This window comes from Phyllostomus discolor, chromosome 1 (assembly GCF_004126475.2).
Source record: "Phyllostomus discolor isolate MPI-MPIP mPhyDis1 chromosome 1, mPhyDis1.pri.v3, whole genome shotgun sequence".
NCBI lineage: Eukaryota > Metazoa > Chordata > Mammalia > Chiroptera > Phyllostomidae > Phyllostomus > Phyllostomus discolor.
The window spans coordinates 161,230,521-161,765,443 of NC_040903.2; the positions used below are offsets into that span (position 1 = coordinate 161,230,521).

Consider the following 534,923-nt stretch of genomic DNA (forward strand, 5'->3'; position numbering starts at 1 on the left):
ATGGGCACATAAGCAGCAACGATCAAGTAATTCAATTAAAATGTAATAAAGGGTGCTCCTTTCATGACCTGTCTACTTATGTTTTTGAACAGTAGGGTGACCACTCTTCACAAATGATCTGGGACTGTCTTTGTTTTAAAACGAAGTCCCACATTTGAGGAACCCCTGACTCTGGCGAGAACCAAGACGTGATGATTTTAACAAGAGAGTGAATCCTTTGTAGTCTGGCATGGGCTTTATGCTCCATTCTCCTCTCCAGGAAGACAGAGGCTGCACAGTCGTTTCCTAGACCCTGTCTGGGGACCCTCCCGAGGGGCGTGGTTCCTTGAGGAGTGGTTGGAGCAGCCTGCAGAGACTGTAATGCATCTGCTTCGGGGGTGTTGCTCCCAGGGCAAGTGGTTGGATTCCACTTCGCGGTGTCCTACAAGGCGGTCCCCACCACTCTTGCTAGTAGAGTGAATTGTGTGGTCAGGGCTAAAGTGCTCATTGTCCAGGCCTCTGCTGGCACTAGACTCACGCTTTTCTTGGAGCTTTCTCTCACAGCCTCCTTTGCCAGAGGTGCATCCCTGCCTTTTTGCTTACACACGCCCACACGCCTCCACATGTGATGGGAGGGAAACAAGTGGGCGGCGTGGGAGGAGGTGCTGGCATGTGATCAGAAGCTCTGGGTGAACTCTCCTCATCCTCTTCCCCAGGAAGTGGGGTGGGGGGAGGCCTGTTCTGTCCAGATCTGAATGTGTCTGGCTAAGTCCACTCTGGAACATTAGAGAATGTCTAAACATGTGCCAGAAGCAGAAGTCAAGAGGATTTGACTGCACCATGTGAGTACATACCCACTGACTTGGGACCCTGAACCCATTCGGGGCTAATCCGGCATCTTGGTGTTAAGTTAGCCCAGTTTTTCAACCTCTGCACTGCTGACATTTTGGGCCGAATAATTCTTTGTTGTGGGGAGAGAGGAGACACTGTCCTGTGCGTTGTATGATGCTTAGCAGCTTCTCTGGTCTCCACCTAAGAGATGCTAGTGGCATGCTCTCCAGCTGTGGTAATCAAAAATACTTCCAGACTTGCCAAAAGTTCCCCTGGGGAGAAACCGCCCGTGGCTGAGAACCTCTGAGCGCCAGCGGCCCCACCCTCCTGGACCTTCACGGTTTAGGCAGCGTGTTTTGACGCACGGTACGTGAAAGCTAGTTCCCCAGGATGGTCACAGTGTCTGCATGGAGAGAGCTCTCCGTGTCCAAGTAAATATGGAGAACTCATGTGCCACAGTCTAGCACACCAGAAAAATGCTGCTCGACTTACCATAACGCTTTCCCCTCATGGCGAGTCGAAGGCCTTAGGGTATTGGAGGCTCTAAAACTCCGCAGGGTCAGAAAGTTTGCTCAACACCGACCCAGACTTTGTTTTTCCAGGCCACTGATGGCACTGGATGGCACTGTTGTAAAAGCCAAGCACCCAAAACCAACTGACCGAATCCTAAAATCCCAAGAATGAGACCCATTGGCCCAGACTGGATTAACTGTTTCAGGATTCCAGACCAATCAATGGCTTCAACATCAGTTAGCTGTTTCTGCTGCAATTAAGAAATTACACCTGTGCGGTGGGGGTGGGGCGGGGGTGGCGCCATTCTGCAAAGAAGGGACTTACAAAGCAGGTGAAATAACAGATGCCTGGTTGTAGTTCTTTAACAGTGATTTGCTTTCAAAGTTCTATTTTTTTTTCTTTGTGCTTTTCCTAAAAGTTGGGCAACCTCATCATCTTGCTTCTTGCTCAGATTACATGAAAACTGGTGGCAGCATAGCCGTATTGCTATTAAAGTTACAAGAACATAGAACAATGTTCTTAAATTCCTAAGTTAAAAGACTTTGTTCAACATTTTCAGGGCCACTGGCAAGAGTGAGTTGGCTATGGACACAGGTCCAGAGCTCTTGCTATGATTTTATTCCAGGCAGTTATCCCTTTAGAGGTCTGCACCCACGAATAGCCAGGTGAGGAAGTCTTTGGAAGTTAAAGCAGCCCTGAGCAGATCGGGGGCACCAGGTTCAAGCTTACTCAATTTCTATTCTGAGCGAGAGTTGCCGTCACTTTAAATACTGTGCTCTGGTTACTAAGGAAACCAGATAAGTGGGTCGCCAACACAATCTTCAATCTTTCTATGAAGATTAAAGCACCTTGCTCCAGCGAGGGAGCAGATGGGAGAGTCATAGGTGTGAGCCACATTTCTCATCACTGCGGGGAGGTGTAGGCCAGGTGATGGATGAAGTGGCACAATTTCTGGTTCATGGGAAAAAGATAAAATTTGTAGCTACTGGCTATTTGTCACATCATAACTTTGCTAAATCAATCAAGACAGAGGTTTCAGACTGACTTCTAGTTTCATTTCTACCACCAGCTTTCTTTGTCAGTGTTCTGAAGTCAGTACAAAGTCTGGGAAGTCAGTTAGTTATGGGAGAGGCAATGGCTGTGTTTCAGTTGGCCGTTCCTTTTGGTTATTTTCATTAGATACCTCAAGCGTATAAAAATATAGCAATATACCACATTCTCACATCCTGCTCATACAACCTAAAAATAAAACATTATAAACACTGGAAGGGGCTCGTGCATTCCTGCCCCCTTCCCACTTAATCTCATAGAAATGTCGGGCAACTTGTCACCTCCCTCCACATAGAAATCGTTAGTTACTAAATTTACCATGTATTCCGAGCTATAAGCAACATAGGACCATTAAATACGGAGAAGCTCAAGGAATCCCCTATTCTGGGGTGAGGCTTTTCTGTTTGAGATTCAGGATAGTTTTTCCTGCAATCCCAAACTCTCAACAAATGTGGGGAAATAGGAGTGGTCGGGGGGTCAGCAAGTACGAGTGTAAATGCCGCACAGCACGCGGCTGCATTGCAGAGGCCAATTTCCTTACGTCATGCAGCCTTCTCTCATGTATTCATTCAACAAAGATCTACTGAGTGCCCATTTCATGCCTGGCATTGTGCTAAACACAGAGGCTAAAGCAGTAACAGTTCAAAGTCTCTGCCCACAGAGCTTAGTAGTGGGGAGAGATGGGGGGACAAGATAACTCAATAGAAAGTTAGAGCTTGATAAGTGCAAACGTGGGGAAGAGGGAGAGAAGAGGTTTGGGGATAAGTGCAAATGAGGAAGGAGCAGGATTGGGGGAGTCAGTTGATGGAGAGTGTTATAATTTTGGACAAGGTGGACCCCGACTCCCCTGAGACCTTACTGTGAAGGTGCACTTGAACGAAGACCCAAAGGAGGTGCAGGAGGGGGTAAATGAACCTCTCAGCAGGGGGAATAGATAGTGCAAAGGCCTGGAGGCAGCAGCATGCTTGGCACATTCCAGATCTAGCAAGGAGGCCAGTAGAGTGAGCAAGGGTGCCAGTAGAGTGAGCAAGGGTGGGGTGGGGGGAGGTGTGGTTGATTAGGCCAAAGGAGTAACTAAGGGTGTGAGTGCACAGGCTTGTGAGCCACTGCAGACAGGAAAGGGTTTTCCTCCGGGTGAGGTGGGAGCCACTGCAGGGTTCAGAACAGACATGATCTGTTCAGATGTTTAACAGAATCATTCATTAGGGCCATTGTGTGGAGAACAACCGCAGGACAAGAATGAAACAATGGGGGAGGGTGAGAAGACAGGGGGAGATGATTGCAACAATCCAGACGGGAGAGTGAGGAGAGGAAGGAGAGAAAAGTCACTGGATTCTGGATACATTTCGCTATGAAAGGGGCAGAATTTCCTGACAGGTAAGAAGGAAAGGGGTCGAGTGTGATCTCAAAGCTTTGGTTCATGTGGATCGGGACATCCTGTACAGGTGTGATGGTGCTGGTGGCACTGTAGCTGCTGAAGGGCTTCCGCACCTGCAGCCCTGCCTGGAGGAAGTGGTCTTCCTCACCCAGCCTGTGTCCCAGCTGCGGGCATCCCCCCTGCCGGCCTGGGGCCACTCCTTTACGCACCCAGCTCCCACCCTGACACAATGCAGACTCCTGGCACATGTCACCACAAAGTGGCATGTTCTTAATTCATTTATGATGAGCCCTCTCTCCACACAGCCAAAACATTTAGGTCACCTATGTGGGACTCTGTTGGTTGTCCAAAGCAGACAAGCTCTCTGTAACTGAGAAAAACCAGTGTGGATCAAAAGCCTGGGAACAGGCAAAACCCACAAAGCTGTCAGGATAGAAGGCAGCTCCTTTCTCTGTTGTTCTCATGGCTTCTCTACCATCTCAGCATACCTATTCCACTCTCTGAGGTTCCAGTTCAGATTTTTTAAGGGAACTAGGGCTATTGGCCTAATTACCATGGTGCATTCTGGGTTCCAGCCCACTTTGGGGGGGTGGGTGCTGGCAGTCTTTGGTTGTGATGGCCTTTGCAAAGTGCCCAGCCCTGGCCCAACTCATCACCCTTCTTGACCAAAGAACAGCCTCAGTTTCCCCATGGAGGATCCACATTTCAGGGTTCCGTAACAAACTCAACCAGTACATCCCTCGCTCACTGGTAGAGGAGAAGCTAAGAATGAGACAATCAGGGGACTTGCCTGATATGGTCGAGTCGTGGAAAACGGAGAAATGAGCCTGAGCCGCCCAAGCCTCTGTGCCATCAGAGCACAGGGCTTGTTTCTGATGGTGTCCCTCCCAGGCATCCACACGCCTTCTGCCACTGGGCGAAGCATGAAGCATTTTTAAAGTATGTAAATACATACCAGATGTATCCTTCTCAGAAATAAAAGGAAGCCCTGGGAGAAGAATCACACAGAATGAAGTGCAGTTGGACACCCTCTCAGTTTCAGAGGCAGGCAGACTTCCTGTGCAGGGCCTGGCCTAGCCAACATGTCAGGCCTCGCGGGCAGCCACAGTCAGTGTGTGAATGCAGGGTTGTGGCTGTGTTCCCACGAAACTTTATTTACCAAAACAGGCTGCAGCCCATTTCGTCCACAGGTGGTCTCTTTATCTAAACGAGTATTAAACAGTTTAAATGGAGTATCTTAAGTATTAGGGAAAGAGTTAAAGACATAGTTGTAACCTTTTTCTTGGCTATCACTGTTTGAATATTTGTAAGGTAGCCACAGAGATCTCTTTTCCGTTTCCAATTATAAGTGTTACAGAACTTGCCAGGAACTCACCATTTGCCTCAGCATGAGGGTTTTAGGAAAGCGAGGAAAAAAACAGGGATGATGGTTCTTAACACTTAACCCTCAACTGAGAAACCAGTAATTTTGAAACGTTGCTCATTCCTCCCTAATCAGAGCTTACAAAATTAACTGCTTACATTTTAATTTGGTATCCCATTCTCAAGCTGAAGGTGTGCAAAGCAAGAAAGCACTTTAACTCAGGTAAACACGGAGAAAACTGGGAAGTGATGGCAACAAAGAGGATCTGTGCACACCTCAGCAGGGACCACGTTTGCTGACGTCTCTTACTTGTCATCAGAGTCCCACTAGAGGAAGGCTGGGGTTGTTACATGTTTCCTCTGAGTAACTCAAGGTCATGGCCAAACCCAATGTTTCTGAGATGAAGCACTCATTTCTCCCACAGGAAAGCTTTCTACTCCAGACTCCAAACCATAGCTCACCAACTCAAAATCCGGTTGTTTGGTGCCTCCGACCGTCAAGCTGGGCTGGGAGCTCCAAATTTTATGCAGCTCAGTCCTTACATGCGCTAGCCCCCTGCTTCCACGCTATATATACCCTTAGACGAAGGTAGCCAGGGTACAGCCAGGCAGTTCGTCAACCCATTTCTGCAAGAGTCTACTTGCCATAGGGTTGCCAAACAATTACTTGGTGTCAGAAAGATGGGAGTGGAGTGGAGAGAAATACAGGGGTTGAGACCAGGTCCAGAACTGAAGCATTTCCCTTTTGAAAATCCCGCACTGCGGGAAATCCAGCAGAGCATGCTTTGGCCCTGCAGGCCACAAGGCTGCCCTTAATACGTATTCTGTCAGCAGGTGTCACCCTTTGTACATGTCAGAAGAATCCAAGAACATCAGAACCCAAGACAACCTAAAATATTGCTAATTTAGAAATTTCAAATTGAACTACTTAACATGCAGTCAAATCTTTGGACAGTGTATTTTTCCTAAAAGGGAACGGTACTTACGGATATGGTCCCTGAGCTCTCAGCTTAGGCTCAGAGCCTTCTATTAGCAAAGCCCACAGTCCAGGATTATTTCTCTTCCTCTCTCCCCATTTAAAAAACTATTACATGGTAACTGTTTTCAGGGGCCATGGACACCCTCTTCTGGTCAGTTAGAAGAAAACTGATCATTTTGAGGATTTACCAGAAGTGGTGCAAACATCGGTCAAAAAATAGAAAAGGAAATACTCTGATGTAACTGAGAGGGCATTTGCCTTTCTCTGCAATCACCAAAAATTCATTTCTTCTCATTATGAAAATTAATGACCTATTTTCTAACAGACCAGGCTATTCTTTGCAGATTCCCTACATTTGTGACCTAGTGACAAGGTCTGGGACTACTTTAGGGAAAGAGTGATTAGGTGAGGCTCAGGAAATGAGGCCACCAGGTCAGTCCCAGCGCACGCAGGAGGTGAAGGAAAGCACCGTTTGGTTTGCATACCCTGAGCATTTTGTGAAGCTGCAGAGCCCAGTTAAGACCATGGACTTGGCCATGGGACTGAGTTTGAACCCCAGTTCTGCCATGTACCAGCGTTGGGATCTCGGGTAAGTTACCTAACACCTCCATGACTGTTTCATCAAAAATGTGATTCACAGTATTCCCTCAAAGGGCTGCTGAGAGGATGAAAGGAGTTAATACTGGGAAAAGGCTTAGAACAATGCTTGTCACAAAGCAACTGGCACAAAAAGGAAGCAGTGGGCGCCTTCTCCCAACACTAGGATGGTCTCTGGCTCCATGGTGAGGCTCTGCCCCAGATCACACCACCCGTCCCAAGTGGAGATTTTTACTAATAACTCCTTCCTGCAGATTCTCCAGCCTTCCTTGGCAAACCCATGAGAACACCAAGCAACACTATGGGCTTGGCTTTTTTTCTTTCTCCTATATGTTGGACAAGTCATGAATTCCTTATAAACCTATTCTCAAGTGAGAGACAGCATTTCAATAATCATTTTATTAGTTACAGAAGAATCTTCACTAGTATTTACATAGTGCAAAAAAGCTGTTATTACCCCTAAAATGTGAAATAACAATTATCCTTCATACAGCAAAAGAACAAGATGATAATCCCTTTATGTTATAGTTCATACTAATTTTGCTAGTTTTTTTATTAGAGCATTACAATTAACACATTAAATTATAAATTTATGTGGTATATTTAGAAATTAAATTACAAAAGAATACAAATACTTTGAAGGTATGGTGTGCCAACCAAGTTTAAAATTTATGATTACTTAAGATTCAGGTATTAGAATCAACCAGTTTGGTTGATTCTGTGATGTGTATAAAGGTTGGAAGGGGTGAGGGAGAAGATGCCTGTAAATAACTTATTTCACAGAAAAAAATTTTTAAATCAAAAAATGATAAAGTTTTTAAACAGAAAAGTTAATATTCCAACCTGTTGGCACAACATACAGGAAATACTTAAATGACAGGTTTTTAAAGCAACAGCAGCTTTACAAACAGTAATACTTATTTATACACATATTAAAATAACAATGTGTTAAGATATAACAGTTTTATGTTAAACAGCTGAAAAATGAATGTAGAGTTCACTATTCATTTGCACATTACAATTACCACCCAACCCACCTCCCCCAGCTTATTAAGAAATCAGACAAGTACATTATTTGGATATTAATTTCTCAATATTTAAACTATGTAAATTCCTTTTGACTAATTCTTTTCCAAATACTGAAAGCATTATAAAATACCATCTCTGCAAAAAATGACCTCCACTCAAAGCCATTAAAAACTTCTCAATGTATAACAGATTTTTCCCACATTTAGTCAAAAGAAATATATTACATCATTTACAAATATATTGAAACCAAAACTTAAGCTAATATGAACCTTTTTGTCTTTTGAGAAGTGATCCTCACAGTAAACAAACCTACTGAAGCAGAAATCTAGCTCTGGGAGTGCAATTCATATTGTAATTCAGATACTTATGTACTGAATGAAAATCTAGTATTAATTATTGCCAGGAAGACCACCTCTACACACTAAGAAAAAAGTCACTATGGTTTTTATTTTTTGCAATGATGAACCCTACTCTTACCATTAGATCTCTCTCTAGGTCCAAAGAGGCACTGACCTCAGACCAAACCCCTAAAGACAAAAAAACACCCACTTCCTTAATCTTCACACTTTCTCCTGTATATAATATACACACATTCCAGAATTTCTCTAAAGGAAACAAATTATAAAGACATTATTAATATTTGCTTAGTGTATTTCAACACAGTAACATTTCCTTTAATAAATTTTTTGCTTTCCATCTGGAGGTGACCTGTTTCATATAAAAGCCTGTGGTCCCTTGGGTTTGCTGGCAGGGGTACTGCCTGTGCAAGAGCATTTATTGAACATGTAATTAAACACTTCTAAAGTCTATAGCAAAAAGGAAAGTTATGTGTGTTTCGAAGATTTCCTCAACTTCTCTTTTGATACAAATGTCAAAAATCTAAAATGACAATTCTCATTCAGAAGAGATATAAAATATAAGAAACCTTTGAAAAGCCACTGCCTTGATCAAGAGTTACTGAATCACTGACATCAAAGGAAATTTACACCATTAAAAAGTATGAAAAGCTTTTAAGTTTACTTTTAAGACTGTCAGTAGTTCAAAAACCCTATCATTTCTTTAAAACAACTAACATTTCCAAATGCATAGAGTCAGTAAGATCTGCCACTTACAAACCCATGATTGTTAAGTCTGAGGCTTCATTCTCTCACGCTGGGTTCCTGTCGTACTGGACGCTTTGCGCCCATGGCGTCTGCTCTGGAGAACAGGTCAGACAGGACAGCACAGTAACGTCCCCTTTCAGCACACTAATCAAGTTGGCAGACTGATGTTTTCTACACAGCAATGCTCAAACTTCCACAATTCACAAATACTAAATCATCTATCAAGGATCTGATCTCTCCAGTAATTAAATGCCAAGATTATAAAACATCAAAAATAGCACAGTAGTCCGAATGAGTTCAGTAAAGAATCCGCCCAATTCTTCCCTCCTGCCTCTGTGAGGCAAAGCCTGCCCTATAAAACCAGGGCAGGGAAAATACCCCTCCCACCTCGGTTCTGTGCCTGCTGATGGGAGCTTGTAAGCATAAGGCTGGAGTGTCTGTGCATGTGTTGGTCAGTTGGGGGTGGAGCTGGAGAGAAGACAGGAAAACAGGTAGTTTGTAATTCTCCCACAGTTAGGTACACTGGTAAAGGCCGCTCACTACCAGGTGGTGACTGACTAGTGAATAAAACATTGAGCTCAGTATTTCTCCCAAGCAGGTATACACATTCCTCGAGAAGGGCAGGGATAAGTAATAGTGATCAAGTATTAATACCTGTGTATAGCTGCATACTCTAAATAATCTGATAGTTTCGGCACAATTAGAACAACTTGCCCTTTTCTTCAAAACTTCCTCTTCCAGCCCTTGATTACTCGGATACCATTACACGTTACATGAAGTTCCTTTCCCTGACTTCCTATCAGTAACTATGATTAGTGCTACATGGCAAGTGCTTGAGGCGAGGGGCAAATATATATATATATATTTTTAAAAGTGAAATGGTTTTCCACTCAGGACAAATTTGGATACCCCATCAAATCCACATCTCAAAGTGAAAGTCCTGAATCAGAAGCATGCAAGAGAATACACCAGTATAAGACTTTGTTTCTGGATCAGTTACATGTAAGAGCTGCAGTCATACAATCAGTTATTTAATGTCAAAAACCTGCCTAACTTTATGCAAATATGAGTATATACAAAAGCATTCCTGAGGTAAGAAGCAAATGTGAGACAACACCTGGAAGGTCCCACCATGGGTGACCTTTCACTGTCCAAACACCTCCTGTCACGCCGCACTGGAAAGGCCGCTCTCATCGTGGACGCCCCTTTGCTCACCTAAGTATCAGAGGTTCCGTTTTAGCCCATCCCAATTTTGGTCGATCACAATGACCAGCAACTTCTGAAAGGTGCATTTGTGGGCCAAAAAAAGTTGCATCAATCCTTAACACAAAACACCTTGTGAACTTAAGTTTTGCTCAGACACTTTTTTAATTTTCTAGCTCTACCGCCAGTTCTTTGGAAGAAGCCCAGACGTCTTGGCCAGACCGGTTAGAGCAAAAGCAGTCTTGAAGCAAATACTGGTAACTGCTCCTATCCTTAGAACCTTGATCTTTAACTTTCAAAATGACTCTAAGTCAGTATTTTAAACTTGTTTTCTTTAAAACTTGGTCTTGTTCTTTTTTTTTTAAATCATTACTTCCCATAACAATATAAGCTGAAACAATTCTGAATTTTCCACACAGTTCTCAGAAAGACACTGAGATGCTAATTAAAAGCTAAGCTGTAGGTCATAACAAATCAAGTAAAAGACAGCTACAAAAATATTTCTGTCGGGAATTAAATACATATATTAAATATTGGACAGTGCAAAATGTTGAGATGAAGCATATAAGATAATGGCTGTAACCCTTACACAGCTGGAGACAGAAAGCTGGCATTTCCTGAGTTAAAGATTTGGGGGCGCATAATTTGAGTTGGAGTGCTGGCTGTCCAGAGGGCTGCAGCTGCTGGGCTTCTGCTGCTCCGGACTTACTTGGTGGTCAGTAGTCCAGGCCTCACTGTCCATCCCTGGCTCCAGCACGTCAGGCACCTCTGCTTCCTCTTCCCCACTCTCCTCTACGTTGTCTTCCTCAGAACCGTTAAGGGTTTTCCCAAGCTGAAGAGTTTCCATCGTTCTCTGGGTCTCAGAAACCCAAGACTCAATTCTACTATTGAGCTGTACTTCTACAGATATGGGTTCATGAGTATAATCTTCCTCCTCCTCCTCATCTTCATCCTCCTCTTCTTCAAGCATGCCAGGTACAAGAGTGCTGGTGGTGCTAGTGATGGAGGAATTCAGAATATCTCGGCAACTGCCATCCAGAGAGCCAGTTTCGGTGCTCTGCTGGGAGGCCCATTCCAGGTCATCTGGCTTCACGTCCTCTTTATCACTCACTGCCGATTTCCCAGGGTTCGGAGCTGAGGTAGTGCTGCCCGCAGCCACTGTCGGGGACTGCTTACCAACAGGGGCTGTGTCAAATGGAAGTTTACTGGACTTTTCAGATGAGCTCTGTTTACAGGGAACCTCTCTCTCATTTTCTGATGTTTCCAGTCCATCTGAAGTTTCCACCATGTTTCTCCAATTCGTTTCTGCAAATATCAAAAAGATTTCTAAAAAACCAGAACACTGTTTTATAATCACGCAACACGTAAAGGAGGGAGGAAATTTACCAGCCCATCAACTGACTGGAAAAACTATAAACTTAAAGTTGTTCAGTATTAGTTTAAATGTTATAAAGAGAAAACAATTCTTTATTTTTTAAAAGATTTTATTTATTTTTAGAGAAAGGGAAAGGAAGAAAGAAAGACAAAAAAACAATGATGTGCAAGAGATACATCGATCAGTTAGTTGTCTTTTGCATGCCCTAGACTGGGGACCTGGGCCACAACCCAGGCATGTGACCAGACTAGGAATACAACCAGCGACCTTTTGGTTCACAGGACAGTGCTCAATCCACTGAGCCACACCAGCCAGGGCGAGAAAACAATTCTCAAAAATGTACACTGAAGACAAAAAACAAGGAGGCAAAAATCAAGTATATTAATGTTTGAGAATGCAGAAGATCTTATATTAATAGGAGTTCACCGATGCTTATGTATCATATTCATGTATTCATGAAAATCAATGAATGCCTACCTTATTTTTTGGCCTTGAAGTATACTGGGTTCAAGGATCCACAAGTCATAGATGGCAGAGCCAAGATGTCCAGCTGAAATAGTTCTGATCTGACAGACTTGTACTGTGCTCCCTTAGCAAACTATCTAAGAACTATCTTTTGGCCTGAAACTAGACTAGTGTTTCCACTTACAAGCACAGAAGCCACCCATGCATTTCTAACATGTGTAAAAATTTGTTTCATATTAGATGGGGCTTGACCTACCAAGTGACTGAGAAACAAAAAAAAAAGTATTATTATATATAATACAGTGGTATAAGTCTAAATTATTTTTAATGACAGCAAGTCAGTTTAGAACTAAAAATGTATGTACTAGGAATCAGAAGACACAGGACAACTCTCCCACCCCTCTTTATTTTTTATCCCATTTTATATCTTTCCATTTTATTTATTATTGAAATATAATTGATATATAACATTATATTTGTTTTCAGGTGTACATTATGATTTGATATTTGTATGGACTGCAAAATGATCACCACAGTAAGTCCTGTTAACTTCTATCACAAGACATAATTACAAAATTGTCTTTCTTGTGATGAGGGCTTTTAAAAATCTACTCTTAGCAACTTGCAAACATGCAACGCAGTATTATTAGCTATACTCACCATGCTATAAATTACATCCCCACGACTCGTTTCTCACTGCAAGTCTGTGCTTCTGGACCCCCTTTATACACTTCACCCAACCCCCTTCTCTTGTGGGGTTATTTTTTGTTTTTATTTTTTTTTTTAGATTCAACATATAAGTGAGACCTTATAGTATTTATCTTTTTCTGTCTGGCTTATTTCACTTAGCACAATGTTCTCCAGGTCCATCCATGTTGTTGCAAAAAGCAAGGCTTCATTTCGGCCATTCTTTTATGGCCGGATATCCCATTGTATATATAACACATGGGAATATATACTACATCTTCTTTATCAATTCGCCCAAAGATGGACACTTAGGTTGTTTCTTTATCTTGACTATGTAAATAGTGAAGCAATGAACATGGGGGTGCATATATCATTTTACGTTAGTTTTTTGTTTTCTTTGGATGAGTACTCAGAAGTGGAATAGCTGGATCATATGACAGTTCTATTTTTAATATTTTGAGGAACCTCCATACTATTTTCTATACTGGATATACAAATTTACCTTGATTGCAATTTACAAAGGATTCCCTGTGCTCCACATCCTCGCCAACATTTGTTATTTTTTGTCTTTTTGATAATACCCATTCTGACAGGTATGAGGTGATAATCTCATTGTGGTTTTGATTTGCATTTCCCTGACAATTAATGATGGTACTTTTTAAAAAAGATTTTATTTATTTTTAGAGAGAGGATAGAGGGGAAGGGAGGGAGAAAGAGAGGGAGAGAAACATCTATGTGTGGTTGCCTCTCAAATGCTCCCTACTGGGGACCTGGCCTGCAACCCAGGCATGTGCCCTGACTGGGAATCGAACCTGTGACCCTTTGCTTCACAGTCCTATGCTCAATCCACTGAGCCACACATGGTGAACATCTAGGATGTACCTGTTAACCATCTGTATGTCCTTTCTTGAAAAATGCCTATTCAGATCCTCTACACATTTTTAAAATTTGTTTTTGCAATTGAATTGCTTATGAGATTTTTTTATTTTTTGAGTATTAACCTCTTACTGGAGATATGATTTGCAAATATTTCCTCCCATTTAGTAGGTTGCCTTTTCATTGTGTAGGTGGATGATTTCTTTTGCTGTATAGCTTTTTGTAGTCCCACTTATTTATTTTTGTTTTCCACTTATTTTTTTAATAAAAATCCCCTTCTGTTTGAATTATAACTGCTGTTACATTTTATAGGCATAGTGATCCAGCTATAGTAATAAAGCAAGCCCATTCATATGAGTTAATATATTCAACTTGACTGTCCCCTACAAACTATATAACAACATACTTTCTGTACTTGAAATCAGGGTGCGTGGTTTGGAACATCCTTTTTTGCAGCTACTTCAAAGTGTAAAACCGATCCTTTCCACTCTCTCTCCTACCTCATGAAAAAAAAAATCTCCTCCTATATGTTCACTTTCAGTTAATAACATTATATTTTTCACAGTCTCAAAGCAGAAGAAATCTTATAGTAATCCTTCATCCTACCTTTCTCGCTTACGATATGCCTTCATTCCACTGAACTCATAACTGTACATGTCACTTCTAGCTCAAAAATTACTAAACTTAAGTTACTTCTGCCTTAGCTTAAGTCTTCTTTACCTTGCTATACATCTACAGTATCTTTCTAATTGGTTTTGTGAATTGATCACATCACTGTCTCACCAGCTTTCTTTTACCCTAGTAATCCAAACTCCTTCACTGGCTGTAGCCAAGTCCTTCATGCGTGACCCTTACCTATCTTTGTGGCCCCATTCATTCTGGCCCCCAGCCATGCATTCCATGCTTAGGATCACACTGATCTCTCTCTATTCCCAGAAGTCATACTCTTTCTATTTACAATTCTCTGCTTTGTATAAGCTGCTCTTTCCATATGACACATTTTTCCTCCTTTACCTTTCAGAGTCCCACTCAACCTTGACAGCCACGCTTAAATGTCAGTTCCTTTGTGAAGCCTTTCCTAGGAGAGATAGTCACTACCTTGAACTCGGACAACAGTTTTCACACATACAGTTCAAGGCACTTGTTTTGTGTTTGCTGTCTGCCCCTTCGTCCCTTTTCATTCCCACTCCTGCTCATTGGTGTGTCCCCATGGTTGGCATATAGTAAGTGCTAGGATGGGTGGGGAAGACTAAAAATTTTCACACATGCATCATGCAAAAAAAAAAATTAAAAGACATAATATTTTTAAAAACTTCAGTTGCACATTTATATATCCTTCCAACATTTTTTTCCTCCTCCAAAAGTACTGCAAGAGTTCCCTTGTCATCTTGGAAAAGTCCCACCTCTTCCCTGACAATGAGTTAAGGAACAGGTCAGTAGACAGAGCAGGGCTGACCTCTCCCAAGACTTAGTTTTGGGCATTTACCTACTAGGTAAGTTAAGCAGAAAGCCACCTTTGGAGAGGAAAGGGAGATACAGCCTACGAAGCAGAGATAAGGAACCCTGCAATTAGCCATCAAGAGTCTTGTCCCAGTGATCAAAGAGCCACTGAGATTACATATCCACAGGGGAAAGCCAAGGCTCCCACCTTAAAGTGGTAGGTGAAGCTTGATCAACAGTTGAACATGCAAACATATAAACACAGTAGGGAGAAACATGGCAGGTGTAAGAGTGCTATCTTTCTCCATGGGATGGAAGCAATCTGACTGGAGGATAGAGATGGAGGCGCAAAGTAGTGCTGAACGCAGGCAGTGTAAAGCCAGAATAGAACATCTAGAAGTTCCTCTCTGAAGAAGAGACTAGGAAGCACGTTAAAGGCAGAATCGACAATCTCAATAAATCTGGAAATAGTACTGATTCAAAACTACCCTGCTTCTGAATGTTTTATTTTAGCAAAACTTATTCAGTAAAGCTCTTCTTTGTTTATTAACCCCTTCTATGCTTTTCTGTTCTTTTTATTGGTGCTTTGTCATATTACCTTTTTTAAGATAATGACAGACCCTCTCCAGTCATTAGTGGGTCTGTCAGAGGATAAGGTGTGTGTATTTCTCCCTTCAGTCAGCACGCACAAGCAAGCTGTCCATCTTAAATAACTGTATACAGCAGAGGAACAAGCGAGTGAGTTCAAGAGTCTACAGAGGAAGAAGTGGTGGCAGAGAATGAGCAGGAAACTCAGGATGAATGGACTAGACACTGAGACTGTCCTCCCCTCATAACTGCTTACTGAGAATTCATTCAACAGGCAGGAAATGAACATCACAGTGGCTAACAGTGCAGGTTCCAGAGTCAGGCTTACTACTGTGACAAGCTATTCATCTCCCTTTGTCTTTGCTTCCTCGTCTGTCCAGTGTGATACAATATTTACCTCATAAGGTTGTTCAGAGGATTAAATGTCTTAATAATTGTGAAGTGCTGACTGACAAGTGCCTAGCACATAGTAAGAATTCAGTACGTGAGCTATTATTATACAAGGTCTGTCTGGAAAAAGTCCAGCCATTGTTAATGTAACAAGAATGATTTGTGTGACATCAGTGTAACCTGGCAGCCAAGCACAGTAGACTGGAATGCACTTGTGTGAACAATGGCAACTTCATGTGTACTAGTCAGTGGGGGTGGTAGATGCCACTGAATGAGCACATGTACTGTGTGGCAGTCACATTCAAAATGACTGAGCAAGAACAATGAATCTGCATCAGATTTTGCATTAAGCTTGAACATTCCTCCAAGGAAACTATTCAGATGATTCAGAAGGCCACAGCTGTGGGCATCTGATGACTGGCAGCTTCATCATGACAGCGTGCCTGCTCACACATTGAGTCTTATGCAGAATTTTTTTTGGTAAAACATCAAACCCCCCAGGTAACCTAGCCTCACTACAGCACAGATTTGGTGTAATTGTGGTGTAATTGCAGTGTAATTGCAGCATCTGCCTTTTCCCAAAACTAAAATCACCTTTGAAAGGGAAGAGATTTCAGACTGTCAATGAGATTCAGGAAAATATGATGGGGAAGCTGGTAGCAACTGGGAGAAAACTGTGTGAGGTCCCAAGATGCCCACTTTGAAGGGGACTGAGGTGTGACTGTCCTATGTACAATGTTTCTTATATCTTCTTCAGTAAGTAACTCTATTTTTCATATTACATGGATGAATACCTTCTGGACAGACCTCGTATTATCAAGTGCCTATTATGTACCAAGTTCCCGTTCTCAAAGAACTCAGTTTATTTGGGATTTATGTTTGACACTTTGTTTCACATAAGTAAATTCAACTCAGGTGGAAGGAAAAGATAAGTGAAGAAAGCCAGGGGTACACAATGGACAACAAGACTGGACTATCATAGAGGCCTTTCTATTCTACAAAGATTAGCACCTCTTCCCCAGATTTTTTACTTTAAAATGTGGAAATCAGAAGAAAACATTTTAGAAATTTTGCACAAGGACGACAAGAAGACACTGTCTGCTATATACCGAACAGTTATTACCCATTTTCTTCCTGGCTAACAGAACTCCCAAACTTAGAATGGACTTGAGCCCAGCTCCAGGGGATGAATTAAAATAGTTCCTATACCATCATGGTTGTCCCATTCCCCTTTGCCAAATATTCTCTTGCCCAAGTCTCCCTTGCTGCAGTTAAAAGTAAGGACAGGATTAGCTCTAGCCAAATAAAACAAAAGGAAGTCTTTTGTAAATTTCTCCTTCACTGGTATTAGGAGCACACTGCCTGAACCTCCTGCTTTTGACTACTGTTGTGCTGCCCAGAACCACAGCAGCTATTTTGAGCATGAGATGATAAGCGTAAGAACCCATAGACTGAGAATGAAAGAACAGAAGGAAGGGAAGACCCAGAGATCTTGACAACATTGCAACATGATTAAATATTCTAATTTAAGCCACATTAATGGGTTTTGTTTGTTGCTGAATGCATTCAATACAGATAGAATAACTGTATGCTTTGTTCCAAACATTATTATGATTACTTTCACTCAATTTTGTTAGTGTCCTGATAAATCCGCTCATCTTTAAGGTTCTAAATCCTTTTTTGGATTCAACCATTAGCTCAGAGAGTTTTCACTTTGAATGGAATTTTATACATGACCTAGACAAAACTCTCCTCATTTTACTAAAAAGGAATCTGAGGCTCAGAAATTAGTCAATTATGCCTAGCCCCCCAGGGAGAGTGTGAAAAAGCCAAGGCTTCAATTATTAAACACTTAAAATCTGGTGTTTTTTGAAAATATCTTCTAAATCTCTGAGAATTTTCATAACTTTTCTAAGTGCCCAAATGAAAATCACTACCATTTACCCAAAACCATAGCTTTATGAATTTATCTTGCAGTCTGTCCTTGAGATACTGTCCTCTGGCATATCACTATATAAAGTGACCTCATTTAAAAAGTTGGCACTTTACATTCTTTATTTTCAACTAGCATCACTCCACCCAAAGAAACACAGCTGCCTCTAAGGCAGTCCCACCCACTGTTGGACCAATAGTTTCCTAGGGGCCCGCAATAACTCGCTATATTGCCTACAGCCTGAGGTGTCGTCGAAGCATCCCAAACACTTCCCTACAGTGACAGACAGGCCAGGAACAAGAGTGTGAGAGGAAAGGAGGAAAATGAGGACTTGGTTTTCTACATGTTAAATTTTAGGTGCGAATAAGCTATTTGGTAAATTCTCAGATAGATTAAATAGTGAAAAGAAGAAATGACAAAAAAAAAACAAGTTGAGGGAGGAGGCTGTATTATTTTTAAAAAGAAAAAAAAACCAAACTGGTTCAAGAAAGAGAATTTAAGAGTTCAAAGTATGATAGAAACGAAGTAGTATAGTTCAAAGGCAAGGGAACTGCTAAGACACAGAGGGCAGTTAATAATGCTACTTTAAATATATCACGTGTTTTTTAGTTTCTTTCTGACTACAGTAAGATTTAACACGAGTGTCATATGTCTAGGTTTTGTGAGCTCAGATTGAATAGTATTCAGGTCTTTTGTTTATTTAGTAAAAATAAAATTTTAGTAACAGAGTATAAAATATTACAATAAAATATCCCAGAATTCACTAAATTATAGGTCATAAGTATGGTATATTTTGCTTTTTAAGTCCTTTGGGATTTTTCTTTTCTTTCTTTTTGAAGATTATGGAAATATGACTAATTTTCAGAGTTTCACAGAAAGGCTAAGCCCTAAACAGTCTCCCAATTTAAAGGCTGGGTTTACTGCAATTCTGTAAACTAAAATTTTAAGCAAAATTTGAATAATCACTAAGATAAAGACAAAAGATAGCATGAAAGTCATTTTCAAATGATCTTAATGAAAAAAATTATTTCAAAATTTAACTTATTTAAAGCAGTATGTAACAACTTACCGTATTCCTTTTCATTTACTTCAGAGATGGGTTCAGAAATGACACTGCAGAAAGAAATGGCGCTTGCTGCCGAGGGGTTCCGGGAGTGCCCCATGTGGTGGGGCACCTTTTTCACATTCTTTAAGGCTTCCTCCGCCTGCTCTTGTTCCATTGCTGCAACCATATCTTTATATGCTTTCCTGGCTTCCTCAGTGAGTTCTACCAACTTACTGAACAGGCTCTGAAAAAGAAAGATTTTGACTAGTTCATTTTTTGTTACAATTTCTATTCCTATTATTAGCAATATGTATCTCCACTGTTTCAGAATTAGATACACTTCCAATCAGCACAGATTCCAAACAGTATGGCAACCACAGAACCTTATGAAATACTCTAGCCCTGGCTGGCGTAGCTCAGTGGACTGAGCTCGGGCTGGGAACCAAAGTGTCCCAGGTTCGATTCCCAGCCAGAGTACATTCCTGGGTTACAGGCCATAACCCCCAGCAACCGCACATTGATGTTTCTCCCTCCCTCCCTCTCTCTCTCCCTCCCCCCTGCCTTCCTCCCTAAAAATAAATAAAATCTTAAAAAAAAAATACTCTGCAACTTACATACAGTATTTATTTAATTCTCACAAGACTGATGAAATTTCCTGATTCAATACTGGTTACTAAATGTGATATTAAAAGTTCTTGCAGAGTTTATCAATAGTCGATCAGTGTTTTCACAAAATACTGTAGAAGCAACTTCATAAAAAAGTCTTAAAATATTGTATGTTAATAAGCTAAATAAATGATCAAGTATTATATAGTTGCACCCAGAAGAAAAAAATACTGTGGAGAAATAGCAGCTAAAAATTTTTTTAAAATACTGTAGGATTAATTTATGTAAAGGTTTCAACACTAAAAAATAAAGTATAATACTCAAGAATTTTCCGCTTATTCTTGGAGAGTCATTATCTCACTTCTTCAAACGCTTAACCAGAGCACTGGCACGTGTCAACAGAAAATGTACTGCCTGGGGGCAGGGCCGGGAGCGAAGAAGGGTGTGCCTTCCAAAGTCTTACCTCAGCACCGAAGTAGTTGAAGATTCCCACTACACTGACAGGAACCAGCTTGTTCACACAGCGTCCTAGAGCTTTCCTTCCCAGGGCAAACACAAAAGGGATTTCTTGTTCCCGTGCCATGGCTATAACATTATAGAGCGCCTCATCCAGGCCACCTGAAAAAGTCAGTGCACACGTAGGGGTTTTAATACTTTCCAAACAGTGCTATTTTGGCACTCAATAGTTAAAGTATAAAACACAGCAGCAAAGGATTCTATGAAGGCCTGTGGCACTTATGCCGTTCCATACCTGTTCCTATTTGAATTTGTACCACATATGGTCATATGTACATATTTTCTTTCTCCCCAGTTAAATTCCAAATTCCTAGTATTTTTGTCTCTCCATAGGATTTAGTGTAGAAGGAATCAAATTTCAATACAATAAACACTTGTTAAAAGAAGTTAATGAGAATTGTTAATAGTGGCTGATTCCTTTAGCCAATCTCTCAGTGGAAGTAGCGACCTATCACATGTATTAATATTGCATGTTACTGTTTTTACTGGTATTGCTTCCCTATGGAGAACATGCCTGGTACTGCTACTTGATGCATCTGCCTACCCACAGTGGCTGCTTCATGAAAAAGGACAAATAAGGGTACACAACATAGTACAAAGCACTTATTTGCCACCTCACACAAGAAGCTCTGTATTAACTGCTGGTTTCTGAAGGGCAAATCGCCATAACCAAGAAAAGAGAGCCCTCAAAGAAAGGTAACATAAAAATTTAAAAAGACTATATTTGCAGAGATAAAGAAATGCACTCTCGCTGGTCCCCACTCTCAGTAAAACAGAGGGCACATGCAGTGGCCCAACTGACCTCCTTCACCAGTGTTCGCAGGTGAGGGTTTCCTTACAATCCAATCTCAATTTTATTACTTAATTTCTCGTACTAAAATAGATTTTCTTCCTTCATGCTCAATATTATGTTTTATACCTACACTCTGCTAAATCATATGAATTCCACTTCAAAATTCACTGTGTGGATTTTGAATTCAATTATACTAAGTAAGTATTCAAAACACTTCAAGTAAAAATTCATACCTTTGGACTGGATTTTTTCACAGTTAGGAGAAATTATAACACACTTGATCTTGTTTAACTTCATATGTTTGGTAACCTCCCTCAGCCCCATAACCAGCCGTCTCCTTGCTTTTGCTCTTACTGGGTCTTTTTGATAGATGCGTTCCTGGAAACTGACAAGCTCTTGAAGAAGAAGAGTCACACATTCATCAATCTCTTTACAAAGAACCTGATTACAATACCTATAAAGGAAACCAAAAATAAGTCAGTTTGTCCTAACTGACTTTTCTGTAATTATAAAATTACTTTGGGAGAAAATAGATCTAGTAAGAGGTTTTCATAAAAAATTAAATCTTTAAGATCTCTTATGCCTTTAGTCAATCAGAAAAATAGAAGAGTTTTTCTGAATTACAACAAATTGGCTTTTACATAACAGATAGATCAACCTCAGGGAAATACTATTCAAACTTCCAATTATTAAATTCCAAAGGATATAAATCAAATGTTAGCCTGCTGAGCTAGATAAAAAGACAAGTAATGTTTTTGCTAAGGAGATATAAGGTTATTTCATTTCAATGAATATTAAAGATGCTTCTAGTAGGAAAGAAATGTAACTTTGTGGAAGCTTACTGAACACCCTAACGCCAACAATTCATCCTCCACTCTTGGATAAGCCACAATCTCCAGGCATTGTCCTCCTCAACCATAATTACAGAGTTAACTAAGATGGCCTCAAAGGTCCCTCTAACTCCAAAAATCTACAGCTATGGAGGATAAACTCAGTAATTAAATTCAAGCCAAAACATATGAGGCAAAGCAACCAAATGAAGCTCTTTGTGATATATTACAGCTACAATGCAAAAAAATAGAAAGGAAATAAGTGTGAGACCACTATAGTACTTAATTTCAGGAATAAGGAAGTCATTCAAGTTTGTTTATATATTTTTTAAAAACTTTTCTGTATTTATTTTTAGAGAGAGGGGGCAGGGAAGCAGAAAAAGAGGTAGAAAACATCAATGTGAGAGAGAAACATCAATTGGTTGCTTCATATGCGCTCTGAGCAGGGACCAAAACTGCAATCCAGTTGAGTGCCCTGTCCAAGAATCCAGTCAGCGACCTTTCGGTTTTCTGGACAATGCCCAACCGACTGAACCACCCTGCTCACAGCTACTTATTCTTAATATACTCTACTTTTCTAGTTCTAATCCCTAATCTCTACCATTAGCAAGTATTTAACAAGGAAAATTGGTATAATTTTTAATCTAGGAATAACCAGGTAACCAAATTTCTACTTCTAAATTACACTACAGAGTGGAAAAATCCAGGCCTTCCCTTTCTGTCTACGTGTGTGTCGGGGAGCTCTGCTGCTTTGGGATTATTTTTTTATGTTTATGTGAAAGATGTTTAAATAAGTACAAGTATGACACTACTTCAGAAGGGAAGATAAAATGAGACAGACTGAGGAAAGATTAACTAAAGTATGCAAAATTAAAGAACAGAAGATCAAAAAATGCAATTTTCTTCATTCTGTTTTTAAGTGGTTTATAGCATTTTATTCTGAGAGTTTCCTTTGCTTCACATCTATTACTTGACATTTATTAACTCCCCAAATCAAGACAAGAAGTATTTGCTTAAAAGAACAGTATAAAGAACTGAACAAAGCAATGTGCTTTGGATTCACACAGATTTTACTCTCACCGAGATTTGTTCATATGTCATTTTTAAGGGTAAAATTAATTCATCTGCACAAATGTTAAAATCCCAAAATCCTTCAGAGCAGTAACTGTTAGTTCAAGATTATTCACCGATGGGCAATTGAAAACTTAAGAAATATCTGCTCAAAAACAAATAGCTTTGTGTATAGGTTCACTTCATGTAACAGGGTCTTAGAAACTTGGTATGAATTGGTTATAGGATTTTTTTCTGAAGTGCCAATAATATAAACAAAACAGTGGAAGCACTTGGAGAGAGAAAAACCTCACAGTTTGGCATTTTATATATAAGATGTAAGAGGCCAAATTTCCAGGCTATAAACACTATCTGACATAAAAAGTCTATTTACAGTCCACTCATCACGCACACTGATGGCTGACAGAAGGCAAATGTTTTAAATATCATGAAACCAGTTATTAAAGAGAATCTTAAACAACTTAAAGGTCTTTTAGTGTTTTGTCTACTCAACCTACCAAGTAATAATGACAATACTACATTCAGAACTACAACCAAGGTATTTAAACTATTCAACCTCAATAACGAGACTAATACTTACTCTCTAAATCTTTTGCTGTGGATTTTGGTTATTGTTGAAGATGCCATCGGACTGCCTATCCCAGAACTAGCTGGAGAGCCTTGTGACACAGGTGTCATACAGTATGGAGAGTTCTGACTTGCTGGAGAGAGTGAAGTATCACTGGGCATGCTCAGTCCAGTATCTGCAGAGATGTAGGGTGAGAATAAAAACTTTAGAAATTTCCAATGCTGAAAACCTCTATTAGTATCAATATAATCAGTACAACTTAGAATGGCAGTTGTCTTTTGTATCACTCTGAAATTCTCCACAAGCTAACACTGTTCATACCGCAAGTAAACATCTCTTGTTTACTCTATATAACATACTCTACAAAAATGAATTCTTCCTATTATCTTCTCAAAATTTACTAAAAAAAATAATAAATAAAAGTCAAGCATGACCTACAGGTCTCCACAGAAGAGAGAAGGCCAAATTATCTAAAACATATATTCCTAGAGGATTTAAATGGAAAAACAAGGCATTAGCTTCTGTACCAGATGATCCTATTACCGATCTGCTTCACCTCTATTCCCCCCTATTTCTTAGAAATCACTGTTAAAACTGTATAAAAACTCCCATTGCTTCTGGCAACAATGGTTCTACCTCACTCATCCTCCCCACACCACTCCAGGCACCATCCCTGTTCCTCTTCCTTGGTCTTTGCTTCTGTGCTCAGGCAGCCGCATTTTTAGATGCCACCTCTTAACTCAACTGCCTCTCCTTCAGTTACTACTTCTTTCCCGAACACCTGAAGTCAGGATATGAGTTTGTAATTGTATATTCATTCCATTAATTAGCAGTTATACATATAGTTTTTTATCTCCATATGTGATAAGCTTCTTGTAGCAAGACCAGTCTACCATATTTTCTGACCTTCCCATTCCCACCCCAGTAACTGAAGTACACATAGCAAGTATTCAATAAACACCTTCTGAATGAACAGATGGGTAAATATGGCTAAATACAAAAGCAATGATGTTTAATTTGGAGTAAAGGGGAATCATAACCAAATATGTCTCAGCTGAACAATCCTCAGAAGTAAATTCATTTTTCTAAACCCACTGGAACACTGCTACTTAATCTACATATAAATCAGATTTGAATGGTTGGAAAATGTTGAGGAATAAATATGTAACAACAAAAAAAGGGACCTGCCAGGCCCTCTCTAAAATCTTTCTTCCACAGTAGTGTAACTTTAGAAGGAATCTATAGTTTTGCTAAGGTCCCAACTGGAATCATAAATGCTGGCAACTGTATGGGGCTGAATCTCAGTGACCAACTGGATTGTGCACTATGATAGGCTTTGCAATTCTCTACTCACTGTGGCTCACGCATTAACTCATGAAAGGCAAGAAAAACAATCAAGAAAACAATTCACTTAAAAATAGTCCTGTGAAGAAGGAGAGCTAGTGTTCCAGATATAAAAGACAAGATGAAAAGAACTGAAACAGTTGCAGAGGATGCATAGGTGAGATTATAGTTATGAAGTTTTACAACAAATTCAGGATTTAAATCTCAAAAATGCCAAAAACCTACCATATAACACTGTTCCCTGCTTTTTACATATAGCCCTACAGAAGCATCTTTAAGAGAAACCACTCTCAAAACTAAATATAAAGCAAATCCTCCAATTAGGAGAATAACTAGTAATGGCTTACCTATCAAGTAAAATACTCTACACCATTCCATGAAAAGAGGGAAAGGGTAATCTTACCTTCCTGGGAAACAATCTCCTGTGGCAAATCATCAATAAAATCTAAGTGCATTTCTATTGGTTCCTCAGCTCCCAAAAGATTGTGGTCCACAGTTAAACGGCCCTTCTTTTCCTCTCTCTCTTTCAAAATAACCTAAAAGTCATTACCAGTCTTTAATTACTGATCACTCTTTAAGTATTTACTGAATAATTAAAATGTTTACTATTACATAGGCACAGTGGTTCACTTAAAAATGGACATGAGGATTTTGGATGGCTAGGTGTTTAGCTGGCTACATAAAAACTGACTAGCAAAAAGTTAAATGTAATTTTAGTCACCATAGCTAAAGGAGGTACTATATTCAAAATAAAGAGAGGCAATTATGCTCTGTAATACTACAGCTATCTACCACATCTCCTTCAGTCTTTATACTGGTTCGCAAAACCTAGAGTTTACCTGAAAATAGATGAAATAAAAAGCATGGAAACTGGGTCATACAGTTCCCTTAGATTTACATTTGCCAGTCTTCAATTACTTGGACAGGATTACCTCCCTTTAATAACAACACTGAGTTAAACAAAGCAGTGTTGTTATTTATCACCTTAGATGAAGATGATGAGGGTAAGGTTTGCCTAAAATTACATAACAAGCACTGAAGTTAGTATTAGAAACCATAACTTCTCATTCCTAGTGTCTGATGTTTTGGGGTGCTAAATGTTTTAACTTTTTAAAAGATCCTCCTATAGAAAAAATTAATTCTTTAGAGTCCTGTTCAACATAGAAAGATATGCAAGATGCTGATGACACATCCCCAATCTCAAATTAACTACTTATGGCCTTTACGATGATGCCTATGAACATTTCACAATAATCTGTTGGCTAAAACATGACATTACTTTTGCAAAACAGACTGAAACCTTTATTTATCCTGTAAAATAAACATCCCAGATTTTGCTTTACCTTTTTAAGTGCAGTGGGCCGTTTTAGTTTTACAATTTCCTTCTCTTTTCCTTTTTTTGCTTTAGAGGAAGTAATGTCCAGAGAATTAAAGGATGTCAAACAGGGCTGACTTTTGGTTAAAGGCTGTCTGTTAGTAGAGTCTTTAGTGTGAAAAGAAGCTGCAGTGACCACTAAAAACAAACAAGAACATTAGTTTTACTACTACAGCCAACTCTCCATACATAGAAATTTTCTAATGCTAAACCTAAAACACGAGGACATCCTCTTATGGAAAAACAGACATCAAATTGTCAGAGCAGCACATGCCCATGTGGTGTCCCTCAGTACAGTTCTGACCCATTCTTTTAGTCCCATATGATAAAGACAAAGACAATGCAATTAATTAATTCAGCAATCCAAAGTAGGGATATTTAAATTGTTAGTTCTACTCTATTGCAGGAACCATCAAGCATCTCAATTCTTGCAACTGGTTTCCAATCAGAATCGCTACACCTCTGACATTTGAGAACCCTGCATGTCCCCTCATTTTACTGAATCTGCCTTATGTAAGAGTCACCCTTACATGTAGTCTCTCACTCCTCTCCTCATTTCAGTCTGTCAGAGAACAATGAGCCCCTCTCCCCCTACTACATTCTCCAGTGGCTACCCCCAAATCCTTTAGCAGTCCTAAACCTTTAATCTCAAACCTCTCACTCTAACACACAAGCTTTCCTGCTACTGCTCTGAGAAGATACTAGGTTGGCCAAAAAGTCTGTTATGTTTTATCCATATGATGACTCTAGTAGTGCTTAGTTGTCTTTAACTTCATTGGGAACAATTTTATGAGACTGTATTGTGACAGCTGTCATATCAGCATGCATTTAAAAAACTAACATCAAAATTGTTGAATTTTTGTGCAGCCATTTTAATACTGAAAATGGAAGATACACAATATTTTTTGCATATTACACTTTATTATTTCAAGAAAGGTAAACACAACTTAAACACACACAAAAAAGATTTATGCAGTTTATGGAGAAGGTGCTGTGACTGGTAAAATGCATCAAAAGTGGTTTGTGAAGTTTCTCAGTACCACTGACCTTTTGGCCAAATAATTCTTTGCTGTGGGGCTGTCTGATGCATTGGAAGATGTTTAACAGCACCCCTGGCCTCTACCCACTAGAAGTCAATAGCAGGAGAGAGTCAACATACTTGAAATATCCAAATCAATAGTTATCCATGAAAATAAAAAATGTTTCTTTTATTTTACAGAAAAAATGGGACTTTTAGGTCAACCCAATACTATCCAATATAAACTCATAAGCCACCTGAGAGGAGGCAGCAGACATCCTTACCCCTGTCCAAAGCTCACCAAGCATCTCTGAGTTTATAATCCCATTTTAGGATTAACTCCTCAAGGATGTTGCTCCATCCCTTTTCCCCTACATCTTCCAAGTTCCTTATTAATTCCCAACTCTTTTCCCTAACTCCCAACAAAACGAAAATCTCCTCTATCTGCCCTGACTAGTATGACTCAGTGGGTTGGGTGTCCTTCTACAAACTCAAAGGTTGCCAGTTCAATTCCTGGTGAGGGCATGTGCCTGGGTTGTTGGCCAGGTCCCTGGGTTAGGGGCATACAGGAGGCAATCAATCAATGTTTCTCTACCTCTCTTTCTCCTTCCCTTCCCCTTGATCTAAAAATAAATAAATAACATCTTTAAAAAATAAAGAATAAAATCTCTTTTATCTAAAAAACAAACAAACAAACAAACCCCCCCCCAAACCAAACAGGCAAATCAATAAAACCCTTCCACTGACTGGCTTCCCCTCAAGCTAAGGTACCATCACTCCCCTTTCCTTCCTTGTTAAAGTTCTCAGTAGTCTGCGTTCTCTTCACTGCTTCCCAAATTACTGCAGTCTGGCCTCTGTCCTACCCAATTTCTTGAAACTGCTATTGTCAAGATCACATATAACCTTGCCGTTGCTAAACCTCATTCTCTTGAGTCTTCATTCTATTCTTGTTTTTTTCACCACTTGGTACCCAAAACCACATCCTCTTCCCCAAAATTCTAAATCTGCCTTCTGTAACTTAACACTCTCCTATTTTCAATGTGTGGTTGCCTCTTGAGCACCCCCTACTGAAGACCTGGCCCAAAACCCAGGCATGTGTCCTGACTGGGAACCCAACCAGCAATCCTTTGGTTCACAGGCTGGTGATCAGTTCAATAAGCCACACCAGCCAGGGCTCACTCTCCCACTTTCTTACTCTTTCTCAAACCTATTTCTCTGACTCTTCTTCCTTTTGTCCTTTAAATCTGAGCATTCCACAAGGCTTTATCCCTGAAGATATTTTTTTCTAACTTTTATTTCCCCGAAAATCTTATGTATCAATATTTCCACAGCTACAACTGTCTCTATTTGAAATGCACTGACTTCTAATCTAAACTGCACATACATACATACATACATAACTAAAAGTTACATGGGAACCAGCAGGATCTCTTTAATTAGCACTTCAAATACAACGAAGCCAGAGTCTGTTGTTCCCAATAGAATTCTAGTTTCATGATCCTTCTTTTGTTAGGTATCATTCCAGTCTTTACCACTACCACAATTCTTCAAGCCAGAGAGTCTGGAGTCATCTTTGATATGCTTGTGCAATCCATCAGGGAAAAAAAAATCAAACCCAAAAAAACCTATCGATGACTTACAATCCTTTCACATCTCTAACATCATCTCATCCTGATTTGTGGCTTCCCAAGAAAGTTGTCTTCTTTGTAATTAACACTTCCCAATTTAAACACTGGTGACAGATTAGAGATTAACCTCATTTCTATTGGTCAAGAATCCTCCTCCCCTTTCAAAGACCAGTCTAAATGGTATCATATACGAACATTTATGTTTTTTATTATTTTTGAATATAGTGTCTTTCTTATTTATTTATTTATTTTTAGAGAGAAGGGAAGGAAAGGAGAAAGAGAAACAGAGAAACATCAATGTGGTTGCCTCTCATATTCCCCCAACTGGGGACCTGGCCCGCAACCCAGGCATGTGCCCTGACTGGGAATCAAACCAGCAACCCTTTGGTTCGCAGGTTGGCACTCAATCCACTAAGTCACACCAGCCAGGGCTGAAGTCATTTAATGTAACATCCTCCCAATACCTTCCTATTGACATAAGTCACTTTCTCTTCTAAAAGTTCATAAAACTTTGCTGGTTATCTTTTCTTAGGTGCTAGTTTTTATTAGTCATTTATGTATATCTTTCTCACTGACAAGAATATAAACATATTTTAATATCTGTAATCTCAGTTTCTGACCCCATGCTTGCATGTAGATCTTTACATCTGTATATATTAACATTTACTAAGTGAATCAAAGCTGTAACAGTAAGCCATTCGAAGAATCACAGGTCAACAATCTCATCTTCATAATAATCAGTTAACATTTACTGAGTGATTATAATCCACACACACTTCTAAGCACTTTACATATACCATCTCATTTATTCCTCAAAACAATCCTGAAGAGTTACTATCATTACTTTCATTTTAATGTGAGGAAATTGAAGTATAGGAAGGTTAAATAACTTGCCAAGGGAACAGATGGAAAAACAAAATTTAAACCCAGGCAGCTCAACTTCACGTCCTGCTTGCAGCCACTAGGCACACTACCTCCAGAGTACTGCTAATTCAGTTCCATCCCCTACAGCCCTTTCTCTTAGTGAGATATTAATACCACTCCCTAAAGCCTAGTAAGCATTTAATATTATTTTTACTAATAGTTACTAAAAGCTAAGTTTTAACCTGGATAGGTGATGAACTATAGATTTAAGCATTTTGCAAATAGGATTAAAGTCATACACTGCTACTTATCTTTTTATCTAGATCCTTTTTCAAGAAACAGAAACTTTAATCATGCCTCTCCACATCTGTGCTGTTTGGTTGGTGCCTTTACCTTCCCTTTATCTTATACCTCATATTCTAAAACAAAGACTATTGAAAAAATGAGGAAGCACATCAGAGCTGCTGAGCTCTAAATCTGACAAGGTTTGCTGAAATACAAGCTACTGTTTCAGGAGCAAGCTAGATCATATTCATTCATATTCTCTCTCTCTGTCTCTCCGCGCCCCCCCCCCCCCAATTTAAAACTTAGAGAACCAAATTACTTTTGTTATTTCAACCTTTAAAAAAGAAAAAAAAAAACTTGGCTGGTTGGTTCAAAATGTACATCAACTGACATTTGAACAGTGACCTGGAATATTGAAGGGAACAAACTATACTGATATCCGAGGAGAGAGAGTTCCAGGTAAATAAAATAGCACTCAGAAAGATACTGAGCAAGGAGCATGCTGAGCATGCTGGGTGTGTCTATGGAACAGTGAGAGAGCTAACTGGACTAGAAGAGTATACCAAGAAAGAATGGTGATGAGGGTAGAAAACTAATAGGATAAACTAAGACATGGACTTAGCAGGGCTCTGGCTTTACTCCAAGTGAGATGAAGAGTAGTGGGGTGATAAAATCCTCTGTGTCTATGTATGTCTGTGTATAATATATATGCAGTATACTCAACTGATGACATGTTTATTGATTTTAGAGAGAGGAGAAGGAGGGAGAGAAACATCAAAGCAAGAGAGAAACATCGATCAGCTGCCTCTTGTATACACCTCTACGAGGGACAGAATTTGCAACCTGGGCCTGTGCCCTGACTGGGAATTGAAGCAGCGACCTCTGGGTTTACAGGATGACATTCCAATTGACCCATACCGGCCAGTGAAAATCCAGTTTATATTTAAAAAGATCACTCCTTATAAAAGGGACTGGGATTAGGGGTAAGGTAAGGTTGGTGATAAGTAAGAGGCTACTATAGTGTGGTGCAATGGGGCTACTAGGGTAACAGGAGAGGAACTGGTGATAGGACTCTGGATTTTTTTATATACATATGATTTAGATTAACAATATCCAAAAATAAATTACCAAAGCCAAATAGCAAACTGCTCAGACTAACGGTATCACCTGTATATGACAGAGGTCTGGTGTTAGTAATCTGCCGTGCTTTCATAGCTTGTTGTTGTTTTTCCAGAGCTGCTAACATGTCCCCCAAGTCTAGCTGCACAGGTGTCTTACTCTTTTTTCCAGCTGCCTTTGATAAAGCTTCCTGCAAGGTAAATGAACAAAAATTTTTTTATTTTTTTCTGTATGAAAGTGTGGCAATTTCAGATGATTGCACTGTCACTACTCTCCACCACTGCAAGCCTACTGAATAAACTAATACATTTGTTCATAAATATGAATATATGTACCTGTAATTTTTTTTGCTCCATACTTATTTCTGAATATTCTTGAGCTGTGGCAAGGGCTGCTGCTAAAGCTTTCTTCTTCTGACTTTTTGCACGTTTAGGAACAGAGGTTGTAATGGGAATTGGAGTCTGAACTATATTGATTGGTGAGTTTTCTGGTAAGTCATCCAACTGTAATAATCAGAAAAAATCATTTGTCAGTGATTCCATGAAAATCTAATAACAAGAAAAGACGATCAAGAAGGTGGGATATACCACCGAATAACCAGACTAGACTCTTCAAAGAACAATGTTATAAAGAACAGAGTGAGATGGTGGGTCCACTGTAGACTGAAAAATAAAGACAAAACAGCTCAATGCAGTAAGTAAGTGATGCTCGTCTGCACCCAGGACTGAAAACAAAATAACTCCAAAGTGAACTTTTGCAACAATTGGGGAAGTTTCAGTATGGACTGTGTGTCGTATGATGTTATTTAATTAATGGTATTTTCTCATGCATAATGAAACATGACTTTCCTAGGAAAGTGTCTTTGTTCTGGCTATGTTGAAAAGAAATATTAAGTGTTGTATACTATGCTGCCCCACATCCTTATAATTACCTGTAACATTTTTTTCAACATAGCCATAATTCAAAAGATGTTCACATATTTTGCTTATATTTTTTGAAAAAAGAGTCACTCACTACTTTTGAAGAAAGTTTCTGCTGAATATTCTCTTCTTTAGCATTTCCATTCTCATTTAGTTCTCGAAATCCATCTTCATCCTGAAGGTTTCACATTTCAAATAAAAACAGTTCAAAGAAATAAACTCTTAAGACTTTTTAATGCTTCTTAAATGCTGAAGAGTAATGAAAAATGAGGAAGTAACTTTTTTAGTACTAATATTAAACTATTTACAGTCTTAAACATAGCTAATTTAGTTATTCAAGGATGGGTACATATCCACACAGATCCATCCTTTGGATTTCTTCATCTACTATTCAACTTTTATTATTAATAATTCTACATTGATATGGTAGCGTAATAGAAAAGAAGTTCAAAAAGGGTCTTATCACATTTCAGATAATTTGGAAAAAATTTAAACACATGGCCTAATATGAAGTTCAGCAATATATTACCTGTCCTGTATTACTATACATACCCATCACAGTTTAAAGTTAAAAAAATAAAGAAAAATTCAAATTTCCCATTCAAAGTAATTTCTTAACCAATATCCTCCTTTACATTGAAGATTATTTCTAGTATCTTTAACTAAATGTAAGTTTGGGACTAATCACATGGTTAAATGCAAATAATAAATCTGCCACATGTACTGTTTTTGATAAAATACTTATGATGCATTCTCCAGTCTTTTAGGTCAATTATCAAGCTTATCCAGTATAACATTCATCTCTAGCACCTGGGCTCAAGCATGTTTCCAGCTTAATCTTCATCTATTCACCTATTTTGCAGAAACTATGACCCAATAGAAATGATTTACTTAAATGAGTTACCTGGATGTTACCAAGATGTTGTTTAGCATCTTGACACAACTCATTCTTTCAAATCTATTCCAAATGTTTTTCCTACCCTGCCGTGAGTCCAAAGGGACTTGTGTCTCCTTTGAACTCCAACCACACTCAAGCAAACATTTGGCAGTATACATATCTACATCCTACTACAAAGCAACCTCCATAAGGGTAGTACGTTTATTCACTTCAATGTATTGTTCCAAGTACCTTACTTTGACACACATAAATAGGCCTTCAACTAGATGAATAAATAGAAATACTATAATTAGAATATAAACTTCCTGCCTGTTAGAAAACAAAATTACTTTTCTTCTTTCTCCAAGACTCTCCTAAGAAGCAGCACAAATGAACTAGATTGACTTATTCAAATCTGAAAAACCTGACAAAAAGACTGAATAACAAAAACTATGAAGAAAGTTTCATATTAGGTGAAATCCACATAAAACCAAGTCCTACCCTACATGTTATCTCAAAATGACAAATACCCATGCAAAATTTTATAGAAATTAATGAAGTCAATGTTAGACTAACCATACAGGGTAGGGCAAATACAGGTTTATAGCTGTTCGTATGAAAAACAAGACAATAATATATCATAATACAAGAATAAACCACTTTACTTACTAATAACTATAAACCTACTTTTTCCCAACCCTGTATATAACCAAGACAAAAAAAATCTAACTTTTAGTCCTGGCTGGTGTGGCTCAGTGGACTGAGTGCTGGCCTGAAAACTGAAGGGTCACCCGTTCAATTCCCAGCCAGGGCACATGCCTGGGTTGTGGGCCAGGTCCCCAGTTGGGGGCATATGAGAGGCAACCACACATTGATGTTTCCCTCCCTCTCTTTCTCCTTCCTGTCCCCTCTCTCTAAAAATAATAAATAAATAAATAAATAAAGTCAATACTTCTAAGTAGTTTATAATCTAACAGAGTTACATATTAAGACATAAAAGATATTATAATAGAAGATAATTCATTTTGTAAAGGGAACCTCTGCTATAACAGATTTCAAAAAGAGTGTGAAAAAATACCTCAAAATATAAAGACTCAGAATTTGGGTCATTTCTATGGGACTGACTGGGGTTTAACTGCTTGTCTTGTCTCTTCTGCAAATTCTGTCTTCTTTCTGAGGAAGTACTATGTCCTCGGCATCTGAATCCAACCTAAGTAAAAAACCATGGGAAAAAAAACCATGTCTTATTATATTTAAGTAAATATTTTATTGAAGTATATATAACATACAGAAAAGTATACAACTCAATGAATTTTCATAAAAGTGCATAATCTATTATAAAAGGTTGAAAGTTTTGAGAAATAAGGTCTTTATACGGAAAATATGAAAATGTGATAATGCATGTCACTCTCCCCACCCCAAATATGAAATGTTTACATTAGTTTTATTCAGAATGGCCAACACTGGGAAACAACTCAGATGTCCTTCATTGGGAAAAAGTGAAACTCACTGTGGTTCACTCACCCTATGAAAACACAGTCAGCCACAAAAAGGGATGAACTACTGATATATCCAACAACCTGGATAAATCTCTAGAGAACAGTGCAAGTGAAAGAAAGCCAATCCTAAAAGACTATATGAGTTCATTTATACAACATTCTTTTCTTAAAAATGATTTTATTTATTTTTAGAGAGAGGAAAAGTGAGGGAGAAAGAGACAGAGAGAAACATTGACATGTGAAGGAAACATCAATCACCCGGAGACCTGGACTGGGAATCAAACCAACCTTTTGATATGCAGGATGATGCTTAATCCACTAAGCCACACCAGTCAGGGCTATACAACATTCTTGAAATGGCAAAACTATAGCAAGTGGAAACATGTTAGTGGATTCTAATATCCACTAATAAGGAGAGGCTGGTAGGTTTGGGGAATGGAAGGGAGTGTAACTACAAAAGGGCAACATAAGCGATGAATCTGTTCTGTATCTTGACTAGATCAGTATCTGGGTTGTGGTACTATTAACCTTAGATTTTAAAAAAGTCTTGAAACATCAGTCTATAAAAACATAGCAGAAAATACAAGTGAATATTTGGTTTCTCAAAGATGTTTTAAGTCTAAAAATAATCAGAAATTTTAAAAGGGAGAATATTTTGACTTAAAAAGATTCTACACGTCAAAAATGAAACAAATACATGCTTAAAAAAATGTAATGGTCCTGGCTGGTGCGGTTCAGTGGATTGAGTGCGGGCCTGTGAATCAAAGGGTCACCAGTTCGATTCCCAGTCTAGGGCACATGCCTTAGTTCGGGCCAGGTCCCGGTCCCCGGTGGGGGGCACACAAGCGGTAACCACACACTGATGTTTCTCTCTCTCTCTTTCTACCTCCCTCCTTCTCTCTAAAAATAAATAAATAAAATCTTTAAATTTTTGTTAAATAGAAAATATAACAAAATAATATAAATTTTTTTTAAATATAAAAATATAACAAAACATCAGAAGTAGAAAAGAAAGCAAACACTTTATACAACATCTGTGTCTAGGTCTTATGGAATGGACAGTTACAAAATAAACAAAACTTAACATACTACATGTATTTCCATAGTTTTGTTGTTGTTGTTGTTGTTCTTTCACCATTTCTCACCACTTTTGAGGCAGAGAGAAAATATTTTTCTATATCAGTATTACTTCCTCTCCAGTGGGCTACTGATACCAAAAGTAACAGTACTGAGGCTGCAAAACTGGGTCTAAGCAGATACAATTTGAACATAAAATTCCAGTACTTACCCAAACATTTTATAGATTTTGTTTAATCTTTTTAAACAATTCTTGTTTTAGCTCTTTTGCTTTTGATCAAATAAAGCTACACTGCCTCACAAGCCTGCAAGTAACGATGACTTATTTCTGCAACAACCACAGGGAAGAGGGCATTATTCCACTTTTTCTCCTGACACCCTAATTAACATTAGGGCACATCTGTAGTACAACTTCACTTTAGGGAGGAAGAATAGGCAAGTATTTGGTCGATTAATCTGTTAATAACTTTCTCTTATTTCAGTTTATACACAGATCTATTCAAATAACCTTAATTCCTTGACTAGATTTAAGAAAACCAGCAACCTATCTACAAGTTGAAAAGGAAAAATACTGACCAATATACAACTTCCTGATTTCATAGGCAACCGATGCAGGAAGACAGTTACTGGAAGTTTGTGACAGTATATAATTTGCTCTGCCCTACTGCAGCCAGACCTCGCTACCCCAAGGTCGGGAAGCGGCTCAATCTGGCCATGGCATGGAGGCAGTCATCACTATGGCACTGCAACAAGCACAGTGTGGCTCATGTTTATAGTCGAGCAAAGTCACACAGGCAAGGCTGCAGTCCTGAGTTCAAAGAATTGATATTTAAGGCATTAAAATTCTTTATTTGGATAAGTCAGCAAAGTGAAGCAGGATTGAAGGGCATTCTATTTTATAATTACAAAGTATTCAAATATATTTCTTAAATTAAAAAAGTAGGAAATGGTACAAAATGCAGCCATATATACACCACTTACTTTCAACATTTTGTCATTTTGTTTCATTACTTAAATAATACTTTTACTGGCTAAGCCATTTTAAAGTTACAGATATATTTTACCTTTAAGTAATTCAATATGCATCTCTAAAAGTTAAGAATACTGACCTTTAAAACCATTATATCATTTATAGTAATTCTTATCACACTACTCAATTTGTCCAACCTAATTCAAATTACCTGTGAATTATTTCTTTGTTCAGTCTGCCTTCCACCTCTAGAAAATGTCTGATTTTTTTCCATCCAAGGTTTTTTCTGAGTTGCCTGGCAAGTTACATTGGGCCAATTTACACCACCTGTAACAAATGAGATTTAAAATATGATTTCCTTATATAAGATGCCCAAACCTACATAGCTCCTTAACTTTGTGTGCTGAAGTCTAGCCACTATAAACATAATAGTACACATGTTTCTATAAACTTTAAGTGTTACTCCAGTTCTTAGTAATGTAAGTGTTATACCTCTGAATTCCTCTAGAAGGCATTTTTTCAATTTTATCAGCAAGACTGTACTTTCAATTTAACTTGAATCTCTTTAGAAGATTTCTAATTTTTTGTGACATCAGCAAACTTCATGCTTAAAAGCAAAGCTTTGACATGGACAAAGAAGAAAGTATAGCAAAAACACTATGCAGAAAAATAAGTACCTGTACATACAGATGATTCCACATTCTAAAAATAGAAACAAAAATAACAATTATTTTCCCCTTCAAAATCAAAACCATATACTTTGCAAATATTTCATAATTTAGTCTACTATGAAGGATGCTTATTACAATCTTAGAAAAAAAATATGTCTCCATAAACGAGTATTTTTCATATTAATAAAACATATAAAATGTTTGTAACCATCGCACTACCACAGGAATTGTTAATGAAAATAGATACTTAAACTTCAGCAGAGGTCACAAGAATAATACTGACACAGAGGACTGATAAAGAAATCAAAGCAACGGTACATACATTCATGGGGCCAGACTCAGTTCGTGAAGCCCCCGTGGCGGGTTGGTTGTTGCTGTGTTTGGGACTGCAGTAGCCACTATCACTGTCAATGTCAGCTTCACTCGCTCCCTGTTCACTGGAGGATTCAGCGGTAGGGTGGGATGCTCTCCTCCTCCTGCCTTTGGACTTCCAAAGCACTGTGGCAGAGCTCTCTGAGAGAGACTTGTTAGCGATATCTGACGGGAAATCTACAAGGCAAGAAAAAATGTGGCAATTCTTTCGTGAGGGCCAAATTGATAAATTCTTGTCAAATTAACATTAAGGTTGTAAGAAAATAAAGATTCAACTTTGTAAATGGTGAACACTTTCTGAAAAGATCAGAAGATATTCCTGACAAGTTGGTTTATAATATGCATTTATTATGAAGAGAATAAAATATTAGTATAATTAAAATAAAACAAACCTCTATTACCCACTTAAGAAAGAGAACATCACCGGTCCTCTGAGGTCCACTGCGTGCCCTCTCCACCACTGCATCCTCTTCCTCCCTAAGAGGTTACTTCTATTCTGAATTCTATGCTTATTAATCCTTCACTTTTTAAAATAGATTTATCATGAATTTTTGTATTCCTAAAACATAAATCATGTAAAATTGCAATTTTAACTCTATAAAAATAAAATTATACTGCCTATATTTGGGTCATGCTTCCCATCCCACCATCCCCTCAACACTGGGTTTGCAATTCTAATGCACGTGGCTGTAATTCATTACTGCCACTGGAATCTAGAATGCCCATGTATGACTATACAATAATGTGCTTATCCTCTGTACCACTGATGGACACTTAGGCTGTTTCGGGGTTTTGCTATTATTAAGAACAATAATGCTATAAACATTCTCACACAGACAAATGAACGTATGTGTGTATGTGAAAGTTTCTCTAAGGTAAATACTTCTGGGCCTAGGAGATACAGTACATATATCCAACTTTTCCTGGTAATGCCAAATCATTTTCAAAGGTGGTTAAAATATTTTACACTTCAACAGCAGGATATAAATATTCCCCACTGATCTACATATTCACCAAATACTTGATACTGTCTTCTATGCTATAATTTTCACCAACTGTCTGGTATAAAAAGATAGCTCACTGTATGTAAGTTTTAATTTGGATTTTCCTGCTTAAAAGAGGTTGCGATCTCTACTGATGCTTTTAGCCACTATGTTTTCCCTTCTGTGAAATATCTTTTAATTTTACTTTAGGATTGCTCTGACTTCTGCCTATTTTTCTACTGAGTTGTCTTTTTCTTATTTTTGTATTTCACAAATTGTAATCAAGAGAGCTAAAAAAAAAAAAAGCCTAACAATCTCCTACCAGTACAACAAATTATAAATTTTCTTTCCCCCCACATTTCCACCCTTACATAATTTCTATACAGCCTCAATTATTATTTTGAGTTGTGCTGTTTAACATAAAGTATATGTTCCTCATAATTATAATGTAAGAAGGCTCCATATTATTCCACTCAGTGGATATCCTGAGCTTCTCTTGACTTGTCAGCTGTTACTGGACATTGGGAAGTGTTTAGTGTTTTTGTTGTTCCTTTTCTTTCTAAGGGGGAGATTCTGTTTGGATACATTCACTGGAGTGGAAAAATTGGGTCAAAAAAGTCCCTTTTCTTTCTAGGGGGAGATTCTATTTGGACACATTCACAGGAGTGGGATAATTAGGTCAAAGGAAAAATTCTGATAGTTCTGACAAATTATTTCAGCCCCTTGGCACTGTGTCCTAGGGGCCCTGAGGGCAAGGTGGGATCACTTTCTTATCCATTCATATGAATTCTTTACAGGTCCTCATACTAATTCTTTGTCAGTTATATATACAGTAAAAACCTTTTCCAAGTTTGTAGCTTGTTCTTTCACTCACTTTTGATAAACAGAAATTCTGAATATTACTCCCAGTTTCCTCCCTGTAACCATAAAGATACCTGCCTATATATTTTTTCTGCATGTGGCTTTCCCATTTAAATCCTTAATCCATCTGGAACAGATCTGCATGGGGTACAGGTTAAAAATCTGTAATGCTATTTCTGACATTTCTCATACTCAAGAATGTGTTTCCACATATATGTGAGTCTGGGGGCATTGTGTTTTAATTTTTATATATTATATTTTTGTATAAGCATTAAGAATTAAAATGGTTTATTAGGTCTTGACATCTAGAGAAAAAGTTCTTTTCCAGGGCTGTCTTGGGTCTTCTTAGACCAGTACTCTTTTATTTTATAATTAGTTTGTCAAGTTCCCCAAAAATTTCTATTGGGATTTTGATTGGAACTGCTCTGAATCTACAGACTAACTTAGGGAAAAAATTACATTTACAATATCAAATCATCCTGCATGAACCTAATACTTATATTTTTTAATGTTTTATAATAAAATTATAGTCTTCTGCATAAATGTTTTCTACATCTAATATAAGGTTCATTGCCAGAAACTATATTTTTGTTACTATTGTAAATGGCATCTTTTCTTAAATTTGTTTATTGGTAGCACACTTAAATGCAATTCACTTTTTAATATTATATCTGCCTCACTCAACTCTTATTAAGTAATAAAAGCTTGTGGTTAAGAGTAAAAATCTGTTACAAATTCCTTTGTAGTATTTCATTCTACCTTTGACCTATACCAATTAATCCTAAGAAAACAAAAACAAACTAAAGAATACAAACATAAATAGAATGCACAATCCTCAGAATTCCAAAATAAACTAAAAAATAACAATATAAATAAAAGATAAAACCTATTCAAATTATACCCTCATCTTTTCATTTTCTAATTCATATACTTCAGAAGGCTGACTTTGTGGTCACAATGATTAAACGAAATAAGTACACAAACTTTTCAAATGCAGTCCCAAGATTGAAAGCATGTACAAATAAGTCACTATGGTTAGGGACAACCAAAACATACAAAACTTCATGATAGAGTACACTGCGATTCTTTTCCATGGCACCCCAAGCATTTGCTAGTCCATTGATCTCACTGCTTTATGCCCTACAAACAACACAATGACTGTACTGTCAGCAAGACTGTTTTAACTGATTCCCAGATCCTTTCTTGGTCTTAATGCATCTAAGCAATCATAAAAGGATAACTGAATAGAAGTCCAAAAGAAAAGGTATATCCCAAAGGAAAGAAAGTATGCACCAACTTATTCATTTTAAGCCAGACTGCATTTGAGTGGAGGCTGCTGAGGTGTAAAAAGCAAATGTGCCTTTGAACAGATCTAATTCTTGGCCTTGGATCACTAACAAGGATTTTTTCTTACTAGTGTCAATGACAATGGGTGTGAGGTGATAGATATCTATCTACTCTATAGCAATCAGGTGGAATTTTATGATGTAAACGAGAAAATAGATAGAATATTTTAAGACTATTAATTCTTATCTATTACCAGGATAAAGCTTTTTTATTTGATGCTTAGACCATCCTCTAAAAATCTTTTTTACTTGTTTGAATTCATAGGTCTGGTTCAGATCTATGCTACAGTATGCACTGAAAACTTGTTAATTCTCTCTTAAAAAATATTATACAATGTTAAGAGTATTTTATAAAAGCTTTTAATCTAGTTATAAAAACATGTACAATTATTTGATTTCTACCGAAATGACTTTCATATGTCTACAATTTCTGAAAAATTCTATCTCTGATTTCTAATCTGCTCCACTACTTTATAAGGAAACCTCAAACCCTGCTCAATAAGCCAGGGTTTGTGTATAAGTCAGCAAGCAAGTTGAAAAAGCATTAACAACATGGACTGTTTTATCCTTCCTAGAGAATTTCAACAAAGTGGCAGGATAATGGAAAGATGGAAGTCTAGAATCACGGGAAGTGGTATAATCCACAATTATAAAGTCAATGCAAGACAACAGATAAAGATCAGTGATGTACATTGTATATAAGAACCCCTGCCTTACCGGTCTGCTGTGAAGCATCTACCAGAAGCACGATTTTTGACCGATGATCAGGACCTGCTGCATTTGTCTCTTTCTGAGTAGCTACATTTTTCACCAGCGGCCTTTTGCTTTTTATGTGCTGTTGTAAAAGCTGTTGCTGATTTAAGTTAAAAAAAATTAAGATTCTACTCAATATATTCAACATTATAAAATATACATCCACTATACAATATACCTAATGTGTGCTCCAACTTAGTGGCTCCCTCCTCATGGGAAAACACAGCTAGTGTGTTAGGATTTCATGAAATTATCTGCAGCCAATCATAATAGGCTAAATAAGGTATTGTACACACATTTTAAACATTATTTTTCATATAACCATTAACACTACTACAGATAAAATATAAATTCATTTTAATTGTTACTTGCATTTTTAATTTTCTCAATTAATAAATTATATAGTCATGTCATAAAGGGATTATAAATTATTATTTAAAAGGATAAATTAAAGGGTATTAACTTATACAAAGACTAAATTTTGGTTTCATGATAGGCATGAAGTATAAAAGAAATTCCTGATTTGGAGTTTACAAAGAAAATATTAAAAGCTGATCCTTTCCTTCATTTTTAAAAAATATGAGTATTTATCACTAATCATAATTTATAAAATAGAACTCTGAATTTAACATTCCAAGTGCTGGGAATGCATTCTAAGAATCATGTCTCTTCAACATCTGAAAGGTATGTTATTCCCAACATTTATTTCTTTTCATCTTTAGAGGTCCCTCAAAACTTCCCTTGACCCAGGGTGTTCCCATTAATGAAGGCTAAAAGCCTTTCAAAACAACCTCTGCTGCTTGTTTGTACTTTAATTTGTAAAGAGTATGCCAGAGGACAACAAAAACTTTTCAATGAACAATCTGGACTAGTGGAATCTAGCAAAGCACCAACTCCTTGATGACACAGAAGTAAGATACATCTAAGAAGTAACACTGCCTTTTATTAGCTCAAAAGTGCTAAGAAAGATGATATTTCCTATTTGCTTTGATAGTAAGGCCTCAATAGAAAAGCAACCTTTTGAATAACAAAATGGTATTCCTCCTAAAAATTCACAAGATAAAAACAATAAAAGTTGAAGAGATTTAAAGAATAACAAAAGTTCTTTTCCATAACTACCTCCTGCTAATTTCTGGAGACTGAAATCTCTTCAAATGCATTAGTCCTTCAATACTGGTGACACTATGCAATTTTTATCACTAAATTAAAATAACTTGGAAATATTTGTGCATTGTGTTTATGTAAAACTCTCTGAAGGAACTTGAAGACTATAAATCATATCACCAATTGAGAATGAGGAAACAAAATAATAAACAATTTTTTATAAATTTTATAAATATTATACCCTTAACTATTTTGTAATAGTGAGTGAAATATTTTATAGTAAATTCAATATAAAAAGCTAATCAATACAAGTGCAAATCACTTACACTATTATTAACAGCAGAAATATCAAACATAAAAGCCAATCAAAATCAGTCACTTACTTTTGGTACCACTGGTCCTCTGTTACTGTTTCTGCTTCGATGACTGGACAATGGGAAGACTTGTCCAAGCTGATTTGGACGCTCAGTGCATTCTGTGGTTATAGTATTTACAGTACTTGCAGCTTGAAAGGTGTTGGAATAAGGTATAGGAAAAGGATGATAGAAACCCATAACTTGGGCACATGGTGCTGGCATCAGCTGATAATATGTATACTCTGTAGAAACAGGTGGCTGAGCAGATATAATGGGGTAGGCGAGGTATGGTCCAGCTGGGTTCGGATTGGGCTGTTGCCATCGTATATCATTGTTATATAATGGAAACTGTCTGTAAAACCAAATCAAAAGAGAATAATTCTATTGACAATTCTGAGAGTAATGCTAAAGCAAAATCTCAACTCATTTTATTTATATCCTCACCTGAGGACACTCTTTCATTGCTTTTTAGAGAGACAGGAAAAGAGAGGGAAGGGGACAGAAACATCCACGTGAGATTGATTTATTGCCTCCTACATGCACCCAGACTGGGGATCATATGCACCCAAACCAGGGATTGAACCTGCAACCTAGACATGCACCCTGAATGGAAATTGAACCCACAACCCTTTGGTTACAGGACGATACTCCAACCAACAAAGCCACACTGGCAATGGCTCAACTCATTCATTTTAATAAAGAAAACACAGAAGAACAGTGACTTCATAGTAATTCTGAAAAACGAGATAAAATTATGATCTTATCAATTTCTGTGCTATAGAGCAGGGGTGTCAAACTCATTTTCATTGGGGGCCACATCAGTCTTGCAGTTACCTTCAAAGGGCCAAATGTAATTTTAGGAGTGTATAAATGTAACTACTCCTTAACTAGGGGCAAGGAGCTCAGTGCTGCCACTGGGTAGAAACAAGGTGCCAAGCCAGATAAAGCAAAGTAGAGGGCCAGAATTGGCCCTCAGGTCTCGAGTTTGCCACCTGTGCTACAGAGATTACTATATATGTAATAACAATTTAAATGATAGTATACAGGAATTCAACCTGATAGTTTTACTATATTCCAAACTTTTAAAAGTATATACCATTGTTATTTGTAACTATCCCTTCAACATCCTCAAGACATTGCTGACTAAAAGTTAAACACCTACCTGCTGGATCTGCCAAGAGTCCTAAGTTCCTATCCAATGCTAGTAACTGTGACGGCCTTCTGCAAAGAGCAGGGTAAGATGATCATTGTGTAAGGTGATCATTACAATGGGTGATTTGATTCCTCCACATCTCATTCTTTAGCTCAGTCCCAGGGTCTCCTACTCCTCCCCCATACTCCCCTAAACACTTGGCCAAGTCCAGCTCTTTTCCTGGCTTCCCTCCTTGGCAATGGAAGCAGGCTTCAGGTCCAAGGGAAAGAAGAGAAAAGGCAAGCCTGTCCCCTGCCACCTTATTCCTAGCATTACAGCTTCCTCTAGCACAGTTCCTATAAAGCACCAGCAAGATTCTTGTCTCAGCAGTCCTCCTCACAAAAGGTTGCTGCTGACGAATGAGGGGTTATAGGGAACTGGAGCGTAGAGCTTTTCCTCACTATTCCTATGACAAAGCAAAATGGAAAAATGTTCACTGCCATGATTCTAAAAATACTTTTAAATAATCAGCTAGCTTACTCATGAATTCCCAAAAGATTATCTGGTAAGGAAAGTAAAATTAAATTTACCATACTATACACACTTAGCCATTTTGTCCCATACAAAAATACTACTATTAGTTTACAAATCACTTTGGACACAGTCCATATAACTCAAAGAGGTGTTGAGGGGTTTTAACGGAGGCAGATCCCTTAGCTTCTACTACTTGCCCAATCCCCAAAAAACTGTTAAGAGTTTCAGATTACAGAGTGCACAACCACCAAAAAGGATGAAGTCCATGAGCCTGTACTGTAGCCTGAGTGATGATGAATATAATGCAAAAATGGCCCTTTCTGGAATATTATCCAGCAAGAAAAAGAAATGAGGTCTCACGTCACAAAAATATATACAAGAATTCTAAATGTATATTGCCGAGTGAAAGCCAATCTGAAAAGGCTACACACTATATGATTCCAACCATGTCACAACATGGGAGAGGCAGAACTACATACTGGGGTCAGTAAAAAGTTCAGTGGTCTCAAGGGTCTGGGAGAGGAGGAGGGATGACTAGCCAGAACAGAGGATTTTTAGGACAGTGCAACGATTTCATGTGATACTGTAACTCTAATGGTGGACACATGTCATTATATACGTTTGTCCAAACCCACAGGATGTACAAGGGGAAACCCCAAATAAAACCAAAATTATCTTCTGAAGGGTGGGCCCCTTGCAGTACAGGCTACCCCTGCTAGGTGAGTGTTCTAGGAACCCACCTGTATCAGTGTACCAGCTAACGTTGTTGTGAGAGGCTGCATTTGGCTTTAGTGAATGTTTTTGAAGACTCTTTGAACACATTTGTTCATTTCATAATGGGTGACTTACAAGTACACCTGCCCACACCACACTGTGTTCAGCAGTTTTTGACCAAAAATGGCATGACCCCCATGCCCCACCCTAGCTCTTAAAGGGAAATTTTGCCAATGTGGAAGAGGTAAAACAACACACAGCAGGAGGACTAAAGCACATCAAAATCAATGAGTTGAAAACCTATTTTGAGCAGTGGAAAAAACATCTTGATAGGTACACTGCATCAAATGGAGTACTTTAAGGGTGACTGAAACATGCGAGGATACACAATTTTTTATGAATAAAGTCCAAGGTCTTTTTGGGTCTCCCCTTGTACAATACCAAACATGAACCCTAATGTGGACTACCAACTTTAGTTATTAATGAATCAATTTTGGTTCATCAGTTGTAACAAATGTACCACTCAACCAAGATGTTAATAACAGATGAAACTATTTGGAGGGGGTGGGGAACATATGGGAACTTTCTGTTATTGTCTGCTCAATTTTCTGTAAACTGAAACTTCTCTAAAAAATAACATCTATTCATTTTTTTAAGTTTCAGATTATTATCTTGAATATTTAATTTCTGAAAAAGTTGTTTAGCGGTCTCATATCTCATATGTCCAGAATTTTTCAAAGAATGTGCCTCAGCACCAGGGTGTCACAATGGGTCAAAGACATGAAGAAACACTGATTGCCTTAGCACTCAGGGGTGGCTGGGCAGAGGCCTCAGCCGTTTCTTCCACGGTGCTAGGGAAGAAGTACAATTTTCTGTGTGTGATATAACTTGAAAGAGTCTAAGATTACTTTTATACAGCCATAAAATGAAGTATACCTATGAAGTGCTAGTCAGCCAGACAATCTAAGAAAGGTTAGAAAGGCTGTCATGACTATCTCAAGCTACGCCCTAGTGGTTACTAGGTCACACGCTACCTGAATTGCAATAATTTTGCTAAATCATCCTACAGACTATAGCACAGAAGCTAAATTTAGAACTAGAATCTGAGTTTAGAGTTATATGCTAACCAAGCATAAAAGCTTCAAAGTTAAGGACTGATCCCTTGGTATTTTCTTCTTATGCTAGACTATCTTAGCAAGTATGATTAGATGCCTGATCTCAAAAAGGGGTTTCTATTTACCTCTTTCTGAGTAATTCATTCCTCCATTTAAGTCAATTTATTTCAAACAAATTTCAGTTACTTATTATGAGATACTATTTTTTGCAGTGTGTAATGCACACTTTTTGCCCAAATCTTTGAGGAAAAAATAAGGACGTGCACTATACCTGGGTACAGTGATTACACACCACGGGCAGAACGACCCCATGCATAATGGGCACAAAACATGGGTGTGTGTCATGCACGGCAAATATGGTATATCCAAAGAACTCCATATCCTTTTAAAGAGTGACAAAATAAACTATGCTAATAAATTTTGAAATTCCACATCATTTGATTTTATTTACTCTTAAAAAAACAGAGAAATGGTTCATGTTTACAAGTTACAAAAGGAAAAAAATTAAGTAGTGTGTTTCATCAACTTCTATATTTCCTACCCTTTGCTCCCCCAACCAGAAAAGAAAATAATCAACAAATTACCTGTTGGACTGGTTTTCCTGTACAAATGGATAACAGGTAATCAAGTAGCTGGGAATTGGAGTTGGTTCTACACCAGAAACACTTCCATTATCATTTGGGAGTGCCATAGGGATCATAAATGTATCAGGATTCTTCTTCTGGGGAATAAATGGCTCCACCTCAGCTGACAGCTTGACATTCTTCAAAGAGAAAGTAAAACACATGATTAACAAAAGAGCAAAATACTTAAATAACATAAATTCATGATACAACAATATGAGTCAGTTTTTACAAACACTAGTCAGGTCTCCTCAGTACTCACAAAACATCCAAGGGAACGTAACAACAAATTAAAATAATTAAATGTGATTAGACAAAGTCATTAAATAAAACAGGGAAAAAAACTTATCAAAGGCTACTACATTTCTATGAAATTCACATGTTATGTAATCAAAGCTGTTAAAACAATCAAGAGTACAAGGAAATCAGTCATACCTCAAAGTCCCAAAATAAAGCTGATGGTACGAAATCTAGCCCTTCAGATATGAAACAGTGTGTTTTAAACTAATTTTGTTATGGGGGGAAAATCATTAAACAGCATTCTGAAGGATAATTATATTTGTTAGAATAGTCTAAAAAAGTCTCTTTCTGCCCATTTCAGAAAATTACATTAGTATGGTTAAATTAAAAGGAAGGAAAATGTCTAAGATGAATTTTTTAAAAAAGACGTAAGGGGAAGAAAACTTCTGGTTCACACTTAAACTAGGGGAAAAAATAAGTACTTTGGTTTCCTAGGAGATAAACTGAGCAAACTAAAATAATTCAGAATATGTACTCCATTTTAGTTTATTTTGTACTTCTTTTTAAAAATTGATTTTAAGAAACAGAGGGAAGGAGGGAGGGAAGGAGGAAAACGAATTTGTTGTTCCACTTATTTATGCATTTATTGGTTGATTCTAATATGTGCTGTGACCAAGGGTCCAAACTGCAACCTTGGCATATCAAGATAACGCTCTGCCACTTGAAGCTACCAGGCCAGGGCCCATTTTGTATCTTATAATTAATCTAGAGATTTAAAAGACATATTTAAAAAACTAAAGTATTTAAGGATGCACATATGGGTGACAAAACAATTCAGAAAAGTAAGTAAGATCCATAAATTGGGATAGGAATTAGTTAGGAAAGCAGGAGCTGTGATTGGGAGGAGGTTCCTGGAGAGCTTCTGGGGTACTTGGCAAAGTTTTATATACTAACTTAGGTGACAGTTACAAAGTATTTATCTTACAATAATTCACTTAGCTGTACATTGGGTTTAGGAGGTTTTCTTCTGCATCTGTTATATTTATAACAAATTTTAAAAATGTAATCATTAAAAAGAACTTTTCTCCAACAAACACACTAGGATGGCATTTATTAGATGCTCTCACCAAGACATAGTTCTCAGAATAAATTTCAGGCATGTTTCTCAGAAAAAAATCCAAGAAAATCTAAAAATAAGACTTGATATACTTGCTATATAGCCTTAATTAAAAAAAATTTTTTCTAAAAAGATTCCACTATAAATCCAGAAGTGCTTGTAAAAAGGGAGAGAAGGAGAAAATCATTTGAACTGTATCGCAGTATTAATTCACTATTCTTCCTTCCATCTAATTGAACTTTGAAGTCTACTTTTATCTGAAGTAGATGTAGTAATTGTACTTACAAATAGCTGTGAACTAAATTCAATTTCTTGCATGTCAACACAGGATGCAAAAACTTCAAATAGTAATAGAATAAGTCAGTAATTTTCACTATGATAGTCGCTAGAACACCGAACTTGTTTGTACGAGGCATAAAATAAGATAATAAATGTTTCCTTAATAAGGAAAAAAGCTAATGTTCAACAACAAGGCACAGATAATTGAAACTCACTTTATGTAGTTCATACATATACATAAGAAAACTTAAATCACACTTAAACTGTACTAAAAATGTAACTTTTTAGGATTCTTTAAAACAAAAAGTCCTTCTGAATATATGAGAACTCTGAACAGTTTTATAAATCTGGACAAGAAGAAACTGATTTGTTTTAAAGTAAGGAATATGGTTACATCAAGTTCTTTGTCTAATGTGAAAAAAGAAGCAACATTAATTATAAAGAAATAAAAAATTTTAAATAACACTTGATACCCCCCCAAAAATACTAAATCATAAATTACTTCCGAAACAACAAATTGAAATTCTTGCTCAAGTCAAAAGTTCCAAGTTTTTAATACCTAGTTTCATCTGTACTTTTATTTAATACTTTTAGGAACTTAGGGAAGCCACTGTTCTAAAAGTGTCATGCATAAATTATAACTAATGTCTACAAATACACAGTATACATGAGTGGGCAAAAACAATACAATACAATAATGAGTAAGTAAATACTAATACAATAATAAACTGCTCTGTGTACTCACAAACTATAATCCTACTTTTGCCCACCCCTTTATACCCTTAAATATTAAAGTTTGTATTGGTTTCTATTCTAAGTGCAATTCTAGATACCAGAGTTCAACAATAAAATTCACAAACACTAAAATGATCCTTTGTGTTCAGCAAAAAAGAGAAGCTGCTGTACAAGTCAACAGCTGTACAAACAGAAGATGTCACTAGCAGGAACAGACTGGCAAACTTTCCTCTAGAGTTACAACTCTATGGTTTTTAAAAGTTGTTTACTGTGACTTTAGGGCCTTCAGTTTCATACACCAAAATGTACATTTGCTGATCTTGGGCCTGAAAAGTACTGTTAAGACTCCAAGCTATTCTTAAAATTCCACATAATAAAGCCCATATAGATAATATGTTAAGTAAGCAACAGATTTTGGCAGTATTTGTATAAAATCAAAGAAAAATGTCTTATACAGTGGAAAACAAAAACATTATAAGAAAATTAGACTAGTTACTTCATACAATGTTCTTCAGTTTGAATTTCAGTGTCTGGTCTCTCTACTTTTGCCAAAATCTATTTTTTAGAAATCACAAATTTTACAGCACAGAGCTGTCTTCTTAAAGCAAAAAAAAAAAACAGATATGGTTTAATTTTAAACTACAAAGAACAAATTGCTGTACTACTTGCTTTAAAAAACTATGTAGTAAAATTATCTTTCTCAGAAATTGATTTTTCCAAATTAATGAAAAATCGTAATTTCCCAGAAACATGTATTTGAAAACAGTCCTACGCTAATTAAAATTTTGCATATATTAAAACCAATGTTAATAAAACCTCTTTGATGTGAATAATCTAGAAAATCCAAGAATTTATTCAAACATGAAACTATAAAAATCTTGTTTAAAAGAGGTTTTTAAAAATATGTCATTTATTTATTTTAGAGAGAGGGGAAGGGAGGGAGAAAGGAAGGGAGAGAAATACCGATGTGTGAGAGATACAGTGATAGGTTGCCTCTTGCATGCCCCTATCTGGGGACCAGGTCCACACTCAGGCATGTGCCCTGACTGGGAACAGAACCAGCAACCTTTTGGTTCCCAGGATGGCACTCAATCCACTCAGCCACACCAGCTGAGGCTAAAAGACTTTCTTGTTAAACAAATACATTTGGATCACTGACAGCCTATGTAATTCAATAAGTATGCATTGAGCACATATTCTGGAAAGAGCGCTGTATGACAGGTTTAGTGAAAACGTGCAAATACTCCTACTAAGCTCATATCAGCAGGAAATGCATACTAAACTGCTCTAAGAACCTCCAAAAGAGGGCAAATAATTTTCCTAGATTAAGCAACAGAAGAATGACACCCACTTAATATAAAAAACTGAAACTAGAACAAAGTAACACACTCTCCTACAGTGAAATTCCAATATGTACCACACACCTACAGAAAAAATATGACCATGGAAACCTTCCACATTCTATGTGAAAGTAGAAATATATCAAATATTAAAATATTTTTTCTCCCATGGCCAAAGGTAAAACAAATGTCTGCTGAATGAAAAAAAAATTTAATACTTAAAAAAATACCTGCTGGCTGTATTGTTTTCTTATTGGAATAGCTTATACTGAAAGTAAACCACTTGCCAAAATAAACTGCAATAGTTATATGTACGCTTTACAAGACTTCAAAGTATTTAACTTAAGGTCTGTCCAGCTGCTTTACTATCCAGACATTTACCCCTTTCTTAAAACAGACTGTATGTATCTAATTCTATTAAAATATGATGACACTTTTCTAAAAAAATCCTTAAATTTAATATTAGGTTTTAGATTATCTACTTTATTGTTTTTACATTTATTTCCTCTTTTGCTTTTGTGGGGTTTCCCCCTAACTCCTCCTTGCCTTCGATGCTTAATTTTTATTTTCCCTTTAAAATGTTTCACACTATACATTTGCCTCAGAGTATAGCTTCAGCCACATCCCATAGGTTTTCACATGTAGTATGTTATTACCTTTTTGAAAGCATATAGTTCTACTTTTTAAATTCCTCTTTGAATTAAGGGTTTAGGGGAAAATATCTTTTAAATTTTCCAAATAGTATTTTCACTAAATGAGAATTATTTATTGTTTTTTTAAAATTATAAAAGTGTTATTTTAAAAATCTGTTAAGACAGATCACTAGCTTATATCTATAAAGGCAAACTATAAGTATTATGTATTATATTATGTAGTAACTTATTTAGAATATGTTTAAGTTACAGTGCTATTTGAAGTTTATGCATTAAAGGAAAGAATTATAAGCCAGATAATTTTCTATTTATTGGTAAATTGTACTTTGTGTGAAGTCATATCTATTTGTTACACATTTGCTTTTATAACAATTAAAGACATTGGCAATCAATAATTTTGTAAATTTTTAAAAAAACCTATTCAATGTTGATATACTAAAAATTAAGCCAATGTTTACACTATTTAATAATACAAAAGAGGCCACAAACCTCAAGTGTTTCGTCACTTCTAAAGCCACTGTTTATATCTTTTTAATCTCAGAACACTGTCTTAGGTTTCCTAAAAATAGAAACACTAAAGCCTTTATAAACCAAATGAACTCCATGATTTATTCTTCACATCCCTTTATACCAGCATTTTTTTTTGAAGGACAAAAAACTGTATTACACCAAGTCATATCTGTTCTTAGAACATCTAATTCTGGCAGTTAAAATTCAGCTACTTGTTTTTATTTAAAACAGTTTTGCTAAAGGAGATTATTGCTGAAATTCTCCTCTAGTTATAAGATTCTTTCACATAGTCATTATTGCAATTAGGACTATTATCTAGAATGGTATTCTTAGTAACTTAGTTTTTATAATCTTGATCAACTTATTATAATCTTGACCAAATATACACAATTTATCCTTTTAATCACAAATTTGTATATATTGTTTAAAATAAGAGGTAATCCAAAAACAGCAACATGAATACCTTCAGGAAAAACACACTTAGATTTTTTTAAGAAGTTACACTGGGCAATATTCCAGGGGTTTCAATCAGATTAAGATGAAATGCAGAAAGTCTGTATTAAATACTTAAAAAAAAAACTAATTTATATTAATTGCTAACCACTTCAGTATCGTAATAAGTTATAATGCCATAGGCAGTCCCAGGAATTCTGAATATAAACCAACACTGGTTTAAAGTGAAAAAACAAACGTTTTTGTGAGGAATAATGGAAATTTCACACATTATCACATATTTTTCATGATTTTTACTTATCTAAATTCACCTCATTAGTAAAAAAATATAAAAGTATACCCCTAATAACCTGGGAAAACCATTACATTACTCCGGTATAGTGGAAACAATCGAGAACAAAGTTGAGAAATCTCAGTTCTAACCCTAATCTACCATTAAGTCAATGGTTCTTACCCTTTTTCAATGATGGATCCCTTTGAGAATATTATGAAAATACCAGAATCTTGTCCCAGAAAAATGCTAATATAAAATGAAGCACCAGCTTTCGAGGCCATCCAGAGACCCTTTGAAGTAACTTAACTGCCTACAGCATGAACTAGGTGAAGTAGCACCGCTCCTTTAGATCTCAGTATCCTGAGAGTGTGTGTGAACGGAAGAGAAGCTTCAGTTTCATAAACTCATTTGAAATTTTTCTGTTACCTGGCATTAGGCTGAGGAAGAGGCAGGAAGTACTGGGGGGGGGGGGGGGAATTCTTCAAAGGAAAACTACATTTTTTAAAAATTCTTAAATTTCTACAGGATTTTAAATAGGTGTGGACTTTGGAAAACATAGAATGAAAAAGGAAGAGGCTATCTAGTTCAGATAATCTACTCACAGCACTTGCTGTTAAGATAATCACACACAGGTTACCATCTAAATAGTTAATTACATTTCCTCTAAGGATGAAAGAAACCCTAAGTATACAGGTGGTAGCTTTACTGGTTATAGTTCTGGCATCATGGTAAAATGTTGAACCCTTTCATTAGTGACATGAATACAAGAAAATCATTCAAGAAAACTTCCTATTCACTTGTCAGGCTTTGAAATCTCAGGAATTTTAAATAGATGCCCTAAAATTCTGGTTTTCATTAAATTAGATATAGGCTTTATATAGGATACTCTGAGTAACAGGAAAAGTCTGTATGTATTTGCCAAGAGGCTCCAATCAATTTTGCTTTAGTAAGTACATGTATTGTTTCATAAACTTACTTGTGTTTTCAGAGTCATATTCGCATAAAGCTTTTTTACGATTAAAATTTTTGTAAAAACAAATATACACAAATAGGAAACTGTGCTTTGCCTGCAGAAGGAGCCCAATTTCAAAATCAAAACGAGCTCTGATTAGCAACATACAATCAATCATACAGAAGAATGTGGTAAACCCTGTATCATTTATTAAGGTGCTTATTTTCCATTTGTAAAATAATTAGGCAAATCACAAATCTCTCCCTTTCCTTCATCTGTTAGCCTAGTTCATCACTGGGCAAGGCCTTCCTCTGTAGAGGGGAATGTAGTGAAAAAACTTCGACCTCAATTTATGTCATTTCACAGAGGTTTCAAGAATGGAAAATACTTAAAACTTTTGGGGGGAAATAAAACATTATTTTAGATTACTTTTATGTTGTGATGACAACATAAAAGCCCTAATTTTCAGCATCTATTAACATGGATAATCAAGAATTCGGTGGTGCAACTAAAAACAGAACACTAATGGGACTACTTTGGGATCGGAAATGAATTTATGCTTTGAGCCCTATACCCTTAAGATTTAAACTTAATTTTTTAAAATCACTAATTCTTGCAAAGTGGTTAGGTAGGAAAGCAAGGAGAAATGGTAGTATTTCATATCTTAAAAAGGACACCTCCCCAAAACCATTGTAAAAACAATGCTTCGCTCAATGGAACGTATACCTAAAAAGTCTATAATCCCCTTTTCCTCGGTAGTTGTCACACGTTCGGACAGTCTCTCTGGGTGAGAAGCCCTCAAAAGCCTTTCCACCTTCAAAAACACATTCCAGAACTGAAGAGAATGGGGAGGGGCTGGGGGTAGATTCCCTAGAAGTTATAAACCCTCTTGGGAGAGCATGGACAACTCGGGAGTCCTCTGGACCCCTTCACCAATCCGGGGAGGAGGAGCAAAAGCGAGTTCCCAGCCTGGAGTGGGGGCTGCTAACCAGGGATGAAAAACGTCCCCAAGCCCGAGGCGGCATCTGGAACAATGCAGGAGATCGGAGCGCCTCCAGGCTTCCAGGCGAAGGTCTTCGCCCTCGAGAACCCGAAGGCTCCGGCAGTCTGGGCCCGCACTCGGAGTCAAGGGCCCGCCTGGGAGGAAGCGGCGACCCCCAGCCCCCGGCCCGTACCTGGTCTGCTGGGGCTCGGTCCATGGCGCCTGCAGCCGCAACGGGCCCTCTCAGTCAGTTTGGAGAGCGCCTCGGGCCGCTTTCTCCATGGCCCCCCGCTCGGGTCTACACCAGGCTGCGGACCTCCGCCCCTAGGTGGCTGGCACAGACTCAGAGTCCGGCTACGCCACTCGCCGAGGAAGAGGCTCCAGCTCCGAGAGATAGAGGAGGCGGTGGCACCCTTGGGGTGGGATCATCTGGGACGGAAGCCGAGAAGAGTCTAAATGTGCGGGAGGCGTAGCCGAAAATGGCGGCGCGAGGGAGGATAAGTAGCGGCCCCCCCCCCCCCACAGAGGGGCAGTGGGCGGGGCCACTACTGACAGCCTGCGCGGACGCTCGTGGAGCCCCGAGTGGCTCACCTAGAGACTGAGGCCAGGTACACAGTCCTAGGAGCAGGTGCCCTTGCCACTCAGAGCTTTGTATTGGACATAACTGCCCCTGTGGACTATTAAACTGGAGGGGTACCGGATCACTTGGGACCCAGGACACCCGGGCTCCAGCTTCAGGGACCTCAGAGACCACGTCATTATCCCAAACCACCTCTCAGTAAAGTTGTAAGAGTTTTTATCTGCCCGCTGGACATATGATCCTTATGTTACCCAGCTAAAAGTCAGCCGAGACTGTAAAGGAAAAGACGACAGAACAGCCACCCGAGAGACACTAGTCAGAAGGCTCCACAAATACTTACAAATTAGATCATTCATTGCCCAGGTCCAGACCCTAGGCTCACCTCCAGACGGATCCCGCCTATCTCACAATCCCTAATTTCACCCAGAGTCGGTATCCTACCTCCCGGTAGATAATTATGTAAGGTCTGGGATGTTATTTTTTTCCACTGTGCTTACTCATTGCTCCTTTTAGCTCCAGTTCCTTAGCCCCTTGAGGAAGGGGACTTCCCTGAACCTGCGCACTCGCTGCGCCTGGCAGATGCCCCGCGCTCATCTCCTCGGGCACACCCTCCACCGGGTGCCTCTGCCCGGAAGCGTTCACGCCCGCGGGTCAGCTCCGGGGTGAGGACGGTAAGTAAGAACCTGTATAAGCTAAATTACACTGAAGTGAAAGAAGACAGGAGAGGTGACTCCTGTTTGGGGGAGTGATGGACGTGGAAATTCAAGCTGGGAAAGAGGATTTTTAAGAAGTTTGCTTTGTCATGTTCAGGGGACATCGGTCAAGACTTGAATTGCCTTTTCGGCTAGTCTAGGTTGTTAGTTTTATTTGGATAGAACTCCAGAAAAAGGCTGGTCTGTAAAACCCCTAACTGTACTTGAGTTGATAATGTGCTTTGACCTCGTGACAGATGCCCTAGTTGGTCAACAAGACTTACATCAACTCTGGCAGTAGAAACTGTTTGTAAGGAGATCTGTCATTTTAAAATAAATTTTTAACTCCTCTGCCTCCTCAAATTATATATGTAGGTGTATACATATTTATGTGTTTAAATGGCACATGTGTGTATGAGTGTTACATACATGAGCATTCATGTAATGTTAGGTCCCTCGTGTCTATAAATGAATACTGAGTGAGTTTAGGTTTGCGGAGAAAAACTAAGCTTTTAACACGATTTAGTCATGTAAAGTAACTGATGATCATCCTCCTTCACAATTTTCAGATAGAAAGAACTCTGATTGGTTCTCAATAAGAGAAGGTTCTCTTATTGAGAACCTTCTATGTACAGGACATTTATTTAAATTTTAAGAGCAAGCCTTGACTGGGTGCCTCAGCTGGTCAGAGCGTCATCCAGATACATCGAGGTTGTAGGTTCAATTCCCCATCAGGGCACTTACAAGAATCAACCAGTTAATGCATGAGTAAGTGGAGCAACAAATCGATGTTTCTCTCTCTCTCTAAAAATCAGTAAGTAAAAATTTAAAGAATAAATAATAAATTTAAAGAACAGAATTATAAGAACAAAATGCTATAGTGCCCTTCTTTTTTAATGCAATCCCAGAAAAGATTGCAATAGCTATTAGGATAAAAATTAAAATCTATGAAGAAAAAGAAGACATTTAAAAAAATACTACATGGTACAGATGATATGATTAAATTTTCATTAATTATTTTCTTCAGCAATAAATATTTATTTTTGAAAAGATTTTACTTATTTACTTTAGAGGGAGAGAGAGAGGGAGAAACATTGATGTATAAGAGCTACATCAATCGGTTGCCTCTCACACATCTGAAAGTGGGGACCTGGCCTGCAACCCAGGCATGTGCCCTGACTGGGAATTGAACCAGCCATCTTTTGGTTCACAGGCCAGGACTCAATCCATTGAACCACACCAGCCAGGGAACAGCAATAAGTATTTAATATGCCAGGTTTTAAGCTAAGTACTGGAAGTATAGCAGTTAACAACACAGTGTTTTGTGGGCAAGTCATACATAAAACAAGAAATTATAGGTGAGCTGAGTGTCATGAAAAAGAAAGTTCAGTAGGTTCTGCCATGCTGTGGGAGAGATGGTCAGGGAAGTCGCATCTAAATAAATAGCATTCAAGCAAAGACCTGAGGGTGAGTAAGAATTATAATACATGAAGTAGGAAAGTATTTTCCAAGAAAAAGAAATGGTGTTTGTAAGGACTCTGAGGTAAGAGAGAGAATCCAGCTCATTCCTTGAAATGTGAGTTCAGGATGAGAGGGATGATCCAATAGAGCAAGGTCTCTGAGAAGGTTGAAGGGGATAGGATATAAAAACCAGGGGCAGAAACTGGCCTCCAGTGGGTGTAGGAGCATGCTGCCCACAATAACAGAAGAAAAGGAAGAAAGGATAACATGACTGCACATACATTTGTAAGTTGAGGGAAGGCCTGTCTTGTGACTTGTATTTTCTCAGTGAAGTAGGAGGCAAGGTTATCTGTTGACAATGGAAGGAGGCAGAGCTGTGACGATCATGCATTTGTCAATACTCAGCAAACATGTATTTAATATGTGTTCATGTCATTATATGTAAGTTGTACATCAAAAGAGAAAACTGTAAATAAATATTGAATTCTGACTTTCATAAATGCATGCACTTATGTAACTCAAATCTTAAGATGTAGAATGTTACCATTACCCCCTGTGTCTTTTAAAACTTCACTATTTATATCAAATGTTTATCTGATTCACTATTATATCCTCACTATCTATACCAATGCCTGGCACATAGCAAGTGCTCAATAAGTATTTATGGAATAAATGGGCATTTGATGTGACAATAAATCAGGATTCTTTCATCCAGGGGTGGGTTTTGTTAGGCATGTGCATGTTACTGAATAAGCAGGTTTGAGTAGGATGCGAGCACAAGATTTATTGTATATTTAATCCACTGTCTCTTCAAATTCTCTGAGGACACTTCTTTTTTTATCCTGAGTAAAATTTCATGCATGCCATGCCAACTTTATTCTAAGGTAAAGCTTTTCCTTTTCCCAAGCTCAGTCCTGCTTCAGGCAGAAGGCTGCAGAGGGGTACGAGGCACAGACCACTTTTTTAATATTTTCCCTTTTTCATCTCCACCTCCTCCACCTTAACTACTCACTGATTCAGCATTTAGATTCCTACAGGTCTGGGTTTTGGTGGGAAGGGTGGTGCAGATTCTCAGTTGTCTCAGATGCATGACATGCGTGAAGGCCGTTCTGGGCAAACCATCTATGGCTCTGGCCCTCAGCTCTTGGGCTCTGAGGGTTCAGTTCTCTGCTTGATCCCTTGGGTGCCCTACTGCCTTCTTAGCTAGACTCCCTTTTAAATAGCTTTGGGGCCCTGACTGGTGTGGCTCAGTGGGTTGAGTGCCTGCCTGCAAATCAGGACATCACTGGTTCAATTCCCAGTTGGGGTACGTGCCTGAGTTGTGGGCCAGGTCCCTGGTTGGGGGTTTGTGAAAGGCAGCCACACGTTAATGTTTCTTTCTCTTTCTCCTCCCCTTCCCCTTTCTCTACAAATAAATAAATAAAATCTTTTTTAAAGTAAAATACTTCAGGAAGAATTCTCTCCCACCACCCCTGGGAACATTTAGCCAGTTTCCACACTTGATTTATCACATATCTATCCATCCCTCTATCAGCCCACTAATCTATCTTATTTGTGGTGCATAACAAAGTAAATTGCCAACATCAGTATACCTTCCCCTGGGAAAAATTTATGTATCCACAGTTGGTAAAAATGCAACCTGTTTCCGGTGTCTCTTTCTCTCTCTAGTTTACCTTTGGTTTCTCAGGAAGTATCAGATCCCAGGTGCCTGCATTCCCCCAGGCCCTAGGTGACTTGTATCAAGTTCTCCAAGTGTTTCCCTGAAAGCTCCTCTCACTGTAGCTTGAGGTAAGGGGAAGCATCTCTTTTTCCCCATTGGAGGTGTAGGTAGGTATCAGGTGTCTCCAAAGCAATACTCTTCATGAGTCATCAGTCCCCTCACCCCAGTTCTGCCCACCCTGTATGGCCAAAGAGATGAGTGATGATTAATGCTGAGCCACAATTTCTCAGCATGTCTTAAATATATCCCTTATAGGCCATGGGCCTTTGGAAGTCACTTAAGCCTCTCTGAGCCTTAGTTTCTCCAACTCCACATTGCACAGAGTATTTGTGAGACTCAAGTTAAAGTACTGAATGTGAGAACACTGCATGCTCTAGAGCAGTGGTTCTCAGTCTGGCACACTTTAAAATCTAAGGCCCTTCCTTAAACCAGTTGAGTCAGAATCTCTAGAGTAAAAAATTGTTCAGCCAGCCAGAGTAGCCATAAAATTTTAAATCAGATCAAGTCGCTTCTCTTTTCAAACCTTCCAAAAAAACCTTCCCATCTTAGAGTTCCTTCCCTGAAACACAATGGCTCAGATACCATCTCCATCACTTGCAGACCCCCTGGGCACAAAGGTTGAATTGTCAGCCTCCTGGAGTCACAGAGGTAGGTCATGTATTCCAGTTCCTGGAATAACAACCTTCTACATGCACTAATCACTGAAGCCTATCAACTAAGACTGAAGCTAAAACCTTTAACTCTTGCATTCCCTTATCAATTCCAAATGAATGCTCTGAACATGTACCTTACTCAGCACAAAAACTTCAACTATGGCTCACCATATTCTGTGCTTTTCTTCCTTCTGACTTTGTTCATATGGTTCCTCATACTTTGCATATTCTTCCCATCTTGCAACTCATTTCCTGGATGAAAAGAATCCTCTTCAAGATTCCTCTAGCTTGTGCCACATCCTGCCTTAAATTGTTTGTGTACTGTGTATAATTATTTATGTAATTATTTCCTTTCTCAGTGTACACTCCTCGAGAACAGTGTTACTCAATAATGTTTGTTGAATGAATGAATGAGCTTGCCATTGTAGCTGACAGACATTTATCAGAAGAAGAAAGAGAGGTAATTAAATGGGAGAATTAAATAGCAAACTCTCAGGTCCAGTGAGAATACAGGTTGCACATGAGTGAAATAGAAATAGAAGATGATAACATCCAAAGATAATTTGTGGGTGGTAAGATCAACTCCATGAAAGATCAACAACTATAAACATCCTTGTGAATAATCTGGTTTAGGTAAGAGTGTTTTGAAGAGGAATGAGTTTATAGTATAAATGGACTCTGAGAGCCAGATAAAAAGCTAGACATTACATTTTTATGGCAGCGAGGACTTCAGGCCAAGCCAGCTAAAAACAGGAAATAACTTCCCAGCTTTATTATGATGTCCTTCAGATTATTTTCATGAACTATTCCAATTATTCATCTGTTTTGGAGGACACTATTTTATTATTGTAAAAACAATAAATCTTTGCTACTTCCATTCGGAAGTGCCATATAATCTGAAATTGAAAAATTTCCTTCAACTCAATGTTTTTTTTGTCCTGCTCTTAAGAAGTTTTGTTTATAAGTTATCTGGATTTTTCAAGTTAGTGACTCATGTCCTCAGTTCCCCAAACCTAGGTTCTTTGTGGAATGTCCTTTTTGAACCAGCAGGAGCTCACTTTATCAGCAGGGCCTGATTCTGGGAGCCAGGAGTTTATGAAGCTCAGCCTGTGTAACTCTTGTTACCAAATTTCCCTAATGCTTCCAATCAGCTTGACAGAGTGAGGTGTGCATCACCAGTCTCAGAAGGGAAGATAAGAAGTTTAAGTTAACTAAAGCTGATGGAAATATAGTCTCTGGAAAAAATTCCTGTTCCAAAGAACACCATCAAAAGAAGCATATGTTGCAGATGAGAGAATCTGGTTTTATCCCTTTTCTTGAGTTTTAAATGTTTTTTTTTCCATAAATAATATCATAGCAAGAAGAGCAAAGTAAAAAGAAAGAAAATCATCCACAAAATGAACTTTTTAACTTATGAAGGGATTTTCTCCTAGTCTCTGTTCATCTGTATGCATAGATATCTCTCTATATAGTTTATATTTAGGTAACATGGGGGCCCTCAGACCTATTATACAACCAAGTGTTAAGGGCCCACTCTCTAGAAATGAGGTAGAAAGAGATCACTGCCCTCCACTCTCCTGCTGCTGCCCCCAGCCTGTAGAAATTAGATCTGGGAGCTTGGGAGGAGCCTGATGCAGACTGGAGGGAGCTGAGAGATGAGGCCTCAGCACCACTGCGATGCCAAGGCATGCCTCAGTCAGCCTGATACATGCGTGACCCAGAAGGCCAGCGACCCATCATTGACCTTAGAACACCACAGGGTTTCTCCACAAGACCTGGCAAACCATTTCCCACCTCTTTAAACAATAGCTGGAATCTTCAGGCTGATGATTATACCAAATCCACACTCTCCTGCCAAACTATCTAGGCCCTGCGTTATCTCAGCTTGTGGGTGGGAGGCAGTATTAGATAAATATTGACAGAAGAAAAGATAATATATACTACATTTTAGGATTTATAAAATCTTAAAATTGTGTTGGAGATAGAGATGGCATTAATACTTCCCTGTTGTTATTTTCTCCCAGAAGACTCATCAACACCAAAGTCAACAAGAAAGTACACAAACAAGTGTTTTTATTGTCTTACCTGGTTATAAAACCCCAGCCTCTTACACAGTGCTTTCACAATCTGAACTGGCAGAACTCTTAAGGAAAACAACTGTAGCAATCCTGGCTTGCTGCTTTTGGCTGGTAACAGACCAACCCTTCACCTATCAGTGGCCCTTGGGGTCTCTAGACTCTCAGCTGTGCTGAGTCCTAACAGGTTACATTTCTGGGGCTTTAACCTGGTTCAAGTCCCTGGAAACTACACTCACCCTTCCGCAGTCAAGAATACTGTTCTATGAAGGTTGTTCACAATGGTCCTCCACGGAGTAGTACAATAATAATAACTCACATTGTGCCAGAAGTAGCACTGAGCCCTTTACAGAAAATATCTCATTTAATCTTCACAACAATCCTTGAGGAAGGAATTATTGACTTTTTTTTTCCCCAGAAGGGGAAACTGAGATTTAATTAGCATACCTAAGATCTGCCCAGTCAGAAAGTGGCTGAACTGGAATTTGAATACAGTAAACCAGGCAGCTCATCCTTAAGGACACCAATTGCTTGATGGTGAGAGAATGCACGCAGGAGACGCGTCACAGTTTGCCTTGGATCTCAGTCCTGTCCGGTGCTCTAGTTATATTGTTTGCCCTGCATTCCAGCCCAAAATGCCCTGGTGTAGAAAAAAAAACAAAACTCAAACCAAATGAAGCAGAAGGCTGAGAAAGGCTGAGACGAAAAGAGGAACTAAAGGTCTGGGGTAAAAGGTCTTTCTGGTAAGTTTAGGCGTCTATCACAGGGAAGTGGTTTTGGCCGTCCCACCCAGCCTCCTGGGAGGAAAGAAGAGCAGCAGCTGGTGCGGCAGAGTGGCTCCAGAGACTCAGATGTCCATCCCTTGTGTTAATACATTTTTCCAGGGTGCAAGAAAATACGTGGTGTTCTCTGCAGGCATTCCAAATGATAGAAAACCCCAGCGTGTTTGTGAAGAGGAAAGGGGGAGGGGAAAAGGAATATACAGAGAGGAAACAAAAGAAGAGAGGAGAAATAAGAACATCAATTAGGGTGAAGACAAAAATGGTCTCAGGAAGCCCCTTGGACACCATGGGCATGGCCTGAAGTTCTCCTGTTTCTCAACCTGCCCAGCTGGGGCCATCCACAGGACGAGGGAGCAGGTGGGGACAGTTGGAGGTGGAGGGGAGTTCTGATAGAATCCCACACACACCTACTATTCCCCGTCTCTATCCTATCTCATCAAGTTTCCCTGTCTTTCTTTCCTGCTCTTTCTTTCCCATTATGCCACCCCCTCTCCCTTTTCCATTTCTCCACCCTTTACTTTTTCCTTCGGTGCTTATTTTCTCACCTTGTAAATGCACGCAGCCCTATAACAGTTGCTAGTCCTGGCTCTGGAGTGTGACTCTTTACTCCCTTGTTAGGAATTGAGTGAGTTGTTGAATCCAAAGCATCCAGTGTCCCTGCTCTTACTGAGGTCAGGACCCGTGGGGAGCAGTTGGTAGCATCCCAGCACTTTCAAAGGTGTAACTCGGTTCTGAGTCTTTGCCTGTTCCACTCAGGACCCCTGGGAGCCTTGAACTGTATCACGTGGAACATTTTGTAATTCTGCTGCTGCAGGGGAAAGATGTTTGCATGCTTTGGGAATCTATGACTCAGTGTTATTACTCTCATTCCTTCTGGGATCATGGAGTTAGTGGTTCTGTACCTTCATGTTTTTTTTTAAGTCAACACAAGGTGAATTTTTTTTTCAATAAAAAACCTGGCCCAATACGAGGTCTCATTCTATAAAGATGTATCATTTCCAAGTTCCTTTCACAGTGAAAGGAACTTGGACAATTTACCAATTTTTTTTTCACTATGTGCCTTAGATATATCTCACTAAAAACTGGTATTGGACACAACAAAATAACATTTGCAGAAGGTAATACTGTAGTGACAGCACTGAGATTGATTGTTATACCCTCTGAGTATTTAAGTGGTTACATCCTAATTATGTAGAACATTGGTCCACTAACAAAATAGAGGACAGCAGCTGGGCATTTATGTCATTCAATGTTCAGAGATAAAGTCAGCCATCCTTTTCCATTATTTTCTGCAGTTAAGATTTTATATTGAAATCTGACAGCAGTATTTTTCAAGCTACTGTATGAAGAGGATGCTGAAGGCCATCACTCTATAGCACACTGCAATGGAAGGCCTCTTCTGTTCCCTAGTTCCGGTGCACTTCCAAAGTACACCCAGCAATCCAGCTTTATTTCTGTCCAGGAGGCTGGGTGTCAAGGATGGGATATAAGCACAAGTATGTATAAGGAGCAAGATTACAGTCAACAGACTCTGAAAGTTGAAAATGGCAGACATAGTGAAGCCCAATGTTCTTGAAATTGTATGTTAGTGTGATTAGTTTGGACTTAGTTTCCAAAGCATACATTCTTTTTACTGCCAGGGAAAGTGCGTCTGAGGGATATATACTGTATGCAGAGGGGAAGGATGCAATGTCATAGAAAGTTGGACAACTTCAGATGGTAAAATTCACTCTCTAGTGTTGTTAGTAAGGGTGCTAGACCATTCATTTCTCCATTCAACACATATTTAAATATGTCAGAAGTGATCCATGCTGTAAATAAAGTTTGGTAAAAGGATGAGGAATGTAGGAGGGCTATGTCAGATGCGTAGGTTAGGGAATGCCTCACTGAAAAAGGTGACATGTAAGCAGAGCCCTGAAAGAAATAAGAGAGTGAGCCAGGCAAATGTCTGGGGAAGGATGTTCCAGGTAGAAAGGACAACACACGCGATGGCCCTGAGATGAAAATGTGCTCAGCGAGCTTGAAGAAGAGTGAGAGGCCAAATTAGAATAGACTCACGAGGACTGCAGTGTGGTTGCAGAGGTATGCAGTCTTCCAGGCCATAATAAATATTTTTGGTAGGATTATAAGTGTGATGAGAAATTGTGGGAAGGATTTGAGCAAGAGGTGACAAGATCTGATTTTATCATCATTAGTACTATTTTATTTGTTTTAGAAAGAACACTCTGGCCTCTAGTTATGTAATAGACCAGGAGAGCAAGGGTAGAAGCAGGAAAGCGAGTTAGAAGGCTATTAGAAGAGCCAAAGTAAGAGGCTGAGGGCTCTCAGGTTTGGGATATATTTTGTAGACAGAGATAAGGTGATTTAGTGATGGGTTTGGATGTGGGTTGTGAGTGAAAGACAGGATTCAAGATCACCTTTGGGTTTTTTGCCCTGAGCAATGGGTGAATGGTGGAGGCATTTACCGAAATTGGGAAAGTCTAGGAGGAAAGTAGTAAATCCAGTGTTCAATTCTGCACATAGTAAATCTGAGTTGCCTAAGACACTGAAATGGAGGTACCACATAGGCAGTTGTGAAGCAAGCCTGGAGCACATCGAGAGGTGCTGTTCACCGTGATGTCGACTGAGACATGCTTCTTACCCTCACTATTAGTCAGCAGTCGGATTTGAATTTCACTAAAGGAACTCACTTCCTGTGAGGGCGTTGCACTCCTTCGTGCAGGGCCCTGCTCTCTTGCTGTTTCAGTGCTGCACATGGGGGTATTCAAGGAGACGGGAGGGGATCACCTGGCTTACGGAGTTCCCGATCAAATCCTCCAATCGTGCCTCTTGAGCAGTTGACATTTAATATTTCAAAAGGCCCCAACTAGTGAGACTGTATGTTCCTTTAAATATTGTCCATAATCTAGGCAGAACCTCTGGCCAACAGAAGCAGTTGAGCACAAGGAATGGATGAATGTTCCATGATATATGCAGATTATTTTCAGACCTACTGACAACTTTTGGAGGATGCAGGGAATCACAGATTAAAGGTGTGGAGCATAGATTTTGCATGCGAAAAGTTCCCCTTGAAAGAGCATACTATTTTAATGCTCTGGATGGAAGCCCAGAGCTCATGCCGTAGGGTCACATCACCTGCCATCAGGTGGTGTGGACTATTCGAGAACACTGAGGCCCAAGGCTTGCACCACATTCAGCAGGTGAAGGATATATGCCTCAGGACACATCAGAGTACACAACAGTATTAATAAACAGCCATGTACACAAATATGGAAGGTTTTTCTCAGGCACGGCATTTCAAAAATCAATAAAGACTTTTCCCACAATATAATCTCATAAGGCGTTTTGCCAGAATTGTCCAATGAGCAAGGGCTTCTTCAATATAATGATGTACACACAGCTGATCTTGCCAGGGATTTCTTTCTGGAGAGTGTATCACTTGTCTTTTTTAGAGAAGTTTCTAGGGACCTAGGTACAGAGCATCTATGCCATTAAAAAAGTCTGATTGTAAAAGATGTCAGCAGAATTCTCACGGTGTTTCCCAAGAGACCCAGAGCTTGTAAGGCTCATTCTGGCTATGATCCCTTTAACAGGGTCAACTCTGCCATCCCCTCCTTCAAGGGAGTTGCTCACCAATGAGACCCAGTTTTTATACTCATTCACTTGACAACTAGACAGGTATATTTTTGGTATTAGAAAAACATGTAAAGAGTTTGGTTATCTTGTCAATCAAGGTCTCTTCAAATCAGTTGCTCACACCACCCTGGGCTGTATCAGTTGTGCACCCAGAGTCCATTACCAATGGGCAGAGACTTGGCACAGGCCAGGGCAGAGTTTTGAGCCCTGCTTTGCCACCTGCTGCTCCAGTGGGCAAACTGGAGCCTGTGCAAGATTGGAATAATGACAGGACCTACCTCACAGGGCACTGTGAGAATTAAGAGCACCTAGAACATAATAACCACACAATAAATGTTAACTATTATTAACATTGTTATTTTTAAAGCCTATCAGCCGAGAGATTTTTTAAAACTATACAATTCATATAACAAAGTGTACAGTTGGGTGGCATTAAGTGAATTCACCATAGTGTAAAACAGTCCCCTCTATTTAATTCCGAACCATCTTCATTACCCCCAAAGGAGACCCCTACTCATTAAATAATTGCTCCCCATTCCCCTGAGCCGTCCCCCCTCCTCCAGGCCCTGGCAACCACTAAACTTTTCTGTCTCGAGGCATTTACCTAGTCTGGATATTTCATCCTACAATATGTGACCTATTGTGTCTGGTTTCTTTCACTTAGAGTGACTTACTATTGAAACTGAAACCGCAGATCCCCCAGGAATCACCGTCTTATCACACGTCTCTGATAGACTTGGGATTTTCCAGCGCCTGATGGACACTCCATTCTTTAGGATTTTGGATTCTGTCCTCTCTAAAGAAATGCTCGAATCAGCAGTAGCAGATAGATTCTCGGGAAAACTTATGGAAGTTCTAAATCATTTAAACAAATCAAGTATCTTATGCAAATAATGCCCTGTACGTCTGGAGACTTTGGCCACGGTGCAGTTCAATCCTGTCATTTTTATAGGAAGGGACTCTTAAGGCCTACTATTGTTTTCTTTGGCTACTCTAACACACATACAATCCTTGCTGCACTCATTACAAAAACAGTCCCTCTGAGGAGAGTGTATAACGTGCTAGGGCCTAATGAAAGACACAGTCCCCGACTCTAACCTGCTCATAGTCCCCTGGAGAAAAAGAACAAATGATCAGACATTGACATTCAATATAGTAAGTGCTGTGACTGAATTCAGCACTGGGTGCCATCGCAGCAGATTTGAAAGTACCTAGCTCTATGGAGGCATTGCTGGGGTAGTCCTTATACTCTATCTTTCTCTCACAAAAGGCTGAGTCATCGAGTTGCTGCTGGAAAAGCAAGTTTTACCCATTACGAGGCAATACTTTTTAGAATATGAACTGGTTTTGACTTTGCAGCCTGTGCTAATTTATTATCACAATGAAAGAGCACTGTTACCACAGGTGCTTCTTACATTACTGGTGTTCTGTTTGGTCAACGATGCCAGGTGGTATTAAGGTATAGATTGCAACCTTATTACTTGGAACCAGTTGTTTATTGGTTAGGAAATCCTTTCTGGTATTGAGGAGGGTGTATTCTCCTTAAATTATTTAACAGTTTGGCAGGGCTCTATTCTGAGAATAAGAATATTCTCTTATTTATGTTCTCTTTCACCCCTCTTCCACAGCACGACTCTGTCCCCATAATTTGCGACATTGCCACACTTGGCCTTGTCTGTGCTCAGTGTGGGTCCCTGGCTGGATATCAGCTGATGGTTATCACCAGCCCTCCAGCTTTATGACGACACCCACTTTCATTATATTTCAATAAAAATATCTATCTCTTGTCACTCCTTCTCCCCAGGGACACCCAAGCTTCCATGGCTCCTAGTCACCTCTGATTTTTATGTCCTGCTTTTGCTAAATGCTCAGTCCTTCCTTGTCCTGGGTCTCACCCTCTGTAGGTACTCTCCCTTTCCTGCCATGTCACCCTGCATTGAATACATCGGATCCCTCCACCCCTCAAAGTGCTATTGACCAAAACAATACCAAAAGGTTCAGAGACAATTCAAAGTGTTCAAATGCAGGATAGTAGAGCAAATAACTAAAATGAAATATTTAAGTTTGTTCCAAAGTCTCTTTGGCCATTTCTCTTTAGCTATTTTTCCCCACCTCTTTTTTTCCTCTGCCCTAATTTCCCTCAGAACTCAAATTTTCTCCCACTTTATTATTATGCAGAGCCCTCTAGGTCATTCTCATACATGCTGAAGTTTGAAAGCCTTGATTTAAGCAAACATTGAATATATATTTGTAACGCACACATATGGGCAGATCTAATTCATCATTTTTAAAAGTTGTGTTCTTAAGGGTTCCGTCCTGACATACATTTAGGTTGCTTCTAATTTGAATGTATAAACATACATTAATAAAAGATCTAGCTACTTTAGATGACATTTTTTTCTTAGAAGTCCCTTCAGTGTCATAATACTGCTTAACAAAAAACACCAGTTGGAAGAGAGCAGAGTGCTGGACTATTCACAGGGGTAGAGGGAGCATACTGTGCTAGTCTAGAAGCCCCATGAGGCCAGGGGTCATGTCTGATTTGTTTACTTCTCTATGCCCAGTGCCTTGAACAGTGCCTGACACAGAAGAGGTGCTTAGTGCATATTTAATGAATGAGTGGATTAATTAAGTGTGGCTGAGTTTGGCCACAGGTCAACCTCTGAGACTTGAACTTTTGGACCAGCCAGGACTGTAATTGTGACCCTACTTTGTGCCCAGGACTTGTCTGCTTTGGGGAGATGCCCCTAACAGTATGGCAGTGAGGGGTCAGATGTGCATTTCAGCACAAATCCTCCTTTGCTACTTTCTTCCAAAAGGCTCTACCTGGGGTCAACAGTCTGATTCTCTACCAACTGAATACTGGAAGAAATTAAGGAATCACTATTAATTTTCATTTAATTTCAATATGTATTATAATGACTGATATGTACATATGTAAACCATCAGGCTGGGAGAGTTGAAGAGTGAGGGTACAGTGGAAACAAAGTGGTCCCATCAGTGATAATTGCTTAAGGTATGCAGTAAGTACATGTGGACTCATAATGAATATATTAAACATATATTCACATATATTCATAAACATATATTCTTAAACATATATTCATAAACATATATTCTTTATATTTTATAAAGAATAGTATAATGATTGTATTATTCTCTCTTTTTAAAAGAAGTTCTTCAAGTCATTAGCAGGTGCTGTCCCCATGGCCACAGCATGGGTGTCTCGCCTGTCCACCAGATGCTGGGTCCCTGTCCCACACAGCAGAGAGCACTCAGGATCCCAGGCCTTCTCACAAGTCAATGCACATTAGTGCCCTCGGTCGTCTCTTTTCTCTTGTACCCTCAATCTCTACCTTTTTATCTGGGTATTTACTTTCAGTGTTTAAACATAGCTCAAATATCTCCCATGTTAAAAATCAAGCAAACACATCTCAATATGTCCCATACAGAACAGATTGCCCCCCCACACAGTGTGTCCCATCTCCTTAGCAGAAGGAGATGCTGGGGGTGTCCACACAGCTGCGTGTTAAGGGCTCTAAATGTGCAGGATGCAGCAGGCCACGGGAAAGGTTGGGAAAGCTCTGTTTGGGCTCTAGCCCAGAGAGGTTAGGGCTGGGGCAGTCAGGTCTGCCCATGAAACCAGAACATGGGGCAGGCATTCTGTGTCCATGCTGGCTACAACACCTGCATGTCAGGGATGGTCCTTAATGGCACCCTGGAGCCCCAAACATTCCCCCAGATACCTTGCCTCTGGTTTATGTCACTTTCAGTTGAGTTCTTTGTTCCTTGAGACTCAATACATCCTGACTGATATTGCCCTCTTTCCGTCTCCTGCGTTTCTTTCAGTCAATCACACCGTACTTTATTCAAATCTGTCCACTGTCTCTACCTGTCTGCTACTGCCCTACAGCAGGCCACTGGGATCCATTTACTGCGGTTCTGCTCAGAGTGCAGCAGCTAAGTACATCTTTCCTGCATCGCTGGTTTCTAATCCCAGCTTGCTCCCTACCAGCTCAGTGACTTCTCTGTGCCTCAGTGAAAAGACCTTTACTGCCAAGATTGTTGTGGGAGTTAAATACAATAAAATATGCGGAGCACAGTTCTTGGTTTTTGAAAGAAAATACCAATTACCTTTTTTTTTAACATCCAGGTAATTTCTTGTATTATTTGTTTTTCTTAGAAAACTTTCCCCAGATATCGCCAACTTGTTAAATCCTACTTGTTTTTCAATTTCAGTTGAGGTGCCCTCTCCATCAGGAAGGGTTTCTTTCTTTCTTTTTTTTCAGAGAGAGGGGAAGGGTGGGAGAGAAACATCGATGTGTGGTTGCCTCTCAAGCGTCCCCCACTGGGGACCTGGCCCACAACCCAGGCATGTGCCCCCACTGGGAATCAGACCAGTGACCCCTTTAGTTCACAGGCCGGCACTCATTTCACTGAGCCACACCAGCCAGGGCAGGAAGGGCTTCTTGATCAACTGACCCTTTTACTTTCCTTGCCAGGGAACACCTCCTTCACCCCGCTGCAGTATCTGTTACAATGCTTATCATACTTTATGGCTGTTATTATTGTTACTATTATTATTTTCTGAATCCTGCACTATTTAATGATGAACTCTTTGAAGGCAAGTATGGTGTCCTTAAGCACTGAACAAAGTTTATTGGCATGAAGTCTCAGGAGGAGATGAGTGCTAATTAAAACTAGGAGTCTGACATACTATATGATTCCACCTGTAGACGTTCTGGAAAAGCCAAAGCTATGGAGACAGGAAAATGATCAGTGGTTGCCAGTGGCTTGAGAGGAGGGTGGGATGGTGACTAGGAAGAGCAGAGCAGAGCAGATTTTTAGGACAGGCAGTGGAACTACCCAAGGCAGTGTGTGAATGGATGCATTGTCATTATACATTTGTCAAAATCCATAGAAGGTGCAATGCCAAGAATGACCTTAAGGCAAACTATGGACTTTGGATGATTATGCTGTGTTAATGTAGGTTCATCAGTTGTGACAAATGTACCACCCTGGTGCCTTGTTGGGGAGCCTATGCATCTTTTGGAGGAGGGGATACATGGGACCCCTATGTACTTTCTGCTCAGTTGTGCTGTGAACCCAAAACTGCTCTAAAAAATAAAACATATATATGTGTATATACATACATAATAAAGTATATAATAAAATGTGCTAGCTAGAATCTCCGAAGCTGGCTCTCTCACATACCTGTGATTGATGCTAGCTGAGGGCTGCAACTCTCTGTCTACTCTTCCATTGTTGCGCTCACACTAGATGGCCGTGTACTTGCTCCTGTGTGCAGTTCTCTGCTGGACTTTGTGCTCCTCTGATTCATAAAACATGTCTTATTTATCTCTGTTTGGGGTACCATCCACACAGTGGGTGCTCTATAAAATTCATTAAATAATGAAGAAATGAATGAATTCTGATCCTCACCAGTAGAATATTTTCCTTTACCAAATCCTCATAGGAAATGATCCATCCCCTGTTTGAGCACTCCTAGTGACTGGATTTTTGTAACTTTTTTGTAAGGATACATTTTTTAGGAAGTTTTTCTTTATCCTTAACCCAAATCTACTTTTGTGTAACTTTTACTTGGTGGATCTAGTTAGGACTTGTAGAACGCCACAGAACGAGTCGAAGATACCTTCCTTCAGACATTCAGCTCCTCAATGGTGACTGTCAAATCACATCTAAATCCTAAATTCAACACCTCAGTTCCTATCATTGTTCTTTATGTGTATGGTTGCCGTAGTTACCTCACTTTTGATTCATTCTTAGATAGCCATGTGGTTCACAGAGATAAGGGACAAAATGCCTGGAGAAATATTAATGGTGAGCCTGTGAACACAAAGGAATGAAGTGGGAGAGAAAACTCTTCTGAGACCATCAAAAGCAAGTAGGCTACAAAAGGAAGTGCAGCGTGGGACTGAGGGGTGAGGACAGGAGATGGGAGTTGGGGACTACGCCCTGTCATGGGCCTTCCTTACATAGGCTGATCTTGGTGAGGAGCAGTTGGAGAACATCTGGGAAGGTAATCCAAGGCACTGGCAGATTGGAAATGGAAAAGGAAAAACGGGAAAAGCAAAGAGCTCAGCTGAAACTCAATGGCTCACCTCTAACTTAAAATAACATTTCTCGAAGTAAAGTTTATTGATCTTCATAATAATCTCACATCCTGCTGGTGAATACGCAGTCTCTGAGCTCAGTCCCACATCTACTGAATGAGTGTGTTCTTCACAAACTCCAAGGCAATTCTCAGTTTCACAGAGAATCTTGTCTGAAGGGCTGGGGTAAGATGGGAACTGCTCATATTCATATTTAGAAGAATGTTTTTCAAACTGTTTCACAAAGCTAAAGAATCTCATGTTCTTCAGAAATTTCTTTGAAATATAAAAATTCCCAAATACAGTGTTTAGTGTGCATGCATTTCATCCCCGTAGGTCCTCATCCCAACCCATACGGGCCTGAGAAACAATGAAAAAGAGCTGCCTTTGTCAAAAGATCCTATCACAATAACTGTTACAGAAAGGCCTCCTAACCCACAACCCCCTACTTCCAGGAAAAAAGCAGTTGAAGAATTCAAACCCATTATACATTCTTTCCATTCCCGGTGCCCAGCTTCACTGAAATATTAAATCCTTTCCTCTTCTCTACTGATAGCTTTTAATATAGATTTCCAGTAAATTTTTAGTTAAGTAATGAATGGAAATGTCATATTTAGTTGTAGCAAACATAGACTTTTGTTTCCTTAGAATAACAGAGAAACTAAAACAGGATTTATCTAAAAATGTTTTTTGTTCCTTTAAGAAAATGTTTCAAGAACATGGAGTGTCATGAGGAAATATCAGTGCACTGTTTTTAAATAAAGTTGTAATAGGTGAAAATCTAACATTACTACACAAAAATAGAAGGGCCAATTTTTCACATGCCAAAAGATTCTTGCTTTAGTAAAATGATTTTGCAATAATATTTCTTTGAATAGAAGCTTTTGCCTTTTAGCCTGTCTCCCCCAACTATTAAAGCATTTATTGACAGAAAGATGATCAATGAGAAATGGGTTCTTTAGAGTTCATCATCACCAAGCCCTTATTATATGAAATCTTAAAGGTACTTATCTAAGAAGATCAAAAACTAAACAGTAAAATGGCAACAAACTCACAACTGTCAACAACTGAATGTAAAAAAAAACAAAAACTAAGCAAACAACTAGAACAGGAACAGAATCACAGAAATGGCGATCCCATGGAGGGTTATCAGTGGGAAGGGGGAGGGAGGGAGGGAGAATGGGGAAAAATGTACAGGGAATAAGAAGCATAAATGGTAGGCAGGGGGGCAATGTTAAGAATAGTATAGGAAAGGGAGAAGCCAAAGAACTTATATGTATGACCCATAGACATGAACTAAGGGGGTGGGGGATGCTGGAGGGAAGAGGGGTTGCGGGTGGAGGGGGATAAAGGGGAGAAAAAAAAGGAGACAACTGTAATAGCATAATCAATAAAATATATATTTTTTAAAAAGAAAGAAATGGATTCTTTAATGAGACAGTGCCAAGTGAAGAGCCGTCTGAAATGGGAAGAAAATATTAATGATAATTTCCCCATCAGTCATGAGCATCAGAAAGAGAAAATAATGAACTCAAAGTGGATTCACCTAGAACCTTTCGGAAGCACTGCTTAAAGAGAAACACAGGCCAGGTAGCTCACTCACTGACTCCTCGAATATTTATTGAGATCACCTCTAACACATCACCTGGGGATTAAGACATAGCCTGGACAGGCACAATCTCTCCCTTCAAGGCAGAGGTCGAAAACTGTCAGGGCCCGGCATTTAATTACAATTGTGATGAATGAATTTATCATTATGTGAATATCAAATTAAGGTCAACCTTAAAAGAGGGGACAAACTTAAAAACTGTTTTTCCCCCCTAAGCTTCAGCTTGGATTTACTTCTTCGCTCCCAAATTTTGGAAGTTGTTTGGGAATGAAATTTCTAAAAACATGTTCTGTGTGCCAGTACATGTGTGTAATTTCCCGTCAGGTCCTTCTTCGAGGGTGAGGAAATTCACATTAGCTGAGTGCCGACTGACTCTGTCAGATGAATTGGACCCATTTTGCCCAACAATCCGAGATGTGTGTCGCTGTGTTCCTCTTGCAAAGGAGAAAACTGAGGCTTGGAGAGATGAAATAATTTGTTTTGAGTCAGCAGACTCTGTCCTTGCCACTGCACTTAGCTAGAAATTAGAGGAAGGGAGAGGATGGCAGATAAAAGGCTAATTTTACTGACAAGGAGTCTATTGTTAGTGTCTTTGGTTGAGCCAATGTAATTAGAGCCAACAAAATGCTGCCTTTTTATCCAGAGTAAATGCAGGGTCTGTAGATGAAAGAACAACGGGAGGTTCTTGAGAAAGAAATAGCAGTTGAGATTTTATGTGCAATGCTGTTTGTACTAATAACATTAGATTGTACTGAAATGTATGACAGAGACTGTGCATTGCAGTTGACGCACTTTACTGAGATGGTTGTTTTACCTTTAGCAAAGTTTGTAATAGATAACAAAGTAAGATTATAGAGAACTCCTTTTGTGAAACAAAAAAATTGCACAATGTCAATTTACATGACTTAAAGCTTTTACTTGTAAGCAAGAAGTGAAGGAAAGAGCTAAAGTAATCGGATCCGAGACATCATAGAAAACCAGAGTTAAGTTTTGTCAACAAACAGTAATGTGGAAAATCAAGATTTGCTTCCTCCTCAAGAATTGTCAGTTGAGAAGAGAATGTAATGATAATCACAAGATTAGTAAACTCTAGTCTTAACTCTATTACATCTGCCCGGTGAGGTCCAGACTCAAAAGAATCTGAAGATTTTATTAAAGCTTCAAAGCACCTGGTGGAGAGTAAACATATAATTTATTCTAAATTCATATGTGCTGGGGCCTAAACATCTGAGATGGCTGGCAGGAAGGTGGAAGCCTAGAGCTAAGGGATGTGGCAGAGACTGAGATTCGCCTTGAGTTTTTATTCTCCACCAAACTCTCACCCTGTTTATTCAACTTGAGGCCCATTTATCAATATAAACAAGAACGTTGTAATGATTATATGAGTGCATGGAAATGTTAGCTGAGAATTGCACTGGGTGTTAGACCTCAGCCCCTGAATTTTGGCTAATGAAGAATTCAGAGCCAAGACTCAAATACAAACAGAAGCTTATTTAGAAAGTCACAGAGGTAGAAGTGAGCTGTGGAGGAAGTGAGCCAGTTGGGGTACGTGGGCCCAGGAACCAAATTACAGAGGCAAAAGGAGGGCCCCTGGAGCCTAGGAGAAAGAAAGGCAAAGAGAACACACCTGTGGGGAAAGAGAGGGGAAAGGTGTGGGCAGGGAAAGAAAGGGAGGAAAGGCGCGGTGTGCTCCAGAGGCAGAGAGCGCCACACTGAGTCCTTCATCTTAAGGGCTTTATCTGGAGGTCTCAGGGCAGGATCTCAATAGTATATTCATCAGCTTTCCAGGTGTGTCTCCTCAGGGCAGTGGTCTCTACTGATTAGTCAATGCCAAGGCAGGGGATCATTGGTCAGTGCAGCTGGGCCTGATGTCAGCAGTGGCCTCTGTTCAGTCTGATTTTGCTGCTTTTCTGACCTGAAACTGAAACACACCCGAGGCCCAGACGTCATCTCTATTTTGACCAAAATTCCTGTCTCTGAGATCAACAGCCCCAGGTTTTTTTCCCAAGATTATTTGTTGTGGGTGAGAACCTCATTGTCTTGAGGGCTTAATGCTTAAGGGAGTGGTCGTGCAAGGGCTTGTGTGGGAGTCATAAGAGGCTGCTCTCTACCCTTGTCCCTCCTCTTTGGGGGTCTATTGTGTGACTAGTGACGAGCCTGGGGAGGAGAGGTCAGGGGAGGGTCTGAACAGAATGACCAGCGATATGGAAGGTCGGGCGGTCTAAACTGCATGACCAGTGATATGCTAGGGGAGGAAAGGTCACTCTGGGGGTGAGGTGCCCCCCTACTATATTTGTTCTCTCAGTGTTGCCTGTTGCTAGGCAGGCACCTGGGTCTTTCTGCTCTGGCGACCTTCTGTACCTGGCCTGTCATCTGTACTCTGCTCCTGTCTGTCTGACTGCCTACTGTATCAGAAACATGTATTACAAATAATATTACAGGTAACATTCAATAATGCTATTCCATAATTGGGTTATCAACATTCTCTTCAATGATAATTTTAGTAGCGATCATCTTACAAAAGCATTCCTTTTCCATAATAAACATGTCTAATCTGGATGAACTCTTCATTGTTCCTTATTCCACCTCGAAGAAGTAATGATTGTTTGGTTACTCTTCCCCCCTTCCTCTACTAAACGTCTCAGTCACTTCCTAACCCAAAGCAAATCTGACCATTTAAAACACCCACCAACAAAATAATATCCTAAAAAGTCCAAACAGTTAAAAAAGGAAATTATGTTAAATTGTATATAGGATATAACCTACTTTCTTTTGTGCATAAAAGATAATTTAATATTTTTATTTATTTACTAGGTATTGTGTCAAATCTATTTAGCCTCTAATTCTTGTTAACTTATAGAAGAATTCTAGCAAATTGACAGAATGATAGAATCTTAGTTCAGTAAAAAATGCTTTAAATATACATGAGTTATATTTATGTATAAACTCAAATTTGACTTTGCATGTCTAATGTTCTCTTTTCTTTCCTTTTTAATATTGTCTTTTCATTGTTTTCAAATAAATTCAATTTTGTATGTCTGATACTCTCTTTTCCTTCTAATAACCTCTTCAATCCTCCTTCTACAAAATCAGGGATGGTGTACACATTGGGGGCAGATCATTCCCTGTTGTCAGCTCACAGAAATTAACAGCCATTATAACTTTTAAAGAAATGCCCATGGATAAGAATAGTTCTTCAAGATGAGATCAGTTAGAACTCCTTCTACTCAATATGGAATGATAAATTAATTTAAAATTATTTATTGACTTACAGCTTTAGAAAGAATTTTAAGCAGCTTACAAATATATGTAAAATACCCACAACAGAATTGTAACAAAGACATATGTGAAAAAATAAGATGTGGCCCCTCATGAAATTGGTGCCCATGCTTTAAAGTCCTACGTACTTGCTAGCAGTGGGCCCTCACTGTGGTTCTGATCTTTCTGGCAGTGATGAGACCTGGTCAGGAACAAGATTCACAGGGCGTGTGACAGAGAAACTGGTCTTGCATTCAAGTGAAGCGCAGGCATTCCGGCCTGCCTGGGAGGCTGTCACCTCACTTCAGACAGACGTGACAGGTTGACAGAGGAGATCAGTGTCAACACTGGGACAAATCAACGATCAGAGGCCTTACATTCTGTGCCAGGGCAGCTCAGCTAATGTGGCATGATGGAGAACATTTTAAAAACAGGCTTCACTAAGAACACAAAAGTGAACACAAAAATCAGCTCTCCGTCAACACTCATAGAAGTCCAACTTTGAGCAATACCGTCTGGATAGAGTTGTCTGCCAAAGGTAGAACGAGGTGGGCATCTGAATGAAATCACTTGCTGAATGAATTGTTAAGTTTAAGCTCGTTATATTTTGAGAGGTAGTAACCAAAATAGATGGCTTCTGCTTCGGAATGGTTATGTGCTGGTATGACCCCCCCCCCCCATGGGATTAGAGAAGACTTCATCTTCTGTCTTCCATCGTTCCACTGATGCTGAAGGAACAACGCCTTCCACTCTGAGAGGCGGGCCCAGGAAGGTGTGTGTGGTTTCCGGGTATGTCCATGTTAACCCTGCTCTCAGAAGAGACAACGTGTACAAACTGCAGGCCTGAAGAATGGAGAGGCATGAAGCTGAGGAGGAAAGTTACAATCACAGGCATTGTGTTGGGTTCGGTGCTCTGTGTGACTGTGTGGTGCTTGGTGTAACAGATTTTGTGGGGGTGCTATGAAAAAGCTTTTCATCCTCCGAAATAAATAAGAATGAGGATGCTCTGGAATGCTGCATAACTCTGAGGAATTTGTCTGCTCTGGGAAAAAAAAGATTGAAAATAGGATATTTGATAGGGTATGAATTATGAATGTTGAAGATTTTATTAACTTCCACTTGAAGGAATTTACAAAATCCTCAGTCTATAGTTTTCAACAACGCATTTGAGTAGGATGGTCACATGCCTTTAAAGTGGTGGCACATGGGAATAGAGTTAGAAATACCCGAATACCATAGGACAGCGATCTTCAACTGGTGTGCAGCAAGAATATTTAAAGTTTGCAATACCTGACTATTTAGTGAGGGCCCTGACCTCTTTTCCCTTAGATTGTCAAGTAAAAAAATGACCAAAGCCAACACAACAATAGTGTCTCGTGTGAATGAATCAAAATTATACCTTTTTGTTTTTCAGATAGGCAAAAAATATAACATTTTTTGGTGTGCCACAGAATTTTAGTAATTAGTTTAGGTGTGCCGTTAGACGAAAAAGGTTGAAAATTGTTGCCATGGGGTAAAGAACTCAAGGAACAAGAAAGAATTATTTTTAAATAAGGTAATTTATATGTAATCATTATATATAACAATAGGTAAAAAAGAGAGTGGTTAAATACATGACAGTTTCTATGTTGTTTGCTGATTTCAATATACAAATAAATATGTAGTGATGATCCCTGAATGCTCTAGATGGAAGGGTACCAGAACTTTACTTTTTTGTATTACTTCTTATTTTACTTAATTTTTCCTACATTTATATTTGAAGTAGCATGGATGTACATATTTATTAATGAACCTATATTACTTTTGTCTCCTACATGCAATGCTTTTAAAGAACTCAAACTGATAATCTGCAAGCATAAAAATATCATCCCTAGTGTGTGATGCGATGCTTTGGGGCGACTGGTTTCTCCCATGTGTTAACCTGAGTCTGGCTTTGTTGTGAATTACTCTTGGAGGCGTTTTCTATTCACAGGCTTTTATTGAATCACCGACATACAATCTAAAGTTTGAAACAATGTAGGTAAATAAAAGTCAGGGTTTTTTTCAATATTAAAAGAAATGCTTACAAAGTTTTAAAAAGATCATAAGTGTTTGATCTTTTTTTGTTAAAAAGACTTCTCAGATTAACTATATACTTTGATTTTAATTTGTTATATCTCTACAGTTTTACCAACATGTAGCAATATGACTTAGACCATATTTAGGAATTTACTTCCTTAAAAGTATTCCGAGGCAGCTATTTCTCAGCCTTCAGATGTAACTGAAAAAAATCGTTTCTCATTATGACCAATATTTATTTCCCACTCTTTTCCTAGCTCAAACTTCTGGAGAAGGGCCCATTTTCCTTTCTCTGAATATGTGTTAAGTATTTAAAAATAGCTTTCATCCTCCTTAGTCTTTTCTTGTCTAAGCTAAAAATTCTAAGTGATGCAACTTTTTAAAAATTCAAGTATAAGACTTTATATAAATCTCTGCTAAATTTTGCTTTATAACATTCATTAATTAGTTTACTGTAAGAGGACATCTAAATATTTTTTCTGGGATCCAGTGCATTAACACTGCTCCCAAGTTTATGTCTTCCTGACTTGGGGATACACTGAAAAAATATTTAAGAATTATAAAAGCAGAAATCACCTTTATTTTCCAACTTATGAGTAATTAAAAGAGGACAGTGAAGATAGAATTATTGAAACCATATTTAAAAATTTCTCATGTGGATCCATTAAAAAGTATGTAATTTGCCCTGCTGGTGTGGCTCAGTTGGTTGGAGCATTGCCCTGTGTGCTGAAAGGTTGCAGGTTCAATTCCCAGTCAGGACACATACCTGAGCTGCTGGTTGTCCCCAGGCAAGGTACATGTGATGGATTAGGGTGGTGAAACATTGTTTCATTCCCATAAGATAACCAGTGACAGATGTACTGTGCAAAAATATTTCCTGAATAATCAGATTAAGCTCACAAATTAGAGATGATTTCTTGTAACTTTATTAATACTACTTTGGTAATTCAGAGTAATGAAAAAAATTAATTTTCCAGTGACACAAATTTAATTTTAAATAGGCTATATTCATGGCTTCACACTTGATCTTAGCCAAAAGGCCAAGAAGCGGTATATGTATTTATGGCTTTAAAATAAGACTTTCATCTATCTTTAAGTTGTGAAGGCATGTTCTAGGGTTTTGCACCCCCCCATACTATTATACTTTTTGCAGAAATAGTTTGGGTTGAATCTTCTATTTTTTAAAAAGCATTTTAAAAATAAGGAGGCTAGGTTAAGTACTCTCTAAAGATTACTTCCAATTTGTTGATTTTTAAAAGAATCTTGTTTATTTTTAGAGAAAAAGGAAGGGAGGGAGAGAAACATTGATCACTTGTCTCTTGCATGCATCCCAAATGGGGATGAGGCCCACAACCCAGGCATGTGCCCTGACCAGGAACTGAACTGGCCACCCTTCGCTTTGCGGTGTGACGCCCAACCAACTGAGCCACACCGGTGAGGGCTAGTTTGTTGATCTTATTTAAATACAGTGGAGGAATATCCTCTTACCCATTGAATGACACCTTTAGAAGACAGGTGGGGTACTGTACCCATTAAAGATAATGCTTTTAAATGATGATTCCTTGATTTCAACATGAAAACACTTCTATTTAGACATGGATGATAATTCATCAGTTATCTATTGTTATTTACTTGAACCTTGGCAAAAGATCAGAAGATCTGCTAATACTCTTCAGTGGAATACACAGCCTTGCTGATCCTCAGAAAGAAAACAGATAAAAACAGTTTGATTTTTTTTGTTGTTATTGGATTTTGATTTTGAGCTGCAGGACACACCTCCTGTGCTGGAAAAAATATTGTTGACCTTGTAGAACACTTTGCCGTTCTCAGCCCGATGAATAGCAGGAAGAAGAGAGAGGAGACTGTAAGTGCATCGGCCCCTTTTTCTTTCGCAGACTCTTCACTGGTGCACCCTTGGCAACACCCTTCCAGTCTGGCTCTCGAGAGAAGCCATCCAGGCATTCCTCAGGCACACTGCCATTTTTCTTCTACTTCAAGCTACCACACAGGCCCCCTTTGTCTTCCCTGAACTAATGCTTCCTTCTTTGGACCCCCCCTCCCCCCCCCGACACAAAGCTGTCAAAGACTGGGTCAGGGTCTTCCCCAGTCCTGTCTCTCAAATAAACAGTCTGTTTGTATTAATAATCCTAACAGTGATTCTTGGGACCACTAGTTTTATGCTTACAACCTAGCATTTCATGTTTACTACTTTCGAAGGCGGATCAGCATTTTGGACCCCTGAAAACTGAAATGCAGAATGATCCAATGACTATTTAGCTAGTCGGGTCTGCCCAAACATGGAGCCCACCAGGGCCTTCCTCTTTCAATGCTCAGATCTGGCCTGGCTCCAGAGGGTCAGGCCTGAGTGTGGCTCTCCTCTGACTCAAGTAAATCCAGATTTGGAACAGGTTTGTTTCCCAAGAATCAAGAGGAGATGAGGACAGGGCCCTTCAGGCCCTCTCTACCCTGGCCTGGCACTGGGTCACAGAACATTGTTTCTCTGGGCATTTGCTCATTTGCAAAATAAAAGTTCACCTGGGTAATTTTTGAGACCCTTCCAATTTACCACCTGCTCATTTTCAGCAGACATGAAACCACCACTGGTCAGTCCCAGAACCAAATAATCTGCCTCGCATCACCCCATACCTTTCCCAGTGTGGACCAAATGTCCAGCAAGCTAGGGCATACAATGGCACTTGTCTTCGCATCAGGCTACTTATGGTGTCTGGATAAAGGATTTTATTTGTGTTTGTATTATTTGTATTTGTATGATCTTGCTATTCTCATTGCGGATAAAACACAGTTGAATTCACTGTAGATCATTTAAAGTTGTTTTTTAAAAGAAATGAGAGCAGCAGCTGGTACTTGGATTTAAGAGGAAAGGGATTAGCAGACAGTATTTACCTTCACACAGAAAATATTTTGAAGTAGAAGACAAGACGAGAAAAGCTAAATCAGGCTGTCCTGCATGGTTACAATCTCAAATTGATTTTTTCGTATATGATCAAAAGAAACGAAAACTCTGAACAACAACAACAAAAAGTAACTTTATTTGCTCCCCTTCCCTCTGCTGCGTCTTTTCTTCTCTTTTTGCCCTCAGAGGACTCAGAGTTTCCACATTTCCCTGGACTCCTTTTGTTACAGAAAAAAAGCAGGTCTCGTGGAGCAAGTTCTTTGAGCAGAAACAGAGGTGGTATTGACTCTCCCAGAGTAATGCATCACTAAAGACTGAACTATTATTCCTTGATAGTCAAGGAAACATTAGAAAGCAAATTGTTAGAGAAAAATTGCTTTCATTCTCACCTTCTTCTCTCACTGCTGTTAGCATACTAATTTAATTTATTCTAAACTTGTTTCCTTTGCATAAGTTTTTCACATGTGGCTGTAATGATATAGCATATGGAATCCACATATTGTTCGTTTGTTCTTGCAAAGCCTTGAATGGCTATGAACTAATCCTCTGTGGCAAGTGGTAGAGTTTTGTCAACCATCATTTTGGTTTTCTTTGCCACTGTTTATTTATTTATTTTTCCATTACCATTTAGTCTCGTTATACTCCCCTCCCCACCAATCACCACACTGTTGTCCATGTCATGAGCTCTTTTTCATTTCTGCTCAATCCCTCTGTCCCTAACTTCCCCTACCCTTAGCTGTCATCCTGCTCTCCATCTATGAGTCGGTCTCTGTTTTACTTGTTAGTTCAGTTTGTTCATTAGATTCCACATATGAATGTAATCATATGGTATTTGTCTTTCTCTGACTGGCTTATTTCACTTAGCTTAATGTTCTCCAGGTCCATCCCAAGCAGTTGCAAAGGGTAACATTTTCTTCTTTTTTTACGGCCAGGTAGTATTCCATTGTGTAAATATCCCATAGTTGTTCTATCCACTCATCTATTGATGGACACTTGCTGCTTCCATATCTTGGCAATTGTAAATAACACTGCATTGAACAGAGAGATGTTTATGTTCTTCTGAACTGGTGTTTTGGGTTCCTTCAGATATATTCCCAGAAGTGGGATCACTGGGTCAAAGGGCGGATCCATTTTTTAATTTTTTGAGGTATCTCCATATTATTGCTTTCCACAGTGGCTGTACCAGTCTGCTTTCCCAGCAACAGTGCAAAGGGTTCCCCTTTCTCCACATCCCCACCAGCACTTGTTTGTTGATAACCATCATTTCTCTCAATCAGGTCTCTTCTCATTCTCTGAGGCTTGGATGAAGCAATGAAATGACACGGATCAGTTCTCAGTGCCAAATCTTTGAGTACGCTGGGAAGAAACTGGGGTAGAGATTTTGAACATGAGTAAAAGTTCATGGGCTCCATCTTCTTGATGTTAAGAGGAGCCCATTATGGTCAATTTCCTTTTAAAAAAATCTAAACAGCTTTACTGAGATATGATTCATCTATTGAAACTGCGCAGCTCTATAGTTTTTAATATATTCATTTGCACAACCATCATCATAGTCAATTAAAGATCATTTACGGTCAGTTTCTATGAAGGATGAGAAAGCAAATATCTGCATTTCACATAGTATTTAAATTCGGTGTCCCTTTGTTATTAGTTTTACAATTACTTATTTTAAATGATTTCTCAAAACCAGACAGTGGGTCAGTGATGCCCCATAACTGTAATACTGCAACCCTGGGACAGGCACCAGGGTTACTGGTGGGGTCCTGTCTGCTTGCACTCACAGTTCTCTGTTGGTCAGTGTGTGCAAGGGCAGACAGCAAACACTCCTTGCCCTAGGGCCAGGCTCACTGCTGGATGCCTACTGTTGGTGCTGTGTTTTGCTCTACCTTAAGTTTGTCCTGGGTTGGGAAAGCTGAAGATTTCTTACAACTTGGATCTCTATCAGGCCCTAGACACCTACCTTCCCTGACCCCCTCCCAGACTCCTGAGTCGAGGTAACCCAAGGACCCCTAGGCTGCTGCTCACAGCATCGACCTCCAGGCTGGAGCTCTTGTTCTTGCTCCTGACCTCTTGCCGTGCTGGACCCCTCACCCTCTGGGCGCAAATGCCTGCTCCTGACACCGGCTTGGCTCATTCCCCTGCCTCAGGTGGGGCCAACTGATCTGCCTCATTCTGTTGTTGCCCTGCCCTGTTCTGAAATGATAAGTGATTCTCTGCCATTGAGCTGGGCTTTCTTCACCTACTGAATGTAAAGAAGCCCTATTTCAAAGGCCATATTTCCAAATTCAAAACTTATAAAATATATTACTAAGACTAGGGATAAACTAGATGGAAATATAAGCCTTAGTGTGTTTTCTTTTGTTACAAAGATATTAAAAGTGTTATTTATAAAATTGAAATATCCAGCAATGGAGGGTAGTTGAGTGAATTATGAGATATCTCTATGAAATATTACTCAGCTATTGATATTGATGTTTATTAAGAGGCTTTAATGATGAGCTTCAATGCTTATAATATAATGTTTGGTCAGAAAATCAGGATTTAAAGTTACATGTAAAGAATGATATCAATTAGGTAAAACAAACATACACATAAGGAAATGAGCAAAATGTTATTGGTTAATAAATACTGATTTTTTTCTATGCTTTTCTGTACTTTCTGAAATGAGTATGCATTCCTTTTATAATCAGAAAAAGGTACATTAAAAACAACTTCACTGAAATATATTTTACATATCATAAAATTTACTTATGTTGAGTCACATGACTGCTTTATGTTTAATTTTTGAAGAAACTGTTTGTTTTCAAAAGTGGTTACATTAACTTTTATAAACCCCACCACAGGATTTAAAGTCACTGCTTAGCATGTGGATGTGCGCCTGGATCTGGCTCTTCCATCCTCTGTTCGGCAGATCTAGCTGGTGACTGAGGAGATAATGTTATAAAAGCTGTAATCATACATACCCACATTGCCCTGTGATATCATTTTAAAAATTTCCGAAGATTCCTAAGCAGCCACCAATATTTCTTTAAGCCTCGATAAACAACAGACTTTCTACTTGGCTCTTCTGAGGTGTGGAAATTTCTACCACAAAGAATTTGAGTACTCAAGAACAAAGTACATCATTTGCTGAGTTGCCTGGCCCCTTTAGAAATGTTTTTATGGTTATTCAACAGGCAGGCTCACCCTGAAAGAATCTGGCTCACTGTCGATAGAATCTAATCATCAAGAATCTAACATGTTGACTATGCGCCCAGTACTCTGCTAGGTGCTGTAGATTATACAAGTGAAACTCTATGTTGTCTTTGCCTTCAAGAAAATCTCAGCTTAGCTGGAAAGATAAAACAAAACACATTAAACAGAACAATTGAGGACTTGATGGACAGTAGTGTGGGTTGGGATAATGACCTAGAAAAATTAAAGCAGACAGGAAAAGTAAGGCAGAGGCTCTGTGATTCCTTGTTGTTGAGCACTTACTGTGTGTCAGGCACTGTTCTTGTTAGTGGAGATAATAGCAATGAACAAAACTGACAAAATACTTAGATTCAGCGAGTTTATATTCTAGAACATCACAATAAACAAAAAGAATAAGTGAAACACATAGTATGTTAGATTGTGGCAGTGGAGAAATAAAGCAATAAAGTGAGATATGGAGTTGGGTGCATGCAAATTAAAGTAGGGTGGCCAAGGACCCTCTCTCTCTCTCCTTTTAAAGATTTTATTTACTTATTTTTAGAGAGAGGGGAAGGGAAGGAGAAAGAGAGGGAGACAAACATCAGTATGTGGTTGCCTCTTGCACGCCCCTCACTTGGGACCTGGCCTACAACCCAGGCATGTGCCCTGACTAGGAATCAAACCAGCGACCCTTTGGATTGCAGGCTGGCACTCAATCCACCGAGCCACACCAGCCAGGGTAGGGACCACGTTTCTTAAAGGGATATATATATATATATATATATATATATATATGGAAATGAAGGGATCAGTCATGTGGCTATCAAAGGGAAGTACTGTTCCAGGCACAGGAAACTGCAGGTGCAAAGGCCTGAGGAGGGATGTGCCTGGCAAGTTTGAGAAGCAGCAATGAGACCAGTGGTGCTGGAGTAAAGTGAGGAAGAGAGTGAATAGCAGGTGATCAGGTCAGAAAGGCAATGGGGAAGGACCTCGGCAGGGTCCTGGAGAACACTTAAGAAGATGTCTTCTACCATGAGTAAGATGGAAATCCAATGGAAGGTTTTGAGCAAAGGAGATAACTGGACATGCTTTAACAGAACCTCTCTTGGCAGTTGTGCTAGGAGTAGACTGAGGATAAACTGAAGAGGAAGGCAAGGAGACAAATGATGAGTCAGTTGAATGAAATACTCTCTCAGGAGATGATGGGTGTTTGAACTGGATGGTTGCAGTGGATGTGGTGAGTGGCGTTTTTCATGGTGGTATTTTGAAGCGAGGACTCGCCATGGACAAAAGACATGGGTGTTCAGAGATGATTGAAGAACCATATTTGATGAGTGTAGAGAATGCTAGGCAGGGAGAAGTTGAAGATGTGGCTGAGTAATTTACAGCAGGACTGAATTTGGTGGGGGGTGTAAAGGAATTTGGGGTCAGAAAAACAGGGACTTACTCCAGTACATTAGCTTGCTCGGACTGCTATAACCAAGTACCATAGATTGGGTGACTTAAACAACAGAAATTTATTTTCTCACAGTTCTGGAGCCTGGAAGGCCCATATCAAGGTGCTGGTCAATTGGCTTCATGGTGAGAAATCCCTTTCTGGGTTGTAGGCAGCCACCTTCTCACTGTATCCTCACCTGGTCTTTCCTCTGTGCTGCTGTGGAAAGAAAATGCTCAGATTTCTCATTCTCATAATGGTGCCAATACTATTGGATTAGAGCCCAACCCTTATGGACTTATTTCACCTTAATAACCTTAGAGATTGCCTATCTCCAAATGCAGCCACATTAAGGGTTAGGGCTTCAACATGCGGATTTGGAGCGGGGGGTGGGGGGGAGGGGTCGTCACAGTCCAGTCTAGAGCAACATGGTTCTCATGTGAAGAGTTTTAGGGAGTCGAATCTGACATTGGCTACTAGTACAAGTGGGAAGATAAGAGTCTAGGAGACTAGTTTAGAGGCTACCTTGCAAGTGTCAAGACAAAGGAAGTTGCAGGCCTTGCCTGGGGCACAGAGAAGTTACTAGCCAAGTGGAGGGAGCTTGAGTGGAACTCCCTAACCATGTTTTTGTTACAGAAAAGGAATTTTGCATTCTTATTCTTATTTAGTTATCATATTATTGAATATATACCAGAGCATATGTCACAGTGTACTAGGCACACATTTACACATCCATATATATACACACCCAGATACTCTACTATATGTACTTTCACTGAACCATACCCACTTGCATGTACCTGTATTTATCTATGAAACAGTAATTCAAGGGTGCAAATGAAGAAGAAAAAGCTTGAGCTCACAATATGAGTTTATGAGAGAAAATGACTGGGTAGGTAAAAGAGAGAGAGACAAGAGTCTGCAAGTTAAGGAAGAAGGAAGTCAAGATTCCCGCAGCCCAGAAGAAGACTCATGTCTATATACAATTAACTTTGCTTAAACCTATTCTGGGAGCCAAGTTACACACATTTTCAACTACTCCATGGATACACGTCGTACTAAAAACCATTGTTCTATAAACAGGCATATATAGCACAGAGAGTTGATGTGTCATCTTTGTTCAGGTTTACACAAAGAGGCCCCTTGGCCAAGGTGAATTCCTGGCTTTTACTTTGATGGGCAGTGTCTGCTGACCCCTCTTCTTGTAGAAAGGTCTGGGCTGAATGAGGGCAGATCTTTCTGGAAGGGAGACCCAAAAGAAACAAATACAAGGTAGAATTGACAATGCATTATTGAAGCTAACACTGCACATAGGCTGATTGGGGTGCACCAATGTGTAGGACCAGGGCAGTAAGTGGAAAGAGAAGACAAGCCTTGCATACGAGTGGAAATTAGGTAGCACAAAGGTTAGCTTATGGCCTCTGGAGTCAGACTGACCTGGGTTTAAATCTTAGCTTCCCCTCTTGACAGTTTGACTGTGAACATATTATTTAGTCTTTGTGTGCCTCCGGTTTGTTAACTAAAAGGAACCTGAATAAGAACAGTTGCTGGGAGGATTAAATGAGATAAAGGATTTAGCATAGCCTGGCACATAGTAGGCATTCAAATAATTAATGAGTGGAAGTTGTCTTTTTTAAAAGCCAAAAGAGAAACTATTTGCAGTGCTAAAAATAAGTGTTAAGCTTTCCGTGGAGCTCATTTTAAAAATTCTAACTAGCTTTTGGTCTTGAGAATGGTGGGAGTATCTTAGTCAAAAAAATTTCATCAAACATCCCACTGGTAAAAGGAGTTTTCTCACAATTCCATTCTTTGTGACTTTGAATATGGAATGCAGTAGAACTAGACAGGAATCCCTCTCCAAGTTTGCTGACCACCAGATGCATGATGACATTTTCCCAAGCTATTTGCTGGGGTTTTTTCTTCAAATAATGAGTCATTATTGTGAGATATTGTTTATTGTAAAACTCTTGTGTTCCTGCCATACATACCAAAACAAAAGGTCACTTTACAGGGACTTTATGCTACAGAGAAGACAAAAGAAAATAACACAATGCCATGAAATGTCATACTGTATGTACCATGGTGGACACTATCTTGCTGTGCTTTTTAAACATTGGCTTAACAGATACATTAGGAAGAAAACAAATAGAAGAACATGTTGTGGGACCCCATTTATGCAAAAATTATATACCTTTATATGCAGATAATTTCTGGAAGAACAGATAATAATTTTTTGATAGTGACTATATCTAAGGTCAGGATTCTTTTATGTTTCATTATATACCCTTATGTACTCCTGAGTTTAATTTTTAAACAATAAACATATAGAATTTGCAGACTAATTTTCTAAGCCATATAAAGATTTTACACTGCCAGATTAAAAATAGGTCTCAGTGTTTTAGATATAATTTAGGGAGAAGCAATGAAAATGGTCTTTTGACATTGTCTTTCAAGATAAAAGACAAACATAAAAGGCAGAGATAAATATGTGTGTGTGTGTGAGTGCACAAGTGCTTGCATGCCCACACACATGCATTATTATAATATTCTGGCAGTTACAGACAAATTCATGTGGAGAACAAGGAGTTCCCATTAAGGATTACCTCCAAGCACTCCAACGCTTACTCTGTATACCTGGGGTGTTGAACCCCAGCGTTTTCACAAAAATGAGGTGACTTCATAAGAGTTCAATCCAGAATAAACTCTTCTGACTCACAGGGACCACGGCCTGGTTCTCCTACCTAGCTGTCCACCTGGATATATCTTGGCTGCCTTGTCCAGTTCTGCTCAACACTTCACGGAGTCAGAATAACAATTCTAAGGGCTGCAGCTGTGTCATAAGGGGAATGGGCCCCCTGGCCCTGCATTAGTTAAGTACTTTGCTTTTTATCCTGCAACTTCGCCTCAACTCTTGGATATTATGATACGTCAGAAAGAGGATCATCTGCTTCGGGTGATCCTGAGTCATCTAGCCATGCTGATGATGTCAATGGCTGGATGGAAGGAGCAGGCCATGTCAATGTTTGGTGAAAAGTAACCTTTTTTTGACCAAGTTGACTGTGAATAACTGAAGCTGCAGATAAGGGGGCACTGCTGTATAGTGCTGCAGCTTCCTATGTGAAATTACATCCAATCTCTCCTCATTGTGAGTTTCCTAATGGAAGGTTAAAGCATGCCTGGATCTACTTCTACAGTTGATTTTCATTATTTGAAGGGTCCATCTGTATGAATTCGCCCACTTGCTAAAATTTATTTGTAACTTGAAAATCAGCACTCACAGCGCTTTTGCAGTCATTCATGGACACGTGTGTGTGCAGGGATGCGAAATTTGAGTCACCAGGGAGCACATTTCCAGCTGAAGTTAAAGCAAGTGGCACTTGGCCCTCTTGTTTCAGTTCTCATACTGTAAACAAGTGTCCTTTTTGAGGTCTATCTAGTGCCATGTTTTTCATATTTTTGTGGGGTTTTGGTGACTTTGTTGTTTAAAATGGCCCTCGGGTGCAGTACTGAAATACTATCTAGTGCTCCTAAGTGCAAGATGGCTGCAATGTACCTTGTTGAGAAATCCTGTATGTTAGATGAGATTTGCTCAGGCATGAGTTAGTGTTAGTGGACATGAGTCAGTGTTAATGAATCAATAATGTGTGTTCAAAAATGTGTGTTAAATAAGGTGACTTGAAACAAAACCGCACATAATATAAGGATATGTATTGATCAGTTGACGAATTGGCTCACAGGAACTTAGCCATGTATTTCCCCAAGTTGTTCTTTACAGATTAATTTAATGGATGGGAGTATTAGTTTCTTAGGACTGCTGCAACAAATCATCACAAACTCAGTGCCTTATGACAACAGAGATTTGTTCTCTCAGCCCCGAAGCCGGAAGTCTAAGATCAAGGCATTGGCAGGGCCACACTTTCTCTAAAGCCTTTAGGGGACTTTCTTCCTTGCCCTTCTCCATCTTCTAATGGCTCTTGGCATTTCTCAGAGTGTGGCAGCATAATTCCATCGTCTGCCTCTGTCTTCACACTGCCTTCATCTTTGTCTGTTTCTATGTCCAAAAGTCCCTCTTCTTTCACTAACAAAGACACCAGTTACTGGGTTTAGGACCATTTTAAGTTGAGGGTATTTTCTTGTTGAGATTTTTAACTCGTCATGCCTTGCTTAATGACAGAGATGTGTTCTGAGAAATGTGTTCTTAGGCAATTTCATCATTGTGCGAACATTAGAGAGTTCACCTAAACAAACCTCGATGGTATAGCCTACTATACACACAGGCTACGTGGCATAGACTGTTAATCCTAGGCTAGAAACCTGTGTAGCATGTTACTGTTCTGGACACTCATGGTATAACACAATGGTAAGAGTTTGTTTTTGTAAACATCAAAAAGGTACGGTAAAAATATGGCATAAAAGATAAAAAAATGGTACTTCTGTATAAGGCACTTACCATGAGGAGCTTGTGAGGCTGGAAGTTGCTCTGGATGAGTGAGTGAGTGGTGAGTGGACGTGAAGGCCTGGGACATTGCCTTACACTACTGCTGATGTTATAAACACTGCACACTCAGGCCACACCAAGTTAAATTTTTTCTTTCTTCAATAATTAACCTTAATTTCCTGTAACATTTTCCCTTTGTAAACTTAAAATTTTAAAACTTTTTAGCTTATGTAATAACACTGAGCTTAAAACAAATGTTATACAGCTGTATAAAACATTTTCTTTTAAAAAATATTTTTTATTGTTTATGCTATTACAATATTAGTTTTTCCCTCTTTGCCCCCTCTACCCAATACTCCTCCTCCCTCAGGCAATTCCCAAACCATTGTCCATTTTCATGGGTTGTGCATATGCATGTTCTTTGGCTACTCTATTCCCTATGCTGTACTTTACATCCCCATGACTATTTTGTAACTAAGTTGTACTTGATCCCTTCACCTTTTTCACCCATCTCTCTGAAACTGTTTCCCATCAGGCAACCATCAAAATGTTCTGTGTATCTATAATTCTGTTTCTCTTGTTTGATTTTGCTTTTTAGAATCAGTTATTGATAGACATGAATTTATTGCCATTTTATTGTTCATATTTTTGATCATATTAAAGGAAAGCCTTTAACATTTCATATAAGATTGGTTTGCTAATGATGAACTCCTTTAGCTTTTACTTGTGTGGGAACCTCTTTATCTGTCCTTCAAGTCTAAATGATAGATTTGCTGGGTAGAGCAATCTTGGTTGGGCGTCCTTGCTTTTCATCACCTAGAATATTTCTTGTCAATCCTTTCTAGCCTGCAAACTCTCTTTTGAGAAGTCAACTGACAGTTTTACGGGAGTATCCTTGTAGGTGACTAACTGCCTTTGCTCTTGCTGTTTTTAAGATTCTATCTTTAACCTTTGGCATTTTAATTATGCTGTGTCTTATTGTGGGCCTCTTTGGGTTCATCTTGTTTGGGACTCTCTGCATTTCCTGGACTTGTATGTCTATTTCTTCACCAAGTTAGGAAAGTTTTCTTTTTTTTTTTTTTTTCAAACAGGTTTCCAGTTTCTTGCTCTCTCTCTCCTTTTTCTGGCAACCCAATGATGTGAATGTTGGTATAATTGAAGTTGTACTAGAGCCTCCTTACTCTCTCTTTTTTGTATTCTTGTTTCTTCTTGCTGTTCTGATTGGTTGTTTTTTGCTTCTTTATATTCTAAATCACTGACTTGATCCTCAACTTCATTCCCACTCTATTGTTGATTCCCTGTAAATTGTCCTTATTTCAATTAGTGTATCCTTTGTTTCTGATTGGATTTTCTTTTTTTATGCTATTAAATTACTCACTAAGTTCCTTGAGCATCCTTATAACCAGTGTTTTGAACTCTGCATCTAGATTGTTTGTCTTCATTTTGTTTAGTTCTTTTTTTAAATGTTTTTTTAAAAAAGATTTTATTTATTTTTAGAGAGGGAAGGGAGGGAGATAGAGAGAAAAACATCCGTGTGTGGTTGCTGGGGGTTGTGGCCTGCAACCCAGGCATGTACCCTGGCTGAGAATCGAACCTGCGACACTTTGGTTCACAGCCTGCGCCCAATCCACTGAGCTACGCCAGCCAGGGCTCATTTTGTTTAGTTCTTTTTCTGAAGTTTTGTCCTGTTTTTTCATTTGGACCATATATCTTTGTCTCCTCATTTTGGCATCCTCCCTGTGTTTGTTTCTATGTGTTAGGTGGTAGAGCTGCTATGTCTCCCAGGATTGGTAGAGTGGCCTAATGTAGTAGGTGTTCTGTAGAGTCCAATGGCACAGTCTCCCCTAAGACTAAGATGGGACCTCAAGGGGTGTTTATCATGTGGGCTATGTATACCCTCCTGTTTTAGTTGAGCCTTGATAGCTTCTGAGACGTCCAAGGTCAGCCAGCAACTATGGTCTGTCTGGGGTCACATAGCGTAAGCTACAAAGTAATCTGCATATGGCTGCAACTTGTCATAACTCGCTGGAGCAAGTTAGCAAGAGGTATTGGGTTCGCTGAAGCTAGATGCTGCTTCTTTGAGAGAATTTAGGAAAATCTGAAGCATGGGCCAAGACAAGCCATTCATATGGAAAAGCCTCTGGAAACAGCTTTGGTGGGCCCGTACCTGGGTGGAGTAGGGCCTCAGGGAATCACCAGAGTGGGGCAGTGTGAACCAGGTTGATGAGAGTCTCAGGTATGGCACCTGCCTGCTGGCTCTGTGGCAGGAGGGCTCAGAAAAGGAACAATGGCATCTGTCATCACTTCTGTCTGACCCCTAGCTTCACCCTAATGCTGGACAGTTCAGTTCCTCCCCATATGTGTCTCATGCCTTTCAATCTGAGGCTTCCTGTGCTGGAGCTCAGAGGGAGCAAGTCTAAGTCTGTGCATGGGCCCTTTAAGAGGAACTGCCTGAGGCGGCAGCAGTTTCTCTCTTCTGCAGCTTCAATCTCCCTGCTGGTTTTTACAGGCATAAGCTATAGGAACTTCTCTTCCTGGCACTGGAGCTTTGGGCTGGTGGCCTGGTATGGGGTTGGGATTCTGCTCCTAATGTCCCTTCTGTTTTTTACCCACCACATGAGTGTGGGGCCAGTTTGCTTCATGTCTTCACCTCTACCAGTCTTGATGTGGTTTCTTCTTTAATTCCATAGTTGTAGGCCTTCCATTCAGCTTGATTTCTGATGTTTCTGATGATGGTTGTGGTATAGCTTAATTGAAATTTTGATGTGGTTGTGTGAGGATGCAAGCTGTGTTTACCTACACCACCATCTAGACCAAAAGTTTTCCATTTTCTTTTTTAATATCCTTATCCTATTAGCTTTTTGCTGTTTTTTATTTAAGTAAGAGTGGTGAAAGTGGACACCTGTCATATTCATGATCTTAAGGGAAATGCTTGTAGCTTTTGCCCATTGAGTATGATGTTGGCTGTGGGTTTATCATAGCCTTTATTATGTTGAGGTATATTCCCTCTATTCCCAGTTGCTGAGTTTTTATCATAAATGGGTGCTGAATTTATTATTTTTTTCTGCATCTATTGGTATGATCATGTGGTCTTTCTCCATTTTTTGTGGTGTATTACTTTCTTGATTTGTGAATATTATACCAACTTTGCATCCTCAATAAATCCCACTTGATCATGGTGTGTAATCTTTTTTATGTATTGCTGAATCACTAATATTTTGTTGAGGATTTTGCATCTATGTTTATCAGGGATATTGGCCTATAATTTTCTTTCTTGGTAGTCTATCTGGTTTTGGAATTAGGAGAATGCTAGCCTTTTAAAATAAGCTTGGGAATCTCTTCTCCACTTCAATTTTTTTGAACAGTTTTTTTTTTGAGGTGAGGTGTTAGTTCTCTTTTGAATGTTTGGCAATATTTACCTGTGAAGTCAATCTGGTCCAGGACTTTCGATTACTGGGCATTTTGATTAGTGCTTCAATTTCACTAAATATACTGTCTGTCCAGATTCTCTGATTTCTCCTGATTCAGTTCTGAAAGACTGTATGTTCTATGCATTTATCCATGTCATCCAGGCTGTCCAATTGTTTGCATATAGTTGTTCATAATATTTTCTTAGAACCCTTTGTGGTTTTTTTTTCATGTCAAGTGTTCTCTTTTATTTTCTATTTGGGTACTCTATTTCTTCCTTGATGAGTCTGCTTACAAGTTTGTTTGACAGCTTTTGTAGAGGTATAAAGTTAGGTAAAGCCATGGATATTATGCAACCTCATAGTTAATGGATGTCAGAGACAAAAAAATTTAAGCTAAATGCTTATATAGGGTGAGAAAGGGAAAATGGGTATTAAAATTTTATAGGAAGAGATAATTTGTAGGAGGCTCTTTATTATTAATGTCTGGAGTTAAGTTCTGCTGTTTCAAACTTTGCTGTTATTCTGCTTAACATTTGGAAAATATAAAAAAAGATAGATTGTAAAAAGCCTTCAATTTATGAGACATTAAGGACGGTAACTGTTTAAAGAAGTTTCTCATAGTCAAATCGAAGAACTAGAACACCCCCATCTCTCCAATGAAAATGCTCATTAGTATCTCCAAAGACTTGTTTCTTGCTAAATCCTAGGGCTCTTCTCTGCCAACTTATTTAACCTCTCAGCAGCATTCAGTTGATCATTCCATTTAAAAATACCTAGCTTCTGCTATACTGCTGTTTATTTTCAAGCTTGTAGTCTACTTGTCTCTTTTCGTGGTTCTGCCTTTGCTACAAACAGGCTTTCCCAGTTCCCATTTCTTTTAGCGATACCACTCTCTACCAATTGTTCAGTAAGAAACTTAGAAACCCTCCTTTTCTCCTTTACAACCCTCTATTCTAATTCATAAGCAAATCCCATTGGCCTGTCACAATACTGTGCACTTCTTTCCAAATCCTAGTCTGAAAGCCTCTATCATCTTTCAGCCAGACCTCTGCAAAGGGCTCCTGCTGGTCTCCCTGATCACACTATTGTTCCATATAATTATTTCACCACAGTATTCAGAACTGGTATCTTTTAAAATACCAGTAAGTCAGAATTTAAATTTCCAATAGCTTCCCATTGTATTTAGAATAATCATCTCAACTCATTACCTCAAACTATAAACTATCAGTTGTCTGGCCCCTGACCACTTCCCCAATCTTATTCAACATCACTCTATCTCACTTGATTTCATCCAATTTCAGGTAGACTTAAACTCTGCCTGGGCTGTGTTCCCTAGACTTGCATGGCCCATTCTTTTTGATCACTCATGTGTGAAATTAACTTTCACAGCCTCAGAGATGCCTCCCCCACCTTCACTCACTGTTAGATTTTTCTCTATGTGAAATTATTTTATTCATCTGCCTTTCCACAGAGAATTAAGCACTTTGAGCACAGGAATAATTTGTTCCTCATGGTATCCTTCAACCTTAGTGCACATTATGCACAATAAATGTTAAACAGGTATTTAATGAAGGGGTTACAGAAAGAGCATATTCCTTTTAGATTCCGGCACTTCTAGATTTCTTTCCTGCCTTTTGGTGGTGAAGACAATAATGGGAAAGGGGAGAGACCCATGTTTTAATTAAATATGACCCCTATCCTACCCAGTGAAGTACATCAGTTTGTAGTCTATATCTGTTCACAATACAACTCACTTTTAACAGGTCCAAGATAGGTACCCTTCCTCAGTTAAAAGCTACTAATCTACAGAGGATCAATCATTACACAATAAAAAACAAAATAGGTTTCTAGAAAGAAAACTGTATTATTCCTACTCATTACTCTAAAAATTGAGTTGGGACCATACAACTATTAAATACAACAAATACATTGCTCAAGATACTGGGCAGACATTGCTTACGTGGTTCCTTGCTGGGTTAATGCTACCAACATACCACCCACCACTGCTGGTTGAAGGTGGCTGAAGTAGAAGGCAACCTGCCTCACTCCTCTCCTGCCTCACAAGCATGGAGCACGGAGCTACATTCAGAATATTCAGAAACAAATTCTGAGATATTGCAAACCTTGAATTAGAATTCATTTTAAAGACTCTTAAGAGGGATTTGGGAGAGTACATTTCTTCCTTCATTTCGTGCTTAGAGACATTTTATACTCAAGGGATAATTCTGGAGACGTTTGTTTGCAATATGAATTGTTCCAGGACGAATCATCAAACAGGGATTAGGAGAGTCCAACTTCTCCATGAATGCTTCAAAGCAGAACATGAAGATAACTGTAAGTGAAAAATAACTAAATCCTGATTATCAACCCAAATGAACAAAATGTACTGATTTCTGAGAAGCATTTTAAAAACATTTTACTTAAGTATACACTATTGAATTGCTTGATCAAATATATTAAGTGTACTGTTTAAAACTACTGTGCTGGCCTTGTGCTAACTGAAACTAATATTTACACAGGAAATATTTAAGAGGTAGATTATATAAGTTTTATTACTGATAAAGAATGTGTACTTCCAGTAAAAAATCCTTCAGTACCTACGTCTTAAAGCACTTTGTGACCCAGCCCATCTGCATCAGCTGATTCTCAAGCACTACCTTGTGGGACTTCCTACACATCCAGTCACATTCCTAGTCACCTGCTTTTTACCACCTAGTGTTATTTCAAGTAACTTGTCATACTTCATACTAATAAGCTAGTATTTTAAGAAAATTGAGGAAACTCATAAATCAGCTATGTAGTAAGTTGAGACATAAAACTATTTTGTATTTTCTATTGCTCCATTTCTTGATTGACATACAAATAAAAACTTTTTAAACAAAAATGAGATATTCAACACAGCATTCATATGCTACTGTAACAGTAACTAAGCATGTCAGAAACTTTTTACTTTATGGGATGATTAATTCTTCAAGTTTATTTTAAAAAATCTGTAAACTTCATAAGATAAATAATGTCCAATAAAACAAACAACCTTTATCAATTGACTTAAAGATGCCCTATTTTAGAATATTAAAAATTCAATCTAATTAATTATGTAAATTTGAACACCATCTTCCATGTGAGACTCCATCATAACATAAAAGTTATTGGTACACCGGACATTCCTTTTATGGCATATACCTGAGTCAGAAATATGTGGTATTAAACAAAAACTGGAAAAGTTACTGTGGTGGACTTGGTAGTGAACTTTTGTCATATTTTAAATTTTTCAATTACAGTCTACTTTCAATTTGTACTCCCAAGTATACATGCACACACAGACAAAAACTCTGCCAACCATTATTGTGCAAATTCTGACCAAGCTTAAAATTTAAAGTCCTGGCCAATAGGAAACCAATTTAACCAGTAGATAAGTATTTAAAAAGTAATTTTTGTCTATCACAAGGTTTGGAGTTGGCATATACCTTTAATGCTATAAGAGTGGGTGACATAAGATTGATTTTTAATTATTCTAGTAGAGTTTTAAATACTCCAAACTGCATTACTATTCTAACTTTCCTTGAAATTACAAGAGTTAAAACTTTTCCAATCTTATCTAGTGATTCAAAGTGAAGTGTACAAAATTTTTGCAATTTCTGATCCATGCCATGAAGGGCACACATTACCTAGTAGATACATAGCAAAATTTAATAATCTTGAATTAAAAGGAGCCTCTGATATGCTTACACTAAAAAAAAAAAAATCTCTGACAAATCTACATTAAGGAAGTTCTTACAAATCATTCCTATTTATCATTTTATTAAGACAAATATAGGATGCTGCTGGGGTGAGAGAGTTGGGATGGGGACACCCAATGCAAGAATGAAACAGGTAAAACCTCTAAAAAAGGAAAAAAATTTTGATTTGGGTCACACAAAGATCTTGAGCTTCCAGTTCTGAGACCTAACATCACCTCTTGTTCTAAAGTAAACAGACAATATTCAACACTTTGAAACAAAATAGCTGAAGGACAAATTACTGTATTTTTGGACTATAAGATGCACCTCCCAAACTGGGGGGAAGGGGGGTCTGTCTTATAGCCCGAATGCAGCTTGCGTGGCTTGCTGTGGAGATGGGGGGCAGTGGAGCAGGGTCATGAGTTATTAAATATTTTACATTTTTTTGCTTCAAAATTTTTTTCCTATTTTCCTCCTCTAAAACTTAGGTGCATCTTATGGTCCAGTGGGTCTTAATAGTCCTAAACATACAGTATATTACATGGGAGATCAAAAGGCTAATAAAAAGGTAGACAAAATAAATCCAATCAAACCCAAAAGTACTTTACTATAGAATGATTACTAGCTACAATTTATGTAATATCTACATCAGATACAAAAAAAAGTCAATTCCTTATGTCAATTTTATCTCCAAAAATCTTGACAAAGCCAATTCCTTTATTTCTTGTTACATATCTCAGTTTAAAAGGTTTATCTTCTTCAAGATGTTATAATCCCATATAAAGAATAAAACTATCTTTACTAAGTTTTATATGCTCAAGTTTCACTTTACAAGACCTAAATCAAATGATCATTTTTTAGGTTTATTTAAAATAGTACTAAAATAACTATTATTTTAAAAAAGCAGCCTTGGTAAATAAATGGGTAGAGTATCTGAGACCCTTAAAAAAGTAAGGGAATCCATTAGGCAGGCAAATACCTTTTGATACTTGGACTAGACTGACTAAATTCTATCCCAACATAATTTGCTTCACATGCTGACACCCTCAACCTCATCTATCTTCCCAAACAAAAGTGTACTCACCTGTGTTTACTGAAGAATCAGAAAAACTACTGGTAAGAAATCTTTTTAAAAATGTTTACCATCATGGAGCCCTGGCTGGTGTGGCTCAGTGGACTGAGTACCCGCCTACAGACCAAAGGGTTGTGGGCCAGGTCCTCAGTAGGTGGTGTCCGAGGGGCAACCACACATTGATGTTTCTCCCCCTCTCTCCTTTTCCCTCTCTCTAAAAATAAATAAAATCTTCAAAAACCAAAACACCCCAAAACAAAAAAACAACAAAAACCAAAAAACCATTTTTTTTTGCCATCATGGATGTTTTGAATATCAAAACAGCTGTTTTTCCATCTGCAACAAACCGATGCTTTTTATTATAACACTAATATCCTGCCCAAGGTGTAGCCTATTTAAAATAGGCTTCGCTAAAACCATAACCCCCAATGTAAAATCAAATTTGCAGTCCTCTTTAACAACAGTATTAACCTTTGGTTAGAAGGGACTCATGTAATGAAAGTAGTCTATTACATACAGTCATCTCATCTTTAAAAAAAGTTATGCTACATTAAGATGTGGAGAAAAAAATTTAATCAACAATTTAAAAATTAATGTAAGAGCTAGAATGAGTAATGGAAATCCAGGTTTTGTAGCAGATAGTATCTGTGTGGCAGCCAAAGTTTGCTGTGGAGTAAGTTTATCCAGGTTTAGGGATAAAAAGAAAAAGGAGATAAACACATTATAAACTGATGCAAAACTACTTGTTATTCCAGTTTTCACAAAAGAGGTAAAGGCTTAACCAGCAATTTAAGTGCTAAGAATTTGCCAAGTTTTTACTTGTCCTCAACTTAGTTATATTTTATAAGCAATCTCTGATTGCAACTCTAAGATTTGATGCACAAGCACACAGAAATGTTTAAATGGAAAAATAATTGTTAAGTTAGTCAGACTCTAAAGCTGTATCAAAAACCTGTGTTCTAGAACAAATGTGGCAAATGACTTTAAAAAAAGATCAAACCTGTTTCTAAGGAATATTAAACAAAGCCTATGTAATACATACAATTACATTAAAGATTATGATATAACTGGATGTTATACATTTATAGCCCAGCTCCCTAAGGAAGAACAAGTACATGCTTTCCCTCTAGAAAGAGGGAAAACTCACTGCTGAACACTGCAAAAACATCACAGGGGAACTGGGCATTGTAAGAGTCAGAAAATCCTGTCATTTAAATCTCTTGAACTGTAATTCCATCAACTCAGAGTTGAGCAGGGTTAAGGAGGGCTTTTTCCCCAGAGTTACCACATATACATCTCAATACAGGCAAAGAAATGGTCATTTTTATTTGGGTAACAAAGGGTCTCCAAATTATACTAAAAAAGAAATCTTAATTATTATCACTCCTGTAAAAAAATTTAGCACTTTTCACAAATTATTTATGTAAAGAGAAGAAAATACACATAATTTTGTATCTTAAACTTTTTTATTCCCTACCAAAGACATTTTGTCTTTTGTTTTCTACAATTTCCAACTTGTACCTGTTATTTAATACTGCTTTAATCTGAAGACATTAACTGATTGCTTTCCTAAATCTAAGGATTATATAGTTTTAGTATAAATATATATCACATATTTTCGTAAAATTTTGACAAAACCGAATAAGCATGCCTTGTTTTAAGTCCATGCTCCTTCCACTGTTTATAAAATTTGATTTAATGATCGAAAATTCTTGGTTGCCATTCTTCAGTTACAACAAACAGTCTTCCTTCTGAACTGCCACTCACTTCTTTTTACATAATAACAAGCAATAGAAAAACCAAAGAAATTATCTTAATCTTAGTTCTTCCTTTTGACACTATAAATAATGTGAACTTTTTTTTTAAATGAAACAAATACATCCAAAACTCAATACATTCAAATGAGCTGTGTCTCCTTTAAGGTAGTCACCTTGGAAGGCCACACACAGTTCATTTTCTTAACTATGCTACCACTGCTCAAAGTGTCTTTAAAAACTCTTTTGGGATTGCCTCCAAAGCCAGCTGTACACTTTGTGGATTACCTCAAAGATGGATTTATTTTTTTGCAAACTATTAAAAGTCATTTGGTGCCAAATAATGGTAACTATAAGACAATCAAGCTTGGGAGTACTTTCTTTTAAAACAATGTGTAACCATAAAGTTAATAGTTTGTGTGACTTAAATTAGCTATGAATGCAATTCTAAAAGAGCAAAACCCAAGATTTTGAGCAGTGGTAAATTGCTGGAATTAGGAAATAATTTTCCGGCATAATCACTATGCAGTGTAACATTCATTTAGCTGTCTATGTTCTGGCATATTTGTTTAAAGTGAACATTCTGAGAGTTAGAATTTATTATTTTAAAAAGGACTATCATTCCTAAAACAAATTTATTCCCTTAAAGCATCAAGGTTAAAAGTAATATGGAAGTGTTTTGTTAGAAACTAGTTTTACTTACTTTATCAATAAAGACTTATTTTAAAAACTTGAAAGCAAATAACTAACTTATTTGCTCCCAGGCTTTTAAAAATTGTTAACTGAAGATAAAATTTGAAAGTTCTAACGTACTAAAAAACAAAACAAAAACCCCAAGTGTAATAAAAACACATCAAGAACCAAACTACAATTTCTGAGCTGCACTGTTTATTTTGCTGCTTGAAACCTAAGTGACAGTATGCCACTATAATTATGGGGTTTCATCTAAACCTTTACTACACTGCAGGTACAGAAATATACGGACACATTTGTGGAGAATTGACATTTTGCAAAATGCAGCAAACGTTTTAATTTATACATGAGAAAGGAAGTGTTCAAAAGGGTATGCATTTCAAGTTATTGCAGGTTATTTGTGAGAGAATTTCTGTAGGTAAAACATGTTTAAATTTAACCAACAGTAGCGTGTCAGTGTATTTAAAATCATGACAAAAATCTTCTCTCTGGTCATGTTGCCCATGACAAATTACTATGATGTTGTATGTTTAGGGCAAGATGTCAATACAGCATAAATCCCATGGCATTTTGGTTTTCTTCTGGAGATTAAAGCTGTTTTTCTTGGGATAAATGCAGCAGCAAAACACAAACCAGTTGATCAAAAAAAGCACTTCTGCCATTAACTCCAATAATTTTCAGGACACATCAACCGACAGTAGTTTTGCCATTCCCAGTTCTTTTAAGAATTACATCTCTGCACTGTTGCCTTAAGTATGTCTGTAAAAGCTTGTTCTCTGTTAAGCCAGTTTACTGACTACAGCCTGGTTGAGAGAATTTAGTTGGTTGGTCCATTTATCTAGTGCAGTATATCGGGCACCACCCCTCTTCTGATGATCTAGTTCAAGGAGTTGGTTGACTTGATCAATTCGGCCATGAATAGTGCTGGAAATAAATAAAAGAAGACATGTCTACAAACTGTTTTCACTAAGCGTATCTGCTAGACTAATATTGCATCAACACCCATGATATCAATAAACGCAAAAGAAAAAAACTGCTGCCTACATTAAATGACGGAGTTCAGGATTAATTATAACATTAATTACCTTATTCAAACTATAGAAAGAAAGCAGATTTCAGCTGTCATCAATTTCACTGAAAGAACCAAAAGGCATAGACTCACCCAATCAATCAAGAGAAAATATAATTTGTGAAGCTTTAAACAACATACTGCTTTTAAAAAGGATAAGTTCAAAACTACTGTATACCATTCCTTATACAGGAAAAAATACTACTCGTTAAATAATTCTCTAGCTGTATATACGTCATAATACTGAATGAGAAATTCTTCTGAAAAACTCTTTAGAACTTTTTCAGAGACCATTCACTTATAAAAAACCATTATATTACATATGTAGCTCTTTTAACAGAAAGTTATAGACAAAGGGTGTTTTTATAAAAAAATTAAGAATTCACCTTCTATCTTTGCCATCATTAGTCAAACTTTATGGTCCTAAACATTTTGTGATAAAAAATAGCTAAATACTTACTTATCCAATATGCACTGCACCAGCAAGCTCTCCACGTCAGCTACATCTATGTTTAACTCCTAAGACAAAAGACTCATTATAATTCTCCTAATTAACTTTTTTAAAAGTCAAAATTTATACAATTATTCTGATTTTAAGTAACAAATTTCATTATCACTTCAATATATTCCTAAGAACACAGGTATAATAAAATTTAACTTTGCAACATTTAAAGTACACTCTTAAAACAATTTCATTATGATTGGGGTTAAACCTTCATTACTTATATTCTTTAGCCTCCCTCTCTTCTATAATATTCTCTGAGGCTTAGGAAATCTTTAAAATTTCACAATCTTTATTTCTCTCTTCTGTTAACTCAATTTAAACCAAGAAAACACAGAAAAATGCACATTAAAAGCAAAGTTTTTAAGTTACTATGTTTAAGAAATGTAATGTTACCAAAACTTATCAAGTTGGAATTATTCTTCTAAATGGAAGACAGGTATACTGCTTTTATAACTACAAATTATAAATATTAAAATCTATGAATATAAGTACCTTAGAAATAAAAGGAATATGTATTCTTGTGTAAGGCTTAATTAATTTTATGAGCACTTGTGTTCTGATATTTCTCAAAAGCTCTGAAAAAAAAAAGACAAAAATTAAGATAATACATTTGCATTTAATGGTTTGTATATCTTTATGTATCATATGTTTTTAAATCATATTAACTGTATCATTTATCTTTCCAAACTGTATCCTTCTGTCTGGCAAGGACATAAGGTATTTGGATCTAAGGATATTTGGGTCCAATAGATGCACAGTATAATTAGAGGCTTCTCCCATAATTTTTTGTTACCACCTCCCTAGTTTTGCTCATGTGTTACTACCTAAAATATCTCCCTGCACTCTCAACAATACTGCACTGCTCACCATTTCCTCTATAGCTAACGTCTTTCAAGAAGCCCTGATTTTGCACCAGCCAAGTTCTTTATGCTCTCTCATAAAACTTAAGAGTATTATATTTTATACAGAGATTTTATAATTTTCCCCAGTTTCTTCATGTTCAAGTGCCTTTTCCAAAAAGACTAGATTGAAGTTCATGCATAAGGCTTCTACATTTCTCTATATCCAGAAAGTAGAGTATCATCCTAGGTTCACAGAAGAACTTTAAAAATGTCTGTTGAATGAAAGAGAAAAAGAAGGAGGGGAACAAAAAACATTACTTCCAAAGTAGTCTTCAGATTTTCCTGATGCATCAGGAATTTTCAAGTATTTAAATAAGTAGTTCCAAATGGTCATTTAAAAACCCTCAAATAGCTCCATAACAGGTGGGAACACTGGAGGTATAAAAGAGGTCCCAGAACAAAGGAATGTTTTTTTTGTTTCTGTGAGTCCAACAGAACTTACTAAAAATCTCATATACTTAGAGTTACAATGTTAGTCTACCCTTCAAAGTAAAAGCATCTCACTATTTTCTATAGCAGGCTGTTTTCACAGCTATTGTTACTTGTCAAAAATAAATCTTAAGAATTAACTTTGAACTTATTAAGCACCAGTAAAAATCATGCAATAATATCTAAGACGAAAAAGGTGAAAGGGACAGCCAAGGATGTACATTCTTATATGAAATGGTCATCATATAAGTACCTGATTATGTTAGTAACATGAAACTGGGTAATTTTAGGGAGTATTCTATCCAATGACAATATTTACAAACACTTCTACACTTTGCAATAAACAGAAGAGATACAGCTTAGCTCTGTTCAGCTCCATTAAGCAGGACTGTTTAGACAGTGACAAAGAAAGTCACAGAACTGAGGTAGTCAAAAGAATGTACCTTCAATGTGTTCCCTTATGAAAGGATCATCCATGATGTTGCTGTGATTTGTTTTCAGAATCTTTTCAAATTCAGTGATGTCATTATTCTGATAGGCACTAATAGAAAAAGAAAAGCATATATTGTCAAACATGAAACAGCCATGTACTTAAAGTCTGTTTTTCAATTTTTATATGTAAAAACCTAAATCATATAGTTTTGTTCATAGGAATCAGAGTTAAACACACACACACATCCTTCTGCAAATAAAATGAATGTTTGAATGCTTTTGATTTTTTAAAAGATAGAGTAGATAATCTTTTGGGATTATATGTTTATATATAGTTAATTTAAATCTTCTGAAAATCTTGGTATTGTCAGAAATGACAATAGTTCAGCGACTGTTTAATGCTTAGTGCTTTCAAATTATATTATGCATTTAATACCTAAGAAACCAAGTTTCATGCATACTACTGTATGGAGCAGTTTGGCCTCATCTTTCAAATATGACAGTATATCCTTCTGAAGCTTATTCAGAAATGCAGCTTCCTAATTTTTTTCTTCTAGAAAGCTACCAGCAACTGCCAAAACTTTCCAAAGGGATCGCTGGATTCCCAATTCTGTAGCTGAACATTTTACTCAGCTATACAGCAGAAAATGGTACCAGTGGTGGATCATTAGTGCCAAATGGAACACACACACAAAGTAGACAGTGATGGACCCTGCTGCAGAAGGCCAAAGGCTGATTTATATTCGTGATTCTCTGAGGTATCTACTATCTAGTCCTGAAATAATTCTGTGAGGCACTATGGGAATTGCTAAAGGTGCTGAGAAGGAAGGAGCCAACCTTCTGGATATGGCACCACTGTCTGCTTTATATGTAAGACATATCATCAGCCATTCTGCACGCCCTCTGCTGTGCTTCCATCTGTTGGGTCGCAATGTAACTTCATGTTAGGGGCAGGTGATTCAAGTGCTTCAACAGGAATTATTTTCCTCTAGTCTGCTGGCAACTGACTAGGAAGATAAAATTAGGAAGCATTACTTTCTCACCTACTTCAAGTATACTATTATAATATACTACAGGAGGATATATTCAAGAAGCGAAAACACTTACACACACGTTATATTTTAACCAAAAGATACTCTTCCACTATTTAAGTGGCTTAAAAAAAAATCTTGTGCAAAATGTGGGACACTATAGGCCACTTGTTTGGTTCAAAATTTACCTTTAAAATAAGTTCCCAACTTCCAAAATAGAAGCTTTACTGAAGTAAATTGTAAGATATAGTAAAAGTACAAATATAGCTATTGTTTTGTAAAGGTCTCATAAATCAGTTTTTTAATCCATTTTAATAGATTTAACCAATTTAATTTAGATAAAATATTAAGGTAGGGCAAAACTTTCCCTCAATATTTAAGAGTTTTAAAAGTTTAAACTATTGTATTAGCAATTGGACTTTAAAAACAATTTGAAAAAAGTATTATGAGGTTAATTAATTTCCAACAAAATCACCTCTTAGTTAATATGGCCAAATGTAGATGGAATAAACTATTTGAAACACAGATGGAGAACTTTCCTTTTATAATGAAAATCAACTTAGTGTTTATTAAAATAGACTAAAGAAATAACACAATTAAAGAAATTAATTTTTTTAATGTTGCAATTTAAAAATTTAGGGTTTTATCCTTTAACTGTTCTTAGTTCCCTTAAAATATGCCCTGGCTGGTGTGGCTCAGTGGATTGAGTGCCAGTCTGTGAACCAAAAGGGTTGCCGGTTTGATTCCCAGTTAGGGCACATACCTGGGTTGCAGCCCAGGTCCCCAGTAGGGGGTGCGTGAGAGGCAACCACACATTTTTCTCCCTCCCTTCCCCTCTCTAAAATACAAAACTAAAATCTTAAAAAACCCCATTATTTCTACAGCTAAAATTAAGGTTTCCCTAAAAAAGAAAACCTAGTAACTTATAAAAAGCATTGACAAGTAAAAACAAAAAAAAAATGAGAACATTTATGTAAGAATTTAAACAATATCATGAAATAGCTTTTTCCAAGTATATAAAGTTTATTTGCAAGTGACTGAATTTATAGTCTAACAGTAATTTTTTTGAATGAAAAAGACCATTGAAGAGAATGTCTGATCATCTAAATTACCTATGTGTATCTGCAAAACCACCCTGCCTTATGTCCCTGACTTCATTCTCCATGCCTTAGTAAACTAAGCCATGCAATCTAAAATGAAGAACTTGAAACCTAGTAAATTTCTCATACTTTTCTACCAAAGAAGCCCATTAAAGCTTGGGATCCATTTATTCCTGGCATAGAGGGAAATTATTCTTGCTCACTAATTTCTTTGGCAAAACCAGGCCTTTTTTCTAAGCTTTTGCTAGGTTTTTAATTTCTATACTTTTAATATTAATTATGGCTGTTTTTTCAGTTGGTAAACATCATTAGTCATATACATTTCCATAGAAGCTATTAATAAATCTTTAGGTATCTTACCAGTATGACTCCCCTCTTCCTCACCTTAGAAAATTATGTGAGGTAAACTTTTAAAAAATGATTTATTTATCTTGTCAACTGAGAAAATATCCAAGTAATTGTCTTATTAAAAATTCTTGACTTATGTAGACCAATTCAAAACTTCATTTGGTATTAAGGCAGGTAAAACAGTAACATTGTGAAATTGTTTTAAAACATCTACCATCAGTTTCTACTGAAAAACAGCATACATACAGGTGAGAAAAGCAGCAAATACTTTATAAAATCTCATGCCTAACAAAAACAGCATAATAAATGACTTCGGAACATAAAAATTTCACAAGCTTTGGCATATTTCAAGTCAAAATACAAAAGTAATTGTTCAGAATTAACTGAATTCTGAAAAGTTCTCTCCTCTCTCCCTCCTTTATTCACTGTTTTAAAAAAAATTTAGCTTAATTGAAATATAAAATCTTACCTTACTAAATTCGTCATTGCAAGAATTTCTGGATCATTTTTGTATGGTTTGGCCTAAATACAGTAAAAAAGAATTAACTATGTATACGTACAAAGTTTATTTCCAGAAAGACAGTTGATAACAATTTAACACACATACCTCCTGTGAGTCAAATGGATTTATTCCTGATTTCATTAGCATATTTGCTAAGACCAAATATTTTAAGCAAGTAGTTCGCCTTGGACTTCCTGATTCATCATAATTCTTGAAGGCTTCAAAAAAATCAGTGTGTGCCTTTTCAAATTCACCTTCTCTCAAGTGCATTTTACCACCACATTCTGTAAAGAATGAAACAGGAGAAGAGAGGACATTTACAGTTGTCATAACAGCACTGACCACTTTATAGAAATCAAATGAAAACAGTTTCAATGGTTTCCAGTCTTTTAATTCTCTAACAAGAACAGCACTAGCCCCAAGGTACAAACTTGAACTCTAAAAAGTAAGCTTTCATTAAATATCGGTCAAGTCAGCATTTGCAAGACTATCTTCTCAAATGAAGTAGAAAGTAATTTTATACACATCATTACATCATTATAATTCTAGAATTGAACTTACGATGATAAATTTTCTATTAATATCTCCACTGATACAAATTTTACAGGACAAAAGTTGATCCTAATTTCTTTCTAAGACTGTTATCATTTTATTGATTTCACTACTTTCCCTATTACGTTCATTAAAACAGAAACAACTTTCAGAGTCATTCAGTTATTTGCAATTACACCTTGGTATCTTTCACGACACTGCCCACTCTTTCCCAACCACTTGCCTCTGATGACGCCCATGATCAGTGGATGTGGGATGGCAGACTTGATGTGAAGTGACTGTTCATAGAGTGCTTTAAGTTTTTTGTTATTTTTCTGTGCTGTGTACATTTGAATTTCCAAAGCATATATTTCTAATAACTGTGTACCCTTTTTCAGGTCATCTTCTCCATCATCAGTCTAGGAAAACAAAAATAAACTTTAGTCAGAGTCAGCCTAGTAATTTTTATTTGAGTGAGCCTAAAAACCTTACATTTATAAGTATTTGTAAAAGTTTACAAATTTTCTGTGAAAATGCACTAAAAATTTTAATTGGGACCTAGAGTCCTAAAAATACTGCCTTAAATGGCCAAAAAGGAATCCATACATTTTTGTACTTTCTAGTCATTTAGTAAGACAAAAGTGGCCACCCTGGCTGGTGTGGCTCAGTGGCTTGAGTGCTGGCCTGCAAATCAAAGGTTGCTGGTTCAATTCCCAGTCAGGTCATGTGCATGCCTGGGTTGTGGGCCAGGTCCCCAGTTGGGGGTGTGCAAGGGCAACCGATTGATGTATCTCTTGAACACTGATGTTTCTCTCCCTCTTTTTCTCCCTCCCTTCCCCTCTCTCTAAAAATAAATAAATAGAATCTTAAAAAAAGTCGTGAGAGGTATATTATACATAAAATGTTAAGGTATATTATTATATATAAAATGTTATGTTGATTTTTAGCTAGCAGGTTATTTATGGTCTTCCTGAAATCTTCATGACTTTAGATCCACTGATTCAATGAAAAACACTCTCTGAGTGCCTTCTTTGTGCAGGGTATTGGGTCTGCCTTGGGGAATAAGTTAAATGAGCCAATGTACCTGGCCTAAAAACATTCACAATTTAGTAGATTAATTTGCCAAGAGATAAATTACATTATAAACGATAACAATTCTGGTTTAAGCATGAATCAAGTACCTAGAAGAATGGAAGAGAAAGGGACTAACTCTCCTAGGAGATGTCAAAGGAGTAATAAGGGTGGTGACATTTGAGTTCAACTTTGAAAGAAGACCAACAACCACAAAATGCAGACCATGAAAGATAGCGGGTATTCAACAGATAATCATAAATATCAAACACCAATTTACACAAAGCCAAAATTTATTGTGTTGGCCAGAAAGTTTGTTTTTTTCTCATAAGATGGCTCTAATAGTGTTCAGTTGTCTTTAGCTTCATTTGAAAGTTTTGTTAGATTGTACTGTAACAACTGTCACATCCAGTGTGCATTAACAAAAAAAACCTTACCAAATTTGATAAATTTTTGCATAGCCATTTTAATATTGAAGAAAATATGCAACTTTTTGGCATATTATGCTTTATTATTTCAAGAAAGGTAAACATGCAAAATTCAAAAAAAGATGTATGCAGTATACAGAGAAGGTGCTGTGCGACCATCTAACGTGTCAAAAGTGGTGTGTGAGGTTTCGTGCTGGAGATTTCTTGCTGGGTAACGCTGCACAGTAGGGTAGACCAGTTGAAGTTGACAGCGATCAAATCAAGACATTAATGGAGAGCAATCAACATTATACAATATGGGAGATAGCCAACATACACAAAATTTCCAAATCAATAGTTATTGGTGAAAATGAAAAATATGTCTTTATGGAAAAAACTAAATGGACTTTTTGGCCAACCCAATATTATTTATTTTGGTTTATTATTTAAGTTGGAAGCAACTTAAAACTTCTGTTATTCATTAGTAAATCACAACAGAGTAAAAAATATGACCTGCAAGACAATGTGTACATTCAGATTATCATGCATTTCTCCAACTACATTATTTACAATCCAGACAGCATTTTCTTTATGCACTAAAATAAACCAAGCAAAACTTTCACATTCCTTATGAATACACCGAAAGACCCTTTTCCATTCAGCTATGGCTACTCTATCATTTTCATTTCATGTGAAACTGAACTCACAGTTGTTTATGCATCAGACTAAGAATGTATAGACTCTCCAAGAATGTATAGACTCATGCTCTCCAAGAATGTATAGACAAAAAACAACTCATAAATGACTGGTCCACTTCGTAAAGCAAAACTACTATGAAATACAAATATTTTTCTTGTTTTAAAAACTAAAAAAGCAAAAGAAGTAAATAAAAATACCTGTAGGTGATTTAGAACTCTTTCCTGATCAACTTTTCTTCCATTCACAAAAATAATATATATAATTAAAATAATATTATATGGCTTTGGAAGAGCTTAAGTTTTTAAAACAGTATTTCTACACAAAACTTAAACTAATACCAAATAACTTATTGATCAAGACAAAAGAAGGAAATAGAAAATTACACCCCATAACTAAACGTTAGAGGCACACTGTCCAGACCATATAGCTAGTCAAATTTAAATTAATTAATGAAATATAAAACAACACCTCTTGTCATACTAACCACATTTCAAATGCCTAATGACATGCAGCTATTGCTACCACGTCAGAGAGCACAGATACAGAGTATTTCTAGTATCACATGAACTTTTCTACTGGAAGTACTTTTATAGGGGATTCATACATTATAAACCAGAATATAAAGTATCTTTATTACATATGTCTATAATATCCTTTCTGATTTTCACAGGGTGCATAATTAAATATGAAAGGCTTACTCTTGGTAAGTAGTAATGACTGGCTTATTCATTTATTAAAACCTGTGCTTTATCCCACAAACATAAGGGCTGAAATTAGGTTTGGAATAGGAAGAAATGTAAGACTCAGGAAAAAATGAGCGTTTTGGTCACTTATTCTCCAAATTTTATTTTTGGGATGATGCTTAAACAAAAACACCTCTAAGCAATGTTTCAAACACAAATTTTTCTTATGCTCTTTTCAATATGAAGAAATGTTAATAAAAAAATGAAGAGAATGCTACCTGGCAGGACTGATGTAACTGGCGTAAAATTTTTTGAAGCTTTCCATATTCCTCCCGTTCTAAATATAGTTTTCCAAGCTGTAAACAAAGAAACATTAAAATCAAAAGATTTCAACAGGCCAAGGGATGCATCTTTAGGAAAGTTTACTAAGGACACCCGCCCACTCTTCAAAAGAAAACCAACATAAGCAATTATAATCGTTACCTTTGTGTTTGTCTTAAACCACAGTCTATCATTCTTAGCATCTTTTAAAGCTTCCAGTGTTGTTTCATAGAATTCCTGCAGTAAATCCATCTGACATAAAAAATCAGAATTCTATAATTGTAAACAGCAAATTTGTACCTGTTAATAAAGTTAATTTGAGCAAACTAAAAGTGCATCTTTGAACTTTAATACACATAAGATACACTATCATCTGCATCTTACCAAAAGTCTGCAACAGTCCACAAAATACATAAGACAGACCAAATTTACTAAAGACAAGTGTCAAGATCTGTTTTTATGCGAGTTTTAAAAATAAAACCCAGAAAATATCTAATATTTTCTCTAATAGTACAGGTTTACCTCTTTCAATCTAATAAATCACTTTATATTTTAACCAAAATACATGACTCATACACAGAACTAGTTGTACCGTTATTAATAGTGTTATCTTATTCACTTAACTTTTATTTGGTATGCATTATGTGGCAAACACTATCTCTACTTAACAGGACCAAAAAGTAACAGGGTTACAAGAACAGGAAAGTCTGATACTTTCAGAAAAGTTGCCTATTTTTTCATGACCACTGATGGCTTACTGAGTAAATCAATTGCCACCCACTGCGTATCCATTCTTACTTTCAAAAGATAAATAGATTATGTATAATAGCCTGAATCAACACACAACCTTGAAGTTTTATAATGACATACCCCTCTGATATACACACCTGGCATGACATTTACAAATAGTTTACCAAAAGTGTTTTGATGATGCTTGTCTGTAGAACTAAGAAAACATTTTCCCACTTAAGACAGACCCCTTGATATATAACACTTTTAGAATTAGTACCATTAAGTACAAATGTTCTAACAAAACATTTGAGTTTATCTTCCTCTACTTCCATTACATATATTTTAGATATAGAGTAAAAACAGTAAACTACCTTAAGAAATTAAAGTGATATCTAGTAGAAAAGACAGAATAAAAGAAGCTGATTCTGTGATGAACATTTTTATTATGAATATAAAAAGTATCAAGTAGTAAAAAAAAGTAAGAAATACTAAATGATATAAAGAATACTTCTTATGCTCAAATACCACAGTGCAAGAAAGCTGAAATTTAGGACTATGTTGCTTAAAGGAATATGAACAAACAGTCCAGTTAAAAATATCTTAGCAATAAAATAAAATCATCACTGCTTTTCTTAATAACCAAAATCTAGAATAATGAAGGCACATCACCCCAATGGTCACTGTAGTTTCTTTATCATCAGCCCTTCCTGTCATCATCCATCATTCACCCATTCTTTATAGAAGTGATTTTTGAACAAATACCTAATGAGCAACACCAGGCACTAACTATATTAGCACAGGTTCTCCCCTTAAGGATCTTTAACTCATCAAATCTACACAAATCACCTATGATTCACTGTTAAGTATTTAAATAGCTCAGGATGGCTAGCTGAAGTGGTGACAGAAATCAGAAGGAGCCATGATAGTACCTGGTAACGGGAATATAATACAAGCTGGTAAAAACTGTGTGCAGATTACACCAGTATTTGAAGACATCATTTAAATAGATTAAGCTAGAATTAATATTTTTAATATATATTTTTAATCATTGTTCAAGTACAGTTTTCTCCCTTTTACTCCCAATCCAGCCCACCCACCCAACCCTCAATATCTTTTAATTTTCCATAATTAATACTATAATTAAGAAAACAGTATACATTATTTTAAAAGCATAATAACTAGAGTAAATGCTTAAACAGAACTTCTAGCCTTAAAAATAAACCCCACAAAGCCCTCAATATAAATAATAAACACACTGATAAGTACCAAAGGAAAACCAGAATCTAACCTGTTTAGAAGTGGAGATATAATCAAGAATAGAATTAATGGATTTTTCAGAATAATTTCTTGTGACTGCACTTCGAATATAGGTCAATAGTTGTTTATATCTGTTCATCATTTCTGGAAAGTTTGTCTGTGAGGGAAGAAAAATGCATATTAGTTTCACATATTTATGTACTAAAGTATGTATACATGATTAAAATTATAGTACATATTACAGCATAATTGAAAAATAATAGTTTTATGTAAAGAAATATGACAGAAACACTATAAACACTTTAACTTAAATTTGAAATTACTCAGAAACATGAGCCAAACTTATGAAGGTAGACTATGCAAAACTACAACTTTTAGATTTTCAATATTTCAGATGTCGTTCCTCACTGTACAACATATTTATTTAAGTCATAAAAACTACTGATATATTCACAAACAAAAAATATAAATAAATCCAACTTTTTAAATGCCTTGGGTACTAGCTCTACAGATCAGCTGTATCCTCTTCTGAACATATGCCCCCTTATTAGGAAGCTTTCTAGCAACAGTTACATGTTTCTTTCTCCCTGTTACTGGCTGACTGTTAAAATGCAAAGGAAAAGAATCTCTTCAAGTCCAGGTATTCGTCCCACTATCAAGAAAAGCCCTCCACTTAAGACTCTACTAAAAAGGAGATGTAAGTAGTGTTGCCATTCCTTGCCACACTATTTGCAAGGTTATTCCAGGAAATATAAAAGATCTAAGGAAATAAAGGACTACAAGTACAATTCCCAGCACAAATACTTTAGTGGAGGGTCTATCACTCCTCCAAGTATATCATGTAAGCCAACTTAAGAGTACAGCTTTGTAATTCGCATTCACTATCCCCATGATCTCCAACTGCAGTTACTTCCCCTTTTTACTGGGTTCTCTACTTTTAATCAAGGAGATGGAACACTGACAGATATAATATTTTTCTTCTTGACTAATTAAAAAGAGCATTTATTAGGGAGGAGAATAAACTGAGACTATTGTTTTCTTGCTTATGACTGTGTCCTGCTCTGGGATACAGCATGAAAGACAAAGAAAACATAAGGGACTCCCTAAAAATCTTCAAAGCAAGAATTAAATTATAAAAATGAAAACAGTAGTAGGGGTGGGTGGAAAAAATGGGTAGAAATGGAAAACGCTTTAGCATTATATATCCAACTGCTTTTGTTTCTGAGTATGCCAGTAGTTTATGGGGGTAAAGAATAGGTACCATCCTATGACTAAGTTGCTAAAACCCAAGTTACAAAATGTATCTTGTGGGAAAAGAAAAATAAGAAATATGACTGTCCCAATTTTGAGATTACATCTTGATAGTGAAAGAGGAATTTAACAGAAAGGTTGTTTTGAATTCATTTTTTAGTTTGAAAACAGAATACAAAATATTTTAATTTTTAGACTGATTACATGCTTATTTTTTAAGTATATTTTATTCATTATGCTATTACAGTTGTCCCCTTTTTATCTCCCCTTTATCCTCCTCTCTCCACTCCCTCCAGCATTTCTCCACCTTAGTTCATGTCCATGGTTGTACATGTAAGTTCTTTGGCTTCTCCATTTCCTACACTATTCTTAACCTCCCCTTGTCTGTTTTGTACCTAACATTTATGCTTCTTATTCCCTGTACCTTTTCCCCTATCCTCCCTCTTCCCCATCCTCACTGATAACCCTCCATGTGATCTCCATTTCTGTGACTCTGTTCCTATCCTAGTTGTTTGCTTTGTTTATTTTATTTAGGTTCAGTTGTTGATAGTTGTGAGTTTGCTGTCACTTTACTGTTCATACGTTTGATCTTCTTTTTCTTAGATAAATCCCTTTAACATTTCACATAATAAGGGCTTGGTAATGATGATGAACTCCTTTAACTTGATCTTATCTGGGAAGCACTTTATCTGCCCTTCCATTCTAAATGATAGCTTTGCTGGATAGAGTAATCTAGGTTGTAGGTCCTTGCTTTTCATGACTTTTGAAGACTTCTTTCCAGGCCCTTCTTGCCTGCAAGATTTCTTTTGAGAAATCAGTTGATAGTCTTATGGGAACTCCTTTGTAGGTAACTGTATCTTTTTCTCAGTGCTTTGAAGATTCTGTCCTTATCTTTAATGTTGGGTAATGTAATTATGATGTGTCTTGGTGTGTTTCTCCTTGGATCTAACTTCTTTGGGACTCTCTGAGCTTCCTAGACTTGCATGTCTAGTGCCTTCACCTAAGTTTTCAATTTCTTGCTTTTCCTCTTATCCTTCTGGCACCCCTATGATTTGGATACTGGAACATTTAAAGTTGTCCCAGAGGTTTCTAAGCCTCTCCTCATGTTTTTGAATTCTTGTTTCCTCATTCTGTTCTGGCTGAATGTTTATTTCTTCCTTCTGCTCCAACCTGTTGATTTGAGCCCTGGTTCCCTCCCTTTACAACAGTATTCCCTGTATATTTTCCTTTATTTCATTTTGCACAGCCTTCACTTCTTCCTCTATTTTGCATCCATATTAAATCATTTCTTGATGACCAGTGTTTTGAACTCTGCATCTGATAGCTTGGCTATCTTCTCGTTGCTTAGTTTTTTTTTTCTGGAGTTTTGATTTGTTCTTCATTTTATTTTTTTAGAGAGGGGGAAGGGCGGGGGGAGAAAGAGAGGGAGAAAAACATCAATGTGTGGTTACCCCTTATATCCCCCACTGGGGACCTGGCCCGCAACCCCAACATGTGCCCTGACTGGGAATCAAAGTGGCGACCCTTTGGCTTGCAGGCTGGCACTAAATCCACTGAGCCATACTAGCTGGGGTTGACCTATTCTTTCATTTGGGCCACATTTCTTTGTGTCAGTGCACCTGTTACATTGTAAGGCGTGGAGCCTCAGGTACTCGCCAGGGTAGTGTACCCCACTTTGTGCATTGTGGCGCTGTACATGGTGTTGGGGTCAGAGAGGGAACAATGCTGCTTGCCCGGCTCTTGCCCTGCTTTTGGTCCCTTCTCTCGCTTCCCACAAATGGACTGTGCCCTTTTAGGTGCTTATTCCCACGTCAGTATGGGATCTCCTGGTCCAACAGCTGCTGCCTTGTCTTGCATCTTCTTTGCCCCAGCCTCCTGCCTCCGTCCTTCCTACCAGTCTGGATGAATGTTTCTTCTTTAAGTCCTTGGTTGTTGCACTTCTTTACAGTTCAATTTTCTGGCAGTTCAGATTGTTTTTGTTTTGAAATTGGCTGTTAACCTTCTTTTGGTTTTGCAAGAAAGTGAAGTGTATCTATGCTATGCCTCCATCTTGCTGAATTCATTTTCTTAGGCTATAATAACTCTGAATGAAGTTCAATGTTCAAAAATTGTTACTATAATTAAATATTGAGGAAAGATTAGGTAAATTGATTTTTTTCTGCAGTGGTGAACACACAGAGCAGTGGATAACAAACCATTCCAATTTTATACTGCCCCGAACCTACAGGGCGACATGGACCCTGCTCTGAACCAAATAGAAAATGAGGGGGCAGGAGTGGAAGCTGAAACTACTCTTGTAAACAATAACATGTGCACAGACACTGCTAGAACAAATTAAATGTAGAGAAGGAATGTAGGCAAAATAATAAAATAAAAATAATTCTTTCCCTTACTTGCTTCATATCTTGGCTCAAGGTAAAATAGTAAAACAAAGCCCTGTGGGTAGCAGATGATTACACGAGTTAAAAAACAAAACTCTTAGTATGTTAAGATAGCAGATTTCTGCAATTACAGCAATGCAATTTCTCTAGAGTTTCTGAGTATCATTTCAAATCACAGAATCTTGAGTTAAACCTGGCCCTCTAATCTCATTATAATTATTTAATCAAAATCTCTATCTTTTAAGACATCCAATGTTTCTTCAATAATAGTCTAAGTTATTAATTTAAATATAGTAAATATTTTCACAAACAATAAATGGAAAGAAAGCACAGGGGCTTTGTGCAACATAGAGATTCTCTGAGAATATCAGAGCAGCAGAACTAAAAAGGGTAAATGCAATACAGATATTCTTCCTTAACTATATTTAAATGCAATATACAATATACTTAATAACATTTAACATGTTTTGAATAGTCCTGATATTTTGGGGGGAAGAAATGAGCTAAAATATTTTGTGGGCAACTTTTGTAGATATCACAGAGGGCCCTTCCTACTGCAGGTGGTGAGGATGCCATAGTGAGGGTACACAAAGAAGAGCAGGATGCAAGATTAGTGAAGTTAACTGGATAAAGGCACTAATCAATTCAGGGAGTTCAATTTCTGACAGATGGAATAGAGAAGCTAACAGGGAGAGAGAGGAGGCATATGATAAAAATAGAGATGGGAAGAAAAAGAAAGCAATAACTGATTATTAGCTATCCTTCCTTCCACTTGTCCTAGAGGCAAGTGCTTACCTGTGCTTGCTAATCTAAGCTCCACTTTTATCTTTTCCTCAAAAGTTCCCCTACCTTTAGTGATCTTAAGATGCATGTCTGTACCTAGCCCTCTTGTCTACTAACTGCTTCTTTCTGCCTCCACTTTTACTCTGCATTCTTGAAGACTGGCGATCTAGGAGAGTACAATGTCATGACAAAGCTGGCTTATCTATGAATTCATTCAATAAAATATTTGAGCATCTACTGAATGCCAGCTACTATGATAGGTGTTAGGAATATAACAATAAATAAAACAAGGTCCTGCTCTCATAGGACTTTCAACCTATGGGTTGGGTTGAGGGTGGCAGAAAGGCAATAAATAAGTAAACAGATCAAATGGCGATACATGCGAAGAAGGAAAACAGCAGGGTAAGATTGACAGTAAGTAATGATGGGAAGGATGCTATTTTACATAGGGTAGTCAGGGGAAGGACATCCCCATAAATGGTGACATTTGAATAAAGACTTAACCAAATGAGGAAAATAGCAATATGATTATCTGTAAGGAGCATTTGGGGCAGAGAAAATAGCAAGTACAAGCATTTACATAGGAATGTGCTCAGGTAGCATGAGTAACAGCAGAGGCCAGTTAGGGACAGAAAAGAAAATGAAATATATTTTGAAAAGCCATAAAGCTGCCTATATTTACCAATTAATTATTTGTGGGGTGAGAGATACAGAGAGGAGTCAAAAATGATGCTAAGATTCTGGTCCTAATCAGTGGAAAAGGAACTCTTTGTAGTAGGAAGTACAATGTTAAAACTTCAAATAAACACTAATAATTTGTGGGAAAGTTACTTTATTAATAATATAGCCAAATACTATCCATGTACCTAAGAATAAGTTTTCTTAAATACCTCTGTTGAAAAAACCCCCCCAAAACTTTGTATATTATGCTCCTTAGTATTATTGCAGTCACAAATGAAAGTAGTCTGAATATGAAAACATATAAATAGTCATTTTAGAGAAGTAGATATAATAGAATTTTGTTGTATGAGGTTTTTACCTATAGAACTTATTTTTAAAATTACTAGTTTAATTCCCCTTAAAACAAATCTTACCAACTTGAAGTTAATCTTAATCATTTGTTTCAGTGCTTTAAATCCCCATTCTCCCTTTTCACCTTCAAGTTCCAAAACCTAAAAACAGAGAAGAAATGCTTAGTTTAACTTAATACTGTTATTTTTCTAATGACATTCAATATCTCAGCTTTAAATTTATTTTACATATGTATGAAAAATAGTTCCCCAAGAATTTCATTTCTCAATGTCATTTTTAAAAGCTTAAAAAAAGAAACAAGTCTTAAATGCTTACTTAAGTATAAGTGAGCTTACTTTGAAGGTTGTTCATCAAAAGACAATATAAGATCCACTTCTTGATTATTATACAGTTCCAGAAGTACTTTTTCCCTCTGAATAATCCATTAGTGAGAATAATCCAAATTTGTATCAATAGTCAAGAAATCACAGTATTTAACAGTGAAACCACATCTTTGTAATCTGTCCCTCAAAGAAGAACAAGACTGCAGGGGTAATACCTATTAACTATCATCTTGGTTCCCCTACCAGATTCATACTAGCTTTTCAGGATAATAGCCATGGGTCTATAGATAGCTTGATTGGGAAAAAACAACAGCAGGATAGCCCTTTAGAAATACATGCTTGTACTGCATAATGCAAACTTATTTTGTAGGATCATCACTGAGTATCCAGTACACATTTCTAAGAAAAAAAATCACTTGGAACATATTTGATCTAAGACATCATTAAAAATATAAACTTTAAGACACAAAATCAACCAGAAAAAATATGAACCTTCTGGAAACTGCTTAATGCTGCTTTTGGGTCATCTTCCTTTAATGCTTTGGAATTATAGTATTGATTTTCCAAATCCACATTTGGCTCGGAGTTACTATCTTCAGAGTATTCCTGTGTGTTGGGAAAAAAAACAGATGTTAAAATGAAAAAAGAAACCCACACATTGCACAGTACAAACTAAATATTGTTAAGATAGAAAAAACCATACATTTATACAAAACAAAACAACCCTGAATACATAGGTAAAATGTGCCATATTTAACCCTTATTTAAAAAACTAGGGGAAAGTCAAAACCACGTGGAAAGTATAATAAAATAATTTCTTTCTTTCATATCAAAACTACAGTATGATTTCCACAGAACTACCACAAAACAAAGTGCAAAGAAATAATACTGGTTGGTGATTCCCAATTCTGTAAAATGACCTTCTGTTAGTCACGAAAACTGATAAAAATCTATGTACTAATTATTCATCTTTAGTTCCATAATCAAATTTTCTTTACTATCTAAAACTAAATTTTATCACTTTAACACATACTAACTACCTAGGATAAAGTGTATATGATGTCTATTGCTAAATATGTTAATATTTGCCTTGTGTACATTCCATATTACTAAAATAGCTGTTCAGTTGTGCAAACATATTTTAACTACTTTTATAACAAACCAAAATATGTACAAAACAAATTTATATAATTTTATGACTTTCATCACACAAATTTAGTTCCTAGTACTTAAATAATAAAGTAGAAAGGAAAATTGGAATGAAACAACTATTTTGTAGAGCAGTATAAGCCTAAGTTTAAAACAGTTCCCAGCCCTGGCTGGTGTGGCTCAGTGGACTGAGTGCTGGCCTGTGAAACGAAAGGTCGCCAGTTTGATTGCCAGTCAGGGCACATGACCAGGTTGGGGGCCAGGTCCTGGGTTGGGGGTGTGCAAGAGGCAACTGATCAACACACTGATGTCTCTCTCCCTCTCTATCCCCCTCCCTTCCTCTCTCTCTAAAATAAATAAAATCTTAAAAAATAATAAAACAGTTCTCAGATATTCAATTTAATGATGAGATCATAAAATACACATAGATTAGTATAATAAAAATTACTATTTCAGGAAGACACAGGATTATTTCCTTCAGGTACAAGTCATTACAAAGGGCAAGTTTATAACAAATTAAGAATAGTACCTGCATGTAAACACAAAAAGACAAGAACGGTGTTCAGAGTTATTCCTAAATCCAAATGCAGTTAATAGATTTTTTAAAAAGAGATATTTATGGAAAATTCTGTAATGTTTCAAAAGGCACAAGAAAAAAAACGGTATATACTGAGTGTAGTGTTAAAAAGCTGAAAAATACATCAACTTAAGGTGAATTTTTCCTATGACCAGTAGATGGAGGGGCATCCTTGATGTCAGTTACAAAACCAGTTTTATCTGACCACAGTGACTTTGTAATGTGCGCCCTCTGGAGGATAATTATTTCTTTCTGTGAGGACCCAAAGCTCTGGCAGTCAACCTCACAGATTTAAGAACAATTTAGTTATGTTTAACATATGAAAATCCTTTGGAATACTTAAGAGATGAAATCAGATTTCGGGTAGCAAATAATTTCATAATCAGTCATTCACTTCTTAACCCTGTAATCTAGGTCTGACTACAGTGAAACTGATCAAACTAAAAAGCAATAAATAGTGAAAAGTAAACTTGTACATCAAGTGATTGCTTCTGAGCTAGGTTTTGAAAAATAAATGGGAGTTTGCTTGCTAGACAAAATAGCAGAGGGAGAAAACAGCAGACACAAAACAGGGTAATAGGAGGTAACTAAAGAAATAAAAACAGTCATATTGTTGGAACATACAAAGTCTAAAGACTTCTGCCTTCATTATAATCTATCTACTCCCTACCATTCTTGCCTACCACACCACTTTCATCTCCCCAGAGATTATAATAACCTTCCTGTTCTCCTGTTAACCTTTAAATTTCAATCGAGCCATGTTAAGCAGCCAGAATAATCTTCATAAAATGTAAGTGATCATATTCCTCTTCTAAAAAATGGTTTTCCATTACTCTTAAAATCAGGTTTAAAAATCGTCATCAATGTGACTCTTGACTATACATCCAACCGTATCTCCTATCAAACTTTCTTCATTCACTTTGCTGCAACTACTCTGGCCTTACGTCATAAGTGACCAACTCTTTCCCACCTTTACAAGCCATTCCCTTCTCTTTCTACCCCTCTTCATCTGGTTAACTACTGCATATCATTACAGCTTCAGTGTCACCTCCTCAAGGAAGACGTGGGGTAAAGAATCAGCTATAAAACCTACTCTACATCTTTGGAAATCATTTCTTCTGTAGTTAACTGTTTCAATAACATGCAGCAATAAGTAGCTCAGCCAGAAGATAGATGGCTTTTCTACAATCCAAATCTTTAGAGTCCACCTCTAAAAATTTTTTTATTTACATCTATTTCAAAGTCTAAGAACCTGAACTCTTACTCAAAACCCATGTATTTTTGGTGTTTTTATCCCATAACAGATTACAAAAAAACAACTAGGCCAGGGTATGAGAAGAGGGAAATAGAAGTTGAGAGATACACATGATGGTAGTAGGCTGTGGAGCTGCAAACAAAAAAGAAACTGAAAATAACATTTTAGGAATTAAAAAGGTTAACGTCAATTACCTAGTGGTTAGTGAGATGACTGTAACATTACTGAAGACCAGAACCTTTCCATTTCCTACCGTGTCTGCCAGAGTGCCTTTCTGCCATTCAATCACTGAATGCCTGCCTCTTCAGTACAAGGTTAGCTACCTAAACTTCTGGGACCTGACTGGCTCCAGACTAATGATACTTCTAAACTTTAGATGTTATAACTCCCCAAATCACAATGATCAAGTGAAGACTTGCTCCAATATTTTGTGGATATATTCTTTTGTTTTTTTATATTATATAAAGAAGTGGAATATGTAATTTTTTTGGTATAACTGCAATTCAACTCTTAGATGCTATTGCTTCAATGTATAAATAAATGAGAATTGACACAACTGATAAGTTACTGACTGGCTTCTTATAATTGAGCAAATTCTTGTTTTGATCTGCAACAACCATGTTCATACGGTTTGAACCAGCCTCCATGACATCATCAACCTTGTCATTGGTGGCTCAGTGAATCACACCCTCAATACAAACTGTGTAGCCCAGCAAATTATTTTCAGTTATTATACTATCATGATTTTTAAACTAATGACATTTTGGAAACTCTTTAATTCTGTTCAGATTTCTATTATTTATACTCAATGATAATGATCTTTAGTATACACTAACAATTAAGTACTGCTTAAAATGCAAATTATTTCCCTTAAAGCTACTCATGGACTGAGACAGATATGCAAATGAAACAGCAATATAACACAATAAAAACAATAATAGAGACACATATTAGGTACAGTGGCAACTCAAAAAAAAAGTAACCAACTACTCTTGAGTAAGTAAGATAGAGGAAGGAAAAGTTTTACCTGAACCAGCTCTAAAAATGTGAATAGGAGCCCTAGTCAGTGTGGCTCTGTGGGTGGAACATTACTGAAAGGTCGAGGGTTTGATTCTGGTCAGGGTTGCAAGTTAGGTCTCAGTTTGGGGCACGTGCAACTGATGTTTCTCTCTCACATGGATGTCTGTCTGTCTCTCTCTCCCCCTCTTCCTCCCTTCCCCTCTCTCTAAAAATCAATACGCATATCCTTGGGTGAGGATTAAAAAAAAAAGGTATGAATAGGAGTTGCTAAGAAGGAGGGAGGGCATTTGAAACATAGCAATCAATGTGTGCAAATGCATGGAAGCTTTAAATAGTATTGCATATTTGGAAGAACCATGAATTGGGCTGAAACACAAGCTGAGTGTAATGAGATGATGTGAGATAAACTAGTAAGGACAGAGCAACAGGCGTATAGAAGTCTAGCAAGGAGTTTAGATCAAATGGAGAGTGATTAAAAGGTTTTACAGAGAAATAATCATATTTGTGTTTTAGGAAGAGAACTCTGGTAGCAATGAAGCAGCCCACTGGATACTCTTACAATAGTCTGGCCAAGAGATAATGGAGGCCTGATTTCAAGTGGTAGAATATGGAGAAAAGGAAGGGGATAGAATTAACATAGAAGATGTAAAGTGATGTTGAGAGCATAAAATAGGAAGCACCTAGCACATGGGAACAAGATAAAGGAAAATACATCTATCTCTAATGACTACAGTGCCATTAGTCAGAATAGGGAATGTAAGTATTAAATAAATATTGCTAAAAAGAATTCCCATATGTGAGATGAATAGGAAACACACCTAATTTGTAAATGTTAACACTTTTTTTCAGCCCTGGTTGGTGTGGCTTAGTGGATTGAGCTAGACCTGCAAACCAAAGGGTTGCTGGCTGGATCCTAATCAGGGCACATGTCTGGGTTGCAGACCAGGTCCCCAGTTGGGGGTGTGTAAGAGGCAGCCGCCAATTGATGTTTCTTTTGCACACTGATGTTTCTCTTTTTTCTTCCTCCCTTCCCCTCTCTAAAGATAAATAAATAAAATCTAAAAAAACCCCCAAACTTTTAAAAGTAATTCTTATTAGATAGACAAAGAGAGAGAGACATTGATGTGAGAGAGAAGCGTTGATTGGTTGCTTCCTGTACACACACCGACAGGGATTGAACCCACAACCTTTTGGTGTACAGGATGATGCTCCAACCAGCTAAGCCACCTGGCCAGGGCTAATTCGTAAAAGGTCAACTAAGGTGTTTTTTAAACGAGAAACTGAAACTTTAATAAATATATTAAGAGTAATTTAAAATACAATGAAGAATTTAAGCAATTATTTGAAAAAGAAACAAGCACTTGAACATTGTTAAAGGTATTTAAAAAACCTACTAATAATTCCAACCTACTTATATAATAACTCATGTCTGGAGGGCTCCCCAAAGCAATCTGTGAACCGTCCACACCACCCAAATCTATTTTTCCTTTCTCAAAAATGTCACACAATTTAAAGTCTCTGTTTTGGCATAAACCGTTCTCTCTCCTACAAATTCTAACTGCCTTCTCTCCTAAGAAACTTCCCACATTTCTCCCATGATGCTCCTCTGTCCTAACATTCCTCAGCAACATATTCATCAAGGCTTACTTTGTGATTCTTTCTCCAACTCTTCTTGGCAAAATAAATCTTAGCCAAGCTTTTACATGACATGCATCTCTCTAATACAGACCTTGTGTTTATGTTCTCTCCTGTCAGCTGCCCTGCCATGAACTTCTCAAAAGCAGGGAACTTTTTCTTCCTCACCTGGTATCCCCAGAGCCTGGTATACTACAAAGTGCCCGTAAGTGCTTGCTTAATTGAAATGAAAACAGCTGAATGTTCCAAAATAACAATGACACACAGTAGCCAGAAGGCAATTCTGACTCTGTCAGAAGGTATCTAGTTACTACTGAACAGAGTAGTTGGATCTAGAGTTCATCTACTTATTCCTGTGTCTGCTGGCAATAGAAGTCTAAAGTAATGTGCTCCAGGGAAACTTCTGGTCAAGAAAGAGGTATAAACATGCTTTTGCTTCCTTGTGCAACCACAGAAAGAATTACAATTAGGCCTCAAAACAACACCCAGAACCATCAGAAAATCGAGCTGTATGGTAGTCCAACTACCAAGGATTTAAAGAAGCCACATTCATCCACACGGGCAGAAGGGGTGGACACAGGCAGAGAAGCACAGGGGTGCTGTATGGCGCGGAAAGGCAGCAGCCTACGGGATGGTCCCACATTCGTGTGTGGTGGATAAAAATCGGGAGGGATACCTTGGGAGCAAGTGATCCCAGCCCCAGGCCAGAACACACAGCCCAGGGTCCCAGTGCCAAGAAGATAAAGTCCCATAACTTCTGATTGTAAAAACCAGTAGAGGTTAGGGCAACGGAAGAACTGTCAAATTTTCAGAAGACTACGCTTTAAGGGCCTGCATGCACTTAAAATGTAGACAGATCCACCCCCACTGGGATTCAGCACGCAGGCAACAGCTGGAAGGGCACCAGTCACACAGGGCAAGTGCCAGGCAAACCTCCAGAAGCCAGACAGAAGCACTCTCCCCTCTCTGAGCCCCCCACCACCCCTACAGAGCCACAAAGCAGGTTGCCCTGCCCTTGTGGCTCTACCCCACACAATGTACAGGTGCCTTTTCTACAACAGGCCATGCTACTAAGACAGGGAGTCAAAGCAGCTCTACCTGATAGACAGAAACAAATACACAGGGAGGCTACCAAATTGAGGAGACAAATATGGCCCAAATGAAAGAACAAAACTCCAGAAAAAGAACTAAATGAAACATAGACAACCTATCAGATGCAGAGTTCAAAACATTGGTGATCAGGATACTCAAAGGACTCACTGAGTATGGCAACAAAATAAAAAAGACCCAGAAAGAAATGAAGTTATACTAATAAAGAAAAATCTACAAGGAACCAACAGTGGAGGGGATGAAGCCGGGGTTCAGATTAATGATTTGGAACATAAGGAAGAAATAAGCATTCAACTAGAATAGCAAGAAGAAAAAAAGAATTAAACAACAACAACAAGAACAACAACACGAGGACAATGTAAGTTGCCCTGGGACGTCTCCAAACATGTCAGCTGATTTCTCAAAAGAAACCTTGCAGGCAAGAAGGGACTGGCAAAAAATATTCAAAGTCATGAAAAGCAAGGACTTGTGACCAAGATTACTCTATCCAGCAAAGCTAGCATTTAGAACAGAAGGGCAGATAAAGTGCTTCTCAGATAAGGTAAAGCTAAAGGAATTCATCATCACCAAGCCATTATTAAAGGGACTTATTTAATAAAAAGGAGATCAAAACTATGAACACTAAAAAGCCAACAAATTTACAACGATCTACAACTGAATCTAAAAAAAACACCAAAACCCAAAAACCAAAGCTAACAACCAGAACAGGAACAGAATCACAGGTATGGGGATCACTTGGAGGGTTATCAGTTGGCTGGGGAAAGGGGGAGAACGTGTAGGGATTAAGAAGCATAATTGGTAGGTATAGCCCTGGCTGGTGTGGCTCACTGGATTGAGTGCTGGCCTGCGAACCAAAGGGTCCTTCATTTGATTCCCAGTCAGAGTTGTTTCTGGGTTGTGGACCCAGTCCCCACTGGGGAATGTGTGAGAGCTGACCACACATTGTTGTTTCTTTCCCTCTTCTTCCCTTCCTTCCCCTCTCTCTAAAAATAAGTAAAATCTTAAAAAAAATTTTAAAGCATAATTGGTAGGTACAAAATAGATGGGGGGGGGGTGTTAAAAATAGTATAGGAAATGGAGAAACCAAGGAACTTATATGCACGACCCATGGACATGAACTAAGGGTGGGCAAATTGCTGGAGGGAATGGGTGTACTGGGTGGAGAGGGGCAGAGGGTGAAAACTGGGACAACTTTTCAATAATCAAATATTGAAATATTTTTCACTTGAGTGAAAAATTTCACTCAAGTTAATGGGTCTTAATTTGTTATCAGTGATATAAATTAGAACATTCTTTCATCTTAAACTTTCAGTCTTCAAATTAAACATTCCAAAGACAGACATCATAAAAGTCATTAGACCTGGCCTCTAGTTTTGACTCTCCCACTAATCTGTTGTGTAAACATAGGTAAGTTACTTCATGATTTAGTTCCTCTCCTGTCAAATGTGGGGGTGGAGCCCTATAGGAAGTTCCTAATTCCTGCTGAGTTCTGTATGTTCATTTTGAGATATAATTTACAATTGTAAATTTACTTTGTTGGGTACTCACAGTTTACAGATCTATGTTAGAAGTGAAAAGCCTTAAATTTATCTTATTCTTAGCATATAAAAGCTGTCTCCCCCACTACTTATCTTTTTAGTTATCCTTGTTTGAATCTCTCTAATTCGTTATACAGGGTACACTTATGAAGTGTTGCAAAAATGCACCCAAAGTTCTATGTCCAATACTTTCCTTTGAAGTAGTAACTTTAAGAGGTAGTAAAATTATACCAATTATACTGACATGATGATTAAATAACACTTCTGAAACTCTCAAGAAAACAAACTTAATTAGATGTTTTTAACCTAAAACAGAATCATTCAGTTCGATGGCCCAACTTATCAAAAATGACTCCGAATATAATCTTTCACATGTACAAAAAGGACAAGACCTGGCTACAGCTGAAGTTTAAACAGGAAGGAAGGAGGAGAGGAGGGGAGGGGAGGAGAGAAGTGAAGCCACACCACGCCATGCCATGGGCCCTGGTCAGTTATCTCAGTTGGATAGAGTGTCATTCTGATACACCAAAGTTGTGGGTTTGATCACTGGTGAGGGCGCATATAAAGAAGCAACCAATGAATGCATAAATGAGTGGAATAACAAACTGATGTTTCTTTTTCTCTCCCTCTCTAAAATTATAAGAAAGAAAGGGGGGGAAAGGCTGCATATTGTTTGTAACAGCACACTAGGCAAATTCTTATCAAAAGGAAACTAATAAGTTAAAGTATGGCACATCCATTCAATCAATGTAGCTGAAAAAAATGAGCAAGCTCTTTAGATATTTACATGGAATAATTTCTAAGATAAATTAAAAAGTGACATGTAAAACAATGCAAATGATATACTACATCCTGGTTTAAAAAAAGGGAGGGGGGTAAATTAAATCTTTGGAGGGGGGAAAAAAGCCCTGGCTGGTGTGGCTCAGTGGATTGAGCACTAGCCTGAGAACCAAAAGGTCACTGGTTCAATTCCTAGTCAGGGCACATGCCTGGGTTGCAGGTCAGGTCCCTGGTTGGGGTGCATGCGAGAGGCAACCGACTGATGTTTCTCTCGCACATCGATCTTTCTCTCCCTCCCTGTCTTCCTTCCCCTCTCTCTAAAAATAAATAAATACGTTCTTAGAAAGAAAAAGGGAGAGGGATAAAAATGTATGGGGAGGAATGGGATTGGGCAAATGAGGAACAAAAATGGAAAGTTTATTTTATATTTTATATTCTTGAGCCATGTGCATGAAATATCTATTTTAAAAGGCCAGATTCCTCAGATTTAGAAGACAATTTCTAAGAGAAACTCTAAAAAATTTTGAGCAATGACAAAAATCACTGCTTGGCCTCCCAAGATTGAAGTAAAATTTTTGTTCATTTGTACCCTGTAACCTACTCTCTCTCCTCCAGCAATAAAGGTAATATAGACTCACTGTGAAAGGTTTGCAAGAAACAAATTTTAATTTCCTGACACTTTTCAGATTTTCCAGACATTTTTCTCTATTTTTCCACAACAAAATAGCACTCAACAAATAAAATTTATTCCCACCCAATAACACTGTAATATAAATTACATATTTATAGTGGAGATGTACTCACTGTGTATGCAGCATTAGGGACAAACCTTTCCTCTATCAGGTGAGGGTTTTCAATTACAGCACTCTTCCTACAGAAGAGGCAAGCAACCCCATCTCCCTCTCTACAGTGAAAGTGGTTCACAGAAGGACACAGATACTTAAGTTGTCCCTTCCTGAGATTTCCCTGTTGGAGCTAGCAGAGAAGACCCTCTCTCCTTTGGGGTTATGATACTAGGAAGATGCTGCATTACATCTTAGATAATGTAAAGGCAGTTAAGAGAACATATTGAAGAAAGCAGCCCAGGAAGAGAGACAGACATAGTAAAAAATGCAGCACCATCATCTTAGCCAATGAATCCAGCCATACTTATACTTCCTGGTGATATGAGCCAAATACACAGTCTTTTAGTTTAAACTAGTTTGACATGCATTCCTATCCCTTATTCAAGAGCCCTGACCAATACAATTTACAAAACGTTTTTCTTTCCTTTTTTAAAAAATGATTTGGTTTATTTCTTTTTAGAGAGGGGGGAAGGGAGGGAGAAGGAGAGGGACAGAAACATCAATGTGTGGTTGCTTCTCATGTGCCCCCTACCGGGGACTCAGCCCACAATCCAGGCATGTGTCCTGTCTGGGAATTGAACCTGCAACCCTTCAGTTTGCAGGCTGGTGCTCAATCCGCTGAGCCACCCAGGGCTCATAAGTTTTTCATATAATTGAATATTCTTCAGAAGCATGGTTTGAAATGCTGATATAGCTACTCCATCACATGAATATACCATAATTTATCTATCATTACCTTATTTGTATTAATATTATTAGTATTTTCCTATTATTGATAATTTGGGCCTTTTTCTAATAATTTACAATTAAACACAGTTTCTTTTAGAAGCCTCAACTGTACAAATTTCATTTTTATGAAGACTATATGCAGAATACCAAATGTGTGTACAGCATAGAAAACAATGCCTCTCAGACTTACAAAAAGTATACTGTTTGAAAATCTAGTCTTAGGGATCCCCAACATTTATTTTTTCAAGCAGTCAGTTACTGGGACAACAATCTCAGAAAAATAGCCTACAACCTCCTTGTTCCTCTTATACGCACAATGAATGACCAAGTGAGACTCTTTATACTAAACACACAAATCCCTAAAAAGCTATTCTCCTGCTCTTGCCCTACATTAATCTAACAGCTCTTTTTCAGATGAGATTATATATTCTGTACACATTGATTCAAAATCTTTTTAAAAGAGAGTAGTGTTCATTTTAATTTGCCAAACCATGTTCTAAGGTTCTTTATAATATGAGAAACTAAAGTGCAAGCCATCATTTGTCTGCAGATCTTATTAAAATGGTGACAAATAAGAGATTCTGTAAGGTAGGTATCCTATAGTTAAGACTTGTCTCTACCCTCCCAAAAAGTAGATAAACAAAGAAGTAAATTTTTAGGGCATTAAAACTGCTATATATTAAAAGAAGAAACAATGCTAGTAAACATTCATTCACTAATCATAACTATGAGCTTGACTAGGGCAGATGAGGCTCACAGCTGGAAATATATTTAACCAAGTGGAATTATTCTACCTTTTTAACAAAATTTTTTCCTTGTAATACATTTAAATGCAAATGTACAATGCTGTACATATCACAGGACCTACTAAAGAATAACTTTTGGTATGAAGTCAATCTGTTTTAAACCCTTTTTAAATGATTAGAAATACTAAGCAATTTCATGCTAGAATGTCTGGACTGTGGAATTATCATATAATGAACTTACCAAAAGCATTATCAACTTAATGAATGGCACTATAGTTGTTATTTAGTATTAGTATACCAGGAAATAATCTATAAATCTGTAAAATTAGCACTGGATTAAAAGACATTTACCTGTGCCATCTCCTATCTCTGCATTCCCTGCCACATAAATTCCTCTGCTTAGAAAATGCCTGCTTCTGCCTAAAATAAAAATCTTAAGATATTAGAAGAGGTCAAGAGTACTAATTTCATCTTCACGGATGTTGCTCAGTTGGTTGAGCACTGTCCCACAAATCGAAAGGTTGCCAGTTCAGTTCCTGGGCAGGGGAAATAGGTTTGGATTTGGTATGAGAAGTAACCAGTTGATGTTTCTCACCTTATCTCCCTCCATTTCCCTCTCTCTAAAAATAAACAAGGTAAAAAACCCAAACTGGATTTATTTTATGTTTGTTTCTTTTTAAACCAAGTTTGTTTGCTTTGAGATCTTGGGAACAAATTGTTATTTACTTTCTTGGATTAAAACTATAGTTTTAAGCCCTGGCTGGTGTAGCTCAGTGGATTGAGCGCAGGCTGCGAACCAAAGTGTCGCAGGTTCGATTCCCAGCCAGGGTACATGCCTGGGTTGCAGGCCATAACCCCCAGCAACCGCACATTGATGTTCCTCTCTCGCTCTCTATCTCCCTCCCTTCCTCCTCTATAAAATAAAAAAAACAAACAAAAAAACCCCCACAAAAAAACTATAGTTTTAGAAACATATTTTCACTTTTTCCAATGGTAGTCTACCTACTCATTTCTACTACATTGGGCAAAACCAGAAAGTACCCCATAGTGTTAACATTTATCAAGAGACAACCTACAAAAGGCTGAATATATATATGTAGCCAGAAATTCTCATGCTTTTAGTTTTAACATTTTGACTAAAACGAGGTGATGGGAAAATTTCCAACAAACATTTTTAAATAAAAAATAAGTTTCCCTAGAACAGCGAGTCAATTCTGTAGATGCTAAATCTTAAACTAACAAACAAAACGACCCAGGCAAATAATTATTAAAAACAAACAAACAAACCTAAAACTTTTCTTTTAGTAACATGTAAGCATGAAATAGCAACCAAACCCTTAATCTTTTTTTTTAAAACATAGTGGTTTAAGGAAATTAACTAAGGCAGTAAAAAATAAAATATTAAATAAATATTGTGCCACACAAAAGAGTTTAACTAATAGTAAACAGAGCATAAAAGCTTTTACCACTTGACATCTATCTGGGAATCCAGAATGGTATCCATGCAAGAGAGATATGGGGAGAGGGACATTTAACAGAATGCTGAGGGAAAAAATTTCATTTAATTATGTAGTAGTGTAAGATCTTTTTTTGGTTAAGAAATTTTCAAACAAGACGAACCACCTATATATTCAACTTTATATTGTACATGTGGTATAACAGGCCCTAAAAGGTGGCAGAAAGTCAAATTAAACAACTGAATATTCAATTAAAATTCCTGCACAAATTAATATAATGATGACCTTCAAGTTAATCATAGTGCTAATGAGTCATGTATGTATTGAAAGCTACTGCTTAGGAAAAACAGGAGCAGAAAGATTTAAAAACACAAACTAAAAATACAAACATTTAAAAGAAACACTTCCATTGTTACAAAAATATCTGTAATACAAACATGTAATAAATAAAAATGCTTAAGATGTCACAAGTAACTTATTCTTAATAAAGTGAAGGCACTGCCTACAACTGATTTAGTTTGCACAAACAAAAAACATAAGGCAGAAATCATAATTATTAGCAAAATTTTACATCTGACTTTAAGGATGCTCAAAACCTCTATCATGACTTTCACATAATAGCAATCATCTTCCTTACCCTTTTGCAAATATGCCTTCTTTTAAAATGGAAAGCTTCATTGGAAATGACTTTACAAAGTAGTTTTACACTAATTCAAAAACGATTATTAATATCTTGAGAGTCTCTGGCACTTAAAATATCAGAGAAGCCACATCTCCCCAAGCATTCATAACTTTATGATAATGCAGCATCACTACAGTGTACATGAACCATGCAGAAAAATGCAACTCCATTTTTTAAAAAGCAAAGTTGACGTTGATTCTTGGTCTAGATACTTTTTTAGTTCCCACACAGATCATATTTTTGAGCAGCAACCTGAAATGTCAGTGAATTGTTTAAAAACCTGTAAAATCTGCTCATAAATTAAAACGTAAATGTTTTGAAATTATCATTCAGCTGCATAAATTCGTTTATTTTTTCACCATTGATATTTTCAACTTTAAATAGTGGGTAATTTCTAAGCCAAGAAAAAAAACCCCACTGGGTCAACACCCTTGTTACCTGTCTCTGCTCACCAAAACAAACAAAAAGCAGAACCTCCTTCCCAGCTTTTCTCTTTACACACAAGTAGTTCACCTACTTTTCCCATCTATCTTTGCTCTGAATTCTCCACAACACCTACACCTTAAACCAAAACGAACCCTGGGCAAGATTAATTAAGCTATGTTTCCAGGAGACCCGTTTCATGGTCCGGCCTGGGAGCAGAAAGGCTTCCCGCCCCCTCTTCGCCCCCAGTTTTCAGACCCTTCTCCCAGCATTTCGCACCAGCTCAGTACAAGTATGAATAAGGGGCCCCCCCGCAATGCTGGGGCCGAAAGGGCAGAGCCGGGGCCTAGACCACTACACAGCCCCAGAGGCGGCTCGCGCGATAGGGAGGTGGTAGCGGCACCGAGAACCGGACGCCGGAGGCCAGGGTAGTCTAAATAAATGGAGGAGGCGCTCCGACTTGGAGCGTAAGGCTCGGGACCCCCTTTGCTGCCTCGTTTACCCTCCCCTCCCCCATGCTGGAGAAGCAGGGCCCCAGCCGGTGCGGGAATGGGGAGGAGGTAAACCCGTCCTGTCACTGCACCGGGAGAAGTTGGAAGGAGCACATGTTCTACGGAGAGAGGCCGCGGCCGCCCCTGCCCTGGCCCCTAAAGCCAGACACCACTTCCAGCCCTCCAGGTTCGTCCCCTGCGCCTCACCAGGTCGTAGTCCTCTTCATCATCGCACATGAAATCATCTTCCATGTCAGACATCTTGGCCGGGAAAGGGGGAGGGGGAGGAGAAATTGGAGACAACCTCCTCCCACAATCCTCCGCGGCTGAGGCGTCACTCCCAGCTTCTCCTTCCCTTCCCGTCTCTCTTAGAGGAGCTAAATGTTTCCACCCGGAACAAATACGCTCGGCATGGGGAGGATTCACTACGACTCCAAAAGGGAGTGCACTGCTCTTTCTTCCTGCGAGACGGTTGGTGCCTTAGCAACTAAACCTAGCAACCGGGGAATTGTCAAGTGCTGGGGAACTCAGCTGAAGGGCCTTGGAAACCTTGTGCTCACATCAAGCAGTTTCCAGCCTCCTAGGCAAGGGAACAGTCTCCTCCCTTGCCTGGGACTCTGGAACCATCTCATTCTGGTGAAAATTAGAGGCAGCCTAGAACCAGAAGCCTTTTACGGAGTAAAGGCTGACATGCCCGTATTGTATGACAGGTAGTGTTATTTCTACCATCATTATCTACATGCTTTTAGCCTACTCATTGCGGTGAGTGATCCTGTGGCGTTTGGAGACCTTTACAACAGTGCAGTTTTACACGTAATGTTTGTCATATTTGTAGTCGGCAAAACGATTCTTTGGATTTCCCAAATTAGTTGAGCATCAACCAGTTGAGGCGCCCAAAGTCTTAATTCAGTTGTTCAACAAATTTTAAACTGACATGTACTGCTCTTAGGACCATATTAAGGTGGTAGTTAACAGCCTGTTTTTAAAAATGTATGGTTGCACAAAATCATCAGCATAATTCGAAATAAGAAAATGAAATAAAGGGGAAAAACTACTTAGCATTTTTATATAATGCTAAGTGTGGACTCAGTTCTGCCCACTTGAGTCCACAAATTTTATATAGTTATAGCACAGATATAATTTCAGATTCTTTTTGTACCTAGTTATGTAACAGCATAGGATGTGTACAATATATTCTTGACAATGATGATTTTAATAGTTGTTTAATAATCCCTCCTTTGAATGAACCAATATACCTTAATTTACATTAGCATGCCATTTTGATACATTTAGAATGTTGCAAAAATAACACTATTTTAAACAATTCTGCAGTGAATATCTTTGTCACTTTGTCTCTGGAAAAAGTCAAAGGAGCATTACAGGCTGGATTTTTTTAGTAATGAATTGATTATTTGATTTAGTAATCACATTTTAGTAATTTGTTGATTTACTAATCACATTTTTGGTCATAGTTCTTTTTTTAAGATTTTATTTATGTATTTATTTTTTTTAGAGAGGGAAGGGAGGGAGGAAGAGAGAGAAACATCCATGTGCAGTTGCTGAGGGTCATGGCCTGCAACCCAGGCATGTACCCTAACTGGGAATCAAACCTGCGACGCTTTGGTTCGCAGCCTGGGCTCAATCCACTGAGCTATGCCAGCCAGGGCTGGTCATAGTTCTTAAAAGTTATATAACAATATTGCATACTTATAAACAAATTTTCCCTAATAGTTTTTTCTCCCATTATTTTATTATGAGAAATTTCAAACATACAGTCAAATTGAGAGAATAGTCCACTCAACATGTGTATATCCACAATCAGCTTTATTTGTGTCTGTATGTATTTCTTCAAAGTAAGATGCATATATGAAATCACTCTTAAATGCAGCTATGTGTATTTCCTAAAAATAAAGACATTTGCTTATGTAATTATATCATTGTTACACTAAGAAAATTAATCATTCCTCAATATCATCTAATAGCCAATGCATGTTCAAAATTTCCTTATTAAACATATAATTTTAGAATTGGAAGAGCCTTAAGTGATACCATGTTAGAATCCAAGGTTTCCCAGTCATAGCAGCTCATTAAATTATAGCTTCCCAAACTCCACACCAGAGATTTAAATCAGTAGATCTGGGGCAGAGCTCAGGAATCAGTACTTGAAACCTTACAACAAAACAAAATCTCCCTATGCTGGGATGATTATCCATCTCAGTTTGCTCAGGACAGCCTTGGTTTAGTACTGTTTTCCCAGAATAATAATTATCAGCATCTATCATTCTCAGAAGTTTAGACAATAGGTCACATGGTTACTCTACCAGAAATTAATAATTCTTCAAGAGAAAGTTGAATCCTAAGATGGTCAAAGATTTATCTGCTCAGAGTAACCAGAGCTATATAGTTTTGCTTCTTAATTAATGAAACAATTTTGAAATCATCAACCATGTATGTACTGATCACATGTATAAAATCATTTTATTGAATGTATTTATATAATTTACTGCTTTTTAATGTAATTATTTACTCCTACAATGAAGAAAGAATTGTTCAAGTAAATTATTGACTAGGAACATTAGGAAAAATGTAGCTAAATTTTGAGCATAATATCCTGGTCATCTCCAAATTTCATAAACCCAGTCTGGAAATTTGCTAAGAGCAGTTAAAGTGGTCTGCATTGTGCTTAGCATATTCCTTGAGTACACAAGTGTAATGAATGTTTGTTGAATAAACAAGCATGTGAATTAACCTTTCTGCTCTGGGAATGCCCTTATATGTATCACTACACATCAAAATCTTTTTTGTCCTTGAAAGTTCATTTGAATGTCACCTCATTCACACAGCATATTCTGAATACTTTGTGCAGTTATGAAATCCTTTTTCTTGATATCAGTTTTACTGAGTGGTAAATAATAAACAAATTTTTATTTTAATTAACTGATGTGACAATTAATTGGTGCCCTTGTTGAAATGGATGCAATGTTTTTAAAAAAACAGAAAAAAGCTTTGTTGAGGTACATTAAACTGCACATAACATGTATAATTTGATGAATTTTCATGTGGGGGAGCTTTGCCTGCAGAGCCCCCAGTCTACCGTGGATGAGAATAAGTCTACCAAGGCATGATCTGCTTGGGGAGGAAAGGTGGCTGAACTCTCAAAGGAGAAGGGCCAGGAGCTTTTTCCTCAGTGGGCTTTTATTGGGTTCAATTTGCACAGGAATACAGGTAAAGCTCATCAATCATTGTCAGGCAGTAAGGATCAAACAATAAATAACACACAAAGAACTATAAGGGCTTATTCTGAGTCAGGGCCAGTTAGCTAAAGGGCCATGAAACTTCCGGGAAACAAAACTCATTTCAAGCTTGGATCCTTATCAGAAAACTGAGGACATTCTTAGCAAAGCAGGTTTCACAGGATTTTATATATTCTTTCTTAGGCCTGATTGCCCCGGGGAACCTGTCCTTTCCAGCACAGGGCCGCACCCACCTCCAGCATTGTTTCAGGCTTAAGTCAGGCAGGGGAAGTAAGGCAGCCCAGAGATTAGGAGACTTTTCGCAGACTGAATGAGCATTTAGGCTATGTCAAAGCCGAGGGCTGAGGGTCCATCATCCCCTTTTTCTATAGCCGCCCAAGTCCTTCCCTGAGGGCCCCTTTTTGACCATGCCTGTCTTAGGTCATCCTTCCCTTCTGAAACGAGGCAGGGTGGTTCCCAACATTTTGACTTACGTGTAAGTCTGTGAAACCATCACCATGATGAAGATAATAAACATATTTATCACTACAGAATTTTCTTATCACCTTTTGGTAATTTGTCTCCTCCTCCCTTCAATTTTGCCAGGAAATCACTGGTCTGTTTGTTTTGTCACAGTAGATTAGTTTACTTTTCTGGAGTTTGATGTAAATAAGCATTTAGTATGTACTCTCTTTTGCCTGGCTTCTTTCACTCAGTAAAATTATTTTGAGATTCATCCATATTGATGCCTGTATCAGTTGGTTGTTTCTTTTTATTGCTGAATATTCCATTGTATGGATATACTACAGTTTATCCTGTTGATGGGTATTTGACTCTTTTTAGTTTTTGACGAATACAAATAAAGCTGCTAAGAACATTTGTCTACAGGTTTTTGTACAGATATGTGTTTTATTTCTCTTGTGTAATGTGGTGGATGGACTCCAAGGTGGTCTCATTACTCATGCTTTTGAATAATACTTTCCCTCAGGGGTGACCAACCTTTTGGCATCTCTGGGCCACACTGGAATAAGAAGAGTTGTCTTGGGCCACACATTAAATACATTGCAACACATGATCACAAAAAAGAAATCTCATAATGTATTAAGTAAATGTACGATTTTGTGTTGCGCCACATTCATAGCCATCCTGAGTCGCTGTGGCTGGGGGGCTGTGGGTTGGACACCACTGCTCCCTTTTCAGTGTGGGTGAAATCTGACTTGCCTTTAAAAAAAAAAACTTTGTTGGGGTATAATTGACAAATAAATGTCAATTGTTTTTAATTACAAGATACAGCAAAGGTGATGTACATGATGACATTACACAAGATTGTAAACCCATCTTGCTAGGACAGACTCTGCCTCCTTTTCTGGCTTTAAAACAGCAAATGGCCCTGTTGTGAAGGACCATGTGGCAAAGAGCTGAGGGTGGCATTGAGCCAACAGCTAGCAAGAAACTGTGGCCTTCATGCTGACAACCTAATAAGAACCGAATTCTGCTCACAGCTGTGTGATCTTGGAAATGAATCCTTCCCCAGCTGAAACTCAGATAATACTTTGTGAGACTATAGAGCAGGGGTGTCAAACTCATTTTCATCGGGGGCCTCATCGGCCTTGCGGTTGCCTGTAAAGAGCCTAATGTAATTTTAGAACTGTATAAATGTAACTACTCCATAATAGTTAAGCGAGAGCTTGGTGCTGCTGCTGGGTAGGAACAAGGTGGAAGACTGAATTCGGCCCGCGGGCCTTGTGTTTGCCACCTCTGCCCTAGAGAGAGGAGCCAGCTAAGCTGTGCCCTGACTCTGAACCATAGAAACAGATAATCAATGTGTATCGTTTTATACTAAGTTTGTGGTAATATTGTTATACAGCAGTAGAAATGAATGACAGGTAAATACCTAGTAGTAGAATGGTTGGATCATATGGTATGTATATGTTTACCTTTTTAAGAAACTGTCAAATTGTTTTCTTAACTGTTTTTGCAATTTTGTGTATCTATCAGCAGTATATAAGAGTTCTAATTGTATCCCATCCTTGTCAACATGTGTGGTCAGGTGTTTTAAAGTTAACCCTCTAGCAAGAGTGTAGTGGTATATCATTGTGGGTTTAATTTTCATTTCTGTAATGATTAATGTTGAACATCTTTTCATGTGCTTATTTGTCATCCATGCATCTTTGTTGGCGAAGTAGCTCTTCAGTTTTTTCTGTCTATTTTTAAATTGGGTTATTTGTCTTATTACCATCAAGTTGTAAGAGTTCTTTGTGATTTTGTGTGTGTGGTATTTAAGGAATATTTGCCCCATCCAAAAGATTTTCTCTTATGTTTTCTTCTAGAAGTTTTATTTAGTTTTAACTTTTACATTTAGGTCTATGCCTATTTCAAGTTTAATTTTTATGTGCAGTGTGAGGTGAAGGTAGAGGTTTGCTTTTGTCCGCATATGGAAATTAAATTGTTCCGGTGTTGTTAAAAAGATGATCCTTTTCCTATTGAATTGTCTTGGCGCCTTTGTCAAAAATAATTGGCCATTTAATTCTCAACATAAATCAATTCTTTAGAAGTATATTTTTGATAATTTTAGGTAACCTGTATTATGATTATTCTAAAATTGACAAAGGAAGAATACTTTCCTACTTCATGAGGATTGTTGGGAAGATTCAGAGAGGTAATGATAAATGGAAAGTGCTTATATAGCGAGAGGCCCGGCATACAAAAGATATAGCATAAAAAAGTCATGTGAGTTTTGTTTTTTGGTTTCCAGTTGGGGGTCTTCAGTAGTTGGAGAACAAGTTATTTTAAAAGTAATGTTTTATAAAAATAATAATGTATAAATTTTGGAGACAAAGTTACTAATTATTTCAATAATTTTTCTTGAAGCATACTTCACTGAGGTCCCATCAAAACTCACACACATTCAGAAGTAGGCTGGGCTAGGAGTCTAGAGACCTTGGTTTTAATTCCAGCTCCACTATATTCTTACTCTTTCACTTTGGCTCAATTATTCCAAAAAGGGAGTTTTACTTTTTATTCTATATGATGCTTTCTAGTCTTCATCAGTTTTATTGCAACTGCAATAGAAATGTATCCAAGATTCAAACTAATGTTTTGGCATCAGGTTTCATTTAGCAAAGTTAATATTTAGTCATCAAATACACATTCAATAGGAGATATTATTTTATGGAACAGAGTTTTCAATAGTCATTGAATTCACTTAAAAATACTGTACAGAATGAGGTTGTTTAGGGACTATTAACAATATGCAAAGCTTCAAAATTTAGTTATTTTCCAGTGACTGTAAAAGGATATATTAGAAACATATCTGATTTAAAAATGATCTTTCCTTTTCCATATTTACTAGTATTCCTAGAAAATTTACATTTTTTCTCACCAGGTTCTGTCTCCATTCAAACAGATTTATAGAAGTGACAAAATGCCTCCCCTTACTCAAGAGTGAACCACAATAAGCATCATACTAGGATTTATCGGTGTTCAAAAAAGATATAATCTCACTTCATCTGATGGTGATAAGGAGGGAGCGAAATAATAGAAAGTAGTCCTGGACCAGAATAACTTAATTTCAGTGATGTTCCATTTACAGTAACAATGCAAGCAGGTGCCAAGGGGTGCACAGCTTTAGCTATGCTTTGATACTGTCAGTTCACACTTTAGCCTTCACCTCCAACTTCCCCTTCCCCATGTACACATGATAGAAATTCTGGATTGGCAACTTACCCAATCTGTCTGGTTATGCCACTACCTCTAGTGAGTTGGTCATGTTGGCCCACACTTCCTCAACTTGGAAACCTTGGGATAAGTGTGTTAGTAACTGGCTTTGCCCAGGTTAAATCCCAGCATTCTGGGGTACAAAGTACACTAGAGAGTTAACAGACTTGAAGTTTAATTCAAGTTTTGCTACCAATTAGCAGTCTATCTTTAGGCAAGTCACTCCACCTTTTGGTCGTTCATTCAGTTCATCTTACCTATTGATTAAAAAACCAATCTGTCCAGTTCTGTTCTGGGTGCTGGGGATACATAGTTCCTATGCTTAAGTTGCTAACTTTGTAATGGTATTGATGATGGAGGTGGTGGCAGACAAAAAATGCATAGAGAAAATAAATATGCAGAACTCGTGAGAACTATGAAGACAAGAACACGAAAATATGGTAGAGTGATGGAGTGGGGATGGTATGTTTCTTGGTATAGGGCATCTGAAATTTCTCTAGGTAACTGAAAAATGAAGAGGTTGAACTGGATGCCAAGGGCTCTTGAAGTTTGAAAGACATGCATTTTCTTCTTCTCACTGTTAACTGTATTCTAGGAAGGTCCACCAATGCACCCATTTGGGAATAAATGCAAATATGTCAAGTCAGCTGCTGCATCAATTTTATATTGCCTGATTTTTAAAATAACCCACACGAGAGGCAATGACTAAACATTTTAGTGTTATTTGGGATAGTAGTTGCTGGGTCATTAATGAAAAAATTCCTAACTAAAAAAAAAAAAGGAAAAAAAAGCTCAACCTCAGGCCCCACGTTATAACTCTCTACTCAGATCTATCCCCAGGGCACAGAAAAAAAATCTTCCAAAATCAGCTTTGCAGGCGCTTGACACAGGGGCTCCAGTGAGTCCCCGGTTCCCTCTAAGCTCCGAGCTGCGAGTCGGCTGCACCTGACAGCTTCTGGGCGAGCTCGGAGCTCCGGGGCTCAGGGAGGAGGAGCCAGAGGAGGGGCAGAGGAGCCGTGGCCAGCTCAGCTAAGCTGCAGGATTTCCGCAGGGTGGGGGCCCGTGGCTCCCGGAAGAAAGGGCTCCTACGGGCTCCTGCTGCAGTTGTCTTGGGATTCTGGATTCCACCGTTGAATCTACAGAAGAAAGATCATCTCGAAATATGGCTACGGAGAGCCCTCCCACGTGTCGAGTCCAGGTGGCAGAACATCCCAGGTGGGGGAGAGGAGATGCCGCGGTTTGGGACCACCGGGGTTGGCTAGGTGCAAATGGTGTCTGGGGCTTTTGGTTCTTCACTGGGGCGCTGCTTTTGCCCCTAGGAGCGAACAGAATCCTTGGGATTTTATAAGGCCTCGTGGCTGGGCTTGCAAGAAAGACCAGTTACACCACACTTTCCACCTTGATTCCCACCCGGAATGTGTGTTTTGCTTCATCCATTCAGATCCCTCTTTTTCCTTTCTTGCTGAAGGTGGTACACTCTTCTGCAGGGCTTTAGCAGAAGTGCCCGTGTTAACTTTGAACACAATCTATCTTTGTCTTGCTGTCAGCCAATAGTGCTTTTTGAGGCCCCCTTTCTAAGATAGTAATTGAACACACACACACACACACACACACACACACACACACACACACGAAGAAGGAGGAGAAGGAGAAGAAGGAGAAGAAGAGCGCCTCACCCCAAACAACCGGTCCCCCACCCCAAATCCCTTGGTGTCTGCATACTTCTAAACAAATCATGGAATCTATGAATTGGCACCTGCTGCCAGTACCTAACTACAGAAAAACGAAGAGTTTAGTGAGACCTAGTGGATGAGCTTTTCATTTTAGTGCATCTTGCAGATAACTTTGTGGAAATACTTCATTCTGATACAGAACCGAAATCTCATAGAATGAAGTCTAACCTGCTGCAGTTTTAGCCCTACAGATTTTCTAAGGTTGGCTTCGCTACCCCTATGCTGTTTCTAATTTTTACTCACCCCCTGCCCTGTGAGCTTTTCTCTCTACTATTAAGTCCTCAAGCTCTCCCTATTTCCAGGTATATGATTGTCATGTGACAGTTGACAATGTAACTTAATAAAACTTAAAAGTGGTTTTTCACCTTTAAGCCAGCAAACAATGGGTCTTTAGTTACCAGAGAGAAACAGTTTTTGATTACGGAGACTAGCACTGCTTTAGACTACTTGTGAATGTCTTTAGATGTCAGGATATTCTGAGGTCCTTGCACAGTACCATTGCCTTTAAACATTTGAATGAATTAGGACACTGTTAAAGACATGCTTCCAATAAGATTCATGAAAAACTTGTTACATGAAAATAATCTGGTACCATGTAGTTTAGTCTTTTACATAAAACATATCTATGTATAAATTTGTCTTTCCATTTTATATGATTTTAATAATCCTCAGTATTTCTATAGTTATGCTGTTGGGAAGGGGGAATAGTGGTAAGGTACTAGAAATGAAGAATTGTTTACAAAATGTTCTTAGAGTTTTTTTGCCTTTTTTGACTTTTACAGTGTTCATTCATGCAACAAATGTTTATTCTGTGCTAACCAAATAAGAGATCATAATAGCAGTGAGATAAGTTTGAGCTCTGCCATTTTCTTGTGCATGCAGTATGATTGTTAGCTTCAAGCAATGTTTCAGCCATGTATTTGTTTTAGGAGGGGTGACTTAAGTTAAATCTAGCTAGTATATCTATAAATCCACCTAGCTGGTCATGTGTTACAGTTGCTGGAAGGGAAAAAAGGTCACGAGAGTGCCAAGATTAGACTGTCTTCTCGTGGAATGCCTTTCTTAAGGATGCTTCTTCAACTTCACAGTGACATGATCCTCTGAATAAAGGCATTAGTCAGCCAAATCACACATTTTAGTAAACTTAATTTCTGTTCTTTTCATACAAAAATCAAATAGCAATAGGAGCTCTGATATTTTTTCCTGTATCCCGATTATGCGTCACCCCCATGTTGCGAGACTGCTTTGACTTCTGCTCGCTCTCTCAGCGGTGCTGTCTCTTCTTTTTTCCTTCTCTTTGGGATTAAGTTTTAAATTGGTGGATTATTATTTTGTAACAGTTTTATTGATACATAATTCATATACCAAACACTTCACCTATTTAAAGTTTACGATGAAATGTTTTCTGGTGTAATTCACAGGATTGTGCAACTATCCCCATAATCAAAGTTAGAACCTTTTCATCACTCCCAAAAGAATCCCACATCCTCCAGTCCTAAGCAATCACTAATGTACTGGTACTTGCTATCTCTATATGTTTAGTTATTCTGAAAGTTTCAAATAAATGGAATTATATAATATATAGTTTTTGTGACTGCCTTTCTTTCACTTATTATATTTTTCAGGTTCATCCATGAAACATCAGTATGTCATTCCTTTTTATGGTTGAATAATATTCCATTGTATGGAATGGAATTGCATAGCACATAGCACATTGTATTGTATAGCACATTTTGTTTATCCATTCATCAGTTGGTGGGTTGTTTCCCACCTTTTGTCTTTATGATAATGGTGCTGTTCGATTGCATTCTCAGTAGGAAAGATCTGGATTGTTTAAAAGTATACTCAGTAAGGCCTGGAAACCCCCCGTTCCTTTCTTCACTATAGTCTCAGATTCCTATCCTGTGCTGCCAATTCTTCCCTTCTTAGGAGTTATCAGTTTGGTTTGTGTCCTTGTAACATACATCATTTTATCTTGATAGTACCCTTATAATATCATTGTAACCATTTTTAAATAAAAGTGTTATTATTATGTTCATATAAGTAGAGTCATATTTGTTTTTCTGTTACTTTTTTTTTGCTTAACAGTATTTCTTGGAGATTATGCCATATCACTCTATACAGATTTATTTCACTGTGTTTTTTTAAAGTTTCACTTTTAAAAAAAGATTTTATTTATTTATCTTTAAAGGGGAAGGGAAGGAGAGAGGGATAGAAACATTAATGTATGGTTGCCTCTCATGTGCCCCCTGCTGGGAACTGGCCCGCAACCCAGGCATGTGCCTTGACTGGGAATTGAACCACAACCTTTTGGTTCACAGGCCTGAGCTCTATCCACTGAGCTATACCAGCCAGGGCCTAAGATGAATTGTGATGAAAGGAGCAAAGTAGGGGTTAAATTTCCTTCTCCCCCAAGGCCAATTATCCATACTTTGAAATGCTATTTTTTAACATATGTTAAATTCTCAAACAATTTTTATAATGATAACTAATAATTATTGCATGCTTATAAAATCCTCATAACAATCCTTTGCAGGAACTTCTATTGTTATCCTTAATTTGTAGTTGAGGAAAGTGAAGGATTGAAGAACTCATTAAAATTATGATTTTAAGTGAGGAAAAATTTTTCCTCTACCCTCTTAGATTTAGTAGCTGTCACCTGTGAATTAAATTGACAAAAGATAGATTATCAGGAGACAAGGCTTATTTCATATGCACATGGGGGCTTCACAGAAAAGAAATGAAAACCCAAAGAGGTGGTGAGGGTTGGGAGATAATATACTATTTTAACAAAGGAAAATACATTGTAAGAAGTGAGTAGACGAAGGGAAGGGGCTTGGGCTTCTAGGGATGACAAGTTGTAGGAACCTGAATATATGGGGGAAACTAATGAAAATGACAGGGGTTATTTTAATAAGGTTTCTTTATGCAGACTCCAGTCAGTGAAGTGTCCAGTGATAAGAGTATTTCTTGGTATGATAGACAGGATGAGACAACTTCAAATGGGAAATTTATGCCTTGACTGGTATGGCTCAGTTGGTTGGGCAGGGTGAGGGTTTGCTCATTCAGTTCCGGGTCAGGGCACATGCCTGTGCTGCAGGTTCCATCCTGGTCGGTGTGGTAGGAAGAAACCACTGATTGATGTTTCTTTCTCACATTGTTTCTCTCCTCTTTCTCCCTCCCTTTGCCCTGTCTCTAAACATAAATAAACAAAATCTTTTTTTAAAAAAGGGAAATTTATATCATGCTTTTAGGTAGCTGGAGAGTAGACAGCTCCTCCTGTGTTTGCTATTTCTTAATGGCCTTCAGCTCAAAATAATTTTCATGTCAAGTGACATATTTTGGAGTGGCATGCCCTGATTCCTTTCACCATCAAAATACATATTAACAACCAACTATTCTTAAATTAGTGTTAAAAATTCATATTTTGTATAGTGCCATTACTGGGTATCCTGATGTTGAAGAGAAACCAGAAGCACAGACAGTATAGGAGACTTATCTAAGGTCCTATTGGCATATCAAAGATACATGTCTTATTTCCTAAAATTTTAATGCATTCTTCTTTGCACTTAGCCATTTGGCCACCTGAGGGTTCTTGGAAAACAGTCTGTATATTGAAATCTATTTCACTCACTATAGTCATAGTTTTGTTGTTCAAGTTCTGTTACTAAAACTCCTGTTAAAAAAGATCTCAAGTCAAAAGAGCATTCAGGCCACCAGATTCAACAATTTGTGCAGTGATAATGTGGCCATTTCTGCCTTTAACAGTGTGATCTTTGTAGGAGTTTTTATTTTCAGATCGAAAATGCTCATTGCACTCTTTTTGGAGGCATGCATTAAGTGACTACATTTTAAGAGATGGAGTCTTGCTGGTGACGAGTCCAGTGGGGTAAAAATGCAGCCTCTCCCCCAGTTACAGCCATCATGCTTCATTCTTAGAAGGTTAGGTGTGAGGTTTAGAAAAACACGTACACCTCAGTTCTTTCTATTCTTAGAGTAAGTACCTTCCTTGATTGCTTTGATAACCTCTGTGCATTTGGGTTTCAAAGGCAGGAATGTTGTATGGTAAGATTCTTGGTGATGGGGTAGTTATAGAAAGGCATGAACAGGCTGCCTTCCTGAGGTAGTCTGAGAAAATAATACAAAATTTAGTAACTCAAAATCATTTTATTAAAACACATTTTAGGAGTCTTATTCTAACACTGCTGTTAGTACTTCATCTTGTTTGTGCTTGCAGTGCTTATAAAAAAGCAAATTAATAAGGATTCAAGTTCAGCAGAACTTGACTTTTGTCAGTATGTGATTTTCACAAGCAGAAATAACAGTCCCTTTTGAGGATAGTGGAATTACGAAAGCTGGAAAATTCCTGCAATGCTCCATCCCCCTTTTCTCCACGCCTAATTGGTCACTAATCCCTATTGATTAGACTTTCTTATATCAATTTAATTTTCACCCTTCTCTATCTCCACTACTAATGTATTGGAAATATTTCTTACTACAACGGCCTCCTATTGGATTTCTTTGTTTCTGCCTTGCCTTCCTATGACCCATGTTCTGTACATGGGTGAGCTTTGTCAAGTGTGAAATCGATACACTTCATCCTTAAACATCTCTTCACACCCACTGTCTATGTGTTAAAAGCTAGGTTACCCAACTTGTCATCTGAGGCCTTTTAAGATCTGTTTACCACCCTCCTCTCCTACTTTTCTCTTTTGATGTATTTAAAGGTCTAATTATAATTTTCTGAATGCAGCATGCTAGGTCTTTTAATTCTATTTACCTAGACTGCTGCACAACACCCCACTTGTTTGACATCCTTTACAATTAATTTTAACTGTTGCCTCTTTGAAAAGCCTTCTCTATCTAATTCTCCCAATTTTGGGTTTATCTTCATCTACATTCTCCCATAGTAGGGGCTAAATAGCTTTTTTCTGCTCCCACAGGGCTGTATTTATCTGGCTTATCACTTTATTATCATGCCGTATTGTACTTTTTAGCTTACTTTTATATTCTTAGAGGCCAACATCTATTATTAATCTCCTTTTAAGTATAATACTTGGTAAAGCATCATAAGTGCTTTTTAAAAAGTTTTTATTTTGAAATAATTTGACTTACAGAAAAGTCAAATATAGTTAAAAAAATACTACTGTGTTCTCTTCTCCCAGATTCTCCAACTGTTAACATAGTTCTATATTTGCTTTATTGTTCTCTCTCTCTCTTTTTCTGTTATATTTTACTAAACAGCCTGAGATTATGTTGTAGATATGATGCCTCTTTAGAGCGTGTTTCCCAGAAATGAGACATTTTCTAACATAACCAGAATAGAATGATCAAAATCAGGAAATTAACATTGATACATTATCTAATTGAGTGACGTCAAGTGCTACTGATTATTCCACTAATCCACTAATGTCCTTTATAGCAAAAAAATAACAATTTTGGGGGGTCATTTCAACAAAGGGCACATGTTGCATTTCATTTTTTTAAAAATCTTTTATTTTGAGGGGTAGGGATTTCCTCAGTCTTTCTTTGTATTTCATGACCAATTATTTTATAGAATATCCCTCAATTTGGGTTGCAGTAAAAAATTGTGAAGAACTTTGAAATGGACCAAAAAAATGGCTGGGCATCTCTAAGGAGAACCAGAAGTTGCTTGGCATACCTATCTTTCAAGTTACCTGATTTCTCTGTGGCTCTGAGCTTTTTGTTCTAGTCAAGCTACTTCATAGTGCTGTGGGTCATAGGAAACTGACCGCAATGCAAATGATTCTTGTCCATAGAAATTGCACATTCTGTCTGGCAGAATGCAGTTAGGTAACTGTTGCTATAAACTAGTTTCAGTAGTTTTTGTGTTTATTTGTAAATTAGTTTCAACATTCTTTATTTGACAGTATATTAGCAGTACTTTGGATTCTCCTTCTAACTGGTTATAGCATTTTACTGGTTTTGTCGTTAGTTAATGAGATAAAAATTTTTAACACATGTTTATTTTATACCTATATAAGAGTCACGATTATACTTTTAAAAATTTCTCCTCTAACAGAGTTTATTTAATATTTCTTCATGATTATACTCACTGTATTTATTTTTAGTAAGAATACTACAAAAATGTGATTTTGTTTCCTAAGTACATTGTCTCAGGAGGTACATGGTGTCTGTTTGCCGTGGTGCTAGTGCTGTTTACTTGGATCACTTGGTTAAGAGACAGCTGCCTAGTTTTTCCACTGTAAAGTTACTATTTTCTCTTCTCTAATTAGTATCTTTTGGTGAAATACTTTAAGAATATGTTAGTATTCTGTCTCATATCAAACTTTTATTTACTGGTTTTAGCTTCCATTGATGATCCTTGCCTGAATCAGTCATTACTGTGACAGTCACCAAATGATGATTTTTCTAGTTTTTTTAAATGTTTTTTATATTTATTATTTGGCACTCTAATATAAGGAAGTGTTTTTTTCTTTTCTTCTATTTATTTATGATTGTGTGGACACAGTGGCTTCTATTTTATCTTATGGGTTATAACATGTTACTTTTATTACTATGCTGGTGGTCACCTTGTTTCAGATTTGGGCAGTGGGACTCTCTCTGTGGGCTCCTGTGTTACGGTCCTTGTTTCAGCGCTTCCTTACTTTCTGGCACAACAGGATGGGCCAGGTCTGTGTCTGCAGAAGAAGGTCTAAACCTATAGAACATTTAATAGGAGTTTATTTAAATTTTTAAAACTTTTGTGTGCTTAGCTATACTCTTGTGTTGCTTAGGGGGGATTATAATATTTTTGTTCCTGGGGTTTTTAAGGAGGGATGTCAGTGAAACATTTTGCTTTTTTATTTTTTAGGGGTAATTAATGATGGTAGATATATACAATATTTTTCAGTGTGTATGTCTTATGGACTTTTCCATTATGTGGATATTCTGACATATTTTACTCTTGTTTTCAGATTGCTAAAGCTAAAGGAGATGTTTAACTCTAAGTTCGGATCCGTTCCCAAGTTTTATGTTCGAGCACCGGGAAGGGTCAACATAATAGGTATTTCAAAACTTCCTTCTCTAAGTTTTTCTTGCTTTGGTAAGATCCAAATTTTTGTTAATACATTATTTCCTTAATTTTTTCCAGAACTGAAAAAAAAATAGGATGTTTTACATATATCTACTATAGTAAGATACACTTTTGCATAAGGAACCACAGTATATTTTCATATTTCCCAATGTATGTTATTAATGTTAATTTTGCCCATTCATTAAAAATTTATAAATAATTGAAACTAGTTATTAATATTATTTCATAAGAGGTGAAAATATTGTTCTATGCTGCAGGTTAAATTTTTAGGCTGTGGTGAGTAATTTTGATGATTTTTACATTTACTCACTGGATTAGAAGAATACTGGGAAACCCTATAATCCCTCACTTTTAATAATAGTGTAGTGACATGAAGAATGATTTTTCGTGTGTGTTATTTATTATTTTTTAAATTTTTATAATAGTTCATTTGAGCCAAACATGTGCTGGGGAACAAGATCACAAATGCTCTGGAGGGGAAGTTTTGCAGCCCTTGTGTGCATTTGAGATTAAGGAGGGATGACAAGGAAGATTACATGAAGGTGGGAGAAAATAATTCAGGAACTGGAATACAGGACAGTTAAACTAATGCTTTAGAAGGAGGGTTTTGAAAGAAGGCATTTCAAAGGTGTGTTAACCTAGATTCACAGAAACAATGGACAGAGCTTGCTTAAGGCAAAGGTAAGCCTTTTACTAAAGAAGTTATATGCCTGGGATATGACTACCAACCATAATCTGCCCAGTTAGGAATTTATGATCACATCACCCTATGAGGTTACTTTCCATAGAAGCCCTCTTACTTTCTATAGAATCCCTTTTTCTGTCTAAAACAGGAAACTTGTGTACAGTTCATCCAGTTACAATGATATTTAAGCACTGTGGCATGACATGTGATTATATGTGTTCCACCGATATTTATTGAACACCTAACATGTGCCGGCACGGGGATGGCATAATGTATACAATTTAAACAGCCCCAGTCTTTATGTGAGAATGGTTTGTTTTTATCAAGAGAAAATGGGATGTAGAACTGAGAAAAATCTAGGACTCAAAGGAGGATTAAAAAGAAAACTTTTTACTATGGAAAATGTCAGCATACAAAAAAGTAGTTGGAATAATATTACTCCCATGTACCCAAGAGCTTCAGTTATTACCAACTCAGGCAATCTTATGTTATTTTGAAGCAAATAATGGAGGATTTAAAAAATATGAAAGGCTTGAATGTGGTTAAATAAGGAGGTGGGGGGAATGGAGTAAGTCCGTTGAGGAGAGAGATGGAAGACATCCAAGAAGGGAGGAACTGATGGAGCAGAATTCCCTAGAGGGCAAGAGGGCTGGCATCTAGAGCATATGCTGAGGGCCACGTTGACTCTTTTTAGTGGAAGGCAAGGAAGAAAAGGATGCAAGTCGATGTAGGTAAATTTTTAATTTTTGTATAGAAAGTTGAGGGAGTTTTCATGGGGGAGAGAAGGAAGGGTTGAACATTTAAGGAGGAAGCAGAAAAGTTGGAATAGCCTTGTAAAGAAGGATGGGAGAGGAGATGACTGGGAAAACAAAAGGTTTGCTGGGTAATGTCGAGGACTGGGTTAGAGCTGGAGACAAAGAGTTACAGCAATAGCAGTCTGCAAAGTTTTCGTTTTTTCCTTCTCAGCTAGTCAAAGTTGCCTGTTTTTGATCTGTATTTGGGGTTTTGTTCTGGATGGAGATTACGGGAGAATGACAGTGGCATCAAGAAGATGATGATAAGGACCCAGGAATCTGTGCTGGGTAGAAAAAGAGAGAAAGGTAGTGGGGAGCTTAAAGGGTAAAAAGGGCAAAGAACTGAGTCTGAAAAACAGGGAAGTGGGATAATCTGAGTAATAGAAATAGCAGGGTGGGAAGTTTTAGTGAAGGATATGATATTTGAAACTAAAATGTCATAGGTAGAACAGTTCCCGGTGATGAGAAGGTCTATAGTCATTACTAGATTTGTCAGTACCATGGATGTAAGTAGATGGCTGAAGCAGAGAGGAGGAGCGCAGGTTTTCTATGGGTCTAGGGATTAGGAAGCTGGGGACTTGGACTTGGTAGTTCTGGATGTTGTCCAGGTAAACTATTATTGCGGGATTAGAATGGAGACAGGCTGGATTTAGGTGCTAAGGTCTTCACAGAATAACTGAGTATCTGAAAGAATCATAGATGAGAGTGATGAGGAAGAGAGAATGTGGCTGAGCCTCCTAAGAACAGGAGGACAGAAAAAAGGCCCGGAAACAGCAGAGTAGAACAACAACTCCTTGCTATTGCGAGAGGACCAAAAAGAAGCAATATTCTCAGAACAGAGAATATTAGAGCCTTACTTAGTTTTGTGGGGAAGGGACCCAAACCAAAGGTTTTCCTGATAAGTAATTCTTATTCTAGTATACTTATTGAGTATTTTCTGATTTCAAAGAAGAGTTATATGAGCTCTGGCTGGTGTGGCTCAGTGGACTGAGTGCCTGCCTATGGACCAAAGAGTTGCCAGTTTGATTCCTGGTCAGGGCACATGCCTGGGTTGTGGGCCAGACCCCCAGTTGGGGGTGAGTGAGAGGCAACTAATACATGTATCTCTCATGAACTGGTGTTTCTCTTCCTCTCTTTCTCCCTCCCCTGACTCTAAAAACAAACAAACAAACAAACAAACAAAAAAACATGAAAGAGGTATATTATGTTCCAGTGTAGTTAATTTAGTTAGTGCTTGGGATGAAATGAATTTCAGTGTTTGTTAAAAGCATTATTATATTTTGTTTAAGTTTTATTAAAATATTCAGAATGTAATAGTCTTATCATCCTTACTTGCCAGCAGTTCCTGCTCCCTCCCTGCCCTTCACCCAGTCTTTGCCATCATTTTTGACAAGGGAGGAAGTGTCAGAAGGCTGACATCCACACTGTAGCCTCCCCAACAGAATCTGGTGCCTCCCTAGAGTTACGTTTGTTTAAATACATGTTTCTTTGGGTGGGGTTGGGAGAAAATGCAGACAAGTGTAACTGAACAACAATAAAATAATTAAAAAATAGTACATAAAAATAAATATGTGTTTTCTACTTGTGAACCATTGTTCTGTATTATTGTCTTCTTGAAGGAAGTTGGGGAGAATGGTAACTTGGAAAACTGCTTCTCCATCTGTCATTGTCAATCTAGGAAAAAATTATTATTATTATTTTTTTATTATTAAAAAATTTTTCTGTCATACTAGTTTGGTGGTGATGAACTCCTTTAGCATTGTCTGTCTGGAGAGCTCTTTGTATGTCCTCCAATTCTAAATGATAGCTTTGCTGGGTAGAGTGATCTTGGTTGTAGGTCCTTACTTTTCATCACTTTAAATATTTCTTGCCATTCCTTCTGGCCTGTGAAGTTTCTGTTGACAAATTAGCTGACAGTCTATGGGAGCTCCCTTGTAAGTAACTAACTGCTGTTCTCTTGGCTGCTTTTAAGATTCTTTCTTTGTCTTTAACCATTTGCATTTTAATTATGCTGTGTCTTGCTGTGGGCCTCTTGGGGTTCCTCTTGTTTGGGACTCTCTTGTGCTTCCTGGACTTGTATATTTATTTTCTTCTCCAGATTAAGGAAGTTTTCTTTAATTACTTTTTTAAAATAGGTTTTCAATTTCTTGCTCTCTCTCTGTCCTCCTTCTGGCACCCCCATGATGTGAATGTTGGTATGTTTGAAGATGTCCCAGAGGCTTATTGTGCTATTCTCACTTTTTTGGATTTTTTTTATTTTTGCTATTTTGATTGAATGTTTTCTTTTTTTTTGGCTTCCTTATATTCCAAATCACTGTTTTAATTCTCTGCTTTATCTATTGTACTGTTGATTCCCTCTAAATATTCTTCATTTCAGTTAGTATATCCTTCATTTCTGACTGGTTCTTTTTTATGGTTTCCATGTTCTTTTTTATGCTGTTGAGGTTCTCATTGAGTTCACTAAGCATCCTTATAACTAGTATTTTGAACTCTGTATCTAGTAGTTTGCTTGCCTCTATTTTGTTTAGATGTTTTTCCTGACATCTTGTTCTGTTCTTTCATCTGGGACATTTTTCCTTGTCTCCTCATTTTGGCAGCCTCCCTGTGTTTGTTTCTATGTATTAAGTAGAGTTGTTACACTCCTGGGCTTGGTAGCATGGCCTAATGTAGTAGGTATCTTGTAGGGTCCAGTGTCACAACCTCCCTGTTCATATGAGTTAGGCACTCCAGGTGCTCCCCTGCCCCTGTGTGGGCTGTGTAACCCTCCTGTTGTAGTTGATCCTTGATTGCTGTTGGCACATCATTGGGAGGGATTTATCACCAGGCTGATTTGCTACAAGAACTGGCTATGACCACTGTGGAGGATCAGCTGTACAGGGGCCCACCCCATGGAACAGGAATTACTCCATTGGGGCTCTGGTGCCTGCTGAGTCTTCCCCGTGAGTGAGTTGCTTGTGCAGGTGATTGGGTGGTGCTTTGACATGGTCTGAAGTGGTCCACAGAGTCCACTGGCTCTGGGGCCTCCTAGGAGGTGCAGGCCAAGGTCAGCCACCACATATGTTCTGCCCGAGGCAAGCTGGCATGAGCTACAAAGTGATCTGCAGATGGCTGCTACTTGTGCTGGCCTTAGAGGTGCCAAGAGAAGCCAAGCTGAGAAGCAAGGCCAGCTGCTGCTACTGCAAGGCCTGGGGCCACTTAGCAAGTGGTATGAGGCACAATGAAGCCAGAAGCTCCTTATTTGAGAGATTTTAGGGAAGTCTGAAGCATGAACCTAGACAGGCCATTCCTATGGAAAAACCGGTAGAAGCAACTTTTGTGGACCCACAGGTTGATGGGGCGGGGTCTCAGGGAATCGCCAGGGCTGGGTGAATGGTGATAGCAAGGTTGATGGAGACTTCAATATGGTGCCATCCTGCCAGCTCTGTGGGAGAAGGAGTTTAGAAAGGAACAATGGTCTCTGCCTGCACTTCTGTATGTGAGAGAGCTGCCCCTCCAACTCTGGCCCTGATGCCAGACACTTCAGTTCCTTCCAGTATGTCCCTGTTGTCTTTCAAGCTGCTTCCCCAGCACTGGAACTCAGAGCAAATGAGTCCAGGTCCATTCATGTGTGCGTCCTTTGTGAGAAACTGCCTGGGACTCCCAAAGCCCTCTCTCTCCCTCAGCCACAATCCCCTTTGGTTTTTTACAGCCAGAAGTGATGGGGACTTGTCTTCCTAGCACTGGAAACCTGGGCTCGGAGGCCTGATTTGGGGCTGGGACCCCTTATTCCTCAGGAGAGATGTTTGCAGCTGAGTTATCTCCCAATTTTTATCTGCTATACCTTAGTATAAAAACAGCCTGCTCTGTATTTCTTCCTCTCCTCCTGGTCTCAATGTGGCTTCTTATTTATATCCTTAATTGGAGTACTTCTATTCAGCTAGATTTCAAGTGGTTCTGTAGTTTAGCTGTAATTTTGATATAGTTGTGGAAGAATGCAAGTACTGCATTTACCTATGCGGCCATCTTGATTGGAAGCCTATTTTATTATTTTGAAGAACACATCAATGTAGAAACAAAAGGATTGGTACCTGTAATAATATGTAAAATATTTGTTCAAAAGTATAATTATCCAGTTGAATTGCCTTCCATGCACTTTATATTTTTCAGTTGATGAATGTCTGTCATAGGAACAGATATAAAAACATGGCATGTGGAAATATAATTGAGCTTGCTTAGCCCATCTTTCTTGAATTGCGATTTTGTATTTAAATCTTATGAATAACAACCTTGCATTTAAATAGTAATTTGAAGACATTATGGAATAGTAGAAAAAAAATTCTTCCTTGTATTTCAAGGAGGAATTATAATGAAAAGGGTAGTTTGCTTCCTATTTTTGCTGACTATGTATAAAGTAGTACAAATTAAATATACTTTTTCTAACTTCTTTTTTAAATCCTAGCTATGTTTAGCATACTTATCACAACTTATTAGTGCCAGTATAATTTGTTAGGCATGTGGTTAGAACGCAAGAAAAGTGAAGCAAAGTCCTTACCTTAGTGAGCTCATTGTCTAGTGAGGAGTAGAGTGGACTCATGTTAATATAAGGAAGAGTGCACTAAAGGCTTCAATCATTCATATTTTAAAAGTTAATACAAAAGAACGACGGAGAAAAGAGATACTGCTTTTTTTTGATGCTTCATATAACTAGTCACATAACAAGTACTTGAAGATGTTCATTATGAGTTAGAAAGTATATAAAAAATCTTGTGAAGAAGTTTAAAATTAATAGAAACTAATAACTATGTTTTAATCTTAGCCAACTAAGATTTTATGCTAGCAGAAGTTCCTAGCTCAGATGTCTGGGAGAAAAAAAAAAACGAATCACTTACTGCCCGTGGTATTTTTGTTTTCTGTTAAAACCTAGCTTCATGTTTTTTCCTGTGTATCAACTTGTGTTTCTCTTGTGTCATCTGTTTCCAATGGTAAGAAATGCTTTCTCTTTTTTCTAGGTGAACATATAGATTACTGTGGATATTCTGTTCTTCCTATGGCTGTAGAACAAGATATATTAATAGCTGTGGAACCTGTAAAAACAAACACTCTCCAGCTGTCCAATACAAACCCCTTATACCCGTGAGTATTTAGGATTGCTATTATGTGAGTGTTTGTATTTGTACCCAAATGAACTCTTTAGGAGATATCAAATTTATAATAAGTTATTAAATTAATTGAAAATTTGTATCTGAGTTGCAAAAGAACCTAAGGCTACTACTTAATACTTGTTTATTTTGTTCATTTGCTCATTCACTTAAGGAATATTTACTGAAGATTTGTCATGTTTCTGACATTATTTTGAGTAGATTACAAGCTCTGTGACTTCAGGTACGGTTGCCTCTCCTCTTTAGTGCTTTATCCTCGGTGTTAGACAGAATCTGAGACATAATAGATGTCAGTTTGTAGTACCTATACTTTGTTAAATTAAGGATATACTTTTTTGTTGTTTCTAATTCTTAGTTTGCTAAGATTAAAACATAGTTAATGGGTATCAGTTTTTTAAAATGTCTACTCAATATTGAAGATCAGTTTATTAAAAATATTATGAATTATACTGATGAATTTTCTAATATTGAGCTCTTTTTATTTGTGAGATAAGACCTACTGCTAATAATATATTATGATGGATGCAACTTGCTAATTACAAAAAAGATTTTAGCATATAATTGGCATATTATATTTTTGGCATATTGTTCATGGGACGGTTTGCCTGCAGTAATGTTTATTCTGCAATTATTTTATGTGTGTCTTTGATAAGGCATCATACTAGGTTGTGCAAGATATAGAAATTCCTTACTTTTGTATAGGACTTACTGTATCAGATCCTTTTATTTTCTATTTATTTTGCATAATTAAGAATATATCTTATGTGCATTTTGGACCCTTTACAGAAAACCTTACATTCATTATGTCAAACACAATTTTGCCATTGTTTGCAAACATTTACAATTGGGTGCATAATGTTAATAATTTGTCATATTGATTTATTCAAATTCACTTAACAATTCCCATGATAATAAATATGTGGTTTTAGTTTTCTTTTTTCTCGAAAGCAGAGCTTGAGACAGACTTGAATGAAGGAGGAGCATTTGGGAAAGGCTCCCAGGAGCGGTAGTGAAAGAGCATGGGGAATGAGTGAGGGGAGCAGAGGGGCATTATCAAGTCAGGTACTTTCTGCTGCACATAAGCTGCTTTATTCCACAGGACCTTAGGAAGTATGCTGCATGCCTCCCAGAATGCTTCACATGTTGTATAACACTCACTACTTGCAGATGCAATAATTTGTTTATGTATTCACTATTGATGGGCATTTTGATCATTTCTAGTTTTTGGCTATTACAGATAATGCTGCTAAGAATATTTGTGTACAAATCTATGTGTGGAGATGTTTTTTATTTTTCTTGGGTAAATGCCTAGGAGTGGACTACCTGGTTTGCCTTTTCAAAGAATTTACCTAACTATTTTCCAAAGTGGTTGTAACATGCATTCCTATCATCAGTGGATGAGAGTTCCAGCTGATTCACATCTTTGCTAACATGTCTTTTTAAATTTTATCTACTATCAGAAGTGTGTAGCAGTAGTGCATTGTGGTTTTTAATTTCTTTAATGATGTTGAACATCTTTCCATATATTTATTTTTCATCTGTATATCTTCTTTGCCTAAAGGTCTGTCCAAATAATTTGCCCATTTTTAAATAGGTTTTGCATCTTCTATTACTGACCTGCAAGAGTTTCTTATATATTATAGATACAAGTTCTTTATTAGATGTACGTTTTGCAAAGTATTTCATCTAATCTGTGGCTCGAATTTTCATTTTCTTTACTGTGTTGTTTGAAGAAGCATAGTTTTTAATTTTGATGAAGTTATAATTACTGATTTTTTCTTTCAAAGTTTGTAATTTTTGACTGTAAATGTTTAAGTAACCTTTACCAAACCCAATTTGCTAAACTTTTTTCCCAGTGTTTTCTTCTAGAAATTTTGTAATTTTAGTTCTTACATTTAGGTAAATGATTCATTCTGAGTTAATTTTTGTATGCGGTATAAGATAAGGGGTGAGGTTGATGTGTTTGCATGTGGCCATCCGATTATTTCCCACCATTTATTGGAAAGATTATTTTTTCCCATTGCATTATCGTGGCACCTTTGTTGAAAGCAATTGATAATATTTGCATGGACCTATTTCTGGACTCTATTCTGTTCCATTGATGTATTTATCTATCTTTATGTCAATATTGTACTATCTGAAATTGCAGCTTTATAAGAAGCTTTGAACTCAGTAGTGTAAATCCTCTAATATATTTTGTCTCTTAAGAATTTGTTTTGGCTACTCTAGATCTTTTGCACTTTCTCATTAATTTTAGAATCAGCTATTCAATTTCTATGAAAAAGCATGCTGGGATTTTTATTGGAGGTGCATTGAATATATAGATCAATTTGAGAAGAATTGACATCTTAACAGTATTTAGTCTTCCAATTCATGGACACAGTATATCTCTCCACTTATTTAGGTCTTCAGATTCTCTCAGAAATATTTTGTTGTTTTGAAGGGACATGTTTTGAAAATCTTTTGTTAATTTTTCTCTATTTATTTTGTGATAATATTGTTCTTGTATTCATCTAGCCTAGTGCCTGACACAAACAGGGCGGACACTGGGCACATGTGTGTTGGAAGAACAGGTGAATGAATGAATAAAATGTGTAAGTGGAATGTGAGTCATGTCTGCTCATTTTGAGGACTTTTTCTTAGCATTCGTCAACATGGGTGCAAGAATGGAGAAAGCAGATGGGTGACATAGTGTGGGAACAAAGTTTGGTGGAAAAATGAGTGCCTGTTTTTGAACCAGAGGAAAAGGCTAGGCAGAGAGGTAAGACATGGATGGAAGATGATACTCTAAGCAAATACCATTCAAAAGAAAGCAGGCATAGCCATACTTAGGACAAAATAGACTTCAAGCCAAAAAGGGCAACGAGACAAAGATGGACATTATGTAAAGATAAATGGGACATCAAGAAGACATAACATTTATTTATATATGCACCCAACTCAGAAGCACCAAAATATATAAACTACTAACAGACTTAAAGGGAGAAACTGATAGCACCACAAAAATAGTAGGAGACTTGACACCCCACTTACACCATTGGATAGATCCTCCAAAGTCAACAAGCAAATATTGGCCTTAAATGACATAGTAGACCACATACACTTAATAGACATATATAGAACATTCCACGCAAAAGCAACAGAAGACACATTCTTTTTAAGGGCCCATGGGACATTTTCAAGGATAGACCATATGTTGGTTCACAAAACAATGTGAATAAATGTAAGAAGATTGAAATTACACCAAGCATCTTTTCCAGAAACCGAACTCCAAGTCATGAAAGATTGTGATCTAAATGATGGAGAATTCAAAAATAGATGTTAAGAAGAAACTTAGTGAGAGGCAAGGAAATACAGAAAGGCAATTCAAGGAGCTAAGGAATAAAGCTGTCATTTTCTTTTTGTGATACCTTGTTAACGTGATGATTCTTGGTGCTAGAGGGGTGGTTCCTCTCCCGGTGCATTTGAAGTATGTAACGCTTTTCTTATTTAGGCACAGCTTTGATTTTAACAGTTCAACAGGTTGGTAATCAGAGGCCCTTTCCCCGCCAGGAGGTGGTGCTGTAGCACAAGTTTTTGGTTTCTGTTAGTCAAGCTGATTATATTTGAGAACCAGCATTTACCACCTCCCACAGCCTCTGCCAGAGGGGTCGCAGGTGCCCTCTGCGCTGCTACTTGTGCCTTGCTGCACCCAGTGTCAATATAGTCACCGGTGTTTCTGTGGTCGTGGGTGTTGCTGCCAGGGTCCCGGGGACGGCGTATGCCTCCCATTGCTTCTGGGGTTGTCTGGGTCTCAGGCCACATCTTGGTGAGGGCGGATAACAGGGATTGGGGATGATGGGTCTAGAGCCCGGCCGCCGCTGCTGCCTGATTCGTTGTGGCCACTTATGTGACTGGGAGGTCAGAGACTCGAGCCCTCCAGGGATGCAGCACCACTGCAGCCAGGGCAAGGAGCCTGAGTTCCGGGTGCTGGTACAACTGCTGTCCTTTTTTTTCTTCCCCACTCCCACCCAACCGCAGGCCACGAAGGGGGCCTGAGTTGCGGCCTGGTCTCCATTTCTGCAGCTGCACTCTCTAGGGCTGTGGGCTGTGGGCTTAGCTACCGCCTCGGAAGCCGGGGTCAGTCAGGAGCCCCATTCCTGCTGTCCCGTGAGTTGCCCTGCCTGTGTGCATTCCACTTCCCACCTCTCGGTGCATGGGTGTGTGGATCTCTCTCAGGCACCCTAGTGTCTTGAGTAGTGGAATATTTTTCGCGTTAATGGATGTCCCACCAGTTGTAGACTGAAGGGGAGAGACGAAGGGAGCATCTCACTCTACCATGATGCTGACATCACTCTCCCAATGTCTTTTAACTTCTGTGGGTGACAATAAAGTGCTTGTGATCTGGACAGACTGTGTCCTTGGAGTCACTAAACCTCCCAACCTCCAGGAAGGCCCCTTCTCAGTTCATTATGCTGACTGCAGAAATGATGCCCTCTTGGGCTCCTATCCCACCCATATCCCATCATACGACAGGGTGTGTGATCGTGACTTGTGTTCATGTTGTCTCTGATAGATTACAGATACTTGAAAGATAAGCCCTTTCCTTTTTCCTCTCTGTTCCTCTGAGTACCTTGCACACTTGAGTGGTCATTAAACATTTTCCTTAAGGGGTGATGTATTCACATTACCTAGTGAAGAAAATGCACGCAGGGTCCCTACTGCAGTGACTGGCACATAGTAGGTACTTAGTAAATTATGTGAAGAGCACTCAGTCAATATGAGGAATGTTGCTTATTTCCTCACTTTAAATTGATCTCTACCCCCCTTCCATTTCACCTATTTTGTCTTTTGGCTGATTTACAAGCCTGTCTATTTTTAATTTTTGAAATAATTTTTGACTTACAAAGAAGTAAAAAATGGTACAAAGAACTTCTTACACATTAACTGATGCGTCCTCATGCATCATACTGAGGAGGCGTGTGGTGTGCATTTGCTGGTGTTGATTGTGACGACCTGGTTGGGTGTGCTCCTGCCGGAGCTCTCCACCATGAAGTCCCAGTGTCTTCTCCTTGCAGGAAGTGTCTGGTGCGGAAATATCTAGAGTGGATGCAAATATCTTTTATCTCATCAATTTTTACTCAGTAACTTCAGCATCCATTGATGATTCTTTCCTGAAACAGTTATCGTGGAGTTGGCCAAATAGTGATTTTTTTTATTCTCTTCATTTTTCTACACTTATTAGTTGGCATTTTACTCGAAGGAAGAGTTTTTCCCTTCTCCTTCATTTAGCTATTTATTCATTTGATCATTTATGTTGATATAGATCCATGGCATCTTTTTTTATTAAGTGAGTTATGATACATTAGAATCATTATTTGTTTTATTTACTTACCCCCCCCCCCCCCAAACTGTGGACATGGTAAAATTGGACGGCTGGTAGGTCCAATTTTTTCTTTGCACGAGGCAAGAAGGCTTTGAGCAAGTGTTCTGGTCAGAGGTGTGCTGCACACACAGCAGGGCCGCAGGACGAGGCTTACACTAGCTTAACCAGGACCATCCTGAAATAAACAGTGGTGTAGATTAAGCTAAAACATGTCAGTTCCTCTGTTTCAGGAAGTAAGGGTCAGTTGGAAGTAGCATAGTTATTAAGGTCACCATAACTTCTCTTAACTTGTAGCAGCTGGAGATGTTTGTTATTTTGGGCTAGACTGTGAAGTGCATGTGTTGAAAGTAAATGGTGAGATTTCAGTATTGCTGCCTTGGCACAAGGTGGCGGCAGTCAGCCATCGATTCTGCAGCACAAGGCCTCCAGACTCAAATTTACTTGCCTTTTGTTTTTGCAGGGACTTCAGTACTAGTGCTAATGACATTCAGATCGACAAAACTAAGCCTGTGTGGCACAACTACTTTCTATGTGGATTTAAAGGAATTCAGGTAAATTGCTTTATAAGGCATCTACTAGCATTTGTGTATGATGTCTCATATCAAGATTTATTTTATCTACTCTATCATTTTTGTCTCCTCTCAATACTAACTGCTGCTTCTGTTCTATTTTGCTAGTTTATATACTTCAAGGGATGGGTAGATGTGAGCTTTTCCGGGTGGTTGTTCACAAGGGGCAGTAGTGGCTGTTCATAAAGCAGGTGTATCTGACATCTTTCTAGTTTTCAAATTTTTGTTCAAATTTTCTTTTGAAGGATACATTCTGTTAATGTTATTCACATTTCATTCTAGGGATATAGAGGCGTGTACTGTCATAGGACTTATAGTAGAACAGCCCAGGGCTCAAATCTTGGTTCTACCCAGCTGTATTGATTTAACCTCTTAAGTCTCAGACTCATTATCTATAAAATAATGTCATGTCTATCCCGATGAAGAGTTGTTGCAAGGATTAACCCATGTGTGAGGCACACTAGACATTCAGTAAATGGTAACTGATATTGTTAATACTAATAATACTACTTCAGATAGGGTTAAAAAAGATGCAGTGAAATTTATTAGAATAAGTATTTTCCTAGAAACTTTGAATACTTATCTTGAACACCTCTAATGTCATTTACAAGAACAAGAAAATAAAATATTTTCACTCTCCTAGTTTAGAAATCAATTTGATTTGTGGATTAAAACCCATGTTTTAAAGAACTTGTGCTCCTTACTGTGTGGCAGTCCTATCCGAAACTTTGTCTTGAGTAGCCTAGGACTCAGTGGCCTAGCTGTAAGGGAAATGCATTGCATTTATTTGATGTGTAGTCTTGTACTGTAATTATGGTGATTCTGGTGTTGGAGTGAGTCCCTCCCTCCTTCCCTTCCTTCTTTCTCTCATTTGTTTGTTGTTCTTTCTTTCTTCATTCCTCCAGACACATGGTAAGAACTTATGGGAAAAGTTATTGGCAGGTTTCAAATCCTCAAATGATTTGGATTGTCATATGCATTAATGAGAATTACAGTATTTGGAAGCATTTACCTGGCAAATGCAATTGGATCTTCCTTAGAGCAACATGCCTTTTGGAGCATATGGGTAAAGTGACCTAAGTAACACACGTTGCCTTGTGTTGCTTTTGAGAATTTCAGGACTTAACGCCATCCTTTTTGGTTTGATAACTTATATGCAAAAGCAGGTTTGTACAATGAATTTTTGGCAGAAAAGTAATGTGAAGTTAGCCTGTTCAGAAAACCTCAAATTCAAATACTAGAAAGTTCCAGAGGATAATCTGTTTATAATAAATTGAACATGTTATCCTTTTGGGATGGAGCTATTACAGAATTTGGCAAAACCCATTTGCATTTTTGAATCCGTTGTACGTTTTGATTTAAACATTGCATGATAAGTTTAAGTATGGTTCACATCCACAACACCGTGTGAACCAGTTTATTGTTAAATGCATAGCATTCGACAGGATTTTTTTCCTTTTTCCTTTTTTTTTTAAATAAGCTGTCTTGATGTTCTGTATGAAAGGGCAATGGCATCAGTAGTGTTTCAATGTATAACTTGTTCGTATTTCTGGGAAGAAAATTTTTAGATGATTTGAAATCAAGAAGAGAAGTACATCCAATGAATCTCTTCTTTTGTGGTACATGAATTTTGCCAGTTTAGGGAAAAAGGACAAAAAGAAAATTAAGGGACAAACCTAGTCTTTTATTTGTAGAGTTTTGTTGTTACTTTGATTATTTTAACTAGTTTACTGGAATTTCTCCCTAGAATAATATGTATGATGAAATGGGTAATTATGTAATATAATAGTATTTTGTACTTTGGTTTTAAGTTGTTTGAGTAATTTGCAAACACAATGGTACTTGATGAGGAAGTGGCTTTGAATTTATTTTTAATCTTAAAGCACAAAGGTTGTATGATGTGATCATCCTAAGTGTCATCCTACATATTTATTTAAGTATCCTAGAGCTCTCTATCTTTAGATCAGAGTCTGATTGTTTCTTTGGGCTTTCCTCTTTAGGGAAATAGAGTTTCCCTTCTTTGTTTAGAGTCTGCATTCTTATTTGTGGCTGAATTCTAATTTGGCTGTCTTGAAAGCTACCATATGGCTAAATTGTATGTATATACTCTTGTAAAAAATCTGGATTTCCTCATATAGCTGACTTACATTAAATCACAGTGACAGTATGCTGGCCCAGGTTTCTGATTGCAGAGCGGAAGTTCTCAACCAGAAATCGGAGACCTGGGTTCTATCCCTACTTCCCTACATACGATCTTGGGAAAGTCTCTTAATTTTTTGGTGCCTAGGTTTTTCCATAGGTATAACAGAACTGAGAGAGGTTGGGCTCTTTTTCTTTAGAGGACTCTCTGAAGAAAGACACTACAGAAGAATAAGCGGCTGCTTGGTGTTAGACTTCTATAATCAGAGTGTTAGGATGTGCTACATAGTGATTTAACCCGTCTTGCTAATAATTGTGTATTTCTTTTCTTGCTGCTTGAGAACTTTAATTATAACTGTTTAATATTTTTCCATATTTGTCGAAATCAATTCATGTTAAAAAAAGATAATTCAAGGCAATTTTAGGAAATGAACCAGTAGCTTTTTGTTGAACAAAATAAAAAGTAATCTTCGTGTTACTATATTCTTAACATAAAATGCCATAGACTCAACTGAATTGAATCGCACAAGTAGTTCTATAAAGAGCATAATGAGTCCACTGATAGACTGTTGCTCCCTGGGGGATAAGAGAACGCTTTGTTGCTCCTTGAATCCAAAACCAAAGTTACTAGTGCTGTCTTTTCTTCTATTCTTAGGAACACTTTGGTCTTAGTAAGCTGCCTGGAATGAATTGCTTGGTAGATGGGACCATCCCACCAAGTTCTGGCCTCTCCAGCTCCAGTGCTTTGGTCTGTTGTGCTGGCCTGGTGACAATCACAATTCTGGGCATGAACCTATCCAAGGTAACCAACTTGAATGCGTTAGCCTCACAGAAACCTCTTTCTGTGAAGACATTAGTACTCGAATCTCAAAATTAGAATGTCTTCCTCTGATTAAAAAACTTCATCTGAAAGGACTACACATGTACGTATTGTAACTTAACAAGTCCTGCTTGTGATAAACCACTCTAAGGTAGCTGATACCTTCCAGTGAGCAGATCTGTGAATAACTATGCTAAAATGCTCTTAAGTTAAGAGCATTTTAATAAGCATGGAGTTTGAATGCAGGGATATCTTTTAGCTCACCTCATTAACAAGTTTAGAAAAAGAAATTCTAGGCCTCATGGTTGGACCTGCTTATTTTCACCTGAAACCTTACATTCAATATTTGACAAGCAGTGGGTAAAAACCAGGCAATAAAGGAATCGAACTGCATATCTGTTTATGCTAGCAGGTTAGTCACTGAAATAAACTTCTTTTTTAAAAAAATATTGCATTACAAAGAGGAAGTGCTTATTTAAAGGAAACATAAATCCTACAGGAGGTCAGAAAGCCATAACAAGTTTACATAAATCTCTGACTTTGCAGTTCAGAGGCAGGTGTGCTCAGGTTTAATTAATGCTTTGATTTCTGGTTCATATAAAATGTTGTCATAGGTTCTTTTTATACCATGTGCATATACTACCAAGTTTATAAATAGTTTGGGAACACAGTCTGGGCATCAGGCAGATCAAAAGAAAAGACATCTACATGCTTAGTCTTTCTTAAGCCTGTTTAAACTTCCAGTTTTAAAATTTTATGTGTAAGAGGAGAGAGAAATGAAGGAGAAAGCAAAGCCTCAGGTAGAAATTTCCTTAGCTGTCATATGTAACTAATTATACATTAATTGACCCTTTGTAAGCAATGGCTTATTTGGAGAGAAGGATGATTTACTTGTTCTGATTTGTTTGAGAGGAGAGAAAGAAAGCAAGGGAATGAAAGTTCATTATGAAATTTGTTCATCATTTAAAAATTATCTTTATTTTTTAAATTTTATTATTCTTACTTTTAGAGAGAGGGGGAGGGAGTGAGAGAAGGGAGAAACATCGATATGAGACAGAAGCATAGACTGACTGCCTTTTGCAAGCACCCTGACCAGGGACTGAACCTGCAACCGTAGGCATTTGCCTTGACCTGGAATTAACTGGCAACCTTTCGGTTTGCGGGATGATGCCAAACTAACTGAGCCATACTGGCCAGGGCCATTTAATCATTATTTATCTAATGGCTACTTTGAGCCAGGTAATGTTCAAGGCATTGGAGATATCCTAGGTACAGTTTTAACCCTCACGGTGCTTAAAATTAAAAAAAGGGGAATAGAAACAAGTAAATAAGCAACTATAAAAGATTGTGATAAATGCATAAATAGTGTGCTGTGGCAGCAGATTTAATCCAGATTTAGAGAGTGTAGGACAGCTAAACTGAGATTTAGGGATTTATAGATTTAGTCAAGAAATACTGATGGCAGGATAACACTGATAATATTTACTAGGCATGTATTGGGTGGAAGGAACATCATGTGGAAATGTCTAGAGTAAGAGTGATCCTGGTTTATTGGGAGAATTAAAATAGGCATAATTTGGCTGGAGCACAGTCATTTGGACGACAGAGTGGAAGACTAGATGCCTGTAAACCATGTTGAGCAGTTCAGACTTTATCCTGATTGCAGTGTGAAACCGTTGCAGACTTAGGGAGAGGGTGACATGATCATATCTTAGAAACATCACCCTGGCTTTATTATGAAATCTAGATTTGAAGGTAAAAGTGTTAGTAGTAGGGAGATGATTATGGTTTAGGGAAGTAACAGTGAAAATGGAGAGAATTAAATGGTAAATTTAAGGTCCATCTCAGACAGACTCAGTAGGCCTTGATTATTGACTAGGTGTGAGGATGGGGGATGGCAAAGAGTCAAGGATTATACCCTGGTCTCTGGCTTGGTGTGAGTCACTGGAATAAATAATAGAGGTGGAGGAGGGGAGGCAGGGACTGACTGAAAGAAGGTGAAGAAAATAGTCAAACAACATATATGAAGGACCTGTTTTATATATATGAAGATTCACCAATCTTCAAAGGGCCAGAAAAATGAAAAACAAAACAAAACAAAACACTATACATATACTATAGTAGGTATATATATGTACTATATATATACTATACATATGTATATTTTTCATTTTTTCTGGTCCTTTGAAGGTGTGACTATCTAAGGAAAAAAAGATAAAAGAAAACTTGAACCTTTGGAAGTAATTCTAGATTCCTTTGCTTTCAAAGTAAAAAATGCAAATGTTCTGTCATAAATATAGACACATAGATCAATGGAATGGAACAGAGAGCCCAGAAATAAACCCACAAGTATATGATCAATTAATTTATGATAAAGAAGCCAAGAATATACAATGAGGAAAGGACAGTCTCTTCAATAAATGGTGTTGGAAGAGCTAGACAGCAACATGCAAAAGAATGAAGCTGGCACACTATCCTATATGATACACAAAAAATGAACCCAAAATGAATGAAAGACTTGAATGTAAGACCTGAAATCACAGAACTTCTAGAAGAAAGCTTAGGTGGTAATTTTCTTGACATGGTCTTGGTGATGATTTTTTTTGGATTTGATGTCAAAAGCAACAGCAACAAAAACAAAAATAAACAAGTGGGACTACGTCAAACTAAAAAGTTTCTGTGCCACAAAAACATGAAAAGGCAGTCTCCTGAATCAGAGAAAATCATATATCTGATATGGGATTAATATCCAAAATACATAAAGATCTCATACAACTCAATATTAAAAAACCAAACAATCCAATTGAAAATGAGCAGAGGATCTGAATAAGTATTTTTCCAAGGAAGACATACAAATGGTCAACAGGCACATATAAAGATGCTCAACATCCCTAATCCTCTGAGAAATGCAGTGAAAACCACATTGAGATGTCACCTTACACTTGTTAAAATGTCTGTTATCAAAAAGATAAGAAATAACAAGTGTTATTTCTCAAGAATGTGAAGAAAAGAGAACTCTTGGGCACTGTAGGTGGGAATGTAAATTGGTGCAGCTACTATGGAAAACAGTATGGAAGTTCCTCAAAGATTAAAAATAGAACTACCATAATCCAGCAACTCTACTTCTGGGTACTATCTGAAGATAATGAAGACACTAATTTAAGAAGATATATGCACTCCTATGTTCATTGAAACACTATTTACAATAAACAAGATATGGAAATTACCCAAGTGTTCCTCATGCATGAATGGATAGAGAGGGTGTGGTATGCATGTATTGGAATGTTATTCAGCCTTAAAAAAGAATGAAATCTTGCCATTGGCAACAATATGGATTGATTTGAGGGAGTTACGCTAATTGAAATAAGCAAGATAGAGAAAAACAAATACTGTATGATCTCACTTACATGTGAAATCTTAAAACCAACCAACTAACCAACCAACTAAGCTAAAAAATACAGAGGACAGATTGGTGGTTGCCAGAGGTGGGGCGGGGGTGGGTGGGTGAAATGGGTAAAGGAGGTCAGTGGAGATGTGATGTACAGCATGGCATGCAAAGTAAGTAACACTGTATTTCATATCCGAAAGTTGCTAAGAGAGTAAATGTGGAAGTCCTCACAGGAGCTATGTATGGTTTTGGATGTCAACTAGATTCATTGTTGTGGTTATCTCACAATATATGCAAATATCAAATAATTGTGTTGTGTGCCTGAAAATAATATACTGCTGTATGTCAATTAAATCTCAGTATCAAATCAGAACTGACTCCAATTCCTGCAAAGAACAATATGTATATTTTAGCTTTCTGTGTTAGTCTCAATTGTATTGATAATGCTTTATTTTCTAGGACTAAGCATACTTATTTGGATAGTTTCTTTCCTGAAGTGAGATAGAATCTTGACTGAAAGGAAGCCCCTAAATTGCTTGGCCTTTAGTTAACTGCCAACTGTATACTTGACTCATAAAAACTGTAGAATATAAGAATTCAAGGAGAGAACTTTAGAGGTGAGCTAGTTTAAAAAAATTTTTTTTCACTGATGTCAGTGTCCTGTTAGGAAATAAATGGCACACAAGATATAACTGAAGAAAAGTTAATAGATAGTTTATAGGTTTGTGGGCAGGGTCAAGGGACCCAACTAAGAAGGGTTGGCTCCCTGGTGAAGCCAGAAGCCATCATACTTCTGGAGCTGGAGCTGGAACTGGAGCTGTAGAGTAATGTTCCCAGATATGCAGGGAGGCAGAGAAAGGAGAGATGGGTGGTAATGGCAGTAAGTGGGGAGCTGTCCGCAGAGACCAGTCTCCTGGAGTACAGAGCTGTGTGAGAACGGAGGGGCAGGAAGGCAAACAGAATAACCAGCAAAACTTATAAAAAAATAAGTCCCACAGGAGATTGGTGACTAATGCTCTCTCAATTGATAACTAATTCTCTTCCATTTATATCTACATTCAGTGTGCCCTATACAGTTGCAGACAACAATTACTGCACAAAAAGGTAGTCCTACTTAGTATATCTCATGTGGAAATTGTTAATTCATTAATAAACTAAATGTTGTATACTTGAAACCAGTCTAACAAGATGTCTAAGACACCCAGAAAGTCTGGAAGACAGAAGGTATGAATCAGAATGGAACTAATGGAAGAATGTGGGGTAATAAAAGACCTATGAAATAGAAAAGACTAGAGGATTCAAGATGACAGAATGAAGACATATGTACTCTTTCCATCGCTCATTCTTTGTTTCTTACATAATCATCCCCAAACAATAGGGAAACAAGAAAAGAAGGCTTAAGTTCCATCTTTGATAAATCAAGGAGACATAAATAACCCCAAACCACAAGATAAAAAGATGGAAGATGGAAAGCAGGTAGAAGGATGTTGCATGACTTAGCAAACTGGAGAAAGGTCAAAGCCAAGTGCTTGTGAAGGGAGGGCAGATGGAAAGCAAGCTGGCTCACAGCTCTCTGAAAAAAGGCTTAGGAATTTGAGGCACTTAGTACCAGAAAAAGCAGGGTGACATGGCAGGTGGAAATTTATTTGAAAATCCTTCTGAGGATCAGTTAGACCCTTAGAGCCCACTGTTACCTGGCTAAGTAAGGAGACCATTTTCTCCCACCTTGTTTTTCTCTGGAGAAACAACCGGAGATTGTTCAGACTTGGGGACTTTAAGCTGTTAAGAAAGCCAGGAGAACAGAATTGAAAATTGGGGGATTAAAGGATGTTCTGCATCTCAACAGTGAAATCCCCAGCTCTCTTCCTCCGGTCAGCTCTAGCACACTGGCAGCCTCACCACTCCACATCCTACCAGGAATATTGGAAGACCCTTGTCAGAGGAAACTGAACCATCCTAGAGACAGGATGCTGACATTTGGTGACCCCCTCCCACAAAAATTCTCCTGCTACTCTCTGATCCTGTTAGAAGCCCACTTACAAAGTTTCTAATCAGCTTTTTAGTGACTCACTATTAAATATGATAGAACATTAAATGATATATTAGACCCTGGAAGAAAACCTCTAACTGGAAGCAAACAAAGAGAAAAAAGGAATGCAGAGGAAACAGACAATGGTGAAAGCAGAATGCTTCAGAGAAGCCCCATTGTCCTCCGAGATAAAAGAAAAAGGAAAGGATAGAATGTTATTTTTTTATAAAAGGGAACAAACAATAAGACAAAGCTTTGGGGTGTTGAAAACATGATAACTAAAACAAAAGTTCTGTAAAGAGATTGGAAGAACTCTTTGATAAAGTAAGAAACAAAAAGAGCTGGACAATAAGAGAAAGATAGGAAAATTTATAAATCAGTTTCGGAAATTTGATATCTAGCTAGTAAAGTGACATAGAGAAAACTCACTAGAATATTGTTAAAAATAATATTTCTCTGAAGTAAAAATGAGTTCTCAGGTGGAAAGGTGCTCATTAGATGTTCAACAGAATAAATGAAAAAAAATCCCCATAGTATATCTCAATAAAAAAATTTTTTAAAGCAAAAAAAACCCCCAAAACAAACCAGAGTATACCATCTGGAAATTTTGAAACTTTCTTTTTTAATAAAATAAATGTTGTATGTATGTATATATGTATGTATTTATTATTCAAGTACAGTTGTTTCAAGTACAGTTGTTTCCATTTCCCCTCACTGCTCTCCCCCACCCGACCCACCCCCACCTCCCACCCTCAATCCTTCTTCCCTTTGGCTTTGTCCATAGGTCCTGTATACATGCTCCTTGATGACCCTTTTCCTTCTTTTCCCTGTTATCACTCTCCCCGCTCCCCTCTGGTTACTGTCGGTCTGTTCTTTATTTCAATGTTTCTGGTTATATTTTGCTTGCTTGTTTGTTTTGTTGATTAGGTTCCACTTATAGGTGAGATCATACAGTATTTGTCTATCACCACCTGGCTTACTTCACTTAGTGTAATGCTCTCCAAATCCATCCATGCTGTCACAAGGGGTAGGAGTTCCTTCTTTTTTTCTGCTATGTAGTGTCCCATTGTGTAAATGTACCACAGTTTTGTGGTCCACTCATTTACTGATGGGCACTTAGGTTGCTTCCAGCACTTGTCTGTTGTAAATTGTGCTGCTATGAACATTGGGATGCATAGGTTCTTTTGGATTGGTGTTTCAGGGTTCTTGGAGTATAATCCCAGCAATGGATTTGTGGGGCACAAGACAGTTCCATTTTTAGTTTTTTAAGGAAATTCTCTACTGTTTTCCACAGTGTGCTGCATTCCCACCAACAATGCACTAGAGTTCCCTTTTCTCCACAACCTCACCCACACTTATTGTTTGTTGATTTGTTTATGATGGCCATTCTGACAGGTCTGAAGTGGTATTTCATTGTGCCTTTACACACAGTGTTAGAAAACTCTCACTACAGATTAGAACCACAACAGAGGGAAAAAGTGAAATTTATAAAACTTATCAGGAAAAAACCCTGATAAATATGACATGTGACCATGTGAAAAAATGGATTGAGAGTGATATTACAGAGTTGTTTTAGGGTATGGGAAGGCTTAGCTGGAAATACAAATAAAACTAAGCAAATGAGGAAATTAGGAAGTTATTAAATATAGGAAAAAGAAAAAAGTTATTCCAGAAACTGAAATAAATTACTTTTCATTATTTGGCTCATAAGCAAACAATAATCCTAATAATTAATACATTGAATGCAATATGGTTCTAACCAAAATTTTTGGCATATGCTTATTGAGAAAGATTGAGAGGAATGGAAAGTGAGTGTAAGAGAGCTAAAGTCCTCATTTACTGTTACAGGAAGGCAGTAGATAAGCTTTAAAGCGGAATAACTGGGGGACAGCATTTTACTGAGATTTAATCACTTAAAGCAAGAGCTCAGTGTTGGAAGTGACTCCGGGCAAACAGCACTGGGGAGGGGCCTGAGCCGGGGAGAGCTAGGGACTGCTTCTGTTATTATAATCCTTTCAGCTCAGTTCATCTTTTAGATTATGTGCATATATCCCTTCTGTGAAAGTAAAAGTTAACTGAAAATACAGAAAAGGATAGAGGGAAGGGGTTAATGGAATGGAAGGTAAGAGGGCCAGTGGATGACCCAGATTACTGCAGTTGGGGGAGCTGGAAGATGAAGAGGCAAGAAGGGGTTGAATGAGCCAAAGTTAGAGATTGAGAACAGATGAGCTGCTGGACAGAGACCAGATCAGAAAGGCCTAGGGAGGGACTTGTTGATGGGTTTTGGGTGAAAGAATTCAAGGAAATGCAGGCATCTTCCACTTAATGGCAGCAGTCCATTCCAAAAATCAGAGGCTCTGCACAAGTGGGGGCCCATTGCTTATTACTTTAAATAGGAATCATGATAATGCATTATTCAACTCAACTAAATAATCTTCTACAATGTTACAAAAACAGTAAAAATTCCTTTCTCTATATAACAGGAATACAATGAAAAATACTTAAAACAGACTTCTTGAGCATAAAACAATTAATGTGGTTGTTAACAAGCAGTTACTTCACATAGGAATACTCTGTATGTCTTCTCTGTCAAATCCTGGTATCAGTATTTTGTACACTATATTGTTAACAATGTTGTATTGAGGTTTTGGGATATTAAGTATTTTTTTCTTACATAAACCCCTTTCGAATAAGGATTGTACATACATATATATATGAAGTCTATGGTGTTTGAGTATCAAAATGCAGGAGGTGCTCTACCAGGAAAATATTAGTTGATGAGACATTCTGTAAGGTACACCTGTATTTTGTCAGCTAGGATTCAGGTTGCTCTAGACTTGTGTCCAGTTTCTGTCTGTTCTTAGAGTTGTCTTTGGAGGCCAAGGAAAAAGGACCAAGTTATTCTTCAGGATCTTAAATTAGAGATAGCTAGCTGGCTTGGGAGACAGGTTGCAAATCTAAAAGCAAGCCTTGGATAGTAGGGTGTGTTAGCTTGGCTTCTACCCACAAAAATCTTTCCTCTGCTGGGGTGGGGTAGGGTGTGGTGTAGATTTTGAATTCTTGAGATGGTGGCCTGAGCAAGTGATGCTCAGAAGATGCCCTTTGGAAGACTGGGGGGTTAGTAGAAGAATACACAGCTGAGTTGCATCCCTCATATTGAAGTGTCAGGGGAGAAATCCCTTATCACCTTGGGTGATGAAGGTTGAAATGACCAGCAGGGAGCAGTGGGATCGTATGGTATTCTATATGAGGATATTTTTGGCATTTTGTCAAAAACGCAATTCTTATGACTGAATAACCCAGTATGAGGGTTGGACATAAAACTTTCCCCTGAAGGTTGCAGTACACCGAAGAAGGTGAGGAAGTTCAGAGTTAGGTATAAAGAATCCTGTTCATTATTCGGAAGCCTGGCATAACAGAAATTACACTGGATTTGTGATGGAGTGTGTCCCAGAGGAGATAGGGCTTTTCAGCCACAGTATAAACTTCCTTTCCTAAGTCTTGGAAGCAGTGATTCACTGACATTTGTTGCACACCTAACATGTGCCAGGCATTGTAGGAGACACCAAGGACACAGCTGTGAATGAAACGGGAGAAGCCCCTGCTTTCGTGGAACTGGAATATATGCTGGGGGTTGTGGTGATGGTGGGAGATAACGAACAGCTATCCAATACATTTATGGTGTAATGTCATCGAGGGCTGTGACGAGAAAAAGGCCATAGTAAGGGGAAGCCACTCTTTTAGATAGGGAGTTAGGAGAAATCCTCTCTAAGGAGGAGGCATTTGAAGAGACCTGGGGGAGTGAGCAGAGAAGGGAGGCAGAAGGAACCCCGAGTGCAGAAGCCCTAAGGGAGTGTGTCTGTGGCCATCCAGGAATAGCAAGAGGCCTGTGTGGGTCGGGTGTGGTGAGTGGGGGGAGGGCGAGTGGTGGGAGGCGGCTTAGTGATCAGAGGCCACGTTGTGTAGGGTCTTACTTGGAGATCATTCCAACTGTACTGGAGAGCTTTTGGAGGGCTGTGAGCTGAGGATGCCAAGACGTGATTTATATCGATTCGAGTTCTTTCTGCTGGGAGTACCACACTGTACCCTATCCTGGCATGGGAGGGAACAATTGAGAAAAAAGAAAGAAAGAATAGGAGAAGAAAAGGAATGGTCAATGCCACTATGGAACTTAGAATACGCATAGTGAAATACTAACAGGAGACTTATTAATTGGGCATCTATCTCATAGAAGGTGCGAAGTATTTTATGTGTAACAGGGGAATAGTGTTTTAAGAATTTGGCTTTTTGTTGAAGTTGAATAGGGAATAGTTTAAGAAAGTGGTGAGTTCTAAAAAAATTTGAAGGAAGGGAAGGCTGTGTCTCGAAACTAAGCATTGGGAGAGGCCCAAGGGCATTTCAGGCAGAGTGAACTCGTAAGTGTCTTATAACAGTTCTCTCAGCCAGACTTATAAATATGTGTCAGCTGAGGCCTAGGAATTCTTATGCAGCCTCATGAAATTCCTGTTAAAACCTTATTTGACTACAGGGATATTTTCTAGTTGCTTAAGTCCCTGAACAGATTTAGTTAACTTGATTTCAGGGGCAAATTAGTTATGTGGACATGAGTTGGTACCCTTTTCAGAGGAGTGTTTTTGCAGTTTGAAATCCATACCGTGCAAGGGACCTTTGAGGTTCAGAAGCAGAGTAAGTGGAATGTTAAAAGTTTTGTGCCAAATATGTCCAAGTTTTCATTTTCCTGAGTTTATAAGGGCTTTTCCCTTGAGAAAGTTTAAGGCTGTATTTTTCTTTGCATAGAGCTACGTTTAAGTTAAATATTTCTTGGCTTTCAGAATGAGACCTTGTGCTTCAAAAGTAAAGGCATGTTCTATATTATAAAATGAAAATAATCTCATAATTATACAAAGGTTTAAACTATGATTTGAATGTTTTAATAGCAGTTTGCTACATGATATAAGAAAAATCAGAAAACAATTTGCACTGTCACTAATTATTACGTTTAGAAGTCCATACAAGGACACTGTTTCAGTTTGCTTAGAATAACAAAAGCCTTATCCATATAATGGTTAGGGAAAATGGTAGTTTAAAACATTCCAGCCAGATGTTGACTGCTAATGAACTGCAGCAGCATGGCCTCTCGGAAGATGGTAAATCCAGAACACAGTCTTTGAAAAGACTCTCTTAATTAAGTGTTGAACATGGACTGAAGCCATGTGCTCCCTGGTACAAAAACCAGGAGTGCTTAGGGTTACCACTGGGTGGCCTTGTTTAAAATGTTTGCAAATTTAAGTTAATATTGTTATTACCTCAATATAAAGTCGTTCACATAGTTTTACCCATAAAAAGAATGAAGTTTCTTTTAGTTACGTGGGATGGTGTTTGTATCTCTGGTTACAATTTTTTTTTTCTTTTTTGGATGTAGGATTGGAGACTGAATCATTTATTTAATGATTTTGAGTAATTTGGGTTCACTGGATGATGTGACTAAGCTATTGGATTGCAGATTAGAAGCCTTACTTTGCAGAGATTGTTTAGGTCACCTCTGTTTTATTTTTTCCATTTCCCTTACTAGGCTAAATACATGTTTGCCTTTAGCATAAACGAAGGCAAACAAGACTAATTAAGGAGCAGCGGATTGGAGGAATACAGGTCACTCTTTCCAAGTGGTTTCAAATGAAACCACCATTGCTGCAAATTCATGAGTGATTGTGTTTTGAACTTTTCTTCTGATCCTTAGATCCTTATCATTATTAGGTTGCCATGTTTCCAGGCCTCCAAACTTTGGTTCGCACAGCAGTAAGTTAAATATCACCCAACATAATGTGACAATGCAGGCGATATTAAGTACACTGCATATGTTCATAGCTCTTCTTGCTACAGTTGTTGTGTGCAGTGAAAATAACCAAAAGATGAAAATACAAGGATAAATAATCCCCTTACCAAATTCAGAGTGGTTTATCATCTATTTTCATGTATTTATGTTGCATAGAGGTGATGGTAACCATCTTGAGGAAAAGTTACCTAATATTTGATAGAATAATCAGGACAATGAAAGGCTCTAGACTGTGTCCCTATCTGTGACAATGTACTCTGTATTTGTCAAATGTACTCTGTAACTTGCACATCTCAGTTTCTGTTTTTAAAGTAAGAGTAAGAATATAGCTAGCTGCTTCTTTAAATTCACAGGGGCATGTCAGTTACATTTGTTGAATATTTTTAATTCCCTGACCTTCCTGATGGGAGATTTTGGAAACATTTAGGGGAACAATTTAGCAAGAAAATAGGTAAGGTTGGAAAATAAATTAGTGGTCAGGGAAGTTTTTGTAGTGGTATGAAATTTTTTACGTGAGAAGAACAGCTGCCCTGCACAGAGAAGAGAGTGACTCACAAGGAAGAGGCCACCTAGTGGGGACTGAGGCCCGCGCTGCAGTCCTGGGTGCACAATGGTTTGGAGCTTACAATGAACAAGTGTGACTTTGAAGTTGTGTTAGAATTTAGGTAAGAGTAAAAGATGCTGCTTTTAAAAAAAATTACTATAGTGCCTAGATGTTATATATACATCATCTCTAATCTTGTGGTAGTTTTATAAAGCAAGTTTTTATTTCAGTTTTGCAAGGGAAAATATTGAGGCTCAGAGAATTAATATAATGTGGCTAAATTAGACCAATGACTTGTGAATGGAGTTGTCTGAGGTCAAGCTCAGGAGACTTGATTAAAATAGGTGCTTTTCCCATTCAGCCATGCTGTTCCCTAGGATGGAATGTGATCAGCATTATGAACATAGGGGGCACGCTGGAGGTGTATCCAGCCCTAACATTCTGTGATCTTTCTGATGTCTTAAAACAGATGGAAGTGAATTATGATTTTTCATGTATATGCTTAATAATATGAATTGAATGTTTTTCTATAGGTTGACTGTAGTCTATACTCATTGTCAAGATAACAATTATTATTTTTTTAATTCCTGCTATATCCAAAACAAAGGTTCAGATGTTTAGCATATAGAAAACCCCATGTATAGTTCTTAGGTTTCATGAATTTACAATTTAGTTGGGGAAATTGGGTGATCACAAAAATAGAAATGTCACACAAAGTAGCATATACAAATTTTTCCAAAGTATACAAAAACTGAGAACATTTCTCAACTTCTTTTATCAGGCCAGTATAACCTTGTTACCTAACCAAAAGTGATACCTTGATACCAAATCTGACCCAAGGACAGTATAAGAAAAGAAAACTGCAGGTCAATCTTTTTTATGAACCTAGGTGGAAAAAATTCTAAACAATATTTATAGCTATTTAATCCAGTACTATAATAGGATTAAAGGTTGGTGTGTCAATTGAAATCAATACAATTAACAGAATAAAGCAGGTGATATCTTGGTAGGTAAAGGAAAGCATTTGATAAAATTTAACATTTCTTCATGATAAACTCTCAGCAAATTAGAAGTAGAATTCAGTGTACTAGCCTGCTTTGGGATTAGGGAAAGGAGATGACTGGGTGGGGACATGAAGCGACTTTCTAGAGAGCTGGCAGTACTTATTTCTTGACCTTGATGGTGGTTACATGGGTGCTCTCTTTGTGACAAATTATTGATCTTTATTTTATGCTTAGTACACTTTTACTGGGTGTCTTATGCTTTAATAAAAGAAAAGAAAGGCCAATAGACATATGGAGAGATGCACCATGTCACTAATTATCAGAGAAATGCAAATTAAAACCACAATGAGATATCACTACACACCTGTTAGAATGGCTGTCATCAATAAATCCACAAAAAGGCCCTGGCAGGCCATTTTCTCATGTAAAATAGCACTTTCTGAAAATGCACACCAAAAAAGGAGCATAAATGTAGTGCAGCAATTCACATGACACTGAATGGGACTTAAAAAAGACATGCAGAGGATTGTGGCAAGACTTTCCAGTGCACGTGCAGCTGTCCCTGTGCCAGTAGGACTGCATTACTGGCTCACACCTACCGAAGTCGCCATGAGCTCCCTGCAGAACACAGGAGTCCACCTGGGAGGAAGAGGAGAATGGAAAACTGCCTGCACAACCGAAGTTGTCCAGTAAGACCATTGAGTCACTGAGCAACCAACCAGCCTCAAGACCAGACACTCAAGAATTAGAAACTTCAGAAGTGAAGCTAGTTGCTTCTTTTGAAGACTGTTGTGGCTGTAATGCCAGAAAGCAGACTCTTTTGGCAGCTCAAAGGTATCCTCAGAAGTTGCTTTATTGAAGCCCAGAAAGGCTTTGGTTACACTACTTGTTGTGTGGTTTTCTCCTCTTCCCTTGTGCCCACAGCTGACTCCTCTGCCCAGTCTGTGGTGTCAAGTGTCAATCATCAGGGCTCTGCCTTGGGTGCTGTGTGCCACTGCCCTTATCAATAGGAACCCTGATCATTGGCCTTGATTCAGAGGTCTGCTCTCTTAAGGAGAGGCTCTGTCTTTCAAAAATTGTAAATCCTGTTGCTGTTCAGCCAATTAGTACAGGTGTTCAAGTGAACTTGGGTAAAAGTCCGTTTAATCCTTTATAAGACATAGGGAACACGTTTCAAAAGAACAGCATTTCTTCAATCAATGTACAGACAGATCGTCTTATGCCATGGGGCGCTATACTTTCTGCACAGTGGTGAGCCCTGATTCCTCTGTATCGTCTTGTTCTCAAACTGATTTGACATTTGGTTCTCAAGTTGCCCTTCTCATTAGTGTTCTTATTCAAATATTTTTGCCTAGTTCAAAGGTAACTTCATCTATAGCTGTTCAGACTGATACACTTTTAGATGCTTATTTACAGTCATGTCGGATCTCCAGAGAAACTCAAACCAGTGGAATACAAAGTCCAACAGATGACCCAGGATAGATGGACCAAGCTGTAATGTGTGGAGACATTTTTGAGAGTGTCTATTCATCATACAGTGTTTCTACAGACAATGTTATAAGCAGCAGCTTAGTAGGAGAGACTGTAACTCAGGGTTTGTTACCTCTGAACCACCCTAACACTATAAATCAAGATACTGAGAAATCTGCACCAATTTTAAACTTCAGTGCACAGAACAGTATACTGCTTCACAGAACATGGCAGATAATCAGACCCAAACTATAGATTTATTAAATGATTTAAAAATACCTTGTCAAATAATCTGCCTGGTCAGACACTGGATGATTGTAGTCTTCTGTCTGACATGAATACTGGACTGGACATCCATCCCAACCCAGGATCTTGCAATTGATTTTGATATCAAAGAGCTCTTTTTGGCCTCAAACATCCAGACTCACACTGAAGAGAGTGAGCTTTGCGTCGTGACCACGGAGCCAGTTTTAGAATCACTGGACACACTGGAGACCCAGACTGATTTCTTCTTACATGCACGCATCTCTGCCCAGCCTTACAGTTGTAGGAGAACTTCTAATTTCTTAGGCCTTGAAATGTTTTACATGCAGACACAGACTTAAACTTCTTTTTAGACAGCAGCCCTCATCTGCCCCTGGTAAATGTTCTGAAACACTCTAGCTTTTTCGTGAGTACTGATTCATCTGATACTGAGCCCCCAAATGAAAAAATCTCTGCTGCTAAAAACATCTGCTCTAGAAAGCAAGGTTCAGTTGAATAGTACAGAGAGACACATCTTGCATTCTGGCTTTGAAACCCTAGGGAGCTTGTTCTTTGCCAGCAATGAAACTCAAACAGCAATGGATGACTTTCTTGCTGATTTGGCCCGGAACATGATGAAATCTTGGTTCAGCTCTGTAGAAACCCAAATGTGTGTAGAACCACACATAGTCTCCAACTTCTAAAAGTGGAGTCCAGGAGTGGGATGGCATTTACAATTTCCCTCTGGATTTAGAAAATGAAGAGTGGAGACAATAGTATTAACTCTATTGAATGTAGTTGATAAGCAGTTGCTTTGATTCCTTAATATTCTTTGCCTTTTGTACTTGTATAAATGTGAGTGTAAGATGTTGATCTAAAAAAAAATCCATGTGCAGGTTTCTGTGTGACATAATTTTCAACTCCTTTGGGTAAATTCCAAGGAGTGTGATGGCTGGAACATGTGATGAGAGTATGTTTAATTTTGAAAGAACTGCCAAACTCTCTTCCAAAGTGGCTGTACCATTTTGCATTCCCACCAGGAATGAATGAGAATTCCTGTTGCTCTGCATCCTCACTATCATTCAGAGTTCTGGGTTATGGCCTTTTAAATAGCGGTGTCTCATTTTTAATAGCTGGCATTTTTACTAGCTGGTATCTTGTTGTTTTAATTTGCATTTCCCCAATAACATGCATCTTTTCATATGCTTATTTACCATCTGTATTATCTTTTTTGAGATGTGTCTGTCAAGATCTTGGGCCAATTTTTAAATCAGTATCTTTGTTTTCCTATTGTTGAGTTTTATGTGTTCTTTGCATATTTTGGATAACTGTCCTTTATCAGATATGTCTTTGGCAAATATTTCTTTCAACCTGTGGCTTCTCTTTATTCTCTTGACATTGTCTTTTGCAGAGTAGAATTTTTTTTTAAAGTTTTGTTTCCTTTTTTAAAAAAAGATTTTATTTATTTACTTCTTAGAAGAGAAGGGAGTGAGGGAGAGAGAAAGAAAGAGAGAGAGAGAGAGAGATCAAAGTGCTAGAGATACATCAATTGGTTGCTGTTCACATTCCCCCATATGGGGAACCTGGCCCGAAATCCAGACATGTGCTCTGACTGGGAATTGAACCTGTGACCTTTTGGTTCACAGGCTGGCACTCAATCCACTGAGCCACACCAGCCAGGGCAGAAATGTTTCATTTTAATGACGTCAAGTTTTGGTGTTTTATCTTAAAAGTCATTGCTAGATCCAGGGATGTCCAACCCACAGCCTGAAGGCTGTGTGCAGCCCAGGATGGCTATGAATGCGGCCCATCACAAAATTGTAAATTTACCTAAAATCTTTTTCTTGCTCATCAGTTTTCATTAGTGTTTGTGTATTTAATGTGTGGCCTAAGACAACTCTTCGTCCAGTGTGGCCCAAAGATGCCCAAAGGTTGGACACTGCTGTTAGGCCACCTAGGTTTTCTCTTGTGTCATCTTCTGGGGCTTTTATAGTTTCATGTTTTACATTTAGGCCTGTGGTCCATTTGAGTTAATTTTGTAAAGATGTAAGGCCTGTATTTAGACCTTTTTTTTTTGGTGTATGAATGTCCAATTGTTTCAGCACCACTTATTAAAAAAAATCATCTTTGCTCCATCGTATTGCTTTTGCTCGTTTGTCAAAGATCAGTTGACTATTTAAGTGGATCTGTTTCTAGGCTTGCTGTTCTGTTCCATTTATCAAATTGTTCTTGTGCCAATACCACATGTCTTTGATTACTGTAGCTTTATAATAAGTCTTAAATTTGGGTAGTGTGAGTCCTCCAACTTCTTCTTCTTTAATATTGTGTTGGCTATTCTAGGTCTTTTGTCTCTCCATATAAACTTTAAAATCTGTCAACAATCACAAATAACTTGCTGGGATTTCATCTGGGATTGCATTGAACCTGTAGATCAAGTTGGGGAGAGGTAACATCTTGGCAATATTGAGTCTTCCTATTGATGAACATGGACCATATTTCCATTTATTTAGTTCTTTGATTTTGCTTATTAGAGTTTTATAATTTTCTTGTATACATATTTTATTAGATTTATACTTAAGGATTTCATTTTTGGGGGTGCTAATGTAAAAGACATTGTATTTTTTATGGTTATTCTATTACAGTTGTTTTAATTTTCCCCCCTTTGCCTTCCACCACCCAGCCCACCCCCGCTCCCACAGTCAATTCCCACACCATTGTGATATTGTATTTTAAATTTCAAATTGTACTTCTTCATTGCTTGCATATAGAAAAGTGATTGTGATGGACTTTTGTATATTAATCTTTTATCCTATAGCCTTATTATAATTACTTGTTAGTTCCAGGATTCTTTTTTGTTGATTCTTTGATTCAATAAAACAGACAGTTTTATTTCTTCCTGCCCAATCTGTATATCTGTTGTTTCTTTTTCTTGTCTTATTGTAGTAATGAGGATTTCCAGTATTCATCTTATTGTACTAACAAGGATTTCCAGCATGATAAAAAAGCAGTAGTGAGGGAGGACATCCTTGCCTTCTTCCTGGTCACTTTAACTTTGCAAATTCATTGTCAAATTGTCATCTAAGAAAATGTCACGTAGGAAGATTTTACCAACAAATGTGGAACAACATTGCCTGAGAATCCATTTCCCCATGGCCTTAATAACATTCCTTCAATCTTTTAAATCTTTTCCAGCCTGTTAGATGCTGTCAGGGGCATATCTTTGATTATTAGATAGTTTAAACATCTTTTCATATCTTTTATCAGTCACTTGCTTTTTTCGGACTTTGTCGTATATCTATCTATTCAGGTCACTTTCTCCTGGATTATTCATTAATCATTTAATTGCTCCATAAGAACTTGAGATATTAGGCATTAATATATAATATATTACAAATATTTTGCCCCTTTAAATCAATTTTCTGTTTGGTTTCCTTTAAACTAATACATCTGAAGCAAAAGCCACTTTAGTCATATTTAAGCAAACACATAGGATGGGATAATTGTATGTACTTTAAATTTTATCTTCCTTGAGTTGAAAATATTCTATACCCTTTCAGTTAATTTTGAAGTAAAGTACTTGGACATAAAATTCCTGACAGATGCAGGAATTTTTTTAAAGGATTTCTCAGGAATAAGTCACCTGCTTCATGAAGTAGACCCCAGGGCTCTGTAGTCCATCACATGTTTGATTTTATATCTTCACTCAGAGGAACTAAAGTTAGGACTGATTTATATTATAAGCAGGAACATTTTACTAATAGTATTTGCACAGGAAGGTATGTGATTTTAGATAATAATGATGTAACTTAGCATCTATTTAGCACTAGGAGAACATTTTAAAAAATTTATGATGACCCATCTACCACACCACTTACCTCTGTAAAGTAAGGTCTGACTGCCAGTTTCTTAGACCAGAGTCTTGCCTTTCAGAGCCTTCTTGGAGCCCAGCTACAGGAGTGTTTACTTGACTCTCACGTCAAAGAGATATAGTTTCACTTTTATACCATGTTAATGTTGCCTCTGCTCCCCCTTGGGTCTTCAACAACAGCAACAACACAACAAAACTGGAGGGCGCCGTTGTGGGTGGACAGGCTCAGGTGCATCCCGCCCTTCAAGGGCTTGGGGGAGGCAGTGGTAATTGACAGTAGAGATGCTTTTTTAATCTCGAAGGATGTATAAATCTATTAAGAATAAAAGAAATGCAGCCAGTCTGACAAATAGTAAATAACTTGAAAAACTTTTCTCCTGAAGAAAGAAATCATTGTATAACTTTCTTGTGAGCACCTTTACAATGCCTGGTATAAAGGAGGTGATTAATTAGTTTTGATTAAATTAGTGAATGCTCATCACCATTATCATCTTCTGCAAAACAACCATCTTTGTCTGTTATTAATATTACATTCAGATGAATTAAAGAAAAACATAAAATGAATACTTTGTTTCAAAGTGAGCAGTATCTTTTCCTAGGAGATAGAATTTATTTTCACTCTGAGGAGCACAGGACAGAGAACCAGTCCCAGGTCTGCATTCTGGTTCTACTGTTCTGTGGCTTATAACTGGAGGGAAGGCTCTGTCTCTAGGTCTGTTTACTCACTAGGAAAACAGTGAATTTAGACTACTAAATCTTTGAGGCCCTCTCTTGCACTAACATTCTCTGATCTAAGATGTAAAGCTATTCTTAAGACTATCATTTTATGAAGAGTTACCTAATAATTAAAGTCATGCTTATATGATATCTAAATCTTCTAATGGAATTTTCAAAATTCTAGATCTTAGTGACGACAGAATCACTAGTGGGAAAAAGAAAACACCAGAAAGCTGTATCCTACCTGACCTTAGCAACATTGGAGCACTGGGGGCTTGGGTACTTGTTATAACGTGATGGTGTAACACGGCTCCTCCTAGTATTGCTGATTGACAGTTCCATCCTCAAGGGAAATACCTGCTGCCCTTCTTTTTCCTGCCTTTCTTGCAATTACTTTGCTTAATAAGCTTGGAAATCAGAAGTTTATTGGATAAAATAAGCTTTATGATTTCAATGCCCACTAGATGGAGATACTGGGGTAACCAAGCTCTTGAGTGAGCACACATACTTTTACTGCTGGCCAGAAGGCTCCTAGTTTTAATTAAAAAAAATGAATAAATAAAAAAGGAAAAAGAAAAACAGAAAACAAAAAAAAAGTGAGGGTGAGAACTGAAAGTGAAATCCAGCTTCCTGTGGCTCCAAGGAAAGATTCAGAAGCACCATAAATTGTTGTGAAGACTTTCAAAGCTACACTGCCTATTTCCTGTCATTAAAACTTAAGTGTATTGACCTAATTTGTAAATACCCACACCTTGAAGTGATTGTGTTTACTATCTTTGAAAAATCTAATAAAATCTCATTTTTTTGTTGTCATCAATTTTCCTATTTGTCAAATTTAATTATTAGGATTAGTTTCTATGGACAATATTTTTATTTTCTCTTTTGAGTATTCTTTCCTATCTTAATTTCTAGTATCTCTTGCTCTTAAAAGCACATTGAGCAATTTATAAGTATTAATATTTCAGAGTTATGATACATTTTAATAAGAATATTGTGACTTTTTTCCAACTCAGTATTCCAAGGTCTTTGATGATTATAAAAAGCAAAAGGCTGGAGTGAAATCCTAGGTGAAAATGCTAGAAGTGAGACTAAAAAATAAGATATTTATGGAACTTTTCAGTGAAGCCAGTAGGCAATAAGTAATATAGACATGTAAAAATAATTTAATAATATTTCATCCAGGTATCCCCAAAATGAATGACCAAGGAAAAGAGTATTTTACAAATTAAATTTCCCTAGGCTACTGAATGTATCAGATGCTTTAGAAGTATGATTAGAGATTATTTAGAATTTGGATAAATGGATATTTCTTTCTTTCCCCCTTTCTGTCCTTCCTTTTCTCTCCCTCTCTCTCCTCCCTCCCTCCTATCTCTCACTGCTTCCTTCCTTCTTTCTTCCCTTCCTCCCTCCCTTCCTTCCTTCTTCCAGAGAGGGGGAAAAGAGGGAGAGAGATGTCGATGTGAGAGAGAAACATCAATTGATTATTCACTCTCGCACACACCCCGACTGGGGACTGAATCAGCAACCTAGGTATATGCCCTGACCCGGAAATGAACACATGACCTTTTGGTCTACGGGATAATGCTCCAGCCTACTGAGCCACACCAGCAAGGGCTGGATAAAATTTTTAAATTTTAATAGCTGCAGCATGGATAAAGGATCAGAACACAGGAAGTAGCTTGGCTTGATTATAAAGACTGGAGGATGGAATTAAAAGAAGATGATTTCAACTCAATATCCCATCTCACAGTATGGTGGGAAGAGTATGGCCTCTGGAGTCAGCCAGGGCTTGGGCTTCTAGCTTATACCCTGGGGAGCTAGTGTGTGACCTTGGCACATTACTGATGTCCTTGAACCTGATGGCTGGTAAAGTTGTTGTGAATATGAAATGTATATAAAGTACAGGGCCCAAGTCATAATAAGTGGTAATGATCATTATTGTCATCACCACCACATTATAATGATAATGATGATAATAACAGTAATAACACTTCATAATTTCATTCCAGTTAATGAAAGGCAGATTTTGCCTGTAGGTGAGGCATTCTGTATCACTGGAAAATGACTAGGCTAGTTTCACTGAAAGTCTTTTTACTGTCTTTCTAACTCTGAGAATCAGGCATACCAAATGGATTAGAACAGTAGAAGAAAACTTACTTTTCATTCCTTTAGTCAATAATGTTTATTGAACCAGGCACTGCTCTAGAACTGGGGCTAGAGCAATAAGGAAGATGAAGAGCTTATAGTCTAAAAGAGAGACACAGATACAAGAAACAAGTAAATGGCAAGATACTTTCACATAGGGTAAATCCTGTAAGGAGAATGGAATAAAGCAATGGTGGATAATGACTTGGAGAAAGGCTACTTTAGGTTAAGTGGTTAGCGAAAAGAATTAAAGTGAGAGAAGTGAAGAAGAGAAAAAATTACCAATTAAAATGATTACTGTTTGTTGAAAAAACTGAGTATTACTGTGGGTAGCAATAACATGATGATACAGGGAATAACATTGAAGTTGAAGTATATTATACATTTAACTAGTAGCTATTTTCAACCTCTCTTCTCTGTGTAAAGTCGACTTTGTGGGTGTGTGAAATTTTCGTCCTGAGGGAGTTGGTAATACTCTCTGGAGGCTGTCTTGCTGATTCTGCCACTAAGGAGCTATTCGTTGGTGCAGAGAGCCGTGGTGGAGAGGGGCCCCCCCCCCAGGGCTTCGGCAGGTGGGCTTCTCTGCAGCTTCTGTCGGGTGTCCAAGGTTAGGTGAAAGTAGAGTCAGCAGGCACCCCTCCTGGGCAGGCTTCTGTATTTCTGGATTGGGATGTTCTAGTGGATTTCAGACTTCGCTTTATCTTGTCTCCTTTCCTACTTTTTGTGGGAGTTCCAGCTGGAGCAGAACATGGGGCACCAGGAGTACATTTGCCTCTGTCTAGGGAATCACAGATGGCCATTACTAAACTGTAGCCTTAACATTCAGGGAAAAAAATTAAAGAGGAAAAACTGTATGTATCGAGTTTTCCAGTCAAATTATTGCTTAGCGGTTTAAAGACCCTCCCTTGCTGTAAAACACTGGATTGCAAACGTATTGGAATGGACCTAAGGAAGTCCCAGACCTTCAATGCTGGTTAGAGTTCAGTGTTGTAAATAGTGCCAGTTACCTCAAGTTAGCTGATTTTTATTATTAAATCCTATTCTGTTGTTTAGTGTCATATAATTTATGCTTTTTACCCTTATTTACAACTCCATTGCATTTCTCTAGTTACCATTTCACTGTTGCATGCCAATAGATCCCACAATAAATAACTAAAGTGAATAATGTGAGAGCCAAAATTCCTATTGTTTTTCTTTTTAATTTCTTCAAAAATAAATCTTTTAAAGAATAAAACTTTTCAGAGAAGAAAAGATCTGTTTTCTGGGTATCTGACTGGCAAAGTTAACATGTGCTAAGGTTTTCTTTCCCATATGCAGACTATTCAAGTATGTTGGCAATTTGACATGTTAAAGTAATTTACCCCGTAATTAAATTATTTCCCATGGAATATCATAACTTCTTTGGAGCAATGGTGGAAGCAGGCGGGGGAATCCCATTTCATTTTGTTTCTTACAATCAGTAGGGAAAGTTCTTTAAATGTATCTCCTGGAAACTCAGGTCGTGCTGTCAGCACCCGGTTGCTCTGCTTTGTGTCAGCACTGACGTGGTCGTACTAAGGACAGCATGGAGTAGGTTGGCTTTTCTGTGTATCACTTTCAAATGATAGGTTTTAATGAGTGCCACCCAGGTTACTCTTTGACCAATATGTTGCTTTAATTATTTTAAACATGAAATAAAATATAATCATTTCAAAGACCTTGGGTAACGTCCCACATAAGAAGGCATTCTGGGCTATTAACCAGTTGTTAATTTTGACTCTGTTTATTTAAATCAACTGGAAGCAGGCACCGTGGAACTTTATGTGTGGTCATCAAAGCCCATAATCTCCTATAATTTCAGTAAGTTACAGGGAACTTAAAATTGGTCATGACACCTATGGTTACTAGAGCATCAGAGACTATCTGATTAATGTTTCTTCTTCTGATAAAATTGTGTTATTATTTTGTGAAATATATACAAAAATACAAGCAATCAGTAGAATTTAAAATAAAAAGATGTAAAATGCAAATTCTATGTGCTGTAAAGAACTCTACATTGTAAAGAAAGTGTTCTTTTTTATTTTTATAATTTAAGTTGTATTCGTGTTTGTTTTCATGCCAAAATATTTTAATTACAGACATTTTAATTACAAACATTTTAATTCCTCAAATAAGGTTGCTATACTTAAGAAAATTTGGTGGTAAAACAAATAAGTTATCAAAAAATGCATGTTTTCTTTAGGAATAATTCAAAGAAACATGTTTTAATAATGCAAGATGCCTTTATATTTAGAAGTTTTCATTTATGTGCTTCAATTTTTGGTGGGCTAACATTGTAAAAAGTCTGATACATTATTACTTGTTGGAAACAATGTTAAATATCACACACATAATTAGATGGATCATTAATGTAGTACTTAAAATTTTTTCTCAACTTCTTAATATGAGGAAATTTCAAATGTATAGAAAAAGTACAAGAATAGTGAACGAGCATGCACATATCTCTAACCTAGATCCTTGTAAACATTCACCACAAAATGCTCTTATCTTTTTTTCTGTTTTCCCTGAGCCATTTGAGAGCTAATTGTAGATGTTATTGACATAATAGTGTTACCTAATATGAGGTCCATGTTAAAATTTCCCAATTTCCCCCATAACAATGTCCTTTACAACTTTTTCCGTTTTTTTCTTTTTCCTTTTTCTGATCCAGTCATTGCCTTTAATTTTCATGTTTCTTTAGTTTCCTTTATTCTAAAGTAGTTCCCCAGTTTTTTTGTCTTTCCCAATAGTAACATTTTGAAGAGTCTAGGCCAATTTTGGGGGGGTCGAATTTCCTCAGTATTAACATCCTGTATTAACAGGATGGTTGCCTTGTTAATAGATCAAGATGAACTTTTTTGCCCCCAGAAATACTACATAGTTGATGTCCTTCTCAGTAAATCATATCAAATAATTTCTGTTTATTCCATTAAATTTAAAAATTTTTGACTTTTTAAGTTGAGATGTACTTGATATATAATGTATTAGCTTAAAATGTACAGCATAATGATTAAATATTTGTATATGTTGTGAAAAGTTAAAAAATATTCTAATACATAGAGACAGATGATCTGATGCCTACCTAAAAGAATGCTTTGGTTTAGGTATGTGATAGAAATTCCCCTTTTCTTGAAAGGGAATTTATTTATTTTTACTTTTTTTATTGTTGTTCAAATACAGGTGTCTCCATTAAAAGATAGTTTAAAAGGTCCTTTGAAAGTACAAGTAGATACTGTAACATATTTAGTTAATCTTCTGTTTTGTGTTTTAATTAATACAACACTCAATGCGTATTTGTTGAATGAGTGAACATACTGATGACTTAAAAATAACCAATTCTCAGCTTTGTCAAGGAATTAAAATCCTTCATTGTTGCACTGCTATTTAAGTCTTTTCATGTTCTTCACTGTTTTGTTTAGGAAACAAAATGTTCTAAGCTTAGAATAAACTGTTTGCAATGTCTAACATAAAAATAACCCAAGTAAATGTAATTTTAAACTGTCACTGTGTATATAGGGTCACATTATTTCACTTGCAGTCACTCAGGGTTGTATATATCACATTTCAGTGTAATGACATGGTCAGGCTCCAGAGAAAATACCAGTCAACACAAATTTGGTTTGACTAACAAATATTTATATGTCTTTGTATCTCTAATTATTGTAATCTTTTCAGGGGTTTACACTACACAGGCTTAATTTTTAAAAGCTTTATGTTAGATTTTAAAAGGTTGATCAGTAGTAGATCTAACTGTAAAAATGATGCTGGCAGCCGTCTAGGTACATGTTGGATTTAAGCCAGAGCTTCTGCGGAGAACAGGTGGACACAAGAGCGGCGTGACAGGGGCAGGCGGCTGCCTGTCATGTGTGTGCTTGCTCGTGTATTGACCTTTTTTCTTCCCAGGTGGGTGGTGTTGACAGAAGTCAGGGTGGCCATTTGATCTCTTAAGTTTCTCTAGTCATCGGGTTGGTACATCATAGGGAAGGAAAGCTAAACAGCCCTGTCCTTCGCTTGTGCAGTGGGAGCCTCATCTACAGAAGGCAGATGGGCAGCTGCGCTGCGGCCCTGGAGCCATTCACATGTGTTTGCCCCTCGGTGCCGTGTCCTCGGTGGGCTTTTGTGGAACAGCTTTCTGGAGCTGTGGGTTAAACTGCAGTTGTAAAATTCTTTAATGGGCCCCCCCGCCCCCTGTGATTAAAGCTCCTTGGCCTGTGAGGCCACAATATAACCTCTAACTTTGCTACAGTGCTTCCCATTTTGTATTGCAAAGGTGTTTCCCGCTAGATTATGGCAAGGTCTTCAGTCACAGGGACGATCCCTTTTTCACTCTTTGGGCCCCATTGTGCAGTCTGGCGCCTAACTGAATTAAGAAAAAAAATGTAATCTCATTTGCAACATGGCAGTTTGCTGGTGACAAGGTAGATAATTATTGGGGCTTTTATAACTTACAAAATCCAGGAGATTTATTTATTTATCCCCATTTATTGAAGGTTTGTTATGTTCCAGGAAGGGCTGATCCACCAATATCTCTGTTTCATCCCCTCTGGCTGATGTCCATTTTGAGTGGCTTGGAGTCTGTTCCAACACTGGCTGTTAAAAATATGACTATACCCCTAGTTACAGGTACTCGTGCCAGGTCCTGGGTCCTGCTAGTTGCTAATAGACTTTGTCTTTCATCTCTGTGACTCCCATGAATCCAAGCACATGAGTTAGTAGGTTTGTCGTAGTATTGGCACTAGCAAGGGCTGTTTCTTTGGGGCCCCAGCTTGAACTTTCCAAATTATATCCCCAGCCTCTGACATTCTCAGGAGAAGGAGTTATCACACTAGGAGCAAAAGAGGTAACAAAGCTATGATGCCTAATTGGCTACCAAAAATGGAGGTGGTTCTCAAGGCACAAATTTTCTCTTGATGACTGTGGAAATGCCTCCTTTGTATCTAATTTTATTCTTCATACTTGTGTTCAGTCTCATGCTCTTGGCTTTATTTTCCTGCTTCTTAGTTTTCTCTCTATTGGAGAAAGGAGATAGGCATTATACAGCTGTTATAAAGTAGTAAAGTGAGAGTTTTTGCCTGTTGATCAGAACTTTAAGATCAATTAAATATTTTCTAATTGAAGTGTTACAGTTAAAATTTATAAGTATTAATTGAAAGTAATGGCAGTGAGAATACAAACAGTTTTCAAGTGTGAGTCTTAGTTTTGAGGGCTAGTTTGTGAGCTGCTGGTTCCTAGAGCCATGAGTGGAAGTGGGAAGCACAGTACACTGTCTTAAATGGTAGAAAAAGTATTTTAAGTAACTCCAGGTTTTTCCTGATTTCATCAGGAATGGTTAAAGACTCCATGAAAGTTATTTTTCTTATTATGGAAGCAATGTAATCTCATTACAGAATACTTGGGAATTTAAAAGTATGTCAAGAAATTAAATTAAATAAAAAATAACTCATAGTCTCAACAACCAAAGATTAGATTCATTGCCACTTTGATTATTGTGATGAAAATAAAATCTTTGTACCTCTTACAGATATTCCCGTTCAAGGAAACTACATTAAGCACAAGCATCGATCCAATTGGCAAACTTTGATAGAATATCTACTTTGTGCCAGGTACTTTTCCAGGCAGTTGAAATAGGTTAGTGACTAAACATGTGCTTGCTCTCATGGAACTTACATTTGATGAGGGGAGGCAGAAAGAAACTTAAGAGATAACAGAAGGTGGTAAAGCCTTAAAGAAAAACAAAGCAGGGTGTGCGATAGGGAGTGGCAGGAGGTAGCAGTGTGTTTTAGCCAGGTGAGGGAAAAGTCTGCCTGATGAGGTGATTTTGAGCAGAGACTTCAGACTGGGGGAATAGTAGGTGGAAAAATCCAGAGGTGGTGTGGGGGATCAATTCCTGGCTGGCCAACAGTTGTAGCCACCATTTATTGTGCACTCACTATATAGTAGGCCTTTAAAATCCATGCAACTCAGTGAAGTGGGTAATTACTGTAACTCCCATTTTGCAGAGGAGAAAACATATGCTTTAACCACTGTGTTACACTGTTGAGTGCTATGATAGAGCAGAGAGTTAGAGTATGTAATTCAGTTATAAGGGGCCATGAAAATTTCCCGGAGAAATTACTGCTTGAATTTAGTTTGAGTGAAAGAGCAATTAGCCACAGTTGTGAAGGTGAGGAGAATATAGAATTTTGATGTCATCTCTTCTCTGGCTGTGTTCCCATAACCTATTACAGGTCCTTGCCCACAGTCAGCACTCAGTAAATAGTTGTTGAATGAATGCAGGTGGAACAGCATTTGCAAAGACACAGAGGCCTAGAAAGCAGGAGATATTCAGGAAACTGAAATTAGTTTACTTTGATAGGAGCATGAAATTGGTTTACTTTGACAGGAGTGTGTGAAAAAAGCAGCAGGAGCTTCTGGAAGAAGAAATAAGCAGAGGTCAAGCAATCCATTTTTATGAAAGGGCAGTGGGTTACTTGTTTTGGCAGCACATATATCCTAAAAATTGATAAGCTACAAAGGAGATCATCTTGGAGCCTGGGAAAGGATAAGATGAAATTGTGTGAATGGTTTTACATATTTTTTAACTCAATGAAACAGAATGTTTAAAGTTGTTTGGATATTTGAATATTCTTTGAGATTGTGTGAGGGTATTTTTGAATGGAAATATGAGTTATTAAGACTCTTGTTTGCAAGGGACAACACTCACTCAAGGGATATGTTCTGGAATACACAGGTGGATATATCAGCCTTGGCTGTGTAATAAACCCTTTCAAAATTTAGTGTCTTAAAACAACCACCATTTGGATGAGATTTAGCTTTTGCTTGTCTTGGCTAGATTCATTCACACATCTGCTCTCAGCTGCTGGTCAGCTAGGCAATGCTGCTTCTGGGTTGGCTACTTACAGCCGGGATGATGGGAAGACTGGGCCACATGTCTCTCATCAGACAGCAGGCCAGCTCAGGCTTGTTCAAACAGAGGTCTCAGGCTTCCAAGAACAGCAAGAGGGCAAGCTCCAACATACAAGTGCTTTTCAAGTCTCTTTTTGTGTCACATTTGCCACATATCCCATTGGCCAAAAGGAATTACATCCCAGACTCAAGAAGTGGAGAAATGGATCTCTTTTCATAGGAGGAGCTCAAAAGCAAATTGCCAGGGAGTGGAAACAGGGAGGGGGATGGGGATTTGTGGCCATTTGCAGTCTAAGAATGTGGATGTAGCTGGGTTTAGGGCATGAACAGAAACTTGAACGGTGTTAGGTCTTCCCCTGTCACTTGCCTTGCTTTCTTGTTGCTTATCTGTATCTTTTTTTACCTTCAGACCAGCTTCTGCTTCTTCTCTGGTCTCCATGGTAAAGAAACATGGCAGCTGACAGCTTTGAACATCATATAGAACAGACCCAGGTACTCCCCAACTGACTGTCCATTAGGAAGATGTCCTTGGAGAAGGGAATTGAGAAGGGAATCTGGTTACTTTATTAGTAAGGTACTCACCCCTGGATATGTGAACGGTGCTGGGGTGGGTGGGGTGGCTGTTTTGGAAGATAGGGGATCTGGCGTTTAAGAGCTATATTGCTATCATCTTGTGATAGTTGGGTAGGGGGAGTGAGAAAGAGGGGCAGGATGCAATGCAATTGGAAAATGGTAGAGGTGGGGAAGGGTGGCTAGAGATACATCTCATAAAGCTTCATTACACTGAGTTTTATAAATAAGTAGCTTCAGGGAACTTAAAAGTAGTGACTGGGACCTTGGAGAAATAAGGGTATAAACTATTTTTACTTTCCACATTTCTGACACCAAATGTGTGGTCTTGTTTTTTTCTTTCACTCTCCGGACACCAACTGGGTGTCCTTCCCTTTACTCTCCTCCTTCTCTCTCTCCTCCCCTCCAATTCAAAACACTACTTGGATTTAGTGTCAGAACCCACAAGTTAAGAACTCAGTCCTGTAAGACTACCCTACTTCAAATGCCAGTTGCAAGTCTCAGATTGTCATTTGTACTTCTGACCAGCCAGCTGTAAATTTGGGGGTTCCCACAACCCCCTCCTCAGGTTCAATAATTTGCTAGAATGACTCACAGAACTCAGGAAATCTCCTTACTTACAATTACCAGTTTATTATTGACAATAAAACCACAGTATTCCAGAATGCTTTGAAGAGCTAAAACTTCAGCTGTAGAAATAAGCAATATATCTTCCCAAAATAACTGGAAGGAAAGACTCGGGAAGTGAAGAGGGAAAGTAGGCAGAATGGCCTTCTGGGGCACAGGTGGTCAGTACAGAGGTTGATGTTGCAGGCTGCTGTTTGGTCCAATGGCAGAGAGCTCGTTATCCACCTTGCAAAGCAATCCGGGCTCATCCTCACTGGTATGTCTTAGAGATGATCATTGCTTTTTTCCCCTTCTCTCTTATTACCTCCCTTTGGACAGTGTTAGTGTCTATTGTTCCATGTGTTGGAACTGTGTAAAGTGGATATGTTTTGTAACAAATTACCTTACCCGCTGGGTACGTCTCCTGGTCTAGGTTAGTTCCTGTTTCATTAAAAATTATCTACCCTTTCTTTGAAACCTTCTGCCAATAATTTGCTAAACCATTGTGTGACATTTCTATCTTTACATGCAGGAGACTGTTTATGTAACATCTTTTCCAATGTTGTTTCTATTTTCACCTTAATCTTTTGTTGAACACAATATTTATAACATTTACAATTTGGGGGGTGTCAGAAATGACCATATGTAGGTACTCAACAAGGAATTAAAATCTAGAGAAAGAGATGGCAATCAGACATTTTCTTCCAAAGGACAAGTGTTCTCGGTCAGTTTCTTTTCCTTTTGTATTCGACCGTCACTGACCGCTGGACATGAGGAGTATTCCACCTGACACCTGTCATATCTCATTTTTCTTTTACTTGTATCAAGCCCATATTTACTTCTTTTGAAAAAAATTCTACCAGGAATGTTTCTTCAATAAGGTAGTAGATTAGAAATAGAAAACCAAAGCAAAGAAGAGAAGAATGAAAACAAACCAACTGAAAATTATTTAATGTATTCTTTTGTTTAATTTTACTTACTGAGATTCTTAGAAGCCAAAGTTAAAAAGGAAACATAGTAAGTTATATAGGTCTTATGATCAGAATAGAGAAATCATTCTAGTTCTTCTGGTGGATTCTTTGCAGCACACAAAACATGATGATAATGACCTCTCCAGTAGCCTGGAAACAGATGCAAAAGTGACGTTCATATGATTTTCTTACAATGACCTTCAAGAAATGATATAACATATGAGCACAATTCAGGAAAATCAATTTATTTCTCTTGTAACAACTCTTTTAATACTTTCTACCATTTCCTGACCCTAAAGATTCTTCTCACTTCATGTGAATTGAATATTATAAACATAGAAAGAACCTTTTCCCCCCATGCAAATGTGTATAGCAAATTATGGATTTGGTTGATTTAGATGATGATTTCTGATCATGATTTTAGATTATGTTTCATGAGAGTTATTATTTTCTCTTTGTTCTGGGTTCATTTCTGTACAATTGGAGTCATATTGGGAAAATTAGCAGGCATTAATTTTAACAATTATGATTATGCTGGGGGAAAGTAGTAGTTAATTATCTAATGCCCCTCTCTTCTTTTCCTTATCCGTGAGAGTCCAGATTTGTTAACAGTCAGATTTCCTGTAGTTAGGACATGGAAAATGGGACAGGACTGTGCTGCTCAAAACTCTGTATGAAGAACCCTCCCTTGGGGTTGGGAGTCATCCTTTGACCATGGCAAGGGACTTGACGTTCTAGGACACTCTTGCCAAACCACAGGGATTGCGGGCCTGCTGCCCATCCTCATTATTTATCATCATTATTTAATGATTTCAAAGGTCAGAGCCAAAATAAATGGTCTGGCAGTCACGGGAGCCACACCAGCCTTTACCACAGGAGTTGGAGGCCACTTAGGTATTTAGTAGCAGTGACTTGGGTCCTATTCATGTCTGATTCCATTAATCTGGCCAGGCTTCTGCCTTCTGTTGTCTTACCACAATTTTTTTTTTTTTTTTGCATTCTCTCCCTTCCCCGCCATCCCAACATTAGTTACCTTGCTATGTGTTTGCTGCCTATCCTTCCTTCCTTCCTTTCCTTTTCTTTCTTTCTCTTTCTTTATTTTGCCTCACATCTACAATTTATTTTTATTTTTTTTAAAGATTTTATTCATTCATTTTTAGAGAGGGAAGGGAGGGAGACAGAGAGAGAGAGAGACATCACTGTGCGGTTGCTGGGGGTCATGGCCTGCAACCCAGACATGTGCCCTGACTGGGAATCGAACCTGCGACACTTTGGTTTGCAGCCTGCACTCAATCCACTGAGCTACGCCAGCCAGGGCTGTTTTTATTTTTTATATTATATTTTATTGATTATGCTATTACAGTTGTTTTGGTTTTACCCCCTTTACCCACCATTCTCCATTCCCTCAGACAATCCTCACACCATTATTTTTGTCCATGGCTCGTCTGTATAAGTTCTTTGGCTACTCCATTTCCTATACTGTATTTTATATCCCCATGGCTGTTCTGTAACTACCTGTTTATACTTCTCAATCCCCTCGCCTCTTCACCTATTCCCCACATACCCCCTCCATCTGGCAACCATTAAAATGCTCTCCATATCCATGCTTCTGTCTCTGTTCTTCTTGTTTGCTTGTTTTTTAGATTCGTGTTGATATGTATTTTTTGCCATTTTATTGCTCATACTTTTGATCTTCTTTTTCTTAATAAGTCTCTTTAACATTTCATATAATAATGGTTTTGGTGACGAACTCCTTTAGCTTTACCTAGTACTTTATCCTCCCTTCATTTCCAAATAATAGCTTTGCTGGGTAGAACAATCTTGGTCATAGGCCCTTGCTTTTCATGACTTTGAATATTTCTTGCCAATCCCTTGTAGCCTGCAAGGTTTCTTTTGAGAAATCAGTTGACAGTTTTATGGGAACTCCCCTGTAGGTAACTAACTGCTTTTCTCTTGCTGCTTTTAAGATTCTCTCTTCATCTTTAACCTTTGGCATTTTAATTATGATGTGACTTGGAGTGGGTCTCTTTGCATCCATCTTGTTTGGGACTCTCTGTGCTTCCTGGACTTGCATGTGTATTTCCTTCACCAGTTTAGGGAAGTTTTCTTTCACGATTCTTTCAAATAGATTTCCAATTTCTTGCACTTTCTTTTCTCCTTCTGGCACCTCTGTGTTGTGAATGTTGGACATCTTGAAGTTGACCCAGAGGCTGCTTATACTGTCCCCATTTTGGGGGATTCTTTTTAGTTCTTGTTGGTCGGCATGGTTGTTTTTTGCTTTCTTATGTTCCAAATAATTGATTTGATTCTCTGCTTCATCTACTCTGTTGTTTCCCTGTAAATTATTCTTTATTTTAATTATTGAACCCTTCATTTGATTGGATCTTTTTTATACTCTTGAGGTCCTCACTAAGTTCCTTGAGCATCCTTATAAAGTGTTTTTCATTATGCATCTGATAGATTGCTTCTCTCCAGTTCATTTAGCTCTTTTTCTGGAGTTTTGGGGTCTGAGTAGGTGAATCCATATGTGGGCTCTTTAAGGAGAACTGTTTGGGGCTGTAGCAGTTTCTTCCACACACTCAATCCCCACTGGTTTTTGCAGCCAGAAGTTGTGGGAACTTACATTCCTGGCACTGGAACCCTGGGCTGGGGGTCTGGTGTGGGGCTATGACTCCTCACTCTTGAGATATGCCTTCCAAATTTTTATCCATCACACATGGATGTAGGACCAGACCATTCTGGTTTGTGCCTCTCTTACCAGTCTGGATGGATGAGGTTTCTTTGATTCCGTAGTTGTCAGACTTCCATTCAACTCAGCTTCTGATGGTTCTGAGTGATGGTTGTTCTATATTTTAGTTGTAATTTTGATGTGGTTGTGCGAAAATGTGAGCCATGTCTGCCTACAACCGCCATCTCTTCCTCTCTTTCTCCTTTCCTTTCCTTTCCTTTCCTTTCCTTTCCTTTCCTTTCCTTTCCTTTCCTTTCCTTTCCTTTCCTTTCCTTTCCCTTCTTTCCTTTCTCCTTCTTTCCTTCCTTCCTTCCTTCCTTCCTTCCTTCCTTCCTTCCTTCCTTCCTTCCTTCTTTCCTTTTTGGAATTTTAAGCAATGAAAGGGATTAAATTAAGTTCTAGGAAGATAAATGGATGCAGAGAAGACTTTTGGGGGCTCATGAATTTTGGGATCCTGTTCCACCCCCAAAACTCTGTTCCTTTTGGGTATAAAGAATAGCATTATGGTAAAAAAACATAGAGCCAAAACTATGAGTTCAAATCATGCCTCTGCTACTTACTAGCTGAAGAATTTGCTTGACCTCTCTGTGCTTCAGTTTCTTTATCATAAAATGCATTTAGTAATTAAAAAAACTCCCTCATGGATTTGAAATTTGACAGTACATGCAAAGTGCTTAGAACAGTATTTGTTCAATGTGTTAGCAACTATTACTATTATTAGGCTGCAGAAATCATACAAAATGTCAGTCTTATATTGAGGTCACTCTAAGTTGGAGGTGTTTGGGATTTTATTTGGCAATGGATAATGGGAAAGCCCCCAGACGTCAAACCATCCAGGAAGGTGTTTTGTTTTTTTTTTAAATCTGAGGACAAAATAAAGTTGTGATGACTCAGAAATGTGTGCATCCTAAGACTGGGGTCAACTCTATGTTTATTCTAACAGAAAGGATGTTTACTTCAGGAATGCAGATATCTTGGGTTGCTTACCAGGGGCAGTATCTAGGCCCAACCTCTGGTTCTGGAGGCAGGGGGACAAGGTAGGCTGGACTTTGAAGCCATACCTTTCTGGTTTTGACTCTTAGGTTATTTAATTGACCTTTCTGTCCCTCAATTTCCTTCACTATGAAGTAGCAATTATAATTCTGACATTTCAGCCTTATTTGGAGACTAAATAAGATAGCACATATAAAATACCCTGAAGTGTCTGACTTGGAAGACATTTGGCATTTGTTAGCTTCCTTTCCTTCTGATTCTTCCCTGTCTGCTTAGCTTATTAAGAAAACTCCAGGTACAAAGATGGCAGCATTGTTGGAAGGAGCGTAGTCCCCTTCCTCTATGCATGGGAGAGAAACTCGCAGATCTGCAGAGGAACAGAGTGAGGGGCCTACGATATCGCAACATTTATGAAAACAGGACATCAAAAATTGTAGGGGACATTGAAAGACCAGACAGTAGGGAGACTGCTTCAGGATAATAGGAGCCCATGAATCAGCTCAGGGACCAGGGAGGTTGCAGCCCCCAGGCCTGGTGCTCCTGGGTCTGCCTCAGGGCACCTGGGAGAGTGGAGTCACCACTCCCTCCCCGGACAACAAGGATTGAGCAGCACTGGGGGAGGCCTTGTTGCTTGAAGGCACAGAGAGGGGAGTGAGACTGAGGGACAGTTGCACAGGGGCTTTGAGTACCCACACATAGCTCTGGGAAGGGTGAGTGCCCCAGCCTGCTCAACCAGGGGTGGTTGAGTGCCCATGCTCCCAACCTGGTGAGAGCGTGGTTCTGTGAAAGACCCAAACCCCACAGGCCTGAGCAAGGAAAGGCACGGGTGTTCGTGGGTTTCTGCAGCCTGCGCTGGTGAACTTTGGGGAGCATGCACCCCTTCTGGATTCCCAACTCTCACATTGTGAACCCGGAAAGGACGTGGCACTTTGTGGGTTCCTGGAGCCTGCAGCAGGGAAATTGGGGGAAGGGTGCAAGCCCTCCAGATCTCCAGAGCTTACATTGTGAATCCGGAAAAGACATGGGTGCTCTGTGGGCCCTGGAGCCCAGGAGACTGCGGCAATGAGCTCCGGAGAGCGTGCTCTGGAGCGCCCGTACCCACACCCAGGGTCCTTCTAGAAGGCATCAGATCTGCTCTGGGGAGAGCGTGCGGCTAGCCCTGGGGACAGTACTCGAGAGACTGACTGAGTACTGACTGGGAAGAGTGAAAAGCATTCCAATCGCCCCTCAGCCTGCTGAAGCCAGCAAGACCAGAAAAACTGGTTTGGCCAGTTAGAAACCAACAAGAGGGTTTTTTTCTTTTCTTTTCTTTCTTTTCTTTTTGGCTGTTGTTGTTTGATTGATTTTATTTTGTTTTTTAAGTAACTTTTCATTTTTTAATTCTTATTATTTTTATATCTCTCAATTCCTTATGTTTCTCTTGCGTTCATCCTAGTGCTATTCCTTCCACTCCAAATTTATCTCTCCTGCATTACATCTTCTGCTTTTTTCCTTTTTTTTTTTTTTTGAGCCTGCAAGTTACTGGAAATTTGTATTATCTTTTTCTCACTTTTCTGACATTTTTATTTTAATAGTATTTTGATATTCTTTTTCTTTCTGTATAATCTTCTTTGCTTGGCTGGTTATACTATCATTTGATAGGTTCCCCCTGTTATCTCAGTCACAGTGTGTTGATAATTTACTGTCCTTCATTTGTGTTCCATTAGTATACCACTCAAGGTTCTATACTCCTTATTCTTGTTATCTAGATCATAGATTCTGCCACATGATTGTTGCTTTAATATTACTGTAAATAAGACCTAGTTCATACAATTGTAAATACTACACAACACACCTCCCAGATCTCAGCCCACTTTGAAATTTCCTGAACTCTATTATTGTGGGGGTTGTCTCTATTCTTTTACACACTACTCCTATTTACTAATCTTTATTCCCATCCTACCTCAGAATCTGACCTCCCACAGCCTCACAGCTTTCTAGATCCAACTAACAATCCTTTCCTCCCCAACAAGAGTCTTATCTTCTTTCCATCCTTTCTAAAACGTGGGTAGTGGGGTAGAAGATCACAATTAACACTATACGTAGCCAAAGGATCTCCCATCTCTTCTCTACTGCTACTATTGTAGATACCATAGAATACTGTCTTGCTGTCTTAAACCATTTTGCCTTACTCCTCCAACTGATCATAAAAAAGAGTAGGGGGAAGCTGTGAACACCACAATACACGAAGGAGACTGCACCATGGAATCTCACAGGTATTCTACCACAGAAGTTCACACCATAAACACAGGGAACCAGAACAGATCAATTTAAGAAACAGAGGCTAACAAAAAGAGTCTCACAAACAATGAAAAGACAAAGAAACAATCCCCAAATGAAGGGAAAGGAGGAGGCCTCAGAAAGAATGCTAAATGAAATAGAGGCAACTCAACTATCAGATATTGACTTCAAAACAATGATTAACAGGAAGCTCAATGAACTCACAATGAGCTACCAGAAGCTACAGGGAAACTACAATGAACTCACTGCAAACTATAGCAACATGAAAAAGGAAATAGAAACTATCAACAAAGGCCAAGAGGAATGAAGAATACCATTTCTGAACTGAAGAACACAGTAGAAGGAATGAAAAGCAGGATTGATGAAGCAGAAGATTGGACTAGTGAGCCAGAGGACAAAGTAGAAAAAAAACACTCAGAAAGAGCAAGAAAAGGAAAAGAGGCTCAGAAAGAATGAAGAGGGATTAAGAGAAATGCAAGACAATATGAAATGTAATAATATCCGTATAATAGGGATACCAGAAGGAGAAGAAGAAGAGCAAGGGATAGAAAACCTATTTGAAAAAGTAATGATGGAAAACTTCCCTAATTTGATGAGAGAAAAAGTTACACAAATGCAGGACACACAGAGAGTCCCAATCAAGAGGAACCCAAAGAAGCCCACCTCAAGACACATCATAATTAAAATGGCAAAATTTCAAGACAAAGAGAGAATATAAAGGCAGCAAGGGAGGAATGGGAAGTAACATACAAGGGAGCCCCAATAAGGCTAGCAGCTGACTTCTCAATGGAAACACTCCAAGCCAGAAGAGAATGGCAAGAAATATTCCAAGTAATGAGAACCAGAGGTCTGCAACCAAGGCTACTTTACCCAGCAAGGCTCTCAATCAAGATAGAAGGCCAAATAAGAAGCTTCCCAGACAAGAGAAGTCTAAAAGAATACACCTCCACCAAACCAGCTCTGCAAGAGATTCTAAAGGGACTGCTTTAAGGAAAGGAAGGAAAACAGGAGAGAGAGAGAGAGAGAGAGAGAGAGAGAGAGAGAGAGAGAGAGAAACACATACATAAAAGACATTGAATAAGTACCTATCAATAATAACCTTAAACGTGAATGGATTAAATGCTCCAATCAAAAGACATAGAATAGCTATGGATAAGAAAACATGACCCACCTCAGGATAAAAGACCTGCACAGGCTGAAAGGGAAGGGCTGGAAACAAATTTTCCAAGCAAATGGACAGGAAAAAAAAGCCGGGGTAGCAATACTCATATCAGACAAAACAGACTTCCAAAAAAGGTCCATAAAGAGAGACCCAGAAGGTCACTTCATAATACTGAAGGGAAGAATTCACCAAGAAGACATAAACATTGTAAATATATATGCACCCAACATAGGAGCACCCAAATACATAAATAAAATCTTAGAGGACTTCAAGAAAGATATTGACAGCAACACAATTATAGTGGGGGATTTTAATACCCCACTGTCGAAAATGGACAGATCTTCCAAACAAAATATCAACAAAGATATCGTGGCATTGAACAGTACCCTAGATGAAATGGACTTAACTGATATATACAGGGCCCTCCATCCCAAAGAAGCTAACTACACATTCTTTTCAAATGTACCCGGAACATTTTCAAAGATAGACCACATGATAGGACACAAAACAAGCCTCAACAATTTCAAGAAAATTGAAATCATACCAAGCATTTTCTCAGATCACAAGGGACTGAAGCTAGAAACCAAACCCAAGGGAAAAAACCGAAAACACTCAAAATCATGGAGATTAAATAGCATGCTATTAAACAATGAATGGGTCAAGAATGAAATTAGGGAAGAAATCAAACAGTTTCTGGAAAAAAATGACAATGAACTCACAACAACCCAAAACTTATGGGACACAGCAAAGGCAGTCCTGAGAGGGAAGTTCATAGCGATACCGGCATACCTAAAAAAGATAGAAATATTTCAAACAATGTAACCCTACACCTACAAGAACTTGAGGAACAACAACAAAAACAGCCCAGAGCAAGTCGAAGGAAGGAAATAACCAAGATCAGAGCAGAATTAAATGACATAGAGACTAAAAGCACAATTCTAAGGATCAATGAATCCAAAAGCTGGTTCTTTGAAAAGATAAACAAAATTGACAAGCCTTTAAGCAGACTCATCAAGAAAAAGAGAGAGAAGACCCAAATAAACATAATCAGAAATGAAAGAGGAGAGATTACAACTGATACTACAGCAATACAAAGGATTGTAAGAAATTACTGTGAAGAACTGTATGCCAAGAAATTTGAAAACCTAGGTGAAATGGACAAATTTCTAGACAAATATAGTCTTCCAAAACTCAATGAAAAAGAAGCAGAAAGCCTGAACAGACCAATAACAGCAAAAGAAATTGAAGCAGTAATCAAAAAACTCCCAACACATAAAAGCCCTGGACTACATGGTTTCACAGGAGAATTCTACAAAGCATTTAAGGAAGAGCTAACCCCTGCCCTTCACAGACTATTCCAAAAAATCCAAAAAGATGGAAGACTCCCAAACTCTTTTTATGAGGCCAACATCATCCTAATTCCAAAACCAGATAAAAACACAACAAAGAAACTAAACTTCAGGCCAATATCGCTGATGAACATTGATGCTAAAATCCTCAACAAAATACAGGCAAACCGCATCTAACAATACATTAAAAAGATCATACACCATGACCAAGTGGGATTCATTCCAGGGATGCAAGGGTGGTACAATATTCACAAATCAGTAAATGTAATACATCACATAAATAAAAGCAAAGACAAAAATCACATGATCATATCAATAGATGCAGAAAAAGCATTTGATAAGGTACAGCACCCATTTATGATAAAAACACTCTGCAAAGTGGGAATAGAGGGAGCATTCCTCAACATAATAAAGGCCATATATGAGAGACCTACAGCCAACCTCATACCCAATGGGCAAAAATTAAAATCTTTTCCGCTAAGATCAGGAACAAAAAAAGGCTGTCCACTTTCACCACTTCTATTCAATATAGTACTGGAAGTTTTAGCCACAGCGATCAGACAAGAAAAAGAAATAAAAGGCGTCCAAATTGGAAAGGAGGAAACAAAACTGTCACTTTGCAGATGACATGATAGAGTACATAGAAAATCCTATAGACTCAGGCAAAAAGCTGATTGACCTAATAAGTGAATTTGGCAAAACAGAGGGATACAAAGTCAATATCCAGAAATCAAAGGCATTTCTGTACACCACCAATGAAACAGCAGAAGCAGAAATCAAGAAAAATATCCCATTTGAAATAGCAAAAAGAAAAATAAAATACCTAGGAATAAACCTAACCAAAGAGGTAAAATACCTGTATTCAGAAAACTACATAACACTGAGGAAAGAAATCAAGGAAGACACAAACAAATGGAAACATTTACCATGTTCATGGGTTGGAAGAATTAATGTAATCAAAATGTCCACACTACCCAAAGCAATTTACACATTCAATGCAATACTTATTAAAGTACCAATGGCTTATTTCACAGACATAGAACAAACACTTCAAAAATTTATATGGAGCCAGAATGGCCATCATAAACAAAGCAACAAACAACAAGTGTTGGAGAGGTTTGGAGAAAAGGGATCCCTAGTGCACTGCTGGTGGGACTGCAGACTGGTACAACCACTATGGAAAGCAGTATGGAACTTCCTCAGAAAACTAAAAATGGACCTGCCTTTTGACCCTGCAATTCCACTGTTGGGACTCTATCCTAAGAATACTAAAACACCAATTCAAAAGAACCTATGGATCCCAATGTTCATAGCAGCACAATTTACAATAGCTAGATGCTGGAAGCAACCAAGATGCCCATCAGTAAATGAATGGATCAAAAAACTATGGTACATTTACACAATGGAATTCTATGCAGCAGAAAGAAAGAAGGAGCTCCTACCCTTTGCAACAGCATGGATGCAGCTGGAAAGCATTATGCTAAGCGAAATAAGCCAGGTGGTGAAAGCCAAATACCATATGATCTCACCTTTAACAGGAACCTAAATAACAAAACAAACAAACAAGCAAAATATAACCAAAGACACTGAAATAGAGGACAGGCTGACAGTGACCACAGGGGAGAGTAGAGGGAATTTAAGGGGACAGTGTGAAGGGTTCACAGGAACAAACTTAAAGGACACATGGTCATAAACTAAGGGGAGGGTGGTAATGGGAGGGAAGTGGGGAGGGGTGGGAGGTGGGACTGGATTGGGAGTAAAAAGGAGAAAACTGTATTTGAACAATGATTAAAATTAAAAAAAAAGAAATAAAAAAAAGAAAGTTGGTAAAACAGTAAATCTTAAAAGTTCTCACAAGAAAAAAATGTGTAACTACGAGTGGTAATTATTTTGCAATATATATAAATATGGAATCATTACATTGTATGCCTGTAATTAATATAATGTTATATGTCAATTATATCTCAATTTTAAAAAACATGATGCCAAAATAATAATAATAAAGGAAGATATATTTTAAAAATTTTATATGGAGCCATAAATGACCCTGAATAGCTGCTGCAATTTTGAGAAAGAAGAGTAAAGTAGGAGGGATCACAATACCTAACACTAAACTATACTACAAGGCCACTGTAATCAAAACAGCCTGCTACTGGCATAAAAACAGGCACATGGACCAATGGAACAGAACAGAGAGCCCAGAAATAAACCCAAGTCTCTATGGTCAATTAATATTTGACAAAGGAGGCAGCAACATAAAATGGAATAAAAATAGCCTCTTCAACAAATGGTGTTGGGAGAACTGGACAGCTATGTGCAAAAAAATGAAACTCGAGCACCAACTTACACCTTATACAAAAATAAATTCAAGGTGGATAAAGGACTTAAATATAAACCGTGACACCGTTAAAGTCCTAGAGCAGAATGTAGGTAGGAAAATCTCAGATATTTCACGCAGAAACTTTTTTACTGACGTGTCCCCTAGAGCAAGGGTCATAAAGGAAAGAATAAACAAATGGGACCTCATCAAAATTAAAAGTTTCTGCACAGCTAAAGAAAACAGTATCAAAATAAAAAGAGAACCAACTGTATGGGAAAACATATTTGCCAATGATACCTCAGACAAGGGTTTAATCTCCAAAATATATAAAGAACTTACACGACTCCACTCTAAGAAGACAAGCAACTCAAATAAAAAACGGGCAAAGGACTTGAACAGACACTTCTCCAAGGAGGACATACAGAGGATCCAAAGGCACATGAAACGATGTTCAATATCGCTAGCTATCAATGAGATGTAAATTAAAACCACAATGAGATACCACTTCACACCAGTCAGAATGGCCATCATAAACAAAGCAAGAAACAACAAGTGTTGGAGAGGTTGTGGAGAAATGGGGACCCTAGTGCACTGTTAGTGGGACTGCAGACTGGTATAACCACCATGGAAAACAGTATGGAACTTCCTCAGAAAACTAAAAGTGGATCTGCCTTTTGATCCAGCAATTCCACTGCTGAGACTATATCCTAAGAACACTAAAACACCAATCCAAAAGAACCTATGCACCCCAAAGTTCATAACAGCACAACTGACAATAGCCAAGTGCTGGAAGCAACCTAAGTGCCCATCAGTAAATGAATGGATCAAAAAACTATGGTACATTTACACAATGGAATTCTATGCAGCAGAAAGAAAGAAGGAGCTCCTACCCTTTGCAACAGCATGGATGCAGCTGGAAAGCATTATGCTAAGCGAAATAAGCCAGGTGGTGAAAGCCAAATACCATATGATCTCACCTTTAACAGGAACCTAAATAACAAAACAAACAAACAAGCAAAATATAACCAAAGACACTGAAATAGAGGACAGGCTGACAGTGACCAGAGGGGACCGAAGAGGGAATTTCAGGGGAGAATGGGAAGGGTTTACAGGGACAAATTTAAAGGACACATGGACAAAAACTAGGGGGAGGGTGGTAATGGGAGGGAAGTGGGGAGGGATGGGTGGACAGGCTGGAATGGGAGTAAAAGGGAGAAAACTGTCCTTGAACAATGATTGAAAAAAATAAAGATAAAGAAAGAAAACTCCCGCACAGGAAATCCTTTAGAAGAGTGCTTTCAAATTTAATGTGCATACACATTGTTGGGGCTGCTGGTTAAGCTGCAGATTCTGATTTAGCAGGTCTGAGTCTACACTTCAGGTGACACCGGTGCTGCCTCAGAGGCCCTCACTTAGGATGATGCAGAGGTGCATTGTATTCTCCCCTTCCTTTACAGCTCATCATTACCTGTGAGATTTGTGTTAGTATTTTAATATAGTCTTACCACATACATCTGTATGTCCAGGATCGTCGTGTGGCTAAATATCAAAGGTTGTATGTTATTAGGTACCTAAGAAGTTTCCTCCTCCTCATCCAAAGTGGGCAGTAGTCAAGCAGAAACCAATCATAGATATTTTTTCAGAATTCCTATTCCTGAATCCCAAACTGTTTCCCATAAAATACTGTGTTCCTGCCTTGTAGAAGGCCTCCTCTCAGAATCTGGGTCTCCCCATGACTCAGACTGTAGGTCAGCTAGGTTAGGGCAGTGGTCTTTTCTCCTCTTTAGAGTTTGGAGGGAGCTGACCCCGAAGACTGTGCTTCTGATCTCATTCAGCATCTCAAATATTTTTAGACCCGTGTGTGCCAATTACTAGCCCTCTCCAGGTTCATTACATTATGTTCTCTCCAATGTATACAGGTGGAGGAGACCACTGTTGTTCTTTGCTTTTTTCATAATGCACACTTGTGAGTGCTTAATGTGTACTCTTTGATGATTCTAGATTTTAGGAGAGTTTTTTTAGATTTATTTTTGAGAATCCTCTTCACTGTAGTTTCTCTGTAGTTCATGATTTTTTTAATATTTGAAATTATTTTTTCTTTCCTACATTACTTACCGGAACTTTTTGGCCAGAGCTGTCAGGGTCAGTTGCATCTGCTGTGCTCATTTTGGGAACTGGCTGTCATTGTCCTCAGGCAATTTTTCTTGGAGTAACAAGAGCAAAATTACTAATCTCTGAGTTACAGCTGTTTGTGTTAGAGATGCGAAGAAGAAATAATGGCCTCCTTCTTCCTTTTTTAATTAAAGAAAGTATACTTTTTTCTTTTTTAACTTTAGAATACCACAAAATGTCTATGAGTTAGAGCTTGGTCATCATGTTACCAAACAAAGCAAGTCTAAATCCAGTCTCTTTTAGGCTTAACCTGGTGTTATGCTATTTCATGAAGAGTTTCTCTACCTAATAGGTTTGTCAGTTTGGGGAAGAATTTGAAAATAGCCTCAGGTAAGAACCCAGGCATGTAAAAAGTTAGGGTGGAGAAGGATTGTAGGGAGAGAAAATATTTGAGTTAACGAAAATTCAGGGGAGCCATTAGCATTTTCACCTTATCTAGCTGTATCAGTCAGGCTCACGATAGAAAACAAATGACACACTCAATAATAAAGGACAATTTATTGCATAGGGACTATTTATAAGAGTGTAGGCATAGAGAAAAACTAGACTAGATATATCTCAGTTGTTATTGTTCTTGGGCCTTAAAGTGACCTTGGCAGGGAGGGAACCTGGCCTCACTGCCCCACCCAACCTGGTTCCCCACTCCCTGCCAGGGTTCTCGCTTGGAGGAATCCAGTGGGAAGCAGAGTGCAAGGAGCCTCTTGATAGAGCTTATGCTGGGCTGCCTCCTGAGGCAGCAGGATGGAGGTGGGTGGACAGCAGATCTAGAGGGGCAAATTGTATACCAGTTTTACATTTTCTTTTGAAAGACTGGTTCACCTGAAGACAGTATCAGTGCTGTGAACTCCTTGAGGGAAGACACTGGCCTGTCCACTTGTCTGTAGGACATTATTTAAACGGTTGTTGAATAAATGAATGGGACTGTTCATTTCCTTTCTCTTGACTTGCATTTCGGGTGGCCAACAATAGCTGGGTGATGCTGTCTGGGTTAGGGTATGTGTTCTGAATAGCAATAGATGAACATTTCCTAGCTAGGCGATTAGTCTACTTTTAATAATATCATTAGTAAATTTGCTAAACAAAGATGGAGTTTACTGTACTAATGTCTTGAGTCATTTTGTATTACTATTGTTTTTTGTAAATATCCATGTTTAGCTAGGATATGCATTCATGAATCTTTAGCTCTCCTTAGTGACTATTAAGTCTAACCCTGTAATTTCTGCTCTTACTAGAAACCCACTGGCCAGCAGATGGGTAAGCTGTTTGATTTGGGAGCCTACTTGACTTTTGTTTTTTTCCCAGCCTGCTTCAGGAGAAGAACCAACACAGAGGACTAAATTAGCCTCATTATCTTCAGGAACTTAATTTCTTTAATTAATTAATTGGGTCCTAGAACTTGATTTGATCTGTCCTTGAAGTTAACTTCCGATAGGTTTCTTTACACATTTTGTTAATTAATTAAGTAATTAATTATTGTTTTTTACCCATTACCATTTAGTTCCCTTATACCCCCCCTCTCCCCGGCAATCACCACACTGTTGTCCATACCCATGAGTCCTTTTTCTTTTTGGCTTAATCCCTCTTTAAAAGAAGGTGTATGAATAATGCCAGGTTTCTCCTAACTGTCCAGGGGGCAAAAGTCAAAATAAGAAATGAGTTTATTGGCTACAAACTTTGAAAAAGTTTCTCATGCAGTGAAATTATCTTTGCTAATGGTTCTGAGACATTACTATTTTGCAGGAAGGAATAGAACTAAATGTCACAACTGAGTTAGTTTGGTGGTTCCTGAAGCAGAAGAAAATGCATTGATGGGGAAAGGACCAAGTCTCTTCTTGGTTAGAGCTTTGTTGTTCTTGCTTGAGGGTTCTCAGGTTGCACACATATGTGGTGGGAGACAGGAAAAGTAGGTGGGTCTCAGAATCCCTCTGGCATCAGGGGAAAAAGATAATATCTTTTGCTAAATAGAATTGGGCCCTGGAACTTGATTGGATCTGTCCTTGAAGTTAACTTCTGATAGGCTTCTGTCCATATTTTGTTAATGTGTTTTTGACAGCTCCTTCTTATTTTCATGAACTCTTTTGATATTTTTTATAATTTAAGTTTGTGTGGAGTATTGGTTTAGTGTCTATGAAAATCACTCTGCTTTAATATAATGCTTGGAGGACATTTTATGGTTCTATTTCCAGTGTCCCCAGTGACAGAAAAGACATGGCAGGCTCACATGTCTCCCTCACATTACCCAGAATGGCAGGCATTCTCTGCTCCCGTTTATTTCTCCTGCTGTTAAGATTCCTCCATCAACGGTTCTCTGAGTTCAGGTATGCCATCTTTGGCTAAGGCTATGGGCCTATCTCTGATTTTTGCTTATTATCAGAAGCATGCAAGTGTTTCCTTCAATAGGATTTGACATTAAACAACAACAACTGCAGCAACAACGAACTTTTGTTTGTAGTTTCTTCTAATCTCATAACCATCTAGGATTTTACTTTTCTGCTTTTAGTATGGGTGTAAAGGGCTAGGGCCACTTCGGAAGCCAGCATGTAGGCCTACAATGGAAGTTTACATTACAAGGATGTTTTGTTTGCTGGCAGGGAACACCTGCCCCCTTTCCCCTTTAGCCTTCGATGCTTTAAATGGAACATACACTCTCCTGATTGCCTCAGGGTCCATTACTTTGTATTGTTAAATTGGTTTCCCAAGGGGCATCAGAATCTTTTAAGTTCTCTTTCCTTGAACACTTTAAAAAAATGGTCCTGCTTGTTAGGGTGATCATTTCATAAGTTACATAAATGTCTAATCACTATATTGTACACCTGAACCTTATATGATATTGTATATCAAGTGTAATTGAAGAATTAAATACTTAAGAAAGAAAAAAACATAATTTGACCCACTTAAAAATAAGATAAAAGTAAAAATAAAAATGGTCCTGTATTTCAGAATAATTATACCTATCTTTATTTGGTTGGGGACTTAGGTATTCACTTGTATAAATCAAATAATTCCTAGTTTATGATGTAAAAATAATAAAATTAACAATTGTATAGTGCTTTAGAGTTCCGGAAATATTTAATCCATTGGATCATCACAATAATCCTGTGGGTAGGGAGGGGGTTATTTTTCTCCATATTGTGGATAAGAGGTAATGTAGCATGGTGATTAACACTATGGTCTCTCGAGTTAGATAGCTGGAATTTGAGCTTTAGTAATTACTAGCCTAGTTTTAGCTTATGAGCTCACTCAGTTTTCTCATCTGTATGTAAGGTGGTAACTATTTTATAGGGTCATTATGAGAAGTATATAATTCATGCCACACAATTAGAGTAGTACCTGGTTCATAGTTAGTGCTCAGAAAACCTTACCTGATAAAACTATTACTATTATTATTATTTTTAAAAGATTTTTATTTATTTATTTTTAGGGAGGGAAGGGAGGGAAAGAGAGAGAGAGAGAGAGAGAGAGAGAGAGAGAGAGGGAGAGAGAGAGGGAGAGAAACATCAATGTGTGGTTGCTGGGGGTTATGGCCTGCAACCCAGGAATGCATCCTGGCTGGGAATCGAACCTGGGACACTTTGGTTCCCAGCCTGCACTCAATCCACTGAGCTACGCCAGCCAGGGCTAAACTATTACTATTATTAATAATATATGAAGAAATGGAAACTTGAAAAAATTAAGCAATATATCTAAGGTAACACAGTTAATTGGTAGGAGAGTTGGGACTTTAACCAAGATATGGAATCTTCTGGCACTGGTTTCTTTCCTCTGTGTTTACTACTGAATTCTTCATGCATTCTGGGGGCGAGGGACTGGAAAACTGAGTCATCCATTCTTTCTTGTTTCAAATTCCTTATTGTCATTTTTTTTTGTTTCCTCACACTTAGAATTCTTGGATATTATCTGTTCAGTCATGGGCTCTATCTGTTAGAATTCACTGTGAGAGGTAAGCAGTGAGGTGTGGGGATGTCCACAGCCCCAGCAGGTGGTAGACTCTCCTTGACACAGAGATACGGATGACTTCTGGGGTCCCTTTGATTTCTGTCTACATAGATAGTCTGGAAAAATTAACATCCTGTTTCTATTAAAGCATACAGTTGTTGCTACACATCAAGAGATTTAAAAAATAATAAGCTCTATTCTGATCCATTGATCTATGTGTCTGTTCTTATGCCAGTACCAGACTGTTTTGATTACAGTGGCCTTGTACTATAGTTTGATACCAAGTATTGTGATCCCTCCTACTTTGTTTTTATTTCTCAAAATTGCTGTGGCTATTCAGGGTCATTTATAGTTCCATAAAAAAGTTTTGAAATGTTTGCTCTATATCTGTGAAATGTGTCTTTGGTATTTTAATAGGGATTGCATTGAATCTATAAATTGCTTTGGGTAGTATGGACATTTTGATGATGTTAATTCTTCCAATCCATGAACACAGTATGTGCTTCCATTTATTTGTGTCTTCCTTAATTTCTTTCTTCAGCATTGTATAGTTTTCTGAGTGTAAGTGTTTTACCTCCTTAGTTAGGTTTATTCCTAGGTACTTTATTTTTCCTGTTGCTATAGCAAATGGGATTTTTCACCATGATTTCTGTTTTTGATGTTTCATTGTTGGTGTACAAAAATGCCTTCAATTTCTGAATGTTGACTTTGTATCCCACTATTTTGCCAAATTCACTTATTAGGTTGAGTAGTTTCTTGGTAGAGTCATAGGGTTTTCTATGTGCACTATTATGCCATCTGTAAACAGTGACAATTACTTCCTCCTTTCCAATTTGGATGTCTTTTATTTCATTTTCTTCTCTGATCACTGTGGCTAGGACTTCTAATACTATGTTAAATAGAAGTGGTAAAATAGAGAGTCCAGGAATAAACACAAGTCTCTATGATCAACTAACATTCAACAAAGGGAGGGCAGAAGCCTAAAATGGAGTAAAAATAGCCTCTTCAACAAATGATGTTGGGAGATCTGGATGACTACATGCAAAAAAAAAATGAAAATTGACCACCAACTTACACCATACAAAAAAAAATAAACTCAAGGTGGGTAAAAGACTTAAATATAAGTCGCAACACCATAAAAGTCCTAGAGGAGAACATAGGGAGGAAAATCTCATATATTCCATGCAGCAGTATTTTCACCGATATGTCCACTGGAACAAGGGACATAAAGGAAAGAATAAACAAGTGCAACTTCATCAAAATAAAAATCTTCTGCATGGCTAAAGAAAACATCAGCAAAATGAAAAGGGAACTGACTATATGGGAGAATATATTTGCCAATGATACCTCAGACAAGGGTTTCATCTCCAAAATATATAAAGAACTCACATGACTCCACTCCAGGAAGACAGCCAACCCAATTAAAAAATGGGCAAAGGACCTGAACAGACACTTCTCCAAGGAGGACATACAGAGGGCCCATAGACATATGAAAGGATGCTCAGCATCACTAATCATCAGAGAGATGCAAATTAAAACCACAGTGAGATACCACTTCACACCTGTCAGAATGGCCATCATACCCAAATCAACAAACAACAAGTGTAGACAAAGTTGTGGAGAAAAGGGAACCCTAGTACACTGTTCGTGGGAATGCAGACTGGTGCAGGCACTGTGGAAAACAGTAGGGAATTTCCTTAAAAAACTAAAAATGGAACTGCCTTTTGACCCAGCAGTTCCACTGCTGAGATTATACCCTAAGAATTCTGAAACACCAATTCAAAAGAGCCTATGCACCCCAATGTTCATAGCAGAACAATTTACAATAGCCAAGTGCTATAAGCAACCTAAGTGCCCATCAGTAAATGAGTGCGTGAAAAAACTGTGGTACATGTACATGATGGAATACTACACAGCAGGAAGAAAGAAGTAGCTACGACCCTTTACAACAGCATGGATGGATCTGGAGAGCATTATGCTGAGTGAAATAAGCCAGGCAGTGAAAGACAAATACCATATGATCTCACCTATAACCTAATCAACAAAACAAACAAGCAAGCAAAATAGAACCAGAGACACTGAAATAAAGAACAGACTAACAGTAACCAGGGGGAGGTGGGAGGGGATAATAGGGGGAAAAGGGGAAAAGGTCATTAAGGAACATGTTTAAAAGACACATTGACAAAGCCAAATGGGGGTAGTATTGAGTGTGGTTGGTGGAGGTGGGTAGAGTGGGAGGGAGTAGTGGTGGGAAAATGGAGACAACTGTATTTGAACAATAATTTTAAAAAAACCTGACAATAAAATAAAACAATAAGCTTATACATTTCTTGACACTTCAATTTTTTTTCCTCCTAAGAGGGAGAATACTTAAATTTTGGTGATCTCACTCGTCATTGCACACCCATTGGAGGTAGTGGGAAGAAAAGTTGTTATCTCCATTTGTCAGGGGTGAGACTTGGGAGAGAAGTCCAATGTGAAAAGAACACAGGCTTTGGAGTCATGCAGATGAGGTTCAGTTGCTGGCTCCTCCATTTTCTGTTATGTGTTCCAAGACCCATTTTCCTCATCTGTCGAGTGAGGGTAAGCAGAGTGTTGTTTGGAGGCCTAGGGAGATAATGCTCACAAAGCAAATAAACTGCATGTAAATGTGGCTGTTCTTGTGGTTTTGTGTCTGGTGTGATTTTTCACATTAGCCCAGGGTCACAGTTAGGTGGGAACCCAGGTCTTGTCATTCCTCACTTAGTGAGGCATGAACTTCTTCACCAGGGTTTATTGTTCGTTTACATTTTAAAATCCAAGTGCCTGTTTTGGACAGGTCACTGGTTCTGTGTTGTCAGCTGCCCAACATGCAATGCCCATTATGTCAAAATTCCAAATTTACCTTGTGCCACAAGGCAAAGTTAATGTTAGTGAATCCACATGACCGACAAGGAATATAACACAGATTGTGTCAGGTGGTTTTAGGGGCAGCTTTTCTCAGAGAGTGAAAGCAGCAGGTGTTCATTGAACACTTACTGTGTGCTCAGCACTGTGTGAAGTAGGGGATACAAAAGAAACACTTACTTTATTTGTGTCTAGTAGGACTGACAGTGTTTTGGGGAAATGTGATGTCGTTGAAACCTGACATGATTAAAGACCAATAATAAACGCTATGTGATTCAGTCATGTTAGTTACGTGGGCTCTGATCTGGGCACTGTGTGGACTCTCATAGACTGGTGGATCAAGAGACAAGTAAACCAACACTTAAAGCCTGGTTTGATAAATGAGAATAAAGTTACTACAGGGAGTGCAGAGGAGAGGTTATGTGGTGTGTGTGGATTTGGGTGGTGGTGTGGGCTGCAGGGGAGGTGATGCTTAAATTGATCCTGATAATAATGGGAGATCCTAGACAGAGGAGTACTGAGTGACGAGGACAGAAAACCACACTTTTAAAGGCACTGAAAGGTGAGAGAACCTGGGGGTGATGAAGAATAGCATTTGTTCTGTATTCCTGCTGGTCTGAGCTTAGGGTTTACTGGGCTAGGGGTGGCAGAGCAGGGTGGAGAAGTGAGCAAGGGATAAGTTATTAAAGATGTTGTGTGCCGTGCTGAGGAGTCTGAGCATCAAGGCATTGGCAAGGGATGACCATATCAGTGTTTCAGAATGAAGAGGATCTTCCAGTAAAACAGGTGAGAAATAGGGCCTGGATCAAGTCTTAGGAGAAAGAAAAAAATGAATGAATGAATGAATAGTAGAGTGAGTAAACAGATGTACTCACTATGTTGTAGGAGTTCAGGGTAAGGGGATGTTATAGTGGGAATTTGAGGGACATTCTGTGATGACACCCTTTGAGTGGCCAGCCCAATGACTTGCCTATAGTAGACAGCCAATAAGCTGGGTATTGAATGGCAATAGGATTTATGTGAGAGAAAGACTTAATGTGTGAAATAGTAAAGGAGACAAATCTAACTGGAAAAGAGTGGTACACATATACACACTGGCTGTACAATTTTTGGAAGACTTTGGAATGCTAGGTTAAGGAGTTTGAACTTAATTGATAGGAAGCCATTGAAGATTCTTAAACAAATATTTTGACATTTTCAATTTGGATTAGAAATGTGTTCGTATTCTGGTCCTCTTTATCTTGGTAGTGAAGATGTGTTTGGTAAGATGACACTAGTTCTGATTCTTACATTTAATGGAAATGTGACAGAGACAGCATTACTTTGGACCGGGAAATAAAGTCAGATGAACCCACTTGGACTGTGGGGAGACTGTGGAATGTCCACTGTCAGATTATAAGGGGAGCTGAGGCAGAAATGAATGATTGCCCACATGAGATTTTTGGTGATAACAGTCTAGAGAGGGATGGAGAGAATAGAAAGGTGAGAGAAACTGCTTGCCCTGTGGAGTCAGTTAGGGGTAGTGAATATGTGGTGTGCATGGTCATTATCTCCTTCCATCCCACAGCAGGCATTAATTGACCCTACTGAGCTCAATGGTAGTCTTGGAGTTGTTAACACACAGCTCCAGGCAACCGCTCTCAGTTGTTCACAGCTGGCTAACCTATCTGTCGTGTCTGGAATAAGAAGTGAATAAAAAATAGATTATGATTGTACTCACAGTGTGAACCAATTTTACTTTTTCAGGTGGAACTTGCAGAAATCTGTGCCAGGAGTGAGCGTTATATTGGCACCGAAGGAGGAGGGATGGACCAGTCCATATCATTTCTTGCAGAAGAAGGAACCGTAGGTGGCATTGAGCTCTTTGGGAGTATCAGCTAGGGGAAATTCACCCGGAGAGGAAGGCTATGAGATCCCCAGGGTGCTTGGTTTGGGGCAGCTTATTCTATTAAACTCTGTTGTGGGGTTGTATTTCTCAACTTCTTTGTAATTCACAACTACCACCACTTCACCTCTTCTGTTTCATGTTGATCTCCATTCCCTTAAGCTTCCAGAATGGTACCTCAAGTCTGTTTTCCTCTTGTGCATAGGTTTTTTTTTTTTTCTAATTCATTGTTAGGATGAGATTTCTCAACTCCCTATTTATTGAGACCTCTTTTCCTTCTCTTGTCCCAAATCACTTCATCTCATGGCATTTTCATGTTGGTTTTAAACCCAAATGTTACTTTTCTTACCACATATATTCACAACCCCTCTTTTTGTAATTTACTCTTCGGTATCATTTTTCTGTGTCAACATTTTTGGGGCTTTAGTGGTGAGGAAAAGAATGTTGATAGTAACCCAGGAATGAATTCCTTAGCTGGATACCACTTCCCCTTGGCTATCACCTCCCTTAGGCAGAGCAGAGGTTTGGGTTGTTGGTCTTAAACTGCCCATCTCCAAAGTGGAAGCAGACATGTCTTTAAAATCTTTTCTTAGTTTTTCATCGGATTCCTACAGGCTTGGCTATTTTCCCAGAATACCTGGATTTTTTCTTATTAATAGTATTTGTTGTTGATTCTCCTAAGCCAAAGGCATGAGGCATGAGTAAATTTGGTTTAATGCTAAGCAAATACTCTGGGTGTTTTGGATGAGACCTGACAAGCAGGCATAATGTTAACATCGGGCAAGAGTCCTGATGTTGATGTAAGTTAGATACTGAATCTGAACAAAGTCCCAATTTGTTGGGCTTACAAAGCACTTCACTATCTGGCCCCTGCTTTACCCCTCCTACCTACCCTCTCGCCACTCGTCACCCCTCAAACTCGAAGCAGCAGCTGACTTTCAATTCCCAAAGCTCTATTAACACCTCATGGTGTTTTTCCACCTCTGCACTTGCCTATGCTCTTCCCTCTTCTTGACATCCTGATCTGGCAAAGAAACTGTTTGCTTGCCCTGCTTTTGCTTATCTTTTAAGGCTTAGTTTAAATTTCCCTTTTTTTCGAAGGAGCCTACATTAGGCTGTATCTGATCAGGTGCTTCAAGTATGTGTCTGTATAGCACTTGCACCTTGCTACCATGTAACACAGACTGGAATGTACTTGTCCACTTGACTGCCTTTCCCACCAGGTTGTAAGCTCTGTGAGGACAGGGACAGTCTGTCCTGTTCACTGTTGTATCTCTAATGCCTAGTGTGGTAGCAGAAAGTCAGTAAATAATATTTGAGGGAATGAATGCATTTTTAGGAAAAAGTTTACCAAGGTATGTAAGTGCATAAATGGTTAACAATTTTCTGAATTTGAATACATCATATCTTACGTGTCATATTTCCTCCAATAGGCCAAGTTAATTGAATTTAGTCCTCTGAGGGCAACCGATGTGAAACTCCCAAGTGGAGCAGTGTTTGTGATTGCCAACAGTTGTGTGGAAATGAATAAGGCGGCAACTTCCCACTTCAACACCAGGGTGATGGAGTGTCGGCTGGCTGCAAAGGTAGGGACTTAGCAAACTAGTGAAACTTAAGTAAGCTTTCTCTCATTCTTTTTCTCTTTGCTCCCTATTACTTTGTCTCTTTACCTAAAATTTAGGGAAACATTCTGACTGCAGCAATGTTCTGACTGAAGGTCTTTGGGTGAGCAATCCAGTGCCAAACTCAGGAGATAAATAAGCCTATAAGAGTGCAACCTTTAGCTATTGGGAAGCTGTATGAACTTCAAAGTTGTGTCTTGTAGGGTGGCACTGGGTCAAAGGGGACAGCTTATGTATGTGAGACACGGGCTGTGGTTTAGGTCTATGGGTGGAAAGATAGTTGGAGGTGATTGATGGGAAGTGACCAAACTGGTCTTGTTTCCTCAATAAAAGTGACAGCAGCCTCACCCCATGGTTCTCTTACATGCACCATTTTGTACTGGGCCATCACTGGTTACTTTAAAAATATGGGCCTGGCGTAGCCCTCCCTGTGCCCAGAAGACTTCTACGTGTCTACTAGGGAAACCCAAGCAAGAGAAAGTCTTGCCAATTCTTTGTTCCATGGTTTAGAAGACCCTTGCCAGTTAAGGCTTAAATCTCCTTAGGAAGTATGAAGAACAGCATACAAAAGGTTACAGAACATAAGAATTGAGAGAGTAAAGAGTTAAAGTTATGGGGATAAAAATTCCCTTTGTAAATTACATAAATGTCTAACCACTATGTTGTATACCTGAAATTAACAGAAAAATATTGAATGTCAACTATAATTGAAAAGTAAAAAAAAAAAAGAGAGAGACAGAAAAGAAAAAAAGAAATAGAAGATGGTTATTATATGATCAGGTGGTATGTAACCAGGTGCTCCAAAACATGACACAGAAATTAAATGTTACGGAAGGTCCAGAAAAAGCCTGTGACATGATTAGAAAGTTGGAGAGAATTGAGGCTGGCAGCTGGGGAGTGGAATCTGGGGAGCTCCACTGTGCTTCCTCCCAACCATTCTTCAAAAACCAGTTAGAAAGATGGTTTAGAAATTTAAATCTGCTTGGGTACTTCTCCTGCATAACACCTTTCAAAAGCTCCATTTCATTGCAGTGAAGTAAAAGTCCTCTTCAGCCCCTGGAGAGCCCTGCCAGATCCAAGGCCTGTGCACCTCATCTGCTTCCTCTCCCAGCGTCCCCCTCTCTCCCTTGCTCCATTGCACTCTGGCCCTGATGTTCACTCTCGCCTCAGTGACTTTGCACATGCCCAGAACACTCTTCCTCCAGCCCTCTTTGAAGTCTCAGCCTGCATCTCTCTCAGCAAAGCCTTCCCTGACTTCCTTATCCCCAGACTAAGGTAGGGCCCCTTTTGTATTTCGCATCTCAGTAATGGTACTATAACAATTGTTTAATGTCTGCCTTTTCTTTCTGATTTGATTTTACCTGAGAGCCAAGACTGTGTCCATTTTATATTCCTAATCCCTGGCATTGTGCTTAGACTGAAGTAGGCACCAGGCAAACATTTGTTGAATAAATGAATGACTACTCCCTGTGTACCTGCCCAGTTTCACAGTTTTTTACAAGTGCATGTTGTGTGCCCAGCCCTGGGCTAGCCACCCTGGAGATGTGCAGGGTGTAGTTCTCCCCTTTAACTGACTTGTTCCTTCGCCCCTTCCACTCACCCCGTGAGGTTTGTGAGGTTGAGGAGAGTAGAGATATGAAGAACCAGAAAAAATGAGTTTTTTTTTTCCTGGAAAATTTTGGAGTTAAACCTTTTTTTAAAAATAATTTTCTTTTAAAATTTAAAGTTTTTAAAATTTGGAATTTGCTCATAAAATTTCTAAAAATTATGTAAAAGATGTGTTTTAATATTAAACTTGCACAGTATTTAATTAATATATATACGAGAAGAAGTAGTACAGTAAACTTTTCAATACCAAGGCTTCAGTGACCTTTTCTTTTCCTTTAGGAGAAGCTTCCTCTTTCAGGAGATGGAAGAAATTAGTGTCTTATTTGTTTGAGGGCTTATTCATGTTGGCTAGTTATTTTGTGGTCGATGACTAAGTGTTGCCTTCCTGAGGAGACCTCAGACATACACAACATTGTTTTCAAAGTTTTATCACGAAATTAGGTATCCTGTAAGAGATCCATACATGAGCTAGAACAAGGATGAAAATGTAAAATGGCTTCATGTTGTGACTACTCTCTTGTAAGGATTCAAGAAGAAAGTGAGAAGTAAAATGTTGATGCTGAATCTCTTTGTAGGGAAAGTTGTCAGGACAAGGGGGATGTCTTTTGAGAGTTAACTATAAAAAGTACATCTCTTTTGAAAGCAGTAGCTGAAAACCTTAATTCACTGCAGAACCTCCTGTTCTTGAGGATGGCTTCTGAGTTTAACTGTACACTCCGTATGTGTTTTAGAGGAGCTTTGGTCAGCAAAATTGGCATCTGAATTTGGCTTTTTGCCTCATGCTCCTCACAATTGTAGATAAAACACATTGTTTTAAATACTCTGAGTTTTTCTCTTTTTAAAGATATGTAAGGGAAAAAAGTGAAAAACTTTATTAAGGTAGAGAATGTTCTCTAAACCATGTTGCAGCAAATCACTGAATCCAAGATTATGTATAAAGAGGAAATAAAGATAAAACTGCTAACATGATCTACACACACAGATCTTCATGTTGAGATTATGGTTTTGCCTAGGAATATTGGCTAGAATTCTGCTAAGCATATATAATACCTTACACCATAGTTCCATTTTCCCATTTTCAGTAATTTGTGAACGAATATGATTTTTGTTTGGAAATGGTCTCATTAAATCAGGAACTAAACTCCCATATTAAAAAGGTAAAGAAGCTTGTCTAAATCTGCACAAACTTTGTTTTCAGACAATAAAACGAAGTGTCAATGGAGAAATGCCTTCTCGGGATAGTGTTGAAAATGAGACTGACTAGATAAAGTTGCATATGCCAAAACTGTAATGAATAACATTTTTCTTCTTCTTTTTCCTCTCTAAACCTCTATTTTGACAATAAGTACCTTTTATTCTAAGTACAGGGAAGTACACTAAATCAGTAAAGGTGGTTTTACTTTGTTTTGCCTTAATGTTAATAGTTTCTTCTATTCTTTAAAAGAATCTTATTTAAGTTGTTAGTATACGATATTATACTAGTTATATTAGTTTCAGGTGTAAAATATAGTGATTTGACATTTTTATACCTTACAGTGGGATCACCCCACTAATTCTAGTAATCATCCGTCACCAAGCAGACAGCATAGCATTATTGACCGTATTCCCCTTCACTTGTTTTACTCATATCCCCACCCCCTCCCTTCTGGTAACCATCCCTTTGGTCTGTCTTCTATTCTATTCTTTTTTGTTATTCTTCACCTGAGGATATGCTTATTGATGTTTTGAGAGAGAGAGAGAGGAAGGGAGGGAGAGAGAGAGGGAGAGAAACATCAATGTATCCATGTGAGAGAAAAACATTGATTGGTCGTTTCTTGCATGCACCCTAACTGACCAGGGACTGAACCCACAGCCTAGGTATGTGCCCTGACTGGGAATCAAACCCTCAACCTTTTGGTGTATGGGACAACACTCTAACCTACTGAGCTACACTGGTCAGGGCTCTATCTTTTATTCTTAAATTTTCTTTCTCTCCCTCTCTCTTCTTCCCCCTCCTTTTTTTCCAGCAGGTTCCAAAAACTAATTAATGGAACATCATTAAAAGTCAGTCTTGTAGAGCCATTTGGACTAAATAAAAGCAAAGTCAACAGAGATTTATAATCATCACTTGCGTAAATGATACTTTAAAAAATTAATTTAATTTTATTTTTTATTTAATCTTTATTGTATTTTTTCCACTACCATTTAGTCCCCTTACACCCCCCTTCCTCCAGCAATCACCACACTGCTGTCCCTGTCCATGAGTCCTTTTCCCCTTTTGTTTAATCCCTCCACCCCCTAAGCCCCCTCCCATTAGCTGTCATCCTGCTCTCCATCTATGAGCCTGTCCCCATTTTCCTTGTTAGTTCAGTTTGTTCATTAGATTCCACATATGAGTGAATTCATATGGTTGTATAAATGATACTTCTAAGTGAAGCACATTTTTATGTTCTTAAATTTACAAAGTGGCCAGACATCTTTGATGAGCACAAAATTTTTCATATTTTACATGTATTCAGTGGCTTAAACTTTTCCAGAAATGTTTTATGTCTATAAAAGAGAATATCCTTTAATTATATTGAGGGATAACGTGTTATGCCAATAATAAATATGGGAAATCAAAAAGGGAAGAGAAATTTTAGTACTGCTATTTGCATACCCTGAGCTCCTTGTGGCAATATGTGAAGCACTGCAGAGTTTCATGTGGTCCTTTGACACTTCAAGGAAAATTTATGCTGTGATTTCTTACAGAGCCCGTTTGGTCAAGGGCCATGACACATCCAGTTTTTTTTAGCTCCTGCTACTTAGTGGTCAATATGGAACTTATTCTCTGTCCAGCGATAGACTGTGAGGAAAAGTGGGCATAACATTCTCAGGGCTTTGGCAGTTTCCTTGAATGTGAGTGAGGAAAACCCAAATAACCCCAGAATGTAGCCAGTTTCACTGAGACTGTTGATTCAGTTGAGCACACTCTGCCAGAACTCTAGTGTGGAGTATTCCTAGCCTGGTAAGTCCAAGCTGCAGGGCAGAGGACGCACAGACTGGGGAATAGGGATGGTGTGTGTGGTGGACCAGGTGGTGGCAGGGCCTTCAGTGCTGTGCTGAGGATCACCCAGGCTTGGTCCTGCAAGCGGGAGGAGCCACTAGTGTTGTTAGCAAGGTTTTTTGGAAATATTAATCTGGCAGCAGGAAGACAAGTGGGTCTTAAAGTGTCAGTGAGGATGGGATAAAAAGGGAGGGATATGAGGGATGCTATGACTGGACATACTAAAGGGTCAGGTTTGAGGCTTCCTGTGATTGGGTTTCTGTCTTCCTTTGGGCATAGACACTATTGTTTGGAGGAAGTTTTCCTTGACTACCCTCCCTACTTCCTTTGTGTTAAATGTCCTTTTACATGCTCTTACCACATCCTGTATTTTTCTATTGTAGCAGTTTATCACATTTAGATTTACTTCTTCACTGTGTAATTATTAAACATCTGCCTTCTTGGGTACTGAGCCCCATGAGGTCCGGAGCCCTGAGTGCCTTATTCACTGCTGTCCGCTGAGGGCTTGAGAAGTAGTAGATGCTCAGTAACACTCATTGCATGCAGATGAAGGCAAAGTGTTGAGTCCGTAGGGCTGCAGTTTCCCACTGAAATGACGGAGGGAAAGCACTGCCCCTGCCGGGTTTGGAGAAGATAGCAAGGAAGGCGACTGGAAAGTGGGAGGCGATGAAATTTCCTCATGGAATTTTTTTATAAGTGATTAGATATTTGAGCTTGGATTGTATCCCTGGGCTAGGGCTATAGCCTTCCGATGTATTTGTTTTGAGATAATAGTTGAAACCAAGAGCTTAGTTCAGATTGCTGAGAGAAAGAGTGTGGCAAGAGGAGATCAACAGGCCAGAGGTTGAAACTGGGAGAGGGCTTCAGTTGAATAATGAGGGGAGAAAAGTGAGTCATGGATGAATTTTATATAAGGACCAGGGGAATGAGAGGGAAACCAGGAAAATTCATTGCTACAGAAGCCAATGAAACCGGGAACATGAAGATAGATAATGAAGAGTTTCAGAGCCACTGATTCCTTAAGGAACAACAGGACTGGGAAAAACCCAGTGGCTTTGGAAGTGGTTTTGGAGATAAGGAAGGGCCTCCAGGAAGCCATACTCGACAGTTTGAGTGGCTACTGAGGGCCGGGAAGCAGTGCCCCTGGGCCGCTGGGCCTAGTTGTTGGACAGTGAAAGAGAGGGAGAACTGAAGAGTAGTAGCTTTAGGAATAAAATGTCTTGAGACAGGAAACATCTGTATATGTTTGAAGACCCAGGGGAAAGTGTCAGGTGGGATAGAACTAGCTAGAGAGGCAGTGCACGTGGAGAGGGAAGGAAACCGGACCCTTGCAGAGTGCCTCTCTCTGGGCTGGGAAAGGTGCTAGATGTCTTTATTATCTTATATAGTCTTCACAGTAGCTTATGAAGTAGCCATTAAGTGTCCCACTTTACCTGGGAATTTCCTGCCAAGGTAGGTTGTGATTTGTTTTAAGTAAGCACAGGAGTCCACATCTCTCTTTGCCCCTCCTCCTTCCGTTGTGTCTCTTAGGAGTTAGGCACCCAGAGCATGCTGCTTGGGGATGCATGGTCAGCCCATGCTGAAGGTGCAGTGAGGAGATCCATTGTGCCCAGCTGTGTAGATTTCTTCTGTGGCCTGCAAACCAATGTAGAGAACATGGATGTAGTTGGAAAGAGGTGAGGGGGAGATGAGCAAAACAAAGAAGTATGGGCAATAAAAACAGCTATGTATGATCCCATTTATTTCAAACTACATGTTTGTAGGTGTGCATAAAGTGTGCATGGAGAAATGTATGATAGGATGGCTATCAAAATGGCAGTTGGCAGTTATCTCATTGGGCTATTACAGATTATTTATTTTACTTTAATTTTTTTAATACTTTGAACTGGATGTTTTTTGGAGTTTTAGAAAAATGGTGTGTGAGTTTTATAATCGGAAACAACAACACAGCTGCTTTTACTGTGTGGGAAAAAACTTGGATGAGTTGTTTTTGAGGTAACACAGAAAGGGATTAGAAATTTTACCCTTTGCTGACCTGGTGAGGAGCCTAACTTGGTACTTTTCCCATTGGTTTGTTAATAGCACCACATGTCATGAGAAAGTCAAAGAGGTGGGTCTGACAGACAGGCCCCTGTCTTAGCAGTCTCCTTTCTACCCTACTCTCTTACTGGAAGTCCCGGTGACGCTCAGACTAACTGCAGGAGAGTGCCTGGTTTGTACCTGGGACAACCTGGAAGTGCTAGTGAGCTAATTCCCTTTGGAAGCAGCCTTCAATCAATGACAGATGAGAATCAGTGGGTAAATGGCCCAGCTTTCTTGCCCATGGGTAGATGACATCTGAGGTGTACTTATACTGGTCCTAGAGGATCCGTCAGGCCCCGCCTCACCCGACCACATCAGTGCACCTCATTGGCTTCTCTTCCAGTCTCACTCTCCTCCCTCTACCAGTGTATCTGGGTTTCAAGTTCTTGTCTTAGGTTCTTCTTCCAAGTGGAACCAACTTAAGACGGGCTATTTATCTGCCTCTTTCCATGACTGTGGACAAAGCACTTGTTTCCTGCTTTCTTGTCCACAGAGCACAGAACAGGCTCAGGGACCTCCTGGAAGTAGTATCTCATAGGAACACTAATGTTTTCTGTGGTGAAAAGAAAATGTGTTGACAAAGAACTGCTTTCTTTGATTTTTCCCACCTTGCTGTTAAAGTGAGGAACTTGTGATGAAATGACCCATATCCCTGATTCACAGCCCTGCTTCACCAATGTGAAGTGGGCCAGCCACCAGGGCTGTAAGTGGCAAATTCCTGCACGAAGTTCTGTCTTTGAGCAACAGATCTTACCCACCCCCTTCCCTCATATGCAAGTCATCCTTCTGTTTCCTGAGCCAAATTTCAAAGGGCTTAAGTGGCTTTTCTAGTTTACTCCCACAATGTAGTGTACATGCTCAGTGGCTTAAGGCTGTGCAGCTGTCGTTGAGGGCATGTGGTAGATGTCATTCTTACTGAAATACACACCAAATTGGCTATGTGGATCCTCCCGCTGAAGGCTAGGCAAATCCAACAGCAAGCTGGGATATTGCTGGAGTGGACATGAACCTCTGTATGTCAGGGCCTCTGTCTGTGCTAGAAAGGCACACAGGGAGGCTGCCTTTGACAACCTTGTTAGGCACCAGGTATCCCTTCCAGACTTTCTCCCCACACATCTGTGCGCCAGTTTCCTGGGATGTAGCACCTGAGGCGACTGTGGGAATTTAGAGATCATTGCTGACTGAAAGGTTCTTAGGACCGGCTCATTCTCATTACTTGGGAGCCATTCTTTGGTGTTTTCTTCTTTTTCTCCTTCTCCTTGTCCTTCTTCTTTGAAGGGATACATCTATCAAAGTGTTTTTTAAATCACTGGAATGTTTACTTCTAACACCAACCTTAGTTTATCCTTTGAAAACCATTTCTACGACTGAGTGGTGATTTAAACTAATAGGAGTAGCAGGAAGTAGATGTCAGCCAGACGTCACCGAGAATGTGGCCTTGTGGAAGTGAGTTACAGGACCTGGGTTCAACTTCCAACTTTGTTTCTTTGGGCAAGTCACTTACTCTCATCTCTTAAATAGGGTAGTAGCACCTATCTCACAGAGCTGCCAAAGATGAAAAGAAATAAAAAAGCACATTTTGAATAATTTTGTAGCACCATACAAGCTTCATTGCTTATCTCAGTTGGGTTTGGGCTTATATTTCGAGAAAGCATCGTTCTTGGAGATCATCAACTCCACCTCTTTTTCTGTATAAAATAAATACATTATATGTTTTTCTCTTGAATTATATATGCCTTTATAAGTTTTCTGAAATTTTATTTTTGGAATATAGACCATGAATGAATAAATTAAGTGAATGAATAGGTCAGTCTGTAGAGGTATCAAATCTAACACCACTAATAAACACTAACAAAATGTGCTAAGCAAACAAGGTCAGAAGAACAGTTTTTGTTTGTGTTTTTGTTTTAAAAACGACACCAGGTTCTGTGAAATCATTGAACAGGAAAATATAAACCTATTGTCTCTTTTCCAAGTTCTGCCTGAAATCATTAACTCCTTTCAAATGTATGAGCCAGAGGTTTATAAAGAAGATTAATGAATATAAGAACTGATGTTATTAACATTTGTCAGAAGTGAGTAGCCCTAAGCAGAATACAATGGTCTTTTGGTAAACCCTGCTTCCTATTGGAAAGAAAGAAAATCAAATCATCAGCATAATAGGCGAGTAAATCAGATGCACATTGCCTTGAAGACTGACTTCCCCTTCTTCAGCTTGCTTCTTTTTGCTGCTTGTGCTGTCTGCACCTGCTGTCTCCACACCCAGGGACTGACTTTTACAGACCTCCGGAAGAGAGAGATCTTTGCTGTTTTGATTGTTTCCAACCTGCTCTGAAGGGCTCAGTTAGTGGTTTGTGGGGAGTGAGGGAAACAGATTCTGGATGGGGGTTCCAGTGAGTGGACCTGGTCACAAAGGTTTGGTCTGTACTCAACTGCCTTCAGAGGATGGAGGGGGTGCCTCAGAATGCAACTGGAAGCCAGACTTTTCTTGAGGGTGGAGAAACATACAGCTCTACCAGTACCAGCAACCTAATGCAATGGATGTTCATAAGGTCACCAATGAGGTTTTTATTTAAAATCTGGGACTTTATTCCAAACACCCAGATACTTAAATTCATTTGCCATTTCAAAGAGGCATGTAGTAAACAGGAAGTGCTCTAATGAAATTGGGCATACAGTGTCCACCTCAGGACCCAGGTCATGAGAGATTTGAGTAGGTTTTGTGTTTTTTTTTTTATAGGCTTTACAGAGAGTGATATATTAAGGGATAAAAGAACAAAATTATTCAAAGAAATAGCCCTGAGGAAAAGTGGTGACAGGCAAAAAATTGGTGGAATATTGGTTTTTATTTTTATTTTTTTAAGAAAAATACTTAACTAGCCTGTGACTGTCATACAAGCATGCTTAATTCCAAACATCTGAACCCAGTGTGCAATGGTGGGAAATGTGGATAGGTTGAGTGGAAAAAAAACAGAATAAAACAAAAACAGCTTGAAGTTGAATCTGACTAATTAAAGTACCACTCATCAATTTCTGCAGTGAACACTGACCATTCTCTTGGTTTCAACTTGCAGCTCCTGGCTAAGTACAAAGGCTTGCAATGGGGTCAAGTGTTGCGGCTGGAGGAGGTGCAGGCCGACCTTGGGGTCAGTCTGGAAGAAATGCTGCTGATCACAGAGGATGCTCTTCACCCGGAGCCATACAGCCCCGAGGAAGTTTGCAAGTGTCTGGGAATTAGCCTGCAGGAATTTCGGACCCAAATCCTGAGTCCAAACACTCAAGATGGTGAGTCTGCTGGAGGAAGTGAGGGCGTGGGTTGCTCTCCCACTCCCAGCTGGACAATCTACAACTTCCACAAGGATCTTTCTGAATCTGAAGCATGCTTGAGGGGGTTTGGAGAATGGGTGTGTTTTAGCAAAGTTAACTATCTAAATTCTTGGCTTCATTAAATTCATTTTTTCATTCACCAACATTTCTTGGTCTGCTAATATGCCAGGCATTCTGGTGAGGCAAAGGTGAATATTACAAGGCTCCTGACCTCAAGAAGTTTATAATTCAATAATCTTCCCCTTTTCATCTTTTTTTACCCCTATCCGTTTTTCTGATTATTGTATAAAAATGTCTAGATTTGAGCAGTGCTCACAACTGCTGTGGGACAACACTCTGGATGGAACACCAGGAAGTCTTCACTGCTCAGGTTGAAATGTGTGGCCCACTTCTGTGTGGAAGCCTCTTCGATTTACCTGCTGCTTTCGAGTAATTTTTTTTATACTAATAACATCAGATACCTGAGATGAAGGCCAGATAGAAGTTGGATACAGAATGAAGCCTGGAGGTATTTTTTCTTCTTAGAAGTAAAGGTTGTTTATTTGTCAGTGCTGGGTGTAGAGACATCTAGCTAAGATCTAATAGTTTCTTGAGGGAGCGTTGGGAGGGTGGTATCTTAGCACAAAGATCGGCTTCAGAGCCTCATTTCCATCCCACCCCATTCAGTTCAGTTCTGCAATTGGTTACTGAGTGCCAACAATGGATTGGTCTGCCAGGTAATGTCTTAAAGACTGCAATGACTGACTGGCAGCTTTAGGCTAAGATAAAGGAATCGTCCAAGGGCAGAGAGGTGGTTTTGGTTTCCAACACTGTTAGATCCAATTTAATTTGATGAACATTTATTGAGTCTGTAGAACTAAGATGAGAAGACTGGCCTACAGGCTTAATTAGACTTGCCACCTGTTTTTGTGAAATAAACTTTTGCTGGGGCACAGCCATAATTAGTCATGGCTGCTTTTGCACTGTAACAGCACAGCTGAGTGGTGTTACAGACAGAGACTGAATAGCCCACAAAACCTAAAATATTTACTCTCTCACCCTTTGCAGAAAAAGTCTGCTGACCTCCACGCCAGAAAGGCAATATGCCAAAGCCATTCTGCTTGGATGAGGGTCTTAGGCTTCTTCACTTACTAGATTTGTGACTGTTATCTTAGTTTTATATGTAATAGGCTTAACAGGAATACCCCCCTTAAAGGAGTACTCTGTGTAATGTGCTAAGAGCAAAGTGCGATAATAGAGGTGCTCATAAATGGGAGCTACTTTTGTCATTTCTCCTTCCCTCTCCTCCTGTACCTCCTCTAGGACTGAGGCTGAGCATTGGCAACACAGAGGTAAACACAACAGGGTTCTATCCTCAAAGAGTTTACAAAGAAGTTATAGAAACTGATAAACAAAAAGCTGTGCAAAACATTTTAGATTGCCATTTATTGCATAAGTTATCTTTAGCCTATTGTATGTGCTTGCTTCCTCTGTCAAATATTTTCAAGTATATTTTATTGATTATGCTATTACAGTTGTCCCACTTTTTCCTCCTTTGTCCCCCTCCACCTGGCACCTCCCATCTCCCATCAATCCCAACCTCCCCGCTCAGTTCATGTCTATGAGTCGTGCATATAAGTTCTTTGGCTTCTCCATTTCCTGTACTATTTATTCTTAACATTCCCCTGTCTATTTTGTACCTACCAATTATGCTTCTTAATCCCTACACCTTTTCCTCCATTCCCTCCCTTTCTCTTCTCAGTTGATAACCCTCCAAATGATTTCTGTATCTATGATCTGTTCCTGTTCTGGTTGTTTGCTTAGTTTGTTCCTGTTTTTTGTTTGTTTGTTTGTTTGTTTTTGTTTTTTAGATTCAGTTGTTGAAAGTTGTGAGTTTGTTGTCATTTTAATGTTCATAGTTTTGCTTTACTTCTTTTTCTTAAATGAGTCCCTTTAACATTTCATGTAATAATGGTTTGGTGATGATGAATTTCTCTAGCTTTATCTTGTCTGGGAAACACTTTATTTGCCCTTCCATTCTAAATGATAGCTTTGCTGGATAGAGTAATCTAGGTTGTAGGTCCTTGCTTTTTATCACTTTGAATATTTCTTGCCAATCCTTTCTTGCCTGCAAAGTTTCTCTTGAGAAATCAGCTGATGTGAGAATTCATTTGTAGGTAACTCTACCTTCTCTTGTTGCTGTTAGGATTCTCTCTTTATTTTTAACCTTTGGCATTTTAATTTTGATGTGTTTCGGTGTGGTCCTCTTTGGGTCTAACTTGTTTAGGATTCTCTGTGCTTCCTGGACTTGTATGTATATTTCCTATGCCAAGGTAGGGAAGTTTTCTTTCATTATTTTTTCAAATAAGTTTTCAATTTCTTGTTCTTCCTCTGTTCCTTCTGGAATCTCTATGATTTGGATGTTGTCAGTTTTGGAGATGTCTCAGAGTCATCCTACACTCTCCTCATTTTTTCAGATTCTTGTTTCTTTATTCTGTTCTTGTTGAATGTTTATTTCTTCCTTATGTTCCAAATCATTGATTTGAATCCTGGCTTCCTTCCCTTTACTGTTGTTTGCCTATGAATTTTTTTTATTTCACTTAGTGTAACCTTCATTTCTTCCCTTATGTTTTTGCCATACTCAATGAGTACCTCTATCTTGATTGGAAGTCTCCTCTGTCAAATACTAATTGATTATAAAAACATGGGTTTATTTCTGGCCTCTGCATTCTGTTCCATTGATCTATGTGTCTGTTTTTATTATAGTGCCATGCTGTTTTGATTACTATGACCTATGACCTTAATAGTATAGTTTGATATTAGGTAGCATGATACATTCAACTTTGTTCTTTCTCAGGATCACTGTTGCTCTTTGGGACCTTTCGTGGTTCCATATAAATTTTTGAAATATTTGTTCTAGTTCTGTGAAATACATCATTGGTGTCTTGATAGGAATTGCATTGAATCTATAGATTACTTTGGAAATCATCAACAATAGAAAAAGACAACCCACTGAATGGGAGAACATATTTATCCATACATCTGATACAGGGTTAATATCCAAAATTTATGAAGAACCTATAAAATTCAACACCCCCCAAACTCCCAAACAACCTAATTAAAAGATCAGCAAAATACCTGAATAGACACTTCTCCAGTAGACATATGAAAACATGCTCAATGTCACTCATCATCAGAAAGATGCAAATTAAAATCACAATGAGATATCACCGCACACCGGTCAGAATGGCTATCATCAGTAAATTGACAGATGATGGACAGGATATGGAGAAAGGGGACCCCTTTTGTACTATTGGTGGGAATGCAGATTGGTGCTGCCACTGTGGAAAGCAGTATGGAGATGCTTCAGAAAATTAAAAATGGACTGCCTTAGGACCCAGTGATTCTACATCTGGAAATTTATCCAAAGAAACAACACTAATTCAAAAGAATATAAGCACCCTTCTGTTCACTGCAGTGTCATTTACAATTGCCAAGATTTGGAAGCAGCCCAAGTACCCATCAGTAGATGAGTGGATAAAACAACTATGGGACACTTACACAATGGAAACAATGGAATATTAATTGGCTGTAAAAAAGAAATTTTTACCCTTTGCGACGACAGCATGGATAGACCTAGAAAATGTTATGCTAAGTGAAATAAGCCAGTCAGAGAAATACAAATACCATATGAGTTCACTGATATGTAGAATCTAGTGAACAAACTGGACAAACAAGCAAAATAGAGACAGACTCATGGATGGAGAGCAGGCTGACAGTTCTGGCAGCAGGGGTTAGAGGGTGGAGAGATCGAGCAAAAAGGCAAAAGGACTCTTGGGCATGGACAACAGCATGGTGATTATAAGGGGAGGAGGGCATAATGAGGATAAATGGTAATGGAAAAAGGCACAATAAAAACCACTTAAATAAAAAAGAAAAGAAAAAGCTGATCCAGCATGGAGTAAAGATTGCTGTGATGGCCATGTATACATGGGTCTCAGGAGACCAGAAAAGACAGAAGTTAGAGCTGGCTTTACTAAGGAGATAGCAATTAGATAAAGGTTAGAGAATAAATAGGAATTTCTAACATAGACAAGCATTTAGAAAGACAAAATAGCAAGTGCAGAGGCAGGGAGGAATGAGGGAGGATTATACATCCAGAGAACTACAATTAGTTGAGTGTTTTTTAAAAATTATACACATAGTGGTCAGTGATTTATTAGGCTGAGTTTGTAGAAAGGCCCAGATTACCAATAGTCTTTTAAATACTTTGTGTATTACATAGTTAATGAAATGTTAGTTGAATGAAGAAGTTGGGTAGGGCATTGGATAAGGAGTGTTTCCAGGAAATAGACTTTATATTTTGACTTAAGAGACTGACCAGTTTCTTTAATTTAGCCAATGTATATACTAACTTAATTGGGCTGGTATTACGCTGGATGCTGGGATACAAAGACAAGTAGAACACGATGTCTACCTTTTAGTGACCAAGTGTCTAATGGGAGAGAGTGCTACACAACAATCACAGTAAATAACACCCCTGCAATAAGGGTATTTATCAAGAGTCTTGGGAGTATGGAGGAGAGAATGACTAAATGCCTGGAAAATGTGGCTTGAATTTGAGTTGGATCTTAAAGTTATGGACTTCCCAAGCTGTGAGGGGTGAGAGGTCATTTTAGTCAGATAGTCTAGCCAGAGGAAAGACATAGAGACATGAGGAGTATTTGAAAATGTGCTAAGAGGTATTGTGTGCAGAATGAGTTGGATGGATGCCAAAAATACTATTTAAAGGGATGTCAGTTAAGGGACTATTATTCTACTCTCCATCGCATAAGAGCCTGAAATTGGGGATTGCTGGTGGATATTACAACAGGTAGATTCCCAAGACTAGAGAGGAGAGTTCAGCTGTAATTAAAAATTGCCTGTGTCCAGGAAGGGAGGGAGGGAAAGAGGAAAGAAAGGAAAGAAGAAAAGGAACAGAAAGTAAGGAAGGTTAAGGTATGGATGCTGAGAAAGTTAGGGAATTATAATATGGGAACTGATTTGGGGACAAGATGATGAGTGAATGTATATGTTTGTCTGGTGATATGGCAAGGCATCTAAATAAAGATGTAGAAGATATAAAAATCCAAACTATATAATTAGATTTATGAAGTTTTGGTGAAGAAGCAAAGAACCCTAATAGAAACAGGATATTCACTGTCAAATGATCTTAAAGCAGTCTTATCATGATGTCACTTCTTAGTTCAAACACCTTTACAGACTTACCATTACCTCATTGCCTAACTCCTTAAATGGATGTTAATTTTTTTCTCATTTGTTCTGAACTATCCTGCACAGCTCCCTTTTGAGCCTGTGCCTGCCCATGTGGACTGTGTTGTCTTGGCTGCGCCGTTCCACATACTAATTGCATCTTGATCTTGACTCTGGGCCTTTAATCCTAAATATCACTGTCCTTTTCCGACTGGACCTTTCCCTTTTTCCTGAAATATAGTTTCCACCTATCTTAAAAGTTCAATATGGTTTTTTATCTCTTCCTTATTCTTCTCATTCCATAGCCTCTTCTTTTTCTGTTCATGTTTCTTTTTCTCTGCATCTGCCTGTCTTTCTTCCCCCTCTTTTTTTAAGCATGTTTTGAATAAGTTAATTTCCCAGGAAACCTTGGGAAACACAAAGGATAATTTGCTAATCATAGGCCATGCATTGCTCATATATTTAAGTTTTTACCCCTGAAGAATAAGGATTACATTGTTTTTGTAGAAAATGATGCATGCTTAATCTTTCCTCTTTCCTTAGAACAACTTCCCTACTGGCCCACTTGCATCACTTTCTATAATTTACTTTTTTTTTTTTTTTGTATTCAGTAAATCTAAGCTGAATGAATGAATCCATTTTGTAGTTCTCAAAAGGTTCCCCCTTTTGCTTTTGGAATGGATAAATTAAAAAAATATTAATGTCACTTGATTTATTCCCTGAATCTAGCCATCTAACCTCAGCCAAATTTCCAGCTGAATTCTCTTGGCACTCAGTTTTAACTTTAGGGATCAGTGTTCTTTTATATCTTTGCCTTGTTCCTTCTCAGTTATGCTTTGATTGGTCTAAGACCTTAAGCAAATGTTTCTCTTAACCCTTTGGAAGATGCAAGGCTTATTGAATGTGACACTGTACTTAGACTGGATGAATGGAGGCAAAAATGACATATGCCGCCAGCAGAGGACTCTGGAGGGGGCTGTCACCCCCTTATCCCAGGTTCCTACACTTTAGCATGCTTAGTTTTGATTTAAACTAATATTCTGATCATGGAAATCCATTCCTTTCTCAAAGGGATATAGAATTTGATGTTTTCTTAATGCCCAAATTGCTTTCCTTCTTTAACTGGATATGAGTGTGAGTTGGGAGATGTTGACCTTGAGGTGACAGTGTAGGGAGCCATGTTTCTAATCAAACTGTGGCTTGCAGCCTCTGCTAAACCATCCTGACTTCCAAAGGCCCATGTGCAATTATTATTTTCTCTTTCCAAATTTTTAATAATTAGAAGTGCTTAGAGGCCATTGAAATTAAACACACATACACACACAAAGCAAAATCCTCAAATCCTTTAGATGTTATTTAGAATGGCCACAGTCTACAACTAGGAACAGGCTAGGAATAATTTAACCATTTTATGTCAGGCCTTGGCCACAGGTAGGAATTACCTAAGGGTGTGGTACAATGTCTGAGTTTCTAAAGGCTCATGGGCCAAGCTGATTTGGGAGGGGTGTGACCCAAGAGGAAAAGATGAAGCTGTGGTCAGAGCCCGCAGAGATGGGCACATACATGTAGGACAGCAGATCAGTTAAGAACACACGCTGGAGGATAAACAGAGGAGCCCGCGAGGAGTTAGATGGAGGCTGAAGCAGAAAATGGGTCAGGTAGTTTGGGTGCCAGTTTAAAAGGGGAAATTTACCAGGAGCATTCGTTTTGGGAGGCCCAGCTTGTGCTCTGTGTTGGGGTGGCCCTGCTACTTAGAAGCACTGGGCTGAGCTGGAGAAAAATCTCATTGTTTGGATTGCCAGCTTTGCCTGTGCTGGCCACTGGCTGAGTAATTTAGTTGGGTTCTGTGATCTCCAGGTTCACAAGTGCTAATCATGGCTTTGAGCAAGCACTGACATAGACTGCTCTTTAGGAGGAGGGTATCTAGAGCAACCCGCACCCCCCCCCACCCCGTGCACCCTGCAAAGAACCACGAAAAGTGTGTGATTTACTTTAAGGTTTACATATTACTCTTCACCCATAGCACTTGATTTTAATCTCACAACAACTCTGGGGCACATGGTTATATCCTCCGTTCACAGTGAGGAAACTGAGGTCTGAGAGTGACATGTAGTTACAAGACTGCAGAGGCAGTAAGTGCTAGAGCCAGCTCCCAAACCCCAGTCTTCTGAAGCAATCCAATACTCTTTCTGCCATAACTTTTTTTCTCGGTGTATTAATAAGCTGGCCTTCATAATTCTGCACTGAGAAAGAGAGATAATATCGAATTTTGACTTTGCTTGGCTCTGTTTCATGTGATGAAGATGCTTTACTTTGTGCTTAAAGAGTTTCCTTTAGTCTATTTCCCATTCTGGTGCTTTGGCCCTAGAAGGTGTAAAACCGTGTGGTATTCAGTAACTTGCTTAATTTAAGGAGCAAACTCAACTTGTCGAGAATGTGCTTGAGTTGTACAAGAACTGTGAGAAGTGCTATAGAATTTTTCTCATTTGGTAAAAGTGTTCTCATAGATGATCATAGTTAAGTTTAAGGAAAATAGTTTATTTTTTTAATCTAATGGAAAAGTATAGAGATATAAAAAGAGTCAGTTGATCAGTAATGTCAATTTCTAATGAACTGTTCTCAGATATTAAGAAAATTGCTTTAAAAATAGGTTGCGAAATATCAAACACTAAATTCTATGACCTCAACACATTCAATTGTTTTTCATATAAGAATTTGGAAAGAAAAGTTTTTCACAAAGAGCCTAGAAGAAACTCCAAAGGAAATTATTGAACTTCCTGGAGTTTACAGATATTGGTGTAGCAGAATTCCCGAAAATCTGTGTGATGGACTTCTAATGAGGCCAAATAAAAGTGAGTCGTTTAGTTTTGTCTGCTGCTTCTCAGCTGTTGATTGCTCAGCTGTCCGGCCACAGAAGGCAGAATCATGCCAGGAGTTCCTTTCTAGGAAAAAGTGGGCTAAACTGTTATTCCAGATCACTTGGGGATGATGTTTCCTTTCTGAACTTTCTTCCTCCTCCTTCAGATGTGTGCATTATAAACCCCTGTTTTGTGGTTCACCTTCCCTCTTCAGTGATTAAGGTACTAAAAATGAATGTGCACATACTTTTATTAAGTATGATTTTAGAAACATAGCATCTTAAAACTCAACTTCTGTAAGAAAACCCAGGACCAGCGTGATGGTTGCTGTGGACTGGGTGGTGCCTGAGCCACTGATGGGTGGCTGGAGCACAAACCTCCCTCTTATCCTACACAGCTAATAATGATAGCTTGTTTCTGTCTCCTGAGACCATTCCAAAAGCAGAATCCTGGAGTTTTTATCCACTTGTGTGAGAGTTTTAAAAGAGCTGCAATGAAACAAATTCTGAAGGTACATTTTGATGGGGAATTGACCCCTGCGTAGTCTTAAATACACCTGGCCATCTTGGACTGAGTCAGGCCCGGAACGAACCTTTGAGCTTGACCATCTCTTCATACTCTGTACCTCCAAACCCTTGAGCTCCCCAAGTGTCTTGAGTTAATGTGATTTGAGGAGGCCCAGCAGAAGAGGAGTATGGTGGGTAGTCAGGCCAATGAGGCTAAACTTTGACCTCTGGCAGACATTCTGATCCTCTTTCTGAGAGAAGAGAATTTTCCTTTCTCTAGGAAGGTCATCCTTTTTAACCTTCAGCTCCAGGGAAACTGTAGCTGCTGCAGGGAAGGAGGGAGACCTCTACCTTCCTGTCAACAGCAGCCTTGTAGACTCCAGTGACCTGCGACTATGAAAACAAGCTGGGAATAACGTATCCAGCCTCATGGAAAGTTCACTCACAGTACTTAATAACGGCATGCCCAGAACTAAATCCTGAGAGTTGTTGCAGCAGCTAAATGTGTTCCATGAGGCACCATCTTCCCATAGCACTTGTATCCTTGAAAAGGGGTTCTTGTTTTGTACATTTCTGCACAAAGTGGTATTTCTGCAGTACCTAGCAAATGTTTGCAAAGTAAACAAGTGATTTAAATTAATGTTCTTCTTTTCATATGGAAAAGTAATAGGAGGCCAGTTCAAGAACTCAAAGCATACAAAGTCTAAAGAGTAGTTGTAGCTAGCCTTTAAAGAAAACCTGTTCAAGTACATTAATAATAATAACAAGCACTAACATTGAGTACTATGTGCCAAGCAGTGTTCTAGGTACTTTTAAAATATTTGCTATATTTATTTATTAATGTGGCTCTTATGTTTAGAGACCCCACAAAATAGTCCTCTTCAAGGCTGTAAACCGTGTCATAAAGACTTGAGGACACACATTCAAATATTGATGCATTCACCACTCCTTTCGACACCCAGGCACCCTCCTACTCTCCTCACATTATTAAGATATAACAGTCAAACACCTATATTAGACAGCTCCTAGGGAATAAAGAACTTTTTGCTAGTTTTTTTTGAAATTCTGCATGTTTATTTTGAAATTCTGTTGAAAGAAAGGCAAATGCATTTGGTCATTTTCATATAGATTAGTTTGTATTCATTAACATGATTGTTAATTACTAATGCTGAATAGTCTTTTTTCAATCTGTAAACAAAAAATACCAAGGTTTTACAGTCAACAGAACATTCTATCTTGCATCTCAATGTTTTTGATGATGGTCTTTTCCTTGAAACATTTAAAATCTATGTGAATGTAATGTAGCACAGGTTATGGAGATTTAATTTAGAGGAATAAAAACTGGCTTCACACAGCTTTGTTGCTAGGGGCATCCCATAAGGTAGGTTTCAATATTTTGCTATTTTACAGAGGAGGAAACTTGGCACGGAACAATTAAGCAACTTGCCCATAGCTAAAAGCAGAAGAGTTTGATTCAAACCCATGCACTCTGGCCCCAGAGCGAGAGCCTTGACCACTATGTGATCAGTCTTGACCACTATGTGATCAGGGCTGAATTGACAGTGTCTTATCAGAGAACAGGATTTATTATCTCAATTTGACCTTATGCAGTTGTTTAAAGACACTACACAAGGCTGTATCTTTGCAGCTGGTGCTGGAGCCTGCAGTCAATGAGAAAGGCAGTCAGGGAGAGACGGACTTATGAATGGGGGAGCGTGAGCACAAGCTGGAGTTCATGAGGCTGGACTGGAACCAGAGTCAGACTCTTACCACCTCCATCCAGGATTCCAACTTTGGGGACACTGGTGTCCTCAGGAGAAGCTAACCATTTACCTGGCCCAAGAGTCAGAGAAGCTGAAGGAAGGGCCAGTGGGACCTGGAGGTGCTGTGGACCTGCCTGCTGCTCCATGCTAATGAAGTGAGCCAGCCAATCAGTGGCAATGTACATACGTTGCAGTGGTACCTGATGTCCCTGCAGAGGCCTTTGAAGCATAAATATATGCCTCCCATATTTCTTATATATGTATTTTTTTAAAGATTTATTTATTTATTTATTTTTAGAGAGGGAAGGGAGGGAGAAAGAGAGAGAGAGACATCAATGTGTGGTTGCTGGGGGCCGTGGCCTGCAACCCAGGCATGTGCCCTGACTGGGAATCGAACCTGCAATGCTTTGGTTCACAGTCCGAGCTCAATCCACTGAGCTACGCCATCCAGCCCCTTATATATGTATTTTTAACTTGCTTATTTCCCCCGGGGCTGCTCAGCCCTGACCACCACCCTGGCCCCAGCCCTGCCAGCCTCTTTGGCTATGACCCTGTAGTTCCCAGCCACCTCCTCAGCCCCAACTGCCCCTTCAATTCTGGACTTGCTGGCTTTACCACCCATGGCTGCCTTGAGGGAAGGAAAGGAAAGGAAAAGGAAAAGGACAGTTTCCAAATTTTTAAACTTATATTTTTTCCTTAAGTGTAGGATACATGGCTTGACATTACTCAGTAATTCTCTTTGCTTTTGAACTTGTCATGGGTAGATATCCACCTTCCAAGATATGAAATTATCATAAGGTCAGCCATAAAACTTATTAGACATTCTGCTAGTAAAATGAAACTTGTGCAGACAGGAGGACAGCTGATATCTCATTTGTATCTTGCTGCCCCATTTGCTGGTTGGGATAGGAAAACACCTTCTATAGTCTTCATCTGCCTAGGAGGCCACAATCTTGCCATTCCTATTTTTTTTGTTATCATTATTGCTACTTTTGCTCTTGTTTGTACATTTTTAGGTTTCTGTGTAAGTAATTATCTTTGTATACAAAAGCCTCCTTCTAAATAGTTAAATCTGGTTTTTATTTTGTTATTATTTTTGGGTCAGAGTGGTTATTTCCTATATTGGTGTGTTCCAGCTAATTGTGCTTCAATAACAATTCCAAAGTTGCAGTGGCTTGGCCCAACAAAGTTTATATCTTGCCTACGCTGTATGTCCAACACAAGTCAACAAATGGGTCTGTTCGTCTGAGACACTCAGGGACCTGGGCTCAGGGGGCTGCCTTTTTTGTCCTCAGTCACTGTAGCCAGAGGAAGGGAATGTTGCCAATTATTCACTGGCTGTTAACATCAACCAGAGTGACACCATCACTCTTATTCTCATTCCATTGGCCCAGGCAAGTCCTGTGGACGTGAAGAACAGCAAAGGGGGTGGGGAAGTGTAATCTGTCTTAACACGTGTAAGAACTGGGACATTTGGAAACCGCTGTAATGACAACCACACTTCCCTGTGCTTTGTGGCTATGAGTCTCATCGCATCAAATCTTGGTGATGCTAGTGAGAACCAACTTAATTTCTTGCATAAAAATATGAAGTGGACATTTTTTCCAGACATCTGGGACAACGAATATTGTTCTTAAGCAAATACTAAGTCATTTTCACTGGAGAATTAGACATACTGTGACCTCTTTTTAAGTTACACATTTCCCTCATACTGGCGTTTTATCTGCACTTGGTCAAGCCTTCTTACCAGTCCTGGTGGCTTCTCATTTTCTCCCCTGGCTTGCACACACAGTGTCTCTTCAGGAGACTATCATTCCAGATTCGTGGGCATGGGCCAGGAAAACATTTCCTTCTGTTCGATCTTTGTTGTTCACTCTCTATGCCTTTGTCCATTTTTCAAAGTACCTAGCTTCAAGTGGAATCAAGTTTCCTAATAAGGTCTAAATTAGAAACTGTGTACACGTTATTACCAACATGAGTTTCTTTTCAGTTTGTCTCCACATGAGTTAGGAGAGATGAGGAACTAAGCATGGATTTTGAGACTTTTAGTAGGTTAATTCCAAATACCCATAGTAATGACAACAAAAATCACCATCCATTGTATCTGTATGACATGCACAGCTTTAACTCCATGAGGTCTCAGTTGACTGTTACTCATGCTGGAGGTTCCCAGAGGAAGACATAAGAGGGCATCACTCCACATTCAGAGAAGAAACATTGCGTGGTTTGAAAAAAAAGTTGGAGGAAGATGATTCCTTGTCTTGTCTTCAGGAGGGGATGGGGAGGGAGAGACCATGAGGATGAACACCCTCGGTCTGTTAGGACCTCCCATGTTGGGAAGTCATTTTTGGTTCAGGGCTGTGGACAGAATAGCAAAGAAGACCAGAGACCACCTGCATAGGAAAGCAACATAATTTACTCTTTTAATGAGAAACTATAAAGTGCTCTAGGAGCAAGGAATATAAAATTCCACTTGATTAGAGCAAGAAATAACAAGATATATGCTTCATAGAAATGAGTGTATTCTACTTGTATCAAGGAAAAGGGAAAGAGATATAAATCAAAAGAGAAAGTCATGTGGACAAAGAAAAAGGGAAATTGAATGTGATAATGGGGAGAATCTGATCTGCTTGTTTATGGAGAAGCACTTTAACGCAAACACAGAGAAGCCATGAATAAATTCATCACTGTGTGAATTCACTTTCCACCCCGGTCCCTGGAGAGCTGCTTGGGCAGTTATGGGCTTCTGGGAGACAGCAGCATCCTCACTGATCTTCTCAGACTATAACTAGTTCCGGTGTAAGTAGCTTGAGAATAGGGACATCTCATTAGATGTTTATGAAAATGAAACATTTTTATCTTCCTTAATAATATGCCACATTTTGGAAAGTCCAGGTGTAGTGTAGGGCTACTGTCTTCAGTTCTTGCCATGAGGAAATGAAGAGGAGGGCCGTGTTTAGCACGTGAGTCCGAGCTCCCGAGCTCCCTGTCCCCTCTTGTTCAGTGCCCAGGCCACCTTCCTGGTCTGCCCGGTGCAGACCTTCCCAAAGCAGACTGCGCAATGGCCTGTGTCATCCAGCTGGGCCTTTTGGCATAGCAGATGACAGAGCCTTCTTGCTTGCTTTGCCTATTGCTGCAATTTGACAAGCTAGTACTTTCTGAACACACTGGCAAATTAATGAGCAAGGTTAGTAAATAAAAGTACATTTTTATTTCTTCATTCAACAACACTGGATCAAAGGCAACAATTCAAATGCTGTGTTAGCGACTGGGCATGAGTGATCAGTGAGGGTGGCGTAATCCTTCCCCTGGTTTAGTCACCATTTTGTGGGAAGGAAACTTTAAAGGACTGCCAGCATATTCTGATAGAAATAGATGACTGACTTCTCAGATAACACTGATTTTCCTTTTGCCTCTTCTTCATCCTTTTCGTTCCCTTTCACCCCTGCCCCCCTACCCAATTCAATGAATAGGAGAAAGCAAAGATAGGGATGCATTCCCTCTTATGTTAAGATACCGGGCCAGGCCGGCTCTGGGGCAAGTGGGACCACTGTTTTCCGTGGCCCTTCGTCCATCTCTGCGTTGACCGAGACTCCTGCCCAACTGCCCAAGCTCCTTTCATATGACTTAAGGTCACCTTCTCTTTTCACTTTTTCCAAGATCAAAGTTCTAGAGAAGTTCTGGGAAGTTAACGGGAAAACGGTTTCTTCAAGAAACAGAGGGAAACATAAAAATGCGGTTCTTCCAGTAGGCAGCTTCCTATTCTTTCCGTGCTGAGGGGGTGGGAGTGAGAAGGTGACATTTATTGAGAACCTGCTATATTCAAGACATTCTGTTAGGTCTTCAGGGGGCTAGCATGATGAAGACGGCATAGTCTTTGCCTTCCTAAAGCAGTGTGATAATTATAATTAGGAGGGAACACATAATCAACTGGAATGTTCTTGGAGAGCTTCATGGAAGAGGTGGCATTTGGGCTGATGCTGGAAGAGATTCGGGATTGCAGAATGAGTCTGGGCAGGATACTAATACTGGGCCTGCCTTCTTGGACAGCCAGTGACAGAGTAGGGTATCTGCCAGCAGGGGGCACAAACACACTGTAAGAGGTGGGAAAGGGTTCAGCACATTCAGAGGACTCAGTGTGCCCTGGACCTTCATTTATTGGGCAATGAAAAGTATGCCAGTGTTTGCAATCAAATACTGGGAATTCAATCAAAATTGTGATTTGAGACCTTTATTATGGCAGCTGTATACAGGTTGGTTAGAGGAGAGGGAGAGAGAGACCAGTTAGAAGGTAGCACAATTGTTCAGACATGGTGTGATAAGAATTTGAACCAGAAAGGCAGTGTACAGAATGAAAAGTGAGGGAGTGATAGGCTCTGTTTTGACATTCCAATGGCCACGGAGTGAACAGGAGCTCAGTATATTGCTGGAGTGTAAATGCAGGTGAGGGTGACTACCGCAGAGTCAGACAAAGGTTCCACAGTCAGGGGAGTGGAGTCTATTAGGACGCAGATGGTGCTGGCTCTTGCTGGTCCTGGAAATCTGAGAAGGAGAAGGTCTAACCCTCTGGGGGACCACTGCTCTCCATGGACAAGATGGCATTAGGCTGTGGATTTGAAAATATTCACAAATGCCTCTTGGAATGTAGTTTTCCATGGACTAATGTGGTTTGTGGGGAAAGTGCACATATATATTTTTCATGAGTGGTTTTGCATTTAAAAGCAGTTAAATGTCCCTCTTAAATGTACAATGCTAATTTAATTTAGTCTTTGTAGCATGGGAATGAGATATTAGTGTGGCTAAAAACAGTAGTTTATTTTTCATGGGTTTGACCATTTCAGAAACTTCACATTTTTGAAAAATATTATTACTAGAAAAATAAATTTGAAACCATAGTCCAACTTCAATGAGCATTGTATAGTGTTTTTCCATTCTACTGTTTAAATCACCTGAAGATTCCATGTATCAGAGCAGGGGCTTATTCTGACTTTGCTGTGTAGGAAGACAGAGGGCTCGGGAGTGGACTCTGGAGTGATTTCCCCATCTACCTCTGGATTGCTGTTCTTAGAAACCATCTGCTGCTTTAGCCCAGTGGAACTTTCTGTTTGAGAGACATTGGCCAGTGGCGTGTAGTTACGGGGTTGGACAAAGACAGCTAAAACCACGACTGCTGTTAGCCCACTCACCTAAACAGTGGGAAAGTATTTTGGGGTATGAGAGTCTCAGGAGATTAATTATACACTTATATGATAAAGATTTCCAATTCTTTCAGACTGACATATTTATTTATTTACTTTGTCTTTGATTAATTATCCTGAGATGAAGTCTTTATCTAAGTTAAGTCTGACTCCCAAAATATTTACCAGTTTTAAGCTTGTTAGTGGAAACCACGCTGTGCACTCTTCCATCCACACACAACCTTTCTGTAGTTTGGTGATAGGAAGCTGCCTGAAGAAACCGTATTGAGAATGAGGGAGATGCAGGTCCAGTTCTATCTTGCACTCCTCAGACTGACTCTGAGGATGGACTGGGGAACCATCCTTTAAGGAGGGCATACACAGACTGACGTGTTCAGAGGAATCATCAGTGAAAGAGACTTGAAATTCTGTCATGCAAGAGAGGAGAAGACTTAAATGCTAAATGGCATCACGGTGTTTCATTGCTGTGGGGGGGGGCGGGTACTGTACGGTTAGCTACCTGGCATACAGGCCGGTCTCCCAAGGAAACCACTTGCTGTGTGCACATTGGTGAGGGGGAGGGTCTGGCCTCCTGAGGTGGAAGCTGAGGGGTGGGATTTGCCTCTTACAGGTCACTTGTCACCTGGGGTTGGGCAAGGCTCCTATGCTTGTCCTGGTATCCTGGCACATTCTGTGTCTGGGGCTTTGAGTCTAATAGGCACAGGGTTTGTTGACAGTATACTTCAGTGTCATTGCTAGATCTGCGGACAGACTTTGGCCATGCTCTTCACTGCCTGCTTCCCTTGGCTTCTGACCCCCTGCTGCCTGTTTTCTTGCACTCCAATAGAGAATAGGAATATGTAATCCTAATAGATTCTGAGATCCCTAATATCTTTATAATAAATTCCTTTTTGATTAAGTTAGATCGTGTAGATTTCTGTTGTTTACAAACAAGAATCCTGACTGACATAATTGCTGTAATGGTTTCTTGTTTCTAGCTGGAATTTTTAACCTGGATTCAAAGATTGCTTTATGGAATCTGTGTATTAGGTTGTACTATTTGTAGAATTTTGGACATTTGTGCATTCAAATGGGGGAGAGGGTCCATTTTTTTCAATCTTGGTTGAAGAAACTGAAGCTTTAAAAGTTTAAAAAATTTGCTTAAGATTAAACAACTAGTAAGTTGCAGTTTAGGATTTGGGATGTCTGTGTGAAATTTCTCTTTTATTTGACTTTCAAAAGTTAAATAAACCCTATAGGGTTTTTATAACCCTAAAAAGGCCAAGAACCACTTATCTACAACTTGAACACCTTCCTTCAGTGCCCTCGTGGTCTGGCCTCTGCCTACCACTTCAGTCTTCTCTCTCACTGTGTTTCCTTTTACTTCTGTTCTTCATCTTCATTTCTTGCTCCAGTCACATCCGGGTGACTGGGAGGCCTGTCTCCCATGACACTTCTCATTACTGTTCTTCCCCCACCAAACCCTGTCTTCCTAATGTGCCTTCAGCATTTCCAGCACTTGCATGTCTGTTGCATTTGATCACTATCCAGTGGTCTCATAGTTTGTCTTACCTGTTTAACTGAGTTGCACGTTCCTCAAAGCAGGGGTTTCTATTCATGTGTCTCCCCTGTCTCTTTGAGGATGGTCTGGGACACATGGCAGGTGCTCGGTACAAACTAATGGCTGACTGTCCCTAGATGACTATCTTACTTGTGCTTTTGGCATCACTCTTAGTAAAACACGAGGTAATAATCAGAAGGCTACCAGCTCTTGAGTGCAGAATTTAAAATCAAGTCAGTGACATGTCCTCCATCTACTGTCGATCTGCTGCTTCCAGCTTTTATGGGGAAAATGGTGCCAGCCACAGGCTCTTTCTCATTCTTTCCCACCAAAGACACAATGAAATAATCAACTGTTTGTGTCCTAGTTTAGATGCATTGACTAGAGAGGGGTTCTGATCATAAGCTAGTGAGGAGGCACTTTTTATTACAAAGATTGTCTATAAAAAATTTTTAACTGGTTATAATTATCTATTTTTTGTTCTTTCCCTTTTATTCGAAACACATTTTGTTTGTTTTAGAAATCTCTTTTCTCCTATATCTGTGGAGCAAAATACAGTATAAACAATTCTGTCATCTTTGATAATGTATATTAGGTACATTTTAGACACTGGAGTTTACTGTCTTCAAAACTTCTTTTAGCAAACTATTCCCAATTTTTTTTGGTGAAGGTGCTAGCAAGCATAACTTGCCAAAATAGTAAGTCTTCTTCATGTGCCCTATTGCATTTGTCTCAGAGCTGTTTATTTAGACAAGATTTGGCACAGTTTTGCTACAAAGTCAAGGAACTGAATCATTCATTCAGTAAATATTTATTGAGTCCCGCCTGTGTACAAAAGATACAACAGTGAAGAAATTAGACAAGGTTCTTGATCTCCCAAAGCTTACCTTCCAGTGGTGAGAGACAACGACTAACCTATGGCCAAATGAACCCAAGAGAAAACTGGACAGTGATATGTGTTGGGAGAATAAAATAGGATGAGAATGTGTAAGTGAGGGAGTTACTTGAGACTGGAGTTGAGGGAAGGTCTCCTTGAAGCTGTGACATCTCAGATTTGAATGACAAGCAGGGGCCAGCCGTATCAGGAGAGGGGTGGCGGGGGGAGCATTCCAGGACTGCAAACCAGCAGCTGTCACGGGCCCACCGAAGGAGCCCGAGGGCTGTATGGAGGCACAGCAAGGAAGTCAGAGGGGAGGAAAGTTCAGGGCTAGCAAATAGCATCATTATTACACAAGTGAATTTATTCAACAGCTTTTACAGTTTAAATGTATATGGCCATGATCATTTAGATCTCAGAATCTGTATCATGATTTCAGGGTTAGAATCAGTCATTACCTTAGATTCACATTGGAGACTCAATGCTCTCAAGTCTATGTGATATGTCCTGCTTTGAAGCCTCAGATGTCCCATGGATAGGATGGGGCATTGGTAGTATTTTAGGAAAATGGCACCTGGTGTTCTTACAGTGTATTCTTACATTGAATTTGCCTTGGAAGAAGTCACATATGAATGAAGATAGTAAAAAACAACTTCCTTCATTTTTTAATATAATAATTGCTCTCAAGGATTGTAAGTGTTTATATACAGATGGAGCATATGTTTTAAAGTTAATGGGCCGTGGAAGAAGGCTGTTAGGGACAGTTTCAGATTTTCCTGGGTTTTTGGTATCTGCATGACAGAGACCTGATGAGTTGCCAGCACATCACGAGCCAGACCCTGGATCCAGAAAACATTTGTTATGTGCAGCCAACACAGCACTACTTTCCTCCCAAAGGGTGGTCTCCAAATCTGTTGTAGCCCTTAGCAAGATTTTTATATCACAATTGAAAACAGATGCCCTTCCTGCCCTTCCCCTTGCTGTCTGAGCTACTACCGTTCAGGGGCGTGAGCCATGGTGATCTCTCACGCACCTTTAGAACGCCCAGCAAGGGTCCTCGTTAGACCTTCTGGCTCACAAGTCTTGCTGTGAAACCCCCTGCAATCGACAACAGCCACAGAAGGTGCCAGATTTGTGAGGTTCGGATAATCTGCTTGGTGCATTCTGAATGTTTCTTGTCGCATATCAAGACTCCTAAGGTTTAATGTAAAAAAAATCTGGACATTTTCTACTTTACAATATTTAATCCTAAGAGAAAATATTTAATCCTAAAGGGCTATGTAATCCTAAAGGAAAACCAAAGCAAAGCATTCTCTCCCTAATGGGCTATGTTGATTTTTATTACAGGACATGGCCCTAAAATGTTTTTAAAGTACAAGTATATGACCATGAAAAACCTAGAGAATCAAAACTCTTGATTAAAAGAGATTTACTAGACATGAGGGAATATAATGTGTAGACTTTGCTTGGATCATGGTGTAAATCAACTGACGTTTAAATGGCAACTGGGAAATTTAAATATGGGCTGAATACAAGACGATATTAAGGAATGATTTGTAGTTTTGTTAGATGTGATAATGATAGGAGGCTACATAAGAAAATATCCTTATTTTATAGACATGCACACTCATCTATATAGGGAAGAAATGTCATATCTATAATTTATTTTAAAACACTTCAGCAAAATATCAACTGAAGCAAACATGGCAAAATGTTAATTGTTCAGTTTAGGTCATAGTCTCTTGGGGTTTACTATAATGTTTTCCCTACCATCCTGTATATTTGAAAATTTTTATAATTCAAAGTTTTAAATAAAATCTTTGCAAGTCAGACGATGATACAGTGACTTGTCAGCTAAATAGCACCCTTTTAGGGCCATAGGGGATGTTGCTTTATTGTACCTTTTGTGCTGAGGTTGTATGTGGCATTGGGCCTGGAAACAAGACCATTTGTTCATTAATGGGACATTACAATAAAACTAAATCATTAATCTCCGCTTACCCCTCCCCCCACCCCCACCCCCACGCACCGCTGTGTAGCTTGGCCTGTCATTAGGGGAGGTGAAGTAGTTCAAAAGTGAAAGTGAAACACGTGGAATCCAAAGCTAGTGTTTTCTTCATTCTGGAATGTCGAGCTCTTTTTAATTACAGCTGACTCACAATATTATATTAGTTTCAGGTGTAGGACTTTGTGAGATTTAACATTTACTTATTTTACAAAGTGATCACCATGAAAAGTCCAGTATTTATCTGTCACCATACAGAGTTACTGTGATATTATTGACTGTATTCCCTATGGTGTACTTTATGCCCCCATGACTTATTTATGAGTGTATACCTCTTAATGCCCGTCATCTTTTTACGCATCCCTCCACCCCCCGCCCAACCCCTTGGCAACTATCAGTTTTTCTGTGTCTATGAGTTTGTTTGTTTAGGTTTTTAGATTCCACATATCAGTGAAATGATACAGTACTTGTCTTTCTATGACTTATTTCACTTAGCATTATACCCTCTAGGTCTATCCATTTTGTTGCAAATGGCAAGACTTCATTCTTTTTTTATGGCTGAGTAATGTTCCGGCGCACACCCACCAGTTTCTTCTGTATCCGTTCATCTGGTGATGAACACTGAGGCTGCTTCCACGTGATGGCCATTGTAAACACTGCTGCAGTGAACACAGCCAGTATTTTAAACCTCAATTAAAAGAACAATCTTCTTTTAAACTTTTAATATTACTTTGTATTGGTTTCAGGTGTACAGCATATTGGTTAGACAATCACATACCATATTTTTTCGGACCATAAGACACGCCTAAGTTTTAGAGGAGGAAAATAAGAAAAAAAATTTGAAGCAAAAAACGTGGTAAAATATTTAACATAAATAACATAATATTTCACCAATGTAAATGTAAACCGAACTCAACAGCAGCATTAAAAACCATTGTTCCTCCCAAATTTGGGGTGGTGGTGCATCTTATAGTCTGAAAATACAGTACTTTACAAAGCGATTCCCCATGTTATTTCCAGGAGCCAGCTGGCACCATACACGGTTATCACAAAGCTATTGACTATTTTCCCTCTGCTGTACTTCACATCCCTGGGGCTATTTTGTAACTACCAATCTGTACTTCTCAGTCCATCCACCTCTTTCACCCAGGCCCCCAGCCCCTCCCCTCTGGCAACCACTAGTCCACTCTCTCTGTGTCTGTGAGTCTGTTTTAATTTTATTTGAAAAGAAAACATCTTGTAATCACCAAAATTATTTTTCTTCCTTTTAAAAAGTATATCTTACAACCTGGGTTATATTAACATATACAAAAGTATTGGCGCTGTCTTGCCAATCAATGTCTCCTCTTTTTCTTTCTCCGTTCAGAGATTTTGAGGAATTATTGCTAAGTATACCTGTGCTTTTTCATGAGATAATGGTATAGGCCAGTATTGGGTATTGGTAAGACTTTTTTACCTTGGCATATTTTGATACCCAGATCTTAAATATTCCCATTTCCATTGAACTTATTGATAGAGATAAACCCACACTGCCGTGTGGGCTGATTCACATGACCTGTCTACTGAGGACAGAACATGTTGTTGTGTTTTTATTTTCAACTACATTTAACTTGTAAGTTTTCTTTCTTTTTTAAACAACTTTTTTTTAGATTTTTATTTATTTTTAGACAGAGGAGAAAGGAGGGAGAGAAATATCCATGTGTGGTTGCCTCTCATGTGTCCCCGCACTGGGGACCTGGCCTGAAACCCAGGTATGTGCCCTGACTGGGAATGGAACCAGTGACTTTGGTTTGCAGGCCGGTGCTCAGCCCACTGAGCCACACCAGCCAGGGCATAAGTTCTCTTTTTTTTGTTATTTTTTCCTCCATATGTGGTGTCAGCAGTTGCAGATTCAATACCAAAGGGTATCTTGCTGTCCCCTTTCCGTAGCATTAGTAAGATGTTGATTACTGACACTCATTTTTTAAAAAATGATGACTATATGGAACTGTCTTAATTTTAAACTGTGGTTAAAAATCAAGTCCTAATCATATCCTCATCAACAGTAGATACCCATTGGAGCCCTACTGTGGAAGGCACTGTGGGGCTAAAGGTTGTAGTGGTGGAATGCATGGTCCCAGAAGCCCAAGTTTCTGTCTTCAGCACTTGATGAACTTGGCAGAAATAGGAGAAACAATTACTGCGGGGAGTATATGATAAGCACCCAAATGAGTACCATGGCCTGCAACTGATTGTTACCATTTGGGTCCATCATTGCTTCATGGGACAAATAAAATTTAAACTGAACCTTCAGAAAGAGGTAAAATTTTGACAGGGCGAGAAAGGGCCAGAAACTATTTTTTCTGTGGACTAATGTGTGTACCCAGAAGCAAGGAGTGTTTGGGTAACTATGTGCAGGTGAGTTTGGTGGAAGGGAAGACTTCCTGTTGGGACTGAGCATGAGTGCAGGAATTTGAATTAAGGTACAGCTGGGGAAGCAGTAAAGGTTTGCGGCAGGGACACAAGTAAGGATGTGGGTTAGGAGCTCAATCTGACAGTGTTGACCTCAAGGGAGGTTGCAAGGAGAAGAAATTGACAGGAATATCAATTGGGAAATCACTGCAAAATAGTTTAAGTGGGAAAGCGAATAAAGGTGTAAATTTGGCCCTGGCTGGTGTGGCTCAGTGGACTGAATGTTGACCTGCAAACCAAAGGGTCAGCAGTTCAATTCCCAGTCAGGGCACATGCCTGGGCTGTGGTCAGGTCCCCAGTAGGGGGCGTGTGAGAGGCAAGCAACTGATGTTTCCCTCTCTTTCTCTGTCCCTTCCCCTCCCTCTAAAAATAAATAAATAAAATCTTATTTAAAAAGTGTAAATTTGGGTAATGGCAGTGGGAATAGAAGGGAAAGATGACTAGAAAACACACTAAACAATTAGATCTGGTGACAGAATTTATATCCTCTTTGAAAGAGAATTAGAAAATTCACACAAATTTGTGTTATTTCATTGATGCAAACTGTCAATTGTAAGTTTAATATATCTAATATGACTCAATTGAGAAACTTTGAAGGAAAACTTAATTCTTTATTAATTTATAGGAAAGTTAACCCCACACTTACAATTACTAAACTTTTACACAGATCCTAAGAATGGCTATTTACTTCCTCTAGCCTTTGCTGCCTTTTTATCCATCGCCAAGAGTTAGGAAGACAGTGCTGTGGAGGGGAAAAAATGTGGCCTGGGACTTTTAATAGAGTCTATTGGTTCATAAGTGGATGTAAAAGTGCCTCTGAGAAAGCAGGAATAGTCTAGGGGAGAGGAACCTGGAGTCAGAGGCTGGAGGAGAGAGTCGAGTAAAAAGGCTGCCTTGAAAGGCCGCCCCTCAGAGGGGGCGCAGAGCTTTCTCTAGGTGGCTCTTGCTGATCTGCTTCCTTTGTCCAGTCTAGATGGCGAGGGAACCCGCTGATGTACTTCATTCAGGTCAGCCCCCTGGGGCAGATATCGGGATGGGGTGGGCAGGGAGTAGAACTGGAGTTGCAAACAGAAGGTAACAGTCACAGTTAACACCCTCGTTACAAGACATAACACTGTGGGGGAAAGCTTGGAGGAAGTTCCTCATAGAATCATACAGTGTTAGAGCTGGACTTAAACAGAGACATATTTAGACCATAAAGAATTCTTTCGGTAAAAGAGAGACCCACTGAAAGTCTTAGGTATTAATAATGAAGACAGAATTGGAAGTCCTTATTAACTATTTTTCTTTGCACTGGACTGTCCAGTCACTATTTCTAATCTTGTTCCCCATCCCTGTTCTTCCTAAGTGCTCCTCTTCAAACTGTACCAGCGGGCAAAGCACGTGTTCAGTGAGGCATCGCGAGTGCTGCAGTTTAAGAAGATCTGTGAAGAAGCACCCGGCAACACAGTGGAGCTGCTGGGGGAGCTCATGAACCAGAGCCACGTGAGCTGCCGGGACCTGTATGAGTGCAGCTGCCCGGAGCTGGACCAGCTCGTAGACATCTGTCGGTGAGGCCGAGATAGCAGCATGGCGGGGCTGGGGGATGCTGCTGATGAAATTATTCAAATTAATGAAAAAAAGTGACATTTTCATAACCTTCTAAGTGGGAGAAGATCCTTGCCCACTCCCTACAGGAGGAGTTGTCTGTGATATAGAGCTGAACTTGTTCCTTCCTAAATGTCTGTGTGAGGCTCCAGGTGTGGAGTCAGTTCTTCACAACATCATGAGATTTTTCCATTTTTGGATGATTAGGCAGTCTGGGGAGTGTTTCTCAGACACGGACCCTGTTTTCACTTTCTCCTGACGTTGTAACCAACGCTGTCCACCACGCTGTGGCTCTGCCAGCATCTCCTGTTTGGTGTTGTAAGTTTAGTTGTTTTATTCACAAGAAAGGAGAAGATGGAAGGGGAGCCTCAAACTTGAAAGAGTGTAGTGGCGGTAGGGGAGGTGGCTGGAGGAATGAATTCAGAGAGCCAGCATTTCCTGCCTTCCCAGTTTGTTTGGCAATTTGGGGAAATAAAGCCTGAATAAAGCCTAGTTTATAAAAGGTTTGCTGGGACAGATGTAGAGAGGGGAACTTTCCCAAAGCCTGAGAATGATTCCCTTGTGACTGCTAGTGAGTGGGCATCTGAGAGCAGTGTGGTCCCTGTACCCAGGAGGGACCTCAGTGACTTGGGGAGAACTGGAAGGGAAATTGGGCAAACTCTCAAATGGCTAGATGTTATTTCCACTGTGAGAAGATTATACATACATGAATATGAGAAGAACTGTCTGTAATTAGTAATGAAAATATAATTTACCACTTGGCGCCTATGGCTTGCCTTACTCATTGCCACACTCCCAGCCTGAGCAGATTAAACCAAATAGCTCCAATCATCACAAATGGCATGTATAACCCAATTTGTCAAGAGACTTGAACACAGCATTGGTACAATGGCTCTGTTGTCGTCAGTGTTTGCTCACTAATTGCCAAAAAGCCTTCCAGAATTGTTTCATTGTAAGTGCTCTTTTTAGAAAATATCAAGGGCCTGGTAAATGGAGGGAAACAAATATTGTTCAGTTCCGGACATAAGAGGAAGTGAAATGATTTATGCAAAATCAGGAAGGAGTGTCTTTGCCTGGAAGGTAGCAAGGGAGTTTGAGTCCCACCTGAAAAGCAGTGGAAGGACATTCACTAGCTTCCTGCAATTCGCTAATGACCTTTTACTTCCTGGGGTGGTGCACCAGCTACAAGTTTCATAGGGAAAGAGGGAAATGACAATTAATAAGAAGTGAAGTGTTAGTGATAAGTGTTATAAAAAAATAGAAGAAGAAGGGATACAGAGTACCAGGATTGAGTGGGAAATCTTTATACGGAGTGGCTGAAGGAGGCCTCTCTGACGAGATGGTATTTGAACAGTGACCTGCAGGAAGTGAAGCAATAGCACAGCACAGAGATAGGTCCTGAAGTGGGTATGTGGCTGTCACATGTGAGGAACAGCAAGAAGGCCAGTGTGGCTGGAGGGCAGTACGAGCAGGAGAGGGTGGTAGGTGATGAAGTAAGAGGGTGGTAGGAGCCGCACCACAGGGGCCCGGTGGGCCACCGGCAGGTCTCCGGCTTCGAGTGGGAGGGATGGGAACGAAGTGCTCACTGGTCCTGCGCAGAAGGCCCCGAAGGAAGACTCAGGGCACTTGCCGCGTGGGTGCGGGAGAGCAGTCAAGATGACTGCTGGGTTTTTGGCCTGAGAAAATTTTCTTGTTTCTGTAAAAGCCACATTTTTGGAAGTCAGACTTCACATTTCTGGGTCAGAATTATCTTTGAGGTCCGTCAGATGTGAGAGCAGGAGATGGAGGAGGCACGAAGAGGTTAAATGTTCTGAACATGTTAACACAGTCAGTCAGCAGAAGAGGGGAGCTGAAGTGGGTTCGGGAGCATTGCCAAAGGTAATCTTGACGTTTCCCTCCCTGGTCCACTGTGGCACTTTAAAATTCCTTTAGTTTTCCTGAAGGCCTGCTTGGAAACTATTTGCATGAAAAGACAACTAATTGATAAAGTGAACAAATTCCTATGTCTACAATACTCAGGGCACTACTACAAGCTAAAATCTTAAAGTGATATGGCCAGGCTGCATGTCAGGAAAGGCATCTCTAGGTAGTTAGCCTATAGGAACTTACAGAAGCTATCTTTTGACTCAGGGGAGAGCGGAAGAAAAGGTAGAGACCAGCAGGACGTGCTGTTTTTCTGCGGAGGTTTCCACTGCTCTCCCAGAGAAAATCAGCAGAGGATCCAAAGAAAGGGCGGGGAGGGAAAAGGAAACTACACTCCTGCAGTGAGGCTGTTCATTTATTTTTTAATTAGATTAATGTTGGAGAAACCTCAATTATGTGAAACAAAGTATAGTAATGAAGGAAAAAGATGAAGCTTGCCCAGTTATAACTCTTTTTAATGAAGATGTACCTTTTAAGAAATGGCTAAATTTTAAAGTAAGACTTACTGAAGAACACAAAAGAGTTTTGAAACCAAGTCAATTGCATGTGAGACAGCTCATTTGTTATTGGTTTCCCTGGTTGTACTTAAGAAGAAATAGTTAAGGCTTTTAGTTCAGCTTTGACACTTGTTGAAATGAGAGAGGACTCAGTGATGCATGATTGCCCAAGCTGTTAGTAGACCAACAAAGGTTAGTTACCAAAGTAAATTTCCTGTCTTCCTCAGAACTCTTTCCACAGCTTTATCCCATGGCCGTGCTGCTCAGCCTCTCGTGCTCATTCTCCTGACCAGATCCGAATGGGGAGGAACACAGTGCATACCCACATTACCATGCTCGATCCCCATTGTTGTAGGAGGTAGTCTGCACATGCTGCTAAGGAACAGGAAGAGCCATTCCAGCTGTCCTTGGAGCTGACTTCTATTTGGGCTGCGTCTTCCATTTACTGTCCCCCCACCTGCCAAATATATACATACATATGGTCTGTCCAGAAGGTGTCCAGCCATGTAATATTAAAAATGGAGACATTTATTAAAGAAGATGCAAGATACAAGACACATTGTACGTAGGACAATGACAACTCAGAGTAGACACCTTGGGACCTCACACAGTTCTCCCAGTCTCCATCAGCTGCCCCATTGTACTTTACTGAATCTCTTCAACGGTCTGAAACCTCTTCCCTTTCAAAGGTGATTTTAGTTTTGGAAAAAGCCAGAAGTTGCAGAGTGCCAAATCTGGGCTGTAGAGGGACTGAGTCACCTGGGTCTTTCGATGTTTTGCCAAAAAACTCTGTATGAGATGATGTATGAGCGGGCACGTTGTCATGATGAAGCTGCCAATCACCAGTTGCCCATAGCTGTGGCCTTCTGAATCATCTGAATAGTTTCTGCTGAGGAATGTTCAAGCTTAACACAAAATTTGACACAGGCACATTGTTCTACTCAGTCATTTTGAATGTGATGGCCACATAGTACACATGCTCACTCAAAGGCGTCCACCGCCCCCACTGACCAGTACAGTGAAGTCGTCATTGTTCACACATGTACATTCCAGTCCACTCTCCTTGGCTGCCAGGTTACATTGATGTCGTGCAAACCGTTCTTGTTATATTAACAATGGCTTGACTTTTTCTGGACAGACCCATGTAGGACATGCTAGAACCACACCGACTGGTCTTCAATGCCCTTTAGTGGCTTAGGTTTCTAAAACAGACTTGTAGTCATATTTTCTTATACTTTTTCATTTGAATGGTATTGGAACTCTGTAGTTCCTTGAATCTAAGGCAGTCTGAAAGTGTTTCTAACCTGGCTGTAAAAATAATAGAAATTGTTCTGGAAGGTCTATTTTCTGAGATTCTAGTCAGAATATTTCAGGCTTCAGAGCAGAAACTAGAAGTCTGTCCAGGTAAAGAATATCTCATTGGCTATAGCTGGTGTGGCTCAGTGGATTGAGTGCTGGCCTGCGAACCAAAGGGTCACTGGTTCAAATCCCAGTCAGGGCACATGCCTGGGTTGCAGGCCAGGTCCTCTGTAGGGGGTGCACAAGAGGCAACCACACACTGATGTTTCTCTCCCTCTCTTTCTTCCTCCCTTCCCTTCTCTCTAAAAATAAATAAATAAAATCTAAAAACAATATCTTACTGACTGCTTATATTTATATATTATATTGCTATGTATATGCTGTTTCACAGATACAGTATTTTGCCGTGTATAACATGTACTGTTTTTGCCAAAGGTTTTTTCTTTTTTGTTTCTTGTTTTAAGTATATTTTATTGATTATGCTATTACAGTTGTCCCATTTTTTTCTCCCCTTTATCCTCCTCCACCCTGAACCCACCCTTCATCCAACATTCCTCCCTGAGTTCATGTCCATGGATCATATCTACAAGATTTTGGCTTCTCCTTTTCCTATGCTAGTCTATGCTTTTTATTCTGTACCTTTTCTCCAATTGTCCCCAAATCCCTGCCAATAACCCTCCATGTGATCTGTATTTCTGTGATTCTGTTCCTGTTCTAGTTGTTTGCTTAGTTTGTTTTTGTTTTTTAAATTCAGTAGTTGATAGTTGTGAGTTTATTTTCATTTTACTGTTCACATTTTTGATCTTTTTCTTAGATAGTTCCTTTAACATTTCATATAATAAGGGCTTGATGATGATGAACTCCTTTAACTTGACCTTATCTGGGAAACACTTTATCTGCCCTTCCATTCTAAATGATAGCTTTCTGGACAGAGTAATCTTGGATGTAGGTCCTTGCCTTTCATGACATGGAATACTTCTTTCTGGCCCCTTCTTGCCTGTAAATTTTCTTTTCAGAAATCAGCTGATAGTCTAATGGGAACTCCTTTGTAGGTAACTCTGTCCTTTTCTCTTACTGCTTTTAAGATTCTCTCCTTATCTTTAATCTTGGGTAATGTAATTATGATGTGCCTTGGTGTGTGCCTCTTTGGGTTCAATTTCTTTGGGATCCTATGAATTTCCTGGACTTGTATGTCTATTTCCTTCACCAGATTGGGGAAGTTTTCCTTCATTATTTTTGCAAATGAGTTTTCAATTTCTTGCACTTATTCTTCTCATTTTGGCACCCCTATAATTTGGATGTTGGAATGTTTAAAGTTGTCCAGAGGTTCCTAAGCCTCTCCTCATTTTTTTGAATTCTTATTTCTTCATTATATTCTGGTTGTTTATTTCTTCCTTCTGTTCCAAATTGTTGGTTTCAGTCCTGGTTTCATTCCCTTCACTGTTGGTTCCCTGTTTATTTTTCTTTATTTCACTTTGTACAGTCTTCACTTCTTCACTTATTTTGCTGCTGCACTCAACCATTTCTGTGAGCATACTGATGACCAGTGTTTTGGACTCTGCATCTAATAGGTTGGCTATATCCTCATTGCTTAGTTCTTTTTCTACAGTTTTGATCTGTTTTTTCATTTGGGTCATATTTTCTTATCTTGGCATACCTGTTATATTGTAAGGGGCAGAGCCTTAGGTATTCACCAGGTTGGGGCAACCCACTTTGCTGTGTTGTGGTGCTGTATGTGGGGGAGGGATCAGAGAGGGCACAATGCTACTTGCTTGGCTTTTGCCCTACTTTCAGTCACTTCCCCTGTTACCCACAAGCGAATTGGGCCCTTCTCGTGCTGATTCCTGTGTGGGTGGGTTTGTATGTCTTCTAGGATCCTGGAGGCCACTCCAATGGACTCTCCTGTGGGACTGGAATTTCTCCTGCTGACACAACCCCTACAGTTTTTTCAACCAGAAGTTTTAAGGTTTTATTTTCCCGCGCTGGAACCGTGGGTTGTGTGGTCTGTCCCACTCCCCAGTTGTTCCTCCCAGTTTTTCCGCACGAGAATGTGGGAGTGCCCTGTCTGCTAGTGGCAGCCTTGCTGTGTATCCTCTCTGCTTGGCTACCTGTCTCCTCCCCCTTAACGGTCTGGATGAATGTTTCTTTAACTTGTTGGTTGTCCAACTTACATACAGTTTGATTTTCTGGCAGTGCTGGTTGTTTTTTGTTTTTAAATTTGTTGCTGTCCTTCTTTTGGTTGTGCAAGGAGGCAAAGTCTATCTACCTACGCCACCATCTTGTCCAGAACTTCCTTTTTTGCCCAAATTTTTGAAGGTAGAATAAGGATACACATTATACATGGTAGTACTAATTCTGTATCTATTAATATTTTTAATTGTTTTATTTATGCTTATGTGGTAAAAGTGTAACTCTAGAAACCATAATGATATCTGTATGGAACATGATACCTGGGAACATGATAATTAGTTTTGTTTCTAAATATAAATAAACAATTGAATTAAAAAATTAAAACAAAAATTTTTTTTCCCTGAAAGTTTGAGCCAAATGTGGGTGTACATTATACATGGCAAAATACAGTAAGTGACTTGGTTTCAAAATTGTTTTATTTTATTCAGTAAATTCTACTTTAAAATTTACATTTTGTTCTTTTGAAAGATATTTTATAATTGGGCAAGTATCACCTTTTTCCTTTATTCTGATACTTCATTTCACATAATTGAGGTTTTCTTAAAAAGCCTGAGTATGTATTTTGATATTTTAAAACAAATATCACAATCCAGCAGCCATTTTTTAGAGCCTATCAAATGCCTGGAATTATGCCGGGTTGAGATTAGAGAAATAGATATAAGCTGTCCCTAGAGTTAAGATTTCCTGAAATAACTTAATAGCTATGTGTATAATATAAAAATATTTACTTTTATTGAAGTGAAATTGAATTGAAATACATGCAAGGCAAATTTCCTTGCTTTCCATCTTCGCAGTGTGCAGCAAGGTCGGGTCTTATTGGGTTTCCCTCTCCCATCCCGACATTGCCCTGTGCGTAGTACCTCACTCAGTCAGTGTTTTATGGTCAGGTCTGTTCGTTTAAAAGTGGGAAGCTTTATAGGCTCTATCAGGTGCTTGTAAAGTTATAAGAATATACTTTTCAGTGATGAAAAGGTCAAAGGGAACATTATGTAGAATCTCTACCTGTCATCTGCCCTAGCCTTTGTTTTGTAGATCATGCTTTTCAAGGCAGAGGCTGTTTTGACCAGCTCTTCCACACTATTCTCTATCAAGTCACCACAACCATCTAAGTGCCATTTAGAAGAGTTTAGGGTTTTGCCTTTCATAACTCTTGTGTTGCCTCTCTGATGATTGCCTCTCAGGACCTGTATTTTTAATTTCTTACTGTTCTCCCAGGGGAAAAATGCAAACGTGAAAAGTTTACTGAACACCCTTGGCTTACTTGCTTTCTTTTCTTAACTTAAAGTTTATATTGGTCTCCTAACTTTTGGATCTCTCTCAGAATTTCTGTGGCATCTGCCAAAGGGCATATTTAGCCCCAGTGGGGAACACTTCAAGCAGGACCAGTGAGTGTGGCTAGCTGGGCAGAATGCTGACCAGCTGCGGGGACAGACCCTGATTTGTGATCACAAGTGCCTTAGTCTCAGGGTGGAGGCTATTTATAACAGCACTTATCGTTCTCTGTTTGTGAAATTTGAGCCTTGATGGTTTTAGATCATGTGGTTGACGCAATTTAGTCCATTTTCATCTACAGCAGGCAGGGTGCTGACAGAGCAGCTCGGAAGACTCAGAAGTGAGTGCCTTCACGAAGAAGTCTTCTAACTTCTGCTCTCTGGAAACTGGTGGGATAGCAGGAAGACAGTCCCTCTTGGCACAGTTCCTTGGGGTTTGCAGCAAGTTAGAGCAAACAACACTCAGTTTGCTTTAGGTTCGGTTTTGAAACCACAGCTTTCAAAAACTGTTCAAATGAGAAAATGTAAGACAATATGCCTAGAAGTCCACTGAAGACCATAAAAGACCTGGTTGACTTGAGTCCAACAAAATGGTATAGTGGGAGTCTTAGAAAACCAAGGAAGAGAGGGCACAGTGGTCTTCTCCAGATGATGCTGCATCTTCCAGAGGTGCTTCACTGGCCCCTCCGCTCCTCTCAGCATTCTCCACATGGAGAGAGTTTGATGTGACTGACAAGTTGTTGTTGTTTTTTTTTAAATTCTTAATCACCAAATTGCAAACTGGCCCTTTGCCAGCCTATGAACTCAGAATAATCCGAGAATCCCAGGGGCGGAGAAACTTTTCAGGAGTCTGGGCTTACTTCAGCTATTGGGCCGTAAGCTGAGTGAGTGGTTGAGGGATGGGAGGAGATGAGTTATTTTTATTGATTTGCTTGCACTTTTGTTTTCTTCCTTGAGACATCTATTTTCATTTGAAAATAATATTTTAATGAAAAAAAACAGATGATGAAAAAATCAATTGGCAAAATCATTAAGGGGAAATGAATTACTGGTATGTAATAATTCTGATGTTCTAGATAGGGGTAATATTCTACTGATATTTTCCAGGAAGTAAATTAGCTCATTTAGATGGAAAAAAGGGTCAAAATTATGCTAAATTACTTATGGAGTTTTTAATTTGCTATGCATTTGGAGTAAATTTTATCAGGAAGAATTGGAAGTACATGTTAACTTTTATTATCAGATATATTGCATCCTGTAAAGATGAGTGATCCTTGAACTTTGTGTAGGACCTTTCACTGGTATAAATCTTAGGTTTGAAACTGTCTGACATCCATGACCTCTTGCTTTGTGCTGTTCCATACAGTAGTTTCCGTTGCAATCATGCATTTCATCTAAGGGTAAATTCTGAGTCCAGGTGTCAGACCAGCTCCAGACAAAGTAGGGAAGATTCCATAAAATCACCACTTGAAAGCTCTAGAGCAACTACTTACTATTTAGAGCCAAAACTGGGGGTAGTTGAAGAAACAATTAAATTTTAAATCACCTTTTGTAAAAGTATAAATTTTCTAATTTACTAATGTGCTCTACAACACTGGAGAAAACCCCATAAAACAAAACACTCACACATATTCTCTCATTAGGACATTGGTGGACTGTTTGTCCTACAAGCATCGGCGAAATCACTCTCATTTTTATCCACAGGGTCTAATTTTTCTTTTCTCATTGTTTTAGGACATTTGGGGCTCAAGGGTCACGACTCACTGGAGCAGGATGGGGAGGCTGCACAGTCTCACTGGTGCCTACTGACAAGCTGCCCAGCTTCCTAGCAAACGTGCACGAAGCTTATTACCAGAGGAGTGACCGAAGCCTAGCGCCAGGGAATCAGAGGTTGTTTGCTACCAAACCTGGAGGCGGGGCTTTGGTTTTCCTTGAGGCCTAAACAATGTAAAAAATCTTGGAGAAACTATCTGGGGCATTTAGGAACTGGCAGGACTTCTTATGCCGCAGTAAATTAATCCTTTCTGTTTTGTATTATGATGAACGGTTGCTATTATCAAGATGTGTTTCCAAAGAAATGGTTGAAAGCTCTCTATGTTTCATAATGATTATTTTTCCATCTTAAAATATGTTTTCTATCAATAAGAGCCAAAATTATGGTTGGACAGATCCCTTAAGGATGACTTATTGAGATTTATTCACTTCAAGATTTTTTAAAGATGAACTGTAAAAGAAAATCCTGACCTCATGGATTGGACTAGAATTAAACACACTGTTACAATTAAACTGATACAATGGAATTGTATACAATATTCTTTAAATAGTTTATTTCTGATTTCTCTTTAGTGTTCTTCCTCAAAGGTGGTCTTCTGTTGTTGATGCTGATGATGGTGATGCCAGAAAGTCTCTCTCAACTTGAACTTCATAACGCTATTAAAATAATACATTTTAGGGATTCACAGATTTTCCCAGACATCTTATACTTGAATGTGAGATTCTCCCAATTACCTGGATGAGAATTGCTTAATTTTTTTCAAAAGTGGATTTAGAAAGAGAATCCCAATCATTTAATTTTTTTAACCATGTGATATATGAACAATCATTTTCAATTCTTTGGGCCTTGAGTTCTATCACTTAACAGAGAAACTTTATCTCTCTTCACACTGAAATAGAGAATTATCTGGATGATAATTGAGATTGTTCGATTTGTTCATGGAATTCACTTTTCCCTACTCTATCCTACGTTTTTTCAAATGCCTCCCTAATCCAAGGGAGTGCTCACTGTTCTGGCCAACACCACCTTGCACCCCTTCATTGTGTCTAGCAAGGCTTATTCGCGTATGTGGACCAGTGTAGGGCCGGTGTGCAGGGGTGTGGGCGAGAGCAGGAAGAGGCTTAGAGCTGATTCTGGGATTGGTTAGGGGTGTTGGTGGCTATGTGTATGTGTTTACCAAAAGTGGGAAGAAATGTTTGGCCATGTGGTAATGGTAAATGAATGACTTTCTCTCATGGATAGAAGACAGGAGGGCCATCTCAATTCTATGGAGATTTAGACCAGAAAGCATCTTGGATAATTGAGACAATTATCAGATAACTGTAAAAGGATAATTGAGACAGCCATGGTCTTATGGAATGAATTATCCAGAATATTGTGACAGTCTTCTTTTATTCTGTGATTGTTTTTGCTCACTAATGTGCAGCTCAGAGGTTGGATGTCATCATCTGGTACCTCAGTTTCATAGAGGCTGATGCCGAGTTGGTTGTAATGGTTCTCAAAAGGCAACAGTCATTAGAGAGTACTGGGAAATCCGCTATTCCACTCCAAAGTGAACTTTGGTGTGTTTCCTTCTTAGCAGAAAGGTAAACACTTGAGGAAACTTAAATCAAATTTCTTGAAAGAATTTTGAGTTTTTAAAACGCAGTAATCCAAAATCTGAATTGATTTAAAATGATAACCCTTTATTATTTATACCTTCCATTTTCCACAAAAGATGGATCTATGGTTCCATCTGTGGTTGTTATGCAATTCTTTAAAGATACCTGGATTACAGTTAGTATCTCCAGCAGTAGTAGTTAAGAGATACCAACAAAAATGGGAGAAATAATTAATTAGTGTCTGTGGAAGTAAAGAATTGTCCTATTTGTTTACTATTAAGAACCCAGATGTTTTACTCCTTTCTTTCATACCTTTGTGGCTCATACAGCAGTTTGATTATATTATTTGATGCCTAATTTTGACATTACTCAATAGTCAATGAGGATTGCTCTAGATTTTTAAGTGGAAGCCTAGCACACTGAAAATAAAAGGCTCTCTCCTACTCCTGACATCAGATTGTCTAAGCTTCAGATTTATTGCATGAGGGGAGACCTCCCACGAACGAATTTATTTATAAAAAATTTTGTATTTGTTCTTACATGTTTAAACTTCAGTCATGTTCAAAGTACTGCCAATTTGATGCAATACCCCTATTGAAATGTTTCTTCCACTGCTCAAAACAGTTTTTGAGCTTGTCAATTTTGATGTCTTTTAGTACTTCTGCCATTTTTTGTTTCACCTCTTCCACATCAGCAAAATGTTTCCCTTTGAAGACATTTTTCATCCAGGAAAACAACAAAAGAAGTCACTCAGGGCAGGATAGGGTGAATGGGGAGGATGGGGCATAGGTGTCAGGCTGTTTTAGGTCAAAAACTGCTGAACACTCAGTGCAGTGTGGGCAGGTGCGCTTGTAAATCACCCATCATGAAATGGGCAAACATGTTGCAGGATTCTACAAAAAAAATTCATTGAAGCTGAATTCAGCCTCTCACAACAACACCAGCTGGTACACTGATACAGATGGGTTGCTAGAACACTCACCTAGCAGGGAAAGTCTGTACTACAAGAGGCCTGCCCTTCAGAAGGTAATTCTGTTTTGGGGTGCCCCCCTTATAAACTAATTTCTACATATTCTTGCCTGTTGGAAGAGAAGAAGGCCCTAAGCTTGAACAGGACTGCCCATAAGCTGAAGGGGAGAGAACACGGAACACTGGAAAGATGGAGCAGTCTCTCTCCTCTTCTTTCTTTCTCACTCTCGAGCCCTGTTCAGAACCTTATGATTTCTGACTTATATTTCTGTTCATCGAAGGCAGGGATCATTCATCTGACACAGTGGTTGGAATCCAATATATTTTTGTGGAATTGTCAATGGAAAATATAAATATGAGTTTGAACACCACTAATTTTCTGTTAATTTGGAAGTCTGACTGCATTTGCAGGTTTTGAGTTGTATAAACTGTCCTTGGTCAGAAGCAAGGGATGGGGACAGTGGCACGAGGTTGCCATGAATACGTGAAACAGATTATGTTACATGTGAATATGGATGATTAAATAATAAGAATCTATTCCATCCTGCCACTATAATTTGGATGTGAAACCCTATAATGTTTATTAAATATTGTCCAGTATATATAAGAGAATCTAGGGGGAAAATTCTCTTTAAAATTATTTTAAAAAAGCAGAAACAGGGACTTCTGGCCAAGATAGAGATGTAGATAGACACACTGTGCCTCCTTGCACAATTGAAAGAAGGACAACAACAAAAATTTAAAAACAAAAACCAACCAGAGCTTACAGAAAATTGAACTGTATGGAATCCTGACAACCAAAGAGTTAAAGAAACATTCATCCACACTGGTAGGACAGGCAGAATCGGGCAGTCAGGCGTAGAGGATGCCTGTGGCAAAGTGGTGGCTGGTGGACTGGGCGTTCCCACATTTGCGAGCAGATAAACCAGGAAGAACAAATGGGGATCAAGACAGACCGCGCAACCCAGGGTTCCAATGCGAGGAAATAAAGCCTCAAACCTCTGACTGAAATAATCTGTGGAGGTTGCGGTAGTGGGAGAAACTCCCAGCCTCACAGGAGAGTTCCTTGGAGAAACCCACAGGGTCCTAGAATGTACACAAGCCCACCCACTTGGGAATCAGCACCAGAAGGGCCCAATTTGCTTGTGGGTAGTCAGGGAAGTGACTGACAGCCTGTGAAAGTTGAGCAAGCAGCATTGTTCCCTCTCTGACCCCTCCCTTGCATACAGTGTCGCAATGCAGTGACATGGGTTGCCCTGCCTTGGTGAACACCTAAGGCTGTTACATAGTAAGGCACGCCTTACTACATAACAGGTGTGCCACGACCAAAAAAAAAAAAAAGGCCCAAATGAAAGAACAAATCAAAGCTCCAGAAAAAAGAAACACAACTAAGCAATGAAGAGATAGCCAAACTGTCAGATGCAGAGTTTAAAACACTGGTAATCAGGATGCTCACAGAAGTGGTTGAGTATGGTTGCAAAATAGAGGAAAAAGTAAAGGCTATGAAAAGTGAAATAAAGGACAATGTACAGGGAACCAATAGTAATGGGAAGGAAAATGGGAATCAAATCAACAGCTTGGAGCAGGAGGAAAAAATAAGAATTCAAAAAAAATGATGAGAGGCTTAGGAACCTCTGGGATGACTTTAAACATTCTAACATCCAAATCATAGGGGTGTCAGAAGGAGAAAAAGAAGAGCAAGAAATTGTAAACTTATTTGAAAACATAATGGAGAACTTCCCCAAACAGGCCAGGAAGTCCAAGAAGTTCAGAGAGTCCCAAAGAGGTTGGACACAAGGAAGCACACACCAAGGCACATCATAATTACATTACCCAAGATTAAAGAGAAGGAGAGAATCTTAAAAGCAGCAAGAGAAAGAGAGACAGTTGCCTACAAAGGAGTTCCCATCAGACTGTCAGCTGATTTCTCAAAAGAGACCTTACAAGCAAGAAGGGGCTGGAAAGAAGTATTCCAAGTCATGAAAGGCAAGGACATACATCCAAGATTATTCTATCCAGCAATGCTTTCATTTAGAATGGAAAGGCAGATAAAGTGTTTCCCAGATAAGGTCAAGTTAAAGGAGTTCATCATCATGAAGCCCTTATTATATGAAATGCTAAAGGGACTTATCTAAAAAAAAGAAGAAGATAAAAAATATGAACAGAAAAATGACAACAAACTCAAAAGTATCAACAAGTGAACCTAAAAAACAAAAACAAAAACAAAAAAGCAAATAACTAGAACAGGAACAGAAGCACAGAAATGGAGATCACATGGAGGGTTATCAGCAGAGAGGGGAAGTGGGGAGAATGGGGGAAAAGGTACAGGGGATAAGAAGCATAATTGGCAAGTACAGAATAGACAGAGGGAGGTTAAGAATAGTATAGGAAAGGGAAAAGCTGAAGAACTTATATGTATAACCCGTGGACGTGAACTAAGGAAGGGGAATGCTGGTGGGAAAGAGGGGGTAAAGGGGAGAAAAAAATAGGACACCTGTAATAGCAAAATCAATAAAATATACTTAAAAAATAAAAATAAACCTCAAACTTACCAGTTTATGTAGGAACTTTTGAAACTCAGCTTCAACTTCATAAGGCTTCTTGGTAGCCTTTGCTTGGAGTCTAATCATGGAATAAAGAAAATCATTAATCAAATTAGTTTTTATACTAACACCAACTAAGAGCCAACATTTACAAAGAATTTAATATGCTGGCCACTTGCCAGCACTTTACAAATATTAATTCAATTACACTTACAATGCTCTTTTTTTTTTTTTAAAGATTTTACTTATTTTTAGAGAGAGGGGAAGGGAAAGAGAAAGGGAGAGAAACATCAATGTGTGGTTGCCTCTCACATGCCCCCCACTGGGGACCTTGTCTACAACCCAGGCTTGTGCCCTGACTGGGAATTGAACCAGCAACTCTTTAGCTCACAAGCCCATGCTTAATCCACTCAGCTACATCAGCCAGGGCACACTTACAACAATCTTGTGAAGTAGATACTGCTATTATCCTGTGTTATAAATGAGGAAACAGGCTCCAGTAGGTTAAGTGACCTGCTCGCAGCCACACAGATAACAAGTAACACAGGATTTAAACCCAAGCAGTGTGACTCGAGCCCTCAGTTCCAACCAGGGTGGAACTGAGTACCAGCTCTAAGTATCCTCTTCAGAGAGGTGGCTCACACAGTGCTCTCTTAACTGATCCCATGCAGCTGGTTCCACTCCAGCACAGACTGAGAAGTGTCGGTGGGGAGAGAGGAGTCACGGGGATGGGGACAAGCGAGAGACAGATCAGGGGGACAAGGAGAGACAGAGATGGGAGAGGCTAAGGGGCGAAGATGCTGACTGGCCTAAGCTCACTGAGAGTGGGAATCCAGGGGCCTCTCATGACTTCTGCCCCCAAGTACTCATTCAAGAAATTTATGCAGGACATGAGTAGTTGAATTCAGGAGGCAACAGGAGCCTTCCGGAGGGATCTTTGAATGCGGAAAGCGGCAGAGGTAGCCCAGGCAAGGAAGAATAGGAAAGGGAGAAACATCAGCAAGGGAAACACAGATGAGAGAAAGAAAACGGAAAAAAGGGTACAACACCATTAATTTTACTGGCAATTTTCAAGTGAAACATTTAAAAAATATTTTTCCTCTCTAAAGTTTGTAGAAGGTGAAATTTTCTGAGAATCCAACTATACTCTGCTGAAGCATAAAGTCCGACGGCTGCTCCTGCAAGGCCTACCTCTCTCTTTGGCATTCAGTCTGGGGGCCCCTGCGGGCACAGCGGGCTCCCTCATGGGGGTCGCCAGCTTTAGCTCTCTGTGCCTGGTACATGTCCCCTCGCTCATTCTGTGCTTTATCTCTGCCAATTGTATCTTCTCAACCTGCGTTTTCCCCTCACTGCTTACCACCCTCTAGATCTGTCTTTCCCTGCATTTCTAAAATGCTGTCTTACAGTTTGGGTCTCTTCCTTGCGGCCTTATTCACACACACTCCAAACTCCCCGTGGTGACCTCTTTCAGTGACATTCTCCTCGAATCGCCTTGATTTGCAGGTCATCCTGAGACTCCTGTTCATCTCAGGTAAATTAGCATCAACCCATCTTCCAACTCACTCTTTTACTTTACAGCCCCCCCTTTAAAAAAATAACAGCTTTTTTGAGATATATCACATACCATAAATTTCACCCATTTACAGTGTACAACCCAGTGGTTGTCAGTACGGTTGACACTTGAACAACACTGGTTTGAACTGTGCAGACCTGCTTATACGCGGACTTTTTCCAATAAATACCTGTATTTATTTTTCGGGGACTGCATGCATTGGTTTAGGCCATTTTATATATGGGACTTGAGCACCTGTGGATTTGGGTATCTGCGGGGGTCCTGGAACTGATCCCCTGTGTATGCTGAGGGACAACCTGAGTTTTGGGGAGTCAAGTTCTATGTGGACTTTTGACTCTGTGGAGTCAGCATTGTTCAAGGGTCAACTGTATGTTCACTTTTGTGACCATCACTACTCTCTGATCCATCTTTCTGATTGCCTTTTCTCTCCACAACTACCTCATTTGCAAAGATTACAGATAGAAACTTCCATGCTTGTGCCTATAAACTTAGCAGGCACACGGAATCAATACCATATCCAAAGGAGTATGTTTTCCTTTGCTTTCTCCAACGTGTTGTTGCATAAAATGCATCTGAGTGCTTCATCGACGCTGCTCTCAAAAACATTCCTTGTGTGTGGAGAAATCCTATCCAACATGAGCTGGTTTTGGGAACTTGTAAAAGTCACCTGGAATCAGATCTTACAATTGAGGTGTTGCAAAGTGCAAAGCTGCCTGACAAGTTTTGGTGAAAAGTGAGTTGAAATTCCCTCATGTGGCTGGGAGGCTGGCTTTCTAAAGTCCCAGTGCTGGGAAGAGTGGCAGCCAACTGGCAAAGACCTGTGGTCTCCCCTGGGGCTGATGTGAAGGCCTGTGCTCATCTGATGCTCATTCTTGTACATGTGCACGTGTTGGAAGTAGTTTAGACTCAATACTTTAGAGTTTTCCTTTTCAGACTCTAATTTATGAAATAAGTTAAATGAGCCCAATTTTCCTTGCTTCGGTGGAGGACAATGTTTGTGTGGATAGGGGAAGCAGCAGGGGCAGAAGGGGAAAAAAAGAGCTAGACTGGGGCAGACCAGCTAAGTAGGTTGTTTTTCGAGCTTACATCGTCCCTTAGAGTGTGGCAGGATGTCATGGGCTTGTTTTTAAAAGCCTTAAGTTCCAGTCCTGGGTTTGGTGGAGTAAAAGGAGATGATGATAATGTTCAGCAAGTAATCAAATTAGCCGAGTAGGTGATTATGTGGATAAAGAAAGTTAAATTGTTACTGCAGATGAACTGTTGAGTAGAAAGCCTCCTTGTAGATATTTGAGCTGCTGTACTTTTACCCAATAAAATCACTGTGGTTTTCTGTAACACATTTGATCAACTGAAATGTTTTTCAGCACTACAGAATTGCATAAGAAACAAACCTATCAAGTTCCTTGTCAATTCTTTCCTGCCGCTGTCTTAGGAATTTTATTTCTTCATCAATTCTGAGCTTTTCCCTATAAAATCAAATGTTGGAGTTAAATTGTAAAATAAAGCAAACATTTTTAATTGTAAAGGAATAAATCAACAATTGCCGACTTTCCTGTGTCAGTAAGAGTCCTTTATAAACCAGTTGTTCTGAGTCCCCTCCCAATGCAGTACTTGGGGTGAGGGAAACCCACACATCCCCTCATAAACTCATGCCGAAGGCATCACTCAGGAGTGTGGGCTAGACTGGCTGCTTCCACAAGGGCCTCTGACACGGTGCCCAGCCCCACTCTTCCCACTGAGCACAGGCAATCTAAGGGCCCCCCTCTCTGTGTATGTGGGTGGGAGGGGAATGCAGACCCACAGGCAGCAGAAGCTCAGACTTCCCTCTGCCTGCTGGATAGGTCCTAGCTGGCTGCCTCTCAAACTACCTCTCTCTGGTGTGTTTCCTCAACAGCTCCAGGCACCCATCCTTTCTCCTGGTTAAGGCACTAGAACCTCGAGGCAGGGACTTTGTTATCATTGAAGAATTGGATCCTGCCAATTTGTTCTTATAAAAATTGATGGACACCCTCTCATTAAGGCCTTTCTAGCTTCCTGGCACATAAGAATACCATGACTGGCCATGAGTAGTCATTTTAATTAAGTATGAAAATCTGAAAATGTTTCCTTAAGAAAACATTTCAGAAAAGACCTCCCTGCCTGGCTTTCTTCAAACCAATCCCAGCTGCCACCCCAGCTCTAGGGCCCTTCTTCTATGGAAGACGATGTCTCTGCTCTTCTTCCAGAGCCCACCCCTCTGTGTAAACGGACAGCAAGCCGATCTCTGATCGCTGGGGCTCTCTCTCGGCCTCTCCATGTTGGGGTGCATCCCACTCCAATCACACCACAGTACAGCTGCCCCTTTCCTTCAATCCCTGACACTTCGCATAGCTCCACGGTGACCATGTGCATCCTTGACACTTTAATAAAAAGAATCTCTGAGGTATAAGATGCTCAGAGGCAACTCTCCTCATCAGAAAAATAAGGAGCACAGTGTATATGATTTCTAAGATCATTTCCAGTTCTAAAAGAGTCTATGATTTTGTATTTAGCAATAGTAAGACATCAACTTACATCTTGAAATCCTTCTGATTCCTTTCGAATTGTCTCTTTGCCTCCTTTATAATATCACAGTAAGTTGGAGCAGGTGGTGTGATAGGTTGTGGTTAAGGAAAGATTTCCAATTAGAAACATTTGGGAGAGATAAACAGTGTCCTTGATGGGGGGAATGAGGGGGTGGGGTCTGGCTGGGCTTCGTCATGAAGGGTCTCAAGTGTGATCATGAATGTGGAGTCTGCAGTTGCACTGAGAGGACAGAAGCGAGACAATTCCTGTCAGGCCACTTTAAATGTGTGTCCCATTATCTGGACCGCACCATCCACAGTATGTTAGGACAGCAGTCTCATAAATCCTGTAATTACCGTTTTTTAAATGGTTTTATTGTTGGTGTGTTTTAAAAGCAGTAATTTGTTACATGTAAATATTTAAAATGTAACAAATTTTTGTAGCCCAGTTTAGATATTTCTTTATTTCTTTTGTAAAATTAAACTTATGGAGGTGCCGTGGGTTAATGCAGCTATATTAGGTTTCAGATGTGTCCTTCTGCTACACCTCATCGGTACGTTGCGGTGTGTTCCCCACCCAAAGCCAGATCTCTTCCTTTCTGTATACACCGAGAGCTCTGAAGTCCCCTGACCTCAGCGAGACTCTGGAGAAGATGGCAGCACGAGTCTTGCGGCCTCAGGGAGCCTGAGCTCTGCCCACCTGGGGAGAAAGACGGCGAAAGACAGCGAGCAGAGCGTAAGGTGTAAGTGCGCTCGCTGTTTGCGCGGCTGTTCCTTGCCCGGCCTGTGGCTGCATCCCTAACCCTGATCTGAACCCACGTCTGTGTCTGGCAAAGCAGACACTGCTCCTCTGAAGCAGCAACTGGCAGATGACTCAAGGAGGCGGCCCTCCCCTGTGGCGAGACCCGAGGCTGTCGGTGAAGGAGGAGCTCTTCCCCATCTGCAGGCACCCGGACGCCGGACCCACTGTCCTCCTGCAGCCCTGCTGGCTGTTGTGAACCACACTTCAACTTACCTGCACTGTTCTCTGAATGCAGTTTGCTCACTTAAAAACATTCATGGTCTGTCTCAAGGCTGTCCCAGACACTCATTTTAATCTTACTTATCTGGTATAAGAGTGTTCGAGGAAGCCCAGAGGACTTTTCCTCACGTGTTCTACTTCCTCGACCTCAGAGCTTCCCTAAATGACGTTACTAGAATAAGTGCCCATATGAAGTGCAGTTTTTCTCTTGATGTGAATCAAATCCTAGTGGTAAAATTTCACAGTGAAACTTCCTTAGGCTGGATCCACATTACTTTCAAACTCTGGCTTTGAGACTTCTTCCTGCGTAAGAAATATGTTGGTATTCAGTGAGCACCAATGTTAAGGATACATTGGCCCTCACCTCTGGAAGGGAAGTAGTGGAAGCCTCACTCTGAATAATTAAAGCAGAGAAAAACTAAATCGTACAGAATCTACTCATTTTGACAAATGTTTCAGCAAGACCTAAAAATATCATTGTAAGAATCTTTTAGCAGCATTACTGTAATCAAAAGAAAAATTCTCCTATAATCCCTTTCCAACAAATGAAACTATTTTTGGGTTCCAATGTGTCTCTCCATCTGCCATATAAAACATATTTTACCCTATTGTTATGATGTGGTTGCTTTCTTCACCCAATATAGTATCATAATTTCTCCCAACACATCTCGGTTTTATACTGTTAGTGTTTGCAAAAGATTTCATTGGCTGTACATACCAGGGGGGCTCTATTGCCAGGATTTTCATTAACATGGTGCAGACATGGCTGGGTTTTTTACATGAAACCCTCTATCTCTCCTCCCTCTCCAATTGTGTGTTCCAATATGACTCTTCCCCCTGCATCCTAAGTCTAGCAAGGGAGGACTCTTTCTCTCCTAACTCAGGTTCCTCTGAATTCTGGACAAAGAGAGCCCAGGTCTTTCTTAGCTTCAGACTAGTATGATGGACATGGTGAAAAAAGAAGCAGTGGTCCTGTTTATTCCAGAAGCAAGAAGCCTGCAGTCTCAGTTATGCCTGATAACCATCTTAGCTTTTCTCCCTACGAGTCATGGACCGTGAAGAGGCCCAGCCACATCAGAAGGCTCATGTTTTCCTCAAACTAGTGATACCTATAGGTATTTGGTTACTTGTAATGCCTGCCTTACCCCTTTGCTGCATAAAGTGACTGAAAGTCTAAGATCTCTGAGTAAAAGTCACAAAAAGTTGACTACCACTCTTGTTGAATGCTTAGCATGACTAATGATACACTTTTTCTAAATTTGCATGCAGCTGTTTACTGCTAATATCTCATTTCTCCCGCAAGTGCCTGTTAGAGTTTCAAAGACTTTATCCTTCTACAAAGTTATACTGTGCTCTTGAGTATGGTTTTCATAATGAGGTATTTGTGAGCAGGATGAACTAATTGGATTTTCTTTGCATTGCACATTCATTATATATTTACCATTGGCATTGAGATGAAGAATTATGTTCCATTCTAAATGATTAATTTTGAACATATGTCATTATTGAAGTGAACTGGGTATACATTCTTTATAAAGTCATTCTCATTGTCCACAAAATTTGGTCACGGCTGTACGTTTGTTTTGTGTGATGAGGCTCTGAGCTGTGTGATGTTGGTGCTGACTAAGGCCTCTGTATTTTCTTGCATTACTTAATGGTGATGGTTTTCAGTAGAATTCTGTTAATGTTTGTTAACAAATCTCCTAATTTTTATTTTCTTTAGACACTAAAGCCATCAATTTATCCCAACTGTAGAAAAATAGAGCACTCAAAGCTATGATGAAATGTTGTATTCTGTTCCTTGGGGGTGACTGTGGCAACATGTTTTACAATTCTGCTGTTTGAATTGAACTCACACTCATTTTCTCATGCACTGCTCTGTGCAGGTTGCAGGCAAACCACTAAATAGATAAGGAGCTTTTTGGGTACAAAAAAAGTAGTCCTACTCTGGGACTTCACAACAGTTGTGGTTGAGATGTGACAAACCAAGACCTGGAGACATCCCAGTGGCCTCAATTCAGACTCTGGAGTCTTTGATCTTCATTTAGAATCCCAGAGTATTAGGGAAACAAGGAGTCTTACAGATCATAGGGTCCAATTCGATTATATCATTGATGAAGAAACTGAGGCTTCTGGAAGGGAAGTACTTCGTCTCTGAGAGCTGGGGTGTGGGACTCAGGAAAAGAGCATACCAGGGTGAATTTGCTCCTACCTGCTGAAAGTACCATTCTAGAATGAGGCTGCAGGGGGCTTTGCTGTCTACTTCGTATCTCTTAGAGATATTTCAAGGAGTATCCTCAGAGTTGCTCAAGAGAACACCAGGTTTAAAGCCAAAGTACCCATTCCACACAAAATGCTACTGCATAAGAAGTAAAAGGAACCTAATCTTCACTCAGTGGCCAGAATCTCCTTCTTTATACGCTGATTTTTCATTTAATTCTTAATCATAAAACCAAAATTCTTGAAATAACTTATTTGCATGTGGAACAAACTGATTTAGAGACATTATCTTCTGCTTAATGTTTACCTTTACTTACACTTCAAATAGTTTCACGTTAGCTTTGCAGGAGCATCAAATGTCCATGACACAGCCATGCATCCAAAACTTAAAAAGAGACCATCACTCAGCAAACGTAATAGGTCTTGTCCTATGAGAGATAGTTCCACTGTTGGAATCTTACCCAGACTCTAAAAGTCCTGGTGTTATCTGTAAATAGAGTTACTGTTTTTGCAAGTTTTGCTATTTAACACATCATTAGTGACAGTTTCATAACATAGTTTAGAAAATTGAAGGAACAGGTCTACCAGAAATATTTTTAAATTGCTTTTATTTTATTTATTTATTTTTAGAGAAAGAGGAAGGGAGAAAAAAAGACAGAGAGAGAAACATTGTTTGGTTGACTCTTGCATACCCCTCACTAGGGACCTGGTCCGCAACCCAGGCATGTGCCCTGACTGGGAATCGAATCAGCAACCTTTCCGTTCCCAGGCGGATGCTGGATCCACTGAGCCAACCATCCAGGGCAGGCTACTGAAACCATCAACACAGATCTAACTGGAAGTACTCTGCAAATGCGCCAGGACTTTTACTAGGCATTGAGACACACAGATGACTAAGACATGGTGTTTGGCTTCAAGGAATTTGTAGGAATGAGAAAAGAGGACAGACAATTTTTGAAGTAGGAGAAAGAAAAATTATTTTAAAAATGGGAATAAAGACTATAAAAGTCTGGCAGTCTGTTTTCCTTTAGTGCAGGACTGTCTAAAATTGGAGAAGGGCGCCCCTCGGGCCACCTTATGTAGGATTCAGTCCCTGAGGACTCCCCTCCTGTCTGGGCTGGGACAGCTGGGCCCCTTCCCGGTGCTGCCAGGGCTGGCGGGCGGGTGGCAGGCACTCAAGGAGTGTTTCCTGCCCGCGCCTCCTGAACACGCTTTCTCATTGACGTCGCTATGTAGCTGAGCCACAGATTTCACGCTGAGAAGCCTAGTCATCATCGTAACATTACTTTTTGCTATATTGTTTAAGAAGTCAGAGAAGCATGGCATATATCTTCAGGGAAATTTTTCATTAAAATGGTTGACAAAGAGTTCTGCTGCTGCAAATGGTTGGCTCCAGTTGTCTGGAAAGTTTAGTCATGGGCGACAGTTCACTCCCTGATAAAGGCCTGATAAACAAATCGTTGATTTATAGAGATTTCACCATTTTTGTAATTCATGTCCTTCGACACACGCAGCTCCAAGGGCTGCTTGGAGGGACTTCAGTCATTCGCATTATTTCCAAAACCCCCTCGTCCCCCCACAGAGCTGTTTGAATAAACACTTACTCTTTGGGTTTGCTTTGCAGATACAGGGTTGGGACAAGTCCCCTAGTCTCCTGCTTGTAACTCGATTGAACATCTTCTAAAGACAGGAATTCTTGACCCCTTGCCTCCCCGAGACTGACCACACTGGAATATTAGTCACAAAACCACGAGTGTATGTGAGTTGACTGCCTAAAGGAGCCAGTTTGGTTTTTCCTTAAACATACAGAACATCAGCTGTAAGCGAGGGCAGGACCTCCGCCTTCCGATGTCCTGGGGCACCTCACAGGCTCGCTCAGGGCATAAACTGGCAGTGATTTGTATGGAGCGAGGGCACAGTGACGGCGCGGGCTTGGTTTTTGTCTTTGCTGGCCCACCCTCTAGGAGGAGAAGTGGGTAGGGCGAGTGCAATTTATAATCTAGTCAATTTTATATTCATTTAGTCCTAAATTCTAGGCATTCGAAAGCTGTGGCTTTTCTACCTGATTTTTAAAAATCAACCCATAACAGTATAGCAAGAATATCTATTTTTCGTCATTTGAAGATCATTTAAACTACCTGAAAAATGAACTTTTCTTCTTTTATTTGATACAAATTGGGACTTACCATATTTATACGGAATAAAAAACAAACAAACAAACAACCCTAATGTATTACTAACTCTCCAGGACAAACATTCCCCCGGCTTCCCCTCTTCTTTTTCCACTGAGTCATGTTTATAACCTAAGTCCAAACTGTGGCTGAAGAACTGATACAACGCACCCCCTGGGAGCTGATGACCCAAGGCAACTGAAGTCTCCTATTTATTTCATTAGTTAGTTTAATAATAAGTTTGCTGAATTGTGGTTTGTGTCTTGTGCATTTTGTTAAAAGAAAAGAACAGAAAAACCTTAACTTAAATGGGGTCTATAAGAGTAAAAGACCGGATCTTACAAGCAATTTTGTGATTGTCTCTGGCCCAAGATGGCCGCAAAATGTTCACGGTACACATGTGGGTACTTACCCAGGTAAATCAAAACCCCTTCCTTCCTCAAATTATTTACAAGTATGTTGTTCATTCACCCACTCCCCCACCCTACCTTGTTTTTCTAACTTGGCCTGCACTCTAAATTGGCAGAGTTTGTCAAAGGAAGAAACTTAATAACTGACTTGGTAAAATTTAGAACAGCTTCAATTAAAAAGTCATTGGAAAATAAAAACAAAACTTCTCTTTCTGTTCTAAGAGCAAAATCTAAACACTTCCTGCGTCCTTTATCCTATTGTGCCTCCATGATGTTTTTCTGCTTACAAAGTGCTCTATTAAATAAGTCTTAAATATATTTTTAGAAATTTAGAATCTGGTCCTTTAAGGAATCTTTGAGAGCCCAGCAGGAGAGTTATTAGGTTAGTTTAGGTAATCGACATAAATTAGCACCAATGGGAACGAAGGGAGTCCACGTTGGAGAAACATGACTGTGAAAAGGCAATCAGAATTTCATGCAGCTCTAAGTCACTCAGACAGTCATTGGCCTGGAGCACGTCCAGACAGCGGCCAGCTTTCTGCTAGGACGGAAGCCGTGCTGTTTGAAGCGAAAGTCTGCGTGATGCTGAAAGTAGTTTATCTCGGAGAGAAAACAAAAATAAAACAAAACTAAGATAAAAGGGAGAAAACCCAACTCAAAAAAGAAAAATGTGAAGGAAAATTTAAGAGTTCCGATGTTTAAAAATTTCGATGGGAAATTAACGTTGGTAGTTTTGTTGGATGGATGAATTATAAATGGATGAATTAGATGATATGTAATCGTAGGCTACTAAACTTCTACAATTAGCAGGCTGTGAGTGGCGAGGCCAGAGGAAGCTCTGCCTCCACTGGCTCTCTGACCTCCCAAGGCTCAGGTTCTGTGAATAGAACGAAACCCTCTTCCTACTCAGTGGTGCTGCCCACAGGACGTTTTGTGATGATGGAAACATTTGGCGCTTGCACTGTGCAAGAGCCACATGTGGCTTGTGAGCACTTGAAATATCACTAGTATAACGGATAAACTGAGTTTTTGCTTACACTTAATTTTATTAACTTAAATATGTTTAAATAGCCACACATGGCTAGTGGCTACCCTATGGGACAGTGTAGCTTTGAATGGTGAAAAATGTAATAAATACCTAACTATATGTACATATTTACCTTCCTTTAAATTTTCCTCTAAACAGTATGTATTGCCATTTTGCATAACATGTAAAATTTGATCAAATGGATCACATACTAATTTTGCTTTTCTAAAGTATCTTGTCAGAAGCTATCCAGGTATAAGAATAGTAAGAAAAAGAAAACTGCCTTGTGTGGGCTAGTTTCCCCAAAACAGTATACAGTAAGAGCCAACAATCCGTCCCTCACAGTAAGTTCTGTGCAGATCCCCATTGAAGGCAATGTGACTTGCCATTTCCATAGTCCATTTTTGACCTTGATGGGTCTTTTTGTACCTGTGCCTTCTATAATTTCTAAAACTTGGGCAACTTTTCTCTTAACTTCTTCAGAGTGAGTCACCTCAGAGTAGATACATCTTTTCCTTTCCTAATAGTGCCCTTGAGGACACGGGAGCCAAGGCGCAGTGAGCGGCCCTCTTACGAGCCCTGGTGGCCATCGGGGTTGCCCTCCACAGGCGCTTCTTTCCCTCCCGCACGCGTCTGTGCTGCTGGTTCTCTGTTGGGCTCCGTTTCCCCAATTCCACTCCCTCCTGTCTGTTTCACCCTTCTGGTGAGGCTTCTCCAAGTCTTGATACTGAGTCACGCAGACAAATGTAATTACGTGGAATTGTAGCAAAGAAGCAGATTCTCCTTTTTCCAGTAGAGAAAAGCAGCCTGGTGACCCCCCTTCCCATTTTCCTCCAGACTAAGCCTCTGTTCTAGACGGCCTGTTCAGCACCCCAAGCACTTCATTCATGTTTCCATTGTTGCTCTGATTGCTTCCAGAGTAAGCAAAAAATTACACCCATTTCTCACTAGATTCCATCTGTGTCTAGGCAAAGGAAGTGTGCGCTTGACCTTTACTGGTGTCATCTTTCTTAAAGGCCTCTGAGCTGCCGCCGTTAGACTGTGAGGAGGGGGGAAGGATAGAAATTGTTCAGGCAAACTTGGGAGGAAAATGAGAGGCTGTGTTTTAGGTAGGGCTGAGAAGCCTGGGGACAAGGTTGTCCAATAGACATAAAGTTTCCTGAAGGTGGGGATTATAGTAATAACCTTAGCCCATATTACTTTATCCAGCACACAGTGGTTGTTTTTTTTTAAATGTTTGTTAAATGACATATAAACATAGCCTGGAGGCCAGGGCCAGGTAATGAAGGCTTTTTTCAGGTAAAGGTAATGGGGAAGAATCAGACACTTAGCAAGATTTGGAGTCTCTGAAAAATAACAACCACAGCAGGCAGCACGTTTAGGATTCAACATGAGCATTGGGGCAGGAGGGAAAGCCTGGGCAGGGCCCCCATAGGGATACATGGGAGTGAACAGGTGCAAAGGAGAAATTGCTGACAGACACAGCCCAATCTCTTGCATGAAACAGGTTTTCCCACATGCATCACTTTTCCCCTTAAAAGCATATTTTCAAGACCATCATATACCAGGAAGCATTTATGTGCTGCACAATTCTTATAAAGGCCACACTGGGTAATGCAAAATCTGTCAACCATAGAGTGGGCCTCCCTGTATAGAGGTCAATGAATTGTTTTCAGACTCTCCTCTCTCTTATTTAGAAACCATCCATTATGTAGGTCCTTTGTTTTGCTAGCCTTCTTTGTATCTGCCTGAACCCATGGGGTGGAGAAATAAGAACTGCATAGTCACAGTGTATTTACTTAGAACCACAGCGAGTGTTTCTAAACAAGATTTTGAGTTTTAAATGTCTTATAAACACCAAAATGACTCCTGGGTATCCTTGTTAGTCTAATTCAGTACACCACTGCTGCTGTTAGATCAGGTTAGAAGTCTTTTCTTTGAAAGAATGAACTTGAGAAGAGCGGGAAGCCATCTGGCCGATGCTGCCAAACTCTGCGGGCAGGTAGCTTCATTTCAGGGTAACAGATGAGGTCCATGATATGATGTCGAATTTAAAAAAATGTAACTTGCAATCATTTCCCCCACTACTTCCATTTCATGAACTATTGAAGGTTTGGAAGAAAAGTAGTGAGCAATCAGTGGGTTATTTTCTCTGTGATGGTGAGAGCTAAAACCAACGTTGTTTGTCCCTGTGCTAAATAATACCGGGAATGAACACATGGCCCAGGACGGGTTTTCTGGGAAGCGGACTGAAAATGGAGAGATGTGTGCAGCAGGTTTATGAGGGAGTACTTGGGATTGACACCCATGGTCTGCAGGGGGAGGAGGGAAACTTGGGCAGAGGGAGAACTGGAACCATGATAATGGTCCCCATGAAAGTCTAAATTGACCTACAGAGAGTTCCAAAGTGGGTGTCACTCTTCAGGGTTGTTCTGTGTTGGGGTAAGGCGGTCCCAGCCCTGGGGACCTTTACACACCACATCAGTCACTGGACATGGGCTGCCCTGGGGAGGGGACTTGACATGCTCATCAATTGCTGCAAAATTAACCCTAAACTTAGTGGCATAAAATGACAACCATGATTGATTATTAGTATCACCACAGTTGTGGGTGTTGAATGGGCTTTGCTAGGTGGTTCTTAGTTGGGGTCTCTCATGCAGTTGTGGTGAGATGGTGGCTAAGGCTAGTGACATCTCAGGGGCTTTCTTCCTCTCGCCGGGTGGCTGATGGTGACTGTGGCTCAGCCTCGGCAGTGGCTGCTACCTGGAGCATGGCTTCTCCATGTGGTCTGAGTTTCCTCCTCACTTGGCGGTCAGTTCTAAGAGCATTCCAAGAGCAAAACCAGAAGCTGTACAGTAGAAACCTCAAAAGTTACACTCACAGGGCTGAGGAAGATACAAACGTATGCTCGAATTCAAGCAGAGACTTGAGGTCACATTGTAACAACTGCACACCAGGAGGATGACATTGCTGTGGCTATTTTTGAAAAATACAGACTGCCATAGAATGTGACCTTGAATGAGGTCACTGTAATCACCTGAGGTAATCCTTGTAAGGTGTTGGCAACTGAGAGGTTTTTGCCATTATTATTCCCCCCACAGCTGAAAAATAAATCCTTTGTTCTAGAAGCAAATCTAGGCATTCAGAGCATCCACCTATCCATTGTTTCCTGTTCATTTCCTCCTTTGTTTTCTAGCTTCACTGAGATATAATTGACATATAGCATTGTGTAAGTTCAAGTGTACACCTGTGTTGATTTGATACCTCTATAACCTCAAATAATTACCATTTCTTTTTTTTATGGTGAGAACATTTACGATTTCCTCTCTTAGTAACTTTTAAGTATAAAATACAGCATGTTAACTATAATCACCATGCTGTACATTGGATCCCCCCAAATCTTCATCTTCTAACTGGAAGTTGGTACCCTTTCACCAACATCTCACCATCTTCCCTGTGCCTAGTCCCTGGCAACCACCGTGCTACTCTCTGTTTCTGTGAGGTCAGCTGTTTTAGATCCCACACATAAGTGATATCATAAAGTATTTGCCTCTCTCTTATTTCACTTAGTAAAATGCCCTCAAGTTCCATCCATATTTGTCACAAATGATAAGCTTTCCTTTTTTTCTTGAGGTTGAATAATATTCTATCATCTATATAAGCCATCTTCTTTACCCTTTCATCTGTTGAGCAATAATTAGGGTGTTCGCCTCTCTTCACTATTATGGATAAGGCTGCAATGAACACACAGATATTTCTTCAAGATTCTGTTCTCATTTCTTTTGGATATATACCCATATATGAGATTGCTGGGTCATATGGTAGCTCTATTTTTAATTTTTTGAGGAATCCCCATCTTGTTTTCCACAGTGGATGCACCAATTTACATTCCCACCAACAGTGCACAAAGGTTCCTTTTTCTCCACATCCTTGCAGACACTTGTTACTCCTTTTGATAACGGCCATTCTAACAGGTGTCAGGTGGTATCTCACTGTGGTTTTGATTTGCGTTTCCCTGATGACTAGTGATCCTGAGCACCTTTCCATGTACCTGTTAGCACCTGCATGCCTCCCTTGGATGTTGACCATTTGTAAGTTGCCTAGTCAAAAATCTGCCGATTTTTTAATTGAGCATTTTTTTGCTATTAAATTGCATGAGTTCCTTTTATATTTTTAATACAACCCTTTATCAGATATATGATTTGCAAATATTTTCTCCCATTCTGTAGATTGCCTTTTCATTTTGTGCTTTTAGTGTCATAACCAAAAAATTGTTGTCAAGACCAACATCAAGGAACTTTTCCCTATGTTTCCTTCCAGGAGTTTTACAGTTTCATGAATTATGTTTTAAGTCTTTTATCCATTTTGAGTTAATTTTTATGAGTGGTATAAGCTAGAAGTCCAATTTCATTCTTCTTCATGTGATTATCTACTTTTTAAAAATATCATTTACTAAAAAGACTATCCTCTCCTCATTGGGTTTTCCTGGCTCCCTTCTCAAATTAGTTAACCATGTATGTGAAGGTTTAACTCTGGGTTCTCAGTCTTCTTCCACTGGTCTATGTGGTCATTTTTATGTCAGTAAAACACAGTATCCAATACAATATACAGCCAGTATGGTGTATATTCTCATACTTTTTCATGTTAGTAATTAGCAGTCTTTCATTTCAGTTTGAAGAACCCTTTTAGCATTCCTTGGAAGACAGGACTAGTGATGACGAACTCTCTCCGCATTTGTCTGGAAAAGGCCTTATCCCTCCCATGGCTGCAGAAGAACTTTGCTGGGTATAGTGTTCTTGGTTGGCATTTTCTTCCTGTCAGCACTTTGACTACGTCACCACACTCTCTCCAGGTCTATAAAGGTTTCTGCTGAGAAATCTGCTGATCACCTTCTGGACGATCCTTTGTAAGTCACAGATTTTGTTTTTCCTGCTCCTTTTAAAGGATCTGTTTTTGATTTCTGGCAGTCTTATTATGATGTGTCTCGAAGAAAATTCCTTTAAGTTGTGTTTGTTTGGCTGTGTGAACTTCATGTACTTGGATATCTAGATCTCTCCCCAGCTTTGGGAACTGCTCATCCTTTATTTGTTTAATTAAGCATTCTGTTTCTAACTCCTCTTCTTCTGGGATTCCAGTCATTTTCAGATTGTTTCTTTTGATCCTATCCAATACATTAAGTGAGTTTCTTCAGTCTTTTTCATTACTTTTGTAGTGTTCTCTGACCGGATAATTATAAAATTCATGCTTGGTAATCTACAGGTTCTTTCTTTGCTCGATCCATTCTGATGATGATGCTCTCTATTGCATCTTCCATTTCATTCATTATATTCTGCAGCTCCAGGATTGATGTTGAGTTCATTTTTCATGATTTCTCTTTGTTAAACTTATTTTTTTAAATTTATTTTTTAGAGAGAGGGGGAGCAAGGAAGAGAGAGTAGGAAAGAAATATCAATGGGGATTATCGATCAGTTGCCTCTGGCATGCCCCCAACTGGGGACCTGGCCCACAACCCAGGCATGTGCCCTGACTGGGAACCAAACTGACAATGATTGTTTGGTTTGTGGGACAGTGACCAACCCACTGAGCCACACCAGTCAGGGCATGTTAAACTTATTTGTTCAAATATGGGTGTCCTGATTTTATTAAATTTTCTGTGTTTTCTTATAGTTCACTGAGTTTCTTTAAAACAGTTATTTTGAATTCCTCATCAGATAAATTGAGATCTCTGTGTCTTTGGGATTGGTTACTGACAGTTACTGTGATCTAATGGTGATGTCATGTTTCCTTGGCTTTTCATGTGCTGTGAAGTTTTGTGTTGCTGCCTTTGTATTTGAAGTAGAAGTCTGCCTCTTTGCTTACCTCCTTTGGGAGAGAAATACCTTCCGTTAGCCCTGTTAAGGATTCTGCATTTTTCTTCAATATGAATATGCCTGTCCCACGCTTCTTGCTCCCTCTTGTGGCAAAATTCTTAAGATTTTATGCCTTCTCTTACCCTGCAGCACACCAGGATGGGTTCTGATAGCCTCCCTTTTGTTTTCCCAAAGGTGGTACTAAGTCTTAAGTTTGTGGTCTCTCCCTGGCCCACAAATTTAGGCTGACACAGACTTTATTTGTGTGCTCACTAGCCATCTGCCAAAGCCCACATTTGCCATTGCTGTTGGGAGCATGCACAGGGAGCTGGCCATAGGGTGTGAAGTTGGGGGTGAGGCTTATAGAGGTCTAGAGGTGCTCATGGGCCAGGTAAGGGATCTGTGGGTGAGGTTTCCCTAAAAGCTCATAGGCAAGCTGCTTGATGGAGTTTACCACACTGTAGAATCTGCATCTATTTAATGCCCTCTGGGAGTCCTGCATGCCACTTTCCCAGCCTCCCCTTCCTCCCCAGTGAAGTCATTCAGCTCACCATTCAAGGCTCTGGATGGGGCAAGAGAAAAATGAACCTCTTTAGTAGCAACCACACCATCAGGGAAGCCAGGTTTCCACTCACAAGGTCGTACTTTCCCCCACATGAGAAATCACGGGCCATGATGATCTCTCTTGTCTCTAAGCTATGCCACCTTGGAGGAAGAGTGTGGTCGAACTGTTCCTTTTACCCTTTTTAATGCATCCACACTCAAATATATATTTTTGCTCCAGTGGTGTGCTATTATTCTTCCACTGGAAACCTGGACTTCCACAAAGGCTCTCTTGTCCATAGGTGCTTGTCTACGACAGTGTTTTCCAGGGCTCCCAGATTGGGGCCAAGAAGTGCTAGTGCCTGTTCATGGGCCCCTGCAAGGTCCACATCAGGGACCAGGGTCTGAATGCTTATTTCCTGATGCACAGGTGGATGAGACTCCTCTTGGGTCCGTCGGTGAATGGTACTAGATCCCACAGTTTCCACAAGGGCACTTTTGTCTACAATGTATGTCATGTTGTTGTTGAGAGGGGGACATGAATAAGGGACGTTTCATTCAGCTGTGATGCTGACACCACTGCTGTTCCCATGTGGAAAACATGGGGGACCATTTATACTTTTTTGTCCCTTTATATAACAATGTTGAGAAAGAGCAAAAAAATAACATACATACTTGTTCTTCTTCTAAAAGATAAGACTATTAACTGACTAAAATAGCTTGCTCATCAAAGCTTACTTTATGACCCTTGGCTCACTGGGCCCATCAGTTCGAAATTGTAATATCCTTAAACTCTGACCAGTCCTACCAATTCCCTGCCTCATGTGGTCTGCCTCAACATCATCCACTTCAGGCCCTAAAACCCTAGAAATATCATCCCTGAATTACCCATTTTTGAGGCACTAATAAAACTCTGTTTGTTGTTCTCTCTACAATAAATCCACTAAACTTAGCTTGATTTGGTCCACAGGTTATTCTGGTGGTCTTTTAGGACTGCTGACAGCTGAAAATGGTAAAAATGGTCTCTCTGCATTCTTTTTCTTCGTGTAGCCTCAGGAGAACTCAGAAGAGTTGACAAAATGAGAATGTTGTAATTTCAGGGAAAATCAAGCTATTTATCAATTTATCCATTGATGGTGTGGAAAGTCAAATTCTTCCAACAGAACCATAAATCTCAAGATTCAAAGGGAATTGCAATTTGTGTAGTTCAGCCCATGTGCTGAAGAGGCCTCTTCAGCGCAACCAAGGGTTTTCGGGTTCCTCTCGCTTCCTCAGCTCCCCTCTTCGTTCTCTTCCTTTCCACAGCCCCAGTCTGCCATGCCCCTGTTTTTCCTCTTCGTAGGCAAGCAGAGGAAACTTCAGTCCTCCACCATGTTTTGGTGAAGGGAGTCTATGTTGCCACAGAGTTTTAGGGCTGGGTGTTTTCAACAAAAAGTATTTGTAAAAGACCTCCCATTCCAGGAAACTAACATCTGGGTTCTATTATCTGAAAGGTCTCATTAACAGATAATATTGTGATGTTCACATGCCTATTTTTGAAGCTGAGGGAAAGTAAGGGTTTCATTATTTTGGGTACAATCTCACAAATAATGGAACAAACTTGCTAGAAGTGCAGGCTTTCCTATTCACTGCACCCGAGAATTTTAGAAGGATTGAGAGAAAAAAGTATTATATGTTCTCTTTACTGGAAAAAATGAATAAATGGGAAGTTCTGGATTCGAAGTCTTTTTGGAGACTTGTCTTTTAGCTAATTTATAATTTAAAAAATGTAATGACCAGATGTTTAGTAAACGTTAATTAACTTACAATGTCACTGATTTGAAATAAAAATACAATTGATAGTAACTTTAATAATAATTCACAAGGTATTATTTACATATTACAAAAAGTCTATGAATGCACATGTGACAAAGATTATTAGAGGTCTTTTTATAAATAAATGTGAGAAGGAGTTGCATGTGGCTTTGAAGAGTTGCCCGCTGGACTCTCACTGTGTGGAGACCGAGTGTTTACACAGAGCTGGTGACCTTTCACGAGTCTCGGGGCTTCTTCCTTTCTGTTCACTGTTGACTCTTTGCTTCTTCCACATCACAGACCATTCACAACAGAGAAACTTCTTTGTGTAGTTTTTATTTTGTTCTGGAATCAGCTGTGATATATCTCACATTATTTTCAATTGTAGAGTTTAATAACCTGTCCTTAGAAGTTCCCACATGTTAACAAGTCTGTGTATGGGTGTGTGATGGTGGAAGTATGTGTTTACAGTAATGCAACCCACTCGTTACACCATTGTGTTAAGTTCAGATTTCTTCCCTCAACTGCAACTGATTGTGAGCATTCTAAACTGAAGTTAGAAATACAGATACAGCTCACAGACTTTTCTTTTTAATAGAACCCATACAAACTACACCAACATTTTGTTCCTGAGTTTTCTTCTTTTAAAAAAATTTGTGTTTTACATTTAAAAAAGTTATTAGACTTTTAGACCAATACCTAAAGGACTTGAAATGGTTTATAAAAACACAGACAATGTGAGAAAGAAAAATTGGGAGTCACAGATAAATTTTGCCCAAGATTCTGCAAGTTTAAAGACACACTACACACTCTGCTCTCAGAAATCAAAGCTTTTTTCCCATTTTACTCATAACTCTAATACTAAGTGACCAAGTATTCAAATAAAAAATTCAAATATTCACCAAAATATTAAAATTTTCTAACAATGATTTAATGTACATTAACTAATAAAGAAGTATATTATTTTCTTTATAAATGTACATTAAAAACTCTCAGAATCATGAACACCTCTGTGATTTCCAATTAATTTGCTCCTCCCTCCCTCCGCATACATCTCCAGTCTTCTCCGTGTTCACATAGCAATACTAAAACATCGACAATATAGCAATGCTTCCTCTTGTGACTTTGGCAAATCACTCTGAATCAAAGAAATATTACCTGTGATGTTAAATTTACTTTTAAATGTATCTGTTCTACAAGACTCTAATCTAAAATTGCATATAGAAAAGGATTTTGAAATAGAACTGCATGGCCATGCCACCTTAAATGTCTAAAAGAAAAGCTGCTAAAGTGACTCAATGCTGGGCCAACTGTAGACTTCACTGTGTGACTGTTACTACCCTTACCCCAAACCATAATTAAAATCCTCCTTAAGAGGCAGGAATAGGCCTTTATCTTCCTCTGGAGTCACCCAATCCGCCTGGGTAAACAGTCAGCACCAGAGGCACCAGCTTCTGCTCTGAAACCAGGCTGCCAAGGAGGGACCACAAGTGTTGCCACTGTCCTCAGGTGAGTTACCTAAATTTCCTGTGCCTCAGTTTCCTTCTTTTTAAAGTTGATGACAAGGATAACATCTACCTCAGAAGTTCACAGAAGTAAATAAGTTATAAGTATAAAGCACTTAGAAGAGTGCTTGGTACACAGTAACTATTCATTAAGTTTTTAAAAACACCATTGTAATAATAATGACTGTACAGATTAACTTAGTACCAATGACCGTCAAATTTCTGTCTGTTTCCTCTACTTTTTTTTTAACTTTTAAAGGTAATGTCGATTCTTTTTGAAAAATAAAATGTGGTCTTATCTTTATATAACACCACACTATAGCCATACATCAGGCATTAATTTAACAACTATTGTATGCCAGACACTTTTTTCAGGTGTCCAGGACATAGAGCAAACTTGTGCAGCGAGCCACTTACCCTCTTTGTGCTTTGGATCCCTCATCTGTGAAGCGGCTGCTCTGCCCATGGTCACAGGACTCTTGCCATTCCCATGATAACACAACGGGAGAATTCAGTATGTGCTTGAAAAAATTGCCAAGTGCTGATGAATGTGAAGCATAATTATGATTTTGTTCACCATTAGATCTAGGAACATTTTTTCTTGCCAGCAGGTATTATATTTTACAAGCTCAGTAAGCATCATGGAAAGCCCCATTACTTTCCAATGGGCGATTTCTTTCAAAATTTTGTGGAGTGATACGTAATCCTAATGGGTTTCATGCTGTAGATCTCCTTTCCCCACCCCCACACACACTCACACTCTTCCCACATTCTCAGTATACTAGTGGTACAAACACTCACCTAGCCATTGGACAAATCCACACCCATTAGAAACGTAAAGGAAATCAAAGATTAACATTTTTATAATTACAATAAAAATTAGTTAAAAATAAAGTTAATCTATTATGAAAAGTTTTAGATATCTTTCAAATTTTACTTCTAGAGAATTAAAAAATTTTGTTTTAGACATAATTCAAGGTTGATGACAATCCTTGCATCATTATTTAAATTACAAGTGTTAAAACAGAGTGATTTAGCCCTATTGTTTGCTTTTCTTCTGTGTTCCCGAGCCATTCAAGTTAATTCCATGTGCCTGTGGTCAGTGAGGCCCCAGAGACTGTCCTGACTGAAATGTGGGGAAGCAGGCCCCGGGGAGAGTGCTGGGAATTGGCGGGAGCCGCGCCCTCCACACTGTCTTGATCACAGACCCCATGAGTGCAAGCTATGGAGCTCCTTCCCACACAGGTGTGATGTTAAAATTATAAATTATAGACACATCAATCTGTACTAATATAGTCTGCGCATTATAAACTTATGCAGTATACAAATAAAAAACAGTGAGATGAAATATTTTTTAAAATAAAATTTAACATTTGTTAATGGTGCACTAAACCTTTAGTCCTCAAATTGTAGAGATTTGTAAGGATGTCTAGACAGTTGGTTTACAAATGCCTTGCAAATTAAACTGGCATACTATCATTTGACAATATTGAGAAGTATGACATACACTTAGTGCTAGGTTCATTGTTTGTAAAATGATGTATATCCGTACTGCAGATAGTCTTTTTTGAATATTTTTATTTTTGTATTTGTGGCCTACATCTTGGCAGAACTGAATGGGTCACCACTGATTTTATCTCTTAGTGTGGCTGAAAATAAGCTCCTTCAAGGAGTAGGAGAAATATTGTTTGCCATTTTTAAAAAATTTATTCTTGCATCATAAATATGATCATCAATCCATAGTTATTTTCAGAAATCTTTTAAAGCTATTGCTCCGCTAGTGAGTTGGTAATTTAGTTAAAGCTAGATGATATAATCTAAAAATCTGCTTAATCCCCCAAAGAAAACAGCACTGTGGGACTTCTGGCCAAGATGGAGGCATAGGTAGATACACTTTGCCTCCTCGCACATCCAAAAGAAGGACAATAACAAATTTTAAAAGAAAAAACAACCAGAACTGCCAGAAAATTGAATTGTATGGAAGTCTGACAATCAAGGAGTTAAAGAAGAAACATTCATCCAGACTGGTAGTGGGGAGCAGAGACAGGCAGCTGGGCAGAGAGGACTCACAGCAAGGCGACGGCTAGGGGACCAGCAGGGTGGTGGCTGGAAGACTGGGTGGTCCCACATTTGTATATGGATAAACTGGGAGGAACAACTGGGGAGAGAGACAGACTGTGCAAACCAGGATTGCAGTTTAGGGAAATAAAGCCTCAAAACCTCTGACTGAAATCTGTGGGGGTTGAGGTGGCAGGAGAAACTCCCAGTCTCATAAGAGAGTTCCTTGGAGAGACCCACAGGGTCCTAAAATGTACACAAACCCATGCACCCAGTAATCAGAACCAGAAAGACCCAATTTGCTTGTGGGTAGCAGGGGAAGTGGCTGAAAGCCAGCTGAGAGCAGAGCAAGTGGCACTGTTCCCTATCAGACCCATCCCTCACATATAGTGCCACAACACAGCAACATGGGTTGCCCAGCCCTGGTGAATACCAAAGGCTCCATCCCTTACTATGTAACAGGTGCATTGAGACCAAAAAAAATGGCCCAAATGAAAGAACAGATCAAAGTTCCAGAAAAATACAGCTAAGCAATGAAGAGATAGCCAACCTAACAGATGGAGAGTTCGAAACACTGGTAATCAGGATGCTCACAGGAATGGTTGAGTATGGTCACAAAATATAGGAAAAAGTGAAGACTATGAAAAGTGAATTAAGGAAAATGTACAGGGAACCAACAGTGATGGGAAGGAAACCAGGAATCAAATAAATGGTTTGGAGCAGAAGGAATAAATAAACATTAAACCAGAGCAGAATGAAGAAACGAGAATTCAAAAAAATGAGGAGAGGCTTAGGAACCTTCAGGACAACTGTAAATATTCCAACTCTGAATCATCAGGGTACCAGAAGGAGAAGAGAAAGAGCAAAAAACGGAAAACTTATTTGAAAACATAATGAAGAAGAACTTCCCCAATCTGGCAAAGGAAATAGACTTCCAGGAAATCTAGGAAGCTCAGAGAGTCCCAAAGAAGTTGGACCCAGGTAAGCACACACTAAGGCACATCATAATTACATTACCCAAGATTAAAGATAAGGAGAGAATCTTAAAAGCAGCAAGAGAAAAGGAGACAATTACTTACAAAGGAGTTCCCATAAGACTATAAACGGATTTCTCAAAAGAAGTCTTGCAGGCAAGAAGGGGCTGAAAAGAAGTATTCCAAGTCATGAAATGCAAGACCCACATCCAAGATTACTCTATCTAGCAAAGCTATTATTTAGAATGGAAGGACAGATAAAGTGTTTTCCAGATAAGGTCAAATTAAAAGAGTTCATCATCAACAAGCCCTTATATGAAATGTTAAAGCGACTTATCTTAGAAAGAGAAGAAAATAAAAATACAAACAGTAAAATGATAATAAATTCACAACTATCAACAGCTTAACCTAAAAATGCAAAACCAAAACCAAAAATGAACTAAGCAAACAACTAGAACAGGAACAGATTCTCAGAAATGGAGATCACATGGAGGGTTATCAGCGGGGTGGGGGAGGGGGGAGAATGGGGGAAAAGGTACAGGGAATAAGAAGCATAAATGGTAGGTGCAAAATAGACAGGGGGAGGTTAAGAATGGTATAGGAAATGGAGAAGCCAAAGAACTTATATGTATAACCCATGGACATAAACTTATTGGGCAGGGGAATGATGGTGGGAGAGGGGTACAGGACGGAGGAAAATAAAGGGGAGAAAAAAATGGGACAACTGTAACAGCGTAATCAATAAAATATATTAAAAAAAAGAAATCAGCACCATGTTGTGGTTCTCATAAAACAACATGAAAGCAAAGATGCCATCATCATCCCTCAATGTAGTCGAGTGCAGACTGAAATATCGGCTGGGTAAGGGTGTTTGTTCACTAAATATTAGGAAAGTACAACTCCTCTTTTTGTTTTTTAAGATAGAAATACATGTAAATAAGAGTCCTGATGTTTTTTTTTTCTCTACCCAGGGCTGTGCATGCTCCACTTTGGAGAGGACAGCACTGGATCCCTCTGGGGTTCATCTGAGTCCCCAGTGAGGCCTGGGCCAGCATGGATTATGGGGGGAACCTAGGAGTGTAAACAGCACTCTGGGCCCCCCACACCTGCTGCAACCAAAGAGCTCCAATTTCATTTATTTTGTATTTACACATTAAGTTTTTTGATAAATTTTGATTGGAACAAAGGATTCCACAGCTGAAACATGTTTGAAACTCTTCTCTGGAGAAGCCTAGAAGCCCATTACTCATGGTTCTGACAAATTTTTGAAACTGAACACTGAACAGAAAGTTGCAAAGACAGTCCTTTACTGCAGAGCTAAATATACCAGTTTTTAAGGTTCCTAGGTTTTACGTTTGGTTTATTTTTCATACATGCAAGATCACAGCCTTAGATCTAAAAGAGTAAATAATTTAACCAAATATGCTACAAAAGTTTTTGAATGTAATTAAATGCTAAATAAAACCATTGGTTACAAATGCATTATTTTTTTCTTAATTGAGACATTTAGCAAAAAGTTTTGAACTAAAGCAAAGCTTAAAAAAAAAGGATATGGTTCTTGTGATATTTCAGTGAATTTAACCTTGGTTTGTTTAGAGGTTTGAGGAATTCCGGATAGCTGATGCATCTTAAGATAATATAAAATCAGTGGACTCTGACCTCCAAAATTGAAGAGCACACGGTTAAACTCTGGACCAATACTACTATAATGGGACTGTGAGGGGAAGAAGAAAATGAAGTCAGTTATTAATTTTGTGTATTTTTAAAGACCTGTAAAAATTGTAATGACATTATAACTATAAATAAAATTATCATCTAGTATATTAAAATAAATAAAAGTAAACTCTGCAAAGCATCTGCTTAATTAAAGAAACTAATGTATGAATCTATGAGTATGTGTAGAAAAGCTCTCTTAACCTTTGCTTTATCAGCAAGCTTGAAGACAGGTCAATAGAGATTATTCTGTCTGAAGAACAGAAATAAAAAAGAATGAAGAAAATACAGAGGTTTAGAAAAAAGTGCTGGTAAAATACATGAAGAAATAATGACTAAAACTTCCCAAATATTATGAAAAAGATATCCAAGAAGCTTACCTTCAAGTAGGATACATTCATACCTAGACATATCATAGTCAGAGTGTTGAAACAAAGACAAAAAGAAACATCTCAAATACAGCAAGAGAAAAACCACACATATGAAAACCTTACTAGGATTAGCAGCTGACTTCTCATTTGAACAAAGGAGGTCAGAGGCAGTTGGATAGCACAACCAAAGGGCTGATGGAAAAAAAAATGTTGACCACGAATTCCATGTAAGGGAAACAACAATCATAAGTATAATTGCTCCAAGAAACGATTATTGACTTCTTGTGGAAAACATGGTCAGTATGGCAACTACTCATATGTGAAATCTTCTCCCAACTTTTGTAATACTAAATGAGAGATTTATTATTGAATCCATTTTCTGTGGTGAAATAAGATTTTATTCTCATTTGCTTTTACTGAGGCATAAAATTCTCTTGTGTTTCCTTTACTTAGGGTCACTTTGAAACTCCATTCATTCATTGCTGTTACAGAATTTTTTAAAAAAGTGGTACTATGGTAATCAAAAACAATTCTTTGATGGTGAAAACTAAATGTCAATATCAGATGTGTTTTCCATGATGTAAATATATCTGATATTTCCTTCATCTTAATCTTTCATGATAATTTACCTCAGGTTCTATCTAGCTTTATCTTTAAATTATATGCAAAACCAGGTCAAACTCCATTTAGACCAAAAGGAAATTTTGTCTGTCTCAAAAGATCATTTTATGATCCCTTTCCAGGCTTTTGTCTTGTGTATTATAAGATAAAATCTATCTTACTGAAAGACTACAAATAGACAGTCCTATTATTTTTCCCTGCAGTTATCAGTTTTCAACTTAGAAAAAACCACACTTCACAGCTTCTTCTTCCTTTATGAAGATCTCTGATATTTTAAGCATAGTTTAAGCGGGCAAGAGTAGAACTAGGTATTAAAAGTAAATCCAGTGTTTTGTGGAGCCTTAGCTATTTTCTTAGATACTTTAGAGGAGAAGGTCCCATGTTGCCCAAAGAACTCTTGCTAGAAATATTCAAAATAGCCAAAGCAACTAACCAGAAGTCCCCCTGCTTCCATCAACCCCACAAAAGTAGGACCGAAAATTGTCAGAGAACTTTGATTCTATAAACAGGTCTTTTATGGTCAAAATACAACATGGTACTAATTTGGAAGAACCGAGAATCCTACAAACTTTGAAAGGATCACAAGGGGTGAACCAGAAAGTCCCAGGATGGTTTTGGCACCAAATTCTTTTTCTGTTAATTTTTTAATGACTAATTGCTGATAATGACTGCAAAACCAAACTCTGTGCCCTTATGGGTGCTGGAAACCCACAGGCACTCATCTGGCATTTGGACAACCCTGGGGCTTAAAACTTCTTTATGTTGATCTAAAATGTCCCCCTATAGCTTTCGCTTATTAGTAAACATAACAAATGTCTTGGTAAAAAACTTTTTGAGCCCCACAGGAAAAGTCTAATCCTGCTTTGCTACAGTAGCTTATACATATTTGAAAACAGTTGATAAGGTCTCCATGGTTTTTTCTTTTCCAGTCAAAATGTCTCTAAGTATTTTGACCATTGCTCAAACAATATGGTTTCAGAGTCCTTCATCATTCTGGTCGTATTCAGTTCAGAACACTTCTGATTGTCTATGCCCTTTTACAATGCAGTTCCCCAAAATGAACACACGGAGATTGTCAAATCAGCAGAGTAGAGCCCACATGTCTATTTAAATAGCTAAGAATATAGTAGATTTTAGAGTCAACAACATTCTAATGTTGACGCACACACATGTTACTGTTAAATATAATCTCCAAATCTTTTCAGATGCTCCTAACCAAGGCTTTATTATACTGCTTCTGTGCAGTTATAATTTTGGACTTCTATACTTTTCCTACAATAAGAGTCTATTTTCTAAGATCAGGCCTTTTACTCTAGACTGTCATGAACTTTTGGTCATCTGATGTATTAATAGTTCTTCCAAGCTTATGACTTCTACATTTCTAATAAAAATGGCAACCACATTTTTATCTAAACTATTGATAATGTAGTCTGCATGGAACAGGGCCAATCATGCAACACTGTGGTGTACTACCAAAGATGTATCTGCATTGCTTTCAATCTTTAATAGTGTCATCTGGAAAAGCTTGTCCAGTCAGTTACAAATCCATCTGTTCATATTTCTCCAACTTGTAAGTAAGGTATAAAATACCATTTTTAGTGCTTGCTGAAGATGAGATATACTATTTCTATTACATTTCTTTGTTTTCTAAATCTAGCAACGACCACCCTCACCCCCCAACCAAAAAAGGTGTGATATTGCCATGGATCCCAAATTGATGCCTAGAGGTCACCAATTCCAGTCCCCGGTACTTACAAATCATCCTGGGCAGCACTGTGAAAGTTGGAAGAGAGAGTAACTACCTGGATTATTAGAGACCAGGAAATGTGTCAGTACTCACTTTCAGAAAGTGGTTTTTATATAGACATAATGTAAAATTTAAAATAATGGCCAGGCTTGACTAGAAAATTCAGACAAAATTTTAGCAATAAAGACTTCAATAGATTTAAAATCTAATTGTCTCACAAGTTAAGAGATCAAACTCAGAATTTCAAGCTAATAACCTCATTGAATCTTGGCTAAAGCAACCCAAGGCACCTTCAGGAAAGTGGAGAAACATAGCGTTAAAGACTTAAGAATAACGTTTTCTACATGTAGTCAGTTACTCCAGGACCATGGCTTAAGAGGTGCGGACAGGTCAACCATGACTGCAAACTCCTTTGAAGATTTCCTGGCAACTTTGATGTTTATCGAGATCAGAGTCATGTTTGTATGCCACCCAAGGACAAGTAGTGCCAGAAGTGTGAGAAAAGACAAATGCTACGCATTTTTTCCTCATTAGAGATAAGAATTTTTTTAGAAAAAAAGAGACTTTTAATATTAAGATTAATTTCCCAATAAATCACTTTGATCATTAAATTTTTCTAAGATATACATCAAGTAGGAAATAGTCAACATTGCCTATATGAAGCTGTTCAATTAAGTATGTTATAAATTAAAGAAGTAAAAACTTAAAAAATAATTACTATACTCCAAACCTTTGTTGTTAGTTTTGGTAATCTTGATTCTTCCCTGGATATGGACATTGTATGTGCTGTTGGGCTCTTTAAAATTTTCATCATATTGAAGTCTATATCTGTAACAGAGTAGAACAGTGTTTAAAATTATGTGTTTTTTTTTTTGACAAAAAGACATGCCTCTTCCTTCTCTTAGCAATTCATTCTAAACATGGAGAGAAGGAAAGGTGGATGAGAGAAGCTTAGGATATTGTTATAGCTTGCCCTGTCAGAGGAAATGAATATTCCATCTCACTTTCTCATGACTTGCTCTAAGCTACTACTTATTAAGAGTACATGGAGAGGACACAGGCCTAGGAATTTTGCCTCTAAGTCCAGAGCTCTTTCCATGACCCTCTAGTAAAATGCAATAGAAGGTGTATCCCTCTGTATGTTTAGGTCCACCTTCTCCACATACCGACAACACACCCATAGCTGGTAATTTTTCCTGGCAACTAGCATGAACACACAGGAGGGTACTGAGGGAGTCTTGTCATGTCTTTTTTATTTTTTTATTTTAATTGTTGTTCAAGTACAGTTTTCTGCCTTTTACCCCCATACCCTCCAGCCCTCCCTATTGTCATGTCTTAAAGGAAAGAAAAACTATGATTTAATAAACTGTGTCAATCAGCCCAAAAGCTAGTTATTAAGATACCTTAACATGGAACAGACAAAACAGATGATCTAAGAGTTTTATGCTAGATTCTGGCACTGACTATTATCATTAGTTACCAGGTAGACTAATTAGATCTAGAGGTTGTGATGCTGATGAGAAACCTCTGAGGAGTTGAAGAAAGTCACTTGGATTGACTTTTGACATTAGACATTAAAATATATTAAATATTACCTCACATATTAGAGACAAGTGGGGATCTGTCTCTGGCAGAGATTAAAAATTGGTTAGCAAGGTATCTGGATTTTAAAATTTTGAGTGGGACCAAGATTAGATTTAGTTGGAGCTAGAATTGGCAAGAAAGGTAGTAAATAATATAATTTATTTTCTTTAAAACTTGCTCAAAAGCATATAACCCCACATGAAGAGGAGTCAACAGTTATCTACCAAAAATACATATTTTCCCTTTGATCCAGCAATTTCTCTCCTGAGAATACATCCTACACAACTTCCTACGTAAGTATGAAAAAACATATGTATGAGTTTATTGATTTGTGGCATAATTTGAAAATTTAGAGATTATAAACAACTCACATATTTAGCAGTTAAGTTGTGGTTGAATAAACTAAAACATTCCTGTTTGAAGGAATACCATGCAGTTGGAAAAAGCAATGAGGAAAATCCCCACACTGATGTAAAGAGATCTAAAGGTCTTCTCATTAAGTAATAAAAGTAAGGTGCAGAACAGTGTATAGAGTATATTATTTAATTCATTGTATACAGTATGGTACTTAAGTATAAAAAGAGAAAATAAGAATATTGCATTTGCCTTCATTTGTATAAAGAAACACTGAAAAGATGAAAATTGAAACTAATAAAAATTGAAACCTCCATTATCATTAGGAGGAATAATTAAAAACAAAACTTCCTCAATTTTGAGTCATTCTTAAATAGATATTTAGGGTAATATTACTTAATTTTTAGTTTCTATGAACAAACATAATATTAATAATAAAAGAACCTTTACTTCATGTCAACTGTACCCACAATAAAAATCTTACTTTCATATCACTTGATTTGGGAATTTGTCCTGGCATTTTTTGGAGGTTACTTTTTTTTCTACCACATTTGCTATGAATTACATCTGTGTCTTCAAGAACTAAATCATTGCTCAGACAAATTATAGACCTAAGACATGAATGATTAATTTTTAAGCATTTCTATGGTTTTTGTATGAAAGATAAGCCCAAGCATCTGAAGTAATGAAATGGTGTATTTATGAACTAAGGTTCTGTATCACCAAATACTACAAATATGTTGTAAAACAGGCTTTCAAGCTTGGGTTAAATAAAGGTGTTGTTGAAGAAAACAGTACCCATGTTAAGTCTTTCCTGTAGAATGGAAAACATTAATAAAATCAACCACTAAATGAGTTCTGAAACAAAATTTAGAACATACTGCTCTGATTAGAGCAAAAATAAATGAAGTAGATATTAAAAATACAATAGAAAAGATCAATGAAACTAAAGTTGGTTTATTAAAAAATAAATAAAATAGACAAACCTTAGCTAGATTCACCATAAAAAAAAGAGGGAGGACTCAAAATCAGAAATAAAAAAGGAGATGTTACAACTGATATGACAGAAATACAAAGGATCATAAGACTTCTATGAACAATTATATGTGAACAAATGAAATAACCTAGGAAAAAATGCATAAGTTGCTAGAAACTTACAATCTATGAAGATTAAACCACAAAGAAAAAGATAGCCTGAACAGACAAGTAAGAGGTAAGGAAGTTGAAGTGGTAATAAAAAATCTCCCAGCAAAGAAAAGCCCAGAACCAGATGGTGTTGTGGCTGAATTCTACCAAACAATTAATGCTGAATCAATTGTTTAATTAAATCCTTTAAAAACTTTTACAAAAAAAAAACAGAAGCAGAGTAACTTTTCCGAACTCATTTTATGAGGCCAGCATCACCTTGATACCAAATCCGGAAAAGACAACACAGGAAAACTGTAAGTCAATTTGCTCTCAAAGTAAATCAAAATAAAAACCCAGTAAAAAGATTATTCACCATGACCAAGTGTGATTTACCTCTGGGATACAAGGTTGATTTAACATATGAAAATCAATCAATGTGATACACTACATCAACAGATTCAAAAATAAAAGCCAGATGATTTTTCTCAACAGATGCAGAAAAAGCATTTGACAAAGTTCAACATTCATTCATAATAAAAACTCTTAGTAAAATAGGTATAGAAGGAAATGTCCTCAACAAAATAAAGGTTGTTTGTGAAAAACCCATAGCTAACATCATAGTCAATGAAGAAACACTGAAAGCTTTTCCTCTAAAATCAAGTACAATGCAAGGATATCCACTATTTTCACTTCTATCAACATAGTACTGGAAGTATTAGCAAGAGCAATCAGATAAGAAAAAGAAATAAAAGTCATCAAAATTAGAAAGAAAGAAGTGAAATTATTTCTTTCTACAAGTGACATAATTTTATATCAAGAAAATCCTGAAGACACCATTGAAAAAACTGTTAGAATGGAATGAATTTGGGAAAGTTGCAAGACAAAAAATCAGCATAAAAAATTGGTTGTGTTAGCCCTGACCGGTGTGGCTCAGTTGGCTGGGCATTGCCCCATAAAGTGAAAGGTTGCCAGTTTGATTCCTGGTCAGGGCATGTGCCTGGGTTGCTGGTTCTGTCCCTAGTCAGGACACAGAGGCAACTGATTAATGTTTTTTTCTCACATCGATATATCTCTCACCCTCTTTCTCCCTCCTTTCCCTTCTCTGTAAGAATAAATAAAATCTTTTTAAAAAATCAGTTGTCTTTTTTACATGACCAACAATATTTAAGGGAAAAATCAAGAAAATGATCACATGATAGCATCAGAAGAATAAAATACTTAGGAATAAATTTAACCACATAGGTGAAAGATCTGTAGGCTAAAAACTGTAAAACACTGAATAAAGAAATTGAAGATGACACAAATAAATAGAAAGATATTTCAGGTTTATGTATTGCAAAAATTTATTATTTTTAAAATGTCCATATTAAATGTCCCCCACACCCTCCACTGGGGACCTGGCCCGAAACCCAGGCATGTGCCCTGACTGGGAACTGAACCGGTAACCATTTGGTTTGCAGGCCCATGCTCAATCCACTGAGCCACACCAGCCAGGGTGGAAAACTATTTATAATACAATAATAATAGAAGAAATAAAAATCCCAGTACAAAACTGTGTAAAGGATATAAGAGGTACGTCATAAAACAATAAAATTAACACAGTCTTTTGAAAAATATTTCAATTTCACCAGTAACCAAAATGATTATAACACCACTGACACATTCTTTTTAAATTTAAAAATAAAACAAAAAGTATGATGATGCACAGTATTGTAGAGATTCATATGTTATCTCATGTGCTAATGGTGGGCCACAGTCTTCCCTACCAGTATACTCTCACCAAATCCAGGGGACACTTGGCTTGGAATAGAGAGCAGCAGTCTCTGTTTCTTGGTCTCTAACTTTCCAGCCTTGCCCTCACTGTGCTGGATGGGAGGAGTGCCCCAAGACTTTTTCCTAGGGAATTATCTTGATTGTTCAAAATTCCCTCTCACTGATTTTTATTAGGGTGGAAGTAGTCTAATGGCCTACGAAGTGGTCTACAATCTCTCTTTAGGAAAAACCTACTGATGTCACCAGTTTTTAAGACCTCAGAAGGAACAAAGACAGAGTCTCATTTTAACATTCTATTGTAATGGACTATTTTGAGTAGATTTCTGTCATAACCAAAAGGGTTTTGATTAAGACATTTGTATCAACTTATAAATTTTCTTAAGGGTAGTTTAGGAAATTCTGCTATATGTTAAAATTATCATTCATCTTACCCATATTTATTCAATTCACTAGTGTCTACTGAGTTTCAGTTACATGTTTGATGCCTGGGATACAAAGGTGGAGAAGACAGGGCTTCTCCAAGGCATATTCTCATATAATTGTGATGCAGTACAGTAGTGCCACAGCTGAGGAAAAAGAGAAGTGCCACAAGAACACAGGAGTCCTTGCAGTTGTAGATCAATTGGGAATTGCCAAGAATTGATTTTTTTGTTTGTTTCTCAATACTGAATTACTTAATCATATTTTCCAGATTGGCCTTGTGTTCATTCTATCACTCAAAGTATAAGGAAACTATGGTATAAAGAAACTTTTATTTATTTTAAATTTTTATTACATTTATTGGGGTGACTTTGGTTAATAAAATTATAGCACTTTCAAGTGTACAGTTCTATAATACATCCTGTCACCACTTACCCGCCCCACCTCTACCCTTTTTACCTGCCCCCACCCTCCTTTCCCTCTGGTAATCACCATACTGTTCTGTGTCTATGAGGTTTTTTTTTCACTTATTCCCTTTGCTTTTTTCACCCAGCCCCTCAACCCTCCTCCCCTGTGACAGCTTATGTTTTTATTTTATTAATTAATTAATTTTTGTCCTCACCTAAGGACATTTCTTCATTGTTTTTGGAGAGAGGGGAAAGGGAGGAGAGAGAGAGAGAGAGAGAGAGAGATATGAGAGAGAGAGAGAAGCATGGATGGCCTGCTTTCTAATACACACCCCGATGGTGATCAAACTCACAACTTGGCCTATGCCCTGATGGGGTACAGAATCTGCAACCTTTCAATCTACCAGGTGACACTCCAACCAACTGAGCCACACCGGCCAGGGCAGCTTGGTGACAGCTTTTAAATGTTCTTCTATGGCTAATAGTTTAGGTTTTAGATCCAAGATTTAAAAAAATAAGACAGTAATGCATATTAAGTGTTAATATTTTAAAAAACCATTTTATTGTGTTGCTGTGTTTTTATGTCCTCTACATTTTGATAAGATTTCTTTTATTGGGCCAATAGTTTATATATAGTATTCTGTAAATATTATTCTATTTTTTGAACTGTGGCTTCTGTTTTCCATTGAAAAATATCACAGCTATACTCATGGCAGATGTCTCACCAGTAGTGGGGGATACTGACACTTTGATTTTCCTCTAAAATTTTCTCTGAAAGTATTTAAGCCCTCCCTGCAGTGGCCTCTTAAGACAATTCCACTCAGAGTTTGGGAGGGTCCTCATCCAGGCCAGGTCTTCTCCTGTCCTATTCACTAGAAGAGTGGACTAACTCCAACTGGATCAATAGTTTAAAGGACACACACGTGAACTTAATCTGCATTAGTAAATAACAGTAGTGTATTAGTTAAGCATGTAGGCCTTGAGTCAGATGGACACATATTTAAATGCCAGCTCTGCGATTTGTAGACAAAAAGACCTTGGGCAAATTAATTTCTGTAAGCTTCAGTTCTTTAAATATAGTTTGGAGATGACAATAATTACCTTACATACTTATTAAATGGATAAAAATGAAGTCATACCCATAAATCATAGTGCAAGGCACATCATAAATGTTGTTAGCCAATATTATTATTGATATTATTTCTTAAGGAGTATAAATTCAAACTCACCATTACACATAGCTTTGTTGAGAAAATAATATTGAAAATATTGAGGACTGATTAAGTTTTATCTATTCCTTTAGAAAAATCTGAGACATACTCTTTTTTTATCATTTAAAAATTTTAATTACAGTTGACATACAATATTATATTGGTTTCAGGTGTACACCCCAGTGATTAGATACCATATAACTTACTAAGTGATCATTCCAATAACTCTCACACCCATCTGATACCACACGTAGTTGTTAGAGTTTTATTGACTATATTCCCTATGCTGTACCTTACATCCCCATGTCTATTCCGTAACCACCAATTTGCACTTCTGAATCCCTTTACCGTTTTCACCCATTTCCCCAACCCTCCTCCCATTTTGTGAGACGTATTCTTTAATTAAGGTAGAGTAGCAAAGAGCTATGTATTAGCACTGAATTTTCCTGGCCCCGTGTAGACCCATTTTTATCATACTGTGCTTTATATTTATGCCTTTGGTCGATATAGTGCAATGTTATAGACTCAACTCTGGCTGTCTTTACTATGTCCTCACACAGTCATTACATTTGACAGAGCTTCCCTAGGGAGAGTGTGATAATCAATTGGGCTGTTTAGAAATATTTGCCTTTTCATCCTTCTAAGGCATATAGTAGGATTGAAAACCTCTTCCTTCTTTACAGATAAGTATGGTCATGTAGCTTGCTCTGGGCAATAAAACAAGAAAATTTGAATTGAAATAATGTCTTTTTTAATGAAGATTTAAGAGCCAACAATGCTCAGTGCGTTGAGTTCTCTTCCCGCTGCTGTAGCGATTCCTGTGAATGAGACGGAATCTTCTTCAGCACAGATGTCTGAGTCAGTGCACTAATAGAGATCCTAGCCTATATACAGTGGATATAAACAGTGTGAGTGAAAAATAAATCTTTATCAGCATAAGCCACTAAGATTTTGCAGAAGTCGTTACTACAGGATAATGTAGCTTATCCTGAATGATACAAGGATTCACAGGACAAATACTGTCTAGTCTTGTATAAGGAATAGAGTACTTCAGGTGCACACATGGTTTGTTTTTACCTTATGAATGCTGCTCAGTTTTGTAAGTGGCATTGTCTTTCCTTTTCTTGGTGGATAGAAAGCTGAGAGCCAACCATACTTGTGAGTCAAATCTAGCAAAAGTAAAATACTTCTCTATAAGATTTTACATTGTAAAATCATTTCAGAGTTTTCTTTTTATATCTCATTTTTGTCTAGCCCTCTTTTCCTTATCTGCTTATTTGATATGCTGCTTTATGCTGTTGTGCTGAACACATTTATATAAAGTTACCAAAATCCTCACAGAAAAAAGACTGGCATATACATAATTAAACATATATAAATATTTCTGTTATTTAAGAGAAAGGATTAAGCATGTGATATGCAATATGAATTGACCTGCGTGCTTTACCTAACCTTTTATTTATCCCTTTCTTGAAATAGCCTAATGGCTAAGATACCACCGCCGTTAACCTGGTGTGTCCACCACAAAGCACTGCCCTTTGGAAAAGCACAATATTAGGGTTCAGGAATCTAAATTTCTAGTTTAATTTTGCCACAAACTACATATGTAATCTCTAGCAACATACTTTCCACTTGACTTTCAATTTCCTCATTTGAAAAAGTGAGATTTAAATTTTTTTCAAATTTATGTTCAAATTATATCCTTATTTTAAATTATATGAATTAAGGCATGAGGGAATAGATTAAATTAATCCTCTAACAAGTGGGAAAAACACCACAAGTATGATTCTTGTGTCTAACTCTTCTATTTTCCATTTACTCATTTATTCACACATTCCTTCAAGAAACATTTCTTGTAGTCTGTTTGAAAAACACTACAAATTTCAAAAGAAGTAAAAGATACAGATCCTAGCTTCAGCAGTCAATTATAATCAATAGGTTGATAAACTACATACAGATAACACTTGTGAATAATTCCACATCTATTATAATGCTAATGTGAGGTATAGAGGCAAATAGCTTGTATCAGAAATAAAATTGTCAGGATGAGACAGAGACTGTTCATGGGATGAGGCTGTCAGAGAAGGCTCATTTAAAAACTGATCAGGTTTGTGGGACTTCAGACATGGAAAAATAATTAGGCCAGTGGAGTGTACATAGGAGTGAGATTGGGTAACAAGGCATGTGGGCAGGACCTTGAAAAGACCACCCTGGTTGCAGCAAAAGGCTACCTTAGGAAATGTCCTAGGAATATGAAGAAGAAAGAGAGCAAAGGAAGTTATGATGGAGTGGTTATCCCAGTGCAAGAAGATTGTTACTGTGTGTTTGTCAAGAAATAATGGACTGAACTCAAATCTTTGAGGATGATTGAAATAATTGGTGGATAATTACAAGTTCATTTAAGCACTACAGTTGCTTAACAAATTACGTGAGTGATGTTGCTCTATCCTTTAAACCATAGATTTGATAATAAGCCCAATTATTTAAAATTATCATAAATTTCATAGATGAACAGGAATGGACCAACTCAACCACTACAAAAAATGACAGAGGAAACAGAAGCCAAGGAATGTATAGTTAGTTACCTGTTGCTGTAGAGGAATAAAGTGGTGTATTGTTAATCAAGAAATTCAAAACCTTGAAATGAAAGTGGTAAATCAAAGTGGTAAAGAATTCACATTTTGGTGAGGTGAGTGTTACATATGATTTATATGAAACACATATGTTTCTTTTAAAGAGTGGGTGGAGGGGTCAAATGCAGTGGGAGAAGACTTGTAAGAGCTCATTGTGTTTTCCCCCTGGTGTGAGTGGTATGTGGAGGGTGCTGTGGTTTGCAGCCATTGTGCTCTAATGGGAAAAGTGCTGGCAGAAGTCCCAGTGACGCAGGGTCAGTTCCCCACCCTTTCACCAAAGTCTTTCCATCAGAATGTTTACTGTAAGTTAGACTTCTGCACGGAACAAAGAAACTAGCATTTTATGCCATTATTTAGAAAAAAAAATTACAGGCTCTCAAACCTCTTCCATGGGTGGATTCTCAATATTTACCACTAACAATATGCCTTAAAATAAGTCCATATTCCAAGGTCAAATTTGCAGTATTTGGTTCTGCTTTTAATTAAGTGAGGCTCTTCTAAGTAAATGAGAAATTAATAAAGTGAATGATTAAAATCAAATTGGCTCTTATAAGGCTTGTGATCCCAAATTCTTTGATCTGGCTACCACTAAGCATCTACCCTGACTGAACCCAAACCTAATCAAATCAGTAATACCAACAGAAGGAATACCATCAGAAGTTTTATTTTCAAGACCACAAGACACTAATAAAATCTGTGGAAGGTTTGAATTAGTTAGTACCTTGGGAAGACCCATCATTCTAAATGACACTTCCTCAGGGAGGACTGAGTGCCACCAGAACATGATCTAAGAGCCAACTTTATTTTTAAAATACTTGGTACCACTATTACTATAGTGGAAAATGCATGGGGAAAAAAGAGAATGGTATATACAGCAGTGTTCTTCAAACACCAAGGGCATAAGAAACACCTGGGCATCTTCTGAAAATGCAGTTTTAACAACATCACAGGTGTTGATGATGCCACTGGCTCATGGAGCCACCTTTTGAGTAACATGGGAATAGATCACACAGAGCTGCTACAGTTCCTCTCTAATGATATGACTTTGAACATGTGCCGTCAACTGTGAAGTGGTACCATGAACACCAACCTCATAGGATCAGAGGAGGAGTAGGTGGACTTATGTTTGTGAAACACTGGACAAAACTGACCTTAGATAGGAGCCCTGAAGAGAAAGCAGAGAATGTAGTAGATAATGCTGGTAATTAAGTAAATGTAGTGTTACGAGTTTGTGGAAGTTCTCACTGCTTTAATTTTCCCATTCAGGTAGGAAGTGAAATCACTATCTGAGACAGGATAGAGGAAGTAGTACTAGAGATTTGAAGAGAAAAAAAGTGAAAATAGTTGTCTTTATCAGTGGGAGAAATAAAAGACTAGGGAATGTGGTGGATTATCTGACAGAATGAAGGCCCATTTGCTTATGTAGTTGCAAATTAAAAACGAAACAAGTTAGCATGGTTGTATGTTTTCTCTAAAGATATTTAGCTGCACCTTTTCAGATGTGGGGAAGGCATATAATTATCTTTAATTAGGTTTATTGCGTTGTCAAGTAGCTGATAAAGTGGAAATCTGGAAAAGAAGGTGAAGATGAATACAAAGGAACAATTGGGACTACTGACCACAGTACTAGTAAGGTAAGAAGAGGAGAGAGAACATTACTGGGGTGAGGGAAAATTGAAGGGTAATAAGATGTATATGTTGCAGAGATTTCACTTATTACTTTGTGTAAAATTTTAAAAAATTCCATGTGTATCTGCACTTGAAAGGAATACATAGCCTTGATTTGTTGAATACAGTCACACACACACACACACCAGACTTGTTTCCTGATATATATTCTTTACTAGTTCTTTTAAGTTATTATTATCTAAAAGAGGAATAAAATATTATGGATTTTAAATGAAAAATTATTGATTTGTCAGCTAATCCTTGTGAGTCTGAATATTTTTGCTATATATACATTTCTAGTAAGTGTTTTTGGTACATATATATTCATACATTATACCTTCTGTTGGATTGTTTATCAATAGGCAGACTATGTCTTTTAATGCTTTATCCTTTAATTTTAATTTGTTGGCTTTGTTGTGATAAATATTTACAGGGTATTATTTTTTTCCATTGCTTCTTTTTAAACACTTGTAGATTTTTGTTTTGGGTATTTTTGTAAGAAGAATAAAGATACTTTTAAAAAATCTACATGAGACTTTTGCTCTGAGGTGAATGCAGTAGATCTTATAAGCCAATCTTTCCACTTCAATAAGTAGAAAAATTGAGGTAAATTACAAAAAAAAGCTATTTTCAAGGACACTGGAAACAAGACAGTATCATTGGGACGAGAACAAGACAAGTTAAAATTTTGGAGAGGAAATAGTGCTTCCTATGTGAGCTGACAATCTCCAGTTTTTTCATCCCTAGAAAGCACTTGCTGACTTGGGGTGCTGCTGAGGAGCAGGCTTGGCATAGGCAGCAGTTCATCTGCTAGAGAAGAAATAAACTGTCAGAGCTTTAGGCAGTCATGTAGGCTGGTGTAAAATCTAAACAAACACTGTGTACATGGCAGCCAATTTTTACCATGAGATATTCGATGAGTTCTGTGGTGGTAAGAAAAGCTGGGGCAGGGATGGGGCAGAAACTTCTAAAAGGCTTCATGAAGTCTCTTATAGCTCTTAAATAGTGACTGGGAGACAAAGTCTCACCAATACCTGGTTGACCTTCACTTCAGGATAATATGTTAAATTTTGAACATATGTTAAAATTTGTTAAATATGTTAAATTTTTGTTAATATATTAAAATTTGTGTGTTATTAGAGGTTAAAGAGTTAGCCTCAAAACATTGAAAGGGCAGAGTTAACTCTCCTTTGGTATTTAATGGCTGAGGAATAGAGGTTTCCTAGATTTTTAATTAAAAGCCCACAAAGGCCATATCCCCAAACAGGGAAGAACCAGAGGTGGGGTAATCTCCCCAAAACTGTAATCCAACTGTAATCCAGCTCATTAATTGATTAAATCATATTATTCAGTCTTTTAACCTAAATGGGAAAAGGGGGAGACCATCTCTAGTGGGAAAAAAATCATCTGCAAGCTCTACAATGATTTTACACATAATGCTTAATGTACAATAAATGATTGCACGACAAGCAAAGGGAATGGTAAAAACAGATACATAGATGATCCATATATTGGAGTTAGGAAACAAAGGGCTTTAAAATAGTCTTATACATATTTTCAAGAAATTAAAAAATGAACAAAATGGAAAATTTCAGCAATAATTAAAATCTATAATAAAGAATAAAATATACAATTTGGAACTGATAAATACAAGTCTGAAATGAAACCTAATTGAGAGGATCCAAGGTGATGGTGGAGTAGGTGCAAATTACAGTCCCATCCTCCCAGGACCAAACTGGAATTATAACTAAAATATAGAGCAATCAACCTGAATAACCAACCAAACACTTGCTGAACAGAAATCTTATAGCCAAGGATTTACAGAGGGAGCCACATAGAGACTGGTAGGAAGGGCAGAAATGCCAAAAGGGCTGACCCTGTTCCCTTGGGAAGAAGCTGAGATTCTGGAGGGATATCTAAGCTGCAGAAGTTTTCCCTGAGAAATGGGGAGTCTCAACCCCATACTGGGTACCCCAGCCCAGAGCACTAGAGACAGGAAGAGGTGCCCATATAATATATGGCTGTGCACACTACTGTGGATTCTGTCCTCCAGAAAGAGACAGGAGTCAGCTAGAAACCCAGGTGCTGTTTTGAAGGGCCATTGCACAAAATTTCGTTCATAGCCACTCACCCTGGGCTCTGGCCAAAGGGAGGGTGGAGCAGACTAAAGTCGTGTGAGGACAGACTGGGATTTGTGGCTCTGGGGAGACAGCTGAAGGGACAGCTGCCAGGATCCCTGTGCTGAGTCATTCTTCCACACCATAGATACCATCTTTCTTGGGTGGTGCATTCCCCTCTTTATGACATCAGCCTGGGGTAAAAAATAGACCCACCCTCTGACTCCCTATTGCCCCATCCTCTGGAGTTCGATACACTGATACACCCTGCAGAGAAGTCAGCCTCCTGGGCCCTGGGTATAGAGACTGGGCAGACTCAATGTGTATCAGTGACTGAGTTGTGTGGATCTGGGGTGGGGGCCATTCCCCTCACCTTCCTGTGAGCCTGACGAGGGCTTCTTCCACACAGGAGATCCACTAACCCCACCCTCCAGATTCCTGGCAGACCATCCCTGCCAAACTTGGGCTCTCCAAGAGGTCTGGGCAGAATCCAAGACTGACTAAGTTATGTGGCTCTAGGACAGGGGCCATATTTCTTTTGCACACCCCACTGATGCAGAGCTCTCCCTTTATATGGCCAAAATATTGTTCTGTTTGGGCCTGATAAACTCTGCAGGTCTTACCCTGACCAAGCCCTAAGACTCCACCCCACTACAAAGTTCTGCACCATCAGGCCAGTGTCTATGAGAGTTGGTATACCCTGGGATTTTTGCTTAGTGGCCTCAGTACCAGCACTGTCATTGAGTCTGAATGTATATCAGTCTGGTAAACACTATGTGACCCTACCTGGTGACTCACTGAGAACCTACCTGATGCAACTCAAGTACTGCCAGAGGTTCCTTCAATGACTGAGCCTAATAGGCAGCTAGTAGGTGTAGGCAGATCTCAGGGTGCCTTGAGCCTTTTGCTGCCCTTCCCCCAGGCTTGGTGCTGGTGAAAGCTGGCTTTATTGAGCAGCTAGGTCCTTATTATGCATACCTAGACCCAGCAGAGGTAGCCACAAACTATGGATTGCTTGGCAGCTCCAAATGGAGGTAACCCTAGGTGACCCAGGGCCAGTCAGAGGCAATATCTGACATTGATCTGCACCAGAATCCCTCCTTAAAACTCCAGAACCAACATATCCAGTGGTGAGCTTCAACAGCATCAGAGCAGGATCCAGTTGGTTTCATAAGCAGCACATCCATAAAACAATCTCAGCAGGCACCAGACCCTGTAGAGGCAAACTCCACTTTGTGTGGTCAGCACCTGCACAGCAGCTCACATGCTGTGGTTGGGGGTTAATTCTCACAGTCAGCAAGCCTAAGGATCAACCTCACACATGGACAGAACATCGGCAGTCAAGACTCAATGATTATTTCCAAGATGGCTACAGAGTAAGTATAAGTTATACTCACCTGCTCCCAACCCCAAACCAGATTTACAGCTAAATTATAAAGCACTCAACCTAAACAACCAACTGAAGTGTAGCTGAACTGAAATATCATAACTAAAGATTTCAAAAAGAAGCCACATAGAGACTGATAAGAAAGACAGAGATGCAAAGAGAGCTAGTTCCCCAAATCAAGGGGTGGCAGCTAAGATGCCAGAGGGATTTAGTCTCCCTCCCCCGAGGAGTGTGGGATCTCAACACTCTGCAGGGATGCCCAACTCAGAGCAACGGAGATGGAAAGATAAGCCCACATAGCATCTAGTGATGAAAATCAGTGAGGATTCAGCCTGCCTGGGAAATCCAGTACCACCTTCCCAGGGATGAGCACTCCTGTTGTTACAGTATCAGCCTGGTTCCTGGCTGCTGGAGAGGCTACTCTGCCATGCTTGGGTCCTGTGAAGGGGTCTATTGGCTGCACCCAGTAGTGCTCTTTTGGGCACTTGTTTTTTTCTTGGGAGGCTCTAGGAGAAGGCTCAGTGACTAAACCGTGTGGCTTTGGAAAGGGAGCTGGTCTCTTCCACCTTGAGCATACAGCCAGAAGCCCCACTCACACCTGTTGAATCACTTGGTCAGTCCTGTCATACTGACTTCAGCCACACAGGGGGACCAGAGTGCCATATAGAGCTGGAACTTTTGGAGAGTGTCTCTTGGGGAAGTTTTAGTCTAGGTATCAGAAAGGCGGGAGATAGGATATGTGGCTACATCATGGTGGTGGGGAGGCTCCTATCTCCTCTGTGAGCTCAGCCCACACTGGCCCAGGAAAGGGAAAAAGTGTCTGTTCCTTTCCTATAGGCTTGCAGGCACCACCCCCAATAGGGACACAATTGATTTGCCCTGCCAAGCCCCAGGTACCCTGCCCCACTGAGCTCAGTTCTGGGGGAGCAAGAGCTGGGACATTCAGAGTGTGAGTCACTCAGAGGCTAATGTCTAGACTGAAATGAAATTCTAAGCCCCCTTCTGCAGACTGGGCCAGCATCATCCCCTATGGGAGACTCGTGACCCATTTCTCCTGAGCCCAGGGTGGCTGAGCTTTCTCCCGAAGCGTGGATGGCTGAATGCACCCAACCTGAACCTGTAGCAAGCTCCACTAGGGGGCACTAGAGTTGGAGACTCTGGCAGAGACTGAGGGTGTTGGCTTTGAAGCAGGGGCTAGTTTCCCCTCATTGAGTGCCTGACTGCATGATTCCCAAGTATGGGACCCATTATACCTATCTTGGCTAGCCTGGGCTCATCCCATAGTCTCTCTTTGGAAGGTTCTGGGGGAAGACTAAGAAATCTCAGGGAAAGGCAGAGTAGCTGATAAGTGGAGGCAGAACTCAAAAAGTCTTGATCCTTTTACAGATCTGCCCCCAGCTCTTAGCTGGAAGAAGCCAGCTATTTTATGCAGAGTGGCCCCTCACATGCACATCAGGTTCAGTAGATGCAGACACAAACAGGGAACAGTGTGATAGCTACAGACAGGTAGCACAAGGCTGGTTATGCACAATGTCTGACAGTGACCTGCACCTGAACTCCACCCAAGTGGACCCAGAGCCAACATAACCAGTGGTGGGCTTCAGACCACACTAGAGCTCAACCCAACTAGCCACACAAGCAGCATACTCAAAGGAGGATGCCTCAGGGAGCAGCCCCTGCATAGCATCTCATAGACAGTGATCAAGGTTTACCCTTATAGTCACCTAGCCTGAAGGGTTAACTCTACCCATTAAAGGGCAAACAACATTCAAGCCTCAAATGCAGTGGTTGTGGTGGTGGTGGGGGGCACATTACCCACAAGAAACATACCTGGAGCACAGGGCTTAGGTGGTCTAGGAGACTGTGCCACTGAGCCCAAGACACCTTCACCATAAAACCATCATAACAAGTTTGGGAGTCATAGCAGATCTACCTAATACACAGAAACAAAGAAAAATGCCTCAAACAAAAGAACAAGAAAAATCCCCAGAAAAAGAATGAAATGAAATGGATGAAATGGAAGCACAAAAACACCAGATGCAGCTTCTAGTCAAGATGGAGGTACAGGTAGATATGCTTTGCTTCCTCGCACAACCAAAATAACAATAAAAACCAATTTTAAGAGAAAAAACAACCAGAACTGCCAGAAAATTGAACTGTATGGAAGTCGAAACAACTAAGAAATTAAAGAAGAAATATTCATGGAGACTGGTAGGAGGGGCAGAGATGGGCAGTTGGGTGAAAAGCATGTGTGGCAAGGCGGCAGCTGGAAGACCAGGTGGTCCCACATGCACGTGTGGATAAACTGGGATGAACAACTGGGGAGCAAGACAGACTATGCAATCCAGGGTTCCAACATGGGAAAAGAAAGCTTCAAAGCATCTGACTGTAAAAACCTGTAAGGGTTGCAGCAGTGGGAGAAACTTCCAGTCTCACAGGAGAGTCCACTGAAGGAGCCCATAGAATGTACACAAGCCCACTCACCCAGGAATCAGCACTAGAAGGGCACAATTTGCTTGTGAGCATTGGGGTAAGTAACTGAAAACAGGGCTAGGGCCAGGAAAGCAGCACTGTTTCCTCTCTAACACCTCCCCCACATACAACAACACAACATAACAAAATGGGTTGCCCTGCCTGACAAATACCTAAGGCTCCACCCCTTACAATGTAACAGGTGTACCCAGACAAAGAAATATGGCCCAAATGAAACAACAGGTGAAAACTCCAGAAAAAAAATTAAGTGGCAAGAAACCAACTAGCCAACCTATCAGGTGCAGAGTTCAAAACACTGGTAATCAGGATGCTCACAGAAATGACTGAGTATGGACACAAAATAAAGGAAGAAGTAAAGGCTGTACAAAATGACATAAAGAAAAATATAGAGGGAACCAACAGTGAAAGGAAGGAAACCAGGACTCAAATCAATGATTTGGAACAAAAGGAAGAAATAAACATTCAACTGGAACAGAATAAAGAAACAAGAATTCAAGAAATGAAAAGAGGCTTTTAACCCTTTAGGACAACTTTAGACATTCCAACATCTGAATCATAGGGGTGCCAGAAGGAGAAGAGGAAGAGTAAAAAATGGAAACCTATTTGAAAAAATAATGAAAGAAAAATTCCCCAGTCTGGTGAAGGAAATAGACATAAAGTCCAGGAAGCTCAGAGGATCCCAAAGAAGTTGGACCCAACAGGAACATGCTAAGACACATCATAATTAAATTACTCAAGATTAAGGATAAAGAAAGAATCTTAAAAGCAGCAAGAGAAAAGGAGACAGTTCCCTACAAAGGAGTTCTCATAAAACTATCAGCTGATTTCTCAAAAGAAATCTTGCAGGCAAGAAGGGGCTGGAAAGAAGTATTAAAAGTTATGAAAAGCAAGGACCTATATCCAAGATTACTCTACCAGCAAAGCTATCATTTAGAATGGAACGGCAGATAAAGTGTTTCCCAGATAAGGTCAAGTTAAAGGAGTTCATCATCACCAAGCCTTTATTACATGAAATGTTAAAGGGACTTATCCAAGAAAAAGATGATAAAAATATGAACAGTAAAATAACAACAAACTCACAAGTATCGACAACTGAACCTGAAACACACACACACACACACCAAACTAAGCAAAAAACTAGAACAGAAGAAGAATCACAGAGATCACATGGAGGGATATCAGTGGGGAGGGGGAGGGGGGAAATGGGGGAAAATGTACAGGGAATAAGAAACATAATTGGTAGGTACAAAATAGACAGGAGGAGGTTAAGAGTAGTATAGGAAATGTAGAAGCCAAAGAACTAATATGTATGATCCAAGGTCATGAACTAAGTGAGAGGAATGCTGGAGGTAAGGGGGGTACAGGATCAAGGGGCAGAAAGAGGAGAAAAGATGGAACAACTGTAATAGAATAATCAATAAAAGATGCAGAGTTTAAGACAGTGGTTAAAGATGCTGAAGGATCTTAAAGGAAGAAGGAATGATTTCAGTGAGAACTTATACAAAAAGATAGTAAGCATTAAAAACAAAACAAAACATAAAACCATGAAGAAGAACCAGTCAGAAATGAAGAATACATTAGAAGTAAACAATATCAGAATAGACAAAGCAGAGGATCAAATCAGTAAATTAGAGGACAAGATACAGTAAGTACCCAAACAGAGCATGAGAAGAAAAAGAGAATTCAGAGAAATGAGGAGATTGTGAGGGATCTTTGGGACAACAGCAGTGCAACAACATCTGCATCATACGGGTACCAGGAGAAGAGAGTGAGCAAGGGATAGAGAATCTGCTTGAAGAAATAATGGCAGAAAACGTCCCTAACCTAATGAATTAAAAACCGACACAAGTCTAGGAAGTACAGAGATGAAACCAAAGAGACCCACACCAGGACACATCATAATTAAAATGGTAAAGGTTAAAGACAAAGAGAGCATCTTAAAAGTAGCACAAGAGAGACAGTTCCTGCAATGGAGTTACCATAGGGCCATCAGTTGATTTTGAACAGAAATACTTCAGGCCAGAAGGGATTGGCACAAAGTATTCAAAGTAATTAAAAAATATATGATCTCACCTTTAACAGGAGCCTAATCAACAAAACAAACAAGCAAAATATAACCAAAAGACACTGAAATTGAGAACAGGCTGGCAGTGACCAGAAGGGAGGGAATTTCAGGGGAAAAGGTGAAGAGTTTGCAGAAACAAGTATAAAGGACACTCGGACAATAACAAGGGGTGGTGGAAATGGGAGGGAGATGGAGAGGGCTGGAGGGGTTGGCTGAGATGGGGGTAAAAGGCAGAAAATTGCACTTGAACAACAATTAAGAAAAAATAACAACAAGGACACGCAACCAAGACTACTCTACCCAGCAAGGTTATCATTTAAAATTAAAGGCAAAATAAAGAGCTTCCCAGACAAAAAATTGTTAAAGAGTTCATTACTACCAAGCCAGTATTGCAAGAAATGTTAAAGACACTGCTTTAACAAGAAGAAATATAGAGAGAAAGGAACATAGGTCTAAGGAAAAAATGGCAATAAATAGAGGCCTATTTATAATAATCTTAAATGTAAATGGATTAAATACTCCAATGAAAAGACATAGGGTAGCTGAATGGATGAGAAAACACGATCCATACATATACTGTCTAAAAGAGACCCACCTCAGAACAAACAATCCAATTAAAAAAATCAACAAAGGACCTGAATAGACACTTTTCCAAAGAGGACATACAGATGGCCAATAGACATATGAAAAGATGCTCAATGTTACTAATCATCAGGGAAATGCAAGTTCAAACTATAATGAAATACCATCTCACACCTGTTAGAATGGCTATCTATTATCAATAAATCAACAAACAACAAGCATTGGCGAGGAAGTGGAGAAAGGAAACGCTCACGCACTGTTGGTGGGAATGAAGGTGCAGCCACTGTGGAAACCAGTATGGAGTTTCCTCAAAAAATTAAAAATCGACCTGCCTTATGATCCAGCAATTCCACTTGTGGGAATATATCTAAAGAAACCCGAAACACTAATTTGAAAGAATATATGCACTCCTACATTCATTGTAGGGTTACTTATAATTTTTGTCAAGCCTAAATATATATAAAATTCTATATATAAAAGTCTGGAGAAGTGTCACTCTGAAAATTATTCTTTTTTTAAAGATTTTATTGATTTATTTTTAGAGAGGGAAGGGAGGGAGAAAGAGAGAAAGAGAGAAACATCAATGTGCGGTTGCTGGGGGCTGTGGCCTGCAACCCATGCATGTGCTCTGAGTGGGAATTGAACCTGCGACACTTTGGTTTGCAGCCTGCGCTTAATCCACTGAGCTATGCCAGCCAGAGCTCTGAAAATTATTCTTTAAATTATATTTAAAAACCTGTATTTAAAATATTTGTTTTGTTCTATTAGTTTGGATTGGTTCTTTGGGGGCTTTAATTTTGTAGAGTTTCTTTGCCTATTTACTATCATTTTCTCTAACATTGAAAACTTTTTTTTGATACCCATTTTGCTCATTTCCCCATCTTTAAAAAATTTTGCTATCTTTTCATTAGTGTCCTATTCACTCTTGGTTCTTTCCAATTTTATCTTCATGTCTGTTCATGGCTTTTTCCCCACACTTTTTCAATCTTACTCTTCATTAAGCTCTTCCTTTTATGCTTGTGCTTTTCATTCAGAGAAAGGCATCATTAAGTTTTACAATGTGTGGCAAAATATTTAATTCTAATTTTCCTCTATTCTGTGGTACCATTTTTTCTGGTGAATGTCCTTCATCTGCCATTTGTTTTTCTTGTTTCTTTTGTCCTCCCCCTTTTTTTAGGGGGGTACTTCAACCTATTTTGTGGTATTGAATTTTGTTTATCTCCCAATTTCACCATTGAAAGTGGAATTTCAAAGGAATTTGTGCTGTTCTCCTTGTTGCTTTTGGAGACCTTCTATGAAGAGAAGGGGGAAATGCTGACTTGATGATGCCATCTTCAATCCAGAAGTTATCCAGCGTGTTCTCCTACTTTTTATCTTGAAAAATATGAAACTTAAGATACGTAAAACTTTCACAATGGAATACACCCCCCCATGACTTTTACGTAGATCCACCAGTTTTCAACATTTTGAAAATAAGTTGTAGACTCTGCCAGCAAAAAATGAAGCAAATAAAAAGCATTTACATATTTATGATTATTATTATTTATGCCTATGCATAATATGCATAGTTTATGATCTTCAGATACAGACTCTGTGCCAAGGGTTCCAGTGGAAGCAGGTTATTGGGAAGAGCAAGGAACATGGCTTGGAGAGGGAAGAAATGATACATGGAAGAAAAGGTAGCCAATGTAAGATGCAAAAATAAGCCAGCCACCAAGAATGGGTGACTGCTTCATAATCCTAGGAAGACTCTGGGAAAAAAGTGTAAAACAGATGCAACAGAATTATCCCAGCTAAAGACTGGGGTGGAGGGAAGTTGTGGCATTTATCAACTCTCTCTCCACAGTCATTGGTTCAGGAATTTCCCTTAGGGGGTATCAATTCTGGCCCTCTGTGTGTGGGCCAAGTGTGTCCTGGCAGGCCTTCAACCAAGACACAGTTGCTGGCTGACAAAAGGGAACGCCAATAGTTTTTTTAACAGCTAATTTAACACATTTGAACAAGAAGTTAGAAATAAAACTGCTTAGAACAATGTACTTACGAAATTATTAAAATAAGAGACAAGTAACAGACAAAGAGAATCTTTGTAGGAGCAATTATGATTGAGATTAGCTGTCATCATATAATTTTTCCCCTCTTATTATATTGACTAAAACCCAAAGCAAAGAGGTGAGTGGAGCAGTGACTCTCTCCCTAGTGCATCACATTGTTGTGTTGCCCTGCATCACACACCTGTTAGATTCATGAAGTTTAAAGATTAATGAAGTTAGATTAAATTAATGAGGTTTTCCTCTAAGTCTTAAAATACCAAATTTATTTCATTTTTAAGAATAAATATTAAAGCATGTGAAATATTATATTTTAGTATCTAGTAAAATGATCATGTCGTGTCATTTAATTTTAGATCTGTATTTTGCAAACAGCATATAGCAGATTTTTAATTTCTGTATGTGTATATTTAATTTTAACCATTTCTTAGGGTATGTCTTTTAATATGAAAATTTAACAATTTTTTTATTACTTTTTTAGAGAGAGAGGAAAAGAGAGACAAAATGAGGGAGAGAAACATTTACATAAGAGAGAAACATTGATCGGTTACCTTGTATATGCTCTGGAACTGGGTATCAAACCTGCTACCTAGGCAGGTGCCCTGACTGAGAATTGAACCCACAACCTTTCAGTTACAGGATGATGCTCCAACCATCTCAGTCACAATGACCAGGGCAAACTTTATCACATTCTTATTTACTATGATGACTAAACTGTTTGAAATTATTTTTTCCATCTTAACTTTAATTTTTCTTCCTCTTTCTTTTATTTTTATTTTTATTTTTTTTATTTTTAATATATTTTATTGATTATGCTATTACAGTTGTCCCATTTCCCCCCTTCTCTCCCCTCTACCCTGTACCCACCTCCCACCCACATTTCCCCCTTTAGTTCATGTCCATGTGTCATACTTATGAGTTCTTTAGTTTCTACATTTCCCGTACTATTCTTGCCCTCCCCCTATCTATTTTCAACCTACATTCTATGCTACTTATTCTCTATACCTTTTCCCCCTCTCTCCTCCTCCCACCCCCCTGCTGCTAACCCTCCATGTGCCCTCCATTTCTGTGATTCTGTTCCTGTTCTAATTGTTTACTTAGTTTCTTTTGGTTTTGCTTTAGGTGTGGTTGTTAATATTTGTGAGTTTGCTGTCCTTTTACTATACATGTCTTTTCTTTATCTTCTTTTCTTAGATAAGTCCCTTTAGCATTTCATAAAATAAGGGCTTGGTGATGATGAACTCCTTTAACTTGACCTTATCTGAGAAGCACTTTATCTGCCCTTCCATTCTAAATGAGAGCTTTGCTGGATAGAGCAATCTGGGATGTAGGTCCTTGTCTTTCATGACTTGGAATATTTCTTTCCAGCCCCTTCTTGCCTGTAAGGTCTCTTTGGAGAAATCAGCTGACAGTCTGATGGGAACTCCTTTGTAGGTGACTGTCCCCTTACCTCTTGCTGCTTCTAGGATTCTCTCCTTCGTTTTTACCTTGGCTAATGTAATTATGATGTGCCTTGATGTGTTTCTTCTTGGGTCCAACTTCTTTGGGGCTCTCTGAGCTTCTTGGATTTCTTGGAAGACTGTTCCCTTTGCCAGATTGGGGAAGTTCTCCTTTATTATTTGTTCAAATACGTGCTCAATCTGTTGCTTTCCCCTTCCGATTCTGGTACCCCTATAATTCGGATATTGGAACGTTTAAAGGTGTCTTGGATGCTCTTAATCTTTTCCCCAATTTTTGAATTCTTATTTCATCATGCTTTCCTGCTTGGTTGATTCTATCTTCCTTCTGGTCCACTGTATTGTTTTGAGACTCATATTCCTTCCTTTCACTATTGGCTCTCCTCTGCGTGTCTTCCTGCATCTAAATTTCGTCCAAAATCAACCAGTTCCGTGAGCTTTCTGATCACCAGTGTTTTGAACTGCGCATCTGATAGATTGGCTAATTCTTGGTCGCTCAAAAGGATGAGTCCTGGGGGACTGATCTGCTCTGTTGAAAACATATATTTTTTTTCCCCCTGTCTCTCCTTTTTTTTTTTCTGGTCTGGTTGCTCTTGTTACAGTGGGGGGCGGAGCCTTAGGTGCTCACCGGGGCTGGGCACCCCAGTTGCTAGATTGTGACGTTATATGTGGGGGCGGGGCGGGAGAAAACAATGGCGGTAGTTCCGTTCCCCTGGACTCAGACCCTTGTCTGGGCTTCTGGGCCGCGAGTTCTGCCCTGGTCCACAATCGCTACCCCTCTGGGTCTGCCAGCCGCAGCTTGCGTACTCAGGGATCACCGCTGCCTTCTTGCGTGCCGGATGGCTTTTGCGCCGATTTCGCGCCAAACCTTCCCCCGACCTCCGCGCGCCGCCGACCCAAGCCAGCCCCGCGCCCGCCCGGCTCGTCTCTCCTACCAGTCCGGATGACCGTGTCTACTTCAACTTCTTGGCTGCCCGACTTCCATTCAGATAAATCCCCTGCCGGATCTGGGTGTTATTCTGATAGTAAATTATTGTTGTAAATTATTGGTTTTCTAATCTTGGTTGTATGAGGAGATACGGTGCGTCCACCTATTCCTCCATCTTGCCAGAAGTCCAATTTTTCTTCCTCTTTCAATAAAACTTTCAGTCATTTTCTGTTTTACTTTCTTATTAGATTGCTTTCTTTTACTGTTTTCTTTATCTGCTCAGGAAGTTATAAATTCCTCCTCTATTCTAGAGGTTAATATAAAATATTTAGCTTATTTTTATCAACACCTAGAATATATTGATATATCTATTCTCCTACTGAATTAATAATCTCAGCAAACTTATTTTTCTTCCTCTGAAACATCTACCTCCCACCATCTGCAATGTTTCAATAATTTGGGATTTTGACTTATGATTATTTTCAATTTTTTAAGATTGAAATTTAAATACATATTTAACCATTTTTTTAGTTTCCATTGTTCCTCCCTCATTAGCACTAATATGTGTGTGTATCTGTGCATGTATTTATTTATTTATAATTTTCTTTTTCCCTCACTTGAGGACACTTTTTTCATTGTCTTTTAGAGAGAGAAGGGAGAGAAACACTGATGTGAGAGAGAAGCAGTGATTGGTTGCTTCCCAAATGCACTGGCACCGGGATCATACTCACCCTGATTGGGGATTTAACTGCCCCCCAGGTAGGTGCCATAGCAGGAATCAAACCCATAACTCTTCAGTTATAGAATGGTGCTCCAACCCACTGAGCCACACTGGCCAGTGCACATGCTTATTTATTTATGAGGCATAATTTAACTAATCTATTTTTAACCCTTTTTGGTGTGCAGTTCTATGAATTTTGACAAAAGCATATGGTTATGTAACCACTTCCACAATCAAGATACAGAGTAGCTCTATTACTCCAATAGCCCTCTCATTCCTGTTTGTAGTCAACGCTTCCCCTCCACTGCAGTTCCGGATGCCACTGAGGCACTGCAACCCATGGCTTTTGTCTTTTCCAGTATGTAGCTTTTTGGGCCTGCTTCTTTCACTTAGCATAATGATTAGAGATTCATGCATATGTTGCACATATCAGTAATTGGGTCCTATTTTTGTGGAGTAGATTTTCATATCGATTTTTTTGTATCCCATATTTTCCTCTTGGAAACTTATTTTGTTACTGTAATTCTTTCAAAAAGTTTCTAAAGCCAGTAGACGTTTGAAGTTCTTGTTTGTGTGAATATATTTTAATTTAACCTTGTGCCTAAATGCTATTTCAACTGGTATATATTTTGGTTTAAGATAATTTTGTCCACACCTTTGTAGATATTTTGGCACTTTCGTCTAGCACCTAGTGCTGTCTATTGGTATATGTGATGACAATCTCATTCTAGTCCCTTTATAAGCAATTCGTATAACTTTTATTTTTGGAAACTTTTAGATGTTTCTTTTAATTGTGTTAAGAGGTTTTACCATGTTTTAGTAATTTTTCTTGGCTCTTGGTGGGTTATTTCGATCTTAAGATTGAATTTTTATTAAGCTTGTGAAGTGTTCTTCACTCCCTCTCTTTTCCTTCACATTCTCTTCTGCGACTCCTTTTGCAATGAAGAGTGAACTATTTATAGTACTTAACATTTTTCTATATTCTTTGTGTTTTTGTTCTACTTTTGAATGCTGTGCTATTACAAATTGTTAATTTATTCTTTAGCCACATTTAGTCTATTGCACATAACTATTTTTATAAGTTATTTACTCAGCCATCATATTTTGGATTCTTAAGAACTATTTTTTTCTGCTCTATTATTTTGTGATTATGGGTTTTTTTCAGTGCAACATTATTTCAAACAAACTCCATGAGACAGCTCTCATTTTTTTGGTGGTAGTGGGTTATTACCATGGCATTTAGCACCACAGATCAGAGCCTGATGTATAGAAGGTACTCAGTGGTATTTATTACGTGAATGAGTACAAAAGTTCTAGTTAGACTTTGAAATAAATACCTTGAATTTCCTGGATTATGTTTTTCTCAAGGGTCCATTTTTTTGGTGCCTTTACCTACATCCTTCTCTTTCATGTTTTCTCCAAGTGTTTGTCATTCTTGGTTCGTGTACATGAATTCAAGACTCATTTTAGTATTATAGGTGATTGGCAGGATTTTTTTCCTGGAGCTGGGTAGGTGTTTTTTTCTCAGCAAGTTTCTCTCCAGAATTGGAGAGCTTGTGTATTTTCTGCCCATGAGCCAGCTATGTCAACTGGCATACTTCATTGTAAGGTGCTGATACTTGAATAAGTGAGGTAGATTAGGGACAACCCCCAGTCCCATTATGAAAATAAATCCCATATTGGAGGCAATAGTGATTCAGAACTCAGGTTCCAGATTAACTGTCGTAATTTATTACAAACTTTATTACTTTGGAAAAGTTTCTTATACTCTCCTATGCCTTCTTTCCTCACCTAGAAAATGAGGATAAAAGAATACCTATATTTTAATTACCTTATCAGCTCTTACTAAATAAATTTTATAGTGAAATGATATACATTATATATACATATAACATTTAGAGCATTTAAAATTTTACATACTGACACATTATTATTGTCATTATCCTTTTCATCTCGGACAGAACCATCTCCCCTTTTGTTTTCCCAGTCTCTGCTGTGGCGGTCTGAAGGAGCCTCGGGTTTTGTTCTACTTCTCTTTCTATTCTGACAAATCATTCCTAAAACTCATTTTATCATTTGCAAAATGAGGATAAAATACTATTAATTTAATTAGAACACATTATTTAATTTTATAAAATGCTTAGAAAATTGCCTGGCATGTAGTGCTGTGTTAAGTGTTTGATAAATGAACTAGAGCTACATGTCAGCAGATTAGTCTCTTTCTGTTTCTTATTATTGTTGCCTATGTCTTCTGTTTATTAGGCTCATTTAGACTTTAAACATTACTTTGCTCTTGTTTTATCTTAGGCTTACCTGCTCTTAGGAGGTTCGCACTCAACCTCAGCTACAATGCTGCCACTATAATTATCTAATCATGTTCCTCTTTTTTAAAACTCGCTTCAGAGACTTTTATATCACCCCATTTATTTTTTGCATCCAATCTCAAGCCATTTAGGTTTCTTCAAAGGAAAATAGACTATGCATTATTGAGCCCTACCAAGAGGTACTTAACAGCAGTAGCTCTCTTATCTTTATAACAACCTACTAGGTAGTAAGTATTATTAATATGTATGTTTTTACATACTGTGGACTCAAAGAAGTGAAGTGACTTGCCTATAACACACAATTGCTAAGAAGGACAGTAATTCAAGTCCAAATATGTCTGACTACAAATATACCTTCACCTGCGTCCTGAAAACTCTCCACAGGCCCCCTGTTCCATGTTGCCTCTCAACACCATATCCTCTCACACTCACATAGCTTTGTAAGTAGTTCTCAGCAATTTCTTACTTAATATTTATTTGCTGCTCCTTAGTGGTTCCACTTTCTTTGTCTTTTTTGCAGTACATAGGCTTTTCTATCTTCTTAATCCCATAACACTTTGTGTATTCCATTTAACTAGTGAACTCTGAAAAATACATTGCTAATGAGAAGAATGAATCCTTTTCCACTTTCAGTTTTTAAGATACTTATTTTGAAAAATAGATTTCCAAATATTAACTTGCTTTAAATGATTACCCATACAACCCCTCTCCATAAACTTTATCTAAAACCCCCCCTTGCCAAGTTAGACTACATGAATAGCTCTTTTAAAATTATTGAATAAAAGTTTACATTACTAGAGATTGCATCATTATGGGTTATTGGGAATTGTTTGTCTTCTATAATGTGAAGTTATTCTCAGAGGAATACTGATTAAAATAGAAACCAGATGTGTTTTTCAAGACTAGACTGAAAAAATGATCAACAAGTAGAAGATTAATATAAAAGTGACCTAAGATGGTTTCTAGAAACTTGAAGCACGGGTATGACACAAAAATGTGTGTGTGCATGTGTGTGTGTGTGAGGAACATTTAAAAAAGTGGAGGAGAAAAAGGCAGAGGAGAAGTGAGGAAGGATGAACAGAATAAGGTAAAAACAGCTTTAGAATTCAAAGCCAAACCAACCAAATTCCTATAGATATGTATTTGGCATCACCAAGGAAATAACATAATTTAATTTTACCTGTAAGCCAAGAAAGCAAAAAACAGGGACAAGGTAGTTTCTCAGCACTAATTAGATGAGAAACCTTGTTAAAATAAAAAAAAAAAACCTTTTAAATGTAAAATAGGACATGTTCTGGGTGTGGTAAAATAATCCAAAAATTTTATATTTTCATCCCTTCTCTTCCACCTAATTATAGGGATGAAAAGAGAAATAATGTGTTTAATGATGCTTTTGAGTTTGCTTCTTGATTTCATATTTGATTATATTAGAAATAAAGTATACTTCTGATGGCAATATATCAACATCCTGAGTGGAATAAAATAAAATGGAAAGCATGAAGAAGGCAATTCAGGGAAGGGAGGAGTCCATTATAAATAATTTAATTACTATTTAAAATTTAGTCTTTAATTATTCCTTTAGTTACTAAGGACTAGAATTACCCTCTTTACTTTTTATTCAACGCAAAAATTTAAAAAATGAATGTTACACTAATAAACAAGACTATCTTAAAATAATTTAAATATGGCAAAACTTCATTTATTTGAAGTCCTCTTGTTATCATTCAAATTGAGTTTGAATTGAAATCTATCTTTTGCTTTGCAGATATTTCCAAGACAGTGCAAATTAATAGAATAAATCAGTTTTCATAGGAGATTTAAAAATATTTAAGAGAGAAAGTGATTTTCAAACATCTTTCAGTACTCTCACATACACATTTGCAGATTAACTGATAAACTATTCCCATAGTTTTCTTCAAGCCAGGTGACAGTTTGATTTATTACACATATAGTACGTGGCATTAATAAACAGTATTGCTTTTAAAATGTCCTATAATTTTGGATTTTGACTAATCCAGCAACATTCTAAACTCATGATACTTGGGCCTAGAAAGCAAAACTATATACATGTGCAGCCAAATAATTCTATTAGACAGAAATCAATCTGGTTTTATTGTTTGCTTAGCCACTATCATATGACTGATATGATGTTTTGTTTTCTCCCCAGATAGCTAGTTTTTCTTGGCATTATATAAGCAAAATTTTTAGTTTTTGACATGTTCTTTTGTTGTGTAATCTATTATGGTATTAGGTGGTGATAGGATATACTCTACTATAACATTCCTCTATTAGCATATTTCCTTAAGGAAATGTAAAATTTGGAAGCAATATTCTTTTAGGTAAAATAACCAGAAAGCATACTAAGTATTGATTTGTTTTTAAAAATGCCCACATAGTTATTATTAAGAGATTTCTTTTTCAGTGTCATAAGACTTGACTGCACAGTGTAAATTAACCTATATTTTGACAACTTTGAAACCCATTGAAGGCTAAAATTGAATAATAAAATTGTTTTTGGCTTTTACAATAAGGTCCCATAACAAAGCCTTATTTTGATAATTTCATGTGTTATAATACTGGAGCCTAGGATATTCTGGTTGTCAGAGACATTCTTAATTAGAAACATAAGGGAGGATAACTCTTAACATTTTCATCAAAATACATATGTAATACTGCCATGAAGAAAGCTTTCTTTTTGCAGAAGAGTTCCTTAAAAAGAGATTGTGTTTCTATTTCCACATCTTTGTGGTTATTGATCTAAATGATCTGAAAGATGCTTACTGGTTCTCATTTCAAGGGAGTAAGAGGTCCAGATCCCTTTGATCTAGACTGAGGAGAGTTTTGGATTATAGCATTCCTCTCACCTAAACTTTCCAGCTGCCTGATTTCCCCCTTGTGCTGACCCTCTCCATCTTTTGTAGGTCTGCAAAAGACACCACTATTTATCCTGTTACAAATGTCAGACATCTGGAACCTAACCTTGACTCCTCCTTTTCTCTCCCATTAAATTTATCATTAGGTTTTGTCTTCAACATTATCTGCCCACTTCTGTCCACCTCTTCATCATGATCCTAGTGTAAGGTATCATCATCTCCAACCTGGATTACATCATAGCCTACTAAATGATCTTCAACTCTGCCATCCTATACCAGGGGTGTCCAGCCTGCAGCCCATGGGGCACATGTGGACCATGGGTGGCTATGAATGTGGCCTGACACAAAATTGTAAGTTTACTTAAAATCTTTTTTTGCTCATCAGTTTTCATTAGTGTTTGTGTATCTGACGAGTGGCCCAAGACAACTCTTCTTTTTCCAGTGCAGCTGAGAGATGCCAAAAGGTTGGACTCCCCTGCAACCATTCTCCACAAAGTTTTCAGAATGATCACATTAGTCACTGATTATAACCCTTTTATAGACTGACAAACCTTTAACCAGACTCATTAAGAAATAGAGAGGACCCAAATAAATAAAATCAGAAATGAAAGAGGAGAAATAACGACTGACACCCAAAAAATACAGAAGATTGTAAGAAAATATTGTGAACAGCTATATGCCCCCAAACAAGACAACCTGGATGAAATGGATAAGTTCCTAGAAACATACAATCTCCAAACCTAAATCAGGAAGAATCAGAGAATCTGAATAGAAAGATTATACCTAGTGAAACTGAAACAGTAATCAAAAAACTTCCAACAAACAAAAGCCCTGGACCAGATGGCTTCACAGGTGAATTTTATCAAACATTCTAAGAAGAACTAACACCTCTCCTTCTCAAACTATTTCATAAAATTCAAGAAGAGGGGAAGGCTCCCAAACTCATTTTATGAGATCAGCATCATCCTAATTCCAAAACCAGATAAAAACACTATAAAAACAGAAAATTATAGGCCTATATCCCTGATGAACATAGATGCTAAAATCCTCAACAAAATATTAGCAAACCGAATACAGCAATGTATCAAAAAGATCATATGCCGTGATCAAGTGGGATTTATTCCAGATATGCAAGGTTGGTACAACATTCACAAATTAATAAATGTAATTTCATATAAACACAATGAAGGTTAAAAACCATATGATTATATCAATTGAAGCAGGAAAAGCATTTGAGAAAATCCAGCACCCACTTATGATAAAAACTCTCAGTAAAGTGGGAATAGAGGGAACATACCTACACGTAATAAATGCTATTATGAGAGGCCCACTGCCAGCATCATACTCAACAGGCAGAAACTACAAGTGTTCCCCTTAAGATTGAGAGAAAGACAGGGATGTCCGCTTGCACCTCTCTTATTCAACTGTGGAAGTCCTACAGTTGTGGAAGTCCTTAGGACTGTGGAAGTCCTAGCCACAGCAATCAGACAAAGAGAAGAAATAAAGACATCCCATGTTCATAGATAAGAGGGATTAATTAACATCATTAAAATGTCCATACTACCCAAAGCAACCTATAGATTCAGTACAAATCCTATCAAGACTGCAATGACATATTTCGCAGAACTAGAACAAATATTTCAAAAATTTATGTGGAACTACAAAAGGCTCCGCATAGCAACAGTGATCCTGAGAAAGACCAAACTTCGAGGTATCCTGCTACCTAATATCAAACTGCCATAAGGTCATAGTAAACAAAACAGCATGGTACTGGCATTAAAACAGACACATACATCAAAGGAACACAATAGAGAGCCCAGAAGTAAACCCATACCTTTATAGTCAATTAATATTTGACAGAGGAAGCAAGCACATGCAAATGGCTAAAGGTAGTTTATTCATGAATGATGTTGGGAAAATTGGACAGATACATGCATGAAAATGAAACTAGACCACCTTCTTACACCACACACAGGAATAAATTCAAAATGGATCAAAGATTTAAATGTTAGACCTGACACCATAAAAATCTTAGAAGAAAACATAGGCAGCAAATTCTCGGATATTGCTCATAGCAACTTTTGGCCAAATATATCTCCACAGGCAAGGGAAACAAAAGAAAAAATAAACAAATGGAACTTCATCAAACTAAAAAGTTTTTGCACAGTAAAGGAAATCATCAACAAAATAAAAAGACAACCCACAGAATGGGAGAACATACTCACTGATACATATGATAAGGGGTTAGTATCCACAATTTATGAAGTACTGACAAATTCAACACCAAAAACCCCCCACCCAATTAAAAAATGGGCAAAGGACGTGAATAGACACTTCTCCAAAGAGGACATACAGATGGCCAATAGACATGAAATGATGCTCAATGTCACTAATCATAGGAGAAATGCAAATTAAAATCACAATGAGATACCATCTCACACCTGTCAGAATGGCTATCATCAATAAATCAACAAACAAGTGCAGGTGAGGGTGTGGAGAAAGGAGAACACTTTTGCACTGTTGGTGAGAATGCAGACTGGTGCAGCCACTGCGGAAAGCAGTATAGAGATACCTCAAAAAATTAAATATGTATCTGCCTTTGACCTAGAGATCCCACTTCTGGGAATATATCCTAAGGAACCGAAAACACTAATGCGAAAGAACATAAGTACCCCTCTCTTCATTGCAGCATTATTTACAATCACAAAGATATGGAAGCAGCCCAGGGGCCCATCAGTAGATGAGTGGATAAAACAACTACGGGAAATTTACACAATGGAATACTACTTGGCTGTAAAAAAGAACAAAATTTTACCATTTGTGATAGTATGGATGGACCTGGAGAATATTATGCTATGTGAAATAAGCCAGTCAGAGAAAGATAAGTGCCATATAATTTCATGATATGTGGGATCTAATGAACAGATTGAACTAACAAGGAAAATGGGGACAGACTCATACATGGAAAGCAGGATGACAGCTAGTGGTGGGAGAGGTGAGAGGGTGGAGGGATTGAGCAAAAATGAAAAAGGACTCTTGGGCTTGGACAACAGTGTGATGATTGCTGGGCTGTGGGTGGTATAATGGGACTAAATGGTAATGGAAAAAAATACAATAAAGATTAAGTAAAAAAGATTAAAAGGAAAAATAAAGCTAATGAATTAAAAATTAAACCAATTTTGTTATTGACATTCATGAAGCATTTACAAAAATTGTTATTGCAAGTTTTACCCCTCATTCTGTTGCTTTGTTATGTAGACAATGAATATGGAACCAATGAATGACAATTTAAAGCAAAGATTATAATAACCCTAATTACGCAGGCTCTGTGTTGTTTTTCATAATGTTCTCACAGGGGTGAAGCAAAACTCTCTTCATATCCATTATAACACTTTTCAACTGTTATAAAGCACCACTAGGCTGTCAAACCAGTCACTAACATATAGCACTTCATCAGTGCTTAATGAGGCCAATTCTTTGCTAAAATTAAGAATTAATTTAAGAGGAATCAAGGTGATAAAAAATAAATTGTACATAACTTCACTATGTAGTAATTTCCAAATTGAAAAAAAAAAAGGTCTTGATGAGATCTTGCTGCAGGTCTGAAGTTACAAGGTAATTCAGTGAATTAATAACACGATTTGAAGAACTTTAATTTTAGATTAGCATTTCAGGAAACTTTATAAATATAAAATTAAACAAAACACAAATTTTTATTGACTCAGAGACACAAAGAGTCAATTACATTTGTAAACTGAGATATTTATATAGTTGAGTCACATACACACCACAGTTTTGAGTATATGACTCAGACTTTGTATATTATATACAGTTAGTTTTAAAATGTTAGGGCATTATTCTAAGAGTAAGCACAAAGTTTATATAACTGGGGATTTATAGGGACCACAAACTTGCTCAATTACTTTTGGGATTTTACTCCAGAGTTTAAACTACTGTCTTTGACCAGGTCTGATCAGATTTGGAGTATACACGTCTGTCCTCCAAATTCCCATCACGCTTAGTAAACCCAAATTCTTATAACCATGACCTTCAAAGTTCTTTATGATTTGGTTCCTGCCTTTTTTTTTTTCCAGTTTCACTTATCTCTCACTACTCTCCTCATTGTTCATGTACTTCATTCACATTGGCCTTCTTTCAGTTTTAGCAACACACCAAGTCATCCCTGTTCCTGGAAGCTGAAAATTTACCTCTTCCAATAGCTCTTTCCTATTTAAAGTAGCTGCCTCTACCCATTTACCTCTCCATCTTCTATTTCCTTGAACACCTTTCTTTGTATCCTAATATCTCCAACCTACCCCAATTCCCAACTCACATCACAGATTTATCTGTTTATGTTTGTTCTCTCACTGGAATGCATGCTCTATAAGGGTAGAGATCACTTCCAGAATATTCGCCATTGCATTTCCAAAAGTCTAGGACAACATCTGGCACCAAGTAGCTATTTGATAAATATTTGTTTAGTGGATGAATCCAGGCCATAAGTACTATTGGTTGTATGGCATGATTCAATGCTTAGGTTAAATTTATGGAGTGGGACTGACAAGAGAGGCCAAGATAAATCTGTAGTGTGACAACAGCTGTGGGCATGTAGTGGAAATAAATCTTGGCCCACACTCTCAAATACGCAAGAAATTACATATAAATTTATGTTTATAACTTGACCTTGTTTCAACTTTGAGAATTTCATCCCCTGCCCCCAGTTGTGGAAAACTTAACCTCAATTATTCTTGGGTTTCCTTGTTCTGCTTCAAGATGGGCTTTGGTTTGGTTCAGGGTTTGTTTTAGGGCCAAAGCAAGGGCCTCCGGTTGTTGAGTCATTTGTCTACTTTGGTTACTTCTGAGGGTGTGCACTGACTCTGCTCACGCAGTTCCCCTAGGTCTGGGCTCCCTGCTGTTTCCAGATTTCTTTTAAAACATGGGAAATCTTTTTGAGGGGCTCTTATGGGTCCATCTGCTTAGAGACATGAGGCAGCCCTTACTCTCTGGAGCTTTTCTGCTTCTGTTACGTGCTGTGGTATAACCAGAAATGTAGAAGCTTTACTCCCTAAATGGACTTTTTCCCCTAAGCTCCCTGGTCTATGGACTCTACCTTCCATGAACTGCTTGTCAAAGGCACTTTTATGCTTCCCTTTTTTCAGAGAACTTAGCATAACCCTTTGAAATGGATTTAGGCTTTACTTAAGTCAGGAAGTAGATACGACTTTATTCTCCCCCATCTTTTCTTTCCAATGACAAAGCCTGGCTATCTGTTCAAAAATCTGAAGAACAAAAAGAATAGTATAAATGAGCACAATTTAATATTTCATAAACTTATTCTACTGATAAGAGTTGAATAAGCTATGTCAGAATAGAGGCAGAAAGTGCAATTGTGATCATGTCATTCTTTTACTTAACACACTGCAGTGGCTTCCTATTGCTGCTAGGATCCAAATCAAACTCCTTGACCTAGCCCACCACACACTGCCTGCCTCTCCAGCCTCCTCATGCACCACCACACTCCCTCTCATTCTTCCTACTGGAGCCACACTGGTGTTTCAGTGTTGGAAAAGACACGCTCTCTTTCAACATATGGTCTGTATAATACAGGTACCTCCCCATCTAGTTAACTCCCAGTCAGCCATCAGATTTCAGCTCTGCTGGCCTTATTGTAGGGAAACCTTCCCTACTGCCACCTATTATGATGCTCACACCTTTTCTTTATACTATTTTTCTGTGATGATCACTTTCTCTCATAAGATAAGAGATGCAAAGGATAACTACAATAAAATGACATTTTCATCTGTCAGATTAGCAAAATCCCCAAAGTCTGACAACACACTATTTTGAATAAACAGGCATTATTATATAATGCTAGTGGGGTTTTAAAACTAATATAACTTCCATGGAGCATAGGTTGGCAATATCTATTTAAATAATAAGTATATATACTATTTGACCCAGAGAAATTCAGGAAATGAATCCTACAGATATATTTTCACAGTACCAAAATTACACATTTATAGCTTTTGTCTTTGCAGCATGTATTTCACATAACAGAAAAAAGACTGGAAAAAGTGAAATGTTCATCAGTTGTAGGCTAGTAAAATACACCATGATATAGACTCATTCAATGGAGTACTATGCAGCTGTCAAAAGTAAAGAAATTTCCTAAATACTAAGACAGAAAGATTTTCCATTTTTACTAAGTAAAAAATGCAAAATGTAGAACATGGTGTGTGGTATGCTACTTTTTTGTATAAAAAGAGAAAAAGTAAAAAGAAATATATACACATATATGTATTTAATTTGCCTCTATATGCATAGGAAACTCTGGAAATATACTCATGAAACTAACAATGATTATCTATATTTTGGGGAAAGGGTGGGGAAATAGGAGAATGAGGAATAGGATAGGATGTAAGAATAAAAGTAATGAAAACACTTAATGATGTTCTTTTCTATTGGTTATATTATATATACTTATGAATGTGGCATAAATTTAAAATTCATTATTAAAATGCAAAATTAATTGAAGAAATCAATTTTCTATAGTTAACCTCTTCATGAAGTAGGGATATAACAAAGGTTGCTTAAGCAAAACTAGCTGGTTGATTATTACTTTAACAACTGCCCATATTTTCATTATATTCATCGAAATAGATTCTTGTATTCTTTTTACATATTCTACCTCCAAATCAAACTAGACAAGTATTAGGCACTGTTTCTTTTGGAAGAATCCCAGGTGCTAATCTTTATTTTCTAAGGTTATGTTTTTAAAAGGTCAATTTTTAAGAATAGATGCAAGAATCCCTTGTTTTAAAAATGTAAAGCTCAAGAGATAGAAGTGTTTCCAATAAAAAAATGAAGTTAACTCAATCTGGAAACAACAAAAAAGATATTTCTTCAAAGTTTTTTGTATTTAGCCTTTTACTATATGTACATTAAAACAGGGACAGTAAATTCTTGTCAACATTATTGCTACTAAGAATTTTGATAATGGGGGGAAGGGGGGAGGGTTGGGTGGGTGGGCTGGAATGGGAGTAGGGGGGAGAAAATTGTACTTGAACAATGATTAAAATAAAAAAAAAAGAATTTTGAAAAGCACAAGGGTTGCCCCATGTAGAGATATGTAAGTCACTCCTGGTTTCTGGAGAATCCTTCTCAAAGCGTAAGTCTAAGAAGGGCATAAAGGAGCTGTCATTACAGTGTGGTGCTAGTGAAGCAGCTTGTGGGTCTATCCTCAACTTATTATTCTCCACTAAGGAAACTGATGATCAAATGATTTAAACATACTTCCCTTGTTGAGATTAAAATGTTCATTAATATTACTGGGATCATATTTTCATATGACAGAGTACAATGGCATCTAATGAACTTGCAGTGCATAGATCACAATTTCACACTCAGGTCGTTTCCAAATGTATGATTCACCCCAGAAAGCAGATTTTCAGGAGGCACCAAGTACTCTTTACTCTTTAAACTATCTATTTCTTTTATTGAAGTCTTAAGTGTTTAGTTAGAAAATTTTGACATCTAATCTGTTGGTTTTTTAATTTAAAGTCTGTAGGGTCAGTGTGTGGAACAGGCAGTTTTAGTAGCTCCTGAATACATTTACATGTGAACTGACAATAATTTTCATTTCTTTAGAGGGAATATCCAAGTCCTGGGAATCCTGGTTCTGCTCATTATTGGTGCCTACAGAACTAATGAGGGTATGAGTCATAACACAGTGGCATCACACTTTCTTTCCTTCTCTTCTCCTTTAAAAAATACATGATATAATCTTTTTGCAGCCATCTAGCTTTCAACAGATGCAATTATAGCAGGGCCCAAACTCCTCTGCCTTGATAAACTTAACTTCAATATCTGGTGCTTTTGCAGTACCTGGGTACATTTAAACTATTCTGTGCTCTTGATTCTGTTCCCCAAAAGTACAGACACAAAGGGAAATCACATAAACTATAATCCAATTTCCTTGTCCTGTTTGGTCTACATGCACCACCTGGTGGTAATGTGGTGCATTTCAAATGCAGTGTGTGTGTGTGTGTGTGTGTGTGTGTGTGTGTGTGTGTGGTGGGTGAGTGTATGCTTTAGGGGTATTAACAAAGGAAAAATATACATTTGTAAATATTGATTTAGATTAACAGTGCAATTATTCTGCAACAAATATATAATAAAAGACTAGAAAACTAGTATATGTATGCTAGAGCCAGAAGTAAAAGAGAGAACAACTCATCTTGGAAAGTAATATAGCTTTCTTATTTACATTAGCTATAGCTCTTATAATTCCATCCATAAATGAACATTTATTTCTTGTGCTAATGTTCTTTTTTTGAGGCAAGAGTCAAATACTGGTAATCAATGTAAAATCATTTTCTTTACTTTTTAATTTTTAAGAATAATTTTTAAAACATGTATGCTTTTCTTTATATCTATCAATAGTTAAAATTACAAGCTACAGAATTGTAAAACTATAAGACACCATTTAATAATTTAGACTAATATACTAACTTTACAAATGTAGCTGCTGAGACTCAGGAATGTTAAGTGACTTGCTCAAGGTCATATTGGTGATTAGTGGCCCAGCTCAAATAAGAACCCAGGTCTCCTTATTTTCAGTCTAGAAACATAAGACATAGAAATGATATACATATACAATGGCAAAGTACTTCTGTATAAAGGGATATACTTGTGACTCAGCTATACTGTGCTTTAGGACAGTAAGATGTGTTAGTTCAGACTCGTAGTTTTATTCTAGCATTCAGAGCACAGAGGAGTAATAGAAATGCATGCATCATAAAGCTATAAAAAAGATCTTCTAACTTAAAAAGTCCCTTTTATATATGTTCAAAGTAGTATTTATCAACTTATATGCAGCTGCTATGCTGTAAAGATGGTCTAAAGAATTCCCTTTTCCCTTCTAACTGCTTCAGAATCAGAGAGCTGTTTCCACCAGGGAGATACCCACTTGTAAATTTCAGCATAAACCATGTTCATAGCTCCCTCTCATGACCATTGAATGAATACTATACAAGCCTCCTTTATTCTCCCTGTTGTATTCATCTAACAGCTCACTGGTTAAGTTTTAATTGCTTCCAATGAGGTCAGCAAAGGTATTTATCGAAAAGCCCTGAATAAAAGGCTCCACACACATACACAGGAGCACACACGCACTCACACACACAGAGAAAATCCTCCTGCCTGTTGATTTATGGAAACAATTATGATTCTGCTGGAGAACTTCTCAGCTGAGAAGTAGTTTGTAGCTACAGTAGAGAGGCTCAAGTTGCACCAGGCAGACAACAGACATGGAATTCTTGTGCATCCAGCTGTTATCAACAGAACAAGTAAGTTACTGTTATTTGCCTTAAAAAATAATGCTGAATGTTTTCTAGTAGTTTATCTTTTTCTCTGGTTTGCGTACTGAAGGGGAAAGTAAAGTTACCAGATAGTCGAGCCACGTAATTATCTATAGTAATTTCGGTGTAGAACTTGCATAAAGATAAGGCTGAAGTTTTCCAGAGCAATCCTGACATTTAACTCGTGAAATGTGGGCAGTTCAGGAGAAAAATGATTGATTAAACACAAATGTGAAAGCATATAATGCAGAAATCTAGGGAAAGCATTTTTACTTTGTTAGCAGCAATTTTAGAACTTAATTTAAACCAATAGCTTTAATTGCAGGATGTTTCTTATCAAATAACAACTGGAATGAATGGTACAATCATATTCTGATTTATCTCTACCAATGCATAACATTTATAAATCTAAATACAAAGTAGTAAAAATGTTGAAATCCTGTGAGCTGTTTGAAATGTACCTCCACAGTCTATACTACACTGTGTATTACAATACTCTTTACCCACTGAAAGTTAAACCTACAATTTTTCACCCTCCTTTCTCCTCCTGTACTTATTCTTAATCTCTCCTTGCAAACAGAAGTCAAATAGCAAACAGCGTCACAGCAACTGAGCTCACCACAGCCTGCTTTTACAAGGATATCCCAGCAGAGTAAAGGAGGGACCCTGGGTTGCTGTTATCAGGAACTGAAAGGATAAAGCTAACAATTTGGAAAGAGCAACTATTCTTCCTTAAATCAATCTACAATTCACAGATAGGAAGAGGTCAATGACCTAGGAGCAACAATCACTCAAGCTTTAATTTTCAGTATGTTATTCATGAACACTCGGAGCACTACACTATAATGCGCAAATGGATACTGACATGGATCCTGCCAACTTTGCTCTACAGCTCATGCTTTCACATTATCTGTCTAGTGGGCACTATATCTTTAGCTTGCAATGACATGACTTCAGAGCAAATGGCTACAAATGTGAACTGTTCCAGCCCTGAGCGACACACAAGAAGTTATGATTACATGGAAGGAGGGGATATAAGAGTGAGAAGACTCTTCTGTCGAACACAGTGGTATCTGAGAATTGATAAAAGAGGCAAAGTCAAAGGGACCCAAGAGATGAAGAACAATTACAGTAAGTAAAGTCTTTTATTTACAGCACTACTAAGGAACCATCACGAGCTCTGAAAAGATCAATTTCCAAGTGACATGCTTTCTGTTTCCTTTTTACTTTTGAAAACAATTAAATGTCATCTTCTAATTTCTCTACATTTGGATAGTTGAACTATGTTCCTAAAAACTGTTTTAAACGTACCTCCACAGTATACACTACTTTGTAAGTTCTCTTGGAATAGGGCAAATTTATTAATATTATAATTGGAACTGATAACCAAGCTAATTTGAAAATATATTCTCCATGTCCTAAGTTAAAATGCTCATAAGTTAAACAGAATATAAATGACATTATTCACACTGAAATATGATTTATTGTCTACTAGAAAGACTCATTAGGAATGCTAATGAGTATTCAGTAAATGGTCACCAAAAACTACTTACTAGTTTGAGGAACAGAGAATTTATTTTAAAAAAATAATTTGATTTTTTTTGAAAGACTGTTTCTGTGATGTAAAGGTAATCAGTGCTCAAACATGCACTCAGTGACTCGTGCAATTGTGTGCAGTTATAAAACGGAAGGGAGTCAGTGGCATCCTCATTTGTTCATGTCACAATGAACTTGCACTGGACTATTTAATTATTTACCAAGGCACAAGAGAAGAATAGGTTCCTCCTAACATTTTACTTATGTACATCTTCTATGTCACTGTTCTATGTCAGCTTGAGAAAAAGGTAAATGTGAAGGGAGAAATAAAAGTGAGTTGAAAAAGATGTTCATTTCATAACTTTCAACTAGTGAGCCTCACACTTTCCTCAGGAATCAGTTATTCTTTTCATGTGGTAATATCAGGGTTGGAGTTATCATTTAGCACTTATGATTAATAGCCAATTTCAATAGTATTAAAGTTAATGGGGTAAAATATATACCCCAACATATACATTTGAATTTAAAAATTCCTGAGTGAAAATAAATTTTGTTTGTATTACTAGTACTTGAACAATATTATTAGCACATGATCTTACAATACTGTGTTGAAGTCGATTGAAAGGGAATGCATGGGGATGATGTCCAGGACAGCGCCAGGCCTGCCTAGGACATGGTTAAAACTTCTGTTACTTGTTTTAATGAATGGCTTTCAGGCTTCTTAGCTAATACTTTAACTATAATTAATATAGAGGGGTAAGGACATTTAATAGATTGTTAACAGTTATGGTTTATAGTTACTATTATTAATAAAGATGTGTTATTCTTAGGATATTGTTCTGATTATGCTGAAGTTTAGCTAAGGAAATAACTATTTGGGAGAAAGTTTTGTGGTTGGTCACTTTTTTGTGAGCAACAGAATTTGGCTTACAATCACTTCATTTAAGTTATTCAGATTTATCATAGACAGAGTCCAGGTGGATATTATAACACATAATCTAATCCCTGCCTGTGAATGATGTTGGAACAGGTTTTTACTTTTTCTAATTCTCAATTTTTCATCTGTAAGGTGTGGGATATACACAGATGATTTCTCTTTTTTTTAAGATTTTATTTATTTATTTTTAGAGAGGGAAGGGAGGGAGAAAGAGAGAGAGAGAGAGAGAAACATCAATGTGCAGTTGCTGGGGGCCGTGGCCTGCAACCCAGGTATGTGGCTTGACTGGGAACTGAACCTGCGACACTTTGGTTCGCAGCCCACACTTAATCCACTGAGCTATGCCAGCCAGGGCTCAGATGATTTCTAATATATTTTCTAGTCCATAAAGCCTATTTTATTCTAAACCACAGCAATTATGTAACACAAATGTGGAAAATCTAAGTGTTCATCATTGTTACACATGTTGAATGAGATTCAAATGATATCTCAATGATAAGGATGAACTCTCAGAACTAATTTAAAATTGTAGTAATAAGGTTATCAAACCTAAACACTAAAGAATTCTTCTATATGCTGACTAATTTCTCTTGAATGCTTTTTTCAAATAATAAAAAAGTGAAAAATTAGATGTTAATTCAGTAAAAGTGAAAATGTATAATTATGTAGGATTAAAAATATCTATAATTAGAATGCATTTACATATGTCAGTTTTATTTGTGTTCAAATTTCTTAAAACAGAGGCATTTGTAAATATACACCAAATGCTGAAGTTATTTTGTAGTTTGAAATAAACTTATCATGAATCTTGACTAACTAAAAAGCCAATTTGGTAAGCCATTTCTCCTCTAATACTATGCTACAGTAAGAAAGAAAGAAAAAAATAAAGGAAGGAACTAACCTCAGGATATTAATGGGTCTCCAAGGACTGCTTACTTCACCAGTAATAAGCATAGCTCCGCATAAGAATGTAGTTTATAGGTGTTGTTAAGATAGTGGATTGGAGTGAGTAGCGCAGTGGAAAATATGGGTGTTATATTTCTGCTTTCAGAAGGTGTTGGGCTGGGATCGGTGGGTGGAAGGCCTGAAGGAAGAGAGGGGGAATGGTAGGGAGGTGGATATGATAGCTCATGTCTCACATCTTTAGGTAATTTTAAAAATTACTGCCCTGGCCAGGTAGGTCAGTTGGTTAGAGCATTGTCCTTATACACCAAGGTTGCTGGAGTGATCCCTGGTGGGGGCACATACAAGAATCAACCAATCAATGTGTAACTAACGGGACAGCAAAATCGATGTTTCTCTCTCTCTCTGTTCCTTCCTCTCTCTCTCAAAAAAAAAAATCAATCAATAAAAAAATTTAAATAATTATCTAAGCTACCCTGGCTTGTAACAATCTTAGTTCAGTCTTATCTTAATTATAGTGTTGTCTTGTGAAATATTTTAAATTTATATTAGAATTGAATAGCAGAAAAAGCGTGCCAAGGAACCCAACAGAAATAAGACTTGTATTAGTAGACATATGAGCAAGGCCCAACTATGTAAATGTAGGAACCTATGAGAGGCCAAGGGACCACATTTCTGACTCCTCAGGGGAGAAAAGCTGTTACTGGAAAACTGGTCCTGAGATCTCATGCTATTATTACCCAGGAGGCAAGAAAGCCTCTCCTCTCAAATTGTTCTCTTAGGCGGCTTCACAGTTAGCCTACCAATAGGTTTCTAAGTGATAAACCTAGAACCTAACCTGAACTAATAAAAGGGTAATAAAAGCCTACAATATCCCTCAAAAATGAAATACATATCATGTTCTTTGCAGAAAGAGAGTGTTAATAACATCATAAAGGGACTGGCAATGGATGGTCAATACTTCCACTGCTGTTGTCAGAAAGAGTTTTCTCCTCGGAGACAAGGCCAGAGGGTGAATTCAGATAATTGTTGGACCAGGCAAGCCCTCAGCAGACAGAAACAATCACTCCACACCTGACAGAAATAACACTGCTGTTTAAGCTGGGGATGAAGGTGCCGAGTGAGAGGTGGCAGCAGTGCACTGGGCAACCGACAACCGCCCGCCAGTCAGATGTGGAACGGAGAGCTCAGTCTCTGAGTGCTTTCCTTGCTTTTGGCTTCCAATTACTAAAAAGTTTTGCTGTTCCCAGCAATGGTCAATATCAGCCATCCCTTTTAAGGAAAAATTCTTAGTTGTCATAAACCACCAATTAAAAAAAAAGATTATGCCTTACTTGTTATAGTTAAGCATTGTTAAATTCCATAGCAAGAAAAGGGTTAGCCATTCTGAAAACTGGCCAATAATTTGGCAATATTCTCTTTTGGATTGTTAGACTGTGACGGGATATGGCCTAACAATTGGCAAAAGACAAATAAACACAGTGTTGTTGGATTTGACTTTGGCTACAAAATCCTCAGCGACTCAATTGTCAACAATTCTTTGGATAAACTCCTAATCAACAATAATCTCTGCTAGTAGTGACCAAATATACACATCACCTCTACATATGGTAAACTTGCTTATGATCTAAACAGTTCTCAGAAAGTTAACTAAAAGAACAATAATTCACATTGTCAAAATAAAAAAAAATAAGAAAACCAGGATAACCCCACCTTTAAAAAACATAATGAGGAACATATCTATGGAGTTGAACCAGTATCCTAGAATTATTGACAAAAAGGAATCCTGTAGAACTGATGACCTGCATTCCCTTAAGTAAATTATCAAGACTTTAAATTACGGAAGATGGGTAACGTTCTGTGGAGCAGTTCGAAAATATTAGCTATTTTTGAAGTCTAATATTGAAGATTATTTTTCATTCTCTAGGCTTCCTCTTTTCTTGGGCTAATGCAGGTGCCTCACACTTATAAAGTGCTAATAATTTATTGCCATAGGTACATTTCTTATTTATTTTGTAAATTCTCATCTGAACTATCACTTTCTTTTTTGATTTAATCTTTATTATATTTTTTCCATTACCATTTAGTCCCCTTATACCTCCCTCCCATCGGCAATCACCACACAGTCGTCCGTGTCCATGATTCCTTTTTCCTTTTTGCTCTATCCCTCCACCCACTAACCCCAGCCCCCAGGTGTCATCTTGCTCTCCATCTATGAGTCTGTCCCCATTTTCCTTGTTAGTTCAGTTTTGAACTATCACTTTCATTTCTATATCAACCCTGAGCATCTGAACATGTATTTTCCCTTGTTACTCAGCTGTATCACAACACTTCAGCCTGTAGCTTTAGAGCAATCAGAGACTCAAGTAAACTGGAGAGAGTGCAAGAAGCCAGGTTTTAGATATAAGGAAGGGTTTTCTTTTCTAGATTTTTCTATTTATCAGCCTCAGCTAAATATTGTAATCAGCTGGGGAATTTTTTAAAAAATGCTAATGCCAGGTCCCACCCACAATGATTCTTATTAAATTGATTTGGTGTGCAGCCTGGGCATCAGGAATTTTAAAAGCTCGCCACATAATCTTGACGTGTCACCAAAGCTGAGAAGCCACCAGACTACGGGGATCACATTAGATTACCGGGAAAAGCACAGCTCAGTTAAATCAGAACCTTAAAAGGTGGGACGGAACAAAGTATTAATGTTGGTTAAAGCTCTCTGGGGATTTTACTCGGCAGGGAAGGTTGAAATCCACTAATTAATGGGACCAGAGGTTCTAATTCAGCCTGAATCCCTTCAGGTGTCCCAAATATGTTTTGGAACCCTTAGAAGGCTCCAGGGTTAGCTTGCATCCTACAGGGTTTTGAAATGGATTTATCAGGAGTGAATCTCTGAATTATGCATTAAGGAAGTTAGTTCTTCCATTTGACCTCTCTGACAAATCTCCATGGTTTTAGCATTTGGTGAACTGGTCTGGAAATGCGTGTGGTGACAGCCCTAAAGCTGCTGTGTAAGAAGGCTTCTTTGCTGAATGAGTTTGTTGCAGAGATAAGAGGTCCCGTGCCACGTTCTCACAATGACAGGCAGGTCTGAATCTCTGCGGAAACTTTCAAGTGGTGCTGAAGCAGGCTTCAATGTCAGTTACTTGGTGCTTAAATGAGCCATTTATGACCATGAACCCAGATGCTGCCAAATTAAGGTCTCACCTCCTATCATCACCCTAGAGAGTTCAAAGGAAGTGATTGGAAAAGACAACCTCCAGTCTGGAAAACCCAGGGGGGAAGAAACTATAAGCCTGTAGGGTCTATCCAGGTTAGTGAAAAGCATATAAAGCTAGACATTTGTTCTCTCTGTAAGTGTGGGATTAAGGATCCTAGCTTCCTTCCTCTGTATCAGACAATTTTGGGTAACGCAATAACTTCTTTTATATCACTATGAAATATAAGACTTCTGTATTTTAATTGCACATATGGCACATAGAAGAAAAGGCGGGAATTGTGTATGTCCAAGTAATAAATAGAAAAAAAATCCTTAAATGTAATAGGTTTCCATGCAAATTCCTCCTTGTTCTAAACTATATCTGATCTTTCATGAAAAAACCTTTTATTAAGGTATGATTGACATAAAAAAGTTGTACTTATTCAATGTATACAACTTGATGAATTTGGAAATGAGTATATATATGCGAAATCATCAGAATAATTTATGTCATACACATATCCACCACTTCCAAAAGCTTCCTCCTGCCCTTTTAATTTATAATAATAATAATAATTTTGTGATAAGAACACTTAATATAATATTTAGCCTCTTAATAAATATTTAAGTATATAATACAATATTATAAACTATAGCCATTGCACTGTACAGTTGATTTCTTGGACTAGTTCATCTTGCATAACTGACACTTGATAACCTTTGACAGTACCTCCCTGTTTCCTACTCCCCCAGCCCCTAAGGACCACCATTCTACTCTCTGCTTCTATGAGCTTGACTATGTTAGAATCATCCTGTAAGTGATATTCTCTGGCATTTGTCCTTCTGTGTCTGGCTTATTTCACTTAGCATAATGTCCTCCTAGTTCAGATCCAATCTTTCCACATGCAGAATTGGCTGCCAAATGAAGATCCTTTGCCTTTTACATGGTTCTGAAAGCCACATTAAAGAGTCACAAAACATTTAACTTGACTAAAATTCATACCTGCATTTGAGATTCTATCTGACTTAGGTGAAGAAACCATACCACATTCATTAACCAGAAAAATATCATTCTAGTTAGGTAGTTTTGAATGGAATAGTATAGTAGTATATAAAGACAAAGGGACTAGGGCAAGGAAAGAGAGAATTATCCAATATCCACGTTCAGGTAAAACTTGCCTTTTAAATGAACAATACCATTGTTGGAGGGAAAATGGTTGGTGTACATTGGGGAGGACAGCTCTAGAGGGTCTGCACCTGCTCCAGTAGACTTCCCTGCAGAAGAATGTAATCACTTCTACTGGAGTGAACATGAGTACTTGAGAGAGCCATTAGTGAGTGTCCTGCTAAGAATAAATGGGAAGAAAATAGCTGTATGTGAACAGGAGAGAAAAAAGCAAGAGAGGTAAGGAAGAACCTTATATAAAAATTAAAGGTAAACTTTATATAACATTTTTCACAAATTTAATAAAAATTAATTTAGAGTAAATTTAAATACAAAGGATTCTAATAAACTGTATAATAAATAGCCCTTAAAAATAAGGGCAATGGAATACAATAGATTGATAAGATAGTGGAAGGATTTTGGAGAACAAAACAAACAAAAGCAAAATAGTATACAGAGGAGTTGAAATGATAATAAGAGTATTGCAGATGTTACTCAGGGGACTTGAATCTACAAGTTAAATTTGTGCCTAAAACTGTAATACTCTTGCTTATTTATCAGGACAATTCTGAAACTGAGTTTATTTTCATGATGTAAGACCAGAGATGGGCATGTTCAAATATCCTTACATACCATATTATCACATGCCATTAAAAGCTATTATAATACTTTTCACTTATCTGACTATTTGAACTTTAGGTGTACTTGTAGATAATGTTCAGGAAATGATTTGAGATGAAATTCAGAATCAACTCAGCTTGCAGATTTTTCTCAAGGCAGCAAATCCCACACTTTGTTTCATAGAACACTAGTGCCCCTCGAGATATAATGCAGCACAGTTTCTGTGGCCAACCAACTGGGAAATATTAAGTTATATAAAGCTGAATAAGTTCTTCATAGCAGGAATTCTCCAAACCTATACCAAACTAGTATCAATTGCAAAACTCTAGGATAAAACTATATATGGTTTTCCAAATTTACTTGACAAGAGAGCACACACAACCTTCATACCCTCCTCACTCTCACCCCTGACTGGGTAAAACATTTAAATTGTATTACACTGGAAACTGAGAGCTATGGGATCTACCTGTTGTATAGTGAGGAACTAAATCCAAGCTTTCACTCAGTTGTTTGTTCCAAATAAAAAGGTTATGGGATTGTCCTGAACCAATATTTTAAGAATGATGTTGAACTAAAGATTTGTACCAAAGTCAGGAGCCTGATTGTCATTTTGGAGTATTAGAGTAATATTTAGTGTATGGATATTGGGCTGAAATCCAGGGATTTGCCATAGGATTTAAGAGTTTAAAGCTCTTTCTGGGTTCTGAGCAACTTTATGGAGTCATTCTTCTAATCTGAAATGATGCCCAATACCTATTATTTGGGCAACCTAGAAACCAACTAAAAACTAGAAGTGTTTTAGGATTCCAACAGGATTGAAAAATACTTGTCTTATGTATGTAAAAACAACAAATGTTTGTTTTACTTTTCAAAAAAGTAGCTTGAGTAAGAGCTGAAGTTATTTCAACTGTGTCAGTAAAGAACAAGTTTCATTTGCTGGCCAAAAATCTATTTAGAAATTTGAAATTTACCATAACCTGGAGGTAGAATCACAAATTTAATAAATTAATTTTAATATTACTTGAATGGGTCACTTATTTGAGATTTTAAATGGAATTATCTTTCTAGCCACAGACAGCACATCTGCCTTGCCTTGTGGTTATTTGTGTCTGCATTTGGCAATGCCACTAGAATGTCAGTTCTGGAAAGATTAACTAAGATCATGTCTTGCTCTTCCTTCTATGTCCCAATGATGGAAGAAGTAGCGCTTAGCCCAGTGTAAGAGCTGAAAGAAGGAAGAAGGATTGGCACTCACTAGATATATTTCTCCCTTAAGCTTTTACACATCTAAAACTATAAGTGAGAAAAATGATTGCTAAATTATCATGAAAGTTTGATGTGGACAAGAATTAAAAGCCTGCCCTGACTGGTGTGGCTCATGGTTTGGGCATTCCTCTGCAGGCTACAAGGTTCTGGTTCAGTTCCTGGTCGGGTTGGGGACATGGAAGAGGTAGCTCCTATACATCAACACTTCTCTCCCTCTCTTTCTCCCTCCCTTCCCCTCCCTCTAAAAATAAGTCAAATCTTTAAAAAAGAATTAAAAGCCTTGCTGAAACAGAAGTATACTTCTCTTGTCTCTTATTCTCTATCATAAAAGATGTCTTGGCTTCTAAAACCTATTTGACTTAGTGTTTTCTAGGTTGTTTCAAGGCACTAGTGGATGACTTTTACTGTAGATGCCAGTGATCTAAGCAGATATAGTCACCACTGGTGATAGGAAGGTGATTGATTGGTGGGACGTGGTGAGGACAAATCCTGGAAATGCCATGGCCCTCCTCAACTCTCATTCTTATTCTCATTTGACTGTCAACTGATCCCTTTACATCAAAAACTGTATTCATACATGTATAAAGGACCCATGGACAAAGCCAAAGTTGGGTAGGATGGAGGGTGGGAGGTGGGGGCGAGTGGGGCAGGGGGGATTGGTGGGGGGAAATGGAGACAACTGTACTTGAACAACAATGAAAAAACTAAAGACTTAAAAAAACTATATTCAGAAAAAAACAATAATTCTCAGTTGATATTGGCTTGAAGAATATCTGCATTAAAAGAGACTGAAAAAGTCTTTTAGAGTTAAATGAGCTAAATGGTAAAAAGAAGCAATGGGCTGATAAATTTTGGGTAGGGATCTGCCTAGTTATTAGCAGCACTTAGAAGATTGATCCTGGACTTGGTGCATAATGTTGAAGGGAGAAGAGGACATGTGAGCGAGAGAGAGCTGGAGAGAAGTGGCAAGTTGTTGAATACACAATCAATTTGTTTTAGTGCTGGTAGCCTGACCTTCAGAGAGTCTCTTGGTGTCTAACCATGCCTCTAACTGGACTTCTGGCCACAGGCCTGGTTAGTCTGGTTAGTACAGAGGCAGTAATCATGGGGAGTTCACTTGCATTCAGTGAAGAGTTTCTCTCTGCTTGCTTGAATAATGAAGATATCATGTAAGACTCTGAAAGGCTGGTGACTTATTTTTTCAGTCTTTTATTAATTTAATAAATAGTCATAGATAGTGCCTTATGCCAGACTGATGCCTCAGGAGTAAGTAGTAACTCATAGTCCATGTTTTTAGGGAAGTAACCATTTAGGTGCGGGTGGAGGGTGAACTACTAGTCAGAAAGAATGTCTAGAGCGCATTGGGGGTTGCCATGAGGAGGGCAGCATGCAACTCTTTTCTGGAAAAAAATGACCTTAAGATTGATCAGGATGAAAGACAGAACAAATGTATTACCTTCAGCTTTCATATGTTTTGTAGATGGTTGTAATAGGAGACTACTGCAAGGCTGGGAAATGGAAAGTGACTTAATGTCTTTCTAGGTGTCAATGTTAAGTCCACTAAGGTCAAATCTTTTTTTTTTCCTGTTACAAATATGAGAAAAACAGTGGACCTTTCTTAACTTTCAGACTTCTTCTGATTGCCTTGTTTACTAAAAATGGCTATTTCCTTTAAAGGGTAACTTTTTTGATAGCATAGCTTAAATTGAAATGATACATTAAATTAGAATAATATTGCTTTTCTGGATAACTGCATATTTTTTATCATGCCTTTTAAATCTGATCATAATTGTAATCTGTTTAACTGTTCACAAACACTCATTGTAAAACCTACATTATCCTTATGGAGGAATTTTCCTCCCCCGTAATACTTTCCAAGAAGTAAGAGAAACAATGGCTTTGAGGCACATGTTTCACATTTAAAGACACAATTATGGAGGTTACCGGCCACATTCTTTAAGACAAGACAACTTTTCCCATGGTTAAAGTTGGACCACCTGTTTCAGCCATGGAACCAGGACACTCGGCAGTCATGGTGTGGTTTTGCCTCCTCTAAATCGTGACAGGCAACAAGCTGAGAAGTTTTCCCACTTCGATAAATCCAACAGATATTTCTCTGTGTCTGAGGAATTGTGCCCAGCTCTCCTTTTGCACAAATAATGCATTATGAAATAATGTTGGATGTTTAATAGACATATAAAAGTGCTATACACTTTGAAAGGATTCTAGCCAAATTTGGTCTTCAAATTTTCTAACTGGCTTGAAGTTGATTAGATATTGAGTAATAGTTCATTCCCAAAGAAGGCCAGTATAAATCCATGTATCATGGTGTTAAGTTGTACTTGAACCCAAAATTTATTTTAAAGTATTATTTAATAGTTTATTAGGTATTCACATTAATATTACTATTAAAATCACTGCAGTGTGTAGAACTAAATTCTGTTTTTGTCATAGAACTTCTAATTTAGTTTATGTAAAATTGCACAATGTACAACTGGGAACATTTATATCAAGTGACTGAACATAAGTAGATAACTAAATAGATGTTAATTCTTTAAAAATACATATGCCTATATTGACACTGGTGCAACTGGACACTTCATTACATTCTAACTGTTTCTCAAAATACGTCTTTGCTGGGAGCCTGCAGTCACCATTGCTCCACTTCACAGAAGGAAAGAAAAGACCCTCAGGAAATTGGCCAACCTGCTAAGTTTGCTAGTGTACAAGTTCTAGTTTTAAAATTATACAGAGGCCTGTTCTGCTTCTTATTTAGGCATTATACATTTTAATTAAGAAAGACTGGTGTTAAAAATTAGCTGGTGATTGAAATAATCATATCAAAAAAGTCTGTGTGAAATGATTGACTGTTTTCTGGAAATATCTGGGTGGTTAGTTAACTTATAAAACTAGACACTGAATAGTAGGCCTGATGAAATCACTGTGTGATTAACACGGTTATATGCTAAAGAGTAAGAAGTTCATGTTCAGAATGCTGCTTTAAACTTCCCAGTTTCCTTACAGCCAACACAAGTTACTAAGAGACTTTGAAGGGGAAGAAGTGAGGCATTTTTAAGTAATTCTTTCCCCCGCAACAAAAAGGCCATTAATATTAGAATAATAAGAACAATTACTCCAAGAGGTAAACAACTTGAGAGATTACTATAGGTCTGGCACTGTGAACACTTTACATATATTACGTAACTTATAATCTTCACAGAGCACTAAGGTTGCAGAGTTATCCTCGTTTTGAGATGCGGCAACTTTGGCTCATAGAATTAAGTACCTTGCTCTAGGTTCCATAGCTAGTAACTGTCAGAGTTGGGATGTGAATCCAAGAGGGTTTAACTCCAAAGCACAGTTTTAGTTATCACTACATGCCACTGGTATTATTAAAATATCACATGTTAATTTGCACCATGCAGTGGAATTATTTGCATGTGAAGAACTGTAAACAGCTGAAATTTTCTTCTCTGTAATAAGACCTAGTGAGTACTTGGCATTATCTTCTCAGCATTAAATAAAAACGTTACTCCAACTTCCCTTGTACACAACATCTCCATCTGTCTTCCTTTGAGTTGGCATAGAGACTTTCAGTTTATTTTGCTTACAAATTGCTAAAGATGCTGCAAAATTTAATTTGGTTGTATTTTAAACACATTTCTGATATTTATTAAAATATTTATACTTTTGTTCATTAGTAAGTGTCCTCAATTATTATAGAATATATACATATATACAATTAAATTTTAGAGAATAAGTAAGTTAATTTTAGGAGTATAGCCAAATAGTTTCCCTCTCCAAGGGCCACTAAATCCAACTAGAACAAACACAAAAACAAATAAGAGAAACAGAAGAGAGTTTGTTCTAACAGGCACTTCTGAAGGATAGGTTGAAAAAAACAGTATACTGGCACACTGGTTCTTTCTTTTGTCCATGATTATTATGTTCTCAATTTATTTCTAATCTTCTTAGGGCTTAGCCAAATTTTAAAAAGTGACAAAAGAAAGGGAATAAAAATGATGAGTTAGTGCAAAGACAGAATATCTGGGTAAATCATATATCTCTATTTCTCAGGTTTTTTTCACAGAACTAAACATATGCATTATTTGCAACCTGACTGGCCTTAGTTTCTTTCCATATCTTAAAAACATCTTAGAATGTTTGTATTATGAAAGTTGCAGTGGCTCTTTCCAGAAACTAGAATACTATTTATTGTAATACTGATTGAGCACATGTTTGCTATGTACTGTGGATATGTCGATAAATATGGTAAAGACCCACTATTTGGAAAATTTCAGCCTACTTGGAAGGCTAACACCAAAGACTCAATTTTAGTACAATGATAAGCTCAGAAGTTAGGGGACCATAGTGAAGGACTGATCACAGAACCAGTGAGAGACTGAGCAAGAATCTTCAAGGAAGTTATATTTGGACTATATGAGAGCTAGTGGGAGTGAGCCTGCCCAGCTAGAAGAGCTTAGGGAATGGGGCAGATAGTAAGAATTGAGGGCACTTTTTCCTGGAGTATTCTGGATAACCTGAGTGGTGTGTTGGTAAGTATGTATGAGAATTAGTATTTCAGGATTATCAAGTTCAAGGTAGAAGTTAGGGAGAGATGAGCCTGCAGTAAAGTCTCATTTCTGGGAAAGTTGTTTTCCACTTTAGGGAACATGCACTTTATCCCACAGGTAATAAGAAGCTATTGAAGAAGAATGCAGAAGCAATAACTAATCAAAAACAGTTATTTATATTATTTACAATTTTGTGAACTTGATGGTTTATATCTTCTAATAACCCAAACACTTAATTTATTAAAAGTTTAACCCCTTTTCTTACCAAAGTTTCTTATCAGAACTACCCAAAAGTAGTAAAATTAGCTCACATTAATTAATATCCATTACTTTACTCTAGTCATTCTTTGTATAGGGGTTTCTGAATGGTCTGAATTGTCAATTAAAGATGAGAAAAGGCAGAAAAAGTAGGCTTAAACAATTCATGTATGATTTATTAGTCTTAGTTTATCATACTAGTTGTACTTTTAGTATAAATATTAATATATATTATTTATCCCTTAGGACTAGACTGAACTGATAAGAAAGTGAGAGGTAGCATGGGGACATGGAAATAACACTGTATTTAGTATTAGGAAACCTTGGTTTTAATGCTTTTTTTTCTTTTTCTTTTTTTTTAAGATTTTATTTATTTATTTTTAGAGAGGGTAGGGAGGGAGATAGAGGGAGAGAGAGAGAGAGAGAGAGAGAGAGAGAAACATCAATGTGCGGTTGCTGGGGGCCATGGCCTGCAACCCAGGCATGTACCCTGACTGGGAATTGAACCTGCAACACTTTGGTCCGCAGCCCATGCTCAATCCATTGAGCTATGCCAGCCAGGGCTTAATGCTTTTTTTTTTTCAACATTTAATTGAATGACCTTGGGCAGGTACTTAACTATTCTGGGCCTCATTTAAAAAATAAAATAAAATAAAAGAGGTTAGAGCAGATTGCTTCAATAGATTTCAATTGTAAAATGTTACCAATAGTACTAAGTAGCTGAGAGAGTGGGGTGGGGGGGATGAATATGTGTATTAACTATCTATTGGTCATAACAAATTACCCTAAATTTAGCAGCTTAAAACAACATACACTATCTCAGAGTGTCAGTGGGTCAGGAATCTGGGAGCAGCTGAGCTGAGTGGTTTTAGCTCAGGATCTCTCATAAGGTTTCAGTCGAGCTGTTAGCCAGGGCTGCAGTCTTTTTTAAAAAAGATTTTATTTATTTATTTTTAGAGAGAGGGAAAGGGAAGGAGAAAAAGCAGGGGAAAACATTGATGTGTAAGAGAAACACAGATTGGCTAACTGGTGAGTTTCCACTTTGTGGGACAACACCCAGCCAGCGGAGCTACATCAGCCAGGGCCAGGGCTGCAGTCTTCACAAGACTTGACTGAGGCTGAAGGACCTGCTTCCAGCCTCTCTCACATGGCAGTGGGCAGGCCTCAGTTCCTAACAGGCTGGTGGCCAGAGACTTCCTCTTTACCATGCAGGGCTCTCCATAGGCTTCTTGGTGTCCTCTTGACATGATAAGTGGCCTCCCCCAGACTGAGCATGAGAGAGAGGAGGAGAGAGGGAGCAAGGTGAAAACTGCAGGATAATACACCATCACTTCTGCCTTATTTTACTGGTCACACACACCAACCCTAGTAAAATGTGGGAGGGAACTTCACAAGGGTGTGTGTGCTAAGTGGTGGGGGTCATTAGAGGCCTAACCAAATGCTGGCTACCTACTGCACATGGTTTCTGCATCTGAAGAATGCCTAGTCAAGTTGGGAATTAAAATATACACAAACATTAAGTTAAAGCAACAATAGAGGAGGGGCAGAGCAACAAGTTTGTGAAATTAGCCCTAGGAATAGAGAGCCTTCCTTACAGAAGCTGCAAATTTGTCTTAAGTTCTCCTTAGGAAGCATGTTGCTCTCTTCTGTTACTGTAAACTTAGAGAAGAAGACTTCTAGTGTGTGTTAATAACCCACTTTGTAGCATTGAGAAAGCAACTAGACTGTTTGCTTGAAAGCACGCTATTGGTTGTATGAGACAAAGCCAACTGCATTTGGGAGATAGAGGGCTGGAAGGATCCCTTGAGATCTAGTCCAGAGATCTCGACATGCAGTTTGCATTTGGCCCTCAAGAAACTTGGTAAGGAAAAATTGTACACAAAATATTCGGAAGTAGATTCAAAGCCCTCATCAGATTTTCCAAAGTACTTGTGTTTCCAAATATATATATGAAGCACTGATCTAGCCATCATGCTCATTTTACTTATGAAAGGACCGGAGACACAAGAAGTAAGATAACTTTTCAGAATGTCATGAATTAGAGTCAGTGTTTGTTGGGACTGGAATTGAAGTTTTCTGGTTTTTAGTTCAGAATTGTTTTAGTTATATCCACTGTATATGCAAAATACATCGTGGTTTGTAAAAGCAAAGCTTAGCTGATTTTTCTGTATTTATACACTCTATTACTGGGATCATTTTCCATTTTGCCCCCACCCAGGAGATAAAAGTAGGCATGTTTTGTTTTTACAAGTAAAAGAGTCATCAGAGAGGAAAAGATATTGCTACAAAGTGTTTATAATGCAAAAACCCAGTGTTTATATATTAGGAAAAAGAAACCAGCAAATAGATGATCATTGGTCATCTATAATATACACCAAAATACTGATCCACGTATTCATTCATTCATTCGACAAACATTTTTAAGCACTTCATACATGCCAGGAACTGTGCTAGTACTTGGGGATGCAACACAGTAGGGCTCAGGACAGAAACTATTTCTGCCCTCACAGTTTTTAGCACTCCTTCCCTATCTGCTATTTTGAGTCTCTTTTTCCTAACAAACCTGTGGAGTGGTGTGGGCAGCACATAACTGGTGGCTGCAAAGAAGAGTAGAGATACAGGTGTCAGGTAGAAGCCCAAAGAGGGTACCATTTGAAAAAGAAGAAAAACAAATGGTGGTGTATTTGAACTGCTTGGTATAAATAGCAAAAAATTGTAACTGAGTTTTTTCTGTTGAATGCTTAAGTAACTATGCTAGTGGGTTAAACAATTATAAAGGACAATGAATAAGGTAATTAATGAGTAACTACTGTATGCAAAGCATTAAACTAATAGCTGAGGTGGGGGCTGAAGGGTAAAGAAAGGGGAGGTGGTGACAACGAAGTTGGAGAAGAGTTGATATAATAAATGTAAAGAAGAACAACACTTTAAACTCCTGGTCCTAAAATCCACAAGAATATCAAAGTGTCATGTACAATAGATTCCCCCATCTAATCTTACATAAATTAATGAACTTTTCACTTACTGGAATAAAGATACTATTTTTAATTTTCTTATACCTTAAAATTATAGTATATTTCTAAATACCAATGTTCTGTTAATTTATCTTTTTTACTACTTAAAAAATAAAGATGCATATTCCACCTAGGATTAGACTGACAACAATTTCACTGGACAAGACTTTTGTTAGAAATGGGAACACTTTTAAAGTTAAGAGCTCCTAATCATGGAAAGCTTTAAATGTCACATGCAGTTAAAAGACAACTTGATCTAGTTAATCAGGATTAAAATTAAGAATGTAATTGGATTCCAAGGTGATACATATATTCATTCAAATTAGTGTTTCAGGTTTCTTATGTTCACTGCAGCATCATTTACAAAAGCCAGTATCTGGAAACAGTCCAAGTGCCCATCAGGAGATGTGTGGATAAAAAAGCTGTGGTACAATGTAATCCTACTTGGCCATAAAAAGGGAAATCTTACTATTTGAGATAGTGTGGATCGATATGGAGATTATTATGCTAAGTGAAATAAGCCAATCAGAAAAAGACAAATAGCACATAAACAAAATAAACTGAGGAACAAAACAGAAACAGAGGCATGGACACATAGAAGAGACTGACAGCTGTCAGAGGGAAGGGGAGTCGGGGGACTGGATAAAAGAAGGTAAAGGGATTAGCAAAAATATATATAAATATAATACACAGACACAGACAATAGTGTGGTGATAGCCAGAGGGATTGGGGGTAGGGGTAGGTGAAGGTGGGCAAAGGGGGAATAAATCTGGACACAAAGAGACTTTGTTTTGGGTGATGGGCACACGATGCAGTGTGCAGATGGTGTTTTGTTGAACTGGACACTTGAAACCTGTATGAATTTGTGAACCTATGTCACCCCAATAAATTCAATAAAAATGCACAAGGTAACACTGTATAAATAAAGTCTATGAAGATAAGTAAGATACTTTTGCCTTTAATGTACTTCTATAGGAAATAATTTGGCCAGTTCTGAAAGTTATGAATAAGTTTCATATGGATAAGGGAGAGATCAGGAAAATGAAAGCAAAAGAAGTGAAGGGGACAGAGTATAAAGTTTCCTGGAAAAAGTGCATGTGCGCAAAAGGAGATTCATTGGAGGATTTTGATAGACGTGGAGAGCTTTCCAAGTAGAGAACTAAGTGTGCGAAAAGGCATGGATGCAGTAGGGCAATTGTGAAGAACAGTGAGTCCTGCCCTGGCTGGCGGTGCAAGAAGGGTGGTTACACGGAGCTGGTGGACAGACAACATGCTTCACAATGTATTTTTAACTTCATATAATGAAAAGAGAAGATAGGAGAGCAAAAAGGGGGTGAAATAGGGGAGACAGAGGAAGGATGTGAGGAATAGTGAAATATACAAGCAGGGGAAGAAGTAGAGAGAGTGAATACTGAAGAGAGAGAAAAGAAATACACAGATACATCAAGAAAGCAGGAGAGAGGACAGGCAGAGATGCTCTGGCAGTTCTGAAGTCCACAGAGATTTTGACAGGTATAAGCAGTGTAACCACCAGAGTTAGAAAGTGTGTGGGATTCATCTTCTTGAATAAGTGAACTGTGATTTAACTAATATATGCTACCTTAATCACAAAATGAAAAATCATGCTGAAGGTCAGATATGCAGGCCTGTGGTTTCCTCCTCTGATAAAAGGCTTTCACAAATGCATTTCTGTAATAATTCATGGGGACAACCCACTGTGCCCATGGTATGAAACTGTAAATTATCTCACACTGTACTGTTATTTCTTCTGACAAATGTAAGAACTCAAGAATATTAACTGAGAAGTTCCTTTTGTACATAGTTGGCAAAGTGCTACCTAATTACTGTGAGCTTTGCTTAGAGGGTAAATACATTCCAAGTTTCTGTAAAGTTAAGAAGCCAAGATCAAAAGGTAGGTTATTAGATATCCAGAGGTGCACTAATAAACAAAAAAGCAACCTATTGAATGGGAGAATATATTCGCAAAGGATATATCTCTAAGGGGTTACTATCTAAAGTATATAAAGAACCCATACAACTCAACATCAAAAACACAATTTGTTTAAAAAATGGGCAGAGCACATGTATAGACATTTCTCCAAAGAGGACATACAGATGGCCAAATGACATGAAAAAATGCTCAATGTCACTAATCATCAGAGAAATGCAAATTAAAATTACAATGAGATACCATCTCACTCTTGTCAGAATGGCTATCATCAATAAATCAACAAGCAGCAAGTGTTGGCAAGACTGTGGATAAAAGGGAACACTGTGTATTGTTGGTGGGATTGTAACTTGGTGCACCTCCAAAACAATATGGAGATTCCTCAAAAAGTTAAAAATGGAACAACCATGTAACCCAGGAATTCCACTTCTGGGTATTTATCTGAAGAAATCCAAAACACTAACTGGAAAAGATATATGCACCCCTATAATTGCAGCATTAGATACAATAGCCAAGATATGGAAGCAGCCTATGTCATCCACAGATGAATGGATAAAGAAGTGATACATATATACAGTGGAATATTACTCAGCTATAAAAAGAATGAAGTCTTGCCATTTGGGACAGCATGGATGGGCCTAGATGGTATTATGCTAAGTGAAATTAGTTGGACAGAGAAAGATAAATACCATGATTTCACTTATATGTGGAATCTGAAAAAGAAAATAAATGATGAAGAAAATGGAAACAAATTTATAGGTACAAAGAACCCATTGATGGCACCAGATGGGAGGTGGTTGGGGGATGGGTGAAAAGGTGAAAGAAATTAAGAAGCACAAACTTCCAGTTACAAAATAGTCATGGGGATGTAAGGCACAGCATAGGAAATATAGTCAATATTACTGTATTAACTATGTATGTTGCCAGGTGGGTACTAGACTTACCGGTGTGAAAACTTCATAAGGCACATAAGTGTCTAATCATTGTTTTGTACACATAAAACTAATATAATATTATATGTCAACTGTAATTGAAAAATAAATTTTAAAAAAAGGTCAACATGAATATGTGGGAAGTAGCAAAGAAATCATATGCTAAAACATGAGTTCAATCTTTACATTAACAAATTTTGGTTTTGGGGATTCACATTCAAAATATTTTGAAATATAATTTTATCCACTATAGTAATTAGTACTTATAAATAATAGAGAAATTTCATGAGATAGTCTATGATTAAAATCCAATGAATAAAGCACAACTTCTCAAAAACTCATATCCTACTATATTTTTGAATTTGAACTCTGTGACATTTGTCTGCAGAAAGAGTTAATTACTTTAAATAATTTTCTAAATTGTAGTAAAAGCACCCAATCATGTCCAATTTTACATATATAAAATATGTGTAGTTGCAGCCTCTTTGTAGTATTAAAACAAGAAAAAAGGAAATGTGTTAAGTATGCAAACAAAAGAAATACCTACTGTTAAATAAATCCCCTGCTCCCCCACTCATAGTTCATAAGTAAAATACCAACCAGTAGGAAAAACTGTACAAGTTGAAACAAATTACATCTGTTTTCCTGGAGTGCATGCAAACAAAATATATGATATTATACCATAGAAGAGAATTATCTTCAGATACTCACGTTTCTAGATTTTGTTATGTTAACGTTACCATCAAAAATATTTTTCTCATCTTATAAACTGGAAGGTACATAAAAATGCTTATAGAATTCAAACAAAGGCAACAGTGAGTTGGTCCAACTGGCTCAGTTTCACAGCCTGCTGAGGAGAATGAGTGGCCTCATGGTCATCTTCAAGGTTAGATCAGCGTCTCAGAGTCACCTAATTGTCTTTGATGACCTAGTAAGGTTAGTTCTGCATGTATTGAAAATATATTTACAGTAAGCTTTGCATTTAATGCAATCTTTCTTGACTGCTATCTTTGTTTTGTACTTGGGGCAACAAATTCTTCATATTTACTACTCAATATATAAACTAGTACTAAGAAAAAGTGCTGTAATTTCTACCCCTGACTTAAATTCTGGCCAGTTCTTTAAAATACACTGGCCATTGGACATTACTGATGTATTTACACAGAAATGTTGTAGCCAAATTTATATATTTCTTTGAAATTAATATGTTAAAAACAGGATTTAATATATGGTACATTAGCATTTTGTATGTGATCTATATACAATTTAATGGAAAATACGTGTTTTTTAAAGATTTTATTTATTTCTAGAGGGAGGAAAAGGTAGGGAATAAGAGAGGGAGATAATGCCTTTTGATTGCCTCTTGGAGGCAGTCTGACTGGGAACCTGGCCCACAACCCAGGAACATGTTCTGACAGGGAATCAAACTGTTGCCCTTTCTGTTCACAAGCTGGTGTTCAATCCACTCGGCCACACCAGCCAGGGCAGAATATACACACATTTTTACTTGTAAGTAAGTAAATCTTGGAGGGAAATGCAAAGTTTATTTTAAAAATAAATGGCCATCATCAGTGGTATATTTGCTTGGAGTATATTTTGGTAGTGGTGATACATTTACATGAATTGATAGATTTTCAAACCATCACATTCATTTTTGAGGAAGCTATTTTAGATAAACTTGCAGTCTGCTCATGAAAAATTGTTGGTGCAAAAGAAAATTTTTATGCAGAATGGCTTTGTCCTCATTATTATTGTCTCAAAACCAATATATCTCACTTATCACCCACATCATGGAGGAAACATAACATCAAAGATTCAAAGAACTAGAGTAAACTGAATAAGCAGTGGTTTGCTTTTTGCTTTTTATGCAGATTAATATCTAAAGCAAAGGTAGAAGCCTCAAGGTCTTGTACTTTAGGGATCTAGTTTTTGTTTTTGCAACCGGAGAAGACTTCCCCACTCACAGGCTGCTCCAGCTACCCTATCGGTTTGAATGCTTTTAATTATATTAATGCTGAACAGCAGATAAAGAACTGTAACCAGTAACTAACAAACTATGTGATGTTCAAAGAGAATAAATATGAAGCAACTCATTATGCTCCTGCTCATAGCTATAGGGCTGGAGCGCCAGATGAATGCAGATTATCTCCAGCGCTCTCATACATTACTGAACCTTTTTCTTTTCAGCCTTCTCCCTGTCACCTCACTGTTGCTGTTCCCGCAACTCTTGTGCATCTCCCTACATCTCCCTTCTCCTCTTCCTTCCTACTTCCATTTCCTCCCTCTTCTTTCTTTCCTCTCTCCTTTCTTCATGTCCAACCATTTTAGCAAATTTTCTCCATTTCTTTGCTTTACCTAACCACAGTAGAGAACTGAAGTACATACCAAATGTCCATTAAGGTAATTGAGTAAATTTTTTGTACTTGGAATTTAAACAGTTAAACTATTTTACCACAAAAAAACATTACTTATAACTTTATTAGAATGAACAGGAAAAATGATTAAAAATAGATTATAACAGTGCTATATTCAAATAATTTTTATCTTTTTAGTGTTGCAAATATTCTTCGATGAGCATATACTAATTTTTTGATGAACATGAATATATATGTATATATTTATGTGTATACATATAATCATAATAAATTATGTTGCTTTTTATTCATATAGCTCTCATTTTCCTCTTTTAGTCACACTGTGATAGGACAAGAAAGACCTTCTCAACCTGCAGCAGTCTAAGAAGTCCAAGACATATAACTATAAACCTTTTCTTGAAACTGTCCAAGAATGGAACTACTTGCAATCCATTCCCATATTACATCACACCAACAGTTGGAACACCTTCTCATATTTAGGGAAATTACTCCTGCTTTAATTAAAGCTTTTTCATCATGTTTCTCTTTTTCTGCACATGAATAATAGATTGACATGATTAATAAAATACTTCCATATACCTAGAGAAATAATACATCTCTTTTTAGTCCACAGTCATCTCTTGATGATTGCATCTAATCTCATGGCCAACGACCACCAAATTTATGTCTCTAGGCTCAATTTCTCCCTTAAACCCAAGACTCATAAATTCATTTCTACCTGTATGGTCCTTAGGCATCTTAAGCTTAACATGCCCAAAACAGAAGTCAGAATTTTTCTCTCAATGCTCCTTGAAAATGGTAATGATATACCAGTCTTCCAGTTAATTGGACCTCAAACTGTGGAATCATCCTTAACTCATCTCTTTCTTTCATACTCTATATTCAGTTTGTTAAGAAATCATATCGTAACATCTCTACAATACACCCCCACCATCTCCACTGTTGCCACCTTAGTCCAAGTACTATCATCTGTCGCCTGGATCACTGCAATAGCCTTCCACCTGGTCTCTACTTCCACCCTTGCAATCCATAGTCTGTTTGTAATACAGAATTAGAGTGAATCTTTCAAAATATAAATCAGATCATGTCACTTCCTACTTAAGCCCCTCCAATGCCTTCCCAATTTACTCAGAATAAAATCTGAAAATTTTACAATGAACTACAAAGCCACAGAAGATCTGCACCCCTCACCACCAACTCTCAACACCAATAACTCCCTTCTCATGTTGCTCCATTCACACTGGCCTCCTTGCTGCTCCTAGGACAAGGTCAGGCAAACTCTTGCACCATTTGCACTCTCTGTTTCTCAGCCTAAAATATTTACTTTGCTGGATACCTGGGTGACTTACTTCCTCACTTATTTCTAGTCTTTACTGAAATCTCATCTTTTCACTGATATCTTCCCTATCCATTCTTCATACAACATATGAAGTATGGAAGTATGAAGTGTTGGGGACATGTGTATCCCCAACATACATACTTCCTATTGTCTCTCTTCCTTTCTTTTTCCCCTTAGCATTTATCACTCTTTAACATATTATATATTATTTTTATTTATCTTATATATAAACTATTTCCACAAATAGAAGGAGGAGGTGTTTTCTTCATTGTTATATGTCCAGTACCTGGAATGGTGCCTGGAGCATGTAGTAGATGCTCAATAAGTATTTGATGAGGGGATGAATGGATGAATTCCATAAATATTTATATTGACTACTTGTTGTCAGGTACTGGGCAAAATGCTAGGGGTAATAAAGAGAACAAAGAAAAGGTTAAACCTCTTTGTTTATGGGAGAAAAATAACTAAATAAGTATAAATGCAGATGATTACTAACAGGGAATTTGAATGCAAGGAGAGATTTATGAATACATGAGCTTAAAAATGGCTCCATATTGAGTTCAGTTTTAAATGTTGTGGTTAGGCATGCGCATGTGCCTGAATTCAGGAACGTTACATGCTTTAGAAGATCAATATGCCTTTAAGGCCTTATCTTTGCACATGAAATCACTGTAATCTCTAATATCAGAATCATTCTGTCTAAGAGTTCTTGAATAACCTACTCTTAATTATTCTGGAGACATTACAATGCTTTTAAAAAATGTTCCCCTATTTTTCCTTTTAGAAAGATCTCTAGAATAAAAAGATAGTAATAAAAAGAGGTTTTGAAATATTTCTATTTAGATTTTTTAAATTTATTTTTAGAGAGAGGGGAAAGGAGAAAGAAAAAAAGAGGGAGAGAAATATCAATGTGTGGTTGCTTCTCTTGTGCCCCCTACTGGGGACCTGGCCTGCAACCCAGACATGTGCCCTGACTGGGAATCCAACCTGTGACCCTTTGGTTCGCAGGCTGGCACTCAGTCCACTGAATCACACCAGTCCGGGCAAGGTTCTTAAGTATTAAAATAGCTCTAAGGGTTTAAGATCTAAAATTTTATAAAACATTCTAATTTGCATTCTCATGTAGATTGTCAAGAGTATAAGTCAAAGAAACTCTAATACTTTTTCTATAACTGCATATTCTTGGCAGGATGACATTGATATATAATAAATAATACTTGAATGGCTGGATAACCAAATGGATAAAAAACACATTCACTTCTAATAACAGTAATAATAATATGAGATAACATTTATAGGGCCTTTATTTAAATTTTTTAATTGTTATTCTAATACAGTTGTCCTAATTTTTCCCACTTTGCTGTCCTCTGCCCAGCCCACACCCTGCTCTCACAGTCAATTTCCACACTGTTGTCCATGTCCATGGGTCATTCATACTCGTTCTTTGATTGATCTTTTCCCCTTCTTTCCACCATTACCCCCCTCTCCCTCTCTGGTCACTGTCAGTCTTTTCCATGTTTCCATGCCTCTGGTTCTATTTTGCTCATTAGTTTATTTTGTTTATTAGATTCCTCTTATTGGTGAAATCATATGGTATTATTCTTTCACTGACTTGCTTATTTCACTTAGCATAATGTTCTACAACCCCACCCATGCTGTTGTAAAATATGGGAATTCATTCTTTCTGCTGTGTGGCATTCCATTGTGTAAATGTACTACAGTTCTGGTGGGGGGGTTGGTCCACTCATTTACTGATGGGCACTTAGACTGTTTCTAACACTTGGACATTGTAAATAGTGCTGCTATGAACATAGGGGCGCATACATTCTTTTGAATTGGTGACTCTAGATTTCTATGGTATAATCTCAGTAGTGGGATTGCTGGATTGAAAGGCAGTTCCATTTTTAGTTTTCTGAGTAAATTCCATACTGTTTTCTGCAATGGCTGCACCACTCTGCATTCCTACCAATAGTGCACTAAGGTTCACTTTTCTCTACAGCCTCGCTGGCACCTGTTTGTTGATTTGTTTATGATGGCCATTCTGACTGGTGTGATGTGGTATCTCATTGTAGTTTTAATTTGCATCTCTCTGATTGCTGGTAATGTTGAGCATCTTTTCATATGTCTACGGGCCCTCTTTGTATGTACTCCTTGGAGAAGTGTCTATTCAGATCCTTTGTCCATTTTTAAATTGAATTGTTTGTCTTTGTGGAATTAAGTTGGATGAGTTCTTTATATATTTTGGAGATTAAACCCCTGTCCGATGTATTGTTGGCAAATATGTTCTCCCGTGCATTTAGTTCCCTTTTCATTTTGATAATGGTTTCTTTAGCTGTGCAGAAACTTTTTAATTTGGTGTCATCCCATTTTTTAAATTTTTCCTTTATTTCCCTTGCTCCAGGAGATATGTCAGCAAAAATATTGCTGAATAGAATTTTGCCATTTTAATTATGATGTATCATGAAGTGGGCCTCTTTGTGTTCCTCGTGATTGGGACTGTCTGTGTTTCCTGAATTTGTGTGACTTTTTCTATCATCAAATTAGAGAAGTTTTCCATTATTACTTTTCAAACAGGTCTTCTTCTCCTTCTGGTATTCCTATTACATGGATATTATTATGTTTCATGTTGTCCTACATTTCCCTTAATCCCTCTTCATTCTTTCTGAGCCTCTTTTCCTTTTCTTGCTCTTTCTGGGTGTTTTTTTCTACCTTGTCCTCCAGCTCACTGATCCGATCTTCTGCTTCATTGAGCCTGCTTTCAATCCCTTCTACTGTGTTCTTCAGTTCAGAAATTATATTCTTCATTTCCCCTTGGCCCTTGTTGATATTTTCTATTTCCATTTTCATGTTGATATAGTTTGCAGTGAGTTCATCAGTAAATGAATGGATCAAAAAACTATGGTACATTTACACAATAGAGTTCTCTATACAGCAGAAAGAAAGAAGGAGCTCCTACCCTTTGTGACAGCATGGATGCAACTGGAAAACATTATGCTAAGCAAAATAAGCCAGGCAGTGAAAGACAAATACCATACGATCTCACCTTTAACAGGAACCTAATCAACAAAGCAAACAAACAAAATATAACCAAAGACACTGAAATTGAGAACAGGCTGACAGTGACCAGAGAGGAGAGGGGAGAAAATTTCAGGGGAAAAGGGAAAGGGTTTGCAGGAACAAGTATAAAAGACACATGGATAAAAACAAGGGTGGGGTGGAAATGGGAGGGAGGTGGAGAGGACTGGGTGGGTAGGCTGGGATGGGGGTAAAAGGCAGAAAACTGTACTTGAACAACAATTAAAATAAAAATAAAAATAAATATTTCTGAATGGGATATCGAAATTTTAGTGTCTATGTTTTCCTCTAGGACTTTTATGGTGTCACAACTTATATTTACATTTTTTATTCATTTTGAGTTTATTGTGGTGTATGGGATAAGTTGGTGGTCTAGTTGTTTCTTCTTCTTCTTCTTCTTCTTCTTCTTCTTCTTCTTCATGTATGAGTCCAGTTCTCCCAACACCTTTCTCTCAACACATTTATTGAAGAGGCTATTTTTACTCCATTTTATGTTCCTCCCCACTTTGTCAGATATTAATTGACCATAGAGACATGGGTTTATTTCTGGGCTCTCTATTCTGTCCCATTGATCTATGTGTCTATTCTTATGCCACTCTAGGCAGTTTTGATTACAGCAGTCTTGTAGTATGTATAGCTTTATAGCAGTATTGTGATCCCTCCTACTTTGTTCTTCTTTCTAAAGATTGCTGAGGTTATTTTGGGGTCTTTTTTGGTTCTATATAAATTTTTGAAATATGTGTTCTATATCTGTGAAATATGCCATTGGTATTTTAATATGGATTGTATTGAATCTATAGATTGCTGTGGGTAGTATGGACATTTTAATGATGTTAATTCTTCCCATCCATGAATACAGCATGTGCTTCCATTTATTTGTACCTTCCTCAGTTTCATTCTTCAGTGTTCTGTAGTTTTCCAAGTATATATCTTTTACTCCCTTGGTTAAATTTATTTCTAGGTACTTTATTTTTCTTGTTGACAAATGGTAAATGGTATTTTTCCCTAGTTTCTCTTTCTGACATTTCATTGTTGGTGTACAAAAATGCCTTCGATTTCTGAATATTGACTTTGTATCCCACTATTTTGCCATATTCATTTATTAGGTTGTGTAAGTTTTTTGTGGAGACTGTGGGGTCTTCTAATATTTATAGAACCTTCATAAAAAATTGTATTTATTGATTGAAATGAAAAAGAGAGAGACAGATGTACAGACAAACATGGATTTGTTGCTCCACTTGTTTAATAATTCATTGGTTGATTTTTGTATATGCCCTGACTGGGGATCAAACCCACAATATTGGCATATCAGGATGATGTTCTAACCAACTGAGCTACCTGGCCAGGGCTATAGAGCCTTTATAATTTTCTAAGAGTTCTGCTTCACAATGTCATGAGGTATTATTATTTTTATATTACAATTGAGAAAACAGACATGAAGTTGTTAACAGTTGTACCCAATGTCATAGAGGCAGTAGTTGGCAAGTACAGGGTGAAATTCAAGTTGTATAATGTTAGAGATTATACTAAACCAGTACTACAATGGTGCTGATGATAAGCAGCAAAATGAAGATCAAAGCAATTACGTCTCACTCAGAATCTATACTATATGAGTATGACTAATGTAGTGTTGAGGGGGAAAGTATGGCTTCTATTCCTAAGGAAACAATAAGAATTCAAACAATTGAAAAATCAGAGTCAGAGGTAGAGGGAGGAATGATAGTTGAACTCAGATGCAGTGGTTGGAATGCTCCGTTTTGCTCAAAGTAATTGGTGGCAAATCCAGGAGCAGAATCCATCCATTGCTCTGGCATTATTTGCTCCATCATAACCATGTAGAGAATAATACATTCTGAAAGAGTAATATGGGGAGAGCCTTTTTAGAAATAATTCCAAAGATATGCTTGGATAATATAAAACAGCTATAACTTTACAAAGTGTTATTGTTAACTTTTCACAAGTTTTATGTTTTATGACTTAACACATTTAAACCATGACCAATACATAATTTCTGTGTAATTTTACCATAATAAGATTATAGCCCTAGTTATGGTTAAATCAATAAAATATATAGCTTATGCATTATAAAGACCTTTTTGTTGCTGAGATAATATATGATAGACTATCATAGCAACATGAGGTCACAGATACAGATGAAGTATTTTTAGGTTTATGAATGTGTATCCGTATTTAGGGGGAGGAATAGTTGGTAAATACTTAAAAGATACTTCAAGAAACAAGCGACAGGATGGTGTTAAGAATTAGGGTAGACCTGGATCCTTTCTTCCCTTTCTTCTCTGAGTAGTTATTTGTTTTGTGGAGTACAAGCATGAGTAACTTTGAGGCTAGGAGGTACTTCCACCTCTGGATTATGGGAGCAAGTTTCACGTCCACTGTTTGGGTAGGGTGATCGCTGGCCACGAAAAGGTTCTGGGCCTTTTAGGAAAAGTCCATTCCTGTTCTCTTGCAGAAGCCAGAAGCACCACGTTTCATCTCCAGCATATGATTAGTGAATAGTAATAATGTCTGACACTGCTGAAACTTTTTTGTATAAGGAACAAAGCTCAACAATTCACACATGACACCTAATCTTTCAAATAATTGAGTTAGCAGACATTATTATTTTTCTTTTACAAATGAAGAAAAAAAGGTTCAGAAGGACTAGATAACTTTGAATAGACCTAATGAATGAATAAATGACCTGAGAGGCTTCCAATATTTATAGAGTTAATGAGTTTAAGATGTGAATTTTTAGGACTTCTGTTGTGCTTTAAAAGCCATTATGCATACTTTCTGCTGATACTCCCTATAACTGAGGTGGTTTTGTAGGACTTCAAAGAAAGCAAGGAATTTCCATAAGTAACATTTTATACAACAAAGAGAAAACAATGCCCTTAATATCATTTAAATAATTATTTAGTTAGTATAGTGAACACACTTGACACCTGAATTAGAAATCAACAGGCCAGAGTTTTGGTTTCTGATCTACCTGTGGTTTGTATTATGAATTTTGCAAATTGTTTATTTTTTCTCGGCCTGTCTTCTTTATAGGAAGATTAAACCAGGTGACTGCTAGGATCTCTTTCAGCTCTAAAATTGTAGAGTTCTCATAACAATTTAAAGCGGTTTTTAGCTATTTAAAATGCTGGATAGGGACTTGGCTAGAGATCTAAATGATCCTTCTAGTCTGCAGAGAACTGTTTATTCTTTCCAGCTCTATCTCAGACTGTATTATGAGTCCAAACTTTTTTTTTTGCTGCTCAAAGTAATTTCCATCTAAACAGTCTCATGTAGAGCTTCTAATACTTATTGCTACTTATTTGTGTAGAGAATATAGTTTTCACAGAATCAACATATCCATAATCTAAAATAAGGCCATAATTAGTGTTTCTATATCTATATCTATAAATCATCCTCTATAGGACAATGATTTTAATATATAAAGACAGTTATATTTCCATTTAAGCTTATCTTTTCTAGCAGAAACAATGCAAATTCCTTCAGCCATTTCCCTTAAATATGATTCCCTAACATTTCACCATCCAACAGACCTCTGTGAATGTTGTCTTAAATGAGGTACCCAGAACACAATGCTCCAAACTGACCAGGGTGAGGCCAAGTACAGCAGGGTGAGGCCAAGAACAGCATGATTACTGCATCCTCAGCAATTATTGCCTGCTATTAAGGCAGCCGTGCTTGCCTTCGATACATTTTGGAGGAGATGTTGTATACTGTTGGCTTATCTTAAGCCTGTCTATTCAAAGTTCCAGGTGTCTCTCTCCCTCCCTTTCTTCTTTCCTCCCTTTCTAAATTATATTTTATTGATTATGCTATTACAGTTGTCCTGATTTTTCCCCCTTTGCCCCTCTCCACCCAGCACCCCCCCATCCTCAGGCAATCCCCCCATTATCGTTCATGTCTATGGGTCACGTGTATATGTTCTTTGGCTACTCCATTTTCTATATTGTAATTTATATCCCCATGGCTCTTCCTTAACTTTCTATTTGTACTTCTTAATCCCTTCATCTCTTTACCCATTCTCCCCCTCCCCACTCCCATCTGGCAGCCATCTGGTAACTAACTTCTTTTCTCTTGCTGCTTTTAAGAGTCTCTCTTTATCTTTAAACTTTGGCTTTTAATTATGATGTGCCTTGGAGTGGGACTCTTTTTATCCATCATACTTGGGACTCTGTGCTTCCTGGACTTGCATGTCTATTTCTTTCACCAGTTTAGGGAAATTTTCTTTCACTATTTTTTAAAAATAGATTTCCAATTTCTTGCTCTTTTTCTTCTCCTTCTGGCACCCCTATAATGGAAATGTTGGATATTTTGAAGTTGTTCCAGAGGCTGCTTATACTATCCTCATTGTTTTGGATAGTATAACAATGAGGATATTATTTCATTGAAAATTAGTGTAACTATCTTCTTCTTGTTTTTCTGCATGGTTGTTTTTTGCTTCCTTATGTTCCAAATCATTGATTTGATTCTCTGCTTCCTCCACTCTGTTGTTATTTCCTTGTAAATTGTTTTTTTTTTTTTTAATTTCAATTAGTGTATCCTTTGTTTCTGACTGGATCATTTTTATGCTGCTGAGGTCCTCACTAAGTTCCTTGAGCATCCTTATAAACAAGTGTTTTGAACTGTGCATCTGATAGATTGTTTAGGTCCATTTCATTTAGCTGTTTTTTTGGAGTTTTGATCTGTTCTTTCATTTGCGCCACAATTATTTGTCTCCTTGTTTTGGCAGCCTCACTGTGTTTCTTTATATGTATTAGGTAGAGGTGCTTTGACTCTGTGTCTTAGTAGTGTGGCCTAATGTAGTAGGTGTCCTTTAGGGTCCAGTAACACATCCTCCCCTATCACCCAAGGTGGGCACTTGAGGTGCACTCTTCATATGGACTGAGTACACCTCCTGTTGTAGTTGAGCCTTGGTTGCTGTTGGCAGATCAATGGGAAGCATTTACCTGGGCCAGTCAGCTGCAAGGACTGCCTGCTGACCAGGTCTCTTTCAAATGAATGTTGCTAACCCAGGTGTCCTCTGTACTTGTGCAATTGCTGTTTTGAACCTGTATTTATAGCACCTTAACATTATTTTCTTAAATTTTATCTATTTAGCTTCATCTCAACATTCTTAGTCAACTGTAAAAAATGTTATATGTGAAAGAGGTCCTAGAGCTTACTTAGCTTGAGAGACATTATCAGCCTGGGAATTCCTAATATTATAGTTCTTGAGTTGGGAAATGGGCTTTTAGACATATGGAGGATATGTTTCTAAAAATACTCATAGATTTTTGAAGAGAGGACAGTGTCAGGCTCAATCACAGACTGGACTGTGACATTGCACATGCATACAAATGCAGTTGCATGGACCCATAAGAGGTGGATCAGCAATGTATGTGCTAAAGTACGTAAGTCAGTAGGACTGAGAAGCAAATGAGAAACATAATGTTGTAGGATAAATGTGCCTTCTTAGAGGGCAATTCACTACAAAGAAATACACTATAATGTAAATTAGAATGTCAGAAGGTAAATTTTGTGTATATGTGAAGACTCAGAGCTGACAAGAGACATTTACTGAATAACCAATGAAGTGTAGGTTCACTGCTCTCCTAGTCATTTTTCAGCAGTTTTCTGAAATTATAGGTTATCCCTTTCCTCCAAATCTTGGGACTTTCGTTGTGTTCCTGACTGTTCAGAGCTCCTTGGTTGGGCCTTTGTCTCTGACTATTGTACAGATTTGTTTCTTTCCCTTACTCTGATACTTCAGGATTTTTCTGAATGCCATTTTGGTTTTTTTTTAGGTACTCCTTTCAGCCAACCATACTAGAAACTAATTTTATAAATTAATGTTATAACGGTTAATAACTCAATGTCTAATCACTCTCAGAAGTATTTGCCCTTTGGTTGAGTGCCCTGGAGGATATCATGCTCAATATAGATCATTCAGTTCCCAATAATACAATCTCAGGGATGCAGCCAACAAGAACTTGAATAAAAGATGTATTTTGGAGAAGAAAAACTTTCTTCTTGATTCCCATAACTATGGGTTTTCAATTAATTTCAATTATTTCTTTTGATCTTTAAGTACAATTTAATAAAAATTATTAAACTGAACTTACGATGGTGCATTTTAAAATAAATCTCATCTTACTTGACTGTAAAATCTGCTATAGGCAATTTGATAGTTAGGCTTTCTGGAGCTGCCTAGTTATTCTTTTTCATATGGGGTGGAGCCAGTTTGGAAAATGCAAATAATCTAGCGATGTCAGCATATCTACAGAAAATTGACTCCTTTGACTGGGCTGAGAAAATATGCTGCCCTGATCACTGCCATCGGCATATGGGAGAAAAATATTGATCTTCTATAAAACTGTCTTTTAAAGACAGTTTAGTCCCATCCAAATTTTGAGTCAAATATAAATCTCATGACCTAGAAAAATATATCAAAACACAATTGTCTATAGAATTTACATGTATTTGTTTCCAAAATATTAACTAAGGATGTAGCTACTTATGTGAAATAAGCAGCACTGTTACTAAATTCTAACCAGTTTATATTTTGGTAAAAATTCCTATAAAAGTTTGATAACTATCATAAGAATTCTAACATTGAAAATAATAATTTCTTAATACAGTTGTGTATCATAGAACCTTATACTTTGTAAGAGAAAAAATTATAAAAAATAAAGTTTTATTAAGCACAAAATTAGTATTACAATATTTTTTTCTGTGAAGTATTAAAACAAGTAAATAGTAAATTTTAAAATGCAGTATTCAATTGAGAGATAAATTGCTCATGATGGAAATAGTTTAAGTTTATAAAATTTTCAAAGGTCAAACCGTTACAAAACTATAACCATAGCTCTGTGTCAGATTATAATATTAACAATCATATTAAATTCTGAAATTTTGTTTTTATGTTATAATTTTAAAAATCCTGTTATGATTCTGCCAATACTTCACCTTTTCTGTATTGACTGTCTAATAGATTCATATACATTGATATTTTAAGTAAATGAAACACAATAAGCCAACATAGTATTATTTTAAGTATATATTTAGTCATGAAAAATACCTCCTAACTTTGAAGGGTTTATTGATACTCCTGATTTTTAAAAAATCATTTTATTGAGGCATGATTGACATATAAAAATGTACATATTTAATGCATAAATGTTGATATTTTGAGATAAGCTTACATTGTGAAACTATCATCAAAATTTTTGCCATAAACATATGTACTTAAAATTATTTGCTAAGGTTTTTATATCAACCTATAGAAATTAATCCTTTGCCTGTAGAATAAACTAAGACATATTTTGTAGTCTCTTAGACAATGACTCATGTGTTTCACATGTGTTTTTTCAATTACAATGCAAGAGCCCGAGATCCAGGATTCTTTCAGAATTTGAGAGGCTGGGTTACTAATTAGAAAAAAAAAGAGTATTTGGGAAAACTTTCTGTCAGTATGGAATCCTACTTCATTACTTGATGTAATCAGAATTTTGAACATTATTTAACTTAATAACTTAGATATGTCAAAATTAAAATGAACCCTGATTCACATTTATTTCTATACCATTTGTGAAAAAGGATGTTTGCTAAACAGATTAAAAAGTATAAATAAGCTACTAGAGAAACTGAAATATTATTTTCTGGCACTTGGGAGAAGAATCTACACAGAATTGTCACAAAGTTCAAGTTGTAATTTTTTATTTAAGTGACTACATTAAAACAAAGCTCTCATGGATACCAGCTTTTACGAAGTATAATAAAGAGACTATAGTGTGGGTTCAAATCCAAGATTAGGCACAAACACTATTAGCCTTGGGAAAATTACTTCATCTCTCTGAATCTTAGCCTCTTCAGTAGAGCAAAAGAAATAATAATATCTAACTTACAAAATTATGAAGTTATTAGAATAATGAGTATATATGAAGCATAACACAGGGTTTAGTACATTTAAGCACCCCCAAAATGTTGGCTGTTATATCTTTACTTACTATGATATGGAGAAAAATATAAGAAAACTAAATTTTTTAAAATTCTATTTTATTGATTATGCTATAACAGTTGCCCATTTTCTTCCTTTAGCTCCCTCCACCCTGTACTGCCCATTCCCTCTGGCAATCCCCTGCTTAGTTCATGTCCATGGCTATGTAAGTTCTTTGCATTTAAGTTCTTTGGCTATTCCATTTTCTATGCTGTTCTTAACATCCCCTGTCTATCCTATAACTACCAATTTGGACTTCTTAATCCCTGCACCTTTCCCCCCATTCTCCCTCTTCTTCCTCCCAGCTTATAACTCTCCAAATGATATCCATATCCTGCTTGTTTGCTTAGTTTTTTTAGATTCAATTGTTGATAGTTGGGAATTTATTGTCATTTAATGTTCATCATTTTTATCTTCTTTTTTTAAAAAAGTAAGTCCCTTTAACATTTCATATAATAATGGCTTGGTGATAATGAACTCCTTCAGCTTTATCTGCCCTTCAATCCTAAATGATAGCTTTGCTGGCTAGAGTAATCTAGGTTGTAGGTCCTTGCTTTTCATCACTTTGCCAGTCCCTCTAGCCTGCGAAGTTTCTTCTGAGAAATCAGATGACTGTCTTATTGTAATTCCTTTGTGGGTAACTATTTGCTTTTCTCTTGCCATTTTAAGATTCTTTATTTACTTACAACATTTGGAATTTTAATTATGATGTGTGTTGATATGGTCCTTAGACAAGATGGCACACCTTTGTGTGTGCTTCCTGGATTTGTATGTCTTTTTCCTTTGCCAAATTAGGGAAGTTTTCTTTCATTATTTTTTTCAAGAAAGTTTTAAATTTCTTGCTCTTTCACTTCTCCTTCCAACACCCCTATGATTCAAATGTTTGTATGCTTGAAGTTGTCCCAGAGGCTCCTTAGCCTATCCTTGTTTTTTTCTTGGATTCTTTTTTCTTCTTGCTGTTCTGATTGAATGTTTTTTTTTCTTCCTTATGTTCCATATCGTTGATTTGATTCTTGGTTTCATCCACTCCACTGTTGTTTCCCTGTAAGTTATTTTTTATTTTACTTAGTGTAATCTTCATTCTGCCTGGGTCTTCTTTATGCTGTTGAAGTACCCAGTGAGTTCCTTGAGAACCCTAATAGCCAGTGTTTAAAACTCTGCATCTGATAGATTGCTTAACTCCATTTTGTTTAGTTCTTTTCTGCAGTTTTGTACTGTTCTTTCATTTGGGCCATATTTCTTTGTCTCCTTATTCTGACAGCCTCCCTGTGTTTGTTTCTTTGTATTAGGTAGAGCTTCTTTGACTTCCTGTATTAGTAGCATGGCCTATTGTACAAAAATGCATGAGTAAGTTGGATGGGGCAGCACTTTAGGTAATCACTAGGGCAAGGCAACCTGTGTGAACCAGGGTGATGGAGGCTCCAATATGGTGTCTCTATTCTGTGGCTCTATTCAGGAGGGCTCAGAAAGGGCAGAATTCTGCTGTCTGGCCTCTGGAGTTCTGTCCAGAAGGAAGTAGTGCCCTGGCACTTGCCCTGATGCCAGACACTTCAGTTTTTTCCCATATGCCACTGTTGCCCTTCCAGCTGCTGTCCCAGTGGTGGAGCCCAGAGGAAGGGAGTCTCCCAAGTCCATTGTGGGCCTTGTAAGAGTAGACTCCTGAGAGTCTTGTAGTTTCTTCTACCACCCCAATACCCACTGGTTTTTACAGCCAGAAGTTATGAGTACTTATTTTCCTACCACTGAAGCCTTGGGTTGGGTAGTTTTGTGTGGGGCTAGAATCCCTCACTCCAAGGTATCCCTCCTGATTTTTACCCACCACACATGGGTGGGGATCTACCCATTCCATGTCTCTACATCTCCGCTTCTCATACCCATCTGGATAAATGTCACTTCTTTAATTCATTGGTTATCAGATTTCCACACAGATCAGTTCTCTGATACTTCTAAGTGACAGTTATTTTTTGTATTTTAGTTGTAATTTTTGTTGTGGTTGTGTGAGGAGGTGAGCCATGTTTACCTATGCCTCCATCTTGATCATAAATGCCCTGAATCTCTTTGTATTTTAAATATTCCAAAGTTAGGATTTTATCACTTTAAAATGGTTTTCCTTCCAGAGGGCCCAAATTTAGAAAACGTTTTTTTAGTTCAAAATTATGAGGCTAAGATAATGACTTTTCTCCTTTCTCTTAAAATTGTGGAAATGTGATTTTTATAAATAATCATTGCAAATCATCCTAAAATATTATATCAAGGTCAATGAAATGTTATTGCATGTTTGGCCCCCATTTATATTTTTATATGACAATTGCATTTTTTCTATTCATATAGTTCTTTTATCTATACCCACTACTTTCATTATGACCCGCTTATTGATTATTCTGAAATCTGAAATTCCATTCCTCTTTATTTTCTTGAGCTCTTGGTTCACTTATTTAATGGCTACTAGAAAATTCTCCTGATAACCTCCAGGCATTTTGAGTTCAGTATGTTCCCAAATGAACTCATAATCTTCTTCCTCAAATCTGCTCTTGTCTTGTATTCTATGCATATAAGTTCTGCCATTATCCACTCAGTTGACTAAGCTGGAAGCCCTGCATTCCTCCAATTCCTTTAAACCCTCATTTTCAGTCACTGAGTATTACTGTTCTATTGTTTAGGTGTTTGAAGTTGGATCCTCAACTATCCTAGGAAATTGATATTGCTAGGGAAGCAGATGGTATAATAGTGTCAGACAGGCCTGGGTTTGAAATTCTGCTTTATCCCTAACTCATATATAAATTAGAACTAGAATTTTAATGTTCCCGAACTTCAATTTCTTCACAAACTTCAATTTATTTTACAAAATGGGTTGTACAAAGGTTACATTGTATAATGTATACATAACAGGTGACTATCAGTATGTGTCTTTCTAAAACCAAAACCTGATTATTGTATTCCTACTTATAATGCTTATAATTTGATATTTTCCAGTGCCTATGAGCCAAATTCTAACACCTCTCTTCAACATCAGTTGCTATTTCCCTGTCCCTTTTCTATGTTGAATAAGGAGAAAAAAACAAAGTATGAGGAGGGCACACTTTTACAAGAAAAAAGAGTGCATGCCATATTGAAGTTGAGTTATAACATGTTTTAATTAGAAATAAGGACTAAATAACTTATCTTGGAATCCCTGAGACATACCATGGATCATCCAGAAGATCACAGAGGGATGAACAGTTGTTAGGTCTTCTTTTCCACCCCCCATTTCCACTTTAATACCAGAAACACAGCATACACAGGTAGAGTAGGGGAAGAAACCCTATTCCTACTCATCTACATGTCCTCACTGTGCTGGGTGCTGAATACACAGGGTTAAGAACGTGGACATGGTAGCCCTAGTGTATAGAGATTATACTTGTCATGAATTTATCCATCATGAAAAGCAAGGTCAACCTGTATTTCTACATTGATTTAATTTTTAAATATCTATTTTTGGTGAACATGATATATTTAAAAAGTGCATAAAAGCCAGTATTTTTCAAAACAATTAGTGTGTCCTTTTAATTAATGCAAATGTAGTAAGGGCATGTTAAAGTACAATAGTAAGTGCTATACTATATAGGTGCTTAAATGCAGCACTCTGAGAAATATACTGTTTTATGGTTAGAGCCTTCATTAGTTAAAAGGAGAGTTTGAAGACAAGTCCTTTAAGAAATATGTTTAACAATTTAACTTTTTACCAAACATCTCATATTTCTAAACATACGTATTTTTAAATGGCAGTGTTTAGAACAAATAAATGCTTTTGGTCTTTTAAGTAGATACACATGCTATTTTCTTGTTCAGAGTAGGAGAAATAAGAAAATACGCTCTAAGGAAAACTGCTCAACTTTGGATATACTCAATAGAAGAAAACTTTCCACTTGTCTCAAGCATGCCACTTTTTTCACTGCTGGCTATTACTAACCCACAGCTTTCTTCTTTTTTTTTTTCTTTTGGTACCCATAAATATGCTCCTTCCAACTTTCATTGTGGAGCTCAAAATGCATTAGATACTGCTCCAGAATGGAGGATACCAGGAAAACTCTGGAAGAGCTTTCATTAACAGAAATAACAAGAACTGGCTCAACATGCTGTTACATGCTTTAATATGCTTCTGCTTTTTATAACTATTCTTAAGAGGCATTCTAAAATTTGAAGCAAGTCTAGACTCTGTATTAGAGAGTTCTATTTTTGTTAAGCACATTTTACTGAAATTATTTTTTCAGTTCTTATTCCAGATACAATATAGGGTTAATTTTTCCATTTCAGTTTTTACTCTATTTCACTCTGAGACCTGAATTATTACCCTAATTCTCACAATGCATTTGATGATCATAATAGCACCCTTTGTGAAAGAAGAAAGAAATGGAGAGTTATATTTAGAAGTTGGAAGAAATCATGGAAAGAAAAGGCAGCTGGACACAGTCTTATAAGACAGGTCATTTCTGCAATTAAAATTACTTGACAGGGTTAATTTAAGAAAAGTTAATGCAAAATGTAATACTATGTAGGTAATGTATTTGAAGTAACATTTCTCAAAAAATTATTTTCCATTCATTCAATAAATATAGCAATTCTACCATGGGCAAGGATTTGGGTAGAATATATTTGTATATTAAAAAAGATACTCAGATTATGTTTTTTGGCCTCTTCCTCCTCAAGTTAATGTTCTAAAAGGAAAGACAACATAACATAACTACACAAGCAATTATAAAACAAGGCAGAATTAAGGTAAGTGGTCTTTCTTAAAAGAGTGAGAGGCATATTTAGGGAATTTGTGAAAAGAGCAAAAAGAGGGAGGATCAGGTATTTAAGCTTGGTTTGACAGATGAACATAGGGTGGGAGGTCACTTTGCAGGCTGAATGAATAAAAGGTGTAGAGCTGTGAGAATCACTGGCAGTTTAACTCTGTTGATGCATGAGTGATATACTTGGAAATGGATAGACAACTGTTCCCATAATGCATTTAGCACTCTGTTAAGGATATTACACACATAATCTAATCTACTTTAATTTTAAAAATTGATAGGATTGCCCCCATATTACTGGAAAGAAAACTCAGAATTGAAAAAGTTAGTCGCCTTGCCTGAGAGCAAAGTGCTAAATTATGAAGACTCCATAAAACAAGTCAAGGACTTTGAGTTCCATTTCATGACAGTGGGGAACTATTAAAAGCTTATGAACAGTGCTGTTTCTTTAAGAAAGCAGGAAGCTGCTTATTGGATGGATTGGAGTGGATAAACGGTATGATAGAGAATTCAGTTAATACTATCACATTTCAAATGTGGTAACAATGGTGTTTGTAATAGAAATTGAAAAAATGGTCAAACTATTCTGTAGATGGAATTTGTAGAAAGTGACAATCTGATGCAGGAGATGAGAAATAAGAATTTTTAAAAAGGCATTTAAATTTAAAAGCTCATTTGGAAGTTGTGATGCAATTAACTCAGAGGAAAATCAAGAGACCTAAACTTGAAATTTGGTAAATTAAAACTACTGTGTCACTTCTTAAAAATCTACAGTGATAATGCTTATCAGAATAAATGTATTGTCAAATTCTTTAAACAACAAAAACTTTTCCATTTCCTACGAGAAGAGAAACCACAGAGTGCAGACTTGGAAAATGAATTTATAACATGGCTTTAGAATCTTCAGAAGGGTTCTTAGGGTACCAATGCTAATAGATTTCCAATGCATTATTAATTTAGTATTTAGGAAACAGAAGGCTTTGTTTGTTATACTACTTATTATATTATTTAAAATTAAGAGAGTTTGTGAACATATTATATTTAAGAAACATAGGAATTGTTGTAGTCCTCAATTAAATGGTATATTTTGGAAAGATTTTATAATAGTAAAAAAAAAACAATTAAAATAATCTAATTTTTGTGCCGATGCCATCATCAATATATTAAACCTATTATTGATGTTACTTTTCTTGGGTTAGGTAGTACTTTCTTGATTGATTTTTTTCCTATCACCATATTCACTTCATAGCAAGAGTGCTGTTGGGAGGTCAAATGAAATATAACTTGTAAAAATTATCTGAAAACTTAGGGCTTCAGCTTGATTAGATTGGTAAGTCAAGGTATTTATAATTACCAACATAAACAATTGAGTCCCTGGTCAAAGAGAACAAAAAAATAGTACACTTAAATAGTCATAATGGGCAAATAAGCCTGTTAGTTGGCTATGAGTCATATGTAAAGGTCATTTAAACTCATGAACATGCACTTCCAGTTTAGTTAACTTGTGTTTCTAATTAATTATCATTTAGAGGTTTCAGTTTTATTTGGATTATTTATCATCCAAGATTTCCCTGTTCCCTCTTTCCCAATTTAAGATTCAACACACTTCGTGCATTTTATGATAATACTCACTAGAAGAAACTCTTTAAGAATGCAGTGACTAGAAATTGCTTTTTACCATTGCCAAGCTTTTTCTTTATAAAAATCAGAGTGAACTTTATGTTCCCATATTTTCTGACTTTCATACAAAGTGAAAATGTAGTACATCAGAAAATGAAACTCAAAAATCAACTTTATGATAGTATTTTATAAAAACAATGGGATTAGTTACAGTTGTGGATACTTATAAAGTTCTTAAAATTTTGTAGAAATTTATTCTGTAGATTTTATTTGTAGACAAAAAATAAGCCTTGCAGATAAATTCAGAGGGATTTTTCCTGCACATGTATTTTTGTCTATTTTATTACTCAGCTGCCCAACAACTTCTACCTGTTAATCATAAGTAATCAGTTTTTAAATTAGGCTATTTGATAAAAATTGCTACTGATGGCAAAAATATTGATATGTAACCATATCAATAAGATAATTCCTTTGATTATACTATTTTCCATTTTTTAAAAAAGAAATACTCTACTCATATATAATTTATACTAGACCATATCCTCCCCTTTGGTAATATGAATATAATCATTACAGAATATCTTGCGAGTTTCTTGGGAAGTTTCAAAATGTTCCCCCTCTTGGTCCAGGAGAGAGGATGTGTATGTGTGCCTCTGTTCCTTCCACCAGCCACCTTACAGTTGGCATGTAGGGGTAAGCTCTCCTGGAGGACAGATGTACATATGCATGGTCACTTTCTGCCATGGAGGGTAGACTCCCAGCAAGTTCTGGGTTACGTCCCTCTGGAGTAACATCACAACCCCTTGAAGCCTGCAGCAAGCTCAAAAACATTCTTAGAATTAAACATCTAATAGTAACCCTATTCAGTGCATCTTTTGCAGCTCCTTATTCACATATTATACATCCTGTACTGCTCTTTTCTTCTTTTTTTTTTTTGAGTTAGAAGAGTGAAAGGTGATTTAAAAACAAATCTGCATTTCAGCAGCATGTTAAATGCATTACCTTTCCCATCTGATATCTTTATCTTAATTAACATATCTTACAGTCCTCTTATTTTATTTTATATCTCTTCTATTATTCTGAAAATTTTGCTCATGTAAATTCATAGAGTTTGGGACATAATATAACTAATATTTGCCTAGTGCTCTATATTATTATCTTATGCCTTACACATTTTCGAAGGCCAAGGCCGGGTTCACAGCACCACTGTGCTACAGGCCCCTAGGCAGTGGTGTTCTGGAGCCACACATCTTGGGTCCTGAGAGCCAGTAATAGTGTGCATCTTTTTCCAACTCCGCATCCATCTCTTAAACCACATTGGTAGCTTGGTAAGGGTGTAAAATGAAACATGTGAGAGTGTTCGTACCATGGAAATTGGCACATACTATAAATCAGAGTTTTTCCTTTTCCCCTGGAGAGTCAGTTGTTAAATATTTACCAGCACACACATTGTCTGTAGATGAAGTTTCTACAGCTGTCACCTTCCTCCCTTGGCACGGTGACACACCACTGCCTAGTTTGTCTCTACCAAGAACAGACTCCATGTTACTGTTGGTGCCGTGGCACCCTGTGCCTGGCAAGTCCGACCAGAACATCAAGTATCGTGGGAGAGGCAGGCCCTGGATGCTGAAGAAAGGAAGAAAAGTGATTTCCTTTCCCTGGTACTTACTAAAATTACTTCTGAACTTAAAAATAATAAAAATATATAGCCTGGAAAACTCAATACCCCTGGAAATGGATAAATTGCACACTTAATTATATCATATTTAATCACTGAGCCACACACAGATAAACATATGCTGAGACACTCATATGGTCATGCTTATGAAGGATAATGCTTATTTTTTTAGTAGAATGAAATATAATTTTTGTGTTTCGGGCATATATTGAGTGTCCACGTATAATCTCTGACTGAACGGCAAAGTCTGGAATGCATGTACTCAAATTAGCTCAAAGTCTAAATCTGTAGTACCAGATTCCTTTGTTTTCACTACTTATATTTTGACATTTCTTCACAGTTCAGGCGATCATCACCAAATATTTGAGGTGGGAGTATAAGCAAATTCCAAAAATGTTCTTGCAACAGCCAAGTCATAAAACAAATATTGTAACCCACACACATTGTATTCATTATACTCTAAATAAAGAAAACTCTTGATACCAGTCATGTATATTAATGATGAAACAGTTCTGAAACCCCTCTGGCACTTGTAAAACTTTCAGCTTCTTTGTCTTGGCAATATGGTTTTCTGCCCGGAGCAGAGAATAGTCAAGGTCAAGCTGTGTGGTCTTTGTGTGTGAAGCAGATATCAAAGAAGAGAATTGTTTGTGTGTTTGTTTTTTATAAATTTTTGTTTTATTTTTAGCTTTTCTTTTTAAAAGGGATTTTGCCCAAGCCAGTCTACCTTCATACTACTTCAGAGTCCAGCATTGATAGCTGGCACGCATGTAGACCACAAAGGAGGGATGCTGTTAACCTGTTGTGGCCAGCCTTCCCCTGCACACACTGCTCCTCACCCCACCTCTGCCATTTTTCTTAGTCAATTTTCTTCTAGTCCATTTCTCCCTGACTCAAATATTTCACATCCTCGGACACTTTCAATGCTATCCTATTTTCAGAAGCCCTCCAGGACTAAATTAGTGACACTGATCTTTTCTTATTCTTACTACTTTGTCTTAGAGTCTTCTTGTCATGTGGGCTAATTGTAGGTCTCTTAATTCCCCAAAGACTATTTATCTCTCATAGATAAAAAGCTATCAACTTATTTTTTGTGTTCTCTACATAATGGAGCTATGTACAGTATTAGACACAAGGCAGGTATGTAGTCAAAACTTTGATTCATTTATTTAGACTTGAAAACTATTAAATAGACATATTCCTTGGTCATGATTAAAGTTATTTAAAAAGTTGTGCTATATTTGATGTCATCTCTATTTTTCTTTTTTTTAATTTAAATTGAATTTATTGGGGTGACACTGGCTAATAAAATTATATAGGTTTCAAGTGTACAATTCTATATAACCCATTATCTGTTTATTGTATTGTGTGGTCACCACCCAATGTCAAGTCTCCATGAGATCATAGCTATTTTTCAATGTAAACTTTAGCTGATTTAAGAAACTGCATATTTCATGCTCTGGCACTTCTCCACATTAATGCTAAATGTCTTTTTCTTTGTGAAAGAACTATCTACTCCTACTTAACTTGGTTAATGAGACAGTTTGTACACAATGTATCCAGAGAGTGCAAATACAGAGTATGAACATTCTGAAGGCATTTAAAAAGGCAATCCTAATATTTCTGAGGAAAATTTTTGATACTTGATTAAAATGTAAGAGACATCACAAACAATTCAAGTTGAATTTCCATACACTAATCATTACATTGAATTAATTTAAAATCAAACAGTTGAGAGCTCACTATCTGTATATGGTTATTAGGGCACACTGATTTATATAATAGATACAGCTTTGAAACATTGGTTTTTTGCTTTTTTAAAAAAGATTTTTGTTTATTTCTAGAGAAACAGGAAGGGAGGGAGAAAGAGAGGGAGAGAAACATTGATGGGTTGCCTTGTATTCACCGTGTCAGGGATGCACTGTGTCAGGGACCAGACTTGCAATCCAGGCCTGTGCCCTAGCCAAGAATCAAACTGACAATCCTTTGCTTTGTGGGACAGTGCCCAACCAAGTGAGTCACATCAGTCAGGGCTGATTACTGCTTTTTTGTGCCTTACTCACATACAAATGCACAAAAAGGATCCCATTAAAAATATCTTGCTGAAAATTCTTTCTAAAAAAGCATTTTGCAGGATGAATAGTAAGCCCCTAATATACATGTTTACTAAATTTAGATGTTCTCAGATGAAGTTTCTTAATATGGGATTGTTCTATGATCATTTATTTTTTCACACTGGCTAGAAAGCCAGCCTTTTTCTAGAAATATCTCTAATCCAGTCTCACAATTCTCTTTTCCAGCATGGGTAAATATAGCTTACAGCTCTCTTATCATTCCATTTTAACTTTGTCTTTGTGTCTCCTGATTCCTTGAGAATGATCCACTCTCAATAGCACAGAACTGGAAAGCACAGGATAGGAAGGTAAGGGCAGGTCACCGTGGGGAGGAAAGCTAATTTGTCTTTGCTTACAGGTGCTATGACTACTCTCTGTCCTCCTTCTCCTGGTTAATTTATTTTGTTTTCAATTAAGTTAAAACACAACTTTGAAAGAGAGATAAATGAGATATCAGAATATGAGAATAGTTTAGATTAGAAAAGGTTTTGGAATTTATAAAGGGGATGACTGTATTCTGGCAGATTATTCATATGATAAACTTGATTTTATATCAAAATAAACAATAACCTTCTCTAGGTTCTTCCTAACTTAGGAATTTATACATTCAATATTGGCACATTGGAACTGTGCATTATTAGATTTTTCTAAGTATCAATAATATTTGAGTTCTTTTAACAGATTATGTCCTAAGTCACTCCAAACAGGATTGAGGCTCTGTATTAACCATTTATGCAAATATAACTATTTGAGAAAACAAGTAAACAGTTCTCCAATCCCCAACCCCCATCACCTTGCCTTGGACCAGTGCTATAGTCTGAGCCAGTGCTATCATTTCATCACTAGTGTTGGCTCTTGCCAATCCATCTCCCACACAGTTAACAGAAGCATCTTTCTAAACCTTTCAATTGCTCTCCATCCCCTACAGAATAAAAATTTAAACTAGCTACATAAGCTTCTTTACAATTTGGATACTGCTTATGTTCATGTTTCTTCTAGCAGCCTGACTTCTATGCTCCAAGCACAGCAAACTAACCTCAAACTGCCATGTGTTTTATGTGTCTATGCCTTCTTCATACAGTTCCTTTTGCTTCATTTTCCCTGTGTCACTACTATGTTGCTAAGAACTATTCTTCAGACTTCTAATCAAGATGGCAGCATAGGTAAAAATGGCTCACCTCCTCATACAACCACATCAAAATTACAACTATAGAATAATAATAATTAAGAATGGTCAGAAATTAAGCTGAATAGAAGATTTAAAGAAGAAACCATGTTGAAACTGATAGGAGGGTCAGTGATTGGAAACAAGCTGGTCCCACACCCATGCGAGGCAGATAAAAATAGGGGAAGATATCTCAGGACCAAGGGGTTCATCCCCACACCAGGCTCCCAAGCCCAGGGTTCCAGTGGCATGAAGATAAGTCAGCATAAATTCTGGCTATAAAAATCAGTAGGGATTGAGGCTGTGGGAGTCAGAAACTTCTGGAATCCCAGGAAGTTCCTCTTAAAGGGCCCATGCACAGACTTACTTGAACTCATTCCACCTGAGCTCCAGCATGGAGCAGTAGATTGAAAGGCATCAGAGAAATACAAGGAGGAACTAATTGTCTGGCACTGGGGCAATAGCTGGGGAAAAGCTTTCTCGCAGGCCCAAGTGCTGGCGGAAGCTATGGTCCCTTTTCTAAGCCCTCCCTCCACAAAGCCACAGAACCAGCAGCTAAGACTCCATCAACATAGCTCACTGTTTGCTCCACCTTGGTGATTTTCTGGGGCCCTGTTCCATCCAACTTTCAGGTCCACTCAAGCTGTTTCCAGTGGCTTTTCTATATGAATGGTTTGTCTTGGCCCAGGCTTCAGATTTTCCTAAATTCTCTCAAAGAAGAAGCATCTAGCTTTAGCAAGATGAAGCTAGTTTCCCCAATCCTAGCACTGGCAGCAGCCAGCCTTAGTTCACAACTTGGCCTCACCTGGACAACTATAAACCCAGCATAAGTAACACCCTTCTGCAGATTTCTTTGTAGCTTATGCTGTGTGACCCTAGACAGAACATAGTCAGTGGCTGACCTTGGTGTATCAATAGCAATCAAGGCTCAATTATAGCAGGAGAGTGTACACAGCCCACACAGGGAGTGTATCTTGAGTACCCAGGTTCAGTAATAGGGGAGGCTGTGCCACTGGACTCTGCAAGGCACCTACTACATTAGGCCATTCTACCAATCCTGGGATTTAGCAGCTCTACCTCATATGTAGAAACAAACACAGGGAAGCTGCCAAAAAGAGGAGACAAAGAAACATGGCCCATATGAAAGAGCAGAATAAAACTCCAGAAGAAGAACTAATCCAAGTAAAAACAAGCAATCTACTGGATGCAGAGTTCAAAACAATGGTTATAAGGATGCTCAAAGAAATTAGTGAAAACCTCAATAGCATTAAAAAAAAAATCCCATCAGATGGAACTGGATAGCATTATGCTAAGTGAAATAAGCCAGGTGATGAGGGACAAATACCATATGATCTCATCTTTAACTGGAACCTAGTCAACAAAAGAAAAAAACAAACAAACATGACCAGAGACATTGAAATTAAGAATACTCTAACAATAGCCAGAGTTTGGGGAGGGAGCAGTGGGGAGAAGGGTTTTCAGGAACTAATATAAAGAACACATGGAAAAAACCAAGGGGGAGGGTGGAAGCAAGGGAGGGAGGTGGATTTGGCTGGGGTGTGGGCAGAAAATGCAGGCAACTGTAATTGAACAATGAAAAAGTAACAAAAAAATCCCATCAGAAATGAAAGATACACTAGTTGAAGTAAGAACAATTTACAGGGAATCAACAGTAGAGTGGATGAAGCCAAGAGTAGATCAAATCAGTGAGTTGGAATATAAGGAAGCAAAAAATAACCAGTCAGAACAGCAAGAAGAAAAAAGAACACCCCAAATAAGGATAATGTAAGGAGCCTCTGTGAACCAACATTTGCATCATGGGATTGCTAGAAAGAGAAGAGAGCAAGAAATTGGAAACCTATTTGAAAAAAAATAATGATAGAAAACTTCTCTAACCTGGTAAAGGAAATAGACAAACAAGTCCAGGAAATACAGAGAATCCCAAACAAGATGAACCCAAAAAGGCCTACACTAAGACACATCATAATTAACATGACAAAGGTTAAAGACAAAGAGAGTCTTAAAAGCAGCAAGAGAAAAATAGTTAGTTGCCTACAAGGGAGCTTCCATAAGACTGTCAGCTGATTTCTCAAAAGAAACTTTGAAGGCTAGAAGGGATTAGTCAGAAGGGATTAGCCAGAAATATTCTGGCTAAAGTGATGAGAAGCAAGGACCTACAACCAAGATTACTCCACCAGAAAAACTATCATAGGTTCATAGAAGGACAAATGAAGTGCTTCCCAGACAAGAAAAAGCTAAAGAAGTTCATCACCACCAAACCAGTATTACATAAAATGTTAAAGGATCTTCTTTAAGGAGAAGAAGATCAAAAATATGAACAATGAAATGGCAATAAGTACATATCAATCAACAACTGATTCTAAAAAACAAACAAACATGCAGAACATAAACAGAATCATAGATACAGAGAACATTTTGATGGATGCCAGATGGGTGGAAGCATCAGGGGAATGGGTGAAAAAGGTGAAGCGATCAAGACGTACAAATAGGTAGTTACAGAATAGTAATGGAGATATAACGCACAACACAGAAAACAGAGTAGCCAAAACCATTATATGCATGACCCATGGACATGGATCACGGTGTGGTGATTGTCTGAGAGAGTATGGGGTAGGCTGAGTGAAGGAGAGCCAATGGGGGAAAACAGTAATAGCATAAAAAATATAATATAAGTTATAAGGAAAGAAGTATTCATGATCTTTGTAGAATAGATGTTGAGGATCTAGGCATGGCAATTTCTTTAAGTGGAAAATGATACCTATTTAATGAAGCTCTATGAGGAAAAAGCATGTAGACATCATTTTTTTAACCTTCAATTATTTGATGTGGTCCAGGAAATATGTATTTTTTAAGTTACTATTATTATTCTAGGACAAAGCTGATCCTTTTTACTGGGGAGGTGAGATGTTACTTTAAATTGGTTTTAAATAGGGTGTGAACTTGTTCTACCCCCAAGTACCCGTTGTATAGAGAACAGGCCTATTAGTATCATTGGCTAGTTACTGTGGTGAGTGTCACGAGTGGCAGGTCGGGCAGGGCATAACTTCCAAGGATGGGGAGGAAGTATCAGAATCTCTGTGGAGCATGTGTTGTTTTAAAAAGTCCCAGTAATTCTGAAACCCTTTTCCCTGAAGGACGATTTTGCCCAATAAGGCCTACCCCCAGCTCCACTTCCAGCCCATCATCCTGAGCATCACTGGTTAAAGGAAAAGAAGCAAATTCAAATTAAGGAATTAATTTGAATAAAATATATTTTGACTGAAAATATGTAATATTGAGGTTCTTCAGGGATCAATAGGATGCCCCAACTTAGTCAACATTTTCTAATAATGAGAATATATAATGAAAATTCCAAGTTTGTAAATTATGCCATAAGAATTTTGAAAACATGCAATTTTTGACTGTTTAGTTAGAGACACTGACCTCTTTTCCCTTAGACTGTCAAATTAAAAATGACAACAGCCTGTAAAACAACTGTCTGGTATGAATAAATAAAAATTATACCTATTTTTGGTCAGATTGGCAAAAAATATGTGCTTTTTGGTGTGCTGCAGAATTTTAGTAACTAACTTATGTGTGCCATGAGATGAAAAAGATTGAAAATCACTGAAATAAGCTAATGATGATAAAATGCTGGTAGAACACACATATGCAGCTAAGCAGACAACTGGCAAATGGTTTGATTGTAATATATTTTGTGATTACATCCAAATTCTTTTTATCAGATAAAGGGCTCTGAACAATAACTTCCTCACAAAAAAAGGTACCAAGAAAGCACTTTAGATATCTCCCTAAAGATATCATCTTAGTATGCAAATATAGCCAAAAGACCAATAAAGTGATGCACATTATCAGAAGGAAAGTAAGACATAGAACAGAACAGATTATAACAGTTCTGTGTAAACAACGTGGTCTAGCTACATCTGGAATACAGATGCTATCCTTTTGCTTAGCATCAATAAAGACTACACTTATACAATGGAAGCATCCTGGAATTAGAATGAATGAGTGGTGTAACACATATATGACATAGGATAAAAATGTGGGCTATCATCTAGAATAATAAATGTTTATTAAGGGGAACATTAAGATGGACTATATTCAATGTCTATAAAACCATAACAATATATATAATAAGACAGACTTTTTAGTCAATTCATAAAATATGAGAACTAGCATGTACTTCTTAAAGTCTAGCATATTATGTTAGAAGCAAGACAGATACATATTCTATTAGGCATATAATAGATAAATGTGCTCTATTATATAGAAACAAAACTCATGGAAATTATTGTTCATATAAGTGTTGCATGCTACAAGTATAAATAGGTTCAAGAGAGGTTTAGCCAAAATCAAAAATAAACAAACAAACAAACCTACAACTGGTTAGTAAACTAGAGATGTTTGATTTCTCTCAACTCTTTGAATGGGTGTCATGAAATATACTCTAAGATGAACTATTGTTTAAATTAACCATAATGTTTTGTGCTACTATCTAATTAGATAGACTCCAAAAACATAATGAAAACTAGGAGGAAATTCAACAAATACTTCTGATTAATTTCTTTTAAACTCAGTTCTTTCGATGTTTAGTATGTTAAATAGTCATTAATTTCTTAATCCTGGAATAATTACTAACTTTCACTTGTTGATTTTTTAAACTTATTTTTATTGTTGTTCAATTACAGTTGGTCCCCATTTCCCCCTCATTACTCTCCCCTGCCCTATCGACCCCCACCTTCAATCCTTGCTGCCTACCCATGTCTTTGTCCATGGGTCCTTTATACATGTTCCTGATGACCCTTCCCCTCCTTCCCCCTGCTATTCCCCTCCTCCTCCCCTCTGATTTTTAATATGACACACTATTAAACACACTAGTTAACATGGGGTTTATGCATCATTCTGTCTACTTCAGCATTTAATGAGGGTAGGCCAAGTCTAAACCCCTACGCTAAGCTAGGGATTTGTAGAAGTATAAATCAGTCTTCCTAAATAGCTTATAATTTACATGAAAAAAATAGGCTAAAATTATAAACAACAATAGAAGAATTGAGGTGGGTGCTAATTCGTGGTATAACAGTCTGGTCTTAAAGCAAAAGAGATGATGACAGATTAGAAAACTAGAAACTTACATTTAAGTTTGGCTTTGAAAGGAAAATGTCACTGAAGCAAATAAAAGCTACTAAAATACTGATTCCTAAACCTCACCTTAGACCTACCCGATCCAACTTTCTGAGGAGTTGGAACTGGTCATTTAAAAATGTTTAAAGAGTTCATCATGTGATTCCATGGAGCCAGTCCATGAGGTAATTCTTGGGAAACACTAAAATAGAAATTCTATGTATTTATAGGAACTGGTGAGCAGAAGCAGGAAAAGTGCCTAGCAATTTGTATGGGAGAGGAAGACAACAAGCAAATCAATTTATTTGGGGGCAAAGGCTTATGTAGGTTGTAGAGAAACAATGGGAGAAAATTGTAAAAGTAAGCTGGACTCAGATTTGGGGCTTTGAATTCCAAGCAAAATGTTTTGTTTGCTTGTTAAGAGAGTGCACCATTGAAAGTACTGGGATGTTTGGAGTAGAAGAGTAATCTTTATAACTTGTCCTTTATGAATACATAAAGGGTAAATATGAAGTCAGAGAGGCTGAGAGCAGGGGTGTAGTCAAGGCACTAATCACTGCTGAAGCACAAATAAGGAAGGCCTGGGCTAACATGGGGACAGAAACAGAAGTGCTAGATGCACATTTGGTAATACAGAAAGGGTATTTGGATCTTCCTCTAAATATTTTAAGTGTGTTCCTCGGTAAGCCCAGATGTTTTCATTACTTCCTCTATTTCTTTTCACTTTCATTTCCATGAAAAATGTAACCACTCTGCATTAGAACTCATTGTTTAGACTGAGAGCAAAGAATGTGTGCCTCAAAATGCTAAAGAGATCCAAGGGCCAAAATGGCTTTAAATCATGATTTAATTTTTCTTTCTTTTCCCTGAATCATTTTTAATGACATAAGTACATTGTTTTTGCTATATTGTTTTTAAAAAAAATTTTATTGATGTTCAAGTACACTTGTCTCCATTTCCCCCCAGCCCCCACCCCAGCCATCCCCATTTCCCTCATTTGATCATACCCCCCTTTGCTTTTGTTCGTGCTTTAATTTTTCAGTGCTGATTACCAGCATGATCTGAAACAAAAGTACTTATAATTATCTTATATTTAGAATTGCTTGAGTGGCAGAACATTTACATAAAAGTTAAGAAGGGAAACACATATTTTGTTCTTTTTGAAACAATTGTGAATGGGATGACAAACTGAACAAGCAAAACAGAAACAGACTCAGGTGGAGCGAAGATGACAGCTAATTGGGGGTAGGGGAGGGGTTAGAGGATGGAGGGATTGAGCAAAAAGGATAAAGGACTCATGGACATGGACAACAGTGTTTTGATTGCTGGGGGGAGGTGGGTATAAGGGGACTAAACAGTAATAGAAAGAAAAAACAATAAAGATTAAACTAACAATAAAATGGAAAAAAAGAGAGAAACAGGAAAGATTACATTAAATATCTACCAGACAACAAAACTTCTCAGTACATATTAATAATTAAAATTATTAATTGCTAATAAAGTAGATGTGTGTTTATCTTCTAAGCGGGTGCTTCTATAACTTAGATAAAACCTCAGAGGTCTTGACTCCCAGAGCTAGCTGTAAGCAATATGTTAATGAAAGTTTCCACATCTTTCTTTTATGACCATTTTCTGCTTTCAGTCTCATTCTTGGTGCCCTTGTGCTCATTCCCATCTAGCAAGCCCAATTTTGCTCTCAGAGAAGATATAGTCACCTATACCGTAGTATGAGTCTAGGTCTATCCATTAACTCTCCCAGGTACATTTGTATTTTGAACCTTATCTTAATCCTATGTAAAGAAAAATTTGGTTTCCTATTGGAGACATTTTAAACTTTAGGAAAATCCAGAAAATGAGAGAGATTTTTCTGGGTGGTGGGATTACAGTATCCACTTCTATTCTGATAATATTGGAGCCATTTTTAGAACATAGCAAAGGTTGTATTTAGTGTATATAAACACTCAACATGATCAGATATAGAATTCTTTTTGAATAAATGTTTAGAATTTACAGTGACTACAGAACAAACAAAAGAGTATCCTGTCTGGTTTAGGGAACATGATTTTTCAGTACAAAACTGGTCCCTTTGTGTTACAGGGAGGCCATAAATGATAAGGAAAAGGTTAGTAAATTGATTTAGGAATTTAATTCTGTGTAATACAGCTCAATAATGTTCCCATGACATTCTTCAGTAATACGCCACTGGAATTATCCTATTTATTGCACAACAGGAGTTTGCTTTTAATTCTGGCGTGGTTTTTACCCTGCTGACACAAGCTGTTGCAACTTAAATTCTTTCAAAAGAAAACACTACCATCACTGTACCACATGTGATGTGCTTTCTGAAGATTATCTAATGTTTCATTTATTTTCTTAATAAATCTCTGACTGGATGACATGATTCATTTTAGTTAACATGACAAGTCCTTTAAGTAGTTTCTGACACAATTAAAGAATAGATATAGGATCAGTAAGAGCTGTAATTGATTCACTCACCACTGAAGAAGATGGTGTGGAATGGACTGTCTGTTTCAGGACATTGCAGTTATGTTTGATACCAGCAATTATGCAATCGTTTGCAACTGTTCTGAGTTTCATCTGACTTTATGGGAATTACACTTCCTGAGTTTCTGTAATAATTGATCTGTGTTTCTTTCTTGCTGGCTTTACAGAGCATGCCGGTTTTAGGGTAATGTGATCTGAAGTCAGGATCAGTGTTATCAACCATATGTATCAATTGTGCTATCTTACAATGGTGAGTTCTGGGGCTCATAGGAAAAAGAGAGCCTGGAACCTGCCAAAGGAAACTACCTCTGTGTACAAAGTCTTCTGCGTCACCTACTCCAAGTTGAAGTCAATAAAGAAATGTGGGGAAATTGAACCCACTTCTTTTTCAACTCAAACACCAAACCATTGCCTCCAAGCGGCAAATTCAGCATGTGCACAGCATACTCACCTAGTGAGAAAAGACATTTGTCTCCCACGTTAAACAGTCACTTGGCTAACTTGATGGAACAAATTTAATTCAATCTAAGATAATTTGGTGTGTTTGTTTGTTTCATTATAACTTTTGAGGAAATAAATTTTCAAAACATACACAGATAACTATGCTAGTTTCAGGTCAACACTTTGAAACAAAATACTGGTAGCTGCACCGTCTCCGCTGAATATATTTTATATAATTTTGACATTTTGATAAAACTTGGTTCACAATAGAAGTTGCTTGCAAGAAAATAAATGACTCATAAACCATCTTAAAAATAAATTTAAGAATGAAACAAGTTTAAAATAGTATATGAGTCATTTATTTTCTTATAAGCAATTTATCTACATTGGTCAGTTTAAGATTTGTGTTACTCTGCTTTCGAACATACTTGCTTTAAAGGATCTTTTTTGGTTTGAGATAAACACATCATTCATTTCACTGAGTACTGGTTACACACAAAACAGCTACTTTCAGAGACACTCATAAAACTAAACATAATTCTACTTCTTTTTGAAGGGTGTGGAACATTTGAGTTAATCATTAAAATATTTTATATTTAATTCTAATAAATTATATATGATTTCTAACCTTATTTTATTTCATTCTAAAAATCTCAGCCCAACAAATCATTTGGCTTTTAATAGCACAATTTCTATTCCCTTTCTTAGAATCAGAACAGTAAAGATTACTTTGTTTTTATAGGCAAGGCCAAAATAGTGACTTATGTATTAAATTATTAGGTGTTACTACGAATTCAATAGACTAGTTACTTAAATACTCTGATTTTATTAACCAGCAGAATAAAAGTACTTGAAGACCTTATTTATAACACTAAGTGGCATCAGTGATTAAACTTATCATAATTACAGAGATCTTGGTCACAACTAAGCTATGCCTTTAGAAGTGGTTGAAATAGCAATAATATAATAGAGAAGTTAATGGCTATAATATATTGCCATTACTTTTCAATATTTTATGACTCCGGGAAGACATAATAATAAGCAAATAGAAAATGAGATACAATGATGAAGAAAAGAGAACTTGAGGAACTATCTATCCACATCCCACCAAAGAATTCTCACTGCCATAGTACAATGAAAGTGTTCAATGACTCTATTTAACAACAGAGGAAGGTATTAAATAGAAATGATAATTATGTTTCAATATGTGCCCTAATATTGTTCATGTTTGTAAAGTTGAAGTCCTGCATATATTCATAGTCAAACTGAGACCTGATTGGCTTCATGGTTTGAAGACCTCAGTACTGTGATCAGAGCATGGGAACCTATGAAACTCCAGGATATGACTGCATCTTTAAGAGGGAGGCAGGGGTAGGGGAGTGCACCTGCGGAGACTTCAGGTGACACCTACACACACTCCTCTTGTAACACGGGGAACACGAGGAATGCTGAGTAAATGTTTAATATTAAAAAATTGAAAACACTAACATTATCACCATATTTTTAGAAGTCTAATTATCTTCTGATTTTTTTTGGTGCCGTGCAAAATGACTTTTTCTTGCTAACAAACAATTCTGTTAATGCTATACATCAGGCACTACGAGAATTTTATTGTGGATTTGGATCAGAGCGATTCGCTCTTGCCAAACTTAGGAACAGCATGTGGAAAACTGCCATCAAGCTCAGAATCTTCATAAGACACACACAGTATGGGTTCCATCCCAACAAAAATAACATCCTGCTAGCTTTTTTTCAGGTCATTCTCAAAATCTGCTAAATTTGAAATGATCCTTGACTTCTCCAACTCCTTACCCTATTTCTTAGCCAAAACATCACTAGGCCTATTCATTGAGGAGATGGACATAACAAGAGAAATGAGCAAAGGGATAGAATAATTTGAATCATTGCTGTTAAGTATATGTTGAGCATTTGCATTCTATCATGATATTTGCTGAAAGAAGGTAGGTTTGATATCAAGGTGTTTCATACAGGGTTATGCTTCACTTCCTAGAAGAATAATAGAATATAGAAGGAGTGACAAGGGTAGGACCCAGAAAACTGAAAGAAATGCTTCCAGGAACTTAGCAGCTTGTGGGAAAAAGATTCCAGGATGTAAGGACACCAAGGGAACCATTTGAAGTGACCTGTGATGTACCTGCTGTGTTTGTCCTTGTGTCTGTAATGGTCACCAATCATGTGTAATACAAATAGCCTGTTTTTCCTGGCTATTTGTGAAAGTGAAAAGGTTTGATTAATTCTCTTTTATGCTTCAGCTTGTTAGAGAAGGTAAGCATCTTAAAGGGATAAGAAAACTAATTTAGTAAGGAAGCCAAGAAGAAAACATATCTAAAGAGACTAGTGAATCCAAACTATCATTAAGAAGATAGCCAATGAAGTAAACATCTGGAGAACTGACAACTCTGCTCTGTTCAGCTCACTGTTCCACTGTCGCCCTGTCCCCATAATCTAAGTTGCATGCCTATTCCAGCAGGAGGGTGGAATAAAAGAAGAAAAAGTGGGAACAAAGAGCTCCTGCTGGCTACCTCTTACAGAAGATTTCTGAGATATGCTATGGGACACTGCACATATCCCAACAGCTAGAACTCTCGGTCATGTGGCCACACTGAACTGAAGGGAGACTGGGAAATGTAATGTTTATTTTGTGCAGCCAGCTAATAATTCTATTGCTGTGGAAGAAGAGGAGAGTAGAAATTGGGGAACAATGAATAGTCTTTGCTCACAAATTTGGGGAGAAAAATGCCTTATATGATTTAATGAAAAAAAAATGAGTAACATAATGAATGACATTGTGTTGTCATAAGCTTGAAGATTTAAGGGTTGCAGATACCACCAAAGAGAAAATAGAAAGCCCTGTATGTCTCCTGAAAAAAAGGGCATGATCAAAAGGCACAATTTCAAATGTTACAAAAAAGCACAGAATTCAATGGTTAATAATAGATGGCAAAAAAATACATAGTATATTGGAGATAAAGACATCCATCAAATTTGCCAAAACAAATAAAAGAGATAGCTAATATGTTGGGTACCTTAATTTTCTAATATACTCATATATCATGTATTTATAATTTATTCCCTGTGAATTAACACACAAAATTTAATGTGGCTGAATTAAAACTTAAATAATTGTGAGTCAGGAATAGTAAATAATAGACAGAAATATAAAGATCTAAACTTCAGTGAAAAAAATGAGTGGCATGACAAAAAATAAAAAAACATACAAGATGTGATTTATTCACGTGAATGAAGTCCTGGGCATTTTGCCACCTTCATATAAGCCACCAGTATGCCACTGCTTCTGAAATACCATATTTTGCCATGTATAATATGTACTTTTTTTGCCCAAATTTTTTAGGGAAAAATAAGGATGCACATTATACACAGGTATAATGATTACATACCACCGGTATAATAATGGGCATAATAATCCCATGTGTAATATGCACAAAATGTGGGCACACATTATACATGGCAAAAATATGGTAGTTAATATATTAGGTTGAATTAAGAAATTTAAGTCAATCCTTCTCAAGAAATTATATGTGTACTAACAAGAAGTTTTCAAGGTGTTGGGGGATTAATTTAACTAAAGGCACAAAAGAATCTTTTTCAACTTCCATACAGTTTTAAAAAAATCAATTATATATTTTTCCAGCTTTATCAGATATAAAGCTTAGTGATTAGAGAGATGAGAAAATTTGCTCATGATCTACTTTACTCATCCTTAGTTTTTTACATTCCATTATTTAATCAAATCATGATTGTTTCCACTATTACATAAATATTTTCATTCATTGTCATATGCTGTTAAATGTATAACCTTAACAGGCACACTTTTTATTATATCAAAACTCCAAAATAATTTAGTGATTAAAAATATTTTTTAAATGATGGAGAAATTATGTTACTGTGGCTTATGTCTGTATTAAAGAAAATAATGAAAAATATTCTGTCTTAGACTACCTAGATCTATACTGGTTTGGTTCTTCCTGGGAAGCCAGTTTTAACTAAACTACATAGCTGGTGAAGAGTCTGGAATCCATGCTGAACGAGGCAGGGCTGGGGAAACTACAGAAACTTTGCTTGATGATGTGCAGGGCCAGTATCTTCATCTCTTTGAAGGGCTTTTATGTGGAAAAGGCATTGATTTATTTTATACACACACAAACATATACACATTTAGTAACACCTAGGATCAGAGCAACCTATGAATGTAGTGAGCCACTTCAAAATTGGTGATGTACAATAAATTAGTGTGGGTATGTAACAGATCAATCAATTGGACAAAACGAGATAACCAACATAAGACAAAAGACAGGCATTGCATCAGTAAAAAAAAAAAAAGAAATAGAATATTTAATAAATAATGTTGGAAAACTAGCTAGCTATTTTCAGGAATAAAATATCAGTTTAGAATTTCATCTCACACCATATCCCAAATTAACTGCAGGTGAATTTAAGAGATATACTTAACATTAAAACTATAGAAGCTGGAACAAAATGTATTTCCAGTGAAATAAGCAAAGTTTTTTAAGCATAAAATAATATAATAAATTAGCAAAAATGATCTATAGATATATTACACAAAATTGATCATTTTCAGAGTAGTGCAGGATTAGATGAACAGCAAGGATTAGGGACAGAACAAGAGACATCAAGTGTGTCAAAAGACACACAGAAGAAAGTTACACTTATTAAACAAAACTCTTGGATTTGGCACTTAGGAGGTCATTGATAACCCTGAAGAGAGAATGCCAATAAAGAAATTAGAAGTTAGAATACAAGAGTTAAATTGAGAACTGAGCTTTACTCTATCCATTAAAGAAGTGTGGTGCTAGCAAAAAGGAAGTGGGGAGCCTTTTGAAAAGGGTTCAGTGTGAAGAACAGAGGCAGTCTATCCAGCTGGCCCACAGGGAAAGAGCCTAGAGCCTATGAAAACTTCCAGGTCTTACAAGTGTATGTGAAAACCTTAAAATTTGATATTGGCAATAAAATTTGAAAAGAAAATTAAAACAGAGATGAGCAAATATTTAACATATAAAATGTATCTTTTTTCATAACATTTGAAGATAATTTGATAATATATTTTCACTTTAATAAGAATTCCTAAGAATGCTTAATATTTACAGAAAAATATATAGCTAATGGTGAATTTGATGAATTCCTTTAGGCCAAATAATTTCAAAAGAAAGTTTATATAAAACTTTGAAATAATTATAAAACATTGTATCTAATGAGAAATATGTGTGCATTTTAATGTTTGGCCTGTGTAGGGTGGTCTCAGGAAATAACAGTACCTAGGGTCTATGAAAGTCTTAAAACATCCCTGACAAAGAGTAAAAATTGGAAAGTGGACTTCTGTAGTTAAAAAGCAAGGGAGAGAAGGACAGAAGATGTCCGCGAGAGATGAGGAGGAGACAGAATCAACAGTCTGCTGTTCTTCGAGGGCAATTCTTCTGAACTTAAAAGAGCAAACACACATCCACAATAATAACTAGAGCAATTACATGCAGGATGTGCAAAAAATGTAACACTGATACAGGGTTTTAATAAGTTAAAAATACAGCACATATTTAGAAAAATTGTTTGTTATCCTTGCAAGTCAGTGTGCAAAAATCATAGCTTATTCTTTAATTAAAACCATACTAATGTTAAACTAGTAACCAAGCTGACCAAACATGAATGTTTTACATAGTTTACTATTTACTTACATAATTTAATTACAATATGCAACTTGATACTTTTAAATGTTGCTAAGAAATTCTCCAGACATTTTGGAGCACATGGAGCATTTCTGTATGCTGTGCCATGAAATTTTAATTTTTAAGCCCATGTATATACAGAGTTATAAAAAATAGCCAAAGATTTTCAATTCATAAATATAAGGGCACAATATATGAAGTACAGTTAAACTACAACTAAACAGACAAGAAAAATAGAATTAATTTAGAAAAGCTCTTTTCAAACTTTTTAGTCTTGAGACTCCTTTAGACTCTTTTTTTTTTTTTATGGTGATACATTTTCATTTCTTTTTTTTTTTCTTTTTTTATTTCAATCATTGTTCAAGTACAGTTTTCTCCCCGCTACTCCCGTTCCAGCCCCTCCACCCAACCCTCCCCCCTTCCCCCCATTACCCCCACCCTTAGTTTTTGTCCATGTGTCCTCCAAATTTGTTCCTGTAATCCCTACCCCTTCCCCCCTGAAATTCCCTCTTCTCTCCCCTCTGGCCACTGTCAGACTATCCCCTATTTCAGTGTCTTTGGTTATATTTTGCTAGTTTTTTGTTTTGTTTTGTTTTGTTGTTTAGATTCCTGTTAAAGGTGATATCATGTGGTATTTGTCTTTCACTGCCTGGCTTGTTTCACTTAGCATAATGCTTTCCAGCTCCATCCATGCTGTTGCAAAGGGTATGAGCTCCTTCTTTCTTTCTGCTGTATAGAATTCCATTGTGTAAATGTACCATAGTTTTTTGATCCATTCATTTACTGATGGGCATCTAGGTTGCTTCCAGCACCTAGCTATTGTAAATTGTGCTGCTATGAACATCGGGGTGCAAAGGTTCTTTTGTATTGGTGTTTTAGTGTTCTTAGGATAGAGTCCCAGCAAATGGAATTGCTGGGTCAAAAGGCAGATCCATTTTTAGTTTTCTGAGGAAGTTCCAAACTGCTTTCCATAATGGTTGTACCAGTCTGCAGTCCCACCAACAGTGCACTAGGGACCCCGTTTCTCCACAACCTCTCCAACACTTGTTGTTTGTTGCTTTGTTTATGATGGCCATTCTGACTGGTGTGAAGTGGTATCTCATTGTGGTTTTAATCTGCATCTCTCTGATGGCTAGCGATATTGAACATCGCTTCATGTGTCTTTGGATTTTCTGTATGTCCTCCTTGGAGAATTGTCTGTTCAAGTCCTTTGCCCATTTTTTAATTGGGTTACTTGTCTTCTTAGAGTGGAGACTCCTTTAGACTCTTAAAAGTTGTTAAAGATTTCAAAGAGCTTTTTCATATGGGCTATAGGTCAATGTGAACATCAACTGACAACATTGACATAGGAAGAAAGCTGGGCTTACATAGTTCCTGTGATGTTCTCTTTTTATCTACACTGCACATCCAATTAGTTTTCCTAAAACACAATTTATATCCTTACATTTTCTAATTTCAAACTTCTAATGACTCTTCATTGTCTGCAAGTAAAAGTTAAAATTCCTTAAATTGACAATAAAGGCCCTAAACAATCGAGTTGTAACTCCTTTTCTACCTTCTCTTACTACTTAGATATACTTCCTGCTCCAGACAGCTGTAGTTTCAATCTTCTGAACAAGAATTTGGAATCTTTGCCTAAGTGGCTGTGCACACACTTTTCTCTTGCAATTAGCATGGTGTTCTCACCCTGTGTTTCCATTTCACCTATTTCAACCTTACTCATCCTTCAAGGTCTCATTCAAGCTTTCCGTGTGCCTCAAACCCTCCCTTGATCTCCTAGGATACGCAACACCTCTTTCTTCTGAATTTCTATTGAAGTGATCTCCATCCTATTCTTTTTAGCAATTGGCATACTGCTGGGTATCATTCATTTTCTTTTTCTGTATGAAGAAAAAATTCTACCTGAATTTTGATATACCTTTTATTCATGTCCATATATTTTGATGACATCACAATTAAAGTAATCAGATCAGTTTTCTAAAATATGACTGGACCTTGGCTATTTTTCCATCCCAATGCACCTGAGACATACCACACATGCACAAGTGTAGGAGTAGTCTGTATGTAGAATATTTGTATTTCCTACACTTCCCAAAGCATGTTTTCATTATAACCTTACTCCTTATAACTGTCCATATTTCACAAAGAGAAGTCACCAACTTGGTAGGCAGATCTTATTCCATCACTGAAGACAAAATGACAGTAACTGATAACAAACCCTAGATGTACTACATATTTGGAAAAAGAATAAGTCAAAAAATGCCAGTATAAATAGTGTCTCACACACTCAATCATATTAAATTGCTAATTAAAATCTAGACTGTACTTTTAACTAATAGACTGCTTTTAGAACAGTTTCAGATTTACTGAAAATTGAGTTGATAGTGGTTCCCATTACACCCCAAACTCCCCTCACAGTTCGTTTATTATCAACATCTTGCATTAATATGGTAAATTTGTTAAAGCTAATGAGCCTGTTATAATACATATTGTTAGTTATGTCCACAATTTACACTAAAGTTTACACTTTGCCTTATGTAGTTCTATGAGTTTAGATAAGTGCATAAATAACATCATGTATCCACTATTACAGTATCACACAAAAGTTTCACTGCCTTAAAAATCCTGTTCTTCGCATTTCCATCCCTTCTCACCTTTCCCCAATCCCCTGGCAACCACTGATCTTTTTACTGTTGATATAGTTTAACCCTTCCCAGAATGTCACACAGTTGAAATCACACAGTCAGTATACAGACTTTCAGACTGATTTATTTCTTTTAGCAATATGCATTTAAGGTTCCTCCATGCTTTTTTTTTTTTTTGGCGGGATAGTTCTTTTCCTTTTATTGCTTAAAAATATTCCAAAGTATGACTTACCATGGTTTGTTTATCCATTCATATACTGAAGAACATTTGTTTGCTTTCGGTTTTGGCAATTATAAATAAAACTCTGCTGTAAACCTTCATGTTCAGGTTTTTGTGTGGACATGAGTTTTCAAATCAATTGGGTAAATACCCAAGGGCAGGACTGCTGGATTGCATGATAAGAGTATGTTTAGTGCTCCCTATGAAACCGCCAAACTGTCTTCCAAAGTGGCTGTACCATTTGCATTTCCACTAACAATGAATGAGAGTTCTGTAAGAACCCACAAACACCAATCCAAAAGAACCTATGCACCCAGTGTTCATAGCAGCACAATTTACAATAGCCAAGTGCTGGAAGAAACCTAAGTGCCCATCAGTAAATGAGTGGATCAAAAAAATATGGTACATTTACACTATGGAATACTGCACAGCTGAAAGAAAGAAAGAGCTCCTACCCTTTGCAATAGCATGGATGGAACTGGAGAGCATATGCTAAGTGAAATAAGCCAGGCAGTGAAAGACAAATACCATATGATCTCACCTTTAACTGGAACCTAATCAACAAAAGAAAAAAGCAAGCAAATATAACCAGAGATATTGAAATTAAGAACAATCTGACACTAATCAGAGGGGAGGTGGGAGGGGATAATGGGGGGAAGGGCTTTACAAAGGACATATGGACAAAACCAAGGGGGGATGTGTGGAAGCAAAGGATCGCGGTGGATCTGGCTAGGGTGGTGAGGAGTGATGGGGCGTTAATGCAGACAACTGTAATTGAACAACAATAAAATAATTTAAAAAATTAAATTCATTCAGTTGAAAACATAAATAAATGAGAGTTCTGGCTGCTCTGCATTCTTTTCTGCATATGGTGTTGTCAGTTTTTAAGATTTTAGTCATTCTAATAGTTGTACAGTAGTATCTTGTTCTTTTAATTTTCCATCCCATAACGACATATGATGTTGAGCAGATTTTCAGATGCTTATTTGCCATTGTATATCTTCTTTCATGGAGCATCTGCTCCGATCTTTTGCCCACTTTTGAACTGGGCTGCTTGTTTCTTATTGTTAAATTTTAGAAGTTTTTGTTTTGGATATACTGGCTGTACTTTCTTGTATATACTTTAATAGAATAATAAATGGAATCCATAGCCTTAAATGTAATATAAATATATAAAGGTTAAGATTTCCCACTCAACAATCCAAGCTTGAGAGAAAGTCACAAGTTATTTAATATTGAAAATGGTTTCTTTCCTTGTCGATACCAATTCTTACTTAGTGTGCCCAGAAAAGTATATTTAAAATGGTCAAGGACAGCCCCAGCTGGTATGGCTCAGTGGATTGAGAGCTGGCCTGTGAACCAAAGGGTCACTGGTTTGATTCCCAGTCAGGGCACATGCCTGGGTTATTGGCCAGGTCCCCAGTAGGGGTCATGCAAGAGGCAACCACACATTGATGTTTATTTTCCTTTTTCCCTCCCTTCCCCTCTGTCTAAAAATAAATAAAATCTTTAAAAAATAAAAAAAAAATGGTTAAGGACAAATTTCAATGTTCCCGTTGGCCTAATAACCATTAAACAATTGCCTCCACTTATTTTTAACTTAAAAATTATTTTTAGTTATCATGCTAGCACATATATGTTAATATGTACCCCTTCCAAACTTTTAAATATAAAGCTTAAAAGGTTCAAGGAAAAGAAATATTCAAGGAACTGGGGTAGGGGTGACTTCTGTGTGATGAGATATGAAAATTTTTTTCTGCTATCAATTCATGAAAAGACATGGAGGAACCTTAAATACATATGACTAAGTGAGAGAAGTCATTCTAAAAAGACTACATACTATATGTTTCCAACTATGTAACATTCTGGAAAAAGCAAAACTGTGGAAACAGTAAAAGATCAGTGGTTGCCAGGGGTTGGGTATGAGGAGAGAAGGATGAAAAGGCAGAGCACTGAAGATTTTTAGGGCAATAAAATTACTCTGTATGATACAATAATGACAGGTATATGTACAAATCAATAGAATGTGTACCACCAACAGTAAACCATAATGTAAATGATGGACTCTGAGTGATAGTGATGTGGCAGTGTAGGTGCATCAGTTGTAACAGATGTACCCTCTGGTGAGGGATGCCGACAATGGGGGAGCTGTGCATGTGTGGGGGCAGGGGTTGTGTGGGAGGTCTCTGTAACTTTCCCTCAATTTTGTTGCAAATCTAAAACTGAACTAAAATAAAAATTATTAATAAAATAAAAAATTTTAAATCAGGAACATTAAAACACTTTAGAATCATAAATCGTGTTGGTAATAAGAACAAAGAACTGGCATTAATTTTTGAAATAAATTAGGGAAACACCTTAAATTCTGGAAATAGATGCTGGATAGCTGTTTAAAAAAGTAACAGGGAGGTATACCAAGGTTCCTCATTCCTCATTGCAAGTATGAGTCAGGTTTAAAAAACAAATAAGCAAAATGGTTTAGGTAAACTCATATGACTTCAACAGAAATTAATCACAGAAAAAATTCAGGAAAGTCATTTTGGGCATTTTTCCTAGTTTGTACTGGTGACATACTAAGTAATGAATTGGTACTATGGTTGAAAATATTGTTAACAAAAGTATTGTTAACAAAGCTAAAGGCCAATGTACTTGACATGTTGTCTCATTTTTCATGTTCTGTTATGTGAGATGATCCTTTTCTTTTATCTATTTATGTTTTGAACTTTATCATTATGCTACCACGGTCATTAACGAATTGATGCACCCATGCAATATGCCTTTCATCTTTGGAAACAAATTTATTATGTTCCTTATACACATAATCTTCTCTTAAATATAAGTCCAGACCAACAAAAAGACAAAGTTTTATCTTTGTCTCCTATGAGGCAAGGATATACAATAGACCAAAAAAACAAGTACAATTCACTTACTTGGTTGATTAGCTAACTTAATATTGACATGCTATATATTTTTATATTATATTTTCTGAGCGAATGCCTGGCTTGTGGTTTGGAGGGCAGGGTACCATAAACTTAGTGAATTCTGCAGGTCTTTGCAGATGTGTAGGAACATCACTTCCACATTCTGTACTTGAACTTTAGTTTTTTCATTCTGGGGTTTTCTTGAATAAAAGAGGGGAAAACAGACTAGAAAGTCAGGGTTGAGGGGTTATTGACTCTGCCAACACTACTTAATGCTCTTCCAGGTATTCTACTTTTAAATCTGTTGATTTTCTAGTGAAAGATGTTTTTTAAATACATCAAACAATTAAGAACATTCCTGAATCAGGAACCTTATCATTTGCAAGTCTATTGTAATACCAGGTAAGGATAGAATCTTTAAAGATTGAACCTTTTCATATGCTTATTTGCCATCCGTGTATCTATTTTGATAAGCTATTGGTTCAAATAGCTCCCTTTTGAACTGGGTTGTTAGAAACCTAAAGTTCTTTGGTAGCCTGAATCCCAATATGTGGAGGGGTACAATTAACAATGTTCCTTACTTACTAAGTGGTGACACTTGACAGAGGGCAATAAAGATAAAATGAGCAATGGACAGGCAGGGGACAGAGACCACAGGGGTTTGGAAATGGGACAATAGGAACATACTGTCACTACTGGACCCGAAAGGGAAGATGTCTACATGTCATAATTAGCAATGCCTCTATCAAGTTATATTGTCGGACAGCTGGCCTATTAAAGACAAGTCAGCGAACATTACAGATTCCATTCCCTAGTTACAACTGAGTATGAAAGACATCCTAAGCCTATTCATCAGTACTTTTCTTTCTATCTAAGAAAAATATATAATATTGAATAAAGGGAGGAAAAGCAGGAGTAAATGGACTTGAAAATAAAGAAAACACTGACTTCATATCATTTTACAGTGGTAAGATCTTTAGAAACCAACTGTTTCATACATCTTTAAATAGATGTATTTACTCAATTTTGAAGGTATTGCAAATATGAGTATGTTAAATCAGTGAATTTCTTCAGTATGATTCATTATATTAGTTCACATTTAACCTAATCAGACTCTGTGGCATAGTAAATTATTTCCCATTGGTATTCCTTCAATGAACACAGAGAAGAGCCAGTCACTAGAGTGCTCCAAGAGGGCTGGTTTGTCTCTGAACCAACCTGGCACCGAACGGGCTCACAGTGAGGATTTGCTAAACGCTGCACAAATGCATCAGCACCACAGCCTTCATATGCTTGCAAACTATTGCTAGAATTTCCCTTAACCTCCTCTTCAGGGCTGTGTTTTCCAAAACAATTTTTTTTCTCTTTTACTTAAGGTATATTTACAGATGTGTTTGCTGCTTATATTAGATTTTTAACTTCTGGAATTCAGAAACCAGGGCTATTTTTCTTAATTTGTACCCTAAAATTATAGTACAGTACTATCTATGCATTCTGACAATGCTTCATGAACACTTAAAAAGAGTAATATCAATTTTTTTTGCATTTTCTTTGTAGACCCTTATTCTAGATGAGCAGCTGCAGAATGCTCATCTGGAGCCCCGACAAGGGCCAAGTGTGGGAGACTGATAAATGGCTTCTGTACACAGCACATGTGTGCGGCAGATGACAAATGTTAACTGGGCTGCATCAGTCCCAGTGAAGGGGGTAACAATTTTATCCTCCAAACAGGAAAACTGAATTGAAAAGAATAAGTAAGAGAATGAAGTAGAGGCATGGAGTAAAACATCAGATTTTCCTTTAATTAAATGAATGTCTTAGAATACAGCTTTGGGAGTCTCGATGTGTGCAGATAATTTTCACTTGGAATTTTCTTTTTTTTTTTTTTTTTTTTTTTTTATTTCAATCATTGTTCAAGTACAGTTTTCTGCCCCCTACTCCCGTTTCAGGTCCTCCACCCAACCCTCCCCCCTTCCCCCCATTACCCCCCACCCTTAGTTTTTTTCCATGTGTCCTCCTTTTCTTTGTATTGTGCAAAGCACAGGAAAGGGAATGTCCCTTGTTTGCATCTTCATGTTGAAAGTATCATTAACAGCAATTACATAAAAAGGTTCACTAAACTTTTAATTCCAAAATCAATTTTTAAAATTTCTTAAGATTTTACTGTATTTAGTATGAGCCACTAAAATATAGCACACAAGTAAAAGATATATAATAAAAATAATAGGTTAACAATCTTGTGGTAACTATAATACATGCTTTGTAAAACTAATTTCAACAAAGATGAAACAATCAATTGGAAAGGTATAGATTTATAAAATAACATCTGAGGAGGATTCATAATTTGGTTTTAAGTTATCTTCATGTATCAAAAAACTGACTATTAATTTTTTTGAAGGCTAGGCTCTGTTTACCATCATTTACAATTGCTTTAACTGGATTTTTATTCAATTTCAGTATATTCAAGAGATATTCTGTTAGCACTAATTTTTAAGACAAGGTTTAAGTAGAAAAGTTAAGATGTTAGCTTATTATATACTGTTATAGTATTACATAATGATTAAGAGACAGACCATCTGGGTTCAAGTATTACTTCTGCCACTTACCAGCTAGGAGAATTTGGGCAAATTACTAAATTTCTCTATGCCTAAGTTTCTTGATCTGTAAACTGGGTATAAGAAGAGCACACGTCTCCATAGTCTTGGTGATAAGTAGATGGGTTAACACATAAGCACTGGAACAATTCTTAGCATGTGGTATGAGTTCACTAAACTTTAGCTATTATTGTTATTGTTATTATTCTTATAAATTAGAAATGTGCAGAGCCAAAGGGGGTAGGATCAAGGGTGGGAGGCAGGGATAGGTGGGGTGGGGAGGAATAGAGACACTGTACTTGAACAACAATAAAAATAAATTAATTAATTTAAAAAAGAAATGTAACTCTAGAGGAGAAAAAGCTAAGCTCAAATATGTAACTATTTATTTCAATCCAGATATATATTTCCACAAAATAAAAAAATCAGTAGTTTGCATATACTTAATAAGAACTAGCAATCTGGCATTTGTATGCATGTGTTAAAGGGGGTTCGGGCTAATTAAATAATCATATTCATAATCTTAACAACTTATTAATAAGACAGAAATAAAGACAAATGGTCATTCTTGCATAACCTGCAAAGCTGAATGAATAACTGACATATTTTTCTGTGATTCCTTGCAGATATCATGGAAATCAGGACAGTGGAGGTTGGAATTGTGGCAATCAAAGGGGTGGAGAGTGAATATTTTCTTGCAATGAACAAGGAAGGGAAACTCTATGCAAAGGTATTAATAATTGTTAGCTTAGCCTTAATTTTTCAAACTCATGTTTATCAAGAACATCTTTCCTTTCTGAAGAGTAAAAATGGAATTAATTTCTCTCTAATCTTATAATTTAATGATTTCATTACAATATTTTATATTCAAGCATTAAGAAAAATGTTTTTTGAGTGAGTGGACAAATTGCTTAGCTCTCTGGACTTTGGTTTCTCCACCTGTAAATTGAGTAAAACTAATCTCTAAAAATTCTTCCAGTTCTAATATTCCATGTGCATTTTAGATACTTAAAATCTAAAATTTCTCTCTATCAGTAGTAAAGCCATTTATGTTAAAGTTTACCCAATTTGTACATTGCTGACATAAAAATTCTTGGGAAAAAATTCAAAAGTGTGTTTATCAACATTAATCTCAAAATCGCGGACTTTGAACTGCAAGCATTCCCATTGTTCCTACTTTATTACAATGTGAAATATGGAACAGTTCATCCCACAGGAAAAAAAAATTGACCTTCCTTTGTATTCCCTCAGTTAGGCACAATACCTGACACAAGCTAATTACATAAAAATACAGGTTTAACCAAAGAAATGAATGAGTAGTTGGATGGATGAACCAATAAATTAACTTTTCATTTTTCCATCACTACTGCAGACAGTGTAGAAAATGAAGAATGGTTGTGAAATACGTTTTTGAGCTGAGGGAGGCAGAAGCTGTGCTAATTATATCCAAGTCTCAGTGGTCAGGGATTGAGTGACTTGGGCATAGTAACATGAGAGCTGCTAATTAAGGGGAAATAGCTCCTAATATTAAAGAACAGTAGCAACTGACTGCCAAAAGCCACATGTTTGGAAATCTGTTGCATAACCAAATGTGTATCATTTTATCTTTTTAAAAAAACATTAAGATGTCTTTTATTTTTGCAAATATGCAAACCTATATCTAATTAACTTCATTACACCCACCTCATATATGTTTTAGTTCTACTAAATATTACTGCTTCCTCTTTGTTTAATTGAGTCCCTCTAAAAATCATTTGGATAATGTCATTTGTTTGTTGTTTTAACAGAAAGAATGCAATGAAGATTGCAACTTCAAAGAATTAATTCTGGAAAACCATTACAACACATATGCATCAGCTAAATGGACACACAGTGGAGGAGAAATGTTTGTTGCCTTAAATCAGAAGGGGGTTCCTGTAAGAGGGAGAAAAACAAAGAAAGAACAAAAAACAGCTCACTTTCTTCCTATGGCAATAACCTAATTGTATATGGTATATAAGAAACCAGTTCCAGCAGGGAGATTTCTTTAAGTGGACTGTTTTCTTTTTTCTTCTCTTCTTTCCTTTCCTTTTCTCTTTCTTTTTTTTTTTTAAATAACCAAGAAAGGCTGGAAAACTACTGAAAAACTGATCAAGCTGGACTTGCGCATTTATGTTTATTTTAAGAGACTGCATTAAAGAAAGATTTGAAAAATAAACACAAAAATCAGATTTAGTAACTAAAAGTTGTAAAAAATTGTAAAACTGGTTGTACAATCATGATGTTAGTAATAGTAATGTTTTTTCTTAAATTAATTTACCCTTAAGAGTATGTTAGATTTGATTATCTGATAATGATTATTTAAATATTCCTATCTGCTTATTAAATGGCTGCTATAATAATAATAATGCAGATGATGTTATATAAGATGTGTCAGACCCGAAGGCTGCTGGAATGACTTGTCAGATAATCAAGCCAATGCTAACTATGGAAGATGAGCAGTATTTGAAATGCTTTCTAGTAAAAAGTCATAATTCATTCAAACACTGATCAGAAAAGAAGAAATATTCTCTCAAAAATTCTATTATGAAATTAAATCAAATAGGTAGTTTTATAAAAGTATATGATTAGAACATTTTTGTGCTTATTAACAGAAACAAAATTTGTAATGCTGCTCAAATTGAAAGGGTATTGCTACAAGGGTATTTTCAAAAATCTTGTGTATAAATAGCAATAATGATGATAATACTGTACTTCATCTCACTTGCCACAAAATAACATTTTATAATCCCTAAAAGTTAAAATTCAAGTAATATAATCTATCTTTTGTATAATTCATATTCAGGAATATGGCTTTTAATAATGTTTTCCCCACAAATAATCATGCTTTTTCGGTGGTTATAGCATTAAACTCTATTTTAAGTTGTATATGAACTTTATTGTTTTGTTAAGTTTATGTTATTTATAAAAAACAACCTTAATAAGCTGTATCTGTTTCATATGCTTTTAATTCTAAAGCAATAACAAAACAGGCTGGCTCAACTGCAATTTCCCCTCCTCCTCGTGACCAGCACTAAGTCCAGTACACAACACATGGGCCAGCAAATCCTGGATGACAGACAAAAATGACAGCCTGCAGCAATTCTTACAATAGATGTCTCACAGGGAACAATGCAAAAATGTGAAATATGTTTTGCCACATACTCTTGTCAATTAGAATTGAATCATGTAAGTTAAAAGAACTTACAGAATTTAAAGTTAGACTACATTTGAGTTTATCAGTTGTACCATATTTTAAAAACATGCATATTTCAAGTTAGTATAATTTTTCTAATCTCTAGAAATCTTGACATTCAGAGTATGGCAGCATCAAAAGTTGCTTCCCTGTTAGATTGTGCAAGAGCACAATGCCCAAAACAGGGTCTTGAAGCCCTCAATATCAAAACAGCTATAGATAATGTACTTATCAGAAAAATAAATTTACACATAACTTCCATTGGCAGATTTTGGTAGCGCTTTATATATTCATTAATAGGAGGTCAACAATTGATACAAATTATACTATTGATATGCTCACCATGATGGTTTTAAATTTAAAATACTTGTCATTCAATATCCTTTGTTTTATATAAATATTACTTGGTAATGCATTCATAGAAGAGAGTTACATGAAATGGCTAAATGAATAGAAATGACAGATTCCATTGATTTTCTTGTAGCTCACCTACATGACCAGGCTGCAAGAAGCTAGAAAGAACCACTCTTTCTCAGACATACTCTGGGGAGGTGCCATGATATTTTCACTGTCATCTGACTCAAGGACTTTACTAGCATAGGTTCCCGGATCAGGCTTCTGTGAATGGAGCCTTGTGAATGTGTGAGGGCAGAAGAGGACCTGTGTATTTTATATTTATCTCCTTAGTACCTAGCAGAATGTCTGTCCATAATCAATTTATATATAGATTGAATTACTGTTCCAGTATCAAAGAAAATTCATAATTAGATGAATTTTACTTCATTTTTATTTTTACTTTTTTAAAATATATTTTATTGATTATGGTATTACAGTTTTCCCATTTTTTTTTCTCCCTTTTATTCCTCCCCCCCTCCATTTCTTCCCTTAGTTCATGTCCATGGGTTGTACATATCAGTTCTTTGGCTTCTCCATTTTCCTACACTATTCTTAACTTCCTCCTGTCTATGTTGTACCTACCATTTATGCTTCTTATTCCCTGTACCTTTTCCCCCATTATCCCCACTCCCCTTTCCTACTGATAACCCTCCACGTGATCTCCATTTCTGTGATTTTGTTCCTGTTCTAGTTGTTTGCTTATTTTGTTTTTGTCTTTTTTAGGTTTAGTTGCTGATAGTTGTGAGTTTATTGTTATTTTACTGTTCATATTTTTGATCACCCTCTTTTTTTTAGATAAGTCCCTTTAACATTTCATATAATAAGGGCTTGGTGATGACGAACTCCTTTAACTTGACCTTATCTGGGAAGCACTTTATCTGCCCTTCCATTCCAAATGATAGCTTTGCTGGATAGAGTAATCTTGGATATAGATCCTTGCTTGTCATGACTTGGAATACTTCTTTCCAGCCCCTTCTTGCCTGTAAGGTTTCTTTTGAGAAATCAGCTGATAGTCTTATGGGAACTCCTTTGTAGGTAACTGTTTCCCTTTTTCTTGCTGCTTTTAAGATTCTGTCCCTCTCTTTAATCTTGAGTAATGTAATTATGATGTGCCTTGGCATGTGCTTCCTTGGGTCCAACTTCTTTGGGACTCTCTGGGTTTCCTGGACTTCCTGAAAGTCTATTTCCTTTGCCAGAATGGGGAAGTTCTCCTTCATTCTTTTTTCCAATGGGTTTTCAATTTCTTGCTCTTCCTCTTCTCCTTCTGGCACCCCTATGATTTAGATGTTGGAACATATAAAGTTGTCCCAGAGGTTCCTAAGCCTCTCCTCATTTTTTTGAATTCTTATTTCTTTATTCTGTTCTGATCAAGTGTTTATTTCTTCCTCCTGCTCCAAATCATTGATTTGAGTCCACTTTTCTTTCCCTTCCTGTATGGTTCCCTGTACATTTTTCTTTATTTCACTTTGCATAGCCTTCACCTTTTCCTCTAATTTGCAGGACAACCCACATCACTGTGTTGTGGTGCTGTAGGTGGGGGAGGGGTCTGAGAGGGAACAGTGTTGCTTGCTCAATTCTCTGACTCTCTTCCAGCTTTCAGTCACTTCCCCTACTACCCACAAGCAAATTGGGCCCTTCTGGTGCTGATTCCCAGGCAGGTGTGTTTGAGTACATTTTAGGACCCCGTGGGTCTCTCTAATGAACTCTCCTATGAGGCTGGTAGTTTATAACACTGCTGCAACCCCCACAGATTTTTATAGTCAGAGGTTCTGAGGCTTTATTTTCCCACACCGAAACCCTGGGTTGCACAGTCTATCTCGCTCCCCAATTGTTCCTTCTGGTTTATCTGCATGCAAATATGGGACTGCCTGATCCACAAGTTGCCATCTTGCCCACCTGGTCCTCTAGCTGCTGCCTAGACATGTGTCTTCCCTGCTCCTCCTACTGGTCTGAATAAATGTTTCTTCTTTAACTCCTTGGTTGCTGGACTTCCATACAGTTTGATTTTCTGGCAGTTCTGGTTATTTTTTCTTTTTAAATTTGTTGTTGTCCTTTTGGTTGTTCAAGGAGGCAAAAGTTAGGGTGAAATATGATTATATGAAATTTAAGCAGAAATAGTATATATGCACACAAGATACAAGTTGTTAGGACCTAATAATATTCTTTGACTATGAAGTTATGATCCAGTTATACATCAATGCTGAATTAAATAAACCAGTATTTAGCACTAATTCCAATCTGGTAGTGTTTCTAGAAGCACTTTTAATTATTTGTCCCCCATTTTTTACATTTATCATGCAAATTTTAGAAAATCTGCACCAGTTACGTATGCTTAGAATCCTAGAATCTTAGAACTGCAAGGGGTCTAAGTACCTCTTGCTCATATGCAGACCAGGAAATGAAGATGGTGATACATCCAGAGTCATATAGCTGGGTAGGTAGAGATCTGTCACAAGAATCTGGGGCACTTACAATGTGCTTCCTACTCTTAGACCGTTGGGATTACTATCTAGTGATCTCATTTAAAGAAATCTATTGAGATATGATCTTTATATTTTGCATGCAAGCATGACATGTTTTGGCAATTCACTTCATACACAATCGATTAGTCTATACCGTGATGCTCTTACTCAAAAGAATGAAAAAGTTATGCAATTTATAATCCTAATTCCTATTCAACACTTACATGCACCTCTTTATTTGCAAATGGAGAGCATTGTGCACAATATCCATATAAACAGATTAACCTTTTCTTAAAATGGTCTTTCAAAGAGAATATTGTTAAATACATAGATTTCTAATAATTAGGAAGAAAAAAAATTAAGACTACAAATTGTTAGTCATAGAATTAATAAAGATTTTTTTAATCCTCACCTGAGGAAATGCTTATTAATTTTAGAGAGAGGGGAAAGGAGGGTGAGACAGGGAGAGAAACATCACTGTGAGAGAGAAACATCAATTGGCTACCTCTCCCATGCATCCTGACTGGGAACCAAACCTGCAAGATAGGTAGGTATGTGTCCTGACTGGGACTGGAACCCATAATGTTCAGTTTGTGGGACAATGCTCCAACCAACTGAGCCACACCAGCCAGGGCAAGAAGTTACATTCAATGTAATTAGTGAACTAAAATATTTTCACATAAAAAAGCTGAAATATAAATTGTCAGCCTTTGAGTTGGCTATAAATTAAACTTGACAGAAGAGCACACATGCTGCAGAAAAATTCTTACTTTCCTTCTCTGGAGTTGCAGTTTTGGTTCTCCAAGGTGATGAAGAAAACAGAGATGGACTATGGGAACAACTGTGGTAAAAGCAACTCCATAATGACAAATACCATAAATGGGTGCCTCTCACAATTTTCTACTGAAATGCCAATAATAGAGGTAGAGATGAGAATCTAAGGTAATCCACCAAAGACATAATTTAAAAATATATCCTCTCTCTTAAGACACATGTAAATTTTGCATTTTATTTCATAATACATTTGTGTTTGTTTTAATATGATATTGACAACAGTGAGTAAAAGTTATGCATCAGAAAGATGTACAAGGTTTATCACGTGGCTTCATTTATACCACTACCCTAGTGCCATATATTTGGGCATGAATAAGACACAAGAGATCTGTACCCTCTCATAGTCCAATTTACACACAGATGTCACATGGCTAAAGAAAACCAAAATGTTACTTAAAGTTCACTAAGAACAAGGGCAATATTAAAAATATGTAACTACGTAGCATGAGTGGTTAATGGTCAATCAGAATATGAGGTCTGTCCAGAAGGTATCCAGCCATGTACTATGAAAAATAGAGACATTTACTGAAGAAGATACAAGGTAAAAGAAACTTTGTACATAGGACAATGATACCTCAGTCCCCTTCAACGTAGTCACCTTGGGACTTCACACAGTTCTCCCAACAGCCATCAGCTGGCCCATTGATTTTCCTGAATCTCATTGATGGTCTGAAATCTTTTCCTTTTCAAAGGTAATTTTAGTTTGCAGAAAAGCCAGAAGTCTCAGGGTGCCAAATCTGGGCTGTGGGGGGTCTGAGTCACCTGGGTGATTTAATGTTCCGCTAAAAAGCTCTATTTGAGACATGATGCATGAGCAGGCTTGTTGTTGTGATGAAGCTGCCATTCACCGGTTGCCCATAGCTGTGGCCTTCTGAATCATCCAAATAGTTTCCACAGAGGAATGTTCAAGCTTAACACAAAATTTCATGCCAATTCATTGCTCTATTTGCTCAGTCATTTTGGATGCTATGGCCACCCAGTATGCATGCTCACTCAATGGCATCTACCACCCCCGCTGACTGATACAGTGAAGTTGTCATTGTTCACACAGTGTATTCCAGTCCAGTCTCCTTGGCAGCCAGGTTACGTGGATGTTGCACAAACAGTTCTTGTTATATTAACACTGGCTGGACTTTTTCTGGACAGACCTTGTATACCACTGATTTATCAGAATAGATGCAGATCATTGTGACTAACCTATGGGTACCAGATGATCATCAGCCTTACCCATTTCTATGATCACCCCAAAACAGAGTTTTCAGAGAATATTGAATTGGCCTCTGTGGTTAGTGTATCTTAACATGAAATACTTCATTAAAACTCAATGTCTAACTGTTTCAGTATTGTTGTCAGGCTACTTTATTTTACTTCTATATTTATTCAACTAAACAGCTGTTTTCAATGAAGGTGATGTTTCTTTAGGTTCACATATGGTCCCACTTATCCTCTTACTTTGAATGGTTTGTCAAGAAAATTTATTACTTTTGAGTTGAGGAGATTCGACAGGAAGCTAGAAATAATAAAGTCCTGGTTTCTTCCTAATAATACCTGTATTCACTCTCACCTGAGAAGATGGCTCTTATTTTTTTACTTTCTGATTATTGCATGACTTCAGTTTCTAAATCCTCATTATTAAATTTATAAGGAGTTATGCACATTTATATTCTAATAATTAAATGTGAGCTGAATAATAACATTTAGCTTGAAGATAGCAGACCTTTCTCTTGATCAATCCAGCCATGTCTTAGTTATCTATTGTTGTATAACGCATTATTGTATAAGTTAGTGGCTTAAACAGCAACTATTTATTACCCCATAGTTTATGTGCTCAGGAACCTGGGCATGTTTTCACTAGGTGTCACTAGTTACAATCTTTTACAAGGCTGCAAAAGGGTGTTGACCAGGCCTGCAGACATCTACTATAATCTCAATGCTCAACTCAGAGAGGAATCCCCCCTAGATCCTCACTGGCTGCTGGCTCAAAACATCACTTCCTCACCACATGGGCCGCTCAATAGCATAACTTGAAACATGGCAGTTTGTTTCCCATAAAGCAAGTGATCAGAGAATGAGAGAGTATGCCTAAAAGGGAAGCCACTGTATGTTTATAACCTAATCTTGAAAGGAATGTTCCATCACTTCTGCTACACTCAAGGGTAGGAAGGTACATACGGGCAGAACTACTAGAAAGCAGGGAATGGCAGGAAGCCATTTTAAGTCATAAAGTGGATAGTTGTAAGGCCACTGCCACACACAGGATTCTTTAGTGCCTCATAGGAGTAATTCATGGCTTTCCGTGGTGAGCCATTCAGCAGAGAAAGAACTAGGTATATTCTGTGTGACAACATTCTTGATCCTTCCCTGAGGGATACTGTATAGTTTGTTCTCTGAGAAAAAATTTGAACCACAGTTCTAGACTGCCTCCAGCTTAAGTTATGCCTCCTCAGAGTCCTAATGGAGCTGTAAAACTAACCATATTACTTTACCTCCACACGAAGGAAATGACCTTGCCTTTAGAGCCAATCTGAAGATAATCCTCCCCTCCACTGCCCTGCCTCAAGACAGAAAGATCATAGATGCCATCCGAAATTCCTCAAGCCACAGTGAGTTTGGATGGTGGAGGCAATCAATCACAAGTTGCCCAAGACTATCTGAGGATAAGAAAACCCCTAAAGACTTGAAAATAATTGATTTTAATGCTAGATGTATACTGGAATTACCTGGGATTTTAAGGAAAATGATTTCTAGACTCCTCCCTACCCAGGTCAGCTGCATCAGTGTATCCTGGATGGGGCCCAGGCAATGGTGTTTCTAAAACTTCCCAGGGAATTCTAATTAGCCTATGCATTGGAGAACCGTTGGCTACATGGGGCAGGGAGGGGGATGTCTCTTTAGGAACTATACCTGGTTCTTTATCCTTGATTCTTCCGTAAACACCATAAGACTTATGCTGCTTCCTACCTAATTCCATACTTAGTGATTTTTGGATCCCTAGTTTTCCTAGATGCCTCCATGTTTTTGCTTTTCATGATTGAGGCTAAAAGGAAATGCAAACATGAGGCAGACTGCATTGAAACAACCATGGAGTACAAGACGCCCAAGTCCCCCCTCCCCTACCTACCCCACAGTCAATTCTCAGACAGAACAGCCAGTTTGATTCTGTTAAATTATATTTCCGATAATGTAATTCTTGTGTTTAAAGCTGCAATTATTTTCCACATTACTCAAAAGAGAAGCCAAAGTTCTTTGAGTGGCTTATGGAGGTAATGAACAAAGTTAAGTGATTAAAAACTTAAATGCTAAATTAGGTATGGGAAGACAACTGGAAAATAGTAATAAAAATATAGAGTTATATACTTAGATTGCTTGGTAATATTGAAATCTCAGTCCATTTTAAAGAAATTCAAACTAGACATTATAGATACTATTTGATGGGCAATATAATTATTAGAATAATACTCAGAGGAAAGGCCATAACCTTTCAGAAATTGACAGATGGACATATGTAATGTTTGAAATAAAAATTTTAAGGCTTGTATATATCCATTTAATGATTCCCCACTTTAATAACATTTTTCTACTAGTCAACAAATTAATGAATCTTCTAGACTGGATGAGAGGAATTCTACTTTACTCTTCTTTATTAAACTGATCTTCTATGGCTGGTTATTTTGGCTGTTTCAAATTTTTAACTAACATAAATATAAATTTTTGTACATGCTTATTTATGCTTCTGATTATTTCTTTAAGATGACTATAAGAAATAGAAATATTGGACCAAAAATTCCTTTAAAAATGCAATTTGAAAAACTGATTTTCAGAAAACTTTTCTAAATATGTATTTTAACCAACAGTACATGGGAATGGATAAATATTCTTGCTGATATTTATGCTCAAAATTTGGTCAGCTTTTATTCTTGTCTCTGCTTCCCTTTGACTATCTAGTATCACCAAAACTCAGCTAGCTTCTTCTTTCTCAATATCTCAGATGCATGTTTCTTGGTTCTTCTTCAATCTCATCAGTGTCTAGACTCATGTTTAGAGGTTAGCCATTGTTCCCTAATCATTCTTCTGTCTCAAGTTCCTTCTCATTTCAGATGCTACCTAATTCCTTGGTCTTCCCTAAATGTGACTTTGGCTGTTTCAGTTGCCACTTAGAGAGCCCATGTTGGCTCCTTATATCCTACTGCATTTAAATTCCTTAAAATAGTGTCCCAAACTGTCAAACAATTGGCTCTCCCTTACCTGTCCAATTGTCTCACTGCTCAACAAAAACCATAAAGTTTCCTTAGTCCATTGTGTTTATCTCAGCACTAGGCCATTCATTTTACAGAGAAAGGATCTTATCTGTTTTGCTCCCATGCATATCTGAAAGTACCTTTAGCAGTGTCTGTCACAAAGTAAGCACTCAGTAAGTATTCAGTAAATAAATGGATAAAAAACTTCCAGGTCAGTAACAGAATAATGAGCATACCTCACTATAAAGCATTATGTCAATGTTTAGGCACAATACAAATGTAGCTGCAACTGTTTTGTTCAAACTAGTGACTCTCAGAAGTATTATAATTCTTGTTATTCACTTGTCATGACATTTCCATGTCACCCAACAGAGTATATTAATGCATTTTATAATACAATAAAACACATTGCTTTTTTATGCTATCCAGCCCCTCTGACCACTGCTACCAATTAATGACCAACATATCTGGGGCTGGGATTTGCAGGTCACCCTATGGGAGACCATGAAAAATTATCTTGAAAGCTAAATTAGTAATTAGAAAGTTACTTGGTGAGCACTGCATCAAAGTAAAGAGAAGTAAAATAGTTTTAAAAGATATATTACCTAAATTATTGTGAAACCAAGTTCACAAAGATCAAACCTGGAGAGTTCTGTAAAAACACTGCTGGTTGCTGTTTCTTTGGGCCACCTCTATCATATGCCACATGGTGTCTACCCCACTTGTGTTTATATAGTCTTTCTCCATACAGTGTAAAGTGCAACCAATAACAATATAATAACACAACTTTTGAATTATTACCACATTAGGAATTTATATCTCTGGTCATCCAGTGTCTTGGGAGTTTCCTCACTCTTTAGCCATGCAAATTTCTTGTTTTTTTTTCAATGATGCATAATGAAAAGCACAATGCTGAGATTTTACTGGCTTAATTTTCAGAGGGCTACCTTATTGCCAAGTTTTAAGGTTTACTTTTTAATTGTCTCTAAGCATCAGTAACAGTGAAGTGGTGGCAAAATGACAGAGGTGTAAATTAAAGTTTAACTAGCTCATCCATCTGGCTAATACTTTATTTCTGGAAAATGTCATTTGTTAAATATCAACTTGAACTTGTGTATGAGTAACGACTTTCTTTCTTTTTAAAATTTTTATCTCCCCATAGCACTGTGTGCAGTAATTTGCACACAGGTACTTAAAAGCTACATGTTAACTGATTATAAGGATTTTTAAATTCGCTTGTGGTTTAAACTATAGTTTATAAAAAATCATGAAGTCTGTTAATATTTTAACCTTAAAGTCCTGATAGAAAGGAAAAATTTGGTTTCAAAATTAGGGGAGAGACATAAAAATATTTTTAAAAAGATCTTCATCTGAGTTTAAAAGGTTATATGGTGTTGTTACCATAAGAAGAGAAATGAGCATTAAAACTAGTCTTGTCTTTCACAGCCTGGCTTATTTCAGTGGGAATGGCTGGGGTATCAGGGAGTAGTGGGGAGAAAATGGAGACGATTATATTTGATTAACAATAAAAAATGTAAAAAAAAAAAAAACCCTAGTCTTGTAAATAATCTAACAATACACTGGTTAAGGGAAGCTGGTTTGTAAATCCTGGGTCATTCCAGATACTTGCACTCAATAACTGCTTACATCCCAGTCCTAAAAAGGGAGATACGCCATTTCGTTTGGAAGGCAAATTTTAACTACCTGCTGTCTGTTTACTTCATTAAAAACAAAAAATGGAAAGTTCTCTTTGTTTAAAGTTCTGAAGAAAAGTTAATCCCACATGGAAGTAAGCATCTCAAATGTCAAGAAGAAAAAAATAGGTTTTAAATATGTTTTGGGTTAGAAGAAGCAATTCTGAGACATCAGTATACATGGAGCACGAGTTATTTTATTTCTGAAAAGACACATGTGCACACATGCATGTATATGAGAGTATACTCATGTTTACCCAGGGTCTGCACTTGACCTGCCTTGGCGTTCCTACAGCACACAGATCAAGGTGTCAACTCTCACAAAGGCAGAGATAGGGAGAGAACTAAAGAGGGTAAAAGCTTTAAAATAACAAATCTAAGCTACCAGTCCCTGTTGCTAATACCGCCTCAATAGTCAACCACCACTTTGGAAGATTATTCAGCACCTATGGATACAAGTTATAGGGAAACAAAATGTTAGACAAAAGGAATATAGAAAAAATCTATTCTAATTTTTTTTCAGGAGGAAAAATAAGGTTAAGAGGGGTTATATGACATGCTTATGGACATTCAAGTCTTTTATGTGCAAGTTAAATATATCAGACCCGAGGGAACATTAGAATCTGTTTAAAAAAAAACAAAACCCAAATCCAAACATACTTATGTCCTGAGTAAATAAATTATCTGAGTTTTATGTGTGGGGGATTCTTTACAGTGATGACTGAGTCCAGCTTGGAGATAGGCAACACAGAAAGTGCGAAACTGTTAAGTGGGATTTGGTAGTTCTCAGATGTCATGGGCCAGGCCCATTCACAGCAATTTCCTGTAAGAGAGTGGTTCTCAAACTGTCCAGTCTCAGGGCCTGAACTGTCTTAATAATAACTGAAGACACCAAAGAACTTTCGTTTACATGGTTTTTGTATCTATTAGTATTTCATATAGTAGGAATTAAAACTAATAAATTTTAAGCATTTATTAGTTCATTAAAAATAACAGTAATAAATTCATTTCATGTAAATATAAATAGCATATTTTTTTAAAAAGTATTATGTTCAAGAAAAAAGACTTGAGAGGCGTAACATTGCTTCTCACTTAAAGAATCTCTTACATCTGAGAGCAGGAAACAGGGGAGTTGCAGTACCTACTTCTGTTGGGATGTGATTTTTGAAGTATATCTATATATTGAAGTACATAAAGAAAATCAAGTATCACACAGATCAATAGTTGGAAAAAGGAATATTTTAATAGCCTTTCCATATAATTGTGAATATTTTTTATTCTACTCCAAAACTTGAGAAGTTGTAGTTTCTTAACAGTGTGTAGCAATGTGGAATTTGAAACCACATCACTGTGCTTTGTGCCTTCCGTTACATTAAAATCGGCTCAGCTGTCACACTTTCTAAAATCCATGTATAATTATTTTTAACATAATCATTGATCATTTGAAAAATACTGGTTCAGTGAGTTATGCAGATTTTCTAAATGTTGCACAGTTCTTTAAAACAACATTAAAAATTCATATCACCACTGACTTATCAGGGAAATCTTTAAGTATTGAAAAACTGTCAAGATCATAGTGGTGGATGTGAATTCTCCAAAATTTCTGTCTGACAGCTCAAATGTCATTATTGGCCATAGCAAACACACTTCATACACAAGGATTACTGCACTCTTCTTTAACTGTACGTCTATAGCACTCTTAGCTGTCCAAAATGTGTGCTCCCTCTTCCATTGTATAGAATTGTCACTATGTAGCAGCTTCCCAGCCAGTTTTTATTCGCTAACCCTCTCCATGTCTAGGCATATCCATGGCTTGTTCTCACTCATGGCTTGTTGGATTTTAAGTGATGTGGATAACTTCTGAGCCAAGACTTTTAAGAGTGTACACCTATTCCTCTTTTTTTCTCCTGATGCAAATTACTTTAATAACTATGGGGTTCTATCACATGCTGACCCCAGAAGATGGAATAGCCTGGATCTCTGAACCACTATGTAGACAGGCAATCACTGACCACTAACATAAAAACTCAGAGCCTAGGTGTCCATCAGTAGATGAGTGGATAAAACAACTATGGGACATTTAAACGGTGGAATACTACTTGACCATAAAAAAGAAAATTTTACCCTTTGCGGCACTAGGGATGGACCTAGAGAATATTATGCTAAGTGAAATAAGCCAGTCAGAGAAAAACAAACACCATATGATTCCATTCATTTATGGAATCTAATAAAAAATTGAACTAAGAAGCAAGATATATGTAGAACAGGATGACAGCTAAGGTGGAGGAAGTTAGGGGGCAGAGGGATTGAACAAAAAGGAAAAAGAAATCATGGACATGGACAACAGTGTGGTGATTGAGGGGTGGAGGAGGGCATATGGGGACTAAATGTTAATGGAAAAAATACAATACAAAATTAAAAAATAAGTAGGCTAGGGCATTAGAGAAATATAAAAGGCTCAAAGCTCAAATAAACACACAGGTTTGAATAGACTTCTACCTTAAACAGATTTCTTGGTAGCCACAATATAAGCAGAAGTTTGCAGAAAAATTTACTTTACAGAGAAAAACTTTATTAAGTAATCTTTGCCTGTGTAAAATGGTACACCTGCCCTTTTAGTTCCCCTACCAAAAACAATGTCGTGCAGCAAACCTGTGCTTCCCCAGTGGAGGCTGCATTTTTTTAATAGGACTAGAAATTCCACTGCTTTGCTATCTCTATACCTCTGGACCACCTTGGCCTCAGAGGGTAGGCTTTCTAATTCTCCAAACCATTGCTCACTATTGCTAGAGTACTCCATATACAAAATTGGGAAGCAAGTGAGTTTTCCCCAAGTCCTTTCCTTTTTTGGCACTTCTAAGATTTTTCCTCCTTCCTTCTCGCCCATTAAAATTTTATTTCAGAAAAGAATTAGAAACTCACTCATATTAGTCATGAGTGAAGGATTGAGGCTGATAGTTCTCATAAATTACAACTCTTATCCTACGATGAAAAATACAAGCTTTAATGTATTTACATGCTTATAAATTAAGTAACTGAGAGGCTATATAGGAAGTGGTTAAATGTTCAGACTCTAAGGCCAGAATTTACTGGCTTAGAATTCATATCCATCACTTACCAGTTATGTGAACTCAGACAAGTTACAAAATTGTATTATGCTTTAGGTGTTTTATTTTATAAATGATAATAAACTGCCACATAGGAATATTACTAATAAGGCTTTATTAACTTAATACACTTCAGCAAGTATATGCTTCAAATGGAAGATTTACCCATTAAAGATAACTCATTAAAATTTAATTATGAGCAGCATATGAAAAGAAATAGTCATTAAACCTCTGACTTGATGCCCAGGCTTAGATAACCTCACCAATAAATAGAAAAATCTAGTCATGGTTTAGAGTCAAACATAAAAGATTTTTAAAATATTTATGTGCAAATAAAATGACACATTTTATAAAGATTTTCCATTAATATAAAAATCAAGTGTATGAGAGGCAAAAATAATTTTTATGTTTTCTCTAATGAAAATTATCATTTTATTATACATACAGTATTAAATTTTCAAGCACGGTAGTACACTACCTGGAAAAATTCATTTAGATTGCATAAAATGGACATTGAAATAATAATAGCTTCTGAAGGACACATGGACAATGCCAAAGGGGCTAGGTTTGAGGGTGGGAGGTGGGGATGGGTGGGGCAGGTGGGAATAGTGGGGGAAAATGGAGACAACTGTAGTTGAACAACAATAAAAAATTATTCATAAAGAAGAACAGAAAAATTTGGGACAAATGTAATTGAGGTAAAAGCTTCTAAGTAATATTTCCTGGAAGAGAAAAACTTTTCCTACTGTCTCTACAAGCTATGGAGTAACTTGGCTATGTTCTTCTGGTATTCAAAAATATTGGGTAATATCTGAGTACTTGTAATTATTGAAAGTTGACTATAGTTAAATATTAAAATATAAAATAATATCATGCTATTTATGTAGAGAACATAAAAACAATATCATATGTTACAGAAAAAAGGACATTATTATATGTTATAGGGCAAAACAGAACTCCAGTCATTACCTCAGGGGAGGGTGGGACAGACTTAGGAATGGTAAATAAAAGACTTGAAAAGAAAGTATCGAAAAGTACAAATATTTGTTGCATGTGGGAAATATTCTCAATACTTTCCTGCATGTTTGAATAAAATATAATAATAAAAACCAACACAAAAGGACATAGTCATTTTAATCTTTTTCCTGGCTCTCATTAAAAAAACAAAACAAAACTGTAAAGTATAAATAGAAAATATGCATCAGCACCAAAAGATAAATATAAAAATTGGTATTATATCTGAAAACCATGAAATAGGGCCAAAATTTTAAAGGTCTTTGATACTAAATATACTTTACCATATGAAGGGAAAGCACACAGGAGGAGATCTGGAGAGATGCCCATCCCCCCTGGCAGAAACTTACTTGAAAAAGCAAAAGCTGTGTTGAAATGCTAGGAATCCACCGAGAAGCCCTTTACTCAAGGTCAGTTTTGCCTCTAGAGTCCAGAGCACCTGGTGGAATGGTCAGCCCCTGACAGGGCTAAAATGTAGTGTAGAAAACTGTGGTCTTTCCTAGGGACTCAATGTTTTGTTTTTAGCCTAACTCCCAGGGCCCTTTGAGCTTTTGCTCTTTACTAGAAAACTCTTCTTGGTTTATGCAACATTTAGCAAATGAGTAGCTCATAGTGATCTTTTACTTATTTATTTAATTGATCCTTATATATGTTGTTTTTATGCTGCAGCAGAAGACATTTAGTCTGTCATAGTATATCATATGAAAACGATCAGAAAACAGGGTAAGAAGCCTTTCTCTAGAGATTTTATTTCCTCAGTGTAAGGGATACCTTCCAAAGGTGGAATAAAACTTGTTGATTAAACATCTGCAAAGCTGGTACTTTCCCCTGCTCTTCAGTCTGGCCATGCAAGCTTCTATGTCTCACTTGAAATATTTGGCCAAGACCTTTACTTGGTCTGTCACAGAGCTTAGGGAAATCCAAGAATTCTAGCTAAAACTTACAAAAATTGATATTGATATCACAATTTGTTTTGGTGATATTTTCCAATTTTAAATACCAATTTAAAAATCTTGGAAACAGCTAAACAAAAAATCAAAAGTAAAAGCAAAATTCCAAAAATTAACTATAAAGGATGAAAAAATAGTCTGGCTTTAGACTTTTTCTTTATTAGACTAACTAGTAGAAGATAATGAAGCAATATCTCTAGTTTTATGGGGAAAGGTGATTTCAGGATTTGATATTTAAATTGAAAGATAAGAACACTATTTAAATAAAATATTTAATTTATATCAGCCTGACTTTGCCACAGATAAAAGTTACAAATTTTGAAAATATTTTAAAAGAATTGAAAATACCAGGGAAGGCCAAAAGCAGGCAGAAACTGGAAGGGAGTTGAGCCATGTGAGAGGGAGCCAAACTGTGCAATTTGTGTTCATGCAGCTGCAGCTTTTTGGCTGATGGCACTCTTACTCTTTGGCTGTGGCATATAGGTGGACAGAATTCAAACAGAAAGTAGAAATATTATTAATCTGAGGAGTCAAGTAGAAATATTATTGGTTTGAGACTGCCCGTGGACCAAAACAGTGAGGGAGTGTTAGAAATCATGGTGAGAAAAGGGCTGTAGAGAGGGAGGCTGCAAATCTGCGTACTACAAGTTCTGTTCAGACCTGTGGCTGTTGTCTGGATCACTCATGCTCAGGTAGAGGCAGAGTTTTAGGGTGGAAATGTGGAAGGGAGTAGTTGGATGACTAAAAGTACTAAGTGGAGATTCCAGTGTCTGACCACCAACCACAGAAGACATAGCATTTGGACTTTGAGTCCAGGTGAAGAAACTGCCTGCTTCAACAAAAATTAACATTGTTCAATGAAATGTAACAGAATCCAGAATCTCCTCAAAGTATCATTCAAAATTCCCTGAATACATAGGGAATCACTATACATGAAAAGAAACCAGAAATTGTGACTCATAGTGAAAAAAAATAGATGATAGAAATCCATCCCAAAGTTATCCAAATGTTGGAAGTACCACATGAGAGGTCTTTAAAGCAGCTGAAACTTATGTTCTAGCACTTAACTAAAACGTCATCTTTGAGTACTTAAAGGAAAGTATGGTCATAATGGAGGAAGAGAATATCAGGATAAAAATAGAAACTATAAAAAAGAACCAAAATGAAAATTCTTAACTGGAAAGTATAATGTATGAAAGAAAATGTTCATTTATTGGGTAAGAGTAGATTGTAGACCACAGGGAAAAGAAATGAATGAATTTAAAATGAAATAAATAGAAACTATGTAATCTATAGAACACAGAGTAAAAAAAGGTTGAAAAAAAAATAACAAAATCCTAGTAAGTTATGGACAATATTAAGCAATACAATACATATGAACTTGGAGTCCCAGAGAGAAACAGAAGAGAGTTTATTTGAAGAATTGCAAAAAATTTCCCAAATTTGGTGGAAAACATCAAACTAGAAGTTTAAGAGACCCCAAGGAGAATGAACACAAAGAAAAGTACATCAGCACATCATGGAGAAATTGCTAAATACAAAAAATAAAGAGAAAAATTTTATAGTAGCTTGAGGGAAAAAAGGCACATTACATCTTGTGAGAATCAGCAAACTATGGCCCACAGGACCAATCTAGCTAAGACTTATTTTCCATGTACCTTGCAAGCTAAGAATGTTTTTAAATTCTTAAAGAGTTGTAAAAAAATATTAGGTGACATAGCCAAATGTATCTAACAAAACCTAAAATATTAACTATTTTGCCCTTTATAGAAAAAGTTTCTGACCCTAAACACAATGAAAAACAATAAGAATAGTGTCTGACTTCTAACTAGAAATAATATAAACCAGAATACAATACAATAACATCTTGCTAAAAGGCAAAAGAAAAATGAGCCCAGAATTCTATATCCAGCAAAAATATCCTTAAAAAATAAGACAAAATGAACATTATTTTTAGATACATAAACTTGAGAAAATATTACTAGCAGAACTGAACTATGAAAACTGTCAAAAGGCCATTTTTCAGGCTGTAGGGAAATGGCACCAGACAGAAATTCAAATTTATAGCAAAGAATGGAAGAGCCAGGAATAGTAAATATGTGAATAAATATAGGAGACTATTTCAAGTCTTCTATTGCTTTTGTAAAAATACATACAATCACTTCCACTTCTAGCTATGATGGAGTAATAGAAACTGGATTTACGTTTCTTTCTTAAACAACTAAAAAGTTAGAGAAAAAATATGAAACAATAGCTTTTATGTGTTGGACAGCAGGCGACACAGAAAAGCAATCCCAAAGAGAAGAGCGACAAAGTGAGGGAGCCTTTCAATTGTCTCATTTTTGTCTCTAAAGAAGAATTTTCAGGTCTAGTGCAAGTGGTGAGAATCCAATCAGAACCCAGTGTTCTAATGGAGTTGAGAAAACAAAATGTAGCATTCAGGAAGGCCAAGGCAAGCTAAATTTCATAGGTCAGCATAAAATAGAGGGGATAGGTGAAAACAAAGAACATTCTGGAGATCTTCAGAGGGTTATCCTTGAATCTGTGCCTGAGGTTGGTAAAGAACTACAGGAAGGAGAGGGCGGAACAATGCCTGGGGTTTACACAAAGCTCAAGTTCCAGGCAGTCAGGTCAAAAACCTCCTGTACACAGAGCATGGGCTAGAATACTAAGAAGGGTATTGCCTCAGAAGGAGAGAAGGAAGGTAGGCCTAGGGGAAAAAAAAAGACTTCTTTGGTTCTATCTAATGAAGCTTAAAAACTAGCCTTAAACAGATCAAAATATTTCTAAGTAATTGGATTGCATCCCAGAAAAAAAACTCACAAATATTTAAAGAAATAAAATAAGTATTCACAAAAAACTATAGGATCACTGAAAAAGGAACTGATCATTTGAATAGTACTGTGTCTATTAGAAAAATTAAATTTTTAGTCAAAAACCTTCCTACAGAAAAAAAAATTTAGGCCCTCATGAATTCTACCAAATATGTAAGAAAGAATAAATACCAATTTTATACTAACTTTTTTTTAGAAAAGAAAAGTAGAGGAAGCAATGAACTTCTTATTCAGAAGTTACATGAGGTAGGATAGTATAGGAAAGAAAACAAAATTTTAACAAATAGGATCCAGTAGTACATGAAATGTTAATGTGATGGCCAAAAGGGAATACAAGGATGGGTTAACATCTGAACATCAATGGAATTAACTATATTAAAAGACTGAAAAAGAAAACCAGTATGTTCATGTAAATAGGTATTTAAAAAGCATTTGTAAAAATCCTACATCCATTATTTTAAAAAACTAAAACAAAAACAAAACCTTGTGGCAAGCTAAAAAGAGAATGAAGTTACCTGATAAAAGACATCTATAATCCACAGCCAAAATCTATTTAAGGATAAATAACCAAACACTTCCCTCTAAGATCAAGGTTCTTACTCTCACAAGTTTTAGTCAACATTTCTTAGAAATCTTAGCCATAGGCAAGTAAAATAAATAAAAGGCATATATATAGACTGGAAACAAAGAAGTAAAATGCTCTTTATTGTCAGATGACATAATTGTCCATGCAGAAAACCTTAAGAAATTTAAAAAAGCTAGTAGAATCAATAAGCAAATTTAGTAAGATTACAAATATAAGATCAATACAAAATATTTTTCTATAGTGCTTTCTATATACTAGCAGTGAACAGTCAGAACTTTTGAAAATAGTGGATATGTTCCCTATCTTGAAAGTTGTAATAGTTTTATGGTTCATACATATGACAACTTATCAAATTTTACATTTTAAATATATGTGGTTTATTGTACATCAGTTAGACCTTAAAAAAGCTGAAATAAACCATGCAGTTTTTTGAAGAAATATGACACTACATAATGTGAGGCTATTATTCATGTAGATCTTCTAATATCCATGACAACTGCACAAAGGACCAAGAGGAAGTGCATGTACTATGCCGCTATAAGTTCCTACATTTTTAGTGAAGTTGGACAATATTAATTTTAAGTAGTATTTTGATAATCTAAGGATGCATTTTGTAATCATTAAGGCAACCTCAAAACTTACAAACAGGTACAGGCAACTAAAGAATAGAGGACTAAAGTGGAATACTAAGAATATTTAATTAACCAAAAAAAGACAGAAAAGGGGAAGTGGAAGAACAGAAACCAGGTGAGAAAAAGCTGAAAAAAAAAAAAGGAATATGGTGAAAAAAGCTATAGTGATATTAAATGTAAATAATATAGTACTCTAATGAAAAGAAATTGCCTGACTAAATAAAAAGCATATTTATAAGAAATACACTTTAGATATGGAAACACCAATAGGTTGTAAGTAAAATAATGGGAAAATATAAACCATGCAAACCAGAAGTATGAGAAAGCTGAAGTGGCTATACTATATCAAACAAGACAGAACTCAAAACAAGGATAACCATAGGTGTGAAGGAACATTTCATAATGATTAAAGAGAAACATAATAATAATGAGTATGTGCCCAATAACTTAAAGCAAAAGTCAACAGAATTAAGAGGAGAAATACATAATTTCACAATTAGAGTTGGAGATTTTAATACCCCCTCTCTAGTAATCAATAGAACTACTAATTAAAATATTAGTAAGGAAATAGAACCAGAATTAGCAATCTTTTTCCTATTAAGGACTAGAGAGTCAATGTTTTAGGCTTTGTGGGTCACACATGGTCTTTGTGGCCTTCCTTCCTTCCTTCCTTTCTTCCTTCCTTCCTTCCTTCCTTCCCAACTCTTAAAAATGTAAAACTCATTCTCAGGACATATAAAAACTCTACAGGCCTGATTTGTTCCATGTAATATAGTTTGCTGAGCCTTGATACAGAAGATCTGAATAATACTCTCAAGCACCTTGATCTAATTAAGATTTATAAAACAACTGCAGAATGCACATTCTTCCCAAGTCCACATGAAATGTTCACTCACAGACACCATGCACTGCGGCATAAAGCAAGTCTCAGTACATTGTAAAAGATCATATAGAATATACAGTCAGACTGTAATATTTTTAAATTAGAAATCAGTACCTATAAGGTATCTAGAACATCCCCAAATATTTGGAAATTAAGCCATACTTTTCTAAATAACCCATGGGTCAAAATAGAATTTATACTGGAAATTAGAATACATTTCAAATAGAATGATAATGAAAATACAACATATTTAAATTTGTAAAATGTAGTTAAAATGGTGCTTAGAGAAATTCATAGGTTTAAATGCAGTATGAAAAATGAAGAGAGAGAATGATAAGATAAATAGGGTAAAATTTTAACAGTTGGTGGATGAGGAATATATGGGAGTTCCTTATGCTACTCTTATCACTTTCTATAAGTTAAAATTTTAACAAAATGAAGAGCTTTCTCCAAACCCTTGATTTTATGTTCATCTAAGATGTATTCACATGTGAGGGTGGGAAGTAAACACAGATATGCAAGAGGGGTTGAGATACAAAGTACCTCTCCATTCAAAATTCTGGAAAAACCCATGGCAACAGCAAACAAGAAATTTCACATGAATACTAAAAGAAATCAGGATATCTCTCGGGATAGGAGTGTGGAAAATGATGGCACAAATCCAAAGAGCAGTAATTAATTAATTTTAGAAAGAGAAATTAATGGAAGAAGCTTTCAGAAGAGTAGGTTGAGCAGGTTAGTCCATCCATCCTCTGGCCTATATCAAGGAGGAGGTTGAGAAGGTATCAGTGGTTTCACTTTCCCTGCACATTGAAATCATCAGGGTAGCTTTAAAAAGTCCTGAGCCAAAGGTTCTGATTTAGTGAGTCAGGAGGCCTAGGCACCAGAATTATGTTTTGTATCAGAAATATGGTATAAACAAGAGAGAAATAAATTTGCCATAAGTGTTTATTAATCTAGAGTAACTGAGAAGTTTGGTGCAGGAATTCGGCAAGTAGTTCAAGGAACAGGAGAGAATAAAAAAATACATCCAAGTGAATTGATATTTCAAGTAGCCTGTAAGTGGACTGTTAATAAATGGGCAATTGGAAAAAACAAAATACTGGAATACAACTACTTGCCTTATGACAAAATAAATTCCAAGTCGATCAAATGTTAAATAAAACATGGAAATAAAAAGCACTAGAAAAAGAAAGTAGATATTTTCATAATATTAGGTAAGTCTTGATAAACATCTGATCAAATTAAAACTTTAAAGGAAATGATTTAAATTTACTGAAAAAAATTTAAAGTTATCTACAGGCAAAAGACATTATTAACCAGTTTGCAATATTGCTGAAAAGTAAGAATATGTGTACTGTAACTGAAAATTTCCTAAAAATCAATATAATAATAAAATGGGTGACATGAGAATAGGACTTAAGCACACATAACTTTTATAATGAAAAAACTAAACTGTAAAGCAATATTCAAACTACTATAAAATCAATGTACAAATCAAATGTTATTTGAAAGTCCTCACCAAAGGATAAATCATTATAATGAAGATTCTGACAAATGACCCAGCACACTTGATTTTGGCTGTTTCATTCGTTAATTCATGATAAATTTACTTACAGTTTGTTATACGTTCTTGACTTCTTGCTATCCTGTCCTTTACAGAGATTAAAGGTGCTCTTTTGGTACCATGTAGAGTTGTTGCGGACAGTTCTTGCAGTTTCCAGTGGGTCCAAAATCCTTTTCGTGGTTTCAAGCCTGTTTAAAAAAAAAAGACACTTATCCAAAGAAAGTAGGATTTTGAAAATATCTTTTTAATTTGTCAAAGCATTTTTTATGAGTATTATGTATTTTATTCTCACAACAGTCTTGTGAGAATTGTCAGTCTCAAGTTTCTAATGAGGGAACATCTATACAGAAATGTTAATGTCTTTTTAACATTTATTGTTGTGTGGTTACAGTTGGCCTACCTTTTTCCCCATTGCTCACTCTTACCCCCCAACTCTCACAGTCAACCCCCCATTGTCCATGCCCATGACTTCTCTATTTGTGTTCTTTTGCTTGCCTTTCCCCTTCTTTCTCCCCCATTATCCTCCTTCCCCTTCCCCTCTGGTCACTGTCAATTTGTTCTTTATTTCCAAGTCTCTGGTTCTATATTGCTCATTTGTTTGTTTTGCTGATTAGGTTCCACTTACAGGTGAGATTATATGGTATTTGTCTTTCACTGCCTGGCTTATTTCACTTATCATAATGCTCTCCAGCTCCATCCATGCTGTTGCAAAGGGTCGGAGCTCCTTCTTTCTTTCTGCTGGGTAGAATTCCATTGTGTAAAGGTACCACAGTTTTTGATCCACTCATTTACTGGTGGGCATTTGGGTTGCTTCTAGCACTTGGCTATTGTAAATTGTGCTGCAATGAACATTGGGGTGCATAGGTTCTTTTAGATTGGTGTTTCAGGGATCTTAGGGTATAATCTCAGCAGTGAATTGCTGGGTAAAAAGGCAGTTCCATTTTTAGTTTTCTGAAGAAATTCCATACTATTTTCCACAGTGGTTGCCCTAGTCTGTATTCCCACCAACAGCGTACTAGGGTTCCCTTTTCTCCATACCCTCACCAGCACTCGCTGTTTGTTAATTTATTAACGATGGCCCTTCTGACTGGTATGAGGTGATATCTCATTGTGGTTTTAATTTGCATCTCTCTAATGGCTAGTGATGTTGAACATTTTTTCATGTGTCTATGAGCCCTCTGCATGTCCTCCTTGGAGAAGTTTCTGTTCAGGTCTCTTATCCATTTTTAAATTAAGGTTTTTTTTTGTCTTCCTGGTGTGGAGTCATGTGAGTTCTTTATATATTTTGGAGATCAAATAATGTCCAAGGTATCATTGGCAAATTATGTTTTCACAGAAGGTTGGTTACCTTTCCAATGTGTTGATGTATAGATAGATACCTTTCTGTCGGGAGCCGACCAACAACCGACCCTTGACACAGTTGGGATGGGTGAGATGCATCTGCACAGCAGAGGTGACTGTGGCTGGATCTCCTGTCTATCTCTTCCTGTATACCTATCCCTGCTAGCAATAGGTGGTGGGATTCTTGGATACCTGTGTGTTATAACAAAAAATCTGCACGATGCCCCTGATTCTGCTTGAAATGACTTGCTGACCACAGAATAGAGACCCCTAGCAACCCTAATGCTGCCTGCATCCCCCACCCGGGAAGTTAAGGACAAAATTAAACTATGGGCAGACCAACTGCCAGAACGTTGAAGGAAGCTGTTGCTAGGAATGGTTCTTAAGGAGTCACCACTTAAAAGCTTAAGATTTATTAGAGCCATTACCCCTTCCATACCTTGGACAGGAGTGTAAAGAAGCAAGGAGTTCTAGTTGGAAATGATAATCTCAATATATGGAAATGAATACAAAACATGGCCTCCCCAAGATGTATAAATCAAAAACCTAGGCAAAAAAAACCAGTTACCTAACCTACACAAATCTAACCTCAATGGAAAATAGTTAATTTCTATATAACCTATAAATCACCCCTTGCACCATTTTAACTTAGACCAATCCCTAGAATCTTAATAGACACCTAGTTACTAATTGGCACCTGAAAGTTTGTGCCCATATAGCTTCATTGGCTATCTGATTAATAACCCTCTTGGTCAAAATAACCTTTGTTTAATATGGTTGATCTGTGGGACCTCCTGTACTTTTTGGTTATTTCTTTGTTTAACATGATTGATCTGTAAAACCTTCTGTACTTTTTGAAATTATTTCTGTGGTAACCATTTCTGTTTTAATAATTACACTATGCATTGAAAGTTGTATAACCTTCCCTATAAAAATAAAGATTGACTTTTCTCAGTGAGTCTGTCAGGCCCAAAAAGCCTGGCTGTCCTCCAGCACCCCACCGGGTGTTTCCCTCTAGTCTCTTCGCCTGTGCCGTACATCCTTCAGGGACCCTGAGACCCTACCAGGCTGGACCCCAGCACCTTTCCTCTATATATATAATTACAGTATCCCCCAAATAATAAAATATATTTCATTTAAAAAGTTCCACTTTTGTTCCAAAAGCTGTATAAGGTTAAATAATGCACTTAACCACACTAAACATTTGCATCCTGAGCAATAATATTAAAAAATATGGATTTCTTTGTGTACTACATACCCTTGTTCTGAGGGTTACTGAGATATGTTAAAATACTTGGTAAATGGGAACTATGAGTTAATATTATCGCTATACACCAATATATTCATAAATATATTGAATAAACAAAAACAGTTTTAAAAACTAATCAAGATTTAAACCAAAAGATTTACAAGAAACACTTCTTAAAAACTGTCAGTAGCCCTGACCAGTATGGCTCAGTTGGTTGGTTGGATGTCATCATCCCACAAAAAGTCAGTGGTTCAATTCCTATCAGGGTGCATGCCTGGGTTGTGGGTTTTGGGTGCATTCGAGAGGTAACTGACTGATATTTCTGCCTCACATCAATGTTTCTCTCCCACTCTTTCCTCCTTCTTTCCCATCTCTATAAAAAATAAATAAATAAAATCTTTTAAAAAAGAAAGAAAATTGTCAATAGCTTCTGGTAGTCCATAATAGTATAAAAGTCTTAGGAAAAAATGTTGGAAAAGCCATTCCCAGAATTTGTAACTACCCTAGTTTTAAGCCCAAGTACCTAAATCTCCATCTAAATACTCTAGAATACAATTTTACTTACCTTTAGTCTTTCAGTCCTACCACTTATAATATAAGCACATCAATATTTAAAAACCAAGTTTCTTTTATTAATGATTATATGTTTTATGAGAAACTCAATTAGCTCTAGAATTTACCCAATAGTATTAGTTATAAATGTATTTCCAAAAAGCAGCTTAAAATGTTTATCTTCAAAATATAAAGTGTATATAGCATGACTTAATTCTGTAGCAATTCAGTTTTCTGTAATAATTTCACTGCCTATAAAATTATTGGACTTTTAAAGTTAATAACTGATTAATTTTGGTATTATGAAATTTTCAAAAGAAAATCATTATTATTTAAAAACATAGGCATCCATTTAGCATGTTTTATAAGGCAAAGAACTACTCTTTTAAGCCCTGGCTGGTGTAGCTCAGTGGATTGAGCTTGGGCTGTGAACCAAAGCATTGCAGGTTTGATTCCTAGTCAGGGCACATGCCTGGGTTGTGGGCCACGTGAGAGGCAACTGCACATTAATGTTTCTCTCTCTCTCTTTCTCCCTCCCTTGCCCTCTCTAAAAATAAATAAATAAATCTTAAAAAAAGAAATATTTTTAAAAAAAGAACTACCCTTTTTTTTTTGACTGGAGAAAGCAAAATCCAAAAGTTTTAGGTACTAAAATAATGATCAATACTTAAATGACTCCCATACCTGACAACCAAAGAAAAATGTTATTCCCTAGATCTTCTTTAAATGCATCACTAAAGAGATCACTGGATTCTGGAAATGCTTCCTGGAATGTTGTACAGATAGCTTGTGCCAAACAATCAGGATACACCTACCAAAAATAGTTATATTATAATGATTTCATATTTTATATAACATATTTCAACTACCAAAGAAAGTATTATTAAGTTTGCTATATATATATATATATATATATATATATATATATATGTCTCTTTTTTGTAATAGCTTGCTGTTGGCCTTTAGTATCTCTTTGTACATCTAATTGAGGAACATAAAAAGAAATAAAAATAAAGTTAGTCATTTTGACTATTTGATAGCATTTGAGGAAAATTTTAAAAATTTGGATAAAGGATGAAGTTAACAATTAGGATAAGGTTTGATGAATATATATGTATTTCATATAACCTTGCTATTGTTATCCTCTTTTATAAAGTGATATATACAGATCATTGTAATAAAAAGCATATATAAATAAAATACATATAACATTGTGTACATTTAATGTGCATGTTGTATTGATTTAACACATTTATATATTACAAAATGGTTATCACCATAGCCGTAGCTAATACCTCTGTTATGGCACATAATTACCAAAGAATAAAAAGCATATTTTTTAAATAATCGAAGCCTGTTTAGGTCACTTAACATATTATAATCACCATTGTATTATTTACATATTAAAACCATGATCAGACATCAAGAGATACATGTTTCCCATCCCAGCCCTGAAATTCCTCCCCTCTCCCCTCTGGTCACTGTCAGCCTGTTCTCTATTTCCGAGTCTTTGGTCATATTTTGTGAGATGGGAGTAAAAGACAGAAAACTGTATGTGAACAACAATTAAAATAAATTTTTTAAAAAAGAGAGAGATATGTTTCTACCAGTATTCTATTAGTAAAATCTGTAAATTACTACATTTCTCTCAGAGTGATTAAGCATAGAAAGAAACAATATTTTTATATTAAAGGTTTAAATTTTTTTTTTTTACTATTTTGGTACTCTGCATTCTGGTAAGCATTTACAATCATGCATTTAGCTCTTAATAATGTAAAAATTTAGAATAAAAAATGCCCCTTATAGGTCACTGTCCTAATTTCTGGAACCTGTAAGTGTTAATTTATATAGCAGAAGGGCTTTGCAGATATCATTAATTAAGGAGCTTGAGAGGGGGAGATTACCTTGAATTATCCAATGGGCCTTCAATGTAATTATAAGTGTCCTTCCAAGAAGGAGTCTGAGAAAAATTTTATTATACAATAGAAGAGGAGAAGGCAATGGGATGGCAGAAGTAGAGATTGGAGTGATAGGACCAGAAGCCAATAACATTGGCAGCCACCAGAAGCTAGAAAAGGCTTCTCTGTTGGGATCTCTTAAAAAACTAGTCCTGTTGATACCTTGATTTTAGCTCTATAAGACTGAATTTGGACTTCTGGTCTAACAGTAAGACAGTTTCTGTTGTTTTAAGCCACTAAATTTGTGACAATTTGTTATAGCAGCAATATGCAATTAATACAGTCACTGAAACCAGTACTGCTCATGTTTGCTGGTAAGTGATGGTATTCTTTGAAGAACTTGATCATTGTTTTGGGAGGGGAACAGGGAGGAGATGGGAGAATCCTTTAATATATTGGTATAGTTAGTTTTACTGAATGAACTTTGAATATTTTACTACCAGAAACAATCATATGTTGCATTTGGAGTTCATAAAACCATACTAATTATTAAAATTAAAATGTTGAACAAGGTGAAAAAGGGAACCCTCTTCAGTTTTCTGTGAGCCCCTTGTCTTCAGGAGATTAAGGGAAAAAGAGATCAAATGTCAAATTGTGTTGGGAAATTTCTAAAGGAATATTGGTGTATGACATTGGAAGGAAGGGAAGTAAAAGCCACACTAAATATATTTAGATTCAGTTAATTTGTACTAAGTAATGAGACCTGAAAATAATTGTCTGATTTGAAATATTAATAACTTTATCTTCTTTAGGTAAGATAAATTGGATGAGATAATAGTAACAAAACACCCCACTTATTTGAATGAGTTAAAAATAATGGAAATTGATCAATGAGAGATGAGGTTCCACTTCCACTTAAATAGCTCTGAAGGGGATAAACTTGTAGGGAGGTGGCCTGGTTCTCAAGAAAAGAAAGATGATCACCTCTAGACAATTTATATACCCCAAATCCTAACCATTTGCTAACTTTTTCCTGCAAATAAGAAAAAAATCAGTATTAGCAGAGAAAATTCTAGTCTATCTTTGAGAGCACCATTGTTCTTCAAAAGAATAATTTTTGAATCATGGATGTGATGATCCTCTTTATTTGACAGACAAAGAGCTATGAAACTGAGAGACTGAATGTCCTAACAAGAGCCCCCAGGTAATCAACAGCAGAATCTGACATGAAGCCAAAGTTCCTTCCACCTGTCACACAGTATGTATGTGCTTCTGAATAAGACAGGTAAAGATAGAATATAAATATTTGGCAATTTAGGTTTGTTTACAAAGGTCATTTAACTATTTTTATTTTAGGTTTCCTTTACCAATGGAAAAAACATTTACTGACTCCAAAATACTTCTGTATTTCTGATTTACAGATGATAACACAACAAAGTATGTGAATGTGGCTTTTGCTTTGAAATACTAGGTGTTTAAATTTAAAAATATCCAATAAGATTCCTACCATCTTCATTTAATATTACTCAAGAACAAAAAATTATTTTAATCAACCTACTCACTAGCTAATATACTAGGAAAGTAAAACAAACATTTGATTCACAAATTTGTCCATTGTTCTTCACTGTAGCAGGTACTTAGTCCTTAGGTATAACACAAACTTTCAAGTCCTCTTAGATAAAAAGATACATTGTACAGAAAAATAAACTGATAAATAATTTTGTATATAAATATAAAAAACCCAAGAATACACAGAATACGAATATGTCAACAGTTTTCAAATTATCTATATGCAAACAAAATATCTGTATTACACTAAGGAGATCTGTAAGACTTTTAATCAAGGGAATAAAACATTCTGGAATGAGGGGCATAAATGAAATAACTATTTTCTATTTCATTAGCTCTAAAAATAATTAGCATAACAGTTAATTTCTATGTTTACCTGAAAGAATGCATCCTTTCGACTTAGAGGTATGCTCACAAAAAGTCTCACGTAACTTTCTGAGATTCTATCAAACAAGAAATCTTGATTTTCTCTGTCAGGCTTAAAAAATAAAAGATGCATGGAATTAAAATCATTATATTACAATTTAAAGTTGGCATTTGTTTGTGTAATGACAGTAATTTTATCTATTCTTAAAGAGCAGATAGGCTCGCTATAGGGGAATGAGCATGAGTTTTGGCACCACGCAGACCGGAATTTGAAGGCAGGCTGTTATTTCATTAGCTGCCTTACCTTGGGTAAGTCTTAGTTTCCTTATCTGCTAGTTGCCGATAATATATACATATCATAAAGTGGTATCTTAAAATTAAATAAGAACAAGGATCATATTTTATATGAGGTACACGTATTTCAAGACTTCAGCAGTGTCTGGCACACAGATGCTTGATGGATTAATGAAGGTTCTTTCATAGTAGTTGGCATGCAGAAGGAACCAATGACTTAGCTACCTTTTATTGTTCTATAACCATTCCAATTCTTGCATTACCAGTAACTCAGCATGAAATTAAAGCAATTACTGGGATAAAACAGTCATAGCCAGAACTAGTAAAATTGTGATGTGATAGCTAAACTGAAAACAAAGAATGTTGCATAAAAAAAGAAATCTATAGATAATAATGGCAATATTATAGTAAAGTCCTAATGTAGCACCCTGGATTCTTGCTTTATTAAGCAATTAAGAGACAAATTAGAGTCCACATCTATAAATTAAGCAATAAAGATGAATTAAAGAGTCCATATTTATTTATGATGTCAATTGCAGAAGCACCCTAGCACTAATATGTTATGGTAATAAACACCAAAACTTTTTAAGGTTATTGGTAGTCTTCTATAAAATTAGAAAATCAAATGAGCTGGGATTTATAAATGCATAGGCTCTTAGCCTAAAATGGACGTAAGGTATCACCTACATTAAGTCCCTCTATTTCAGTGATTGCACTGGTGCTCAGAAAGATTAAGAGAACGATTTAAGGTTATACAGTTAGGTAATCAAGAGCCAGACTAGAAACTAGATCACCTGACTTCCAATGTGGCTCTCATACTTGTGTAATAAATTTATGGAATGAGATTATAAATATAATAATGATAATATTAATAACAATTCTTGGTCACTTATGTAACAGGCAGTGGTTCTAAGATACAGAGTTGTGGGAGAATTAAATAAGTTTTGGGAGAATATATATATATATATATATATATATATATATATATGAAGTTGTTAAAGAAATTCCTATTACTCATCACTTTAAGGAAGGATCTGAGAAAGCAGACCCTGCATGGTTTGAGTTGCTTAAGGTTTTTGGTCAGGGATCCTTTGGAACAGTTTTTCTTGTTAGAAAGACTGACTGTGATGCTGGGCAGCTGTATGTAATCACAGTGTTAAAAACAAAAAAGTTTCTTTAAAAGTTCAAGGCAGAATTCGGACAAAGAAGGAGAGGGATCTACTGGTGGAAGTAAATCATCCATTGAATGTCAAATTGCATTATGCTTTCAGACTGAAGGAAGCTGTGTTTAATACTGGATTTCCTCAAAGGAAGAGATGTCTTCACAAGATTATTCAAAAAGGTTCTGTCTACAGAGGGAGACGTGAAAATCTACCTTGCAGAACCAGCCCTTGCTTTGGATCATCTGCACTGATTAGAAACTGTGTGTAGAGATGTGAAGCCAAAAAACATTTTGCTTGATGAAATAGGACATATGAAGTTAACAGATTTTGGACACAGCAAAGAATCAGTAGATCAAGACAAGAAGGCCTACTCATTCTGTGATACAGTGGAGTGTACAGCTCCTGAAGTAGTAAATAGAAGAAGTCATTTCTAGAGCCCTGATTGGTGTCCATATGGTGTACTTATGTTTGAAACACTTACTGGTACACTGCCATTTCAAAGTAAAGACAGAAATGAGACTATGAATATGAAGTATATGAATTGAAAGAAGGTATAGGTGTTGGCTCCTTCAGTTTGCAAACAATGCATATATGCAGTTACCAAGTTGGATTTTTCAGTGAAGATCACTGATAAAAATAAGAAAGATTCCTCAGAAGAAATTGAAGTTTGGAAGTGCTACGGACAACACTCAAATATTATCAGTTTAAAGGATGTTTATGATGACAGTAGTTGTGTTTATCTTGTGGATTGGATGAAAGGAGGAGAGCTACTTGACTGTATTCTCAAACATGTTTTTCAGGGCAGGAAGCTAGTGATGTACTGTTTGTAATAACAAAGACAGATAACTATCTTCATTGTCAAGTAGTTGTTCATTGTGATCTTAAACCAGTAAAATTTTATACATGGATGAATCAGCCAATGTGGACTCCATTAGGATCTGTGATTTTGAGTTTGTAAAACAACTTTGAGGAGAAAATGGACTTCTCTTAATTCCACGCTTCACTGCAAACTTCGTAGAACCTGAGGTTCGTAATGCAACAGGGCTATGATGCTGTTTGTGATATTTGGAGTCTGGGAGTCCTTTGTTACACAATGTTGGCTGGCTGCAGTCCATTTTCTAGTGGCTCCAATGATACTTCTGAAGAGATACTGCTGCATATAAGCAATGGAAAGTTCTCTTTGAGTGGTAGAAATTGGAACAATATTTCAGATAGAATGAAGGATTTGCTTTCCCATATACTACACATGGACCCACATCAGCAGTACACTACAGAATAAGTATTAAAACCCTCATGGACAGCCCACAGAAACCAGTTGTCCAATGATCCACAAAATAGAAATGATACTTCATGTGTCATTATGGGAGCAGTGGTTGCCACATAATTGGCCTTGACTTACAAGACCCTCCAACCAGTCCTAGAGCCAGTTGCTGCCTCAAGCTTAGCTCAGTGACAGAGCATGAAAAAGTGGGCCTCGACTGGCTTGTAAGATTTCCAGTGTTCCTCAGCTAAATTGGTGAAGAGAAAATAAAATGTGTGGCTTTTGCCTAGTCTTATATCAGAGGCTGTGTTTTCTGTTACATTTCTCGAATTTGCTGTTTAAGCCTGCTTATTTAGGGGGTATGAGATTAAAAATAAACATACACAGGCCCACAATATTGTTAATATGTTGTTTTGCAGTTGTGTCCAAGATTTATTTAAGTGTATAGTTGGTATCCACAGGTCCTAACAATTTCTCTGCACACTAACTTCTAGAGTTGCCTTTAAACAAAGTCACTTTAGAAAGTAAGCAGTTGTTAGAGAATAGTTTAAAGATAAATTTAAAAAATCTAATTCCTTGTTAGTCTAAGAATAATCTTATAAAAGTAGTGGGATGTTAACATTTTTGCATCAAATCTGTATTTTGTCCAGAATAACAAAATACTATTATGGCCTGACAAAACAGTTTTTAGGAATCTGCTAGAGTGTTTCTTCAAAAACTTGTTATATATAATCCTAATATGTTTAGTGGGAAAGTAAGGTTTCCCTCTGTTATCATGGCAACACATATATGTGGGATCCAGATCTAGAAAAAGAAATTTTTTTTATAGATTTTATTTATTTATTTTTTGTAGAGAGGGAAGGGAGGGAGAGAGAGAAAGAGAAACATCAATGTGTGGTTGCTGGGGGTTATGGCCTGCAACCCAGGAGTGTACCCTGGCTAAGAATCGAACCTGGGACACTTTGGTTCCCAGCCCGTGCTCAATCCACTGAGCTACGCCAGCCAGGGCTAGAAAAAGAAATTTAAGATAACAAAAGTCTCCTGATTTCACAAATTTCCCTAAGTAATTACCTTTGTGGAATTAATATGTCACTTCCTATGCCTCATTCAGCTCCTACCAGTATCAGAAATACTCTTACCAGGAATTACATTAAAGCACTGACTAAATAGTTTGAATGTAAAATTGGTAACACCCTTTTCTTCATGGTATGAAATTTCTGTGAGGATTCATAAGCAGTTTTCTGTGGGTAATCTGGGCTGGGGAAAGGCAGAGAGTTGAGTCCACTTGCAGGCTTCCCTGATGGGGTGGCACGCCTTCTCAATGCTTACCTGGACTCTGACGGCTGGGATGCTCTGTTTTCCGTTCTTCTGGATCCAGAGGCTACACAGCAGCCATTTATATTCACCACTCTTTCTAAGCTCATGTATTTTCTAACATGAGCTTTATGTGCTGCTTATTTCAATTCTCTTATTGTTTCCCGGATACCCACATCTTTCTCTTTTTAATCCTAATCAGAGTCCTAACTTTTATGAATTAAGTGAGGACCCTCTCTCCATCTGACCTGTAGACTCTCTTTTCCAAATGGAAACCTTCAATGTCACTGACTTTTGTCACTTGCAGTGGGTTTTGGGCTTAGTGTTTATCAGCACATTATAGTATTCAATAAAGCTACAACTTTATCATTCACTGCAATGTTTGATTTCACTATTTTTTTCTGATTAAATGAAGACCCTGGTTCTTTGAAATCCATATTAAAGTCTTAATTCTCTGAAAGGACTCTAGATTTCAAACAGAGCTTCTAATATGTATGCAATACTAAAAATCCAAGCTCTGTGAAAGGATCCAAAAAACATTTTTTGCACCAGTGTTACCTCTACTGAAAAATAAATTAGCTGCAAATCAACATAAAAAAGAAGTTTGAAAAAATCATTATACCTTAAATTTATGGAGAAACCACCACCAAAAGCAATCATGCAAAAGAGCAATAGAGGCATCTGAGAGAAAATGAGTCCTCCACATTTTAAGAGTTTTTTCCTATGGGAAAAAAAAGACAAATAGAGGTCAAATTAAAATACATCATAGAACAAGTGGATGCAAATAGTCTTTGTAAATAGCACATGTTCAGTGGCTACAGACCAGTATAAATGTTCAGTATAAATTTAATGTGGTGCCACATGTGTAATATTACATTTTCTAGTAGCCACATAAAAAAAGTAAAAGGTGAAATTAATTTTAATGATCTGTATTTAACCAAATATATTTAAACTATCATTATACTATCATATAATTATAAAATTATTAATTAATAATTTACATCTTTTTTGATACTAGGCCTTTGAAATATACTGTATAATTCACACAGCACATCTCAGTTTGAACACTAAAGTTTCATTATAAATATGAGTTTAGCATTTAGACTTCATAAAATACATGATTGTCATTTCATTTTAATCATAATGAAAGTTTTTTGATAAATGAATCAAGTATTAGTTTTTGAATTTATATAAAATTAGTTAAAATAAAATTTTAAAAGACTCAGCTCCATCGTACTAGCCACATTTCATATGCTCAAGTCACACTTGGTCAGGACCTGTGGAAACCATGACAGTGTAGGCTAGATCAAGAATAGCAAAAATCCAAGATATACTACAATTTCCCCTTTACCCTGAAGACAGATATCAACAATCATCCCAATGAACCCCATTAAAACCCTAGACTAGGCCTTATCTAAACATAGTGTTCTCTTTAAGCAAATGATCAAAACTGGCACATAAGGTTAAATCTATTTACCCTGACTACTACAGACCATAAATCTTGGTTTAAACAGGCACATTCAATAGATCTTATTCAGCTAAAGGTTTTTAAATGCAAGATTCAGTAGAGTTCAAGATTTTAAAAATTGAAATACACAGGTATAAATTTTTGTTTCTCAAGTACAAGTCTACAAAAAAAAAACACAGCGTGCATACTTTTGTAGCAAGCAGATTATTTATCATACATTCTGTGGGGCACTTCTCTTTCACAAGCCACTTACATCAGTAACAGCATCAACTTAAATCTGGTACTTAATTACAAAGGACGCATATAAGGTATATAAGGACAAAAGTACAAAACTGAAATACAGGAGGAAAGCTGAATACTTTTTCTTAAATTATTTGTAAATTTCAAGCAAAGATGCTTGTTACCTAAAGTAACTGTATGAGGGCTTCTATTCTTAGTCTTGGTTATGTTTAGTATCACTAACTTCCTTTTTTCAGGAAACTCAAAATTCTTTAAAATATATCAGTAGTTAGTCAAAACAACCAAAAAATGGAAATTGGGGAAAAAACCCAAAACCCACCTTAAAAATGTAAATGTTCTCTCCGTCCCTCACCTCCTTCCACCTTTGTGATAATTATTGGATTCAAGTAAATGTAAATATACTTTAAAACCTATAGATTATCTATAGGTTATTTATAGGTTATTTATAGACTTGGAACTTTTTCTCTTAATATTGACTCTAAGTTGAACAAAATTACTTCTAATGTTTTCTTGAATCTCTGTGTATGTAAGCATGCTTGTGGCTCAGCTTTTTCTTTTTTTTCTTTTTTTTAAAGATTTTATTTATTTATTTTTAGAGAGGGAAGGGAGGTAGATAGAGAGAGAGAAACACCAATGTGTGGTTGCTGGGGGTTATGGCCTGCAATCCAGACATGTACCCTGGCCTGGAATCGAACCTGCGGCACTTTGATTTGCAGCCTGCACTCAATCCACTGAGCTACGCCAGCCAGGGCTAGCTTTTTCCTTATATCTGTAATATAGGCCACTTTTCACTTAATTCAACTTAACACAATCTTTACTAAGCATCATCTCCACCCAACATTGTGTTCTGCATGATACAAGGAATAACATACACTTTCATTAAAGAAATTTAATCTATGACTGTATGTGCAAGAATGTGTTTAGATGGGGTTAGGGAAATTCAGTCACTTCAGTGGATTTCCACACCTTCGAGCAAATAACAGCAGCCTTTAACCTTCTCTTTCTGAGTTTTAGATCCATAAATTCAATCCTTTTAAGTTATTCTAGGCACTTCTTTTTTTGTTTTCTCTTTTATATTAAAATTTATTGTGGTGACATTGGTTAATAAGATTATACAGGCTTCAAGGGTTGGTTTCCATATTGCTTTGTTTGCCCATCACCAATATTCAAATTACCTTCTGTCACCATGTGTTTGGTTCCCTTTACCCTTTACCACCCCCTCCACCCCTTTCCCTCTGGTAACTACCATACTGGTGTCTGTGTCTATGTGTTTCAGTTTTACATCCCACATATGAGTGAAATCATATGGTTCCTAGCCTTTTCTGACTTATTGCACTTAGCATAATATTCTCAAGTTCCATTAGTGTTATTGCAAATAGAACTATTTCATCTTTTCTCATGGCTAAGCAGTATTCCATAGTATATATATTCCACATTGTCTTTACCCAATCATTTATGGCAGGACACTTTGGTTGTCTCCATGTCTTGGGCACCGTGAATTATGCTGCAGTGAACATAGGGGTGCATATATCTTTGTGAATAAAAGTTTTTCAAGCAGATAACCAGAAGAGGGATTATTGGGTCATATGGTAACTCTAATTGTTTGAGGAACCACCATACTGTTTTCTATAGTGGCCGTACCAGTTTACATATCCAATAGCAGTGAATGAGAGTTCCTTTTTCTCCACAACCTCTCCAACACTTGTTATTACTTGTCCTGTTGTTAATAGCTATTCTAACAAGTGTGAGGTGGTATCTCATTGTAGTTTTGATTTGCAATTCTCTAATAGCTTGTGAAGTTGATCATCTTTTCATATATCTGTTTGCCATTTATATGTCTTCTTGGGAGAAGTATTTATTCAGGTCCTCTGCCTATTTCTTTAATTGGATTGTTTGTTTGGTGTTGAGTTGTATGAGTTCTTTATATATTTTGGTTTATAACCCCTGTTGGAGCTGTTTGCAAACATCAGCTCCCATTTGGTCAGTTGCCTTTTTGTTTCCTTAGCAGTTTCTTGTGCTGTGCAAAGCTTTTTAGTTTGATATAGTCCCATTCATTTATTTTTGCCTTTATTTTTCTTGCGTTTGGGGTCAAATTCATAAAATCTTCTCTAAGACCAACGTCCATCTTGCTTAAACACCTACTTTGTCAGATATTTACATAAAGGTTTGATTCATTAAATCATATCCTTGAAACTTATCACACAATAAATAAAAATGTACATACATCCAAGTTTTGGGCTTTTAAAATAAGAACAAAAATTCGTTTGGCATCCAATTTTCTGGGTAGTTGAGTAAGCGCATTTAATTTGAATCCAGAGAAGTTGCAACCCTAGAAAGAGGAGATTTCAAATAATAGTAATTACTTCACTCTTTGTAGTTTAGTAATTTCATATGACTACAGAAGACAGATAAATACTTAGCTGTTATTAGTCAATTATTTTATTTCTTTTTATGAAAATAAAGTATTTATCCTCCCTAAGAAAAATCTTTGTATTATCAAAGATTTCAGAAGCATCTCTGAAATTAAGATCCCTAGCATCTTCATGTGCCAAATCCAAAAGCAAAACAAAATTATATTTCAGAGCTAATTTTGGTACAACTCAAATAATCAAGAATTTTAGCTAGGTTACACACAAGAAAAGAGACTAAGCAGAAAAAGAAAGCTTCTATACCTGTTCCCAACTCTCTCTCTTTCCCAGAGTCACTACGTTTATTTACTTACTTCTATGTTATTATAAACATTCTTTTACTTCCACATAGTACTTTGATACATAATCACATAAAATAGAAATTTTAAATACCTCTATATTCTTCTTTGTCTCCATGCCATCTGAAAGCTGGAAAACATTTAAAATAAAATATTTAAAATTCTAAATTAAAGAATTGTTAGGAAGCAAGTATATACAATGGACTAAAGATAGTTTATTCAGTAAATGGTGTTGGGAAAATTGGACAGATACATGAAAAAAAAATGAAACTAGACCACCTTTTTATACCACACACAGGAATAAATATAATCATCAGAGAAATGCAAATAAAAAACACAACGAGATACCATCTCATACCTGTCAGAATGTTTATCATCAATAAATCACTTATGGGAATATATCCAATGGGAATATTCCCATATTCCAATATATGGGAATATATTCAGTCATATGTGTAATCTAACAAACAAACTGCACTAACAAGCAAAACAGAGACAGACTTCTAAATGGAGAATAGACGACAGCTCCTTCAGAGTACAGGGCAGGGGAGTTCAGGGGTGGAGGGACAGAGCAAAAAGGAAAAAGGACTCATGGACATGGACAACAGTGTGGTGATGATGGGGGCAGAGAACTATAAGGGGACTAAATGATAATGGGAAAAATGCATAATAAAGATTATATATTAAATAAATAAATAAATAAAGTAAAAATAAATTTTATATTTGGTAAATTTGCTCAGTGAACTTGTGTGTGTGCATGTGTGTATCTCCTACTGAAGCCTAGAGTGCTATTGTTTTTTTTTTATTTTCATAAAACAAAATTTATTAAAGAATTACCTTTTATTCTGTGACTTGCTTGCCCCTTTTTGAGGTTAAAATTCTGTTCATTTTTTTAAAATATACTTTGTTGATTATGCTATTACAATTGTCCCATTTTTTTACCCCTTTATTCCCTTCTGCTTTGTACCCCTCCTCCCACCATCATTCCCCCACCTTAGTTCATGTCCATGGGTCATACATATTATGTTCTTTGGCTTCTCCATTTCATATACTACTCTTAACCATCCCCTCTCTATTTTGTACCTACCATTTAAGCTTCTTATTCCCTGTACCTTTTCCCCCATTCTCCCTGTTCCCCCTCCCCGCTGATAACCCCCCATGTGATTTCCGTTCCTGTGAATCTGTTCCTGTTCTAGTTGTTTGCTTAGTTTGTTTTTGTTTTTCTAGGTTCAGTTGTTGATAGTTGTTTATTGTCATTTTACTGTCCATATTTTTTATCATCTTCTTTATTTTCAAGGTAAGTTCCTTTAACATTTCATATAATAAGGGCTTGGTGATGATGAACTCCTTTAACTTGACCTTATCTGAGAAGCACTTTATCTGCCCTTCCATTCTAAATGAAAGCTTTGCTGGATAGAGTAATCTTGGATATAGATCCTTGCTTGTCATGACTTGGAATACTTCTTTCCAGACCCTTTTTGCCTGCAAACATTCTTCTGAGAAATCAGCTGATAGTCTTATGGGAACTCCTTTGGAGGTAACTGTCTCCTTTTCTCTTGCTGTTTTTAAGATTCTCTCCTTCTCTTTAATCTTGGGTAATGTAATTATAATGCACCTTGGTGTGTGGTTCCTTGGGTCCAACTTTTTGGGGACTCTCTGAACTTCCTCGGCTTCCTAGAAGTCTATTTCCTTTCCCAGCTTGGGGAGGTTCTCCTTCATTATTTGTTCAAGTAAGTTTTCAATTTCTTGCTCTTCCTCTTTTCCTTCTAGAACCCCTATGATTCAGATATTGCAATGTTTAAAGTCATCCTGGAGGTTCCTAAGCCTCACTTCATTTTGCTGAATTCTTGTTTCTTCATTCTGTTGTGGTTTAATGTTTATTTCTTCTTTCTGGCCCACACCATTGATTTGAATCCTGCTTTCTTTCTCATCACTGTTGATTCCCTGTACATTTTCCTTTATTTCACTTTTCATAGCCTTCACTTCTTCCTCTATTTTGCAACCATATTCAACCATTTCTGTGAGCATCCTGATTACCAGTGTTTTGAACTGTGCATCTGATATGTTGGCTATCTCTTCATCTCTTAGTTGTATTTTTTTCTGGAGTTTTGATCTGTTCTTTCATTTGAGCCATACTTTTTGTCTCTTGTGCCTGTTAGATAGTAAGGGGCAGACCATTAGGTATTTGCTAGGGTGGGGCAACCCACTTCCCTGCATTTTGGTGCTGTATGTGGGGGAGAGGTCCAAGAGGGAACAATGCTGCTTGCTCAGCTCTCAGATGGCTTTCAGTCACTTCCTCCTCTACCCACAAGCAAATTGGGCCCTTCTGGTGCTGATTCCCAAGTGCATGGTTTTGTGTAGGTTCTAGGACCCTGTGGGTCTCTCCAATGCACTCTCCTGTGAGGCTGGGATTTTCTCCTGGCACCAGCATCCATGCTGCCGCAATGGTAATATTTTCCTTTTAATGGCCAAGTAGTATTCCATTATGTAAATGTACCATTTCTTTTTGATATACTCATCTGCTGAGGGGCACTGGGGTTGCTTCCAAGTCTTGACTACTGTAAATAATGCTGCAATGAACACAGGGGTACATATACTCTTTTGAATCAGTGTTTTGAATTTCTTCAGATATATTCCCAGAAGTGAAATTGCTGGGTCATAAAACAGTTCCATTTTTAATTTTTTTAGGAAACTCCATACTGTTTTCCACACTGGCTGGTCCAATCTGCATTCCTACCAACAGTGAATGAGGGTTCCCTTCTCTCCACATCCTTGTCAACACTTGTTGTTTGTTGATACACTGGTGATAGCCACTCTGACAGGAATGAGGTAATATCTCATTGTGGTTTTAGTTTGCATTTCTCTAATAATAAGGGATGTTGAGCATCTTTTCGTATGTATGTCCTCTTTGTTTAAGTGTCTATTCAGGCCCTTTGCCCACTTTTTAATTGGATTGTTTCTTTTGTTTTGGGGCTTTTGGTGGTTTTTTGGTGTTTAGTTTTATAAATTCTTCCTTTTTTTTTAAATCCTCATCCAAATATAGGACATTTTTTTCATTGCTATTAGAAAGAGGGAGAGAAACAATGAAATGAAGGAGAAGCATTGACTGATTGCCTTCCACATGCTTCTGGACTAGGAATCATAAGGCCCAGACCTGGAACAGAGATCAAGGATCGAACCCACAACCTACATATGTGCCATGACTTGGAATTGAACCTGCAATATTTTGGTTATGGGACAGTGCTCCAACCGAGCCACACTGGACAGGACTATACATTCTTTATAAATTCTGAATATTAACCTTTATCAGATGTGTCATTGGTGAATACATTCTCCCACTGAAATAGTTATCTTTTCATTTTGTTGATGGTTTCATTTGCTGTGCAAAATCTTTTTTTTAGTTTGATGTTGTCTCACTTATTTTTTTCTTTTGTTTCCCTTGCCTGAGGAGACATACCAAAAAGTATTTCTATGAGAAATATCAGAGATTTTACTACCTAGGTTGTCTTCTAGGATTTCATGATTTTGAGCTTAATGTTTAAGTTTTTAATTCATTTTGAATTTATTATTGTGTATGGTATAAGAAGGTGGGCTTGTTTCATTTTTTGCACATCTGTCTAATTTTCCCAGGACCATTTATTGAACAGATTATTTTTATCCCATTGTATGTTCTTACCTCCTCTGTTGAATATTAATTAATTGACCATTAAGGTGTGGGTTTATTTCTGGGCTTTCTATTCTGTTCCATTGATCTATACATCTAGTTTTATGTCAGTACCATGCTGTTTTGATTACTATGGCCTTATAGTGTAGTTTAATGGCAGGTAGCACAGTTCCCCCAAACTTGTACTTCTTTCTCAAGATTGCTGTGGCTATTTGGGGTCTTTTGTGGTGCTATATAAATGCTTGGAATATTTTTTCTAGTTCTTTGAAATAAGCCATTTGTATCTCGATAGGAATTACACTGAATCTATATTTGCTTTGGGTAGTATGGTCTTTTTAATGAGGTTAATTCCTCTTATCTATAATCATGGTGTATGCTTCCCTTTACTTATCTTCTTCAATTTCTTCCATCAGTGTCTTGTAATTTCCAAGTACATGTCCTTAATGTCCTTGTTTAAATTTATTCAAAGGCATTTCTTTGGATGCAATTATAAATGTGATCATTTTGTTAGTTTCCATTTCTGATCATTCATTCTTGGTGTATAAAGATGCAACTGATTTCTGGATATTTATTTTGTATCCTGCTACTTTCCTGAAATCATTTATCAGTTCTAGTAGTTTGTTGGTGGAATCTCTAGGGTTCTCTATGTACAGTATCATGTCACCTGCAAACAAGACAGTTTTACTTCTTCCTTTCTAATTTAGATGCCTTTTATTTCTTCTTGTTGTCTGACTGGGTAGAACTTTCAGTACTATGTTGAATAAGAGTGGTGAAAGTGGACATTCCTGTCTTGTTCTGGATCTTAAGGGAAATGCTTTTAGTTTTTTGCCCATTAAATATGATGTTGCTTTGGTTTTGCTGTGTGGCCTTTATTATGTTGAAGTATGTTCCCACTATTCCCACTTTGCTCAGAGTTTGTATCATAAATGGGTGCTGGATTTTATCAAATGCTTTTTCTGCATCTATTAATATGACAATGTGAATTTTTTTCTTTTATCCTCAGCTGAGGACATGCTTATTGATTTTTAGAGAGAGGGGAAGGGAGGGAGAGAAAGAGAGAAACATCAGTGTGAGAGAGAAACATTGGCTGGTTGCCTTGCACATACACCTAACTAGGGACCAAACCCACAACCTAGGCATGTACCCTAACCAGAAATTCAACTCATGACCTTTTGGCTTACTGGAAAATGCTTCAAGCATTCCCACCAATGGAGCCACACTGTCCAGGGCTGATAGTGTGATTTTTATCCTTCATTTTGTTTATGTGGTATATCACTTTTATTGATTTGTGGATATTGTACTAACCTTCCATGGAATAAATCCTACTTGATCATGGTGTATGATCTTTTTAATGTATTGGTGGGTCCAATTTACAAATATTTTCTTGAGAATTTTGGCATCTATGTTCATCAGGGACATTGGCCTATAATTGTCTTTCTTTGTAGCATCCTCATCTCATTTTGGAATTAGGATAATACTGGCCTTGTAAAGTAAGGTTGGGAGTCTTTTCTCCTCTTGAATTTTTTGGAATAATTTGTTAGCTATGCTATGAATGTTCCTTAAAATGAATTCTTAATTTTTTCTATAGGAAGAGAACTGATGTGGAACCTGCATTTAGAATAGGATTTAAATTATTAAATAACAAGAGGAATGAGTATATATACATTAAAATAAGTTTTTAAATAACTCCCAGTGCTGTGAAAATACCAACATTCTACTGGTAATATTATATGTGTAAAGAGAATTTGACCCCAATTATTTTGTAAACACAGAGTTAGACAGAAGACACAAGACTAAAAGGAAATTTAAAAAATATCTATAGAATAATCTATCCAATTATAGTAATTATATTTTCTGTGCAAATATAATTTTTCAAGAAAGATGGAAACAAATACCATACCATTATCATCTTTTTCTTATGGTACTTCCTTAGAAATGCCTTGTATTTTTCCAATGTTCCTTGAGAACCTTTAAAAAATAAAAATTCACAACATATATGTGTATTTTGTGTGTGTATACATACATATATCTTCTTTAAAAATGAAAATGATTTAAATATTTCAAATATAATATATATGAAACTACTCAATGGAATCAACTAGCTATTTTGATAAGCATAATGCTAGACTCACAAACTCTTGTTAACTGAGTAAATAACTGTTATATTTTCTCTTCCCTTTTGGTTTTTAGAAATGTCAAGTTCAAACTAGTATGTCGTCAGTACTAACTCCTATATCTAAAGTTTTACCTCATTCTCTTCTGATTTAACAAGCCCATGTTTTCCAAGTAGCTCAGTTACCTGTATTGTGCTTTTATGGTCACCTTAAATTCAAGAAAGTACAATTTGGAGCATGGCTTAGTGAAAGACTGGGGGGCACCATGAAGTCAGTTAACCTAGACTTTAGTCCAAGCTCTGATATTTACATATTGAGGATGATGAATATACCTAAAGTTATTTTTACAGTGTGCATATGTGCACTCTCTATATATATATTTCAAAAATATTTTATATTAAAAATAATCCAAAATTAAATAAGAACATTTAAAATACAACAGTAGTAAATTTAACAGTATATTTAAACACATTCTCAGAATTTGAGAAATCAAGGTACATAAAAGTATATTAAATATCTAACTAATATAGCTAATTAAATTTACTTAATACATAGAAAATACTTCCTAAGTATAACCAATATCAGCATTTTTAAGGCTTACATATGATGTTTGCCCATTAAGTCAAGAATAAGAACAATCACCATTAGTATCTTAAAACTTTTTTGAAAGTGTTAATTAGATGAGAAAAAATTATACGAATATTGAAAGGAAGTAAAAATTATCATTACTAGCAGATGTGCTTCTTACTCATTCAGTAAGGTATTCTGAATGCTGTACGGAATACTGAATACCTCCTTCCTTCAAGTTAACCTAGCTCATGTAGATCAGTTCTCACCCTTCCACTTTGGGATTTAGTTATTTAAGTTCTTGCACTCTAACCCTTGCTGGCTCGCTTGTCTCTGGTACCAGTATCAGTTGACGAAATCCTATTTCCCTGATATTCAGCGACCTTTTCTCCAGCTTAACAAAGAGCACAGCTATTTGAGGTTTTGTCCTAGGAACACTTTCTTTCAATCTACATGCTCACATTCAACTAAAGACCTATACTAGAACATTTTGAAATATGAGGTTTTAAAAATAAAAATTATTTTAATTTTGTTTTTAGATATTTTATACCTGAGGGTTGCATTTTTTATGAGATCATAGACACAGAGGCAGACAGATTGACAGACACATGTACACACACAACTGACCACTGCTTTATGCACTTGAAAATAATGTTTACCTAAAATTATGCTGTGTAACTCAAATATTTTAGCAGCATGTTTCTCCAAAAGAGTTGAACATTCCTCCAATCTTGACTCCATGATCAACTGGGCATCATATATTCGAGGGATATTTTCCTGTAGATGTGTATAAATTGAAGCATATGAACAATCTTCTTTTATTTTATTCAGAGTGTATTCCCATATATCACTATCTTCAAAAAGGACATCCCTTGGCCAATAATCCTGCAAAAAATGTGATGGAATATGATTTAAATCAATGAGCTAAAATTGAGATTTTATTACACGGCATTATTTTTTGTTAAACGTATTCATTAAAAATTTTGAAACAATCATAAACTTTAGAAGCTTTAAATGCTTTATAAAAAATTTTTCCTGAATCATTTGAAAATAAGTTGCTTACTTGACTGATGATCCACCATCCTTGAATACTTTAGTGTGTATTTCCTAAAAACAAACACATTCTTCTACGGAACCAAAATATAACCACCAGAATCAGGAAATGGGTACTGATTCATTGTTGTTATCCAATCCTTAAATTCTATTCCAGTTCCATCAACTGAACCAACAATGCCCTTTATAGCAAAAGGGTCTAGTTTAGTATCACACATTACATTTCAGCTTCATATAGCTTTAGTTCCATATATCTTTCGTTTTCTATGTACTTAAAAATCATGAGTTCACACTGCTACCTCTAATTCCTATTCTAAACATTCTAATTATCTCTCTTTCTGTATTATAATTATTTCCAACACTGAAAAAAACTTAGCCACCCCTATCTTTAATATATGCATTTATTTTATCAATATTTTCAGGTGATCACTAACCAATCTCTCCTATATACTGACAGCCTCTTTTTATTGGATATCCTTTTCATCCTGCTTAGGCTCTGACACCCCCTGCCAGGTTGACCATTCTACAAAGACACCATCTTTACTCCCTACTTGGGCTCTGACTTTCCACATCAGGCCATAGCTTACCTCCCCACCCCCCAAAACCACCCTTCACCCCTACCCCTGGCCACATGTGGGTACTATCATCATTCCCTTGGACTCTGACACCTGGGGTCACATGGACATGCTTCTCACTGTGGTTGAGTTCAGACACCTTTCTCTGTGCTATCATAGTACATCCTATCTCCCCTGTCAATCTGGTTGCCTGCCTTGTTTTGGCCTCCAAATGGCTTTAGGACTAAATTAGTCAGGAAGGGAAGGAGAGGAAGAAAAAAAGGAAAGAGAGGGAAATAAGAGGAATCCCCTTTTCTCTGTTTAAAAGTCTACTAAAACCACTAGTGCTAAAAGGATTAGTGCTAGGGCCAAGATAGTAGAGAAAATGATGACTAGTTAGACCTATCAAATCCCACTCAACTCTAAAATTTAATGATATATACACTCTGCTACAGTCCTTACTGATGACCCAAACCTGGGGTGCAGGTTGTCCCCCTTTGCCTGATGTCTGTCAGATACTAGAGCTGATACTGTCTGCTATGGTCTGAATGTCTGTGTCACCCCCCAAACTGTAAGTTGAAATCCTAACCATAAAGATGATGGTATGAGGCAGTGGAGTTTGGGGAGACAATTAGGTCATGAGGGTAGAGCCCTCATGATTGATATTGGTGCCCGTATAAAAGAGGCCCCAGAGGGCGTGCTCATTCCTTTACCCTGTGAGGACACAGCAAGAAGGTTGTGTGTGAACCAGGAAGCAGGTTTTATACTAGACACCAAATTTGCTGGTGCCCTGATCTTATACTGCCCAGCTTCCAGAACTGTGAGAAATAAATTTCTGTTGTTTATAAGCCAAAAAAAGTCTACTGAAGCCATTACAAATGTTTATTTATTAACTGTGCTCTCCAATGATAGCAAGTACTTATATAATACCTAGCTTTTAATGTTGGAAAACTTTCCCAGAGGGATCTCATTCCCTCTGCCTTTTGGAAGAAAGAATATTACTTAGATACATATGCACACTCTCCCAAATCCTACAAACATATACATATATCTTAAGAAACACAACCACTCAGGTACTAAGTGTCAAAAAATACAAAGATCTCAGAAAAAATAAGTTATGATCATAGGATACAGTCCACAGAGACAAACATTGTCTACTTAGAATAACAGCCACTTTTGAAAACAATCCTTACAGGTCATTTAAATGGATGGATGAATAGATGAACGAGTAAACAAATAAATAACATAGCATTTCCTGAATAAAGAGAATGAAAATGAAATACTTATTCTCTCTATCATAAAGTAGCTTTGATCTTCCATGAAAAATCACAGTAGGGATCTGAGCACCATCCAGGTCTGTACTACAAATCTAGCAGGTCTGTTAACAGAAATGGACACTGATGCCCTAAGAGAAGAGGAATTAAAGCACCAATAGGTAGAAATCATAAGAAAGCAGAAAAAGACAAAGAGTAAGAAATAAATAATAGGGATGATCAAATGTGATAAATAGATGAGGAAGGAATTCAAACCAACTCTTCAGTACCTAAACAACTGAAAAGCAACAAAAAACTGTGATAGTATAGAGTAGGGCAGAAGGAGGAGGGTGATGTAAATCCCACTAGCGCAGGGATATTTTTCTTTTTTGATCATTGTTTGTATCTTCAGTGTCCAGAACATATTATCTGCCAAACAGTAGGTAGTGAATACAAATCGTTAAATGAATGAATGAATGGATAGAATAAGCAGGAGAATTGACAATGACACAATATTAGTGGAACAAAAGGATGTTATAAAAATACAAAAATATTTTCATAAAAACAAAAATTGAAATAGAATGCTGATGAAGTGATGGGGTAGGAACAAAAAAAGAATGTAGGAATTGACCAAGAGAGAAATGAGAAGAGAAATGATTGAAAGTAAGAAGGTACATGGAACTATAACAAAGGATAGGAAGACAGGAAAGAGGAGTAGAAGGTATAAAATAATTACAATTAGAAAAGAAACACAGAAATGGTGGAAAATGGCCAAAATGAGAGGGCTTTAGATGATGTAATAAAGAGTAAAGCATGAAGTATAAGAAACTAATAGATAACAGGTAGGTTCCAGGTACCGTTCTCTAATGCTAATTGGTAGCAGAGCTGGCATTTGAACGTAGGCAATTTGGCAGTCTGACTCCAGAGCCTTTAATCTTAACCACTGCACAACTATGCAAATACATGCCTTTTCGTTTATATTTTAGAAAAAAAAAAACTTAAACAGATAGGCTTTTCAGGAAGGCATAAGCAGTTTAGAATATGTTTTATTTTCTCTTTTGTTTTATTTACTTGTTTGATTATAATATGCCTCATTTTAAAAAGAATGAAAGCTTTATGAAGGTAGGAACCTTTGTTTTTATTCACTGATATGTTCTAAATATCTATGTGCATGACACACAGTAGGTGCTCAAAATACTTCTTAAATGAATTTGAGGAACATTAGCTTTTTACTATTGTCTATAAGATAGAAGTTTTTCCAACAAAAAAATTAAATATCCAGTCATTTTATTCCTAGACATTTTCAAGTATCCTATAGTTTGGCAATGCATAGACATAGTCCAAACTTGAAAAAAAAAAACCCACTAAGGAATACAATTATTTGGTTGGGAAATCTAGATAATAAAAAAATTTTATAGATAAACCCATAAATGACAAAATGGCACAACTGGATATGCTGTTTTATCAAATATTATCTGATAAAAATGGAAGGCTATTAATGTATATGCTATCCTTTGCATACAAGCATGGTGCTTTAATTTTGATTTAAAAAATATGTTCACTGATTATCAAGAGCAAGGAATGGGGAGAGAGAGAAACATCAGTTGGTTCCATCTCATATGCGCCTCGATCAGGGATCAAATCCACAACCTAGGTCTGTGCCGTGTCCAGGAATCAAACCCCTGATCTTCTGGTGCATGGGACAACACTCCAACCAACTGAGCCACACTGGCCAGGGCTTAATTTTGATTTTATTCTATCTTTGGTAAAGGGCAGGTATAAACCTTTGATCTTGATTTGACTAGATTATGCAGAATTTGAACAGAGTGACTATGCATATTTTACTTCAAATAATTGGAAAATTTCATCTAAAATCATAGATTCTCAAACTATGTACAGCCCAAAAGTCTCTATAATTATTTGCTGAGTTTGGCTTAATTTTAACTATAATCCCTTTTCTTAGACATTAAAAAAGACCCAAAACATTGTGACTAGGCTATAGCATATTTCCATCATTATTTAAATTAAAATAGTTGCAAAAAACTTGTCCTAAAAGTAATTAAAATTTTCTGCCACAATGGTTGAAATAAACTTTTGTACACTAGGAACATTTTCATTTTCTATTTGCTCCTAAAAGGAATGCAATCCTTTTTCAAAATATTAAAAAAAATGTAAACAAATATAGGAAGAGAAAATAGATATTTACAAATAGATATTTTAGAAACTCAATTGTCAATAGCTTAGTCACAGCAAATTCTGTTTACATTTAAGTGTAAGTGCAAATTAAAGTCGAATCTACTCAAAATATGTACACACCTCATTAAAAAAGCCTCCTGTTCGCTCTGCCTTCCATACTAACATCTTTTTCCTAGCCCTTGCCACTCCTCAATGAAAAACAAACCTGACCTTCAGACTCACAAGTGCATGAAACAAAGAGAAAACCCATATAGCCCCAATAACTCCAGAAGTAAGTAGTTACACAGAATGGAAACTGGAGCTTTCAACATAAAAACACATTTTAAATATTTTACTCTGATTCAACATCAAAGAATACTGATGCAACACCTCTGCAAATTACCTATGAGTCTAAGCTGTGGTGAATGGATAAATGATGTAAGTAAGTATAACTGCCAAGTATTCTGTGAGCTGTAAATATGTAAGACAAAAATCCTATATTAGGAAAATTATATAGAAATGTCTATATAATTCTCCTGATAGGGCACAGTATTAGAATTCTTTAGAAGTGAAAAAGAGAACAGAATATTGACAAGAGGGAATGCTACAAGATAGAGCTTACTGAAAGGATGTAAATAGTTATAAACAAATACCACATTGAAATGTATTTCCCACATTCACTGAAGCATTATTTACAATACAACAGTGAAGATTTGGAAGCAACACAAGTGTCCATCAGTAGATGAGTGGATAAATAAGCTGTCCACATTTACACAATGGAATACTACTCAGCCATAAAAAAGAAGGAAACCTTATCTTTTGTGACAGCATGGTTGGACCTGGAGAGTATTATGCTAAGTGAAATAGGCCAATCAGAGGAATGTAAATACCATCTCACTGACATGTGGAAACTAATGAGTGATATAAATAAGCAAACAAAATAGAAATAGGCTCATAGATATAGAGAACAGACTGACAAGCTGTTAGAGGGGAGGGTTGTTGGGGTCTGGGTGAAAAAGGTAAAGGGATTAAACAAAACAAAACAGAACAAAAAACTCAGACAATAGTATGGTGATTATCAGAGTGAAAGGGGGGTGGGGGAAGTACAAGAGAGTAAAGGGCAATAAATGGTGATGAAGGAAACTTGTCTTTGGGTGGTGAACACATAATACAATATACAGATGATGTATTATGGAATTGTACACCTGAAACCTATAGAGTTTTTGTAACCAATGTCACCCCAATAAATTCAATAAAATTTTTTTAAAAACAAAAAGATAGTGGGGGCCCATAAGAATTTCTGTTCTTATAGTCTGTTCCTAAGATTTTTCCATCTCTGTATTTGATGTTTTAAAAGATGTATGGCACATAAAGTAGGATGTTCTACTTACCCAATTTTGAGACTTTAAGAATTCTTCAATGTTCCTGGGAGGTTCTTCCATTTTCTAATAAAGCAAAATCAGTATTGCTCATGAAGATAAATTCAGATTGTTTATAATGCTTACATATAATATATTTAAATAAAGATACTGAACTTAAGTTATAATTTTCAGAGCCATAATATACTGTAAAATATTCACTTTGTAAAGTCCCTGAACTTTGAAAAGTGATGCATGGGTCACCAGCCAGCAGTGATCATGAAATGCTGCGGATGGCTCGATGATACGCAAGAAAAAACATGCACAGAGACAGACTAGTTTCTGTGGAGAAGTAGGGACGAAATGGCCACCCCCTCTAGTGGGGAGCGGGAGGATTTACCGTCCAAACCTGCTTTTATTGGGCTCGTTTTGCATAATAATTCAGGTAAAGTACAGTACTCATTAGGGGGAAGTAAGGAACAATAGATAACAAGGAACTCTGCCGGTCTATTTTGAGTCAGGGTCAAAGAGCTGTAAGACTTTGAGGAACAAACTAACTTCCTCCTTTGACCCTTCTCATTCAACTGAGAGCATTCTAAACAAAGGAGGTTTCACAGTAATTTACATGTTCTTTCTTAGGCCTGATTGGCCGGGAATCCGCCCTTTTCAGCACAGAGCTGCACCACCCTGTCATTGTTTCAGGCTTAGGTGGAGCAAGGGAACTAAGGCAACCAAGAGATAAGGAGATTTTCTCCCAGACGATGAGAACTCAGGCTATGTCAAAGCCAAGGAGCGAGGGTCCATCACCCCCTTTTTCTGTAGCCCCCAAAGTCCTTTTTTGGGGGGCCTCCCACGTGATTGTGCCTGTCTTAGATTGTTCCCCCCTTGGGGAATCTTACCCATCTTTGGCTAACCAACCAAGCTTTGGGGTTCAGTTATGAATGAAGCAGCGTTCCTGCCAGGGAGATAAGCTTTTGTCTCCTGGCTGGCTTACGGTTCCAAGGGTGTTCCCTTAGCCTTAGCCTTAGCCTAGGTGGGGGTTACAGATTCTGATACCAGTCAGGGCGGTTCCCAACAGAAAAGTGACAGAGATCAATGTTTAAATTCTGTGCCTCCAAACCAAACTCTGTATAAGGCTTCCCTCTGATACACTGCTCTTAAAGAAAACCCCACATGAATCTTTCCAAATGTCCTCATTTGAAATTCCTACAAGAATTTAAGATATTTTAGGCTATCTTTGATGATCTCTCCAAAAATCCAGAGACAAAATATAACATGCTCCTCTTGCTGATGACGCATTTAAAAGTGACACTAGTGACATGATGAAAACATTTTAAATATTCGGATGTTTCAATGTAATAAATAATAATCCTATTTTTACTAGTAGATTCTTTAGAAGCTAAAAATGTATTCTTTCACTCAAAAAATTAATTTTAATCAAGACCAGATCTTGCTCTTCCTTGCATTAGAGACTGTGTACACATTCTTCCTGCTGCTTGCTTAGAAGTCTCCCTGTCTAAAGCCTCTCCCTCCAACCCATTCTTGGCCTATTAACTCTTATTTCAATATCAAATTAAAAGTCACTTTTTCTAGGAAGCCTCACTTGACCCCCAAAAACATCCTCTATGGTAATAGCAGATTTGTAATCCTTACAGGGATAGCAACTATGGTGTAATCACTGCTGAACTGTCAAAATTTCACACAAGGCCTGGCTCATGGTCATTGCATAATGAGTACTTTCAGTGTACATTAATTAAAAACTAAACGAGTAGATGAATGTCTGATACATAGGTGTTTAAAAATCCTTTAAAATAAGGAAAAAAAAATGTCCCTGAGAATGAAAAACCAGCGAGAAGACAAAAATAAGAGAAACTCAGGGTATCTTGTTATAATACTCTAATGGTCTATCTGAAAAAACTACATTACATTTTAATTTACTAAAATACATATTTCACATCAATAGATAAAATGATCAAGATTAGGAAATCACAAGGCCATGTTTTGTAAGAATAACTACACATTTGAGGTTGAAGATAATATTTCATTCTTTTAACATTGTTTAAAATACATGATGAATATAAGTAAATATATAACATGATACAACAATAAAAATAAAGGATATATGTGACAATCATAAAAAATAAAATGCATAGAGCTGCCAGAAAAAATTTATGGAAAACATGGGACTTTAGGCCTAGTCAGATTGAGAAGACTAGGGAATAAGAGCGAGGGTGCACACAGACAAAAACATGTACATGATATCTTCAGGGACACTGACTATAGCAGTTTGGCTAGAAAGAAGCTATTAATACATTTTGAAATGCACAGAATATAAAGAAGCCAAATTACAATAATTTAAATGTTAATTTTTTTCTTGCAATGTGACATGGTATCTTTCTAGCACCAATCACTTCTAGTACAAAGCACTAAAAATAATACTCACATTTCAATTAAAGGGATTTAGAAAATGAATTAAGGAAATGAAACTTGTGTAGGAAAGTTCCAGCTAATTTCAGTATAAAATTCCAAAGTTTATAGTTAAAAGGAATTGAGGCTTTTGTTAGAATGTAGAGGGATGCAAAACACTTATGTTTCCATGGTAACAAGAATAAAACCTGGAACAAATAAAAATGTTACCTTTCTATTGCATTAGTGAAAAGTGAAGGATGCCAGTAAGCAGAAACAATTATATAATTAGTGACAATGCAGAATCCCTTGTTCAAAAATTTTAGGAATTTAAGCCCTGGCTGATGTGGCTCAGTGGATTGAGTGTCAGCCTGTGAACCAAAGGATCCCTAGTTCAATTCCCAGTCAAACCACATGCCTAGGTTGTGGGCCAGGTCCCCAGTAGTGGGTGTGCGAGAGATAACCACACATTGATGTTTCTCTCCCTCTCTTTCTCCCTCCCTTCCACTCTCTCTAAAAATGAATAAATAAAATCTGTTTTAAAAGTTAAGAATTTAAGATGGTGACATCAGGGCATTAAACCAAATATAGCGCCCTCTAATCATGAGGCCCTGTGCAACTGCAGAAGTGGGAAGCCCATAATGCTGCCTTACCTGGAAGCCTGGATTACCTGAAGTCCAGAGAGAAATATGCCTTTTCTAAGTGAGCATAAAGCTGTGGCAGCCTCCTTACCCAGCAGTGAGGTGTGTGCATCCTTTGAGGGATGAGTTGCCCTACCTGATTCAGTGACTTTGCAGAGATGAAATCAGCGGGGCCTTAGGCATCAACGTGAGCTACGGGAAAAAAACTGGAGTCTGAAAGATACCCAAATGCAAAAAAAAAAAAAAAAGTAATAATTACCCCTACACCTCACTTCTGAATTTTGTCAAAAAAAAAAAAAAAAAAAAAAGCAGCAGTACAAGAGGTGCTGGGAAGTTTTTATAAAGGCCAATGCATTCTTACTGTAATTGGAGTATTGGGTTTCAAGGCCCTGACAGAGTTGACTCCAAAAGTGAACCAAACATATTTAAAATGTCAGTCCAAACCTGTTGCAAAGAAATCCTGACAAGATATAAGAGGTGACTATAAAGAAGGAGGTTGGAGGCTGGATTAATCACAAGTGAACTCAATCTAATGAAAGCCACCGCCACGGTTAAAGTGCAACTCAAGTCTGGGAAGATTTCAAAAGACCAGCCTCTCACCGTCAAGGTGAGAAAAAGGCTTGCACTCTCTCAGAACTAAATTAAACTTCAGCTTCCACATTCTTCCACATAATGTCTAGTACACAATAAAACAATTATAAGACATGCAAAGAAGAAGGACGATAGACCCCAAATCAAGAGAAAACACTTAATACAAACCAATTCATTGAGAATACAGTTATTGTAATTAGCAGACATGGACTTTAAATAAAAACTATAAATATGGTAAAGGTTTTACAATATACATTGGATTATAGTGCATGAAAAAATGGGCTATTTCAAGAGAAATAGAAATTCTAAAAAGAAACTAATGAGAATTTTAGAACCATGCAAACACTAATCATAAGAAAACTGGTGTGTCTATATTAATATCATACAAAGTAGATTTCAACATAAGGAGTATTATCAGACATAATTAAGGTTACTTCCCATTGGTAAAAAGTCAACTCATTAAGAAGACATACCAGTGCTAAATGTGTGTGCATCTAATAAAAGAACGTCAAAATAAATGTAGCAGAAATCAATACAGCTAAAGGGAAATATTGGCAAAACCACAATTACATTTGTAGATCTTAACACATCTCTGAATAACTGATAAATCAGGTACATACACAAATCAGTAAGGAGATAAAAAATTTGAACATTATCAACTTTGACATTTATAGAACATACCTCCCAACTGCAGAATACACAATCTTTTTTTTCTTAACCTACACCCTAGGACATACTTACTGATTTAAGAGAGAGGTAAATGGATGGAGAGACAGAGGGAGAGAAACATCCATGTGAGAGAGAAACACTGACTGGTTGCCTCTTGCATGTGCCCTGGCTGGGGACCAAACTCACAACCTAGGCATGTGCCCTGATGTGGGGAATAGAACCTGTGGCCTTTCAATTTAGTGGGACAACACTTCAACCAACAGAGCCACACCAGCCAGGGCAGAATACACAATTTTTTAAAGTAATGGAACATGAAACATGTACCACAATGAAGCTATGCCAAATTGTTTATGAGAACTATTGGCCTGAAATTTTCTTATTATGATGTTCTTGTTAAGATTTGGAATTGAGGTTATTCTTGCTTCAAAAAAAAAAAAAAGAAAATGAGTTGTGTGATGTCTCTGTTTTATCCATTCTCTGAGGGAATTTGGAAATCTGATGGAACAATGCCATTCTTTAAATGTTTGCTAGACCTTGCTGGTGATGCTACCTAAATCTGAAATTATCAGGAGTTTTAAATTGAGAATCCTGTTATAAACTTAATTGTGTTCCTCCCCCACCCAATTCCTATGTTGAAGTCCCCCAATGTGAGTATATTTTGACATGGGGCCTTTGGGGAAGGATATTAAGGTTAAATGAGGTCATAAGAGTGGCCATCCCCTCAAAGAACCTATGCATCCCAATGTTCATAGCAGCACAATTTACAATAGCCAGGTGGTGGAAGCAACCTAAGTGCCCACCAGTAAATGAATGGATCAAAAAATATGGTACATTTACACAATGGACTACTACCCAGCAGAAAGAAAGAAGGAGCTCCTACCCTTTGCAACAGCTTGGATGGAGCTGGAGAGCATTATGATAAGTGAAATAAGCCAGGCAGTGAAAGACAAATACCATATGTTCTCACCTATAAGTGGAACCTAATCAACAAAACAAACATGCAAGCAAACTATAACCAGAGACACTGAAATTAAGAACAAACTGACAATAACCAGAGGGGAGATGGGAGGGGATTATGGAAGGAAAAGGGGGAAGGGCTATCAGGAACATGTATAAAGGACACATGGACAAAGCCAAAAGAGGGTAGGATCGAGGGTGGGAAGTGGGGATCACTGGGGGCCGGTGGGGGGGGAGATTGGTCGGGGGGAAATGGAGGCAACTGTACTTGAACAACAATAAAAAAAAGAGTGGCCCTAATCCTATAGAGGTGTTGTCCTTATAAGATGAGGAGGAGACACCAGACAGATCTTTCTTTCCCTGAATGCACAAAAGCCATGTGAGAACACAGTGAGAAGGCAGGCTCTTAAAAGCCAGGAAGAGGGGCCTCACCAGGAACCAACCCTGATGGCACCTTGATCTTGGACTTCTGGCTCCACAGCTGTGGAAAATAAATTTCTGTTGTTTAAACTACCCAGTCCGTGGCAGTCTATCACGGCAGCAGAGCACACTACTACAGATACAATTTGTCAAAATTAATATGGGATCATTTAGATGACCTGTTTCCCCTTACATCACTTTTGCTAAATTGTGTTTTGCCAGGAAAATAAAAAATATCAAATACTTGACATAAATATTTGTTCTTAATATTCTTGTTGTTTTTACTATCTAGCTTTTCTCTTTGAGTCCTAATATTTGTACTTTGAGTTTTCTCTTTTTTCTTGGTCAGTCTATCCAACACTTATCAATTTTATTAATCTTTTCAAAGAAGGAATTTTGGCCTTGTTGCTTTTCTCCAGTGCACATTTGTTTTCAATTTCATTGACTCCTGCTCTTATCTTCATTAGTGCCTTTTATTCTGTAGATGTTTGAGAATCTTGCAATGTAAAATCTGATCCTATTATGAAGCTATTTCCTTGACTGTCCCTCTTCAGACACATTGAGCTCTCTATCACCATTTCTTTTCTTTTTCTTTTTTATTGAATTTATTGGTGAGACATTGATTAATAAAATTATATAGGATTCAGGTGTACAATTCTATAATACATCATCTGAATATTGTATTGGGTGTTCACCAACCCAAGTCAAGCCTCCTTCTATCTGTCAGCATTTTAATTCTTATTTTTCAATATGAATAGAAATCCAAAAATTACTAGATATTTAAGGAACAACTATAAATTTTTTAAAAAAATAAAAACAAAAAATATGTAAGTCCAAATAACTGAAAATGCAATCTGAGAGAATACAGATAATAGGGACAGAAGGAAATCTTTAAAATGTGCCTTTAAGATTCTTAGAGAGATATAAGGTAACACATCCCTGAAACCAAAAGAGCACATTATAAGGTAACAGAGAATTTTTAAAAAGTAAAGTACAAATATAACATTATAAATTAAATATTCAATAAAATGTTTGTGTGGCAGGGGTGAGAGGACACTGAAGAAATCTTCTGGAAACTAGAATTAAAAAGTTAAAGAAAAGAATCAGAAGACAAAAGGTAAGAATTTAGAGGATTATTCCAAGAAAATGATTTCAACCTAGAACTTTAAACATAGGCAGATGATCAGTTGAGATCTGTAAGGTATTTTTCAGATCTGCAAGGTAGTCAAAAAATCATTTCTCCTTGTATTAGTTTCATACGGTTGCTGTAATGAATTATTACAAATTTAGTTGCTTAAAACAACACAGGTTTATTATCTCATAGTTCTGGAAGTTGGGGGGTCTTAAATGGGTCTGCAGGGCTATGCTCCTTCTGGAGGTTGCAGGGAAAAGTCTGTTTCCTTGCCTTTTCTAGCTTGTAGGAGTTGCCTACATTCCTTTACTTCTTAGCCCCTTCCTCCAACCTCAAAGCCAGCAAAGTAGCATCTACTCCCCTCTCTGTCCTCTTGTCTGCCTCTTATAAGGATGCTTGTGATTATGCTTGGCCCACCCAGATAATTCAGGATAATTTACCCAATTCTAGATCCTTAATTTAATTGCATATGCAAGGTTCCTTTGTCCTAGAAGAAAAGACATTTATAGGATTTGGAGATTAGGATGTGGACATCTTTGGGGGTGGTCATTATGCTGTCTACCACTCCCATTTATCTTTTCTCAGGAAGGTACTGGAGGATATGTTTCATAAAAACAAAGGATTAAACAAAGAAAAAGGAAACAAGAGATCCAACACAGGAGAACGGTATTGGATTGTAAAAGCAACCAGTACTGAGTCAACTAGAGTTTGTAATGCCCTAGAAGGACTATCTGGCAGGATAAAAAAAAAATCATCTAGAAATTTAAATCATTAAAATAATCATCTTGGTGTGTTTGACTGTAATGCTTTATCACTTTGGTAGAATGTTTGAGGACAGATCACAAACAAGTACATATAAATATGGCATTTATTAAGACAAAGGCAAGTACAAGTTTGTATTAAAAGTTAATGTGATCAGGATTGACTGATATTATAAATGTTGATTTAAACAAAACTGTGATATTACCCTACTGAGAGATGAGGAGATAAAGAGTGTGGGGGTGAGAGGGGAGAAGAAGTGTGTGTGCATTTAGGGATGGTGTTATAAAAGAGCTTTATCACTGACTTCCATAGGACAAAGTCAGTGAATAATGTCTGAGATTGAAAAATCAAGAAATTGCGGTATAACTATATTTTGAAATATGGAATAAATAACAGAAGAAATGTTTAAAAGATTTGCAAGAATTTTCCGTTTGAGAGAATTGAGAATACAGAGGTTAGGGACCACAACATTTTGGTTAAAAGCCTAGAATGTGGCAAACTATTAATGCTCACCAATATGTGTTTGCTTCTTTACATTTCCCAGGCTTCCTTGCAGTTAAAGTGGATACCTTGGGATTAAATTCTGGCCAATGAAATATGGGAAAAGTGATATATGATAGTTTGCCATGTATAATGAACTCCCGTGTACAGTGTGCACCCACCAAACTTTCAGGAAAAAAGTCTTTTGTTTTAATTTTTAATTCAATTTTTTACTATTTATATTTAGAAACAAAACCAATTATTGTATTCCAGGGTATTATTTTGCATATGGATATCGTTGTTGCTTTCTAGAGTTGCACTTCTAATGCATAAGCATAAATAAAAGAATTAACAATATTTTTAAAAGATTTTATTTATTTTTAGAGAGGGGGAAGGGAGAAAGAAACATCAATGTGTGGTTGCCTCTCATGCGCCCCCTGCTGGGGACCTGGCCTGCAATCCAGGCATGTGCCCTGACTGGGAACTGAACCAGTGCACCTTTGGTTTCACAGGTCAGCACTCAATCCACTGAGCCACATCAGCCAGAGCTAAAACCATTTATACAGGTACAGAATTAGTACTACCCATGTATAATGCACATCCTTATTTTTCCCTCAAAAATTTGGGCAAAAAGTACACATTATATACAGCAAAACATGGCATGCCATTTTTAGGGCTGATGTCTAAAAACTTTTTGTGTGACTCAGCATTCTTTCTTTCTTGTCAGATAATCTGTAGATACCAAGTCCTAAGAGACAGCAGAACCACTAAAAATAAAAAGAAACCTACATTCTTGAGTCTACCATTTTGTTTGACTAAAAACATCCATAATGGATTTCTTGTAAGAAATAAAAGTTTATTGTATTAAACCACTGAAATTTTGGGGTTTTCTGTGACAGCATTCACTGTGTCTGTACAAAAACATACATGACCATAAATTCTTTGACAGTCTTTGAGATGCAGCACCTATGTCCCCTCTCCTAAAATCTGTACAGGCCTCGTGACTCATAACCTAAAGAATGCTGACTTCCAGTCAAGATGGAGGTGTAGGTAAACATGCTTTGCCTCCTCGTGCAACCACAGAAAGAAACACTACTAGACCTCAAAACAAATAAAGCCAGAACCATCAGAGATAGAGCTGTATGGAAGTCCCACAACCAAGGATTTAAAGAAGCCACATTCATCCAGAGACAGGCAGTGAGGGAGTGGGGTGCAGAGACGTGATGTGATGCAGAGAGGCTGCAGAACCTGCTGTCCCACATTCATGTGTGGTGGATAAAAATAGGGAGGGGAAGCCTTGGGAGGGAGCAATCCCAGTTCCCAGGACTGACCCCACAGCCCAGGGTTCCAGCGCCAGGAAGATAAATCCCCATAACTTCTGGCTATAAAAACCAGTGGGTGCTGGAGTGGTGAAAGAAACTGCTGGATTTTCAGGAGACTCTGCTTAAAGGGCCTGCTCAGACTTAAAATGTAGTTGGACCCATTCCCACTTGGATTCAGCACCAGAGCAATAGCTAGAGGGGTGCCATCATACAAGGTGAGTACAAGACAAACCTCCAGAAGGCAGGCAGCAGCACTGTCTGCTGCTCTGAGCCCTCCCTCCCATAGAACCACAAAGCAGTGAAGCAGTTGCCCCGCCCTGGCAATTACCTGAGGTTCTATCCCACACAATTTACAGGTGCCTTTTCTACAATAGGCCATGCTACTAAGACAGGGAATCAAAGCAGCTCTACCTAATACACATACACAAAAACACAAGGAGGCTGCCAAATTGAGGAGACAATGAAATATGGCCCAAGTGAAAGAACAAAATAAAATCCCAGAAAAAGAACTAAACAAAATAAAGATATGCAACCTATCAGATGCAAAGTTCAAAACAATGGTGATCAGGATGCTCAAATAACTCATTGGGGATGGCAACAAATAAAAAGACCCAGGAAGAAATGAAGGCTATGCTAAGTGAAATAAAGAAAAAGCTATAGGGAACCAACAGTGGTGGAGAGGATGAATCAAATCAATGATTTGGAAAATAAGGAAGAAATAAGTATTCAACTAGAATAGCAAGAAAAAAAAGAATTAAAAAAATGAGGATAATATAAGGTGCTCTGGGACATCTCCAAATATACCAACATTTGAATCATAGGGATGCCAGAAGATCAAGAAATTGAAAACTTATTTGAAAAAATAGTGAAAGAAAACTTCCCACTTGGTGAAGGAAATAGACATACAAGACCAAGAAGAACAGTCCCAAACAAGTTGGACCCAAAGAGGACCACAGCAAGACACATCATAATTAAAATGCCAAAGATTAAAGATAAAGAGAGAATCTCAAAAGCAGCAAGAGAAAAGCAGAGCGTTACCTACAGGGGAATTCCCATAAGACTGTCAGGTGATTTCTCAAAAGAAACTTTGCAGGCAAGAAGGGACTGGCAAGAAGTATTCATGTTACAGAAAACACCCCTGGCCCTGGGGTTCTTTATGCTGGCTGCCAATTAGTAACTGTGGCTCTCAAGGCCAGAGTTTGGTAAAAAGGAAAGAAACTATTTATTGAAAAGTTGTACAAGTTTAGAGTAATGGTGGAATGTCGCTGTTAAATCCCAAAATCCCTTTAAAATGCCCCCTCCCCCACACACATACTCCCAATCCTGCCTCCCCTAGCCACACCAGGCCAGTCAGGGCTACTATATCTCAGGAAATGAAAATAGAAGTCTGTAGCTCAGCTAGGCTCCTGTTCTTAATCCAAAACCGCATCCTCCTGGTGGGCCGGGGAATCCTTCTGCATTCTTTTGGACCATGTGGCCAAGACCCCACACTACTGCTACATAGTCAAGAGGCTTCTCCTTCCCCAGCTATATGGTCAAGATCCCCACATGGCTGCTACATCCAGCTTTTCTGCATCTTTAGAAGCTGTGTAGTCAAGAGAGCCCCTCTCCCTGCTCCCAAACCAAATGGTAAAAAGCCCCAGTATGGCTGCCACACCTGAATTTAAATCCTGGGCAGAACTTCCTCCATAATCCCATTGGACTCCTCCCACACTGGGTTACACCTGCCAGTAGTCTGGTTTCTTCTGACTTTCTGGGCTGCCGTGGTTAGTCCAACCAAGTGTGGCCCATGATGCTGAAGACACTCTCAGAGGCACAGTAAGTCCCTCAGGCTACATTGTATCTAGGGGTTAGAGTCATGCCCATCTCCCTGACTCCACAGCTTTTAACCTTGTTAAAATACTGGCCAAGTTCTTCAGATCTTCAAAGTAGCTCTCAATGGTCCTGCTCCACTTCCCTCATCCCCCAAGTGATAGCTATGGGGATTTTCTCTGTTTGGGGGGACTTCCAGCTCAGCACCCTGCTACATTCAAAGTGATGAAAAGCAAGGACCTATAACCTAGATTACTCTATCCAGCAAAGCTATCATTTAGAATGGAAGGACAGATAAAGTGCTTCTAAGACAAGGTAGAGCTAAAGGAGTTCAATGTCTTGGTGATGACCAAGACATTACTACATGAAATCTTAGAGACTTATTTTTTTTAAAAAGATAAAAACTATGGACATTAAAATGGCAACAAATTCACAACTATGAACAACTGAATCTAAAAAAACAAACTAAGCAAACGACCAGAACAGAAACAGAATCATAGATATGGAGATCATTTGGAGGGTTATCAGCTGGGAGGAGGAGGGGGGAGAAAGTGGGTAAAGGTACAGGGATTAAGAAGCATAATTGGTGGGCACAAAATAGACAGAGGGAGGTTAAGAATAGTGTAGGAAATGAAGCCAAAGGACTTATATGCATGCCCCATGGACATAAAATAAACGGGGATTGTTAGAGGGAACGGAGGTACTGGACAGAGGGGTGCAAAGGGGGAAAGTTGGAACAACTGTAATAGCATAATCAATAAAGTATATATTTTTATATACTTTATTTATTTTAAAATAAATATTAAAATAAATATTTTTAAAAGATTATGTATGTGGTTCACTCTGGGGCTTTCAGAGTTATAGTCTGGAGTGCTGGTATAATTATCTTTCATTCCAAGCAAAGGTTAATGCTTACAAATCAGTATGGCACTTTTAAAATGTTACTCACTAGTGAGTTTGTTCTGAGCTCAAAAACATCTTTCTGGCCCTGGCTGGTGTGGTTCAGGGGATTGAGTGCTGCCCTGTGAACCAAGTAATTAGGGCACATGCCTGGGTTGTGGGCCAGGTCCCTAGTAGAAGCACATAAGAGGCGACTGCACATTGATGTTTCTCTCCCTGTCTCCCTTCCTTCCCCTCTATCTTAAAATAAATAAATAAAATCTTTTTTAAAATCTTCAGGTATTTTAGATGAATGAAACCCATCAAACCTAAAAAAAAAAGTTGAGAGAAGGGACGTTATGTTACCTTTAGAGGCTAGGTCAGAAAAGGACATGTAGTTTCTGCCTTGTTCATTGCAAGATTTGACTTTGGAGCACTGGGCCTAAGCTAAGAAATCTCATTACACTGCTGCCATGCTGAGAGGAAGCCCAGATCCCATGGAGAGGCCACACCTAGGAGTTCTACTCTGCTAGCATTCATCATCTTCCCAGCCGAGTAATTAGAAAAAGCTGCCCTTCTGTGCCCTATTGAACACAAAATTCATGACCATAAAAATAGTTGGTTTTTTTTTAGTCCACAAAGTTTGGACTAATTTATTCCATGGCAATAGTTACTGCAATTAATAAATCATATCGTTTGCTTTATAATCTGTGCACTTGAACTAAAGTAGTTAAAAAAGAAAAGGATGTGAATTTTTTATTCTTAGCTTGGAGACTTTGTCATTGCTACTTCTTTCACCCAGAAATTTCACCCTTCCCCCTAAAGCTTTCAAACTCTTAAAAGAGAAATACAAAATAAATAAATTTTATAAACATGACCTAGTGTGTGTATGTGTATGTACATATATAAACAGTATATACACAAAAAATTTAAAACTCCATAAAGCAATACTTAACTTCACCAAGTGCCACTCACTGCTATTTCCACACTATACTATTTCATTTTTTTAAAGTGTTGGCAAAATATATTCCCTTGCTTACAAACGGGACCTCTGCTAAAGGTCCCACACAATCCCCTAGAAAAACACTACTCTTGACTGTAATCATTCTTGACGGCCTTACCCAAGTCCAACCAATAAGTCTTCATTGGCTAGTCCATTCTGATATATGTATTTTGTGCATTACCATGCTGAACTTGATGGTTATCCCCTCCATCCAGAAGTCAAGGTTCTGTCCTTTATCGCTGTTCCTGAATTCATAGAGCTCAATAAATACATTACTCAAGATCTGGCCCTTGTACGACAACTCTGCTGTCATCGTGCACTCCTTCGGTTTGCACTGTCTTTGGATTGGGGCAAAAAAAAAATGTTTAATAATCTATCCACATATTATGCTTAATTTTAAACTGGAAAAGTGCACAAAGTAGTCCAACTCTGGGTGCCCGTGTAGTTTTTAAGAACACCAAACCGTCAAAATACAAAGACCGTACTTATTATGACAGGGCCATACACAACCAAGAGTTATTTGCGGGATTGGTAAAAAGGAAAAGCGTTCTGTAGGGTCAGCACCTTCACTGTTCACTACAACTACGCCGTGAGCGTGTATTTCGAGTCCGAGTACCACTTCTGTGGTCCCGGCCAGTCTCAGAAGGGACCTCAGAGCCAAGCTGGCGGGGCGTGAGGCCCAGCCTCGCGGATCCAGGGCGCCGCGGGTCTGGGTTCCGTCTCTCAGCGGTAGGGCCACACCGCCCGCGGCTGCCGAGGGCGAGGCGGGACTTCCCGTTTCTCCCCGCCCCTTCGTCCTCCACGCTGGTTACCTTAGCGGAGGAGCTAGCGCTGCGCCGGGCCCTAGCAACAGCTTTAGCAACGGCCGGGCTCCTCCCCACCGCGTCTCCCGGAAGGCGCTCCAGCACGTTCACGCGCCAGCACTGCCGGGCGCGCGCCGCGGGCTCGGGCGGAGCGGAAGACGCGTGGATCTGTGTGAGGACCCGCGGGCTGTGCAGGTCTGAGTCCCACTCCGATCTCTCGTGCCGGTGTCCGCGCCTCTCTGGGGACTTGGTGGCTTGGCTGGAGCCGCGCGACTGCGAGGAGTGGATGCTCCGTGGCCCGGCCCTCACAGAGGTCGTTCCGGGTGTCCCTGCGCGGCGCTTGCATTTTTTTTTTTTTTTTTTTGGTCTTCGGGCCCTTTGGGAAAAGGCTTCCCGAGTTTTCCTCAAAAAAAATTTTTTCCCCTAACAATTATTTTTCGGTGATTAACGACTGAAAGAAAGCCTGTCCTGGCAAAGTTAGTCCCCTAGGAATCATACCTGTTCTTTGTGTTTTTAGTGTTTGGAGTGGTTTGCGAGGGATTGATTATCACTGAAGGAGCAGCTTAGCACAAACACAGTATGCCATGCATTGTAATATTTAAAATGTTAAGATGATGGTTACATAATAAGCAAAGGAGTCCGTTTCTTATGGCTTAAGTTATTTGGGGGGAAATGTAGGACAAACAAGGAAATATATTAACACTTTAAGGTGCCAAGTACGTGCATGGAGTTGGATGATAAAAGCGCTATTTAAAACCACATTTAAGGATTAGTTTTGTCTGAGCTCCAGTGTACCGTGTACAACCAAGGCAGAACAGTGCCTACCAAATGGTGGGTGGTTTGGGAGGGGGCATGGGTCCTGTATGAAAAAGGTGACACCTTGGATTTTTTTAAAAAATGGATGTGGGCTCTCTATAGGGTATGGGACCAGGTTCTTAAAAATACTCCAGGAAAGAAACATTTGAAGTGGGTTTCATCAAAACCTGCAGTCCAGGATGGGGGCGTCTCATACAGTGTTCTGTTAGGAGGTGAGTTAACTTACTTGTTTGTAGCTAGGAGCCTTTTCCATTAGTATTGTTTTGCAGAAAAAAAGGTCTTCCAGACTGCTTTCTATGCCGGTCTGCAGTGCGCCGGTGAAATCAGTTTGTCAGGTACTTTAGTAGCAAGATGCATACTGTATGCTGCTGCTTTTTTCGGAATGGTTTTGACTTAGTTAAGTATTTGTTAAACTTCCTCCTGCTGCATTAGACACAGAGATAGGTGAGATGAGTAAAAAAATCTGCTTTCGGAGTTGACTGTTCGCCAGGACAGGTAGCTTCACTCAAGGTGACTCCAAGTTAAGGTACATTTTTTCCATGTTAAATATGTGGAAGCAATGATCAATGCACAGAGGTAAAGAAATGTAAGAGATTGCTATAGACCATCTAAAGTCCTGCCTTTAGACTAAAGTAGAGGATTATGGGCAAGGTAGAATTGATGCAACCTGGTGAGTAATTAGTTTTGGGGTAGGGGAAGTGTAAGAGAAGGATTTGGTTTCAACCTAGGTTGCAGAATAATGAATGTATCAGTTCCTTAGGAGTAAAGCCTTTTCATGTTTTCTGAGTAACTCCCACGACTCCACTTGTATTTCTCTGCATGTAGTTGGTATTAACAAGTATGTTTTTAAGGTTTTGAGTCATCACATTTGCTACACATGATTTGTACACATTTGAAGCAGGCTGTTGGCTAGGTCAGAACAGATGCCCCGGTCATGTGGTTTCAGACACCCTGGGAGGTAGCTGCCTCTTATTCTGCATGGCCACATCAGCCATAAGTGAGAGTATGTAGGTGACACAGGGGAAGGCCATAACCATGCCCCTTTCACTGTCTCACAGGTATTTATGTTGTTCGATTTTGTAGAGGAACAATATCTATATAAGGTTTGACTAATATTCACTTAGTTATGTAGATAGAAGCCCAAGTATAGGGGATATTTCTGAGACATCTCAGGAACAGTGCATTTTGAGAGCCCTAGAAAAATGCATCAGTAATTTTCCATTGAATACCCAGTAACATGGAGTCAGGTTGAATTTGTCCAATCCAGTTTCTTTTTTAGGATGGGCCCCATGATCCAGGCAACGTAAGACTTACAGCCTAAAAGTGTTTCTCCCTAAGGACCTCAGGCAGCACCAGAACAAACCCAAATGTAGAGAATTTAGATGAGACTTAATTGGCTTCCTAAGTGCAGTGATGAGACCTCTGTTGCTATGACAGTTGACCTTGTTTTTGGCCAGTAGGAGATTTGCAGTTCCAATATCTGGGGACTAATAGGATCATCCCCAAACTTGTAAGGCTGCCTCTTGTCCTTAGAATGACTTTCTGATTTTAGTCAGGATTTCTTTACAGGGATCTGTAGATGGACTCAAGAGATCTGCAAATGACCTGAAATTGTGAGCCAACTATTGTGTCTGTATATGCATTTCTTACAGATACGGTCTAAGATACGATCTCATGTGATTTTAAAAGGATCTGATACTCAAGAAAAAGTGACAGCTTAATATCCAGCAGTGTCGTAGTCATTGAGGACATATTCACAAAGACAGAAGCCATTTCTAGGTAGGTGATTTGGGGTAGGGGTTAGAAGTAGGTGATGTGTAGTAGAAGTAGATGAAGTAGTAGACTTGTGAGGCAGGAAAAAATGATTGGACTGTCATTCTAAAATATCACTTTCTCTGAAAAAACCCAAAATGTAAATCTGTTTCTAATCAGTACACATCAGAAATATTTTTGTACGGTATTTTAATTTTCCCCTTGTGTAAATTTGGCAAGTATATTTAACTTTTTCTTTAATGGCCATCATTGCTTTTCTTTGCATTTCTTTTTTGGGTCTCAAGCTCCCTGGGATTTCCAATCTATAAAAAACTCCTGAAGTAATGAAATTAGTATCACTAACTTCTTGTTAGTATGTTATCTTGTATATTAAGTTCCGTTGGACTTCCTGTTCATTTCTAATGTGGGAGAGCACAGAAAGTTTCCTGTTGCCCTCAGTGTTTCTCCAGTCAGCTTTGTACCCCAAGTGCCTGGAGCCTCGTAGTCAAACACCCCATGCTGTAAGGCTTTGTGGTAGGAGAGTCCTTTTACCGCTTTGGAATGCATATCAAATCAAAAGGGCCCCAATGTCTTTTCCACCCAAAAGATACTGTGCTTCCAGAGTATTTGAAGAACAGTTTTGGCAGCCGTCCTCCTTCTCTGGCGGGAATATTTAAGTGGGAAAATTATTTTACATTTTATCTCTAGAACTAAGAATCCAAATGGTGTTTAAAAAAAAACACTAGAAATTCTTAGAGTGAGTGCACATTAATGTTACTCTATAAACTTTACAAGATCACACTTGATTTTTCAGGGCATATATTTACCTTTTGGGATATCTTATACATTATAATTGGTAGTAGATGCATCTCACATTTTAATGGATGCTTAGTTATATTTTATGTGTGTTTTAACTTAAGGTGGAGAGAAATACATCTTTTAGAATATAGACAACTAAATTTTACTGATTACATTGGAAGCCTGCATTTCCATTAGAGTTCTGGTTGAGATTAGTTGTCACGGAACATCAATTCAAAGAGCCCATACATTCCTGGCCTGACTGATGCAAACATTAAACTATTGCACTCCTAATATAAAACAAAATTGCTGTCTTTGGAACAAAAAGAGTTGCTGAAAAATAGGTTATTGGTACCTAAACTTTATATTTGAAATAATTTTTGTAAGAAAGCCCCTTTTTTTATTGGGGGGTGTTCCAAAGGGTAATTTATTTTGAGTGTATTGCATTTTAATTCTGTATTTTAAAGTGTGCTAATTTAGTGATTTAAAAAACTTGTTGGTCTTTGTTAATAAATACTAAAACAGCACACAATTGTGCATTAAATTGAGTAATTTTCCTTCTTTGTGGAGACAGTGAGTAAAATGTTTTGTTTTTATTTTGCCCCCCCCCAATTTTTTTTCAGTGTACCTATGATAATGTGTTTTAGCAGTAGATGTTAAACTTTGGTTTGAATGAAAAATGTCTCTCAATCAACCTATATTTCTGAAAGAAAGGGAAGAAAATAATTCAAAATTTGTGGAAATACAACAATCACAAACTACTTCCATAGCTGCAGAAGATCCTCTTCAAAACTTATGCTTAGCATCTCAAGAAGTTCTTCAAAAAGCTCAACAAAGTGGAAGATCAAAATGTCTTAAATGTGGTGGTTCAAGAATGTTCTACTGCTATACATGTTATGTCCCAGTTGAAAATGTACCTATGGAACAGATGCCACTTGTGAAGGTTGGTAAGAAACTTAATTCTTTGAGTGTAGAAAAATAGATTCTATTTTATTTTCTTAAAGATTTTATTTGTTTATTTTTAGAGAAGGGGAGGGAGGGAGAAAGAGAGGGAGAGAAACATCAGTGTGTGGTTGCCTCTTGCATGCCCCCTCTTGGGGACCTGGCCCGCAACCCAGGCATGTGCTCTAACTGGGAATTGAACGAGTGATCCTTTGATTTGCTGGCTGGCACTCAATCTACTGAGCCAAACCAGCCAGGGTAGGAAAATAGATTTTAAAAAGACATCTCATATTTGCCTATTGTACTGTAATTGATAAACTTGATAAATAACATCATTATGAAAATGGATTATATTGATAGAAATTTAATCCTACAGACTGGTAAACCCATTTCTTTTTCTTGTCTCTGGAAAAAGAGATGCACATTGCCAAAACACTTAGGTCTGAGATGAATGGTATGGTTTTTAGTGAAATCAATTGCTTTTTTAAAAATTAGTGATTATAATTCATTTACAACATAGAAAAATGTGATATAAACATGAACACTACAACAGACAGTTTTATGGACTCCCTAAAGGACTTTCAAAAACTATCCTAGGTGCTTGGACTGCTCTTTGAGAAAACATATCCCAGAGGAAGTAGGTAGGTTCATTTTTGTTTAGGCTTTTGTAGAGTGGGTTTACCTCCATCCTGTACACGAACGTGGAGCACTTGTCAGTGACCAGAACGCAACTAAACTAAGACTGAAAAGACTAAGACCTACTCATTGGGCTGTGTTATAAACTATAGCAATTTAAAGACAGATTTAAAAAACCTTTTTGATTTGATTGGTTAGCTTATAAATACTTTAAAATGTAACTCAAAAAATGCAAGATGATATTATTTTTGCATAGAGAAAGGACATAATCCATAATAAATAATTAAGCTTTAAAGGAAGTAGGCAAAATGATTTTGAAGAGGGTTATTTTTTTACACATAGACTGTACCTCCAAGATCTGGATCTTTTACTGGATTTTTCTGTTGATTATTATTTCATTTGAGCTGTTAAAGGACACGTCTGAGAATGAAGATGTTCACAACTAAGGACAAAACCTTTGGCATCAAAGAATGTATGAGGAGCAAAATTTTAACTTGAACTTTAGATCTGAGCTTCGACAAAGCTTTTATTTCCTTTTCTATATCATAAAACAAACAAATCTGAAGTTTATAGGAATTATAAAAAATGTTCTTGACACAGATACTGAAATGCAAGAATCTGAACTCAAGTGCTGTGTAACTTAAATGAAAATGACATTGGAGCTTTGCTTTAAGAGCAGATTCTATGTTAAATGAGATAAAAAAGCCATTCTATTATATGATTAACAATATCAAGGAAGAAATTTGGGTTTGCTTTGACTCCTATCATTCTTAATATCCTGTTGTAGAAAAGTATGACTTCAAACATAAGTACAGGGTCAGGTGGAAGCCACACCTGCCTGAGTGTGGTTGGTAAGGTAATAATATGGGTGTAATAACTTATAGTTTTAATTTGAACTTTTCAGCCGAAATGTCATATGATGTGTTTGAGTGTGATATTGTTAGGTTACAGAATTACATGTTTATGATTTTGTAATAAAAAGGGGCATTATTTGTGTCGGATCCTGTCTATTTATAGGGATATAGTGTGAACTCACTATTTAAGCTTTAAAGACCATTTTTATTAACTTAAAAATTAGAATGTTTGTATTTGTTTTGTTCACTTCTCTTTTTGTGTGTGTAAATTTTAGCTTCCACTGAAGATTGACATCATTAAACATCCAAATGAAACAGATGGCAAAAGTACTGCTATACATGCAAAACTGCTAGCACCTGAATATGTAACTATTTACACGTACCCTTGCATTCCGGAATATGAAGAAAAGGACCATGAAGTAGGCATCTTATTTTTTACAACTGTTCACATTGACTCTAAAAATGAATTTGAAAAACTCCAGTGCCTTTCTGAACTTACTTGAACACAATTTAATGTTTTTCTTAATGACCTAGAGTTATCCTATATAACACTAAGCAACATACACTTCATTGGTATCTGAAAAGATCAGAAGATCCTAGATTGTTAGGCTTTTTTGAGTGTTTCCATTTTTTATTATTTTTCTTCATTATTTCCTCAAGTTTTTACACTTCACCAACGTTCTGTCTGCTTTTACTTTTTCCCCCTCTTCATTTTCCTGCCTACACTACACTACAATAGATAGTCTAATTTGATGTGAACTGAGAAACCAGATTACAAACATCAGAATTTCTCCAAAAGAAAAAAAGACTAAAAGGATTTTCAGGAATTCTCCCTAAATTAAGAGCTTTAGTGTATAGTCTTTGTAATATTTCTTTGGTCTGCTCAGAGGTCTTCCTTGCTCATTTCTAGATTCTTAATTGGCTTTCACATAGTTGAAATTTCACATTGGTGAGATATTACTGGCCTTGTGGAAAAGTAATCTCAAAAAGTAGAATCTCAAAAAGAGGTAGCCACTGGGTACTTCTTAAAGAAGCTTATAAACCCTTTTAGGTCTCTTGGGGATCATTTGTTGGTGTGGGTAATCAGAAACAGAGTTAAAAAGTAGTAGGTTGATTTGTTCTAGGAAGAACTTGGTTTTACCTTTACTATAAGTGTGTTTTTTATTGCATTTATGTCAAAAGTTGTGTTTGTAAAAAACATCTGAGTTTTGGATTTAGGAATATATTTTCATTTGCCTCCCTGGTCAGCTAGGTATAATTTATGCTAATTAAATAGCACACAGTGCTAGGTTCTGTAAAGAGATGTGATATGCCTATAATCCAAGAAAATTAAGAAACCCTGGACTTTGCTAATTGGGTATGGGGGAAAATTGACATGTATTGCGAATGTTTAAGTTATACCACTTGTATAACTTTGAAGTTTATAAATGCAAGAGTTCTTATTTTATGTTTATAATGTTTATTTTTCATATTAAAATGAGGCTCATGAAAGAAAATTTTGGAAATAGGGAAAAATATGAGGGATAAAATACTCATAATTCTACCAACAGTTATTCATTCCACTGGTATTTGCTGGGGGCCTGCATTGTGACAGGCGCTGTTCAGGCAGTGGGGGCTGTCATGTAGAATCTCTCAGTAAAATGCTACACAACAGGAAGTACCATGATTTAAAGAATTATTCCTTGAATGTTAGATGTTTCAGTTTTAATTTTTCACTGTAATAAATACACTTTAACCAATATTATAGGTGTGGTGAGTATGTGGGTACTTAGGATTATTTTTTTAAGGTGAAATTATTTGACCAAAGCGTATAAACATTTCAAGACTTAAGTTGTCAGATTGCTTTCAGGAGGAGTTGAGCAACGGCTGGAAAGGCCCATTACACCACTGCCTTTGCAGCACTGCTGTGTGTCATTTGTTTGGTCTTTGCATGCTACATAGGTGAAAATGCTGTTTAATTATTGAGTACTTGTTAATGGTTCTTTTACAAAGTATCACATACTTTGCCTTTGATCTTATAAAATATTATAAGTTTAGTTTTTTGTTTCAAGATACAATTAACTTGACTTCTATCAGTAGGTAAATAACTAATTTTGAGGTAAAACTTTAGGTAGTATATTACGATTAGGAATTATTTAGGAAGGGCCCAGAACTCTACCATATATATTAAGGAAGCAAAGTAGTAAAGCCTAGTGCTTGTTTCTTAGATATTCAATATGTTTTTTCTGTTAAATTTTTTAAGTCAGAGTTTATTCACTCTGAAGATCATAATTGCACACTATTAACTTAAGTTTCCTTGTTTTAGGTTGCACTTGTTTTTCCTGGACCTAAGTCAGTCTCAGTAAAAGATATTTCTTTTCATTTGCAAAAACGAGTTCAAAATAATGTGAGAGGCAAAAATGATGACCCTGACAAGCCATCTGTTAAACGCAAGAAAACTGAAGAACAGGATTTGAATGACGGCGAGTGCAAAGAGCCAACACTGAAAAAAATTATATTTATAGATAGCACCTGGAACCAAACAAACAAAATACTCACTGATGAGAGACTTCAAGGTAAGGAAAAAAATATTTTTGTATTGCTCCTCCCACCAACGTTTATTTGATAAAACTTCAAACTTACAGACACCCTAGAAGAATTAACATTAACTACCTGTATATCTTCCCTTGTTTGCTTTATTTCTCTTTCTTCATTATATGTGTGTGTATATATTTAGATAGATACTGGTTGAACCTTTGAAAGGAAGATGCAGGCAGTACAACACTTCACCCTTAAATACCTAAGTGTACATCTTTCAAGAGTAATTGCATGATCGTAATACCACTATCATTTTAAGAAAATTAATGAAAGTTCTTTAATGTCTAAGATACAATCCAAATTCACATTTCCCTAATTGACCCCAAAATATCTCTTACATCTCTTTCTCCTCTGATGTGGTATGTAAACTCACATTTCATTTGCTTATGTCTCTTTTAATGTAGAACTGTTCCATTTTTGTTTTTCATGACTTAGATGTATGTGAAGCAGACAGGTCAGTGGTCTGAATGTTCATCATCATTAAATCCAGTTTAAATATTTTTTCAAGGATACTTATAGATAAGGATAAATCCAGCATTGTCCATGAGAATTGCAGTTTATATTTATTGCTTTGGTGTAATTATTAAAAGTGTTTCTTCTTACTCTCAGAAAAGCTGATTAGCTGATAAATTGTATGATTACCCTATTCACAGGAGGCATATAATGCAAGTTGTTCCATTATTGGTGATGACTTTCAGTACTTGGTTAAAGGTGATTGCCAGATCTTCCATTAGGAGGATTTACTTTTTCTTTGAAATGAGTAGTAATCAGCAGTGGGATGATGCTGTCTGAGGGGGTAATGCTTTGAGACTGTGGACTGTCTGACTGCTTCTCACCCAGTGGTTTTAGTATTCACTGATGACTCTTTTCTCAGTCAGTAATTGTATTGAGAATTGCAAAATGATGAAGTTTTAATTTTATTGATTCTTCTACATTTGTTAGCTGGCATTCTTATGTAATGAAGAGCTGTCCCCCCCCTTCTGTCCTCTTCTGCTCCTACCATATATGAGATCACTGTGGTCTGACATCTTTTTAGCTCAATATATTGTAATCTATCATTATTATATTCTTTTAGATGCCCGAATTGTCTCGAACTTTGCCAGGGGGATCCCTTCAAATCCTTTGTGTCATGGCCCTCGTTAGTCTTTCTGGTACAGCACTTTTTTCCTGCCCCAGCCCTAGAATCAATTATTCAAAGGAGCCATGGTTCTCGTTCATGGGGAATGACACTGGAAACCCAGGTCTGGTGGATGTATTACTGTTTGGATGCTGTTGCTTCAGTAGAGCTGAGAAAGATACCACAGTGGATAGTTCCAATTCAGCTTCAACATTACAGAGAGCTTTTTCTTTTGTTTTATGTTTATATTTGTTTTTCTCTTGGGGTAAAAAGCTTAGTTTCTAATAATAATGTTTTAAAAGACTTAACTTTACTGGCCCAAGTACTACACTAGTATGCTATGAAGAACAAGAGCTCATATTAATTTTCTTGCTCACTTGTACCTTACTCAGTCCTTCAGGCTTTCTCAGTTTTTCTAAAAGCTTTAGTTTTATTTCCAGCTTTTTGATGGCTTTGTTTGTGTATCATGTATACTTATGACGCAAGAGAGCTACCTAGTTGCCAAAACAGTTTCAACCTCGGCTATTGCTAAAAGCGTATATAATTTAGAAGAGAAATTTATGACACTCTTTGGAGTCTGGCTTGTGTTAATTAGTACCAAACTAAAGTGAGTGCAATAGCAAATTTAATTAGCTTAATTGATATACTTTGTACCTGTGAGAGCATTGTAAGTGTTAGTAAGATCACTTTGTCATTCTAACTGTGTGTGTGTGTGTGTGCATGCAGAATATAGGCAGGCAGAGAAGTAGAGACAGTGAAAGAAATTATGTATGTGTGATAGAGAGAGGGAGGGAGACAGTCAGACAGATAGATGCTACAGAGCATAAGACCTGGAAGAATCTTGTTGCTGATGCTCAGTAGAGAAATGGAACCCTAAACCCCTGCTCTTTGGAGCACTGCCTGCCACATTACCTTGAATGGTGTGAGCAGCAAATTATTCCCCAGTTTGAAGATGTTTCTGAGCCATTTTTCTTTATATGGTAATTGAAAGGATCCAGTGAAAGAACAAGTAAAAACACTTCAAAAAAACTATATAAGGAATTATTGAGTACAATTCAAAATCTGTTTTCAGAGTGTCCACATGTGCGCTTAAGGCTTAAAATCAGATTTCTACAAAGGGAATTTTGTTCTTTTCCAGATAACATAGAAAGTATCGCATATTTCAGTTTTGTGCTACATTAAATTTTTAAAAGGAATTCTCTCGGTTCCTTCAAAATCACAAAATAAACAGATTTCTAGAGTCAGTCTTCAGTATGTCTTACTTTCACCACAGGGAAAACTTGGTGCACATTTATAATCTCTGTGTATGCAAAGTGCCAGGTTCCCGATAAGCCAACTTATTTCCACAAGAAACAGCCATGTTTGCTATGAATCATTGCCTTTTGAAACATTTTATTGTTTGATGGGGCTAAGCTGAATAACTCTAAATCTCAGTTTAGACCCTCAAATGTATTTTTTAAAAATTATGTTACTGTTATCTTACTATGAATGCTGAGGTTAAGATTCCCCTTAACAATGTAAAAACATACCATTTTGCCAGACTTCACAGAAAGATAGTTCTGAATGTTTTACTACTGTCAAAATGAAACATCTAAAGGTCGAATGTCTAATTTAATCAGACAGTGTAAACCTACTAGTGAGGAGTGACCTAACGTTCTTAAAGATTCGCCATAGGAAGCGTTGGGGGATGTGTGGGAAGGATGATTTTCTTTTTGTTGGGGAGGGAGTCCAAACTATTGAAACAAACTGTATCATAATTGTTTTTAAAATTAGCCAGCCATGTCCCTTCATTTGACAGATTTGTTCACATTATAAGCATTTCCTAAGCTGTCCTGGGAGTGTCAAGTGAGAGCTCATCATCTGCTACCTCGTTCAGTCCTCACAAGAGTATCGTTTTCATTCTCGTTTTCCAACTAAAGAAATTCAGGCAATAGTTTGGGAGGGAAAAAGCTGTTTATAACTAGTTGCCTCCTCCAAACTTTTACTGCTAAATTTTTTTGTGTATTTTATCTTAAACTTATGGACTGCCAGAAATACTAGCAAGAGAATTTTTAAATGTATAATGTAAACTTAAAAAATATATTAATTTTCTATGTAATCCCATGTCTGTATTTCATTGTAGTTTAAAAGGTTCTACATACTTCCAAGAAAATCTTCAAAACAGGATAGACTAGTGGTGGTAGGCACTGAGTCCTGGTTTTCATATTTATATTTTCATATTCATATCTTATGGCATATTAGATGTATTATAGAAACTGTATTATTATAAGTTACTCTTTGTTACCTTTTCAAATTACATTGAGGATGTCAAAATCCTATGTCAAGATTTTTTCTTTTAATTTTATCCTTCAGTTACAGTTCACATTCATTATTATTTTGTGTTAGTTTCAAGTGTGCAACATAGCGGTTAGACAGTCATATACTTTACAAAGTGGTCCCCTTGCCTATGTTAAGATTTTAATTGTACTAATAACTCACAACACTTCAAAGTCTGCCTTACTTGTTGGCTATAATAACATTAACACAAATAGTTTAAAAAGAGTTTGATTTTGATTGTTTAACTTATACGTATCTTTGAATCAAAACTATTCAATTGAAATATTTTCCAAATATTTCAAAATACTCTAAAGGCTTTTGTGCTTTGTCCATTCATTCAGTAATGTTGTTGAACACCTGCTCTTGCACAGGCAGTGTCCCAGACTTGAGGGATGTAAAGGAGTGTAAGGCAATATCTGTGCCCCTGTGATCAGTCGCAGTGGCTGTTAGTCAGGGTAGCATTCAGCTGCAGGAAACAGCAACCTGGCTAGAATCTTAAAGCAAGAAGTGAGTTTACTTTGCACATGTGAAAGTCCAGAGGTGGGTAGTGCTGGGCTGGTACGGGGACTTCACAATGCTCTAGTTAAGAACTCTGACTCCTGTTTTCCTCCATCATTTTCGTCCTTATGCTTGTAAGAGGCATCCTGTATTTATTCAGGCCAGACAAAGGGCAAAAAGGGCAATATCCATATGCCCCTGAGTCTGGCTTGTTTATTTAAAAAAAAAAAAAAAAGCTTTCCTGGAAGTTCCACCTAGGAGATTCATTTTCCATTCTTTGGGCAGAATTGGTTCACATTACTGCCCTGGCTATAAAGAAAGCTGGGAAATTGTTTTTTTAGATAGACACACATTGAAACAGAATTTGTTGAGGAGAGAGAAAGTGAGTATTGAGAAGACAATGGTCATTGTCAAATAGTCTATTATGGATGCAGACAGATAAGCAGACAATAAATTCACTAGGTTTGGGTGCAGTGATAGCATTACCCCCCTTTTGTCCTGGAGTTCCTGGGAGGATCTCTGCCTCCCTTGGAATCTGGATGGACAGAGGGAAGCGGGGCAGGGGGTGGGGGGTGTCATTTGAGACAAGTAGTAGGGCATATGCACAAAGGATATACAAACATTTTACATTCAGGAGACTGAAATAGTTGAACATGGTGTTGAATGTGTACACATATGAGAGTGTCAGGAAAACAGACTAAAGAAATTCAGTTTATGAATGAATGCCTTTGAACGTTTTATCCATGGGCGCTGTGGCACCATTCAAGAATGTAACAGCTTCACATGGACATGATAGATTTGTGTTTTAAGTCTAATGGGAGAGCAGGGCTGGGACCTGACTCCCAGCCCCAGTTCTGCCATTAAAGAGGCAAAAGTGGATTTTTTTAATGTTACTTTTGAAACTAACTTATGATACATATGAGAGAATATATATACATGACATTGAGTCATAGCACATAATGATATGATGACTAGTTAAGAACCCAAACACCCACATTATATTAAAACGTGGAACTGTGTTTCCCTCCCCTGAGCTGTTCTCCTCCCCACAGCCAGAGTTAAACTATTCTCCTGGAATGATGTTTATCATTCTTTTGCCTTTTTAGATTAAATTTTTGTATAACACCTGTTTTCATAAACTTTATATTACTTAGTTTTGCTTTATTTTGACCTGTCTGTTGTTTTCTTGGGACTTTTCGTTCTAACCTCATCCTTTTATCTCCAAAGTTTATCCATGTTATATGATTGTAATAATTGTATCATATCCCATGGTTAAGAAATATTTATATTTTCATGTTTGTTTTTTTGGCAGGGGTTGTTACAAGTTGAGTTGAAAACAAGAAAAACTTGCTTTTGGCGCCATCAGAAAGGAAAGCCGGACACCTTCCTCTCCACAATTGAAGCCATTTACTACTTTCTGGTGGACTACCACACTGACGTATTAAAAGAGAAATACAAAGGACAGTATGACAAACCTTTTATTTTCTACTCTTTTATGTACCAGTTGATAAAGAATGCCAAATGCTCTGGAGACAAGGAAACAAGAAAAGTTACTCATTAGTTTTCAAGAAGCCACTTATGTCATTTTATTTTGCTAAAATCAATAAACTTATAATCATGCTTTGTTTATTCTTAAATATTTATGCGTAATGTCTGCAAGACCACTTTAAAAAATACCTCATTTATTTAATCTCACATTTGTTAAAGGAAGGTATTTCTAAGGGAATTTTCAGAAAGAGTGTTGATTAAAAAAACTAGCTTCAGACATATTTTGCTCAAATTTGGCATATCTCAATTTTACTATGATATTTTAATAATGTGTTACATATATATATATATAATTAGGTATATTTAGATCTTTGTTTAGAGACCTTCGTATCTTTCCACCTATACTCACTACCATGTTTGGAGGTAGATGAAATCAGAATCTCCGTGCTGACAATGAAGTGATAGGTAATTTGTGGAGGTTAATGGCAAAGAAGAGGCAGAACTAGAATTGTAAGCTCCAGTCCCTAGGGCTACTTCCTTCAGTCCACACTCCCTGTGATGGGTATTTGTTGTTTTGTACATCTGTCTGGCATCTTTTTTTAGGGAGAAATTGCCAGCAGTCGTGGGGTCCTGTCAGGAATGGACATATGGCTCAGTTTGGCAAGCTGGGTGCCCAGTGATTGATTCAGTGATGAGCACACAACCTAACATTCTTTTTGATAAGTAGTGTAGATGCCATGGGCAATAGGGTATATTTTTCAAGAAGCACTATGGTGCTTTGGTTAAAAGCATAGGCTCTCTGGAGCTAGACCAGCTGAATCTAAATATCAGCTTTTCCTTACCAGTGATATGTCAGTTCTTCATCTCTAAAGGTAGGGTAATACATAGCTACCTTATGGGATAGTTATGAGGATTAACTGAGGTGAATGTATCTAAAATGGCTTTCAGCAGCACTGGGCATACAGTAAGTGCTGTATATGAGGTCTGTCCAGCAGGTATCCAGCCATGTACTATGAAAAATAGAGACATTTATTGAAGAAAATACAAGTACAAGAAACATTGTACATAGAGCAATGACCCCTCAGTCCCCTTCAAAGTGGGCACCTTGGAACCTCACAAAGTTCTCTCAATCGCCATTAGCTGCCCATTGTATTTCTGGACTCTCATCAACAGTCTGAAATCTCTTCCCTTTCAAAGGTGTTTTTAGTTTTGGGAAAAGCCAGAAGTTGCAGGGCACCAAATCTGGGCTGTAGGGAGGCTGGGCCACCTTGGGTGTTTTGATGTTTCACTAAAAAACAGACATAAGTTAGCAGATGTGTTATGGTGATGAAGCTCCCAATCACCAGTTGCCCATAGCTGTGGCTTTCTGAATCATCCAAATAGCTTCCACAGAGGAATGTTTAAGCTTAACATGAAATCTGATGCAGATTCATTGCTCTACCCAAGTCATTTTGAATGCAATGGCCACACAGTACACATGCTCACTTAACAGATGTACCACCCCACTGATGAGTACAGTGAAGCATCATTGTTCATGCATGTGCATTCCGTCCACTCTCCTTGGCTGCCAGGTTACATCAATGTCATGCAAGCATTCTTGTTATATTAACTATTGCTGGATGTTTTCCTGGACTGTGCATATATACACATGCACACAATACACACCTTTTATTATTTTACTTGGGATTATGAAGTCAATAGAGGAGACCTTAGAGCTCCTGCTGGCATCTGTGCTGCAGGGTGGCAAGATCCTGCGCTAGGATGAGGCCGGCAGAGGAAAGGCAGAGTGGAGAGACTGAATCCTGAGAACATGAATCACCATAATTCAGCCGCTTGTGGATGGAGCCCCACTGTGCTGAATAGCTTTTGCCTGCCTCTCTGGGTCCATCTTCCACTCCTCTCTTCTCTGTTCTGTTAGGTAGGCTCCCTTGCCCTGTGGCTTTCGGCTGGTTTCAACAAATGAGAAGCACCGCAGGAAACTGGAGGTTGAAAAGAAAATGAAATTGTATTTATTTTCCCTGCCTGCCTTCCTGCCAGGTCATGGTAGGTGGGCTGTACCTCTCTGCTGAAGGCCATCCTATCAGTCATCCCCTTCCAAGCAGTTACTCCAGTTACCCTCTCTCATGTCAGGTCCCTCCCTTTGTTATGAGTCCCAATGTAGTTATTACCCCCTGTTGGTTTCCCCCAAACCTGCCTGTACCCTTGTAAATTGTCATTTTATCATATTCTTTTATTTAAATGTGCCCATTTAAAGTTGATGTCTGTTTCTTTCTATATATATATATATATATATATATATATAAATATTAAGATTTTATTTATTTTTAGAGAGGGAAGGGAGGGAGAAAGAGAAGAAAACATCAATGTGTGGTTGCTGGGGGCTGTGGCCTGCAACCCAGGCATGTGCCCTGACTGGGAATCAAACCTGCAATGCTTTGATTCACAGCCCGTGCTCAATCCACTGAGCTATGCCAGCTAGGGCCGCTGTCTGTTTCTTTCTGGGACTCTGACTGATACATTCACCCATGTGGGTGCTAGAAATAACAGTACATTTCCCAAAAGTGTATTCAGTGGGACACATGACACATTTCATGAAAAAACAACTTAATGGTGAAACTTGTTTGCTGCACCTTATATTCCTGTCTTAAAGATTCAAAGCATGAAAGTGCTGATAAGTCTCGAAATAAACGTTTTGAACTTTATTTAAGCCAGTATTTCTCAAATGAATAAGTAATGGCTACTAATACCCTGTAAAAATGGGGCATTTGGAACATTGTAATATGCAATCTCTGTAATGCAATCTATGCAATTTGGAACATTGCAATCGCAATCTATGTAATCAGCAATCTCTGATTTTATATAAAGTGGAAACAGGTTCAAAGAGATTAACTTGCCCACAAGTCCCAAAGCCAGTTAGTGATAGAACTTGGTCTAGAACCTGGGACTTCCGTTTGGTTCAGTGAGGTCACCATTTTAGTATGATATTTATGAAAAGGAATGTAGATTATATAGGGTTTGGACACTTAGTCCTATAGTCAGCCAAATAAACTAACTGGCTTGTTTATTTAGCAGTTATTTTACAGGAATGGAGTTAAAATGGATTTCTTCATCTTTAGAACTTAGCACTGGGAACAGAGGAAGGCCTGAATTGATGATTTAAGCAAGCCAAAGTTGGATTTCTCTGGGCTAAATTTGGACTTCCCTGAGCCAAAATCTATTGCCATTTAACAGGCCCTACAAACAACTAACATAACTGTTAAGGGTCCATGGCAGGGGGTGGGGGATGACAACAACCAATTCTATCACTCAGTTGCCCCTATTTGCATAAAAAAGATGACCCACATAGAGACAGACCAAAAGGATGGTTGCCAGAGGTGGGGGCAGTAGGGAGATGGGTGAAAAAGGTGAAGGGTGATATAGTAAAAAATACTGTGGTAAGTTTACATGGTGATAGATGATTACTAGAATTAGTGGGGTGATCACATCTTAAGTTACTAAAAATGTTTAATCACTATATTGTACACCTGAAACTGATATAACTGATATATTGTATAGCAACTATACTTAAAAAAAGATGACCCACATACTCCATAAGAGCCTAATTTACAACTAAAGCTAGATAAAAATCTCAAGCTCTTCCCCCCCAAAATGATTGTAATACCTATTAGAACAATGAATTGGCTATGCTTGTCTTATTTATCTTTGGTATAACAGACTGCAAAATGGCCCTAATTCTTTACTCCTCCCTGTACTCATGTTCCTTTTTTATGCTTCTGTGAAGTACCACTCACTCTGATTCTGGGCCACAAGCACTTCGAAACATCAAAAGTATTTCTACTTTTGAGCTTCTATTGCCATAAGCACCCACATGCCTGGGTTAGCCTGCAAGAGGGTGAGACACGCAGGGAGCAGGGCCAAGTTACAGTGGTCACCCTGGCTGAATTCTGTCTAGATTGGCTGATAGCCATTCAACGCCCGGTTATCTGAATGATCCTAGCCAAGGTCAGCAGAGCCCTGTAGCTGACACCTACCTGGTTGCAGATGTGTGAGCAAGGGATGTCTGTTGTTATGCCACTAAAGTTACATAGCTGGCACCATTGTGCCAACAAATATCTCATCCTTGGATGCAGTATTAGACACATCTTCCTCAAGCACCTTCTCAGGTTTTGGCCTTGCTGTTTACTACACCATCAATGACTTGCTTTGCCATCAACCACCTGCTTTGCTATTAGCTACCACCCTATGAAGCCTGCTGGCAGGCTTCTGTGATGCCTCTGCCTGAGGTCAATCAGCATGCTCAGAGTCCCTGGCCCATCCCAGCACCTGTGGACTCCAGGAAGTACCATGCCACAGGGTTCCCCAGTGACTGTCAAAAGGGCTAGATGATGCAATCTGTATCAATGGACTAGAAGAAGCTATCAGATAAATTCCTATTCTTTTTTCTGACAGAGTGTATTAAGGCACAGTTTTCCGCCCTTTTGTCCAGAGAAGCACCATGTGGCTAAGCAAGTGTACTTGCCAATGATTGGCAGTGTCTCTTCATGGCTTTTCATGAAACAAATCGAATGCTACACAGTAATTTGTCAATGTGCATTTGCTACCCATTCTTGTCAGCCCTACTTCCTTTCTTCCCCACTCTTACGAGTCTAGATTTGCACCTTCTAATACAGTAATAGATTTAATTTTTGCCTCAGACTCTCTTTTAGGGAAGCTAGGTGTTTTAGTCTGGATTTGGTGAGGAAAGCAGATTCATTGCAAGTATTTCATGAATAAAGAGGTTTAATAAAGAATTAGGGTTCACCCAAATATGGGAGTTGCTGGGGGAGTAAAGGTCTGGAAGACTACTCAGAAGAGGGTAGAGAAACAGTCACTAACTAGTTCAGTCTGAGAGCTGCACAGTGCCTTTCTCATTACTTAGTTTTTTGATATATATATCAAAGATGTATTAAGCTTCTCATTTCCTTACTCTTTTTAGGTGTACTTTGATTCAGCTGAAAGGCATGTCCTTAATCCTTTCAGAAGTCTTTAACTGTGAGTGTGTATCTGCACCCCTTTGTTTGGTCTTTTCTTTGAGGCCATGGTAGGAGCAGTACCCTGGCCTTGGTCTTTGTCCTAAGTTGTATTTAATGATGACACATTTGATTTGGTGAGAAATAATTTCATTCGCCAGCCCCATACATCCTGGGCTCTACTCTCTCAATTCCATCTGCATGCCTACCACCTTATTTTCTGAGCTTGTCTCTTTCTTATCAGTTACAGCTAATAACAGCCAGATTATTCTTTCAAATACTGCCTCAAAACAAGGGAGCTCCCATAAGACTGCCAGCTGATTTCTCAAAAGAAACTTTGCAGGCTAGAAGGGACTGGCAAGAAATATTCAAAGTGATGAAAAGCAGGGACCTACTCTATGCAGCAAAGCTATCATTTAGAATTAAAGGACAGATAAAGAGCTTCTCAGACAAGAAATAGCTAAAGGAGTTCATCATCACCAAACCAGTACTATACAAAATGTTAAAGGGTCTTTTTTAAGGAGATCAAAAATATGAACAATAAAATGGCGATAAATACATATCTATCAATAATGGATTCTAAAAACCAAAAGAAACAATCAGAACAGAAACAGAATCATAGGTACAGAGAATGTTTGGATGGATGCCAGATAGGAGGGGGGATCAGGAGGATGATGAAAAAAGTGAAGGAATTAAGCAGTACAAACTGGTAGTTACAGAATAGTCATGGGGATGTAAAGTACAGCATAGGGAATGGTTTAGCCAGAGAACACACATGCATGACACTTGGACATGGACAATGGTGTGGGGATTGCCTGAGGGAGTGGGGCAGGAGGCTGGGTAGAGGGGGCAAAGGGGGAAAAACTAGGACAACTGTAATAGCATAAACACTAAAATATAATTTTTAAAATCTCACTGAATGCTATGAATGCATTAGCTATATTTTCTGTCTTCATGTTACTGCAGGAGATAATTTTATCAAATATTTTCCTTCAAGTGTTGACAATTAAAAAACACTCTAATGAAAAGTTTGGGCCCTGGCTGGTATGGCTCAGTTGATTGAGTGCCAGCCTGCAAACCAAAGGGTCACCGGTTCAATTCAGTCAGGACACATGCCTGGGTTGTGGGCCAGGTCCCTAGTAAGGGTGTGTGAGAGGCAACCACAAACTGATGTTTCCCTCCCTCTCTTTCTCTCTCCCTTTCCCCCTGTCTAAAAATGAATACATAAATAAATATTTTTTAAAAAAGAAAAGTTTTGCTAACCACTTAATGAACCGACATTGAAGACCACCAGCCAAAAATCACTATCCATGAAAAAGAGCCAAGTATCACTAGATATTTGATGTAAGCCTCCAAATAAAAAGAGGGACCCATTAATAAGGAGGGTGCAGGGAATCTAAAGGAAACACACAAGCAAAGAACAAAAGGGAAAAAACTAAATACCTTCAGAAAAAGAGTCTATTGTATCTACAAAACAAGAATGCAGCAGTATGAAAAGGAATGTGCAATAAAAAGAGAGGTCCTGGGAATTGAAAATGTGATTGCTGAAATAAAAATTCAGTACAAATTCAATGTTTTGTTGGAAGGCAAAATATAGCAAAAGAATATAGTATTATAAATTCCAAATAAATTCATTCTTAGTTTGGAAGTTGCAGTGAAGCCATAGGCTGTGTGTCACAGTGTATTGGGTCAATAGCCTGGAGGAGGAAGTTCCTGACAATAGTGTTTGTACTCCTCATTATCCTTTTTGTTAAAGAGAACATTGGAGAATGTTTGTACCCCAGTTACCATAATTTCACAAAAAATAAGAGCATTAGCTAGATGGGATGGAAGTCATGCATTGCATATTAATCTATACATTTATTGCATATCACCATTACAAGACCGAGTTTCTAGCTGGATTGCTGAGAGGGAACAAAGCACTACACTCTGAATTCCTTTTAACCTTGATGTTTCCATATTATCCCCTTGAGACTGCCAACTGTGATCTTATTTTATATGTTAGTTGTTTTTATAGTATTTATTTCATTACATATTTATTATAGAATATTGTGTTTGATGGGGAAAATGTACTCACCTGGGCTGTAATATTCACATAAACACTTGGCTGATTATTTTGCTGTTGATCTAGATTTTAAAAAAATTAATCTTTATTGTATTTTTTCCATTACCATTTAGTCCTCTTATACTCCCACCCACCCAGCAGTCATCACACTGTTGTCCACATCCATGAGTCCTTTTTTCCTTTTTGCTCAATCCCTCAACCCCTCACCTCCCTCCACTGGCTGTCAACCTAGAATCTTTATTTAGTAATTCCGCCACTATACTGGAGTGAATAACTAGCTAGTCAAAAAACAAGACTTTGTTTTGGCTTTCTTTGTAAAGGTCATTTCTAAACTCATAATAAAATTTATTTTTCCATTTGAGGAATATCTCAGAAGGTCCAAGAAGTGGAAAATAGAAAAGAAATATGATTAAGGACTACTCCATGAGGTCCTTCATCTGAATAATAAGAATTACAAAGAGAATTAGAATTGTGGGGGAAAATGTTTGTCAGAGCACTACAGACGGAGAGGAAATAATCCAAGTTTTCAAAGAGAGGAAGCAGGTCATATAAAGACCAAAATTCAGGATGTGAGAGGACTTTTCAAAACAACATTGGAAATGAGAAGACAATGGAGTAACAACTTCAGAACTTGAAGTAAAAACAATTTTGTACTGTATTCCATTTCCAGTGATACAATCAATCAAGTATAAATATAGAATAAAGACAGACAAGTTCTCAAAAGATTTAGTTCCCATATATTCTTCTTGAAAGGAAAATGTTTAGGAAGACACTGCAGGATGCTTTCCATCAAAATGAAGGAGGAAACCAAAAGGACAAAGAGCATCAACAAAGCTTCCCCCAAAGGGAAGTCCTGGGGTTCATCCATTCGACAAAAATTTTGGGTGCCTATCGTGTGCAAGATTCTTGCCTAGGTGATGGCTATAGCATGCCAGGTAGTAAATTTTAAAAAGGAAAGTAAAGCAGAGTAAGGGACAGACAGTGGCTGGTACAGGGAAGAGAAGATACTTTAGACAGGGTTGTCTGGGAAAGCCCCTTTGATAAGATAAAATTGAGCAAAAACCTGAGTAAAGGGAGAGAAAGTTAGCTATGCAAATAACTAAGAGAATATCATTCTAACTAAAGGAATAAGATATGCAAAGTTCCTGAGGCACCAACATATTCAGTATGTTTGAGAAATAGCAAAGAGGCCAGTTTGACTGGACCAATGTGTAGGAGGGAAAAAGTGGTAATATCACATATGTCACCCCCCCAGAAACTGTCAGTCTGACAGTACCAGTTCAGAGGCCATCCTTTGCAAGGATGGGGTGCTATACTCCAAGATGTACTATATGCCTTGGATTAAAGACATTTATGTGGCATTGTGCCCCAGTACAAAATATAGTCTAGAAACCAAGGGGTGGAAGCAGACATGCCCACCCCTTACAATCACTTCTAATGACTCTAAGAGGACTTTGTTTTCTATATTCACAACTCTGAACTCTGCATATAAGAGGTCTTGGTCATTAAAAGGGACACACTTTTGCCAAGAAATATAGCAAAATTTCCATCAAAATATCAGCTGCAGTTACCACATGGGTACTTCGACTCCTTGTGTCTAGAGATCAGCAGACAAGAAAAGAAGTCACCATCTTGCCAGGGACAATTGACTTGATCATCAGGATAAGGTAGGGATCCTGTTACACAATCAGAGCAGGAAGGAATAAAGTTAAGTGTAGAGCCCAAGTGGTGCCTGCAATGAATAGGTATAGCAACACTACCCTGAAAAATACATGAGGGCAGAAAATTGGGCCCTTCAGGGAATGAGGGTGTGGGTTACAACAACAGGTAAGCCACCAATGGCAGCAGAGGTGGTAGCAGTGGTTAAGGGAATCTAGAATTGATAGAGCAAGGAGATGACTAGTATTGATTGAATTCCTGAGCCTGACTGTAGCAGAAGGGACTAAAGTTTGTCCCATTTACTTCATCTTCTAAGTCCCTATTGGGGAAAGAGGCCCCTTCAGTTTTATAGGAGCCTACACACAAATGGAGAGAGAGGTCTATGGGGAGCAAGGGGTGGGTTGTGTTAAGCAGGGATACGCTGCCCAGATTCACCTCCAAGAAAGGACTTGCCGCCCAGCTGCAGGGAATGAGGTCACAACCTCCAACTGTCAGCTTCTTCAGAGTCGGCCTCAGCTGCAGAGAGCTACTTTGCTTGGGGTCATGCCCTTCCCACATCTGGTGACTAAGTGAGGTCAGCTGAGTGCAGTTGCAGAAGTGACTCTAGCACATGGGGAGCAAAAAAAAGCAAACAAAAAAAAAACTAAGCAGTTAAACAGAACTGTGAGATAGAATAAATTACTATTTTAATATACTACCTTTTGTGGTGGTTTGTTACTCAGCCATAGAAACAAAAGTTGGTATCTGGTACCATGACAACTATGTGACAAGTATTGAGACTGGAAGGGGCAAAAAGACTGTCACTGGAGCTGAATGGGCAGCATGGTAGACAGAATAATGGCCTGCAAAAATGTCCACATCCTAATCTCCAGAACCTATGAATAGTTTGCTTTACCTGGTAAAAGGGACTTTGTAGATGTGATTAAGGATCTTGAGATGTGGAGATTATCCAGGGGGGCCCAACATAAGCAGAAGGACCCTTAAGTGGAAGGATACATAGAGGAGGTCGGAATGATGGGAAATGAGGACTTGACCTCTGTTGCCAGCTCTGCAGATGGGTGAAGGGAAGCACAAGCCAAGGAATGTGGGCCACCTTGGAGGCTGGAAAAGGCAAGGTGACAGAGTCCCCCCACACCTCCCCCCACACCCCCTGAGCCTCCAGAAAGAATACAGTTCAGCCAACATCTTGATTTTATTTCATCAAGACTGGTGTTGGACATCTACCCTTTAGAACTATATAGTAATAAATTTGTATTGCTTACACCTGCTAAGTCTGTGGTGATTTCTTACAGAAGCAAAAGAAAAGTAGTACTAATAGGAGGCTATCAGTCAAGGCCAGCAGAATGGTGAACAAACTCTGATAGGGGGTAGAAAGACAGTAGGAAATTACTAATACAGGAGAATATAGAACCAGAGTATGTGGTAACAAAATGTATGTTGACACTATTGCCTGCTCTAACATAGGAGATGGCAAATGAAACTTCTGAGTTTATAGATCTCTTAGATTTCCAGGCAGAGTGGTGAAAGTACCAATTAACTTTTCATAGCTACTGATAATGATGTACAAAAAGAAAGAAATGAGCTAAAGAAGGAACCGTTTGATTTTATAGAAGAATTTTGAGGAAATATTTTCACTCCAGCGCTTGTCATTTCTTATGGAAAAAAGAATGACTGGAGGGTGGAGCCAAAATCCCAGAGGGAAGAGCCAAGAAGCAAGGTGTGTGATGAGTCAGGAAATCACCACCAGAGGCACGGTTTCTTGACTTTAGTATGGGAGTCCTGGTAACAGTCTGAGTTTTGTGTCTCTCTCAGACAGTTTTGACTGTGTGGTTTTCCTATCCGAGAAAAACCTGGACTGAACAAAGCCACTCCCAAAGAATTACAACTAAGAAACAATACCTGAGGAGTTTTATCCATATCTGGACCTAATTTAGATGATAAGATACTGAACTTAAACATATGCCATAATGAGATGAGACTTTAGGGTACAGGGTGATTATATTTTGCATTGTGGGTAGGACAAGAATTGTGGCCAGAGGGTGGACTGTGACAGAGTGTCTTCGAAGACAGCTCTGAAACAATCTGCTCGCCTCCCTGTACATACATACTCTTCATCCTTTCAAGATTGAAGTCCATTTTCCTTCTCCTTCAGTCGGGGCTGGCCTTATAACTCACTTTGACCAATAAAAGGCGGTGAAAGTAAGGCCTGACATTTTCTGCTTTCAACTCTTGGATCTACAAGCCATGATGTTAAAATTCCGGGCTATTCTGCTGGTGAGAGGGACCATGTGGGGAATCCCTAGAGATACCAAGTGGAAATAATGGCCACATAGGGAAGAAATGAGATAGCCTAGTCAATAGCACCAAAGCTCCAGACAAGTGAGAGAGTTCTTGAACTTTCTAGCTGAGCTTAGCCACCATTTGATTCCAGCTGGCCACACTTGGAATACAAGAACCACTGGTCAGTCTACAGAAACATGAGAAATTTAGAAATCATTATTTTAAGCCATTATATTTGTTACATAGTAATAGATCATTGATTCAGCCATCATTTTGTCTGTAGAGGCTTTAAGAAAAAGAGACTTCAGAAGAAAAAAAACCCATGGAGAGTCGGGAGACTAGACATCTTTTTACTTTGAACAGCCTGTCTCTTTCAGTCAACTGATGTATCTTCATCAATACAATTTTCTAAAAATACTTCATCAGCTTTTTGTAGCAAATTAATCCACCCCATAAGACAAAAGCTACCTCTTTAAATTTGTTTTAGAAAGGCGCCTTCTCCCTTGGGGAATCAGGGTGTGTAGGAAATGCCCATCGCGTTCTCTGGCCCCAGGACCTGGGAGGTGCTGTTTGACATTATTCTAACATCTGAGCGCATTTTACAGCCTCTGATTTACTGTAACTCGGAGGCTATGTTTTGCTGTTGGCACCTCAGGGCTTTTATCTTTTCTCTGATGCCATTTATAACACTGAAAGTATTTTTCTTCCTGGTAAAATTGGGAACAAAACATGGTAACAAACATTTCAGAGTTTATAGGAGAAGATGACATCTACATATATTAGTTTCCTCTCCACACTCACCATAAAAAGTTTGAGAAATTAATACTAGTAAACTTAAATATAAGTTGAACTTAGAGGTCACATCTATTTTATTAAATGTATTATAAACATATTAATAAAACAGTAAAATTGTAACAGTAAAATAAAACAGTAAAATTGTAAAATTGTCCATCCATGGACATTTAATAAATGACTCAACTTTTGAAGCAAAAAGGTACACGAGTGAGGGTTCTGGTTAACATTTTGAAGTGCAAGCTAATTATTTATTAGATTAAATAATAGTTTATGTTTGATTGCCCTATATGCCCTAGTCTTGATTCTACCTGGTTATTAGCTGGGAACTAAAAAATAACTCAAATACACATAAAAGAATATAGTATTTATCTTATTTGCTCTTAAACACTCAGAACTTAATGTTTATAATTTTATTATCAAGGGAAATGGTTTCTTTTAACAAATATATATGACAAATAAATGTATATCTTTTATATATCTAAGATAATTATATATGTATATATAATCTCCTTGGCAATGCTGTAAATAGAATCTAAATTACCAAATCAAATTTTCTAATTGTTGGTGACTTTTTTTTAATTGGTGATATATTTTGGAATTTTATAACCACCTATAGTATGAGAAATAAGTTGGTTTGTTACTATCAGGTCTTTTTTAAGTGTAAGTATAATGGATTATAAATATAATGGAATAAAAAATTTCTAGATTACTTCTATTCTCAGAGAAGATTATCTAATCTTTTTTAAATCACTTATTAAGAGGATGTTTTTCACAGTGATATGTTATTAAATGTTTGCTATTCTAACCCTTTTCTGCCTTAGTTTCTCAAGTAAATATTTCACAAACATTTTAGGAAACTCTAGAAAAACTTTTAATACTGTAACACATAAGTTCTGATTTTCTTTTCTTTTTTTCTTTTTTAAATTTCATCTTTATTGTATTTTGTCCTTTACCAATTAGTCCCCTTATAGTCTCCTCCCTCTCAGCAATCACCACACTGTTGTCTGTGTCCATGAGTCCTTTTTCCTTTTTGCTCAACCCCTCCACCTCCTAACCACCGCCCCCTCCACTAGCTGTCACTTGTTTTCAAAGCACTTTGCCAGGAAGGAAGGAAGAAAGGAAGGAAGGAAGGAAGGAAGGAAGGAAGGAAGGAAGGAAGGAGAAGGAGAGTGAGGAGGGAGGGAGGGAGGGAGGGAGGGAGGAAGGAAGGAAGGAAGGGAGGGAGGGGAGGGAAGGAAGGCAAAAAAAAAAAAAATACACCGACTGAAACAAGTGGCCTAATATTTATAATCTTAGGGGAAATTTTTTCTTTTTTCCTTCCAAGACACATTTCTCCGAAAACATGTTTTTTGCATTTTAAAAAATAGAAGTCTTTGTTACTTTTGGAAAATATTTTTGTAAAGTTAAAAATGTTTTCCAAATTTAAGTCTGGACACCTCAATTTATTTTAACAATGGGAGTTAAGCTTTTCCAAAAGTAAATTAACTTTACTTCTTAGATGAAATCAATGTAGAGAGGTATTTATAGCTTGGACATGGTATCTTCAGAAGTCTAAGCTCTTCAGGTGGTTACGTGGCAGGACCTCAGAGGCATAACTGTAGGAATAACTGAAGTACCTCAGTCAATGACACCAAGCCCCAGACCATTGACGTAGACCTTTATGAACTTTCTAGCTCAGCTTAGCCACCCACAGCATGCAGCCACAACAGCAAACCCAGTTAACATTGCTTGAAATGGCTATGGAAAATAGATAAAGTGGAGACCATATAATCTCTATGTTAAGCAACCAGGTAGTTAACTGAATGTTTTTCATTGTTTAGTCGATCAGCCTGTCGTAATATGAAAGCTCCATACTTGGCAGTCTTTTCTATATACAAGAAAACTGAAGGTTTACCAGTCATTATTTCTTCCTCAAGGTGGCTGACATTAGCTCTTTAAACTTCAAGTGCTTCTAGCTATCCAGCTTGTTTTCCGTTGCTACTGTCCATGAGTTACTGTTAGCCTTTTGAATATATCAGACCATGTTCACAATACACAGAACATATTTTGCAGTGTAAATTTATTGAAAAACAAGAATAGAATACATTTAAAAACTAAGTTGCATACACTTACGCATTCAACAAATATTTATTGAGAATCCTCTATATGCTAGATATATTCACTATGCTCGTGACTGTTTTTTTAAAAATTTGATTTTTAAAAATGTTCATTGTTAGTATTTAGAAATGCTATTTAGTTTGTATATTGACTTTGTATCCTATGAATTTGATGAACTCACCTATTAGTTATGTGTCTCGTTTGGGTTCCCTGGATTTTCTATGTAGACAACCACATCATCTGTGAATAGAGACAGTTTGTCTCTTTCCAGTAAGTATGCATTTTATTCTTATTTCTCGTCCAACCGAATTAGCCAGGACGCCCAGTGTAATGCTGAGGAGAAACATGGGAGCAGACAGCCTTCCCTCGTCCCCAATCTGGGTTGAGTTTACACTTTCACCGTTAAGTTGTGTACACATGTGCGCACATGTGTGTGCAGCCCACATGTGAATTAGCCATCGTGAAATTAAGGAAGTTCCCTGCTGTTCACAGTTTACTGAGAGCTCTTAATTATTTTTTAATAATAAATGGAATTTGAACTTCATCAAATGCTATTTATTTTGCATTTATGAGGTTTTTCTTCTTCAACCTGTTGAAAGGGTGAAATGCATTTTTTTCTAATTGCCTTTTCTATTGTTGGGCCAGCCTTGCATTCTTAGGATAGACTCTGCTTGGTTGTGATGTATTGTCCTTGTTATATTTTGCTAGATTTGATTTGCTAATACTTGATGAGGATTTTTACATCTCTGTTTATGAGGTATACTGGTCCATAGTTCTCTTTCTCTAGTTTTTGTATTAGCATTGATTTCAATTATGTTTAATTTATTATGGTTTGTATTATGGCCCACAATATGATCTATCACCATGAATTTGCACATGTACTTGAAGAAATTTATATTATGCTGTTGTTGGAATTTTCTTTGCGTGTCATTTAGGTTAGGTTCGTTGATATTGTTGTTCAAATGTTCCATAATCAGTGGGAGAGATAGGTTGTAGTTGGTTTACTCCATCTTGGCCAGCAGTGGGAATTTAAGTTCGATTTTAAACCCAGATTTTTCTGACTGGTAAGTTGGTATTCTTTCCATATACTATAATGAAGTATTTAAAACTTCTAAAAGCTCTGAAAAAACCCTCCAATATTATACAACATAATTCTTGATGCTAAATTCACCTGTATGTTGCAAGCCAATTTTATTTTGCTTAAAAAAAAAAGCCAAAAACTGCTTAGGAAAAGTACACATTTTTCTTAATCTTTGCAAACTAGGGTTTTTACATGTGTTGATTAGTATATCCAATTTTAATACTGAATTCTTTTCCTTTTGGAGCAAAAGGGCTACTTCTTAGCTATGCAGAGAAAAGTGAAACATAGTGAAGATAAAAATCTATCAAAAACTGCCTCAGGTATTGAATTTGGGCTTTTACTTCCTTTGGACTGACTACTCTTTCTGGCTTTCTCCCATTCACTGTGAGTCAGAGAGGTAGGATACAGCAGTGCTTCTCAGCCTTAAAAAAAATACAAAAAAAAAAAGCAACAACAACCAAGGTTCCCATTTTACAAATACAAATATCCCACACTCTCCTTAGGTTACATTTAAATTTTCTAAATAAATGAACATTTTGACATAAAAAATTTAATCATAATTTTAGATTTTTAAAAAATTTCTAATGCTTTCTTCTCATGGAATTCTCTATACACTACCTAAGGGTGAGACACCTTATGTTGGAAGGGCAAATCATTTCTCCCTACCAGATTTATCTATACCTGTCTGTTGCAGATCTTTGGGCAGTCTTCTTGTTCTCTTCAAAGTTTTGTTTATCCTAACTGGTCAGACTCACCTGTATATCCAGCAGGCCCCACCATAATACCTGGCCTCTTCTTCATTCCCTGTAAACCCACACCTTCCAGAAATGAGCAGGACAGAAAAGAGCCAGCTTGGTTTTGTTGTTGTTGTTGCTTTAACAGAAGTGTGCAGAGTAATCACCTGTGTCGCAGCCCATCAGGACAACTAGTGATGGGTCAGAGATGATTAGCCAAGGGCTGAATGAAGACCAAGCAAATGCTCTGGGACAGAGTGACATCACCAGCAAGTCGGTGGTAATGAGAAACTTTTTTTTCTTTTCCCTGGCAACATGGTCCTTGCCTTTGCTGGCCAATGGTGCTGTAACACCTCCTCTGTGACTTCTTCCCAGATCCAACATTTTGTCAGAATTAATCATTCTCCTTCTGCAAAACATTGAACATAGTACTTTCATTATAACAAGTAATTGTTTGTTGTGCCACTGATCTGTGAACACCTTGTGGGCTGGGACAAAGTTTTATTTCTCATTTTTCCATCCGCACTTAACACTGTGCCTGGCATAGCATAAGCTTTCAGAGACTGTTGGTAGGTTTAAATAAAACAGTGCTATAACCAGAAGTTATTCACTACATTCTTTCACTTCATAGATTCTTATGCTCAAATATGCATTTGTGTGGTGCTATGACACTATATAATTTATCTGCTCTCAGAAAAAAAGTTATTTTAGGCAAATAGTTAGGTAAAGCAGTCACACTTCCCAACCCCTTTGTGGGATAAAGATGTCCTGAAGGAAAAATATAATGACAGAAGCCTTTCACATCAGAATTTTTTTTTTATTTAGGAGGGAAGGGATTTGCAAATTTTTCCAAAAGCCAGTTGGAAAAATTAAGCCCCTCTGCAATGTCATACTTCTAACAATAATGCCCAGAGGAACAGCAGTTCTAGAGAATAGTAAATCCAAGTGTGGCTAGGTTCCATCTTCATGTTGGAAACAGCCACAGCTGTGGCCAACACAGTCCGGCAATGGAATGCAGTTGAGGATTTGATATGGGGAGAAGCAAAGGGAACTCGGTTTCTCATTCTGAGGCAGCTGGCACAGTTCCTGCCCAGCTTCATCGTCTGTCCCCAGCACTTTCCTCATCACCTAGGAGATATATTGTGACTCAAGCAAGATATGGCATTTGGATTCTGTTTACACTCCTGGGGATATTGTGGTAAAAGGGCCTCAAAAAATCTAAGTTGACAATATTATACTGTACATCTCTAACTTTCTCCAAGTATGGACACATACCAAGTTGAGCCATGGAAAATGTTTTCTTCTTTTAAAAAATTTTCTATAAATGGTACTTTGTAATTTATCTGAGACAAAAAAGAAACACAATAGTTCCAACTCTATCAAGCTATTCTTTCCCCAAAATATTACAAGATACATCCCTGTTGGAAATGACACAATGGTCTTAACCAATAGTATTTTATGGAGAAGATAACTTTCAGTTCCATCATCTGTCTTAGCCTATACTTTGCCACTTCTCTACCACCCGTTGTTAAATCATCAAAAGAAAGCTCATAGGGCAGATGAGAGAACTATGAGCAACTGCATGGAAGCAGCATGTCTACTCTGTTAAAGAGCTGCCAGGACAACTAACCTATGGCTGTGTAGTCAGATTGTGGTTAGCCTTGAGAGGAGAGGTTGGGTAGTAACTGGGAGAAGGTGAGAGTGAGGCCACTGGGGTGTTGCTCCTACTCTGTTTCTTGATCTGGGTGGTGGTTACATGGATGTGCTTAATTTTTGAAAGTTGCCCTATTCTTTTCTCATTTATATACTTTTCTGTAAGTATGTCTTACTTCAGAATAAATAAATAAATAAATAAATGTAGTGTAATAAGGTATCAGGCCCATCTTGGTGAAAAAATGTCACTGAGCACAAAGAATATAAAAACCAGTAAATCCCTGTCTACATGAAAATAGACAATGAGTACATAATAAAATAATATAACAAACAAGAGTATACCCAGTAGGAGCATGTGGAATATACATTTTAGTAAGAGGCCATTTGTTTACCTTGGGAACAGGAGGCCAGGAAATCCAGCTGAAGAGGGCTGATCTCAGTGTGAGAATTTGTTCAAGATAATAGAAAAAATCAGTGGCAATTTTAGGGTTTGGACCCAGGCCTGCTCCCAATGGAGAATTTCCATGTCATGTAATCACTGTGATTAATCAAAGTCTATAGTTATTGTATCTAGTTTCCTCTTCTGACATCCAGTTGAGAAAATCTGGGGATTATTGAGAGAGAGCCTCATTTGAATTATGTTGACTTTGATCGAAGGTTTCTTGGTTAAGTTAAACTTTCCCATGACGACTCCTGCCTAACCTCCTTAGGAAATAATACCCACCCCTCTGTGGAATCTTCTATAGGCAGGGAGATTTCTCAGCTTTCCTCAAACAGCAGGTAAAACTGGCAGGTCTGTGCTGAGGAATTGTTGGTAAAAGAGGATGGAAGAGTTCTATGGAATACCCCATTGCAAGTTTTTGAGAACTATGTGGTATTTCAGCAGTGGCTCCCTGGGGAAGAGGGTAGGGAGGCTGTGGAATAAGGTAGATTTTCTATGGAGAATTTTTTAAGATAATAAAGCAAACTAAAAATTGTTACTCTGCTTTTATTATCACCATGTGCCTGAAAATACTCAGGAGCTCTTCCTGGAGATGTTCATTAGACCAGAGAGCAGTGGTGAGGAATACAACTGACGCTTTCCCCTCACATCCACCCCTCTGACCATTTTAACATTAAAATGTTATTTTTGTTGTTGTAAAATGGGTCACAATTGCCAATGCACTCAGATGCATGTTCTGACTGCCGTCAGGGCTAAAGGGATGAGAGAAGTAAGATTCAAATGAAATTTTGAAAAAGAAAACAACAAAATAAAACCAAAGGAAAAGGGAATTAATGCATTTATAAAGGTAATATCAGAAATTAATGAAGTAGGAAAAAGTTATAAAAGTGGATGATAAGTAAAAGTTCCCTGAAGAGACCAATAAATTACACACAGGCGCGACTGAGGAAGACAAGAATGTGGTGCACATGCTCACTTCGTGCCACAGTCGTATGGGCCTTGTTGAGAGTGTTGGAATATTTGTTAAATTTTTTGCTTATCCAGCATCTTCTTTTTTCAGAATTGACATGCCTTCCATGGCTAAGATTTTAATCACCTGAGTCCTGCCTTTCCCACATTTGGAACAAGTCAGTATCCAGACTGGCCAATTCTCCTGGATACAGTGATCGGTCCAGGCCTGGTATGTGACACAGGAAGCCCCAGAGAAGTCCTGTGAGATTTAAATCCCACAGAGAACTTCTGGGAGATTTAAACGGGCCCTGGGAAGAAACAGACTTTTCTAAGATGCTAACTTCTAAAGAACAAATAAGCCTAAGTTCCTGAGACCCTGTTTGTTGTCTGTGAAGAGAATCACCTGAGGATGGTCATCACAGAGAATTTTGCGAAGAGACAAAGAAAGAAGGAGAGGAAAAGGGAGCAGATGCACACACAAGTACCTTGTTGCTAGAGTGGCTTCAGTGCCGGAGTTTAGTGTTCCACCTTTGACCTTCAAACAAATACTCTCAACTAGAGGGAGGTGGGAGGGGGATAATGGGGAAGAAGGGGAAGGGTCAAGTCAAGGAACATGTATAAAGGACCCAAGGACAAAGATAATGGTCTGGGGGGTGGGGGGGATTGAATGTGGGAGATGGGGGGATGGGTAGGGCAGGGCAGAATAATGGGGGGGGGGGGAATGTGGACAACTGTAATTGAACAATAAAAAATTAAAAACAAACAAACAAACAAGAAATAAATACTCTTTCTTTGTCCTGAATCCAAGCACTCCAGATCCTTTCTTTTCTAGTTGCCATCGTCACTTGCTTTCACCTTTGGGGGAAAATGCACTAAGAAAGAGCCTTGAAAGAGCTTTATCTATGTGCTCGAAAAGGACCAGTATGATATCACGGAGTCCTCACTTTAGCACTAACAGATTAGCAGAGGCCTGGAGAAGGTGGGTGAGATAATGTCTTAGTCTCTATTCTACATACTCAGAATACATACATGAATAAAACAGACTACAATCCTTTTGCCATGGAGCTTATATTCTAATGTGGGAGAGAGACAATGAACAATAAATATAATAAATATGCAAATAATATAGCACGTTAGAAGGGGACAAATATTACGGGAAAAATAGAGCAGGCTTAGGGGTTTCTTCAGGAATAAGTATGTGTTGAGGGTAGTGCTGGTTGCATATTAAATAAGATGGTCAGGGTAGGCCTTGAATAGGTATCTTTGAAGAGAGACATAAAGGAGGGTGAGGGAGTTTCGAAATGTATAATTGGGGGAAAGGAAGAATTCCAAGACTGAAGAAACAATTTGCAAAACCCTAAGATGGAACTAGTGTTGTCCAAATAGCCTTCCTTTCCCAAAACATTTTCTGGTCACTTGACAACGTGTGGTAGCAAACATGCACATCTGCAATGACTGTGAATTAATGTTGCCCTCTGTCACTGGGTGGTGCACAGCCCATCCAGTCACCCCTCACAGTCTTGGTGCTGGGCATATCTGGGGAGAACAAGAAGTGCAGGGAGTCAGGGAAGGATGCAGCCGTAGAAGTCAGGCAAGGTATTGAGGCTCATTACAGCGAACTTGACTTACACTCAGATGTAATGAGGTGCCATTGGAAGGTTTTTGGTAGTGAAATGAAAACCTTCACTTCACTGACAGTTTTAAAAGCATTGCCCTGGCTTCCCTGTTGAGGTCGTACTACGGTAGGTAAGGATAGAAGCAGGGAAGGAGAGTGCTTCAAAAATCGAGATGAGAGATGACAATGTTTTAGAGTAAGGTGGTCATGGTAAGGTAGCTGGTGACAAGTAGTTGGATTACATATATGAATATATATAATACATATGAATACATATAGAACATACATGTGAAAAATATATGTATACATACATATGTTTCACAGATTGAGCCCACAGAATTTTCTGATGAATTGGATTGGGGTTGTTAAAAAAAATGAGAGGAGTCAAGGATGATGCCGAGGCTTTTGGCTCATGACACTGGCCCCTCAGTGATGTCAAGGTCTGCCTAAATTACACTTCTTTACGAGGTTGGTCCTGATTATCCTAATTATGCTTAGCCAAACAAAACACAACAAAACAACCTGTTGAGCTGAGGTAGTTATAAAATAATACATTGAGTATATAACACAAACAGAAATACAAACATAGAGAAACACTTCTTCATTCCTCTCCCTATAACTGAGTATATCCATCATCTATCTATCTAATCTGTCTTCCTTTTTTCCATCTATTACTCTCCATATTACCTTGATACTACATTATGTTTTAAAAGAATATTCTGTTTACAAAGCATTTTGGACCATTCTCATAATTGAGCCTCAATAATTAAGCAGGTATATTATCTTCATCACATTGGAGAGTAAATTCCAGGAAGGCTCCCTATTCTCCTGTAAAGCATCAGACATCTTATTTTTATATATCCAATGTTAATAATTGAGTATTTGTTAAATGAATAGAGCCTATGTATAATATTAGATTTTTTGAGGAGACACAATGACAACTAATTGATTTTCAAGCAAAATGTTTAATAGAAAATTCCCCTTGCAGATTAATTATTGTATGTTTGAATCACAGCTTAAGAAATTTCACCAGGTTTCAGAGACATCTGCTTCCCCAAGGCAAATTTTCTTGTATCCAAAGTAATCATTTTTAGAAATATATCATGGAGTGGACCCTTCACCAGCTCTTCCATGACAGCCATCCTACAGAGGCTAACCATTCACTATTTCTTTTTCCAGAACAGTGTTCTCAAACAAAATCCATCCATCCAGGAATTATTCTAGCTTCACTTAGCTCCTCTGCCCATATAGCTTCTCTCACTCCCCTTCTCCTGTGGGTGCTTCTCCAATGAATCACTTGATTAAGAATCCCTCTCTCAGGCTCTGCCTCCCGGGAACTTGACCGAAGACACAATGTTCACTCTTTAAATGCATACATGCCCCTAAACATACTCACTATAATTTAGTAGGGAATCTGAGGTGCATAACAGGAATGCATATTATGGGAAAGCCAAAACAAGCATTAGAAATATCCTCACTTTTATTGTGGGGTGGAGAGGATTCAGTGTTCTTACTTACTCCCCACTGTGGTCACTCTCAGACATCTTAATATTTGAACATTTCCTGAGTCACATAGGGTCAGCCCTAGTAAGATACTCAAAGTACTAACTACTGTGGGTCAAAGTAGGTTCATGTTGGATCCACTGACCGGGAACAAAGTGAGTGGAATTCTGCTGGCAGAAGTTTGAAAATACAGTGCAACCTGGTACATTATCTCTTTATAATGGGGCCTTATAAATGAAGACAAAGAGGACAGAGGATGAAGGAGATATGTCACCATGAGAGAAGGGGGCATGGACTGTGACTGGGAAGACCAGACCATGTGAATTTGTGCAGGTTCTTTTTTTTTTAATATTTTATTTATTTATTTTTAGAGAGGGAAGGGAGGGAGAAAGAGAGAGAGAGAGAGAAACATCAATGTGCGGTTGCTGGGGGCCATGGTCTGCAACTCAGGCATGTGCCCTAACTGGGACTCGAACCTGCGACACTTGGGTTCGCAGCCCGCTCTCAATCCACTGAGCTACGCCAGCCAGGGCTGTGCAGGTTCTTTATATCACAGATTTCTCTGATGGCAATGGCTTCTAAGAGAAAAACTTGTTACCAGTTAAAATAATTTATTTTCTTGTACATCGAAGAGCAGGTATAAAGACCGAGGAAAGGTTAAAGCTCAGATGATTCTACTCATGTATATTTTCATCTATGTACATAGACATACATAGACATATATTACTAAGCACTGGGAAAATGAACATGAGATTCCATCTTGCTTTATAATACACTATCTTTTACATGTCTTTATTTTTATGGTATTTATCACATTGTATCTTCTATTACAGCTATTTGTGTTTATTTTTCATTATGCCTTCCCCATTCTAATCACATGATTTTGAGCTCCTTTAAGAGTAAGAGATGGTGTCCCTCATAGAATTGGGCACAGTGCTTAGCACAGAGCAGGCAATCTGTATTTACCAAGATGCAATGAAGATAATGGTCTTGACTAACACCCATTAGTAAGGCACATGCAGTTGCCTTTTTAAACTGAGGGGATGGCTTTATTATTACCACTGTCTCCTCTCTGGTGGAGTTTCACTTTGTGACACAGAACACAAATTTATAGGACAGTTGTTAGGCAAGAGTTTATGGTTATAAAACAGAATTGGACTAATTATCCTGCTTGGGATTGAAATGGGCAATGGATAATGGTGCCATTTACCAGGGAGCTGGGACACAGTGCCAATCAGCCCCTACCACACTGACTTGGTACTTCAGGTACATTACTAATACTAATACTAATACTAATACTAATACTAATAACAATGTTTTCCTCTTATCTAGGCCTTAATCAGTTAATCAGTTACTCTTGAAACACTTGCTTTGACATAACTGTTTAAGGAAAACTAAAGCCTTACCTTTCTTCATTTTCACCTGACTCAGCCATAGATGATGGGAGTAACAACAGATTTCCCCTCCAGTGCTAACCATGCAAAAATCCTGTCTTCCTTTATCTCCTTTGTTATCTTCCCTTTTCTCATTTACAAGGTAGATGGCTCCCATTTTTTTTATTGTAAATATGAGGACTACAAATTGTCTGTTGTGAATCAACTGACTGGCTGTGATTTTTAAGTACAGATTGACCAATGTTTTCACCAAACAGACTTGTTTGTTTCAAACAGACAGGCTGTGTGCAAAGAGGTGGGATGTAAGCTGGAACAAACCCTCTGCATTTGGATTTTCAACTCAGATGCATTCACTATTCTCTCTAGACTTCATTTTTTCTTTCAGTTCCTATGTAGTCTCTTAACATGAGAAAGCAAGATAGTGTGATCTATTGCAAAAACAAAATCAAATGAATTAAAAATGTTCCCAGAGGGACCAAACAGGGAACAGATCTTGACTTCACTCTCATATCACCAATTGCAATGTACCTAGAGGTTGCTTTGTGTGTAGAAGGATGAGTGGCCTATCCTTTCTACTCATTGTCTCACAGCAGGTCTTGTGGTGTAATGGGCCTCCATTCTCATCTCTAAAGGCTGCCTACGTGGTCTCCCCTCTAGTATGAAGAATCTTTCTCTTCTCACTCTCCTGTTTAGATTTCTGCCTCAGGAATCTTGCACACTTTCCTCAGCCTTTTGCCTGGATTCTCTGTTATTTAGTTTCCTCTAGAAGGAACTGAGTGAGCTAGAAGACACAAAGATTGATTAAGCTGTCTCATATTCTTTTATTCCCCATAGTGGTCATCAAAATTAAGCATCTTCAAAACAATTAGACTTTACATGTTGCCAAAAGTGACCTGCATCAAGAAGAGCATAACTATTAGGTACCATTATGCTAACACTTCATTTTTCCTCTTTGAACTACATTTTAAAAGACCCACTTCTGTAATCCCAATTTGGTGAATGCCTGACCCCAAGAAGGTAGCCTGGGGTGGGGGTGGGGAATAGGAATAGGATAGCATGTGTCATGCACCAGGAAAGAAATACCGGGAAATGAAAAACAAAACCCTGTCTTCTTATACTCAGCTGTGAATGAAGGAAAATGGAGAGTGAGTCTTTGAAAGATTGCATATTTAATTCTAGTATTTTGACTTGATAATGTTAAAAAGCCTTTAGGTTGGCTGATATTGATCCTCCATGACTTGCACTCAACTTTAGTTTCAACAAGTGTTTTCTTTTAAAAGGAAGAAGATATTTGATCGGCCTGTTATTCCTAACTTTACTTCTACTAATAGCTTTCATGCTCCCTTGATCTCAGCCCAGAACAAGATGGATGATTAGAAAGATATTTCCTGCAAGAGGCCTGATCTAGACATATCTGCACCAAGTCAGAGTGCTTGGGCACCATCCAAAAGGACAGAAAATATGTTCTGTGGTATTAAAAATGCTGGAACTGAGGTACAAAGTAGTCCACAATAAGTGACAGCATGTTTTATATCTGTGACAGGATTTTCTGACATTAGAGGCTTAGTTTAAAATCCAACAAAATGGAGCAGCAGTAGGTCCAACCCTTGGCTTTGTAAAAATGTCAGGTTATAATCACATCATATTTATTTTTGAAGATGACATAGCAACCTAAAAAAATTGAGTCCACAAGACAATTTCAAATATAGTGCATCCACAAATCCTCCAAAGTACATGTAATTACTATTTGTTCCTCAACGGAGGTAGTGGAAATAGAAATGGAGGTCAGAAGAAAAGTTACTATGGACCTTGAGGATGAAATATTGATAACAAAATAAACCTCCTTGGGACTTTCCTGGCTGCTTAGTGTTTAGCCCACTTACATTAGAGGTCATCGAATTAGTAAGAGCTAGTTTCTGAGGAAATAAAGGGATTCTACTTGAACTTCTTTTTAAAGATTTTATTTATTTATTTTTAGAGAGGGAAGGGAGGGAGAAAGAGAGAGAGAGAAACATCAATGTGCGGTTGCTGGGGGCCGTGGCCTGCAACCCAGTCATGTGCCCTGACTGGGAATCGAACCTTCTATGCTTTGGTTCGCAGCCCACACTCAATCCACTGAGCCACGCCAGCCAGGGCTTACTTGAACTTCTTGGGAATGATACCCTCTAGGAGAGGCTAAGTATTTAAAAGAAAACCTACAGGAAAATGTGAACTTGCGTTATCCTGTAATATCCCAGTTAATCAGAGCAAACACGTTCCAGAGGGGCATTTCAATTCTGGAGCTCAGCAGCACTGCCCCTGGGGTAATTAACATAATTCAAGATTGGTTCTACTCATTGGATGCTGTTTCATAAATCATACTCAATTTACCTGCTGGTGTTGGCTTCTTGCCCACATGCTGTTGTTTTAACTTCTGCAAATAGGTATCTGGCCTTGTTAAGGCAAGGTGGGTGGTTTAGTGCTGAAAGCCTCCAGCCAGCTCTCACCCATGGCTGACTCATCTGGTGGAGCCAAGACAAGTGAGGTCTTTCTGAGAAGCTTCACAGTACTGCTCCCCTCTCCCTCAACACCACGCGATCTGATTCCCAGAGACCCATATCTGGTGTGTTTACTCACTGGGTTTATGATTGTCAATGCTCCTTGACAGAGGGCAGAGGAGTCGAAACCTCCCAGAGGAGCTGAAATATTCACCAATGGACAGTCAAGGGCAGCTGAGAAGAAACTACAGAAAGGCACAGTTCCCTTGATGGACATGTCTCTTCTGCTGTCTCATTTCTTAGCTTCCTTCTAGGCTACACAAAGAATTAAAGAAATTGTTAAAATAGGGTAAATATAAAAGGCATTTTTCACATAGCATTTAAAAATATAAGTATAGACACTGTATGACTATAATATAGTTTAAAATAAAGTGCAAATGAAAAGCCATATTGATATGGGGACCTCTCAAAAAGCATTATTTATCCCGTGATTCAAATGGTTACTGATAAAGCTGCAAATAGTGTATACTTGTGGGAAAAAAATGATTTTCAACTATTAATCACTTACTTTTTTAACAAATATTTGTGAAACAGGACCTTTTCAGTAAAGACTTACAGGGTAAAAAGTCAGGAGCACATTGTGAGAATGAATTACTTAGAGAGAAAAAGAGAAAATGGATATTGTGTAGAAAACAGGAAGACACACAAATGTGAGAGAAAACACCTGCTTTTGTATAAACACTTGACTTAATACAATTCCCAGAAATGTTCAATGAAATAGCTGTTAACAAAAAACTCAGATTCAATTAACATGACATTACAATTTCAAAGGTCAGAAGAAAAAACTGCCTTTCTTTTCTCTTTTGAGATTTCTCCCTGTCCAGAATTCTTGGGTGATGTAGCCAACAGATGGAGTTATTTTTTTTTAAGCTTCAAGAAAGGTCACAAATAGCTTTCAACAGATTACAGATGATTTGACACATGATTTCAGAAGCTGGGAAAATTCCACAGATGCAGGAAAACTTCAAGAACTGATGAAAAAATTTCAGAACAGTGCAGGCCAAAATTAACATTGCTAACACAGGTTCTGTTTTAATTAATTTGGTGCAAATCATAGCACAGCTGACCGGATTAACTGTGACTATTGTACTAGACAGCTTTGAGAATTCTTTTATATTTAAATTTGATGTTATTGCTTAACTGTGAAAGGCCTTTTGTTGCCTTATGGTAAACAAACAAAAACTTCTGCTTTTATACCCAAGCCCAGTCTATGGTGTGATTTGAAGGATTACAAAGGCACTGTCTTATCTGAAATTATTTTCATTAGACTCATCTGAGACAATATTCTTATTTTTATGCTCCCTGCATGGGATAGAGTCCCTTTTCATTGCTGTAGATGACAGGGTTGTTCTTCGTAAATATGAAGGGATCCTCACAGATGACTGGTCCCCAGTTTTACTGAAAGGTTCCTGAACGTTGGGACAAATTCTAGGATACCAGCGTTTTACTTGTATCAGGCTAATTAGGGGGAAAAAAAGGTCTTTCATTGCTTAAAGGAGAACAACTTTGAGATCCCTTGAATGTTGGAATGTGAATCCTCAAAAGAATATAGTATTTATTTTTATTTTTTGTCATTTTAAATCTCGATCAGAGAGATTAATGGAGTCACTGTCCATCTTAAGCTCCTTTTTCTTTACTTATTAGTCAGTGGAGGTAAGTAAATTATATCTGTAGAAATGAGATTGTCTACACTGATAAAATAACATATGTCAGACACCTGCCCCTCAACATTGATTAGAAATCAGTCTCTTAAGGTTTGACTGCTAACGGTTGTACGTGGACTGATTTCAGCAGTCACCCCTGACCCAGTCCAGTCCCCTCTTTGCCACTTGCAATGTGTCTTGCTTGCCTGTTCCTGGGGTTCCCAGAAAAAATAACAGATACCCCATTAAGTTTGAATTTCATATAAACAACAAATAAATTTTTAGTACAAGTATTTCTGAAATGTTATGTGGGGTAAACTTATGCTAAAAATATTGTTTATCCAAAATTCTAATTTAATAGGGCATCTTATAATTAATTTTATTTGCTAAATCTGGCAACACTACCATGCCTGCGTGTTCGTGGTGGTTCCTCTAGTTTCTGCTCTTAGTAAGTAGTAAACACCCTAAAGGATTTCCCCAAACTCTGAACTTTTCAGGTCCAAATGAGGTCACTATCATCCAATTTGGGAGGTCACCTAATTTCCTCCCTCGTCCTTGCCAAACTCAGCAAAGATTCTATTTAGATGTTAAGCATATAAACAAAATAGTATACACACACCACACACACACAACAAACAAGCAGAAAATCCCAAAATGATGTAAGCTCCTTGACTCTGGAAGGTTGCATTTTCATATATTCTGCACTCTCACATGTTATGCAGTGATGGTCCAAAGCATTTTGTATCCACCAAATGAATAAATACAGAAAGCAATTGCTTTATATTCACAATTAGTTAACTATTCCATTCTCTAATTCAGTACGTTACTAAAAAATATTTGGAAGATTTAACAAATATTGGTTGATTCTAAATCAGTTCCATCAACTGATCTGGATCCAGAAAACATCTGAATAGAACACATTTCCATATATTGCCTCTTTTACACATTTTTACTTTAAAAACCCAAAACTGTATAGAGGACAAAGCCAAAGGGTCATGGGATTGAGGGTGGGAGGGAGGGGAGAGTGGGAGGGGAAAATGGAGGCAACTGTACTTGAACAACAATAAAAAAAAAGAAAACAAAATAAAAATATTCAATAATTTAAAAAATTAAATAAAAACCCAAAAATGCCTAAAGCCTTAATCCATTTCAAATGCCTGGACACATAGGGAAATGATGTGCAAAACAATCAAAGTAAATGCATAGCATTGAGGAATTAAAAACAAATAATCCAGTGTCTCAAACATTTTATGACTAACTCTATGTCCAAACAGCTAATTAAAACAATGACCTCTCGTGCAGCCTTTTGAACCTATAACTCAGCAGTGCTATTTCTTCTAATAAGAAGCAGAGGTTTAGTAATGTGTATAGAACCTTTGTTAGAAGCTACTTAACACTTGAAATGGGTACAATCTATTCCTGATGGACTTCCTTATGGTCCAATAGCACATTTCTTAGTAAAAGGGCACAAGACTTTTTGGACAAAAAGAAATTCCTAACCCTGAATGCTTTCCTAAACTAAAAATAAAGTATGGACTCAGAATTGTAAAAACAAATAAACAAACAAGCCCAAACTCCATTTCTGGCAGGATTCAAAACCACAGACCTAACACGGATGACCTTTTCTCATGGTAACCAACGTTGGATGCCTCATTGGTACTAATTACTGCATCTCCTCTATAGTGCTACAGTGGGTTGAGCAGCTCGTCTTGCTGAGGATTTCTGGCAATTTAAACAGGAAAACTGTACTACAATTTTTCTAAATTGTAAGATATTTGTTTTATTAAATTAAAAAAAAAATCCTGAGACCAAATAAAAGAGGGGGAGGGAAGAACAAAACAAATGTAGATATTTTAAATTCTGACTGTTAGATTGGTTTTCCAACCGGTCTGTTACATCTCTTACACTGTATTTTTAAAATCTGGGGGGAAAAAGTAGTTGAGCATCTGAATATTATTAAAGCAGAAGGACCACACAAACATTAAATGATCCCTAAATTGCACTGTCTCCTTTTGTTCATCACTCTTTGGCATGTTTTTGACCCCTGTGTTTTATTATTAGGGGAAAAACAAAAAAAATTTAAAGGAGGAAAAATATAGATTTTTCTGTAACAGGCTTATAATTACTTTCTACAATTACCATGGCATCTTTGCTTAGCATTAAGACCCTGTCCTTTTGTAAAGCTAAAACTATTAAATTGCTTAATTTTTGCCTTATTCTTTGGAACTAGGTTAAAAAAAGAGACATATTTGGAATCCTGGGAAGAGTTTACTTCTTTCTCTCTGCTTTCTGTAGATTTTCTGTGACCTTTCTATCTTCTTGCAGCCCAACAACTGGCTTTACTGATTTTCTGTATTGGATTCAGAAAATAGTTTGCAGTTGAATAAACAATCTAAATCATCTGATGGGTGAGGTTTAAACAATGAGATGGCCCAACTCACAATTGGGCCAATTGTGAGTTTTATTTACATGTGTGATATCCGTGGTCTTCAAGAGTGGTGGGAGAACTAACCACTCACCCACCAGGCACCAGCAGGGGCAACAAAGGAGTTTCTCTCCTTTCAGTAGCTTTGTAGGATATTGTGAGGCACTATGGAAAATAGGAAATATGTTATTTAAACTTTTTATAAACCTGAACCTTCAAGATCCTTGTATTGGGAAACTGTAATCTATAAATTAGCAGTGATTAAAAATCTTGGAAACTAAAATGCTATTACTTAAGAAAGGGGCACAGTAAACTCAGAATTCCTAACTGATAATAAAAATTGCTTTCAAAAATATGTGAACATACCATTGCAAACTTAAGAGCACAGAATTTTATGCATTATTTCTTGTGGTTTCCCATTTTGCCCTCAAAAGCAAAAAAGGGCATAATTTCTTAAAAATTGTTTTAACAGCTAATTTTTATTTTTACTTTTTATTTTTTAAGTATTTTTATGGATTATGCTATTACAATGGCCCCAGTTTTTCTTCCCCTTTACTCCCCTCCACCCTGCAACCTCCCCTCCCACCAGCATTCCCCTAACCAATTAATTCATGTCTATGGGTGGTACATATAAGTTCTTTGGCTTCTCTATTTCCTATACTATTTTTAACCTCCCCTTTTCTATTTTGAGCTACAAAATAGATGCTTCTTATTCTTGGCACCTTTTCCCCTATGCTCCCCCCACTCACTCCCTGCTGATAATCCTCCGTGCAATCTCCATTTCTGTGATTCTGTTCCTGTTCTAGTTGTTTGCTTAGTTTGATTTGTTTTATTTTTAGGTTCAGTTGTTGATAGTTGTGAGTTTACTGCTCATAGTTTTGATCTTTTTCTTAGATAAGTCCCTTTAACATTTCATATAATAAGGGCTTGGTAATGATGAACTCCTTTAACTTGACCTTATCTGGGAAGCACTTTATCTGCCCTTCCATTCCAAATGATAGCTTTGCTGGATAGAGTAATCTTGGATGTGGATCTATGCTTTTCATGACTTTGAATACTTCTTTCCAGTCCCTTCTTGACAGCAAGTTTTCCTTTGAGAAATCAGCTGATGGTCTTATGGGAACTCCTTTGTAGGGAACTGTCTCCTTTTCTTTTGCTGCTTTTAAGATTCTGCCCTTATCTTTAATCTTGGGTAATTTAATTATGATGTGCCTTGGTGTGTGCTTCCTTGGGTCCAACTTCTTTGTGACTTGCTGAGCTTCCTGGACTTCCTGAAAGTCTATTTCTTTTGCTAGATTAGGGAAGTTCTCCTTCATTGTTTTCAAATACGTTTTCCATTTCTTGTTCTTCCTCTTCTCCTTTTGCACCCCTATGATTTAGATGTTGGAACGTATAAAGTTGTCCTGGAGGTTCCTAAGCCTCTCCTCATTTTTTTTTTTTGAATTCTTGTTTCTTCATTCTGTTCTGGTTGAATGTTTATTTCTTCCTCTGCTTCAAATTGTCGATTTGAGTCATGGTTTCCTTCCCTTCACTGTTGGGTTCCTGTGTATTTTTCTTTATTTCACTTTGCATAGCCTTCACTTTTTCCTCTATTTTGTGACCATACTCAGTCATTTCTGTGAGCACCCTGATTACCAGTGTTTTGAACTCTGCATCTGATAGGTTGGCTATCTCTTCATCATTTAGTTTTATTTTTGGAGTTTTGATCTGTTCTTTCATTAGGGCCACATTTTTTTTGTTTGGGCATGCCTGTTACATTGTAAGGGGTGGAGCCTTAGGTATTTGCCAGGGTGGGGCAACCCAGATCACTGCATTGTGGTGCTGTATGTGGGGTACGTATCTGAAAGGGACAATGTCTTTTTGGCTCTCTGCTGGTTTTTAGTCACTTCCCCTGCTACCCACAAGCAAATTGGGCCCTTCTGGTTCTAATTCCCAGGTGGGTGGGTCTGTGTACTTTCTAGGACCCTGTGGGTCTTTCCAACGAACTCTCCTGTGAGGCTGGGAGAGTCTCCCACTGCCACAACCACTCCAAACCCCAGTTTTTATAGTTAGAGGTTTGAGGCTTTCTTTTCCTGCACCAGTATCTTGGGTTGCATGGTCTGTCTTGCTTCCCAGTTGTTCCTCCCAGTTTATCTGCATGCAAATGTGGTCCACCTGGTCCTCCAGCTGCCTTGCTGTGCATACTGTCTGCCCCAGCTGCCCCTCACTGCCCCGCCTACCAGTCTGAATTAATGTTTCTTCTTTAACTCCTTGGTTGCTGGACTTCCACACAGTTGATTTTCTGGCAGTTCTGGTTATTTTTTGTTTTTAAATTTGTTGCTGTCCTTCTTTGGTTGTGCAAGGAGGCAAAACATATCTAACTATGCCTCCAGCTTGGTTGGAAGTCCTACAGCTAATTTTTAGATTAGACTTATTTACTCTGAATAAGTTTAACTCTGATTGAAATTAACTCTGATAGAAATTTTGAAAAGTAAAGTAGAACTTATGAAAAAAGTGCAGAATTTGTCCCTGTCTGCCTTCCAAATGACTAGAAAAAAATGTTTTTCTAACTTTTGTTCAGTATTCAAATACCTGTACAACTGAAACATGGGTGTATCATTAGTAGAGATAAAAGTACCCATTCTTGATAGTAATTCGAGTATTGATTTTAGACTTACAACACTGAGTTTAAAGTGGTGATTGAGATATATTCATAGAAATAGGCAGCAGACAAAAAGATGTTATTTTGGTATCATCCATTTATCCAAGGGAAGCAAAGAGAGAATAGAGAGATGGAAGAGCTGAATTCCCAGAATCAAAGCATGTAAAGACCACACATTTTTAGGCTGAAAGATAAAAATCAGAAGATGCTATGTTTGCAAAAGATCAGGATAGCTGAGTTTTGTAGAAGCCAAGATGGACATTTTTTAAGAATAAGGTTGATTTCAGGAGTGCCAGATAGTGCACAGAGGACAAAAAGAAAGTCTGAGAAGGCCATCATTGGTGACTATTAAGTGACTATAGAATAATCTAATGAGGGAAAAACAGACTCTCTGAACTGTTCCATTTGGAGAATAGAACAACCCTTGGGGAAATTCTCATATGACTTCCTGAGATTTCAGTTACATAGGAAACCCTGATGTTGGAGCATGTTTTTGCAAAGGCGTGCTATCTATAAATCATGGATCTAAGGCCATGACTTCACCACAACTCAGAGCCCACTTCACCAAATGGAGGTAACTCATGAGTTTATTGAACAACTTTATTTTAAGAAGTCCAGTGTAAGAATAAATACTTCACTTACTCCAGATGATACACAAAGATAATTTATCTTCACAGACATTAATATTCTTTGTCTAATTTTACTAAAGGTCTCTAAGAGTATTTTTGTGAAATTGAGGACCCAGTTATTCTAATTATACTAAGTCCAAGGCCATAATTTTTATTATTATTATTTAAAATTTATAATGAATTCATTGGGGTGACATTGGTTAATACAATTATATAGGCTTCAAATGTATAATTCTATAATAAATACATCATCTGTATATTGTGTTGTGTTTACCAGCCAAAGTCAAGTCTCCTTCCATCACCATTTATCTCCCCTTTATCCTCTTATATCTGCCCCCATCCCCTTTTCCTTCTTACAATCACCATACTGTTGTCTGTGTCTATGAGGCTTTTGTTTGTTTATTTTGCATAATCCCATCATCTTTTCCACCTAGCCCCCTAACTCTTCTCCTCTCTTACAGCTGTCAGTCTGTTCTCTGTGTCTGGGAGTCTATTTTAATTTTGTTTGTTTATTTTGTTCATTAGATTTCATATACATGTGAAATCATATGATATTTGTCTTTCTCTGACCGGTTTATTTTTCTTAGGGGCCATAAGTTTTAAATGTAAATAAAAAAATTAAAATTACAAAAGCGCTACTACACCTAATCCTTAACATAGTCATGGCATGAATATATCTCTAGCCTTTATATGGCTTTCTATTTTTAGTTAGAAGCATCCTTTCCACCAATTCTCAGCAACCACTTACCGAGTATCTATTATGTGATGGCAACACCGAGAGTTAATTTATCCCATTTTTATATATCAGCCAAAGAAAACTTAAAGATATTGCCCAAGATCATACAATAAAGAGTGATAAATGAAATAGAAATTTGCACAAGGTATAGAGTTACAAATAGATAGAAACTACTATCTTTATCTGGATAGAATAGGGAAGGAGTCTCAGAGTTGGAAACATTTGAACTTGTTTTTGAAGCTCATTGAAAAGCACTTGTAATCAGTAGAGAAGGGAGAGAACATTGCTACACAAAAGGAGAGACTCATTCTACTCTCCAGATGGACCCTTGTGGGCACTCAGTATGAAGGGTTTGGGGTAGGATATGGGGATGGAGTGCCACTTGCCTGAGGGCTTTCCTGCTTGGGACCAGAGAGTAGAGAACTCATGGAAAATATTAGGAGAAGATGAGTAAAAAGTCAGTCATGTAGGGAAAATGTGGTGAGACATGATGACTATCAAGGTACCTAGAAGAGACAACCCTGGGCAATTCCCTAAGCTAAAAAAGTAGATGTGAGGGGTCTTTATAAAGGCTTCACATGTTACCCTAAGTAGTAGCCATTGAAGGAATTGACCCATTTTGGACAGGAATGGAAGCATGACAAACCCTGGAATGTTCAGGGACCTAAAACGTTCTCTGAACCAGTGACCTCATGACTGGAATTTAAAAATGAGAACATGGTTTGAAGGAGCCAGGCCAAGAAAAGCCTTAGGTGCTATACCAAGGAGCTTGGGCTTTCTAATGTAAGAATTTAGAAACCAATGAGGCAGGGGGTGGGGGAGAGAATTAGTAAGGGGAATGGTAAGAGTATGATTTAAAATATTTACTTCCTTGGCTTTGTGAAAGGACTAGAGATAGTCGACACTAGTTGAGAGGGAACTGCAATTGTCCAGAGGAGAGGTGACTGATGTTAGCCTGAAATAAGGCAATGGTTGTGGGACAGGAGAAAGAATATGCTTGAGAGATATTTAAAGCCAGGGCTGGAAAACTGGGGAAATTGAAAAACTAAAAAGTTCTCTTAGATTTCTGGTTTGGGTACATGATGACACCACTGACAGAAGTGGAAACTAAGAGAAACATGTCTTGCAGAGAAGATGTTGGGCATGTTGAGATAGAAGGTTCTATGACATCCTGGTCAATATGCCTTGTGTGCAGAACAATGTATCGGTCATGAGTCAGGAGGAAAAGATGAAATTAGATTTATAGGCTATTGTTTCAATCCTAAAATTTTTATTCTACTCATTAATTTTATAAGTAGGATCTAAAGGGAAAAGCCATTTCACTCTCTCCAAGGGTAGTAATATATTATTTTAACACAAACCCACATGTTGATATTGGAGGGATTTTTTTTTAGTAGCTTGGCATACCTATCATTTTGTCATGGGTACAGCCCATACTTGGAGAGAGATATCCTTAATATAACTTATGAATGCAGCCAAACACTTAAGGATGTTTGTCCGTATCAGTTTTCTGATTTCCTGACTTGTGAACTTCTGGGAGAAATTAAGGGATAACTCACTGTGCTCTAGGACGATGAGAAAACTATTAAATGAGCCCTTACATCACAGAAATTTACAGAAAACTGTATGCATTGAAGAATTGGGAATCACAAAATAAATTCAGAGACATTCCGAGAGGACCCAATGCTCATGAAAGAATGCCTGCTCAAATATAACACAAATTGTCTTTCTTTGTCTCATCCCCTCGTTGCATGATGGGAAAATATGTCAAGACTTATCTATTTGTTGAGAAGTGTTTTATTTTCATTCCTCTCCCATGGCCAAGCATGGTAAGGAAGGAATTTAACAACCACCAAAGATTTGAAATCTGCTCCAAAAATTTGTTTTAATCCTGTACCCATTTTTAAACTTTGGCAAGTAGAAAAAATAAAACTAACAGTAAGCATCAGATAAAAAGCCCTGGCACAATGATGTATCATAAACCTAACTTGCTTCTTTTAAAATTCCAACTGACAGCATTGGAAGTTGAATCTGAGGGTTTGCGCAGAATTTGGGATGAGTTTAGTTCTCTTTTAGGCAGACATTATTTTCATTGCCTTATCTTAAAATAAAGTGAAATATTGCAGATGTTCACTTATTTGAAATTTTTGTCACAATGACCCTAACTTAGTGACCTTTGGGCTGTGACTTTTGCTCAAAATATGCCCAATGAAATATGCAAGTTCTTTTACCTGTTTGCAATGGGATTTGAGGAGAGAGAAGAGGAAAGAACTGCAGTTCCCGAACTTCCTCTAAAATATAAAATAATACAGTTGTCAGTGATTTTCCATATGTTGGGGTGTGATTTAGGGAGAGCTGGGTAGTGGGCACCAGGTGTGTGTGCACATGTCCCACCAACTTCTGTGGTGTGCCACTACTTTCAACCTATGTAGAAACCACCCAGTCCTGAGAGACTTCCAGACCAGCATTGACATCAACACAATGCAGTTTCTAGGGCTCTAGAAATAACTGGCTACAGTCAACAATTATCTGTTGTGATTCAGGCATGAGCAAAGTGTGAGGACCTCAAACTCAGCATACTTAAAACTGAGCTCATTAGCTCTATAGTTGTCTGAAATCTGTTCCTCCTCCTGTGTCCCTGGTCTACATAGATGATGTCAATATCCACCTACTTACCCAAGCCATACAATGAGCTCCTATTTTTACATATAGAAAGGCAATGTGTTATAATGGCTAAGAGGAAGGTTACTGGAGCCAAACTGCCTGGTTTCAAATCTGATTTTATCATTTATTTGCTGTGTGACCTTGAGCAAAGTTCTTAGCCTTTCAGTTCCTTTTTTTTTTTAAGATTTTATTTATTTATTTTTAGAGAGGGAAGGGAGGGAGGGAGAGAGAGAGAGAGAGAGAGAAACATCAATGTGCGGTTGCTGGTGGTTCTGGCCTGCAACCCAGGAATGTACCCTGGCTGGGAATCGAACCTGGGACAATTTGGTTCCCAGCCCGCGCTTAATCCACTGAGCTATGCCAGCCAGGGTGCCTTTCAGTTCCTTGATCTCAGTCAAAAAAAAGTAAGATGATAATAATAGTACTTACCTCACAGGGACAGTGTAGTTTGATGAGTCAACATTTATAAATTGTTTAGACCAGGGCTTGACACATAAGTGCTGTGTGTCAAATAGATTTAATATATATATATATTTGCTCTATTCATTAAATTTGAATATATGTTATCTTCAGGATCTTATCAAATCACCTGGACTCTTTGTATAAAATGCTTCTAACTGGTTCCTCTTTCTTTATTCTTGTTCCTCACAACTTTATTCTATGTCATAGAGTGACATAAAACCTTTCAATGAGTCTCTTTCAATGGTCTATAGGATGAAGTTTCATCTCAGCCTCATCTCTTCTTATACTTTCTCACATACCTCATGATCCAACATAATTTTACATAAAGCTTTCCCCTTTTCCTGGAAGGTGCTCCAGCTATTGTCTACCTACCCAATTTCTGTTTAGTTTTTAATGACCAGTTCAAACATTCCTTCACCCACTAGGCATTCTCATCTAACTCAGACAGTGGGATACTCCCTTCTCTGAGCTTTCTTGGCACTTGGCACATATTCCATCAGCAATTATCCCACAAATATTCATCTGTGTTTCCTTGACCAAGCTAGAGCTTCCATGGACATTTGCAGTACCAAGTTCAGAATTTGGCACATATTAGGAGTAAAAACAAGGTGAATAAAGCACACAAAACATTACTTATGTCTCTCTAAGGAATCTAGAAGTGTACTCTTGAAGACGGAAAGGCAGAAAACTATGCACAATACATGATGAAAAGATGCAGGAGTTTATTGTGTATATTAAGGCTAAAGTCATAGTTCTCTATGAGGCTGAGATGAGCTGGTTACATGCAGGCTTGGCTAATGATCAACCAAGAACAAAAAGAAATTGGCAGCAATACTGTCACAAAACTGACAAATACTTTTCAGTGATTGATGTTGTCACTTCCTGACTAGCAAGTAAAAACCTTAAGAGATATTTTTAATAAAATATGAGAACTGTAGGTTCCTAAAGTCTATTCAGCTCTTACACTGTCCCTGGAACATACTGAGTACTTCACATGAATCAACATGAAGACGTACATATTTCTATAAAATGTAATAATTGAAACAATATTAGTTACAAAGAATGACTCCAAGCCTAAAGTTCTTCAAAGAAATGCTCACACATATTATGAGGAAACAATGAAATATTAATGTAAATAGAAAAAAAGAATATTATATATTTTAAAAACTGGCTCTGGTTTTCTCTGGCTGAAGACACTCTTTCCAGAGAGTCAGAATGTCCTGCTCCTCTGCCTCAAAGGAGAGAGTTAGGGTGGATAATGCATGAACAATCTGTGGGCCCTGCCGTCTTGTCACATGACATTAGTAAGAGAAAAGCCACACTTGTAATACTGGTGCATATATAGTAAGTGGTGGTGTATATTTAGAAACATGTGAGATTCATTAAAGTATTATATAAGCTAAATTTTTAGTGTTGCATTAACATTATATAGCCTCCTTTCCCCATTGCAACTCTAGCCCACTGGTATTCAATAACCAATTGCAACTTTCTTTTTTTCCTAAATTACTTGGCCTTTGTCTTCCTGCCTTCCTTGAAAACTCCCTTAGGTTATACCAGACTAAACTAGACTTCTCAGGTAAGAATGTTCTCTTTGGAAGATGCTCATAAAGAATTAGAAATTTCTAGTGTTCTTTTGCAGGTGAAAATGTACAATTTCCAATATATCGACTTTGACTTTGAGTTTTTCTCACTGTTTTGCTGATTCCTCCATACACTGGCATCTAAATTTATATACTTTCTAGTTACCAGTTAGAAAACATTCTGAGTGGATAAGAAAACCTTTAGCCGAAGTCTCTCTTGTCATGCATGTAAATATTATAGAAGCATATCTATTCCTTATCCAGCCCAGCTGGGCTGTTTTTATTACTTCGGAACTTACTGTGCTTCAGCTCCAACACCTGTTCATTCTTTGAAATGAATGGATTGTTTCAAAAACTCCAACTTACCCTTTCTTCTACCCCCAACTTCTCAGAATTAGCATTTCTTTTTGTATCTGTTAATAATTTTCTGAAATTGTCCTGGAGTAAAACTAATTGTATAAAAATGGAACTCTTTTTACTTGTTTACCATTACAAAATGAAAATAAAATACAAGGGTGCCCGGTCTTTGCCAAATAAATCTCCCAATTTTTATCATCTGCTTGTTCATTCAGATTTTTCTTGAGTATTAAAATCCAATGAATGAAAAGTAATATTTATATATTTAAGTCAGAATTCGGACATTTGGTTCACTGGATAGTTACATGTTCATATTGTAACTGAGAAAACAAACACAACTATCATTTCATTCTCACCTTCCATACCATTGTTTCTCTAATGATTCAATCAAACCCCTTAATCAGGTTCATTCTTTGGCTCAAAGTGAAAAAAAAATCCTTAAAAGGAGAAATAGTTTTTAATTAACTCACAATGCAGCTGGAGTACATGCTACAGGCCTGAGTAGCCATGGCTCTTGGCAAATTCCTCTGAGCAGTAAATGATGAACACACATACCCTCATGTGAAAGGGATGAGGGATGGGGATAGTTATTGTTCTCATTTTATATTGCTAAATATTATTATGGTGTACATACATGCAGTGGAGACTGACATCTAATACATTTGCTATAAGACAATGAGGATTTATGAGTTGCTGGATTCCAAGTGCTTAGTTTTACAGGCTCTGCTCTGTCATAAAACTAATGCTCATTACAGAATCTATAATAAACAAAACACTTTATCAATAAGCCAGTAGGAGAAAAAACTTGGGAGCTAGTCAAGGAGCAAGTTTATAGACCCATGTAGAGTTTACTTAGAAAAGAAACAAAGTTTATGCAAGCTCTAAAAACATTTATTCCACTTACACAGCAATGAATAAAAATAATCAATGTTGTTTTTATTGAATCATTAAGAGTTCAATAAGTGAAATCTTTTATATATATTTTTTGATATTTAAAAACTAGTACTTCACATCTTCATCATGTTAGAATTTACATTTGTGGTTCAGTGAGGATGGAAATCCAATTCTAGAATGTCAAGGATGACTTGGGTTTGAACTTTGGAACCTATGCCTTAGATTCAGAAGATTTTCATGTAGTATTGATTACCTGCTCTGTGCCCATACAATTTAGATTTAAGTATCTGGGTTCAACACCTTGACAAATCTTCCTATGGGTAGTCAATGTTTTAAGGCATAGAAGTGAAAAAATACTATCCTATGATTAGCAGGATAAGTCAGCTCTAATTTACACTCACCCTCTGAAGAAGTGACTGTTTGGAAATATAGACCATGGTCTTCCTCCACTGACAACTTTCCAAGCAAGAAAAGCTCATGGGAGGTACCACATTTATGGGGAAAATTCAGCATGATAGCTAAGAATATGGGCTTTGGTTTCAGAGATCCCAGGATAGAAGTCTTAGCTCTGCTGCTTACACATTATGTGACTGTGGGAATTTACTTAATCTCAATTTATACACTATTATAAAAGTAGTACCTGCCTCACAGAGTTGCTAAAAGGATTAAATAGGGTGACACACATATAAATTGCTTGCTACTTAATATGTACATTCAACCCTCTCTATTCAGGGATTCTGTACCTGGGACTTTGCCTCCTTGTTAAAATTTATTTCTAACAATGAAATCATGGCTTGGGCACTTTCACAGTCATTCATAGACATGCACAGAGCAGTGAAAAATTTGCCACCCAACAAGCATGTTTCCAACTGAGGTAGAATATTGTGACATTCTGCCTTCTTATTTCAGCTCTCATACTGTAAACAAGTGTCCTTTTTGCAGTCAATTTAGTGCCACGTGTTTCACATTTTTGTGTTATTTTGTTGGCGATTTTTCTATTTACAGTGGCGACTGTGAGGGATCAGAGAACGAGTGGAGAGATGATCAGTGCCCTGTCCCCTCTAACTCTTTCCTCAAGCTAGTGTCATCTCCTCAGAGGGAAAGTTCCCTTTTATTTTTAGGGCCCTTACCCAGGATGTTTTTATTTTATTCTATTTGTTCTCTGTCACAACTCCAGGCACTGCACAGGAAGCCCCTGAGAATCACATAAAAACCAGAGCTGTAAATGGACTCAGCTGCTGTGTCCGTACATGCTACTCTGCCCACCCTCCCCATTGGAGAGTAAGTCAAGTCTGAATTAAAACAGATTTTCTCTTACTACAAAACAGAATTGCCTACAGTCCAAATTTTTCCAGTTTATCATGTATTGTTGAGATCCTGGAGCTTACCACCTCAGCCCCTTTATACCTTTCCCTCTGCCTGGAATGTTTCCCTCTCTTTCCAGGAAGTTGCATTGTCTTTTAACACAGGATTTTGCTTAAATTATTGTCTCTTAGAGACATCCTATCCAAAGTAAATGTTCCACTATTCTTATCATGGCAACCTGCAGTTTTCTTCACATTTATCTCTGTCTGTAATTGTTTGTTTTTAATCTGACACTTATTTGGTGGCTTCTACACCAGCATCTAAGTTTCATAAGAGCAGAAACTTAAACTCTTTTGTTCATTCTTTTTCCACATTGCCTAGTATAGAGACCCAAGAAATGAATGAATGAATGAATCCTATTACATTTTGTTGGTTTGAATCTTCACATATATTATTTTCAAACCTAAAAAAAATTAGTTTATTATTTGAGATGGATTTCATTCCATTTTCAAATTACCATTCTTGGCATCACCTGGCAAAAATAGGTTGGATCACACTTACTTGGAGAGAAGGAACAATGGACTTTGTGAAGTGTACTCAAGTGTCCGTCACATTAAATGCAGCATCATAGATTCTAACCTGATTCCCCAAATTTATGCCATGCGTAAAATTTCAAATAAACTGTCATTTGTTGGTAGGCCAAGTACTGAATGTGTTTCTACATTGTGAAATCTTTTTTTAAAGATTTTAAAAAAGATTTTATTTATTTATTTTTAGAGAAGGAAGGGAGGGAGAAAGAGAGAGAGAGAGAAACATCAATGTGCGGTTGCTGGGGGCCGTGGCCTGCAACCCAGGCATGTACCCTGACTGGGATTGAACATGTGATGCTTTGGTTCAAAGCCCGCGCTCGATCCACTGAGCTATGCCAGCCAGGGCTTCATTGTGGAATCTTAATGCTAAACAAATATAACTTTTATCTAGGTTCTAAGGTAATAATCTAATGTGTGACACCATATAAAAGAACACTGTTCCAAGAATCAGAAAGCATGCCTCGTAACCTTTGTTTTGCTGCTAATTTGCTCCATGACTTTGGGCAATGTGTCAAATCCCTGTGGGCCTCACTATCCCTATCTCTAAAAAAATACAGGTTTGGACCAGTAGATAGTATAGTTTCTTCCAGTTCTCTATGGCCATAAAAGTTTAACAGAAGTCATCTCCTTTTATTTCACAAAGGAAAAGGTGGAGGCCCAAGTACAAAAAAATTAAGACCTGCCAGGTCAAGTCTATGACTGGAGCACCATAGCAGACTCCTGCCGGGGTCTGTCATATGTGGCAAGATGCTGCATGATAAGGGCACCTCAATGCAAGTACCGAGTGAGGTCACAAAGATAAAGACCAGGTTTTTAAATCTGTATAGCTAGTGCTTTACAGAGAGAACTGCATGGAAAGCCAAATTATAATAAGGATTACGTAGTGTGCATAGAATAATAGCAATGAAACAGGGGAAGGAAAGGAGGAGAAGGAGTTGAATGATAAAGTGTGTTTGCTAAAATAATTTTAGACACTTTTTCCCAGCTTGACTAGTAATGTTGTTAATCATAATTCTAGGAGTCTGATTACCAATGGTACTCTCTTTAAGACAGCTTTTGTGGTCACTGCTGAAGTTTGCTTCTGTGACCACCTGTATGCCACCTCCTGCCACTTTAATGATGTATGATTGACAAAAAATTGCATACATTCAGGTTGTATAACATGATGTTTTCATATTTATTGTGAAATAATTACCAAATTTAAGGTATTCAATATATCTATCACCTCACATAGTTACCCTCCTTATCTTTATGCTGAGAACACTTGAAATCTACTCTCTTAGCAAAGCTCAAGAATACAATATATTACATTATCTATAGTCACTATGATGTATATTAGGTCTCCAGAGCTTATTTCTTTTATAACTGAATGTTTGTACATTTTGACCAACACCTTCCCATTTGCCCCCACCTTCTAATTCCTGGTAACCACTGAACTACTCTCTGTTACTATGAATTTGACTTCTGTTTTTTATTTTTAGATTCCACATTGAAGTGAGATCATGTAGTATTATCTTTTTCTGTTTGGCATGTTTCACTGAGCATGATATCCTCCGCATTCATCCATTGTGTCATCATTGTGACAAATGACAGGATTTCCCTTCCCCATTGAGTTCTCTAGGTTCCCTTGTCATACATATATAGTAGTTGACCATATATATGTGGGTTTATTCCTGGGCTCTCAATTCTGTTTTTTATTTATGTGTTTGTTTTATGCTAATACCATATTGTTTTGACTACTATAGCTTTGTAGTATAATTTGAAATCAGAAAGTGTGATGTCTTCAGCTGTGTTCTTGCCGTTCAAGATTGCCTCAGTTATTTGGAGTCTTTTGTGGTTCCATACAAATTTCAGTATTGTTTCTTTGACTCTTTTTTCTACTTTGTGGCTGACCCTCTGATATTTCTTCTATAGCATTATTAAAGACGTTCAGTTTAGTCAGGCTCTAAAAAAACAGAAGCTGCTTCAAGTATTTACAATAGAATGGTTTTAATTCAGGGAGTTAGTTATACAAGTGATGTTGTACCTAAAACGCAAAGCAAGGAGTAATGATGAAGCAACCACAAAATTAGCAGCAGGAAGTCACTCTCACCAGGGGGCTAGAACTGTGTTGTCCAGTATGTTAGCCAGCCACATCTGGTGGAGCCCTAGAAATGCAGCTAGTCTGAACTAAGAAGTGTTCTTAGTATAAAATACATGTCAGATTTTGAATGACTAGTGTGCAAAAAGAATGAAAAATAGCTCATTGATAATATTTATATTGAATCCACAAAGAAATATGTTGAATATATTGACTTAAATAAAATGTAGTATTCAAATTCATATTATCTTTTTATTTAGACTTTTAAATGTGTCTTAGAAAATTAAAACTTACATACATGCTTTACATTGTATTTCTATCTGTCAGTGCTGGGCTAGAGAGACAGATGGAGGTGATGCTACTAAAGCTCAGGGTTCCTGAGCTTGATTTGGTTCCAGACTCCCTCACTGCCTAGCCTGTGATCTGGATACTTACAGCTTCCTCGGCCTTGATCAACTGAGTTATCCTATCCTCTGTTTTGTTCTTGACATTTCTTGACAGTGAGTATTGGAACTCATTGTCTTATCTTATTGTCCTAATTCCTAGTGGTCTGTCCAGGGTTTTCACTCAATTCTTTATTCAGTTTCACTTATAGTGTGTATATAATCCTTGGTACAACCAGCTACTTCCCACAGAGTATCCACTACTCTTTAAGTGTTGCAAACCACAAGACTTCTTTCTCTGTTTGTGTACCCTGCTTCCTGGACTCTGTAATATACCCCCACATGTGAGACCAGTGTTGAAAAACCTGACCTCATGACATGTGGCATGAAAAGATACCTGAAATGAAATACGCAGATCCTAAGGGTGACTCTTCATGGCCAAAAGTGAATTGTTACAAAGTGTTTACTTTGGAAAGTTTTATTCTTTAGGCCTGATAATCATCAAGTTCATAGAAAAATATGTGTTTTTATAAACAATAAACATTTTGTGGGCAACCATGGTGCATTAGGCATTTTTCTAAACAAGAGAATACAAAAATGAGAATGTTAAAAATGGTTGGAGGGCAGATATAAGAAAAGACAAATAATCTTAGGAGTCAAGACAGCAAGAGGCACAAATAATGAATGTCCTGGGAGTTGAGGGAGCATTTCAGTGAGGAAGGGAACCTGATCTGGGCTTTGAAAGAAGGTAAAAATTAGACAAATAAAATAGAAGGGAAAATTGTATACATAGCAGGAATGTACACAGACAGAAGTACATTTACTCCATATTGAACTGGAATGTATTATGTTCAGGAAGCTCAAGCCTTTCAAGAACAGGGTTTATCTAAGTGAGACCCCAGAACACTTTCAATATGAGTGGAGGGTCCTAGAGAGTCTTTTATTAAGACTAAAAGCATGGCTAGAAATGAAAGTTTGTTAGGAGGTAGAATGGACTCTCCGGTGGCTAGTACTCTCCATGCTACAGCATGACTCTGCTCCCACTTTGGACCATTAGCTTCCTGAGGGACAATACCTGTCTTGTTCACTGTTTAGTCTCAAGGCATGGCCCACAGTAGACGTTCAGAGATTCTGTGTTGAGTGATTGAATGACAAATAAAGGGTGTGATTGTGCATGAGTCCCTGGGCTGATGAGACCCAAGGCAACATTGATTCAATATTGATGTATTCCAAGCCCTGGCTGGTATAGCTCAGTGGATTGAGCACGGGCTGCGAACCAAAGTGTCGCAGGTTCGATTCCCAGTCAGGGCAAATGCCTGGGTTGCAGGCCATGGCCCCCAGCAACCACACATTGATGTTTCTCTTTCTCTCTCTTTCTCCCTCCTTTCCCTCTCTAAAAATAAATAAATAAAATATTTTAAAAAATATTTATGTATTCCAGAATAAAATTTAGGGAATTAGAAATAAAGTTAAAAACCACACTCCAATTATTAGGAGAAGTCCCTTCAAGTACTTTGGTCAATGTGTCTGCAGTTATGGAGGATTTAGGAATCCCAGGAGAATTTGGTCAACTTGGCATGTTATTAGGAGATGATAAAATTTATAATATAATTGTCACCACCTGTGCCATTGTAATAGTTTTCTTTATGGAGATACCTATTTAAGGCTGACTTTATTAGGCTCATCTGGATTTGATTAAAATGTATATTAGATTCATCCCAGAGCTAATATTCCAGAGACCAGATCATGCAGGCCAAGCCTAGTTCATTAAATACTGAGATATCAAAGTAGATAAATTATCATTGTAGAACCCAGAGAACCATAAGGATCACTGAAAGTCTCAGGGGAACAACATTGCAATGAGGGTGAGTTTTGAAGAGGTCCCACTCTATTCATTTAGACACTGGGGAGTGTTGCTGTATGTCAAACGTGGACTTTATGTTAATCCAACACTCTCCCATATGGCAGCCATATGACTGTTTAGAGTGGGTGTTGTCTCTAGAATAGCCAGAGTTAGATTCAATGCCAAGGTTCACTACATATTACTCTATAAGCTTAAACAAGTGGTGAGGATAAACATAGTGCTTACACCATAGGATAGTTGCAAGAATTCAATAAAATAATTCAAGTAAAGCCTTTGGCACAGTGCCTACTACAGAGAAAGCACTAAGTAAATGTTAGTTCTCTCTATAAGAACAATGCAAGTGTGCCTAATATCCAGGAATCTTTAGTTTCCAAAGAGGAACCCCTACACACACACATAAGGCTGGGAATTCATCCAACCCAACTGCATACATGCCGTATTTCCTATGCCTTGCCCCAAAACATAATTAATTCACCTCTTTACCCACTTTGGTCTTGGATTTGCCTGTGAATCATTTTTATGTAAGCCCCTTCCCCAAACAAATGCTTCTTGTTCTGCCTCCAGCACAGCCTCTGTTCTGGTTTTGCTTAAGTGACTGATACCAGATTGCTTTCTGAAAGAAGCCTTTGATGAAGAAAGGGGATGAAAAGTGAAAAGAGATTGCTGCCTCTTGGTTAGGGATCGGAGGGCAGAACTGGGGAAAGAGTTTCCACCAGGGAAGATACACAGAACACATTCTCCCTGCTTTATGATCCTGCCTGGGGATGTGACAGTTAATACTGGTCCTGGTGACAGTTAGTGGGCCTTAGTCAAGGAGCTGTTTAATCAGAAAATCTCTTTACCCGTAAAAATACCCTCCATTTCTCCACTTTTGGAAAAGAGAGAAGGGGCAAAAACTATTTCTGTAGCTTCCTAAATTCCTGAAATTGTAGTTTTGGTGTCACTTTGGTCTCTGCCACAGTGATGCTTTTATAAACCTAGAACGAAGCATTCATCTTTAGGAAAGTCAGGAATTTGGAAGTAAGCCATGCTGGGCCCAGTGCCAGCTCCCAGACTGGTGATACCTTATGGCATTTACAACTCGACACTCTCCCTTGAAATCACTGCATCAGAGAAAAGGGATGAGAAGACTGTGGCCTTGTGAAGAGCCACCCTAATCAGGGAATTGCCCTAGGAATACCTGCTCCATTGTGGGAAATCGTGCAGTTTGAACACTGTTATAATTCGTCACGGAAAAACTGGAAGAAACTGATGTTACACGTGATTGAAATTTCCACCTCTGGCATTTCATATGCAAATAATGTAAGCCTGCAAGTCTTTCACCACCTTTCCACTAACTCCTGTTAGAGTCATTAAGGCAATTTGGGGGCCATGAGAGTTGATTGTGTGGCAGCACCAGGCTCTGCCCACAGAGAAAGCTCTTTTCCACAAACCACAGTCTTCTTCCCAGTGCCTCTGCCCAGTCTTCCCAATGTTCCAGGAGATATCTTCTTTGCCCAATAGCATAACTCAAGGATTACCTTCTAACACAAAATACAATGTGTCTGATGGCTTTTAAGTACCTTAGAGGAAAATTAACCATAGTTAGTAAGGTACAAAATGAGACATATGAAAGGATGCTCAGTATCTCTAGCCAGCAGAGAGATGCAAATTAAAACCACAATGAGATACCATTTCACACTGGTCAAAATGACCATCATAACCAAATCAACAAACAACAAGTGCTGGCAGGGCTATGGAGAAAAGGGAACCCTAATACACTGTTGGTGGAAATGCAGACTAGTACAGCCACTGTGGAAAACAGTAGGGAATTTCCTCAGAAAATGAAAAATGGAACTGCCTTTTGACCTACCAATACCACTGCTAGGATTATACCCTAAGAATCCTGATACACTAATTCAAAAGAACCTATGCACCCCAGTGTTCAGAGCAGCACAATTTACAATAGCCAAGTGCTGGAAGCAACCTAAGAGCTCATCAATAAATGAGTGGATCAAAAAACTGTGGTACATTTAGACAATGGAATTCTACCCAGCAGAAAGAAAGAAGGAGCCTCCTACCCTTCACAATAGCATGGATGGATCTGGAGAGCATTATGATAAGTGAAACATGCCAGGCAGCAAAAGACAAATAGCATATGATCTCACCTATAAGTGGAACCCAATCAACAAAACAAACAAGCAAGCAAAATAGAACCAGAAATACTGAAATTGAGAACAAACTGACAGTAATGAGAGGGGAGGTGGGAGGAGTTAATGGGAATAAAAGGGGGCTGTCAAGGAACATGTATAAAGGACACATGGACAAAGTCAAAGGAGGATAGGATTGAGGGTGGGAGGTGGGGATGGCTGGGGTGGGGAGAGAGGTGAGGGGAAAAATGGAGACAACTCTACTTGAACAACAACAACAACAAAGTAAAAAGAAAAAAAGAAAATGAGGTGTTGCTATTTTATATTAGTGTGGTCAGTCAGGGGAGTTCTCTTTTTTTATTATTTTATTGTTGTTCAATTACAGTTGTCTGTGTTTTCTTACCACCCCTACTCCTACCCCTTCCAAACCCACCCCCTCCCTTGCTTCCACCCTTCCCCTTGGTTTTGTCCATGTGTCCTTTAGTGTAGATAAGGTGAAAATAAAATAAGGGATGCAACTTGGACATATTGGAGAAAGATTAATCTAGGAAAAGGAATAGCTGGTGTACACACTGCTAAGGTGGCAGAAGCTAGGTGTGTATTCAAGGAAAAGGAAGAAAGTCAACATGGCTGGAACACAACAAATGAGAAGACTGGCAGAAGAGGGGTCACCAGCTATTGAGGAGCCAGACCACTTAAGGTTTTATAGGCTTTTACTCCAGGAAAGACAGGAACCACTGGAGAGTTTTGAGCAGAAGGGCATGGTCTCATTTAAGTTTTAAAAGGATCACTGGTGGTTGTATTGAGAATGGACTAAAGTGAAACAAGAAAGGAGGAAGGAAAACAAGTTAGAAAATTATTGCAATAGTCCAGGTGAGTGGTGATAATAGCTTAACCAGGGTCATTGTAGTAGATGTGAGTGAGACAATTGGAACAGGAAGAGACGCTGAGAATTAGTGGTTCATGGATGTATTTTTAAGGTGGAGCCAATAGGATTTCCTAAAAGGCCAAGGAAAGGAGAAGAATCAAAAGTGCAAGGTTTTTGGCCCAAGCAACTGCATAGATGAATTGTTACTGATAGAGTTGAGGCTGACTGCAGGAGAATTAGAGCTGAGGGAAACATTAGGAGTTCAATTTTGGACATGCTAACTTTTAATTTGTATTAATCACCCTTACAGAGATTTAAATAGACAGGAGTTCAGGTCAGAAGTTCAGGCTGAACTATAACTTTGTGGCATATTGATAGTACTTAAAGCCATGAGACCACATGAAATTGTACATATAAAATTATAGATATATAAAGATGTCCAAGGATTGAGCCCTGGGGCAGGACAAGTTTTAGAGGTCATGTAGATATGGAAGAGTCAACAAAGATGACTGAGAAGGAGCAACAAATGATGTAAGGGGAAAACTAAGGAACAGTGATGTGCCACAACCAAGTTAAAAAAAAAAAACATTCAAAAAGGAAGATGTAGCCAACCTTACTGAGTACTGCTGTTAGGTCAAGAAAGATGAGGACTGAAAAATGACCAAAGTAGAAAGTTAAAAAATGAAAGTTGACCTATAGTTGAACATTTATTATATTTTTTCTTAAAAGAAAAATTTAAAAGTCCTAACAGAAGTATGTAAAACACAAATTTGTTAAAATCCACAATAAATTTCGATGACCAAAAATGTATACAAGTGGTATAATAATGGAGCAATGTACAATACTTGGAAATAGTATTTCGTTCTTCCAAACTCAAGCCATGTTTACAATAGAGTGAGAAAAAGCCCTCAGCAGAGATATTGGCTCACTCCATCTGGGAACCTTTCTACACCACTGAGAACCATTGACCCATTCATCCATTTATTCCTTCATTTTATAAGACACCGATCTCTATAGATCTCTGTGTATTTCTCTGTTTCTTTGCCCCTCTGTCTGCCTATCTAACCACCTTCTATCTACCTATCTACAAAAGAAATGCTGCTTTAATGTAAGATAACCTTAACATAGACTTTTTGCCAACAAGATCAGAAGTCCAAAACTTCCTATATTTTAATATCTGTAGAGTCTATAGAAAATTGTATCATTATTTACTGCATGAACAAGAACCACTTTGAGAAACCAAGCCTAAGATAATTATTAGCAGCTTATTTGACTTTGTGTATGAAGATTTGGATTCCTATGGGGAAGGTCAAGAGTGAGGTATTACAGAATGTAATAGTAATTTCAATAATTCTCAGTATGACCAGCATCCTCTATAAGAGGATGCTGTTAACTCATATTCTATTTGACTTTGTCTTGCTCAAAATAAAACATTTTCAAAAGAAATAAAAGTGAAGGATGGGGGAAATACAAGGGTCATACCACTTAGTATTGCCCTTGTGAATATCAGACTCTACTTCTTCACCTTGCATTTTTAGTTACTATCCCCAGATTGCTCAAAGGCCTAACCTAGGACCTCCTGGTGCTTTAGAATCTATAAGGAAGACATGTGGATGGAAGGGGGTAGTCATAAGGACCCCCAACTCTTCCTGCCAGACTCAGTCAACCAGGCAAGGATTCTAGTGAAATCTATGGAGGCATTCACAGTTCCCCATCACTGCAGCAAGGTGATGGGCAAGACCTGGAGGAAGGCCTGAGGTGGGCTGTTACACCTTATCTGCAGGAGGGACCTCCGAATCAGTTCCAGTGTGAACTTGGTCTCTGAGCCTCAGAAACTGCATCTTCAAAGTGAAAGAGTTGAGCTAAATGGTATAACCAGTATTTTAATTTGTTGTGTCCTTTCATGCCCCAGAATTCTTGGCACTGCAAGAATATTTAGCACTATTCTTGGCACTAAATTTAGTTCTTGTGGTGAGAGAGAGTACTACTCACCTGAACCTATTATTTGAGGAGTGGGTCTCTAAGATTTTCAGGGTCGATTGTGTTGACCCTGAATAACAAAACAAGGCAAACTCACACACTCCCAAAGGGTCCTTTGAATATTTTTAGCATGGTGTACCTGGAACTAGCACTATTTTGAGTGGTGTTAAATTTCCAGTTAGATCTGAAGTATGCAGAAAAAGGCAGTTTCTCCAACCTTAAAAATAGCTCTGGAGGAAAGTTTTGCAATCTTTCATATGTCTTTGAGATACAGAGAAAAAAGGCATCTTTCCAAGGGACCACGTCAGTCTTACCATTCTTTAACACTTTAGCTTCATCTTCAAATTAAGGCCTTTAATAAATTAGGGTTCCCCACCCAAATATTTTTATACAATTATAGTCCAGACATTCCAGTGTTTTTTTCACACAAAATTAGTTCCTTGACTTTTACTATTTCCTTCACTCTTTCTTTTTACATATGAAAAGAAAAATTTTAGCAAGTCTTAAAGGCAAACAGAAGACA

The 534,923-nt window shown here is 37.7% G+C and overlaps 7 protein-coding genes and 1 long non-coding RNA gene across 15 annotated transcripts; 4 read left to right on the forward strand and 4 right to left on the reverse strand.

Annotated features, from left to right (window-relative positions):
- Positions 1-7,211: 7,211 nt before the first annotated feature.
- Positions 7,212-55,458, reverse strand: SECISBP2L (SECIS binding protein 2 like). Of its 4 annotated transcripts, XM_036033310.1 has the most exons (20): positions 55,360-55,458; positions 54,476-54,711; positions 49,615-49,673; positions 46,709-46,887; positions 42,657-42,981; positions 41,134-41,269; positions 37,177-37,403; positions 36,861-36,885; positions 36,395-36,510; positions 33,716-33,847; positions 31,855-31,935; positions 31,176-31,343; positions 30,889-31,030; positions 25,895-26,064; positions 24,955-25,087; positions 23,220-23,382; positions 20,972-21,192; positions 19,893-20,047; positions 18,848-19,067; positions 7,212-11,329 (listed from the first exon to the last, which is right to left on the reverse strand). In XM_036033310.1, exons 4-20 carry the CDS (start codon positions 46,822-46,824, stop codon positions 10,647-10,649), a joined length of 3,213 nt encoding a protein of 1,070 aa, XP_035889203.1. In that variant the 5' UTR covers positions 46,825-46,887; positions 49,615-49,673; positions 54,476-54,711; positions 55,360-55,458; the 3' UTR covers positions 7,212-10,646. The 4 variants fall into 4 exon arrangements, with proteins under 4 accessions (XP_035889203.1, XP_028361314.1, XP_035889208.1 ...); XM_028505513.2 differs by lacking the exon at positions 49,615-49,673; XM_036033315.1 differs by lacking the exons at positions 49,615-49,673; positions 54,476-54,711 and having other exon boundaries at positions 55,360-55,451.
- An 8,123-nt stretch (positions 55,459-63,581) lies between these two features.
- On the reverse strand, positions 63,582-63,803 carry LOC114491360 (protein kish-A-like). Its single transcript, XM_036029741.1, has one exon. The coding sequence runs from the start codon at positions 63,798-63,800 to the stop codon at positions 63,582-63,584; it is 219 nt and encodes a 72-aa protein (XP_035885634.1). The 5' UTR covers positions 63,801-63,803.
- Positions 63,804-81,645: 17,842 nt separating this feature from the next.
- On the forward strand, positions 81,646-84,081 carry LOC118501398. The gene is made up of 3 exons (XR_004904054.1): positions 81,646-82,271; positions 83,164-83,169; positions 83,874-84,081. It is a non-coding gene; the product is annotated as an uncharacterized LOC118501398 (long non-coding RNA).
- A 15,556-nt stretch (positions 84,082-99,637) lies between these two features.
- On the reverse strand, positions 99,638-134,075 carry COPS2 (COP9 signalosome subunit 2). 2 transcript variants are annotated; one of them, XM_028505517.2, is made up of 13 exons: positions 133,962-134,075; positions 119,810-119,923; positions 119,057-119,134; positions 113,579-113,704; positions 111,721-111,810; positions 111,516-111,593; positions 108,622-108,796; positions 107,952-108,130; positions 107,814-107,866; positions 104,877-104,974; positions 103,595-103,677; positions 103,058-103,116; positions 99,638-102,452 (listed from the first exon to the last, which is right to left on the reverse strand). In XM_028505517.2, exons 1-13 carry the CDS (start codon positions 134,013-134,015, stop codon positions 102,308-102,310), a joined length of 1,332 nt encoding a protein of 443 aa, XP_028361318.1. In that variant the 5' UTR covers positions 134,016-134,075; the 3' UTR covers positions 99,638-102,307. The 2 variants fall into 2 exon arrangements, with proteins under 2 accessions (XP_028361318.1, XP_028361317.1); XM_028505516.2 differs by having other exon boundaries at positions 100,205-102,452; positions 111,721-111,831; positions 133,962-134,069.
- A 36-nt stretch (positions 134,076-134,111) lies between these two features.
- GALK2 (galactokinase 2) lies at positions 134,112-264,875 on the forward strand. Of its 2 annotated transcripts, none has more exons than XM_028505938.2 (10): positions 134,112-134,464; positions 149,376-149,464; positions 155,962-156,085; positions 161,937-162,027; positions 164,840-164,986; positions 216,889-216,987; positions 218,461-218,613; positions 228,439-228,649; positions 252,470-252,671; positions 261,623-264,875. In XM_028505938.2, the coding sequence occupies exons 1-10, from the start codon at positions 134,136-134,138 to the stop codon at positions 261,828-261,830; spliced, it is 1,653 nt and encodes a 550-aa protein (XP_028361739.1). In that variant the 5' UTR covers positions 134,112-134,135; the 3' UTR covers positions 261,831-264,875. The 2 variants fall into 2 exon arrangements, with proteins under 2 accessions (XP_028361739.1, XP_028361740.1); XM_028505939.2 differs by lacking the exon at positions 134,112-134,464 and adding an exon at positions 141,740-141,919.
- On the reverse strand, positions 262,224-469,548 carry FAM227B (family with sequence similarity 227 member B). Its single transcript, XM_036033361.1, has 17 exons — positions 469,375-469,548; positions 458,868-458,944; positions 455,718-455,771; positions 449,951-450,176; positions 448,511-448,578; positions 443,041-443,076; positions 442,464-442,568; positions 439,154-439,252; positions 434,510-434,611; positions 431,351-431,477; positions 427,575-427,712; positions 295,646-295,743; positions 292,015-292,177; positions 270,902-270,977; positions 269,740-269,814; positions 266,785-266,854; positions 262,224-262,318 (listed from the first exon to the last, which is right to left on the reverse strand). The coding sequence occupies exons 3-17, from the start codon at positions 455,766-455,768 to the stop codon at positions 262,244-262,246; spliced, it is 1,509 nt and encodes a 502-aa protein (XP_035889254.1). The 5' UTR covers positions 455,769-455,771; positions 458,868-458,944; positions 469,375-469,548; the 3' UTR covers positions 262,224-262,243.
- On the forward strand, positions 334,099-407,120 carry FGF7 (fibroblast growth factor 7). The gene is made up of 4 exons (XM_028505941.2): positions 334,099-334,435; positions 335,028-335,578; positions 403,740-403,843; positions 404,901-407,120. The coding sequence occupies exons 2-4, from the start codon at positions 335,293-335,295 to the stop codon at positions 405,093-405,095; spliced, it is 585 nt and encodes a 194-aa protein (XP_028361742.1). The 5' UTR covers positions 334,099-334,435; positions 335,028-335,292; the 3' UTR covers positions 405,096-407,120.
- A 101-nt stretch (positions 469,549-469,649) lies between the features above and the next one.
- Positions 469,650-483,503, forward strand: DTWD1 (DTW domain containing 1). 3 transcript variants are annotated; one of them, XM_036033348.1, is made up of 6 exons: positions 469,650-469,756; positions 472,030-472,156; positions 473,551-473,870; positions 475,635-475,778; positions 477,665-477,914; positions 483,181-483,503. In XM_036033348.1, the coding sequence occupies exons 3-6, from the start codon at positions 473,607-473,609 to the stop codon at positions 483,426-483,428; spliced, it is 906 nt and encodes a 301-aa protein (XP_035889241.1). In that variant the 5' UTR covers positions 469,650-469,756; positions 472,030-472,156; positions 473,551-473,606; the 3' UTR covers positions 483,429-483,503. The 3 variants fall into 3 exon arrangements, with proteins under 3 accessions (XP_035889241.1, XP_028362192.1, XP_035889244.1); XM_028506391.2 differs by lacking the exon at positions 472,030-472,156; XM_036033351.1 differs by lacking the exons at positions 469,650-469,756; positions 472,030-472,156 and adding an exon at positions 472,558-472,663.
- Positions 483,504-534,923: the final 51,420 nt, after the last annotated feature.

Excerpts from the sequence above, each read along its gene's own strand:
- SECISBP2L (XM_028505512.2), bottom strand. The coding sequence starts at position 46,944 with ATGTTATTTAAGTATTTTGCTCTTTTGTTAATCATGTGTTTTACTTTC. Across the intron at positions 33,848-36,394 it reads AACAAAGAAATAATTCACAG|GTTGGATTCAGATGCCGAGG; the intron begins GTAATTTGAATT and ends TTTTTTACTTAG. Across the intron at positions 31,936-33,715 it reads CTGAGTCTTTATATTTTGAG|GATGAAGATGGATTTCGAGA; the intron begins GTATTTTTTCAC and ends TGAAACCTTCAG.
- LOC114491360 (XM_036029741.1), bottom strand. The coding sequence starts at position 63,800 with ATGTCTGCCATTTTCAACTTTCAGAGTCTGTTGACTGTAATCTTGCTC.
- COPS2 (XM_028505516.2), bottom strand. The coding sequence starts at position 134,015 with ATGTCTGACATGGAAGATGATTTCATGTGCGATGATGAAGAGGACTAC. Across the intron at positions 107,867-107,951 it reads ATCCATTTGACTCACAGGAG|GCCAAACCATACAAAAATGA; the intron begins GTATGTGTGTTA and ends TACTGTATTTAG. Across the intron at positions 102,453-103,057 it reads GTGCAGTGCATATTGGATAA|CACTATTCATGGCCGAATTG; the intron begins GTAAGTATTTAG and ends ATTTATTTCCAG.
- GALK2 (XM_028505938.2), top strand. The coding sequence starts at position 134,136 with ATGTTTCCACCCGGAACAAATACGCTCGGCATGGGGAGGATTCACTAC. Across the intron at positions 134,465-149,375 it reads ATGCCCGTATTGTATGACAG|ATTGCTAAAGCTAAAGGAGA; the intron begins GTAGTGTTATTT and ends TCTTGTTTTCAG. Across the intron at positions 218,614-228,438 it reads AGTGTCGGCTGGCTGCAAAG|CTCCTGGCTAAGTACAAAGG; the intron begins GTAGGGACTTAG and ends TTCAACTTGCAG.
- FGF7 (XM_028505941.2), top strand. The coding sequence starts at position 335,293 with ATGCGCAAATGGATACTGACATGGATCCTGCCAACTTTGCTCTACAGC. Across the intron at positions 335,579-403,739 it reads AGAGATGAAGAACAATTACA|ATATCATGGAAATCAGGACA; the intron begins GTAAGTAAAGTC and ends GATTCCTTGCAG. Across the intron at positions 403,844-404,900 it reads AAGGGAAACTCTATGCAAAG|AAAGAATGCAATGAAGATTG; the intron begins GTATTAATAATT and ends TTGTTTTAACAG.
- FAM227B (XM_036033361.1), bottom strand. The coding sequence starts at position 455,768 with ATGGAAGAACCTCCCAGGAACATTGAAGAATTCTTAAAGTCTCAAAAT. Across the intron at positions 434,612-439,153 it reads GGTTTCTCCATAAATTTAAG|CCTGACAGAGAAAATCAAGA; the intron begins GTATAATGATTT and ends TTATTTTTTAAG. Across the intron at positions 270,978-292,014 it reads TGAAATATCACAAGAACCAT|CACCTGCTCCAACTTACTGT; the intron begins ATCCTTTTTTTT and ends AACCTATCACAC.
- DTWD1 (XM_036033348.1), top strand. The coding sequence starts at position 473,607 with ATGTCTCTCAATCAACCTATATTTCTGAAAGAAAGGGAAGAAAATAAT. Across the intron at positions 473,871-475,634 it reads AACAGATGCCACTTGTGAAG|CTTCCACTGAAGATTGACAT; the intron begins GTTGGTAAGAAA and ends TGTAAATTTTAG. Across the intron at positions 477,915-483,180 it reads CACTGATGAGAGACTTCAAG|GGTTGTTACAAGTTGAGTTG; the intron begins GTAAGGAAAAAA and ends TTTTTTGGCAGG.